General features: G+C 39.7%; 2 protein-coding genes and 1 non-coding gene across 13 annotated transcripts; all 3 read left to right on the forward strand.

Moving 5' to 3' along the window:
- The first annotated feature begins 11572 nt into the window (after positions 1 to 11572).
- Positions 11573 to 28117, forward strand: STX11 (syntaxin 11). 3 transcript variants are annotated; one of them, XM_054196777.1, is made up of 3 exons: positions 11573 to 11687; positions 21777 to 22011; positions 25023 to 28117. In XM_054196777.1, exon 3 carries the CDS (start codon positions 25028 to 25030, stop codon positions 25892 to 25894), a length of 867 nt encoding a protein of 288 aa, XP_054052752.1. In that variant the 5' UTR covers positions 11573 to 11687; positions 21777 to 22011; positions 25023 to 25027; the 3' UTR covers positions 25895 to 28117. The 3 variants fall into 3 exon arrangements, with proteins under 3 accessions (XP_054052752.1, XP_054052753.1, XP_054052751.1); XM_054196778.1 differs by lacking the exon at positions 21777 to 22011 and having other exon boundaries at positions 11603 to 11687; XM_054196776.1 differs by lacking the exon at positions 11573 to 11687 and having other exon boundaries at positions 21777 to 21981.
- A 3541-nt stretch (positions 28118 to 31658) lies between these two features.
- Positions 31659 to 31741, forward strand: TRNAL-UAA (transfer RNA leucine (anticodon UAA)). Its single transcript has one exon. It is a non-coding gene; the product is annotated as a tRNA-Leu (tRNA).
- Positions 31742 to 32067: 326 nt separating this feature from the next.
- UTRN (utrophin) lies at positions 32068 to 448915 on the forward strand. 9 transcript variants are annotated; one of them, XM_054195259.1, is made up of 83 exons: positions 32068 to 32417; positions 33209 to 33270; positions 34647 to 34744; positions 38363 to 38485; positions 40540 to 40630; positions 43988 to 44425; positions 45069 to 45247; positions 46316 to 46390; positions 58888 to 59052; positions 120200 to 120261; positions 134382 to 134474; positions 135932 to 136009; positions 139477 to 139569; positions 140449 to 140621; positions 144684 to 144799; positions 145752 to 145915; positions 146511 to 146714; positions 147912 to 148093; positions 148789 to 148939; positions 150393 to 150512; positions 151485 to 151586; positions 154620 to 154727; positions 155319 to 155498; positions 156799 to 156968; positions 159288 to 159411; positions 161103 to 161190; positions 164288 to 164523; positions 164794 to 164974; positions 167652 to 167797; positions 169808 to 170020; positions 175767 to 175880; positions 176729 to 176884; positions 177834 to 178004; positions 181975 to 182154; positions 182834 to 182968; positions 183474 to 183623; positions 185055 to 185216; positions 185579 to 185707; positions 186187 to 186360; positions 186983 to 187138; positions 188430 to 188600; positions 190516 to 190695; positions 193280 to 193408; positions 193540 to 193710; positions 194283 to 194432; positions 195694 to 195831; positions 196288 to 196440; positions 202887 to 203078; positions 204051 to 204223; positions 208396 to 208546; positions 209826 to 210001; positions 211159 to 211294; positions 213510 to 213659; positions 214855 to 214939; positions 216516 to 216721; positions 217859 to 217976; positions 222351 to 222556; positions 224114 to 224268; positions 230534 to 230723; positions 312708 to 312880; positions 318280 to 318436; positions 347107 to 347236; positions 358491 to 358759; positions 361667 to 361813; positions 363263 to 363341; positions 368542 to 368602; positions 379851 to 379912; positions 380902 to 380976; positions 387443 to 387644; positions 396338 to 396423; positions 404365 to 404522; positions 406742 to 406908; positions 409382 to 409493; positions 420927 to 421063; positions 422705 to 422743; positions 422986 to 423051; positions 425950 to 426015; positions 433958 to 434116; positions 434469 to 434712; positions 440563 to 440671; positions 442190 to 442276; positions 445092 to 445114; positions 446720 to 448915. In XM_054195259.1, exons 9-83 carry the CDS (start codon positions 58974 to 58976, stop codon positions 446726 to 446728), a joined length of 10437 nt encoding a protein of 3478 aa, XP_054051234.1. In that variant the 5' UTR covers positions 32068 to 32417; positions 33209 to 33270; positions 34647 to 34744; positions 38363 to 38485; positions 40540 to 40630; positions 43988 to 44425; positions 45069 to 45247; positions 46316 to 46390; positions 58888 to 58973; the 3' UTR covers positions 446729 to 448915. The 9 variants fall into 9 exon arrangements, with proteins under 9 accessions (XP_054051234.1, XP_054051235.1, XP_054051236.1 ...); XM_054195260.1 differs by lacking the exons at positions 32068 to 32417; positions 33209 to 33270; positions 34647 to 34744; positions 40540 to 40630; positions 43988 to 44425 and having other exon boundaries at positions 38356 to 38485; XM_054195261.1 differs by lacking the exons at positions 32068 to 32417; positions 33209 to 33270; positions 34647 to 34744; ... (3 more) ...; positions 45069 to 45247; positions 46316 to 46390 and adding an exon at positions 57870 to 57990.
- Positions 448916 to 576716: the final 127801 nt, after the last annotated feature.

Below are 576716 nucleotides of genomic sequence, written 5' to 3' on the forward strand. Positions count from 1 at the left end.
AGCTATTGGTTATTAGGGGGCTGTCTCAAGACAAAGGTCACCTTCAGCTTATTTCTCACAGTTTTCTCCCGGATGTTGTTAATGCCTTGTAAAAGAAACACACGTTGGGCTTAGACAGAGCTTTGGTAGTAGGTTTTTTCCTAAGAAAGGTACTCTAATGAAGGTACTGTAGTGCAAAACATGTCTTACAGATGTGTGGTAGTCCTGGGTTTGGATTGCTACACCTGTGTCTGGGTGTGAGACCTTACTTCCCCAAGGTTTGGGGCATCAGAGTTGGGATTTTTGGATCAGGTCATTAGGAAGCTGGGACAATCACAAGTCTGGTTGTGATTTGCAGTTGTGTAAGTATCTGAATTCTGGGGGCTAGTTTGGGCTTGTCTCTAGGATCTGTGAACGATTTAATCAAGAATACATGTTGTAACTGCCAAAGCCAGCTGCCAGAGCATTTGTATAATTAACTTCATTTTGCTTTCTGATTTTTGTCCTAAGGGCACTGGCTAGAGGACACACATTGTCTATTCACTCACCCAGGCACATGATCGTTATGTTTTTATTCTCCTCTATACCACTGCCTATCCTCTATCCCATGCTTCCTGTATTTTTGAATATTGGGCCTGTCTCACTTGATGCCATAGTCAGACTTTCACTGACTTCACTGAAAGCGGAATTTGGCTATTAATTTTAACTGGCTTAGGTGTCTTAACTGCTTACTTACACAATATTTTCTATGTCAACTGTATAGCATTCACACCTCAGAAATTATTTGAGGGAGGGAAGTAGAAAGATGGCTGTATAGAGGCATAAGCCTTAAGAGAAGAAAAATATCTGTCAGAAAAAGGCAGAGACATGAAAAGACATGTAATCTTTTCATGAAAGGAGAGGACTAGCACTCAGGGAATTTGGATGCAACTTCTGGTTAGATCAAGGCTTCCTGTACACCTGTAGGCATTTTGACAATTTCTGTGATTTCTTTCCCATCTATAACACATGGGTAGCAATACACATAGCAGTATTTTTCAAGTAATTGCTTGCAAATTGGTTTAGAGAGCCTGAAGTAGAAGACAGTTTATAAGTGTAATGCAATATTTTTATTGTAGTCACATAAATTGAAAACCTAGCTTAGTCCATCAACTTAATTTAATTGTCACCAAAGCCACATGTATGGCAGGCTTTCTAACATTACTTGGAAAATCATCCTGCAAGTGAAAATGTTGTCCTTCCAGAACTGGTGTGTCTATCTCCTTTCGTCTTCAGGGAATAAGACTCTGAAAATTTCCATGTAGTACAGGTTGGAAGGCGAATGGGCATATTACTGGGTGTGTAAGAGAATTTGGAGAGTGCTTGTTTGCGTCTAATCGGTCTGTCTTATGACTTGTAATACACTGCAAACACTTGTTGAACTGTTAAACTAGATATAGATAGAATTCTTTGACCAAGACACAAAGAGCCTGGATACACCTCAGCACCTAATAATGCAGTATCAGTTTGGCAATGTAGGCTGCCAGGCCACCAGCCGGTGCCAGGCGAGCATGTTTTATGTCTTGGACTGACAGACAGTGTATGCGGATCGCTCTACCCAGACACCTGCGTGGAGACGGGGTTGTTTTCAAAGAAAGCTACAAACGGTCGAACTGCAGATACGTATCGTTAGAAACAACAAATCTCTGGAAAATCAACTCAGTAGATTGGTAACCAAGATTAAAATGAAATGTAGGTGTGTTGCAGCGAGAATGTTGACTAACGAAGAAGAGCTGGCTTTGCTGTAGCAGCTAATGAGCCTATCTTAGGCGCTCTTCATGCAGTAACAGGCACTAGACGGTGAGTCTGGCTGCTCTTGCACTGCAGGATGTGGGATGTGGGATTTAAGGGCTTCATACTTAGAGTCATCTTTCAGCACCGAGATCTGGCCTCTACAGCTGTTGATTTTGGACCACATTCAAATCACAGAGATCTCAGGGAGTTATTTTGTCCAATCTCCTGCTCAAAGCAAAGTCAACCTGATTTCTGACCAGGTATCTCTGGGCTTTGTCCAGCTGGGTCTTGAAAATCTCCAAGAACAGAGATTCCACAGCTTCTCCAGGCGATCTCATGTTCCAATGCTTCATTGCTCTCATAGTGGGGAATTTTCCTTTGTATCCTATTGGAACCCGCCCTATCTCAGGTTATGAGCATTGTCTCTCATTCTCCTGCCATACACTTGGGTTGTATCATTAATCTCCTCTTCAGTACTTTAAGGCTGCTGTTAGGTCCCCTAAATCTTTTCTTCTCTGGACTAAAGAAGCCCAGTTCCTTCAGCCTCTCCTCGCAGGTCACCCGCTCCGAGCCTCTGACCATCTTGGTGACTCTCTGCTGGACTTGCTCAAGTTCATCTACATCCTCCTCACACCGAGAATCCCAAAACCCTTGACTTTCTTACAAAAAGGAAAGGAAAGGGAGCAAGAACTCTGCCTATACCTGTAATGTACTTTCTGGGTCACGTAACTCTATGGCAACAAGGAGAGGTATTTATCTGCTTGTTCTTTCCCAAGAGTCAGAAAAGTGTAAGGCAGCAGAGAGAACATTACTCAGGTTTCTCAAACTCACATCTGTACATTCTCACTGACCTGAGCGGCCTCACAAATAGTCTGTGATTTTGAATTGCAAGAGTAATTATGATATTCTCTGTGACTGAGAAGGAGCTAAATCCTACGTGGAGAATCCAATCAGAGGGAGACTGAGGAATAGAGCCATATAGGTAATGGAATAGCCTTAAAAAACTATACATTCCAGAGTGGCTGGAGGTGGAAATGTAGGGAATCTGTCACCTCAGTGAGTCTTTTGGCCCCCGCCCCCTTTGCTATAGGGTTTAAAGGAGGGGACTGCACAACATCAATTGAGCAGGTGACCCTGCTCCCCCCCTTAAGGAATGAAGGGGGAGAAAAAGTCTCTGTAAAGGATTATCTTACATGTAATTAATTTAACTGTCACTAAAGCTGCAGATATGGCAAGATTTCAAACATCACTTGGAAAATTTTCTTGCCATGTCATATAACAGAAATATTTTTCATCACAAATTGAGGTGTCTATCTCCTGTCATCTTCAGGGAGTGAGCATATGAAATTTGCTATGCAGCTATTCGGTGTGTTGTTTGGAATGGAAAAGATATATTCTGAGTACTGATTATTGGTGAACTTTAAAAAATTTGCTCTTGGATATTTCAGGAGATTAATTTTGTTTATCTGTTGTTGAATTATTTTGTTAATTGTACCTGATTTTAAATCCATGCCAAATTGGTATTTACAGCAATTTTATTTGCTGTAGCGTTAATATTAAATGTGAACAGTATTTTAAATTATTGTGTATGCAGGATCTTCTCTCGCATAATTATATGTTATTTGGGTTTTCTTTTATTTATCATGTTGTAAACATTTATTCTCTGAGACAGAAACTGTATTTAACATCCTTCCTACCAATACGTAGCCATTATCAGCTACCAGGTTTGCAGGAAAGCCAATGTAGCCATGTAACGTGAGGGTGTGTAACATTGCTTTCTGTGCCTGTTCCCCAGCTATGTCGTCTTTCTCTCAGGGAACTCCCTGGTGCCCTCGGCCAGAAGCAAGGCTTAATTTGTTAGGCACGGTACAAATGTATATTAGATGACGTATCTTTCCAGAAACAATTTTCTTTCAGTAAAAAGATGCGTGAATTCACTTCTCACGGTTAAAAATACAGCTACCTGATTTACCCTGCGGTATTTTTAATATGATATTAATAATAGATTTTCTGTAATCTCTCAAAATCTCACCATGTCATTGTAACTGTTTATTAGCTTAATAAGAAATACACACATTCAACATTTGACTTGAATTCTGGAGAACTGACTTACCCCATCTGAAGCTGCAGTCTTATGTTTTAGTGTATTTTAATATTTTGTATTTTAATAAATATTTAAGTACACCTTAGCACATTTTAATAAGATTCAGAAAGTGAGGCTAAAATAAGGTTCAAGAAGTCATCTAATCCATTCCCCACCTCAATTTTAAATCAGCCATACCTGACGTATTCCTAGCGGGTATTTATCCAGCTTAAAAAAGAGGCACAGCCAGGATAAGCTGCATCACCGAAGCTGAAGGTACAAGGAAGAAACAAGAACTCAGTAGGTATGCACAGTGTAGTCCTCCTTATCTGCCATACACAACCTACACAGAGATGCTATTTGTAAAGTACATATATAAAAACCACATTTTTCAGACCAAATAATTCTTTATGTTGATAAACTGGAATAGAGGCCGTGTGCTCTGGTTTTGGTTCATCTGTTGGGACTTCCCCATCAGTTTGCTCACTTGACTATGACCTGAGCAAATGAAAAGCCCAGCACCTGATGCTTTCAAAGATCCTGAAGTTAAGGGATCTGTGTGGCAGTGCCAATGCCCGCCTCCGTCCTGATGGATGCACAGTCGATTCATTGGAAGTTAATAGTTGCTTTGCATGAAAATATGACTGTACACTTTGGGCGCTGCAGAGTCTCTCTCCCCCGTCAGGAGGGAGGCAGGGCCGGCAGCGGCTGGGACTCACCCCGGACTCCAGCAGATTTGGTTGGGTTTGATCTTTCTGTAATCAAACCACCAAGGCAGCTGCTTCCATCAAAAGCCAGTAGCTTCATAAAAACAGCGCAGGTATTAAGTTGCCCTTCTGCCTTCCTCGCTTTCTTGTATGGATGCCTCATATACAGAGATACTCCATGGCTGGGGTAAATGAGAGGAGACCTGTGGGCTCCCGTGGCATTGCAGTGAAGCTGCTCAGTGCCCCCAGTGCTTTCTACCTTTGCATTTCTTAACTGCGAGGCTTGAGGTGCCTGAAGTCTGGCTGATAGCAGGTGCCTCCCAGAATCCTGGGATACTTGCCACAGTCGACAGACAGGTTTGAAAGATAAAATATAAGCCTTCACTGTTCTCAGATAAGTTTTGCAAGTTGTTTGACAAATACTCCTCTACCTTGACGTGTACCATTAATTTTTAGCTTTTTCTAGCTAAAACCCTGCCCTGTAAAATGCAAACTTTAACAATGACTTTGTTTCATTCCATGGAAATCTGTCATGCTGTTACTGTCACGCATCACTGTGTCACATATATGCCATCTGCCTTGCCATTCAGGGAGGACTCTAGGCAGCAACTGCTTATGACTGGGCTGTGAAATGCATCACTCCCTGGCTGTGTATTCCCAGCTAAATGATCCCGAATGAATCTTCCCTCACCTTCAGCAAACCAAAAAGTTCTTCTTTTTCTTCTTAGACCTGTAGCACATCACTACGATGCTACCCTTGGGTAGGTCTACCACAAAGCATTTAGATCTAGCCACAAAGCCACCTGAAAGGGTTCCACTTGTGCAGGATGCCTTCGCAGGCTGGTAGCCCGCATGGCAAAGGAACACTCCATGCAGCTTGTGCAGTCTCCCCACTCCTTTCTGAATTAATATGGTTATATTGCTTGTTGAAAAGCACTGGCAGCATGAATAAGGTGATCCATACACACGGCTGTGTAAATTTTATGCTCACACAATTCTAGGATAGAATTACTCTATTTCATCGAAACTTGGTGGGGTTTAGAAAACAATCCCTTTTCTCTGAATGACTAATGACTTGAAAATGATGCTCCAAAAAACTATGGATCGGTTCTCATTTTCCAATGGCTCTCTTTGTGAAGGTCTATTTATTCTTCACCATACCCTTCTAAGCCTTCTAAGGCTTTTAATCCCTGGATGTTCTTACCCCTTAGGTACTTCTCCCTTCACACCTGATATACAGTCTGGCCATTTTCTGCTCAGAGAGTAGTGATGAGGCAAAAACAGGGCATGGAGCTTTTGGCAATATGAACTTGCCCCTCGAATCTGCCGTTACTGGGACTATACCCAAATCTGAGTGCCTGCTATGTGTCTTCCTGGCCTGGCTTTTTGATCCTTCTGGACTCTCATAAAGATGTCCTTGTCTCTGCTCTGCCAGGTTACAAAGCACTCTCTATAGAGCAGAAGCTAACTGCTCTTAATCTATGGGCATGCAAACGGACAGAAGAGATACCTCACTCCTGTCTGATAACAGGAGTTATTAGGCCAGCTGATGTGACAGGGTCCTTGTCATGTTATAGATATGGTCTGTACTCTTGCATTCAAAAGCTGTGACAGCAGCAGAGAAATCCAGTGGCTTACTTGATAATCAACCAAGCCTTCAGCTCCCAGAAATCAGTATTGTTCCATCGGCTCCACTTAACTATGCTTGTTCACGTCCATTATGTGAAAATATTTGGAATTTGTTCATTTATTGGTTAATAGCTAAATAAAACATGCTGGCACCTGCCGTCGTCTCCTGAATCAACAGAAGTCCCGGGACTATTTCCCGTCCATCCAATCTGGCATTTAATACAAACGTAACTAGATTTGCAGCTCTTTAAGAACTCATGTATGGGTAATGAACCTTCAAAGCCGTGCACAGGTGCCAAGTTGTGGTTCACAAGGAATTCAGGGGTATTACACCCAGGGCTGGCTCTGCATGCCTTTCAGGCATAATTGGAGAAGAATGTTAAATCCTTTCCTAAATAAGCAACAGAGGTGGCCCTAGCATAGGGCATACTCTGACTCCGCAGCAATTACATCTGTACAGCTTTCAGCACTCCCACCTTTTCTAACAGCCTTCTTCCTTCGTAATGAAGGAGAGAAAAGGAAAGCAAAAAGAAAAACATCCGCAGGGCTCAATAGGTAGAGCACTATGTTATCCCTCATAAATCCACATAACTCCACAGGCTTCAGCAAAGAATTAAGGTGGATTTAGCTAGCTGTGGAGACACTTGGCTTCCGAATTCTTTTCAGCAGTCTGTTCCTCATGCAACCAGGGCGGATCTCTTTACATCAGCAACGTTTAGTGAAGGACTTGTTCTACAATGTCAGTAGCTTTTGTTAGAGGCTACAAGGAAATGTGAAAGACTCAGAGCAGGAGTGTTTGATGGACCTTACTCAAGGTGGAAGTACTGCAGCTGAAGACTCAGTTTCCCTGGTAAATGAATATAGTGAAAGAATTCCTAGCATCAGTCTCTTGTTGTCTCCCTCCATTCACCTTGGCAACTGATAAAACATTTAATTTCAGGAGAAGTTAATGATTCATGAGGTTAAAAAGCAAAAAGTGGATATTAATACAAAGTTATGTGTCCAGGACCATGTGTCTTGGTTTAACCCCAGCCGACAACTAAGATGACACAGCTGCTCACATACCCCAGTTGGGAGGGGGGAAAGAATCAGAAGAGTAAAAGTGAGAAAATTTGTGGCTTGAGATAAAGACAATTTAATAGGTAGAGCACTACTTCCCATCGGCAGGCAGGTGTTCAGCTATCTCCAGGAAAGCAGGGCTCCATCACGCCTAATTGTTACTGGGGAAGACAAATGCCATCACTCCAGACGTCCCCTCCTTCCTTCTTCCCTCAGCTTTATATGCTGAGCATGACGTCATATGGTATGGAGTATTCCTTTGGTCAGTTGGGATCAGCTGTTCCAGCTGTGTCCCCTCCCAACTCCTTGTGCACCCCCAGCCTTCTCTCCGGCAGGGCGATATGAGGAGCAGAAAAGGCCTTGACTGCCCAGCAACAACTGAAAACACCAGTGCACTATCAAGACTGCTCTCATCCCAAATCCGAAACATAGCCCCACACCAGCTGCTAGCAAGAAATTTAACTCCATCCCAGCTCAAACTATGACAACACAAAACAGTCATTTCATTGAATCGATGTGTGCTAGATTACATCAGACCTGATTCTAGCTTAAAAGATGCTCGTTTGTACTGCACATCCAGAAAAAGGTACATGGATTTTGTATGTGTCTGAGAGTGGTCTCTGCACTACAGAACTGGACTGGTTGCAATTTGCTCTATTTTTAGGTAAAAGTTTCACACGTGTCAGTTATTATAGATCAATAACACTAGAACTCCATGCTTGAAATTAGTAGAGGTGTTATGGGTGCAAACTGTTATGTACATATGGGTAAACTCGAAAGAAACATAGGGGTATTGCTATATAGCAGATTAGGATAGGGAATTGGAAGTGTAAATATAAGTGTCTTGGTGAAACTGCTTTTCCCAAAAATTGAGATCCCCAGAACTTCCAGGTGCCCTGAGATGTCGATAAGCAGTAACAAAGAGAAATCTGCATCCACGTAATTTCTGATTTCTTGGGCTTCGTATGAAACTCAATCAGGCTATTCCATGATTGGTTAGAAGCATCAGGCACTGGAGCAGAGACAAGGGCTCTCCCTGGCATGGACAGTCCATCTGCTCTGTGGATTGTCCTTGAACTACTAGATATCCTCAAGGATGTGCTCATCCCAGAGCACAAGTCCTATGAGGAGCAGCTGGGGGAGCTGGGGTTGTTCAGCCTGGAGAAAAGGGGGCTGAGGGGAGACCTTATCGCTCTCTACAACTACCTGAAAGGAGGGTGGTGAGAGGTGGGGGTCGGTCTCTCCTCTCAAGTAACAGACGATAGGACAAGAGGAAATGGCCTCAATATGCACCAGGGGAGGTTTAGGATGGGTATTAGGAAAAAATTCTTCACTGAAAGGGTTGTCAAACATTGGAACAGGCTGCCCAGGGAAGTGGTTGAATCACCATCCCTGGAGGTATTTAAAAGACGTGTAGACGTGGTGCTTAGGGACATGGTTTAGTGGTGGTTTTGTCAGTGTTAGTTTAATGGTTGGACTCAATGATCTGCAAGGTCCCTTCCAGCCTAGATGATTCTATGATTCTAAGGTATTTTAACGTACATGAGACTCCAATTTGTTTATATATTACTTTCCACAAACATTTATGAGCACTGAAAGTAATTAAACCTTCCTCTTTCTAGAGATGAGGAAACTGGAAATAAAATGTGGTTCATCCAAAGCCACCACCGAATATCTAGGTCAGGATTAAAAGTCTTTTAAGGGAAAAAAACCCAAATCTTCAGAGAAAAAAAGAACTAAAAGGGAGGCTTTCTGCCTCCAGATGTTGCCCAAACTCCTTTGAAAAAATTATTGGCATCAGTGATCCCTACACTAACAAATTCTGCCTTTATGTAAATGGAGTATTTCCTTTCATTGGTAAATGATAATTTTTCATTAAATGTCTCTCCTATAGTCAGAGATAGTACAAAGTGAAAAAAAATTAATTTGTTACTTTTGTAGCTTTGCATGTAAGGCTGCTCAGGACTCAGGGGAGGATAAAGTGACAAGACTGAAAATTCTAAATCTCTTTTATGGGCAAATCACTTTTCTCTGTCTAATCAGTTTCGTTCTCTATCTACACCGTTATTTCAGAAGTGACTGAAATGAGCATAATAATCCAAAACAAGTGTCTTTCGTATGTATGATGACATGACAATCTTTCCATATGACTTACCTGGTTTTGTTTCTCGTAACACCGTGCAAATGGGCACCCTTTGTAGGATGTAGCAGCATAGTATGCTCAAGCACTTCAGTCCTTATTTTGTCAATGGTGAATTTTTTTTTAGCTATCTTTTCATGTAGCTTAATTAGCTAGCTGTTTCTGAAAGTTTTCGACCTTCTTTAACCTCGTCTAATCTAGGTGACAAAATTTATAGAAATAATAAAGTCCTCTCGCTCTCCATTTCTTTTCTTAGAAGGTTAATAATTTAATAACGTTGCTACCTTGCCTGCTACTCAGCTACTGAAATTGTAAATAAAGTCTCTCTCAAAGCGGAGGAGACTTGCAACTCATCTATTTGGTCTTCCATACCCTCCTCACAAATTACAGGGCTGATACCAGATGTTTCTAGATGAGCATTTTGCTCTTGATTGGGTTGTCAGACACATCAATCTATGCACCCAATAGCCTTGCCAGCGCGACAACAACAGCAGGTCAATTTGTAATTGTTGTTCCAGGCCATACAAAGCAGAACTTATCTTTGATTACCCGTGAAGTTAACATTAACATGCAGCTTTATTTTCAGCTCCGCTTGCATTAGCAACACTAAAGGCCTGTTTGCTGTCTGCGGTCCAGTGGCAAAGAAAAAGCCACCTGCCCACGCGGGCGTTGGGGACACTGCAGCTGGTCTCACGAAGCAACAGCTTGGAAAAGAAGAGAAACCCCACTCATAATTCAATGCCTTCAGGTAGTTTTAGAGGATCGATGGGACCCACCCACCTAAATTCAGCTCCAGTATCAAGGTCTAAGAGAAAAATCCCAGCAAAGACTTCACATGGAGGAACCCTGCAGTACAGTCTTGGATTTTTCAAGGAGAAAGAGACACTCTGTCAGATATATTTTTAACTGACTGTTAACCGTAAAACCTCAAGTATTCAACTATTGCTTAAGTTTTTTTCCTGACACAACAGCAGCGTAGAAAATAAGGAGGAAGCTTCCTACGTCTCCGCAACTGTCTACATTGTGACAGAATTTTCTCTCGGCATGCCCAGGGACACAATGTAAGAGACATTTTGGAGCCTTATTGTAACTGGCAATGGCTCAGGAAAGCACAGTTGCTCTTTCATCTCCTACCTGGCACCAACAAAAAAGTAACTTCTATCTTTTAAAATTTCCTGATTCGAATTCTCTTCAATTTTTGTGGTGAAAGGGAGCAAAAAGTACACCCAAACAAATGTCCAAGATGTTCGAGAAAAGCAAAAAACTTCCTGTCTCAGAAAGACTTGAACAAGACTTGGCTCTATAGCTACTTGTGTGGCTTATTAGTGCGTATTATTAGTGTGTATTAAAAATTGTGATGAAGTTTTGTTGTTGTTTTTTGGGGGGGAAGATTTAGCGTGTTGGTTTGTTGGGTTTTTTGTTTGTTTGTTTGTTTGTTTTAAAGTTAGAATGGTGGGGAAGGTAGTTTTTTTCCAGGAATGGTCAAAGTTCTCAAAGTCACCACCCAAACACGGGCTAAATTTGACTCTCACCCTGAAGCCCCATGCCAGAAGCGCCCCCTCTCTCGCCCACACCGAGCAGCGGCAGCAATTTGGTTGAATTACGTTCCCAGAAGCTCCTTCGACGCCCTATTTCATCACGCACGGCTCAAGCCACCGGGACGGGACGGACGTTGCTCCATCAAGCAGCGGTGGGGGGGACGGGAAGAGGTGGGGGGACGGGACCGGGTCGTGCCCCGCTCAGGGCGACGCCTGGCCCAAGCTCCCTCCCCAGCCGCCCGTACGTCCCCTCGGTTTTAGCTCCCTGTCCGTCCCGGGCCTCACCGCGCCCCCAAACCGCCCCCTCACCCCCCAGCCAGGCGGCGGGGGTCGGAAAGCCCCCGCTTCCCCGGCGGGAAAAGGCAGGGGCGTCCACGGGGATGGCGGCAACGGAAAGGGCAACCTCAGCCCACCCACGCTTCCCAGCACCCACGGGGCGGACTTTCCCCCCGCTAGGGAGTGGTGCGAGCCGAGCGCCGCCCCGAGGGGACGGAGGAGGAGGAGGAGGAGGAGGAGGAAGGGGTCACGGCGCGGCCGCCCCTCCATCCGCACCCCGCAACGACGGCCGTGATTGACAGCCCGCCGGGGGCGGGGCGCTGCTATGCAAATAAACTCCTTCTCTCTCAGCCAATAGGCGGGCGAGGCGGGCGGCGGGGGCGGGGCACTCGTCGGGGACAAGCGCCGGCCTCGACGGCGCGGGTGCTGCGGCGGCAGCGGCACTTCGGGGGCAGCGGGACGGGACGGGACCGGCCGGGCCGGGACGGGCTGCCCTACCCGGGGTGAGTACCTGTCAGGATGGGGGAGGACGAGACGGCGCTTTCCTCGGGGAACCGGCCGGGATGGGCTCCTTCACCCCGTCGGCTGCCGGGACGGGATCTCCGCCGTATGCCCGAGCCGCGCTCAGCATCAGCCGGGGTCCCCCGGCGCCCAGCCGGCCCGGAGCTGCTGCGGGACGGAGGGCGGCCTTGGGGCGGGCCAGGGCTCGGGGTGCGGCGGCGGCGGTCAGCCCGCCCCATCCCCTGCTGTCGGGGGGAGTCCCGGTCCGTGTCCGGTGCTCGCAGCGCCGGCCAGCCCAGCCGGCGGGGCGGGAGGGGCCGCGGGGCTCTGGGAGCGCTTCGCACCTCGGTTTTGTCTGAGAGTAAACGAAACTGCCCGGTTTGAGTCGAGAGGGGAAGCCTGAAGCCCGGAGGCAGAAGGGACGGCCGCGGATGGAGACCGGGCTTTTGGGTGCGGAGCTGCCTTCGGGTAGCTCCGGTCCCGCAAAAGGGGTTTTCACAGGGTGAGGGAAAGCCAGAAGCGCTTTCAAATATGAGTCTCCTCGTCCAGTCCCAGCAGGTGTCTGAATTTCTACCCGCCTTGTCTGGCTGGCTTAACGAGTAGTAACATTTCATTCATGGTGCTCATCTGCAGGTATGAAGACGCTCATATGTAGTTATGAATAGCTCCGGAGCAGATTTCGTAGAAAATTGGGTTTCTATGCAAAATATCATAGCTTTTACTTCTTTCTTGAGCATCAGCATGGCCAGAGCTGTGAGTGGGTGCAAAAGTTAGTGTTCTTTGATTGCTTCCTATTAATTGATATTTGTTTCCTTTCCTGCCAAGAAGAATTAGTACTGGTGTATGTGTGAGATAAATGTGTGTAACTGTGTGATACCAGGAAAGGAAATGACTAGAAGAATAACACTGGCCTAAAACGGACATTCATGCTTCTTGTTCCTGTTCTATAGATGGTATTTTAGGAACTGTTTTGTTTTTTTTTTTTTAAGCTGTCAGGGATCAAAATGGCACTATATGGCTTTTTAAGATGAGAATACAATTTGAAGGATGCCACTTTCCTGCCAGTGGTGTTACTTGCTATTTAAATAGTTTTATATGGAAGTGGTGAGACTGCAAGATGAGCATAACTTTTTTTTTATTCAAAACAGACCAAAGTTCTAACAGACAGACTAAAGGTCATCCTTAAGAAAGGATGGTTTAAGTGCCCAGCACCTCTGATGATCTCTTTCTCACCTCATTTTTTTTCACTGGCTTCCTTGTATGACCACTGCTCTGAAACTGAAATTGCATGTTAAGTCATATGGCAAATATATCTGGTGTTTTGGCTGAGACTAAAACTGCAGGTTAAACTCTGTTGTCATAAGAGATGAAGAAATTAAGCACGGTACATAAGATTTCTTGAGACATTAAAATAGGTATAAAGTGATAACAGTATCTTCGGGGCACTGCAGATAAACATGGTGTTAAGGAACACAAGGGCATATTTTATCAGTCTTGGAGATTTCTTGTGCTGTGGGGTTAGGCTTCATGTCTAACACCTTGCATTATACTGGAACAGTAACCAAGATCTCCTCCAAAAGGAGAAATTCTAGTTGTTGCTGGTGCAGAAATAATAGGTAAGGGAATCTGCTGGGTGAAAAGGGTCACCCGAATTGCTCCCCAGGCTCACCTGTGCTAGCACCCACGCTGCGCTGGACACGCCATGAGGCTGGGAGCGAAGGCATTGCAGGGCCATGGGGGGACTGTAAGACATTACCTAGTCCTTTTAGTGCGTTGTAGCAGTGCACCGAAGCCAGACCTGAGAGAGGTTTCTGTAGCCTCTCGCTGCCCTCTATGAAGAGGGTCCCATAGTGTTCCTGCAGGAAAATGGCCCAGTTTTCAGCTAGTCGCAGCTAGTTCAACATACCTCTCATGTGTGAAATGAATGGATTACTTCATGCGTTTCCAATGTCAACATAGGGAACAAGCTGATCATTTCTCTTTTTATAAACTCCTTTTATACATTAGAGCACTGTGTCTCTCTGCCTGATCTGCTGCATGAATTAAACATAATTCCCTCAACTCCTCTTCCTCCGGGGTTGTATATTGGAAACACTGTCCGTTATCCTGTGACTTTCTAAGTTTGGTAATTGGTGCAGGATGTACTATTCCTACTGAGGCCTTACCTATGCCAAGCAGAGTAAAACCAGTCCTTCCCATGCCATCTCTCATATAAGGCATGAGGTTCTGTACAATGCCATTATATTGTGAACTTGGTTTTTAGCTTGCAGTCTGCTATAACCCCACTGATCCTTCCTGCTACCAAACTAGGTATTCCCTACTTTCCTTCTGTGCAGATGATTTCTTCTAAATGTACCATACCAGGCTCGTCTCTATTGAATGTCCTTTCATTTTCGTTAGCACTTTTCTTGCTTGCCAAGATCGTCTTAAATTCTCATCTTTTCTCCTCCCTTCTGCCACCACACGCTCTCTTCCACCCCCTTCCAGTTCAGCATCACCTGGAGACTGTACAGGCTCCTGTTTGGTTCCACTCTCCAAGTTGCTAATGGAAAATAGGGATAACCTTCTAGTGTCACAGAAATCCATCATAATGTTGGCATATTCCAAACGAGTTCTGATGGTGAAAAGGCAACTGCTGAGTCAAATATGCAGGTGCTGGACCAGATACACTTTCCATTATCTTTTATCTGGCCCATCAATTTTCTTTGACTGTTTGGCCATCCCTGTAGTGCAGGGATGACAAAAGCACAGTGCAAAAATTACTGAGGCGATGTTAATTTGATGCGATAAACTCATCTCAGCACCAAATGTGGGGTTACCACTTTTATGCAGTTTTGCAGAGAAGCCACTTGGCTTCTCCCCGTTACATTTTGGGTTTCCCCCCAAGACGTGTCCCTGACATGAGGCATGTCTGGTGAGGAACATCATTCCCAGGGAGCGGGAACACTGCTCCTGCCCAGGGCTGGCTCCTGGGAGCCCCATCTTGGGGAGCAGGGGGGCTCCGCCTGAGGGGAAGCAATGCTGTTGAGTTTCTACATCTGTTCTGATGGCTTTTGCTGATTGTGTCGAGCGTCTTGATATCTCATCTGGCCTATCACACAAAGTGTATGGCATGTCTCATCTAGACCCTATTTTTGTAGTTTATCACAGACAGAATGATGTCATGTATCTTGGCTTCCGAAGGCTTATCATGTGTGCAGTGTTTGCTTTATCTACTAATGACAGTTAACCCATTAATTGCCAAGATTATTCTTGACAAACCTATGTTGACAAAAGCCAAGGAAGTTCTGAACACATCAGCTTTTCCTGCTGTGTCTTTCCTCTGTGCCGTATTTGTGTAAGTGACAAATCACTTATTTTTGAAAGGGAGAATAAAGCTGGCTTGAGCTTTGGATATGCCCAGTCAGGAACAGATTCTCTAAGTGCCACTGGCCAGTGTATGCCTAATTACATCTATATCTTGTCTCAGCTTCACTGGTTTGAAGAGGCCTGTAAACACCCATGGGCTGCTAAATAGTGTACAGTAATTGCCATAAAGTCTGCCAGTGCCAGGCGTGTCCCGGGGCTGAGGCTGTGGGTATGCACGTGTGGCTGTGGGGCTTGTTTCCTGATTGAAACTATTTTGGTCCAGTTACAGTTGTGTAAATTTTGTAGTAGGATCCAGAACTGAGCCTCATGTGTACTGTCCCACATGAACAAATACCAATAAAACACCCTGTATACAATCTTTAAGTGATTTTTTTTAAAGCTAAGAGTACTTGATCTCAGATTGTAATACTTCATTACAAGCTTTAAATATATGTATAATTTAAAAAGTAATGCTGTTGTGCTAATTTAAAAATGTCTGTAAGAACATGTTGCTTCTGACTGATGATCACATGCAACCTCGTATTTCTGCTCAGATGCCAACATAATGTCTTAATCGCTTATAAATACCACTGTGTGGTAGGAATAGTAGTTATATAAATGTGGTATGTACGTAGCTATTTCGCTGAGCCAATGTGTTTCATGGAAGCTGAGGTGATTAATTAGATAATGTATATACTTATGGCACTGTAGCGACAGTGCTGCATGTGAGTGCGTCCGTCGCCTGATTTCCTTGGGCAGTGACTCATGAGGATGCCAAGCTGTAGTAACTGCGAAGGAATGCATGGGTGGCTGTCTCACTGTTTATGCTGGTGGTAGGGCTCTGTCTTAGCTATTTGCCAAGCCTGTGGAGGTACAGTTCATGCTCCCCTCGTCTCCATCCAGGCCAATTTTGCCTGAAGACTTTGTTTTGCCTGGGGCAGGACGGGCACGCTGCAGTGGTCAGCCGGCAGCGCGCTGCATGTGTGGAAAAGCACTGAATGGAGAGCGGTGGTGGGATTGTTTTTCTCCCCCTGGGGTAAAACACAATCCTGTGCATGGTCGTCTACTCTTTGTAATGGCGCTCTGCTTTTAGCAAACTGTGTATGTTAAAACTGATCGGAGTCAACTCACGGGTCTCAAGGATTACAAGGATTTAGCAAGTTTTCAAACCCTGCAGTTGCTAACTATATATTCCTTTTCTAGCATCCTTAGGAAAAGGAGCTGGCTAAACTTACGGTGAGCATTACACTTTCCTGTCCTTAACTTCTATTTAAATACAGAAACATGGCGACTGCTGGAGAGGTCCCAATTTTGGGAGGGGGTTCAAACAAAGCACGTGAAGACTAACACTTTTCAATGGTCCATGTAGTGAAGATGGAGAAACGTATTTTTTTAAAGCCTGGGTACAGGCCCTCACAGCCGTACAAAAAAAAAATAATCTAGTTACAATGGCTCATTAGTGTGACTTGTGAGACAAATGTCAAGAGGAGATACTGAGAATCTGTTTTGTTGCCTATCCAGGATTGAAAATTTGTCAGCGGTGACCCACAGCTCTCCAGTGAAAATTTAGACAAGTCAGTAAATAGCAGCAGTCAACCTGTACGCTACAGGCTGTCCTCTCCAATGCAGGAATAATGTTTACTTAGCATGTGCTACTGTTTAGTAACAAGTTAAAACTCCAGATGTTTTTTGTCAGTCTCATCATAAACATGTGAAAATGCAATGCATATTATGCGTGCATTTAATGCATGCTAGCGGTTTCCTCTAGTTTTGATACTGAAAGCTAGAAAGCCTGATAACTTGTGGATGGAAAACGCAAGGATGGTTAACCTATTGAATAGCTCTGAGAAGTATGAGATGCACCCTAGATCCTTGAATTTGTAACATGGTGTTGTACAAAAATTGAGAGTTACTTCATGTTGAAGAGATTGAATACTGGTAAAGAAACCGGGATGAGGCAAAGAAGAACCTCCAAAGCGATCAGTGTTCAGGCAATTAGTGCCTCATTACTTCGAGTTAGAGGCAACAAACTATTTGAATGTTAATTTTCTCCCCTGTGCCTTTCTTAGCCTTTATGGTAGGAGAGGAACCACTGGAGACTGGGAGATTCTGACAACTGCAGAAATAGCCTGCAAAGAATAGAGCCATCCCTAGATCTCTGCATCTATCAGCTTGTAGTAAATCACTTGTTCTGGTACAAACAGAGAAGTTGACGTTTCATACAAGCTTTTGGAAAGAAAACCCTGCCCTGAGACATTTGTAACTGTGTACACTTCTCACTAGGGTGACTGAAAGCATAAAGGAGGTGTTTTGCTGTACACAGCCTTTGACTACAATATGAAGCAGGTAGTGTCTAATAGTCTGCAGGTGCATTTGCAGCTTCTTGCTGGATTTCTGTAGCTTCATAACCGCCGCTTTGTGTTAACCAATGTACCGTCAGTCCTGAATACATTTTGCCTATTTTTAAATATTGCCCAATCCAAGAAACTCCGGAGAAGATAAGTTCCTTTCAGTGAGGCTACAAAAAGATTTTGAAATGCTGATCTCTGTCATAGCTGTTAATACTGGAGCAGAATATACGGTCGTGATCTTAAAACAGCTCCAGAAGGCAAACTGTCCTAATCATTAGATTATGATTTTTGGTGTTTCCTCAAGCTCTTATAGATGAGAAGCAAGAAAAAAGAGGAGCCATTTGAGAAATTCAAGCCTGCTGTTCCATCAGTGATGGACGTGATGATTAGGGGACTGGAACACCTCTCTTAGGAAGAAAGGCTGAGGGACTTGGGTATTTTCAGTCTGGAAAAAAGAAGACTGACGGGGGATCTTATCAACGCTTATAAATACTTAAAGGGTGTGTGTCGGGAGGATGGGGCCAGCCTTTTTTCAGTGGTGCCCAGTGAGAGGACAAGAGGTGATGGGCACAAACTTGAACATAGGAAGTTCCATCTAAACATGAGGAGGAACTTTACTTTGAGGGTGGCAAAGCACTGGAACGGGCTGCCCAGAGAGGTGGTGGAGTCTCCTTCTCTGGAGACATTCAAAACCTGCCTGGACTCATTCCTGTGCAACCTACTCTGGGTGACCCTGCTCTGGCAGGGGGATTGGACTAGATGATCTCCAGAAGTCCCTTCCAACCCCTACCATTCTGTGATTCTGTGACGTGTTTGGGGAGACAGAATTTGGTCTGAAAAGATGAGTAGCCACCTGCTGTGAGTCAATTAGAAGTTCTTTTGGAAAGAGGAAAATCTATTGTAAACAATAGTCTGTTTTCCAAGTTAATATTGTCAAATCTATTATTGGAAAAGCTACCAGGCCAAATGATTAAATCTGCTCTATGACAGTTGTTTCCCAAACAGAAACAGTAGAAAATTATGACTAAATCTGAGACTCCAGCTCTTAAATTAAAGGCTTCAGCTGCATTCAACACATCTTTTTCCTATACAAAATGCAGATTGTGCAACGGCAGCACACTATTTGCCTTGTAATTGAGTGTGTTCAGTTCAGCCAGTCTGAGTGGATTTCCATCGATACTGCATCCTCCACAAGCAGCCTGGGAAGTTACTGGAATGTGCTGACACACACTTGGCTATGAAGTAATTCTGCCTAGGAGCAGGTTCTTCCCTAATTGTTCGCTGCTTGTTTCTTGGGTCACATCTGTCATGTGTCATGCAACCAAGAGCAGATGCCATTCAGAGATGGGATGAGCGACCTGGGATTGTAGTGGAGCACAGAAGGACTTTTTGTAGTAGAGCAGAAAAGGACTTTTACCTTCTGAGGGAGAGAAGAACCACTGATAGAAATGGTTTTTAACTGGTTTGTTTTGAAATATCTGTTGTTCCTCCAATAAGCCACTTCAACTGAAATAAAAGCTTCATCTTGTAAGGTCCTACTCAAGGCTGAAGAGATTACTGGGTAGACTTTTGGTAATCCACAAGCTGGTATTAACTAACGTCTGCCTTTTATGAATGCTGTAAAAAGAAAAAATGTACACTGGCTTCCTTCCCAGCTGCTGGTGGTGAAATATAGATGCTGTGCTGTAACTGCTGCTTTATTTCACCATTTGTCCCCAAACTCAGTGATGTGGATGTACAAATGTTAAAGTTGAAACAATTATATGTGTGCAACTCGTTTGTTTCTACAGAAATAACTTTTCGTCCTTTCTTAATTATTTCTACTTAAATAACAGGCTGCAGAGTATTAGTGCAGCAATGGAAATGTATGCACAGCATGCTCTTACAGCGGAATTCTATTACTGCAAATGGCTTCTTACTGCAAATGTTACAGTAGTTCAGGACTCCTATTTGTATGTATAGGGGGCTAATGGAAAGGGGCTTCACGTGTATGCACGGTTTTTGATTTTCAGAGTGGATTTCCTTTCCTGTCTGAAATACCACGTTGTGCAGAGTTGTGTGGGGCCACAGTCTCACTGCAACAGGACAGCTGGCGTCTTCCTCGTGCATCATGAGAAAGCTAGTCATAGTGGTGATTAATACCAAGAAGTAGCATGCTAACATGAAGAGATGAATACTGAACGTGTCCTCAGCTGACTGTACTTGGTAGATACCTGACTTCAAAGTTGTAACCTCTGCAGTCATTACCTGGCCTGTATTTAATCTGCGTGTGAGTGTGTGTTCAGATGTACACACTGTGATGGACTGCAGAAGGAACTTGATTTTTAGAAGGCCAGATTTCTCTAGCCCAAAAATACAAACATGGAAGTACACATTCCAGTTTGAATATACACAGTATTTTAAAAGAAAATAAAACTGACAGCTAATCTAATCTATTAAAACACACACTCTTAGAATTAAGGTGTTTATACTCTTTGGGCCATTACTCCAGAGTACAGAGTAGTTGGTGTCTTGATATTCTAATGTGTTAGATGTATCCTAAATAAACCAGTGCAAGGAGTTGAATATACTTATTTGAACTCACGTTCAAATTAGCAAACTTTTGACCAAAGGCTGGTCCATTAGAACCATTTAGACTGGACCTTTCGAGGTCATCTAATCCAGCCCCCCTGAAACCACACACAGGTGATGCAGGTTGCTGAGGACCATGTCCAGTCAAGTTTTGAATATCTCCAAGGATGCAGATTCCAAACTTCTCTGTGCACCTTTTCCAATGTTTTTGAAGGTTTTGGGGTTTTTTCCCCCTCTACTATCTGGCTGGCATTTCCCTTGTTCCCACTTGGGTCTGTTGCCTCTTGTGCTGTTGCTGTACAGCACAAGAATGGTCCAACATGAATGGTCCACCCTTGCATTAGGCTGTTGGTGACAGCAACAAGATCTCCCTTGAGCTTCCTGTTTCCCGGCTGAACACTCCCAGCTCTCTCAGGCTCTCCTCATAAGTCAGGTGCACCTCTGACCATCTTGGTGGCCTCCCCTGGACTCACCCCAGTGTGTCCATGTCTCTTGCGCTCAGGAACCCCAGCACAACACAGCACTCCAGATGTGGATGCTGAGGGATCACTTCCCCTGACCACTTTTGCTACTCCAGCCTGGGATGCTGTTGGCCTCCTTTGCCACAAGGGCGCATTGCTGACTCATGTTCAACTTGATGCCCACCCACGCCCCAAGGACCTTTTCTGCTGAGTTCCTTTCTGGCCAGAAAGACCAACTTCTACTGCTGCACCAGGCCCTCTATTAAGGGAGAGATTGCCGCTCATTTTAAAGAATGAGTGCTGAGGCTATCCTTAACAACTAGTAATGTACTAGGTATTAATATATTGTTGTTTTAATTACAAACAATGTTGTGAACTTGTATGTAGATGCAAACTTTCCTGAGTGACAACAGCATTTGATAAAGAAGGTCAAGTTTTCTAAATGCTGATCTGTTTCACTGAAATTTTTTAAATGGCTGTTCCCCCTTGCTCTCCCGTGCTTGTTTGTTCATTTGTTTCAGCTCTTCAGTGTCTGTCCCTGACGCTATCAAAGGAATGCTTGGAAGTTATTGTCCTTTCTTGGGAAGATCTGGTTCCCCTTTGTTTGAAATGTGAATTTGAAATGGGGAAAGAACTCTGTGGTGGCATTGCATTTGAGCCTGCTGTTTTCCTAAAACTTTGCCAAATTGCGAGTCTCTCAAAGCAGCAATTTGCAAATGCCCTAAATAAATTTACTGTGTTCCTTGAGCAAAAGGTGCTCACGGAAGCTGAAATCTAAACATTTTCTTGAACCTCACAGATGTCTTTGGCCAAATACTGCAAATGCTAACCTACAGAATAATTGAGCATGCTCTGGCATAAAGCTGAACATCCTCTGCAATTTGTGGTGTTTGTGGCCTAATATGATGCTGAAATACAGGCAGAAAGTTGTTCTCTTCCTGTCCTCCATCCTGTCCAGGCACTGGATGTAGATAAGGAAGAACATCTTGAAAACATGAAGGTGAAGTGGGAAGCAGGCCAGGTGATGCACTCTGGAAACAGAGAGAAAAAGGCAGGACTCAGGGAGAATGAAAGATGTCAAAAAGTCCCTGATTTTGCATGACTGTGAAGTCAGGCTTGAAGAGACGGAAGCCATTTGTTAGGACAGAAGTGTGATCACTTTAGCTGTGGAGCCATTACCCTGACGGGTGCAGGTCCTCAATGCAAAGTTGAGGATCCTAATGTTGACCCCCTTGAATGTAAGTTTTGGTGTGTAGTCTGAAATAATGTAGGACTTTTATAGCTAAGCACTCAGACACTGGGAAATCCCTTGTTGAAGGTTGTCAGTGCAACTGTAATTCGATCCTCTGTTCACATTTAGAATTGGATTCTACTGGATCTACTAGACCACAGAGATCGTGGGCGATGTTTTATGTATCGTTGGAGAAGACCTTCTCACAAGTGGCCTCGATCCATGTGTTCATTCACTGATGTCCAGCTTCGTACTTCGTGGTCTTACTCAGCAAAGTGCCCGAGGCTTGCAGCAGTGACCAAAGTCAGAAGGAGCTGACTTCTGAACGTACCAGGTACGAAGAACTGTGCTTCAGGTGTCTCAGGTGGGCATCATAACTCATCAAGAGTGATAGCATTGTCCTTAATCATTCTGGGCTGAAACCTGTGTCTGTGGATGGGGCTGTTAGATCTGACCTCCCTCAAAAAACTGTTACGAGTTTCTGGAGCTTTCCAGAGATTTCACAGGAGAAATCCCTGAGGAAATTAACAGTAGTAACACAGTAAATGAGATATCTGTCCATGAACTGAATGATGAATATTAAATTTTACATTGTACAAATTTTATTCAGCACATGCAGACTGTAGGCAGAGACTTGGTGTAAGCGATACGAGATAGGCCAGTGTTTAACTGCATGATGTTCCTGTGTGTAGGTGCAATCTGAGGCCACACTTGACAGCTCCTTACTCTTCCTTTATTACTTCGTTTTTTAACCTTTCATGTTGTGTTAAAAAAAATCAATATTTTTACAGAGATGCTGCAGAGTTACTATACACATGAACTTATTACATCATTAGTATTTTCATGTTGTGAATTGCCATGTATTTGCTTCTCCATTTCTTCCTGTTTTTATTTTATCTAACACCTTAAAATAGTTGTGGGTGAGAAGGACAAATTGCAAGTTACACTTTTGAGGCTAGGGGGACAGAAGGGTAGATTTATTCTTACAAAATTATGAGTTTATTATGCAGGAGCTCTTACTCAGTGTGGTTTTCTGTTTGTTTTTTCCTTATCAAGCACAAAAAGTAAAATGTAATTATTGTTGAGCCAATTGTCAGTCTGCTCTCTGTGGAAGGCTGATGAAATCTAGCTTTTCTTAAGTTCAAGGAATGGTGAGCACAAAGGCAACAAAGGCACACATACGATTTAGTTTACATGAATGGCACCTTGCAGTTGCGAATTGTCATTTCAAAGTCATGAAAAAAAACATTGTTTGCTGTTTCCAAATGTAGATGCTAAACACAAAAAGAATAAACTGCTGGACCCAACACATGGCAGTTCGAGGTTCATACTAGAAGCGGGAGGATCATCAGCTCTAGGGACGCCAGTAAGAGTCAGGAATGCAGTCAGATGAGCAATGTGACTGGTTTTCAGAGCCACGACATTTCAGGTGAAAAGCATCTCAGAAACAGTGATTAGCAGAGATCTAAATAATCCTGAGATTGCTCGATGCCTTTGTTTGTTCCCTTTCCACTACGCTGTTTAGAAAATGGTCCACTATTTCCAGACAGGAAGGGTAAATGTTCTCACTGGCTCAGTGCCTCTACATAAACTTGTCCATGCAGTTTTAAAGCCAAGTAAACCTGACTTTTAAACTGCACCACACTTTTCTTCTTTTTTTCCCTTTCAGATGGGGATTTTTCATCTTGGTGTTGTGGTATGAGGTGAAAGTCTTGATTTTATTATTGCTGAGGGAGGAGGTGGAAAACCTTTCATTTCCTAAAGCTTTCTCTGTATGATTGTGTTGAATCTATGTGGCTTATATTTTAAATTCAAAGAATTATCTTACATGTGTGGATTCCTGAATGAAAGCTCTTCTCTCAGGATATTAATGGACTTCCTTGGTTTACACTGCTTGTAAAAGAATTGGTTTAAGATGAAATTCACTTTTTTTGCTTCGGTGTAAATGTAATCTTAATCAGGACACTTCTCAAGACCAGTATGTACCCCCAATGAACTATATGAGCCCAGAGGCTCTGTCTGTGATGGAATTGTTCCATCTCCTCCCTAACATCTTTAACACATCTAGGAATTCCATGAAACAGATTATAAACTTGCAGTTTTAATTCACACTGGGTATGTACACATGCAACTTTTCTTAGCCTGGGAATAACTGATGATCCAATGATGGGATGTGTCATTCACCATGGATAGCATGTTTGTAAATGCTGTCAAGATACTTTAATTCCTGGAAAAACAAAAATGAATTCTCCAGACTCAGAGATCTGGAGATGTCCTGCTTGGTGCTGCTTCTTAACTTGGTTCTCTTTTTTATTAATTTAAATGAGGTCATGTGAAGTACAGCTTTTGTGATGGGAAATGTTCAGCTTCCTGCTTGCTGTAACACTTGGTGCAGGGTTCTTGCTGAAGCTTTCTTTCAGATTTCATTTTCTGCAAAGACTTTAGGTCTAGAGTTTGAAGTAAACAACATATTTAAAGGAGACATATGTTTTGTTATCACATAACTGGTCTGTACAGATTACTCATTTTGTGGCTTTTTAAATGAAATTTTTAGTTAACTACATCTGCGGCAAACACACAGAAAACCGATCCTGATCTGTAAGAACAGCATTACTTTATTTCTTCAGTAGGATGTTTCCATCATACAAAAAAGAAGGGTGGAGGTTTTTACTTACAGAATGCTGCTATTGCTGTGTTGTTTTGCTTGATGCCTGGTACGCTATGGTCAATGACAGCGTCTGGAGACCCTGAACTTGCCCTTTTTTTTTTTTTTTATTCTATCTTGATACTTTCCACACCATTTCTCGAAACTTTTATTTCTCAACTGTATTGGTAAGTGCCATTTCTGTTTCTGAGAGGCTTCCTATTCTTCTCACAGAAAAAGCAAGCTTAGAATGACAGAGGACTTGTGACATCTGGGGCCATCGATGTAATGAAGAGTCAAGATCTAGAGGAGATTTCTCGAGCGAGGAGTGGTGGGAAGCGTTCAGTTATTAACACGTCTACACATACTGATAGCTGAAGGCTTCCTATCATTTGCTCAAAAGTTCGATTTTTTTTCTCAAAGTGAAAGACTGGCAATTTTGGGGGGTTGGGGATTGTCTTATCATTCTTTTGGATTTGTCTTCAGGATTTGTTGTCTTCTCTCTTGCACTTTTTTGGTTTCTAAGCTTTGTACTTTCCAGGAGAGTGTGCTAGCACCAGAGTTTTGGATCTGAGATCCATCACCGTATAAAATACTGTGAACAAATTTAAAATCTGATATTTTGGGTTGTCTTTGATGTAGTTACCTATGATGTAGTTACTAGTTATGAACTTTCAACCCTTGTATACCCATATTTTATTTACTTTAAACTTCTTCCTCCTGTTTTACAGGCAGGATGAAAGACCGGCTAAACGAGCTGCGCGAATTTGCCAGGTTACACAACCAACAGTTTTCTGATAGTGAGGATGATGAAAATTCACCCCGCGATGTTCTCCTTTATGAGACTGATTATGCCTTGGAAATTCTTCATAAAGACATACAGAACATCCGGACAGAAAACGACCACCTAAAAGAGGATGTCAAGCGGCTCAGAAAGCAAAACACCCGCTTCCTTACTTCCATGCGCCGTATTAGTAGCATCAAACGAGATACTAATTGTATTGCCAGAGACATCAAGGCCCGCGGAGAAAGCATCCATAGGAAACTCCAGATAATGAGAGATTTCAGCGAAGATGCAATAACAAAATACGGTGCAATGTCTGTCATTGCCAGGGTAGCGAAGAACCACTACGTTGACCTCATGCACGCCTTTCAGGAAGCTATGTTTGAATACAATGCAACAGAGATGAACCAACGGGAGAACTGCAAGATTCGAATTCAGCGGCAGCTAGAGATCATGGGCAAAGATGTTTCTGGCAACCAGATTGAGGAGATGATTGAGCAAGGCAGGTGGGACGTCTTCTCTGAGAATCTCTTGGCGGATGTTAAGGGGGCTCGCTCAGCCTTGAATGAGATAGAGACACGTCATAAGGAGCTGGTGAAGTTAGAAGGTCGCATTAAGGAAGTCCATGAGCTCTTTCTGCAGGTGGGCCTGCTAGTGGAGGAACAGGCGGACACCTTCAACGTCATTGAGATAAATATGCAAAATGTTGAGGACTATGTAGGAGACGCTAAAGAGCAAGTGAAAAAAGCTTTGGAATACAGAAGAAAACACCCCCTCAGAACAATCCTCTGCTGCTGCTTATCCTGTTGCAGAAGGTGACTATCCCACTGAAGCTACCCCAGACCGACTCAAACGTCTTCAGAACGAGGCACTCTTTCCAGTGACTTTTCTGTAATGGCAACCCCTAGAAAAGGGGGGGGCTATTTTGCAGTCAGTTCTGTTCATTGCCTTTTTCCAATATGTGCTGAAGGCTGTTCTATTTGAGAGCTGCTAGAAATGTTGATAAAACTATTTTTAATCTATTTCTAATTGAAATGTACTCTGTTGCTGTAACTAGAGGTGCAAGAAAAACCCTGCAATACTTGTTTCAGATAAGCAAGAGAGAGGAATGAATGATGGGCTGATAACTCAGCCTAGGGAAGATGAGAAATTTGAAGAAGTAACTTTATTCTTCTTTGTCACAGTGAGTCTGCAGGCGGTGCAGCCTTGCTGCCTGGAGTGACACAATACACCACAGAATCAGGAGGTTTCAATCTTAACTAGTTTGGAGCCTGCTTGATGCAAATACTTGAACAGATTTTTGCTCTGTTCATTTGACAAAATACTGAGCCTGTTAGCAGGAGCAGGACACAGAACTTTCTGTTTCAACTTGATTTCCATCTGTCACGAATCTTAACAGAAGTAACTGCACCTTAAATTATAATATGCACATTTTGCTCCATTTGTGTGCAAGTGACTGCTTTTCTCCATTTTGAGTACCCGCAACTTTGTCAAGGTGGCTAGAAACACTGCGACACTGAGGCATCTCACTGGCTTTTGAGGTCAGCCACTCTGTATACTCTTCATTTCAAAACTGCCATGCTTTTATGCTTCTAATACATTTTTCTGCCAATTAACACTGCAGCCAGAAAAGATGGCCTTCTGCAGAAGCACCCGTAAGAAGAAAACAGTTGGGGGGTAAAGAAAGCATTTTAGGGTCTCCTGTGCTGGCACATGCACACAAGCAGTTTTAGTGGAAGGATTATCCTGTCAATAGATTTTTATTTTTTTACAAGCATTGATTTAATATGGATTTTTTAATATATATTTTAAATAACATGAAGGATTAAATTTATTAACATTCCATTTTACTAGTGTACAAAACCCAAGGCTTTTCTCCCATTGTGAGGAAATCTCCACCTGGGAAAGAAAATAGACCTATTTCTTCAGTACACCTGAAGAAGAAAGAAAACATTTTAATGTCATTTCAGTGCTCTTTTCACGCTTAAAAGTAATATCTCCTTTTGTGTAAGGGGAGTCTGCCCACAATGGGTTTGGAATACGAGGAGGGAATAGAAAATTTGCAGCCCTGGAAACCACTGAGCACTGTCAGTGAAGCGTGTATTTGGAAGGCCTGGGGAGTGATTATAGCTCCTGCTTCTGGAGGTTTTCCAACTATAATATTTCTAGGTGGCTTCCTGATATGCTGTGACCTAATGCTATCCTTTGAATTAATGCAGGACATTTTTTCAGAAGTTAGTGACTTTTTTAAAAAAACTCTGATCCTATTTGTACCTATTTTAATAAATATATTTAAACATTTCAAATATTTTGCATTTGGGAGTTTTCCTCGGGAGATGCGCGTAGCCATCTTCCTGCACCAATCGCAATGAAACGTTTCCCTTCTGATCTTTTGCGCACGAATTTTGTATGTGAAAAAACACCCATACATTTCTTACTATTTATTTTGATATAACAAAACAGCACAATAAATTCAACTTCCAAGTTTCCACGTCCTAGTGGGAAATACTTCTTTGCTAGGCAGGGTGTTTTACACAAATAGAAGCTAAATGGATAACTCTTCTCAGAAACTGAAAGCCTCTTTCGCTGAAGCACCTGTCTGTGGTAACATGGAAGAGTGAGGAACACCGATCTTCTAAAATAGAAGATATTTTGATATTCAATGTTGTCCTGATGATATCAGTATTACGCTTGCCTGAAGACCTCTCCAACAACCCAACGTTCAAACTTGAAGTGGGGGAAAGGCGAGTGTTGAGCTGGCAGCATTACCAGTAGCTTTGGTGCTACTCCAGAAGACAAAGTCGTTTACTCGTTAGGTACTGCCATTCCGGGCAACGGAACTGTGCATTTGTAGAGAAATACCGTAAACCTCCGAGGGTCAGCATACGGGCATAAATCAATGAAGAATAAAATACGTATTTCATTTCATCTGCATATTCTTAGCGCTCACCAATGCTTTTGATAAAAAACGTACTTTTTTTTTTGTTGGTTTCTTTTTTGCACATATTTATGTCTACAAGTGGAATAAAAGATTTAATAAGAAAAAATGAAAGTGCAGAGTGTTGTACATCAAATCAGCAGCGCAGAATAGTTTCTTGCATTGTTAAAGTTTAGTTTAAAAGCTGCTGGACTAAACTCTGAGTTGGTGAAAGGAGATTAAACACTGCCTAAAAAAAGTCCTCCTAATATTTGTTGCCACAGTAAATCAAATGTGTTGCATATTGAGATAGACTTACCATAATTTTTCCTATAAAACCACGAAAAATGAGTTTCATACATTATATGATGATTCTCTACTGCAAGAAAAAATCAAATTTATTCTGGCAGTTCTGAGAGATCTCGATGATTTCATTAGTAGATATGCAAAGCTTATATTCAAATCTTTAGTCTGATTTGAGGCACAGGGAAAGAGAGTGAAAGCATGAAGAAAAGGTAATTGTAGACCTTTTCTCCTGACTTAAGGCAGCTGCTGCAAGGAAGAAACTGAGAGTTATTGAAGTACCAGCTTGAGACCCTTTAAAACTATTTTTAAGTTGCAATGTGAATTAGAAGCACTTAAAAAATTACTTCCAGTAACTGAAGAAATCATTCTCTTCCTTGCAAACGTGTGTTCATTGCTTAATAGTATGGGGGTTTTTCTATCCTTCAGTTGTGTAAGAACTTAAATTTTGCCATCCCATGAACTTGCCTAGTCACAGTTAAACAGACTTTTGAAAATAAACATCATCTTACTATAGTTGCAAAGACTCATGCCACACAGGATGAGTGGAAGAAGATGATAAAAGTAGCTTGGTAATATGTTATCATACTAATAACAGAAGCTGCAGAATGGACGTCTTCATACTTTCTAAGGAGAGCTGCCTTTTCATTCTGAAAGTCAGCATGACTCCTATGGAGATGTGCGTAGCATATTCCATGGGTTGGGTTTTTTTTTTCTCGTCCCTCACATGGCAAACCCTATAGCTGGGTTTGAGGGGGAAGTAGTTAAAATGTGAGAGGGGCTGCTTTAGCTTTTAGGGTTGCTGTTATGTTGGTTTTGTTCCCTACCGAAAGCAGCAGAAGCTCCATGACCGTTCCCCCCACCCCTCCCCGAATCTCAGCCCTTTCTGAGGAGGAGAAAGGAGAACTGGCAACCAGGCACACCTTGCTCTTTCTAAAAATGTAACAGGGCATTGCATAAATATAAAAGAGCAAAAAAATCTCCTCTTACAAAATATGATGTTTGGTATGTAACAGTGAACTTCCTTCATATGTGTATGAGTCTCCATTGCATCTTACGGGATTTTTTTTTTTTTTTTTTTTAAACATGGGTTTCATTTTAGAGAAATAGCAGTGGAACAATTGCGACCTCAAAGTGAGGGACCCAGATTACGGACACAATTGAGCAGGCATCTTGGTGGCACATGTCTTGGGAGAAACTTCTCAAAGTAAAGGTATAGCTCTTAGTTTAAGGCCCAGCTATCTTTTTTTTTCTGGAGGCTGAACTGCTGCTCTTCTAACCTACATTAAGGATGTTTTGAATGCACAGCCCAAGTTGTATTTTATAATTTCTCGAAAACAAAACGGGTTCTCTAGATTTTTGAACCATGGGAGATATTTGGAATTGATTTGAAAAAGGAAAGAGCTACACATGATTCTGTTTCCATCTCTAGGGAAGTATCACAGATATGATGAAGGCAGGAAACAGTATCATTTAATAGATACTGTATGTGGTGATTACAGTTAGTCTATTGCTGATACAATGTGATTTTCACATGCAGCCATGTATTTGTTCCTCTAATATGTGAGAAGGCAATAGCAGATCTATCTTCTTCCACATTTCTAGCATATTAGGTAGCGTCTTTGTAATAGTTGAGCCGAAACCAGTAACAGCCAGTGGAAGACTACTCCACCGTTGCACCTTACCGTACAGCACATACGTTTGTTAGGGCACAAACTCTTAACAGGAAAAAGTAACATTTTACGATATTTCTCAGAATAATGCTAGACGTGAATAGAGAATAAGATAACCTGATGATATTTCTCTACTCAGTACTTTGCTGAAAGGCACAGCCCTACTGAACAGGCAGCAATGCTAGCTATGGCACGATGCCCATTTCAAGCAAATGATACAGCGTGGCAAGTTCCAGTCAAAGAGCTGTTCTTGCATTCATGGGCTCCAGCGTGTGAATGAAAATAAGGAAAAAGAAAGTGTGAGTTTCACATCTGTTCTTCATGTATGTAAAATTTTAACAATTCACTTTGATTGTATGTGAGAAGCATTTTCCTTCACAACCACACCTAGTGTACTGGGGGTCTCTGAGCACTAAGAGCTGAAGAGGTTAGGGCACCACCTGCACCTGCAAACTCGAGGCCCAGACCCCTTACAGACGCCATCTACAACCAGGGTGTCTAACAACCAAGCAGGACGTGCTCCTGCTCTGCGTATGGGGAAGCAGACGGCCTCTGTGTGCCGCCCCCAGTTTGCTGGAGACTGACTCCACCCAGCATCCCTGGCCTGTGCCGCACCGAGCACTCGTCTCTCATCCCTCGGCGGCAGGCTCAATGGTGGCAAGGTTTGGTGCAATGGGAGGATGTCCATTTTCTCCTCTGGAAAATGGGCAGCAAAGGGAGCGGGAGCCGGAGGGGTGAAGGCTGGCGACGGGACACTTTTCCTTTCCCCTCCGGACAGGCGACAACAAGGGAGGTTCCGGTGCAGGAACTAACTGGGGATATTGCAACAGGTGCTTCCGTAGACTGGGCAGGCAGCGGTGATTGGCAAGAAATCTTTCCTCTGCAGTATTCTTCTCCTAATTAAAGCCCAGTAAGACTTTGTTTGGTTTCTTTTCCCTTCTATTAGCAAGGGAAGATACATTCCAGGTAACAACTGGGCAGGAAGAAGTGAAATGTCAGTACATAACAACGGTTTTCCCAACAGCACCTGCCAGTTGGTATTTCACCAGGCAGCACCGCCCGGGGGGGTGTGGGTGTGTGTGTGGAAGCGGAGCTCTTTTCCCTTTTTGGTGCCCCGAGCCTCGCCGCCGTCACCTCTCCGCACCTCTCCCATTGCCCCGACGAAACACGTCCCCACCGCCGCCCTCCCCGGCTTCCCCCCCCAGCCCCTGAGCCCGCAACTCGTCTGACCTGCTGAGGCCGCGGGGGGGGCACAGCCGGCAGCCCGCGGCCTGGCCCAGCGCTCCCCCGCCGCCCCCCTTCTCCCCTCAGGGGCGGGTCCGCGCCGTCCCCGCGCACCTCCTCCCCCCCCCCCCCCCCCTTTCCCCCTTCCGCTCCGGCGCCCGCCAGAGGCAGGCCTGCGGGGAAAGGCCGCCGCTCGGCTCAGGGAGGGCGAGGGGCGCGGGGCCCAGGCCGGGGCAGGGCTCCCCGCCAGGCCGGGCCCTGCCCGCCCGCCTCCCGCTGCCGCCGAGAGGGGCCGCCCGCGCGCGCCGCTCTGCGCCCTCCTGCGCTGGAAAAAAAGGCGGGAGAGAGCAGGGCGGGAGGGGGGAATTGGGGAGGTGGGGGCGTGCGGGGGGCGCTGTGCGCCGGCCAGAGGGTCGCGAGCGCGGCCTCATATGTAGGAGCGGCTGGGAGCCGTTCTTGTATCTGCACCAGGATGGCCGAGTGGTTAAGGCGTTGGACTTAAGATCCAATGGACGTATGTCCGCGTGGGTTCGAACCCCACTCCTGGTAAGTAGTGTTTTTCGGGTTATTTCTATTTTTTTTTTTTCCCGGAGCTCCATGGCGGGGAGCGCGCCGTGCCCGGCAGAGACGCGGCCGCAGGCAGCCAGCGGGAGGCGGCGAGGGGCGGGGAGCGGCACCCCGCCGTCGGGGCGGCCGCCCGGGTCTCCCGGCGCTCGGCGGCCTCAGCCGGCTCCAGCTGCGGCGGGACGGGCCGCCCCGCCCCATCGGGCCGCCGGGCGCTACCTTAAACACCAGAACTTTTAGCCTAAAGTTGGTTTCGCAACTTAATTTTGAAGAGTATTTAAATATATATATAGATAAATATACATATATATATATAGAGAGAGAGATAAAATTTAAAAAAATCTGCGTGTCTTCCGCAGGCCGCTCGGGCCTGGGCCTCGGTGGCCGCCGTGGGTGCCACATCCAGGGCCGCCAGCGTTGTCGCCGGCGGCGTGGCGGGGCCGAGGGCAGGGGGTGACCGGCGTCCCCGGGGCAGCGGGCACGGTGCCCTGCCGGCCCTGCTGCCTGGCGAAGGCCCCGGGCGTGTGGCCAGCGCGGCCGGGCTGGGGCCTGCACCCCGTGGCCGCCGGTGTCAGCCCGACGAGGTGCCGCCCCGCGCGTTTCCCTGTCTGTGCTTCGCGCCGGTTCTCCTCGGACAGGTCTGAGGAGGGAACCGCGCCCGGTAAAGCATCTCTAAAAATCATATCGCGAATCCTCCTCTGGAGGCAAAGCTGTCCCCTTTGGTAGGGTGCCGTCGGGGCACGGCTCTGGGGGCCTGTGGCGCTGGGTGGGGGTATGGCCTCCAGCTTCATCCACCCCGGGTGGCGACTTTATTGCTCCAAAGTGTAATTTAGCTGGGTTTTGTGTCACTTTATTTTTTTTTATTATTTTTTTTTCCCTCCCAGTTCCAAGCACTTTGAATACTTTGAACGCTGTATGACAACCTGTCACAGGGCTTTTACAATGTCATCATGGTTTCAGTTGGGTTGGAGTTAACTTTTGTACTAGCAACTGGTGTAGTGCGATGTTTTGGATTTGGGATGAGAAATAGTTTTGATAGCATGCTGGTGTTTTTAGTTGTTGCTAAGCTCTCAAAGCCTTTTCTGCTTCCCACACCACCCCACCAGCGAGTATGCGAGGGGACGCAGCTGGGACAGCTGACCCAACTGACCAAGGGGATATTCCATGCCATGTGACATCATGCTCAGCATATAAAGCTGGGGGAAGGAGAAGGAAGGGAGGGAAATTAGGAATTACGGTGTTTTGTCTTCCCAAGTAACCATTAGGCGTGATGGAGCCCTGCTTTCTTGGAGATGGCTGAACACCTGCCTGCCAATGGGAAGCAGGAATTAATTCTTTGTTTTGCTCGGCTTGTATGCGTGGCTTTTGCTCTACCTATTAAACTGTGTTTATCTCAACTCATGAGTTTCTTCTCACTTTTACTCTTCTGATTCTCTCCCCCATACGAACTAGGTGGGGTGAGCAAGGTTGTAGCTGCCAGCTGGGTTTAAACCATGACAAACGTGAAAGTGAGGGTAAGTACCATGCGCAATACGGTTCGGGATGAGGGTGTTAAAGGGTATCTCCTGGTGTCGAGCCTGCTGAGGCGTCCCTGGCCAACCCCAGACAGTGGAGGGAAGGCAAACCCTGCTTCTGGGGCAATGGTCCCTGGTGCTGGCGGTACCCTAAACTATCCCGAGGATTCAGCTAAAAGTTAAGTGGAATGAGTGAGCAGGATTTTCAGACTAACCTCCCAGCTTTTTGTTTTAATTAGCAGGACAGATGTAGCAGTTGTTTCACATGTTGCAATGTTTAATTTGCTATAGCATGGTTTTGTTGTTTGGGTTGGTTTTGTTTTTTGACAGGGTAGTGTCATTGTGTTCTAGCATGTTGAAAGTGCAGGAAGTACAAATCAAGTGCAGACTGACACATTTTAAAATACTAGTGTTTGCCTGAGCATCTTGGTCTAATTATAATACAAGTAAATATAGTTGGTTTTGGCCACCCTGTTCCCAGTAATTAGAGCTGAAAAATTATTCTGAACTTTCAGTCCAAATATATGCTGTGATGATACAGAGACCAAATAAAGGATAAACTCTCAAGAGAGAGACAAAAACTCACGGACCGTCAATGCAATATAAAATAGAAGGTGAAATATTTCAGACAGGATATTTTATTACATGCTACATAAGATGATCTGGTATCAAAAATGTGGACAAGGTATAAACACAGAAATCTGATAGTCAAGAGGGAGTTATGGAGAAAAGTGTGGTCTGGTGATGAATTTCTAGGAAATGCAAGTATGTATATTGTCTTTTTTGACTGTTCCCACAGTTAAATTGTAAATGCAAAACATGCCGCACTTTCTAGAACTGTTCATTAAAAAGCAGTACTGCCAGGTTCAAATGTTTTATTAACTAAATGTTCATTACTATTATTCATTAAGGTACAAATTAGTAAAAATGGGTGCATGTTTAAATGTATGTTTTACCTGTAATGTTGTAATGGAAAAATGCAGCCCTTGGAAAACCCACATCTTTGCATACAAATTGCGTAATTCTGTGTATGTGCTTCTTAACGAGCATGTTTGTACATAAAATAAATGCTCACATAGATTTTTGTGTATGCAGTGCTGATCTTGATGAAAAGTTGGTCCCAGCTATGTCAGTTACAGGATCAATTAGTGGCAGCTACACAGCATTGTGAGAAAGCAAAAAGAAAAGTAAAAATACAGTTTTATAAGAACGGTAATCCCTGACCAAAAAAAGTTTTTGTGATAAAGCGATATAGAAAATGGGAGTTCTTGATCAGAAAGGCGTCTGTTGCAGGCATAGCCCTTTCCTTAAGAGATTTCTTTTGCAGAGAACTTCCTTTGGTTCTTTGGTGAAACTGTGTTCCCTGATTTTTATAGTGGCTTGTGCCAGAATACGTGCAGATCTGGAATGGAACAGAAGATTCTTGAACTTTTCCTGCTCTCAAGACATATCCATAGAATCTGCTGGCAAACAAGTACGTCCAAACCCCTTCCTACGCTTCTCCATAAAGAAAGGGATAATCTGCTGGAGTTACTGGTTTCTATTTAAGTGAAGTGGCAGGGTGGTGTAATGTGTTTCAGCTCTGAAGGTGACCATGATTTTGATTTAAGATTTTTATTTTATCAAGCAGGTATTTTTCTTTGGTTTTAATAGCTTCCTTGTTAAACCCTCATGAATTATTGGTGGTTGCCTTTGCAATTTGACATTCTTACATGCACTCGTTACACTCTTCATATATATACTCTTGGCCTTCAATTCAAACAATATTGTTTTCCATTGGACTCCATTCAGTGGATGAGTTGTTTTTCTAAAAAGGTCATTATCTGTAGGATCATTGCCTCATTTGTTGAAGAAATTGGAAAAAGTATAGTGACTAATGCTAGAAACCGGAATAAAAAAAGAGCTTCGTATGCAGACAGTTGAATGCTACCCTGATGAACCAGGGGTGTTTCTTTTGCTACTGCATTTCCTGTCTTGATGAGGAGACAGTTAAAATAGATTTTTCATAAGCAATCACTCATTTTCATGTTCCTTTTTTTGTGGTATCCATCTTGAGAACCTCGGTCTGATTTGCAGAAATGCAGAACTTTTGCAAACACAGGTGAAATCAATATGTCACCTGTATTTTAAGCAGTCTCTGAAAAATTTCCTATTATATGTCAAAGTTAGTAGAGATATCTGACATTAATCTTTCCATACCTCAATTTCCCATTGCGTAAAATAGAGGTAATAGAAATACACCATCTGCAAAATGGGCTGCTATGAAGTAAATTCATTCTTATTTGTGAAGAATTCAGATAGACACGTAATCTTGTCGCGTTAGAGAAGCCCATGAGTAGAATATCAATGAATTCGGAAAATAACATGAAATAAATAAGGTACAGAGGCACACTTTGAGCTGTGAAGACCTTGCTAAGTTTTGAACAACTGGTTAGCCAGCAAGCACCTCATGATATGTGCTGAACAAGGTGGGAGTCTTATAGAAAAACAGCAAGCCATAGTTCAACTCAAAATTATGTCTTACTTCATAAACAGAAGGCATATAACAGAAGGCATAAACATAAATCAATTAGAAGGCAACCTATTGGTGAAATATTATTAAGGTGATATTTCAGTATAGTTTAATCCTTTTTAAAAACTTTCAGCAGCTTTTTTCAGTTATATTTTAGCATGTAATGGAAGCATATAATTTGTTACTTCAGTTAAACCATTTTCTTATCATGCCCAGTGACCAGTATCTCACATTGAGGAAAAAGGTGTAAAAAGACTGAAGTTCTTGGTCTATTGCATCATGCTGAGTGTAGGATGATCAGTAATCCCTCTGATTCTTACTACAGACTAATTTAAAGTCTGTAAGGTAAGATCAGTCTCTTACATTAGTGGGAGTAACTGCATGCAAAGTACTTGGTAATTCTTGAATTGTTCTAGTTTTGGGGTCTGTGGTATAAAAAGAGGGGTAGACTCTATTTTGTGGATTCTTGTCATTCTCGGGACACTTGTTCAAAGATTACCACAATATAATCATAGAATCATAGAATCTTCATGGTTGGAAAGGACCTTTGAGATCGTCGAGTCCAACCAAACAACCTACAATCTCTGCCACTAGAGCATGCAATAATAATATAGACAATTGTGTCAATGTTTATTCATGTGTCTTTATACAGGTTCATTTTCAGCAGTTTCTGGGCTGTTAATCTGCTGACTGTGTCTGATGTTACCTGCAGTTTCTTACAGTCGTTTCTATTGCATTCGATAGCCACAGCAACCAAGTGTCATTAGTGATGTTAGCTAATTCTGCCTCCTTCTCCAGGGCATTACAACACACATTCCCAAACAGATCCTTGCAACATTTTATTGCTTAACTATTTTTCTTGGTTTTGATGACAAAAAAGAAGAGATTTTCTGATAGGTTAGTTCAATCCAAGCAGCAAGCTCTGGGGAGTCAGACTGTGGTAGTACAGGGAGCTCGGTTGCCCTGACTGCAGCGTTGATAGAACAGAACAAGAGTCTGCACGACACGTACTGCAGTGCAAAGCCCTGCAATTCACTTAAAGTGCTGATGGAGGTAGGTTTACTCTTATAACTGACAGATGAGCCCTGCAAGTCTTGCTGTGGTCACTTAAAGCATCATCACCCCCAGTATTACCCTGAGTGTTGCTCTCCCAGAGCTAGGATGGCCTAAGATAGCCATCAGAAGAGAGCAGGTGCCCACCCTTCAGCTGCTCCAGTTAGTCTCTGGTATTTTAGCTCAAAGCCACCTTCACTGGCAGAGAAAAGGGCAGTAGTTTTGCACTGGAGTGAAGGGCTATGGGCACACATTCCCTTTTGCCAGTTCTTCTCATCAGGAGGAATACACGCAGGTGGTAACACTTCACATCAGCACAGCATTATTACTGAAGGATGTTTCTGAAAGTGTTAAAAGATTGGTCTGTGCACTAGATCACCTCCAGTTTGGAAACATTTTCCCTGTACTGGCTTTGCTGTGGTGGCAGCAGCCTCTGGAAGAAGGACAGAGCAGACAAGTCATAATTACACTACAGCAGCAAGGTTCACCACAGCACCTCCTAAATGAGGGGCACTGAATGCCCTAAAATGAAGGCAGCATGATGCAGAACATTGCAGCTAAGATCTCTGGCATCTAAGGGCATGGGCTTAAAGCATGCTAACACGCATTTTTCTGGGATTTTTTTTGCTTGCATTAAATTTATATGAATGAATTGGGTTTTTTTCTGCCTGTGAGGGAGGAGCTTTTGTTTGAAGGCCATAGAAAATGCACACACTTTCCTGGAGATGGTGCTCTTAAATGTGCAATTACAAAAATGCCTTCCTTTCTCTAATGATTTTAGGAGAAGAATGTGCTTTCCAGATTCCTTCATGCCTTGATTGCTGCTTCTCCTTCACCATCTGCCCAACTGTGACGTTCTTTCTGGCTTGGAAGTGCTACAGGATCTTTCCTCCAGACCTCATCTGCCTCATTTTTAAGTGTTTGCTGAAGTGGTTCAGCCAATTCTTGGCAAGAGATCGCTCCCTGACCATGTGACTTGGTGGATTTGTGACACCTGTCTCTTGCTATTTCATCATGTGTTGCAAACTTTCTCATAGGAAAGTGGAATCAGTGGTGGGGAGTATGGACTGCATTAATGAGTTCTGTTTGCAGCTAATCCATGTTTAATGATTGACGCGCATATGTATTTTAGTTTCACTTGTCCTGTCTTCTATCTCTCTTGCTATTTTCTGTCACACTCCCACCTTTTGCTTTTTATGTGCATACCAAGAAACAGATCCAGCTGGTCTAGCAGTTAGCTTCTGCTGAAAGAGACAGAGGCACCGTCTTTCCCCTGCCCTGGGTGTACTGCACATTCCCACTGCTTCCCTCTTGCATCCCTCAGTCTTTGATTGTCTAGGAGTATGTAATAAACAAACCAATTAGTTTCCTGTTACTTGGATCTAAAATTAATCTTTGAGATTATCTCACTACAAGAACTTTTCTGTGAAGAAATGAGGAATTAGAGACAATTTCTTACGTGTTTTGGGCTCCTTAACATAGACAATACAGATCCACTAACTGGTTTTATTTATCACGGAATTGCAGAGGCTGGAAGGCCCCTCTGGAGATCATCTGGTCCACCCCCCAGCTCAGAGGAGGGTCATCTTGAGCAGTCAGATTTTGAATAACTCCAAGGATGAAGACTCCACAATTCTCTGGGCGGCCCATGTCAGTGTTTGACCACTTTCACAGTAAAAAAAGTTTTTTCTAATGTCTTAAAAATAAGTGTTTTCTTGTGTTTAAGGCGTTTTATTATGTTTAAGCTTATCTCAGACTTATAGATCTGTCTGCTTGGAAATCTTAAATGATTTCATGTTTTCTCTGTGCTTAGATTTTTCTTCCTAAACATCCCAAGATAAAATGAAGGAACTACAAATGCCACAACACACACAGGGACACCCACTGGATACATGGGTTTGCTGCCATGCGTGTTTTAACAAGAGTTATATTGAGAGAAGGACAAAACCCCTGCAAAGATCTAAGCAGGTGCTTCATTTTAGATACTGAAAGCGATTTTTCAAACTTTTTTTATCCAAATAAAGACCAAGGAGTGCAATATTTGATTTAGAAATATGTACAATTAGTTTCCTGTAAGAAGTGAGCGCCTGTGTCTGGCCTTAGCTTATTGAAAGCCAGAGTCCTGTTAGAGCGTTACTCATTGGAAGACCGTTCTGGTATCACAATTAAAGTTCATGATCTACAGGTTAGACTGCTGTAATTTGATCTGAGTTTTCCTTTAAAATGATCTGGGAGCTATAGTGTTAACAAATGACATCTGTTGAGTTGAGGGAAGATAATGCAACTGATAGTGCTCACCTTCATCCAGTGCTATTGTCTGGCAACCCAATAACTACAGGTAAAAATTTTTATTCCTGTGTTTACATAGGTGTTAGTAACTTCCTGAACAATCTTTGCTTACTGGCCGTGGCTAATTAGTCCTTGTCCTAGATCCAGAGACTGCCTCTGAATGAGGAATTGGAAGGAGTCAACATAGTTCAGAAATCCCATTTATGTAATGCTTTCCAGATCCTTTTGTTAGTATATTCAGAACAGAAATTTATTTAATTACTGTGACTTCTATCTTTTATTGTAATATTTTGAGTTGGTTTTTATTGTTTTGCAGGATGCTTTGCTCTGTTGTGAGAATAGCTGATTTCTTGGCTGAAACTAGTTTTAATATTTATGTAGCTAGCTTAAGAGCTAGCTTGTGGTTTCCACAATCTGTATTTTGATAGCACTATGACAGCACAGGTTATATCTATGCCAGTTTAACAAATCCTATAGTGTTCTGTGACTGAAAACAGACTGAGACATGCCCAACCTGTTGAACTGCATTCATTCAGGTGACCTGCCCCAAAAGTTATTTGACACATCAGTATAGGAAGAAAAACTGAAAGAAACTGGATCCAGTTTTTGTGATGTCTCTGCCTGCCCAGCCCCTCTGAACAAAATATTTTTCTACAAAAAATTATTGTGTAGGGTATGAATGCATGAGTCAAATTTCTTTTAAGAGGAGAAAGCAGTTAATGCCTCCCAATAGACAGTGCAGAGAGACATCATGGGTAAGCTAAGGTTTCTGCTCTGTATGAATTGATTAGGGAGAGAGCTCAGCCATCAACACAAGAAAAAAGGACCTGTATGGCAAAGAAGGTAGGGTGACTGTATCCGGCTGAAATATTAACAAACTTGAGACGGTTATGAAATATGAGATGAGAATGGGGTGGGATTGGGCATCTCAGAACCATCATTAAAATGCTCTGAAAGCAAAAGTTGTTGTGGTTAGAGATTCTTTTCCTATGCATGTTTCTGTTGCTTTTCTTGGTAAGGTGTCTCAAAGAGGGGTTTAAGTAAAATTTCAGAGAGCTCCTGGTTTAGGTTGGTCTCTGCAGAGAATGTATCAGGAGATCTTAAGCTGCATGATGGTACCCACAGCCCCAAAAGGAGCGTCTATGATTCCGTTAGAGACAATGCCTCATATTCACCTGGAATTCCTTAACAGACTTGTCTCCATAGCCAGGAATGGGCCTAGGTTGTAGTGTTAACTATGTCAGAATGCTGTTTTTACACCGAGGTAATCTTAACTGTCAAACGCAGATGTATGTACTTTGCATCCTACATTGTTTCCTTTTATGTACTGTTTGTCATTAACAGTCTTGGCGTGACTGCTTCCCAGGTAATAAATATATTCTGGCGTAATTAAAGCAGTTCCGCTTCCTTCGCAGGCAAAACCTCAGAGATGGTGTCTCTGGAGGGAGACGTTGGAACTGACCGAGAAGTTGCCAGCTGCTATTTATCTGTTAACCAGTACGTCAGGTACCATCTTTCTGAATTGCCATCCCTGACCACCTCTGTATTTTTACAGCGACTACTCATTTATAGTGACCTGCTCTGGTCTCTAGGTCATTACTTTCACAATTGTAAAAATTGAGCTATAAAAAAAATAACTGTGGTTTTTTCATCTTCTTTTTTAACTCATTATATATGTTCAGGTAAAAATAAAGGAGTCGGAGAAAGCAGTTTGAAGACTTGTGTTTCATCTGCATGAAAATCCATGTAAAACAATATAACTTAATTAATTCTTAACAAGGTAGCTGACTTCCCTTAGCAAGTTATCCATATGGGATGCACTTCTGAGGAGATACCCAATTAGCTCTGTTGCTGCAGCCAGTGTTTACGGACATAAATTTGTGGATCCTGTTCCTGTTGCTGCCACTGTGTAAGGAGATTGTTTATCACTGAAGTTTTGGACAGGCACAGAAGCATGTTTGTGTAATTAAAGTTGTAGCATCTGCACAATAGTTATACACTTAAAATTACTGTGCCTCGGTGTCACCTCCCTTTTGGTCTTCAAACCAGCACAAAATGAAAATACAAGCAGTTCAGGCAAAAATTCCGTTAAGGCCCATAAAGAGTACAGGATACTGCAGGGTTTCTGGTACAAGGGCAGGACTGTAGTATTTTTCCTATCTCACAGGAATGTTTTGAGAGGCATCCTAATATTATGTGATGAGAAGGGACATAAATCCATATGGATAAAATGAAATTATGCATAAGCAGTTAGCCTCTGCAGAAGAAGAGATACAGGTTGTAAACTCTTTAGAAAGCCCTTGTGCCATGCCACCAAATCGTCTAAATCACAAAGTATTCTTTGGGGAACAGTAGAGCTGTAAAAACTAGCCTGGCCATAACTTTATGTAAGGGATAAATTAAATACAACTACTAACTCTTGACTGTTTGGAAAATAAAGGCCCAGTTTTCATTAACAAGGTGGAACTGGATGATTTCTTTTGGAAAAACAGTTGGATCCTTTTTATTCTATGTTTTACAAAAACATGTATCAGGTGACTGCTGCATTCTATATTTGAGCCTTTATTTGAAAAAAGATTCAAGGATAACAAATTCTAGTACCAATGTTTGGGGAATACCTTGTTTATTTCCAGGACAAATATTATTAAATGGATTTGAAAGAGAACCATCCAAAGATGAATTTTACCAGTAACAGAAAAACTCTCTAAAAGGAGTGCTTCTCATCAAGCATAATCATACCGCCTAAACAGACGCTGTGTAGGGAAATGACTGACCTCAAATCTAGCCACGACAGAAACGTATTCCTCAGTTATTCAGATGGACTGTGGATTTAATTTGATGACTACTTTTATTTATGATTAACTCCTTTAGGAGTGAAATAGTGTTCCATGTTGGTTCTTTCTTATGTGTTTTGCGAAGTGGCAGTGTCCATTTTGTAAGTGGCTATTGCAAATCAAAATGAGCCCGGAAAAGAGGCTGGCCTGTACCCGGCCTCCCGGTCAGCTATGATGGGATTTTTTTAGGGAGATGGCTGTGTAGGGGCAGCAAACCAGCACTCCTGCCGGAGCCTGGTGCAGTACAGCTAGGACACCTTCCTGGAGTGGTGGGGCCTGTGGTGGCCCCAGCGGGCTATGAGGGCTGTGGGGTACCTGTGCAAGCCACTGGTCCTGGACTGGGTCTTTCACAGTGGCATCACAGCTCTTTCCACCTCCTCTTGTACCATGCTGTATACACACCTAGGAATTGCAGCAGGGAGTTTAGTCCCTTGAGCACAGTGGGGGGAAAAATGGCAAAAAAAATGGTGGTTGGGGAAAACAGGTTGGTTGGAAGCGGGGGCGGTGTCATGCTACCTGCATGCAGGGTTAGGAGCCCTGAAATACCAGCTGCTCTCTGAAAGCCTAATGGAAGTCTCCGGCTGTAGCAGAGCCCAGCACATCAGGGAAGCAGCATGTGGGTGGGCAAGTGATGCTCAGCCCCTGGCAAGGGCAGGGCCCACCGCTGCCCTCCTGGGTAAGTGGAGATGGGCACAGGCTGGCCAAGGGTGGGAAAGGTCAGGCTGTGAGTGGGCAAACAAGTCCATGTCCTGCACCACTTGTGAGAGGGGATCCTTCTCTTCCCTGTTGCTTTCTTTGTGTGTCAAAGGATTGATGTATCCTTTTTGATACCTTGTACTAAACCCCAGATTTAGTCTGTAGGTGCGGAGACAGCTTTTGAAAGGAATGAAGTGGCTTACAGTCAGCAGTGCTGCCTTCTCCACGGGTACAACCAATTCATATCTAAGAAAGGGGGCAGAGCTGCGCAGGGGCGGACAGGCTGGGTGATGTGAGTGCATGCTTTAGGAGTTACACCTCTGTATGATTCGATTGCTTAATCATGCCCCTGTTTCTCTGTTAGGTGGCAGAAGTGTATTTCTGTCAGGGGTTTGCAGCAGGAAACAACCACCATGGTTTAGCTGACAAGTCTGGGGAGAGCTTTCCAGGCAGGCTGGTGGGAGAGATATGACTAAAATCGTAGTGTGCTTTATATCAGTTCCTCATTTTTTTTGTATGATCCTGCTCTCACTAAAGTCAGTGGGAGAATTCACCCATTTAAACGGTGTTTTCATTGGCATGGCTTGCATTCATTATTCTCATGTTGATCTACCCTTTATTTTTTGCCCAGAGGCCACCCGGCTGCTGGCTGGTGGACCTTCTCAGATGCAGGAAGCAGACGGCACGGGAGTTTAAAGGAGCTTCGGACAGTCCAGCAGTTTCATGGTCAGTCTGGACAGCCCCAGAAAGCTGGCGGGGAGGGCAGGCAGGGTCTGGTCATGAGCGGAGAGCACTGTCAAGCTTCCAGCCTTACTGAACAGTTTATGTTTTTTAGTTACTTCATGGGAGAAGGGAGCAGAGCATGGCAAGGTGATACTGGCATCATCGCCTGTGAGTTAGGGTTGCATGGCCACACATCAGCGGGTGTGAAGGTGTCTGTGTATGAAGACTATTGTCACAAAGTCTGGGAATCGAGCAGAGCTTCAGGCATGGCCTTATGCAGAGCCAGAGAGCAGCCCGAGGGCTATAACGAACTGGTCAGACTCCACTAAAAGTGGAGCTATTTATGGGAAGTTGTCTGTTTTCTCTTGTGACTCGTGGATGTTGCCTCTTGTTCACCCAGGCTGTGAGCCCTCTCAGTTTGCACTTACGTATAGCTTTATCAGGTTTTCAAATCTGCTGTTTTCCCAGAGGAATGTCTGTTCCTGGCATGTAGCCCTCCTTCTCTTTTATCGAACTGAAATTCATCTCACTCACTGTGTGTTGGTAGCTTCTGGTAGATGACCAGCAGCTTAAAGATTGCTCTCTTAAGGCCCCTCCTCTCTGTCTTCAGATCGAGGGCGTTGCGGTTCATTTGATCCCACCCTTTCTGATGTCCAGCCCCTCCAGTTTCTTCATCACATCCCTTGCCGTCATCCTGAAATACCTTGCCAAGCAGAGAGCGACAGAGGAGGTTTGCCTTCCTTGCAGTCTGAGGCAGGTGGCACTGGGAATCACAGGAGCAAGCGCATGCAGAAAGGGTGGTGGCGCGGCATGTGACACCCACATGTATCCACTTCTCAGGTGCCTCATTGTCATGGACAATGCCTCAGCGCATGTGCCAAAGCTGTGAACATCAAGTGCTGGTTTTGCATGTACTCCCAACTGAGCCAAATACTGTATGTGCAGGAAATTTTCTCAAGAAAATCTAAAAGATTAGACTAAATCATATCCACAAGTGACATTTTAAATACAGATGCACGGCACTTTAACTTCGTAATTCGTAACTGATGTAAGTACTATAAAACACAACTTTCTCACGTGTTTTTTTTTTTTAATAGGAATTTAATTTGCTATCTTTGAAAAAACTTGATTCTGTATGATTCCACTCTCAAACCAAGCCTCACACTTGCATAATTTTTTCAGTCATTCAGAACTGCAATACATTTATACATTTGTTACTGCCAGTGTGCTAATGACTAATGTCTGATTTAGCTGTTGTCTCTTAAGCTCTGTTACTGTTACTTCAGGTCAGAGAGATCAAAGGTCTGGTATTTTAAGGGATTTGGCACTTCTAGATAAAAACATTTTGCATTCCATGCATGTCCAATCTCTAAAGATAAGTAGGGAGGAATATGGTAAAATCCTGGTATCTCTGTGGAAGGGGTAGTCGGAGTGTAATTTGTATAATTACCTTGCATGGTAGTTGTTTGCGTTTGTCAGCATACCTTTATTTTTGTTTTCTACGTGTTACAAAGTCTTTTGCGCTTATTTTTTGGTACTGATTATATGAACATTTGATGCCTGCTGCTGTGAAGAGTTTGTCATTTAAACAATTCCTTCCTGAGCGCTTCAGTTCTTCAGGCTATCAGTGGTTATATCTTTTGGGGCTTTAAACTGAAGTTTTTTTAACATACGGTAACACTACTTGATAGTTTCTTCCAGGAATCCCACCCACTGTGTTAGCTGCAAACAGCTATATGAAGAATGCTGTTCCCATGGCTTAAATACTTGTAATGCTGTCCCACCCAACTAACCTCAGCGTGTGAGCGACTTCGGATCCACCAACGAGATAAGCAGTGGAACTCTATGCTACTGTCCCTCTGATTTAAAGGTATTTCTTCCAACCAAGTTAGTATTTAACATCCTTTATATTACTCTTAACAAAGATCATACAATTATAACAAAGAGAGGTGTTCTGTCTGTTACACAAAAGAAATGCATCACTGTTTTGCTCTGAACGGGTGGTATAGAGCAATCAGATAAAATACAGAGTATGAAAGGATACATTTTCCTGAGTGAAGGAGAAAATTGGCTTACATTAGGTGAAACATTAATGGCAATTTCACTAAAATGAAATCTTCTTAGTGCTGCAGTTCTTTCCAGCTGCGCTGTAATTCTAAACTAGAAACCGTCCTAGCAATTCATCCTAGCATGGTAGCAGGGCTGTTTTAAAAAAGTATCAATTTCATCATGCATGTGCATGGATTGCAAAATTCTGGAGGTTTCCCAAGTTATCCCATCATGATAATGCAGGATTTTTTTATTTGATGAAAATCTTTGGATAATTTCTTCCGTACCGCTTTTCCCCCTCATTTCCATACTGCTGCTGCTAGCGTTTTTTACCAGATGTAGCTCTGTCATGAAAGCAACTTCTTCCTCAATTTTTGTGCCTGAAACCTTGTCTACCTTTCCGGAGTGTATCAGTTAGTCCAATAAAATCTATTTCACGTTTTTTCAAATCTTGCTCCTTTTCTCTCATTAGGCCATCTCGCTGACATTACTATTATGAATACCTTTATATGTTCCATGCCCCAAATACTCCATTATTGGTTTTGCATAAATACAGTGCTGTCCTTATGTGTGCCAGATGTGGTTCATATTATTATCTTATTATTCTACCTTATTCATTTGATATCTCTGCCTCTTGGGGAAGACTCCCCAAGTGCATTTATATTCCTGTGGAAAATCTGTAAAAGCAGGATCAGATAATACTACTGTGGGTAGCTGGCCTCATCACCTACACATGGGGCAATGAGAGAGAAGGCCTGTTCCAGTTCAAAGAAAGAATAAGTATCCACCTTCTCTGTAGAATTAGAGAGAAATCAGTGCATGATAGGTAAGAAAAATATAAGTTTGTTATCAGCTGATAATATTGCTGTTTCTCTCCCCTCACACATAGCAGCAACCAGATGGATGGAGGTGGTGGCCCTTCCCCTGTTTGCAAGGGAGCTTTGCTCTGTCCTGGGCAATCCAGGTATTTGACAGCTCTGGGTTGGTATCTGAAGCTTTGGGTGGGATTCTGCTGCTTAAATGTAGACCTGTGGTGCCACCTGAGATGCCTTGGGTGCCTATAGGTGTCTCATCAGCCCATACGTCACCTCCTTTTGGGTGGTTAAATGGAATTGGATACCAATGTCTATGTTACTAAATCCTTTTCCTGTGTCTGAAAACAATATGCAAGGACAAGAGCAGTTTGAAGTCACCACCACTGGTTTTGTTGTGTGGATCGATTCAGCCATCTGCTTCGGGCTCTCATTCTCATCATGCTTCTTCTGTGGTGCAGTTTTATGCTTGAGAAGGTATACTGGTGGCCAAAAGGGGCAATGCTTTTACTTTCTTTGCCCTGGGCATCACTCTCCCACTGCTCCCCTTAGTGCTGAGCATTCTGCTTTGGAGTGGGGAACAGCAGTGCTGGAGAAACAGACCCAGTAGAAACATGCAAGTGAGAAAGGAAAGCGTCTGCTCGGCTGGCAGCTGCCCTTTGTCTCAGCCGTATCACAGAGCTGCCTGGTTAGGTACCCGCTTGGCCCTGCAAGTTGTCTTGTCTTTGGCTCTACAAATCCAAAGTAATTGAGCTGTTCAGGAGCAAAGCGGATCACAAAGGCCGTAGAAGGCAAATATTGTCTTTGCACAGTCAAAGGAGCTGGGGCTGTGAAGTTAATTTCCAGGGAAGATTAAATGAATTAGAAAGCATCCTTTTGAGGCTCCATTGCAACATATGTTCTTTGACAGAATTCTTCCCCTGGAAGCCCCCTGGCAATTTGCGGTCCTCCCCAGACTAAACCTAAGAGCCTTCCTGTAAATAAAAAAGGGACAGGCTCTGGAGGCAATCTGGACCTCTGTGAGAAGCCTCTTTGTGCCATTCTGCGAGGGCTGGAAACTTCTTAGGCAGCAGAACGATGGATGCCGACAGGAACAACTTCTCCAGCTGGTTTGTCTCTCTGATGGGAGAGCGAGTGGCTGGCTCTGCCGGTGGCTCTGAGACCCGGTAACCCCCAGCTGAGGGAGAATGACAAAGTTGCTAGGGCGTCTGGCAAATGTAAAGCCTTACGTAGTGTTTGGGGCTCACTCTCCCTAACCGCTTTCTGCCTCTCTTGGTGCAGGAAGGTGGATGGTTTCCAGCTGAAACAGTTGACGGAAAATTCCTGCTAACGGAGAAAAAGTAGAGGCCTAACTCCGGTAAAGACTCTAAGTGATGGGCTGGAGTCAAAACTAGCCAGGCCAGGGCATGGGCCGGTGCTATCCTGCTGTCCCTGTTGTCTGTGAGGGATGCAGAGAGGATTCTGCTGCTGTCAGGCCGGGCCGGGGGGGCGTGAATCAGGGATCCTCCCTGCTTTCCCTGGTTGTTCCCTTCTCACTGTACCAAGTGAAGCTCAGGGAAAAATCGGGGCTCAGCATTGAAACCAAGTGAGCATGGTTAGTGTCTGGAGAGGAGGCCCCGTAAGGAGAATGCAGAGAGCATCTGAATCACTTCACCACCCACGAAAATATTCCACAAATAAAGTGGAAAATTTCATGCTGGAGTGGTGTAATCTTGAATGTATACAGGGGAGAGCACCCAAAAATTAATATTACGTTAATTATTAGTGACAACTTTGGCGGAATTTGAAAGTATATCCTCAAGGTGAAAAGTAATTCTCAGATTAACAGGGTTTGTGGATCAGCCCTAGGACTTGTAGGCTTCCTCAGGCATTGTTGAAGAGGTTTTGTTTTCCTTAATTTTTCATATTTGAATTTGGTAACATTGCTTTCCCGTTGCTAGTGTTACCGCGCCTCTGTTTATTGGTTGCTATTCCTAAAAACAAATCCAGGCTTAGGCTTTCGTGGGAAAAAGATGTGGAGCGGGGAAAGAGAGGAAGGCCCTTTGGAAGACTTGTGGCATTTGATAATGTTACAAATGAGGCCAACAGCTATTTTAAAAAGCGCTGTTCAAGTGGTTTATTTCTGGCAGAAATGGAGGAGTCCGAAGAAATCCTTACCCGCTTTGTTCTAAGGCTCGGGATATTCTGCCTGTTGTGTTTCTCCCACTGCCATGTACTTTATCTTCTGCGGGTGTCAGCGGAGGGTTTCATAACACACTGCTTGTTTCACACTCTCGCTCTGAGATACGGGTGCAGCTTTGCACTTTGCCTCTTTATAAATAAATAATCGGTTTTCACAAATGAATCATCTATTATTTGAGGTGGGCAGAATATTCTAATGGCATCTAAGTTAAGAATCATGATCTTTAAATGTTTGGTTTGTATTTTTGACCTACTGTAGTTACAATTTATGTCCAAGGAGGTATAAAGAAGATACAGGACAAAAAGGCTATCTGACCTGCAGTTGTGAGAGAGACACGGACATCCTCAGTAGTATTATTCATGACTCTTGGTGTAAGTGTAGGTGTCACATTCTTTGGCAGCGGAGGTGCTGGGCACTGCTGAAACACAGAACTGAAACAGCCCAAAGCTTTTACCTGACAAGAAATAACAAATGGAGGGAGGTATTGGAGCACAAGGAAACAGCGAAACGTTAGGACGTGATAAGATGCTCATGTGATAAGATGCTCATGTGCCCAGAGCTCGTCCAGGTTTCTAGCTGTATCAGCTGGCCGTGTCAAAGCTGTTCCTGCTCCCTGCAGACCTTGCCACAAACACAGCTGGAGGCAATCTCACTTGCAGGACATCTACCTCGATATTTGTCAGTGTGGTGGGCTGTGGACATCTCATAGCATACATCTCGGGGCCTACTGTTCTAATAGTTCTCTCTGTGTTGTATTACAAATGTGTAATTGAGGCTTCGCTGATCCATTTTGGCAAAGACGACCCCTTTGGGGGGGGATCTGGGAGACATCCAAGGTTTTGCTTTACTCTCTTTTTTGGAGTGGTACCTCCAGGAGCAGCCACGCACCTCATTCCACACTCAAAATAGCAATGTGGAAAAGTAAACTCCCAGTTCCCGAGGAAACAAATACTGCTAAGTACCATGTGGCCATCAGTACCACACATATGACAGGGAGGAGACATTTCACGATACAAAAGAAAGAATTTAAAGATCGGTTAAGCAAAAGTTAACGAATGTGATGGATTAAACAGGAGTTTAAGTGTCTGTCCTGGCCAGTGCCACCAGCTTGGCTGTGGGCAGGTTGAGAGGCGAGGTCGGGTGCATTGCGGGGGCAGAAACACACAGAGGACGTAGGGGTGCCTGGGGTCGTAAGGTCCCTGGCTCAAACAGCATGTCTACGTGCTCATTGAATCCCACCCAGAGAGCCCAAGGAACGTGTCCGAGGGAGTTTAATACATACAAATGCTTTAAACAAACACAGTGAAGAAGGGAGGGGGGTGGAGGGTGAGCCTGCGGGGGTCTTTGCTGGGAAAGAGAAGGTCCTGCTGGGTCTTTGCTCTTGTGTTTAGTAACTTTAGCAAAACTTTCCCGTGAGCATTTGCATCCCTAGCACGTCTTATGCTCGCTGAAAACAGTTTTCTGTTGCACTCCCCTTCTTCATATCCTTTGTCAGGACCATTTCTGGTCTGATGCTGGCAAAATGTTGCCAGCTGGTGATTGCTACTTCAGGGCAAGGACAGATGATTTCATATTTCATAACGAATGTTTTACAGGATTTGCTAAAATTAAGTTTCATTCCCAGCTAGCTTTCCCAATCATACAATTTGGTTTACTGTTGTCTTTTTTTCATGTTCACGGCATCGTATTTCAGACTAGATTAAAACTCTGAATTTGCCAGAGCTTGGATACGTTTTGTATGTTAAATATACATTGGTCCTTTTAACAGTAGTTACAGCATTTGCCAGATCATATTTGCAGAGTTGTAAAACATACCTTTTGTCCCGGGCCAGACACAAGCTCTCTGGGTGAGGGACTTTGTTGCTCTGTGTTTACATGCTGTTGAGCTCAAAGGCACCCGATCCTGACTGAGCGAGCCCTTTGGTGCTGCTGTGCTATAAATAATACTGTCATCCTGTACCTGGTAAATGTTTTTAAGATGAGTCCGTAAGTGCTTGAAGCATAAGTGCTCAGATATTATGTTACAATTATGTTCTAATGGCACAGTATAGTGGATACTCTTAAGAAGATTCTTGCTCTCACACGGTTGGAAATTTCTCTGGAAATGACAGTAAGGCTTTATTTTCTGAAACGCAAAGTCCATGTACGAGTTCTTTCCCAGCAAGGACAAACTCCAGCATTGCTCCCTTTCAAATGCTTGGCCTCTGCAAGTCACGTCCAGTTAGATACATCAGTGATGTATTAAGGGGTTCTGTTGCTCCCTCATTTTCTTCTGACAGTAACTCCAAAAAAGGCTTTTTTCAGAGTAGGAGAATGGTTTCAATCATCTTTTCATTCAGTTTTGTGGTCTCTTTCTTCATTTCAGTGATTAAGGACTTGGCAGGGCTGGACTTCTTTTTTGGTTTGGAAGATAGCTTTGGTTTGGAACATCCCAAAGTAAATGATGTCCAAAAGTTTCCTCTTTGTCTGCTGCGATTTCAAAGCAATTTTCGTGGCTCAGTTCAGGACTGCCTAATAGAAGAAAATGGAGCAATAATTACTGCCTGCAGAGCTTCTAGCACAGCAGTTATTTAACTAGCTGCAAAATAATTTAAGGAACCAGCAAATGTCTCTTAGAAAATTTTGCATTCCCTGAGGAACTGCGTACTTGGAGCCAAACGCTTTTCCTTGAACCGGGCACGTAATTCCCGTGGCAGTCAGGCGGCAGCCCCAGTGTGCCAGGCGTGGGGCCCCGTCGCTTCTGGAAATCTCATCCATGCGCTCCTTTCAAACACTCCCAGCGACATAACTCAAGAGTACTCATCCCTCCGGGAAACCCACCGCACTCACTATGTTCAGACCTCAGTCTTGGCCCTGGCTGCACAAAGCAGACAGAAGGCTGCCCTGACGGGGTGGCCAAGATTTCCTGCTCACGCAGGGGAAATTTCGCAAGGAGCACAGCCAGCACATGGCCGGCTGGCCGGCCGCACTGGGAGCTTGGTGGCCGGGCAAGCGGCTGATCTCTGCCCCACGCCTCGCTGGGGACAGCCACACTGGTGCCCACTCCAGGAGGAGGATGAGAGGCTTCAGTCAAGAGGATTTAAACCATTAGCTGAAATAGCTTTGACTGTACCTTGCGATAACTGACCTCATTCAGGCCAAATTTTCATAAAGTGAGCGTGAAAATGTGAAGCGGCACAGAGTGAGATTACCTAGCCATCATGGTGATTTACAAACAGGCTTTGTCAGATGCTGCAGCTTGCAGAGCATCTCCTGGCATGTTATAGCTGTAGCCACAGAAAACCAAGCCACTGCAAAACAAACTCATAACTAAAGTCTTTGGTGGGTATAAAACTGCAGTTATATAATTTATTCTGTTGACTGAAAAGGGCTATTCATTTGCTCAGAATTAAAAATTTATGTACACATTTGTGATGCTCAGCTCTAATGTTATCATGGCAACTTTATTTGTTTTAGTTAAAAGCCAAAACCCTTGTCATCTCAAGGAAAGAAAACCCCACTTAGCGGTAGTAATTAAAAGTTATTTAGGCTTTCAGCACATGAACAAAACTCCACGTTTTGGAAATAGAAGGCTAATGGTAGTCTTGTAAGCCCATGCGGATTTAATTAATTAAGACTGGGGCTTCCTACAGGGTCCAAAGGCAGGTATGGCAGAATCTGGTCCAGCCTCCTGGCCATAGGCTGCTCATCTGTGGTCGGGAAGGCGAACGTGTGAGGGTTTGCTCAGGGTGGTGAGAGCACTGCCACGCAGCTTCTGGACTGCAGCTGTTTTGCAGCTGGAGGGATCAATGCCGAAGCATTTCAAGCCTGGCTCTTGCCTCAGTCTTGGTAACCGCCCGTGTCCCTGTGTGATTCGGGGGGGCAAAAGCCACGGGCTGGCAAGTCTAGCCTATGGGGGAGTTTAATGGGGTGGAAAGTGTTTAGTAGGTGGGAATGTGGGACATGCTGTCCACAGCACAGGTTTTTCCTGGTGCTTTTGGTGTCCCAGGGGGTGCCATTGTCCCAGTAAAGACGTTACTGAATGGTGTTTTCCAGCAGAGAGATATTTTATTTACACTTGTGCAATCTCATATGTAAAATCTTCAATTCTGCTTCTAGTTAGGGAACTTCTTGAGGGGTCAAGTACAAAGCATCCACGTTGATCATTTAAGAGGAAATGGCAAAGAAGCGGTGACATGTACCTAATCATTCGATCTAAAGTGATGCAAACAAATGTAACAAATAAGGATCATTTATGAAAAATTTATTTGTTTCATTCCTCTTTTGTGTTTAAGTTGGTTTGTATTCATTCCATATTGGGAGGATTCACAGGTAGCAAGGAATTGCTTCTTAACTTTGGTAAGAATGAACTGTTTCTTCTTCCACTGCCTACCCCTAAAATACAGATTTACAAAGAAACACCCTTTCCATACTTTCCACCAATAACTATTTCTGCAGAGTGGTGAGTGCTTTCATTTTTAAAGTGTTTCCAAATTGTCTTTGTCCATCTATCATACTGTTTCATTCAATAAATAATGCTCCTATGATGGCAGGTGTTATTTTTTCCCTACTGCAAAGAGTGAAGCAAGTTAATAAAATTAGGGAAGTTACACAAGTTTCTATGTTGTGTTAACACAGGAACCATGTTTCCTATTCTATCCCCTAACTGATAAACTTAATGAAAAAGTGTACTTATTCTATAATTGTACAAGCATTAGGTATTTATATGTCTAGCCGCTGAACAAACTTATGCCAATATATAGCATAGGCTATTCAAACGCCAATGGAATGTCACTGAAAAAAATAGCCAGGAGTGAAAGAAATAAACAGAAAGGTTAAATAAATAAATGGAAAACAACTTGTGTTAGGAGTGACTTTGACTAATAACTCACACCTGCCCTTGCGGAGGATTGCCTCAGGGTGTTGGCCAAAGGTTCCTGTCTTGCACAGGCGTTTTTGTTGTTGATGGTTCTCTTTTCCAATCCTCTGCTGCAGTTAAGAGAGTTATGTTGCGGGGGTAAATTGATTACTATAATTGTTCATTAATGCAGTCTTATTTAATGTACTTTTAGAGGTTATATTCTTCAGAACGATGATAAATTATGGTAGCTTCAATTAATGTCACTGCAGCTAAAGGGATGTCAGCATTTCTATTAATACAGTGCAATTTTCTGGGGTTTTGTAATGAAGCTATAAAAAATTGCTGAAACCTAAGATACAAGGTTCCAGTGTGTTTTACCCACACAATATTCCCTTGAATCCGATCTGATCGATAGATATATCGAATCTAATGAGATAAAAACAGAGTGGGGAGAATCTACTGAAGATACAGATCCCAACTTGTAGAAATGGAAGTATGCTGAGGGGAACACACTGCTTTCTGTTGAACTTAAACAGAAAGGCGACATAGATTGGTGACACAGAGACAGTCCGGTGGGCCTGTGGCAGTGCAGGTGACAGGCATTTTGCTGGGAGGGCATCTTGCACCCAGGCCTCCTGTAGTGGCCATGATTGCCTCCTGCCCTCTGCCCCCACTCCGTCCCTCTCGCTTCCTGTTCCTGGTGCCCCCTAACATGTGGTTAACTCTGTGTGGCAAAACAGTCTGCAATTTATTAAGATACATTACAGTGCCTGCCACAAATGGGCTCTAATTCTCGGAGGAGTTTGGAAGGAACTCAAACACAAAGGTGGCTGAGCTTGGAATAAAAATACAATCCGATGTTAAAATCGGATCCCAAACTGAGGAGCTGAAGGTAGAAAATGCTCTCCTACCTTTAAAAATTGTGCTAGGGCTGATCTTGTATATTCTAGTATCAGATAATTAGTTGAACAACAAATATAACTGTAAAGCGCTTAGATTACAGCAAACAAAAGGAAAAGTAACAAGCAGTTATGTCTGCCCGGCGTACTAAAGACTTTCAAAGGTACTGTCAAAGGAATTGTAGATAAAACTGACCCAAGCTTTTAGAAAAACTTGTTCATTTTCCTCACAAGAGGAACATACAGGGAGGGAATGTTCACTTAATATGTCTTTTTATATATTTTTCTCCTTGGATAAGAGATAATGAAAATTGTAAGGGACTTGTACTAACTGGTAGGTGCCAGCACGTCAGCACCAAAGCACCAAGGAGCTTTTATTTGAATTCAGATGCAAGTCCTGCAGGAAAAAAAAAAAAGTCTGCTGAGTAACAGCCTGCCCAATCTGTTAACTGAGAGTGACAGTACGATGGGGAATGCAGAAAGGGACAATAAAGGTACTCATAAAGCAATCCGTTTGATATCTCATGTCTTTCTGAATATGGAATGGTTTTCTGAAACCATGACAAAACACTGATGAATGGGCACGCGCATTATTATAGCAGTCAGTCTCAGGGTAAGGAGATACCTGAAATTCCTAGTTAAATCTTAATCCTATCAATTATGAGTGTATTCTAAAAATAGAAATGCTAAGAACAAAGAAAAGTCAAGGAGGCAAGGTAAGATGAGCTCAGAGCCTCACAATGGCATTGTTTTCTTGCACTAAGGAATAAATATTTATTTACTTTGGTCAAAGTTCAAGGGCTCCACATCTCCTCAGCCCATTTCTTCACAATTGCTTTTTCTGTATTCCCCTTGTCTTTCTTTTCTTAACGTTATCTAAGGCATTCATGGACTTTTCCTTCCTCCTAATTTATTTTGCATCATACAGAAAGGTAAACTGTGCCACACAATCCACATGATGTCAATGGTCTGCAGCAACCAGGACATTTGTAGGTGAATGTAGGTTTTAGAAATACAACTGGGTGGAGACTTTGTTGTTTGACTTTAAAATTGTGCTAGTCCTTATTTTCTGATTCTACCAGTTACGGGAATATGGAATTAGAGAGACCTAAAGCATATGCGTGTACAGAGTATTAAAGATTGGGGTGTGGGGTTTTTTTCCCCCTGATGGACTTGTGCCTAAAGACCCACATATAAAAATTACAGCCTTTGCATTGAGAAGCCTACCGTCTAAATAACTAGCTCGGAAAACTCAGGCTTTGATCAGCAGCTGAGTGAGGATGGCTCTGGAGAGAGGCATGTTTGAAACACACCAGGGAAGAAATTTCTCCTGCTTCCCTGAGGTAGTGTGCAGTCTTGTTATTCTATTACCCTTGTGCTGGCACTCCGCAGTTCAAAGAAGATAATGATGCTACTTCTGTCTAAAACAGAAAAATAAAAAGAGGAAAAAAGAGAAAAAAGGGAATGCTATCAGGTTAAACTGAAATGTGTTTCTTTTTGAGAAATAATTTGTAGGTGCTTTCAGAGCAAGATTATAAAAATCGGGACCTTGGGCTTACACGCGGAGATTTGAAATAGGATACACCAGCTCTCTGCTCCCGCTTATCAGCTTGACGGCAGCTTTTAGCGATCAAAGTTATTGTTACCTGATAGCGGTCTTGGGTAACCTCTGTGAAATGACTAATCCCCTCAGTGCAGCCTGCGAAAGAAAGGCCCTTCTGCCACATAGCGTTTCCTTGCATTCGGCAAGGCAATGGGGTGCTTTGGGATCACTGGGCCCCGCACCTCTGCAAGATACCCGGTAGTGAGAAATGACCGTTTTCATCTGGGCTGACTCTTGAGCGGGCACTGGGTTACGTGGGTCGGTGCGTCTCTCGTCCTGTTTGTGGAGGACCGCTATGAAAAGCAGCTGGCTTACGCCTGGATTCTGGGCTTCCAGTATTTGGGTGTTTTTTCGTCACTGGGCATTGGAAAACCCAGCATGCAGAGGGAACGCATGGGATGGGGCGGAGAAGCCGCCTGTTCAGTCGAGAGCAGCAAGGCAGAAGGCAAGGAACAAGTGGTGCTCCTCTAACCACAAAGGTTATGTTTGTAGTACACGTTTATCACTGTAACGTAAACAGACAGGCACAAACACAGACCCCGCCTTCCCAACAAAACCAGTCTACTGCTCCGCACTGCCCTACAGTTGGACACTGACAGGCGCCGATATCGGTGCTTTGTGGTGTTTGTAATCCATGATCCACAGTTCTCAACAGATTCACAACTTCAGTCATCTTTGGACACTTTTATTATTTTCTGTTTACAAGTAAGAACCATTAATGATTTTCATGCTGTGGTTTGGATTAAGCAGATCAAGCATGACTTAACTAATTTGCACTGAATCACCTAGGAAATCTGTTCCACGATCACAACTAGGCATCTTCATCTCCAGGGCTTCTTCAAAGTGCAAAAATATATTGCACAATCTGCGAGGCCCTGCCTCCTGGGATGCAGAACAGTAAGTCCCAGTCCCTGTTACACACGTACTGCACAGATCAAAGGTTGAGGAAAAAATGTTAAATACAGGTAGAATTATGGTAATAATAATTTACAGGTAGCTTGTTTTGTTTCTTTGAGGTATCTCTTTTTTCCTCAGGGGAAATAGTAAAAGTATGGGTAAATATCAAAGTTAGTTTAGGCTAAAATACACGTAATCATTGTTTATTATTGTAGTGACTAGTAAACTCATGAGATGTAAACTGGTAAGAAAAAAGACTTTTGAAGCAAATCTTCCTCATGTCATTGCTACCGATTTCTGTTCACCTGGAGATGCAAAGTGAATGTGTCGCCAAGCCTGGGCTCCCTCTTTTCTTCTGGCTGATAAACTCTGCACCTGCTTTCCTGCAGAGTGCTGGCCAGCGTTGGGTTTTGTTATTAAGGCAGGGAGATACTCGGAGTTGGGAATGTCTCTAACCTTGAAAACGTTTTGGGCCAGAGGGCCGAGGCCTGGCCGGTAACACTGAGGAATTACCCAGCTACGGCGTGTCTCCGGTATCGCGGAAACCTCAGACTAACGCTTACCGAGATAAAGCCGGGAGCACGCGCTCAGCAGCCTGGCAGCGCAGGTGAGTACGGATTACCCGCCCGAGCAAATACGAGCACCTTCATTCCCAAATCGCATGTGCGGCAACAAATTAATCATCGTGAGCCAAATACTTTACTAACGTGTATGCCTGTTGGTACCTAGAAAATGAGGCAGCGTCCCGCGCCGTACATCTTTACTGACACGGTACTGTTGCTTTCCCGCCCAGCCGAAAACCACCCGCCACTTTCGGCCGCCAGGCGACCCGCCCGAGACGACACGCCCGTTCCCCGCTGCTCAAGCCTGTAAAACGCATAAACGCCACCCAAATTCTGTCACGCAGCGGGAAGGCCCCGGGGAAGTTGGGGGGGGGGGGGCGGGGGCGAGTCAGCCCCGCACCCGCCACTGCCTCGGGCGGGGCCCTCCGGGGGGCGGGGCCTGGTCCCGCCCCGCCTCCTCTGCCCCCCTCCGCCCTGTCCCGGCCGGGTCCCGCCCCTCCCGCCCCCTGGCGAAGGGGCCGCGCCGCCGGGGCGGCTCTGCCGGCAACAGCGGGGCTGGCCCGGCTAACAAAGGGGGCGCCGGGGCCGAGGGAGGAGTCGCGGTGCCGGGCCGGGAAGGGCGGAGGGGGCGGAGGGGGAGGAGGAGGAGGAGGAGGAGGAGGGACGGCAGCGGCTCGCACAGAAAGTTGTGGGTCCGCCAGCGCAGCGCCGCGGGGAGGAGTCGGCCGCGGGGGGAGCGGGACCGCCTCCCGCCGCCGTGTCCGAGGGGTGAGTGGCGACGGTGGTGGTGGGTTGCCGTCGGCGGGTGCTCCAGCACCTCTGGGAGCGGGGCCAGCGGGCGCCGCGGCTGCGGGAAGGGGCGTGGAGGGGGGAAAGTTTGTTCCCCAACTCCGAGCCGGTAAAAGGGGGGCGGGGGCGCTATGCCGGCGGCTGGGCGCACCTGCGGGCGGGGGTGCCGGGACGGGGGAGAGGAGCGAGGGGCGGCCCCGCCGCGGGGGGTGCCCGGGGGCCGGCGGCGCCGCAGCCGCGCAGCCCGCGGGGAGGAGGTGCCGGCACGCCCGGCCGCCCGCCGGGTCAAAATCCCCGCCGGGGGAACGGGGGTGGCGGCGGCTCTGCCGGGGCGGCCGGGCGGGGAGCTGCCCGGGGCTGTGTGCGGGGCCCCGACCCGCGGGGCTCGGCTCCCCCCGTCCCGAGAGAGGGGCTTCGTGGGTTCTCCCACAGGCGGCTCCCAGGCTCCCGGGCCGGCAGCAGGAGCGCGACTGCCCGTAGCCCCCTCGCCGCCCGGCGGGAGCGGGGCTCCCGCGCTTTGCTACCCGCCTCAAGCGGGGATGTCCCTTTTGCTGCCAGCTGGGTGACGGGGGTGACACAGGCTGTGTCCTGCCCCTCTGTGGTGCACGGGTGGGCGTGGGGCGCCCGAGAATGGCCGAAGCTTTGCTTTCGTGGCTAGTGATTAAATTGGCCAGCGGCACACCTCTGTGCTGTCTCACTTTTTAAATCTCATAAAGTGTCCCTCGGCAGGGGCGCAGCGGGTGGCTGGCCGACCACACCGTCACGCGTGGCCGTGGCCAGCGAGCCCCGGTCCCGGCCTGCGTCTCCCACGCGGAGTCAGCCCTGGTGCAGCCCATGGAGTTACAGTGCCTCTCTGCTGCTGGTCCTGCCCTGTAGGTGCTGGTGCTGAGCCGGGGCCCTCCATGGGAAACCTCTCCCGACGGATTTAGGCTGCAGCCGTGGCATTCCCCAGCCCCACGAGCATGGCCCGTGTCTCCGACCAGGAGGAAGGACCTGGTGGCGGACACAGCGAGTTCAGCGACATCATTAAGTCCAGATCAGGTAAGCTGTTGAGAGAAATGGCGTTTCCCTGCGTTCTCCTCTATAAGTAGCTTCGGACATCAGCTTGCATTTTGAAACAGCATGTTTTTCCCAACTTTTTTTGGGCCATATATTGGTAGTACAGCGAGCGACGGAGGCTGTTCATGCAGCTGTCCTACAATTAAGTAATAGTAATTGTAGATCTCTGAGGGTTTTTTTGACAGCGTTAGTCAAGTCTGTTTGTTTGGGATCCACCTCCTGCATTATAATTACCTCTGCTTTTGTAAATAACCATGTGCTTAAAGAGCTCTTATGCAACCTAGTGTTGGCAGCTTTTGTGTTTCTTCTCAGATGCTGAAAATGGCAACTGTGGCCACAATACTGCACCTCCTAAAAGTGCATCACTGTAGTACTCGTGCAGTAAATTAATGTGCTTCCTCCTTAATGTAAAACAGTTGTCTAAGGCTACTCGCTCAGGCATTTCCTCTAGCAAAACATTCCTGTAACAGATCTGAAGATTATTGGAAAAACATGGTGGGTTTTTTTGGTTATTGTATGTTTGAGTCTTGTGAGGCTCTGATGGCTGCTGGGGCGGGTAAGGAGGTACCTTCATTTTAGCGGGGGGAGAGCAGAGGCTTTGGAGGGGCAGGAGTGAGTTGTTTGTGGCTAGGCAGAAATTTGTGCTACATCCAGAGACTGGATGCTCATTTCTTTAGCCTTAAAGGCTCTCTTTTCTCTCTTAAATGCAAAACGCTCCTGTTGTCAAAAGATTTTTCTGTCGATATCTGAAACCTAGCGTGAGGTGTTTTTTGTTTGTTTTTTTTTTTTTTCAAACGTTCCATACATTAAAAACCTGCAGCTTTTTGGTTGGTGGTGGTTTGATATGTCGGCTTATGTAGGATGCGGGTTCGAATCTGGATCCTGCTGATGTTTGAATAGTTTGTTTCTTAGACCTCTTATTTCTGAGGAACAACACCTTTGGTGGAGGCAGTCTTCCTCTTCACTTCTGGAAGTGCAGTTGATGAAACAGAAATGCTTGTGGTTTTCCATCTTGAATTCTGTAGTGCTGGTTTACATTTTCTGCTGTTATTTTAAAACCGCTGGCCCTAGCTTCATTTGATTACAAGCATGCAGTCAGCACCTCTAAGGGATTTGGGGAGTTTAGGGATGGCTTACAGACGGTTTGTATGCATGTATGTACGCAAGTACTACAGTTTTATAGGATGTCTGAGGAAACACGGCTGTATTTGAGGTTTTCCTTGGATGAACAAGTTGTACAGTAAGTTCTGTTGTTTTGGTTAGGGCAGATGATTGTAAATCTCCTGTTACAACCTCTTTAGTTTTCTTCTTCTCTGTTAATGAGAAAATCATGTATATTCTAATACAAGGCTAAAAGACTTGTGCATTAAATTAAAACTAGCAAGTGAAGATTGATCTTAAATAATTCATCTTTTCTAAATAATACACCAGTTTGGATCTGGGTGCGTGATTTCTTCAAGTTAATTATTTTACTACATAGTGCAGATCTGAACCATTCCCTGCAAGTAAACCTGTGGGAGGGATTTCCTAATGAAAGGGCTGAAGTTTCCTGAAGTACAGATGGCAGCAAATTAAAGGCTAGTTGTCAGGACTGGGGAAAAAATATTATAAGCGATGCTTCCATTTTTCCTAGATATCTGGAAAAGAGAATGTTACTTTTGATACTTAGAAAGAGTTGCTTTTTGCTGGGAAGCTTTCTCCAGCACGGGATGTTCTTCACAGTGTAAGTGACTAGAGTACAGTAGAAGTATTGCCTTACTATAACTTGCTAATATTTGAGGTAGGTAGGGGTCTGTTTGGGTTTTGAGGCTACAGAGAGCAGAACGAGCCAAGGTTTAGGATCCCCACTTTCCTTTCTTTTGCCATAGAAAATGGGCTTTTATTCTGTTTCTGGATACTCAGCAAGTTCATAACATGTGCTGTGGGAAATCTCCAACACTTTGATTACAGAAAGCATGCAAATATGCATCTAATATTTTCACCCTTAGTAGATAAAATAAAAAGCCTGCTTCTAGTGGGTGAAAATCTTTAAGTGATTTAATACATCATAACGTTGTTAAGTGCATGTCATTCCTATGCATTTTTAAAATAAGAGCACTGAAAACACTTTATTCTTGTAAATAAAAGAAGAGAGAGATATGTATAATGTTCTGCGTAAAGATCACTTTCTCTGTGCTCTCTTGGGCAATTTTTTGGGCAATGTCTTTTTAAACGTGTTGTTCTTCATCTTTTTGGAACAGATCACCAAGCTGTCAGGATATTGTCGTTATTTAAAAACATTAATCTTCTGAAAGTGGTGGTTAAGATATATGGCAAAATCTGTTATTTTGTTAAAACTTGGAAAAAAAATGATCATTTGGAATGCAAGAGCCTTTCTTAGGTCAGCCCTTAACAAAGTGTGGTACTGGTAAAAATGTTTCTAAATATTTGGATACAAATGTAAACTTAGTCTTTAGCAGCCAGTGACACGGAATATATCCTCTGACTGTAGTCACCGCTGCTTTAATTATCTTGCTTTGTAAAAGCGGGAAATAGCTAGAAAGCCATAACGGTGGCACTGTTAATACAGTGCTTGGTTATTGAAAACTTGATCTTTAATCCAAAGTTACTCTTATGAGACTATAATAAGACACATGAAGCTTTACTGCTGCTCAGGGCTGTGTGGCGCCTATCTATGCCTGTTTTTATGAGCGGAACTAGCTTTGTATTATTTTTTTTTCTTAATGACTTGTAATTGGGAAGCCACCAGCATACTGTGTGAAGGATATAGGAGAGCAATCAAAATAAATTAATGTCAGGTTGGAGTTTTATTTGTTGCTTGTGTGGAAAAAGAAGACTGTATGTCACAGGATTTCACAGATGTGAAAAGAATTAGATCCTTGCAAAATTACATCCTTTGAGGGGTTCAAACTGAGAGGACGAAGGATAAAACACTTTGGGTGGTGATCCCTTTATTTAATTGGTTATGTTGAAAGTACTTTTTCCTTCAGTGGTCATCAAGAAAACTTTCTATGAACATGCTATAGGCTGTAGCTGTTGGAAGCAATAAATGCTTGATTATCCGAAGCAAAAGAGTTGTTTTTTCCAGTAATCTCACTTTTGTGGCTTATGATACTAAAAAAAGAAAGTGAGACTTCTTTCTCTTGTTCAATTAACACTTACTATTTTCTGTCTTGTGTGTTTCTCTTCTTTGACTGGATAGTTTGTTCGCGCTGCTCTACATGTAGCTAGAAGTTATTTTTGAAGACACATCTTCTGCACTTAGAATAGAATATGATGGTGACCAAAGCTGCCTTTAAAATAACTGTTGGCTATGATAATTATAACGGAGGCTGCCTTATGTTTGCAGAAGAAGCAAGTGTCTTTTTGCCTCCCTTCCTCCTGCACTAGCGGTGGATGCTGATGGCTCTCGAGCGTCTGATGGCTAAGGGGTTGGGTACTTGTTCCTGGATGGTTACATTTGGTTTATATATTTGTAATAAGCATTTGTGTAGCATTATTAGCCTGTGCGTCTGTATGATTGCTTGCTATGGAAAAGGAGTTTTCCCTTCCTTACTTCCCTATAGCATGAAGTAATGTATATGGAGCTGATTTATATCTTTGAAAGGCATCTTGTGCAGATAGGTGAGCTTTTCTCTTTGCAATAGCTTTCAGGAAGGAATGCTGTGGGATGATTGCCTTACAGTGGTGAAAACAGCTCTGTCATCACCGGGCTTGAAGAACAGATGAGTCTTTGCTATGATTAATTATGGAAAAAAGACAAACTCCCTTAAAATCTGTCATGGTAGCTTGGAATGGTAATATATAATTAAACAGTAAGACGTGACAGGAAAAACATTTCTGGAAGATTACTCTACGCCTCTGGTGCATTTTAAGATATGAGTTCCTGTCTACATTGAGGGGAACTTGATTCTCCTCATCTACCTTTCATTTTTAATTACATTAAATACATTCGTCTGAAAGACTGCTTTGACAAATTGTAACTTATCTTTGGAGTTCTTGGGCAAGGCTTGTCCTGAGAACTGCTGTTGTCTGTCTGTCTGTCCCCATGAAGCAATGCTTACTTGGCCAGCAGCCCCCTTGCTCCAGGATCTCCCTGCCCCGTGGCGCCACGTGTTGCCTTTGGAACCAGTTCCTTGGGTCGTGCCTCTTGCTGCCAGATCGCTGCAGGCCAAACGCACCGCTTCTCGTTTGTCATTTTGGCTCTGTCGGTGTGAAATGGCCAGGAGTGATTATAGTTGCAGGCAGACCCTCGGGGGTCGTCCAGCGGGTGTGGAGTTGGCGTAGCTGGTTTTGCACCGTGTGAACTCTTCAGGGACGTTTGTGCAGGGTATGTGTGGGCACAGTGTTAAAGCCAAGCGACAAATTTGCTGCTCCTTATTTCCAGACACTAAAATGACTGTTTTTCAAAACTAAACCTTTAGGTTGCTGTAGCCTGGCTCCTTTCTCTCACTTGTATCACCTCCTTTTTCTTGGGACTGTCTGCTGGGGACAGATTGGATGCTGCAATGAAGACAGTTTTAGGGTATTGCCTAGCATTTATGAAATGGCAGATATATAAGTACCAGGCTGGCTTCTTCTAGTCTCTTGATTGGTAGGTGAAGAAATAACATATGCTGCTCCGTGTGTTTGAAGCACGACTTTGCCTTGGAATAGAAATTGAGGTTCCTCGGGGAGGAAAAAAAACAAGCCCAAACCGTAAAAGCAGCCCATTGATTTGCGTGTGCTCTGCTAGGAAATGAAGACATAACCCTGGGCAAGAGCTGCTGTATGAGGCACCGTGTGTAGCGTGTAAAGTGTTTGTAAAGAGGTCTACAAGTCGGGATGGGGAGAGGCAGCTGCTGGTGGTGTGGGACTCTCCCACCAATGAAGATCCCGTGGAGAAAGGGTACCTAGGTGAGGGGCAGACCAGGAGCTCTGCCTCCGCTAGCCCTCTCTGAGACTGTCCCCTTCTCCCCTCTGGTCTAGGGGAAAGAAGGAAGACTCTCATACAGTATCATGAAAATATTTTCATGTGCAAAGAAATTCTCAAAGTTTACAGCATTAGGCGGCTTAGCAAAGAGTTAGCTGTACTGCCTTAACATAGCTCGGTAACTGCTCCTAATTTTCCTCCTCACCATGACTATTCCTCCTAGCAGAATCCCTTGTCCATGGTATGTGTGTTGGGGCTGACTCTTGTGAGTAGGGAAGAGTAGAGGGTATTGTTATTAACGCGGTGCGAATAAGTAAGGGGACGGACTGGAACAGGTAATTCAGTGTAGGTGAGGAAGGGCAAGGGGAAGAGCACGTGGGCTTGAGATGAACTCATGTTGTTTCAGGCCAGTATAGCTGCTCTGCTGCCAGGTAGCAGCATGGATTGGTGTGCTCAGAGCCTGCACAATCTGCTTTTCATAAGTTATACAGTATCCCTCATTCAAAGGAAAATGCACAATTAAAAGAGCTCAGCTGTTCTCACCCATCCTGGGAGCTGAGATGCTCCTCGCATGAAGCTGGGGAGAATGACATTTATTTGGATGCCTTAATAGCAGTCTGAAGAACGAATAACAGGGTTTAAACATCGTGAGGTGGGAGGGAGGAGTTGCATTGTCTGACTTCTTATTGTGTTGATGAAAGAATAAGTTTTAGTGCTCCATACTTTGTCAGAAGTCTGTTTTATGTTTCCCTCCCCTCCCCCAGTGTGTTTCTGGAATTAAATGGGGAAGCAAACTAAGCCATAATTTTAGAAAGTGACAGTATATCCTCAGAAGAAAGCTGGGATTTTTAAAGGTAGCAACGAAAATAACAAGCTAAGGAAATTGAAGAGCCCTCTGGCATCTGTGTGTTTGACAGAAGACAATGATATGGCTTTCTTGCAAGCTGTAGTTTTGGGAATGAAGCAAGAAACTACTGACTTGTAAATATACACAGCTGCAAAGTCTGCCATGAAGAAGGAGGAGTCAGAAACTGCCATTTATTTATTCATTAGGATATGACGTCTTTGGGCCTCTTTGAGAGGAGATATGAACCACCTGATACTGTCTTTGGAGAGTAAAAAAAAAAAAAAAAAACAAAACCAAAACTTACTTTGATTATTGGACCCAAGTTGGGTCAGCCCTGAGTGGAGCACAAAAAAAAAAAAACCAAAACACAAATACTTGCAGTTATCTCTTGTAGCCACTTACCAGTGGGACCAGTGGGTTCGGCCTGGTATGGAATTGCTGGCTGTGACTCCAGGTGTGTGTCCGAGCAGCCAGGAGACTGACATGGCTATGGGTGGAGGCTGGGGCCAGGATGGGTGCTGGTTGTTGGTGGGGAGCCTGCCAGAAGAGGGTCAGCTATACCAGGGAGGGTGTGGGCTCACAGTTCCTTCTGCCAAGGGCAGGCTCGAGTTGGTCTGTGTGTGTTATGGGCTGTGTCTTCCCTCTGACTGTCTCTGAACGTGAGCCCCAGCGATGCAGGGCAGGCTGGTTATCAACGGGGACCCATCTACAACTGTGGAAGTGACCTTCTTGTGAAGGTTTCTTATGCTCAGAAATGTGTCCAGTCTTTAATAATTTGCATTTTTAGGTATTCATTAATCTGAGTGCATGGGACAGATACATTAAATGTGTTGAGGTGCTGGACGGGAATAACTTGAGCATTGACTATCTTCTCTTGTAACGAGGCGGCTCCTGTGCTGGGGAAGCATCCTCTAGCAGTGTAGCTCCTTTTCAGGTGTGGGGGTCTCCTGCTGCGTGTGGAAGTGGTGAAGAGCTGCTGAGTCTTTAGCAGGTGGGAGATAGAGTGACTGTCTGTTTTGGCAAAAGACCAGCTTCTATCTCAAAAAGACTGGATACGTGCTGGCTGGAAAGGATATGGCTATGTGACAGAGATACGTTGTCTTAAGGTTATTTTGCTGATCGATATAGGGAATGTGCAGCAGTACTTTTCAGCCATAAATTATTGGTAATGAAGGTCCTTTCTGGACTTCAGCACCTTTTCCCGTCACCTTGTGGAAAACCAGGAGGACCAACCATCCAAAACTTCAGATATTTTGTAGGGGAATTAGCCAAGTGTGTAAAGACGGTCTTTGTCTTCTGCATTTAGCTGTGGAGAAACATGCACTTAAGCCATGAAACAACATGCTTTGATGGGTCTATGTAATTCCTTCCACAAATAACTTTAGTTAGTTCCTTTGTACTCTGCTTTTATTGCCTAGCATCAAATGTGGTTTTTGCTCCTCTCCTGATTTAGATCATGGCAGAGGACCAAAGGTGGAATATACTTCTAAAATGTTGTGCTATAAATTATCGATCAGAGAAAAGTGGCGTGATGGATAAATTCTGAAATGTTTTTGCTGGCTTTTTTTATTGTTATTAATTTACCATGTTATTCTGGATGAGCAAAGAAGAGTAGTCTGTGTATGAATAACAAACGGAGAAGATTTATTTGAACATTTTATGGGAGCATGCTGCGAATTGGGTGAAGCCTTTTGGTTTCTATGCTATTTTAATAGTTACATTGTAAAATATGATTGTATTAAAAGAAGAGAATAAATAAAGCAGTATTTAAATGCCAACCGACCAAGACCTTTTTATTCACTCTTTCTAGGCTTTTACTTCTGTTATAACTTAATAATGAACAACAGCTATGGTCAGCATAAATAATTTCCAGAGAGAATTCGTTGCTCTCTCTTTCTGCATTCTACACGTACATCTTGTTCTTGGATGAGGCTTCTTGTGGAAATTCACGGGAACACGTTGTGTTAACTCTGTGCCTTTTTCTTGAGAAAAAACTTTGTAGAAGTTGGAAGTCTGGTAGTGTCCTTCTGAATATAGTTTTTTCTCTCTTTGGGACGGTGGTGCGTAATCTTTCTGCTGTGAATGCTTTTCCTCTGTGCTGAGGAATTTTTCTCTTGGACTTGGCTGTAGTGCCTAATTTAGAGCTCGGTGGTTTGATTTACTGAGCTTTTTTTCCTCATTAAAAAATTATCAATTTTTAGCTAATTTAACATACTATTCATTCTAAATAGAGTTTATTAAGTTTAACCTGAGAGTTGTTAAATGTCACAGTACAAATGTGAAGTTTTCACTCTGGTCTTTCTACTCCAAAAAAAAAAAAACCCTGAAAAAAATATGCATTTGCACACTCTATGATCTGTGCAGAGGAATAGCAGAGTGTCAGACTTGTGCAGTGCCCAGGTACTTGCTGGTGAGGAGGCCACTTCTCCCTGGTGCACTGAGGGTGGAAGAAACTGCTCCAGGCTGCTGCAGGTTCCTGGCAGGCTGTGGACCACAAACCCTGTTGCATCCTTGGGATTCTGCTCCTGCCTTGGGCTGTTGCCTGAGTGCCTCAGAAGAAGCAACTTGAGCATTAGTGTTTTAATACTGAGATAATTCAGGACAAAAGGACATATTAAAAAAAAAAAAAAACCACCCAAAACCCATCATCTTCCCCCCCTACCCCCTAAACTACTGTTCTGGTTTCACTGGGTGTTTGAGAACTTGTTAAAGCCATGAAACATACTGTTGTCTTAATGTGGAAGTGAGTTTTATACTCCTGTGCGCAACCAGCATGTCCAAAATTGAACAGAAGAAAGAGGAAGGAAGAGTTCAAATGGGGTTTTGTCCATTGTCATAAATGTCGTACCACTCTGTGTGTTTGTTTTTTTTTTTTTTTAAGGCTATTGAAACCCAATTCAAGTTTATTATTTGCCCTCTGAATGTTAACAGAAAGTTCATTCTTGATTACAGGAAAAACAGTATTAAAGGAAAGGAGACTGAAAGCTGTCTCTGCGATCCATAATTTTAGTGAGGTGCTTTACAGAGTCTTTGCAGATGCCAGGCTGCTCACCTGGTGTTCTGCACTGCTGCCTCATCAGATTGCTCTTTCCCCTCTTCTTTTCTCCCCTGGTGAAGAGCAGCATGTAAAAAAAAAAAAAAGTAGAGGTGCAGTTTTAGCAAATATACTCCATCTCTAGCAAGAAGCTTCAAAGGCCCATACCACTACTGGGAAAACTTTTTTTCTTCTATTTATGAGTATTGGGAAACTGATGGCAGCAGTTTGTGGCATGTTTCCATGTAGATGCTTTTCTTGGCCCTTTTCTGATCCAAGGGAAACTAGATAAGTTGAGACTTACAGAGCTGTTGAGATGCAGGGGAGGAGTAACTGCTGCATCAGCTGTGGTGGTATCTGTTACTTCTCAGTCCTCCAGCAGAGCCTCTCTTTGAACGACACCTCTTCAGAGTTTGGAAAAATGCATTTTTATGCCAAAAGGATTAAAGTACTATCTGCATCTTTCTTACATGTCCATGTGTGCATGGCAGGTGGGAGCATGAGAACACACTATGAAGTCTCAAAACTGACTTCTCAGGGTCTTTATGTAGACCCTCCTCTAGAGAAGTGAGACATGGACCTGAGAAGAACCAAATTTTAGATTTCTTTTTTTTTTTGTTATCCAAAGCAGCTGTTTATAAAGGTCTTCATTTAGCTTGTAATGAAGTAAGTAGTTCCTAAAACTTAGGAAACTTGAAGTTAATGGATTCCATGTAAATTGTATTTTGTTCATGTTTGTTTTAAGAGGGGAAATAATTTCCATACTAGGTCATGACGGCTATTTGTCTTTCCAAGCTAAGAATTTCCTGTCGTCTTTGAGACCTTCTCCTCTACCTGTAAACCACTGGAGCAGGTTTTCTGTCACTATATGATAATAACCTCTTCTCAGCAGGCAGTGTTAAATATTTCATCATTGTTTAAGGAGAGCAGTTACTTTACATAGTGACTAACAGTACTGGGTGTGTTCATCTCCATGAAGAAAATGCAGAGACAGAACCCACCTTTTTTATTTTTAAAAACAAAAAAAACCTCAAAACCCAAGTCTTACTAACTGAAAATCCGCAAATTACCCCTGCTTTAAAAGATCAGTTAATTTTGAGCAAGGCAACATGGTTGCAGTGTGACAGAGTTCTTTAGGTGTTGTGGAGTACTATATCTGTAAAGAATGGAAGTTGTGTTTGCATAAACATTTTGCTTCCCTTAAGTGAGGGGGTGCAATGGGAGGAAAGAACAGTAGCTGGTCTCACGAGAAGGGGGTCGCTTTTGGGGGGCGATCACCCCTTGATTTCTAGTTTGGGAGTTGTATTCCCTCTTGGGGAAACAGTGAGGTTAATGCCAGGAGTGCAGTGGGGAAGGTGAAGTCCCATGGTCTGGCCTGTCTGAGGCATCAGGTGGGACAGAATCTCGGTGGTAACAAGTGCCATTTTCATGTGTCACACAGTATGAACAAAGCAGCCCCCAGAATAGAAGGACCGAACTGGAAGAGGATGTACTGGACAGATGCAAACTCTGTTCATCAATCTCATGTTAGCACCACTGCTGGTCTACTATCGGTTGTGAGACTGGGATATTCATACTTCTCAATTTGAAGCTCTATGTTATAAACATAAAATACGACAGCCTGCTCTCTGCCTGAGTGTATAAACTTGCTTTGTTGTTGGCATGGTTTGGGCTCGACTGGCCACTGAAATAAATGACAGATGCTCTCCCCAGCCTTTCCCTTCAGGGAAAGAAGGATGAGAGAGAAAGAGAGGTGTTTAAAAAAACTAAACTACTTTAACAAAATATTAATAATAAGAAAAAAAGAAATATATACAATCTACGCAAAACTGTATCAAGCTCCCAGGATGATGATCACGTCACCAGCAGGCACTGGGAAAGTTCCAGACTGGACTCAGCGATGGATAGGAATTGGATTCCAGATTCAGGAATGCACAGATCGGGATCAGAGGCAGACAGACAGAGTCCTCCTCGGATGCTGGTTATTGAAGAAAGAGGATGATCCCTTTGGTTCCTCAGCTTTTATATGGAGCGTGGGGAAGATGGGATGGAATACCCTGTTGATCAGTTTTGGGTCACCTGTCCTGTCTGCTCCTCCCTGCAGGTGGGACCCCTCCATGCTTTTCTGCTTCTGACCCTCCAATGGGGCAAATAACAAAGTTAGCTGACCTTGGTTGTTATAGCAGTTAATATAAGCAGGAGCCTCTCTGCATACCATTCCTTGGTATAAATTATAAATATCAGGCCTTATCACTCTGGAAGTGGACTACTGTCTGAAAAATACACTGTTAATTTCAGAGAGTTCAGTTAGAAGAGATTTAACTGAAAGGTAAAATCACTGAATGGAAAATTGGTTCTGTTTTACCTCAAACCAGGACAGCTGTATATACCTGTTGGGCCAGCAGAATTTGGGGTTGAAAGAAGATGTGAAAATGCTTTGGAGTAACTGGGATCTTGAGTCTGAGATGTAGTCTTTTTTACACAGGAAAGGTGTTGTGGCACATCCAAACCAGAGATTCATTTAAAATGTGATAACAATATGGAATGGCCACCTAACTAATTTATAGCCAGTATGACTTTGTAATTGTTTGTGGCATTGACTTATTATTGTTTGTCTTGTCCCTGGGGATGATTTGTGACTGAGTTAATAGCATTTAAAAATAGATGTCCTGTTCAATTCCAAATATGAGGATAATAATTTTTGAACATGATATGCAGTTAAAAATAAACTAAAAAAACCACAAAACTTGCTTTTTGAAAAACATACTTCCTTTCTTCCCAGCAGTTGCTTTTTTACTTTGTGTGTGTGTGTGCTCTGTTCCTCCTCTACCTTGTTCAGCTTCCTGGGTTTCCTTCCAGTTGGACGAAGACTGCAGTGACTGCCTCAGTGTTTGCTGCATGGCCTGTGGGGATGTCCTGGTTTGAGCGACACAGGACTAATTTCTCTTCTAATGCCTGGGAAAACTGCACTTCTAGAGGACTCTAGTGTATGAAGTTGTGAAAATATTTACTTTATAGCCAGCTATGGTATGTAGGTTTCAAGGTCTCAGTGTTTTCGAGCCTTGCCAGGTGCAGGGATGAGGAGGAGCGAGACCTGGGCACTTGACCCAAGCTGGCCAGCAGGATTATTTCATACCATGAACATTACATTCAATATAAAGTAGAAAGTTTGCTGAGAAGCTCTCTCTCTTCCTTGATGGCTGTGATCCCAAGAACTTCTTGCCCTGGCGCCAGACCGCTGAGCCCTTCCCTTCCTCCTGAAACTGTAGTGCTCGCCATGTCTGACATTGGCTGCCCACTGCTGGGAGTGCAGAGCTCCTGCTGATAGAATTGGCTGAGAATAATCCTTGTATATTTTATATTGGTATGGGGAGTATGGGGATCAATGCTGGTTCTTTAGTATTATTAACGCTAATTATTTCGTCTTATTCTATTAAATCTGTTTATATTTCAACCCTCGGGTTTCCTTGTTTTTCCGAATTCCCCTTCCCGGGTGGGGAGGGGTTATTGGGTGATAGAATGATTGTCTGAACGACAATAAATTGTTGTGGGTTCCTCAAACTGTAGCAGGGGGGAAAAGCAAAAGAGCCAGAGAGGCTTTTTTCCTTCCTGCTCTCACCCCGGTACGAGGGAAGGGTGGAAGAAGGACTGATGTGGCAGTGCTGGCACCCACTGCCCAGGGATGTGTACTGACCCCTGGGGATGCCCCTGCCCCCGTTTTTCAGGCAGCAACTCCTCTGCGCTGTGCACAGAAAGCAGTTAGATGAGATAATCTGAAAATCTAGGGAAACGGGTGGAAAATGTCATCATACTTTTTTTTCTGCTGAATTTGTTGCCTCTCTGGCTTCACCTCCCCAGCCTGGCAGGCATTTGCAGGGAGGGGAAGAAGCGTTCCGTGAGGATTTAACTGCTGCTCTAGATCATCTTCACAGAAGATAACTCCAGTGAAGACAGAATTGTTTGCAGAGCTGCTTGTGTGAATATTTGTACGGAGAAGACTTAGTGGAAAATGATCTGAGGGCAGTAACTGCTGAGGCCTAGACCAGAAAACATTTTGGGTACCTGATGAGAAGCTCAGGGGTCTGGTGCCACCAGAGCAGTTGGGTAGGGAAAGAGACCTGAGCTATCTACAAAGGGACTAGATGTTCTAAGGTATCTTCCTCAAAACTTAATTGAACAGCTACCGTTTGCCACTAAGGTTGGTAAGTGGTTTGTGAGGGCATGAAAATGGTGCATGGCTGGAGGGAGCCACCAGGCCTTTCTCCTGGCCAGGCCTGTGCAGTGCCCTGGCCGTTGAGCACAGCTAAAGACGTGCAGGGGTCACTTTGTCTGAAACATGGTTATGGGAGTGATTTGGGGTGGTGTCCATCTTTCCTGTCATTGCCTCCTAATTAGAGCCCTCCTGCTGACTTGTCACTCTTGAAAAGCCAGTTCAAATTTTTAAAGGGTTCAAACCACTGACCATTACCCTGAGCACCGGGACGTGGTGTAGGGCGAGAGGTGGCCCGTTCCTGGTGTATTGTACTGTGGCAATATGTGCCAGGAGGAGTGTGAGGGCAGAGAGCATTGAGGGCATTTCTCAATGTCATGCAAACCCCAATGTATTCTCGGGAGGAGGAGAGCATTTCTAAGCATTTCTTCACTAGAGATGTACTGCCTGATAACTGTGTCTAAGGCTTAAGGCCAAAGAAAGGAGTTAAGAAACTTGTCCATCTGCTGAAGCTGACACTGAGACATCAGTACCAAAATTTGGTGCTGAAAGGTGGTGGTCTAAGTTGAAGAGCAGACTTGCACTAAGCCTCGATATTTTTCCCAGGAGAAAGATGTTGTAAGGTCATCAGACAAGAGCTAGAGAAAAGGAGCTTTGCTTTCCATGTCCCTCCCAAAAATAAAACAATCAAAACAAACCCTTTGATTGCTGGTATAAGCAACCATCAGGCCACCACCCCTTTTGATGGTGGCAAGAACATAGTGTTATCATGATAAACAGCTGTTGTGTTGCAAGGGGGGCTGGCCTCTTCACAGGGACAGTTCTGATAAATTTTTGAACAAAAACCCACTGCAGGAAAAAGAGGGATTTCATTGCTGCAATTGTTTACTGCAGATAAGATAATGATCCTGAAGTTTATGTCAGTGTCACAGTCAAAATAATTAAGATGTCTAGAAAGAAGGGGAGCTTAGGGTTGTATATAGAAGGGAATTATGTCACCATATAGATAATGATGGATCCCTTTGACAAGAAGTTGCATCCCTGTTTGCCTGGAGGAAATATGTGGGATATGTTTGGAGAGCTGTTTCCTCTGTTTGGCTGGTGTGATCAGTGGGTGCTGGGCTCTGATGCAGGGTATGCATGGTACAGAGCTTATTAGCTTAGGCATGGTGGTGCTCTAGCATCTGGCATTGAGGTGGCAAGTGTGCTCGTAGGGGCATTATGCAGGGTTATTGTGGTCAAATGCCTCCTAGCTTTATGATTTCCGCTTTGCGTTCATTTATATGGTGTAGTGAATCACATGAAGTGAACGACGTGACATGCTGTGGTTGGCGCAGTTGCGGTCTGATTCTTGGTGACTTGCTGGGTGAGGTTGCTGTCATTTCCCACAGGAATCATGTGCGACGTGTGTTCTTTGGCAAGTGCAGCTGAGGAAGGTACCTGCCCCATGGAAGAATGCAGTGTGGTACTTCTGCTCCAGGGCACTTTCACATTGCAGTAGCTCCTGCTTCTTGGAGCTACTTTAATGTTGCTCTTGAAACTGCCTCTCACTGGTTCACTTGATGCTACACCTAAATTAGGAGTTACTGGGTTAGGTCAGGGATCACTCTAGCATGCAATGCCCACTTCTGAGGTAGATTACATTTTCTTCAATGGGAACTGGGGTAGAAAAGGAAGGCAAGCGTGTAATATCTGGTAGATCCCATAGTTGTTGGCTTAATGAATAGAGAACATAATTCAATGCCAATGTATTTGTGGTGTTCTGGGCAAAATGTCACATGGGATGTAGTGGTTTCTTTGTCTATTTGTCTACTGACTGGGCAGGGATGCCTTTAGCACTGAGGAAGCTATCATGAAAGCAGTGAAGGATCCCAGGAACCTGGATCTGTTGTAGGCATGCCAGGTTTGCTCTTGCTGTTTGTCTCCCTCCAATACGATGTTGAAAAAGTCCTGGTCTGTTCTATTTATCATTGGAGGATTCAATGGCTTTAGTTTAAGTGATTCAGTTTAGCTTCAGGATGAAGTCTGTGGCTGACAGTGAAGTCCTGTCTGTTGTCCAAATGTGTTGAACAGGGCCCTTGGAGAAAATAGGATCCACTATAAATCTCATCACTGCAACTGGTTGGGAAAAAGTAATTCACACTGGATAATGTGTGGAGGTAACTTTTGTGGAGATTTTGGTTTTAGCATGACTTGCACAGAAAAAATGAAAGTTTGGACTTTGCTCCCAATTGTTGCCTGGGAAGTCTTGATACATCATTTCCTCCACAGCACTGCACTGCTGCCACTGGGGAGATGAGAGCTGGGGTGGAACAGAAACCATTAGCCAAGAGGGGAAAATGGACTGTCTGTGTTATGTTCTGATAAATTGTCTAAGTGAAATGAAGACTGCTTAGAAATGTTTTGCTGATTTATTTTTTTTCCATGCTAGTTCTTGCCACCTATTCCTATGGCTTCTTATTTTGGCCCTGCAGTCTCAGGCTTTAACTTATACTTTTGTCCCCATATAATAAAAATGCATGAAAATGTAATGTTCAGTTGACCTCCCTTTTGCTGCCTGGGGAAAGAAGGAAGGGGTTAAAGAACATGAGTTCTCCTGATGTAATGCACTGTTGAAATGTGCTAATGTACCATAGTGGTAATCTGAAACAAAAATTTATCTGGCCTAGGACTAGCGCAACCTGATTATGAAAGTATTCTGTATAATTTGTATAGGCATAGGAAGCAGGAGAGAAATTTTGAAATGAGTTGTAACTCTTTATACTTGTTTCTTACAGTTTGAAAAGTCTGTCGTCTTAGGGGTTTGGATCCTTATGTGCACAAAACTGACACCCTTTTGTTCCTTTATGCCAAAATACGCACAACTGTTTTTTTTTTTTCCTCCTAGTGATTTGAGGACAGAAGGCAGAAAAAGGGTTTTTGTTCCTCCGAAGATATTATGTCTGCCTGGTATTCTCATTTCAATAAGGCTCCTTTCATATTATTCCAGCACTCGAAAAGGACCTTAACTCATGATCCTATTAAGAACCTCTCGTGCTGCCAGAAAAATGTAAAGAGGCTGTAGATATTTGAGGCTCAACTCTCATCTACAGTACGATGAAGAAAAGGAAATCATACGTTCTTGGCTCTCCTGAATTCTGCAGAGCCAAGAGGTTATCAGCTGACAGAGTAGATGAGTTGTAATTATGATAACTAATGTTACTGGAAGTCTTTAAAAAGCACTTGAGTTAATTATGTTTGATCTTAGTGAGAATCTGTGGCTGTTGGGATGGATTTTGATCTGGATCTATTATCTAGGATACAGTGTGGTGTAAGGAAAAATAATGTGTGTGAATTGTGTGGGACTTGTCTTTTTATCTGCTTTGTATCTGTATTGTAGCGTACTTAATAGAGAATATATGTTTCTCCTGTTCTTTTTATTCCTCTCCTTTTTTGGATGAATAAATTGAACTCTGCTACAGTTTGGAATCCGCAAGATATCATAAAAGCCTTTTTCAAAGTCTGGCAAATTGTAAAAGCTAATTTCAGTGAGAATTAATGCATGATACAGAGTTTGCCCCTTCTGTGTAAGATGCATATAATTGAAAGAGTTATGAAACTTATTTTGCAAACTGTTATTTTTAGACATAAGTATTCAATTAATACACAAAACAGGAACAAAAGAGAATTTCTGGTTATTACTGTTTTTTAACTAAGGCGTCCTTTAACTATCTTAATCAAGGGGGAGAAGATAAGTCTTTATTACATATAGAATTCCTTCCTTAAGGAATGTCCTTTAGACAATGTCCTTTAGACATTTTTCTACCCCATTCTGCAGGACTTGGAATGACGAGAGTACAGCTGAAGACTGAGTGGGTCAGACAGATCATGTCTTCCAGAGTCATCCACCTCATTACAAATAATCATCTGCTGTTTGTTTAAATATTGGTAGCACAAATAGATAACCTGCTGCCCTACCGTTTCAGTGCAAAAAAGTGCTCCGTGCTCTTTTGCGAAGTAAGAGCAACCAGGTTTAATTGTATCTCAAGAATGAAGGGCGGTGTATTAATACAAAGTGAGTGGATTTTTCTTTGCTAAAAACTTATCAGGAGCTGATCCAATGATTATAATTTGATTTTTTCTTTTTCATAATAAGTGGAACTAGTTAAACAAGTCCTCTCAGCTTTGAGTAATTTTTTAAAGTCTTATTTCAAATTTCCTTCTGTAGAATAAACAATTCATTATGAATAACCACATACTTAATTTTGAAAAGATGGCTTATTTTCAATTACTGTTCAAGTACGAATATATATGCAAGAGAGACTACTTTTAAAATGACATCCTCAAGGAAAATACATTTATGCAAGAGAGACTACTTTTAAAATGACATCCTCAAGGAAAATACATTTATCTAATGTAAAGCTAGGTGAAATAATGGTGCAAAGTACTAACTTGGCCTTAAGTTCTTTGGTTTTTAATCTCTAAAATGAGAAGGTTTGCCTCTTGATGACGGATGAAGAATGTGAACAAAACGGCATCTGATCTTATATTTTTTTTCTTAAATACCTACTGCTGTCTCCCAGACCGGGTTTAGTGTAAAATAAGCCTGTCCGTTCCCAAACTTATATTAGCTTTGAGATTACATGTGTATAGTGCTTGAGCTGGTCATCAGCTGTTGAAGATGTTGAAGGCTGGCTATCTTTAGCCTTGTTTAGCTTCCCTGCTTAGCTGCATGTCGTGTTGTAAGCTCTTGTGATGGTCTTTCAGTGTTTTTGTCAGTACTTGAGGGATTCTTGAAGGACAGGGTGGTCGCCTGTCCCTCCACCCCCTTGCGACTATTCGTATAGAAACTCATCCTGACATGATTTTTTTTCAGGTCTGTCTTTGTGTTGTTGGGCAAAAAATGTGGAAGCACTAGCCAAAGGGACCTTTATGCTCTATCTACATGGAAAATTTTGTGGTTCCTGCTTTACTCTAGGCAGCTAAATAACAAGGGTTAAAAGTGTCCTGGGATGGCCAACATCACTTGCTTTTTCTTGGGATTTTTCTTTCCCCCCCTGTCTTAGTGGTACTTCACTGAATTCTCAGAAAAATTGGTAGAACTTGACTTTGCGTTTTCATCCCAGGGCAGAGTGTTAGCACAGTGAGCTAAGCACGGACATGGCTGTGTAGCTACAGAAGTGTGTTCCCTTATGGCAGTTATTCAAGAATATCTTTGAATATTTATATGGTGAATTAACACCGTAGTGTAGAGGAGGTCTGGCAGAAAATCTTTCAGGATCTTGCAAGCTGCTCCATGCAATGTTAGTGGTTTCTTTGCGAACGTGCGTATTAAAAAAAAAAGCACATATAAAACATGCTGAATAAGGATGTTGAGAGTTGAATCTGGCAACGTGGGATTTTTGCAAAGGCATCTTGTTTTATGGATTGGCGTTTATTCGATCAGACCTTTATTTTTAAAACTGCTTACATGGGAAAAAATTCGCACCTCCTTCAATGAATATCTATGTTTCACTGAAATTCAAGCAGTTGTATTTTGTAGACTTTATTAAAGGTTTTTCATAAATTGAAAGTTGACCTCAGCTTTGATAAACCTATTGGTCTGTTCTGAGTTGTTAGTGGCATTAATGTGCTGAAGAAGGAAAGGTTCTCTCCAGTTGAAGAGAAATCCTTCATTTCATGGAGAGATTGGAAGAGTGCTTGCTTCCTTTCCCTAATTTTTCCAAGCTGACTTTCCTCTTAGAATGGCCTTGTTCTCCCATGGCAACCTCCCTGGGTGGAGGGGGAGCCTGCATTGGGGATGAGGAATAATTCACTTTGAAGAACAAACTTTGACAAATCTAGAAGAGTGATGGAGATTATAAAAGTCAGAACAACAGGGCTGACTGTTAGAAATGACTTGATTTACAGCAGCCATGGTATTGCCAGGTGAAATTCTTCAGTTGGGTAAGAGCAGAGTAATTCCAGCTTAGCACCCACCTGGGCTCCTCTGTGCATGGGTCACGCCTGACCCACTGCTCCATTTCACTCGCTGCAGGACAGGTGGCAGGTAACTCTTGGGCACAGCAATGTGCTCAATGAAACACCAGCTGTGCTATGTAAGGTTGAAGGAGAATTTATCTGTGCAGATCTTTTCAGGTGGGAAGGTAGGGCTAAGCTTAACCGTCTGTAAGCAATTAAAATTCATGACAGAAGGTCAGGATATTATACCCTCCACCAGTCATTTCTTCATTAACCAGACCTATGCAAATATAACATGGTCTGTTAAAATTTAACCCCAAGAGATGACTTCTCGGCTAGCTTTCTAGTCTACAAGGATCAGTGTTGATGCATAAAAATGGGGAGTAGGTGGAAATGCTTGAAATGCCTTAGAAGCCTCTTCTAACTTAACATAAAAGCACAATGGATGAAAAAAAAGAGCAGTTTCTACACATAACATACAAAGTGTTTAGTAAACAGTAGTGTGTAGCAGGCATTGGGCGGTGGAACTATCTGATAGAAGCTATGTGCTTGTAGTGTGTTTAAAATACCTGCTAATGAATTTGGATCCACTTTATTATTTCATAATCACCTTGTTTTGTTTCGTAGTTAAATCTAATCTAGGTACTGAATTTTAGTATGGCTGTTTTTTTTTTACCTTGAGTGAAGTCGTCTTCCACCCTTCTACTATTATGTCGTTCCCCCCCACCTTGTTATTTCTTATAGTTATTTCTGTTGAGAAATGGTAGCAGTGAAGAAGCAGCTGTAACTGTCCATGTGTGTAGTTCTCCTGAACTTGGTTCCCAGTTGGAATTTCTTGGACCAATGAATTGCTTTAAAAAGCTCCTAATGTCAGTTGGGTGCAATCTGTCAGTAGAGCCTACTGCTTATAATAGTTCATCCTTGTTACCAGTCTGAGTGCTGTGTCTTTGGTTCCTTAGGTGAATGACCCTGTATATTTTAAAGGTTTAACCTTTTTCTTGATTATGTTTTTCAACCTATGCAACTCCTAACATCAGAGCTGCCATATCAAACAGATCTTTTATCCTGTTAAGAGAGGGTGTTCTTTAGGATGTGCATCTGGCTTGAAATGTGAAGTGCTAAAGACTTCTTAATGCTATAATTATAATTCTGGGACACCATATCACAATGGTAGCTATTGATTTTATTTTTTTTTTCTTTAGGGAATTGTTTTCTCTGCAGATCAGGCCTGTTAATACTGCAGAATAATGTTGGAGGTTTTTTTCCTTTTCTCTTAATCAGAAGGGAAAACTGTAAAATTGGTGTCATCTTTGCCTCTCTTCTGCACTATTGGTTGTCACAGACCCTGGGCTTGACAGATGCATGTAAGGTTCAGGTTATCCATAACTCAGATATGTGCTTTTGTCAGGGGAAATAGCAAGAACATCCAGGAAGATGACCCTTGATCTTTAGCACTGTAGCTTAGTCTTCTTCAAGAAAACAAACAAAGAAATCCTAAAAGAAAACAAACATACAAAAAGCTTACCTTGACTTTCTGCTCCTTTCTCTGTTTTCTGACTACAAATGGGGTCTGATGCCTTCAAAATAGAAAGAAGGTAGAACTTTCAAAAATTATGTTCCTATAACATTTTTTTTGGTATAACCAGGTACTGGGTAGCTAAGAGTCCCCTGTGACTAACTGAGAGGCAACAAGATTTCTGCTAAGTGACAGAAATGTCTTAAATAAAATACCAAATACTACGTGTGTTAGTCCAGGATAAACAAGGTGATGGGTTGTACCCGCTGAAGTTATTGTAAGGGTTGGGGAATGGAGATTAGAGAGTTCTAGGGAAGAAAAGATTGTTCCTGAAGAAATAGGTTTAATGAGTTTCAGCCCTCGGGGAACAACATATTTTAAAAAATGCTCCTGTTCCTGCCCATCCCCCTCATAAAAATGAATGGCAAAGTAAATAAAAATGTGATTACACACCTCTAGCTTGGATGTTTCTTCCTGATATACATAAAGCACAGCCACAAAATAAGGTACTGTTTTCAAAAGATGGAACAAGATGCAATGGGGGTTGGGTTTTTGTCATCTTTGTTTATGTTTAAATCTAAGAGTGGTAGAGGTATATGTAGATGTATATGCCTGTGCACACATATATACATAGACACATATATATTTCCCTTCTGGGACTTCCATTTGGAAATGGTGACATTCCTGAGAAATTATGCAGCCCTTTCAAGTTGAGAATAATTATACAGTGGTGTGCGGATCTGAGATTTTTGTTAGAAGTCTGTCTAATGAGATGTTTCCAGTCGGTTGCTTGGGAGGATGGTAAGTCCTCTGTTCATACTAAAACACGTGCTTGTGCTCCCTCCGTCACGTGCTGGGGTGGGAATTCTTGCAACCTGTCCTGAGCACCCCCCACATACCAGCTGGTGGCAGAGGCAGCTTTTCCACTTCCAGCCTGAGTTGTCCCCAGCTAACAAGGGTGACTTGGAGGCAGCCAGCAACAAGGGCATGTGTGCACACTTCAGAGTATGTCATTGACATGGCTGGACCACTCTTAGGGGATGGATTTATCTCCTTGTCACATCCAGACTGTGCGCGGCAAGCTCCTGGGCATTGGGGATATAGGAGATGTGACTGTAGAAAACCTTGGATGATAACAATTAGTAGAAATGTGGTGGTTTGTATTTTTTTTTTTTAAACCACCATGAAATTTGATATAAGAATTGGTGTATTCTGCCCTAAAGTCCTTTGGGTTTTTTGGTTGGTCTGTCCCTGTTGTTCCCCCACCCCCCGAACTCACCGTTAGACTTGAATGGCAGCTTTCTAGGTTGTGACTGGAATATTTTCCTCCAGAATGAAAGAATGCTATATGGAGAATATATATTCTCGCTTGTTCTCTTATTTTTAAAAAGCAATGCCATAACTGAGCTAAAAGTACATCTTCTGAGTCATCCAGAAAAAGGTTCATAAGAGACGAGAGAGATTCAGAACAGAAGTGGCAGAGAGAGGACATTCTGGCTGCTAAGTGCTAGCTTCATGTGGTCAGAGACTTCATGTAGTAGGTACAGACGAGAAAGAGTGCACCTCAGGCAAACAACTGAGGGAATTCAGACATCCAGCCTCCATGGGATAATATTTATTGCCACTTCTTTCCTGCTTCCCCTCCATCCTCCCACCCCAACTTTTCTGTCGAGCTCTGATATCTTAAATGAAAAGCAATCTCAAACACTTCTCATAACTATTCATGGATGTTGAGTTCAGCTAATCTGTGTGCTTGGTAAGGTTAATTTCCAAGGTTTCTCATGGGTGGCTATTTTCTGACATCCATCAGTTTCTCTTCTATATATGCAACGCCTGGACATTGGCATCTGGATTCTGGAGATGCAGGTAGATTCACTGTTTCCTTCCAACTCTGCTGGAGAAAGGCTGGTAATTGTTTTTCTACTTGGTCCAAGATATACTATGTCTCTTCTGGTGATCCAGGTCTAAACTTGGAAGTTCCTAGCTATGTTTTCATGTCCTGTATGTTTCTGTCTCCTTCCTTGCCTGTGTACTTTCTTACTTGTGTATGTGAGTGTGAAAGTTGTGTTTGAATTGCTTAGCAGAATGAGCAGGGATAGTGGAGGTTTCATGAACTTGCTGGAAAATCTTAGTTTTACTCACAGCAAGAGGTCCCCACCCAGCTGGGGAGGCTTGTGCAGTTCCGTGTCGGTGGCTGCGCCGGGCTTGCTCCTGTGAGCTTGGCTTTGTTGAAATCAAAACTTAGCTCAGCCTTTAAGCATCATGTATATGGCTTCCTTGTGGTTTCTGTTTGTACTGTGCTGTAAGTTCCTCACTGTGTGCCCAGTTTTTTAGACAAGAGATAATTGCTTTATGTTTTTTTTTTTTCTTCCACTTCCTGCATGCGTTGTTCATAAATCCTAGTCAAAGGTCTGGCAATAACTTGTTAATGCAAACATGAGACACACAGTTGTTCTAGTCTGCCTAGCTTCCACTTTTGTAATGGATTTTGTATATAGACACAAGGGATGTATATGTGCGGTGATCCATCCCTCCCCCTCCTTCCTTGCCTATCATTTGCTGCTATTTGCACTATTCCAGTGCCAGAGGGAGGAGAGATGGACTCTAGGGGGCTAAACTCTCTGCAGCGCTTAGCTGGAAGGTACTTGGATATTACAGTGATGCAGTCTAGAAGATCTTTTGACGAAGGGGATCTTGGCAATGCAGGTTTTCTAAGATGGGTTATGTTAAGAGACACTTGGCTTATTCCAAAATAATTTTGGAGAACTTCTGTTCACGTTGACAGTGCTGAAACACTTCTGCTGTGCTTCTGTGAGGTTGTTGAGGATGAGATTGCTATTTTGTACTTGCAATGTTTACCAAGCTTTTCTAACATTATCTTGATATGTGTGTTGGTTTTCCTTTTTTTTAGGGAGATACAGCACTCTTCAGAGTGGAATTTAATATCCATCAAGTTTTTTACAGATCGTGAAGGAAGTCTGTTGCTGCTGGCTGTGATTATAGGCTACTGCCAGTATGATGGAATGGGAGCTTCTAGGGTAGAGCAAGTTGAAGCAAATGAAATGCAAACTTCCTTATTTTTGTAGTGGTATTATCCATGAAGCTTAATGGTGAATTGTGACCTTTTTACCTTCAGAAAAAAGGCCTGGCTGGTGCTGTGAAACTCCTGATCCATGCAGGAGCCCATGCGATTTCTGTAAGCAGCAGGCTAGATTGGAAGCGCTCACCTTCTCCATTTCCATCTACCAAGACCTCCATGGTTTTGGCATTGCTGCTGCTGCTTGAACGTTCCTGCTCCCCAGCAGCAGCAGCAGAACCTGACCATGCCTTATATCCTCCCAAATAATAACAAATCTCTTGGCTCTTCTGTTCTCTAACAGAAGATGGTATTTAGGTGAGGGGAAAACATACAAATAAGCTCTGTGATGTGCTCACGGTGCCTGTGATCCATCCTTGGGCTTTGAGGGATGGGTGGGCTGTAGGATCTGTGATGGCCAGATGCTGTGGCTCAGAAGTGTGATGTGAGGAATTCCCTCCTGTCGTCACTGCTGCTCTGGCATGGCTTCCCAGCAAACTTCCTGGTTGGAGCAGTGATTGTAGTTTGGAAGTAGGCTGTTATTGAGACTGGTTTTCTGAAGCAGTGGAACAAATGGCAAACCAACTACATCATTAGCGTGACCTTCGTGTTTTTGGCTGGAACTGGCTATTGAGGGCGTGGGGAATTGTATGAATGGTCATGATAGTAACTGAGAGGAGTTCTGGCTGTTCCCATAGTAGTCACAAAGTTCTTGCTGTCTACAGCTGAACACATATCCTTTTACTGTCATCCTCATCCTCTCTACCAAATACTGAAATGCAGAGTTTGAATTGTGTTGGAGCAATTCCATCCAGTTCCCAGGGGAGGCAGTGAGGGCTGGAACAGGCCCTGGGTACTTCTCAGGGCTTGTTTGTTAGATGGAGCTGGCAAAGCTCTCTGTGGCCAAGCTCAGCTTAGACAGAAACCTTGTGCTGGGGGGTGGCTATGAGTCATGGTCTATCTGGCTGCTGAAACAGCACTTCAGGGACAAGTACAAGTTAGATTTATTGTGACGATGTCCTCTCCCTCATATTTGCCCATACCTGCCTTTGTGTGCTGGTGGGAGGAGTTCAGTGGTCCCACCTGGTGTTGCTCCAGGGCATGTCCTGTTCCCTGCTGCTTCTCTGTCCCAGCTGCCTGATCTTGCATGCAAGAGACAAAGTGGTGGGCATGCAGTATTTATTTTCAGCATAGGTAGGGGTTTATACTCACTTCACTGGGATTGTACTGGGATGCAATGAGCTGGCCTGTCTCATTGATTTTGACCTTCCTGATGGAGGGTCAAAAAACTGATTGACAGCTGTATAGCTCAGTGGTAGAATAAGGCAAGGAAGATAAAGTTAATTATGGTGGAATGGGAGGTACAAGATTGTTAGTGTGACAGCACCTGATGATCATGTGGGAGTGAGAAGACTGCCTTGTGACTTACTTTGAGAGCCGTTTTTTTTTTTTTTTCCTTCGTGAATAGTAGTGAGGTTTTTGTTGTTTGCAGGAAGAGTAATTGAGTATATGGAGGCAACTGGTGAGAAAGATAGGAGGTGGAAAACAGCAGGGCTGGGGGCGGTTATTTGCATGTAAAGGATTTAGGGTTAAAGTAGATTTCTAAAAACTGCTGGGTAATGTCGCTTCTTGACTCTTTGTGGTCATCTGGCTGCGTCTGCCCCAGAGCTACTTTTCAATCATAGAATCATAGAATCATTTAGGTTGGAAAAGACCCTTGGGATCATCGAGTCCAACCATCAACTCCACTCTACAAAGTTCTCCCCTACACCGTATCCCCTGACACCACATCTAAACGAGTCTTAAACACATTCAGGGATGGTGACTCCACCACCTCCCTGGGCAGCCTATTCCAGTGCCTAACCACTCTTTCTGTGAAGAATTTTTTCCTAATGTCCAGTCTAAACCTACCCTGTTGCAGCTTGAACCCATTCCCTCTCGTTCTATCACTAATTACCTGTGAGAAGAGAGCAGCACCAACCTCTCTACAATGTCCTTTCAAGTAGTTGTAGAGAGTGATGAGGTCTCCCCTCAGCCTCCTCTTCCTCAAACTAAACAGTCCCAGCTCCTTCAATCGCTCCTCATAAGATTTATTCTCCAGGCCCTTCACCAGCTTCGTTGCCCTCCTCTGCACTCGCTCCAGCACCTCAATATCTCTCTCGTATTGAGGTGCCCAAAACTGGACACAATACTCAAGGTGTGGCCTCACCAGTGCTGAGTACAGGGGGACAATCACCTCCCTACTTCTGCTGGTCACACTGTTTCTAGTACAAGCCAGGATGCCATTGGCCCTCTTGGGCACCTGGGCACACTGCTGGCTCATGTTCAGCCACTTGTCAATTAGAAACCCCAGGTCCTTTTCTGCCAGGCAGCTCTCCAGCCACACTTCCCCAAGCCTGTAGCGATGCATGGGGTTGTTGTGACCCAAGTGCAGGACCCGGTGCTTGGCCTTGTTGAAGCTCTCATTCCATTAGCGTTGGCCCATCGGTCCAATCTATCCAAGTCTCTCTGTAGAGCCTCCCTATCCTCATGCAGACCAACACTCCTGCTTAGCTTGGTGTCATCTGCAGACTTACTGATGATCATCTGCAAACTTACTGATGACCCAGGGCCTCACATGCATCCAGTAGCACAAGTTTTACCAAACATAGGTTGTTGGGCTTTGTGTTGTTAAGTAACATTGCAAACAGTTTAATTGCACCTGTATGAAGGCTCTGTTTCTGAACCTTGCCATCCTTTTCTTAAACTGCCTTGCTTATCTTGCAATCTAAGCTGTAAAGATCTTTATCGTGGGGATCCCCTTTTTTTTCCCCCACCCCGGCTCCCCATGGCTGATCTGAAGTACTGTTGTGATTAAAAAGTGATTTTGAGACAAACTTCTGTTATAGGGAGCAGAGTGTGTCAGAGCTCAAAGTGATTTTTAAAATCCATCAAACAAAAGCACATAGCAGCAGATTAAACAAAACAAGCAAAAATGGATTAATTCTGTGATCGTGTTACAAAGGTCAGAAAAAAAAAAGGCAAAGTAACAATGCAATTGTATAATGCTTCATTCATACAACCGTCTTAAACAGTTAGAATGGGGGACCTGTGCATAAATAATAAAAAAGTTTATAGGGCAGTATAACTGTGTGTGAATACTACAATTAGATATTAAATTATTGGTAATAAACATGGTCTGATGTCTGTTTGAATATAGGTATTGTAGAGAACTGCTTAAATCTAGGGCAAGCTGAAGGCAGAGTAACAAAGAACCTGGAGGGCTGCACACTTGTGTTTGTGTTAGCGAATTACAACTGCCATACAACTTGTTTCTCTGTTTTGTTTTTCTTCTCCTCCCCCTTTATTTGTATTGGAGTTTTACCAACCTATAAATACTTTTTTTTTTTTTGAAGTATACCTCTAAACAGGCTTAATACAACTTGCCTCAGTATTAGCTTTGTGAGTTTAAAGTGTCTTTTGGTGTTGACAGTCCTGCAGAGAGAAAGGAGGCACGCTTTTCAGCAGCACCCTGTTGTTGCTTGAGAACAAAATTAAGCTAGTAATAAAATAGCCCTACAAGAAAATCTGCTCAGTGCTTGGTAGCAGCAACAAAAGTGAGCAGGGCCATAGGAAAGGTGAGACAAAGTAAGGCAAACAAGGTACGCCATTTGGAGCACTCTGCTTCGCATGCTAGGGAGATCGTGGGGTTATAGAAGCCTATCTGCTGAGTGGAGTAAAGGTCCTGAATGCACAGGATGGTGCCTGGTGTTTCAGAATCTCAATCTATTCATTTTGGTGTAAAACCCTTTCTTCAGGGCTACTTATATTACATCTTCCTGTGCTCACTGTCATGAGTATACTCACTATATACACTTTATTTTAAAACACATGAAAACCATCATTGTTCAGTCAAACGGGAGGGACAAGACACTTAAGAACTTGCCTTTTTCCCTTTGAATTTAAAGCTTCAGCTTTAAAATGTTTTTGTAAAAGTAATGTAAAATTTTATTTAACCTCTGGTAAGGTTGTTCAGTAAGTGTCAAATGTGTTCATTTGGCGGGGGTGGAACGAATGGCAGAAAAGCTGCTGTTCAGATCGTGAATGAGAGTGTGCCTGCTCACACTTCAAGTTTGAGGCATGATGCTTCAGTAAGGTGACCAATATTGTTGTTAGTATAGTGTGTGCATCTGTTTTTAAACTTTGAAGTGCTTTAAAATCGGCTAATAAACATGTATATTGTTGACATTAAATATTTATGAAAGAATGCTGCATTGTATGTGCTGTGTTGCCTCACAATAATTCTGAAGCAGGAATTGTGTCTTGGGGTTTCCTTTTCTAGCTTGGGAAGGTGTGTGATTTGCCAGTCAGTCTTGCACAGGAAGGCTTCTTGGAACTTATTGTACCTGTGGTCTCTATCTCAACCTTCACGTGTGATTTAAGCTTTAAATTCAACTAATACTTGGCTATGTTGGTGCCAAAAGCCATACTGGTGGTGGCAGCAGTAGCAGAATTCAAGCATCATTGTACCATTGTACCATAGTACTTTGAGAGGTGCAGATGGAGTTTTTGAAACTGGTGCTATGCAGTTGCAGGCTTACTTCTGCACGGTGTTTGCTGGCTTTGCATAGAAGTTTTCTGGGAGTTTTATTATGATTTCTTAGTGGGTGGTGGCATTTGAAGAATACAAGAATGCAATCCTTCTGTCCAGTGGAGCTTTGGTAATTACTCCTCCGCACACTTGAGCTTCAATAACTAAGCCCAGTGTTTTCCATTTGACCTGGCAGAAGCCTGCAAAGGATACACACAGAAAGCTTGCTGAAAATGTCTCGAAAACAAGTGAGGGTGTAAACACGCAACCTTTTGCTGGCTTGCAAAATTGAATTGGTTACTACCCCTCAGCTGCTTGGCACTGCTTTGTCCTCTCCCACCGCACCTCTGCTGATGGTACAGTTTGTGTGAGCTTTCCTTAGCTAGTGTGGAGCCGAGTGAGGTGCCTGCTAACCCAGCTGTTGCTTGACTTCTTCAGCTGGTGTGTGGGCTGGGCTGGTCCCCAACCTCTGCCTGGGAACCTGGGCAGGTGGCTTGAGATGGTGCGGTTCATTTGGGAAAGGATGTGCAACTGTCTTTTCACTGCTCTTGGATCTCTGCTTATGAGTTTGTGTGTATGGTTACTTTTGGAGAGGCTGGCTTTTTTTGTATGTGTGTTTATTTGCGTAGGTGTTTTCTCCCTCTAGGTAAAAGTTCAGTTGTGTCATGTGCTTTGTCTCTCTTCCACACTTTTCTCCATCTCTAGTCCCTTGATACACAGAAATGCTGTGTTAAACTGAAGAGCCCTCCTTCTAAGAGCTTTAATTCTGCTTTGGTGGCCCTAAGAAAGCAGGTTAATGCTGTTTGCTCCTTCGCTCTTTATTCTTACCTGATTCCCATTGCCAGTTGGCAGTGCAGCGTTGTGGCTCTGTGTTGCTATAGCTGCTGCGTGATGGTCTTCTGTAAACTGACCTCAGCCTCAGACTAGTTGAATAATCAGTTATTTTCAGGTTACAGTAGATTCAATATTTAACAAAGGATATGGTTTTACCTCGTTCTTTTTCTTGCCATGCTAATCGGTGAGGGAGGGGAGAAAGAAGGCCGTTAATTCTAAAAATGGTTTTAATGATGCACTGACAACTGTGATGCAGTGTTGGTTTTTGGTCTTTTTTTTTTTTTTTAATACAGCCTTTGTAGAGTATTATACCTACCAAAACATCTGATGTTGGATTATCTATTGAAATATACTCTCTGGCCTTGTTGCAATCTTGGCAACATTAAACTTACCCACAATGATTTGCAATTTGCAGCTGTTAAAAGGAAATCAGTAGCCGAAGGTTGTGAATTAGTGTGTAACCTTTTAGTGCAATTTAACTACTGGGACAAATTAACAAGAGGTATAATAAGTCTGCAGTTAGCTGAAGGCTCTAAAGAAGATTGAGCTGGCGCATATGTTTTGTGGGGGGTTTTTTTGGGTGTGTTTTTTCTTTTGGTAAAGAAGTCTTTCATGGAAGTAAAGCCTCATACTGTGGCAGCAGAGTGGGTAATTTTCAGATGAGTTTTCCATAGTTTGAAAAATTTTGAGGCCTGGCTCTGGCCTCATGCAGGAGAAGGAACAGTGTGGTGCCCACCCTCATTGTGCTGGGCAGCATGTCATCCCCAAGGGCTGCGGTGCTGCTCTGGCGCCCTGGGCGCTCTGTGTGTGTGCCTGGGCTCTGTGCTGGCTCCTGCACACCCAGTGCAGCCTTTCTGTGCCGAGATCAGCAGGCATGTTTTGGGGTTGGTTTTTTTTGGACTCTGATAACAGCAATGCTATTTCAAAAAGAGGAATCATAGAATGGTTTAGGTTGGAAGAGACCTTAAAGATCATCTACTTCCAAACCCTTGCCGTGGGCAGAGACACCTTCCAGTAGACCAAGTTGCTCAAAGCCCCATCCAGCCTGGCCTTGAACACTTCCAGGGATGAGGCCTCAACAACTTCCCTGGCAACCTATTCCAGTGAAGTTTTGCGTGCCTTGGGTTCTTGGCAGGAGACAGGTTTATCCTCTGTGGGGTGAAGGGTTTAACTGGAGATGTGTTTGTATGGACGTGTAACTCTGTCCTCGCTCTGTAATCGCTGTATTTATTCTTAGAAGACTAACTCCAGTCAGCACAAACAAGTTGAACTTCTCATATGTATTTGTCAAAATGTGCTAATGGACAAGAAGCCGCTTGCAGGAAGGCTGTCCCTGAGCTGCCTGCGGTCAGCTAAATAACTACAAGGAGCAGACTTGTTTTTTTCTGCTTAGTTTTAGGATGCCTCTGATGCTCAAGAACGCTAAAAGTCGGTAAGAAACTAGGAAAAGACAGCCTGTTTAACTTAGGGAGCCCTCTCCAGTACTCTTGCTGTTCAAGGAAGGAATGGGAAGACCTGGGATTCCTTATGCAGGCTTTCTGCAGATCCCTCTTTTCCTGGTGAGCAAATCTCCCCATCCCCAGCACAGTGACTGTGGGAAGTCCAAAGGGCTTTGTTAACAGTTCTTGCAGACGGCAGAGCAGCTCTGCACAGTGCCGTCCCTCTCTTTGCCCTCTGTGGCTTTTAGTTTTGGAAAAGGATGAATAAAATACATTGTTGCAAACGGGAAGTAGACTGTCTGTGTGGTCAAAATTTAATGCTAATTTTAAAAAGATTGGTAATAAATATGCATACTTATGACAGCTCAGTGGCAGCACACAAATAAATAGTGTGCTCTAAACGGTACAACTGAAGAGTTAATGTCTTAGAGGGTGCTATCTGATCGCCCGTGCGTCGGCACAGGGCATTAAAAAAGAAAAGCAAACTTCTAGATGTTTGACGCTGCAGTTGTTGGTGGCACTCTGCTAACTACTAATGCCTCAGTCATCGCTCCAACCGTGTCACTGTTGAAACGGGTCTGTGATAAATTTGACTGTGATTATCTGCCCTTCTCCCCCAGCGGCACGAGATGAGGGTTTTGGCTTTCAGGATGGAGGCTGCGCTTGCAGCACTAGCTGGTAGCAGCATCCTCAGCGAAGGCCTGAAGGCTTTGGCAAGCAGCAGGCCTTGTGCTTGCTCCAGAGTTGCTCTCCAGGCTTCCTTGTGTGCTGTTCTTCCTCTCTGCCCAGCCTGAGGCAAACCCCAATGCCTCTGCACAGCCCTGCTTGGTCTGCGTGGGGAGAGCTGGGAGGGTTGGCTTAGTAAGGTTTGTTGCTCTTCAAAGCATGTATGTATAGCATGTGTATATATATGTATAAGGAGTGGATAGGAGGGTTACATCTAGAGCTTTTACTCCCTCCTTTGTCCCATTTTGTGGTACCTAAAGTTAGAAGGTGATTAGTACTTTGCTGCTGTAGCTGGTGGACAGGGAGGAAGAGCCGCCTTCCACGCAGGAGCTCTCTCTCCTGTGGGGCTCTGAGTATTTGCTATATTGACATACAAGCTTTGGAGTGCTTTGGGTTGTTGTTCTACTGTTGACAGGACCTTTTTTATCCTTTATTGGTGTGTACCCTGGCCAGAGTTTGTTAGCAGAGGTACGTTTAACTAACATAAGCCAGAATGGATACCTATGGAAGTGTGCTCAAAATTAAATCAACCTACATAACTGCAATTAAGAATGAAATCCTGCAGATTTTCTATTCCTCCCACCTATATCTTCTGGTTTGAGAAGAAAGTATCAAAAGACATTTTCTAAGGAAACATCCTTATCCAACTTAGAAGAAAGTTTTGAGATGTTTCTGTTTTTAGAGGTGCACATTGACATTTACAAAATGAGAGACAGGAAAATGTACAAGTAAGTTGTTTTATTCATATACTTGCCTAAGCTATTGCTTCCCAAGCTTTGGATTGCGTCCTGGCATGTGGAGGGCAAGGGGGCAAGATGTGTTTTTGAGGCAGTGCCTTTTCCTGGTGCTGCGGTGTGCTGAGGGCAGTGCTTCTGTCCTGGGTGGAGTTGCCCACCAGCAGCTCTCACAGCCACTTGGCTGACGGCCCCAACCCAGGCTCATCAGTCTGTCCGGCTGCAGCAGGGCAATGCCTGCTGCTAGGGCAAGTGGTACTGAGAATTGTCAGCCACCAGGATGGCTGCTCGGAAGGGCTGGGGTGGCAGAAGCGATGGTCTCTCTCCTGTGCTTGGGCTTGCATGCTGCCACTCAGGGCTCAGTGCAGGATTCCCGCTGAAACACACATTCCATCCCAGCATGCAAGCACACAAGTATTCAGCTGTGCATCTGTCATACATTGATCAGGATTTTTTTTTTTTTTTAAAGTTGCCAATGAATGGGGAGGAACCTAGTTTCAGAAGGTGTGCTCAACATGTTAAATGAAAAGCAAAATGCAGAAGGCTCCTCCGTCTCCTGTGGACCTTCTGTTGCTCCTCTGGGCTGCTGGAAACAGGTGGCCTGAGATGCTTTGTGAAAGGGGAGTGCTGGTTGTGTGTCATGGTTTGGTTTCACTGATACAACTAAAATGTAAACAACACATTCTGCAAGAATAATGTGCTTCGTGGGTTTTCTCAGTATTTGCATTCAAAATATTCCCTTCAGTATCTATACAAGAGAAAAAAGGGGACATGCCTCCCCACCCCCCCCAAATAAAAGAAGAACTTTGAAAAACAGTAACTAAAATTGTGAGGTTCTTGAAAGGTGTCACAACTTGTTATCTACAGTTGCTGCTGTTACTTCTTTTGCAGGATGTCTCAGTCGGTTTTTTGCAGCAGCCACAGACATGCTATTTTACAAGAACCATGTCTGTCGAGTGCATCATGGCGGGAGCGCTGCATGCTGGAAGGGTTTGGTGTTGGAGCTGCCTGTGTGAGCACTGAGAGAGTATCTGTGTGTTATCTGTACCGCAGTGCTCCAACAGCTGCCATACTCAAAACTGTGTTTGTCTTCCACAGTAGCAGGGGCAGTTAATGTACTGTTAATTCCCTTTTCAGACAAAAGCTTTACGCGGACATCAACCTGCTGTGTGAAAGGAGGTTTCAGTAGAAATGCTAAAAAATCTGTTATCCATCTGAAGTTACCGTTGCTGTGGGTATCCTGGAAGTAGGGTTTAAACTAATGACCAGTTACCATCAATCTGCAATAGGCTCTTGAAACGTTACTTTCTGTTTAAGTTCCTGCCGTTGCCTATTCACCATCCTTTTCCTTAGTATTGCCCTCTAAGCTCTCTTGTTTGCTTGCTCAAGCAAGTGTTGTGTGGTCTGCTAATTCAAAACATGTTTGTCAGGCCAGTGAAAAAAAAAAAGTCCTGTCGTGTTGTTGTGTTGAAATAAAACATCCTGAACAAAATTATGGGGTGTTAATGTCCCACAGCATGAGAAGCACTTAACTAGAAGCTCATTATAACAGTGTTATAAAGGGTAGGGCTAGAGAGGTAGTGCAGGAACCCTGCAGAAGAGTGTGCTTCTCCTCTAGGAAGGAGAGGTTCTTGGCTTGCTCATGATTGAGAAGGAAGGTGAAGGAGGAACTCTGTATCTCCTTGTTTTGCTGCCATAAGAAATCCTCTAGGTTGTTTTTTTCCCTCCTCCATAAAACAAGCCTTTCTCTGCAGACTTGTCTGGAAGAGTGGAAGTTCAGACCAGGGTTAACCAGGGCCTGCTTGGAACAAAACTAGAAAGAGGGAGGCTGTGAAAAAGAAGCCAGTTTCCTCTTCCCAGAGTCAAGGCATTCAAGACTCTTGGAAGGCTCCCAGAAGGCAAAGAAGAAATGGAAACCAATCTCATTCTAGACTGCCTTGCATAGAGGGGATTTTTATAATTAAAGGATGTTGCCCTCCGCTCCCATTGTTGTTTGCCTCTGTGAACTTTAATTTTACTTTGAACCTGGTGCTGACTCCATACATGCTGCGGCTGCGATAGAGAAGTGGTCTTAAGTATTTATGAGCTCACTTTCAAATGAATGGATACAGTTCTCTGGGTTTTTTCCCTCCTTTTCCTTTTTCCCCCCACCTCTATGCTTTTTCACTTTCCCATTCCCTGCTGCGTGGACTGAGTTATCGATCAGTGGTGTTTCATGTGTGAATTGTGGCATTCGGACCTTCTCTTCTAAAAGAACTGAGTTGCCATCTAAGCTCCAGTCCTTCTGAAAACTTTTAAAGTAAGTTTGTCATGTGTTGAGCCTAGCCTTGTTTTTCTCCATGCTTTGTAATACATGGTCAAGCATAAAACCACGTGATTTCTACTTACTAGACTTCTACTCTACTTTACTTCGGTCTCCCCACTGTAGTTTCAGCTGGTCTGTTTGGCTGATCTTTTTTTATCTTACATGATGATAAGAAGGCTAGGCAGCCAGCCAGCTGCTGTTGAACTATAATAGAGCCAGTGGTATGTACAAAATTTGATTACTGCTGTCAACACCAGACTGAATAAAAGAGAGCACATACTCCAGTCAGAGACCTGCTAAATAAATGGCCTATTGAATTCAGTAGTAGTAGGAATAAGACCATCTTCTTCTCCTAATGAATGGTTTATCAGTATGGAGTGTGCTAGTGTGTTGAACTCTTGAGTTTGTTTAAAAAAGCAAAAAATCCTCTCTTGCCACCTTTGAAGATTACTTTCTAAAAAAGCTTCCATTTCTCTCTTGCTTATCAGCTCTTGTGGTTAATGCATGGATTTTACACCCAGTACTTCAGATTTTAGCAGAGGCCATAGCTTCACTTTTTAAAAAGTAGCTTAAAATATTCCTGCCATCCTAAAGCTAACTTTTTTGTAGATAGGTTCTGACATGGAACTAATTAATGTTAACAATTAGGCAAGAGGTGAACTGTGTTTAAATTAAAAACACCCCCCCCCCAATAAATATTCACCGTGTATAGTCTTATTGAAATGTTGGATTTTTAAAGTAAACCCTGCTGTTAGATAAAAGTGGTTTCTCTAATGTACATGATGTAGTTGCTGATGGCAGGCAGAGCTTGAGAGCTGAGATTCTCTGGAAGATCTCTGGTCAATGAGAGGTTTCCATCAGCCCCTCTAATATCTTTGTGTTGAAGTTCATGAGAGTGATGGAGGCTCAGAGAGAGTGGTGTTTCTGTAACTGCTCTCACTGACTGCACACCCTTTCTTGATTGAGGAGCGGGAAACCTAGAAGTGTTGTAAGAAACTAGCTAACTCCTGAAACTTGTACGGATCCTTCAGTATTGGCAAGTGTCTGATGGAGAGAGTCTTAATTCATTTGTGTAATGAGCCTTATCTTGGAGTGGCAGGGACCAAGGTGAGATGAGGTATTGGATCAATAGGAGAGCACTTTTAGGGAATGCAGACCCGTCTCGTCAAGACCTGAAAAAAGGGAGTTCACTTGCTATTGGTAAGGCTTCTGGCATACGTGTGTGGCTACCCACTAGCTGCCATCATTTGCTTGGTAGAGTTGGCAGTGTCTTTTTGTTTCGTCCTTGTGAAGGGCTTGGTGCAATGAGGTTTATATTTGTATTTGCTATGGCAAAATGCATCGTTGTTGCTTGTTTCTAAAATAGGAATCCTAGCTTTAAAACTTTATTACCTTTCCACCTTGCTCTTGTTTGCATGGTCCACAGAAATGTTTGGATACAGATGTCTGATTTAGTCCCCTGAATGTATGTCTGTCTTTATTCATGGAAACAAAACTCCTTTTGTGTGAGTCTTTCAGGCTTCAACTTTGAGAATTCTTAAAACTGGAAAAAACCTCCAACCCACAAAACAAAAGACCAACTCCCGCCCCCAATAAAATTTGAAGAAAAATCTTATCTTGATCTCCCCCAATAGTTCCTGTCTGGTATGTGACACAGTAAACTGTCCCAACTGAATATTAATGAAGAGGTGAGAGCTATATTTAGAACAGTTGTCTGATAGCATAATGCAACAAGACAGACGAATCAAATAGCGTCTGTCTTTCTGCTTTTGAAACCAATTCTCCTGTGTGCAGCTCCTCTCTGCTTGTAGTGCCTGTACTTCTGTGTGAAATTAATCTCCTCTTGCATTACTTTTTTGTCACTGTTGGAATTCTGTACAGTTCAATATCCTAAAGTGTGTAATGTGGGATGGCATGTCTTTCATAACTACAGAATTCAGAGTCCTCTCAACTTTAATATAAAGTTGGCAACAGGATGTTGAAGGTTGCGGGATTGGATTTACCTTCTGTAATGGTGATAAACACACTTTAAAGGCCCACTTGCAAAATAATTCTGATGCTATTATAGCCTTGCGTTACTAACCTTCTGCTTTACTGGACTGTGATCTGTCTTGTTTGGAATTACTGCACAGGGGAAATGGCATGCCTAATCAGCGTTTGTAATTTTTGACACAGAGGTTTATTTGTAGAATTCCCTTTTTATGCTGCAATCTTGTATTAAAATTTTCTTTTTGCTCTTTCGAAAGGTCATTCAAAGGTGCGGATGCTCGCCTTGCAGAGTTGTTCTGGTTTCATGTTCTACTGAACATGTGTAAAAAGTGTTATGATAATGCTGCAAGCTTTTTGCAGAGTAAATGCTAAAAATATTTAGGGTTTTTAAAATTAGCATGGTATATGAGCAGAAAAGGAAAACTGCCACCTTCTTTCCTGTTTTCTGTACGTAGAATTTAACTTGCTGGTGCTTTGGAAGCTGAAGTGTCCTCCTGTTTTCATAAAGAATAGCAAAGCAGTGTACTCATCTGTTTTTAAAGAGAAAAAAATTATCTTAATTAGCTTTAAGTCTGTTACTTGTTTACGTGCAGCCTTTTAAAAGGTTTGTTTCCTGAATGGTTTTGTCAGTCACTGTGTGGCTGAATGTGTCGAGCCCTCTGAGGAAAACCAGTGCTTCCCTCCCCCTCGAATCCCAGCATGCAGTTCTTGCATGGGTACTAGCGTGTACTTCCTCTGCATCTTCACTTTCCTGTTTTTCAAAGAGTGAGCTTGATCATGAGTGTTCAAACAGCCAAAAAAGTTGTGTGGAAAAAGTACAAGGTTGCTGCGTCTTGGGATACCGACAGGCAGACCTGTTACCCTCTGCCAGGTGAGTGCTTGGTTACTTACGTTTTCAAGGCTGTGGTGGATAAAAGGATACAGCCATCTGGGTCTGGTTTTATCTTCTAGACTTGATGCAAGCTGCTTTTCTTAACTTGGTTCAAGTTTGCTGACTCTTAACAGGAGGGGGTCGTGGAAGGCATGGCAGGAAACAGCCCACGGAAAGGCTGTTTTCTGTGGCGTTGCTCCATTGCAAGCGCTGTGCGAGCCCTGGCTGCGTCACACCTGCAGCCGCAAGATCCTCTTGGTAATGCTTGTGTCGTGGGCTTCCCTTTCACCTATAACTTGTTAACTTTTTCATGGCATAAGTTTTATTGCTGTTCTGTCTGGTTGAAAGTCTTAGTGTCCACAGTTTTCTTAAACTATGCATTAAGTTACAGTGATTTCACTATTTAGTCGTGTTTTGATTCTCTACACTTCTGCTTGCTGTATCTTCTTGGACTTTTGAATGTACATACTTACAGCAGTGCCGTCACCCCTCACACTTTTTTTTTTGATGCACTTTGGTGGTATCTCCAAGGGAGTAATATTGCCCGTAATTTGGAAAGAATATGTTTTGGGGAGGTGTGCTTTGGAGGAGGAGAAATTGGGAATGTTTCTCTTTCCTTTTCTTTCTGCCATCCTTTCCTACCCATCCCCATTGAAATTTCATAGATTGACTATTACACTGTTTTGTGACCAGGGCCAAATAATATAGATTGTCCCGGAAAATATATGCATATATACTATACTGTTTAGATATAGTAATTGACAGATGGGGGCTGATTATTTTGTGAATTGGTGTCAGAACTTCATGGATGCAGAACCTGCTGATATTTGACTTTGGTCCATTTGACTTGACTTTTGATGTGGGTTTTTATTACAAAGCTGGAGTCTGAATATGGGTTTTTAGAAAGTGAAACAAAAATCCTCTTTAGATGTAGCAGTGTAATGGCTAACTTTAGAATAAAATGATGGGCCGGGACTCTGATCTCATGTATGTTTGCTTCTAGAACAATGAGGTGGATTTGGATATATGCCAGTTTAGTTGGGAGCAGAAACTTTTCCTTTATGGCCCAATCCAAACTCTGTTAAAACTGACCAAAATATCAAGAAAACTCAGTAATGTGAGTGGAGTTGCTTTTGAGTGACTCTGGAGAGCTCAGTAAATTACAGGTCAGAGACATCTGGTGTTCTTCAAAATCTGCATGTATTCAGTCTGCTAATGAGGTGCAGCTGCAGTCGATCACTCTTGGAAAGTTAAAAGTATGAGAAAAACAGTTTGCTTGGTTTTTATTATGGGCCATTGTTCAGGGAAAATGTTTGTTCTGGCTCTGTGTGTATCGGTGTGGGTTTTTTAGGACTATTTCTTGGATTTTTTTCTTCTTCCTTTATTCTTTTACCGTGGTATTTTTAGAAGACGATAAACTTGGGGCAAATGTTACAACCAGTCATGCAATTAACTGGTGAACACTGCAGCTGTGAAACCTCTAAAATGTCCATCTATGGGATAATAGGGGGGTCAGTCCTTTTGAGGTTTTCTTTTTCAGTCCTTTAGGTGTTTTTAATGTGCAAGTGCCAGTGTGTGTATGCAGATAATATTTGGTGATGTTTATGTGTCTATGGATGATTTCTCCAATGGTACCTGCCCTAACTGGGGCTAGGCTAAGGTGTAAATCTCCTGGTTGAGTAAGCAGCTACTTGGTTGCTCAGGTGCTTTATATGATTGAGCAGAGAGTGCTTAGTGACTATTTCTTAAGGCCTGTTTAACTCCCTATGAGCTGGGAACCCTCTGTCTTTAAAAGCAACTGTATCATGGCTGGTATACTGCAATTATATTTTTTTTCTTCCTCAAGTAGCAGGATTTTTCCCAGAAATTCCTTGTGTTATAATGTTCCTAACTCTTCATAAAGTGTAGGACTATAGATTTGCTTTCCAGGAGAGTGGCAGTTTCAAATGCTTTCTTTTTTTTTCTTTTTTCTTTCTTCTCCTTTCTTCTCCTTTCTTCTCCTTTCTTCTCCTTTCTTCTCCTTTCTTCTCCTTTCTTCTCCTTTCTTCTCCTTTCTTCTCCTTTCTTCTCCTTTCTTCTCCTTTCTTCTCCTTTCTTCTCCTTTCTTCTCCTTTCTTCTCCTTTCTTCTCCTTTCTTCTCCTTTCTTCTCCTTTCTTCTCCTTTCTTCTCCTTTCTTCTCCTTTCTTCTCCTTTCTTCTCCTTTCTTCTCCTTTCTTCTCCTTTCTTCTCCTTTCTTCTCCTTTCTTCTCCTTTCTTCTCCTTTCTTCTCCTTTCTTCTCCTTTCTTCTCCTTTCTTCTCCTTTCTTCTCCTTTCTTGTATTTGGAGACTCTGGGGGACTTGTGGCTTTGGAGAGTTCATACAAGGGCTTGGAAATGCACAGAGAAGAAGAGAGCAAAAAATCTGAAAAAAGGCAGAAGGTGAGAGGCATGGAAGGGAGAACAAGAGAAAGAAAAACTGAAGGTAAAAGAAATTAAATCTGGGGTGGGGGATGAGAAAGCCTTTCTCTGTTTGACAGGACAGAATTTTCAATGATGCAGTACTGGAAATATTCAAGCAGGAAAAAATTGGGTGGGGAAGTTGGGAGGGGTATGTGTGTGTAATCGTTTCTTCTTCACGTCCTTTGCTTCTCACACAAATCCAGAATGTAAATAACAGGGAGACAAGTTTAGGAAGCACCTTGTGAGCAGTGCTCTGGCTAGGTTTAGGGTTGATTTATTCACCCGTAAACTTTGCAGTGCTTGCAGAGGTGCAGCTTTGGTTTTGTTGGTCAGCTGCTTATTGTGAGAATTGCTGAGGGCTGGAGGAAGGGAGGTTGAAGCTCATATCTGATAAAATATGTGAATGTAAATGAATTTGCTTAGGTGAAGCCAAAATGAATAAGACTCCTCTGTCTTTTGAAACCTAAACAACACCATCCTGTTCAGTCAGATTGCTTTATGGCCTAAAACATACTACATAATTTAGGTAATCTAGTTGGATGTCCTTCTTTGTAAATGTCTAATCTCTTTTAAGAACCTTTTAAGCTCTCAAGTCAGTGGTAGGTGCTGGGACTGTGGTGGCACTGGTAGGCTGTGTGGTGTCTAACTGGAACTAAAACTTGGTCTTCATGTGCGAGGGAAAAAAAAGAAGGGATCTCATACTTTCTTCACCTGTTTGAACAAGTGGGCACTCTTCTTCATTGCTGTTCCATGTCATGGGAGATAATTTATATCGTTCCATAAAAACCTCTGAAACTGTTCTAGGAAAACTTGGACTATTTTATATTTATATATATGTACTCTACAGTACAGTACTACAGTAGTATTTGATGTGCTTATTTTTAAATTATTATTTTTTCTACCTCAATTACTTCATTACCCAGATGGATGTCACCCTGCCATTTGAGGAGAGGCTACTTACCCTATATTAAGGAGGTAGAAGATGATGCCAGTTCTGTGACACCTTCTAGAAGTGGTTGCCCTGTGGCACTGTTTCTATAAAATGTCAGCTCTGGACATAAAAGCGCTCTGCAGTAATTGTATGAACTATGTTAGCATCTTAGCAATATGCCACTACATATTATTTATTTTTTTTTCTTCATACAGTTGTTAACAGAAGCAAGAGGGATAGATTTACATTTTATTGTGTGAGCTAATTGCTGTACAGCCCCCACCCCCATGCTTAAAAGGAGTGTGGGTTTTTTTATAGCAGTAGGAAATAATGCCAATGACATGACTGAGGCATTTTGCAAACCGATAGTTTGAGAGTGTATCTTTTGAAACTCTGCCTTTAGCTTCTGTTACCATTTGGGTCTCCCTTCTTGCTCTGATAGCCTCTCTTTGGAAATCCCAGCAGCACTAGCCCACAAATGAAAAGCTTCCTTTCAGGTGGGAAGGAATTTATCTGTGTTCCCACAAGATATATGCACTGATAGCAGCTTGAAATCATTTAATCATGAGACCACAAACTGTTACAATAGTAAAAATAATATTTACTGCGTTGTTCATGTTACTGTAAGCCCTGGGTTGGTTAGTTTGCTTAGTAGAACTGCGCTGGACCTCCAATCTGTTTGATTTGAAACAACTCAGGCTTTTAAACACATGAAAATGGGTATATTTCCTTTTTGGCAGCAGGTGATCAAGGATGCGTTCTGAAATACAACATATAGTTGTAGCTGAAATGTATGAGAACAGATTACGTAGTAATTACATCACATTACATAGTTGCCTTTTGGGTCTTCACATGACCTGATTTTTCAGATTCTGAAGGACTTTTTTTTTAAAAAAAACCAAACAAACCAACAACCGCTTCATACTGAGAAAGTGGAAAATATTTGGCTGTTGGCTCGTAGTACAGTCCCTTTTTTAAATTGTAGCGGAGCATTTTGCTGCTGGATGCAGGCTGTGCCCCTCTGCATTGTTTCGGACGGAGCGGTGCCTGTGACTCACGTCTGCCGTATGGAGAAACCATGTTCCCTCTGGCCGGTGAATAATCTGCCGCTGGTTCACTTTTATGTTTTCACTGAAATGTTCTGACCCTTAACTGGAGGGCTCCATATGCTTCCTGCCCTCGTCCCTGATGAATAGGGCAGGAATTGGCAGCAGCATGGTCTGTTATGTGACCTAATTTGTGTGGCGTCTGGGTGGAGCGCGCTCTAATCTTCACTAAGCGAGCGGCTGAGAAAGCGAATTGCGGTAATTCCCCAGCTGATCCTTCCAGCGGGTAAAAAGTGAGTTTTTGCTGCAGGGGAAGGAGATGCCTTGTACTCTGACACTTGTTACGTGCTGAGATGAGTTTCTATCTAGGCGTTCAGAAAAGCAGTGAACAAACAGTTCAAGGGTTCTAGGCAGAAATTCAGAAATGTGGTGGCCAACTTCTGTGCGGTGCAGGGTGACAGTCGACAGCTTTCCCCTTGTGTCTGCCCAGATCAAACCTGGCACGCAGCAGAGTGCATTGACAGCTTTCTGTAATATTTGACAGTTAAAAGAGCATTTAGTGACGCTTGTGCAGATGGAAGCAGGATGGTTGTATCTGTCTTGCTAAATTACACGACAGTGTGGATTTTTTACTGCAGTTATGAATTATCTCCTCTTTATTGAGATAAAATATTGTTCAGGCTTACTTAACTGTTCTGGGTCTTGAAATTAGAGCCTGAGATATTCAAACTTATAGTACGTAGATGCAGCATTCAGTTATACGCCTGGGATGCAGAGGGCTGGGCAGATACTGGAACTGACCGTGTCAAAGATCATGTATTTCCCATTGTTCTGGTAAACTGGCTAAAAGGAGGAGTGCATCAAGTTTTTTAGCTACGAGGCTAACTTCTTAAAGAAATAGCATGGGATGACTAGGCAGATCCCGTCCCTGCCCTTCCCTTCTTGTCCTGGTGCCTGGTCCCAGCTCAGCGCTTTTGCGGGGCTGCCCCAACACCAAGGCTACAGGACTGCCTGCCTCAGGTTGAAAGACCTCAGCTGGTCAAGTGGAGCCTTTAATATCACTTCTTTTTCTCTCAGTTATATTTTTTTTTTTCCTGCTAGAATTGTACAGTTCAACCATTTTAAGCTTCAGATTATTGTAAAAGGTTCTTAGAGCTGGTTTAATACCTTGTAAAGTGAAATATTTTTAAAGCAATTCATAAAACAGTCTGGGCAGACCATTGAAATTAACTTCTGCTCCCAGCTCAGCTATAGTAAAATCAATATTTACTTGGCCTGTGTGACCTCAGTCTTTTTATATATAAGAAAAACATTTATTTCCACTGCTGCTTTTAAGGTAGCAAAGAGATAGTAAAATGGATACTTTCTGATCCCCTCTAAAGCTTCTCTCTTGCACAAACAGCCCATATATGGATTTTTAGCAAATATCAGGCATACCCCTTTCTAAAAAATTAGTTGCTATTTCTTCACTTCTGATGTAGAAAACAAATAAATAAGACTATGATCTTTTTAGTTGCTGAAATAAATATAAACTTGGAATTGAATATTTGAAAACTAATCTGTATAACTAAAAGCATAGCATCCATTTTATTTTCTCTGATTTTCTGTAATATAACTCTTGCATTATATTTTTTTGAACGAATACTTTGTTACTAATTCTTCTTGTAGTTTTCCTTTCGGTGAGTAAGTTTTAAGCTTCAGCTTGCTGATGACAATTTGAGATTGAAGGTTATATGCTGGGATTCTTAGCACTGTGTAAAAGAAAGGTAGAAAATGCTGTCACCTGATGTTTCACCATCATTCCTGTATCTGTTGCCATGAAATCTCATGCGAGCATTCCTTATCTAATCTACAAGCAGTAACTCCAGTAGCTTAAAAAAAAAATTCCAAGTGTGGGTTACACAGATAACTTTCTTGTGGGGACATGCCTCAACCTTTTGTTTAGTAATCTTGCACGCAGGTAGAGTCTCTCACAATGATCAAGCTTATTTCTCAGTTTAATAAAAATGAGAGAAAATGTTGTTGATGAACTTCAGTATCAAATGATGACTTACTGATAGTGTACTTTGTTGTAGTAAGCAAGCAGTAAACGTGTTGGTCAGTTAAATGGAAGCAGGTATTTTACACCTTTTGGTTTTGACTTCTGGATGGAGCTGATTATACAGCAGTTAATGTTAGCAGCAAGAGTTGCAAGTGCTAATACCTAGACAGGATTAAACAAATTGCAGTGTACTTCTTGTGTTTTTAGTTAATTCTGATGTAGTTGCATTCCTGTCTTTAATGTAGTCAAGTGATTTATTCTTAAAAATAATCCAACAGGCTGTTATTCCCACTTTAATGCACAGTGTCAGCCTTCTGTTGGAGGTGCTTTCAGTTTTGAGTAACTTAGCTATCGGTGACTAAGGGAAAAAAGTTCTTGTTTTAACCAAGTCATTTTATTGGTTTTGCAATTGAAAGAGAAACTAAGATATTGCTGACAATGCAAGATATGTTTTTCTTCTGAGATATTTCATTTTGGCAATGGATTAATATCAGAAAACAGTGCTGTTCAATTCATTGTTAGAATCAAATGATTTATAAGTGGTAGTGTGCAATAGTATAATACACTTTTCTTGTATGTAGAACATCAGTCTTGTTTCTCTAGTTTGGCTTTTTTTTTTAATGTATTTGGTGGTTGGTTTGGTTTTTTTGTGGGTGTTTTATTATATTTTATAGCAATAAAAGTAGCTTCAAGAGTTTGCCCTCAGGAGTTGATCTGGAATTATTTTATTGCCAGGTAAACTAGTTTGCTATCTTAATTTATGGCCAGGTAAACTAGTTTGCCATCTTATCTGACATTCTTCCCTGAGCTAAGGGGAAAGAGTTTGCTGTATAAATGGCAGTAAGTGTCCCTCATTGCAGTTAATATTGTCTTTATTGACTCTGCAAAACAGGTTTGCTGTTCAGCCCTTGTGGTGCATTGACCTTGGTGGCTGCCAGGTGCCCACACAGCTGCTGCCTCACTCCCCCCTCAACTGGCCGGGGGAAGAAAATAAGATGGAAAAGCTTGTGGGTTCGGATAAGGACAGGGACGTGACTGGGGGGAAATTCATTTAATTTATTGCCAATTAAAATAAAATAACAAGAAGAGAAACAAAGCGAGACACAAAGACAAAAACTAAAACACCTTTTCCCTACCTCTCCATTTCTTCCCAGGCTCAACTTCACTCCTTCAATCCCAAATCCTTGCCCTCTTCCGCCCAACAGGAATGAAAAAGCCTGCTTATGTAAATTATATCTTCAAATAGAATTGTTTTTTTTATTATTATTTGTGAGAAATGCTGACTTTTCTTGGCAGATGTGCAGTCAACCCTCAGCAACAGCATGAGCTTAACCTATGGTCCAAAAATTTCCAGATGGTAAAAATGGACCCTTGGTCTGAAAAAAAACTTAAGTATATCTGAAAATAATTCAAAATACAATTTAGCAAATATGCTAATGCTTGTGGGAGGAACATTTGGCTGACAGTGTTTCCTTGTACTTTCCTTTATGGTGTGTGACTGTAAAATCAACACGAAACCCATGTTGAGGCAAGAAGACTTGCATTAAATATTTGCAACATCTTGGAAACAGTCCTGATCAGCTGCTAAGCAAGTGCAGTGTTCTGCTGCTCTGTGTGTAAACACTGCTATTGCTTTTAATGGCATCAACTGAAGTAGCCCGCAGGGAGCGGTGAGGCTGGTTTACAGCCACCATATGCAGAAGTAGTGGCTGTTTTCTGGCCCCTTTTGCTGAAGTCCTGGCATGGTGTTCCTTGTTCTGCGCGCTGCCCTGTCTCCTGTCCCCTCTGCAGCATGCACAAAACTGCATGCCTTGAAACTCTCACTTTCCAGAGTGATAGAGGGTGACTAAGGTCACAGTGCAAAACTTGCATGTTTTAATAGCATTGTCTTAGTGAATATCCTTGAACATTATGCACAGCAGAGTCATCACAGGTAAATAATTAGCTGTTGTTTTGACAGTGTTAAGGTGCTCTTTAGGTAAGACAGGAGACTATTTGGCTAGCCTAAAAATATTCACTGTAGCCATTTGTAAAAAAACAAAAAAAACCCCAAAAAACCACAAACAAACCAAACAACAAAACCAAACATGTCTGAGTGTGTACGCAAATTATCAGTGTCTGGAGGAATTAAGGAAAATAAGTGTTCTTCCTCAGTTCATGAGTTTAGCATGCAGTTCTGCTCCAAGTCCAATTAAAAATTGGATGTGGCACTGTGAATAAATCTGTAGCCATCTTATTTTTAGTGTAGTCCGTGGGAGCATAGCAAAGTTGATGCTATAGTTGGTAGAAGTTCCTGTAAAATGGCTCAGACAGCCTGCAAAGCAACAGGTGTTGTGGGAAACGCTTTACTGACTTAACAGTAGCTATTGAAGACTTCTGAGGCAAGTAGATCATTTCTGATTGACTTGTTTTATTATTGACTGCTTTGCAGTGGAATAGCGCTCTCTCTTGTCTAATAAATCATGGAAGCTTTTTCCTTCTTTCTGTCTTTGTATATTCATTCTCCTGTCATGTTCTCATACCAGCATAAGTGAATTATTGAGCCTTCACCTTTGCAAGAAACAAACCAAATGTGCAGTTGAGGAAGAGTTAAAACAAAGTTCCCAAATAGTACCTTATGTTGTCAAAGAATTTTTTTTTTTGGGGGGAAAGCTCCCTGGTGTAGGTAAGTGATGTGGTGTGTGTGTTTAACTTTACACAAGTATGATATTGCTAATAGTGTGGTGGGTTTTGTGTGTGACCTTCATCTTTCCTCCTTTTCTGTTATGTTTAAATACCTCTTTGAAGTTCTTTGATAAATATCTTCCATTTCTCAGGTTCTTGTTTCATCCACTCTTTCCTGATGTTACTATAATATGATACTTTCTGCTGTCCTGTGGTTTGGAGATTGACATGATCCAGATGATGAACTTGTCGTAGGGTTGAAGACGATATGATAAATACAGACATACGTGTTTCATTCTTGCTCACTCTTAATCTTTTGTAATTATTCTTCTTCTCCCAAGAATGGGTGTCCTCACATATTGCTTTCTTGTATGGCTTTTCCCATTCTGCTAAAGGTAGAGAATAAAAGGTAGAAACTCATTCTTTTCTGGAAGATCTCTGGGTTTTTTCCATAATGTTCATCTCTAGGAGGTGCAGGTAGTACATCTTGGCAGCTGGAGTTCTGGGCCATCTTTTAATGCTCCCTTACTGAGCCCAAATTACACTCTGCATTTGAAGGGTGAGAAGGCTGGTAGTCACCCTTCGTTGCTGTTCCTTTTTGCAGCCATGTAAAGACTTGAGGAATAATAGTGAAGTGTTGTGACACGAATAGAAAGAGTGCAACAATGTGACTCTGATTATAGACAAGACCAAAGTTTCTGAGCTTTAATTTATTTAGTTTTTGTCAACTTGTTGTTTCTTTTCATTGTATACTTACTTCTGCAGGACTGGAGACAAGCCTTTTGCATGTACAAGGTTGCAATTAAATGCATCAAAATTCAAACTAACATAATAGGTTGCTGAGTCAGCTCTTAGTCACACTAATTCTTTTGAGAGAAAAAGTCTTCACATATATTTCTTTTTCTAGCTTCCTTAGAAGCCCTGTCTTTGGCACTCTGGTGATTCTTCATTTATACTGTTTCCTTTCACTCAGTTCTCACTTCTCATCTACAAAATTTGGGGATTTTGTTTCTGAATAAGTAAAGTCTGCAAAAGCCTTCTTGTGAGGCCAGCCATGTTCGTTCATAGTTGGACTAAAGAGATGCTGCAGGATAAAGCCAGGAAGTCGTATTCTGGTCCATACTGCCTTTTTAGCACTAACAGAGCTGCTCTTAGCCAGGCTGCATAACTTTGAGGGGGGATGATAGCAATATTTAGTACAATAACTGTTTTTAAAAGGGAAGACTGTATAGCTTCTGGCTGCTTGAGTTACCCTTCAAACATGAATTTTCATTTCCAAACTTACTGGACCATGGTAATGTTTCACGTGCTGTTTGAGCAAGTAGTAGGTAGGTAGGTGACTGTGAAATTCAAAATGCCTTTGGTCCTGCTACACCAGCACACACAGACTTGTGTGTGGTTGCAGGAATTCTTTCCTTGCCACTTTGATGTGGTAGGCTTCATGAATACTTGGGTTTTGTAAATGATCCTATGCTCCCATAAGTTGGTCATATGTGTCAGCAGTGGACAATCTGAAATATGAGCGGTGTATTGCAGCTTGCTCCGTGATGCTTCAGACAGCAGTCCGTATGAGTTCATGTGCCCTTCCATGCATCGTTACTACTGTTTCCCATTTCCACGCTCCTTTGCAGCTTAAAAAGGTCTTATTTCTGTTTTTGTACTGCTGCTTTGTTTGTGTGTTCTGGTTAACAAAACATTCTAACTTTTAAAGAGTAGCCTAAATGTAGCAGTAATGTGGAAAATCAGAAGTGGTACGTAACTAAATTAGAGATCTTCAGATATGAAGTTATAATCTATATTATGTAAGTAAAACTTATATCATTGCATTGTGGATGAAAACAGTTGTGATGTTTCTTAAAAAAAACCTAAGTGGTTCTGTGATTTAGTTTTTGGGACTGATGTCCAAAGGAACAGCCAGCTGTAGAAAAATCTTGGAATAGCTGTTTAAAACTAAGCTATTTAAGGTTTTCAGCTGTATTCATATTACAATGGTTTAAGGTGATATGTTAAAGCGGAACAACTTAAAAGACCTGTGTAGGTGGGAACTGGAATGTGACTAAATTGCAGGCATGATAACATCGTTAAGTGTCACAAGTATTTGGCAATTACAAAGCAGTCAGAGACTAGCTGACTATTTGAATATCTCATGTGGCATATCCTCCTCTCTGCTTGTCTTTGAAGGCAAAAGTACTAACTATCCCTCGCCAGTTTAATTACCTAATTTTTGCCCAACATATACATCTGTGTATCACTGCAAATTCACATTGCTGTGAACTTGGGTGAGATTAAGAAAAAATGCCTGCCAATGAACTAAAGAAGTTGCAGAGTGTTCCAGATTCATTGTACCTCCCTTCTGAGTTTAGGTGGGGGGGAGACACCTTAGTGAAAGGCTAATTCAGGGCTAATATATACTCAGTCAAGGTTCTCTGACTTGTTACCGCAGTAAGATCACGTGGGGAATGACCAAAGCTGCTATAAGTCTCCTTTTTTTGTGTGGTTTTTTGTTGTTGTTGTTGTTTTTTTGGTTTTGTTTTGTTTTTTTTAAATAATAAAATATGAAGATTGCACTGTGTGGTGCTTGTGGAATCGATCAGGCGTTAACTGCATCTGCAAAATAAAAAGTGAAATGCTACAGCTTCTCGCAAATTTTATCAGTCGTATTGCTCTTAGTTTTGCCTGGTGTGATGCAGATAAGACTGGCAGAAGTATTGAACTTGCTTGTGATAGTTAATAATACAGAAGGTTGAAAGTAAATCTTTCTGCTTTTACATTTGTAGAAAAGGATCTAAAATAGAGTTAAAAGTACTGTCAAGATGCATTCCCCACTCTCTTCCCACACCTGGTTTGTAGTATACAAAACTAAAGATTCAAAAGCAAGTCATGTGAGGACTACGGTGTCTTTAGGAGATTATCTGTGATTTCTATTTTGTATTTCATCCTGTTCATACCACTTGTTCTTTCGGTGAATGGTAATGTTATTTTAATGGTTCAGAAATAATAATCTTACTTCTATTACTTCCGTTAAGGTGTTACTTTTATTTGCATAACCTGAAGGGTGTGAAATGCATTGCTGTTTTTGGTGGGTGTTTGTTTTTGGTTTTTTTTTTTTTTTTTTTTTTTTTACTACTGAGCTTTGTAGTTTGCTATAAGTTAAGTGCATTATTTTATTGAGAATTTGAAATTCTTGTAAACATGTAGGAAGTCAATTTGTTATAGTAACTTTCTCAGAGAAGTGCAAATACATGTTAAATAGAAAGCAAGCTTCCCTTAACCCCACTGGGGAACCACATAAAAGTTTTGCTTTTCTTTGATAAAGAGCCAGTGTTTTTTTGTGCTTCTGGGATTGCATCCCTGCCTTATCCCCATGTCTTTTCTCTCCCTCATTTGACCCTTCACCTCTGAGCAATTACACGTTAATCCAGACCCTTCACAACCTGCTCAAATGTGTGGAGCAATTGGGCTTTGTTTCACCAGAGCTGGCGCGTACATGGGAGTTTTTGCATGGGCAGAAACTAATGTGTGGCTGGCTCTTGGGAGAGCTGGGGACGTGCAGATAAAGTGCTAACGCCCAACCTCAGACTGGGATATCATACTGAACCCTGCCTTTAAGCACAGCCCATGTTCTAGCTGTGCTTATATCATGTATTTCTCTTGGGAAATTTGGGAAATACTTCAGTACTAATTGTTTATAGTAAGAAATATTATTTGATGCTACTTGCAAATAATTTTTCTTTCTAGGGTGGGCTGTGGGTCAGGGTGTGAAAGCCTTGGAAGAAATTCCCCCTTGCATTATGTGGCTCAGCAATGGTGAACTTGTCCTGGCTTTTTCTGGGGTGGGGCTTAAGTGCTGACCTTACTTTTAATCCAGAATGACACTGCAAAGACATAAGTACTTTTATGGATTAAAATATCTCAGATCAAATGCTCTGAGTTTCAAGATAAACCTTTGAATTGAGGAAATGATCATTTTGTATTGCATCAAATGCTTTAGTCGGCTACAGAGGTTGTACTTTGTATTTTGCTTTCGCTCTGCTGTATAGCCTCCCTTTCTTACTGGCAGAAAGAGTTGTTCTGCCATGTAGTTATACTTTTTTCCTCAAAATTAGTGAATTAAGCCAGCAAAAGCTCCTCTTTGACCCAGCTTTGGCTATGCCAGAGGAGGTTTTGTTACTGGTGATGTCCATGCACATTTTTCATATCTAAGCCAATATAGTTGTGCCAGTAAAATTCAATAGTGTATGTCTGTGTTTAGATGCTGACTTATGTGCATTGGTGGTAAAAACTATTTTCAGACTAAACCTCACAGTATTTCTTCTTGTGTTGCAAGCTAGTTTTCATTTTAGAGGTCATTCAAGGATACAAAGGCCTTCTGTGTGGAAGGAAGTTCCTAAGCACTTGGGTTTAAAACACTGCTACCTAGTTATGTCAAAGTTGCATTGCAGGTCTGGTTTCAAAAGGTCTTAACATTGTTCCTGAACTCGTCTCTTAATCTTCTGCATTGGCTGTTTCAACATTGAAATTCGTCTGATTAACTGGTTTATGCTACTTTTACATCTCTTCAACTTCAGTGCCTGCAATCATAGTTCCTGTTGGATTTAGCAGTGGTTGCTCAGGGGAGTGTGTTACCATAAGGAGGGCTGTGCTGGGTTTAGCCTGATGTGGTACCCGTGGTGGTGTCCACAGCTAGGTACAATGTGCTTGCACTTCTTCCATAAGAACATCTTCAGTGGCACTTCCTCTAATATACCTTACTTTCCAGTGGTTTGCAGTTCAGGGATTTTTTTCAGCTGTAAATTATATCAATTGTTTTGTAGACTCTTAATTCCATAAGCTTGTCTCTGCTTTTTTAGCCCATTTGTACTCATGCCCTTGTTTGTCTTGCTTTCACTGGTGGTTACTGTCATTAATTTTAGTACACAGGCTAGCAATATTCAGGCTGCAAGCTCCAGCCTCACTGAGATGTAGACGCCACCTGCTCTGCTGCAGGGACATTGATCTTTGTTGAAACAGAAAATCGGTGACTTGAAGCTCTTGAGCTGCCTCAGTTGGGCAGCTGTCTGCTGTGCAAGGGCTCTGAATCCTGATGCCTGACTCCTTAGCACCAGGAAGGTGTGCAAGAATCCTTTCAGAAAATGCACCCAAGACAGGATTACACCTGTAAGTGTAACTGATCTACTGGAGTTGTTGCCGGAGGCAGCAGTAATCTGACTTGTAATTATCTGCTTTCATTAGGTGATCTTTCTTTTTGTACGGCCAGTTTCTAGGAAGGGAAAAGTGATGTGTTTGTTCTGAATTTCTCATGCCCTCACAAAACCATTTAAGGTGATGGAGTGGCAGTACTCAAACGCCACTTTGCACAGGTTTCATCACAGTCCTCCCAGTTGGTCATTAAATAATAAAAGCACTAGGATTGGGATGTGTACGTTTGTAATCCTTTGCCTAAACAACGGGCTGCTGAAATCCCTTGGCTCACGTTCTTGACAGGCTTTGAACTTTGGTTGCTCTCCTTTTGACTGCTCTGTTCCTGCATCTTCTCCAGTTTTGGTCACGCAGTTTGGAGTGGTATATCCTGAAAGAGCTTTCTGTACTGAAGTGGGAGGTCTTCTGTGGGCTCACACTGATGGTGATCAGTGGCTTGCGTGATTGCATAAATGGTGGTTTTAATGCATTCCAGATATTTATCCTTTAATTGTCAAACAGAATTTATGTACTTTCAGAGCAGTTAATCAGGGAGAGAGTTCAATTTTGGGGCTTAATTACTGACTAAGCCAGGGAAGGAAACGTGAGTTTAATTAGGATATAGGATTAGCAGTGCCTTGACCTACTGCTGTTGTGACCAAATAACAAAAGAAAATTCTTATGTTTGCCAGAAGCCATAAGAAGGGATAATTTGTAAAAGTTTACTCCAGTTTCTCTTTTATTCTTTCCTAATTCAGGTGTCTCACTAAATACATGAATTGGATAAGACACCTTTATGACTGTGTTTCTTCTTGCTGCTAGAGAACGAATATTAATTTCTACATGGACAGAGCGCTCAAAGTTTTGCTTAGCATCACATTTTTCTGCACAAAGGTTCCCCCTTCCCCAGTGGTGCTATATTTCTTTTCCTTGGCCAGCAAAGGTATGTGACTGGGAAATACATTTATCTCAAGAAGTTGACTTGCCTTTTGCTTAATCTTCCTTTTGCTTAATCTTCCTCACTAGGGCTGTACAAAACACTTAATATACTTCAGGTAGGTCATGTGAAGCTAAAAGCAGGTTAAGTTACGGTGATCGTTTCCATAGTGAACTTGCTGGAATATTTTAGGGATAGAACTGAGAGTATTTTGTGTGGTTTGCGCTAACAAGCATATTGGATTTAAATTCTTTGGTCATCCTATTCATTCTTTTGCTTACTTCTTCATGTTTAGAGCACCACTACACCACATTAATTTTGGGGGCTTCCTTTAAACCTTCTACATTTCAGGTTTCATCTTAGTAATTACAAAGGTTAATAGGCTGAGGTAAATAATTTACAGGCATCAGTGTGGCTGATCATTGACAAAATAATGGAATAGCTAATGAAGCTCAGACTTAGCCTGTCTGGAAGGAAAATAAGCAATTTATGCTTTTTTTAAACTTTATTTGCCTATTTGGTTTCTGTAAAGACTGTTGGCTCAACTTTGTTGCTGAGATCAGTATGCAACAGTTTGAGTTGAGGAATATTTTCTATTTCGGCGTGTTTCCCCTCTGCTTCTGTCTTGCAAGTGTTGCCTGCCTAGGAACTCATGAGAGTAACATGACATAGTGTGAGTTTTGGTTGTGAAGAATTGAAATGTGTTAGTCTGTGATTGTAAGTTGGCCACAGAAGAGTGTAGAAGCTTTCTAGTACATAGTCTGTTAAGTGAAATCGTGTTAGTGAGCAGCTTTCCAGCAAGTGTCTTGGTGAGCTTTAGATGCTGTCAAGCTTTGCTTCCTTTCTCTTTCATATCTTTCTCTTTACCATGAACATGCTGCATGTTCTTAGACAAGCTCCCCTCTACTCAGCGCTGGTGAGGCCACACGTGGAGTACTTGGTCTAGTTCTGGGCTCCCCAGTACAGGAGAGACATGAACGTACTGGAGTGAGGTGAGTGAAGGGCCACTAAGACAATGAAGTGACTGGAGCATGTCTCCTATGAAGAAAGGCTGAGAGAGCTGGGACTACTCTTCAGCCTGGAGAAGAGAAGAATTGGGATCAGGGGGATGCTACCAAAGTTTATAAATACCTGAAGGGAGAGTGTAAAGAGGATCGAGCCAGGCTCTTCTGAGCAGTGCCCAGTGAAAGGACAAGAGGCAATGGGAACAAACTGAAACACAGAAAATTCTATTTATACTTAAAACACGGATATGGGTTGCCCAGAGAGGTTGTAGAGTCTCTGTCCTTGCAGATCTTCAAAATCTGACTTGACCTGGCCCTGGGCAACCTCCTATGACCAACGGCATTGGACTAGACAATCTCCATAGGTGCCTTCTGACTAGTGTGAAACTTAATCCAAGTTTCATGTCAAAAAGTTAATTAAATAGCTACAGGTTGTGTGAAAATTAGTGGCTGGAAGAAGAAGAGGCCCTGAACGCAGTGCCTCTACTCAAGAAGCAATTGTTAAAAAGAAGTATAGATGTCTTTCCTGCTGCCTGGTGGATGGTCTGTCAGTGTCTGCATGTGAGGCACAGCCTGGTGCATACCCAACTGCCTGTACCTTGTGTGCTGGGATGGGGTGGGACCTTACCGTGAGAGACCAGAGAAGTCGTGGGGAGGAGCTGGCACTGATGGGGCGTATGCTAATATTTAGGAAGCCAAACATTATTAATCTACTTCTTAGGAAATTGGAGCATTTAATATGTAGGAGCCAGGTATTTTTAGCTTACATCTCAGGAACTGGCTTCTATTTGTGAAAAGCTGTTGACCTAGAGAGGTTTAGAGCAAGAATGAGGATGGAGTGTGGTGGAAGGAGACTTGGGACAACATGGGGAGAGATGGATGGAGGACCCTGGGAAAAAGATGGGCAGCTCTGAGAAGGAATGGATCAGGAAAGATTTTAATATTTGTGAGTGAAAAGACAGAGAATAGGGGATGAGGAATGTTTGGGATTGCAACCTTTGGGTTTTTGGAAAAGGAAGATAGCAAAACCTCTGGCTGAACAGAGTTGGGATAAAAGAGACTCTGGAATATGAGGGGGGCAGAAGTTCAGTGCTGTGAATAAGAACTTCGCAGAGCGCTTCTGTCTTTACCCACCTGTCATAGAGAACAAAGTAACAGTTACATCTTTTGTACTGTGAACTTTGTTTCCTGAAGGTGTTCAGACAAGGTTGTTTGTGATGTCTGTCTGATTTGAAACTCTGCCATAACTAGCAGAGAGAGATACTTGGATAGATACAGTTAATGGCTTGGCTTCCTTCTCTGCCCGAGCAATATTGCTTACTTGGGCCTGCGCAGGGTCTCTGACATCTGTTGTGTCTCTGCTTCCTTCTGGTATGCAGATGGGCTTTTTGTGGGGTCGGCTCTTGTGTTATGCAGGAGATTATGCTAGATGATCACAATGATCCCTCTGACCTTATATCCCGTGAATCACCTCCACAAATGCAAGTGAACCTAATAATAGTTCTAATTTGGGAAGAGAAAAAGGAGCAGATGGCTAACACCAACTTGTGGAAAGCAAATCTGCTTTCTTTGTAACAGCTCAGAAATGCAAAGACCTAATCTGTGTTCATAACAAAACGAGCAGTAGTAAATCTAGTTTGTGATTCCTACCTTTTATTTGTGTCTGTAAATTTGCTCTCTTTAAGTGCCATCCTGTTTTTGTGCTTAGAAACATCTTAATAGCCAGATTTTGGGCAGGAGTTATCCGCCTTTCTCTTCTCTTTCCATGTGCCAGTCATGTTGGCTGGGACCTCAGGGAGATGGTGAGGGCATCTTCTTCTCCCTGCTTGTGAGGTTTGTCCTTTGATATCTACAGGGTGCATATAATCCAATCCACTCTCTATCATTGTAGAGGTATTTGTGATACCTTTATTTCATTTTTTTTTTTTCCCATGGTGCACTTGCTGATAGCTGAAACCCTTTGCTCTAACCAAAGATAACAGCAGAGACTTTTCCATCCTCAAGCCTTAGTGTGTGGTTGCTGGCAGTTTGTGAAATATGTGCCCAAATGTATTTGTATCTCACACAAAGGCTTCCCAGGGCTGTCTTGCGCTGGGAGCTGTTGCTGCTTGGCTTGACTGAATGTTAGGGAGCCATTGCAGGCTGTTGGATAGAAATGCGGGCAACCCTCCAGATCAGCCCCGTGTAGTTGTTGGGAGACACTAGCTCCAATTCTTGGCAACTTGTGAAAACAGTGGGGTCACTGGCTGACCAGTGTGGGCCGTCAGGCCTGGTGCGTGGTACCACAGCATTATTTCTGTCTGCCGAGAGCTTGCTTTTAAACATCTAGCTTCCTTTTAAACATCATTCCAATGTGCTGAGCCCAGCAGTGGGGTGTGTTAGATTGCTTTTGCTGGGAGGTATGGAAACAGCTATTTTAATATTGCTTCAGCTGTGAGGATACCTTCTTCTAAGTTATTGGTTGCTGGGGGATTTTTTTTATTGTGAAGTAAATTCAATTTAGCTTAGATTCACAGCACACTTCAGTGAGAACCGTGAGGTGGTCCTCATTACTGCTCTGTGGTGCCTTGTTGGGAAACACCAGGGCATGAGGTGTGGGTTTGTTTATTTTTTTTTTTTACGGTTTTTGTGTTTGGTTTTTTTTTGGTAATGCTTGTATTTCATAATTTGGTCTATACAGAGAATTTATAATTTGGGCAACTGCATCTTATGTGGCAATTGCTATAGGCAGACATCACTACTTTTTTTTTTTTAGAGACAAGTTATTAATATAACTGTGTTTTGCCCAGCTGCTGAAGTTTGGAGGGGGAAGGAGAAGGAATGAAGGAAAACTTTGTGCTGATTGCAGAAATTAAAATTTCAGTGCAAAGGTAAAAGTTTACAAGGGAATTACTTGTTGTTAGAGCCCTATGTTCTACCATGGTGTTGCAAGAGAAGAGGGAATCTGCAGAACAATCTAACTTTTACTTTCTGTTTCTTTAAAAAACACTAACAGCCTCCCCTCTAAAAAAGCCCAAGCCAACCCAAAACCTCAGGACTATAGATAAAGATTATTTGGTGTTAATGAAGTCAGGGTCCAGTAGTCCTGATGAGCATCAGAGGTTCTTCTGTGAGCTTGGTGGTCGGGAACTCTGTGCTTTGTGGCTTGCTTGGCTTTTTGCCTCTTGCTAGCAGGGATAAAAACCACACTGGTTTCCATCCTCAAATTTTAGATGCTTATTTTGTGTCTTTTTATACATGAATTAGTCTGAGCGAGTTTCACAAAAAGATAGTTACTTTCAAAATGCTTTTTCTATCCAGAAAACCCTGCATCCAAGAATACAAAACTTTCCCCTCTTTTTGTTAATGTTGTCAGGGTTTCAGACCCCTGATAGTCCTGGGTGGGGCAGTATCTATGATAGATACCTTGCTTGCCTAAAGGCTTAGGCAAAGGGGTGTTCCTGACATTCCAAGTGTCTTAATTGAAACCCACAGGCTAATTCCTTCTTTTATTTCTAAATTCCTTTGCCGAGAACTTAAATAATGAGGTGGGGAAAGCAAATTTAAGTTAAAATGTGAGATGACCCTTGGTAACTTATGCTGGAATGGTTGGGCAATTTCTGTACTTTATTTGCCAATCTAGTCTGTATGCTTCTCCAGGGCACTTTCATTATAGTGCTGCTCTGCCAACTGTTTTGGGTGTGATAACTTTTGTCTTTCAAAAACTAAATAACACCGTTCTGTCATGTAAGCATGTAATGCGTTTTGGGGAAATAAGAAAGCTGGCTCTCAGTATGAAGCTGAGGTTGAGTAAGGGACAAACCACAATCCAGTAAGGCTTTTGGTTTTTACCTCATTTTTTAGATCATTTAAATTCCTTTTTGCTCCTGAACATAATATTCACAAGATAATAGATTGGACTTGAACTGCGGTTTCAAGGTGCCCCAATAAAATTAAGGGACAATGCTGAGGGTGGAGGAGGTACGTAAGACTGTAAAAACAGCTGTTGGGGGTGACTGAATGCCAGGACACTGGCTGGGCATCTGATCACAAGAGCCGGTTTTTTTGAGTGTACTCCAGTTGCATGGACATACATCATATTGTATAACAGAAACAGGCTTCAGCAAACAAGCATCCGGGATAGGAAGCTCCTCTTCTCTCTGTCATCACAAGAGTTTAATTTTGTGTGCATGTGTGTGTTTAGGTTTCCTTTTATTTCCTCTTAAAGGAACACACTGTTCTGACACTGGCCATTACGAGTCCATTAAGTGACTGGAGGGCAGGCAGAGCCATATTGGCCAGAGGAAACAGTCGGTAGGTGATGAAGCAAAATTTGGCCCCCAGTCAGTCCTTGGCTTTTATCGTCAGGCTGTGGTGGTGTGGAAGGAAACACAAATGTTTTAGTGACTTGGTGAATTTGTTTCTCACTGGGCTGTGACTTGCTGACATTTTTAATGTCGTGTGTGAGAAGTTGACTGGCTGGAGTACCACGCGCTTTGCTGAATGGTAATATTGTTTTTTTGACCGAATGCGGCTAATTTGTTACCCGAGTCATAATGTCAGCCTCCGGGGGTTAGCTTTACAGACTCATAGGAATCTAAAGAAAATTAATTTGTGGGATAAAATAACTTGTCACTGTTGTTAACAAAGCACCAGCATTTCAGTTACAAATTTCTTTCCAGGGATTTATAGCAGGAAAGCTTGACACAACCCTAGCTATAATGGCCAATTACACAAATCCTAGTTTCAGAGGCTTTTATAAAGCAAACATGAAAGCAAAGTCTGACTGGGCAAGTGTCATCTATGAGTTTTATAACTGAGCAGGATGTTTTGGAAAGATGGGAGTTGTGGGTGTTCTGATTCCTTGCTTGACTGAAATAGAAAGGGTGCCCTGATACTGAAAAGATAGTAGGGGTATGTACATTCATATTCTTTCTTTCACCATTAAAGACTAAGTAGTTAACGTTTATTGAAGTCATGTGTGTTTTGGTTTGTCGGTGGTTTTTTTTTTGTGTGTGTGTTTTTTTTTTTCTCCCCTCCCTAGGAAACCCTTTTCTTGAAAGGAGGGGAAAAGGGGGGTGGATTTTCAGTAAATGTCATATATGCTACTGCAGCACACACAGCTGGAGCACTTTCACAGCCTGGACCAGGGGAGCAGCTGTAGGCCTGCTGAAGCTGGTGTAATGCTGAGAAGAGCTGTCACCTGCTGTGTGTGTGTCTGTGAAGGGGCTGAGCCCCCCAAGATTGGGGTGTGTAAAGTTCCTAGTGCACAGGATTTATAAATCTATAACCCGTTTCATAACTGTTGTTATCCTTTTACACAGTCAATACAATTATTTTTGGCCTTTCCTTGTGCTTTGCTTTTATCATCTTAAGGAGTAACCATGTTAAAAGAACATGACATCTTGAACTTTGGGGTTATTCTTGATTCTCACAGAAGTTTAAGGAAGGAAAAAGGCAATCCTAGCCTTAGGAAAGCGTTCTAGTACATAAGTATGTACTTGGAGTTGCTAGTAGAACAGGGACAGAGGCTACTGAATTTAAAGAGAGAAGGATGTTTAGATCTCAAAACAAATACAATACAAACAGTATTTGCAATTACTGTAAATGAAAAACATTATCAAGAGTTGGACGGAGTCTGAGATTGAGTTTTGTATGATGCTAGGTTTTTGGTCCAACAGTGGCAGTTAATCTAGTCTGCTCCTGTCTCCTAAACAAACAAAAAAAAACCCAACCAAAAAAGCCCCCCAACCTTGGAGGGCAAAAAATAGAGTAAACATATTCAGTATATTTGGAGTTTCAATCTTGACCCTGTCAGTCTCCTGTGAGATGGGTACTTGGCACAGAGTATGCTGCTGGTAGATCCTATCTGTCTCTCATGGCACAGCAAGCTCTTTCATTGAGGGAAGAGAGCAGGGTTAATGAGATCTTTTAAGTAACTCTATTCCCCCAGAACAGCACCTTGAATTTCAACGAGCTGTTTTAAGCACGGCCTACTGTGCATGCACTGTGTAGGTATCTTGAAGTTCTTTCAGAAAAATCTTTTTCTGTAAATCTTTGATTTCTGATTGAGCTCAACTGAGCGTGACCGAGGAGTAGGCTGTGTTGGATCAGCTTTAGAGGGCAAAGAGAAGAGGCAGAGAAGGGTGAAACAATGGCTGCTGGCTGCCACATTGCAGCAGACATGTAGACTCTTTGGCGTGCCCTGAGCAGCTTTTTCAGTCGTAGCCTAAAAGGACCCCAGAAGTGAGATTTTTTTTTTTTAAATTGATATGAACATTTTCATAAAGTTTATTAAGTCTTTTAACTGCCATGACATTTCATTTCTTACTAATGTGACTTCTCTTGTCTGGACTGAGCTGTAGCCGCTATTCCTTGTTCATGTCTGTTGGGTAAAAAACACCTGGTCATTTGTTCCACTGCTCCAGTAGCCTGTGTGTACCAGATTTATGGCTAAATATATTAGACGTGAATGGCATCAATTTCAGATGCGTGTTGGGCCAGAAACAAGAAATTCTGAGGTGATTTACCTAAGGAATCTTCTGGTAGCATTCTGTGATTTATTTATTTTTTTTTAAATTTAATAGACATCTGGGTTTTGTAGGTAAAACTTGACTGTACAACAGTCTCAATTACTGCTGTCTGAGGTATATGATCTTTTTAGTGGTGCCTTTAAATCATAATCTGATATCTCTGAAGACTGTATAATTTTTTTTTTCCTTTTCATGATTTCATGTAGTTGGAACATTTGCGTGTCAATCCAGTTTTTTCTACGGCTTTGTCCTAGTGCAGGGGACAGATGTTCTGAACACCATGGTGGTATGCTTTGCCCAGTGGAAGGCACTACCTGCCTTGGCTGTGGTCTGCTGCATGGATTTGGAGATTAAAGCCTTTCACAGGCTGCATGTGTATCTCTTCTTGGCTGCAGCAAGCAGGCCTGAAAATCCATGGTGGGCCAACTTCCTTTGCCTGGCGTGTTGTCATCAGGTAATTCACTGCAGATGACTAGGCATAGTCTTGCCCTTAGCACAGCTCAGTGCAATTTACCCAAGAGGTGACCTGTGATATGGGCAGGGCTGTGCTGGAGATGACTAAGCCTGATTTAGTGGGACAGACTCTGCAAAATTGCAGGTGACTCCCAAATGGCTTCCTTAAACAACTTGGGAAGCTATCTTCTCTCTGCACAGCTGAAGGCCACTGCTCCTCCCTCTGCTTTGACCTGTAGGTGTTAGCCTGTCCTTCCTCCTTGTCCTGCTGAGTCCTTCTGGCTGTGTCCTGGACCCTGGGTGGTGGTACTTTGGTGCCACACCAGTAGGGGCATCTGAAGGGAAGGGCTGCTGAGCCCATCCCACAAGTTACCTGAACTTGACTGTGACTGATCACTAACATGGTTTCTAACCTGGGTGCAAAACCAGGCTGAGGCTGGGCAAGGATGTGAGTGCTTCAAGGGTTATTCCAGCAGCTTTGCTACTGCAGTTGCTGTGCCATGTACTGAAGGAGGCTATTATCTGTGTCAGAAGCTTGAATAAGGACCTCAGTAGCTTTTGGAATAATGTATCCAGGCAAAAAGGTGTTGACAAAGTCTGTTAATTAAAAGCCCATGGTTTCATAGGTTGCTTTTCACCAGATGGGAAGCTTGTGAATTTAATGCATGGGTACCCTGCCCAGGGGGTGCTGTGAGGCTGACTCTGATGCAATGGAGCTGCTGTGGTTGCTAGCAAAGTTGAAACACTTGTGTGACTCTGCAAGTACCAAAGTCTTGTAGAGGTTTGAACAGCTTCAATGACAGATTAGGCAAAAAATTATCCCACTGAGTCAAGATAGTTTTTATTATGACCTGTTTTGAGCAATCTAGGATTAAGAAGAATGCATTTTCACTCATTGTTTTCTTATTTTCTCTCTCCAGATGAACACAATGATGTACAGAAAAAGACTTTTACAAAATGGATAAATGCTCGGTTTTCCAAGGTAATGTTGTGTTGAAAGTATGACTTCATTTTGTTTGAAGTCTTTGCTCTTACCCTTGTAGAATGCTCCTAGTAAAATGCATCATGAGAACAGATATAATACCATAATGTTTGTTCGCTCTTTGTTTCCCCATGCACATAAACATTTGACACTACATGTCTTGTTTAAGAAAATATGAAAGATTCATCTGTTAATGTATTAAAATACAGTTATTTGCATGACGGTGTCTGATTGGGTTTTGGTTCTCTTTATACAGTTTATTTCTACATGCAGTTTTCTGAGTGCATTACAGCAGATTTTGAACCTTAGTCGCTCCGTTAACTCTCAGTGCTGCCGAGTTAGCTTTCCTCATCCAAAATACTCTGCAAACCTGCAGTTGAAGCCACCTGGTGTTGCTACTTGAGTCTTGACTGTGAATTTTTGTATAATTATTTGTTAATGTTGAATTTTCCTTGGCATTCATGCTGTATGTTTCTTGTTTTAATTCTCTTTACTGACTTGAAGCTTACTAAGGGTCTTGTTTTGTGTTTTGGGATGACAGGAAGTGGTGGTTGCTTTGGGATGCTATTTAAAGCCTGTTTTTTATACTGTTCTGCACATAGTGAAAAACAACACTTTGCCCAGAAGCAAGGGGGCTGTGGGAACTTTCCCTATTTTATAGTCTGAACGTGTGAAGGAACCTGGGCTATTATCAGAGAAAATTCATGTTGTTTTTTTTTCTAGCCAGTATGGTGCTGCAAGTGGGATGAGTAATAGTTTGCACCCTGTTAATGAAAAGGCGCATGTGTGTGAAATCCTGAAAGCAGATAAACATATAGAAGGAAGGGTGTGGAAGGAGGGGTATGTGTGGTTTGTTTTTCTTTTTAAATATATCAACAACAGTGCTATAGCAATGAATGGCGGCCTCTGGAGCACTGCCCTTCTGAAGTTCTTGGTCAGCAACGTAAGAAATTCTTACCTTCCTTCCCTTCCTGTGCAACAGGAATACTGGGCAATGCAAGGCTTGTGGCCTTGGTTCATTCGCTTTTGGCTTAGGTTTGTTTTGGTTGAAAGCTGATAACCCGCACTCTTCATCCAATGCGTTCTTGGCTAGCTTGCTCTTTAGGGGCGTGTACATGCAACTGGCTGCTCTACACTCTGCTTTTGGCTGCTGCAGAGAGGAAAGACAGTCCTGCGGGATGAGGATAAGGCAGGGCAGGATCATGTAAGGAGTGAAAACATAGTGAGAAAGGAAAGCCCGTTTGTAGAGACTTACCCTGGCATAAAGATGGCACGAACATGGAAATGACAATGGTACTGAGAATGTGCTATCTGACTGGTTTGTACGTGTTATGGACACTGTATTGAAATAGGTAGAATTGTTTTCAGTCTTTATACTTCTACACCCATGGATATATCTTATAAAGTGCCTTTTACTTTTATACTATGTATTCAAACAGATCCTGCTTAGCTCCTGGATTTTCCTGACACAGAATATGGTCAGATGCTGGTTGGATTTGAAGTAACTCTGTAACTTCATGGCCCATTAAACCACCCAAAGCTATGAAAGCCTTGTTAATGACTAAAGAGACTCGTATAAAAAGACATACTCCTGACTACTGCATGTCCAATTCAAACCGGAGCATGGCTACTTTGCTACGAGAAGATGCAGGTTTATGAAGATTGGCATGTTCAGATTGCAAGGAAATTGCTGGTGTTAGGTAGAAATCACCCCATGTAGGAAAGTCTAGTTTCAACTGCGTCTTGAAAATGTAAAGAGACTGATTTCAGTCTTATTGAAGTTTTTTAATTTACCAGGTCATTTGGGCTGTTTAAAATTCCTTTTCTGTGAACTAGATTGATTCAGCTGCTTAGTAGGATAGAGAGATTTTAGAGGCTGAGTAAATGTAATCTGACTTACATTGCAGAATACAAAATGGTAACTGAGGAATTTTGTATGGAATTGCAAAGTTCAATCCAAGAATTTTACTTCCCTTCCACATTAATTATATTGTAGTTGCCCTTCATTTAAACACATAAATACAAAGTAAGCAGCTGAGCCTCTATAAACTAGTTTGGCATACAAAAATCCTAAAATTGCAATTGCATAATGTATTCAAAAGCGCTGAACTTGATTTAAATCAATTCAATAGGGTTTTACAAAGGATCTGGAGACCGAGTGATGTCTTTCCCTTCTCTCATCAGAGAATAGGTAGATATAGATAGTTCTTGCTCTAGTTCACAGTACAAGAACTTGTGTTTGTGCTCTTCCTTTGAATTGTGCTAAAACAAAATGCATCATATTTGCACATACTTCTTGAAATGAAGGCATAAGCACATTTAAAGTGGATTGAGTCTTAAGGTCAATAAACGTATTCAGCCAAGACTCAGTGCTTGCTGTAGAAATCTTTACCTTATCAGAGCCATACGCACTACAAGTCACAAGCCTATGATGGTTGTGTAGTAAGGAAATTTTGTTAAAATCAAAGGGAATAAAATTCCTTAGACAAATTGTCTATTTTACCAAGCTTTAACCAATAGGGAAGTTTGCATTCAAATAAATATTGATACAGAGCATTTCAGTGTATCTTTATATTAGGCTATCTGATGTTTTTCCTTATTGGATGTTTTTCCATTCTCTGTTCAGTCTAATTTCAAGAGTCCAGATTTAGCTGTTTCTCTGTAGTATAGCCCACCAATTAAGTTGTATAGATAATGTATGCTCTTCAAACACTGTAAAATTATGTTTTTTATCCTTTTTTTCTATCCCTTTATCCCTTTCTATCCTTTTTTCATTAACATTTACCAGTTCATAAGTATTAATGGATATATTTCCAGAACACCTTTCTGTAATGCAAGAGTACTGTCTTATGCGTTTACAGCTATGGCATATAAAAGTAAATATCAGAAGTAGCTACTAATTTTGAGTGCCCAATCTGAGACTTTGGTTAGATTATCCAGAGGATTTGACATTTCTGTAATATCTTCATATAAACCAGAGCTCTTGTGGAGCCTTATGACAGAGCTCAGAGGGTTCACCTCTTCTGCAAACTCAAGCAAACCATCTAAAGTATCTAGTTGGTTTTCAAATGGAGCTTGATCAGCATAGAGAAGGGACTTCAAGAAGATGATACCTGTGTCAGCAAGGACGGGATTTAATGATCTAGGGAAGTCTCTTAATATGGCACACTGTGATTACCTGTAAAGTTGTGCTTTAAATGATTCGGTTACAGGGGAACCCTTGACTAAAAGTAGAATTTGAATTCAGGTCCACAAGGTACTTTACTGGTCCATTAACCATACGTTATTAGTTGTACATAGGTAAAAGGGGAGTGAACAAAGATTTTGCAATCAACCCGTTTTGACTTTTACAGACTTCTAAATAGTTTCAATCTGTATCTATTTGCATGGCATATCAGCAGGCCTGGCACTTCTAGAGTCATCGTACAGACCTCTGACACTTCAGCTGATAATTACACAGGGTACTGGCTGGATGGATACACTCGCAACTCTAGAAGACTTCAGAGGCATGTTGAGGGATTCAGGAGTCTCGTGTCCCACTTTAGACTGTGCAAGTACAGTTTTCTCAGCCCTGTTTTCTTTATTTTCTTTACTCCTACTTTCTGACCCTGTTTTTATTTCCCCCTCACTTACTATTACACCCTCTCATGTCAGAAAGCTTGCCTGCCCAGCAGATCCCGGCAAATCTGGAGTTTTGATCACCCTGCCTATTTCATTCCCACTTCTGTCTCTCACTCAGTTGCTTACCCAGCAAGACCCAGTTTTTCTTGTTAAAGCTCCAGACCTGGTCTGTCTGTCCTTCCCCTTCTCCCACTCTACATCTCCTCACCTTCCCAGACTTTAGATGATTCGATGCTTGTGTGGTTGGTCCCATTTTTGCATCTATCTTTGTCTAAGCAGTCCTTTCCTTGCCCTCTCTTTATCTCCTTGCAGGACTCAGTCTTTGCTGACTCTCTTGTTCCCATTTTCTAGAGTTTGCTTTTACACAGGGTAAAAGCAAACAGTCTCCTCTTCTGCTGTTCCTGAACTTGGCAGGTAGGGCCCAGGGTCAGAGCAAGAAACATGATGCCCTAACTCTTAATTTAGACCCGTGGAGTCAGATCTGTCACAGCTTTTCGGAGCTTAGTGCTGTCACTCTAGAGGAAGTTCACAGATCCAGCATGGGCAAACTGAGACTCTTCCTTTCCCCCAAAGAATCATGTCTTCATTACATTTGGGAAGTTTTCCCACAGGGATGGCAGAAACACTTTATTTCTAGGAAGGTTGTGCTCTGCAAAATGAGCATAAAACCCTGGAGATGCTTGTGCTATTCACTGAAAAGGCTACTGGATTTCCCTTCCAGCTCCCCCGGGTTGAACAGGAGCCAGCTGGGGGCATTGTTCCAAGATGTCAGGAACTGCATTCAAAGCCTTGCGTGACTGGGAGCTGTGCCTCCCTTCCCTTTCTGTCATGTACTCCCATCTCTTTCCAATTCAAGCTCTCAATTTCATTCTTCTTACATACAGAAGCCTTATACAGTCTTACTTCTGCATTTGCGACATTCTTGTTGCATCTGTGATCCTGGTCCTCCAGGTCCTGTACTGGGGCCCTGATGTCTGCATTGGCCAGCAGCTGCAGCACTGGCAGGGCTTGGAGCTAGGACCTGTCAGTGTGGCTAAAGCCAGACCTCCCATACTTTTACAGCGTCTTAAGCTCTCTCTTGCTCTGCGGTCTTTCAAATGGCATTTCATTTTTAGGGTTAAAGAGCAAAGAAGAGGCTGAAGCGCAGCTTGGGAGCTCCAAGTTAGCTTGCAGGAAAGCAAATGCTTGCTGCTGGGGCTCCTGTGCTTTTCCTCTCCTGGGCTCTGACGGGTCCCCTGCCCTGGAAGGACACCAAATAAAGTAAAGATGAGAGAAGACAGTGCAGTAGGCAAAACTGGTGAGCTGTACTTGGAGTGCTTTGCGATGTGATGACTTTACATGCATTTTAAGATTTAAAACAGTCCCTCCCTCATTATACCATGTATTAATTAATTTGTTAACTGCAAAGTCTTGTCTAACCTTCTGGATGGTGTGCTGTATACATCTTTTCCACCATTTTTGCTCCTTAATTTTCTTCTTTCCTCTAAGGGATACTTTACTGTAAGAGTAAATGTCAGACCCCGTACTTCTGAAGACATTTTGCTGCTCCACTGCTGACACTTAGCAAATGTGATAAATCTTTTTAAAGACAAAAGCATACCTATTCAAGATAATTAATTTCACATGACCTGAGATACCTGAGGCCAAAGACATTTCAGAAGAGAATTTTTTTGGGGAAGGAGAATTATGGATTTTAATATATTAGTCATACAAGAAGAGAGATCAGAAAGACTGATTAGGCCATTTTATCTGTCCAAGGAGACATCACCTAGGATGGTCTGTAGTCCTTTTTGCAGTTCAGTTTTTGTGGCACAAGCAAGGAAATACTTGACTGCTGGTAAAATATTCTCCAGTGTAACTGCTTCTGCTGTATTCCTGCTGAATTAAACTGTAAAGCATATCTTCACTCAAAGATAGCCAAAGCTTATAAAAAAATTGGCCTTAACCTGAGGAACAACTTGGGTGGAAAAGAATTAGTGTTTGTATGAGCTGACCTTGAAAAATTAAATTTTCAGTCTAATTTTTTCTTAAATGGATTACTTAGTTTCTCCTTTTGAGAAGAGGTGAAATAGGATGTGAGTTAACCAAGGCGCAGGAAAATAAATCTTTTTTTCTCTAATAGGTTATGAGATATGGTAAGGATTTTTATGGTAAGGATTTATAGCGTAAAAGCAATAATACGCAGCAGTTTTATCTCTCCCAGATTTAGCTACACTATGAGAATTGCAGTTTTCTGCTTTCCTCTCAGCTGCTGCTGTTTTCTGCTCTAAGAACAGGGTGCGGGCAGCATCTCCCTTGCTTCAAAGTTTGGTATACTCATATGGACTGTAATTGCTGATGGGTTTGGTTAATGCTCTGGGCTTTGGGATAGAGTTTGACTCTGCTTCATGGTCTTAGTTATCATCCCAGCTGTTAGAGTGTTTGTATAATAGTGTTTGTGTGACCTTCTCAGGCACTATAGCTGAACCCGGTCGGGCCACTGAAACAAACCCGTCCCTTTCCCTGTTAATAGCTCATGAGAACAATAGTCTACCTGGTCAGCAGGAATATTTTTTTTAAGGAACCAAGTTACAATCTGAAGTTAGCTGGCTTAAAAAAAGAAAGAAAAAAGAAAAAAAAAAAGAGGGAGAGAAGGGAAAAAAATAAAAAGACTTTTCTCCTTATAGGAGAAATAACTGACAGTGATAAGAAGTATGGTCCTACCTGCTCCTGCTGATAATGATACATAATGAGGCTTAATTGCAAGCTGAGGTTAGTACTGTTACATTAAACATATTATAATAGCGTAAGCATATGTAAATGCATTAATAGATACACTGGGGAGAAAAAAAGACCCACAGAGAGTTGCTGATGCCTTGTGTTTGTTTTGCTGCCTTGCTACGTCTAATATTTGCTTTTATGTTTTCCCTCCTTCTATCATGTTGTCAGTCAAGTATTTCAGGTGTTCTGTGGATTGAGCTATCTTTAGCTTTTCACCTTTGCTGCTCCTTAAACTTGTGTCTCTCATCTAGTAGAATCAAACTTTTCAGCATATCTCAGTGATGAGTCTTACTTTTGTTTTTTCCTCTGTTAATCTGGAGTTTTAAATAGCTATTTTGTTGCTTGTAGTTACTTTATTTTTAAGGACCAGTAGTGATATTTAAGTTGGTCTATAAGGTGTTTTTATCCTGTGATTGTATTTATTTATTTATTTATTACTTGGTACTTGAATTCATAATTTTGGTACTAGGGTTGTGTAGAGATGCTACAATGACTCGGGCATATTCGTCACGGAGTAGAGCATGCTCAACTATAATAAATACAACTGTCACAGTATAGCTAGTATTTGTGTACGCTGTCCTATAACTGCTACATGTCAGCAGAAGGAGGATGGAAAAAAAGTATCACGTTTTAATAAAAATACTTCTGTAAACAATGAATATAGTCTTAAATTAGAAATTGGCAAGATTATTTGTTGACATAGTTGTTTACTTTTTGCAATGACCTTTTTGCTTTCTGAATTTTTTCCCACATTGAGTTCCCATGTACTGGCCTCGTGATGCAGCGCACTTGACGTCTCTTACTTTATCGTGACTAGTGTAGTTCTTACTCCTTGTGTTGTTTGTAATGGAGTTTAAACTAAGTAGGTGGTTACCATGAGTTCCCTAGGAATTCACTTGAATGTTATGAATGGGCTCATGTTGTAGTTTAAGTGCCCAACCTCTTCAATATTTCCCCCTTCTCAAGAAAAAGGGGAAAGGAGACTTTGCAGCTCTACTGTTTTGACCTATTTACTGAGCATCTCACTAGATGTTAAAAATTGTAATCTGTGGTTAAAAATGATTAACAAAAGACAACTCTGACCTTCGTATAAGTGACATTGGAAGATCAGAAGAATTTGTCGGAAAATCAAGACGTACTGCTTCCTATATCTTTTCAGGGTGTTTTGGTGTTTCTGAGGTGGCAGATGATCTAAATGACAACTAGGTCTTTTCCCAGCACTCCTCTGAGCAGCCAGAACTTGTCTGCTGCATTCCCTTGGTGGCTGGTAAAGGTCATACGTATGCTTTTACAATACGCGTTACTTCCCTGGTGACAGCCAGCATGCATTACTGTGAAACTGAGAGGATCTTTCATCCTGGTTTTAATGTCGTCACTAGGAGGTCTGAATCAGTATCACTGAGGAGGATGTGAAATAGAGGTGGCCTATCTCTTACTCTCAAATATCTTTGGCACTCATTTATTGGAAAAGAGTTAGGTCTAATAATGTACCTTCAATAATTATTGATTTAAAGAACATGTAAAGTCTCTGCTGCAGGGAACTATGATGACATAAGAGAAAACCACATGTTTCTAGTTAAACTGGAGAACCATTAAAGGAGTTTTAATGTCTAACTTTGCATATAATTTCATGTTCAAGAACAATATACAAAGAACATAAATAGCTGTGATAAAATTGTAAATAATAGCTGTGTTTAAAAAAAAAAAAAAAGATGAGGCTTTGTCTTCCTGAAAATTTGTGACTGCCTTTAATTCTCTATAACTTGGCTCAATTTGATACAGTTCCCCATAGTAATAAAAGGACAGTTAAGAATGTTCTACTGTAAAATATATTGGAGGAAGATTGCTGCCTTGCAGCTGTGTGTGGCTTCAGTAGAATAAACTGTAAATGTTGATGACTGGTCTTTCTACTGTTGGTAGCATTGGATGACTCTTAAAAAATCTGGTCCGGATTTTGTTTATATCTTCTTCAGTTTCCTGGGAACACTTTCTGGCAAAGAGCAGGAATGACTTCTGCACAGTCATATTGGCTGGCCTGGATGACCCTTCTTTACAAGTAATCCTAGATGCACACAAGGAAGTGTGAGTCATCCTCTTAAACCTGATCCAGGTAGAGGGGCTGAAAGTCAGCCAAGGGGCGTGTGAAGGCTGCTGCTGTGAGGAGGAGGAGGAGGTCACTGCGTGTGGGCTTCTTCCCAAGTGATGCCGATGTCAAGTGGAACATGCAAAGCCGGTGCCCATGGTGACTGGTCTTGGCACCTATGGCTAGCATCTGGTCTCCAGCTCAGAGATCATTCAGAAGCTGCTGCTGCCCCATGAGAGAGATGAATCAACAGAAAAAGTGTTTTCTGCTGTGAATAACCAGTGAAAGTTGTTCTTTGTCCCTTCCCTCTCCTACTCACATTAGCACAAAGGCTGGTACCAAAATATTTGTTGGAGTAAATGTAACGTGGTGGATTGGATCTGACCCTTGTGCATGAGCCCTGTGGTGGATAACAAATGTGTCACCACGCAAAGTTTATAGGATCACAAGCAGGCCTAGACACAGCTGTCACTAGCTTTTATTTCTCTCCTTTCTGTTGCTCTCCCTTCCTTTCCTCTTTCCTTTATGCTAGCTCCTATTGAAGTGAATCATCTCCTTCCCTGCTGTCAGTGCCAGTTTAAAGCATTGGGGAACCAACGCGGCCTCTTTCTAAGTTAAGTCTGTTAATTATGGTCTTTTGTCTGTCTTATCAAGCCCTTGTCTCTACTACAGCAACTCTGTGTGCAACTCTGCTGGCAAAGCCCTCTCGGGCAGGCTGAGGGAAAGAGGTTTCTGCCAGTGTTTTTTTTGCTGTCACAGCAAACATAAGCAAAGCTGAGAAAAACTACCTTCTGTTAACTGATAAAAGTATTTAGCAAGGGGGATGCGAATGCTTTACACCCTGAACTAGCACAGTTCTCCTGGTAGGTGGGGCGTTCCTGCCTGTCCTTTATACTATCTTTGTGGTAAAAACTGGACCCTATTTTGTCTTTGAGAAAGGACCCATTATCTGCCTTGTATTTGTACCGTGCTTAGCACAATGTAGGCTGCCCCTTAAGTACTTACCAACGCAAGCGTGACTAGCCATTTGCCCTTGCTTAAATGGCTCGCTATGGTTTGTCACTGTCACCCTTTCATAAGGCAAATACTTAGATTTCTTGATCCATTATGCCCACTGATGGACTGCTTATCCCTTATGGAATGCTGGTGGAGGATGAACTGCTTTGTACTTGTGTAGTCTTTCAGTATGTAGAAAGCGAGTAAAACATTGTCAGTTCTGAAAAGGAGAAATTTAGATCAGTTTAGCAGGACTCTACAGAGTCCGTGTCTGCAATATATCTGTGGGTACAGATTTTCTTTTTTTTCAGAAGGCCAGATTGCTTTCTGGAGGTTAGGAGAGAGCAGTATGGGTGTGGGCAGGGATGGTGGAGGAAGCAATCTGCAGAGCCCCATGCCTTACCCTGTAAGGGGGGAGAGGACTGCTGCCCTCTCCACAAGCAGCAAACTCTCACTGCAGCACACCAGTCTGCCCGAGCGCAGAGCTGGTCCCAGGGCTGCTTGCTTCACCCTAGTGTGGCTTGGGGCAGTGCTGTCTCCATGGGCCCGTCAGGTGCCCTGTGGTGGGAGCTGAGGTGCTGGGTCAGAGCCAGGGCTCGGAGTGCTCCTGGCCCTGATGGAACTTGGTTTGGATTAGGCTCCCTGACTAGAAGCACAGGTCCAGCCCCAGTGGTCATGCATCGCGGTTCCCAGGTTGCCACTACACTGCCACAGCAGCCTCCCCTAGTAGGTTCAGTGGTGGGTTCTACCTGCGAAGAGATGGTGCTCTACATCTGTTTTCTCACAAGGAGAAGGTGGTGACGGCAGCAGCCTGATCTGGCTCTGGGCTGGCCCGTGCCTGGCACAGGAGGGCATGCATAGCTGTTCTGCCAGCATTGCCCCAGAGCTTATCCTTGTCTTTTCTTGGGAAATGGATGTATGGGACCTTCCCTTGGGCTGCCATTTTATAAAATTATTTTCCAGCTCCTTTCTAAGCTTAATAAACTTTGAGTCAGACACCAGTCAGAAGCTGGGATACGTAGCTGTTCTGTCTGGAAAAGGAAAATAAAAGACTTCCTGAAGCCCAGCAGGTCGCTGTCTAACTGCACCCCAGGAAAGCCAGGCAGCATCCAGCTGCACTGTGCACTGGAGGACAGAGCAGTGATGCTCCTGATTGCAGACCATGTGGCTCAGATAGCAGATCCTGTGTGGAAATGTGTCTCCAGGTGTAAGGAAGACGCATGGGTGGGAGGAGGCGGTGTGAGCAGAGGAGGGAGTGGTGCATTGCACAGTCTCCACTGCCATTGCGACAGCAGCGCTGTGGACTGGCTCTGTGCCCTGATGGGACAGCTGGGGCTGCCTGGGTGGCCGATGCCACCGGGTGCCTGCATGTCCCTCCTGTGGGTGTGGGAAGCTGGAGGAGCAGGTTTCCAGCCTTCCTGACAGGTGTGCTGCAGTGGAGGTGGTGATGGGCTTGGCAGCAGACTGGATGCTGCAGCCCTCTCTTGGCCAACTTCAGTCACCCTGCACTTGTAGAAGAGCTTCCTGTGGGCTGACTTCCTTCCTATAGAGTGTTTTGCTAGACTTCATTAAACACACATGCTTTGCATCTTGCTGGGCCTCTGTTTTGAGGACAGTGGATACTTTAATAAACCAGCAAGGAGTAGCTTAGACTGCAGAAATAATTTAATACTCTTCTGCTGACTCTTTAAACTGACAGCAAGACGTGGTGCTCCGATGGCCAGTTAAATGGAAAAACCATTCTCCTGAGAAAGCAAATCTGAATTATATCCACCATCACAGCAGGGTGCTTCGCATAGGGCTGGAATGTACCATGACCTGTTGAAATGAATGACTGAAAGCAGGAAGGAAGTTATTCAGCTTGTTTTCATGTATATGAAATAAGGGCATGGGAAACAAAGAAAGAGGGCTGTATGCTCTCAACACTTTGTTGCACTGTATTAAATGAGGCATTTTTCTGCTTGCTCAGCAGATCCAAATGCTTTTTTTTTTTTTTTTACTTCTGTACCTAAGGCAACAAATTTATTGAGGGTATATAGCTATAGCATTCTCAGTTTTGGTGTTATCAGTCTGTTATACATGTGTGCATTGTTTTAATTATATAATTATAAAGGCCTTACTTGTGTAAGGTCTTTGAGACTGTCTCCCACAATGTCCTTGTCACTAAATTGTAGAGATACAGGTTTGATGGATGTCCGCATCCAAAGAGTTGCAGTCAGCTGCTAAATGTCCAAATGGAGATCAGTAACAAGTGGTGTCCCTCAGGGGTCCATATTGCAAACCCATAGAGGTCAGTATCTTCATCAGTGACGTGTGTCAGGTTTGAGTGCACCCTCAGCAAGACTGCAGATGACACCACTCTGAGCAGTGCAGTTGATTCGCAAGAGGGAAGGGATACCATCCAGAAGTACCTTGACAGGCTTGAGGAGTGAGCTCATGTGAACTGCACAAAGTTCAGCAAGGCCAAGTACAAGGTCCTGCACTTGCATCAGGGCAATTATCAATATCAGTACAGGCTGGGGGATGAATGGATTGAGAGCAGCCCTGTGGAGATGGACTTGGGGATACTGGTGGATTAAAAATCAGACGTGAGATGGCAATGTGCGCTTGTAGCTCAGAAAGCCACCCATATCCTGGGCCACATCAAAAGAAGCGTGGCCAGCAGGTTGAGGCAGGTGATTCTCCCCCTCTACTCCACTCTGGTGAGACCCCACACTTCAATGGCTAACACGTATTTGCTTTCACAGTCAGTGTTTGAGTTGTACTGCATTCAGTGAGACCTCAGTTAGCTCGTTCTGTCTGCACGTCTGGATAGATGAACAATTTCTCCATGCCCTTACCAACCTACTTTTAGTATCTTCCACGTGGTGATGCAACTTAAACCAAATTTTGTTGGCATCTGTGGTAATTGCACTATGGATAATCTCCTCCCGTTATACACCATAAACTGTACCAAGGGCTTCCCTAAATCTGGTCCTAGGTATTCCATGCTTGAAAGGTTTGGTTAAGTTGCTATGCAGCAGGGAAGCATCTGAATCATCTGTGAAAAGTGCACGTGTTAGGAGGAAAGCCTCGTCCCTTACTGTACTGGGAAGGGATTCAAATTCAAAACAATTCCCTAGTTGAGCTCAGGAAGCGGCAATACATAATGGTAGGATGTTATCAAACTCTGATATTTAATGAATACTCCTGTTTGGTATTGGTCTGACAGCTACGTAGCTTTCTACACCCTTTACCTAAGGATGTGTCAACATGTGTATATATGCATTTTTAAGTATGACTTGTAAAAGTAATTGGAGAATAAATTTGTCAGAAAAATTCATTGCAAAATTGGTTTAATATCAGACACTGGGGCTAGTATCTGTGTGTTTTAAAGTGACCTTAGTTATACAGTCATTCTCACCACTGTTTGGCTGGTCGATACTATGAGTTAGGTATGTTTCTGTACTGGAGATTAAAATATGGCTCTGCAGCTATGCAACTCTGATTTCTTGTCAATAGTTTTAGTAGTATCAAATCTAATTACAGTGGACTTTTAAGACAAAAAAACAGGAAACCCAGGTATTTGCCAGAAAATGGGGTTCAGCGGCCAGTTCAGCGTGCTCTTTCTGATTTGTTAGCCAGTATTTGCTGTCAGGGCAGGTGGAGGTTAGTGAAGGTAGAGGAGATCTATGTCATGTAAGGTGGGCCTTTGACAGCCTTCTTTCTGAAGAGCAATGTTATAAAGCCAAGGTGATAGAAAAAGGCAGTATTGGAGTTTTAGGTACTTTTTAGAAAACTTTTTTTTTTTTTCCTCAAATTGTCACTTCAAAGGGACACTGAGAGCAGTAGCTTAATTGATCTCGTGGCAGCCAGCAGATGAATATTACAAAGCGAATTCACTTAGTTGCTGGCTGCCTGTGTCTTCTCCCGCTACCCTGTAACACTTTCCTAAGTTAACTTTCTTAACGTGGGAATCTAATAAATAAGATTAAAAGGGAGCATGGAAAAGGTTAACGTGATTCTGCTGTCATCTACCACTATTCTTGTACAGGGTCCTTCCACCCTCAAAGAAAATAAATATTAAAAATGTATGATTTAGAGTAGTTTTGAGTTTCACATTTTGCTGCTTTTCCAAGGTAGAGAAAATAATTAATTCATTTCAATATATATTACACCTTTTGATCTACTAGTCTGTATAGAAGAATGGCAGCCTCCTACACAGGGCTCAGTTCCAGGTCCTTTTCTGTTTTGTCTTTTTTTACATCTGAGAGAATTTGTCCCAATGGCTTCTTTCTGAAAAGCCCCAGTTTCTTCCTCCTTTAGATGCAGCCAGACCAAAGCATTCTTTCTCAAATGACTCCTCAAACTCGCCAAGGTTTTGTATTTTTTTTTTTCTTTTTCACCTTTGAGTGCTAACACATCTACACTAAAGTGAGCCAGGATATGTTGATTTGGTTTCTCAGTACTAGGCTACTGATGGACAGAAACATAGAGATGGGGAGAAAAAAACACACTGAAGAAGGGAAGGGTGCCTTCCTGATCACTGTCACAGGCCCCTAGCTTTTATTTACTGCATTCAGAACCAAATAAGAATGAATTGAAAGATAAAATGGAAAAACTACTTTTTTTCAGAGAGTTTCTGCTTAAACACTGATTACTGCTTTTGTTTCTTCTGCAGAGTGGGAAGCCCCCAGTTAAGGACATGTTCACAGATCTGAAAGACGGAAGGAAGCTTTTGGACCTTTTGGAGGGTCTGACGGGGAAACCTCTGGTAAGAGGAATGTGTATGAGTTGTATTCCCATTTATTAAAAAAAAACCACCAAACCAGCAAATAAGCAAAACACACAAAACCCAAACCGTGGAACGTGATGATTTTTTTTTTCAATTTTAATTTATTTAAAAACTTGTTTTGCTTGTAGTGTGTACTTGCTATCTACAGTTCCAGTGAAATTCCCATGAACACCACTTGTGGGATATAGGGTCAGGCTGAAGTTAGGTATGTAACCCTCTCTTGAGAGTTAACATATTGTTTAGCACGTAAAAGCAGTGGTGTTAATCACACAGTGTATATTTTTAACAAGGATTTTTTTAAAGGTCTGCTTCTGAATGATTTGGAAGAGCGCTTTTAGTTGGATACTGTGGGCTTTTTCTAATAAGCTCATGAAAGATCCTTTAAAGAAAAATGAAAGGAAAAAGACAACAGCTAGTAGGCAATGCAAAAATCTGCATCTCCATTGAAAAATCCTTTGTGATCTACAGATAAGAAAGGGCTGAAAATACTCAAGTCTTGTTTGGGAAAGTGTGTGTGTGATTGAAAACTTTTCCCCTGCTAACACTGATGGCCTCTTCAGAAAGATACATGAGGCATGGAGAAACCTGTGCCATCACTTGGGATTAAATTCTTGTTTTCACTATTCATCTCAAATTTGGGTATTGACCTTATGGGGAACCTTCAGCCATTTAAAATTTCACCTTGCAGGCGCGTGTTTTTAAACATGCATTGCACTAGTACTTCTAATGATTTGTGGTCTGATTTGAAGTATGCTGAAGACAATAGGAGTGTTTTGGTTTCTAATTCTGTGGATTACAGAGTTTGAAGTTCAGCTCCCTGCTCTTGCAGTACGATCACGTTCTGCCTCAGGAGTTAAATTGTAGTGATTAAAAGTAAATGGAGTGGCAGGTATTGTCAAAAGTTGCAGTGGTTTAGTTGTTTTTGTTCTTTGTGCCCCCCCCCCCCCATATTAAAAGGAAGGGAAAGTTAAGAAGTGTAACTTCTTCCCAGTATGCAAAGATTTAGCAGGCTTTTGGTGCCAGAGAAACAAATTGCTGCTTGTTCCCTTTTGGGAGCCAAAAAATTTCAACTAGTCTGGCAAATGTTCGAAACCCTCAGATTTTCCCCAGGAACTCCCACTTTGCTGTTGTATTGCCAGTTTATAATTTTGCAGATGCTGGGAATAAAAATTCTGTATTTACTGAAGATGAACTGAAACACATTTTGAATCCAAGGCTTGTCCTCTGCCTCGAATTGAGGAATAATGTTCTGACCAGTTTTCATTTTGTAATTGTTGTGGATGATCTTGTTTGGCTTTTGTTCCTACATAAAAGTAAAATAAAATTAAAATCTGGAGAAAATTAAGACAAAGTTCCTGTTGTTTGCTCTATCATTTATTTTGTTTGGTCTGTGAAGTTAATTCTGATGTGAACAGATTGTAACTTTTTATTTTCAGCCTAAAGAACGAGGTTCTACACGAGTACATGCCTTAAATAACGTCAACCGAGTACTGCAAGTCTTGCATCAGAACAACGTGAGCATGTTTTTCCACAAATTTTTAATAGACTCTTTAATTTATTCCTGTATGTAAATGAGTTCAAAATGCAGAGAATAAAGATTTTTGGTACCTAAAATGAAAATTCAGCAAGATGGGTAACCTGTTCTCTGTTTTCCTTATCTGATACAGAATTTCAGTGTCTGGCAATTTTGTGAAATCTTAAAATGCTAACTTAATAATGGTATTAACTAAACTGTGTTTTGCTGAGATGTGTTCAGCTCCCATAGTAAAGGTGACTTGAGGCTCAGCTGTGCAGAGCTCATGAACCTGGCAGGACAAGATACTAATTTCCAGTGGTGATGCATAACTTGTAAAAAAATCTGTAAGGGTATGACAGGTTTTGTGTCTGGTTTTTGCGTCCTGCTCTCAAAATCTGTGAGGATCTTTCCATTGACATCTGTCAGTGCTGTGTCAAGTCTGTACTGAGTGTTTCTAATTTGGAGCTTTGGTTACTGATCAGAAAAAACAAACAAACAAACCCCAATCCTTCTTTAAGAAAAATGAGAATAATAATTATATGTTTTATTTGTTTTTATGTTTTTACTGCCTGGAAGCTGGTAGTGCTGTAGTGAAGTGATTTCATTTTTCTCCTGAAGAACAATTCCTGATAAGCATTCTCTCTATAGTTAGAATTTCTATTTGCAAATGTCAGGGCACTAAAATAACTTAATAAGAACAAGGCAATAAAATACATCTAATGCAAAAAGGCATTGACATATTTGTGTAAACTACTGATTGAAGAGTGATATGAACATGCTGTATAATGCTGCAATTTCCTCTCCCTGTTGGTGGACTAGTGTCAAATTTCTAGGAAGCAGCCAAAGTTAGTGGTGGGTTGGTTGTTTGTTTTTTCTTCTTTGAGGTACTGTAAATATTGATTCACTTTTTTCTATGGATAAGTAATGACTCTTTCCAGCTTGAAATTGATTTATTTTATGAAGATAATAAATAAAATAATATTGAATTAGAATAATTAATTAGTTCTTCCTTAAGTCGGCAGGATCTGGGTTTCTAGAAGTAAATGGATGGTGTTAGTTAGCTGAAGGTTGTTAGGGTCACGTACATGATTTATACCTACTGTTTAACTTCATTAGAAAGTGTGTGTTTGTTAAGATGAAGGGAAAAGGCGTCCACCAAGAAGCAGTTGCATTCCGTTGCCTGAGAGTTTGTGGGCTATAGAATATTCATAACTTGTGAAATAATTTATAAAAGTGTTTAAATATATATTGCAAGGATCAGATAAGCCTAGGGTGTAGCTGTTCAAGTGATCCCATGAACCTCATCCATCTGATGAGCAGAATGGTTCTAAGTAATGAATTTCAAGTTTTTAAAAATACTACTACTACTAAAAATCCACTGGAAGTCATTCCCTGTAGCCACTATCAGTCTCCTGTCAGTAGTACTGACTGTCCACTGTCAGCTGTCTTTTATTGGTTATCTTTGCTTAAGTCTGAGTAGTCCACTCACCATCCTAGTGGATTGCTGGCTGCATCCTGCAAAGCGTTGGTTTAGTTCAGAATCATTAAAATACACAAATGGACATGTGGAGTATTTTCTTTTGTGTATGGTGTGGCTAGCAAGAGGAATACATTATTATTATTAACCTGCGATTAAAAAATGTGAAAAGTTTTTGTTACCCATTCTCAGGAGTGTTTTTCTTCTATTAGAGGTGAAAAAAGCTCTTGCAATGTAATTGTTTCATTTTTTGTGTCCTTCACCTTTAGTCTTGCATTCTGCTCCTTGTGTTCTGGCGTGCTTTCCAGTGCATTGTTTAATGATCCACACTGGTGATTCTTTTGGCCTGTTTTTGCCTGTTTAATTTACAGTTACCTTTAAAATACATGCCTGGTATTTGCAAAGAGTATTGCTGTAAGATTGTTTCAGCTGCTCTAAAAATTGGGAGAGGACAATCCACAAGCTTCCTTAGTACTTTGAAGTGTAATTTGTGGTTCTATGTTAATCTTGCAACACAGTTTTAATTTGGTTTTCCTAACCAAGAGACCTATGGGGAACTGAAAATTGTCAAGATGATATCTGAAAGTAGAATTGAAGCCACTTGTGATTGTGTGATAAGAGGAAAAATATTCATGGAATACCATTATATTCTTACATGTCAGCAGTATCATCTAAAAGAAAATGAAACTTTGTTCTTGTCTTTTCTGTCACTGTAGGCTACATCCATGGAGAGCCAGAGTACGGGCTCTGTTACTGTCCTCTGATTGTCCGTATTGTTTAATTGCTAGCCAGCTCCTTGGCGCAGGGTTTTCCTCTATGATCAGCTCTGATCCTAATCAATGCCCAGATGCAGTTCTCAGAGTTAGTATAAGCTGGGAGATGTTTCTGGTAGGCACTGTGGATAACACTGTTTTGGAGCAGGGGCGACAAAGGGAGAAAAAAGGGAAAAAAGAGAGAAAAGGGAAAAAAATTCCTCCCTATAGAGGTGGAATTCACTGTGCTGCTTGCCCCTGGGCTGAAGGATGCTTCTGGCTCAGGTTATTTACAAGAATGAAGCCTCACCATCTGCCCTGCGTGGGAGTGCATTGCAGCATCTGCTATATGTGTACATACACCCAGGGAAGTGTTTGTCTTCTCTGCCATAGGCAGCTGTTCCTAGCCCGATTTCCATAGGCATGGTGGTGACTAATGCAGGGTGCTGCTGTTAGTTCCCTCCAAAAGGAGGTTCAGAGTTAGTGCTGCTTTCTTTGCGTTGACTGAAGGGAGACTTGATGCCCCATTTGAGTTCAGACTCTAAAGTAGCACTGAATGAGTGTCTGGGAGCGTGCTCTAAGCTTTGCTTCTTCTGAGGGCTGAATACTTGATGTAGGAGTGGGTAGCCTCTCCTGCTCTCTTGCTTACTAAAGTAATTTCCTTGTCTCTCTTCTCGTCTTTATCTTTTTAATGATCTCAATTAGACCATCACCAAGTCTATATGGAGTCCTATGCATATGGGAAACTTGAAAATTTTATTTTTCCCTTGAGCTTTTGATCTCCTTGTATAAACTTGTCCCATTTGCATGTTGGTTCATGCAAAGGACAATCCTGTTCTTATTTCAGTTTTCATGGTTCTATCTCTGAGGGTGTCTTGGAGCAGGACTGCTTAACTTCTTTTTTTTTTTTTTTTTTTTTTAATATCAGATTCTTCATGTTTTCATTTCTGTTGGTCAGTGTTGATTGCTGGCATGCATCTGTATATTAGAGGAAAGGATAAAAGTCTTCCAGTGGAGTATCCTCTTTGGTGCCATCTTTTGTCATGTTCCTTAAGCAGTCGTCATGACAAATTCAGATAGAGAGTACTCTGTCATCTCTGCTTCTTTCTTTCTAACAACTTTTTATTTCAGAGCACTTGATAGTATGTGGCTGGACAGCCAGGAATATGGGGTGGGGTTGCGACTTGAAGCTGTGATATAACAGTGTTTAATATAGAGTTGATCCAACCTCTCCAGGTGGAGTTGGTGAATATTGGAGGAACTGACATCGTTGATGGAAATCACAAGCTGACGCTGGGGCTGCTGTGGAGCATTATCTTGCACTGGCAGGTGAGAGGCTGCTGTGAGATCTCTTCCTTTCCAGGAATTGTGTGCATTGATCTGCTGGGATTCTCACAAACCTTCCCGGGGTTTTGGTGGCGGAAAATACTGCTTCTATTTTGGGCTGGTAAATAAAGGCAGGCCAGTGTTTGGTTTCTGATCTCTGTCTATTGGCTGCCTCCTGCGACACGTATTCTCGCATGCGCTCGGTTGTACTCAGTCTCTCGGTTTAGTTCCTGCTGGTGTTAATTGCAGAGAGGCTTTTCAGGCTGAAGCACTGTATGTTCCTTCCTCAAGGCTTTTAGGCACTTGTGTTAGCAGGTGTTTTTTTACTATCTAGGTAGCAGTGTCGGGCTTGCATCTTATATGTTGCTCTGCACGTTTGTTTCTCAGTCTCATAGATTGAATTGCTTCTAGTTTATCCAGTACCTGGGAGGATCACTGAATCCACTTGGAGAGACTTTGATGGGTTCTTATGCAAAGTACCCAAACAGCAGACTACTTATGTGGCTGAGCAGATGTGCTCTTCTTGCAGAAAACCTGCGCAAGCTGTATTTCTGGGGTTTGTTTACTGGTGGAACCACAGCACAAGGCAGTGGGAAATATTATAGCCCATGCTTAGTGTAGGCAGCACGGAGAAGGGGAAGGATCCTAATTTAAGAGTAATGTGTCATTATTACATGAAGCATTACTGGTTGTTGTGATCAGTAGAGTACATAGATGGCCTGAAGACTCCTATTCCCAAATTTCATGTGAGGAGTTAGTTTGATTCATAGCTTTTCATGGGAAAGACCCTTTCACAATTTGTGAAACAGCTTGGTTCAAAGGTTTTGTAAGCAGGAAAAGTAGAGAACATGTCTGTAACATGTAGTTGTTGCTGTCTTGCAGGTGAAGGATGTCATGAAGAACATCATGTCAGATTTGCAGCAGACTAACAGTGAGAAGATCCTGCTGAGCTGGGTTCGGCAATCCACAAGACCTTACAGTCAGGTCAATGTTCTGAACTTCACCACAAGCTGGGCAGATGGACTTGCCTTTAATGCTGTCATCCACAGACACAAGTAAGTGGCAAACAGCTTATCTTAGACCTAGTAAGCACTGAGAGCTTAGAAGTAAGCACCTTTTTTCCCCATGTCTTCTTGCTTGAGCATTTGACAGCTTCTAGTCTTTTTCTGTGATTCATTGTTTGTTTTGTTTTGTTGTGGTAACATTAACAGTGGAGGGATATTGCCAGAGCCTTGCAAAGGGTGGAGCCAAAGCAGCAGTGTAACTCTCTCAGTTCCTGCAATGCATGCACGCTTGCTAATTGAAGTGGGTTTACGTACCGCTTAGTATGCATCGTACAGCAAATATGCTGAACAGGTCTCTGCAGGGGAGGCTGACCACCTCCTTCCCCTGTACTTCCTTCCTCCTGCCCACCCTCCTCTGCAAAGGCAAAAGTTTCTTCAGTCGGAGTTTGCTGTATCATTTTAGTAGAAAGATACAGAAGCTTCAAAACAAAGGAATAAGAAAGACAGACACTGTAGTTTTTCTTAGTTTTTGAATGTATGTTGCTTGAAATACAATGGATGCGGTTCTTTGAGGAGAACTGCTGAGCAGAAGAATCAAAGGGTAATAGAATACTTCAGGTGTCCGTAGCGTATTCATTAGTTTGTTCATTATACTTTATAAGGAATACCGTTAAAGCTTTTTTGCACAAATCTTTTGTATTCTTTCTGATTATTGGAGAACTCTTTGGTAGTCTAAAGAAATCATCATTACAGAGTCCAATGAAAATTACCAGTCCTTTTTTTTTTTTTTTTTAAGTTTCTTTGAGATCTGCTTCTAGGCAATCCATTCTAATCCAATGTACTTTAAATGAAGTCAGTTCATTGCGTTGCAAGGGTTGACTGTTCTTAACCATTAATAACCATTTTAACATTGTAATGGTATGATAATATCTAGAATTTAACCAGACCTCCTGGCCACCAGGTATCTGTCATGGCAAATGCTTTACAGACACCCAGAATATTTATATCCAGCAGATACAAAGTGTTCACAAAAGCATACGTTTGCTTTGACTCTGCTGTTCTCTGCTCTTAAGTGCCCATTTGGCCTCTGCTGACTGAAATGACAGGCTCTGACAGAGGATCGCTGACTTCAGGATGGGCCTGTCCTGACACACCTCTGTGCCTTGTAGACCAGACATGGCTTGTGTTTAGCCTGCACGGGTGCGTGGGGAGCACCTGCACCACATTGAGGGCTCCTGAAGGTTTGGAAGGACTGTTCTGCAAGGCAGAGCAATACTAGCAAAGGTCTCTTTGGAGCTCATCAGAAGTATTACTAAGTCCCTTATCTGGATGGTGTGAGCTGTACTGGTGGTTTTCTTACTGCCATAATTGCCTGTAGTGGCATAGTTCTACTGCTGAGCGTGTGAAGCTTTGTGATGGAGAGACTTGCCAACTTTAGACACAAGTGAGTCCTAGGTGACCTGAGGGGAAGAAGGAGAGAAGCAGCAAAATTGGCTTCAGGCTGTTTGTTGTGTCCTTATGCATTGTGACTATGTACTTGAGCTTTGCGCGATCTGAAGTCTGAGAGCTCTGCCATTTTCAGAGCACTGTTAAGTAGCAAAAACCCCTGCTGAAAACTTTAACTGAGTAACTGCGCTTTCCTCTGGCTTCCTATACTTTCTCACTTACCTGGCTCTGCTGATCTCCGAGTCTTTTATTCTCACTTTCTGGGAGCCTGGCAGCTGCCAGAACGTCAGAATTCAGCTTTGCTGTCCCCAGGCACCAGTCCTTTAGCCAGGGAAGCACCATTTTCCTCACACTTCTGAGAAATCTTGAACTGGGTTTAAATTTAGGTCGGCTTTGAAAGAGAACCTTTAAAAGGCACTTGCAAGGGGATTGGGGCAGGACAACAAAGCTATTTAGCCTACCTAGCCAGTAGTGCTTCCCATCTGTCCTGGTTTCAGCTAAGGCAGAGTTAATTTTCTTTCTAGTGGTTGTTGCGTTTTCAGATATGGTATGAAAGGAATGTCAGTACTGCATATTGGTTTAGTTGTTAAGTGATGTTTATACTAGTCAATGACTTTTTTCAGCTTCCCATAGAATCTGAGAAGGAGCATAGACAGAATAATAGAATGGCCAATGGAATATTCGGTGCCATAGACATCATGCTCTGTATATAAATGGGGGTTGGCTGGGGGTGTGAGGTGCATGTGTAATCTGCGATCTCTACTCGGGTCAGGCTTGGCAACCAATTCACTGGGCAGTGAGAGCGACTTGTGTCTTGTATATTCTTTTACTATTATTAGTGTCATTGTTATTTTCCTTTTCTGTTATTGTTCTATTAAACTGTCTTTATCTCAACTCATGAGTTGTCGTTGTCCTCCCCCTCCCCCACTTCTTTTCTCCCTCTTCTCCCTATCATTCTCAGGGGAAAGGAGGAGTGAGTGAGAGGCTGCGTGGTCCTAGTTCCTGGCTGGGGTTAAACCATGACACCTGCCTAAGGGGCATTTTCAATATTGCTTTTTTAATTTAGCTTAATATGACATTTCATATTGGAGAATTTTTGTGTATCCCATTTAGAGGTTTAGTAGCTTGCTTTTCTCTTTATGTGTCTATCAACGATTGTTAGCAGTGCTACCTCTTGGCTATAATATCTAGTAGCTTTGTAACACTTGCAGTACTTAATAAAATTATATGAAGTAATAGGACATTTAACGTTTTACTGTGCCTGGTCTCTTTCATTTCCTAATATTGGCTTAGTTCCTCTTTGAATTTAATTCTGCTCATTGGTACAATTTTCTTGTTCATAGGTAAATGCCTAGATTACATTCTATTAAAATTTGTGTTATCACAGTGTGCAGGTAGTGCATATACAATACGCTTGTTGCAATGCGTTCTTCAGAGTAAGAGTCTCTGCTAAGGCTTTATGTGAGTCTATGTAGTTATCCTTGTTTCTTCTTGCATGGAGGTACGGTATTCTACTAGTTTCTACCAGGATCTTTGTACATCTCTTTCCCGCTCACCCCACCTTCCCTCTGGTTTTTTGCTTCTCAGACCCAGCTGGCTTATGGCCTTCTTGTTTCACAAAGTGTAATGCACAACAGATGTTAAAAGGATACTCTCAGATCAATTTACAACTGGATTAAGTATTAAAACAATTAAAGGCAAGCCCGTCTCTTCCTCCCCAAGTTCTATAAAGCGCAGAATCAATAGCAGTGTTTTAATGAGAAGCCGCTATTACAGGGGAATGGGAAGTATTTTAATGGCTTTGTAGTCTGATGGCTGTGCTGCTGCAGCACTAGGCTGATCATGCCCTGTCGGCGTAGGTACCACTAGGAGGGGACCCTGTTTGCCGACCCCACATCCTGCTCCGTGCTCTGCTCTTTCCTCTTGAGACCTGCTGGTGTGTTTTGGGTGCACAGCGGGACTGGAGATCTGGTTAGGTTAACACTAACATGAGGTGAAGGCTGGCACTGTAAATCAATCAGCTCCTTGGTCTGATTTGCATTGTGACTCGCTCTCATGAGCACTTGTGATGGGATGAGTTTTTTGTAGGCTTTTTTTTTTTTTTTTTTTTTTTTTTTAAATGGGGGGGGAAGGCCATGGGGCAGGGTGAGCAAGCAGGAGTGGAGACCGCTGCCGTTCCTGGCTGTGATGGTCTGGGGTGGTCACCGAGCCACATTACAAGTTTGGAATGAGGCTCTCCAGGAACAGAGTGATTCTTGATTCCCCAGCAGAGCCCAGTGCAGAAAGCACGTAGTGTAACAGTAATGCTGTTAAAGAAATAGCTGAAGAGAACTGGTCCTGGAATAAATTTTAAACACAGAGTTTATTTATTTTCTTGTTAGTAGTATTTAATCTCCTGTTGCAGTCAACTAGTGTGTGTATGGAATGCACAGAATGGAAGGTGGATGTTGCTGTGGACAAACAGTCAGTTAATTGGTTTGTGATTGCCAGATTCTCACTCATAAAAAGAAAGCACGTTTTTTATGCATTTATGTTTATATTTTGTGTGTATGTTTATATTACTTAGGTAGCTACCTTCATATCCATAACTTCATATTCTGTATGGTATGGAATTTTTTCTTCAGGTACAATTTACTGCTTTCTCTCCTGTTTTGTCGTTACTTTTAGACATGAGCTTTTCAGCTGGGATAAAGTTATAAAGATGTCCCCAGTTGAGAGACTGGAACATGCTTTCAGCATAGCCAAGAACCACTTGGGAATTGAGAAACTGTTGGATCCTGAAGGTGGGATATAGTTATTTTACTTGACTTGAAGCTTTCTTGCTTTCTCTTGGAAGAAATTTCTTCTATTGGCATTTACTGTGAATACAAATTCCAGCATTTTTTTGCTGTGACATTTTGTTTCAAGCCCTTAAATTTGGGTTTAAAAGAATGTAAATTGTAGGGTAAGGGTATGTCTGTGCGTGCGTATGGTTTGGCTTCTTGAATGTTAAGGTTCAGATTGACTTAGCCTTCAGAGGCAGTATACAGAAGGTGAAGTTGGTACCCTGGCTTTGTTTAATAGGAGTTCTGCCACAAGGGTCTGTGCTTTCCAGATGAAGTTAGAGCATTATTTAGAATGGGATAGCTTAAGAGCTCAGGATTTTTTGCTCTTTCTATACACGCTGAGTAGCAGTAGCTGCCAGTGCTGTGAGTACTTACAGGAATGCTTACCAGGAAACTTTTATGGCCCTTTTTTAAAATCCTGAGCTGTCATTCTGCTTTGAAGTGAGCCTCCAAAGATTCATTCTGTAAGACAAGCTCTAAAACTTTACAGATTCAGGCATCACTATCTTAAGAAAAAAGTTAACTGAACGAGTAGCACTCAAACTGAGAGATAAGTGAACCTGAGTCAGTGAAACTCTTTTCCGTATCAAAAGTAAGAAAATGAACTGACCAGTGCTGGGAGTGGGGATAGAGCCTAAGTGGAAGCGTTTGTTTATGTGGGATACTGTCCCTGAACTGCATTTGTGCCTGGGAGATGCTCCAGAATAATTTTCCTTAAACAGTTTTTATTCCTTAATAACTTCAGGTTTGGGTTCTTACTTCAAAAAGATCATGCCTTTTTATGTGAATTCACTTCCAAATGTAGGAGAACCTGTGATTTACACTATTTGTAAAGTCTTAACTGTATTCTAAGTAATGATTGAGCAGCTTCTTCATTTATTTTTCTCCATATTTTATTTTTTTGATGCAGATGTTGCTGTACAGCTTCCAGACAAAAAGTCCATTATTATGTATTTAACCTCTTTGTTTGAGGTCCTTCCTAAGCAAGTCACCATGGAAGACATCCGGGAGGTGGAAACCCTTCCAAGAAGATACAAGCAGGAATGTGAGGATGGAGAGTTCAATGTGCAGCAGGTGTGTTTGTCATAAAAGTCTGCCTGGCTTTTCTTGAGTTGTAATTTTAGCCGATCTTCACACTTGTCAGTTATCTCTGGAACGTGTCTTTTATCTTGGGCAACGCAATTGGGGAAAATATGAAGCAGCATATTTGTGATGGACTTCAGTGGTTTTATCTTCCTCTTTTTCGTCTTTTCTGATTCATGTACAAAATCCTGTGTGTTGAGGTATAAAGTTCCATCTGTGTTATGCTTCTTTCTTCTGTTTATCTTTCTCATTTGTCTTGGCAATCTGGAGAGGGTGGCCCAAAATCTTTAACTGAGTTTGCTGCAGAACTTGTGGTGCTAGTGATGGGTTTTTCTTTGGGTATAAGATCCACTGCTCTGTTAAATGAGTAAAATGAAAGTTGTCTTTCTCATCCAGGTTTGTTATTTTAAAATGGAAGTTTATTAGTGGTGACTGTGGGCCTTCTCGTTAAAAATGTACCAAATGATTACTTTTAAAATTTTATGAAGGATTAAAATGGATCTTAGTGTTGTTCTGGTTTTAGTATCATTTGGAAAGGCATCTTCTGTGCACTTCTTAAAAAACCACTTTTCTCTTGGCTGCCTAGGCTGTAGCACTTGAAGAGGAGCAGGGCAGTTCTAGAGCAGAGACTCCCAGCACGGTGACGGAGGTGGATATGGACTTGGATAGCTACCAAGTTGCTCTGGAAGAAGTTCTTACATGGTTGCTGTCAGCTGAGGATGCATTTCGGGAACAGGAGGAAATATCTGGTGATGTTGAGGAAGTCAAAGAGCAATTTTCCACCCATGAAGTAAGCTTCTCTTGAAAATTCATTTGTTGTTTTTTGTGCGTGTGTGAGAGCTGCAGAACTTCCATTTCCTAGACCTTATCCAAAACCTGCCATTGTTTTTTGGTCGTCTTTTTTCAAAATTAAAAGCACCTCTAACTGAATGTAATGGGTTTGGTGTTTGTTTTTTTGTGGTGTGTTGGGGTTTTTTGTGTGGGTGTGTGGTTGTCAGTTTTTTTTGGATTTGGTTTTGTTTTTTTTTTTTTTTAGAAATAATATCTGCTTAAAGGTGAAATAGGTCTTTTTAGGAGAATTTACAGTGGAATATGCTTTGAAACTTTAATGTATTTTTTTAATCAGCTTTTGGTGGCTGGCTCAATGGTGTCTATAATACAAAGACAGTCTGATCCAGGCTGTTTTCTGCTTCACTGCTGCCAACTACTAAAAAGCCTGGTCAGCCTTATGTCACTTGCTGTTAAATGAAGGCAATGCTGAAATTGATAATAATGTCAATTTAATTCAGTGGTCCCCCTGTCACGATTAGCATAGGCTTTTTTTTTTCATAAACATGTGTCGTTGCTTCCAAATTATTGTTGTTTCCAAATTATTTTGTTTTGGTGCTGTTCCAAGTCTGAACAAATGTTCTAATATTGCTAAAAGTTTCAAACATCATGTTAGAGGTTTTAGTTTTCTCCTGTGTCAGCTTACTGTGTACAACTGAATTTAAAATCTGAATGCTGATCAATATGAAGAATTCTTTTTTCCTTGTGCTACATTTTTAAAGCCATGAGCCAAAGGAAGAGGTGTTTTGGATTTATAGGAAAAATGTGAATTTTTAATGTTATTACCTTATAGGGTTCTATTTGCTTTCCTATGGTACATTTAGGATCTTCTTTTAAGTTCTGTTGGCCACAGGTAAGTTTCTGTTTTATTTTCTTGGTACATTTGTTCAAAGGCTATCTTCTTACAAACAGCTTTTTCTCTAAAGTGGTCAGCCTTTTATCTTCAATTAGCTCTGTTTTACTCGCTCCAGAATTTTTGTAGCTCACGGAGAATCTTTTCTCAGAGAGGAACAGGTCTGCCATGCTTGTGTGTTTGATGGTGCCAGCTCATTCTGCTGCACTGTTTCAAACATGACAATTTGTTAGGACATTTACAAATTCATAAACTCCTGTTGGAGCTCACAGATCGTGGTGACATGGCTGGTTGTACCGTTTCCAGGCTTTCATGATGGAACTAACTGCGCACCAGAGCAGCGTGGGCAGTGTTCTGCAAGCTGGAAACCAGCTGGTGGCCCAGGGAAATCTGTCCCCCGAAGAGGAGTTTGAGATCCAGGAGCAAATGCTGCTGCTGAACTCCCGCTGGGAGGAGCTCAGGGTGGAGAGCATGGACAGACAGTCCCGGTAAGTCACGCTGCACAACCTCTTCTAGAGCTGCGGGGCCGACCTCTGCTGCTTACTGCGACTCGGAGGGGTTGGTCCGCATCCATTTGCAAGATGTTTGTGGGTTTGGTTTTTTTTTTTTTAAATAACTCTTCAGTTTGACATGAAATTCACCTTCTTCATACTTTCCAAGGTGAAACAAAGGAAACTAATATAACTGGGGTCTTCTGGATTCTTGTATTTTGTGACTGTTACGTTATGTAAATGTGCCAGACTAAGTATATAGTATCTACCTGCAGTAGTTACATAAATGTGGTTTTAATACTGTTTCAATAGTTCAATAAACCATATAGTAGATGTCAATAGCTATGTATGTTTACACAAATAAACTACACTTAGAAGAATTTTTTCCTGCCTGTGGGTTATCAAGCTAAGAGCTGAACATCAAGGGAGAAACTGCATTTTGTTGCAGCTCTCAGCAGATCCCTGTTGCAAGAAACAATCCCTGGTACAAATTGCATAGTTCACTAACTTTTTTGTTGAGAAAGAAACAAGGATACTTAACTGTGTTCCTTAGCTTAATGGTGAAAGTATTATTTGATAATAGCTAACTGGTTTGTGAATGGCCTCGCTTCTTCCCTGTAGGAACTAGAACTTAGTCTCTTTCCTTAGGAAAACTGTTTCTGAAATAACTCTGCCTGTGCTTCCCCCTGCAGCCTGCATGACGTGCTGATGGAGCTCCAGAAGCAGCAGTTGCAGCAGCTGTCCGACTGGCTGACGGTCACAGAAGAACGCATTCAGAAGATGGAATCTCAGCTCTTAGCAGAGGATTTGGAGTCCCTTCAAAAACAGCTGGAAGAACATAAAGTAAACCTTTTTGTCTGTCACGTAATATGTGTGGGAGAAGTATTTGGAAGATGTGTACGTTGGTGGGTTCCTTAGCTGAGAAACTGGATTGTGTCAGAAGTCATATACGGTTGTATGCTGAGGGGCTGCATTTGATGTTTGGAAAAGGATGATGGGCTAGAAAGGAATTGGAAGTATCTTTCTTAATTGAACACTTGAGCACTGACGACTATAGCAGAAACTGTTGTCCTCATGCAGGAAGTGAAACCTGTAGGGGAAATTGTGTTACCTTATTTCCTGCACGGAGTGTCTCTCCAGGTAAATTTTGAGGTGTGAGGGACAGTATGAAATGACCTGTGGGCAAACTTGCTTTTAATGACTGGCAGGCATTGCTAAAGCATGCTTGAGACTCCCAGATTAAAATAAAGCAGAAGCTAAAACTGTCAGGAAGGGCCTCCCAAATTACTGATTCTAGTCTCTGCAATTACAAGGATCGCATCCTGGGGGGGTGCATAGACACTGCTCTCTGATGTGTACAACGTTTCAGAAATGGTTTGTCTCTCAATTAAATTTCTGGATGGGAGTCCAGCCTTTCTAGCCTGCAGTCTTTTTTTTGAAGGAGAAAGATGGCTTTTTCATACTTGTCATGGAGCTTTGGTTTTCATACTCAGTGCTGAGGTTTGACTTTCTCCCCAGCATGGGACATACTCCGAAGTTCTTGCCCTGTGAGGTATTTTTAGTCTGTGTAATTTCCTGTCCCGCATTTAAATTCTTTTTTCTGTCTTTAAAGTCTGGGGAGTTTGAAGTGTGTTGTTCATGGAGTAGCTTAGGATATTCTGGGATCAAAAGTGATATTTACGGTACTGTAAGGGCATATTGATCTTGCAGAGATATTTCAGAGGTAGGCTTTAACCATGGATTCTGTTCTTCCAGCAGTTCTCTGAATACTTAAATCTACAGATTATTCCCAACTAAGTGAAACTGTATGCTTTCTGCAGTTTTTGACTATTGTCTTGGAACATCATGATCAATTATAGCACTGTTGGTACTTAGGAGAGTTAAATTGTCAACTATTAAAAGATAAATGGTCTTAGTGATTGTTTCCTGTTTGGCATGCCCTATAATACTTGCTTATTAACAGTAATAGCTTTTTGTAGAAACATAAGCTCTCTTACCTGTAACAGTATACACACAGGAAGTCAATGCAGTTGTCACATGATTCTCCTAGTCAAGTATGGTGCATACAGCTTAAAACATTCCATCATGTTTTCCAGCGTTTTAACAGGATGGCTTTGGGTTCATTTCTAGCAGTCTTTTGCTTACATTTATTTGAAACTGTGCAGTGATTCCCAGGTAAAATCTATGCTTGACTGTTGAATCTGAAGTACTTTGCTACAGCAGTTGTGTTAGTCACTGTGGCCAAAATAGCAGATTAGCAAATGTAAAGTTGGTAACCTCAGATTTGTTGTTCTAGAGCCTGCAGAGTGACCTAGAGACAGAGCAGGTGAAGGTAAACTCCCTAACGCACATGGTCGTCATTGTTGATGAAAGCAGTGGGGAAAGTGCAACAGCTGTTCTGGAGGAACAATTACAGGTAAAATCATAGAATAGTTTGTGTTGAAAGGGACATTTAAAGTTCACCTGTCCACCCCCCTGCAATGACCAGGGACATCTTCAGCTAGACCATGTTGCTCAGAGCCCCATCTGACCTGGCCTTGGATGTTTCCAGGGATGGGACATCTACCACCTCCCTAGGCAACCTGTTCCTGTGTTTCACTCTTTGTAAAAAATTTCATCTTTATGTCTAGTCTAAATCTTCCCTCTTTTAGTTTAAAACCATCACCTCTTGTAATGTAGGAGCCCTCTTTTGACAGTAGTAGCGGACACTTAAAACCTTTGCATATAATTGTCAATCAACATTTTTGTGTTTGAAGACTATTTATCTGAGAAAGTAATTTAAAGTAATTTTTTCTTGATAGAAGTAATACTAACGTAAAGAATTGTTAAATTTGCTCACGGTAAAATCTGCAAAAGTGCTTTCGTGACTTTCAAGCTCAATTCCTGATGAGTCAAGCTCTTTGCATTCCCAGTGACTTAGGCACTTTTGTAGTGTATTCTCTCATCGGTTTCATTAAAATGGGAAGATGCACGGTACAACTCTTATTTTATATAAGTAATTTTCACTAGGAAGTTAAAATCTGGTGGGGGAAACGTGAGCAGAATTTACCTAGGGAATATAGTGTAAAATATTTTCCTGTTTTTGTCAGAAGTTGGACTGTGAAACAGAATTTATTTAAACAAAATTCATGCTTCTTTGTTCGCTCCTTTTGAAGTCAATCAAAGAGCTCACTGACTTCAGCAAGAACAGAGATAGGGCCATAGGTGAATGCTCTTGAAAGTTTTAACCTCCAGCTTTGTGCAAAACAACAATGGCGATTACTGGCAAGGAGGTAGCTATAATGTAGAAAGCGGTTACTGTGAAATAGAAATTATGCTTTTGATTATCTGATTTTTGAGTTTCCTTGTGAAGCTCGTGTATGTTCATGAGTGTTTCCTGCTTTTGTAGAGGCTCGGTGAGCGGTGGACAGCAGTTTGTCGTTGGACTGAGGAACGACGGGTCAAGTTGCAAGAAATTCAGCTTCTGTGGCAGGACCTGCTGGAAGAGCAGGTTAGTACCTCTTCAGTTACCCAGAGTGACTGGTTGATTTGTGGAGGGGAAAAAACAACCAAACAAAAAACAAACCAAACCAAAACAAACTCCAAACCCCTTAGGAGGGTTTAACAGCTCTCAGAAAAAAGCCTTGAAAAACGAGATGTTGTGTTACTGTTTGAGTTCCCAGTGTTTCTTGAGGAGTAGAGTACCTGTGCAGTGCAATAGAAGTATTTTCCGAAGTTTAAGTAGGAAAGTTTATAACTCCTTATAAAATAATTTCCAAGGTAGTTTGCGAAATGGCCAAGAAGTGGGAATATCCATGGTAGCAATGTGACAATGAATCACTAAGTATTTGGTGGTTCGGTCATCACAGAAATTTTCCATAATTAAGGTATATGTGCTTCCAACATGGATATACATGTACACAATTCTGCAGTCAACTAATCAATAGATACTGTTTTCAAAATCAGTAACATAAAATATTTGGTTAATATAGCAAAGCGTGCAGCTTGTCTTACTTTGCTGAGTTTAGGTAAACAGTTGGATTGTGAAGAAGATGGCATTGTGGGTTTTGTCTTGCTTTGATATCACACATTTTACATATATGGTAAATATACTGCTGAAACACAAATTAACTGATGGCATAAAAAATATGGTCACACAACTATATGTGTTAGGTTTGCATACCTGGTGCTAGAGCTCATTTTGCATCTCAGCTTAAAATATTTGATGGCTTTTCCTTTGAAGGTTTTACTTAAATTGTTTTGTTTTCTTAAATGATGGTATTTATCACTGTAAGCTATTGCTTGAACTCTGCTGTATGTGCAGATTGTTTAGACGTTTGAAAGAAGTAGAACAGTGCTGATACAGCTGTTGCTATCAGTTACAGCCTGGTTTCTTTGACAGGGATGTTTTGTCTGCATTTTTTGGGGTTACGTATGTGTTTCTCCCTGACCCCTCCCATATCTATTTGCAGTATATTGATAAGCTGAATTTGTAGCTCGTGTGACCTTGTTGGTAATATGGCCCTGAGGTTCAGATTCTGGTTTATGCAATGCCAGCTGTCTATTTATATATATTTCTTTAAAATACCGCATAAGCATATGTGTATGTACATACAGAAAATTGTGTGCTAACACTTCCTGGCAACTCTTCGGCAAGGTAAGTCTCTGAGTTGAGAAATAAGGATTCTGTGTATGTCAAGGTGCAGACTTCGGGTGCTCTCGGTTTTGATGACCTTATGTGAACATATTTCTGTCCTCTTCCACCTTTATATTTGTCTGGGGAAAAGTGAACACTCATTGACTATTACAATACTGTTAAGAGTGTCATCTTATGTTGGAGTTTCTTTGCTTTCAACTTTTTTTAATTTGTATGTAATTATGTTGCACTGTAAAAGTTGAAAAAGTTAATTGTTGTTTTTTTAATGTAGAATGTCAGCTAGCAAGTAATGAGGAAGTAGAAGTTTATTTAGGTGGTTTAGATCAGCCTGTTTGCATTCGTTGTTCAACTCTGAACAGTGCATTTATTACTAACAGGTTTGAATTACAGTTCTATGTCCTCAAGAATTACCAAGCGTCTTACAAAAATTGCAATTTGGAACTAATTAAAAACTTTAATACAAACACTTTGTTAACACAAAAGTAGCTAAAATGTTTGGGTACTATCATTTTTCTATTTCATCCAACCAAATGGAGAGATGAGCAACAGTGATGCATCAGCCTTTTTGTGGCTGCCTAGAAAAGTTTTGGAACCCACACTGCCAAGTCAACACAATTCTTACCGCTCAGGAAACAAATTTCTCAATCAATGCCAGATATGTCTTAGCACCGTGATAATTATGTTTCAGTTTTCTTGGGAGAATTATCTTTAACTGCTGATTTAGCAGAAATTAATTGAATACATTGAAGGGTTTTTAAGCTCCTCTTATGCATAAAATATGTTGGCTGGGATGCCAGCATGACTTTTCCAGAAAATGTGTGGTGTTATAATTCCGTTTCTCACAGCCCCATGGCAATTCCACCGCCATCATATTTGCTGTGTGTACACTTTGCATATTGGTTTACATTGGCAATGTAAACTGCGTTAACCCTTCGGCCCAAATGTTGCTGTAGTCAGTTCTGGGACAATGCCAAAAATATGCAGCTAGACTGAGGAGCCTAGTAGCTGTTGTAAAGTGTGCTGTTCAAAGAACAAAAAGGTCTGCCTTGCTGTATCATTTTATTTTTTTTTAAACACCAAGGAGTAGCAGTACGCCAGAGCTGATAGAGAGCTGGATATTATAATCTATGGAGATGGCTGTGCAGCAGCAGCAATATATTACAACATAATATAAAATTTATAACATGCTTCCTGATACCCGGTGCCAGTTATTGCTGGAGTTCCCATAGGAATGCTGCGTGACTGAAGAGAAGTGAGATCCAGAACAGGTTTCCCAAGGAAAAAGTAGAAAAAGCTCAAGATCCCTGAGTTTGTATTAGCCAGAGCAGATCACTCCAGCTTTCAGCAGTTAATGAGACAGTATTCTTGAAGTTATTTTGCAATTGGAAGTAGGTGCCCTAAACAGGGAGGTAACTAATTAATACCTGAGTTTTTGAATGACTTCCTAAGAGCTCTGAGTTATCGGTGGTGTAGCTTCTGTGAGAAAATGTTTGTAATGGCTGGTTTTGAATCACAGAGGAAGAATGGTGGAGCATGAAAGAAAGCATACATACCATTTTGATATATTTAATTCTAATATCATTTATAAGTCCTTCCTCAGCCTTATGGTAGGTATCTGTTTGCTACTAGTAACTTTGGGGTGTGTGTGTGTTCTGATATATTGAGAAGTGGTTTTGTAGAGATTGTTTTGCTGGAAAGCATTACTTAGTTGTCTAGTCTGATATTTTTTGTCCCCTTTTATGTACTATTTTGTTAGTGCCAACTGAAATTCCTGCGTATAAAGACTGCAGAACTGTGCTTTGAATGCAATGATCTTAAAGAAGGAATTGTCAATAGCTATGTGACAAACTTGATATTTTCTTTTGCTGCTTTTCTTATGATCTGCAGTGCTTATTGAAAGCTTGGTTAACTGAGAAAGAAGAGGCTTTGAGTAAGGTCCAGACAAGCAACTTCAAAGATCAAACAGACCTGAGTGTGAATGTTCGAAAACTAGCAGTGAGTATCGCTGTCCTGCTCTATCCTGTCAAGCCTCATAGACTAAAAGAATGGCAGATTACCAGTTTGACCCCAGCAGGAGCTGTAAATGCATGATTCTTTGGAAGCCAGGACAGTACTGTCTCCTTGCCAGATTCTTTCACTTGAATTTAAAAAAAAGCATACAACTTACTCCAGGGCCATTCCAGGGTGGTGTGCCAGACTTTGAAACAGCTGCCCTGGGTTTTTGACAGGGTTTGGAGTTTATTGCAAGCCACCAGTCAGCTGTATTTTCCAAAGTGTGGGTTTGTGGTTTGGGTTGGTTTTTTGTTCTGTTCTTTTAATACATTGGTGCGGCTTGTACCTGAACTAACCATTTGTAACTGTTACCCAAGAGATACTGCTGGTTGCTCTAGGAGCTGCTTCAGGGATGTGCTCTTTTAAAGAGTGTCTTAGTGCTTTGTTACACAAGAGAACTATTTTGAAACCTATGATGCATCTGGCTCGGGTAGTACAGGTTCCTGCCCGCCCTCCCCCCTCTCCTCCCCAAATAAAAGCTAAGGGGTGGCAGAATACCTGATGTTGCCTTATAATGTTTTCTTTTAACTTCAGATTTTGAAAGAGGACATGGGTATGAAACGGCAAACACTAGACCAGCTGAATGAGCTAGGTCAGGATGTGGCTCAAATCCTGGGGAATGGCAGAGCATCCAGTAAAATCGATCAGGATCAAGAAGAACTAACTCAGAGGTGGGACGGTTTGGTTCAGAAGCTAGAGGATTACTCTAACCAGGTACTTAACAAGGCTTTATTACTTTTTAGCTGTTTAGATGTCTGTATGCAGACCTCTGATACTGTCAGCAAAATTGCCCAGGCAAGCTCTTGGCATCAGGCTAGACAGCCAGGTGAGTGCTCTTTCACGTGGGGCTGACTTTACCTTCTGACAAAGCTGTCTGCATTCCTTGGTCTTCAAAACCCCAAGTTGTTAACCTGACTAGTACTATTACTCCTTTCTCACACAGATTAAGCTTCATTTTTCTGATGAGTAAAGCAGGCTTGCCATGTATTATCAATCAATGCAAATGCCTTTAAACATTATAAGAGTGCTGGGACTGGATAAAATCTGATACTAAAAGAAAACAAAGACAAACCCCCAAACCCAGAATAGATAAATAAATGGGAGTCATACAAACATTTATGCTCTGTGAGTATGATTTCTCATCTGTTGAAAATAGAGTAGTTGTTTGTTTGATAAGTAATGATGGTAGCCAAGCTGGATTGTTAAATATTTATTTTAGTATTTTGAGTGCTTGGTAATGTTTTTATTTAGACAGAACTCCCATGGGCTTCTGTGAGAATTTTGTTTGACAGTTTTATGACTCATATGTCCCTTTTTTGTGATATTGAAATGTTATTATGGTGAAGTCTGTGGCACTGATTCACGATCCATTTAGTGTATAGCGAATGAGTTGTGCAGTCTGTGTAGTGGTCCATTTCAGCCATGTGGCTTTTATTTGTTCTTGTGTTTGAGTCAAAACACTGGAGAGTGACAAATTCTGTCTTCATCCTTTCACTCCCCCTAAATATCAAGCATATACTTAGAACTTCCAGGTTGATTCCCATGGGACTTACTTTATAACCTGTTAAAGAGTGTGGAAAGTTTCTATTGACTTGAGTGAATTTTTAGGTCAAATCCATTCTGTATCAGCTCTTTTTGAGATATAGGCTTGGTTTTATGGAGTATGAGTATACAGTATAGAATTGTGTGTTAATAAACCCAAAGACCCATAACAAGCAATTATGAAAGAAAATAGATACGATGCTTATTTTGTTGATTCTAGTTCACTTGGACTGGCATGAAATTCTAGTTGAACTGAGAATTTTGATGTATGGTTCACATCTCTAAAATGAGAATAATGACATTTTTCTCTGGAGTGCATCTGTGATAAAGGTGCTTCATGACAGCTAGGTGTGGTCATTTGTAGGAGTGAATAATGGGCTTTTATGACTGATGAATAAAATGAACTAAGCAAAAGCATTTCAGTTTGTGTTAGAAATGGCATTTAACCCTTCTTCTAAATTATTTTGTATAGGTAACTCAGGCTGTAGGAAGCATAGGGATGTCACAGGTTTCACAGAAGACTGCTGCAGAAACAACGCCCTTGAAGGAACAGGTAGTGGTTAAACAATCCAGACAGGAGTTGCCCCCACCGCCACTCCCAAAGAAAAGGCAAATCCCAGGGGACAGTGAAGCAAAGAAAAAGTAAGTATCTGTCGCTACCATTTTCCCTTGCTTATTAGATACTACATAGACTCATGTCTCTTGGTCTTGCCTTTTGATTTTTCTTTTATGCAAGTGAGGAATACTTATGTTGCTGTTGTGAGGCTGGGTTTGTGGAACAGGAAGGGAACATACAGCCTTGTTTTCAGAGCCACAGAAATCCTGCAGCTTCCATTAATTTTCATTAATTAACTAAAAGGGAAACAGGGGTGATGTTTCTCAAAAAAGTGGGTTTTCAGTCCTTTGTACCTCAGTTCCTTTGCTGAAAGATAGAATTAATTACACTTATCTTGGAAAAACATCTTCTTATCTTTGGTTAAAACGTGTTGTGAAAGTGCCAAGTATTTTGATTTATTTATTATTTATTCCTAATCCTCGTAAAATATGTAGGAAAAACGGGAGCAAAGGCACAAAAGGCTCAGAGGACCTATTCCATGCACCTGGTATTTAGTAATAAGAACAATATTACAGTGATATTTCCTTTCACAAGTGTATCTAGAGTGGCTGACTGATTTGCATGTATAGAATCCTAGAATGGTTTGGGTTGGAAGGGACCTTAAAGATCATCTAGTTCCAACCCCCTGCCATGGGCAGGGACACTTCCCACTAGACCAGGTTGCTCAAAGCCCCATCCAGCCTGGCCTTGAACACCTCCAGGGATGGGGCATCCACAGCTTCCCTGGGCAACTTGTTCCAGTGCCTCACCACCTTCACAGTAAAGAGTTTCTTCCTCATGTCTAATCTAAATCTACCCTCTTACAGTTTAAACCATTATTTCTCACCCTGTTACTACACTCCCTGATAGAGAGTCCCTCCCCATCTCTCTTGTAGGCCCCCTTTAGGTACTGGAAGGCTGCTGTAAGGCCTCCCTGGAGCCTTCTCTTCTCCAGGATAAACAGTATTTAATAACATGTGTGGCAGTGCTTTTATTAAATAGTATACCTAAAGCTAAAAGAATTGTTTTCAGATAAATTTAGAAAGTAAATTCTGTATACTCATCTTACTTTTTCTATTTGCCTGAGAAAGTGAGCATTTCTTTGAGGTGTCACTAGTTTAAACCTTTGGCAGGTCATTTAGGGAGAGGATAGAGGGCTGCATTAAGAGCAGGGCGTTGCTGTGCTATAGGTGATGTGTGTTCACATAGTGAAGAGGAGTTGTTCTTTTCATTTTTCTGGAGGAGGAATGGAGGTCTGAATGGGTGAGGAACCTGCTCAAACCCTTTTGCGGACCCTGGTCAGATCCTCCAAGCCCTGGTGGGGGTGGTGTGCGCATGTGGGTATCCCAGGGCGCTAACACAGTCAACAGCCCGTCGGTTCCTTCTCTGTGTCTCATGAGTTGTAGAAATATTTTAGACTTTGAAAGCAAAAGTGATTTGATCTTTTCTTAGAGTTCAAACTGTATTGGGGACAGTCAGTTAAAAGAGGTTAAACTTTCTGATGCTTTTGCCTGATCCCAGATACTTATGTCTAAACCAACAAATGGCCAGTAACTAGAATTTTGTGGGTTTTCCCATGAAAACTTTGAGTGACTAACAGTGACTTCTGCATTTGTTGCTAGGCTGTTATTCCGTGTTAGGATTTACACTGTGTTAAGTAGTGGAATTGTAATATGGCCTGACTTGTGGCCTGTATAGTAGTAGTCCATCCTTCTCTCAAGTTCTGTACAGTATTGGTCAATTTGGAAGTTGGTGTTTTCTTGTTTGTTTTTTTTTTTTTATTTTTGGTGGTGGTGGGTTATTGCTTTTAGGTATAAGAAAGTTATGTTAGTATAGACATGTCCAAAAATATTAAGCTATAAGCTAATCTTTAGTCAGCTAAGCGTTCAAAAAGGTTTGTCCACTATCACTGCCGTGAGTGCTTAAGCTGCTAGCTTTTTCTTCAGACTAAATACTGTTGCAGACTTTTACAAAATCTAGAGCTGCAATACTAATTTGTCTTGTTCCTGAGGTTTAGTTTAGAACTTTTAAAATACTCTACATTGAGAGATATCTTTTGTGCCATATTTAAAGAAACATGCATGAAGATATATATAAAAAAATGAAGAAATAAACCGCACCATGCATTTATAATTTGCTCCCAAATGGTAATACCATAGACATAACTTTTTTACTGTGTCAGGTTTTTGAAAGTCTGTCTCTCTCTGACCACCTGTGAGTATTAATATGAGAAACATGAATCTTGTGTGCAGCCTTGCTGTTTTGTGATTGAGTAATGTGCTGAACTTTAAGACTTCTGATTTTTAAGACAGAGTGACTGAATAGAGAAAAATGACCAAAAAAAATTGTCTGACCTTTTAAACCAGGTTTGATGCTGAAAGTACTGAGCTCTTGAACTGGATTTCAAAATCAAAATCTGCCATTCAGGCCACAGACATCAAAGAGTACAAGAAGATGAGAGAGACTTCAAACATGAAAGAAAAGTTGAAGGTAAAATGGGGAGAATAGAGAGTGTTCCAGTGAATAGTATATTTTGACTCTAAGCTGGGTGTCAGCTGGAGGTGTGGGCTGATCTACATGCTTTGTGGGGATTAAGTCCTTTAGTTAAATAGTTTCAGAGCTGGACGTACATGGAAATCTCTGACCAGCTGGACAGAAAATTCTTCTGTGTTGGGTTGCACAATCCACAGGGAATTTTACAAACATATATTGCTGATGTCTCCTTTGGAGTTCTGATAGATGTCTCTCTTCAGGATTAGTCTCTTTTCCACTAAGCAGCATATTTTGGCTTTATGTTTCACAGTTGGAGATGGTCTTGATTGACACCACTTTCATAACTGTGGCAGCGATGGGCCAGGGGGCTGCTCAGAGACCCCTTGAACCATGCTGTAACACTCTGCGCAGACTGTACCACCCAGGGTCTGAAGTAGTCCGTCGTTACAATGTTTGGACATGTTGTTTGCTCTATTAATTTTGGAGAAAACCTGGTAGTACAATATTACTGACCTGTAAGACATAATACATAATTTTACAGGATCCTCTGGGAGCCATGAAATAACCATTTTATCTTCCTTCTGTTTTGGGAACGTATTCTTGCCTTTTTTGGTCCTTGAGCATGCTTTGATTACTGGAGCTTTAGCAGGACCTGCTAAATTTGATTCTTTTGAAATCAAAGACAACACTTAAAAATATCTATAAGTCTATAAGGACACTCCTTCTCAATGCTGTAGTGCAGAATGGTGCCAGTAGGAATGTTTGGAATGGCAGGACTGTTGGAAATAAAACCAAAACAACCCTCCCAATAGCTTGTTTATAGAACTTTTTGAATGTTTGTAGCCCTTTATAAAATAAGCTCCAAGATGGTCACCAGGTTCCCATGAACAGCAGTGTTTTTAAATGATTGGGCTCTAAGTGGATAGGACAGTGTTTGTTCTTCCCAACTGTGCAAATAAGATGCACGCTTCTTCTGAGTTTACTGTAGCAAGTCTAAACCAGAGTAATGACCTTGGACATTAGTTTCAAAAAGATTTTAATTTGGAGATACTTTGTTGTAATCTTAGAGGGTATTGAAGCTGTGGCCAAGGAGCTCATCTTTCCTCTGTGGATGTATTCTACCTCTTGGCTCACACAGGAAGATTCATCAATATGTGTGACTTAAGGGAGGAACTTGGTAGTCACAGAGAGAGAGAAGCACTAGAGTTTCTGAGAGTGGATTACTAGGGGGCTATAGTTTTTGCAAGTGGACTTCTAGGGAAGAGGTGGTTGTTCCCATCTGCTGGATATCTCAGTAGAGATTGTAGAGGCGAAGAGACTATTTAAAAAGAAGTCTTTTTTCCACTGGCTTGTATTGAATAATTACAATTTTTGATCACAATTGACTTGTTTTAGCTGATGTCCCAATATCTGATTTCATATAGCAGGATCGTCAACCCTTTTAACAATATTTTATTCCTGGTGGTGTTTTACTAGACTCTTGCTTGCCTGGCACTTCTGAGAGGTAACTCCTTTTGCATTTGTTTTCCAAACATCTTAGAAGGTGCCTGTATCCCAGAAAACTGGAATGTGTTTTGGGTAGTAGTGGGAAAATCCATGTTACTAGTGGGGAAGGTTGGGGGTGGGGGTGTGGAGTCAAGAAAAATTACCCTCTCTGAAACTGTATTCTTTTGGGGTTCACTTTGTAGGTGATTGAAAAGGAAAGGGTTGAAAAAAGCCGAAAGTTAGATGAACTGAAACGAAGTGCGCATATTCTTTTGGATCAAATGGGAAAGGGTAAGCGACCTGAAGGTTTTTCTGTTTTGTGATTTAATCAGATGAGTTGCTGGGAAATAATACTGAAATAGGCTACCTCTAGTTAAGCATAGCAATATTTTCCTTCCCTCTCCCTCCATTTTCTTTCCTTCAGAGACATTGGTCATTGTTACTGTTACTAGTTATTGATATGTGCTTTGTTTCTATTAATGCTTATAGAAAAGCGATATTAATATTGCTTAATGTGTGTGTGTTCATTTGCAACTTTTTAAGGCTTGTTTTTATTGAAATAGACATAATTTCTTAAAATGTCAGTAACATGCTTTTGGGGGAAGGAGTTGGTTTAATTTTAAATTGTGTGGAGATTTTAAGTATAAAATTTTAAAATATAACTGCCTTGAAGTTAAAATTTTGAAACCAAATTTAGGCTTGATAAATGTGTGTATATATCTCTCTTTATTTCTAGTTTCCTCTGTTTCTCTAAAACTGTCAGTATGTTTTGATGATACAGTCACAATTCATGGTTCAAAGGCAAGAGAGAAGCCTACATGCTTCAGAAAATGATTGATTGTCAATTAAAACACTTATCCCTGGAAACTTATAATTAACATCAGTGAAAGTTGATTCTTTAAACCGTGCCAAAATCTTGTTTCATAATATGACAAAACTCCATCACTGAAATGTGACTTTCTCCATAAAAGAGCTGTTCATATCATCCAGAGACAGTCTTTTAGATCTGCTATGCACTTGCCTTTTGGTGAAGTGTCTATAACTGGTAGCATTCAGACAGGTGAAAGGATCGTGTCACTGTCCTGCATACTAACCAGCATACCTTCTGGAAAATGCTGATTTCCATTGGATTTCCCAACTGTCACATTTTTTTTCCAGCCAGCCCCTTTGCCTGGATGCACCAATCTGCTAAGCATCTATAATCCTCCCCCCCTTGCCTACTACAGCTGAAGCTTTTTACAGTGGGTGCCATTGCCCTGAGGCTGATGGCTGGAAGCCACTGATCTGACCTGGAGTTTGGGTTATAAAAATTGGTAGCTGTTCCTTGTCTTCAAACCTGCACAGAGATCCTCCCTCTCTTTTATAAACCCCTCCAGTTGTGATAAGTCATGGCTATGAAACCAGTACGTGTTGATCATAACGAGAAACGCATAGTTCAGAAACTGGTCGAGGGAAGTGATTCTCCCTCTCTACTCCACTCTTGTGAGACCCCACCTGGAGTACTGTGTCCAAATCTGGAGCCCCTACTACAAGAGAGATATGGACGTGCTGCAAAATGTCCAGAGAAGGGCCACGAGGATGATCAGAGGGCTGGAGCACCTCTCCTATGAGAACAGACTGAAAGAGTTGGGGTTGTTCAGTCTGGAGAAAAGAAGGCTCCAAGGAGACCTTATAGTGGTCTACCAGTATCTTAAGGGGGCCTACAAGAAAGCTGGTGAGGGACTTCCTAGGATGTCGGGTAATGGGAGGACCAGAGGGAATGGATTAAAACTAGAGATGGGTCGATTCAGACTGGATGTTAGGATGACGTTCTTCACCATGAGGGTGGTGGGACACTGGAACGGGTTGCCCAGAGAGGTGGTGGAAGTCCCGTCCCTGGAAGTTTTTAAGGCCAGGCTGGATGAGGCTTTGAGCAACCTGATCTAGTGGGAGGTGTCCCTGCCCATAGCAAGGGGGTTGGAACTAGATGATCTTTAAGGTCCCTTCCAACCCTAACAATTCTATGATTCTATGCTTTGTACTGGCAAAAGATAAGATTCAGCAATTGCTTCCTAATTGTTTGTCATCTTAAAGTTTGGGACCCATAGAAAATAACCGATCTACAGCCCCTGGCTCTGTTAGGGTCTGCTAGTATGTTTTGTCCAGCTCAGAATGACAGCCCTTCTCTCCAAACCCAGGCCCAGCTACACCTGTGGAATAATGCACAGCAGTGGCATGCATGTGTATACATCCACTTCTGTCGTGGGGCGTGTACAGGCCGTGCCGTAATGGCAGTGACCCATGGTTTCGTGCATGCTGCTCTTATGTGGCTCGTTGCAGCTGCTGTGCTTCTGTATTGTAGACGTGCCAAGTGTATGGTCGGTGTGTGCAGGACAGGGAGGACGTATGGAGCAGAGCCTTCAAGTGCCCTTGCAGCACGCTGGCTGGTTGTGCTGACCAGAGCACAGGGCTACACTTATGCTAAAGCGATGCAGCAAACAGGCCCCTCCATGTGACTCTCCTCCTTGTGCTCCAGTCTAAATGACAGAACCATTAAGTTCAAATGACCCAAATATGTCTCATATAAAGAAGACGGTACCCTGAAAGTGAATCTGCATCAGAAACTTCCAACAGCAAGAATGTACTGCTGAATACATATTGCACTCAAATATCTTTGTATATAGCAAAATTATCAGTTACTTCTGGCACCTGAGGAAATAAAAGAACAATGAACGGGTAGGAGGTCTGTTCACTTCTGCTGCTGCATCCTCAAGTAATGCATTGATTTGTCAAAAAGATGGCATAGCAAGTGCTTCGTGTAGTCACTGTGAGTGGGAAATCTCATATTTTGTCATGTTGCTTTTGTAGCTATTCATATGACCTAGTTTATTAATCATGTCTGCATGCAATGTGACATTGTTAGCCATTGCTCCACCTCTCTCTCAAGTCGACAGGATTTCCATCTGTTTTCAATGGCTTTATTGCTGCCTTCCAACTTGCTGCTTCTCTCCTTGTGGAGACTAGAATCCTCTAAAAAAGTAAATTTACTGGAAGCCTACTTAAATAAATCTTATTTTACTTAAATCTGCATATCAACATTTAGACACAAATCACGATGGTGAAGAGGGTTATGATAGTTGAGAGTCATCTTGTTGTTATAAATTCAAATGTTATCAAACAGAAAGAATGGAAGTGGAATATCTCAGTCTTCATTTTACTGTTAAAATGGAAATAAAAAGCTGAAACACTGTTAGCAATAAGTACAGATTTATGGATAATGGACTTGGAATCAAAGCATTTTGCTTGTTAATGCAAATGTACACGTGTACCTGAAGAGAGGAAAGGTTAAATGCCTGTTAATCAAAATGTGTTGCAGTTAATACAACAATAATTTATATGATCTTTTTAGAGGGACTTTCTACAGTGGATATAAAAACTGTGATGGAGAAAATATTGTCAGAGTGGAAAGATGTGGTTCAACATCTGGAGGAAGTGGCCAGAAAGATAAAGTACCAAGAAGATATAAATGCTTATTTTAAAGAAATGAGTGAGCTTGAGAAGATTGTAATTGAGAAGGATGGCTGGCTTAAAAACGACGCTTCTTCAGCATCCCAGCCCTCAGCAGTCCTGAAAGACTTATGTCAGGTAAGTCTGGCAAAACATGTTAATTCTGATTGGAAGCTGTTAGGAGTACAAAATACCCCAGAGTAGCTTAGCCTAATCAGTAAGGTAACTCAAAATTTCGGAGGCATCCAGGGCACACAATTTGACTGGAAGATTTTGGTACCTGTGTCACAGGAGTATTTAATGTTGTTGCCCTAGTAATGTGGAGGAGCTGTGCTGCAGTAGCTTACTAAAATCTTTGTTGTTAACAAGGCAAGTGTGAGATTTGGTTTTGTTTTTGATCATTCACAGCGGGAGTTAACTCATCTTGTAAGCCTGAGTCCACGGTTGGAACACCTGAAAGCCACCTGTAAGGCACTTGCCTCTCAGCCCATGCCGCCAAACTTCATTCAGGAGAGCTTGAACGGTTTTCTTGATCGCTTCAAGTTAACTTGTCAGAAACTAGAAGAACGTCACCAGCAGCTGAAGAAAGGTAAATATATATATATTTTGCTTAACATAAGCCCTCCTGATACTTGTGTTCTGATATTTTTTTGTTGTTGTTGCTGTTCTGAGCCGATTGAAAACTCGCTGAATTCTAGCAGAGTTTTCCTACTGATTCTGGGATGCTTTGGGTCAGGCTGACAAAATCTTTTTATTCACCCTAAAGAATATTCATATGACTTCCTCTGTGCACACTACAAAATACATTGTTCCATGGTGTTAAAAGCGATTATGCAAGGATGCAACATTCCTGAAACTACATTTAAGGAATTAGCAAAACATATTTAATGTGGATAATATAGTTTGAAAAGCTGTGTGTCTCTGGCGCTTACAGATATAAATAGTAATACTAGAAATAAAAAATGGAAGATTAGGAGAACCTTGTAAAATTCAAGCTTGCATGTGAAATTTATTCTTTTTCATAGCTTTGTTGAGCACATTAGTCATACATAATTCCTTTTGGAAATTTCATCTTTGAAGTGATTTGGAATCTGGTTTGCTTTTCAGGCGCTTTCTCCTTGGGTTTTTGTCGCATTAAAAATTTTATTATGAGCATTCAAAGCAGTCATGCTGGCTTCTAAAGGGTTTTAAATGTAGTGCACAAAATACGTAACCCCGTTAATATTTTACAGCTGAATAGCAAGAGCACAGACCTATTAGGAGTTTTTTTTTTTCCTTAGTTTTCATTTTGTTTCTGAGGAATTCAAAGAAGCGTTTTGCTAATGGCCCCAAGTGGATGAGCATTGACACTTTAATTCTGTGTGTATAAAAATAGGCCTAATTACTAAATGGTTAGGCCATCTATATAATGTGTTGCACAAGGCCTGCATGCTTTGATTATATCCATGCAGAAAACTGTATGAGTAAATGTATCTGCCTGCTACACTCAAATTACAGGGTATGCTTTCGTTCTTACTGTGGGGAATGATTATTTTATGACTGTTCTGAGTTCATGTACTTTTGAATAATTTTATTGGCATTGTGTATTTTGGTAATTATTACATGATATGACAAAAATACTCCTTATTTTTTTCATGCCACACATCACTTGAGGCATTATTAACATATTTGAACCAGTTATTACTTGGTAAAAATACTTTACATATTGTAATATGTTAAATTTGTATTTGTGTTGGGTTTTTTTTTTTGAATGATAATTTCTCTGCAGATTGGGTATTGCTAAAGAACAGACGGAAATGTTAGTTCAGGGTTTCAGTTGTTTATTTACAGCATAGTTTGAATTGCTGTAAGGTAAAAGAACTTCCAGAGTCGTATAACTGGGAGAAACAGCTGGTGGTGGCACTTGAGCATTTGTGAATTTGGCAGGCTGTGACTGACAGAAGTCCAGCTCCTTTCGTGTCTTTTTGAGCCTCTGAAAATTCCCTTGTGGAGTGCTACTCACTCCCATCTCTACAGGAATTTTTTTTATGGGAATTGTGACTTAATTTTTTTTGTCAATGGGAGACTATTTTAACTATTTTCTCCTTTGAGATTTGATGTAGTTCAGTGACAGCGTACCTATTTGCTTTTTACTGAATTCTTCTTCCCCCCCCCCCCCTTTAAATTGATCCTGGTTTTTTGAAAAGAGGAAGCTAGGTAACTAATTCTCTCTAGAAATGTTGACTCATTCCTTAGTTATAAATGATGTGACAGTTCTGACAGCAAGCTGTTGAAAAGCTACCTGGTGAGTCAGAACAAGGCTTAGATTAATTTCATTTGTGGCAGTAACAAAATTGCTTAGGAATCCTAGGCCAGAGAATGTGCATACCACAGTATGAGTCTTGCAGCCAAAATCCTGTTCGCTGCAGTTTTCTAACTCTGATGCTTTCTTTCTGAAATGCCAGAGTGAGATGCTGCCTCCTGCCTGGCATTCCACAGAGGGCTGGTTCAAGGAAAATCTGAGATGCAGGCAATGATTGCAAGCAGATATTCCATCTGAACTTTTATTCTCTATTCAGTCTTCCCAGACAGTGTCTCTGTTCTGGCAACAGGCTGAAAGCTGCTATTTTTATATATTTTTATGTGTGTATATATATATAAAAATGAAAAAAAAAAACCCAAACCCTACTACTGCAGTAATACATATTTTATGTATGTGTGTTTATATAGTTGCTATATGTAGTGTGTATATTTAATATATGGCTATAATATATGCTATACTTTATATTTTATATATAGTAGATATCTGTGTCGGTTTGCATATGAATAGTAGATATGTCTAAAACTTTTTAAAATGAAAATACTAAATTGTGGGGATGTAGGCATGCAAAAGCCCAAGTACTATTGATTCCACCACCCCAACCACCCTGAGAGATTTAGGTGCTTAGGTGTATAAGAAAATACTGAAAATTGGGCTGAGTTCTTAAATCCTTATTTCTGGGGGGGTGTTGTCATCATATATTTATTATTATATTCTATATAATACATAATTATATATTATATGTATTTAATATTTTTTAAAAGGAAAAACCATTGCCATCAGCAGAAGACTTTTTTATCTCTTGGAAGGTCTCAGCAGGATTCAATGTACAAGTATATCTCACTTTGATTTCTTGTTTCTAAACGATTCTGATCACTCTGATTATGTTCACGTCTCTCATAATTTGGGTCTCGTGTCTATTTCCTTACCTTGTATTTTGTTCCATTACTCTTTTCAATGCCTCCAGAGGCAGAGAGCCAGCCGAGCCAGGAGTACGTGGACTGCCTGCAGCGGCTGAAGGGCGCGCTGGGCGAGCTGGAGCACAAGCAGCAGTCCATCGCCAGCGGGCTGAGCGACCCCAGTAAGGTGGAGAAGGCCCTGCAGCAGGCAAAGGTAACTCTTACCTTCGCACTGACGCGAGGAAGCTGCTTATTCAGCTGCTGTCAGCCCCTCTTCCCCTGCCTTGTTTTCAGTGGGGGAGCGAAAAGATGACTCGGAGGGAAGTCGGTCCGGGAGCGGTGTGTGTGGCAGGGTTGCTTGCTGAAAGCTGGGTCACCAGAGGCTGCTGAGGGACGTGTCGGGCGAGGGCTGGGTACCTCCGAGCCTGCAGGCTTCACAGCTTCTCTTGCCGCCCGTGCCAGGAGATGAGGCCCAGAGAGCTGGGACTGCTTGGCTCGGGGAAGAGGAGGCTCTGAGGGATCTTCTCTCAAGTGCTGCAGTGCCTCAGACCACCTTGATGGCCTTCCCAGGCTCTCTTCAGTGTGCCCGTGTCTCTCTTGTGCTGAGGAACCTCAAAATGGATGTCAGGGTGCTGAGAGCATCCCCCGCTCCTAGGAGCTTGGTTGGATCAGGTTGGTGACCTGATCCAAGGTCTGCTCCTTTGCTGCTGAGCACGATGGTGAGGAAAGCCAGGAGCCCGGCCTGCCCTTCCCTCCCTTGGGAGCTGCCTTTCAGCTCTCCCTGCCCGAGCTGCACTGCAGCCGCCTGGCAGCCATGCCCAGCCCGCTCGGGCTTGCTGTCCTGGGGAGGCCATGTCCCTCCCCCGCAGCCATGCAGGCTCCCTGACCCTGCCTCGGCCCTCCCGGTGAGGCTGTGGGACGCAGGCTTGTAGTCCTCTCCTCTAAGCACTGGGCATAGCCTTTCCAGAGGCGGGGTGCCTCTCAGGTTCAGCTGGTTAACAAATCCATCCTGTTTCATCCTGCTTGGCTGTTATGAGAGAGTAAGTATATTCTTCTGGCCTCCAGATTGCCTTTCAAAGGGAAACAGTGCTTGCAAGCCATAAAGGTAATTGTTGCACAAATTCTAGAAACAGTGTTTTGTTTCCTATTATGAGCCTATAAAGTAGGGGAAAATCTACGGATAACAGTTGCTTTGTAAATATCGGTTACTGGGTCAGGGCTGGAGTGACAGGAGAAAATCATGCATCTTCAGTACTTTTTTTTTTTTTTTTTTCTTAAAAATACACACAGACAAGTATTTCCCTGTCCCTCGCTGCTTTTGTGGAATCATGCTCAATTCAGAAACATGATTTTTCCCTGTGTGGTGGCATGAGAGGGCTGCAGAATGGCTCTGCAGGAGCTCTTGAACTCCAGTTGCTGGGTTGGGGACAGGCTGTATCTGTCTTCATATACTTCTCTATTCAGCAGAGAGTGATCAAATAGATATTTTTAAAAGCCCGGTAAACAGGGGAGTTAGTGCTTTGGATTATTTTTGAACCAGCAGATTAAAAAAAAGTTCTGAGTTCTTTGGATTTCTCTTTTAATGTTGCTTCTGTATTGTTTAAATATGACAGAGATTTTCTGGTCCATATGCTGACTGAATTGCAGTAGCATTTAGTCTTTGGAGGCTTGTCTTTTCCTGCTGCCTGAATCCTTCCTCCCTCTTTTCTTCAGAGACTAATTAGCCTGAAAGGACATACCACGCCAGTGTGGGAGCTTTAAGGAGTGTGATGGGCGATGGGAACAAATTGCAGATGATGAGCTGCTTGTGGACCTGGGATTGTCCATCTCCTCCTTCTGTACTATAGCTGGCACTGATAAGTGCTTCAGGCATAGACCCAAGCTGGGGATTGACAGTCTATGACACCCTGCACAGAAAGCTCTTGTTTGCAGAAACAAGCATCCCTCTTCCCAGTTTCATTGCTATCTCACTACCTATCTTTTTAGAGGAAATGGTATACTTTATCCTGTTTCTTTCCTGTATGTAGAAGTAAAATTGGGAACATAAATGTATCAAAAATAAGATTCTTCCTCAACAAAATATAGCAAAATATATGGTCACGCTTATCACATGTGCACATTAAATGTATATACTAATAAAGTTAAATTAATGAAATTAGTAATGGTTTCATGTGTTCATTACAAATTTCTTTTTCTTTTTTTCTTTTTTCTTTTTTCCTTGTAGGCAATTTGTGAGACGCTGGAAGCCCAGAAGCCCAGAGTAGATAAACTTGCTGAAGAAACAAAGGCTTTGGAGAAACATGCTTCTCCTGATATAAAAAAGGTCTACACACAAGAGTTCAAGCATGTGCAGGGACACTGGGACAAGTTAAAGCTCAAGATTTCCAAAGATGTTAAACTACTGGAGGAACTTATATCCAAGTTGAGAATATTTGAGGTAAAATGAAAGGAATTTTTTTTTGTTACATAACTCAGTAGTTTTAAAGCTCTTTCTTTCTCTGTGTTCCTGCAAGAGTCCAGGTGATACTGATTGAGAAGGGGAATGTTGATGGGCCACTACTCTGTCAGAGGCTGGAAGCATATATAATGTATTTGTAGCAGGGCAGCAGAGGACTTTAACATGCCAGGATATTATTTTATCTTCTAATAGAATTACTTTTAACTTAAAATTGGCATTCCTCCTCTTTCAGTACCAGAAGTAAAGGTTATGCCAAAGTGAAGGGTATGTCAGCTATGCTGTTGAAGGCTTGATCCCACCAGGAGCTGAGTGCCCTCTCTTGCAGTTGGTGTCATATACCCAGTGCCTTAATAGTTTGGCATCTAAAATTGAAATTCCATACCTGCTACAGAAAACCTGCTCCTTCACTTGAGGCTTCTGTCAACAGTAATAAAGAAATATTACAGCCTGTTAAAAAAGAAAGTAAAGAAAATGCTTAGGTATAGTGAGTTTTCCAGTTCCAACAGATGGCGTCTGAAGTGTCAGGAAGGAGAGTTAAAGAAATAAGATTAATCAGCACTCTTACATATTTTATATATTTTTATACACACACACAGATGAAATCCTGCATAACAGAAGGTCCTTTAAAAACGAAGGGACTAAAAGCAAGGGTATTTAAAGGGTATTTAGATATTTAACACATTGATAAAGAGGGGAGAGATAAGTGTTTAAGTCACTTAGAAGAGGTTGACTCAGTATTTACTGGTTAGATGGGTTTATTTGTGTTTGCTTTAAGTCCCTTCTGTAGACTGGGGAGAAGAAAAAATAATGACAACTAAACATATCATGCTTTAGCCCATGGAAATATTATTGTGACCCAAAAGTTAAATAGGTACTAACCATTCTTCAGTATCAGCTTGAAAGTATAAGCTGATCAGAGCACTATAAAAGCCCAAATATAGTGCCATTTTTTTTGCTAGAGTAATGTTTAACTAGACTAAGTAAGTCTCAGATTATTTTCATTTTTGTATTATATTTTAAACTTCAAAAAGCGAGAAAGTGCTTTTAGAGATTCCCTGTCTCTTGGGATAAAGGCACATGTGCATTAGCTAACAGAAATCTGTATTTTCACATGCATTAAATATATTTTAATGTGTGGAATTATTTAAATTCTTTTCTATTTAACAGAGTATGCATTATGCAATTTATCAACATAAGTAACTTGCTGCATGCACCTTCTTGAGAACATTGGTGTCATGCATGCACACCATCACTTTTTGCCCAAAAGTTTCTTTCAGCCTTGCTCTCCCCTCCCTCTGAAGCAGAAAACTCTTTTATTTGATAGTGGATTCAAACCTCAAACTAAGTGTGGTTTTTTTTTTTTTTATTTTAAGCTAGACAGGGTCTTTAATGACTACTTAAGTATAGACACGTGTTTAAACTGAAATTTTTATTAGTAAGGCCAGGTTATTGACTTGCATGAAGTTGCTGTGAAAGTTGGACAAACTGTGGCTTATGGTTCGGAAGTAGTAAAAGCCTCAAGTCCCTTTTTTTCTTTTCTTTTTTTTTTTTTTTTTAATTAAAACCCACAAGCCTTGAAGAAGTCATAGTAGGAGCAGTCATAGTAGGAGTAACAGATTGTAACTAAATTAAGAGCAGAGTGCACACCTGTGCTTCCATGAAAGTTTTACCTGGGGAAAAAGCCTGGAGGGAAAAACTTGCTTGTAAAGTGTTATTCATTAATACTCTGTTTCAGGACTTCAGCTGCTCCTAGCAGCACGTGTGTGGGATGTGTGTGTATGAATAGCATAGGTATGGTAGTCCAGTCTAGGCTAGTGAACCTGTAAATGGAAATCACAAACCAGCCTGTGAATAGGAGGAGGAATTACAGGTTTTCAGAGGGGAAAATGTGTATTTTTTTTATGTAACACTTTTGTGTAATACTGTTAGGCTGTATTACCTGAAGTATAAAGATAAAAGCTGTGCCTGCCCTGCCCCCCTAGAAAAACATGTTCAGGAATATGTGTATTTGTGCACCTGAATTTGAAAGAGTGTCTGCTTTTAGTCTGGTTCCCTCAAAAACCCATCCTTCCATAGCTTCTTGCAGCAGCCTGTGGGATGATGTGGAGCTGTGGAGGAGCCAGTGCTGCTGGTTAGTGGGAGCTGAGTGCCCAACGTGAGCTGGCTTGTACAGGAGCCTAAAAGCAACTAATTTCTAAGGCTTAGCCAAGCCCTTGGTGATTATTTTCCAGCAACCACCTCTAATTTTTCTCCTGACTTTGACCTACCATATCTCATTCTCTTCCCTTCCCACTCTTTCTGGTTACACTTATTAGTTATTTAGCACAACAGAATAAATATTCTGCATGTAAGCCTGCCTCAACGTTCTTTGTGCAACAACTTTTTATCAGTATTGTTCTTCAAATGATTGCAGCTTTCCAGTTGCCTTGATTATCTGTAGCTACACTGAGCAAGACCTACTTACCTCATCAGTTTTAGCAGAGTTTTTTTTCTCCCTTAATTTGTTGTCAGTGCAGAACTCTTTCTGCACTTGAATCATGTTCAGTTGAAGGGTCTGTACACGCACCTACTTTCCTAAATCATGGCTTTAACTGAGTGGAAAATGGCTCCTGAAAAATGAAATTCTCTCATATTTTTAACTGAGAATAGAGTACATGCGTGCACTATTAGCATGGCAGGTTTTTATTTAGTAATCGATTATTCGTTTTTTTCAGCCAAAGGTGTAGTGCCCTGTTTTTCACAGCTGCCCAAAGTGATGTTGGTACCACTGTATATATGAATCACTCACTGATGAAAGATGTGGATTTTTATGCCTATGGGCGTTTTGAAGAGCTATGGAGAGCAGAGCATTGAAGCCATGTGCTGTTATTTAGATCTGAGAAGAATTTTTCCTGAGCAACATGTTAAAAACTTTCCTGTTGCCTTAAAAAGAAGTACAGAAGCTGAAAAAGAAATTAAAGCAGAAGAAATAGTAGAAGTAATTATTAAATAATTGAAAATGGAAGAAATACGTAGTGGTGCTATCTGTAGAAATACGTGGCTTACAGTGGGGGTGTTTTCTCATGAACTGGATTCTTAAGTGCACAGTTCCTGTGTTTTCTAAATGTTTCATAAAGCTGTCAGTGGACAGACAGGCATGTGCTTATATTCTCTGAATTTTCCTTTTGAAGGAGTGGTACTCATCTGTACAGAGATTTTTGTAGTTCAGCCCTGTATGAATAAAAATGAGAATGTGAAGCAAATTGAATAAAAATGTTGTGGATGGCACTGGACAGATGAGGATGGAACATGCACTGCAAGAAATATTGATATGGGAGACTGGGTATATGGTCCTGGTGCAGGGACTGAATGGGTCAGTAGTGGAGAATGTGATACCAGAGACACAAGATTAGTTTGAATGGCTGGGCAGTATCTTCTTGGTTAAGAGAGGAGATGAAGCATCTGGCTATTAAAGGAAAAAAAAATTGAAAGTGGGGGAGAAAAGAAAAAAAAAAAAGAGTAAGTAAATGGCAACCCTTGGAGAACATATGGTCATGTGCAACTACACGCAAGTGTTGGTTTATTTCAAATGTTTCTGTTTTTCCTAATTCATCTTTAAAAAATGGCATTCCCCAAAACAGCACTCCTTGCACTTAGGTTTTTGAAAAGAAACTGAACGTGTATCAGCGAGCAGACAGGTGAACAGTGCTTAAAATATCCTTGTTAGTTTGAAGAGCAAGTCAGTGGCAGATCTGCCTGTGGGTCCTGCTGCTCAGGTGGCCCTTATGTGATTTGTGATGTGTCAGAGGCTCCCCCAAGCTGACAATATCTGCATTAGTGACATGACGTGTTTTACTGTGAGACTGTCTGTACTAGGCACGTGAAGAGAAAAGTAGACAAGACTCATTTTATCAGTTTTGCATCTTGTATTTTCTAGAAGAAAATTTCTGTATCTTGCGTGGCTTGCTGTGTCTTTGAGTATGTGTCACCTTCAGTTCCTTTAAATGTACTGCATGGCTGTACATAATGTGGTTTTTCTAGGAGTGAACAAGTTAAAATTCAGCACGCTTGATCGTTGTTCCTGCCTGGAATAAATTTTAGAAACTGATCCAATGTTTTAGTTCATGTCTAAAAATTGTGAGCTCTTATACATCAACAAACTACACTGGGTATTTGACTACTGGTAGTTATTTACCCATGCAGTGCAGGAGCATTTACTTCATTGAATTTCTGTAGACTTGGCTCGTGATTCATTAAGTTATTTAAATATGTGCCTAACTTCGTGAGTTATGTCGTTTAATTCACTTCAGCTACTTATGTAAGTAGCTTACTGTAAGCAAGCTAAATGAGGTATATGCTAAAATGCTTTGTCAAATGGCAACCTTTATAAATATGTGGTTTTTTTTTTTTTTTTTACATTAAGCCATGGTTCACTGTTAAGCCTCCTGGGAGGCTCTGTTTTTTGGAAAATGATTTTCAGGCTAATCAGCTGCAGGAAATTCCCCCAAAATGGAAAAGGAATGAAGAAAATGTCATGACTTTGACCTCTAATGGTAGCATTGGCCTAAAAATAAACATGATCTTAGTCTAATGGGTTTTCATTAGTGCAGGCGTTTTTTTGAGAAGCAGTGTATAATGTATTGATCTTGAAAGAACAGTTATTGCAAGGTTTTTAAGGAAACGAAGTGTTTGCTTTCTTCCTCAATGACATGCAGAGTAGAAGGTGAAGCTTTGACTCGGCTTCTCATTAACAGTGCTCTGTGATGATGATTGTGTCAGAATAAAAAGATGACATCTATTAAAAAATCCAACGAAACAGTCCAAAAATATTGACTAAAACCCATCCAACCATATTATTAAAAAATAACAATCACATAACTCAGTTGAACCAGCATAAGGAAAAACTTTCTCCCTGCTCTAAGTTTGTGGTGGTTTTGTTTGTAAGGGTGATTGGGAACATCTACAATTTGCACAGGAAGGAGATGACAACCCTCCTGTCTCCTTTCCTACCTACCTCATTGCAGGGTATAAGGCAACTGCTAAATGTTAGGTCATATAACTCTGATATTGTTTATGGTTCCCCCCGCCCTGTGTGTTGTTCTAGTGAGTACAGTAGCTGCTATTGGCCTCAAATAGCTAGATTTTTTTTTTTTTTAGTAGTTAGTCTAATCCTCTGTCATATTTTCCTTTTATGCCTATGTTTCTCCGTAAGGTGAATGGCTTTTCCAGGATAGCTTCTACCTGTCAATTGTGTTTAGCATTACCTCCGCCTCTTATCCCCCTTCCTATAGGGCCCTCTCTTTTTCTTGGACATATGTTTCTTGAACAAGTGTGGTGGAAGCAGTCATACATGGATTCTGTTGTCAGGAAAAGGCTATCCCCAGCCTTCAGCCAGGTGAATGGTGACCACGTAATTCCTGAAGCCATGCTTGCCTCCTTGATCCTGTGTTTCTGTGTGATAGCCTGGAGAGTGCAGTGTCAATTAAATCATGCTGTGGCATGGATGTAAGAGAATCACTGTTGTGAATTTAATTTTCATATAAATTTGAGAACAGAGAAATTGGGAGGGGAAAAAAACCCAACCCCAAACCAAAAATGAAAACAAAGGTGGTCTGATTCAAAACCAAGACATTGCTAGCAGCTTGTAAAATATTCTTTTGACACTGCTAGAAGTTGTTGAAATGCAACAGTCGTACACTGTTCATCACTGCATTGTATCAGCTCTTCATTATTATGTTTGATTTAGACTGATTCAAAAGTTGTTCAGAAGTGGATGGATGGTGTGAAAGACTTCTTAATGACAGAAAAGGCTGTTCAAGGAGATACTGAAGGACTTCAAAGACAACTTGACCAGTGCACAGTGAGTGTCTTTTAAGGAATCTTTTGAAATAAATAATAACTAGCATCTCTTCTTTATTATTTTGCTTCTATTATTAAATATTGTCCATGGCATACTCCATAAAGCTGGCCAGAAAAATTGTCTTATCTTTCTTCAGGGCACATTTTAATTGCTTCCTCGTGTGTAGCCATAACACTTTGTACTTTTCAAAGGTCTTCACCATATTTACAAGTACTCATCTACAAGTTGACATTAGTCTCAGAAAATGTTTATAGATTTCTCCTAATTTTGCGATTAGGGAATTGAATCTGTGAGTGAAAAGTGCTTTTTGCATGAAACTTCCAAGGGCGATAAAAATAACAAGCAAATAATTCTGAAACTCCTAAGGTTTAGGAGTTGTATATGCCTTACAAGTAAGATTCCTTCCTAGCTAGTGGCAAATAGTGATCACAAATAGGCAGAATTTCATCTTACAGTAAGTAATTAGAATTTCATCTTATAGTAAGTAATTACAGTGTACCTTCTAATGTTTGTTTCTGGGAGAAGACTAAGAGTCTGAGGTATGCCAGCAACATCAGGGTATGTAGTGCACATAATCTTCAAACTTGTGTTGTTCCAGTGTTGACATGTAGCACGTGAGAATGTTCGCACTGTTTATGGCAAGATGTATTTTGCTTTGTAATTGCATAGTTCTGATGTTTTGGGCCAGTGAAGGATTGTTTTAAACAGTCTAGTATGGAATACAGCATCACTCCGCTTTTTATTAGAGTTTCTCTGGAATAATTAAAAATTACAAAGTTGCTGGTATCCTATAAATTATGTAATGTTTTGCTAAAGAAGAACATTAATTTTCTCTGATGTGTGCTCAGGTGTTTGTCAATGAAATGGAGAAGATTGAACCATCACTGAAAGAGATGAAAGAAGTAGAGTCTGCTTTAAGAGCTCAGCCTATCACAGGCATAAATACTTGGGCAAAATCTCGGCTAGTAGACTGCCAGACTCAATGGGAGAAACTGAGCAAACAGGTGAGTTCTCCATATATTGCTGTTGCTAGCTTGTTACTGCAGGTATTTGTTCAGTTGCGTGGCAATGGTAGGATGGCGAAGAGGTGAAGCAGTAAAATAGTGGAACAAGTATGTTTTACTTGTTCCACTGTCAAAGTGGCTGAAATCCAACGTAGCCCAGTGAATCCTTCAGAAGTGCAAATATGTTAGAGGATACCTGTCCAATAGTAGTTTTGTCTGAATACATGCGCTTCTCGGTACCTAAGAGTTCACTGTGCTCCTTCCAGTTTAATTGTTTGTAACTAACTGTTAATTTGTTCACTTTCCCTCATGCTACTGTTTCTGGGATGCGTGGGAGGGAAGACTGACCTTTTTGTTCTGTTGTTGTTCCTGAAATCTGGAATATTCTTCTGGCCTGTGTAATTTCTGCCTGCTTCCAAGTAACTTCGAAAAATAAATGGCTATAAATAGACTACCACTTCAGTCTGGTGTATTTGGTTGTTTCTTTTGGGTGAAAGCTTTCTGCTGTCTGTAGAAGCATACTTCTTTAGTTGCAATGTCTGGAGAGGATCTGTGTTGGAGAACCTCGCTGTTGATACAGAATCCAGATTACCTGGGCTGTGGAAAGAAGCGAGGTCTTAGTGCTCTGTATAAAGATTTATCTAACTATGTGATACTTGTCATCAGGAGAGGTTGTTTTTTTTTCCATCTGACATTTTCCAGGGATTGTTACCAGTTTCCATGCAATGAGGAAAAAAAGTCATTTTCCTCCTTCCCTCACCTCTAGATTTTGTTGATCTGCTAAAAAGAGATCCCGAGTTTTTGTGTGTGTATAAAAGTCTTTCGTTAATTAAAAAGGCCTGAAAATGTTTTGATACTAAAATGTTTTAACAAAGACTTGTGGTTTTTCACATATACAAGGACATTTAAATAACAAAACTGCTGTTTCTTTCTCCACCTTGGATTCTAGATCATTAGTCAGAAAAATCGCCTGTCTGAAAGTCAGGAAAAAGCTGTAAATCTGAAGAAGGATTTGGCAGAGATGCAAGAATGGATGACCCAAGCTGAAGAAGAATATTTGGAGAAAGATTTTGAATACAAGTCCCCTGAAGAGCTAGAGAACGCGGTGGAGGAAATGAAGGTCAGGAATACCAGGTCATTGTAGAGACCTGATTAAAGAGAAACAAAACTTAGTGGCTTTGGGGGTTGACCTTTTGTGCAATTATTATCTATGTGGAAAGGAGCTCAGGTCATGGCAAGATTAGTGGTATTTTTAAGCTTTGCTTTGTGGAATTTTTGCTTTTAAAGCACAAACTACAAAAGCAGATGTTCTGTTTGGCCACGAGGGGTAGGGATTTCATAATGAATAGCAGCTTGCCCAGTTATTGAGCCAGGCTTGCTATGTATAGCTTATTAAACACTAAGAATATGGAAACTTACTGCAGGAGACAAAACTTGAGAAAGAAAGAAAAGGTGATGTTATACCTGTCTAAATTAGTGGTTGTGAAAACATATTCTTCTGCTTGTAGCTGCTGGGCTTCAAGTTCTTGTCCTCTAGATATAGTAACTCCACATTTAGAAAAGCAGTTTAAAACAGTTCTGTTGTAAGGTTATCTTGTGTTCCTCGTCTGTTGCGAACAGCGACACTGGTCTCTGCTTCTCTAATTTTGGGACTGGTGGACAAAAAAATGGAGAAGGAGGAGCTATTTTTGTCTCATTATAAATTACCTATTGAATTGATAATTTTCTTGGATGTATGTACAGAGTAAACAATAATTCTCTCTGTTTTTAAATCTAAGAGTTCAGGCATATCTTCACAAATGTTTTGACTTGTATGCATGTTATTTAAATGAGTATGCGCTACACTGTTACTTGGTGGAGCATAAAAAAAGGGTTTTTTTTTTCTTCCTTACAAGTGCTTTGACAAATCTATTTGAAGTTTTGAATTGTTCCTTTTGAAGGGGCTTTCTGAAGCAGTCTTTAATAAGTGTTTTAATATATTAATGTCTCTTGAAACCATTTGAGATCACATAGTCTGACAGTCTGCTGAACATAAGCCAGGAAAAGAAAGAACCTTCATTTCACTGGCAAAACTGAGAGACTATGAGCACATTTACCTTTTTCAAGTCCAGATTATATTCTGTACTTTTGAATTTGGCAGACCAAGGACAAGGAGAAGGCTGAGATACTTAATGCCTTCTTTGCCTCCATCTTCAATAGTCAGGCCAACTATCCCCAGGGTGTTCAGCTTCCTGAGCTGGAAGATAAGGATGGAGAGCAGAACAACCCACCCATGATCCAGAAGGAAGTAGTCAATGATCTGCTTCTGCACCTAGACACACATAAGCCTATGGGGCTGGATGGGATTCACCCAAGAGTACTCAGGGAGCTGGCGGGAGAGCTCACCAAGTCTCTCTCTATCATTTATCAACAATCTTGGTCAACATGGGAGGTACCAGATGACTGGAGGGTGGCTAATGTGATGCCCATCTACAAGAAGGGTCGGAAGGAGGATCTGAGGAACTACAGGCCTGTCAGCCTGACCTTGGTACCAGGAAAGATCATGGAGAGGATCATCCTGAGTGAGCTCTCAAGGCAAGCGTAGGGCAGCCAAGGGATCAGGGCCAGCCAGCATGGGTTTAGGAAAGGGAGGTCCTGCTTAACCAACCTGATCTCTTTCTATGACCATGTGACATACCTTCTGGACGCGGGGAAGGCTGTGGACGTTGTCTATCTGGACTTTGGTAAGGCCTTTGACACCGTCCCCCACAGCATTTTCCTGGAGAAGCTGGCGACTCATGGCATAGACAAATGTACGCTTCGCTGGGTTAAAAACTGGCTGGATGGCCGTGCCCAGAGAGTTGTGATTAATGGGGTGAAATCCTCTTGGTGGCCAGTCACCAGTGGTGTCCCTCAGGGCTCAGTTTTGGGGCGAGTTTTGTTTAATATCTTTATCAGTGATCTGGATGAGGGGATTGAGTGCACCCTCAGTAAGTTTGCAGATGACGCCAAGCTAGGTGGGAGTGTTGATCTGCTTGAGGGTCGGAAGGCTCTACAGAGGGACCTGGACAGGCTGGATCGATGGGCCAAGGCCAACTGTATGAGGTTTAATAAGGCCAAGTGCCGGGTCCTGCATTTTGGTCACAACAACCCCAAGCAACGTTAGGGGAAGAGTGGCTGGAAAGCTGCCCAGCAGAAAAGGACCTGGGCGTGATGGTGGACAAGCAGCTTAACATGAGCCAGCAGTGTGCCCAGGTGGCCAAGAAGGCCAACAGCATTCTGGCTTGTATCAGGATTAGCGTGGCCAGCAGGAGCAGAGAAGTGATGGTGCCTCTGTACTCGGCACTGGTGAGGCCTCACCTCGAGTACTGTGTTCAGTTCTGGGCCCCTCTGTACAAGAGGGACATTGAAGTGCTGGAGCGTGTCCAGAGGAGAGCTACCAGGCTGGTGAGGGGTCTGGAGACCAGGTCATATGAGGAGAGGCTGAGGGAGCTGGGCATGTTTAGCTTGGAGAAGAGGAGGCTGAGGGGAGACCTCATTGCCCTCTACAACTCCCTGAAAGGAGGTTGTAGGGAAGTGGGTGCTGGCCTCTTCTCCCAGGTGAACAATGACAGGACCAGAGGAAATGGTCTGAAGTTGCAGCAGGGGAGGTTTAGATTAGGTATTAGGAAGAATTACTTTACTGAAAGAGTGGTCAGGCACTGGAGCAGCCTGCCCAGGGAGGCGGTGGAGTCACCATCCCTAGAGGTATTTAAGAAACGTCTAGATGTGGCACTTCAGGGCATGCTCTAGTGGCAGAGATTGTAGAGAGGCTTTTTTTGTGTGTGTATGGTTGGACTTGATGATCTCAAAGGTCCTTCCCAACAATGAAGATTCTGTGATTCTGTATGTCAGTGAGCCATTAAACTTACTGTAACGCATATCCTCTTGCACTTGCAGTAAGAATATTATGTTGGGACTACTTTCCGGACTGGGAAAGAACACTCTCTGTATATTTGACCAGAAGCATTTTTGCTTAAGGTTTTGAAAAACTTTTGAGCTTGCCTGATTCTGCTCTCATTTGAACAGAGAGCAGAAGTCCTGCTACATTTGAAGGAGTAGATTTAAGATGAGTCTAGGTGGTTTTTGATAATCCTCCCAGATTTTCCTTTTTTTGCCCTTCCATTAACTGGCGCTTTTTTTTATTGCCTTACATTTAGAAGACATCTTTAACAATATGTGCAACAATAATGCTGTCATGTACTAAATTCTACCATAAAGCGCAGTGCCTGATATATCAGAGGTACTTCAAACTTAATAAAACTGCCCTTGAAACCTGAAGAGAGAAATATGGACAGTGTCTGTTTCTGGAGCCCTCTAGTTGTCTCAACAGAGACAGGCTCAGAGTGGTCTTCAGCATCTGTCTTCCAGCTATCCTGCTTCCTGAATTCTGTTTAGGGCAAAATTTGAATTCTGTTTAGGGCAAAATTCAACAACCGATAATATGATTTCTCCAGGTCTGTGTGGTGGGAGTTGTACTGTGCTTATCCTGTCTATTTGTTACCAAGCACCTCTCAGTGCAGTTGGGTTGAAGGAATTCTGGTTGTCCTTTTTGCATGTTCCTCTAGCGCATCCAACAGCTGCGGGAGAGGTCCCAGTTTTATAGTTGCAGGTGTCCTGGGGAATTACGTCATCTTTCCTGGATAACTTTGGGAGATAGTTCCTGAGCTCCGAGTCTCATAACTCCCGTAAATTCACCCTACCTTGTTCTCCCCCATATGCTTATTTTTAGCAAACCTCTATTTTTCTCTGGTACATTTCTCTTTTTGATATCTGTATGCTAGTGTATAAATAGCACTGAGTTTAATCTTTTTTGCTTTGAGTCATAGATTTTTAATGAACAAACCATAAATAGTAAATATGCCTGTATGTTTAATAAAATAGGGTTTTTCAATGCTTACTAGCATAATGTGAATTCCGTGGAAGTTAGTGCCATATTTTGTTGTGCTGAGACCCAAGATTACTTTGGCAGCAACACTTCGAAGGTTAAACAGCTGATCTTTGGTTTGAGTGGTGAATAGCTGACTGTATGGCAATTGAGGGCTGATTGTGTAATACCTTTCTTTGGTCAGAGAGCGAAGGAGGATGTGTTGCAGAAGGAGGTGCGGGTGAAGATTCTCAAAGACAACATCAAGATGTTGGCCACCAAAGTGCCGTCTAGCGGTCAGGACCTGGCGACCGAGCTGAATGTTGTGCTGGAGAACTACCAGCTGCTGTGCAATCGGATCCGGGGGAAATGCCACACTTTGGAGGTAAGAATAATAGCTCTCAGCTTAGTAAAATAGAGGCAGGTGGCAGAAGAGGAATGGAGAAGGACACTGAAAATGTCCAATTTTTTCACTGAATCCAGTAGCTTTAGCATAAACACATTTTGCTATGGCTCCTTTACAAGATTTATTTTGCTTGAGAGGACATCCTTGGAATCCATGAGGCACCATCTAACTTTGCTTTTATAATCTGTGTTATAATCAACACTTGTGCAAATGAGTAACCTTGTCTCGCAGCCCTCTTGTCCATCTGTGTGTCTTCCAAAATGACAAAAAGAAACTTCTCGGAGATTAAAGGTTGAAATATGACAATAATTAGAACAGGTCAATTATAGTTTGGGGTAGGTTGTGTATGTCCTGTCTTTCAAGAGGAGTGGATGCATTTTGTTATATTCTTAAATCGTTATAAGAATCTGGATGTCAGTGATAATTTTAGCATGAGTTTAGAGACTTCTATGTGTATTTTGCGTATTCCTTTTTATCTTGCTGCTATAGTTGCGGGTTTTTCTGTCTATAACTTCCTGTGCCATGGCATGCTTTTGAATATTTACAACTTGCCTATTTGACATAAATGTCTCAGAAACAGAACTTCTTTAAGCTGTTCATAGAGTATATGAGCTCTGTCTGGCATTCCAGGCTAATCTGTTCTTTCTGTTGCTCCTAGGAGGTGTGGTCCTGTTGGATTGAACTGCTTCAGTATCTTGATTTAGAAACAGCTTGGCTAAACAATCTGGAAGAAAGAGTGCAAATGACAGAAAATCTGCCTGAAAAGTTGGATGCTGTCAACGATGCTCTTGAGGTATTGTAGTCATTCTATCGGATTGGTAACTTTTCAGATAGCCCCGTTTAAGAAAACATTAAGTTCTACACTTCAGTAGAATACTGGAATACATGTTGAATATTCTGATTCTTCAGGTTAAATGAATTTATTGCTCTGAATTTGGTGTGGATATTTGTAAGGTCCTCCACCAAACGCTGATGCTGTACATAATTGTGCTGTACTTAATACCATGATAAAATTGTATGCTGTCTCCTGTCCTGTGTAAATTGATTAATTCCTTCCAGCACTATAGAATGAAATGATGTGAACAGGCGAGAAGTGCTGTGAAGTTCAATTATCTAAAGCAAAATGACCACTGTATTTGCCTTGTGCCATCATGGATTAAGCCATAACTAATTCATGCTTTTAGAGCACTCTCAAGACATTTGAAGTGTAAAACTTCTGTGCGTGCAGCCATATTTCCATCTCTGAAAATGCCGTATCATTCAGTGTCTTGACCTTTAAAACTCTCTCTTCTAATCAGTCCCTGGAATCAGTCCTGCGTCATCCAGCTGATAATCGAACCCAGATTCGGGAACTTGGGCAGACATTGATTGATGGAGGGATTCTTGATGATATCATCAGTGAAAAATTGGAGGCTTTCAATGCCCGCTATGAGGAATTGAGCCACTTGGTAAGAATTTGGGGGCAGGATTGAAGTAGACGGGGTTTTTCAGCTCAGTAGTCTGGAATGATTCTTGTTAGATAGCTGAATTCGTAGATGCAGGACTGCAACACAGGAAAAGAGGAAAAACCTTCACAATGTTGTCAGCTGTTTTGAATTTGGAATAATACCCTAAGAGCAAGATATAGTTTTTTTTCCTGACTTGAATCATGGTTTTGTTTTGCACCTTTGCACTGTGGGGACCCTGTGGTATTTTTCCAGGTAATTTTGACAAAAAAGCAATTCCAATCTCAGGGGTGGTGGTTCAATAACTGAGGTTAATATTCCCGTCCTAGTGCCATAAATACTAGCGAGCTGGTCACTAACATGAATAAGTGACTTTTTCACTCTTTGGAATGGCTAGGAAGAAATCGCACTGAAATAAGGAACAGAAGGAAAACATTCTTCTCCTTACCCATCTATTATGTTGTCCCCTTCTTCTCATACTTTAGTCTAATCTTTTCTAGATTTAATAAGTAGAGGAAGACTGGCTGTATTTCAAGTTGCATACATGTGTAACTTGTGTTCTGTATCCTGGTAGTACAGGTCCCTGCCAAATTGCAGGATAGTGGTTTGTTGGTGGTGGTTTTTTTTTTTTTTTTTTTTTTTTCCTGTCACCGCCTAATTGTAGTCATAGAGGGAACTTCACTTCATCCTCATTACAGTGAGCAACATGAATGCAGTGCCCTCAGCTGGGGGCTACGTGCTGTCATTTAAGTTAGCATTCACAATTGTTTTTCCTATTACAACAGTGTTTATACGGCAATAAAATACTATCTGCTTTGGCAGCTGCAGCGCTGACACACTGGGCTGTTGACAACTTTCCACATCTCTGTGTCTGTATGTACGCACCCACTGGTTTGTGCATGTGTTGATAGTGGGAAATCTGTGTTCCCATGCAAGTAGTGATGTTTCGGATGAACTTAGAAGTTTTGCTGTTGAAGGGAGGGGGTGGTGGATGGAAGGAACTGTGAACCTCCATTTTCACACTGCAACAGAAAGACAAAGTTTATTGTTTTGAAAGAAAATGCCTGAGTTTACACATCAAACAACATTGAGCTGTAGTGTATTACAAAGTGTCTGATTCTAATTGACGAGCTAGTTTTTGAAACTGGTATGTTTTTAACAGAATACTTTGCTATGAGGTGACAGGAGAGACCTGTTTTCACTGTCCTGTATGTCTAGCAGCAGAACTCTCATTGTGTGCCACTGTTTGTCAGTTACCAGTATAAATCACATCAGGCTTCAAAAATTGCTGCCTTCTGGGGCTTGATTTTGCTCTCTTAGACAGTCCTCCTGGCACAGGATTTTTTGGGTATCCCCCACCTTGTTTTGAGAAAGTTTAATATAACTCATATTGAATTACTTCTCCATCTTGTCTCACCTTTCTGTCCCACTCAGGCGGTGAGCCGGCAGATAGCCTTGGAACAGCAGCTTCAGACCATGCGAGAAACGGACCACATCTTGCAGGTCTTGCAGGAAAACTTAGTGGAGCTGGATAGACAGCTGACATCTTATCTGACTGATAGGATAGATGCCTTTCAGATGCCTCAGGAGGCCCAGGTATTCCAGTATATCTTTTCACTACAAAACATTTTGAAATATCTCATGATAGTTCTCAGCCTAGACTTAGTAATTCGTGAAGGCTTCCTTTCAGTCCTGTGCTGATGTACGAGGTGATATCTTTTATATTATGAATTGTTTTCCTGTTTTAAGAAGGTTGTATTGAATAACAATCTTAACAGCTTTCAAATTAGCGAGCTGTCACCAGCACCAGAATATTTAAAATAAATCTAGTAGTGTTTAACTTTTACAGAGTGAATTTTCTTCTGGTGGGTAGTAGTAGGTAGTAAGCAAATTCCTCTTCCCCTCTCTGCAAGCAACTTTGTAACGTATTTTTTTTTCCTGTGTCTGTGATGTGGCAGAAAATTCAAGCTGAGATTGCAGCTCATGAATCCACCTTAGAGGAGCTCAAGAAAAGTGCTCGCTCTTTCCCTCCTGCTTCTCCTGAATGCAGGTCTCCCCGTGGTGGAACTCAGCTGGATGCTTTGCAGGTAAAAATATGAGAGCTGCACTAAGAATTTAAATGTGAAGAGCTTCTGGTTTTCAATTACACCTTGCTGTTGTCAGCCTGTAAATTGCTTGGTGCGGTCAACCAAACCTCAGAAGTAAATAGTATATGCTTTAACATGCTGTCATTAAGAAACAAGCAGCATTAGATGAATTGAATAAGGAAGCTTAAATTTCATAAGTATCATGAGATAAATGATGAAAGTCAGAAAGTCTCTGTATTTTAGTAGAAATGATATTTTGAAAGTATATGATACAGAATTATAGCTCTTTTGCACCTCAGGTGGAGATTAGGAATAGGTGATGGAATTTGGCTTGGCAATTAGTGTTGCCATATATACTGAATTCTGGTGGCATGAGAGGTGAGTTAGGATCTGTGGTAGGGGATGTTTTAAGTGTTATTTTTTTTAAGTGCAGATATTAATTTAAGACAATCTTTTTAACATAATATTAATTAAAACAGAGAAAACTCCGTGAAGTGTCTACAAAGTATCAGCTTTTCCAGAAACCAGCCAATTTTGAGCAACGCATGTTGGATTGCAAGCGGGTGTTGGATGGTGTAAAAGGAGAACTTCATGTCTTGGATGTGAAGGATCATGACCCAGATGTAATCCAAGCTCATCTGGACAGTTGCATGGTAAGTATGCAAAGTTCTTAACGTGTGCTTGGGGGTGTTTGTTTCTTGTGTGATTTTTCTTGCCTAAACACTATCCTGAGGAAATTTTGCTTGAAGTCCTGATGGAACTGTTACAACTTTTTGCAAAGCACCAACAGAACAATTGATAACTAAAAGCCAGTAATTCTTCTGGGAGAGAATGTGGACACTTCCACAGTGTCCACAGTAGTGGATTGTTGATCACAGATGTGGTAGAACTGCTGAGTTTTTATAAACTTCCTTCCCTGGCTCATCCTCTTCTTATGCAGAAGCATCACTCCAGGGGCAAGTTTGCTTGGTTCTTAGTATTTGAACAGAACAAATACTATACATAAGATCAAGTACAGATCACAATGTTAGCCTGGCCACATGTGGTGATGTTATGGAGTAAACACTACTAAATTGCCAGGTTAACTCTTTTTCTGGGTGAAAATGAAAACTAGAATAAAATATGGAACATCAGGAGTTTAAAATCTTGGCAGACATTGCTCTTAATCCATAGCTCAGAGTTTAAATGCAATCTGATGGTCAGGTTGCCAAATGAAGCAAAGTTTGAAAATGTGCACTACAAATTGATCGCCAATGAATATATTTGTGTTTTTAGAAACTCTATAAGACCCTCAGTGAGGTGAAATTGGAGATCGAAACGGTTATCAAGACAGGAAGGCAAATTGTACAGAAACAACAAACAGATAATCCCAAAGCAATGGATGAACAACTGACAGCATTGAAATTTCTTTACAATGAGTTGGGGGCACAGGTAAGAAAACCAAACGTACATATGAACATTTGTCTGCATATAAATTCCCTTCATTGTTGTTTTGATGTCAGATGATGTTTTAAGTTTGATTCTGAAGCTGATACTGTATAGGCTAGTTCCAACATCCAGGAGTTGAGAAATTAAAGATTACACATAACAATGTTGTAGTTGTGCAAGACTCATGTGCTCACAGAGTGTTCCTGAAGGGGTGGAAGCCTTGAAGAAAGGAAATTTCCCAGAGCTTTCATCATCCTGGCAAAGCTGGCCTGCTGTTCCTTAAAGTCTCTGAGCACTGTTGTACATTCTCTTGTCTGTAAACCAGCCTGCAAGACAATTTACTATTAGATAGTCATATGAAAAGTTTGACTTGATGTAATTTTTTTTTTAAAGAGGTGTCATGATGGTTTCTAATCGTAATCCATCTAAAGGGTTGCTCTCGGTATGAAATAGAAAACGCAGGCAAACCTATGTTTCCCATGAAAGGCATTAAGATGTGAATTCTAGTGGAACCTGTACATCTATAGCTCAGAAAGCATGTGGACAAAGAATTGGGAAAGGACAGAAAAGCAGAGTTATTTGCAGTATAATGTTATGATTTTGTTAGTGTCTGAATTTATTTTTTTAGATCTTCAGAGTGTGCATTATTTTGAATAAACGCATGCAAACACTAAGCTGAGACAGAAGACAATTTTTCTAAATGTCAATCGATTCTGACTACTATTGTTGGATCTATTCTAAAGTCTGTGTTAAAGTTTGACCAGACTAATTGTGTAGCCAGTGTGAAACAGAATTTATTATATTGCAGCAAACATCAAATTCCATATTCACTTTACTGAAATGTTGTCAAGGGCAGACTACATTTTCAGTGAATTTTTTCTTTACAGCTAGCAGATCTACCCAAACACAAAAGGGCAGTGAGTTTTACCTGTGTGAGTGGCTGACTGGATTCTATATCCCCCTGAGTTTCAATTAGAGGGTCATAATAAATGAAGTTTAAACACCAATTTAGTGATCACTAGCTATAAATAAGTTGGTATGCAGGTTTCTTTGTCTCCTTTAAGTGTATCTTAATTTAAAATTATTCTCATTTTATATATTCTGCTTTGTATAGTAACATGCAGATGTTTATAAACTATTTTTTCTTTTCAGTGTCTTTCTCTAATGCAAGACAGTCTTCAGATGCAAGGAGTTTTATACAGTTGGGTGGATATTTTATCTGGCTAGCACTTTCATTTTTGCTATCTTTTAAAATCTAATTTTGTTTTCTTTTTTTCCTTTTTTTTTTTTGTAGGTGACAGAAGGAAAGCAAGACCTCGAAAGAGCATCTCAGCTGGCACGCAAAATGAGGAAAGAGGCTACCTCTTTGTCAGAGTGGCTAGCTACCACTGAGGCTGAGCTCGTGCAGAAGTCCACTTCAGAGAGCTTGCTTTCTGATCTGGATTCAGAAATTGCCTGGGCCAAAGTAAGCACTCTCTAAATATCTGTAGAATAAATTTTTAACATTATGGCAATACTATGTCGAAGTGGCTGTGAATTTAAATCCCTGTAACTTATTTCTAAATCTCTTACATCATGAAATTTTGGTGGATTCAGTAGATCATATTCAGTACCTTACTGTGTCTCAGCTCTTTCATCTCAGTCATCTTGCCTCAAACTTAAATGGCCAGTAAATATTAAATATATTAATTCATATTTGGTATTAATAGGTATTTAAGTGACTTACTGTATCTCTAACACAGTTCATAAGTGTAATATTCTTACTTATCAGCAAATATAATTTTGGGCTGGGTCAAATATTTTACTAGTAGAGGAAACTGAAAGTTCATTGATATTTTTGATGAAAAATTGAGTTTGTAACTTTTCACTGAAACAGCTTTGTCTTCAAAATTGTGACTTTGCAAAAGCTCCCATAATTCCTTATTTTCTTCCATCTATAAATTGAAACTTTTCATGGAAGTAGGCAAATATGTTCTAATCGTTGTGAAGCAAAGTATTATTTTCTCACTCTGTGGAAACTTGTATATGTAATAGTTGGAGTTAGCAACAAGTGTCAGTTGATACAGTTAAGCCATACTGGTCTTTCCACTCATTGTTTTGTGTTACCTTTTACTTTTAGAATAGGTCTGTGTACAATCTTAAAACTCGAAAGCTTACAAAATAGAAAAAAGTCTAATTATAAGCTGTTGTCACCCATTTCACTCAGGATTAGCAGTTATTAGCACTACACTTCTGCTGTGGCAGTATCCCTAAGATTTCTTTCCAAACAAGCTTGTAAATACTAATTGAAGTATACTTACTATACATCTGTAAGCAATGTAAATAGTTCATGAACTCTTATGCTGCACCACCAGGAAGACAAGCCCTTGTGTTGCATGCAAAGTTTTCCTTGCTGTCTTAAGGTTTTCTAGAGGCAATTTTAAAATGTAGTAACTTCAGTATTTGTTTCTTTATCTAAGATAATAAGTTATAAGTAAATAATAAATTATTTACTTCACAGATAGTATGTTCAAGGAGCTTCAGATGCTAGTTGTGATTACCTGTATTCTTCCAAATGCTGTACACTGACATCAAAGAGCTTTCTAAATAGACAGATGTTATCAATAATAATCAGTGATGTTATGTGGCAAGAGGTGCTATTTTCACATGGAAACCATATAGCGATATCCAAGAGATGATGTATTACTTAAGTTTTATGTCAGTATGCTTTCTTTCAAATAAGGTAATTATTGTTTTTTTAGGTTAAAAAAACAAACCCTGTTTAAAATCAGAGATGACTTGGAAAAAATGTTAGAGCTAAAGATACATATATTTTCTTATCTATGTGGAGGTAATCTAACAATGGGGCTTCTGTAATACGTAGCAAGTGAATTGAACATATACAGTAATGAGTGGTGGAGAGGTGGTGGTTCTCAAACCAAACATTCAGCCTTGTCCTACTGCTTTTCTGATTGTTGCCAACTGTAAAAGTACTTTAGTAGGAAAAAATACAGAGAAATCCAAAGTGTCTCTTGAAAATTGTGTTCTCTGTGGTGCTTAACAATGCAGAAAAGAACCTTTTAAAATTGCATCTATAATACGATTTGATGCATCTGCTTTACCTACATAATGAAAAGGAACTGTGAAGACATAAAACAAACCAAAAAGGTCTCAAGCTACGTTATTCAGGAGACTTACGTGCATTGTGCTCTTGCTTGCTCCTCTCTCAAAAAAGAGAGATTGTTAGCTACAGAGAGTGGGTATAAACAGAAGGTGATTCTTGGTTTGATTTTTCTCAAGTGAAGATCATCTATGATACTATTTGTTTCCTGTGGAGGTAAAAATCTGTCTCCCTTGCCCTTGGGAGCAGTGTGTAGTGTTAATGGCTTATCTTGTTTCAGAATGTGCTGAGAGAGCTGGAGAGGAGGAAAGCTGATCTGAAGAGCATCACCGAAAGCTGCACCACGCTCCAGGCTCTGGTGGAAGGGAGTGAGACTTCCCTGGAGGAGAAGCTGTGTGTCCTTAATGCTGGTTGGAGCAGAGTTCGGACCTGGACCGAGGACTGGTGTGACACGTTGTTGGTAAGCTGCAAATATGCAGGGTAGTTCTTCCTCCACACCTTTGGGGCAGTTGCAGTTTTTACTTGTATCACTTCTCTGCGATGCAAAGCTTCCATGGTGCCTCATGGTCTTGAAGGAATGCAGAATGGATAGCTGGTTATTCTGTAGATGGAGATGTGAGTTGTGGGGTTATATGCAATGAGGAAGGTGGGAAACTGTTTTGTAAGTGTTTTAGATGTGCTGATAGGCATTTGTACCAGGTGCTTGGTAGTAGTGGCTGTTGCTCAGTGGGTAGAAGAAGAAAATGCACAATCTGGATGTGAGAGTGATGAAACTACGTAAGTATCCCGGGCAGACAGTTAACTTGACCAAGTGGAAATAACCTGCTTAGTTGTAGAGAATAAAACTGTAGGTTTAACTTTTTTTTCCCCCTTTATCTTTCTCCTGGTTTCAGTGCTAGACTCTTTTCTGGGTTCTTAGTTTCCCTAGACTTTGTGGTGTAGTTCCTCTTTTCTATAGAAAATCCAGCATACGCTTAGTGAATACCTTTCACACATCTGTTGTTTTAATCTTTATCATTCCCCTTTTATGTGCCATCACGCTACATTTTTTAATCTTTTGTCCTTATTTACAATTTTTTTCCTTGTACCTCTTCCCTGTTAATGTTTTATCACTTTCTGTCTTGCTACATCAAAAGTGCTCGTAATACAGTTCTTGCTAGGCTAGTGCATAGAAGTAACTTTCTAAACAATCCCGAAAGGGGGCATCTACCACTGCACATAGACTGAGTTATGGGGCATACAAGCATTCATAAAACTGCTAGTGGGTTTACTCATTAACTGGTAGTAGCTGATTCTGCCAGATTAAAATGAGGGGAAAAAACCCACCAGGTTATGGAAGTGTTGTTTGTTTCGTTACAGGTTAGAGCCCAGAAGTTGTATCTTGCATTTTCTATGTAACTTTCTATAAGATCATGAATTTATTAACATAAGTAGAAAACAAAAGGAACTAGCCCAAAAGGATTGGTTTCGATGAGGCTGCTGTATGTGCTGCTCTTCATTCAGCCTGAAAGAAACCTCTGTGCCAGCTCCAGCATGAGCAGAGTGTTTTCATGTCGATAGATTTCCTCGAGACCCAGATGATGGCTGTTTAATGGACAATTGATAACTTCCCAGTGGTGTTCAGCAAAGCACTTGGGACCCTCTGTCAACCTATTGCTCTTTTGGACAGCCCATCGCTGCAAGTGTTTAAGAATATGCCAACTCTGAGTTGAGGCCAACAGTGTCTGTTTGGCTGAGTAAATGGAAGACTGAGCGTATTATACAGCCTAAAGCTACAAATTTTGCTAAATAGACATGAAACGGTCACCATTTGCTAACACCATTAGCATTGATGCTAATATCAGACTGATGTTTTCAGATAGTTAAGGTATTTCTGTGGTGTTTGTCTAGTTATGACAATCCACCTTCAGAAGCCCCTGATATGGGCTGAAATTGTGGAAACTTTAGTGAATACCTGGATGGTGAGCCCTGTGCATCCTACCCAGTGCCTGCTGCCGGTCATACTGTTCATTTTATAATCCAATGATGTCCGTGGTAGGAGCAGTCACATAGTTTACCCTTATTTGTAAATGCTGTGAGGGTGATCTGCAACTAAAAAGCTTCGAAATTGTGTTCAAGTTCAGTGGTGACATTTGTCCTTATGCTGACTTTGTTAGGTTAAATTCGCTCGGTGAAGATACAAATTTTTTGATGTTGACAGTGCAATCATGGGCCTTCTGTCTCCTTCCTCCCCCCCCTTTATTTTGTTAGTCTAAAAGATCAAAGCTTAGCTACCCTGTTTTTGGGTGAGAAGATCTGTGCTTAAGCAGGATGGTACTTCTCCGAATCTGAGAGCTTTGCTTTGTCACACAGAATAACGTGTTGTTTCTGTTTGTGGCACCTAATGTTACAATTTCTGACTACATACGAAAGCAGACCTAATTAACTTCTTTACAATGTGGTGACTTTTCTTAAGATGAAGAAATATTTTAATGCAATCACTAAAATATCAAAACTCGACTATTACAATTTGTAGGTTTTGGTGTAATCCCCTTTCAATTAAAAAAACCACCCAACAACACCAATGGCACATAATGCGTACTGATGTATCTGCAACAACACCAATGGCACATAATGCGTACTGGTGTATCTGATGGTTTGATAATTGAAAAAATCCTGGCTTTTTCAGTCGACTGAGATGATGTGGTCTGGCTGTAATGTTGTAATACACTGTCTATCTTTATTTAGATGGAAAAAACACCTCAGCTATTTCTGTTTCCCTTTCTATGAATTAGGAACAATAATATTGAAGGGTCTTGAATGAAAATTGAATTCTTGTAAATACTTATTGAAGGTGAAAGGTACAATCTAATTTTCAGTGTTCCTTTCCAAGGTGTATCCATAACACTTTATTCCATTGATCACCTTCTTATTCGTAACGGTTTTTTGGAAGGATTTTTTGTTGGTGTGTGTTTTTTTCTTGTGGGGGTGTTTTTGGTTTTTGTGTTGGGTTTTTGTGTGGATTAAGTTTCTCACATTGATACATTTTTTTCATCTTTTTCCAGAATCATCAGAGCCAGCTGGAAATTTTTGATGAAAATGTTGCCCACATAAGTACTTGGTTGTACCAGGCTGAAGCCTTGCTGGATGAGATTGAGAAAAAATCAGCAAGCAAAAAGGAGGAAACTGTTAAGGTAGGAAGTGTCGCTGTCAAGTAATCACTTCTGGATTCTAAATGAAGTGAAGCCAGGTTTGCTGCCTGGATTTTTTTAAAATATTCTTTCCTTTCCTAGGGTAACCATTTGCATTTTCTTTCACTTCTTAGCGCTTAACATCTGAATTAGATGATGTTAGTCTGCGAGTGGATAATGTGCGTGATCAGGCTATCATCCTAATGAATGGTCGAGGGGTGTCATGCCGTGAACTTGTTGAACCCAAACTGGCAGAATTGAACCGTAACTTTGAGAAGGTCTCTCAGCATATCAAAAGTGCCAAGGTGAGGATGAACGAGCCCCAAAACATGCTTGCGGGCCGTGTGACAAAATGATGTACAATAGCTTGAGGGGATAGATCTTTACGTTTTAGAACAGTATGTCTCTGCTTTTGGTTTTCTTTTAAGTGTAGATATTTATATGTGAAAAATCAACAGGCTGATTTTCAGACCAACCGCTTTTTTTACTGGAGTCGCAGATGATGACTTGAGTTGCAAGGGAAAACTTACAAATAACTGTGTGTTATAAAGATTCAGAAAAATTTATATATTGCAGTACATATTTATATAAACTACAGAACAACACCATAAGCTAATGTGACTGGAGGTTTTTTGTTTGTTTTGAGACGAAAATGCTCAGATTGAAGTTTGAAAGTGGAAGCTCGGTAATACCAATCAACACTCTGTCCAGGCTAACTTGATGTTAGATCAAACAACCCTTGCAGTTCTTTTATGCTGATATCTGACGGTCCTACAAACTGGTATACCTGTTCATGGAGAATTGGTTTAAATCATTAAATTGTGTGTGACGGCTCAGGCTAAATTTTCAGCTTGAACAGTTTTATTTTGCTTTGCAGATGCTTGTTGGACAAGAACGACTTCCTGTCATGTCAGAGCCCCGTGAAGTCAGAGTAGCTTTTCCAGACCTGGAAAAATTTGAAAGTGACATCCAGAATATGTTAAGAGTTGTGGAAAAGCATCTGGAGTTGAGTGGGGAAGATGAAAAGGTTTGTGAGCAATGGAAGAATTAAATAACTGACGAACTCCCTTTCTGTTTTGTCCACGTGTTACTTTCCTCCTGACTTTCAGGGGGAATTCTTCTGAGAGAATCTTTAAGACAGAAGTAGAAAATGAAGGGAATTCCTATGCTGTTGGAAACACTGTACCATTTTCCCACACTTTTCCTGTAGCTGCTGCCTCTTGGCTGCTGCCTTGAGAGTAACTCGTGATACATCAGTCTGTATTTTCATCATAGTTTTATATAATTCAGGTAGTAAACTTTGACTTTCATTTATCTTATCCCTTCTACCGAAGGTAGCTGTTTATTAAGGAATCCTTCCTGTAAAAGTAATATGTTGCAAACCTTTTCTTTTTTCTTTCTTCATATCTAACTGCCTGAACTTACATTGAAATGATTACTTAATGCAGCTGAGACTCTTGCTATGTATTTGGCAATTTTGGGCCTCTAATCTATTGCATTGGGTAGATTTTTTTTCACTTTAAATTTAAGCTGGTATGATATATTGAATCACAGTGCATAGGTCTGGTCAGTGTATGTTTTTGAGATGAGGTGCAAATAAGAATGTTGTAATATGGCTCATAGCAAGTCCAAATAAGAACTTGGAACAAAATTTGTCTTTTTCTAGATTCTTATCTAGGCTCTACTATTCACCTGTATAAAAACTGTCATACTTTTGTTTGCATCTTGTCCACAATAGCCTTGTTGGCTACAAAATGGGGTAAAGTCCTGCCAGGCCACCCGATTTGCCTTCGTTTTAAGCACATAAAGTATTACAAACTGAGCTGGAAAGCTAAATATAAGTCTATGGAAAATGGCATTTATACTACAGAAAACAATTTTTAAAAGGCCTCTGTGGAAGGACCTATTAGAGAGCATATGCTTCTCTTTGTGCTGTTTTTAATATATACTATTTTCGTTTTCTTGCTATTCTGCTCTGAGCTTGCTTATTATTGTCAAGGAATGTTTAGAATAGAGCTGAAGTGATAGCATCCTCTTGCTGTGGCTGCCTACTGCTGGCTCACTGAGTGAGCTTCCTGCAGGGTATCTCTTTATGATGGAATGATCAAGTTGGATTTTAGGATTTGGTAGTTGTGGAGGAGAATCTCTGCTTGAATTTGTTTGGCTCACATTTGAGTAATAAAACAACAGTTGGGTTCCATTACTGTTAATATCTGAGCAGGTAATAAATTCATTTTGGAAATCATAGCTGAGCTTTCTGTAGATAATACAGACTTGTGTAATTTTAGGTGGACCAAGAAAGAGCTCAGATTGAAGAAGTTTTACAGAGAGGAGGGCAGTTGTTACAGCAGCCTATGGAGGACCATAAGAGAGAGAAGATCCGCATTCAGCTGTTACTTCTGCAGAAAAAGTACAACAGTGTGCAGGTATGATTATAATAGTTACTATAGCTAAAGCTCATTTATGCAGTCTTCCCTTTGGTATCCCACTTAGAACCTGGTTAAGACTTTTTAACTATACTTACAGCTATTCATGGAGTTCTCAGCTGCAGAGGTTTATGTGAATATGAGTCTGCTCCTGAATTCCTCTTGCTTCCTGTAAGAGGATATTATCAGCAATTGCAGACTCTAGTATGTTGTGGTGCTTTCATACGCATGTCATATTAAAAATGTTTTTGTGTATAACAAAGGGGATCTATATTCTTATACTCCTTTAACTCACCTTCAGGCCAGCTGTGATTACCTTTCTGTGCAGATAAATAGAATATAGCTATTTAAAAAATAAACGGCTACCTCAAGTATTTTTGTTTTTCAAATAACACCTATCCTGTTTGTTACTTCCCTTTTCTTATACCATATTTTCCTAATACCTTGGATTTGTAGGAGTGCAGGTCATTTCAAAGGAGGCAGGTGATGGAACTCACTCCAGTGTTTTCCCAGTATAAGAAGGAACACGACAGTTTAATGAAGTGGCTGGATGAGGCTGAGCACCGTCTGTCAGGGCCGCAAGGTGTGGAAGAGGAACAAAAACTACAGGTAAAAGAGACTTTTGTTTTGTTTTTCTTAGATCAAACAGAGTGAAGGTCATGTATGAGCTTTAGAGAATCATATATTAGGGTTTTACGGCTGTTCTTTTGACACATTCTTGGAAAGAAGCGTGAAAACAAAATGACAGCATTCATTTTTCATTAGGAAATTATCTGCATACACTAGTTTGAGATTTCTACATAGTCATTATAGGTCCAAAATATCCCAGCCATCAGGCCCAAGTCTTAGAGTCTGATCTGGGCAGTATGGTTGAATCAGGACAGTTTCTCTTGCCAGTCTTGCTCACGGGGATTAGACTTACCTCTTTTTGATACCCTGGCTCAAACAGCCTGATTCAATGTCTGGTTGGTGCAGGTATGATAAAAGCCTTGTCAGGCTTAAACTCAGTGCCTGTGCATCCTGTGGTTGTGATATTGTAACTACGCGGCCTTTCACTGCCTCAAGTGCTTAGGCACTGATAACTACCCTCATGTGATTGATATTACTTTACACAATGAAGATTAATAAAAATGACAAAGGTTGAAGTATTTCTGATGAGAAGAGTTATGCGTGATAATGTGTATGTGCGGGTCTTGACAAATAATTTCACAACTGATTTAATAGGATGGCAGAGTCTGATAAAATTTACTGCCCAGAAAGCTGTATGTCTTAATTGTTGAGGGTACAGATACTTTTTTGTTACGGTGTGGTTTGGTGGTTGGGTTTTTTTTTTTAAATTTTATTTCTCCTCTTCATCCTTCAAAATACTTTGACTGCATGGTAATTACATTAATATTTTAGGCAATAACAGTGAGGAACCTTGTGAAGCAGTAAGTAATTTCTCGACCAAGCTTGGGGGCTAAGCAATCTGTCAAGTACTTCTCAGTTTCTGCGTATGAAGGTTCATAATTAAAACCAATCAATCTCTTTTTGACTGCTCTGTAAGTCTTTAACCCAGCACCAATTAACTTGGAGGCAGGCATAAAATGCTCTGGTTCCCTGTGAGTCTCACACCACAAAATCATAATGTGTGGTGCTCTTCATTCACAGCTGTAGTGCTATGTGGCTTCAGCTGCCTACGATAGCTGTAGACCTATGCCATATGGTCTGCTCTCCTTGGTGATGCTGGCTATTCAGTACCAGCTAAGAAAGTAGACTTTTTAAATCTGCTTGTCTTTAGAGAAACTTCTTCAAATTATAAAGCTCCCATGCAGAGCTGGGCAGCGAAGATGGCCCCAGGATCTGTTTAACTGTCCGACATCTGACCGCTCCATTGACTCCCCAGCGGTCACTCCTCGTGTAGTGTGGTACTTGCACATGAGCTCTTTGGGACCTGACTGATGCCAGGGCATTTATTTAAAGGAAATGGGGATCCATACACATTTAAAGTAAACCAGCATGATTCAGCTGTTCTGTTTGACCATCAGCTGCTTTGAGTGAATCTATTACTGGATTGAAAAGGGAAAGAGCCATCCACCTGGATGGTTCTTTGCTAAAGGGAGCAGTCCAATTGTGCCACAGACTGGTCTTCTGTGTCACTGTGGTCATGCTGCAGGTTGACTGATCTTCTTTAAGGAAGATCCTTTCCTTTGCCTCCTATAAAGCCTTTTACTTTAGGCATATACTACAGCTAATCCCTAGCACTACTGGATCCATTCCTGGATTACTGCATCTTGGTATCTAGACACTGAATGCAGAATATCATGTAAATATGGATTACCATAGCAATTGCAGTAGACTATTGATGGAGAAATGTTATCTTTGCTCAGAATTAGTTAAGCTGCGTAAAAATATCCTTATACTTCCAGATATAGTTTCTAGTCTGGCTGAGTCAGCTAGACTTTTGGAAAAGGACCACAGCAGTTTTCATTACTGCTGCGAAACTCGGAAACTGCTGCTTCTGCTTCATGTGCCTGTGCCTCTAGCTTTCTGATATTTGAGTGATAAGCCAGCCTGTCTCAGGTGACCTTATTTTACTTTCATGGCTTGTTCTTTTACCTGCTTTGCTAATTTTTGAACACCAAAAATGGTATGGGACCATACCATTTCTGAAGGGACAAATAGCGTTCCCAAATATCCATTATTTTAGCTTAACACAGTTGCTCCAGAATTTTCTTCAAGCCACCAGACTTGACTTACCCTCCGCACCAGGGAGGACCCTAATGCTAAAATTCTGCAACAGAAACTGCCTCTCCCCAGTTGTTACCATCTGTTCTGTGCTTGAACGCTCTCCCTCCCCTTTCTTTTAGTCAGTGGCGATGTCTGATGAAGTTGAGGAAAGGGAAACCCTGGATGCATCCATGGGGTCCCTAGACTGCCAAATATCAAATTGCAGTGCTTTTTGCTTGTCTCAACTCAGGACTGAGAAGCATTAACCATGAATTCTTGACCCAGTGGTGTGCGGCTGGCTCAAATCCTCACTTTGATGTAAGGAAGGTGTAGTGAGCAGAGAAGTAGAAACTAGTGATTGAAATGAGCAAACAGGGAGGGAAATAAAGATTTCATCCACCAAGCTGGGGAGGAGACTTCAATTAAGTTTTTATGTAATACATTACTATTGTTTTTGTAAGTGAGAGTGGAGGAGAGGACTGACTTATGGTGCTTGAAGGTCATATATATTTATATATTGATTTCCTGGAAGTAGCTGGAGCATAAATATTCCTCCTTATGTATGCTTCTAAGGATTATGGAGCCAAGTGTCTCTGAAATATTGGTAACCCTTCTGCATAGCAGGTACTTCTGAATAACCCTTGTTTTACCACAAATCTGTTAGCTAGAAAAGCATGCGTTGGAAGTTTGTATCTCCTTGAGTTCCTTCTTTTCTAACTTTGCTTTAGTATTTATTTAAATTGCGCTATTCTGACTTGGCTTGGATTGAGGGAAAGGGAAAAATTAAACCTTAAAGTGCAGAGGTAATTAGTTCACTAAAGTTCCTGAGAGATTTTTACAGGTTTTAGAAAACTGTTTTGAAGTGAAAATGATAATTTTGCAGATGGTAAGTGAATTTGCTGTTGCAGGCACAGAGCAGCTTTTCCTATAAACGGAAACACAGACACCATCTTGAAGGCTCTTGAAGTATTATTCCTGTAATAAAAAAAAAAATGTTTGTTTGCCTATTGTGCTTTTTACAGCGAAAGTTCTGGGTTACTTAAATATGAACCATTAGCTACATCGCCCCCATATATGTTGTTTACTGACTGCATTAATTAACCCAGAAGAACAAATACAATGGGCCTGAGATTTTAGCTTTTCCTAGAAAACCGGCTATGAGATATTTTGAGTATGAGAGAGAAGGGGCAAGGAATGGTTAAAAAGTGAGCGTATTTATTTGTAAAGATGATAATCATGTGTGGTGATCTGAGATTAGACTGGGTAAACGCTTTTCGTTAAAATGATTGTGTAGTTTAACATTCACAGTAAGTTATTTAATTTTATGTCAATTCCTTGAGCAATATTTTCCAAAATCCACTTGGAAGCAAGTCAGAGTATCTCCTTGAGTCGAATCTTTGGTAGATTTTGTTTCAAAATACACATAAGTGTAACAGGGGAAGAAAATCTGAAAACAAAATCTAAATTGCAGGTGAAACTAGATGCTAAGTGTAGGAGGAAACAAATTTTTATTTGACCACTGAATTAAAATTAATTTATCAGCTCTCATTGAGAAGGTTTTTTATAGAATGTACACTAGTAACCAAGTATTCCCTTTTTTCTCCCAGTCCTACATTCTTCCTAGTATTCAAAGAGAGACCAAATTTAATAAACATGCTCTGTCACCACTGAAATTAAAGTAGAAAAGGGCTATGAAGTCATCCAGTCAGATCTCCTCCTAAATAACCTTTGATTAACTTTTTATTTGTAGATGCTTAAGAAAAGAGTTTGCTTGCCTGTTTTTTTCTTTTTTCTTTCATTAAAAAAAAAAAAAAAAAAAACAAACCACAAAAACCCCATAAAACCCAGCTTCTGTGACATTTAGGTGTTTGACTTGCGTGAGACAGTTACGTCAAACTTCTGCCTTTCCCTTTTTTAGTACATTATGCTGCATTTTAGAAGCTGCCAGACTGCAATGCAAGGTAGAGAACAGCTGAACAATTAAAACTCAGCTATAGTAAAGCACTAATGTGTTCGTAATGCTTACATCTGTTCACCTTTAAGAAGGAGGGTTGTGAAAGGAGGAAACATCGTCTCAGTGATGGGAGGCAGCTGAAGCAGATTAGTGATGAGGTGTACTCTGCAGGAACAGTACCAGGAGTAATTCACTACTTTGCAGAAGAGCAGCAACTTGTCCCAGGGTGGTGTTACTGGGGACGCAGAAAGTTTTGGTGTGTGTCAGTGTTGGCAACAAGTGGAAAACAAGTTTGCTGCATGCCAACAGATGCTATTTTAAATCTTGTGCAAGATTTTTCTAATAGGAGATAAAGCAATATGTGTGAAGTAGATAGATAATAAAGTCCAGTGACCTATTCGTTTGGATGAAGTCTAGATTCTGGACTGTTGCCTATGTGAGAATGGGACTTGTGGGATGATGGAGAGTTAGAGAAAACACCTTGTGAAGATGTTGCAGGCGTCTGTGCTGCAGCAGGCATCCTGGTGTTTGTTCAAACCCAGGCTTATTCCACATTACTGGGGGAGAGATACGTTGAGTTGCACAAGCTTTGTCTGATCTATTTGGAGCTGGGGCCTCTCCTTCCACAGGAAATCATACCACTGTTGAAGCCTTGGGCTTTTGCTCCAAATTTCAGTGATGGAAGCTGACAAAATATATACAGCGCCTCAAGAAAACGCGCTTGGGGAACATCAGGGACCAGGATGCTGGATTTGTAACTAAAGCATATGGAGTAGTTTATGGTTTTTACTGCAGTGCTTACTTGCTGCACTGTTACTGAATCAAAAGCAATGCTGAATATTTTATGATGCTTATCTGTAATAATTGTTTTCAGTAGGCTCAATGTATGCTTATGTGCCTGTACATCCTACTACTTTTGTGTGCAATGAATGACTGAAAGCATACCATGTTTGGTATGTGAAGGTGGTGAAGGTCTTGTGGAAGTACAACGGTGTCCCCAGTTTCAATACAGGGATGATTGTCTCCTTAATAAAATAACACAAAAACCCCCAAACCAACACAAAACAAATAAAATCCTTAGGACCATTCAGTGCATGAGAAGAAATCCTGAATGGTGAATACAAGAACATATATTTTCTGCTGAGGTCCTTTTTTCTTTTGAACTACACATGTTGCATATGTTAGATTCCAGTTAATTTGAGTGACATACTTGAAATGCTCCAGAAACATGTGGAGGAGGAAGATACAGCCAGGTGTTTGCAAACAACTCTGTTAGTGGGGATTAATATTTTACTGGTTGTCAGCTGTGCTAGCAATTTGCATGTGTGCATGCAGCCCAGACTAACTGCAAAGTAAATTTCACTAGCTGAAATTCCTGTGAACATACATTTATTCTTCAGTCTCTTAAGTGTATTCTTAGCTGCTAGTAAATCATACAGTCGAGCACCTCTGTCTGTGTCTTACTTGACACAAATTCACTGAGTACAGGATGGTGGCTTAGAATTTGCTTGAATTCTTCAGTATTTGGAGGTGGGTTTACTTTTTCATTCTGATTTTAAAGAACCAGTCTGTTTTCAGAGATGGTAACAGAATCCTGTTGGACAAGAAACCTTTTCAGCAAAAAACTGCTTTCAGTCTTTGGAGTATCTGGTTCCCCTGGCTTTGCTACCTTTGCCAGGCAGGGCAGAGTATAGCATCTTGCAGCTGGCATCCTAATGCTTCAGATCCAGGCCATCATTTATAATCCAAGAAAAAGCTGCATTAAATTACTGTTCTTGCTTTCTTATCTGCTAACATGGTACTTGGCTAGATAGCCTGGTCTTACAGCCAGAGCAGACAGCAATTGCCAAGCTCTTGAGGAGTTCATGTCTCATATTACTGCAAAAAGCATATTGTGGTACCAGTAGAGCACTAACTTATTTAAAAAAAGGTTGGGAAATGTGACTGCTTATTGAAAAGACTGTGGAGAGAAAATACAGTCTGTTTCAGTAAATTGGTAACTTCTGGGAGTCCTTGGTGATGAAGGAAGCAGACAGTGGATTGACATCACAACTAGATACAGGCTTGATCAAGAAGTGCAATTTCTGGGCACAGTAGGGATCAAGGTGAGAGAAACAGCAGTTCCCTTCCCACTCCCCAGAGTTTTAATAAAGAATAATTCAGGATCATTCTGAAGCATGATGTCTAGTGTTTTCTAACATTTTTTATAAATATAGAAACAGTTCTCTGCAGAACTTGCAGCTTTCTGAATTTATGTAACTTTGCGAGAAAGGCCTTTGTTTTGTTTTTTAATGTAGAAATGTACTTATTCTGAATATAGTCTACTGATTTAGGATTTTTTTCAGAAAATTGCTTGTTCTTTGAAATATAAAATGACCTTCCATGTTTTTAGGCAATCCCTGTCCAGCAGAGGTTAAAAGGCCACTTTGCCACAGGGGTTAGGACCTTGCCTTTTTCAGCTGAGTACTTGGTTGAAGTCAACAAAGTCTTGCTGGCTATGGCTGATGTTGAACTGCTGCTGAATGCACCAGAGCTAAATACTGGCATCTATGAGGATTTTTCAACTCAGGAAGATGCACTGAAGGTACTGCATGTCTAAGTATTATATTCAGAGGGAAGAAGGGAATAGCAGAAGAAAAAAGACCACCTTAGCAACTGTATAGCTGTATTGTATTTTTGCTCAGTGTGCACTGGATCAATATGCGCTGAGAAATAATGAGACAGTTCTGTGACTCTTCTGTTTAGTTGATGAGATTCTCTTGTCCCTGTTTACTCTGCTTCTGTGGTCCCTTAAGTACAATTAGAAGCGTTTATGTTAAGATGGGTTTAAAAAACTTAGTTTTGGTGCAGGTCTCTCACCTGATTTTGAAATTTTGGTATATTCTAAGGATGTATTCAGAAGAAGCAAATAACAGACCATAGAATTTTTAGAAGTATTACTGTTTTAAATTAAAAAAAAGACAAGTAAATTCCACTGTTTGCATGGACTGTTTGTTCTCTGAATACCAAGGCAGTCTTACAACAGCATCTGGTTTAAAGGTATTTTCACATCATAGTTCAACCATATTTGAGATAGATTGCTTTAACTTTGTTGTTTAAATCTAAAGCTTTTATGTAGCTTATGGTTTTGCAGTTCTGTGTGTATGGGAGGTTACCTGAAGCATAATAAAGTCACGTTTTGTTGGCTTATTTTTTACATGAGGAAGGAATATGTACAGTGTCTTCATGACACAGGTCAGATTTGTTTAATAATGAAGGTACTGCTGTTTTGAGAAGTATGGTGTGCCCCTTTCCCTCAGGAACAGACTGGATATATAAAATAATTCATCGTCATCATAAAAAAAAAAAGAAGAACATATGCTTAAAAAGGTGTGATGGACTAATCAGTTGGTAAAACTGATTTAATCTGTAAACTGCTGATGCTGATGGTTGTGATCTTATTGTAGATACTGATTTTTGGAATGGTATTTTGAAGAGATTACTTTTTGGTCCTTTTTTTAAAATTTCCTGCTGATGTTGACTTTACTAATGGTTTGTGTCATTACTATCCTTGTAGAACATAAAAGATATTTTGGATAAACTTGGGGATCAAATTGCAGTCATACATGAGAAGCAGCCTGATGTTATATTAGAAGCATCTGGACCTGAGGCAATACAAATAGGAGATGCTTTAACCCAGTTGAACGCGGAATGGGACAGGATTAATAGAATGTACAATGATCGTAAGTGGTAAGTCAAGCATGTTTGGTTTCTGTGAGCATGCGGTAAATATTTTATGTACTTGAATAGAAGCGTTTTACAAATGTATCCTAATGATGAAGATAAAAAATGTGGGAGTAATCAGCTTTAGTATGTTAGAATTACACAATAATTGCCAGAATTATTGAACATTGAAACAGTTTGGGTGCTTTTATGAAGCTGATTGTTTTTACTTTATAAAATAAATATTTGTTTATAAACCATAAAATTTTTGCTTTGTCAAAGTATTGCAAAGCAAAGTTGTAGAAGAAAAATATTGAGTAGGACATCTTTTAACAAAGAATTCAAGGCTGCTTTTGAAGGAGGCAAGAAGTTTGAAAGGATGCTGTCTTTAAAATACAGCACCTACAGTAGTTGCCAATAATCTTTTTAAGTAATTGAAGATGAGAGATGACCATACTAGAAAATTTTGTGGTTGAGAGAGAATAAGACAATATTGAAATCAGTGCTTAAGAAAAATGTATTTCCTATTTCCTTTCCACAAATATCAAATAGCTGTAATTTTACTTATGCCAAAGAAGTAGAATAAAAAAAAAAAGTTAAACTAAGCTTTGATTTCTTCCCACTTATTATCTGAATCAACTTTAAATGTTTAAAAACAAACTCAGTACCACTTAGTCAAACTTGGAAGGGTAAGAAAGGCATTTTTAGTTGGAATTGGTGAAAATATGAAAGTATGTGTTCAGAAAGGTACTTATACTGCAAACAGTAGTAGGCACTGAGATTGCGGCTGTGCAAAAAAACCTTAATGACTGAAAATGATTTTATGCAACTTAAATGCAAAGGCTCACACTAGTTAATTTGCTTTTACAGTATTTACTTTTTAATGGTGATATAAGGTAATGGTTAATGCAGAAGTTCTGTAGAGCCATAAAGTAATGGCTAGCCATGTTCACTTACTTTGTAGCACCAGAAATCTGACATAAAACACACTTGGTAGCGTATTTTGGAGAGATGTCTTTAGGAAGAGTGTGTATTACATAAGCTGATGTTTTCAACTCTTTCTCATAGCAGTGGTGTATGTGTACGAATATAAAAATTGGTCAGTGCTATTGTCTAAGCATAGATTTCCAGAAATTCTGGGCCACCGGATCAGTGAAGCATCAAATGTCTGATAACACAGCAGGCACTGTTGTTTCAGTGGTTTTTAATTTGAAAAAAAAAAAAAAAGAAAAAAAAGTGGTGCCAGCTAGGTACCACTTTCTGTGCTCTTGCTGTCTGCCTGTCATCACTTGCTTTATTTGGAGACAACTGCTCTGGAATCTGATGCCCATCTGTATTTATATGGCTGCAGCTATTGTGTCTTCATAGGTATGACACGCACTAAGCTTTAGTTATGCCTTTTTTCCCCCTGTAACTCAATTGAAAAGCTTTAACTAATATCATCCTTTTGTAACTATGAGTACAATTTCATTTACTACTTAAATTTGATTTCATCAAATAGCCAGGGTGAACCAGAAACCTAGTCTTCCCATTGAAAAAGATAAGTGTATCAAAGAGCAAGCTGACTGTTTATGATTAACTGGCAAAATGCAACAGATTCCCTCCTCAAATGGTTCACCAAATACAAATTAATCTTGAACTTCATAACGTTTGCAAAGCTCTGACTCTTCTATGAGAATAATATTGGGTGCAATTTTCATACAAAAAGGACTACTGGACTAGCAATTTAAGCAAAATAGTATGTAGCTTCCTGAATATATTAAGTGCTGCAATTTTAATATTAATTTGATTTGACTTAATATTAATTTGATTAATGAAGACAATATTAGTATCAATATTAAAATGCTGTATTTTGTCATGAGTATTTTTATACCCTTTCTGTTTCTACGAAGAATTTTTAACCAAGTTTATTCTTGCTTTTTCTAGTATTCCCCTAAGTATAAGCAAGAAGGTTAGAAGACCTTCTCTCTTTAATAATCTTTGACTTTTTTCTATTGTGGATTGGGTGGAGATTTTGACAGAATTAGGAGAAACAGGATATGAAGTCTGTGGCAAAAGATTGATTTAGTTTTCAGAGGTAGTAATGATTTTGTGATTGAGTGCCAGCTAAGTAGTTAAACCTTTGATAAAAACTCTAATGTAGGCAAGCACAGGTTGAATGAGAAGCTTTGCTAAGTACAGTTTAAGTGTTCAACTAAATGCAGTTGACTTCAGTTTGACTTGAACATGTGTGTAAAGTAAAACAGGCATGTGTTTTGTGTGTGCATGGGCTTAATGCTGCTTTGAGCTGTTTGTAACACTGCTGGTTTGCCAATTCTGCTCTTTCTGCCATGGACTCCCCCCAGTGCTAAAAGTGTTGATGTCTTGGGAATGAGCTGTGGTTTGGAAGCAAGTGGATTCCTGCGGAGGAGGGAAGAAGTAGCCAAGTCTCGGTGAGAGGACTTTGGTCCTTTCATCTCTCAGATGAGGCAGTCTGTAGTGAAACAGCAACAAGTGCATTGCGCTCCAAACTGGAGTGAAACTCGGTCTCATCGCCCAAAATACTGACGGAACCGTAGGCTCACAACAGAAAAGTTAAAACAGAAGTTAAACCTTTGTATCTCAGAGCATTCTCCTCCAAAGTTCTAAAATTCTGGATTCTGAAAAAGTCATGTGTTCAAAACTCCCCCAAAAACTTTCACTTTGGAGGAAGCCAATAAAATATTCCTTTAAGCTATTTTAAGTGCTTAGAATATCTCTTCTCATTAAATGTGGAATGAGATGCTATCATGAGACAATTTGTTCAGTTAGACTAAAATGTACCTGAGAAATAAAAGGAGATTGAGATTTGGGGTCAATCTACGGATTCATCTAGTGTATTGAATCGAGATACATGCAGGAAACTGAAATGGTAGAACTAGGAGGTAAGGTCAGAAAAATTTAAGTAGAGATTTTTTTAAGGCTTTCTTCTTTATTGAGATTGGCCCACATAAAGAATAACAAAAAAGCCCTGTATGTGCCAAGAAATATGGCTGTCTTGATAAAAATGAGATAACGTTTTGATGAAAATAATCTCACTAGAAACTCTGAGATTTGTTGAATTTAATTAGTGAAGAAAATAGATGCAATGGTAGCTCTTTAAAGTTTGGTTTCGCATATCTTTGATGTTATGCTGCTAATTTCAGATTGCATCTGTATATATGCAGTAACCCTGGAGCCTTTGCTATTGGAATTGTTTAAGACAAAAATAATGGTCTGCAGATGAGATCTTTCCTCTGTCCTATTAGAGGGTCTTCTGATTAGCAGGAGACTTGGCTTCCTATGTCTTTAAAGAAGGCTATTTTATTAGTTTGGAATGGGATACTATTCAGTCCATTGGCATTGATGTAGATTTCATGTTGTTTGTCTTAAGTCCTGTGTCTTTTGAGACATCTGACCTATTTGCTTTATAATGCTAACTTAGAGTTAGCAATCAACAAATAGAAAGCAAGCCCCTCTCTCTATGACTTTCTGACGTGGTTTTCTTCTTTAACATTCATGGGCTCTTTGTGTCAGTTTGTGAACATAGTAGAACTCTCATTTTAGTTAAAAACAACCTTCTGACTGTGATAATTCAGCCTGTTCCATACTAGAAAATGTTGCCCTTCAAGTTAAGCTACGCTTTAATTTGAGTCTGCAAAGGTGATAATAATAATGAAATGCCTGGTGAATTATTGTGTGATTAAATTGTGTAAGACCTACTTATGCAGGCCCACTGGTAATACAATCAGTCCTATATAATCAAAATCACCTTCACTTATTAAATTCCAGGCACCGGCACCCCATGGTTCATGAATTTAAAAAAAAAAATAAAAAACCGAGCAATTAATCATATTTCATGTTCCACACTGTCTGATATCTGAACCATTTTATAATAAAGAAAAAAAGGGTTCTGCAGATTAATTTGATGCAGCTAATCAATCTTTATTTTTTAAGTGATAGAAATAAAAGTTTGCTTAGGACGGCCCTTTTTTTCCTTCAGCTGGAAGTTAACAAACAGTCTGTGCTGATGGCTTTTACCAGCTGCTACTATGTCAGGAAGCTGTCGGTAACTAGGACTTGGTTAACCAGGCTGTGCGCTAGCCTTTCTGTTTTGCAAGGGAAGTTTCCACTCACTGGAGTAGGAATCACAGCCTTTTCACCAAAACAGTTTGGATAATTTCTCAATGCTTTGTTTTCAGTTGCTTTGATAGAGCGATTGAGGTGTGGAGGCAGTTCCACTGTGATCTCAATGACCTCTCTCACTGGATAACGGAAGCTGAAGTGTTATTAGCCGATGCCCGTGGTCCAGATGGCAGCCTGGAGCTGCAGACAGCTGGGCTGCATCAGCAGGTATGTATGATTTATGTAGAAAATGAGCAAGCTGGAAAAAGTTGAGATTTTTGTCTAAAATTCTAGTTTTCTATATAGATATAGAGAATTGCAGGGAAGATTCCACTTCTGCTTGTAGTATGGGATTTTATGATGACTCTTAGTGTGGATGGGTTTGAGAGAATTTGATAATTGAAATGTTGGCGTAATTTTTGTTGTTTTATAAGTTTTGTTACAGCTTTAAAAATACATTAATTGGTTAAGAAATCCAGTATATTACTTCGCTTACTTTCAACTCATAATTAAAAAAATGGACCCCAACAATGGTCAACTCTAACTTAGAAAATTATTTTTTTAAACTAATGACTGTGCAAGATCCTGCTTTGTGTAAGCAATCTAGGAGAAGAGAAGATTCCAATTACAGATGTCTTAGGTTTGATTGTTTTGGGCTTCAGTTCTGGAATTTAATTCCCTAATGTCTTTCTAGCTCATCATTACGGAAGAACAGACATTTCTGTTTAGCTAAACTGCTTTACTTCCTTTTAAATAAGGAGGAGAAAACATAACTTTAAGGATCAGAATTTTTTTCTTTTCTTTTGGGGATAATGGTTGTCCAGGATTTAGGTTCTACCTAACATACAGTTTGTATTTTATCCCTGTTGCAGCTTGGAGTTTTCTTCTAGGGCATTTCCCTTCTCTTTCTTGAATCATCTTATTCCTGATCTAGTTGCAAAGAAATTTTTACTAACAATGTAAGGTTTTTGTAGTGGTTAGGGACATTTGAAGGTTTGATCCTGACATCTTCTGAATTCCTTTAGTTTCATGGATTTTTCTGTGATGTCTGGGGACCATGGCAGCACAGCCATAATGATCCTAGCTAATACTATTACGTTACAGAAATAGTCGGGTGCGTAGGTTATGAAAAGAGCTGGTTTAAAAAAAAAGTCATACCATCTGTTAGCACTACTAGAAAGTGCTATACATTAAGAAGAATGGAATCAAACGTGAGTGTGGATTCTAGTGCTGACGGTTTAAATGAATTCTTGTGGTCCTAAGTAGTATTCGGCAGCCTATTCTGTATCATTATCTTTTTATGACACTCATTAGAAAATTGAACTAGATTCAACAACAGACTCTTAATAACTTAAATCAACAGCATCCAATTTTAAGTAAGATGGTTTAAGTGCCCCTTTTAGTAAAATAATATATACCCAGGATTCATCCTGCACATTATAAGCCACAGATGAAAGTCACTTTAGGTCAGTAATAAAATTCTGTGTCGCTTTTATGTTTCTGACAGGAACTTGAAGAGGGAGTCAGCAGCCATCAGACCAGTGTTTCAGCATTGAACAGAACTGGGGAAGGGATCATACAGAAACTGTCTGCTACAGATGGGAGCTTCCTGCAGGAGAAGCTGGCAGGATTGAATAGACGCTGGAAAGCAATCACCGCCGAGGTCATGGATAGAAAACAGAGGTAATAAGTTAATCAGAAATTTGGATGTCTGACCAGATGTGATGAAGAGAATCTCATTTAGAAGACTCTGGGAGAGATAGTGCTTTCTATTGCACGCTGTCATTAATCTGAATTTTACTGACATTCAGACCTCTGTTTTGAACTGTCTTCTAGAACCAATTTCTCATAAATGCACTTGCAATTGACTGCTTAGTGAGTCTGTGCTTAACAAAACCCACCAAATGACAACGACAAAACTTCCTTTCTTACAATTTTCTTTTGTCTTTAAAATAATTTCATTGCTAAGCCAGACTTTTTTAGGAAGGAATACCCAGCTACTTTCTCTGGCTGAAGCTGAACTGTAAGTACATTACCTTGATTTCCGTTTTTTCATTGTCAAAGATACACTAATTGAAACACTTGTATTGTTCTTAAATTTCCACAATACTATAACATTAGATCTTTAAGTCTGGGCTTGCAATGATTTAATCTATCTGATTAGGTATTTTCTGAACGAAATGACAATCCATTTTGAAATAGCCTTTAATTTATTTTAAAAGATCAAAGAGCAAGGTTGTCTGAAATTAAATATACAATTTTTCACCATATCTGGGAAAATAAGGTCTTCCCTATGTTCTTTCTTGTTAAAAAAGGTATGAGGATAAATCCCTGAAATGAATAGTTATTTTTGGAGGCTATATTTATATCATTATACCTTTTTAACATCTCCTGATACCTTTAGAAATGTAATAAGATTTTTCTTAGTTACTTAGTTTGAGGATTTCCATTAAAACTTTGTGTGGTTTATGGAATTCTTACCCTGGAGGGTTTAGGGACATTTCTAATCCTTTCACTAACAGTGGCCTTGTAGTGGCTTACAATGATTAGGCCTGAAGGTGGTGTCATTACTGTCACTTACATTAAATGTTTTCTGCAGACTTTTAAAAATGTATTTTGTGACTTTGGAACTGAAATTTATCTATTTTTAAGGTGGTAATATTAATTTGAAGTATCTTGCGTTTTAGTAATGAGGACAGAATCCTTTGAATACCAAAATGAATCCTTTAAAACGCTCAAACCACTGAAAAACATGTGACTGTTGCGTCAGAATTAATGTAGGACCGACATGCTGTGTTCGGTGCAGAAATGCATGTAGATTTTTTGTTTTCCTTTTTAAGGCTAAAAGGAGAGAATCAGCAGCTGATAGAGTACAGAAGGAAGCTTGATGAGCTGCGTTGCTGGTTGGAAAATACAGAAAATGCTCTGGACACAAGATTTGCATTCAGCCATGACGAAAACTTCCGAGAATTACAGGCAAGATGGATTAGCGTGTATATGTGTATGCGCATGTATGTCTTGTGCAAAATCAGGACGTGGATTTTGGGGAAGGGAATTTTCACATTATAAATAGGCAAAGAAATATTATGGTTGTGTTGAGACAGTTTTGTGAGATTGCTTACATAGCAAGATGCATCTTGTAATGAAGTTTGGTTGAGTTGATAACATAGTTATCTAGCCAGAAGATAGTGGCTATATAGCAGAAAGTGAGAAACAGATGTACTACTGATATAATTTAGTAAGTGGGATTTCACTGGAGATTAATGCCCTCGAGTCAACTTTATAATTGTCAAAACTTCAGCAAAAAGCCAATAAGCTTAAAATGGTAAGTAAGCACCATTGTCCCATTTACTGGGCAGCTTTAATACTTTTGTAATGTGTAAGATTTTGTTTAACCTTCTTTTTAAAACTATAATGGTTTTGGTCATTTCAAGTAACTTGGGTGCATATGTATATGTGTATTTTTCCTGTTTGTTTTGTCTGGCTTTGACAACAAAATGTCTTTGGTTTGTAGGATGTGTGTAAGAGAATGTTTCTAGAATCCTAAGAGAATGGAAGAAGTAAATCCAATCATCCTGCTTGCTCATTTTTTAAAAATCAGCAATTAAAAAAAAAAAAAAAGGCAAAAAAACCCACCAAACAAAAAAACACCAACAAATAACCTCTGATAGACCAAATCAGGTGGAAAGGCTTGAACTTCCAACAAATGTGTATAAATGATGTAAAGTAGCTGCAATTGTGTTTTGCCTAAAATTGTTTTGTGTCAGTTGAGCGTTGGCTGTATGACTCATGAAAGCTTAATTTTTCTTGTCTACCTTAATATAGATTCCTGAAATTAAAGGTAGAACTGAAATAAGGGGGGGAAAGAGCAGAATTTGCTAGAGAAACGCAGATAGGAGATTATTAAGTACCAATTTGGTTCTGTGAATGCAGGAACAGATGCACAATTTTGCTTATGTATATTAAGGAAAGGTGAGCTTGCAATAGAACAGGTACTGAGTAAGATTGCTGGCCTGTTCAGGAGGGTGAAGACCTCATCTGCAGACAAACTCAGACCTTGCCTTGTTTTGTCTAGTCAAAGAACAATGAGAAGGAATATGATGATGAGGATAAGAAAGCATAGGGGAAGATGAGCTATTATTAAAGGCTAGTATTAGGGAAGTGGGAATAACAGATGTTAATTGATCAGTCAGGAATAAATACAGTCTGGGAATGAGAAGGAGATTTCTAAATAGAGCTTCTGGAGCAGCCTCCAATTAAAAAGGATATAACGGGGTTAAAAAAAAAAAGAATTCTTTTCAGGTAGACCCTTAAAAATTTAGGAAAGGCACTATTTGATATAGTGCTTACTGTAGCAGGGTACTCTGTTCAGTGATCTCCCTTCCACGACTGTGTTCCTGTCACTTTACTGTGCACACCTCCATAATTCTTGTGTAACAGAGATTAACATAAATATTGGGGTGGATAAATATGATTTGTACTTGCTATTGTAATTTTTTTATTCTAGTGTTTTAAAGACAAAATTTATGATTCCTACTTCACAGCGTTTGTGGTCTGTGGGCAAATGATAACACAGTAAATTTAAAGTCACTAGGGATCCAAGCATAAACTTTTTTTTGCAGGATCTGACCTGCATATTAATGCTTAAAGAGAAAGAAGGCTGTGGGATTTCGATCAAAATGAAGCTGTAAGGTTATGTTTAGTTTTTTAATACCGTTTGAGTACTTCCTTAAGTACCTTAAGAGGAAGTACATGGTAGTGATCTGTCATGTCCTTGTATAATGCATGTCAGGAGTGGGCCCTTAGTTTTCAAGTTTGTTTTTTTTTTTTTAAAAAAAAAGAAAAATTAATGCAGGCAAAATTTTGATTGACAATGTGTTGCCTTATGGATACATCCAGAGGTGATCAAACAGAAACGTCTTGTGAGATGAGAATCACTCTGCATAATATGAAGCTGTATAGTTACCTCAGCTATTTGCAGGTTTGTGAGTTTTTTCCAGTTAGCAATAAATGTTGATATTTGAATAAATGTCTTACTTTCTAGATATAGAATAGAAACCAAAATGGAAGCTTTTCTTTTATATACTTCCAGGGAAATTTCTAAATATTGGCGTTAAAGGAAAGCTTTCCCCTCCCTTTGTTTAAACATGTATGCATTTTTCTTCAGTCTGAAACTCTTCTGTCCCTTTAGGCCTTAAGTGAAGAGATGGACGTACAGGGAGACAAACTGGAATGGCTGAACAGAACTGAACCTGAAGTGCTTCTGGATAAAAATGTTGATCTTCAGGAAAAAGACAAACTTTCCGATTGCCTGCAGTCCCTCAATGTGAGGTGGAATAAGGTGTGCATTTCTTCAGCATTGGGTACCTGAAGTTGAAAATATAGTAGTGTAGTTGGAATGGTTGTTTTCATTTCCATGTATCTGCAAAACGTACATAAAATGTCTTGGAAGCCATGCGGGCATGTTTAGGAAATGTGCTCCAATCCATGTCTAAGTGAAAACTTTTTTCCATCAGACTGAGTTAGTTTAGCTTAGGAGTTTGTTGATTTTTCTTTTGTATTAGCTTTCTTCTAAACAGCTGGATCAAAAATATTTTACTTATTTGAGACAAGCAGTAACCTATAAATTTGAAATTGAGAGAATCACAACAAACCTTTGCTGTATAGAAAAGTTGGATGTTTGCAGCAGTTAAGAGGAAAATGAACAAAGCTGTGGTAAAGCTTAGTGAGAAAGTCTTACCAAGTGTATCTGGGATTCTTCTTGAGTATAACTGCTGTAAATTAGAAATTCTAGTGTTCAATCTCATTGGTAAGTATATGAGAAGGAAAGAACTCGCTGGTTGGAGTAAAACTACGCCATTTTGAAGCAGAGCCTGTAGATCCAAATGAAAAAGGAATAGAATTACTCGGGATTGTATTATGGAGCAGGGAGGCAAGAATTTATTGGGGAAAGGGGCTTTTTGATAGTTCAGGGAGAGGAAAAAATACCTGTTTTTACCTACACAGCCATGAAAATGGGATATTCCCTCCACCCTGCCCTTTGTATATTACATTTCCATCACTGCCTTCTAAAAAGTTTTAAAAAACAAAGTAGGGAAATTTGTCCTCACTACAGTAGACTTTAGCGGTAACATTTTTTTCTTTTTAAATTAATTCTGTATTTCTCTACTTCCCTGTCACTGATGACCACAAATCATGCTTTGCGTTGTCTTTCCTTTGAAGCGTAGTCAAATAATGAGTCATAGCTTTGATGCTTAGGCAGTAAAAAACATGTAAACAACCTGTCTACAACAGTTCATTTATTTCTCTCCAAGATTTAGGGTAAGACACTGGAATGTATTGAAATAACACTCTGAGTACCTGTTGGCATATTTATTGTTTTTAAATGATACCTTGAAGAAATTCATTGAAATGTATCTGAGGCATGCCATTGTAGCAAGCATGGTGTAGAATATTTTGTCTTCTAATAACTGATTACTTTTTTGCTGTTAATGTAGATTGTCTTACTGGTTTTATTCCTCTCTGCTGGGCTGTAGGTGTTCAGAGAAGTGCCTGACAGAATGCGAGAACTGGAGGCATTTGTTGAGCAGTCTCGTCTCGTTACACAGACCAAGCCTTCTGGTGGGTGATCATTCCTTCTTTTGTGCTTAATTGTATTGAGTTTTTGACCTCTCTGCGGTCAAAAATAATCCAAAAAGAAAAACCTTCCCAATGAATTTAGACAAGTGGAAATAAGAAATGTTGTCCATTGCTGTACTTGAGGCTGCCTTCATGTTACTATGGAAGAGGGAAGATTTGGTTAGGAAAAAAAGTCACTCTGCAGTTCAGGACTGGGGGAGTCCTTTGGGGTTCCCCTAAGAGTTTTGAAATGGAGGAAAGTTTTAGTAAACCTTAGGCCTCCTCATCAGGAGTCAGTGTACTAGGTACCGAATAAAAAACAAAAATAGCTGTTTGTGACAGCCTGGTTTCCTGTGGATTTGTACCTTGTAGTCATGCCTTTTAGTAATTAAGATCCACTAAAAGACTTCCCTACAGCTAATTATTTGTAAAGTATCTCTCCTGCATGAGATTCTCTGCAGTCCTTTAAAAAAAGGCCATTCTGTGTCTTTCAGCTCAGCAGGGACACAGATAGATCATTCTCATCTGGTAGATACTGATCTTCCTGAATCTTGTAGGGGAAGCTGTCTAAATATGATACGTTCTTGTATCAGGCACTGACACTGGCTGTCTTTTTAAGTCGTTGGAGGCAGATCAGCAGATACAGAGTGTAAACAAGATGCCCAGGTCTCCTTTTCAGAAAACTAGGTAAAAAAGACAGCCCTTGCCTGAATGAATTTACAGCTTGAACTTAAGTAAATTAGCTCTTCTTTTTTCAAGTCAGCATCAGTAAACAAAATTTAATGGAGGAAAACCAACTTTTGTTTAAGCCTTTCAAAACCTTGATTCGCCTTGTTTTCCTTTCATAGAGGGTGTTTGTTAAGTAAAGCTCCTGTATTTCATTGCTTGAGGCAAGTGTGTAATATTCATGCTCAGCTTGATTTAACAGTGTTTTCTTGGAACTATAACACAACCAAACACAGCTTCTGGAGTGAACCTTATTGTTCAGCTCATTCCTCACTTCTTTGCAGTGTCAGGTTAAAAAGACAGAAAGGATGGGGCTGAACTAGCAGGCATCTGTCCCTTCTTAGAACAGTCGTGTATTGCCAAGTCCATGAAGCATCTATTGCAGTAGCTCAACTTACTTGTGCTTAAGTGAATGCCGAGCCAAGAGTGGAGAAAACCTTTCCGACACATAATACAAAATTGAGGAAGACAATTTTAGATGTTTATCTTAAACGAAAAGATTGTTTTTTAGTGAGGGTCAATTCCCTTTTGTGTCAAACACTGTTTAGCTTTGTTTCATTAGATTTAATGTCACTTTGCCTTTGCAAGTTTGTTTTGTATTTAGGCTGAATAATTTGGGTGAGTCTTTGGCTTGCAATGAAATAATTAATAGCCTTTTTTTAAAATAAAAGGAAAAGGAATTTTTGATTGTTTAGTTTCTGGCATTCCTCAAATGCAAATTTTGCTGTGCTTTCTTTGTAGATGTTGTTGCATATTTATAGTAATTACAGCCATCCCCTGCTCTGTAATTCCCACGATTGCATATGTAGCCATGACTTTTTTCCTTTAACAAAACCCACAAACTCTGTTTCAGATGTCCAAAAGGTGGTGCTAGTATCTTCTTCATTGGAAATTCCTGTTCAGACTCGGCAGGCTTTGGAACTTTCTGCACCGGCTGATCTGGATAAAACTACAACTGAGCTGGCTGACTGGTTGGTATTGATTGACCAGATGCTCAAGTCAAACATAGTCACCGTGGGAAATACTGAAGAGATCAATCGGACTATTGCACGAATGAAAGTATGTGGTTTTTTTGAATGCTAGTGGATTGGAAAATTGCTTGCACTTTAATAGCTTGTACATTCAGTAAAGAAATTACATGTGTTAAAAAAAACACCCAACAAAACTGACTGCAGTAAATGCATAACCTGAAAATTACACTTTAAATGCTGTCATTATTACACTCCTCTCTACTATTTCCTGTTAATTCCTATATGAGTTAGGCACTGCTATTTTTTTGTTTTAAATAGAGAATAACTCCTGAAAATGATATATTTTTTGAGAATGTATGGATAGCTTATGCTGAAGACTTTGGAGCAGCTTCATATTTGCTTGGAGGATGACCTTTATGATCCACTCTCCAGTGGTTTCTAATGAGTTTTGTTGTGTTCTACTTAGACTAAACAGTTTTCCAGAGACATGCTAAAATGATTAAAAGTTGTAAAATAAATGTTTATGATGTAAATGTTTGTTTCTGTTGATAGCTCATGCTATGCTGAGCCATGACTAAGGGCAGTATTTGTGAGATGTATGGTACCATTAAGGTTCATTTTATCTGACTTGATATCAATTAACGTGAGTAACTGTAGAGTAAAAGCTGCAGGCTATAAACAAATGTTAAACTGTTTCTGTGGGTGTCTAACATAATCTGGAATTGATAGAATAATGTGATGTACAGTAACTTTAGAAACACTTTCTTTTAACTTTATAATACTTGTAATATCAGTCCCTGGTACACCACAGTGAAATAACTCTTGTTTTTTATACAATGTGTACTCCGATTGTTCCTCCCTGTTCTTTTTCTTCTCTATCTCTTCTTCCTCCCCATATAAACGATGAGAGCTTGGTAAGAGGAAAATAAGTTATGAGAGAGTGAAAAATAGATACTGTAAAATATTCCACAATGACTATTGGTAACTCTGTGGTTTGTACAGGTTAATCTTCACCTCTGGATCTTCAGTAACTGTAATTCAGAATATTTTTGCTTTTTAAAGCAGTGCTATAATACTGTGACAATTCAAGGGTTACAATAATGACGAGAACAGCCATCTACTCACGGTGACACATACACGTTTTGTTTTATTTACAAATACTACAGATGATGTTAACTAAATTCTACTTTTTTGAACTTAAAAATCATATCCTAATTCTCAACAGATAACAAAGGCAGATTTGGACCAGCGACATCCTCAGCTTGATTCTGTTTTTACATTGGCTCAGAATTTGAAAAATAAAACTTCCAGTTCAGACATTAGGACAGTGATCACAGAAAAATGTAAGTTTCTCCATTCTGTGTTTGCAAACACAACGTTGCCATGGCAGTAAAAAAATCGTCATATCTTTCTCTTATGCTCTTGATTTTAAGCCTAGCTGAAGTTGCGTTCCTTGAACAAATGGAAAACTTAGCAGTTAAATGGCTTTCACTCTTAACAGTCTAGTGAAAATTCCTGAAACAAGAATTTCCACTTGTTTTCTTGACTGGCCATTTTTTCAAGTACAAAGGTAAATATTTTTGCTGGGATTTCAAAATATCTTATGCAGAATTTGAGTAACTTGACAGCTGTGGATCCAGGAACCAAGGATTTTTTATTTATTGAAAAAAGGAACTAATCGTGTATCTTTATTTTTGTTGAGCTATGATGCACTGGATAACTAGTGAAAAGCATGAAGGTATTGACTTAGGACACTAACTTTGTGTACGTACTTTTAAAATTTTTGACTGAGGGTTAGTAGAGCTTTTAAGTCACTGATATATACTTGAAAGTTGAGTTTCCAGTTTAAAAGTCCCTACCCCCTACGAAAATTTCTTTTACTAGTACTTAAGGAAAGAAAACATACAACTGACACAATTACAAACTAAAGGACAATGTATTCTTTGAACTCTTAAGTTTTGTTGGTTTCTGAGATTAGAAGATTCATGTATCAGGAAATAGCACAGTTAGAAGTAAAAATTGGAAGATGTATTTCACAATGTTCTCCTCTGCAATGTAGTTTTCCTTTACTTACATCTACGTGAATTTCTTTGGTGTCTATAAGATTTGCTGGAGATAATAACAGGGTTAGATAGAAAGGCCATAGAAATTTTAAAGGATCTGATGAGGTGGCATCTGCGGCCTAAGATTAAGAGGAACTATGGATTGGTAGGGGAGTAAGATCCAAAGAAACTAAAGCAACTTGTAGAGCCTGAGTTTTGGCAGCCACTCAGGATTAGGGGTCAGGTGGAAACTTGGGGGAGGATAGTAATAATGTAGTCCGTGGGAGTCTGTCAGCAAGGGGAGATCTGGTCATTCACAAAACAGTCTTGATTCTTCAAAAGAGGTGAACAAGGAATAAAGAAACTGTGTGTTGAAAACTTGAGTTCCCCTATAGTCATGCCTATCCAAGGTGGGAACAAAGAAGCTGTGTATGCTGCCATGGATGAAACTTCCAGTATATACCCTAGATGTGTGTGAAGATTTTGCTGCCTGTCATGGAACGTGAAAAAACTGAAGGTTTTGTTGCTGCTGACATTTGTAAAGGAAGGTTTGCTCTTTGAAGAAAAGTGAAGCTCAAGACTGCTTTATGCACCTCGCTATTTAAACACTGAGGGGAATATCCTGGGGTGCATCAAGAAAAGTGTGGTGAGCAGATTGAGGGAGGTCATCCTCCCCCTCTACTCTGCCTTGGTGAGGCCGCACATGGAGTACTGTGTCCAGTTCTGGACTCCCTGGTTCAAGAGGGACAGGGAACTGCTGGAGAGGGCACAGCAAAGGGCTACCAAGATGATTAGGGGACTGGAACATCTCTCTTAAGAAGAAAGGCTAAGAGACTTGGGTCTTTTCAGTCTGGAAAAAAAGAAGACTGAAGAGGGCATCTTATCAATGCCTGTAAATACTTAAAGGGTGGGTGTCAGGAGGATGAGGCCAGGCTCCTTTCAGTGGTACCCAGGGACAGGACAAGGAGTAACAGGCACAAACTTGAGCATAGGAAGTTCAATCTAAACATGAGGAGGAACTTCTTTCCTTTGAGGGTGGCAGAGCACTGGCACAGGCTGCCCAGAGAGGTGGTGGAGTCTCCGTCTCTGGAGACATTCAAAACCTGCCTGGACGCGTTCCTGTGCAACCTGCTCTGGGTGACCCTGCTCTGGCAGGGGGCTTGGACTAGATGATCTCCAGAGGTCCCTTCCAACCCATGCCATTCTGTGATTCTGTGATTATACCAATGTCCTACAAACTCCTGTGAGCCTGCTCTGTGTTGTTTGATGAAGCCTAATTACTCATGTAGCTAGAAGCACAGAAACAGAGAAAAGCTTTCTTCTCTGGAACTTCCCTCCCAATTACTGTATGGACACTGGGAATTAAATACACAGTCTCATGAGGAATTCTTTCCAATCTTTCTGCCTTTGATACCAGACTGGTGCCCCTGACAACTTTTTCTAGGAACCTACCTATTGAACTCACTGAATGCTGAGGCTACCAAGAATTTCACTATTTTTCTGTCCCATTTTCCTGAAGACTGAAGAGAGCAGAAATATATCAACAGTACAGAGAGTAAGGTTAACCTGGCCATTAATAGGGAAAAATATATCAAGAAATATTCTTTCTGTAATAATACTCCTACTATGTAAACATCAAATATCTATCCATTTCAACCAAGTTACTATTTTAGACAGCTGTTTCTCAGGGATTAACCTGGCCATTAATAGGGAAAAATATATCAAGAAATATTCTTTCTGTAATAATACTCCTACTATGTAAACATCAAATATCTATCCATTTCAACCAAGTTACTATTTTAGACAGCTGTTTCTCAGGGATTAACCTGGCCATTAATAGGGAAAAATATATCAAGAAATATTCTTTCTGTAATAATACTCCTACTATGTAAACATCAAATATCTATCCATTTCAACCAAGTTACTATTTTAGACAGCTGTTTCTCAGGGATATATTTTCCTTCCAGCTTTGTGGGGAGAGCCTAAACACTTCTGAGGTTTTTCTCTGCAGTTCATTAGCCAGCACACAGGGTTATAGTCTTTTTTCACTCCTGCTGTTTTTGCTTTTGCTGTTTCGGTGAAACCACTGATCTCTCCCAGCAGCTGCTGGTTTCCTTTGAACATGCTCTTTATCCAATATAGTAACATTTATTTTTTTTTTTAAATAATAAAACCCCATATTATTATTTGCTGTTGGGTCACTGAAGCTTTCTAAGTTCTCATTCAGCATGACCTACATCATGCCTGAAAATTAATCTAAAACTTGCCTGTGGGTGGAAATTGACGAATCTATATCACACAGATTGAGTTTGTCCGCCAGTAATACATGATAAGTGGGCTTTGCTGCCACAGACCTTGAGAGCTTTGTGAAACTAAACAGAATATTGTTGAATGTATTAAGGTTAACAGATCTTCACAAGCAGATCAAGCATAATGGCTTTGCATAATTGTAAAAGACTAAAAAAAAAAGAAAAAGTAAAGGGTAAAGTTCACTTAAGTAGTTTTAGCTTAAGTACAACCTTTGGCATTTTTGCTTCATGAGACTGAAATGAGAGACAGGGAGATTGAAATGACCTGAGTATCAAGTGTGTTAGTTTTCTAATAAAATTGCATACTTGCTGGTAAGATAAACATATTGGATATGTTACGTACTGCCTACCTGTTGCTGCTCAGAGTACACCTATGGTCAAGAAATTCAGTTTAGGTTTTTTTTTGCATTCGCTTTTTTACTTTTTAGTTCTAGTGATATAATGCGTTCCTAATAACTGTCATGAGAAATGATAGGGAAATCTATTTCCACTTCTATAGACTTCCAAGTAATATGCTTTTTTATGGTCTGTAAGTATTAAGAAGAAGGTATGATGCTATTAATTTCCATACAAAGGCAGGCATACTGCTTCCCCTGACATGCTATTTTTTTTGTCCTAGACTCTTGTCACGTTGTCTTTTTCACGCTTTGTTTATTAAAGGTTAAAGCCTGTTTATCGATCATCTAATGTAACTCTATTGAGAGAGGAATGGGATACTTGAAGGAAATGGGGTGTAATCAATAGCTTCTCCGTTCTGCTGTGTAATCTGCATAAGCCTGTAGAAACCTGTGGTAGAATGGAAGTGCCAAAGTAGGTTGTTACTGGAGTGTTTCTACCTTGGCCAAAATTGTAGTACAGGTGCCACTAGACTGCCTTCAACATACAATGGTCTGGAAAGCTTAGTTCACTTTGTATAAGCTATCCAGACCTAAATAGTGTTTATTATTTATTTGTTTATTTGTAGTGGTTTAAGTTGCGGATGCATGAAAGTGACTTGCTCTATAGCCATCACCCTAAAATTGTGCTCCTTGGAGCCCTGCTGTTGGTATATCTCTGCAGTGCAGCTGCGGCACATTTGCCTCCCACATATGTGTAGTTATAAAGTAAAATAATGACTTTGAAATACTCCAGAAATAATAGCTCTTACCTGTATGCTGACCCACTTAAAAAGGCGGCCAAACACTTGCATTTTTTGTTTGCTTGTGTGAATGCGTAAACTACATGCGAACTAAAATACTGAGTATGGAAAGTACTGTATTTGAGAATGAATTATATTACTGCCTCTTGTCCTGACAATTAAGTGGTGTAGTTATGGCTACTTGTTTGTTTGCCTCAGGTTTTTCATATTCTGTATTGTCGTACACAGTGGAGAAGGTGAAGAACCAGTGGGACAACACCCAGCATGGCGTGGAGGTGAGGCAGCAGCAGCTGAAGTACATGCTGACAGACAGCATGCAGTGGGATGAGCAGAGGCAAGAAATGGAGCACCTCATGGAGCAGTGTGAGATCCGTCTGCGTGTGCTCCTGCAGGCCTCAAAAGAGATGCTTGCCAAACAGATTTCAGACAACAAAGTAAGACCCTCCACACTTTTATTTTTTTTTTAAGTCCCTACCAGACTCCTCAGCCTATGTAATACTACTGGATGCAATTGTAAATATATAGCTTAGTTGTAGGACTGTTTTGGCAATTCTGTCTCTTTTGGGGCATGATATATTCTAAATTTTCTCTTATTTTTTTTTTTAATATATCAGACTTCCTGAGAATCACCTTCTGGGAGGGAAACAGGTGGTACGTGTGCATGTGTGTCTTTTTGGAAGTGTAGTTGAATGAGTGTAGTGTAGCATCTAAATAAATGATATTATGCAAAAAGCTTGTACCTCAGACCAATAAAAGTTTAATCATACAGCCACAGAATGTAGCATGTACTACTTATAGAAACCTATTAGCAGTGGTTTAGTAAATCCAGGAATGGACCAAGCTATTTAAAATTATCCTGAATTTCACTTCTGGTGGATGCCAGGCGTGTTCAACACTTTTTTTTTTTTTTTTTTTTTCCAATCCCATGCAATATTCACTGCTTTTCGTACCACAGGAATCCTGCTGTGATAAATCAATAAGTCTGATGTGCTTTGTCCTGGTGGCTGTCAGAAAAAGGGCAGGCTGTAGGTGGCACAGGATGAGAGCTAAAGAGACAAATCAGTGAGGAGGTGCCCTTACTTGGGCAGTATTTAGAACAGGGCTATAATAGAGTTTTAGATAGAGAGTGTATGTGTGTGTATATATATATATATATATAGATGTGTGTGTGTATATATATACACACACACACATCTATATATATATTCGTGAAGGGACAATGTAGGCGTGGAGCTGGGTATGGAAGGAAGCAGGGAGTATAACTATGAGAAATGCTCACTGATCCATAGCTATTCCAGTAAACAGTAAAACTGTGTGCTTTTCATCATCTTTCTCTACACGGGCAGGAGAATTGAAAATGGACTGTTAGGTCTGCTTGCTTTCTTAAGTGAAAGTAGGCCTGTGCCTAAACATATAGTACAGAGATCATAAAATATAACTGGACATATATATATGTATGCAAATATATTTTTTCATTTAGAAATAATCTGAGTTCAGGATTCTGTAAAGTCAGCGCACCTTATGAATATCCTGCCACAATAACCAAACACACCTAATCTATTTTCTTCATTTAAAAACAAAAACCCCATACAAAACAATGAAATCAAATTCTCTTGCTGCGCGCTTCATTTATATCACTTTTAGCTATCCTATCACTATTATCATAATCTAAACTTATTCATGCTACTAAAAATATGGAAGTGATTTTTTACTTCTGTTGCCAGTAAAACATAGAAGAGGATTTTTCTAGCCTTTGGCAGTTCTGGCAAATCTAATTGTTCCCTACCTATTTTTTTGATTGGTTCATTGTCAGGACACTTCGTATCTGTAGGTTTCCTTTTTAAGATTTTTCTTCTAGATGAAAAATATGCACATTTTTGTTTAAAAAAACAAAAGGTAAAAAGAAGGATTTTACAATATAATAAAATGCATAATTTAAAAAATAGTCCGATTTTGATTTTACTCTGTCTCATTCTGGAATTGTTTTTTAGCTGTTAGTACAGGATTTGCATAGAGGTGATATCACAGTAGCTGCATTCAATGATCTTTCTAATAAACTTCTTCGGGAGTATCGTGATGATGACACAAGGAGGGTGAAGGAAATCACCGACCAAATGAACACTTGTTGGATTAATCTAAACCAAAGGTAATTATAAGGTTTCACTCTATATGTAGCTGTTTGCATCTTAAACTTGTATCCTATCTATACGTGTGTATTGCAGTTTCTTCTCCATCTGCTTTACTGCAGTATTTAGGGCTACTGTGAATAATTAGTCAATTACAGTCAAGCTGTTTTGAGTTTTGATGATGGAAATTCCCACGGTTCACCATGGAAGGCTTCTGTACGACTTCTCATTTATGTGGTGTTTTTTAAGTGTGGAAAACAAAAAGTACTTTTCTCATGTTTGGTCTCAAGTTTGCTTGTGGCTATTATTCTCTAAGTGTCTTTGAACAGTTCCTCTCCTGTTCCTTGATGTTGGTGTGCTTTATGTATTTGTAGTTTGTTGCTGTGCTTTCTTTCCATAAGGCTGTAAATATTCAGCTTGATCTTCCAATGCATTAACTCATTATGGCCTTTCATCTAATGTAAACTTGCCCTGAGTGGGCATGCGTTTTGGGTTCCAGAGTGTGCTGATGCTTCTAGCACTCCCATCTAGAAAATACTTGAGCTATAGGAACTGAGACTTACTTGAAAATAACTTTTTTTTCATCTTCTATTAAGACATATTTGCAAATGTGTCTTAATGGAAATATGGTATTTCCCTATGCATAATATTTTTTCCTTCAAGGTAATCTAATCTCCATAGAAATGCTTTTTAGTATTTGATAGACAATTAACATTTAGAATAGTGTCTGCCTCAGTGTCTGCAGCTTAAAGGACAATATACTTTGTGGTTAGAGGGACAGAAGAGAAAATTGATCCTGTGTATATGGGAGTAGGGGACATGACAACCAAAGTCTGTATGTATGTGTGCATATAAAAGGGGCAACTGTTTTTGTAATGAGATGTCAGTTAAGGTAATAAAAATCCTAGGTAATAAAGTCTCTGAAGTTGAGGTTATATTATAGAATCATAGAATTGTTAGGGTTGGAAGGGACCTTAAAGATCATCTAGTTCCAACCCCCTTGCTATGGGCAGGGACACCTCCCACTAGATCAGGTTGCTCAAAGCCTCATCCAGCCTGACCTTAAAAACTTCCAGGGACAGGGCTTCCACCACCTCTCTGGGCAACCCGTTCCAGTGTCCCACCACCCTCATGGTGAAGAACTTCATCCTAACATCCAGTCTGAATCGACCCATCTCTAGTTTTAATCCATTCCCTCTGGTCCTCCCATTACCCGACATCCTAGGAAGTCCCTCACCAGCTTTCTTGTAGGCCCCCCTAAGATATCGGTAGGCCACTATAAGGTCTCCTTGGAGCCTTCTTTTCTCCAGACTGAACAACCCCAACTCTTTCAGTCTGTTCTCATAGAAGAGGTGCTCCAGCCCTCTGATCATCCTCGTGGCCCTTCTCTGGACATTTTGCAGCACGTCCATATCTCTCTTGTAGTAGGGGCTCCAGAATTGGACACAGTACTCCAGGTGGGGTCTCACGAGAGTAGAGTAGAGGGAGAGAATCACCTCCCTCGACCTGCTGGCCACACTTCTCCTGATGCAGCCCAGGATACGATTGGCTTTCTGGGCTGCTAGTGCACACTGATCGCTCATGTTGAGCCTCTCGTCTACCAGCACCCCCAAGTCCTTTTCTTCGGGGCTGCTCTCAAGCCAGTCACTGCCCAGCCTATATCGGTGCTTGGGATTGCCCCGACCCAGATGGAGGACCTTGCACTTGGTCTTGTTGAGCTTCATGAGGTTGGCATGGGCCCACCTCTCCAGCCTGTCAAGGTCCCTCTGGTTGGCATCTCTTCCCTCCAGCATGCAGCTGTCCCACACAGCTTGCTGTCATTGGCAAACTTGCTCAGGGTGCGCTCAATGCCTGGGGAAGCATTCTGGGGAGTGAGAGGAGAACTTCGCAGTGGCAAGAAGTAGGTAATGAAGGAGGCAGAGTAGAATGTCATTTCATCCTTCTTTGGGGTAAAATGGTACTTCTGTCATCTTGTGCTTTTGATGTGGCAGCTGGTTTCCTGGTTATGTCCATTGAGAGATGAGATACAAAATAGGCAAAACTTTGTATGGCTCATTTAATGTAATTGTTTGAGAGAATGAAAATTTGTTAATCTTTAAATGTTTTGAGATATAAGATTTTTCAAGTGAGTAAAGCATTTCATAATTATTCTATGTGATGCAGACAACTTCTTTTAATGGTTCTTCAGAAAACTTACAGTAGACAGTAGGAAAGGTTTTGGCATGTGACAAAACTTCCTTGGCTTTTTACTTTTACTTTTTCTGAACTAGGTCATAGTGATGAGGTCATCTCCTGAAATGGCCCTTCCTGACCATTCATTTGCATTAAGATTAGGGACTGCAGCGTTTTCACCCTCAGATTGTCCTTTCTTACCTCAAAGGAAACTAACTTCATCTGAATGTCATGGTGACATCTGGGGATGAAGATGCAATTAGAGGGTGAGGGGAAACAGCTCCTTGTTAGATTAGCAGTAACGGTAGACTACAGCTCTGTAGTAGTCTCATTCACATTCAAACTTTGCAGTGTTTTGGCTAGAAGTGGCATAAAACTGCCCACCACTCAGCAGGTGACTAGAAAGAACAACTCCTGCCTGGAAGCCTCTAATTATGTTTGAATCTGCTAAAGTCTGGAATAATAAGCAATTACATTCTGTTACGTATAACTGAAGCTCCTCAATTATCACTAGGGCTACTGTTTTGCAGTCTGCAGCCTTAGGAAGATGAGTATCTACTTTGTTTTTTAACCAGGGACAGAACGTAAAGGAGAACTCTGAGAACCTGTGGGTAGCCAGAGCGTGGAGCTGCTTAACGTTAACCCCATGGACCAGCAGAGTAGAACTGAAAGGGGAGAATGTGAAGTGAAAGCACCTTTTCAAGGGAATGAAACTTTCTATACTTGCTTTAAATGCAATAAACAGAAATACTAGTGAACCTTGAGTGACAAGGCTCACTTCATGAGGCAGATCTTGCGACATGCAGGGGTTGTTCACAGAGCACACGTGTGGCCCTATGGCTTCTATAAGCACAAATCTGTATTTACAGCATAATGCTTTAAAATACCTGTTTGTTCCCATGCTTGGAGGTTGTGGAAGAATGAGTCCTGAATAGCACAAGAATATTACCAGGAAGATGTAGCCATGGCACGTGAAGTTGAAGTAGCTTATTTTAAAATTGTTGGCATTAAGAGATTGAAGGTCCCCAGCTTGACGTTGTGTAAATTGGATACTCTGCCCAGTGGCTGTTTATGTTCTGTTTTTATACGTTAGGGTGAAACTGTAGTAATTCTGTGTGGTTTGGCTGCCTCAATGCATTATAGTTGCTGTCTGTACTCTCAGATGTTATTTTCTGACTTTCTTTTCATCATACACCTGTGTGCATTGCAGATTTTTAGTTTAAATCTGAAAAAATAATTGGGTGGAACAGAAACCTGAAACAGTGCCACAAAAACTTAAATAGTAGAGTTACAATTTTCTTTTTCTTTTTGGATATGTCTCTGCTGATAGAATCTGCTTAGACCTTCTTCACGATCACAGTGTTAAGTGAAGTTAGCTGCATTTGTAAAGGCTTCTGCAGGTTCTCCTTATAGTTAATTCTTACATCCTAGAAGGACCATCTGTCTTTTGAGATTGTTCTAATTGTATTAGAATGCTTTGAAAATCTGAGTCGTCTTTTTATAGCATGGGGTAGTTGTTAATCTGCAATATGGAATCCTCCATAATTTTCTATTTTACATTTGTGACCTTTACTGGAAGGAAATGAAAGTATTTGCATCTGCTCTGTAAGTGTTGCTCACTACTGCTATACAGATCCTCTTTAAAAGCACCCATGTAATCTTAGAACATTAGTTCTAAATCTGTTAATTTATTCTGATGGAGTACGTATTTAGTGAAAGGAATTATTTTCAGCTTTAATTCAAATATCATGACAGCAGTGGGACTGTAATAGGATTTCATTCTTTCCTTTAATTTCAAATAAACAGAAAGTTTGAGAAATTAAAACTTTAGGCTGAAGATGACATTTTTCCATAAATGTTATTAGCTACAAAGTTCAGGTTGTCTCGTTTCCCATCTAGTACATCAGTACTTAGACTGAGATCTGGGTCACTTGCAGTGTTTCATCCTTTGGGGCTTTTCTTTTTCTTTGAAGGTCACCTTTATTACCAGTCTGTTCTTCCCATTGTCACTTCTGTTCTTCCACCTTTGGCCTTAACCCGCCGCTGGGGAAGAAAATCCCTGCAGAGGGAGAGGGTTTTGAAGTCAGAGCTCATAACTGCTTTTACCTTACGTTTTTCTTGCAGATCCTTGGTGTGTTCTAATTTTTGAGCTGGTGCTTGTTATCTTTTTCTAGGCAATATCTAACAAACCATTTATAATCCCTAGCATGCTAGTTGTTATGTTTTTTTTTTCTCAAGAGTGCATGAAGCATTACAGAGTTTCAAGTGAGAAGTAAGAATGAAGGCTTCTTGCCCTGCTAGTCATTTACCAGTAGCCAAAACTTGGGCAAGCGTGAAGTCACGAATGATTCAATTTATTATTTATCCAAATTTATTTTGGATAAAGCAATTATTAACAAGTGGCATAAGACCTAAGCTCCTAAAGTGAGGGTTGCAACACTATCTTTTTGCAAGTAGTCTAGTCTCTAGAAAATGCAGTTGGTAATGCTAATACTTAGGAATGTAAGCCTGGCAGAACTGGGGTTGTGTGAGAATTTCTTACTGCCCTTGAAGGAAAACAGCTTTTCATTGGGTCTCTCTTCTGATGTGCTACTAAACCAGAATACCTGTTTTGAAATGTCATCCTGAATGGTACTGAACACCTGCAGCTTCCTTTCTAAAAAGAGTATTTTAACTACTTTTGAAATTTGTGATTTTAAACACAGTGATACCCTAATACTGCTGAGCAGTGCTGTTGCCACAGCATGGCAAGGAGGAAAGAAAGCCCAAGTAGAAGGAGGCAGAAGACACATAAGTTTGGTGGGCCCAACTGTAGAAAACTGTCCAATTAATGTGCAAATATCAAGTGCTGAGTGTTTTGGCCTTTTCTTACCTGAAATTAAATATCAGTTTACCCCTGAAATCTTACAATATGGTTAGTGCTTGATGTGAAAATAAAATTGAACTTCCTACTTATTTAGCAGCAGCATTCTAGATAGTAGCCCTGTTAGGGATTTCTATACAGTGTGCTGATGTGGGAGAGCTTGTTTCTTTCTTTTGTCCTGATTTTGGGAAACGGGATACTGCAGAATAACAGCCTCAAAGGGATGAAATTTAGCTTGTCATGCTTTAATTAACATTGTTAATCAGAGCTTTTAAAATTGCTGACTATAACAGTTTCCCATCTGAGTTTCATTTTAGTGACAATGAAAGTTCTGTTATGCAGAAGTATAACGTGATCTTTTTCCTAGGAAATCTTTTGAAGTTGCTTACCAACAATGTAATCCAAAGGTTTTAAATGAGTTCCTTACATCTTAAAAAAAATCCTCTTACAAACAAAAACTTTTGTGTTTGCACCAACCAGAGATCTTTTAGGTTGATTGAAAATTTGGACTATATGCATGCTCTAGTGGCAGAGATTGTAGGGGCTTGTTTTTGGGTTTTTTTTTTTTTTGGGTGTGTATGGTTGGACTCGATGATCTCAAAGGTCCTTTCCAACTGTGAAGATTCTATGATTCTATATTCTGCCAGTCTTCTTTTTAGATTTAAGCATGTTGAGCATGGCTTGTCTGTTATGATGGCAGTGTATTACTCTGAGTGATAGTGCCAAAAATCTTGCCTTTTAGCAGAGAGCGCCAGGTATTTGGCTTTTCGTCCCTCAGCACTTTAACTCTTAGAAATTTAGGGAAATGTTTCTCCTCACCATAAAAGAGGAGGAAAAAAATTCCCCCGAACTCTCAGTGCTTCTATTCCACATGATTTTTGTTGATGAGGAAAAGCATTCACACTTTTCACATGGGAATAACACTTCTACCATCTGGGGTAGCATAAGTCCATGATGGAAATACTCAAAGGGGAAAAGCTGGGTTTTTAATTAATAACTTCATTTCTTCCACGTGCCTTTTTAAAACGGGCTGTGACATATATAACCAGTTCAGAACATCTGTGGGTAGCTATAGATATAATAACCAGAAAAACAGTGATACAAATAATGATAAAACCAGCTGTGACAGCTGGTCACATGTATGGTTTCTTAATAGAGATAACTTTCAGATTTCCTTTTAGTAGTTTCATTATGAGGTATGTAATGCTGTATGTTATGGGAGAATATTCTGACACTTGTCTTGTTTACAGAGCTGTTGATAGGCAGAATTTCTTGGAGACAGAGCTGAAGACAGTACAGGCCTTACACAAGGATCTGGAGAGCTTCCTCAAGTGGCTTCAAGAGGCAGAAACGACAGTTAATGTTCTAGCAGATGCATCCCAGCGTGAGAACACTGCTCAGGACAGTGCCTGCAGAAGGGAACTCAGGAAGCAGATACAGGTGAGAAACTAAATAATAATGCTGTTATTCATGCTTTTTCTCAATGGCAAAAGTTATAAAGGAAAGCTATCTACTAGAGTGGGGAAACCTGCAGCCTATTGGAAGGTGTTTAAAAAACTGTATTTTAGAAGTCAGGTGTGTGAAGGAAGAAGCAGATTTTTCTTCCTGAGGTTTGAAATGCATATTTTGTGGACGGCTGTGGCACTGAGGGCTCTCAAATGTCCTTGGAGGGTGACTGTATTCAGGAAGTGTATTAAATCTTGGAGGGTGACTATTCAGGAAGTGTCTACTTAATTAAACCAAGTCATGTTGTGGGATTGTCCAACCAAACAATTTAATCTACTTCCCTCCAAATAAAGCTCTTCTGGGCTGCACTGTCTCCTATCCCTGCCTGCTACGTTCCTTCTCCTTTTCCAGCAATCCAAGTTGTCGTCATGCTTGGATCATTTCTTCTCCCTCTCCTGCTTTCCAGCAGCTCCCCAGCTGGCCTGCCTTCCTTACAGGCCACAAACTGGAAACCTGAGAAATAACTGAGGAGCCTAACTGACACCATTTACCGGTCCCTTTTAATATAAGGACACCCTAGCTTGTCTAAAATCCAGAAGAGAGATCCCTTCTCCCTGAGTAAGGACCATGGACTGGCTGAGTACCACGTTGTCTGGCTGTTCCTGGTTATGCATATCCCATACATCTCCTTTGGGGAGGTAGGAGAGAGAGAGAGGAGCTGGTAAGGGTACAGTGTGTTGAGAGAAAACAGGAGGAGAAAGGGTGTGGAGATCAGACAGTTTCTTCAAAATCAAAATCTTTGTGTTAGTGGCAGCATCACCAGCTAAAAGGATTTTGTATTTCTATGATATATGAATTGGCTTTGTCCGGTTTATCTGATGTGAACGATGTTCATGTGTCATCTTTTTATGTTTTAATATATTTTTTCCTTTAATTACATTGCTTCATTTAGCACAGTTATTTTGATATGCACAGAACTGGGAGGCTAGATCAGTTATTAAATCCTGCACTCTAGCTTTGGAATAAAGTCTGTGGTCTAAGTTCATGGGGTTTGAACAGCTTCTAATGAAAAAAAAAGTGCTGCTTTCAGCAGTGCTGTTAATCTGAACATATCTACATTGAATTTAAATGAAACAAGACAGTTTAAAGTATCTGATAGCAAGCTACTTACTAATCATAAGGAACAGAACAATATATTGTGGAAGCTTGTGTGTGTTGAAGATGACATATCACTCACCAATGTTTATATGATTGAGGTCAGTCGGGTAACTCCTCTGTAGAGATGTGGCTCTTTGTGAAATGCTGAGACTAGTCTGTAATGGCAACGTGTAGAATTTAATATTATACTTTCTATTGGCAACCCCCCCCAAACAACTAGCATAGTGGAGGTGGAAGAGCTAAAATGAGGCCACAGGAAGCTAATGACATGAGGCGGTGTTGTGTGTAAATAGACTTTTTTTGCATTACCTTGCATTCTGTGTGGTCAATCACACCAAGATAAAGCTGTTATTTTGCAATTTGCTTGTTGGCTCTATGCAGCTGTGAAGCAACTTGGTCATGGAAGATTGTTTGCCCTGCAGCATTGGGTGGGCTGCAATCGGGTTAAATTTACCGGAGTCGTGCTGTGTGAGGGGAGAACTGCTGGGCAAGATGGGCTGCGGTGGGGAGAAGGTCTATAACCAGCTCCTGACCGGGGCCATTGTCCTGGCTTCTAACCGTTGAGAAGGCAGATGTAGGGGCTTGGGCATGGCCTCCCCTTATTCAGCATAACGTTTACCTGATATTCTCCACCTTTTCCTGTGACTGTATGCTTCTACATACTGTACACATGAAGCATAATAACTTAACTTACCCATGACTTCACATAATATTATGTGCTTTTTTCAACTACCAAAGGAAGTTAAGTAGAGCATGTCAAAGACTGCAATAGTGTAATGGCTTCTGAAATTAACTTTTTCCCCTACCATCTTTCAATCTCATTTTAAATATAACTGAAGACGTTCATATCATGACACTGGAAAACACTCCAAAATCAATGTTTGTTTTCAAATATTTGTTCATGAGAACAAAATGAAGCTCTAACATCTTGCTGTACCTTAAAAAATCAAGCCCCCTCCCTTGCAAATTCTAAGCTTAAACAAAGATAATTTCCTATTCTTCCCCTGTTAAGTGGTATTAAATGACAATGTTCTTCTCTTTGTACTTTGAATATGTGAAGAAGTATTTCTTTTAAATGGTTATAAGAAGAATGCAGGGCTTGTGACTTTCTCCACTCTGTGTGAAGATGCCCCTGCCCCCAAGGCCTGTTTATTGAGTAAAATTTTACTATGAGTTTAAGGTGTGATAATTTCTAGGTGAAATATGTGCTGAACATGGACAAAACATAATGAATTTTTTGTTGTTGTTGAAAATGCATGATGTATAGCAAAATAAGATCACCTGTTAAACTGGCATCTGTGTGTGATGGGAGGACTATCCTCAGTTACACTGTGGGGCTAACTTGTTTGGCCGCAGGTCAAGCCAGTCTACAGTGGAATCAATGATCTGGGCCCTGTTGAAGCTTTGTTTTGACCTACATTGCAACATCTGAGGCTAGCAACAATACTATGCAAATAACGCAAACTTTGAGTGTGGTAATGATTTCTTTTTGAAAAGGAGGAATATCAAAATCGTAGCATCAGTCTTTTTAATTCATTCTGTGAGTATCTAAATGTTGAAGACTCTCCTTCCAGGTTGGCGCTGAAACACTCCAGTCTGTGTTGCAAAATGTTTAGCAGCCACCTGAAAGAGGTTAAAACCTAATTTGAAGCAAGATGCAGAAAGTGAGCTAGGAAATGATAAGAAGTAATGCTGGTCAATATGTGTGAAGTCCTGTGCCTACAGAAGTAAAGCTGTTCAAAGTAATTTGAACATTTCGTTTTATTGTAAATTAAAATCAACATGACTAGCAGTGGGCTGTTTGTTTGTGTCACTGCTTGATTCAAACTTGTATATTAGCTGGGAAGGAAAAAAGCAGAACTGAAAGAAGGCAAATGTGGACCGTGGATTCTGTCTTACACAGAAGAGGTTTGAGCTCTTGCATAGTTATTTCTGAATGCCTCAGTGTTTTTGGACTTGTGCTCCTTCGTAGGTTTCCTCAAAAGATGTTTGGTAATAGCGTCTCAGCTAATGATTGTAGGCTTGAGCTGGTAGGTTAAAGGAACAGACTTGTGGCGGAAGAGAAGATATAAGCCAGGAGCAATGGAGTACAGGGGAATGGTTCAAATGAGTGGTGGAGATAAGGAAAAAGAAGGTGAGTCTGGCAAGGTGGAGAATATACAGATGGCAAGATTTGTATACACAGAGTGGAACGAAGGCTTTGCTTCTTCAAAATGATGTCACTGGTTCTGGACAGATCAGGAACAAAACAGAGTACAGGTAAAAGGGGTTTGCCTGAGGACTGGTAGAAATATTGATTCAGTTCTAAAAATAAGGTTGAAAAAGTTGTGTTAACTGAATTGGATGGGAGGAGTTTTTAAAAGTCCTGTATGAAGAGCCATTCATCCCCCCAGATGGAAAGTGCCTGAGAATAGGCAAACCAGTGTATAATGCACCGGCATCTAAGCTATGCATTATCTAGGTTCATATGAACTTTGGCTGCTACCTGTAGTTGGTGCCTCCATACTGTGCTAATTGATGTGTTTGAAATGTGTATGTACCTATTCATGTGGCAATATGCACATTAAATAATACGATTACTTGTAATGATGTCTACCAGCTACTGTGTTAATAATGGTCTCCCTAAACATTTTCTCCAGCAGCCCCTCTAAAACAGGTGCCTCACTGGTAGCAAAACACTTCCATGCTCTTGAATGTTCTACTGCCATCCTTAGATGGCTTAAATAATTCTGCTTTGTCATGGGAAAAACATTAAAATGATGTTAGCTCTTTGGATTCAAGGATGGCTAGAAAAAGGGGTGAAGGCACAACCATATGCTTTTAATTTGTCAAAACCCTGTTCTTCCTTGTCCTGATAATCATTCAGGAAAAGATTTTAATTGTAAACAGCTCCTGAAAAGCATTCCTACTTTCTCGTGCAAGTGTGAATCCTTTGAGATCCCTTTGACTAAATTAGCTTTAAGAGAGTTTTCTTAGCAGAGAGGTTTACCCCCTGTGGTGTTTCCTTTTGTATCGGGTAATCTAGTTTTGAGAAGCGCCTGTGTGAGTTAGTAGCCTTTAACGTATGGCTGATATAATTAGGGCAGGTATCCCTGTGCTCCTCTCTCAAGATTTATAACACAGTCTGTTATTCACTCACGCTACAGCTCTGCCAGAGCTGCGTTTAGTCTGGGAGCGAGAGCATCCTTTCCTGGAGTGAGGGAGCGAATGCTCAGTCTGCCGATAGAAAGCAGCTACGAGGGGAGAACAACTGTTGTGATACACCAGAGCCGTCTTCCTGAAGGAATTCCTTTTTTGTTCCTACAGCTTTCAGGCTTAAATTAATAATCTTTCCTGGCTATTTAGAGCACTCCTGAACGGTGGCAGACGCTCGGCTGCTCAACAACTTAATTTACCCTCTGCACAAGCAGAGCTGAGCAGTACCAGTTAGAAGAATCTGTGAAGACTGTTATTTTTTTGCATTTGTTTCGTGGGGTTATTTTGGGAGAGAAACTTATGCTATATCAACCTCCTTTGCCTTTGAAACGTATAAAGCCTGTGGCTTGCAAAAGCAGTCCTGGAAGAGAGCATGCTCAGAAAGCTGGCAAATCATTGTCCAGTGACCGGGAGGAAATGATAGTTGCTCTTCATTTATAATGCAAATTCTGAGGTGTCTTCAGAAGTGTGGCAAACTTAAAATGATGGCTGTGGTGAGAACGTCTCTCCAGAAAGTTGTGGTGTTGTTGCATCGTTTACAGAGGATGGCAGTTTCTTCTCCACGTTACCAGAAGCTTTGTAAGGTAAGAAATATAAGCCCTAAATCTTGAGAGTGTCTGATGCCAACTCTGTTGTCTTTCTGAAATAAAAAGAAAAGTAAGTAAGTATGGGATGAGTGTCAAAAGTATCTAGGCTATCTAGTGTGTTTTTAAAGCCTACCATGCTCTCATGTGCTTGTGTTCTTAAAGAATGCAATACAAATAAACCCTTGTGCTTGTCAGTATGATGCATTTTTTTTTTTTAAAACAGTGCTATCTTGCCTACCATTTAAATATCCAGAAGGAAACTGTTAATGTTCAATGATCTTTTGTAAAATACTACACATCTTCTTTTCCAAAGGAGTTGGTTAATTCTCGGTAAATGCAGTACTTTAACTCCTGGATACCCATTATGTAGACTAACTCTGTTCTTCTATGCCCAGTGTTTTTGCTTTTGAGCTTTGTGAAACTTTTAATTAGGAATGAGTTTAGCAGACTAATATGTAGACATGAAATTTTGACTTCCCCTGGCTGTATTTATAGAGTTTTTTCAGAGATAAAAAATAAGGAAAAGTTGGAGGAAAAGCATGTTTACATAGGCTACAACTCATATTGGCATTTTTGCTGTTACCTGTTTTGGTGACTGACTATTTCTGCTTCCACTGAGACCATGTTTACTTTTTTTTATTGCACAGGTTCAGTAGTTCAGAACTTTAATACTGTGGTAATGATCTAAGCTACCTAGTAAAAATACATTTTTAAAGTAGGTTGGTCACTCACCAGATTAAAAAAATAAATTTCAAACTGGTCTGTAAAGTCCACAAGTTAATAGTGTTGCAGCGTTGGTGTCTGTGTAGGATGGTCATACTGTGGTATATTATTGGACTTTAATATAAGGATCCTGCTTCATAACTTCAGAAAAATATGAAATTGGAGAGGTCTTCAGCTCTGTACTGACATAACCTTATAGAAATTCTATTTGTCTTCCTTTGAACTTTTTTCTTATTCTTGATCCTTGTGATACTTTAAAACTGCCTGTGGTTTTTGGTGAAACTATGCCTGAATTTTGCATACAAGGTGTGTGAAAACCAAAGTGTATGACCGTGTCTTATTCCGACAATAAAGCGAAGCTACCATGTAACTCAACATAATTGCTTCAACCTGAAATGTGTTTTTCATTATGAGAGATAAACAAATGACATCAAGTAAAAAAGATCCCACCTCTGTAATAGTAGAGTTTGGAAGTAAGAAAAGGGTATAATGCGGTATCTGGTTCATAACAGTGAAGCTTGTAAAGGAAGTTCGGGCATATGGGGGAAAATTGTTTTTAAAAGCGGGTTTCAGTGTGCTCCTGTTTACAAAGCTGTACTAAGAGGTGTATCTTCATTATGAAAGGATGATAGACAGTAGTTTGTGTACATACAAGCTATTTTAACAAGCATGCCTTGATTACTCTTGTCTTTATCAATTGTATCATTAAACAGCCCTGTTTGCTTTTGTGAATAAGGCAAATCTTTTTTTCATTAACGTAAAGACGTGGTTTTTAATTGTCTTTTCGTAAGCACTAGGAAATCAAAAGTGCTTTAAAACCTATTTAGTCACATTTTTGTGCATAAGCTAGTTTGTAACAACGTTTGTCAAACAGGAGCAATGTAAGGACTCTTGCAGTAGTAGTTACTTGCTAATTATCCTGAGAGCATAGTAAATGGTTGGATACTTAATTGAGTTTAAATCTACCCAAAGGGTAGTAAAAAAATCTTCTCAAAGGCTGTTATTAAAATATATTATCTGATTGAGAATCCATGCAGTGATAGCCTTGGTAATTTTTGGGTAGCTTAAAATCACACATTGTATGTTTTTCTGTTTGTTAAAAGGTTATGTGGCTTAGTTTTTTCAGGTGTTTGTGCTTAGTTTACTGAAAGTAGAATTGTTGGTTTGCCTGTAGAGTTAAATGAGGCACTGATTGAGGAAAAAAGGAATGGTTTACAATCCCAGTCACTTCCAGCAGGTGTCAATGTAAGGCAGTGATATATGGGAGTCTGGTGATGGAAATGTTAATACTCGGATGAGAAAATGGTATGGAAATTACAAATTAAAAGCAACTGTGACAGCATGTCAGGAAGGCTTTCTTGTAGTGCTCTGTATACTTCTGTCTTTGGAATTTCACAAGTTTGTACATGTCTTGTGAACTCTGCAGATACGCTAATATAGTTCAGCTTTGCTGAAGAGAAGTCATTTACTATAGAGTATATGGATTATTGCATTGTGTGCAGGGTAGTTGCTTCATGAACTAACATTTAAATGTTTCATGTGAAGGGTTCTCTGAAGCAGAGCAGAGTGCCAGTGAAATAAACATTTTAAAAAGTGCCAATGAAATATTTAAGACAAATTCTTGAAGTTAGCGTTTGTCTGTTTTAAACTGCACTGTTTATAAAAGAATAAACGAGGCTTTATTATTCAACTGTACTGGGGGACGTCATAATTGTTCCTTTTATTATCAGCTTCATATAATAGTAATGCTCAGCATTCATAATCGTCATTTTTCAATTTGCTTAAAAGCAGAAACAAAAATAATCACTTTGGTGACATATTACAGGGTTGCTGAAAAACAGGAAATCCAAGGTTTAGGATATTTCTTCTTTTGCTGCTTTTTCTTTCACTAATACCTTCCTACCAAAGTGAGTTTTGCCAGACACAACTTTTCAATAGTACTGCTATTTGATATTTTTACACTGCAATTAGTGGCATACAAGGGCAAAATGTGTACGCTTAGCATCGTGTTGTCAGGACAATGTGTAATAAGTTTTGCTTTATTCTTGTTAGCAGCTTTGTTTCGTAACTCTTTTGTAACATTTTGACACTCAAAGTGAACAACCAGAAAAATGTTTTGTGGGGGCTGTCATCTGCTCTGTGTTCTTGCTGATGTGTGATTGTTCCTTATAAAATGTCTTCTTAGGTGTATTAGGTATATTCAACTAGCTCAGACAAGAATGAATTTAGATTTTCATTGGGAACATCAAAATTGTGGTAGATCATTGATAGATCTCTTCCGAGAGACCAGAACTACAATATTTCTTATGAAAATGAAGTAGAAAATTGGCAAGCTTTCTCCAGCTTCCCTGACAGAAGTGAAAGAATAGTGTGTCTCTGTCAGACAGGTAAATGGCTACCTTGATATATGTATCCTACTTGTGGAGCTTGACCACAAGTACTGAGATATTTTTGAAACACATTGCTAGCATTCAGGGACTGGAGCATTCATCCACTGGAGGACAGGCTGAGGAACGTAGCTGGTAGCTGAGAGAGTATTTTCTTATATCTTTTGTGATGACTTCTTGAAGAGAGCCCTCTTTAAAAACAAGTAAATAAATAATCAAGCCCGTCATATAAAATACTTGAAATCTCAAACCTGATCCAACATAAGTCTTATGAATACATAACTTAAAATGCAATTCTCTCATGTTCTGCTGTTTCTATTTTTTTTTTTTAATGGCTAGTTTATATTTATAAAACCCCAGGAAGTTAAAAGCACAGTGAATGATGGGGTCAGCCAAAATCAACTTCTACTGTGACACTGGTGATTGCATTCCAGAGGACATTTACATTATGTTGAATTTTGAGAGTAGCAGCAAAGGCTCTGTTTCTATGAAATTTTGAGCAAATGTGAGGATGGGGCAAAAAAAGCGGGAAAGGGTGTATTGAGAAATGGGTAGGCTAATCCTGGTTCCAATGAATTCAACGAAGATGAGTTTCCTAATGTTTACATGACTTCAAGTTGATTTAGAAAATAAATCATTGGCACTTGATGACATTCAGGTATGAAATACAGGTAATTAAGTGAGGAGGAAGAGGAGGCAGCGATGTAGTACATATTTATTGGACAGTAGAAGTGAGAACAAAAGTTAATTTTGGAAGTGTGTCCTAAGGGAGGCTACTGTATTAAGATAGCTGTTAGTTGGAAAACGAAGCAGTGCTTCTGTCATCAAAAACATTGCTAAATTACTCCAACAGTTTCAATGAGAAAGTGAAGTCTGGACTGCTCGATATTATTCAAGTAGTATAAAGGACGTTCTAATTAGATCTAGATCTACCATAAAGCCTTATAGAAGGGAGGACACAAGAATTAAAAGGAACCTGGGATACAATGGCTGTTATTTACTGAAATACAATGAGGCTAAATGTGCACTGCCAAAAAAAATGGCTATTTTGGAACAGGAGATTTAGTAAATAATATCTAATAATAAACATCTGAGAGGAATGAGCAGAATTTCATGGAGAAAGTTGTAGGTAAAGTATTGGGAAGACTTCTTGATAGTGAGATTTAGGAGCTTATGAAGTCTTTTTTCCCAAGGGCTCATGTCTCCTCAGTCCTTAATGAAAACGTTTAGTAAGTGCCTAAGCAGTATTTTGGTTTAATAAGCCATTTCCATGCATACAAGAACAAGGAGGCGATTGTGAAGAGCCAGCATGGATTTTAAGAAGAGTGCCCAACCCGATGGCTTTCTGTGAGAAAGTTGTTGCTGTCTCTTTGGATGAAGGGAAAACAGTAACGGTCCCCGATCTTGACTTTAGAAAGACATTTGACACAGTCTCTGATAGTGAAATTGAGGATATATGGACAGCTTAGATGAGTGAAAAGGTGGGAATAAAACTGGCTGGACCGTTGGTGTTCCTCAAGGATTGGGACAGAGACAGGTACTGTTTAGCATTGTTATGAATCTGAACAGTGAGAAAGAATGCACCTTCAGCAAGTTTGTGAATGATATTAGATTGTGGAGGAACAGTCAATATGTTCCCATTCATTGAGGCCTCAAGTGGGAAGGATGGACTGCCAGGAACCCCATAAAGTTTTTTAAAAAAAAAAAAAAAGAGCCAAAAGCAAATTCTTGCACCTGAGAAGGAATAACGCAATGCATTGGTACAGGCTGTGTGAAGAAGACTGTAGCCATCAGGGAGAAGTGATTATTTCGGTATGCTTAGCACTCACAAGGTCAGGTCTAGAATACCATGGTTGGTTTGAGGCCCCCAGTTTGAGAGATGCTGAGAGACCGGGGAGAGTGCAGGGCTTGGGGGCTGGAGCACGTGACAACAGGAGAAGAGGTGGAGGGAGCTGCTTTCATTTAATTTGGAGGGGAGAAGGCTCCAGGGGTTTCCAAATGCTGTCACAGCCTGCCCTGGTGGGTTGTTACTAGAGAGAATGGAGGTGCCCTATGAAAGGAAAAGAGGCAGTGGGAATGAGGGATGTTGCGTGTAAGGGCAACAGTTCTGCACAGCAAGCGTAGCTGAGCACTGGTGTGGGCTGCCCAAAGAGGCTGTGTATTTCCATCTCTAGAGGTATTAAACTGTAGTGGCTAAGGTCCTTAGTAGTCAGACCTTGCTTTGAAATTGGCTCCTGAAATTGGCAGGAGGTTTGACTGTGTGACCTCCAGAGGTCTCCCAACTTGAGATTTTCTATGATTCTCTGTGCTAGTGCCCTATTAGCTTATGAGTGAAGACTAAAATAGTCAAAACTATAGTGCGGCAATTTTCAGCTGTGACCGTGTTGTCTACTTCTTATCAAACGGAACTTCACATTTTTACCCCATGTGAAAAATTCTTATTACTTTACGGAATTTTGATCTAAATCTGGGCCTGCTCTGAGTCTGCTGTACAGCCATAGCATGTGCTCATTTGTGAATCCTTTTGCTGTAGTGTAAACTGCATTTTCAGATGATGTTTTCAAAACTCAAAAAGAACATGCCACTAGCCCCTTTCAGAGAAATGCTGCACACATATTGAGCGATCAGGCTGACCTAAATGTAACAGTTTTGTTTTGCCATTTGTCTAATTATGATCAGAGCCAAATGAAACTGTATAATAAATGGGTACTTTATTGTAAATCCATTTTTACAGAAGACTCTGGTCTCTAGTGCTCTGTGTACGTATAGGCTTCCCTAGAAATAAAACTGTTTCTCTAAGGTGAGAGAACAAGGAGAAACAAAATGGGAGAGGACATAAAGCTTCATAAATTTTGTGTTTTTAACTGCTGCACCAGTCATTCCTATTTGCAAGCAGAATGCAGCTTAACAGGAGAGAAGATGGGTTCTAGGATATAACTTTTTTAATAGCATTTCAGTAGTATTTTGGAAGGGAGGAAAGGAGGAGAGAGAGGAGATGAGTGCAATATTTCAGGACATGCTTTTAGAATCCTCTTACATTTAAAGGCAAGTCTGATTTTTGAGCTGAAAATACTTTGCTACTGCAGCAAGAATGAAAATGAATATAAAATATGGGGTAGTTCTATTAAGGCATGAATGTAGGATTAATGGGAAAATTGACTTCCATGAACTTCATGTGTTTACAGGAGCTGGATCAATATTTGATATATGAGACCATCTTACCATAGTATTTTACCACATTGCTTTTTGATTGCTGCCATTTTTCAGGGAGCAATTTTTTTTCCTCTTTCCCTTAGGGCTCAATTACCCTGCCCAAATTCATGAAGTCCTGAAGCAGTAGGTGCCTAAAACAGCAGAGTGTTTCACCAATTCCCATCTTGAGAACGGATTGCCTGTCTTGTCTTCTGCCTCACGCAGATCATTTGAGCTAATTTTTATGAAACCTGCACTCACTGTGTAGCTGGGAAAGTAGTGCTGTTTGAAGCTGTCCTGTCAATGCTAGTCATCAGGGACTCTTCCAGAGTTCTGCCTTCCCTTTTGCATCCCCCTCTGTTTTTAATCAAGAGAAACTGCTATGAGACTTGATGTTCCAAAGTTGCCCTGCAAGCTTCCTATTTCATATCCACTGCTTGCAGATCTGCGAGGCTCTCCGTCTGCCCTGTGACATTTTCATGCCGGGCACTCTTGCTATGCTTTGCTGCAAAGGATTTTACTTCAAAGCAGAAGTAACTTAGGCAGTCCTGTATAGATGGGTAATTGAATGTGGGTGGAAGTTGTCAGTGGCGTTCCTGATAATTGATGTCGTGTGTCGCGCTACAGTAAGCAATTCTTCATAGTCAAAGCGGAACTATATTTACTTGCAGTTTCTGGTGTATGGTAAATATGGTAGGTGCTGCAAGGGAAGTAATACATAGAAATGGTGCCCATGCTGTACATGCTCCTCAGTTGCTGAGGAGCCTTGTATCTATGGGCCCAGTGTTGTGCTAACAGGGGAAGTTCTGGCTTCTCTGCAGTGGTGTTTAAAATTTCTGACATGAAGAGAGCATCCTTCCTGGGTAGAGTGGGAGGCTTTGGTTTCCAGTGCTTTACTCAATTCTTGGCATTTCTGCTGAGACTGCTGACCAATTAGTGCTTAATTGTGCTGGGTTTTGGGATGTGGTCCTAGAACAGTCATCTGAGGTCGCTGCTTTCTGTCACCTGCCATCTTTGGACACAGTTTGAACTATGCTTTTTTTTCTTCTTTTTTTCTTTTAAGGAAGAATGCATTATTAACCCTGAACTAATCAGTCATCTTTCATGTTTAATTTTTAATGTTCCATACCAAGTACTGTAACTCTTGGTTAATATTCTCTCTTATTGTTCGCTACAAAGACAAGTATTAATTTGCCGCAAGTTCCAGCACTGCAAACTAGTTGAGACAAATGTCTTTTCTCCTCTTTCTTTCTGTTACTGAAAGCAAATTTTAAACTTCAGAGTTTAAATGAAGGTTACCCACCTCTTAATGTTTGGGTTCCTCTGAGATTAGGATGGAGGCATAGTATAAGTTAGAGAATACACAAAATATCCACACACTCCCCCACAACGATTTCTTTATTAACAAGCAGAACACTTTCCTCTTTTGGATGAGGGGAAAAATGCAGCCAGAAAGAAAAAAGAAAAGCCTCTCAATGGAATTTCACTTCTTTGCTATGTATTTTCATCAGGAGCTAACAGCACTCCCTCAGCTATTTTCACTGAAATAGCTATATATCTATTTGCAGGCCATTATCTTTCACTTAATATAGCCCAATAGTGCAGTGATAAATTAGCTCTGGAATTTCTTCCTGTAGCCCTCAGTAAGAAAAATAAGGTCTTAAACAATTCAGCTGTTATCTGTAAGCAGATAATTTAGCCAAATAGCTGTATTGTAGAAGATTCATCCCTTATATTGGAGAAAAACATTGTTTTCTCTCTATAAGGGTACTTCTAAATGAAAATAGGGGAGGTAATTGAGAGGTTTTTATTGAAGAATGTGGATCTGGACATGACCTTCAATGAGCCCCATCTCTCTTCAAGCTGATGGTGATAAGGCCCTTATCACAGGCTTGGTTACAATAGTTTAGAAAACAAGAGGGTTCTACGACTTTTGGACTAAGTTAGAATTTTTTTTAAAGCATTCATTTTGTCTAAACCCCCCTTTTGCTAGGTGACCGAGTCCTGTCTTACTGTTGCAATCAAGATTTAGGCCACTCAGGGGCTATGGGATGAGGAAAGCACAGCAGTTTTGTCTGAGAGGAAAGCCATGTGTATTTACTCTCCTTTTTCTCTTTCCAGAGGTGTGGTAATGACCTCTTTTGTAAGGAGAAACTAGCCCTCTGCCAGCAAAACCTGAATAAGCCTTTTGCAACTGTTGCTGATTGTTGTGTTATGAAATGGGGGTGGTAATTAGCAAACAGCATTAAAAATATCGACCACCTTTGAATTATGGTTCAAATAATTGTTATTTTTAATTGGAAAAGAATGCAAAAAAAGCCCCCCCACAGCCCCATGGATTTTGTGATTGTGGAGAAATCTTTGGAAGTTGTGATCAGGTTCTGAGGACCAGCAGGCCTTATCCTGTGGAAAAGCTTCCTATTTAAAGTATCATTTAATAATACCTTTGAGTGGAAAAGTCTAAAATACAGCCTAGTGTTCTGTACTTCAGGAGTACTTTTCTAAAGCAGCCTCATAAATTGAAGGTAACAGCTAAAAGTTATTTTCAGGTAAGGATTAGTGTCGATTCAATAAAGGAAAACTTTCAGAGGGAATAGCGTTGTTAAAACTTAGAGCATGATTTTATTTTGACATTGCTGGTAAGTGACTGCAATAGGAGGGTAGAACTGTAGGCTGTAGGCTGCTGGTGTGTAATACAACAGCTAATTGAGCTTGTCAATGGTTACTGAGCTGTTCCTGTGGCATAAAAGACAATATTCATTTGGGAACATGAGTAATGGTTGGTACACATGCTGATCTGCAGATGGTAGCAGCGATCAGTAGCGCATTTCGGTGGAATGATCTTTTAGTGTGCCTGAAGAGCAACTAATTTTTTCCATGCATCTAATAATGAACCTCTAGTTCTAGTTTAACAGGTAATCTGTTCATACTAGAAGAAACATGGAGATTCCATGCAACAAGTACACATCGGAAAACGTAAAAACCAAATGAAAGACATCTTTGGCTAACGTGTAGTTAGTATTTTAAAAGGTAGTTAAACTTGGGACCAAGCCAAGTTTATGCTTGAGTCTAAGACGACTGTATGATGCACTGGGTGAAGTATGTTAATCTTTAATATTCAAAGTTCCTAATCGAAATTTGAGGAGGCAACAAAGATTTTATTAGTGAGCAAATACAGGCTTTAACATTATTGAGGTCCAGTATATTGTCGAGAATGTGTATGTTCCCTGGAGGTTCAAGTTGGTGGTGCTGAAGCTTAATGAACATTATTCTAGAAAAAGAGAGGAATTGTAGGCTGAACAAAAAATGAATGGCTGCAAACCAGAAGAAACGAAGCCCTCTAACTGTGTTACTTTTGCATATTTAATAAACTTGGCTGATAGCACGCTCAGAGCATGCTCACTGTAAGTCTCTTGTGCCAGGTAAGAGCTGCTAGAAAATATAGCAGTCTATGTGTAAAAACCTACCAATGTTCTTTAAGGTGGCAATTAAGGGCTGTTTTGAAAATAGAAGTGCTTGAATGTTACACGATTTTTCGGTTGCAAAAGAAAGGGAAACACTATCACAAAAAAGATGGAAACAAACAAACAAGCCACAGCCCCAAATAAAGCTACTGGAAAAAGTAGTTTTTCTACATGTGATATGTGCATCATGATATATGTAGCATATATAGGATTATGTTCAAACTTTATTGAAAGAAGGGAAGACCTTATATGCATAGAATGTATCTATTTTTTTCTTGTAGGAAATCAAGGGAAATGAAACTTAATTGGTAGTTGTTATGATAACTCTGAATGGCAGATCTAGAACAGAATACAAGAGATTTTTAAACAGAAACTGGGGAGTGTATAGGAAGGCTCTAAACTGTATCTTTTTCAGGCTTCAGTCCAATTGCATAGGACATGTGAAAGGGAACTGTGATTTAGATCATCTTAGAAAGCCCAGGGCACAAAGCTAAGTATAATCATTTCTCTTGTTTAACATTGTTTAATTTGATTATAAAGTATATTTAGATTTTATGGCTGTTTTGGTACTGTCCCAGCATCTTTGCAAGAGATAAGTCTTTGGCAATGACATTTGTGTAATGACTTAGGGAAAAATAAAATGAAATTAAAGACACTTCATAAAGAAAAACAGCTGGCTTACAGTTTATAATGATAGCATGAATTTCATGGTCTTGTTATCTCACCTAATGGTGATTTCCTGGGATGGTTTTTGAAGTTAGAGTCAACACGCTGTTAAATTGAGAGCTGGCAGTCGGTCATTACTGCACTTAGAGTATTGAGGCTTCAGTCCATAAGGGAGCCTGGAACTTTTACAGATGAGGTGGCCTGCATAAATGAACCTGTTGGAAAGGCAAAAAGACACATAAGCGAGCATGACTAGGCATGGAGCTACAGAAAACACTCATCTGCCCAGTTGCTGTAGCACTGTTTTTTTTTGTTCTTGTGATGCAACATTTTACTAGATGCTTTAAGGTGAAAAACAACAGTTTGCTTTTCTTTTGAACAAAAATGCAGAGAACAGAGTTGCTGTCTTCTGTAGGAACTACATTAGTGTCACTGCAGGAGAAAAGTGAAAGACCTGGCTGCATGAAGTAACGGCTTTGGAGAATTTCGCAGTTCAGAGAGCAAATTAGCTATGATCCCTAATCAAATGTTGACATTTGTGTTGTTTTTTTTTTGTTTTAGCCTTCCTCCCCCTCCCCCAGATCCTTAAAAGTTCCACCAATAGAAAATGAACACTTATCATTTCTGATGCAGCCCCTTTTCAGACTTTTTAAAATTTTATTTCTGTGATTTGACTGTTTCAAGCAGCAAGGCTGTCAGGGTTTACACAAAGTACTGAGAGATAAAAGATGCTACACCTCCTTTTTTTTTTTTCACTCCTGTGCTGTAAATCTCTGCAGATACATAGGCCATCACTGCCTGTGGCTTTTTTTGTAAAAGAAAATACACTTTAATTTCTCTCAGTAGAAGAAAGCAGAGCAAAGGAAAGTAAATAAAGTGCCATTCCATTTGATATTCTCTGACTAATTTTATTCTTTATAATTTGATCACAGCCATAGGAATTCTGAATGCTGATTTCCCCTGTTACTGTAACTGGTTCCTGGCGACTTCCTTTGTGTAATTGTTTGAAATTAATATTCATACATTCTTCAAGGGAAAACGGTGTCTCCCCCTTCTCTTTTCTCATCTCTTCCTTTCCTTGTCACCTTTGGAATTGCTTGCCTGCCAAGCGTACCAGTTCCAGGTCTGCCACCCCTTGCTTTTCATCTTTGTGGTAATGGCTTCATTGATTTTACAGATTTTATTTATTTCTTAGTATAGAAAGGAAGGAGTGGCAAATCAAGTTCAGTGGCAGCAGTGAAAGTCTTCAAAGGACCACCCATGGCATGATATTTGGCATATGAGGAAAAAAAACAAAACTGAAGTGTTGCTTCCAGGAGGCTCCCATTTTCAGGAGGAATGTTGTTACTTGCACACAGCTCTCTTGCTCACAGCTGTTGAAATGATGAAGGGTCTTTACATGGCAGCAGTGAGATGAGGTGCTGGTAGATGTAATGGCAGTGGTCATACCTACCGGAAAAATTCCCAGTTTATCCAAGAGCTTCTGCCCTAGAGACAATTAAAAAGCAAATTAAAAAGTTGTTTTGTTTCTTTTTTTCTTCTGCTGCCATCTTTTACATGAAAATGTTAAATAAGTATTCAAGGGCAAGTCAAACTTACAAGTAAAAATGTTAAATGAGTAATTTAGGACAGTCTTTTAACATCTGTTGCTACAAAGGTCGTATGTAGTTTTCGCAGTGCCCATCTGCCTTCTGCTGTGCTTGTCTGAACCAGCATCTACTGACTGCTCTGGTCTTTTTGGGCCTCTAACTTGGGAAAAGCTCAATGGATTCAATTAAAAATATGCCCCATTTTAAGCATGGAGAAAATAAGGGATGCTACACAAGATGAAGCAGCATCAGTTGAAGTAAAATGTTGGACTGTTAAACTGCTTGCGATAACTGGTTGTAAATTGGTTTTATACCAACTTTCTTCACATAATCCAGAGGTTGGGGTTGTGGAGCTGGAATTTTTTTGTATAAAGACAAAGCTGAAAGCAAAAAATGGTAGTGGTAGTAGTAACCAGGCAGATAGTCTGATTATTTCTGTAAAGTTGTCACTGTACCTGAATTACTTGTTCTGCCCTGGTGGGCAGAAAAAGGAAAAAGGCAGGAACACTAGTTATTTTACTCCTTCACTTATGGAGAAGAAATTTGGTATCTTAAACTGGTATATTTGGTGTTGGTGGTTATTCCTGCCTGCCTTTAGCTGCAGTCTTTCTTTGCAATCCCCAGATCTCCTCCTGGGTAGTCACCAGAGTGATAAATCTTCTTTCACATGAAGGAAGAAGTTTACTTTCAAATTTAAGATCAGCTTTCAAATGCTCCCTGGCTAAGGTTGTATAATAAAACTGGAAGTGCTGTTCCATTATCTCAGTCATTGGCCCTTCTAAATGACAGGAGTAGACTTCGTACTCTGGAGTAGTTTTTTAAACGTACACTTAACTGTTGCACTTTGTGGTTGTTTCGTCTATTTGTTTCCCTCATTTAAAAGTCCAAGTTGTGAGTGAATAAACTTTTTGAAATTCTTCCTCAGACTGGTAAAACGTTCTTTGTCACTTCTTCTAGCTCCACACCATTCCTTGTCCCCCATCTGAAAAAGAAACAAAAAATCCCTTTCCCAACAGGAACTAGTGATGCCTATGTTGCAATACAGATGTCTGTGGAATCTTTCCTTCAGCCTTCCCCCTATGGTACAGAAACGAAATCCTTAAAATCTCTCCTAGGTAGGTTGATAATCTGTTTTAAAGAAAACCTGCTGTGCCTACTAAGAACGATGTCTTATCAGTTAGGTTGTATTGCTATCAACACTTATTTTATTACTTTCAATATAAAATCTTGAGCTGAAATGTTTGCAACCACAAATATCTAGATTGGTCAACTGACAGTTAACGTGTGGAAACGCCACCTACGCATTGCTCTACCGGAGGGCAGCACAAACACTTGGGGTTCACTTTTTGAGGGAGAAGGAGGCCCTCTTCCCTCTTCTCCATCAGCGCTTTCCCAGCTGTGGAGATGTAATCGTAAGCAATAAGGTAAAATGAAACATTTTGTCACTGGATATTTTGGAGAAACCTATTCTGATTTTTTTTCTAATGAAGAAAGTACCATGGCTTCAAAATAGTGGTATCTTATATCTTGTCCACGGTTACCTTTGCTACTGTTGTCTGGTTTCACTAATAATTATTTTGAGACTCTTCAAAGATCTTTCTTGGCAATGCTACCCTCTCGATCACCACTTTTCACATGGCATTTGCTGTGTTGATTGGCATTATGGCACGGGACGTTTGTCTTATATGTGTGGCTTCTCTCCTTTTTTCCTAGAATTTCTGAAAATTGCCAAAATTTATTTCTAGTTCTTTTTTCCAGCATCTTTGGAGCTGCTCCCATCTTAGGCTTCTGTGTAAAAATTGGTAAGTTGACTTTTTCTGTTATTCTGTTGTTAATGAAAATATTCAGAAGTGCTCAAGACAAGTCCCTGTGCAATCTCTCTTTATATGAACCTTGATAGTGAATTTTTTACTACTAAATATAGTTTTTCAGATAGGTATGCTTGCATGTGGGACTGTCTTGTAAGGCTTTTGACAATTAGTGAAGTCAAGATAAATGACACTTACTACTACTCCTGTATTCCCAAGGTTTTTTCTCCTGTCACTGAAGGAAATTAAGTTAGTCTGACATGATTGATTCTTGACAAATCATGTTGGCTGTTGCTAATTTTCTTGTTATGTTTAAGGTGCTTATGATGTGCTTACTATTTTTTCACAAGAATTGAAATAAAGCTTATGGGCAGTGAATTCCTTAGCTCCTCCTTTAATTCCTAATTTAAAGAAAAGAATTATATTTGCATTTTTCTGCCACCTTGTGTTGGTTCTCAGAGATAATTACTAGCAGCTCTTAGACAAAGCCTATTATTTAAGTATTCTTTGGCAAATTTCATAAGATCTACCCAATTTGAAAAAGTCAAACTTACCTAATTACCCTTTGGCCTCCTCTTGACAGTCGAAGCTCAGGTTTTTTGCTACTTTGTCTCGGCAGTTACATAATTATCTGAAGGACAGTATTCCTCATTAGTGAGATTGGAAGCAAAGGAAAGGATTGAACATTGCTTCCTTCTCAGCATAATTTTTTAATAGCTTCCCTTTACAGTCTTGTTACTGGTTGGAATGCAAAATTACTGTTTTCAATAAGTAACTTCATTTATAAATACAGAATTAAGTTATCGTTTATTGACTTTGTATCTATAGAGGAAATTAACCATTTCCTCAGGGGGTTGTTTAGTTTAAAAAACTGTTAAAAACCTTTTTTTGGTCATGAAAACAACAGTTCATCTTTGTATTGTTAAGAAGGTGCATCTGCAGACAGTGAAGCAAGCTTTGGCAGAACAGTATGGAACCGAGTCTAGAAATAACCATGCAAACAGTCCAATCTGAGCCTTAAACACAAATTGTGTATTATTAAATGATACTTTGAATGTTTGAATTTCTTATTGTGAAAGGTATGAGAGGGGTGACCTTTCCCTTCTGAAAGAAAAAAGTAAGCAGGGTAACTATTTCAAAGTTGCTGTTACTTCTTACTTCTTCCTGTTGTTCATGTAAAGTACTGTGGGTTTAGAACCTGGATTTAGATTTTTAAATGCATTGCTGTTGTGTATGTACACTGTGTACCTGGCAGATGTGAGTACTTCAGAACTGTCCTAGTCACAGCCTGCACACACACACCCCTGTTTTTTTGGGTGGTGTTGGTTGGTGGTTTTGATGTGTGTGGGGTTTGTTTATTTATTTATTTATATTTTAACTGAGACTGAAAAAAGTGAATGTTGTGTTTTGCAGCTTGGTGCAATGCTTTTTTTATAATCTAGACATACCCAAATTATGTATTCTTGTCTGGTTTGTCATATTCAAATGGCGACCTCAGTACAATCACTGCAGTTGTTTGGATAGGCTTTTCTGGCCCAGTGAGACAGTGGCTCAGCTGAATGACTGGGCTCACCAAGCCTCTTCTAATTCAGCCTACTGAATAGTGAGGACCTGCAGTAATCACTGTATGACTGTAGCACTTACATGAGAAGTCAGAACATATCCAGGTAGCACTGTACTCCCAGGAAGGAACGGAAATAAATGGTGACGTCTTTTAAAGCACTTTCAGTCTGCTTCTTTATTTATTTGTGAAAGGAAGAAGAATGGAACACGGATGAGCATGGGAAAAAAATTTGGGAGCAGGATAGTCCTCTCTTTGAGTAACTCAAAAATAAATTATAACAGTTAGGAGTGTTGCTTGGTTGAAATTTATACGTGTCCTGTATGTTTATTTTCTTCAGTGTATTTTCAGTTTAACTGTGTAAACCCCCAAATAATTTGATTTAGTTGCTTAGCAGTGCATGTCCCTGCAGTCCTATTCTAATATACTCAGACTTTCCTTGATTTAAGTAATAGAATTAGTGTGTACGTTAGACACCTTTATCAGGTTTTGAAGTGTCGACTTTGAAAAGAACTGATTTTTATGATGTTGGAAAGCAGAGAGCTATTTGGAACAAAGTCCACTATATCTTAGGTCAAAGATTTGGCAGTGCCTTCATACTTAAAGGTAAATGTGGAAATGAATGATGTTTAGTAGCAATGAGACCTACCTATTGCCCTTCCAAGAATGGTCAATGGTATAAGGGTGTCCATAGACCTTGCTGGAATTTTAATACAGTGTCCAATTGGCACTGAAAAGTAGGCAGGGATTGCGCCTGTCTTCCATCCTCAATGGGAAAGATGGCACTCTTCTGATTAGCAAAAAATGTTGAAAGCAGAGCACATCATGGAACATAGGTGTTTGACAGCGAATGGTATATGGAAAATAGGCATAAAGAAAAAAAACAACAACCCACAACAGAACCTCTGCTCTGATCACTTTAGGCATGGAAAACTGAAGTAGAGGGAATTAAAAAGGATTATGAAATTGTATGTTTTTTCCTTTAAAGACTGTGAAAGGCTTAGTAATAAGTAGCAAATTGTTTAAGCAGATAAATGTTTGAAGACACTGTATCTTCTTTTAGGTCTGTTTAAAGAAATTTTAAGTAAAAAGCTACATGGTAGTTTCACAAAGTAGGTTTTTCTGGAATGCATAATACAAATTCAATGTGCCCAACTATTTAAGAAATTATAAAAAGAAAAACTAAGTCAAATGCTACTTCAATAAAGAAACCCGATAATGAGAAAAATAATTGAAGACTGGTTTAATGATCTTTTAAACCAGAAATACACTTGCAGATGTACAGAGAATACCCATTTCTTCTGGGGTAGTCAGTCTATCTTTGATTTGTAACTTGTTAACTGTAATGGAAACTGTTTAAACTCAGTGCAGCAGTTAAACTAAGGGAAAATTACAGGGAAATATATTTATCAGAAATGAATAAGTCATTAACCTCACTATGAAAATACACTATAAAAATGCTTTGTTGTTCTTATACCTTTCTGTTGGGTGTTTTCTGCTTTTATGTGTTTTCTGCTTCACAGACTGGAAGGCAATTTTTGGTGCATCTCAGAGGAGGTTAGTCGTTGGTTTTGTTTTCAACAGGCATGAGTTTTATAAGACTGTAATACCTTGTAAAAGCTTATTCTGATAAAATATGATGGCTGCTAGTTACTGCCACCTCTCATCCTCACTTGTATTGATGGTCTCTCTTACTCCCCCAGTTGTCTGTAGCTGTGTTTTACTTTTTGCTTGGGTTATAGCCTGCCTTTAGCCTCTGTGCTTGCTTCGATCTGTGCTAGTGCAATAGTCAGCTTGTTGATGTTCCTGGCTACAAAGCTCCTGGGTGTGAGGATAACACAAGTGATTAATCATAGAAAGCTGATCATGCTTTGCTGAAGTCTTAGGCTTAAACTATGGAGTGGTACCAACAGCAAAAAACCTCTCAAAGCCCTTCTGTTGGCATTCCTTTCTCATGTCTGTTTGTGGTCTCTCTCTCTCTCTTTTTTTCTCTTTTTTTTTTTTTTTTAAAAAGGTGGGTGGATGCTTAGTGTCTGGCCAGTTTTAAGGCAGTGGTTTTGTGCTTTCGTTTTCTATGCTTTCCCTCCCACATACTCACGTAACCGTTTATAGCATGCTCATTTGCGTTTTTTTTATTCTCAATGGAAGATGACATTTACCAGACTTGAGAGAAATACCATTTTTTTCCAACTTGAGGTGGTCATCATTTTCTATTTATCTTACTAATTTGCCTTGTTGAATTCTTGGCGTCTCCTATTGATTTAAAATTTGGTCTGTGAACTCATGACTAAAAAGTTCAGCATGCAGCGGTAACAATCCAGTATGAAAAGCTTAAGAACTATTTAGCTCTTTTCTCAATTTAAGTTCCTCAGTTTATGCACTTAGAATTAATTTTGTTTTGTTGGTTTCAAACAGCAGTATTTATAGTTAGCAATTATGTCTGAACTTGGTGAAAATAAAAATAAGAAAAAACCCAAGTCTTAAGCATGAGTATTTTAAATCAGTTTTATGATAAATGCATGGAGTGTTTACCATCCAACTAGATGTAGGTTACTTCTGTTTGAGGTGTTACTGGAGGTCACTATTTAACATCTGATTAATAAAATTTACCTTTTTTGTAATCATTCTGTTTCCCTTGGGGTAGGGATTTATATTTTTATAGCTTCAATAAAGAATAATAAATTATTCAAGTCTTTCAGAAGTTAGGGTTGAGTTGTTCTATAAATGAAAAGCTTTTCCAAAACAAATAAACAAGTCACTTACAATCATTAATCTAAACTAACTTTGCCTCCTTTCCCTCCCCTTCTATAAATTTTAGCTGTAATGAAGCAGGACTTTTTACTAAGATGGAGTGGGCTAGCGCTTGCCAAATGTTGTCTGTCATGTCTACGCATATTAGGGTTCTCCCTCCTACTGTACCAAGAAACATGGTGATTTAATACCCGATAGAGCTGTGATACTGTTGTGGATCAAATTGTCAAAAAAACCCTCACTAAAACAAAACCACACCCCCAAGGGTATAGATAATGTGTAAATATTGAAAACTTTTCATATTTTAAATACAAAAATAACTGTTTTCTCATTTAGAACTATATCTCTACAATTCCTATTGTAGAATCCTATTGTCACAATATGTGACATAAATACACACGCATGATCTTAAAGTATATGTGTTTATAATACAGGCACTTTCAGATTCTCAGTTCTCCATGCTTTTTTCTGGCCCGCTGCTCTTGGCTCGTATAAGCAGATTTCTCCTTTCTTAAGACCTTTCTTGTAGGCATTCAGCATCATCAGACCTGACAAAATGGGAAAACTCACTACTTGGGCTATTGTATGAGTTTCATATGTGATAGTTCACCTGCAAAAGTGCAGGAATTAGGTTGCGGTCATTCCATAGTAGGTGACCTACTAGCCTCCATAGAGCTGCCAATCATCCCTGAAAAGACTTCAAGTCCAGGGGTTTCTAGGAATTTCCTCCCAGTCATAAAATAGTAATAGTGACAGTTGTGTTGGATGACAGTAGATGCTAAACTGAAAGATTTTTGATAGAAATTCCTTTTCCCTAAAATTTACATAAAAATTAAAGTTTAGGCAAATTTAATTAAATGAATGTGTAGGCACACAGTATGTGTCTTAATTACAAAGCTTAGTAAGGTGATACAATGCATAACTCTATTATAAAGCCCCTCTATTCTGTATTGTTCAAGGTGCAACTGTAAACAATGATTAAACAATTCTGAAGAGTTACTGAACTCTGGTTTTGGTATTTAAATACTCTTATTTTTTGCTACATTCATGGCATTTTAAAGCAAAAGCCTCTGCAATATTAAATAAGTAAAAAAAGGGAAAAAAGAAAAAAAGAAAAACTATATAAATACCAGTTAGTCTTGATCAATGTTGCCTTTCATCTCATGGTCTGCTTGCTTCTTCAGGGCATTTGAATGCAGGAAAATCTATGGGCGAGGGACTGAAATGATAAAGATCAGATGTGAAAGTGTATTGCACAGGAAGCCTGAGCGTGGATAGAGGGAAGTAAGCAGAAGAAGAGACAGGCGCTTATTAATGATGACCAGGTTAATGCCTCGAAGTCGACTTGATTCGGAATCTTTTTAGATCATTTCAGGATCAGAACAGTCAAAGGGCTCCTGAAGCAAGGATTCCCTTGCTCGTCATGGGCATTAAATATGCAGTGCTTCTATGCTATATTTTAATTTAGTCTCAGATTAATTGTGTTATGCACTGAAAAGAGGGAATTTTTATACTCCTCCTCTCTGCATGTTCTTTATATCCTAATAGTGTAGTATTTTTAATGTATTGCTCTAGACTCAAGGTTGTGTTTGTGCCACTGCATGATGAAGAAGGATGGGAGGAAATGTTTCATGTTGTACTTAGTTTGTAAAAGCATAATGTGAAATTTGCTGCTATCATCTCTATCTGGCTAAACTGGGAAATGATTTTGTTCTTGCTTGTTATTGAATGATTTTAGTTTTCTGAAGAGTTATCCACGATAGTATCTTGTCATGTCTCTAATGAGTAGTGCTTATTTATGTTTGTCATAAGCTATGAACCCTATCAGAATTAAAAATAGGCTCTTACAAGACTCAGGAAAAAAAAATCGACTGTTGTAGGTGTTCTGATTCTGCCTACCAAGCAGGAAAGTTAAGTAGCATCAGCAAGTCCTGATCCCTAGAGCTTCTTGGCATCGCTCCTGCGGTGAGAATGGAGTTGGGCACTGGGATAGGTGATGCTCCTAGGGCTTGGGAAGAGAGAGCCATGGGGAGCCTCCTTCATCCCTCATGTTCCAATGACTTTTATTTCTTATGATAAAAGCTAATTTGTTAGTATAGCAGCCTTTAAATGCACATTATTTCTGGGGGAGGAAAGAGTTTCCTTGTGAAACACAGATTCCTCGAAAGGAAATGGGGTATTCGTAAGACTTTAAATACATGCCTTATAGTTCACGTATGTATTTGCTTAGGTAAAAACAGCCTTTAGCAAATGTGTGCGTGTGGCTTTATGTGAGTAAGAAGACAATTTCTGCCTAGAGGTCTTTATTAAGTGAATGATATCTTTGGAAATAAAAAATAATTGATTTTTTTTTTTCCCCCTGCTCCCCATTAAAATCAAATTTATAAGCCAGCCCAATACTCATTCGAATCACAGCATTTACTTTCAGGAAGTGAATGGAGTAAATATCCTTTGTGTCAGTATGGGTTAATGAAACATTGATTGAGAATCTGCCAGCTTCCAATTGAAACTTTATTGCTCCTTTGTTTTATCATAAGTTTAATCACTAACTAAATAGTAAGATTTGATTTCTTTGCCTGTTTCTTAGGATGAACAGTGTACAAGTTCTAAATATTGTCTGTAAGTTTAAAATAATCTCCTAGAATTGTATCAGGAAACAATATTCGCATATTTAATATGGAGCTGTTGTTCAGTAAATATTTTTGTTGCAGTGACCCAAGTAAAACAGTAGTTCATCTGAATTGTCATCACTATGTCTTTCTTGACAGAAATGTCAGGTCTTGATGATTACCCTCACTTTTGCTTGAAGGTTTGTACCCTGCTGACAGATAAGCAAGTTGACCTTTGACCCTTTTTTGCATAGTGTTTTTAGAACTTGAAAACAACATGCAAAATTAAATGCTGTCTGTTCTAAGGCAGGTAAACACAGAGAGAATAATTAAAGGTGACAGCTATATCTAAGTGACATAATATGTATTTTGACAGTGCCCAAAATGTACAACACTAGATTGAGGGCTTCCATCTGCGAGGCAGTGTAGATCGTGATGTTGCGGAGCAGGTAACATCACTTTACGTGTCCTGATCTGTTCCAAGGAAGTAAGAATTACTTTCGGTCTTTTCATGTTTATACTTTGTCTATTATGTGTCAGTGTTTAAAAAAATAAAATCAAGCTATTTGTTAGAACCTCCATAAAGCCTTTAATGGCTTCTCTGTTTCTAGAAGTTTTCAGTAGCAGGGATGTCTTCAAAATCCTGTTTGCTTTCAGTGCTGGAGTATTAAATTTTTAAAAGGGAGATGTTGCCAAATCTGTTTCTCCTATTCTCTACTGCCCAGTTGTTAAATTGCATTCATTGATTCTGGGTTTGGATAGCAGCTATTTTAACTGACACACTGCTTCTCCTAAGAGTTCTTGAAGTTAAGGAGCTGTTAGCATTCAGGTGGATTTTTCTGCATCTTTTATTAATGTATTAGAAAAGATTATTCCTGAATTGTGTAGTTTTCCTCCTACCTAGTGTTAGCACCTGAATTTGAGTCCTTTTGTCATTGTGTTTCTTTCTTGATTCTTTACGCTGCTGGGCCACCCCACAACTACTGCTGCTACTTCAACTTGCTTTGGAGGATGAAACTGGTACAAGAATCCTGTCTGTCTTGCACACCATCCCAGAGACCTGGATCATTAACTGATTATGTAGATGCCCTCTTTCTTCTGTGTGGATCCAGTGCTGGCTGATTGAGTTTCATGCCACATCATTACAGATCAGCTGATAAATCAAAGATTGTCAGTGACCTTTTTATCTTAAGCACTGTGTTACAAACCCCAATACTTAGAGTTTCTGCTGTAAGCTCAAGTGCCACAGACATGCCATAGGATGCTCTTCAGGGAGTCCTTATCTCTCTGGGCACTAGACATATGGAAGAAGACATGACACTCATCAAGAAAATGTGAATGGGCTTACAAAAATAAAATGTCTGTTTTAAATAATTATGTTTAGCTAAATATAAGTCAGCTTTTAATTCAGATATGTTTGTATGCATTTATTTATTGTAAGTGTGGGAGAATATTGGCTTTGCATGCAAGGCGGTCACTCTCACCTACTTCAGCCCGCTGTCTTGATAGCAACCTCTCTCGCTGATTTAATACCACCTCAAAAGTTTGCTGTGCCATAGCCTCAGGAACTTGTTTGTCCTGATGTGTGCTCTGCAAAGCAGCTGTGCCTGGCTAGTAGGCAGTAATGCTCAAAAAGCCTCCAATTAGCAGTATGCTGCCTGGCAGTGAGCAAATGCTGTGGATTAAGTTTTGATGTTCCTAGGCAGCACATTTCATGCCACCCCAGCCAGGTGTCTGTGGTGTGACCTTACTGAGGAAGTCTTCTGCACTGAGATTCCAGACGTTGGGAGGTCTGATAAGGGTGAGCTCTTTAATGACTGTAAGTGGCATATTTTTTTTTTGTCACTGTTAAATATCATTGCAGAGTGCACTGGGGTTATTCTATGGCAAATCTGTTCTTTTAAGCCTTGGTGATAAGTTGAATTAAATAGACGGTTAGAGCCCACTTCTGTATGTACAGTTGTGTGTGTGTCTGTAAGACAAGGTGGTAAAGCTGGGGTACGTGTTGGAATGGGGCAAGGTGTCTCAAGCACACCTGAGAACCAGAAGATTTAGTATTTGAGCTGTCCAGCTGGTTATTAAAATCCTTTTTTGCCTAATTAGTCTTTGAGAGTTTGTCACTGAATAGCTTGAAAGCGTTCTGTACAAAAAGTGATAGAGTTTAAAGGAAAAGTGACTGGAGAAGATTGGAGACTGCCTTGAAGTTTGCTGTTAGAGGTGTAATAAGCTGGCAGCAGTAACTAAACATGAGTTTGTGGGCTGTCTTCTGCTTGTGGATTTTACTGCTGACTCCTCTTTCTTGAGATTTAGCTGAAGCCCTGTGGTGTGCTTTGGTGCTTTCCACGCTGACACCAGCGTGGGCTGAGACTTGCTCTCCTTTTTGAACCTGAACAAGACCTGATTTAAAATCAGGTCAGAGGGTTGGGGTTTTTTTGTTGGGTGGTTTTTTTTTTTCTTTTTGTTTTCATCAGTTGTAATGAGCCTGTTGAAACATGCACTTGCAAAAATATTTATTTGCTCAAGAATGTTGATGACACTGTTGTATTTGCAGACACTTGTGAATAATATGTGCATGGGGATGTGTTAATGCTGGGCAGCTGTACCAAAAGATCCCTGTATATTTTGTCTTATACCACCATGCATCTGTGGAAAGTGGCACAGATAGTTCACTGTTACTGAAGGTGTAATGCTCAACCTGTTGGAAAAGCTAATCTATCATAAAATTGAGTTCTTGTAAATGTTGATTCTTTACAGAAAAGAGCAAAGTACTAAACTATAGCAGTTAATGTGTGGGATAAGGAGAAAACAAAACAAATCAATCTAGAAATACAGCAGGCATCCTAGATATTATTTTCCACCAAATCAACCGACTGTGATGTTTATAACAAATTAATCTCCTTTAATCCAGTTGCAGTTTTCTGTTGGCAGTAGATTAATGTTTTTAATTATCATTATGTAGCGTTTATAGTGCATGATAAGCGTGGCACTCTACAGAAGTAGAAATTAAAACCTGAAGAACTTGCAGTCTTAATCGAAGCAAGTAATAAATGTAGTAAAACCTGATGTGAGAGAATGGGTTTTAAACAAGTAGTGTAGCATTCTTCACTAGTTTGCAAATACATTGTTGTCAGATTTTTTTTATTCTTTTCTTAGCAAGATAACAAAAATATGTGATGCTAGTAGTAGAAAGCAACAAGTCGTAAGCAGGAGAGCTTAGTGCAGTGGAAGAGGAATCTTATCCAGGTAGGTGGGTGTAATGCATAAATTGCAGATAGAAGAGAGTCTCTAAACAGTACGTGAAAGTGCTTTGAAAAGAAAATCGAGACATTCAATGGTCATGTTAGTTTGAGCACTAAAAGAAAGAAACTTTTTTCTGACAGGCATATTGATTAGATTGAGTTGAAATAGGATGGCCAGAAAGGAAGAGGTATTGCAGCCAAGACAAGAAAGAAGCATGATGTAGGATTGTTTTGTAGCAGTTGGTGAGGAATGTATACACTTTATAACAATATAGTTTTAAGACAAGTTATGGTATAGTCACAGATAACTGAGAGGATAATGAGATTGTTGTTTACAGAGCTGCTGGGTGGAAATAAGGTGGTCACTCTGCATAGTGTTAACTGAAACAGCTTTTGGACACAGCTTTGATGTCTGTGGTAACTAGAAAATACAAAAGAAGTAACCATTTAAACTATACAACTTGTTAAGAGAATCAACACAAGTCTTATCAAATACTGTTTGTTATGGAATATGGTTCTCATGCCTTTTGTGCTTGAGAACAGAAATTCAACTTAGACCTTAGGCTTTCTTGGACCCATTGCAAGTATCCTGCATCTTGCAGCCTCACGTGGCACTGCTACTTTTCACTCATTTTATGTGAAGAATAATTTCTCAGTAAATTACAGGCTATTACCCATTATCCAAATAATTCCAAATGCTGCAAGTACAAAGGAATTAATGCTGTGCTAGAAATTAATGCATTTTATTTAGCTCCCTCAAACCCTCCAGAAATGATTACCTCCATCCCTGGTCAGCTAAATATCGAATTCAGAGCCACTCTGGGAGTAAACAACTTTTTAAAATTTAGGATAGTGTAATTGGTATAGAAGTAAAACCTTTACCTTTAAAATATACCCATGAAGTTAATGCCTCCATTTTTGTTGCACCAAAATGGTTTCTTTTTTTTTTTTTCTTTTAGCTCCTATCTGTTTCTGTAAGTAAACCCACAACTCTTTCAATGTTATCTCTGTTTTTGTTTCCCCCCCCTTTTTTTTTTTGTAATAAAGCACCATCTGTTCAGTTGGCAAAAAAATTGAGGATTGCATATTAACATCCATGAAGAAATTTGGGATGTAGGCAGTTATAAAGATAGCAAGAACTATTGTTACTGCAATTTTATTCATTATTAGCTCAATACTTTTTTTCCCCATATAAAAATGACTCTGGCATTCAAATGGCTAATTTGACAAGTGCTGCAAAACCCACATGAAAATTAATGAGTTGTATATAATTGCTGCATATGCAAAGAATAACTGTTCGGATGCATGTGGGTTTTTTCTGTAGGTGATTGTACAACATTTAAATTCAGTGACAAAAGTTTAATGAGTTTCATCTTTTGTATAAAGGACTTCGTACTTTACCTGCTTTATCAGCAGAGCAGCATAACCCTTGAAAAGTCCCACGAAGGAAGGGAATGATCCTGAAAACTGTGGGAAGTTGGAGTGAGGCAGAGGGCTGGAGCTGCTGGTCAGTGCTGGCAGGACATGGCCATCTGTATCAGTAATTCTGTTCAGATCAGAAATGATTTCTTGAGGAAAATCTGTCAAAGTAGGCTTATTACCTTCTTTTGGTTCACGTCATCTAGTGAACTTGGAGTGCAGAAACAGGATACTCTCATGGATGAAACTGAACTAGAAAGTGCAGTCCCAAGGCGCACCTAGTGTGCTCCAGGCACTGGTAGGCATGTAGTCAGCAGGGCAGTTGAGAGCTAGCCTGAAGCCCTGAGCACCGAAAAAGGACATGCGGCCCTCAGCTTAAATGTTTGCATTCCACAGGTCTGTTGTGTTGTGCTTTTGTGCTTCCTGATGTAGACATGGCCTGTATCACTCTCTGGTCTGTCTGCTACATTAACGCGTAAGAAGAATATTAGAACCTCTGTTCTAGCAGTAGTTTTGAAACCATGGAAGTCAGAGAGGAGAAGCATTGCTGTTACGGCGTTCTTGTCAAGATACCCTTCCAGAATCCTGGGGTCTTACTGAGGCAGGTGCTGTGCAAACAGCATAAAAATGTTCCCTGCTTTGGCAGATCTAAAGTGCAAAGTAGGAGACAGGTGGATACAGCTACACCTAGGTACATATTCGAGTAGTGTGGGACAGAGCAACCTTCCTCCTTTTTGACGTAGATGAATAGGCTAGCTAATCATTTAATGATGTCATACAATAGAAGAATGCTACTTTCCATAATACTACAGTGGCAGACATCTGTTTCCTGAGACTTGAGTATGAGGCATGCTTCTTGATCATTTGGGGGAAACTTCAGAAACACAAAACATCTGAGAGCATGTGGCTGTATATTCAGTGCAGAAATACGGATGCTCCCTGACTTGCCTTCTCTCCCTGCCTTGTGCCCCTTTGCTCGAGCTTTGTGCTGATCGAACAGAATAAGTTTGGTAGGGTAAGTCTGAGCATCAGCATCACTTCTTTTGGCTTTGTGGTTGAAAGGAAGAGACGATAGAGGTCAGAGGACTGACTCATTTTTTCTTACTGATTGCGAACTTTTATTGCACACAAAATATTAGCAAAACATTATTAATATTCTCGTGTTAAATATTAAAGTTAGGAGGCGCTACAGTTGTGGTCACTTATGTAACCTTATTTTGCCTCCCTTGTGTGCATGCGTTATTATTCAGTCCTTAATTAAATGTTTCTGCAATCTTTCCACCCTTTCCTCTTGCTTCATTTAGTGTGCAAAAGCCGGTACTTGCTTAATGAACACCTGCTCAGTGTTTTTTTTTCCTTGGTTGTTCAACGTGCGGCCCCATTCCTTTTTAGATCATGCCATGTGGAAAGCCTGTGCCCAGGCTTGAAACACATACAGAATGGAAATAAATTTTGGGGAATTTAGGTGGCTAAAGCTTTAGTTTCTCTTGGCCAGGGACAAACTGGCTTTTACTTATTCATTTATTTATATATACATTTATTTAAATCCTCAGAAAAAATAGCCAAATTTTGGTGTATTTTAATGGTTGATGGTGATTTGGTGTTGTTGAGATGCATAGAGGGGACAACCCTCGCTTCTGAAGCATGCTGCTATAGTTATTTTAAGTGCTGTTATTAAAATAGGGTGAAAACATTGTTTTTCCTCCTTCTTTATTAGGAGAAGGGAAAAAACAACTATAACAATAGATAATTTTAGCTCGAATGGTGAAAGTTTGGTGAAACGATGAGCAAAAGTAAAGGATTTATCGTTACTGCAGGTAATGTTAAGGACTGTGCTGGTTTTATAGCCACCTCTCTTAAATTAAAATATTGTCAGATAACTCTTCAGATAGCAAATCTGAAATCAGCTGCACTTCCAGAGCTGTGAGCTTTGTTCCAAGATTTATATGAGAAGAAAATATGTAATTTTAAGGGGGGAGAAGGTATAGTTATTTCACTAGTAATTTCTATTGTACATTACTTCTGTACACTACAATTTCAATCTGTGTATACAGTTTCTCTGATCTGATATTTTCTTTGAACATGCTTTACGGTGAAATAACAGAGCTATTACAGCTCTATAAAATGCTGCTGGTGTTCTTTAAAATAAACTTTTCCAATACTGGAATGTCATTTGGCAGGCCATATTACTTCCCTGCTCTTTATTATCACTTTCTACTTTGTCAGTTCTTTTGGTCTAAACGTTAATGGACATCTTTTATTTGCATGTAGGTATGTGAAGGTAAATGACTAAATCAGGCATTGGAAAGATGAACTATATTATGAAGATAGTTATAACATATATCAAATGCTCCTCTGAAAGTGTTTTTCCTTTTTGCAGATTATACTATGCTATTTCTGAGTACTTTTTGAGTGGGCATTTTCTAGAAGGGGGATAAGAGGGCTTGAAGATGATGACATACTATAACACTTCTGTTAAAATAGCAAATACGCTTACCGCTATATAATATGAAATGCTTGATGGAGGCGTCTGATTACCAATGTGGAATCTCAGTTTAAGTAAAGCTTAAAGAAAATGCCTGTTAAATTTTGTCCATCGCAATCAGTCCCTTTTGTGTGGGTAATATACTGACGCTTTTGTTACTATGGTTCTTATATTAATCTTGATTATCGAGTTTTAGTTTTTATTTCCGTTGAAGCGTGAAGCCTTTCCATAGTCGTATGCTCCTGGTGCAAACGTAATTCTTCTTGTCCTGGTCTTGCTAGATAAAACTTGCAGCAATTGTTCTAGGTATCTTTTTAGAAATGTAATTTCTGCTCACCTGATAATGTTTCTGTTGAATAATTACCACTCTCTGTAGAGAAAGTGTGCTCATCTGTCCTTTGAAAGGAATGCTGGTGATGACTTGAGAGGGGAGTCATTTGGTATTTTTTGGTATCTCAAACGCATTGTTTTCACTGCAAAATGCACCTGCACCAAAGGTCCCGTACTCTGGTTCTGCCATAGCTCAATACTGGAGATCAAAAAAAAGTTTGCAGGAAGAAATGTGTTTACACTGTGACATAATAAAGCATCTTAATGAGTTGCTTTATTATTTTGCCGCAAGGTTTTTGTTAAATTTTATAAGACAAAACAAATGATGTTTTTTTGTTTAACTCAAATAGGCATACTGACATTATTGGCCTCCTGTCAGCATAGTTCTCTTTCTTTCATCTGCATGCCATTTGCATAGCAATAATTCATATAGCTCTCGCTTTAATGGCAATTAACTGTTATAACCACTTGAACAAGGAGATGCAAGAGCAGAATATACAGGTTTGTCCCGCTACGCCATAGGGCTCTTCTCCTTCTGTAGTTTATTATTTACCGCTCTTAGTATGTAGGAGACCCAGGCATAGACTAAGACCCCAGGGTACAAAGTTTGAAGAAAAAATGGATCCTGCCATCGTGCATTTTTGATGTAATAGCAGATTTGGGGAAGGAAGAAGTACTTCATAAGTACATTAGGCAAAATAAAATCTCCAAAAACCACAACACAAAACTAAAAAGCAAATCTATTTTAGTGTTTAATTTAATTTTGGAGCAAGTAAATTGTATGTGTAGAGAATGACAGGTGTGCATGACCATATATAGCTTACGTTGCTGATGATGTGACATCACAGAAGTTGGGATGCTTTACAGTTGATCAGTAATTATACCCAAGGACATTGTATTGTTAATGAGAACCAAAGAACCAGGCCATATATATATAAAAAGTATGCTTAAAAACTTCTATCTGTGTTAATGTATGATTTATTTTTTTTTTTTGTTACACACGAATAGACGGGGGAAGTAGGCAAACCTTTCTACACATTTAATACTGTATTTATTTCCTCATATGACTGAAGTGTTAGTGAAAATAGGAGGAAGTCATTAATGGGAATCAGTACCAGAGATCTGAGCCTGGAATAGACATAAATGCAGCAAAATAATCTGGCCTGGACTGTCTGCAAAGTCAGCTGGGAGCATCTTGATTCTGTTCTGAAAAAATACCCTGCGAGAGGAATCTGGAAAAGATATGGGAAAGATTTTTTTTTTTTTTTAGGAGGTATTCATTCCTTGTGCAAGCACAAGAGGTGAAAAAGAAGTGACTACCCCTCCTCTTGACACAGGCATTTTGAGATCAACACTGCATTTGCACCTAATGGTCCATATTTCAGAAATATAAATCTATTTGCATTCAGCCTGACCCTATTATGAGTCACTAATTAAGAGATTAATTCAGGTACTTCTGCTTGAGGGCATGTGGGCAAGACTGCTGGCTGGGAAGGCATCCAAAAATGCGGTCGGGGAGCAGCATCGCTACCTGCGGCACAGTTGTCTTGCAGATGCTGGGAGCGGTATTCCAGAGTAAATAAGTTAACATGGACAAGCAGAAGAGGACGGGCGTATCCGCTATGTTGCAAATGCTTCTTCCTTCACAATGAATTCAGTCTGAGTTTTTATTTTGTAGGTGCGGTGGTGCCCCATGGACTGCTTTTGTTTAATTTCAGGTGGCCCTTCTCTCCCACAGAATTTGATATTGGCAAATAAAAATTATCCACTAAAACTTTTCTTCATTCTGAGCAAGGCCAAGGGGCTAAATTGAAACATGAATAGATGCGGTTTTAATAAGTAGGTACTACCTATTAAAATGTGTAGTGACCAGACGACTATAATTAGATATCTACCCAAGGATTTTCATGCAAATCTTACAGGGCATTGCTGAACTGGTGTTTGTGGTGTACAACATTTGTCCTTCACTGGTCTGCATATCCAGCTATGGAGAGGTGGCAAATATTATGATAGCTTTAAAAAAAAATTACTCCGGTGTCCTGGAAATTGCAGACCAGCAAATCTGATATTTGTACCAATGACACTGCTGATAATCATAGAAAGGAACAGAATCACTCAATATTAAATAACTGTTATATATTGAGAAACAGTCATAAAATTTTAAAGAGATGCCATACCACAAAATCTATCAGAATTCTTTAAAGAATCAGAAAGCCACTCTATAAAATGATTCAGTCAACACGTTTCTATTATCAAAACCTATTGATGTGTCCCTATAAAAAAAAAAAAAAAAAAAGTGGGGGGAGGGGAAACCACTGTGGTTGATTGTTTTGTTTATTTATTTTTTCAGTTAAAAAAAACACAAAACACAACAACAAAATCCCCTCAAGCTTCCATGAAATAAAAAGGAATCTTCTTTTGCATTAGATTTCTAGATGAACTTTTATGGTTGAATCTATAAGTTAATGATTTGTGAACAGAGGATGAATAGTGGGATGTCGATGTGTACTGCTGGCACATATGCATTAAAGACAGCAAAACTAAAATGGTCTGGGAAGAGTTGTAATGCTTTCTAAGGTGATTAAAATGGCATACGAAAAACTGACAGAAGAAACAGTTCTAATTATACATGAACAGTAATTGATTCTTAATTGGCTACACTTGGAAAAAAGATCTTCAGGGTAATTCTGGATTTGAGCTTAGTGTCGCTTCAGATACCAAGTTGCCTAAACAAAAAAAACAGCAAAGAAAACTTTAGGAATTTAAATCAATTAATAGTTCGTAATAAAAGAAGAAAGAACAAAATGGAAAGCATTATTTATGCTACTGCATGCCCTGGGTAATTCTTATTACTGGATACTGTGTTATTTTTTTTTCTTTTCACCTTACCCTCAGAAGGATATAGTTCAACTACAGAAGATACTGAGAAAAGGCAAGCAGAGCAATCAGTGTCTTGAATGGCTTTTGAATGGGATGAAAGTAAATAAATTATGATTCTCAATATGGAAAACCACGTGCCCTTACTCATCTTGCTGAAGTCTATAAGCTCTTTGAATAGCAGGGAGAAGATGAAGAGGGAATGATTTGTTCCTTATGTCTCCTAACATGAGAATGAGGAGGTAACTAATGAGGCAGCAAGTTATTAAATAAAAGGAAGCACCTTGTCATATGACAGATAATTAAATTGTAGAACTCATTTCTGCAAGACAATATAGTGGCCAAATGTAAAAAGGAACTTAAAGTGTTTGGACAAAATCATGGCAAAAAAAAGTAGTCCTTCAAGCTTATTAAAGATAATGTTTGGCTAGTGCCTGACCTATGAAGCCCCCTGGCTCAGTAATAGTTGGAGACAGGGAGACTGTATCAGAGGAAGGATTTCTGCTATCACATACTGTGTTGCACTCTTTAGCTTGACTTCATGCAGCTGCTCTGAAGTTACATTCTTAGCTGCGTATCCTGTTCTTCGTCTTGAACCACAAGACAGAAGCATCCCATCACCTCTTCTGCCTTTATTCAGAAGCAGAAGTAAAAAGCACTTTCCTTCCCAGTAGAGAGGCTGAATAGATACTTACTCTTCTAAGTATTTGGTTGACCTTTTCAGGTTTCCCATTGTTTGTTTTAATTACTTTTGATTGATAGTGTAGCACTATTGTCAGAATGTCCTATTTTGATCCTCTCAAAATGCAAGCTATGTTTTTTGCTCAAAACTGCTTTCTACCTTGAAACAGTAATTGGTCAAATTGAAGTCTTTTAGATTTCAGGGTTTTTGACATGCTTTAGGAAGCTATTTTTGTCCTCTGAAGATAAAAGGTGTTTCGATTAACGTCTGTGAGCTAAACAGTTTATGAGACAGAAGGGAAGGAGAAAAAGGATTTGCAAGGATCTAGAAATGTGTTTACAGCATAGATGTATAAAACGCTTGTACAGGCACACACAGCTAAATAATGAATTGTTCACTTGCTAGAGCTGCCCCATTTGTGGTTCCTTACGTACTGACTTATAGTCTTAAGTGAAGTTAAACAGAAAAGCTAACAAAACTTCTTTGAACTTGCTCAGTTGTTTGCTTTAGCTGGAGTGTTGTTTGTTTGTATCTTTTTCTATTCCCTCCACACCGTATCAAGCTAAGAAATTTCTAAGCCCTCAATTGCTAGGTGGAAGTCAGCCCAGTGTCTGTAGATCTCAGAGGACTATTTGGCACAGAGGGAAGGGAGAACGTGTGGATACGTGCATGCACAGATATTTCCAGTTAATCCCCTCCTAATTGGGTTACTGCTGAGCTCGGTACTGCCAGCACCATCCTGAGTTTCAGAACATTTGCACTTTTCCTCTGGGAGCATGCTATTAGGTGATAATCTCAGGTTTTTTAATTTAAAAAGTGTTAAGGAAAAAATTATAAAGGGAACAAAGTGCATCCTAAAAGCCCTCGAAACAGAAGACTATTAAGCTTTTATGTTTGACTCGTGGGTTTTGAATCTTTAGTAGTACTTGACATTTGCAACCCGATAGAATAACCTCTTTCTTTGAATTGCTGGAAATCAAAACTGAAATTGTAGCTGGTAAAAGGGATATTTAAGACCAAGTTCTGGAAATGCCACTGCTCTCTCAGGTAGAGTTTAGCCTTATATGGACTGCATTCCCTATTTTCTATGTTTTCGGTAAGATATCTACTGGCTCTTCTGAGAAAGGCAAAGCAGTGATTACCAGCGTGTGAATTTTCTAGCTATTGTTTTCTTTGTCTCAGGAGTTCAGACCCAGGAACTCATTTTTAGTGAACAAAAATTCTTCTGATAATCTTGCCATTACACTTCAGTGCACGGAGAATGTAGATTTTCAAACTCATTCTTCTAAATGTCAGCAGTTTAGTGTTTGGCTAAGATACTGCCATAGGAAAGGAATAATGCAAATTAAGTAGATAATCTAAATAGAAATTTTACTCTGGCAAGTGCTACCATGTAAATGAAAACAGTCAATTTTGTTTTGGCTTTATGGTGAAACACGGCAATAGTTTTAATGTCTCCTCAACTGTAGACTGAAGTCAGAGATTCTGCATCACAAAAAGAAAGCTTCCCTAATTCTGATATGTTCTTTAAATATGAATATATTATTGAGATTTGTGCATATAGCTACTAAGAAAGTGAAAAGTAGAGACAGATCCCGTGTAGCAGAGGATTTCGTTTGGCTTGATTCGATAGCTTCTTGGTGAAATAGTATCACTTTTTAAACACAGTTTGCTCAGTAGTTTGTTCCTGCCACTCCCATCAGAAGACTATACTAGAATCTCATTCCTCTGATGTTTACAAACCTGGATGCTTTCTAAACCATAGTCTCTCTTATGTAGTTAATGGAAAGGAGCAAGCGTCAGGAGAAGATAATTCATATTCAGTATTTAGGAGCCCAACTGAATTGTTCTGGGTTGCTATTTGAATGATTATCTGTGTTTTCATTGATTAAATTAATAGGCTATTGTTTTAGGTTTTCAGTGTAAATTCTTTTGTTCTAGCCCAAATGTATTCATGGCCATTTTGTGGAATTACAGAAAGCAGAGCACGGTTTCATCAGACAGGATTTTTTTTTTTCCTTAAAGAAAGAAAATAAAAGGAAAAAGAAGGATGGATTTAAACTTGGGAAATGTCATAGTTTTTCATCCACACAGATTTAATACAGCATATATTATCATACAGCAAATATTATCATAAGACACTGCTAACAACCATTCATTGTGTTAGAATAATAAAAGACCTTAAGGTAGTAAGGTATGAATCAAAAGTGAATTATGAGTAGTTTGTCCAAAAAGGAAATTATTTGTGTTGTTGATGATAATTTGGGAGATTCATCCAGGGGACAGTACTGGGACAGTATGAGAAAATATTTTAATTCAGAACATGGCCTTAAAAGATGTCCACTGATTAAATTTGTTGATGAGACAATGCTAAGAGGTGTTATGAATACAAAGAAGAATTGGAAAATTATCCATGAAAAACTAGATGAGTTGAAGACTGGAGCAGTGCACCGGTGTTTAATTACACATAGTGCAAGTTTTGTGTACTGGAGGACCAATAGTATCTTATGCTACAAACTGGATAGTTGAACTGGAGATGTCAGTTGCACATGATCAGAATGTTTTAACTGATTATGTGGTGGCATGCCACCAATGTGATGCAGCAAAGATGACTGCGCTTCTGAGGTGAATCAATGAGTTAGAAATAGGAATGTTTTAATGTTGCTATGCTAGGCACTAGTGTGATTTAAATCTGTTGTTCTATAGATAATTTTGATGTCGATGTTAAAGAAAAATGGTCATACTAGTAGTAATGCAGAGAAGGGTTACTAAGTGAGTGGAAGAAAAGACAACTTGCCTTAAAAACCCCTGCTTATATGTAATGTTGCAAACAGGACAAAGTTGTCATAAAAACATTAACAATACTAATGTGAACAAGTTTGGTGCATGGTATTTTTTTTTTTAAAACAAACAAAAAACCCTAACAAGAATTTGGCCTTATTGAATAGAGATGATCAATCTGCCTCAAGAGCTTGAAATCTAAGGCTAACCAAAGGAATGCATGTGAAGCTGAAGTTCTAATGGGTGTTTCTGGTGAAGGGTGGAGACTGATACCATGTGTGTGTTTATTTCACCTGTTGAAGATCTGATTCTGACCTTGAATGTGAGCATGGACCCCTTCAAATAAGAGACTTACTTATGTTTACTTAGTTACTTGTAGCAGAGTCTCATCCTTTCACTGCTACCGGCTTTCTCAGGAGCAGTGGTGGGAGAAATTTTGTGAAAAAGGCAGTCAAGTTGTCAAGCAAGGTTGTCTACCAATACAGTTTGTATTAATTTGTAAATATTCTGCAAATTAGTTTTTAGATTAAATAAGTGTTTTAGTAGGGTGAAAAATTTTCACTTTAGACAACTTCTAAGAAAGCAGTACATCATTTGATGTTTTTTCAAGTCTAGGTTCTATGGTGATGTGAAACCAATTAAGAAAACACAACATTATGTTGCGTTAATCTCAGAGAAACCAGGATACAATTAATCTTTTGTTGCAATATGAATGGGTGAAATCTATTAAGTGATAACATGAAATATTCTAATTTAAGCTTAATGTAATAGCCAGATTTTGTCAATACATGTATAAGCAACATCAAAAAAGGTTGTGAAATCAAATTAAATATGGGAGCTTATGAATAGCTTGATTTCATATTTACTTTGAAACATATGTATGCAGCTCTTAATTATACATATTACCATATTTTATCTCTCTTCTTCCTTAAAGAGGCATGGATTTTATAAACTGCAAATACCTCTATTACGAAATTACCAGAAATATGATAAATAGTGCTTTCTGGAGTACATACTGCCCTAGTCTAACTTCACATCAACTTCCACAAATTCCTCTAATGCAGTAGGTACTTAATACTGGTGGGACGCAGTCCGGAAAAGATAACCACTGGAGGAACTAAGTACCTACAACTCCATCACATAGTTCATTTGCTGTATTTAGCAAGAAGAATACTAATGTTACGAGTGCAGGTACAGTGATAAAAGTACTTCTGGTTGGCAGCGAAATGGAGATTTGTCCTTCAAACTGTGCAAGGGAGTCACATAGACACAACAAAAAAGGAGTTGAATGCTTAATTACTGCTGTAAGAAACTGCCTATCTTGCACTAAAGACTCCCAAATCATTAAATGACTTCTGCTGACATTAGTCATCCCTGCTAGACTGTGACAATCATTATAAATAGACTCTTGGTCCCTCTAGAAGTTTTATCTAATTTCATTGCTGACTATATACAGGACCAGTGAGGAAAAGGCTGTCTGCTTCAGGGGGAATAACAAAACCATAGTTTTCACACATTGGCTTGAATACTTTGCAAGTATTGTACATCTGGATGAAATGTATATATGTTTCTTTCTCTCGATTCTTTTTTTTTTTTGAAGTATTTTAGAATGCTTTTTTTGTTTCAAATATTGACATATGGAAACTGGATGTTCACAAATAATTGAGTCACAACAACATGTCTCTTCATGTTGTGATGCTTTTGTGTGATTTTGGTAAAGTCAACCTCTGTTGAGATTGGTTTAGGTATCTTTAAAATGTGGTCTTTTACAGAAAGCTTCCTCTAATGTAATGCTATTGTGAAGGTATGTCAAGGGTTGGTGTGTATCAAAAGGTACTCTTGTTGGCTGACTGATTTTAAAAGTAAAGAAAGCCTTATAGGATCATTAATTTCTCTTCCTATTTTCCTGTCTGCTGCTTTAAACTTAACAGAGACCACTATCTATCAAACCCTATTTATGGAAGACTTATTCCATGGAAATACTGTGGCTACTGTCTTCTGGTCTGTTTCCTTAGTATTGATTGAGTTCTTCCCTGTTTAGATAGATCTTTGAAAAACTTGATAAATAGAATGAATTTTCACTTATTACTGATTATGATTTTGAAAAATCTTGGCCTGGATGGTTGATCATCTTTTTTTCTAGTATGAAACCATAGACTGTAGAAAATCAGTTTTTGACTGCAAAGGCGAAAGAGATGCATGTCTTTGTGATGAGTTACTGAAACAGCAAGTTAACCATGAAAACCAAATATGCAGTTGCTCTTTGAACAGGAGGTATACTTTTATCAGTTAAAGAGTGTTTTGTTATAATTACTATTTTTCTTTAGCAAAACTATGGCTGAGCATCTTAAGATTGTGAAAAGTAGGCTTTGACAAAAATCTTTAATTGAAAGATTACTTAAGAAGTGAATAAATACAGGTGCAGTTAATGTCATTGGAAGTTCTTTGCTGTGGTAGTTGCCTCCTCAGCTGTCTTCCTGAGGAAGGCAGTACTTATATTTCTTTGATGCCATGACAGCTGACAGGAATTTCTTTGAGAACAAGCCTTCTCATCAGGGAGTAGTGGGGCTCACTAGTAACAAGATCACTGCTAGGGAGCGTGCTCCCTATATGCCCCTCACAGGCCAGATTACTGGATCTCTGGTCACATCTGCAAGCTTCACTGGGACAATGGGGACTGTGGGCAAACCCTGTGTTAGTCACCGACATTCACCATCCAACCCTGCGTGTCCTGGAGAGGAAAGCAGCAGGCACGGCGCTTTTGCTCACAGAAAGACGCTCTGCTGTTTTGTTCTGTGATGAGCCTTCTCCTGTGACCTGTGCTGCTTTCTCAGGTTGCCGTCCTTTTCCAGAGTGAGCAGTTTGTGACCATGAGCACATGGCAGCTGGAGCTGATCTGATCAACAAGTCTTGAAGCAGAAGTGCTCAAGTGACCAAATGAGACCTTTTGACTACCTTGTAATATCCCAAGTTTTTACTTTTTTAAAATAAAAACCACATTGATTTCGCAATGAAAACAAAGAAGGCATTAGCCACCTGTCGGTTGGTGTCACTAAAAGAAGAATATGAAAAAAAAAATACCCGCTCTTGTGTTACTCTCAATGCATCTCAATTGAAATAATACTGAGCAGGAAGTGCCAAGGATTTTAAGTCATCAGTGATAGATTGGGATGTTTATTCAAATCTAAATCTTTTGCCAAATTGAATTTACTTTTATGTGATGGTAAAGGCCAAATGAATCACCGAGGGTTGCACTGTGCATAGTGGTTTCATTATAGAAACTCATGTAAATGTCTCAGTCTGTGGACAGTTATTAATGCTGCTATAATCTGGAGGTCTGCATCATGTAATGAAACAGATGCCTAATGGATGGTGTATTAATCGAAACTCTCCAAGGGCTAGTTTGGATCTTAGTCTCGTTTGTTTTGATTTTCATTAGGAAGCTGATTGTATGTGTATGTGTCAGCATTGTGAAACAATGCTGTAAATCTCATGTGGGGAAAGCAGCAAATACATGTTTTTAGAAAAGTAATATGCAAGGACAGGAATTTTCCATGTTGTAGACTATTTTACGTCTTCTGAAAACTGTTTTTTGGGGGCAATATTAATCAGCCTAGTCAAGGGAAAAAAACCAAAAACTGCTGACATGACAGGAGTGAATTCATGTCTGTGTAAACCTTCTTTTTAACTAAGCTAGTTCTGATATTTGATTTAGGATTTTTCTTTAATGTCTGAATGACTTGAGAGGAAAATTAAGATGCCTGCTGGTATAACAGACAATATAACTATTAATTCATTAAAGCAGACTTACCAGACTTATTTTCCTGGAAAATCTTAGTGCCCATATATTATTTTTTTTTAATTAAAATGTCTTCACTTCTTTATCTGAAACACAAAATTAATAACTGGCAAAGAACATGAAGTTAATTCACTTTGCCCTCTTAAGTGGATATTCCTTCTATATGAACAGAAAGAAAATAAGCGTTTGGATGGAATCTCTTCTAGTCAATTGAGTTGATATTTTAATTTAATTCTTGTAATATTCTTGCAATTACTGGAGTTTGTAGTGGATGGAAACTGCTGCTGGACTGCCTGAGAGGTTCAAGTAGACACAGGTGGTGAGTAGGTGAAGCAAGCTGCCTTCCCTCTGTTTGTTTCCTATCAGTGAACCAGCTCTGGCCTTAACTTGGACAATGGTGGACGATGACACTCTCCTTCATTGCCCTTTTGAAAGGAGGGGGTGGATTTGTATTTTTAGGAAGAAGCTTTAAGCAGTTGTCTTGTCTTTCACATGCCAGTGTTTTTTGAGAGACTCAAGCACCTGGACGGCAGCGAAACATGCCAGAAATCCTCTGTGAAAGGAAGGGAACTAATAAGAGACATAGCATGTTGCTTGGCTCATTCATGCTGCCTTCAGTTGATGCCTTCTTCTAGTCTTGTGTGTATTCTTTAGCTTATAATTTATTCAGGAACTCATTTCTGGTACTATATTTGTGATGCTGCATGTAAATTACTTACTATATTTATACCTCAAAAGATTTTGATATGCCGAAGACTCTCATTCTAAGGCTTCTAGTTTGTAGCATGATATAGAACCAGATCACAGTCATATTTTATTGCAAAGTACATTAGATAATTTCACAAGAATAAATTTCTTTTTAAAAACTCATATTTCTTTAGATAAATTTTCAGGGGGGGAAAAAAGTTAAGTATTTTATACCTGAGTATTTGGCTGTTTTCCTTTAATTCTCTCAAAGAACCAATAAAGCTTTATTTTATAATATTTTTCAAACAGTATGAGTTTCTTAGTTATATGCACAATATAGGTACGTTAATTGCTGCTAGTCTTGATTTCTACTAGCATTGTCTTACTAGCTAATTTTGAAAGGAACATCACGTTGTGAGTAAAATAATCCCATTCATGTTCCCTGGAAGTATTTTTAAGTGCCAAAATTCTATGTCGACATACTGTATTGTTCTGTAGAAATGAAAAATTCCACTTAATTTAGAGTGGTGAATTGTTTTCTCCAAAATTAAACTGTAATTATGTTTTTGTATAGTGAACTGGTTCTTAATTCATTGGTAATGCTAGATTGTTGCAAATGCAAGTTGTTTGCAAAATGAAAGGTAGAAGTGGCAAGGCAACTAATTTACAGCGAAATAAGCTGTTACTGTGTATTGTTGCAAAGATGATTTTATATAGCTTGAAATTTCACACATTCATATGCAACACACTGATTTCACAAAATGAATGATTTCTCTTCATGACTTCATCAGAAGAATGATGGTCTTAGTGCAGATTTGCCAAGATTTTGGTAATGTGCTTTTTATTTGCCTTATAGGAGGCTGCTTTGCAAAAGATCGTATCTTTCAAATGGCATTTTCCATGGCATTTCATTTTTTAATTGCTTTCATGTGCATAATCATAACCTTTAAAATGCAGTGTTTTCTGTAATAAACACTTCTACAGCAGTTCATATGAATTTAGTGCAAGGAGGGGAAGATGACAGCAAATGTCATCAAAAACATTGCTCCCTTAAGTTTTTTAATCTGAGGATTTTCAATGTGTGGTACAGTTAATGTGCATTGGTAAAAGCCTTGGCATAGAATGCAGAATGCAAAATGATGTGGGAAAACGCAAATTAGAAGTGGATCATAGGGAGAAAAAACTGGACAGGGCAATGGCCAGAGGAGTGGCGCAGCTTTGAGGCTTTGAAATCAGCCCTGCCTTGAGGTGCTGACCTGCAGAGCTCCCCTCCGCTCTAAATGGTTGTGCCATTCTCGGAAAGCTGAATTTATGTTTGCTTCTCCCGAGCACTGCAAGTGTTGTCCCTATTGTAACTACTGATGAAACTGCTTGATAAAACTGTATCGAACTGATGAGTAAGTGAACAGTAATTGCCATCCAGCTAGCATTTAGCGCTGGTTAACTGAATTCTTCAGGAGAAACTTATGTGGAAGGCAGAAGTTCTATGGTTTTGCAGACCAGGTTTTGCTTTAATAATGTGCTATCTTGGGCCAAGAGGATACCAAGTCCTCTAGGTATAACTTCCACGCAATTCTGCGTCCTATCAGATGGATGCTGTAAACCCAGTATGGCAGGAGGCATGAAGAAACTTAAGGACAGGGTACATGAATACAAAAAGCAGCTTGGGGTTGTTTTTTTGGCATCAAAATAAAGACAGAGCAGAAAGTTGCTTGCACAATTATTTTTAGTCTGTGTTCACTACTGCTGCTTTTACCATTAACATCCTTCTTGTAGAAAGTGAGTTATTTCCAAATGTTTATCCACAGGTTTTCAAGAACACCTTCAGAGACGTTTCTAAAAATTGAAGGGTGGTCAATTAGGAATTATTGTGGTGGTTTGCCTCCAGTGATTTTAAGTATTACAGTTATAAAATTGTATTTTGTTTTGTTTTTGTTTGTTTGTTTTCTTTAACTACTTTCCCCCTCCCTCCCCCAGTGTACAGGATACCATCACTTTGGCTCTCTGGATGTATATAGGCAACCGTACCACTGAAGGTTTTAAAATTCTGTTGTAGAGAGAAAGGTGAGCTTCAAAATGGAGAGAACTGTGGATACTGCAATTATTTTAAAATAATGACTTGGACAAGCTGACATTTTAACCTTGTGTTTCTAGTCAAACCACTGAATGAAATATGAGAATAACTGTCTTTTGCTGCCTGTTAATGGACGAGTTCACAAGGCTGAGTTTTTCTGAAACGTTCTTCTTGCTAAATGGAAGGAAAACATAGCTATTTGATGAGAAAAGGTGATTTTTAACCATAATCCTCTTCTGCCTGGTGTGTGAGTGCCCATCTGAACTCGGGTTTTACGTATAGTCACAATAAAAGTAAAGCTGGTGTTGCTTAATTTCTGGGGTATGTCTCTTATCCCAGTAGTTCACCGCTTGCCACAAAATAGAGTGGCGTAGTGCACTGGTTTGACTCTACTCCTAACACCTGAGAGCTTGTTTTCCTAGTCTCCTGCCTCAAGACTGAATTTTGTTTGTGTTTTGATATTGCTTGTTTGCAAAGAGCGCATGCAGTCTAGTAGACCTATTTTAAATAAATAAATAATTCTCCAGACCATGATTGACGTCTCTTAAAGATAAGTCACTCATGATCAATTGAAAGTCTTCACATCAAATGTCAACCTAAAGGTGTTCAAAACAACAGTCAAAGAAAACATTAGTAAGAATAATAAGAGTGCACAAATAGATTTTGTTCGTAAGTATATTTTAGAGTTATAATGTGATCGGAATTGAGGCTCTGAATTACCATCAGTGGGCATAAATTTAAAAGTGAGTCTATCCCTGAAAGTGGTCTTCCTAGCTTTATGAGAATTTTCCCTAGAAAACAATTAAAAACCGTTTTTGTTGCCCTCTAAGTCTAAAAAGGTAAGAAATAGCTATAGATCTAATCAACCCCTTTTGCAATTAGGGCTTAAAGGTAATGGTCAAAACCTGAAACCTGGATGCGCAGAGGAAGTGTTTAAAAGTACTGAAGTCAAGAACTTTCTGTACCTCCCCAACACATCCTTTGTGTGTATGTATATGCACACAGTATATTATAGATCTCTCTCTCTCTCCATATAAATGCATATGTATGACTACCCCCCATCCCCATTGGCGTAGGTGCTAATCAGTCGAACTTTAAGTGCTTCACGGTACTTCAAAGCCAGAGCTCATGAAGGATGTGCAGGGATACTTGTGGAGCTTTTATTTCTGTTGTTCTTGCACAATGATGTCGGGACAGAGAGTTGTATGGCTAAGAGTAATAAATCACTTATGCTAAATAATGCAAGGATGTTGATCAACAATAACTTTTTGAAGTGGACTTGCATGAAAATACAGTGTGTCTGTGCATTCTTATCTGAGCCTGACTGGAAGGCTTTTTATGGTTGTATTCCGACACTTTGATATCAGAGACATTCTGTGACATCTAAGGGTATTACATTTTGTATTTTCTGATTTAAGTGAAATTTTAAGTGGAATGACTAACTGCTTTTCTGTAAAAGAGCGACATCTTCAGCTAACTTAAACTGCCACAGAAATCGTGAGGTATGCTACCTGAGGATGTGTGTCTCATCTCTTACACTGAACTGGATTTGGTTTTGCACTGGGCCCAGTCCTTCTCCCGCTGCAGCCTGGGTGAAGGTGAGCCTACGAAGTGCTCTGGAAGCTGTAGCTTGTCTTTCTCCAGTGTGGAGTGCTGTTATTAACAGAAGACCTGCTGTAGGGTGCAGAGCTGGCTGGATTGCTTGACACAATCGTGGACCTTGCTGCTGAGACCTGGGGCTGTTTCCAGCCCAGGGTGAGGGACAAATTGTGTTCATTTGTATTATAAAGGTCAGGTTTTGAGCTTTTGCTGTACCACCCACTGTGGCTCACTCCCTGATCTTTGGATACTTATCGCGTGGAGGTGTCTGTCTGACATTTCAGAGTTACTGATAGTTAGATGTTAGAGAGAGAAAGAGGAATGAAAGCCCGAGCTTATGGTACTCTGTTTTATGACTTATTAGCTGTGTAGCACAGATTGCTCTAGATGTCTGCCCTCTGTCTCCTTCCCTCTCCTTTAAAATATGATTATTTTCCTGAAGTGCTGGTTGGAAAGACATTTACAGACAGATGCTAAGAGCAATGAAAGGTTGGATCTGTTAATGAAAGCTATTTTGAAATCGAGTCTCTCTTGTAGAATTTTTTTCTATCCGACAGAGCAGCAGTTTTGTAGTGGGATGATCAATGCTGCCGCACAAGGCCCAGCAGAAGCAGCATGAATTTTACGTTCTTCTGAAGGATACAAGAATCACATGACCGAAACACTGATTTGCTCCTTTCCAAGATGGTTTGCAGCTTGTGACCCAATAACCCATCATACTTCTAAAAGTTGTATGATCTGTAGATCTCTTTTTTGGTGGAGTGTGTAATACAGAAGCAAGCCTCCTTTGAGAAGAACGGAATAAGTCTCTGTAGTACTGGAAGTAGGTGTAGGATTGTCCAGCGGGTGAAAACAACCTTTTCTCTAGGTGGCAACAAACTCTTAGAAGGTATTGAATGCTTACACAGAAAGCTTGAACAAAAATAAGATGAAATATGTAACTTATCTTGAAGTTTCTACAACTTCCTTTTTGATAATTCACTGTAATTGATATTATTTTCTGGAGAAAAGAATTAGGCAGGTCTTATTAGATAGATAGGGCTCATAGTTCAGAAAAAAAGGAGCAGCATATTACCTGTTCAGATGTATGTAAGGTGTTCATTCTTTTGAGAGATACGTAAGTTCTTTTTCAATTTTTAAAAAGAAAATAGAAGGGTAAAATAATTGTAATTATTTAAACTAGCTTCTGTTTGATGCCTTGACATATCTCCGATGTGGTGGACATGCTTTTTCTGCCTCTGCCCTGCTTGTGGGGGGTTGTTAATGTAACCTGTGTGGCACTGATGGCACTAATGAAAGAGAAAAGTAGGCATACTGCCTGAGCCTGGAGGGTTGAACAAATGGACCTAGAAGATGGAAGGACTTTTCCTCTAAGCTGTTGTACAGGGCGTTCAGGACTCTGCTGGATTGCTGGACTCTGCAGTGCCATGTACTAAGGAGTTTGTTGTGGGAAACAAACTGATGGAGGGAATGGGGAGCCAGAACTAAAGGTTGAGAAGAAGGAAGAAACCACCTGAATGGCGAACAATATGGTGCTAAATAGCCTTAATGCTTTCTCACGACGTAGACAACCACTGAATAAATACTGCATTAATTGGGAAACATCAGATACGTAATGCATTTTGAGGACAGTGTTTCAAATTTGGAAGCCTCATATTGGCATTTTGGGAATTCTATGGATTAAGAATATTTCATAATCAAAATATGTGGCTGTAATAATATTCTGATGTCAGCCCCTCATTGGAATATATGTGATGACCTAAAATAGAAATCGTTTATTTTTAAAAAGAAAGTTGGAGGAGAAGCAGTAAAAATATGAATCCTTATGTTTAATACATAAAGCATTTATTTTATAAATGGACAAAACACTGAAGAGTTCAAATACTGTTTTCATTTAGCTGCACACTCACATGTGTGGAAGGTGAATTTTGGGGATAGTACATTGTAAGTAGCTGATAAGCTTCAAAAGATATGATCACATTTCAAACAATGTTTATTCTGTGGAATAATCTTCTAAAGCAGAAAATATTTTTTTTGTATCACTAGTGGTGGAGGCTGTATTTTATGTTCTAAAAGAGGTTTTTTCTTTTTAATATTATTCATAAGCTCACGCATGGAATTTCCACAGTGACAGGGAACAATTGTTTCTATTCACCGTTTCCAGATTTATATTAAATGCATTAGGAGCATTCAAAATGTCCTTTATTTTTCTTCTCATCTGCAGTACCGGTTTTGTTTTGCAAGTGTTGTGTTCCTGCTCTGGCTCTTGACTTTGCTTGATCCCTGGTATGACTGTCTGGGGCTGCCTTTGCAGATGTTTGTTGCCTCCATTTTGCGTTAGCAGTAACATTTTTCTCTCTTTGTTGACAAAGTAAATGTGACTCCAAATGGCATTCCCCTCAATTAGTGATGTATAGGAATGCAAAATATTCAACTCTTAACAGTTTATTAACGTTAGCAACTTTTTTGCTATAGGCGTCCCTCGATAGGATCGTTCAACTCCTCACAACTGTTGTTAACTTTCCCACCCTCTACCAGCCTCCACTGAAGGTAGAGGGAGGGCAGGACCGGGGTGTCTGGAGTGGGGCAGGGGTGTTCCTGGGTTGGCAGTGCTCCATACCCTGGTGTGAAAGTACCCGAGTGCTGGTGGGGCAAAGAAGGGGCCAAAACATACTTCAGCTCTGGTTATATTAAGTTTGGTCATGTCCAAGGTAAATAAAGACGGAGGCTATTTTTCTTTTTTAAGCTGCTGCAATTAACATCCATTCTTCGCCCCTCCCTCCCCCAACCACAGCTGTTTTGCTGCGATCATGCTTTGTGCAGTTTTGACTTTTGTTGAAACTGCTTATTTCAGCAAGCGGCCAATGTGTGTGGAGTATAGAAATGACTCGATACCTGATTTTGTCTTGCTGCAGTGAACCACCTTTGTAGATCTGTTGTAAATTCATACATTTCTTACAAATGCTGATGTATGATCAGTTGATTTGGCAGTAGGCTTATGGCATTGGTAAATTCATTGCTTCTAACCAGGCTATATAGCAAATTTTTCTAGTAATAAGTGTAATAAAAAACGTACTAGAGCAGGAACGTATTTTTTCTTTGTGTTTTCAATCATTTCTGTAATTCATTTTTATAACCTCCCCCAACACAATAACTTGGTTTATAACAGTTTGCAAGTGTAGCATTTTGTAAAGGCTTGTATTTTTTTTAAAAAAGTGAACCAAGTAGAAAATAATAAAAAACTCCTCCTCCGCTACTTCTTGCCTTTCTTTTTCTCTTTTGGGTTTCTTCCTTCTTTGCCCTTTGTCTTTAATCTGTAAATCAGTATGCTAGCAGCTTCTACTGCTTCATTTGTTTTAAGCATCCTTTGTATTATTTCCATTTTGCTCGTCTGTCTTTTAATTGGTACAGTGTACTGCCAGTACTTCAGAAAATAGCTTATCAATATGTGAAGAAGATGCTTTCCTCTTTACTTCTTTGTTACACACAGAAGGTCCTTGAGATGCCCTAGCCCAGTTTTCATGTTGGTAGTTTAGTTGTAACATGTAGGTCATTAAATAATGAACCTAATTTGCTTTAAAACAAAAAAGTATGGATGACTTTTGGATTGGTTTTGAGTAATACACTACAATAGACTTTTTAAAAATGTGTGTGTATATTATTTATTTTTATGTGTGTATATTTATGTGTGTATATATATATACACATAAAAAAAGGATGCTTAGATCAGGTGGTTAAGACTGAAGAATCTGAACTGACACTGTCCTTGTAATCTCCTTGTTTCATTTAAAACTTGCATTTTAGGTTTTTTAGTTGCAAAGAGCTTTACAAAACAAACCTTTTTTTTTTTTTTTTTAATGAAGATACTAAACATCACAGGTACCTCTCCTTTGAATTGCTCGTTTACTGATGCCCCCATAATGAGCACCAGTTAGGCGAGGAGGTTCATCTGTAAAAGCAGACAACTATATTTTGTGTAGTCCTTGTTTAATTGGAGGACTTTGAAGTTGCTGCTGTTGCTTTTCTCTACAATCGGTTTCAAAGGAAAATTTTTTCTGAAGGGGATTTGCATCACCAGATCAGGCAGTACTGCAGGACTGATAAGAAAACTCTCAGGGTTTCTCACAGTATTGTGAATGAATGTAGTACGGTCATAACTTGCAGAGTGTGGAGACAGACTGCAGTTTTTTGTTCTTGTCAGTGGAAAATATAGATCTGGACTTTATATTAAAGAATAAATTGTTGGTGAGCTGCTGTTTGTATTGGTCAGACTGAACAGAGACCATTATTGTACGGCAGAGAACTATTAGGTGGATATGCTTTCCTCTGAATTAACTTACATTATCATCCTCCTCTTTGCCCTGGTGCGTTCCCAAACTGTACTGCTCCTGGCAGTGAGAAACACATTCCTATGCCTGAGTCTGCTGTATCTCTTAAATCTGCAATAATCAAAACAGTGCAAAATATCTTTGTTGTATTGCGATTGGAGGGGTAATCTGCCTTTCTAAAACTCCTTTGAAAAGTTGGCTACTTGATTACATGAGTAATTCCTTCTCCTTTTTTCAGCGCTGCAGGATTTCTTTCCTTAATTTCCAACTGGAGTCATTGGCTGATGGCTGACTGATGCCTTGGACTCCTGCCATTTTTCTTCCCCATTATAACTCTTCTTTAAATACCAGATAACGCTTATTTTTCTGGGTAAGTGGAACAATATTCTCCAGCAATAGTCTTGCTTTTAGTGATACTGGGCCCTTGGCTTGGTTTCAGTTCCATCTTTTCTTCCTATTAATTGATCTCACTCTATCTCAACTGCGTCTTGCTTCCAGCAGCTCCAAGTGGAGCTTTTAGCCACTGTTTTAGCCCACACTTGCCAGATGGCATTGCAAGGAATCACCGTAGGTGTGTTCAGTTCAGTCTTCCCAGCTTCAATCCAGACATGAGTTACATCATTAGATTCTAAAGAGGCATTTGTATTCCAGCCTGAGGTCAATAATGTTCCCCAAATTCTGCAGGGTCTCTCTTTCAGGGCCATCAATCACTGTGGCTAAACAAGGAAAAGGACAGCCAAGAAAACTCTGCTCAGTGGACATTGCACATAACAATTAGGTTGGGGCAATAAAGGCTTAAAAAAAAAAAAAAAGGCTTAAACAGAAGCTGGTAAGAGAGGCAGATGTTACTAATTTCATTAGTAATTCAGAGCTTAAGTGAACTAATTTGTATGTGCCACTTAATCATCTCTGTGTCCTTACGTCAATACCCATTCTGTTGTCAGGAGACCACACTTCCTGAACGTTCTCCCACTTGCTAAATTCTCAAATTTAGCTCAGATTTGATGTGCTGAGTGGTCTACAGTATCCTTACCATGCTAATGAGACCACAAATTTGCCCACTGCTGGAATAAATTTGAAAATATTTTGAAGTTTGTAAATGTTAAATAACATTTTCCTTTGCTTCAAATATTTTCTTATTTTTTCTGTTGTAATTTATTATGTTTTAGAGATTAATATTTTACAATTTTCACTTCCAAAAGGTAAGACTGGTAAGTGAAAGACTGCGGGAAATACCACATTACCTTTAAAAAACACTTTTAATTAGTACATTTGCAATAACACTACTGTTTGCGTACCAGAGTGGATCTCAAATTGGACTTTTTACTTACGATCGTTATAAAACTACTTCTCCCCAAAATACACCTTTTTTGGTTGTTGTTGTCTTAGAGTTTTGAAAGCTCGTGTTCTGTTAATACTTCAAGTTTGGAAGTAAATATTTGAAAAGCAGGTCAAATTTAGCATCTGGCATGGCTTTTTTTTTGTTTTTGTTCCAAATAATTTTGATAGACTAATACAGTTAGTTAAATACAGTAAACACAACTGTAATCTGAAAGGTTTTTTTTTAATTAGGTTTGATGTTTCTCATACTCTTGCAGTCATTCTTCACTCTAGAGAATTTCTACAGAGATTTCCAGTAAGAACTTCCCTCTTCCAGTGTGTCTGGCAGCTTCTGTTTTCTCAGAGGGAGATGCTTGCTGGAGGCTGCTCAAAGCAATCACTGTAAGAAAATCATTTTTTTTCCCCATCTCTCATGGGATAAATGCATCATCTGTGCTTTCTGATAGCATGAGTCAGCCCTTGTCCCTCCCTCTCTGTTGTTAGAAATGATGGAAGTTGGTGGCTGCTTTAGACTGGACATTTCTGATTAAATGAATGGAATTGGATTGGGTATGTTTTGGCAATTTAAGTGTTGAAAGGAAAGTTTTGCATATCTCAGAATACAAAAATTTAAACTGTGTTATAAGGTATGGTTAAAACTTCATCCAAAAGAGGTTGATTTGATCCAAATGCACAGATAAGGGCACTTAAGGAAGTGCCGTAACACTCTTAGGGGAGAAGGAGATTAATAAAACTTATAAGTTCAGTCTACAGCCATTAATAACTAAGTATTCTTGATGTCATATGATATACTTTCGACACGTGCGATGCCTAATTTGGGCTGGTTGTAGCATCCCTAGTGTATACTTCAAACTGTATCGATTTTCAAGTAGATCTTTCTTTACACCTTTACTAAAGGAAAGATCAAATGGGGAACTTCTGTTAATAAGACAACCTAAAGCTACAGTCTGTAGTCTTCCAGTATTCAGCACGTTACTGCCATTAGCCTAATTGATGCAGATACCTCTACGTGATTTACTAAAATTCTGTCTGTTACTGAAAATAGTCTCATAAACTGGTGCTATGGGGAGAGAGCTATGAATATAGTGAAGCCTGCTGCAAGTCATTTAGAAGGCACAATTTGTATTCTTTCATTTCTTTCTTTCATTTATTGTGAAACCTTATTATATGTGGATGCAAGTGCTACACTTGCCAAAAATTGAAAAAGAGTTGTTAAATAAGAGATGCTGTGGAGGACAAGGGAAAACTCCTTTCCCAATTTAAACATATGAAACAAAACCTCCCAGCATGACTTATTTGAACTGTGGTTTCAAGAGTGGTTCTGAAGGTTCCTGATTCTGTATTGGTATAAGACCATAACTCAAGTTAGTAATAATTCTAAACAAGGACCAAATGATGAAAATAGCATCAAGACAATGTACTTTACAAAAAAACCCCAAAAACATGTTGCATGGTTAACTGAAATACAATTTTTTTATGTTCTGGATTGCACAGTTGGGCAACCTTTTTAGATTAGGAGTCTTCTCTATATTTGAGGCTTATAAATTAAAATATCAAGCAACTCGTAGCAATGAAAAATTGTGTATTCAATACGCATCTTTGCTGCAAGTGTAATTAATGTTCAGTATGACCAATACAGATCTATTGTGACTATACTAAAATGTGCACAAATGCAGTAATGATTATTAGTATTTTTAAATAAAAGAAAATAATCTGGGGATGTTCAGTGATGGATACTTGTAAGTTCTTATAATGACAAGTGTACATTTCAGTGACCACTTATATCATCTACTGATGCTGCTCAATGTCAGTATATGTTGCTTCCCATTGATTGCTACTGTGCCTTAAAGGATATTTTATTTCTTTTCAGAGTGGTAGAGTACAGTTATGGTACAGCTGATTGCAGACAGTTTCTGCATCATATATTCAGTTATTCCATTTCAAATGCTAAAAAGGTTTTTGGTTTTTTTTCAAAATGAGCAAAAGTACTTGATAGGGACACAGTAATTTTAAAGGGTAGAAGTTCAGCTCTTAGCTCCTGCAGCAAAATGCTTTTAGTATTTTTTCCGTTATCTGCCTGGAAAATTGCACTGTTTCAACTTTTAATTTTTAAGTAAGTTTAATTGAACGATGCATAGTAGGTAATAAATTTTAAAAATAGTTAAACTAAGCTTAATCTGGTTAGGCTGTTAATTATCAGCAGGATTAACTTCAACTAAAATTAGGTACCTTGGAGCAGAGACATGAATAATGAAACCAGTAATGGCAAAGTCTCGGGAATGATTGAAAGGATTTTGCTTAAACAAGGTGGTTATTTAACCTCAAATAAGCCTTTTGGGGGATGTACCATCTAAAATGGATAAAGGACTTTGTAAGAGCTACCCTTTAATCCTCTTCAGAATCTGCAGGTTGTTACAATAGATAAGCGTGTGTTTCTTACTTAAAAATAGCAATGATTACTTGATATTTTGCATATTGAAGAATATTGCATGGAACTGCATCCTCCCAATTTGCGATAGTCACATGTCAAATAATATAGTGGTTGGTTTGTGCCTTTGATTCACTGCAGATATTTGCTAAGTTGATGTACTTTTCAGCGAGAATGAGCTTTTCGATTTGAAATACTGGAAGTCAGACAGTCAAGTTGGCCCACAGACGATGCCCAGCAAAGGTTGTTTGGTCACTCTTGTTATGAAGAATATCATAGATACTATCAATACAATGATTTTGTTTATAGGTTGAAGGTCTGCCAGTTGAGTTTTATTGCTCTAATATCTAACTGTCAGTGGATCTGATCTGCTTTTCCAGTCCTTATGTTGCATACTCACTTTTGACACCTCAAAGACACTGGGTTGCATTTTTCAGGGGGTTCAATATCTACCTACTTTTTAGTCATTCATTTACAACATCTTAGTTTCTGTAATGCAGTGATAAACAAGAAGTTTCTTGTTGCAGTTGTTTCAGCAGCCTTTTCCACACAGGATCCCCATTTTTATTAAATCTGCCATACCGTGACTGTTAGGTGCATCTGCTAAAGATGAAAGTAGCTTAGGCTGATTTTTGGTGTTTCAAAGCATGTTCCAACATTGGTTCACATGAGCTTTCATTTTGAAAGTAGTATCAATTTTGCAGTTTTTGTGCATCTTTTAAGGATTTTTTTTTTTTTTTGTATGTGTTGCTGCTGTTGTTCCCATGGATTTTTGCAAGTGGCTATTTTGAGAACCATTTAAAAAAAAATTTAAAAAATCTTAGTGGTGTTTTAGACAAGGCCAGATGCTTATCTAAGCATCCAGAATATCAGCAGATGGTGACATGGGAAACATGGTGTTCATTGACAGAGGTTTATGCAGCATGGGTGTAACGTTTGGATGTTTTATTTTAATTGTGGCGGGACAGCTGCATATCAGCATAACCATCTTTTCCGTCCTGGGAAAAAAAAAGAAAGCAACAGTCAGAAGGGTCATTTGTGTTCAGTGGGTATTGACTCTAAGCAAATTAACAGTCAGTACAATGTCATGCAGTACTCAAAATGTAAAGTAAATGCAAGAGGAAATAGCAAAACACTACAAAAATTCCTGTTTTCTAAGGGTCAGGGTACTAAGTGTTTGAGTTTCATGTTTTTTACAGAATATCATTGTTGAAAGGTACAAATCTTAATACATGACATTCTTGTTTGGTAGGTTTTGCTGGTCTCTTCCCTTGGAGTCCTTTGTTCTTGATATTAGAAAATTCTTTTGGACCCATTTTCTTTCTTTTCTAAGTCTTCTACCATAACAGCAGCCTCTAGACATACCGAAAATGTAGCATATAAACCTAAATTTGGTACCCGAGCCTTCACGAGCATCTTATTTCCTCATTTCCTTATTTAATAAAAGTAGAAATAGTAGTAAATCTTCCATCCACAGATGTCAAAGTACTTTGCACGTGGTGATTAAATGCAGTAGCCAAATCGTCCTTGTTTGATATAGCTAAATCTTGAGGATCAGGGACTGAAAAAGAAGCAGGTGTCAGTCATACTTTTATCTCTCTCCTTCATTTCTTTTCTGCACACCTTCACCTAGTGTCTTATTTAACTCTCTGCCAAACTGATGTGGCTGTGTGTTGTTTGGCGTATTTTTTGAAAGAGATGGAGATGGAAATTGTCAGATGAGCTTGTCTGGCAGACTTTTATCCTGATACCCTCATCCTCACTGACCTTTAGATTTCATTTGTAATTATAGACTGAAATGATCCATAATTGTATGGTTTTCAGACATCATTGCTTTCTAGCACAGAAGCTGTTATAAACACTGTTTTTCTTTTCTTGACAACTGGAAGTGCTTTTTTTTTATTATTGCTATTTAAACTCATCTGAGATCAGTAAAGCTTTTCTCCATCTTTTTTGTTCTTTTGAGAGGTATTAAGAGGGAACAGCTAAAACAGGTATAAAATCTTCTGAAATCACAAAACATCCCTAAGTGTGCTTCATAAAATAATGATGGTGCCCCCTCTTTTTTTTTTTTCTCCTTCTAAAAACTATTATGGTTCTCCATTCATTCCCTTTAGCAGTTTCACCAATACTGCTACAGTAAGTAACAACAAATCCAAACTGATTTTAGATGTGTGAGTACTTGACTTGCCGTATTCTTCACTAGCAAAATGATATACTTAATGAGGGGGGAAAAAAAAAGTTACGAACTTTCATTGAGATCACCAAACCAGCTACTTAAAAATCTCTACACCCCCCCTGTTTTTTTTTTTTATTTCTTTAATGAATGTCGCCCCTTTAGGGGAGACTGACTTTTGTAGGTTTGCTAAGAATCCTCTTGCTTAGACTCAGATGTGGGAAATGCAAGTGTTAATTTCCATCTCTTCTGCAGAAACTGTTTTAAACTCTATTTTATGTAAGTTTAAAGACTAGTTCATCAATGTACAAAACTTGAGATATCAGATTTAGTTGAAGAAAAGGTGTCTGGAAGCCTGCCAGTGCTCGAAATAACACAGGTAATTATTGGACTCCCTTTATTTGGGGTATGCTTTCCTGATGCGTGTTTGCATGAATTAGGAAGGTAACACCCACATTTTGTGCAAGGCCACTTCATCAACTTCCCAGAAGCTGGAAAAACTTCATAGCCAGGCAAGAGATAATCTGCATGTTCTGAAGCCCAAATAATTTCTAAGTGGTGGTAGTGTTGTCTTCTGTCCAGAGAAGATGTATTTAGTAGCTACAACCCTCAGGCATGGATTTTAGCTCAAGTTTAGTAGCTGGTACTTTTGATCTTGGGGGAGTGCCTGTGGTATGTCACTTAAGGTAAAGGTGTTTGCTGCCTTAGCATATAGTAACCATGTCTCGATAACGAAGAGTCCTGTTGCGTTGCTTTAATGTAACCAGAGTACTGGCAGTCCAGATGAAATAGACATGACTGGTGGAAAAAGTCCTGTGCATGCAGGACAAGAGGTTAAAGAAAACTCAGTCTTGTGTCACTAATAAAGGCTGCAAGAACACGAGCTGAACTCCCATCAGGGCTCAGGGAAGCCATGTGGAAGTTTAACTTGAGAGAAATTTATCGGGATTCACGCATCACCGGGTCCGCTGCGTGCAGATCACCTTTGCTTCAAATGAGCTTGTCTGAAGATTAAATGAAATTTCATAAATTCCTTTTTTGGCAGAATTAAGAGCCCATTGACCCTGTCAGAGCATGGAATTTCAAACCTACTGCTTAGGCCACCAAACTTTTTTCCCCTTTCACTGAAAGATGATTGTGTGGTTGCAGGTGACATTGTAGAATCGAGCTTGATGAAGGAGAAGAACTGTCCGAGCTCGGCTTTCCTTTCTCCTTTTCCCTCTGCTCAAGGTGATTTTAAATGCCTTTTTGAGTACACTGTGTAATAGACAAGGCAGCAATTATTCCTTGTCAAATTTATGGTTACTTGATTATTTACATCAGCTGAAAGAGGCCAAAATCAATGGGAGCTCTTTTGTGCTAACAGTGGAACTTCATTTTATCCCTGTCAGAGACCTAATTTGCCTCAGCAACTGCTATTGTCAAAGTAGGGCAGAGCCTCTTTCCCTGAAGACCTTAGACTAAAATTGCTAACGCTGCTCTCCTCTGTCTGTCGAGGACACTAAAGAAAACAGTCATACCAAGAAAACTAACTTTAAAAATTTAATATTCGTGAATGATGTCTGTTATTTTATGGTTCTCTGTAAGATAGCTCTGTCTCTGTGCAAGTTTATGGGTTTTAAAGTTGAACATTTTAATGTTGTTGTCCTCCCCTTAATCCCCTTTCTAAAAAATGAGTGTTTTTTGTGTTTTCATCATCGATCTTTTTTCCTACTAGTCTGTAGAAGTCTGCTGTACACGTTAAGCTTTATAGATAAAAGGTCTACCTTAAAGGTATTTTGAAACACGTATATAGCAGTTCGACTACATGATCATTGTAGGTCCCTTTCAACTGAAATATTCCATTCCAGTTCCATTCCTGAGGAAGCTGGTTTATATTTTGTTTGGTGAATGTTATACAGAAATACTGCAATTCACTAATTCTGTCAGCATATACCGTAGCTCTGAACAAAAGAGTGTTTGTGAGCATGTCTGATGGTGTGGCCTACGTACTGTTTCAAGTTAGTTATATTTAAAAACGACTGACCGTGGTGCTGCTAGTTATTTTTTCTATGTAGCAGGGCTTGAACCACCCCATATTGGCATAATTTCAGTAGGACCCCAATATTAGCTCAGAACTTCATTCAGTTTCAAATTCATCTGTTCGTTAAACTGTGATGGCTAGAGCCAGACTGTGGCTTTTATTGAGTACCGGAGGAAAATGCACACCCCATTACAGGGGAAAGATTCCTTTAGCAGGTGTTAGGTAATAACAGTGAAGGCTTCTTTTTTTTTGGAAGTGTCTGACACAATAAAAAGAAACATTTCTCATTTACAGTGACTTTTTTGATCTATAGAATATCACTCTTTGATGGGTTTCATTTCCTTGCAGGCGAGCTTTCATTTGTGTTTGCTTTAGCTTTAGTTTTATAAACACTAGGCTTTGCTGGGATGCTTAACGCCTTTAAGGTCCACAGTCTCAAGGGGAGCTTCAAGTACTCAACACCCTTGACAGATGATCCAAGGTTGTTTTTAATAAATATGCTCTTTTACAAATCTGTTTGCTTTTTGTGTAACCTCTTTTTATGTATGGGTGAGAAGCATGGATGGGAGAAAAACCATGTGTGCACAAACATGTGGATAGTGTTTATTCCTTGGTAGTTATTGAGGAGTGTCAGAGAGCAGTTTGGAGTTGGTCTGTGATGACAGTTAGCACCTATGGGAATCGCTAGCAACCCGAAGAACCTATTCAAGGCTAGTAAGTCTCAATACCCCTTGCTTGCTTTTCAAGGAAACAACGGCTAAGTGTGAAAAGTCATAATTTTCACTTTGCATTAGTAAGCATACTGGCAATTTGGTTTTTTTGCTGCTGTTTTTCTTAAAGTAACCAGAGAACAGTAGTAATAGCTTAATATTTGGAGAAGTTGCTTCCATTAACAGAGTGCATTTTTACAGGTGATTGCAGAACAAGCAAGATGCCTTGAAGAAGGGATTTAGAGAGAAATGCAGCTTGCATGCTTGCCTCATTCTTTGTGCCCTGAAATTATTATAGCTTCATTCTACGAAATATGTCAAAGACACAGGGCTTTTCTTCAGTTGAATAGGCTTCAGGTTTTTGCATTTTCTCCTTCCTGGCATTCTTTCATTTTGCACATTTTACAGTGAGTTACCTTTTGCCATGTTGAACGTTTTTCACCTTATCACTGAATGGCTGATTGGGTCCAAACTTCTCAAGTGGAAACTGTAGCTCCAGAAGAGACCTGTTCTCGGGATACGTATTACTCCGGACAATTCAGTTCCCAGTGTTCATCCAAATGCATACCTCAGGTGAGGGAAATGCAAGGGGCAAGTGCCTCTGCCCTTCACAGCTGTTTGGAGCAGTGTGTTTGTAATGTGTGTACTCCCCATGGATGCCACTTGCCATGCCTTACTGGTGTGCTCACTCTTGCTCTTCTCCGTTGGTCTTCTGTAGAAAGTTTGTTTTAGTACTTATTTATTCCATGCAGAGATGAATATGCAGTGGATTCCCCCACCCCCACAACTTAATGATAATTGACTTTCTGGGGTTTTTTTTGTTTGTTTGTTCTGTGTGGTTCTGTGTGCTTCCTCTCCCCCTTGTCCCCTCGTCGAGACTTTAAACATGCAGAAAGGCCAACAGGATTTGATTCTACATGGATCAAACCTTAGCGCATGTATAATGGACCAGTATATTTCTTCTTCAGCAGCATGACTGTCAAGTATATTTTTTTTCTTACTCATATCTGCAGTTAAACAGCTTTTATCTGAATACTTAATAAGTACTAATCTTTCTCTAAGTTTTCAGAATCCCAGCTTTTTAAAAAACACAATATGAATGAATGTTAAATCAGTGGATTTTTTAAGATTCTCTTTTCCTCAAATGTTCCTGTATGCTGGACAAAATTTTTCAGTGCCAGACAATTTCTTGTGACACTCCAAAAAACAAAACTACCTTCAAGAAGTCACTACCTGAATGAAATCCAATATGGGTTGAGTTGCAAATACTGTAAGGTGACCCAGTGCTCTTGTGTCCTTGTGAAGCTGACTCTAACCTTCATTCTACGCTTTTATGTGCAAATCTTCAGCTTCCTTCCTCCAGCACAGGCGCCTCTGAAAAGTGGGTGGAGTCCTTGACTTTAAATGAGAGTTAAATGAGAATAAAAGCATACAATAATTCAGTGGAAATGGAGCTTCTGACCAACATTAAACAATGAAAGCTCTGCCTGAATAAATTTGGAAAACCTATTTGTTTCTTGTAAAGTAACTAGTAATAAAATGGGGCTAGAGAAGCCTTAGGCATATTGTATTTAAATAAGCTTCTTGTTCAAGCCAGAGCTAAAGCTCCAGTTATGGATAATGCAGCTTACATTTTATTTCAAGAGTAAAGATTATATTATCATAATTTCAATTGTAAATGCTCTTTACTTTTGTCAACAGACCACTGATAAGATCTCTATGTGAGCCTCTTAGTTGACAAAATGGCACAGCATGCAGGAGGATAATAAACCTTCTGTGAGGAAATTTGGTTCAGCGCTTAATAACTTTAGTCAGATGGGATATTTCAAAAGAAAAGCGTGCTTGCACTAAGAAAAAACAGCAGCAAGTTCCAAGTCCCTCTGAGTGAGCGTGCTAACAGCCCTCGGCAGCCTCCCTTCTTGCATGGATGTCCGTTCCCCCGAGCACCTCTTTTCCTGGGCTTGTCTCATCTCAGACTAAGGGGTGACAGTGCCACCTGAGAGCAAGGGAGCAGCATTCCTTGCATGCATTGACCTTTTGCAGAAGGCTGGCCTTGGGGCTGGCAGAGATGGTAGGCACAGCCCGGTTTGGCCTTTGCTCTTTGTTTTGGTTTTGAGCGTATAAAAGAGAATGATTAAGGCTTTCCCGTTCCCTCTGTTCCCTCTCTCTTCTCCTGAATAAACAGATTTGCTCCAGTTTTTAAGCATTTTGTGGATGTATCCTTTGAAACATTAATTAGTTGCAACAGCTTGTTGAGTTTGAGAATGTATTGAGAATATTCGTTTCCGTTCTCCTCCTCCATCCCACAACAGGTTTGGGATTCTTGTAACACAGCTGATCCTAGAAACACACCTAGGGGAGGCTTGATTTTTTTTTTTTTTTTTTTTTCATATTTGAGTGGTGGCAGGGCTGATTTCAGAAGTGCTACACATGCCAAAGATGAAGTCTACAGATGTCACAGACTTCATCTTTGGCATCCATCTGCTTTTCTGGGTTTTGTACTGAGTAACCTTTAGCCAGAAGATGGGTCTGGTAAACTGACTGTGGTTACTGGAATAAATTATCAAATAGAAAGCATGGTTATAAACACATGGCTGCACAGTATACTGAAAGGTAAAAACAAATTAACAAAAGGTAACTAAAAAAGCATTTTTTTTGCTAGTTTGACACTTAGATAAGCAAACACGAATTTGCTACTAGCAATCACGTATAGCAACCTTAAAAGAAACTGGATAGGAGCTGTATGATGGATGGTTTTGGAAGGTGCATCTGAACAGTTGCTTCTTACTGAGACTTTACATTCATTTCTCACTTTGGTAAATGCTGGGAATCATTTTCAGAGACTGAATTATTAAACAATTAAAAAAAAAACCAAAAAAACCCCCCAAAACAAAAGGGGGGAGTGGAAAGCAAAACATCTGGTCTGAAACAAAGATGATAGGCCAGTCAGGCACTGCAATGAACAGTTCCTGCTGTGGGAGATGCCAGAATGATCAGCAGCATGACAGGAAAGACTGCTCTCAACCGTCCTGTTGCTTAAGAGCATACGGTATTCCCTTGGAAGCCCTTAGATAATGGTTGTTGGAAGATTTAATGTGGGGATAAGATTTAAAATCCATCAACAAGAAAACATACAGTGACTGTTCCCTTGGTGCCTCCTGAAAGGTGAAGTCTTTTATTTACTGTTCTTAAATTTTAAGGTCTTTGGATGAGGCTTGTGTCTGCTTTCTGTAGTACTTTATAACTGCCTTGGAAGCTTATTTTCAGTCAGAAACAAGGACATTTTTAACAGAATCTGTGCAATTCGGACTTTTATTCTTCAACCTGAGGTGTTGCATTACAGTTTTTTCATTTTTTGCCTCACTGATTAAAGCAGGATTAATTCATTCCTGATTACATGTGCGTATAAAAAGATATGAATAGCAGAAGTATCGCGCCTGTATGTGGAGATCTCTCTATGTTCCTTACATGTGTTTGATTTCTAGGCAATGAACATGAGAATGATGCTTCCCATTTCTATATCAGCTACAAAATAGAATAATTTCATCTCTTAACAGCATTGAGCATTTGCAGTCCTTGATTGGAACTTAGATTTTTAAGTCTTTTTACATTAGCTGTAACACTGCTTTTTTTTAAGTACTTATGTAACTTAACTTCTTTGGTTTAAAAAAAAATTAAAAAAAAAACCCAAACCTCTTTGTGTTCAGTGGAGACACAGGTAAAGAAATGAGGTATTACCTAAAGCTGAGAAGATAAATAAGAAAAATTTTAAAAGCTCAGAAACAGAAAACCTAATGAACCCTTGAGTCCCTAATTTTCCTTCTTCTTCTTCTACACAGAATAGTTGACATTCTGCTTGATAGCCTTTGAACACACAAGAATTGTCATGTTTATTTGCATGTTAGTTATGTTTAAAAAAAATTAAAATTAAGCATAGCTTGCATTACCTGACACTTTTAAAATCTGTTTGTGCTGCCAAACAGCATATATCAGGATGCATTCAGTGGTTGTCATCAGTTGACCCTACATGACATATTTATGACTATTTACTTTAAAGCTAATAAGCGTATCCTTTTCATGAATCTTCTAATTCTTTACTAACATCAATTATTATTAAGATTGCCTTCTATTCCCTTATCTTTCTACCTTGCTTTTCAGATTCTGTCACTGGGGAAGATGATGAGTAAAAAATCAAGAGATACCAAATGAACCAGAACATGTTTTGCAGTTATAAAGTATAAGTGTATTTGATATGAGGGTATTTAGGCTATAAGATCACCTTCATGTTTTTGAGGAGATGTCTGTTTTTTGTGACCAAAAATCAAATGTGCATTTCCTAGAAATTGTACAATGTGTATTTCTTGAACAGTCTCTTTAATTCTTACAGAGTATTTTAAGTGCTATAGTGATTTTGTCTGTTGTGTCTCTAGAGCCAAATGTTGCTGCTGTGTGCACTGTATTTGTAGTGTCAGATGTAACTTCAGCAGTGGTTTGCAGCGCAGGCATGAGGTAGTTTTGTTGTTACAAAACAGCTTTTTTTTCCCCATTAGTTTTGTGGCAACTAATCGCTTGGCGGCAACTTGATTAATGGAATTTACCTTAGTTATTTTCCTTGTCAGTGAAGCATTTACTGAATTTGGTAATAACCAGATCAGTTGCTTCCGCTTCATAGGGCTTAATACCGAAGAAGGATTCTTCTGAGATAAATATGATTGAGAGCATTCATTTAGCTGTATAATGGACACAATGTAGATCGAAAAGGTAATGGAGACATAGATATGTGCTAGAAAACTAAATGGAATACAGTCAAGTTAGTTGGCTGAAAATGCTTGAGATTTCAATTCTGTCTCCTTAGTTTTGGAACTGTATTTCTCTGTAATCTTTGATAGCTATGCAAACTTATTACTGTGTCCAAATTCTTTCCAGAACAGAGTAGGGATGATGGGTATCACCTGCCAGAGCAGTCACTCGGAGCTTACTCCAAGGAAAAGATGTGCCAAATATGCTTGATAGGATAAAGCTCAAAAAGGAGAAAAATAGCAAGCATGGGCATACTGGGCTCAATTATGCCTTTCCTCTAGCAGAACTGTTGTAGGTGTAGGGAAATAGTATGCTGTGGTGTGGAGCACGGGTGCCTGGAAGCAATTATAAACTTGGGAATGATAACACCTGCCAGATACTGAGGGACAGGCGGCTGAGCAGCGAAAAGAATTTCCTGTAGCTTTCAAAAGATGGTAAATCTTCTCCATTACTTGTGCTGTGCATGGGAGAAAGGTGTTTTCTTACCCTTTCATACACTATTTAGAAGTTTTTGCTATGAACAGAGGAGGGCTTTCACCAGCACCTACAGCACCATGTGACTTGGATGCAGGAGTTGTGGAAATTCAATTCTCTGCACTCTTGTCCTTTTTCTCCAGTCTTTGTGTACGTTCTCCCATTCTTACATGCTTTACGCAGCTGACACGATGCACCTCACTTCAGAAAAGCCACAACCACATTTTAGAGGGTTACTCTCTGAAACTTTGAATTGCTACTGTTCTCCCTTAAGGCGTTGCTAAGCAATAATTAGGTGTACTTGGCATCTTCAGTGCTATCATTACACACTAGATGTGTTAAAAAGGAATATAATTTATTTGTTTAAATTACATAACTACAGAGTTGTCTCAAGGGATCACTACACAGTTAATGAAAAGAATGAATACTCTTTCTGAGCTACAGCATTTAAACCTTAATCTTGTGGTGAGTTTTTAGGATTTAATTCCATGGTTTGAAAGTGAATTTAGATGAAGACGAGGTTGTCCTATGGTATCCGTCATACGGCTTTTAAAGAAGGCCCTCTATCACATCCTACTTTTCTTTATCCACTCAAAGCAAAAAGTATAGTTCAGTTTGGTTGGTGAGGCATTGTGGGCTGATGCTTTGATGCAGTATGCACAGCATGAAAAGATTTAAATCAAATGATAGCACATCCCTGTACTCCAGGGTCATTGAGCTTTTTTTTTTTTGTGAACTTTGAAAACAAACAAAACCTCCACCTTTTTGGCAAATTAAAATGGTATACCTTGGTATTTCTTGCCAGATTAGGAGATTGACCTCCTGTGCTTTGATAGAACTATTTAGTAGATGTCCATTTGTTATATCCACAAGAGTAATTTTCTTATGGCTGTTCCATCATGGCATGTTAAAGTTCATATAAAAGCACATTTCCTTATAAATGTTATGAAAATTCTGACTTCATAGACAAAAAAATACTTCAAATAATACAAATTACATACTTTATACACTTTAAATACAGAAGATCATCTTGCTAACGGTTATGCTAGAAATTCAAAATGCAGTTGTTTTTATATAGCAAATGCCTGCCCAGTATTTAGATATAGAATTAAAAATTCGTGGCTGAAAAGCTTACAGCTGAAGCAAATTTTTATGGCTGAGATTAGAGTTTTTATTGGATGGGGAGTCCAATTCCCACTGGCTTTCAAAAAAAAAAACCAACAAAACCCTCAAAAAACCAAAACCAACTAGATCCAGGTAATACTTCTCCTTCCTGCAAGATAAGGCCACTTAGTTAACTGAGAATAGAAGACAAGGTATAAAATAATAGAGCATAAAATAGTATACAGGCAGACTGAGTCAAAAGGTTGTGCTTGGGTACTTATCCTTGGAGTGTGTCAAATTGATAAATTATGCATCAAAAACATAATGGCACTATATCCTTTTAGGTAGGTGAGTCTAATGCCATTGCTTAGAAGTAAAGTAGGAAGAGACCTCAATATGTTATTTGAATGAGATTTTAATCCACAGATACTGAGTTAGTGCTGTAGAATTTAAGATGGTCTGTCAATTATTTATGATAAATTCTGAAATCAAAATATGATTTTCATGGTCTTTCCACTATTTGGATTGAGTACTCATCAAAAAATCTACTAAATTAATCAGCTTTTCGTTGGTCAGTTTTAGTATCTGGAGAGATGAGTATCCTTTACCAAGTAATAAATACATAAATAAGGCCTCCTTCTTGTAGCAAATGATTTTAAAGATGTGTATTTAATTATCGCATGTATTATTAATGGATTTTATCACGCTTTTCTCAGACTAAGCTGTTAGAGAAGCTAGAAAACTTCTCATCACAATCAAGAAAATCTTAAGGAAAACTCCATTTTCAAGCTGGGCTGAAATATTGGAAGTCCCATAATTTTAACTTGGGAAACTGGATGCTTACTCTGGGTGTGGGTTAATGCAGCCTCTAGAATCTTTTCCTTGGGTGTGCTGCTTTGGCAGTCTGTCATGTTATATCTCCACTAGACTATCACCCTGTTTTCAGTTTCACCCTTTTTAATAAAAGTGTTAATAAGTACATCTAAGACAACTTGTTTGTTTTGTTTCTCTGCAAAGAGAGCAGAATTAAAGATGCAATTAAAGACAGAAAGACCACGAGGTGCCTCGTGGCTTGTGGATTTCCATTGTGATTACTCACAAGCAAGTCCTGGTATCTTGTATCTGAAGAGGGAAAACCAGGAGGAAAGGCAGCTAACAGTCTTAGAAGGAGGTGTCCCCAGTGAACTCTTCATAGAGTGTCAATCAATGGGAACACTGGATTTACTCACCAGTAATAACTAGGAAGGAATAACCTTACCATGAAATTCCTGCCTGGCATGAAAGCCAGATTTCATCCGTACTCCCTGCTGCCTCCCTCATTCTGTCAGTTAGTTAGGATTAAGACCTTCATGTTCTGGCCAGTCCCATAAGTGGAATTTAAGTCTCAGTCTCTTGTACAGTAAATTTCTTAATGGCTTCATGCCTGACATGGATGCCATGCTGCTACTTCCCTGCATACTTCCCTTTGACATCTAATCTCTTTTAGATATACTCCAAGTATGAGATACTTCTTTGGATTTTTGTGTTCTTGAGTACATTTGAAATATTCTGCTCTAAGGATTGGGCGCTTCTGGGAAGTTCAATGAAATTAAAACACACAACTTATATTCAGGTCCAAAACATTATAAAATCACGCTTGATTCATAAAGCTGAAAGCCATGAGTTATCCAAACAAGACCAGGCTTTGGGTAACCTGGTCTAGTGGGAGGTGTCCGTGCCCATGGCAGGGGGGTTGGAACTAGATGATCTTTAAGGTCCCTTCCAACTCTAACCGTTCCATGAAAAATAGGAGCGGTGAAAAAAACACCACCAAAGCACAGTCCTTTCCTAATATGTCATGGTAGTGCAACAGTGCCTGTTGCCAAGACTACATAATCTCGTCTGGAATCCTAACAAATTTTATCCTTGAGATTTAAGTTCTTGTCTCATACACCATTTTCTGAAGAAGGCCACAGTCTATCTGTGCTTATCTAATATAGAACTCTGTCATTGAATATGGCAAATGTTGCCATACATTCCCAAGACAAACTTTAGTCTTAAAGAAAGAAATGAAGAAAAAGTCAAACCAGTGCAGTGCCTTGGCTCTAAGCTCTAGGAGCTCTGCAAAGCCTTTTATGTGATTCATAATCTGCATTGCAATCACCACTGTAACAGATAACTAACTGGTAATTTGGGCAATCATATTTGTAACTTTTGTCTTTTCCTGCCACTTGTTTCTCCTTATTATAAGAGCTTGATTTGTCCATCTGTCTTGATGAATTCTTGGTCCTTTGGGGTACTATATCACTCGAGTGATTTGGCTTCTGGCAGAGGTTATCAGTGAGGCTGTGCTGGAAGATCTCTCCTTAGTGAAACCCTGGTGTTGGGTTCAATTGATAGTGACCCTCAGTGTATGACCGACCTTGCTGGAGCTGTGTCTTTGTATTGTGAATGCTGACCTGCTGTAGAAGGAAGAGGGCAGCTCTCCCTCCCGGTCTGATCAGATTGACGCCAGGTATTTTGCAAGGCAGGAGAAAATACCACAGTGCTTTTGAACAAGTGAATGTTTTTGTGTTCCTGCCTGAAGCGGCCTGTCTTGAGTGAAACCAGGATGTACTGATTTGCTGTAACCACCTATTGACCTCTGCGTCTTTTACATCTGAGTCGCACAAGGGAACACTACTCTTTTTATCTTTTTGTTGTTGCCTGTTGTTGTGAGTCACGTAAGATATATGTATGCTCTGTGTGTAAACAACCTGGTTCATTCACTCTTAAGATTCTTGCTGCTGTTTATTTTTCCATTTTTCTTCTAGAAAAAAAAATCTTTTCTCCTTTCTTTAGTTTGTATTCCAAAGTCAAACTGTGCTTAGGACAGTTTTCTTGCGTTTTTTGCACATCTCATGCATGAAGCAATTTCTTCACAGTGTCTTTGCACGTACTTAAATTTGTTTTGCAGATCAAAGTCTGAAAGACTTTATCTTTTCTGAAATTGAGCTTTAGAGGTGTGTGTAAGATCATCTCCAAGTTGATCAGATATTTTTCCTCCCAGGGGCAATGGAATAATTTTTTTTTTTCCTTTTTCCTTACTTAGTTTTGTTTTCATTGATTCCGCTGGTTCACTTGATTGCAGTAGCCTAACATTCAGTTACTTCTGGATTTATACTTGATTAAAAGTGGTGGTTTTTTAATTGATTCTTTACAGTACTAAGTTTTTTAGATGCACAATTCTGACATAAGTTTTATAATCCCTGCATTAAGTGTCTTGCTAAATGATGAGGCTCTTAAACCTGGATTTGCAGGGCGTGCGGTTCAGAACCCACTCCTAAAAACAGTTGCTGGCAAATGCGATCATAGTTGTGTGTCAGAGGCTGCTGTGCTGACCTTCCTTTTTCTGCCGTTGATGAAAATGCTTTTCTGTTGATGGTCCTTGCATTTTGCACACTGCCATTAGTAACCTTACCAACGGCTATAAAGTGCTGTTACCTCGCTATATTATTTTTAGCGGTTTTATGTTGTTATTTAAGACATGTCACAGTGTTAGGTTGATAGTTGGACTTGATGATCTGAAAGGTCCCTTCCAAACTGGATGATTCTATGATTCTATGTCAGTAAATGCACCAAATTGCTCTAATACCAAAAGGTAACGAGAAGTTCCACTGCACATGATCCTCTGCAGCCAGTGCCTTGAATCCATCAGCAGTACATTGCTTTCCTGTGTCTTAAATTCCCTTGTGTGGATCTTAGTATCTACAAGAGCGTTGTGGAAGTGCACGTACGATCCAACATTGGCATGTCTACAGAACTACTGTCTTTACATGTACAGGCTACAATAAATGTATGTCAACATAGAGCTTATTTCAGTTACTGTATTTTATTTTTCTTCTACAAATGCAGAATTTCTTAAATACTGCAATGTGCTTTCATGAGAAAGGGACACGGAAAAGGCTGTTATTCAGTACAATTTTCAAAGCTTTTTTATTGGAAGCATTGCTCCAACTTTGTGTGTGTATATATATTTGATTACCTTTTGTAGAATTCTGCAAAATGGTACCTATCCACCTCAGAAAGCATTTACATTTGCATCTAATAGTATTGAAAGATCTAGAATGTATGATTTTTTGATGACAACAAAAAATTGGGATGCAGGTTATCTAAGTATGAAACCTGAGAATAATTATAAAATTAATGTGTATATTTAGATACAGTCCTGGAGTTACGAAGTCTCATTATAATCCAGCCTGACACCCATTTTCATTTTATGTGCACTAGCACTTCTAAAGTGGATTTAAATGCTGTTTTCTTCCTGGTTTGCAAGGGTTGTTTGGTTTTGTTTTTTTTTTCCCTGCAAGAGCAGTAGAAAGAAGCCTTAGTGTGTATGGGAATCAGGATCCACACTTCGTCTTTCAGGAGAAGAGAGATTCTTAAATGGAGATTCTAGTTAAATCTCTTGCAGGATGATTTTGCTTTCTTACTCTGTGTGGGTTTTTTTCCTTCTGTAAGTGGTTAATTTAAAAAAGAACAGTATGTGAACATGACTTTAGATACTGTTGCATTAATAATTGGGCTTTTTGCTTCTATAAGAAGCAGAATAAATTCAGACAGTTTGTGCTTACCCAGTTGTGCAGTAAAGCTGGTCTAGTTCTGCTGCCTTTGTTTGGAAAACTTTTCTCAGTTTATTTTGCAAGCACTTCTGCAGTTTGTGTAATATGCCCACAAAAAACATATGTACAGGCAGCAAAGCACATATAAAATAAGCAAAAATCCTGCTACTGCCAGTATTTTTTTTTTTCCCTCCAGAGATTTTTCTTAAAATCCTGACTCATAGTGGGTGTATCAGTATAATACGCTAGGTGAGAATTAATTTAGAGACAGTTTTGTCGTTGGTGACTTTATTGGTACTTCGTAGTTGGGTGAAATAAAAAGAAAGTAAAAGCAGCATGCGATACCCAACATGGTCAGAGGAAAAACATTTGTAATGGGCTTTGCAGTTGATGGATTGATGGTTTGGTTTTAATTACACATTTTCTGACTTGCTGGCAACTATTACTGAAGCTCTTTTTGGCGGTTGAGTAATGTGTGGTTGTACGGAAAGCATTAATAGTAGTTTAAATAGGCCTTCACATGCACACAGGGTTTCCAGTGGGAATGGTTTGAAGTGATTTCCTAGTAGCCACCCTTGGAGTGTCGGGTTTCCCGCGGGCGGGCGAGTGAGCAAAGGCTCATGTGAAAACAATCTGCCTGCGCCAAGTCTGCCCTCATGAGCGGCAGCGGGTGCCTGTAGGCTTTGTGGAGCACTGGTTGCTTTTACAGCTACAAAACCTGTTCAGGGACTAAATAGCTGCCTTTCCTTTCAGGAGGAAGGAAAGAAGGGCGAGTAAGAGGTTTTGGTCCCGGGTTTCTGCAGCCTTAGGGATGGCAGTGGTTTTCCAGCAGGGAGGCCTCCAGGAAGGGGGAGTGTGCTTGGCGTCAGAGCAGCACCAGGGCTGCTGGAAGGGAGGATGCTGATTACAATAATAAACAAATGCCGGCGATAGATTACCGCCCGGCTGTCAGGGCAGACAGGACCAAAGGAGAAGATCCCTAGCAAAGGCTTCAGAGGTTGAAGCAGGATCCTTTGCTGGAGATTATTTTTTTTGTGCCTAAACAAAGGAAATGACTTTTTAGATTTCTTTTCGTGGGCCTTGCCTGTTTGGCGGTGCGGTATCCCCTGGGCAAAGTGAAGTGGGAAGAGGGCTGGAGGTGGCTTGGTTACTGCCATAGCAACACCAGCCCGCTGGTGGCCAGCTGCGAGGAAGGCAGGGAGAGGAGAGGTCGCCTCCTGTCCGGTCACACTGCTGTGTTTCCTAGGCTGAAGTGTGCCTCATCGCATTTCAACTTCTCTGAAAAGCTGGCTTTTGGTGGTTCCTATAAACAGAAATTTCTCTGGAGACTTTTTTTTCTTCTTCTTTTTTTTTCTTTGTATTTTTTTTTCCCCTTGAATGGAGCAACGCGGAAGGACTTGCTCCTCGTCCCCACCCTCTGCAACTACCACACAACAGCAGAGTATACTTGCTCGGGGTAATTGAGACCAAACATTGAGCTTGAGGTCTGCAAGAAGCACTTGGAGCCTGCAGGCCATTGCCAAGGTGAGCTGGAGGCAGTCCGGGCCAGGCGTGGAGACAAGGAGATCCCCACAGCGCCATGGGGCCAGGCTAACCCTGCAAGGAGCATCGCCCGGCATCAGCGGCTCACCACCAGATGCCCAGCCTGTGGGAAGGAGCGGGGACAGGGAGGCTGCAACAATGGTGCTGCGTGAACTGCCCCAGGGGGAACACAGCCCAGGAGAGGGGGATGCGCAGGAGATCTCGGAGAGTTTTGAGAGAGCATAGGTGCAAAAAGAGAGAAACCTTTTGAAGGCTATAGACCTGGCTTGGAGGACGTACCATGTAGGCTTCAGGAGACACTTAACGATGATTGGCCTGAACTTCAGCTTACGTGAGCTGCTGACAAAATTTGAAAAGGTACGATAAGCACAGTTTTTTATACTTACACCTTTGGAAAAGGTTATGCCTTTGAAAAATACACAATAAAAAGGGCAATATGTTATGTTGATTAACATCAGTATAACAAAGGTTGATGTTAATCTTAGGAGGTTTTCTGTGTTACTGTTAAGGTCCTCATGTGACCCCCGTGGCCTCTCAAATATGGAAGTATACTGCTTCTTCCCATCCGCATTTCAGGTCCTACATGATTAATTTTAGAGCATGTACTCTGACTGTGGTCATCTTTTTTTTTTTTTTTTTTTGGACTTTGCTAAGTCAAGAGCATAAGGGGACTTTCCAGGATCCCTATGACCTTATTTTGCTATTGACATAAAGGAAGTGCTCGGCAGTTTGCTCTTAAATTTAGTTGCATGTTATCTTAGTCAAATTGGAAGATCTCATGATGGCTTTTATAAGTAGAATTAATTCCAATGAATGCGCCACTTTCCCATCGTTTCATCTGCTCTTCTTTTATTCTAGCTAGTTACTCTTTCTATTACCAGGATATTTGGTAACAGTAATGCTTAGAGGCTTGGCTCTGCAGTGATTGCATTGATTAGTGGGAGACACGAGGCTGTTCAAAACCAGATTGTTTTCATCTAATTTGTCAGCACTTCCAATGAAACCTGGATCAGATGTTTGTACCCATTGTTAGCTTGTCTTTGCATACTGTATTTTCTTTTTTTTTTTTTTAAATTACATTTCTCCATCCAAACTTCCCGTGCCCTGCAAGACCAGAGTCTGTACATTATAAAAAATATAAATACTGCGGTCACAAAGTAGGAGAGCAGATTGTAAAACCTGGTTTTCTATCCTAAATCTCTAAACTTCCGTATGTTTGTTTTTTTAAATACAAATCAGCACTGGTCACTACAACAGTAATATAATGGGTATTAGTAAATGAGCCAAAAAGTCTCAGTCTTGTGTTTGTATAATGATTTTGGTGAATTTCAAAATCACAATAAGCCTGGGTCCTCAGAAGACTGTTGTAAACTGGTTTGGATTTGTTGGTCTGTTAAAACTCTTGTATTTTTATTTCCCTACAGAAGCAAACTTTGGAGCTAATGAGACATACTGTTTAGTATGCCACCAGCATGATTTCTTCCAAAAGTAGTAATAGTAACAGCAAAAGCATTTGTGACATGATTTCTTCAGTGTGTAGATCACTTGCTCCTCTCCTGCCCCCAGTCTGTCAGCTGGGCTTCACTCTTCTCTTGTGATTGCTGCTGGTGCCTGTAAAGATTAGGACACATGTTGGACTCTTTGTGGTGCTTCATGACATGGTTAAGACAGAAGTTTTGAAACCAATGTTTCTAACGTTTTTTGAACAATACAAGCCCTGGCATTTGCAAATTCCGGGCTCTCCCCTGTGATTTTGAATAGTCCAGTGTCTTATTTCCTCTCAAAGGAATTGTTCGTAGCAATTCTCAACAAAAACAAAACTTCCAGGTCTCACATCTCTGCTGTATTTTATAGCTTGAAGCTTACTGTGTCGTTTTGTTGTCTACTGTGCTGAAATTTGTAACACGATGTAGGAGGATGCTTTGGTGCTGGAGAATAAAGTTGACATTAGTTGGTGAACTTCAACCACAAATTCTAATCTGTGCTTATTTAGCAAGTTTCCTTTTTCTTTTTTTTTTTTGGAGCAAGTTCCTCTCCTCCTTCCCCTGCTTCATCTCTCCCTCTCGTGAATCCCCACACACCCATCCTGTTCTTCCTAACTGAGAAGCTTGCTGCCAGGAGAAACAGCATTATGAGAGTGATCCTGGCTTGCATGCTACTTTGAGCTTTCTAGATTCATTAATATATGTTGCAAGGAGAGAATTATGAGAGCTGTTAATGTGGTCGTAATGCAGAAGCCAGATGGCATTTGCAGAAGCTTGCACGGCACTCCCTTCCTATGCAAAAGCAGAGTCACATTACACTGGAGTGGGCAGGGCTGCCGTGGCTTTGTTCAGTCGCAATTATGTGACTGCTGGAATTAGTATTAATGGATTTGTGATGCCTGCCCCTCAGATGTTGAGTCGATGCCATGTGATGGAGCCACAGAAGCTGTGGAAGGCAGGCTGGCTTTCTCAGCCATCCTAAGTGCATCATCATTCTTGTGATGAAATGAATCCTTACCCATATCATATGTCACCTGTTAAGGTACTATCCATTAAATTTAAGTGCAAGTCAAGACAGCTTTTTGGAATCTCGAAGTGTCAGTGCAAGGCTTTTGGTAGTACAAGCACTTGAAAATTCGATGTGAAAAATATCCCAAAGTGGTTTTTCCTCAAAAAAGTTGTTTTTCTTCCTGAAATATCTGAGAGCTTAAGTAGTAATTAAATTTCTGTCATATCTAAAGCCAATTGCTTTGATCTTATACTATAGTCCCAGTGGCTGTAGTGATACCCAGTGTGGTCTGTGTGTGACACTTTAGAGAGGTTTAATGTCTGTCTTTATACACACTTCTGCCACTGGTGGATTTATTATAATGGCAATTTTGCCCAAGGGTTTTGCACGTGTACTGCTTTTCTGAATGTGCATTCATTATAAACTGATTGCTTAACAGCAACTGCCACTGCAGGCCTCCGAAACAGCAAATGGGACGATCCTTTCTAAAGATATCACTGTCCTCTGACACCAGAGGAGACACTCCCTGGATAAGTACCTAGATTCTTCAGACTTCTCTTTTTTTTTTAACTGTCTCTTTTTACAGCAGCATTCCTCTCTCCCTGCTCCCCCTAGCATTTGTAAGGGAGAGAGCAATAAAAATCCTGTTTCCCTTTCACAATGGCCACTTTCATATGCCTGTATCATGCGCTAATTCTTCCTCCCTCCTTAAGAGTCATCAAAAAGTGAAAAGCTCTGAGTGAAGCAGAGGCTAAAGGGAACATCTGACACAGCAGTGTTCCCAGAGGCAGTTGGCAGCAGCAGGTAAAATGTTTCTGGTTCAATATAGACTAAACAATCTGCTATTTAAAAAAAAAAAAAAAAAAAAAATTAAAAATCCATTCCTTTGCTACCTGCTGTGAGACCTCAAAGAAAGGTGTTCTGGCTGATGCCTGTGGCTTTACAGTTATGTCATTAGGTTGGCACTGACGTTTTTGTTCCAGCTGCTCAAGCTGGAAGAGTTTTCTACAGACATGTTGGTGAGCAGTCATCCATCACCTTTATTCCTGACCTCTGAAAGAGGCAAGTGCAGCATTTCTGTAACTATACCATCGCTGACTTGAACTTTGTCAGTGAAGGCAATGGACAGTCATTTTTGTGGGACTTGCAATTCCCTGTACCTGCACCAAGTCTGCTGTCCTGTTCCAGTCACAGGCATGGTTTGTACTGAGTGGAAGTACAAAACTGTCCTAGCAAAATAGTCTGGGGTAACCTTTGCTGGGGAAAATGAAGTTCTTTAAGCCATTTTGCATCCATGAGGAGTCAACCTCAGTCCTACTAACTCCTCCTAAGATCTGCATGTGGTTCAAAAGCCACAATGGTTTGCCTGTTGTGTGGCTTGTACCTGGGGATTAAAATTATGTAGAAATCTGTGTGCCAACACAAAATGCTGCCAGTCTTGTGGCACAGCATCAGCATTGGACCTGCACGTCCATTTCTTACAAGCCATGAGTAGTTTGTGTGCCATAACTTGCCATCCCTGCTCTGTGGTCTGATCTTTATAGAAATTCAGTGGAATTCTTTTTCCTAATAAACACAAAAATAGTTAAAAGTTGGGGTGTAATACAGAATTTCACTGTATATAGTGGGTTTAAAAACAATGGAGTAAAATGTTGGTAAGTCCTATGTGTAACTGTTTTAAAAAACCCCGTGAAGTTATGATTTGGTGTAGAATGCTATTGACCTTTTTTTCATAAGAGACTAAGATGAGTTTTGTGTCATGTCATATATAGTAAAAACTTGATTAAGGGATCTTGATAATAGAATCTGTAATGTTATAGGAACATCTGTTTATTTACCTTACAGAAAAGAATAACTTCCCTGTTTTAGATCTTTGTGTTATAAAGCTGAAGTACGCTAGAATTCTTAATGGAGAGAATGGAATAGAGTAACATTTTGCATGTTATGAAATGCATTGTTTCTTCCACTTTAATTTTGGTGTGGAAATGTGGAGGTTTTTTTCCATCAGTCATGTTTTTATCTTCAACAGAAGGGTTTGGGCCCTTTAAAGAGGAAAATATTTTGCCTTTGTTAATGGCAACGTACCAATGAAGATGGTATAAACAAAAAAAATCTGAAAAAAACATGAGTGGAAGTGAATATGCTGACAGCTTCGGGGGTTGCAGAGTGAATTAGAGGCCCTGTGGACTCATTCAAAAAGAAGGCACTAGAATACCCATCATCATGGGAGTGCTATTGGTTTGGGGTTTTGGGGTCTTTTTAAAGGACCTTTTTTGTCTTCATAAGGACAATTTTGTCTACTGTTGTAACTGTTTAAAATATCCTTGCAGTCTGTAAGGAGGAAAAAAGGAAAAAGCAGTTTGATAGCTGATTGACCTTGGAGTTGGAGTCACAAAGTTTGGTTCCATTAAAATCTTTTTCATATATTTTCTTTTATCCTGGGCAAGGCACTCTAGTCTGCCTTGGGCTGTTCCAGTAGCAACTCCAACTGGAGTCAGCTACGTCTTTGGGTCCTTTTCAGAACTGCCATCTATAGCGTTATTAGTGTCACATACCATATTTATACACTCTTTAAAGACACGTGCTCTTCAATTGTGATTATATGATGATTTAGTATTTTATTTAATTGAAGCTTAAGCAAGAAGTAGGCTTCTTATTATGGAGATAAGCTTTAAAATCAGATCTAAGCTAAGATGAAGGCTTGAATCCTGCAGGTAAATCATCTGCCATGAGAGGGGTAAAGAGTGAAAAAAGCAAAGAAGTCTAAGGTTCAGAATGGAGATAAGGGGATTTTGAAAGCACCAGACCAAAGTGGAAAAGACAGGCAGCGGTTTGATCTTAATTCTTAAAAGGAATTTAAGGAAAGTGCTAATCTTCTAATAGCCTGGCTAGGGTGAAGCAGATATATAAATGTCAACCTAGTTATTTCTTCTCTTTTCTATCTTTCAAAACTTTGAAACCTGCACCTTGATTTATATATAGGATGAATTCTTTCCTAGAAGACCTTTCTTTTAATTTAGGACCTGCAAGCACTTGGGCATGGAAACAGATCTGTGGACCTCGTACCAATCCAGTTTAACAGATATGTGCACATAAATATTTGCAAAATTAGCAAAATATGGCATCTCTATAGTAATACCTCCAAAAATTAAGTTGATAAAGCTATATAGCTACAGTTTAAGACCTATGAATTTCTGCTGGCAAAAAATCCTTCTCTGTTTGCAGTGTTCTTCCTTTCTTCCTTTCTTCCTTTCTTCCTTTCTTCCTTTCTTCCTTTCTTCCTTTCTTCCTTTCTTCCTTTCTTCCTTTCTTCCTTTCTTCCTTTCTTCCTTTCTTCCTTTCTTCCTTTCTTCCTTTCTTCCTTTCTTCCTTTCTTCCTTTCTTCCTTTCTTCCTTTCTTCCTTTCCTTTCGTTTTGCATGCACTAGGAGAGCACTCTGGTCCACATCCCCTTTGCATTGGGCTAGGAACGACAGTGTTTCATGACTGTAACACCCTCCCCCCACCCCCTTTATATTGCAAAAGGAACAGAAATTTTTTTCCCCCCTCTTCTCCTGCACCCTCCAGTATGTTGGCTCTGTGACTGGATATGGGAGCTTCCTTGTGATAATAGGGAAATGTTTATAATTGCTTTTAAAGTACTGAAAAATGGAAATTGGATTAACTCTTATTAGACTTAATCCTAGTTGGGGCCTGAGCAGGGATAATCAACTTTTTTCATTCCTTTTTGTCACTTAGAGGACAATGGAGAAGAATATGGAGAATCAGTGACTGAGAAAAAGGCAGGAGAAAGAGAAATAATACATCAGGAGGAACATGAATTGGGATGTGTACAGAATGGATAGGGTTCTTTTTCCCCACTTTGCAATAAGAAATTCTAAGGAAGGGTAACCACAACACGTTTACAAATCTCATAAGAATTTGAAAGATTACAATAACACAGTCAGTAAAGGAGATTGCTGCAATTGGTACCAATTGATAATAATCCTGGGACGAGATGGGAGCCCATCATCCTTGTTAGCCTTCCAATAGAGGACAATACTTAAATAAAAATCTTCAAGATCTTTTATATCATTATTGGGGGATAACTAACTTAATGTGTCTACCTGTTGCCATTAGCCATCTTTCAAATCCCACCTTCCTGCTGCATTTCTTTGTGTGCATGTTGATGTGGGACATGTATTTGGATTTCTCTCTCTCTTTTTTGAGGGCTGTGATGCACTGGCATTCCTTAACTCTAATATCAGTCCTGTCAGTTTATCCATCAGCTGGCAGTGCTTTTTTTCCTGGAAAATAAATCAGAAAAGAGAAAGGGAAGTTAATTAGCAAAGTTGATTCTTTGAACTGAGCTGTCACAACATGGCCATGACGGATGGAACTCAAGAATGGGAACAGCAGATTTACTGTGCTTTAATCAATGTAATATGACTGGCAAACACAAGAATCAAGCCCATTTTGAAGGAAACATTTTTAAATATGCATGCTTAAGTATCCTTTCAAATGTTCTCAATAGATTCAGAATGAATATTTGATTACAGAATGGAAGATCAGAGATCATTTTGTTTTCAACAAATTTTTCTTTTGTAACCTTAAGGAGGCATAGAAATGGATTTGACATGGCCAGACTTCTGTAGCACAGATTAGTGTGCAATTAAAATTGTAACTGCTGTATGTGGTTTTATCTCCTGGTGTTTGGACCCGAGCTGGTTTTCACTGGGTCCGCTTGCACATTGGAGGCATAAGGACAGGAGCTGCAAATGTTTTCAGATAAGCATCTGATTTAACTGATGACTATGCTGTCTTATTTGGGTTTGTTGATTATCAGACTCTTCCGTTTCCCTTTTTCATTTTAAAGGCCTTGCTTGTATCTATTTTCAGAATGGTGATTTTTATCAGGATAGTTTAAAGACAGCAACAGTGTCTTTTTATCTGTTTTAAAGTAGTGAGACTCAGGGCAAAGAATAGGTAGTTGTCCAAGGTCACACAGTGGTTCATCTAGAGAGCCAGAGCTTCACATGATGCTCCCCTCCCTCTCTTGCCCCCTGCCCCTTTTCCCTTTCTGCCTCTCCTCCCCCCACTTCTCCAACTGTATCCTTACCTCTTTTTGCTTTCTCCCCTACCTGAAGAAAGCTTTCATGCGGTCTCAGACTCTTAGCTACTTTTCCACTGTTTCCACCTATCAACTGTTGATGTGCAAACAGCCATTCTAAGATGCAGGACGACATCTTGAGGATGGGGAGGTACAAGAGGCCCCTCCTTTCCTGCTCCTGGGAACAAATGGAGATTACTGAGGAGTCTGGAAGCATAAAAACCTTTAAGGGATTTCAGTTATTGAATTTATTCCTTTGCAAAAGAAGTTTGTTTACATCTACATCAAGTTCCTGTCTCAATCTTTTCTGATTAATCTGTTTAAAACAGCCAGTAAACCACCTGGCTCTCCACGTGTTTACATTGATCTAGTAGTGTATAGATAGACGTATGGGTGCTAGAAAGCATTGGTGGTGATGCAGGAAGTTTTGTTTGCTCTTATAATGTGTTTTAAAAATAATAATGTGCTTCGTTAGACGAAGACAACATATGTAATGTGTTTCCTTAGGCAGAAGGTAGATCAGAGAATAAATTAAATTTAATTTCTAAGGGGAGGAGAAATGAGTAAGCTGAATTGAAATCACAAGCACTTCTTTTTCTTTTCAGTATTCACTATGAAATTTGGATTATAATACATCCTGCTGTTTTATGTCTACCTCTCCATATATTGCAGGCAATGTTGTGCAGTTGTTTAATTGTAAAAATGGGCTTGTGGTAACTGTAGTAGTTTAGCTGTAGTTTAAGGATGTAGGTTTTAGTTAAAAGCTTTCATTGCATATGACTGTGTAGAGTTTGAATTTCACTGGGATGTGTGAAGTTTCTGCAATGTTTTATTTCAAAAAGGAAAGAGACAATTTCTGCAATTTCTGAGCAGGAAATGATTTCTAGGGCGTTTGAAAATGCTGCACTGTGTGAAATGCGTGGGAGAACAGTAGACCTACTAGTTACCTTCAATGCTGCAAAAACATGCAGAGAACTTAGTGTTTATAGTTCTACATCCTGTTTCGCAGTCAAGGATGACCTTCAAACTCCTCACACTTAAGAAATCTAGACCTTTTATAATGATGTTAATAGGGTTGCAGGTTTTCCCCTCTGCATCTCTTTTCGGAGTCACCCAAGAAAGTCAGACTATGTACTCTGTCCTAGTGCTTCGGAGAAGTAATGAGAGTAAGCTCTTCCTTCCTTTATTTAGAGAACTAAGATGTTTGGACTTTCTTGCTGATATTTCAGGACATCCAAGCTGAGATTGATGCCCACAATGACATCTTTAAAAGCATTGATGGAAACAGACAGAAGATGGTGAAAGCCTTGGGAAACTCTGAGGAAGCTGCCCTGCTCCAACACCGGCTTGATGACATGAACCAGCGCTGGAATGACCTGAAGGCGAAGTCAGCTAATATCAGGTAAGTAATAAAAACCTCCAGACATGAATGGGTCACAGTTGCTATCTCCTAAAAGGCTTGAGAAATATGACGACGGCATTGCAGTGAAATTGCCATTTTCTTCTGTAAAGGACCCCTGAGTAAAAATATAAAAACTTGGTGCACTTGCTCACCATATACGCTTAACTACTTGTTCTTCTCTCTGCAATCTTTTTGCCAATCTATACAGAAATCTGCAGAAAGTATGTTGAATCTTTCCTTATTGTAAATTGATAGCAATGTCAATGAATTAATTCTGTGAACCTACAGTTACTGTGAGGAGGAATCAGGGGTTTGTTGTTGGGTTTTTTTTTACCACTGAAATGAAAAAATTTATAGGACTTGCATCTTAAGTATCTTGGTCCATACTGGTAGTAAATTTTTTTTAATTGATGCTTATTCAATTAAGAAATGTTTTAAAATACATATTAATCAAGAAATGCATTTTAAAATTTTACATTTTGCTACCCTACCAGTGCCAAGCTCACTGACTGTTGAAGTGGAGTCATTGTTAAAATTTTTGCCATCTCATTTTGGATGTAGGTATTACCATATTCATTAATATGAATACAATTCCACATTTAAATGAATTACATAGAAAAGAATTTCCAGAGCTTTTAGTTGCAAGTTCTTGCTTGTTGAATAAAGGAAACTGTTCTTTAATAGAACAGAACAATGTGAAGCATTCATATGAATTTTCCGAAGGCCAGAAAAATTACTTGAGCTTGGAATTCAGGCATAGGAGTTTGAAAGAGTGAGATAGAGGGGAAAATGCGACATTTACTTTTCATCTTCATTTATCCCATCAATAACCTGCTAAACAGTTAAGTGAAATGGGTAAATCAGCTCCATGAAAGCCCACAGGCAGAGCTTGAACCAGAGGAACCAAGCAGTTTGGTGTGGGGGCTTGCAGAGACCGGCCCCACCATGCAATTACTTTAATGCAAGAGCTATTAAACTTGGGCTATTATGAGCTCTACTCACAAATAAGTCAATGTGAGAGGAAGACAAAAACATGCTCATAAGACAATAACTTAGCAACTGTGGAGTTCTAGCAAGAACAATTCAGTTGCTTGGCCTTTCCTGGTGTTGATCATAGTTTGGGGGAAATTGATGGCCAAAAAAAAGGACCATCAAGCCATTTACCCTGGCCAGTTCTGAGTTCCAATGCAGCAATACAGAGACAGTGATTGTGCAGTGCATGCTCAAAAAAGTGGGAGTACCAGCTCTTCTGAATACGGACCCATCTTTTCACTCTGCATAGATATGTCACATGCATCCCACTGGGCAGCATTAATGTTTGCAATGTTTGTGTTACTCTGCTGGTACCTGCAATGCTGCAGAGCTGCATGTCACTGATCTACAAGTAGAAGATAGGCAGGGAAGAGAATACTGAAGCAAATATGAGAGAAGTAAATTAACCTTTCAAATCTCAGTCGCCACTGAAAGGAGCGTAGCATTTCTGAGTTCAGGTATTTTGCCCTGTTCTTTGATTGCAGTTTACTTTTCTAACTCATGCAGGAGTGATGAAAGCCTTTATAGGGAAATAACAAAGCATAGAACTGATATGAAGTCAGTGTGTTGATGTAGCTGTTTGTCTTCAACTTTTGTTTTCTTGCTGTACCTTATTTCAAGGATGAATTGGAAAGCAAAACTGTATGGATGAGTCTTGTGAGAACAGCATATAACCGTGTTAGATGCCAGGACTGATGATTGGAAAATCTGATTGTTTTGTTATGGGGTTTAGCTTTTGGGATAGTGCTTCTAAATTAAGGTTTCTCTGAGTTTTTAGAATATTTTCAGCTACATGTACATTTTGATTATGTTGATTTTTAGTTGCTGAAGGTACTGCTCTCCCTTAAGGACAGTATGAGTTTTTCTTTCTTCATTCCTCAGAGCTGACGATGCTAGTCACTGCATTGACTTTACTTCCCTGCTGCTGTAACTGAAGGGAGTTCCAAAGTGAAAAAGCAGCACTCTTGTGACCTATTTTTGAATACATGGAAACCACTTAAACCTGTACTTGTACTGACCTATGACATCACCTGAGAAGACTATACCTCTCCTTGAAATTACTTGTAGAATTATACATGCTTCTTTCTTTTTCTCTCTTTATTATCTTATTCCCAGGAAGAAAACAAAGCTGCAGATTTGTGCAGGTCTGCCTTTTAAAGCCAAATGTTTAGGAAAGATTTTTTTTTCTTCTGGGGCAGGAGGTACAAGGGTGTCAGTGTTTGGAGGAGGGTGGAGGTAAAAGTATGGGAGAAACAGAAAAGGTTTCTCTATATTTAGACCACCCACCAATCTTTTTTATTCCATATGTTCCCTTGTTGCTCAGCAGGAAAAGTGTTACCTCCGTAGCAGAAGCAAAAGCTGAGGAGGTCTCCAGCTGTGAAGAGAGCCTCTCAGGGTCAACAGAAGGGGAGTTATGTCAGAGTTGCTATTCCTCTGGATGATTTTATTCAGCCTGGGTGGAGGGGGGTGCTCTCAGTCTGGTCAGCTGAGTTGGGAGCATCTGTGTTTTTCGGGTTCATCCAGGATTCCCTTAGGAGTCCTTCTGAATACGAGGTGCTTGATGCTGGGGAATATTGTTGCTCCAACCACTGCTCAAAGCCAGTCATCTATAACTGAGCTGTATTTTTATCAGAGTAGATTCTTAAGCCACCGCTTGACCTGGTGAATCCCTGGAGATTGCCAGTTCATTTGTCACAGGAGCACAAACACCTGAAGCTTTGTTTGCAGGTTGTGTATTGGTAGAAGTACCGATTGCAAAACAAAGGCCAGAAATCCTGTCTTTGAAAGCAAAGAAGCCCAAGAAACATTTCAGAACTTCATCATAGTTTATCGTCTCTCTTTGATAATGTCTGTATGACAAATGTAAATGTGATACTAAAAGTTTACACTGAAATGCACGTTGGAGCATGCCTTTGTTCCCTTGCTCCTGTGCAGCATTTGCTTTGAATGGGGTTTACTGAATGCATGTGTCTCCGCTCCCAAGGAGAATTGAATGCTTGTGTCTACTCTTCAGCTGTTGCTGCTGCTGCATCTCGCTTTTGTTTTCAGTATTACTTCTGATAAGATTGGAAGGGAAAAATCCAGGCTGATGTGATATGGTTTCCCCTGTGTATTTCTTTTCCCCCTAACGTCTTTCTGACCTTTCTCTCTTGAGGTTAGCTCGCTCTGTGTTCAGAGAAGAATTTTAAAGTCCCTGTCGGTGTAGTCCATTTCCTCCCCACTCCTTACTGCTCTACACCCACAAGTTTAGTTTGCACTGGGCTTTGAAACCATGTGCTAGTGATATTTCGCTACTGTCATTAATCTGTCATGCACATGGGTAATCATTAGTGGTAAATTACAATGCATTTAATCTAGTATCATATGCCACTTCATTTGCGTTAATATCAAATCAGTTTTTTCACTTAATATTATTGCACTGTATGTTAAATTAACAGTGAGTCATCCTTAAATTGTCCTTTAACTCTAGTTGCAGTTTTTTTTCCCACCCTTACAAAACTCCAATTCATTTTGTGTACAAAATAATAATTAGAGCAGAATCTTGAAGCCTCAGAGAATGCCAGTTTTTAGAGGTAAGAGCTGCTTAAATGTGCTAGATACACTAATAAATCACAATGAATAGAGATTTCACTATCAAATCTACAGAAAGCCATAGATCTGAACATTTTAATTGTGTTTGCTTCTAGAAATTCATGAAGATACTTTATTTTTGTAACAATCTGTGAGTCTAACAGCAAAACTGTAAATTCAAATGCGGGCTGCCTTGGCTTAGATGAGAGGGCAATGTCTCTCCTCTGTCTGTTTAATAGGAAGTGTAACTCTGTTTTGACTTACGGAAAGGAGGGCTGGTTCTCAGTACCTAGCACCTGAGGGTTACGTATATGCAATGCTTTGCAGCTTGGTGTTTCTGAGGGCATTTCTGATCAGATGTCAAGCTAGTTGTGAAAAGGAGAAGGTACACATTGTACGTGGACCACCCTGTGCTATTGGGAGCGTGCCCTTGTGTGTGGCTGAGGGCTTCAGGTGCCAACTATAGTGAATGCTCCAGCTGTGAAGCAGGTACCTTGTGCACTAACTTGCTGGAGAGTTAATATTGGAATAACAATACAACAGGAAGAACAAGCTGGTTGCCTTGAAAATAGTTCTGGTTAGCGAGTATTAAAGAACTAAAACGAGACCAGGAGAGAGCTGAGACAGTACGTTTCACTCAGGAGCTGCTGGTCTGCAAACCAAGGGCGGCAGGATGCTCTTCCCTGGTACGCATATAACTGCAAATGCGATAGCTCGCTTGTAATTCACTGCAGAGCGGGATGCTGGCTCAGCTGTTTAGGCCTGGGCTATGAGCAGCTGGCTTGAATTCAGTGTGGAGAGAATGGTATCAGTGAGAGCAATAAGGGACAATAGAAACCGTGATGCACAAAACTATAGGCAGTAAAATGTCGCTTCTAGCAAGTAGTTACACTTTTTCTTTTTCCCCAAGTAGTTACCTAAGTGTTTTCCTGAATGGAGTGAAGGAGAATAGGTTCCTTTTCCTAAAGCTAGTTAGTTTGTCCTTTTCAGAAATGCAATATTTTTTTTTCCTTTATATCTTCCTCGCCTCATACACTTACTGACTGCTTTTTGGGTTTTTGCTTATAAATTGTTGTTTACTGGTATAAAATAAGTACATGCTGATCTCAAATGAATCCATAACACAGGATGACTGCCGTAAAAGAAGGGCAGCTGTCGAAGATTTCCCTGCAGCTGTGTAGGCACTGCAGGGAGAAGCCATCAAGTCAAGGTATTTTTGAAAATGATAGAAAAGGATGTTGTGGAATCTGGGGGGTTTGTCAGTTAAACTGAGGGACAGATTCACTGTGTTAATTATCTAGTAGCTCACCATCGACTAAAGATGATGTATTAAATAACCCGTGTCGCTGATATTTTCAGCAGCACAGGCAATTTACTGTTGATCACTGCTGGGAGAACTTGTTGCTTTCACTGCTGGAGTCAAGGTCCCGGCATGAGAGAGTTCGGTTTTGCAGTGCTTTAGCTCACAGAATGACGCTTGTACTTCATGCGCTGCGGTGGTGGAGTCACAACAAAATACAGCATTTCTTTATGTTGCTTACATGTGCAGTGTTCAAGGTTTTGGATAAGTTAAAGCATCAGCTACGTCTTTGTGTTTCCCCATTTTCCCTCTGCTTATTTTGATTTGTTGTGCAAAATGTTTTGAAGTAGAGGGTTTTTTTAACACAGAGTTGCTTTTCAGTTAAACACTTGAAACATTCCTGTCTCAATGATGGAGCAATTTTTTTTTATTTATTGCACTCCCCTGCTGGTTTTGCTATTCAGGGCTTTAAAGATGCTTTAATGTTGTTTCACAGGGCTCACTTGGAGGCCAGTGCAGAGAAATGGAACAGACTGCTGACGTCCCTGGAAGAGTTAATCAAATGGCTGAATGCGAAAGATGAAGAACTAAAAAAGCAAATGCCCATTGGAGGGGATGTTCCAACCTTACAGCAACAGTATGACCACTGCAAAGTAAGTTGCTTAGGCTTTATAGATAAATATGCTACTGCAAATAACAGAACGAAGAAAATTTGAGTACAGGAGAAATTATGAACTAGTGCCTAATCTCTAGAAAATAGCTATAGGTCTCCACCCTTTTTGCTTTGCTTCCCCACCTTGCCCAGTAAAGCACAACTGTGGTACTCTCTATGAAATTTTATCTAAAGGATTTCTGATACATGTGTTCAGTCCAAACACATTTTTTAATGTTTACTGATGGTTTTTGGATTCCTAACAGGTAGTACTGCTATTCTGCTGTTTTACTCTAAGTCAAATCAAGTAAGACACACAAAAATAAGAACTGAACAAGAATTGTGAAAGCATTGTTGAATGTAAATTCAGTAAAATTATGTGAGTGGCTTTCTACGTGTTACTAAATTGACCAGTAATAGCAGCCCCCCACCCCATGCAGATTTATACTGCAAAGATGACTCAAAACCATTTCTGAGAGCTAAAACTTACCTATGCCTTGTACTGTTGTAACTATAACACGCTATTCCAGCTCTCTGGTTTTGCTAGTTCTGTTCTGGTTTTGTACATAACAGGGTATTGATTCCAAATATTTTTTGACAATAGACAACTCTGTTGCACCTACACCGTATCTTCATTCATGCAGAATGTGAAGTCTGTCTCACTAACTCTGATCAGTAATCAAGTTTGGATGTATTTGCCATTGGACAAATTCATTCTAGTGAAGCTGTTTCCATCTTATCATATTTGTTCTTCTGTATGGTGTAAACAGGGAAAGAGAATAAATGCAGCTCTGTATAGCTAATTGCATAACAACCAAGTTCCCCTCCACGAACACAACACTGTTGTCTTTTCTGCTGTGGTGTCTAGCGAGGGCAAAAGTTGAATTTAGGAAAACCCTTAGTAATACAGAAATACTCACTTAGAATACTGTGAGGAACTACAGAAAAAGTAGCCTGACATGAGCAGCACTTTTGAGACTTAAATCCAAAATAGAAGAGCTTAAGGAAATCTGCATATATTTCTCCTTAATTTAGTCTTTTAAAATACAGTTATTAGCATAAACTCAGGATCTTTGTTTCTTGAGAGTTCATCTCTTCCTGTTCTTATCCACTTAAATCATCATGCTCTGTTTGTAGGCACATCTGCTGTCAATGTTTTATAATGATCAGATGGTGGATTGCTGGTGCCAAAGAGCAATAAAAGACTGGAGCAAATCCAAATATGTGTTGAAGGAGGTCAGTGGGAGGTGATAGATTTCTACAGGTCATTTTCTAAGGGTTTGTGTCTCATGTTAGATTATAGCATATGTATGATGATAACAAATAAGACTGCTAGTGCCTGTCATTTGAAGATCTTAAATTTATTTATAAAAATGGTAGCTTTTACACATCATTCTGAAGTAGAAAAGTATAGGAGAAGTGATGCTGGATTGCTAATTCAGGTCACTGGCGAACTGTAGCACTGTGAAGGAGAGAACACTTCTGGGTTGTTTAGTCCTTGCCGTTATGTTTAAAGAATAACAGATAATTTGTTATGTGTTGAGGTTAAGACTCTAATATGTGCATTGAGGAGAGCTTTTAGAGGTTATTCTTTCATTTTTCAAAAAGGCAATATTCTTGCAATGTCACCGTGAGTATTGGATGTATATGTCCCAGTCCAGTATTTAATACGAGCTGTATTAATGGTCTGCAACAGCACAAAGTTAAAGCGACACTGTGCATCGCATTGGGTTTTTTTGTACACCTACGCAAGCAAGAGCACAGTGTTCAATTGTGGATATTTTTAGATGATGACTGGATGATTATTTTGTAACAGTTATTTTGGTAGGGACCAAGAGATTGCCATATATTATGTGATGCTGCTGTGCCATACCAAACATGAATTATTAGCACGTGGCATTTCACTTTCTCTTGAAGTCTTGCTTATTAGTCATTGCCAGAGGAAGGGAGCTGGGCCGCAGCTGTGTCCATTGGTTTCATTCTCCATGGAAGCACTTCACTGCTGTTTCTTAGCAGGAACTGTTCATTCCTTGCTGAAGCTGCAGTTTACTAATAAACTACATCAAGCTGAAAGGTTGTGCTTTTTCAGGTAGAAAATGAGAAGTGGAGAAAAGAAGCCCAAAATAAAACCCAAACCCCATTTGGAGGTCCTTCTTCTGCTTCCTCAGCATAATTAAGTGATTGGTTGGTGTGGTTGGGATGTTGAATAAAAATGCCCTTGGTTGAGGAACACATAAGTTTTATGCCTGTGACTTTTTTTTTTTTTTTTTCCTTTTAAAAACCTTATGCCAAATCTGCCCTTTCAGCTGATTTGTCGTAAAATAACTTTATGTGATTCTGCCCTGTCAGTCGCCCTGTGCCTTGTTGGGGTATCACTGGCTGGTGTCACTTGCTTTGCATTTAAGGTGCTCCTTTTAGAATACGCATCCTGTGTTAAGCTGAAAGTTTTCAGTGGAGATTTGAGGTGCAACTGTATCAGATAAATATTGCAGAGATATGACTTGATTTCTCTCCCTCTCGAGGATACTCGTTGAGCTTCCGCGGCACCACATCAGCTGGCCTTGAAAAGGTTTTCCCCGGGCTTCCCTGAGCAAGGGTTGGGTGCCTCTGCTCTCCTCTTTCTGTTAGTGTCGCATCTGAGCATTGCTTTGAAGTTGTCCTTGTGCAAATTGAGCAGTTCAATACCTCATTTTATCTCCACTTCTCTGTGATCCCTTAGCTCTTATTTCCAGCTTGCTTACCTGATCTTGTCCCTGCTGGTACTTCAAAACGTAAGTGATGAAATAGTGGCTCAGTTCTGTAAGATGTGTGCCCATTATAGTCTCATCTCCTGCCCTTTGTTTTTCTGGGTGCTCAATCCTTCTTGTATTAGCATTGCTTTTTGCCTCTAGTTATTCAATAATCATTCTCCTTATTAACCTACCTTTTTTTCCCCTCAGATACATGAAATGATGACTTGTTTGCATCAGCTTAATGGCACTAATTTTATTGCTCTTTGCTTCTCTTAGTATCTCCCCTACTCAGTGCTTGGCTTCAGCAGTGCTAAATAAATAAGTACAGTACTGTTTGGGTTAGCTCACATTGTTTGTGTGCTACTGAGGTCTGTTTGGACAGGAGGAAATAAATGGTTTGCAGTTTGATTTTTAAACTTGTTTTTGTTTTAAATATCAATCATTCTCCTACGCTTTAAAAACAAACACCCACAGCAACGTTAGACACCTGATTCAGCGCTACAGGGCTACAGATTTAGAGTATATTTTCCAGATTAACAGACATCTTTCAGGATGTAGCAAATATTTATAAATTTTGGATGGATTTTTGTGTTGTTCAGCCAAACTTCCATCATCTGTAGTAGTTCATAGTCTTATCACACACTAAATGCTAAGCACAGTCAAGCAGGGAGCACATCCTGTCTGGGTGTTGAATTGTGCTCTCTGTCTTGCAGGGGGCAGGGCAAGAGGAAGCTTAAGTAAGGGAGCATGAATTTCCTATTTTAATTATTGTCAAAATGTCTTTGTCTTTGAGAACGGGCTGTGGTGGCAGTCCCAAGAGTACTGGAGAAGTCACAAATGCTTCGGGGCACCGAGAGGAAGTTTAAAAGTACTTGAGTTAAAAAGTCATCTGTATGAAGTGTACCTATAGCTGAGACTACGTTAACACTCCTGAAACGTAGAAAACTCATCTGCGAAAGTACTGACACAGGGAATGGCTTAGAGGGAAAAGAAAGTGAAGGCAGCTGTCTTTTCAGAGTTTATTGACAGTGTTTTTTCCGTAATTCCAGTTTCTTATGGTTGCTTGTCCTTACCAGCTCAGGTTTTCCCTTTCGTTCTGTTCTTTCCCAGTCTTCCTTATGAATATTCATTTAGGATTTTAAAGTGTGTGATGCAAATTTTGATCAGCTGCATAGACCACACACAAAAAACCAAAACACCAAAACCACCAACCACAAAAACACTACCCCACTCCACCCCGCAAAATCCCAAAAGACCACCCATATGTGGATACCTTATTCTGCCGAAAAAGAAAAGCTACAAAAGTACCATGAAAAATCAGTGGGCTGGTTTAGTGCATATGTAAAATACCTAGAGTCACGCCTGTGTACCAGAGGAGGCGATGCAGGTGCTGACACCTTGTTCTCTGGAGATGCGCTGAGCACTTTGTATCTTGCTTTTCCACTGGAAGAGTTCCTGACTGTAGCTTTTTGGAAGTGTGTTTTTGCTAAAATACAAAGACTGCCTATATGATATAAGTCACTGTGGTTTAGCTTTCAGAGAGAGAACAGGACGTTTCAAATTAAGCAGAAATGGGTACCCTCTCGCATAAATCCTGTTGGCATCTGTCTGCATAAATGAACAAATGTCTAGCTAATACTAAATAATGCATGCGTCTTGGATCACAGAGATGCTTAACTTAGCTTCGTTTGAGCTCAGAATGAATTGGCCAAGGACTTGTGAATGTTTGATTGGTAATTTTATGTCTATGGATGAGTCATTAATACTTCAGACACTCTTCAGACTTTTTGGGGTTGCTGTCTGTGTATTTCACGTCTCAGATTTGGTTTGTTAAAGTAACCAAACGCTGAAAGTTGCAAGTGTTCCTTTCTGTTTTATTTAGCTATTGCCACTTGATCAAAAGTGTTAGCATAGCCAACTGGAAACTGCTTTGTACTTGTTGTTATCCTTCAGGGTGCCTGTAATTCCATTGTTCTCTTTACCAGCAGGAAAAGTCTGTGAGGAAAAAACGTGTTTTCTAGCCTTAACTTCTCTGTGCTCTTTCCATGTACCTGCCTGACTTCAGGCAATGGACTTATTCTTAAATCAATTCCTACTTCATTATTCTAGATTTGTTTTTCTTGGATATTTTCTATATTAAAATAATTTTCCATGTTAGGAATTATTAACGATAAGAATGAGAAGATGAATATTATGATATTAGTGCTGCCCTAACCTATGCTTTTAATTATAGTCTAGAAAGGACTTTATTACTTTGTTACACATGACGTAAGACACGAAGCATGCAGAAAATCTGTGCTGTGTAGAGGTGGTCAGCGATGTTGCTCAAATATTAATTTTGACTGAGATGTGAGCTGTGAGGGGATGAGAAAGGAGAATTAAACAGTCTGTGGTTGGAAGAGGAGGGTCAATAGAGCCTTTTCCTTAGAGGAAGAGCTTCAACCTCGTTCGATGGACAAGGGTGCGATTGAAGCAGGAGCTTGAGCGTTCTATACCACACTGCTGTGAAGTGGCTGTTCAAAGTAAAGACATGTTTTCAAAAACTATATGCTCTATCAAGGGAAGAAATAGCCTCCCCACTAGTCAGTCGGCATTACTGAACAGTTTGAGAGCTGCTTAAGTAATCTTGTAATGGTTAGGAGCCTTTTAAGGACTCTTGAAGTTTTAAGTGCTCTGCATATTCGAGAATCCTGAACATTGATTATTGGTGAAAGAGAGAGATTGTACTGTACAAAAAAAATTGTATTGTACAAGGACAGTACAGTTCATTAAGTTTTAACCGTGACTCTTTTCTTTGAGGTGTGTTTAGGAGGAAGAGGTGGAAATTGTGGGTGGGAATATTTTGTTGCAGGAAAGGATGAGTGTATTTAATGCCTAAAGTTAAATGAGAGTTCTCAGGTGGACCCATTTGACTTCAAGCTTGATAAGGATTTACTCAAACTGATTTGTGTGTTACATGAATGATTCAGGTGTGTATCATTCCTGGGCTGTTCCTCCAAAAGAATGATGTGTAAACAAAAACATGGCACAAAGAATGAAGTGTTAAATGAGGATGTCAGTGCATTATATTTTTAACTTTGACAAAAAAAATGTTTCTTCTGGCTGTATTTCAACTTGTTCCCAGAAATGTGGTTGTCTTGTGATAAGTCAGGAAAGTTGCAATAGATCAGTACTTAAAATAATAAATAACCTGGATAACGAAAGAACAAAATATTGTGTCACTAATGCAGAGTAAACCAGGTTGTCTTACTGTGGAAAAAACAATTCATAAGCACTTTTTCAGTACAATAAATAAAATGTTTCTGTGGGGTTGCCTTTTTAATGCTGTCATTTTGGTATGGGTATATATCAGTATATACATCTCACGTTGCTGTTTTCTTAGGATCTAGTGTCTTGTTTGTTTTAAATGAAGACTCCTATGTAAACTTCTACAACATCACTGAGTCTTTTTCAATCCACTGAATAAAGCCTATTCTTCTTGAAGGTTTATAGTTATCCTCAAATATCTAAGAGAATGTTCTGATATTGCTGTGTAGGGAAATACATGTGACAGAAATCAGGCTTACGCTGCAGAAACTGCACAGTGACCAGCATTTCTCTCCATCCCTTAAATGGCTGCAACAAGTCCAGTACCTCTTTGTCTGGTATCTTCTTGTCTCGCATCCCAAAAGACCACTCTGTTTCCATCATTATTAGTAGTAGCCCATCTACTACTAATGAAATCTCAGAACACCTTGATGCACTAGAATGTACCAGGCTGTCTGTTTCCACTCCTGTGTCTTGGGCTGGAAGACCATGACTGCCTGACCTTCAAGGGTGAGCCATATGTGCAGCCAATGAAGGTGATGGAGCACAAGTGTATTGGTGACCCATTTTTAATCTCTACCCATAAGACAGCTGCTGTATTCCCTTAAGTACCTCTGTTGTTCATCTCTCTGCATTGTTCTGATGCCACTGTATCTTTATGGCGGTGTAGTGACTGGTATTGCATGTGATACTGAGTTGCATCAATGTTTTATACTGTAGTAAAACAATGGTTTTTTGTCTTGCCTTTGTGATAATGATCAACATTTTATTGGCTTTTTATTTTTTGGTTGCAGCTGCATATTGAGCAAATTATTTCAGACACCTGTCAGTGAAACTTCCAAGGCATTTTTTTCAAAGCTGTAACTGCATAGAAAAGTGTTCAGGGATGCTGGTACCTGAAACGTAAGGAAGTATATCGACAGATGCTCTGATGCTGGATCACAGAAATGGACTGGTACAAGGAAATGAGACAGGACATTTCTCTGAATGCAAATATTTTTTTGCTGAGGTCTGTTTTTCCAAAGGCAGAATGCCAGGAAAAAACCCACTGGCACAGCAGCAGCGAATCTGTTCTTCCAACTGCAGAGAACCACCAGAGAGCCACAATGATACAGTGCCCATTGCCATAATTTTTTCAGGAGCTTTCCTAGCCTGTATCAGGTAGAGCTGACAATTGTTTGTCCTGCTCAAACCTTTCTCATTTTGAAACCAGCTGGAGATGCTTTCTGTAGAATTACAAAATCTTCTCAGGTCTCCTTGATTTCTCTGTGATCTGTTTTGATAAATTGGACCACTAAGAAGAAACACACTGTATTTAGCAAAGCTGTTCACTTGTCATTCAAGGTGTGGAATTGAGCTTGCAGGGATTACTCCAAATCTTTTAAGACCCTCTTTACATAACTGACCCTTTTCCATATGAATTTTGTGCGAATGCTAGAGAGTTTTATCCTCTTTCATCGAATGTTGTCAAAGGGCAGAGTCCCCTCTGCATCATTCTTTTGGAGAAAACCGAACAGGAGTTAATGATACGCTCCATGTGCTTAAATATACAGTAAGAGAGAGACCGCTGTCACTTCAAAATCCTTCTGGAACTTTGTCTGTATTTGCAGACATGGGCTGGCAAAGAATCCATTTTATTTTCTGTTAAGGATATCTTCATCTAGATCTTGCTTCTTGTTGCTGCAGGCAGACTCTTCAGGGGAGAAGAGTATTTATTCCAGTTAACTCCTGAACTATTGGATCCTCAGTCCCTTCTTATTACAGCCAGTAATCCACCCTAGGAACATCAGCAATAAATTGGAAAAATAGCGTTGTCATGGCAGCCGCCCACTCCTGTTTTCATGCAGATTCTTGCGATTAAAGGCTTCAAAATGTATGTACAAAATAGGTGAGAGAATGGGATTCTGCTTTTTCTTGCATTTTGGTTAGTTTTCCTATTTTTGTTTTGTTGCTTTTTTAGAATGCAAAAGAAATGAAAAGGTAGGTATTGGTATAATGGGCAAAGTAACCTTGCAGGGGGTGTTTTGTTTTGGTTTTTTTATTTACAAGAACTCTTAACCTTAGCTATTAGGTGTTCCTAGGAAGTTCCCATACATCTGTATCTTCTGACCTGGGTTTCAGTGAGTTTCTCTCATCCAGGGTGGTTAGTCTGAGAGGCTGGGAAACTGCTAGGAATCTTACTAAAAGCAGCTTTGTTTTCTGAAGTTACGCTCTTTCAACTTTAGCAGGCAAATGGTGTCTAAACCTGAAATGGTGCTTAAAGATTTGGAGCTTTCTTGTTAGGAAAACTGCTGGAGGTTATGTTTGTGCTAACACAAGTTCCCTGTAAAGTTAGTTCAGCGGTGTGCTTCAGAAAGGTGTCATACTGGGTTTAGGATTCCTGCTCCTACACTTTCAGCTGCTAGAGGTCCTTACGTACTCCTTAACAGATTTATCCAGACAGGTTAGTTGTTACGGGGAAAAAAAGATTGGGTTTTTTCTTTTAATCAGATTTGGAACCTGAATCCTCATCTTATGAGGCCAGTAACATGACTCCTTTTCCAGCATCACTTAAACTATCATCAGTTGTTGTCCACATCAGATCTGGGTACTCTAAGCATCAATAATTAGGTGTAAGTACAATTCCTCTCTCTAGCGCAGTGCTTGATAGGCCTGCAATATCTGCAGTCATTCTTCATAGAGTTACTGAGAACACTTTGTTTTAATCATCAGTTTACTGAATTTTATTGAGCATGGTGTGATTTAGAAAGAAAGTATTTGCTTGTGCAAGGTGCCTGTTTCTTGCTTGTAGGGTTTGGGTTTTTTTGGCTTGTATTTTGGTTTTGGGGTGGTTTTTTTAGGCACCCCTTTCTGGAAGGGAGTGCCATGTTGTCCTTACGATCACCCATTTATTACTAACAAGCTCTTTTACATGCTTGGTTGCTCATTTTATAATTTATTCCTCTGTAATGCGTGAGGACATTTTAAAAGCATCCTGTGCAAAACCAAAGATTTCTCGAAGGTCCTTTCTGTCTTGTTGTTTAATGATGATGTAACATTATGTCAGGGCTATAGCGAAGTGACTGTTTTCTAAAGTGATTGCAAGCACTGTATATTAACGGGCTGTGAAGCTTTGTAGCCCGCTCTGCCAAATAGAGAATACGCGTGCAGCGACTTCTGTGACATGAGCAGCCTCTTCTGGTTCTGCAGTGAATGAAGATCAGCCCTACCTCTAGTTTTTGATTGTCGGAGACACTGCACTGACATGGGATTGTGCTAATGATAGGTGGCTGTTGTTTGGGTATACCTACACACCGCTTCTCTGCAGGACAGATTTCAGGGGCGTATAGGAAGCTGCATAGTTCTGTCGAACTTCTAGCCAGTGTGGGCTGTTACTTAACTGAACAGGCATAGCCTGTAGTGAGAGAAAACACTTTAAAGGTCTTCTCAAAGAACTTAATAGCTGCTGATGCTAGTAATTTATTTGTTTTCCAGTATGGTTTTCATCTTTTAGGCCTTTCTTGTTAAAATAATGTGTAAATGGAGAGGAAAAAAATATTTATGCCAATGTTTGATGGTGTAACACAATAAACCAATTTTATTTCCCAGTTAGTTTCATAACATTGTCATTTGCGATTTGGTTTTTGCGAACAAGTATTTATAAGCTTTAGAGAGTGGTAAACTAAAGCCATAAATCATTAAGTAAATGTTCTGATACATTTATTTTCACTTTTGTTTGAAGTTGGAGTGAGTTTTATACATTCCTTCTATATTACTAAGGCTTTTTTTAGTCAAAAAGTCCTAATATAGGTAGTACAATAGATTAAAAAACCCATAGAAGATTACTTCTCCCTTGAAGCATCTGGTTTGCAACTTACAGGCTTGAAGAAGTTCTAAAATCTAGAGTAAAATTTCTTGATTAATAAAAGGACTATGCTTACGATTTTATAAACAGTCATTAAAAAATGCATACTGTTATAAATGTGTGATTCACTTGGGTGTAAATTAAAATTGTCAGCACCAACAGAGACTTCAGTCATTGAATCAAATCATTACTCCTAATGGTATATTTTTCATTAAGTCAGTGAAACAGGTCAGCAAGAATTTAGGATTAGCAATAATAGAAGAGAGAATAGAAAATGAAATAGTTTTAAAGAAATTACTGTAACAAATACATAACTTTTCTGTTAAATATCACTTCAGGTCATCGTCTGAAAGTTTTATTTATTTTTTTTTCCTCCCTTGCTCTAGGTTTTATACATTCTATATTCATTCACTTTGGAATCAATGTGATATGAAGTCTTTTTTTTTCTTTTTCCTTTTTTTTTTTTTTTAAGGTAATAGCAATTTGTACATTTTCTCTTTTGCGGTTCCATCTCCTTTTTGGGTGGTGAACCTGCCTCGGAGAAGATAGGCTAGAAGTTTGTGTAAGCTTCCACTACCTTAAAGGGATCAGATTCAAGCCAGGGAAGAAGCCCTCCAACTTGAACAAGATGCGGAAAATGTAACGTTTTTGTGCTCTGAAAGACAAGAGGGAAGACTGATGTGAAAATATTTTTATCATCAAATAAATGCAAGGGAGGCGGAGGGTGTCATTTTTAGACAATTATTGATGGTGTCTGACAGTTGTGCCCTGTGCATTCTCTGCACGATTTTCCATCTAGAGTTTTGAAGCAGAGAGACACTATGCAATGCTTCACGCTGCCATCAGCACTGGGATTAGCGTATGCCATCACGCTGGGTATGGGCGCTTTCAGGAGCCTCAGTGCCCGATATAGGAACGAGTCCCTAGGTTCTGACTAAAAAGTAGACTCCAATTAACCTTTTTTTCCCCCCTGCTGCAGTAGTGACTCAGAACCCTCTAAACTGGGAGCAAAAATTATTACTGAACAGTTGTAACCTAAATATTGTATCTAAGAAGTAGTGTTTTCTAAGTTTACTAGACTTTTTCTAGAGCTAGGTGCTTAGTAATCCTGGCAGCTTTTTGGTATAAATAAAAATGACTGAGAACTTGGGATGATAATATTTCTCTTAATTGTGAGGATTTAGAAAGTTTCTAGGCTTGAGTCATTAAAGCAGGCAGTGCTTAGCTTTCATACATAGAGCACTATTGATCTGTTGATTCATTTTCAACAGCACTTTTAACATATGTAGAAATCGACATATTTTTCTAATTAAATAGAGAAGGGAAATGTATATTCATCATAAGGATCCGAGAGTTCTATTTCAATATTTTAAAATTTAAGTCTGTTATGCTTTTGACAGAGGCTTTAGCTCCAAACTGCTAATGATTTCAAGGTTGAGACAAAAAATGTAGCCGACAGAAGCACTGTTTGGTTACTTGTCAAAAATGCCTGGAGATAATCTCCTCCTGTGAAGTTGACAGAAAATACTATTTTAATTTTTTTTTTATTTTTTTTTGACATTGTAAAACCTGGTGATGCTCTTTTGGGCTGTTGGAAGAAAAAGAAAGCTGAAGGAGGTTACTCTGCTCCATAGGTAGCTAGAGAAGAAATTATACAAGCATGTGGGATTTGCTTGTTTTTTTTTTCCAAAGTCCTACTTGAGCGGCACAAGCTGGAATGTGTTGAAACTGTGCACTTGTTGTTTGTAAATACAAGGCTGTATTTACAAACTATAACAAAGTCTGGAGTTAATAAAAAGTGAGGGAAGAGGGAGAAAAGCAAAAAGCTAAGAATAATTGCATATAGTGACAAAATCCCCTGTGTGGACCTATGCTCTTGGAATAATGAATATGCTCATAATGTCCTTGCTAAATTAGCGTAAACTGGTGTTTGGGTCCAGGTTGGTTTAACTGAACAATGTGCTTTTTCTTCTACTGGAATTCTAGATGGGAAAATACATAATCAATTTCTTTGTGTATTTTGGCATGTTTTCCCATAGTGTCTCTCAGAGGTTTGACAGCTGTCTGTCAGTTAGCACCGCTTAACCTGCACTTAAGAAATTTCAAGTGTAGCTTCTCCCTAGGCAAATCTCTGAGAACTCTTCTTCACCTTTGGCCAACAGGCATCATGCCCTCGCCCTCCTCTGTGTGTGAGGGAATTGCCCACATCCACAAAATTTGGCATGTCAGGCCTTGGAGGGCTTCTAGAAGTTGTAAAGAGTTGTACATAGCCTTAAACATAGTTTCACGTAAAGCATGATCAGCGTCTGCATGTTCTGCTTTGCTTCTGTGGCTGTCCCCAGAGCCACAGAGAAGCTGTGCCACCGTCCGGGTGCATGTACAACCAGCCCCACGTGGCAGGCTTCTTCCCCAGGGGAGAAGTAGGAGGCAGAGGAAGCACTGACAATCTCACAGTCTTCCAGTGATAATGCAACTCTGCAAAGCTCTATCCTGCTGAGGTTTTAAAAGGTTGAGAAGTCCTGAATCCAGACTGAAGAGGGAAGCAGCATCTTACTGGCAGAAGCATTTTCCCTTGCTGAGGAGTGTTTAAAAAGTCTGCCTTTATATAGTTCTCCATTCTCTGTGGGTTCCTGATGATCAAACTATTTCCATTTTTCCTTTCATATGTAACGGATAGGTCATGTTTATCCAGCAGTGCAACACAGATACCTATGCTAGTAACAAATGAGTTTTTCAGTAAGAGAAATTAGCCTATGTAGAGATCTAGCTGACAGCAGTTGTAGTGCTCTTGCAGCATACACAAACTCGAGCACTTTCACACTACATTACTTGGTTCTGTTTAGATATTCTCTCTTTAGTTCATTTTTTGTATATGAGGAGGAGGATGACTCCTGTACAGAATTTGAAATTCAGTGCTCCCATATCTGAGTTAGGTACAGTCTCAGCTGTGGAAAGCTGGGAGTGAGGCACTTGAAGGTACTTGAGCCCAGATTCAGACAAATACTGGGATTTTTTTCCTTCCCTAACTGAGAAACTTCCTTTATGGCATTGGTGCTTCAACATTCCTCATTTTAGTGCCACTTTCACAGATGTAGCATAACATTTTTGTTGTATTTCCTGAACTTGAAAAGGAGTGTTTTAGAATAAGCACGTCTTTAACGCTTATGAGGTAGACAGTAAATAGATGAGTATACAAAATTGAAAAGCTACAAGGATTTTCACCCATTCAGTATTATGGATGTGTTGTTTGGCTTGTTCTCTGAGTAAAGAGGAAGTAAAGGAAATACAGAACAAATGTTTCTATTCGTTGCATTTGACAGACATTACTCATTGAAAGTATAATGGACGTTGGGGGCAGAAGAGTACCCAAGCTTATGATCAGGCTGCCATTGTCACTGCAGCAAAGCTTATTGTAACACCTTGACTTTTTGAGTAACTCCGTTTGCATCCTTAATATTATGTGTACTTTAAAGGAAACTATTACTTCGGTAGTGACAAGGTGATCACTGCTGGACATATACAAATATAAGCTAGCTGAAAAGATGCTTGTAGAGTTATGTATACCTAATTTACATCCAATCTTCCATGTCAAAGGGCTGCACTGAGAAACTGAGCTAAAAGATCATAGAATCGTTTAGGTTGGAAAAGAGCTTTAAGATCATCAAGTCCAGCCGTTAAGCTAGCACTGCCAAGTCCACCACTAAACCATGTCCCTAAGCACCATGTCTACGGGTCTTTTAAATACCTCCAGGGATGATGACTCAGCCACTTCCCTGGGCATAGATGAACTACTATTTGCAATAATAAATATCCAAGCCCAACCCACACTGCTTATTAAAGAAAAGGCCTAAACTCTGCTACAGCTTTTCTTCTGTGAGCGTTGATAGAGGTGCCCAGTGATGTACTGTGGTGGTACTAGCCTTTCTTGGAGAAAGGAGCCCAGTGAAACGTTCCTTGAAAACTACGTCTCTGATATTCAACACTTAGTTCTGTGTTGGCGCTCTGCAAAGATGAATTCATTCTGTAGCGATGCTTGATGTCTGCATGGAGGTTCTATGGGAACTGACCACGTAGCGGCTTCTCCAACATCAGTGATGTGCAAGCAATGAGCGTTTTTCTCTGTCACGCTGTATTTGTAACACTCAGAGGTGGCTCAGAGTTCGGCTACAGTGAACAGAGCTGAGCAGAGAGGAGGTGATGTGTGCAGGCAGAGAGAAACGTGTCGAGGAGTCTGAAGCTACAGGGCAGTCATGCTTGGTTGAAATTACTCATTTTCAATAGGTCAGCCTCATTTGGGATGATTTTCTGATAATCTTGTACTCTTCTGTATGAGCATGCACGTAATGCCATCTGACATTTTTGGCTGCTAAGAGATTCTTAGTCCAGTGAGCATAGTTGCTTAGCTGCAGTTACTCAAAACCTTTTTTCACCCGTATCTTCCTACTTATGTTTTTTTATGGTGGTGGTGGAGCCCCACTGGAAGAGGAGGAAGAATTTATTTATCTTAACACTCGACCTAAAGTTGTGGAGTAAACTTACATGAAGGAATGGCTGATAGTAAACACAGCACAGTATTTAAAGGAAACAAGGAAAACCCCATGATATGTTAAAACAAAGGTAGTTTTCTTGCTGGGAGAAAATGGAAGAACAAATGCAGGCCAGATGTGAATCACATTGCTTAATGCTATCCTGGAAAACATTTGGGTAATAAGATGATGTGTGTGGCCTAAGAATCTCTCTATATAGAAAATAAACTTGCTTACCGCATTTTGATTATACTTGTAGATGAATGCAAAGAGATTTCTAAGCAAGCAATGACTTCTTTCCGAAGTTAGAAGCACTGAAGTTAGAGCACCTCATTACTAAATACAATATAAATGAACAAAATAAGTGAAAAATCCTTTTCCGTTTTTAAAATCTGTATTTATGGTGTACATTTTTTATTAAGGGTTTCTGGGGTAAGGGACCAGCGTATAGGTGTCCTGCTGCACTGCTTGTTTGCTTTAAGCTGATATTTACGTTTCTGGTAAATATTGTTATAGATACGTCAGAATATTCTCTGTTACTCCTAATGGCATCCAGTCACTAAAACAAATTCTAGTTTTTGGTTTTAAGACATTCCCCATGTTGGTTCTTAGTGTTATTGTTTATACTTTCAGCGTTTTAGTTATTGCTTCTATTTCTCACCATACCTTTACTAGGTAATTTTGCCGTGGCATACAGCTTGTTTCCAAGCATTGAGGACTAAAAATAACCATTTGATTGCGTGCAATTTTTGCTGCTTCATGCAAAATTGTTTATGGTTTCAAATTCTTTGTTTCTAAAGAAAAAGAAAACATTTTTAATAGATGCTGGGTTTACTACATGTAAAACAATCCAATTCTTTGCCTGAAGAGCTTAAAAAACCAACCAAACAAAAAACAAACAAAACAAACCACGCTTTTCCTACTGGAGAAACAAAAGAAACAAAACGGAGAAAGGAAATGAAGTGAATGAACACAAGTAATAAGTTTTGTGATCTAACATGTCTGCCTTCTGTGGGAAGGTATTTGTGGAGCTGACTTAACTTTAATACGTCTTTCTTCATGGAAGTATGCTTTTGAGGAGTAGTCTCTGTCACTAATTGACCCCAAATTAGTGCCAGTTGTATTAAATAACTTCTTTCTCCTAAACAGAAAACCACTATGTAGTCCTCCAAAAAAATGGTTAATGACAACTTTGCAATAAGGTTCAGTAGGGCTTTTTTTCCCCCCAAATTACTAAATACTCATTCTTATGGAATTATTTTAAATCAAGGAATATGGTTTATGTGAACAGCTATTATAAGAACTTGTGATGGGTAAAAATAAAGGAAAGATTTCTCTTTGGTGTCCATGGATGTTTTGAAGGACTTTCCCTGGATTATTTTAATTTCAGATTTTTCCTACTAAAAAAAAAGTAAGTTAAAATCAAATAACAAACTCAGTTGGATAGTAGGAGGGCACAACCCTGTAATTAGAGGATTCAACACAATTGCAAAACACTGACAATTTTCAAGCAGGTTTACCCAGTATTTTTTATTAAATATCTGTATACTGAATGACCAGCAATGTTTTAATCCTAGTTTCTTATTGGTAGGGTTGACTGAAAGCAGCTATATATTTTTTGCTTATCTGCTTAGTTTAATTTACAGGTCCAGCTGGGTTTTCTGTTGTTTTTATGAGACGTTGTTAGATCACCTATTTGAAAATGCAAAGACCTAGCAAAGCCCTTGTGTTGGACAAATGTAGTTTGCGGAGGCAGAAGTGGAACGAATAAAACGATACAGACTATTGCGTGTTTTGACAAGTTTGGATGTTTCCTGTTTGACAAGGGGCTAAAACTCCCATCTGAAGTTTTGTTTGTTATTTGTTTTCAGTGTGATTCATGATGAGAAAAAGTCTTCTGCTCCTTAAAACAAACACACACGCCTGACCCAACAAAAAAATACCCCAAACACACCACAACTACGTTGTGACACCTACTGCATTGCTGCTGTGACATAGAATATGTGACATGTTACAGTTGGGGCTTGATTTTTTGCTTTGCCTTTTTTTCTTTCTTTTTTTTTAATGCTATTGCCTTGTATGGACATGGCACCAGGTGTTATATTCTGCTCTTTCATGTGCCCATAACTTCTGATGGTGACTCGAACCAGCTGAAGGACGCGACTAACCAGAGGAAAACAGTCTTGTTGCCCTTAAGCTATTCCTTGTTCATGTCTCTCCCAAATATGCCTGGAAAATTGTCTGGAGTTAGAATATTTCCCATCTCAAAAACTGCTTATTTTTTGCAATGGTGGTATTACAGTAATTTTTCCCTACTAGCAGGTGTTGAAATACTAGCACATGATCCAGAGACAGGAAATTTTGGAGAAGTGACCAGAAGAGATCCAGTATAATCTGTCATATCACAGCAACCAACTATGTGGTATAAGCTTTACACAGACTCTGTCAGTTTAGGTAGTTTTGAAAATGGGAAGCTACAGTAGAAAATTGGAGAGCAAAAAGAGACAAGGAGGGGGAGAGGTAAACCTTGGTAAGCGAGAAATGATTAGGCAATTAGGGAGAGGGGAGCATGTAACACAAACCATGAGATAGATCATAATGCAAGCATAATAAGGAATTGTAGTTTGTCAGGGGAAAACTTTCTGTGTTGAACTCTGACAATTTTGAGTCATTTTTTTTCCCTAGTTTGAGCATCATTTGGTTGACGTGACTTTTGCAGCTGGTGACACAGGACCTTTGTTCTGAGCCAGTGTAGCTGCTCTTCTGCTGCCTGTCCCCGACTCTGGTTTTCTGCTGCACAGGGAGAATCCATCAGTAGAGGACAGATTGTTGACTGTTTAGCAATTATTCAGTTGTCTGTCTAGACCATTTGCTTCTGAAATGAAAACAAAGTGACTGTTTCTAAGAAAGAGGAGTAATGAGCTTTGACAGGATTTCTGCTTCTGAAAGGATTTCCAGTAGCAGTCCTCTGTCATGTATGCATACATGCACAACCGAACCCAAAAACCAGAACAGGAACATTAGAGGTAGTCTCAAATTGCAACTGGTCTCTAACATTTTGCTGCTTTAGCGTTCAGCTGGGCTCCGGTGCTTCCTCCCGCAGAGGGGGAAATATTCCTCCCCTTACACAACTGTCAGACAGGAGATGCTCCTCTGAGACTTTTTGCAGTGATCTCACTTTTTGGAGTATTTATAATTCATAGGTGATGTCATGTAGTACAACCCTTCTCTTTGATGACAGCAATTCATCAGTGTGGACTCTGGTGTACACTTGCCCTAAGAAGGCTGATGTTACAGGAAACCTTTCTCTTACGTGAGATGCAGGCACGCTCACAAAGTGGATCCTAGCTTCATATGTGGATCAGGTGTTCATAGTGCTGCATAACATAAAGTTGTTCTTGAGTGTCTGGAGTTTGACCTGCAATTACTAAAAATCTTTCTCAAGACCTCTGCAGTAATGTGGTAGGTACTGTTTAATAATAAAGTAGCTTATGAGACCAAATAGATTAGACTTGCCCTGTTGATGTTTGTTTGAAGAAGCGCAGAGGAAATGTTAATCACCCAAAATAAGTAAAAGGTGACCTGAGTTTAACTACTCTTAACAACAATGCAGCACCCGTGTTAATGTTGTTATACCATGTTAATGGTGGTATCATCTCAGTTTGAAGCAAGAATTTTAGGGCCTGTTAATGCTGACAGTTCATCAGTGCTCAGTAATAATACAGGCTAAACAAACCCAAGCCTGTCTGTTGCAGGCAAGCAAAGAAAGAGGAATTTCTCTCTCTCACGTTGAAGAGGTAGATGGTTACCATTGCGTGGTGCAGGGAAGTAGTGCAAGACACTGCAGATGTATGTGGTTACTAGTGCAAACAAAATATTTGAGTGCTCTAGCTAAATTAAGTAATAAGCCATTTAATATGCAGGAAATGTTTTGTGTGTCTTGTGTCAGGCTGGAGGCCTTGTGTGTTTAGAATGCATTAAAAAAAAAAGTGTGGGTTTTTTTTTATCTCTCCTCCACCTTTCCCTGTGAGTATTTTTCTGACATAAAAAGCAGAAGTTATACCAGTTGCTACCCGTAAAGAAGCAATGCGAATTTGACACTCTGACAGTGTTTCCACCATAACCTCGTTTGTTGAGGTTTATGTAACTGAGTAGTAAGACTTGTCCAAAGCTATACTGTTATGTGCTCTGCACTGCACAGTTTCACAGTTTGTAGCTAATTAGAGTTAGCATCGAGGACACAAATTTCCCTTGCTTCTTCAAAGGAGGTAAAACTTTGAAGGCTGTGGAAGAAATGTAACTTCTGTTCTGTAGAGAGCTCTACAAAACAGTTTCATCTGAAATGGAAGGATCCTTATTTTGATGATTTATTGCCTTGTCTTGAAGGTAGATTTTTAGAGAGTATAATCTCCTTAAATGCCTTTGAAATAGACTCACTGCAATGCTTTATTTGGCATTGTACAGTGATGTTTTCCTATGGGGCTGTTTGGGGTTTTTTTTTTGCACACAATTTAAAATGGCATTGCATCTTTGCTGATTTCTTAGTGTCAGTCCCCTTTGTCTCGACACCAGTTCTTGTACGTGTTAGAATAAAGGTTCTGGTTTGTCCCTAAGTTTCATATAACTGTTGTCCTGTTTTTGACAGGAGCCAGTAGCAGAGGTTTTGGTGACAGGCAAAAGAAAATGGAGCAAGCAGAAGGGGTTACTTATCTTCCCACCTTCTGTCGATCAGAGATGTGCATGAATGTTGGATTACAGAATCCTCAAAGACTGTGTCTTCAAGAATTTGAAGCTGGGTTCTTCATGAAAATCTATGATGTGTTTTTCCCAGAGTTGCATAGATAGTGGAGCTTATTTGAATTCCATATACTTAGAGAATGAAGAATTGTCTTAAAAATTATTGACAGTTCCTTTTCATGCTAATTCCACAGATACCATCAAATCATGGAAGATGCCTTCAGTTTGTAGACGCTGCCAATATTCAACATTAAACAAATCCTTTGTACTGATAGGAATGATAAATGATTTTCACATACTTCACATAAAATGGCAGAAGGTCTCTCATTATTTATTTTGGCATACATATCTAAAGCATCATGGTTGGGGGACTTCTTTTTTTTTCCTCTAAAACAAAATTTAAATTTCCAAAAATATTCAGTGGAGTTCACAGATAGTAAAAGGTTGTTACTGTTGTATTTTTATGATAAAAAAAATTGCGGTAGCAATGGAAGCCAACACGTTTTCCTAAAAAGAAGAAGCTGCTTTGAAGATGGAGGAATGAGACTATTGGGGTTTCCTGCATAATACTGTTTCCATTTGGTTGGCTTGGTTTTATGTTTTTGGGGTTTTTTTAAGTGTGCTCCAGAGTTTCTGGATAACACGTTAATGTTAAAAATCTAGTAGTTATTATGAGGTTGAACTTGTTAAAGCCTTTGTATCTCATGTCAGATTTTTATCAGATTTTTAAATCACTTTTGCCATCTAGTCACTTGTAAAAGAGAAGCCCTTATTAAAGAAGACTCCATGTCCTGCTCAAGTGATGGAGACAGGAGAGGTGGTATAAAGTGATTTTGCTCTAGATGTGGTTCTGTCCTTTCAGCTAATTCTAAAAATATATGAAATACAAAATAATTCTGAAGTCATTGCTACATCACGACCTGTCATCTTTCTAGTCTGCTGGTATTAGTCCATGACAAAGCAATACCTGGATGCCTGAAAGGAATGACTGGAAATGCATTATTTGTTAAACTGTTCATTGTTAAGTTGTTGGGTTCTTATGGGAATATAGCTCTTCAGTAGCATTTCTAAAACCAGTAATGACAGTAATGAGTCAAGAATAAAATGAGAAGTTTCAAATTGCTGTTCAGTTTTCCTTATCTCTGGGTTGCGCTTCGGTGTGCCTTTCCTGAAGTAAGGAGCACATCAATAGTACATAACCTCATCTTTCATCAGTGATGCAGAGAACTTGCTGCCTGTCTGGCCTCAAATGTTTTTGAAGAGCAGTAATTGTAGGACTCAAGTGGTTTCATTGAGCATATTCCTGTTTTATAATTCATTGGGGCACAGTGAGCTGTATGTACATGTGTTTGTGTCCTACAAAAAAAACCTGAAAATATTTCTGTGGACTGCGTAGATGATATGTAGATGGCATTTTTTCTTCTCCAGTTTGTTTTGAACCTTGGCCTAGTGTTCAAGGGTATTTCATTTTTGAAGTGCTGTTATTTGGATTTATTCTAAAATGGAGGATTTGATTGTCTGTAATTGTTAAGCACGTGTGTTAACATCACAACTTGCTGGTTAATCCTTTAAGAATAAACTGTGTCATCATCTTCTCCAGGAAAATCCAAACCAGAAGTTGCATGTTCATTTCTCTTTCTGCTCTGCAAAACTAGCCATGACTTTCCTCAGAGTAGGGTGTTGTTTGGTTGGGTTTTTTTTTTTTTTAAAGTGTAGCCTTTCAAGGTTTTTGATACAGCATAGTTGTCATCTTTCCATAGCAAAGGTTGGTAGGATTAATTTTCTTTCACCAAAAGCCCATTGTAGTCCTCTGATGTAAAACTGAATGTGTATTTACAAGAAGTTTGGCATTTGAAAATTGGTTCCACTGCTAGCAGGATGATTACTGCCGTTGTGTAAAAGTAAATACTTTTTTCCATCACCCGACGAGTAGAAAGCTTCAAGAGCTTCTCTCTCTGTCTCTGTCAGACTCCACACCCTGACTCAGGCATTTTTCTTGTCTCTGGGATGCAACGTGTATGAATTCTTATGTTAAATGCTGATTAGGTATGTTAAACAGATTTATTTTTTTTTTCTAAAAGCACCATTAAAAACATTACTTTTTTCCTGTGCATAGCAATGTAAAACAAGAGTGTTTTAATCTAATTCTTTTGTGCAGTTTTATTCAAACCATCAAATTTAATGATTCTCATGCCCTTTTTTAGTTGTCATATTGCAACAGCTTTAGAGCAAAATATGCTCAGTTAGCTTAGTAACTACCTGGATGAGCAAAATAAGTGTTGTATTCTAGCAGGTTTTGTTCTGTTTTGTTTATATGATGCTTTTATTTATTTTTTCCATTAAAAAAATAGAGCACATAAAAACAAAAGAAAAACTGCTCTCCCTTTAACAGCCCTGGTCAATGTTGTCATTGGTAGGAGAGAAGCTTAGCCATAGTACCTCGCTTGGTACAGTGAAATGGAAAATAAGAGTTGAATATTCAAAAAAATGTCTTTCTTGAAGAAGGGGAAAGGACCCAACAAAGCAAGTTCAGTGGATATGTGCTAAGTGTGTAACAAACGCATCACAACAGGGTTCCACTAACCTTTTTTGAGAAATCCAGAATGGCTATAATTCTGAGGACTTCAGTAATTAATTCAGTGGGGAATTTGTGTTAACACACTGAGATCCCTGCCTTTTCAGATTGCTTTTTTGTAAAGAACAACAATCATATATTTTTAGAAAAATTGTTTTGAAGATGTCTTTGGCAACAGCTCAGGGATGCACAGTAGGGTATTTTTTCCCACGTAGTTAGTTATAAATCATATTAAAAATAAAAATAAAAAAAGCTGCAAGAATTTGATGCTTTCCAGTGCATAAGACTATGGTCTGTCAAGCCCTCCAAACTTCTCAGGGCAACAAAGGCTTGGTTATCGTTGACCTAGAAACACAAATAACAAAGTCTCATTTCAGTGGGCTAGGAAATATGAAATCCAGTTACATAAGATTATTGGTGCTGGAAGACATATTAATGAGCATCATTATGACTCACTTTTTGTAACCTTTGCTCAATTAAGCAGTGTGTCCCTTCATCCTTAGTTGGATTTAGATCCTGTAGCATCTCTAGGGAATGCAGGATTTGCAGCAGTTCTTTCTTCAGAAAAGACTAGAGAGGTTCTTTCTTGGCAAATCATTAAGTGTGTGAAAAAAAATTTTTATTTTAATTTTTAAGAAAAAATGTAGCTTTGTATTCTTTAGTTCAAGAATACCTTTTTAATGTCTTTTTTGATACAATCTGTATGAACATTAAGCTTACCTCTGCTATTACGGTGTAGCATTGGATTCTTTTCTGGTCCACAAAGGAGTCCTTTTAAAGTCTCTGTAAGGGTATTGTAAGTTAAAACTTCCAAAACGGGCTTCAAAGCATCTTTTTCTGATTTTAAAATGCTGTTAGAAGAAAATGAGGAAAATAGACTTCCTGTTTTTGAACTACTTTAACAAGTTCAGAAGGAAGTGAGCCTTTCTTAATTTAGGTGTTCACCACATAAATGCATAGATGCAGTTTGAGATTGTCAGTTCATTAGTTTTTAAAATGTTAGTAACAGCTTCATATTTCATGTCTGTAAGTTCGAACAGTCGATGATAAAGCATACTTTCCATCCTCTATCTCTTTGGCTGTTCTACTGTGAAGCACTTTGGGAATTAGTTATAGAGGCTTGTTTCATGTAATGCGTACCTATTAATGCGTATACAGAAGTGGAGATATTTTCAGTGAATAGCCACAACCACTGCACTCGTCCGTAGACCAGACTGGGAAGGGAAATTATCAAGGGACAGATAGTCTCAGTGAAGAAATGTCACTGTTTCTGGCCTGAAGCACTTTTGTTTTGATAAATCAAAGGGAAAGTCTTAAGTAAGCTAACATTTATTTACCTCTGGTAAAAGATCACCAGTATGTGTAGCCTGATGCTCTGTGTTGCCCGCATCTGTGATCTTACATTCCTGTCAACTTAGTTTCCCTGTGCATGCAGGCAAAAGAGGCATTTTCTATGGACGGAGCTTCCAAGTCTACTCTCCCGTTGAATCCTAGTAGTTGCCACCCTATTTGGACACTGTATTGCCACGACAGCAATAGAGGTAGTAAATGATAAACTGAGAGACAATTTAGAGAAATGCAGCCTCTGCCACTCACTTCTCTTTGGTTCTTTTTGAGAAGTCTTTTGAAAGTGATGTGGGATAAACCTCCAAAACTTAAACTTATGTTTAGATTCTTCTATTTTTTTAAAAAAAAGAATCTGAAGTATTTAATATATATTATATATTTATTATAGAGGCAAACAGCTTTCTCCTCCCCTCCCCGATCTTTGCCTTCCCTTCCTTATTCTGGTGTTTGCCACTGTTTGTTACTGATTATCAGAACATGTACGATTGGGTCTCATCCTTGAAGTCATGCACTGCATGTGTTTCTATCTATTTCCAGGTATTAATGGCCTCTATTTGAATGTATTCTATATCAGCTGTCATAGATACATGATAGAACTGACTTTCACACAGAGATGTGTCCAGAGACCAAAATACTTACTTTTGAAATTTTATATATATGTGTTTTATTAAATAGTGTCTGTCATGAAGGAGCATCTTTTAAACATGTTACGCTTATTTTCTTTCTAGTTGGTTCTTTAGTGATGCAGACAGCTGGCAGAGACTCAGTCACAACCTTGATCTCTGTGTGATCTTTATAAACGATCCCCTTTTCCATTCTTCAAGTTTTCTCAATCATCCTACCTATTCTCCCCATCCTGTTACATGCCGCAGAGGATTTTTTCCATTTCATTTTAGTGTATAAAAGTAACAGGATTTTTTCAAGCACCGGGTGCAGAATAAAGATGACTAAGTAATTAAATGCTACAGGAGATGCTGATTGGCACATAAAGCTACAATATGATAAACTGATATGAGTTACAATAACGTGCATCTTTAGTTCCTTGAAAGAGTGCATAATGAGACCTGATTTAAATATGTTCTGTTTTTAAGAAACATCCCATGTGTTTTCTTTGAAATTAGCTCTGCCTTCATCTGTTGGAACTATTAAGCTGATCTGTTTCTTGAATTATTCTATAGAAGCCTGTGCAATTCAGAAGAGGAAAAAAGAGGCTGTAAATCAACAGTGCATAATTTTGGAAGCCCACTTACTAAGCTCAAAAAATAATTTAAAGATGCAATTGAAGGAAATAAGTGCTTATAGGATACACTAAACAATGTAAAAATTCATGAACAGCAAAAGTTTTTCTAGAGTGGAAAAGGCTTCAGCTACAAAGCATTCCCAACAGAAATTCTGGAAGGCCTTGGTCTAGGCAAATTCCTTGTCTAGAAATTCAGGCAGTAAGTTAAAAAATGTCAGCTTGTAAGAAGAGATAGTTTTTTATATTAGAAATCTCTAATGAAGAAAGGGTAAACGGGTTAGATTGTAACAGAATAAATGGTATATAATTTCCAAAGATATAATGGGAAAAACATATGTTTCACAGTTACTGAAAGAGGAACAAATCAAAATGGAGAGTAAATCAGGTAGCTTAACACTCCTTTGTTCCCTTCCCCGAGAGAAGGATTGTGTTAGTGGAGTCCTCGGTTACCCCGTCATAGTCAAGTAACTTGAAGGATGTCCCTCATACCTGCAGAATGAATCCTGCAATGCTGTTCATAGCTGTTGTTTTGTGTGATGCTGCATAAAACATTTCAGGAGCGTAGTTTTGTGAGCCCCTGTCCATCTACCAGTAGAAGAATTCTTTCAGGTCACAAAGGAAAATTTTTTAATTTTTCTTGCATTATTTAAGGCCAGCTCTGAAAGCTGTTTATGTTGACACTACATCATCACACCAGATTTTAGGTTTCCATTTCCCCCCCGCCCCCTACTTATAAAAATCAAGAATGTCTAAAATTAGTGTTCATTTTACCAGGAATCTTTAAAAATCCATGTCCTTGTTTATGTAGGAAATAAGGATGAATTTGCAAATGCAATAAAGCAGTTGGAAGCATAGACGTTGGATTTGGTAGTCTGTCATCTGTCAGATTACTGAGGGAAGTGAAGCTTGCCTTTTGGACCATTACCTAAAGTATACAGTAATTGTACAAGTTTGAATTGTAGTATGAAACATGGTGGTATGAATTACTGCCAAAGTTCCATACAGCCCCTTTTTGTATGACCAATATATCTTTAAAATATCATTGTACTTCTATAAACATAAAGGAGCATCATGGGGGGGGGGGGGGAAGAGTGCTGTATATGTGCTCAGTGTTCCTATTTTCATCTTGCGTTCATATCTGCATACCCACAGGACTCAAAAAAATACTTGCATCCATGTGTTTACTTTATAAATGGACAGTTTCAGTGACAAGTTTTGAGATGCCTCTCAAGTCTTTTGCCATACCTTCACTTATTTATTTAATCTATACCAAAGTATTAATTTTCTCCCTGAAAAGTATAGCTAGCTCCAGGGAAAGAATTCTCCCTATACCAGAACCTGTGCTACGCTCAAAGCTGTACAAATGCTTTCACTATTTTAGTCCTTAATGACAAACAAGGGGGAATGAAGTGACACAGTAATATACTTCTCTACTGAAAGAGGTGCATCCATTCTGAGTAGCCATTGGGGAGTATCTTTTGCAAAACTAAGTAAAACACCAAAATACATGATTGCACTTCTTATTATATAAAAGTCTTTAATACAATAATCAGTTTCAGTATTGCAGCTTTTATGTGCCCTGCTGGGCTTTTTATGACTTACTTTTAGTCTGTGGCTTCTTGTAGGTGTGCTTTTTCCAATGAAATCTTTCTTCAGTCCACTCAAGACAGATGATGTTTGAGCTCGAGATTAGATTTATAAGTGAGTTTCTTTTCTGTTCTATTGCAGAGAGGTTCGCCTGCAAGGAGAAGAGGGAATTATTGATATATTTGGTTATTCTTGCATCATATACGCTCTTTGCTGTTCTTGTTTACTGGCAGAAAGAGAGAGACAGGGAGAGATATTGAGTGTTGCTGTGAAAGAAAGAATGAAGCTATGCAAGTCTGAGTGGCTGTTACAAAAATTATTTTTGCGTCTGTGGCATAAGAAAAAAATGTATAAAGCATAATGCAAGAAGTCTATGGTGTGCTCAAGATACTCTACTGCTATATTTTTTCAATCTTATTATTTCATGTGCAAGATTTCTTTCATGCAAAAATATTTCTTTGTCAAGATCTATTAATAAGGAATGCTATGGATGGTTTAGAGTTGATGGGCCAAAGTCTTAAAATCTTCGTGTTGTCAACCTCAGTGGCAGGGATGCTGGAGGGGGACAGAGAATTAAATGCAAGGTTTCTTAAGTCAAACTTGATTGAAGTTTTATTGAGGGTAATCAGGAGAAGTTGATGAACGCAATATGTGAAGGTAAACAGGAGAGACACAGCAAGAGAGATCCATCTCTAGATTATTTCTAACTGCTGAAATTTATTGGTAGGCTCAAAATCTGTCATAGCCTCCCTTTTCTTGTATGCTTTGGAAATATTTGGGAAAACACATAGAGGAAAAAAAGTTATTCTAGAAAGAATTCCTACTTCACGCTGAAGTAAAGTAATCACCTGACAAAAATCTTTGAAATTAAAAGATAAGATTGTATTTTAATGATGCATCCACACAGGCTCTACTAACCAAAAGCTTTTTAGATGGGTAAGTTTGGAGCCTTAATTGCACAGTACTGATAATGGCTTCCTGTCTTCCTTCTTTCCTGAAACAAATTCCTGCATAGAGAATGTTTTCATAATTTGTAAAGTATGGATGATTTTGAAGAGTCTTATTCTAATGTGTGTTTTGTGAAATTAAAATATTTACACATACTGTGCTGATTTGAAGGGATTCTTCAGGAATATTGCTTTTAAAATACTTCAGTTTCTCTGAAAAACAAAATCTATTTTTTTTTTTTTAAAGTAGGGCTTGGTTTTTAAATGACAAATTTTGTTTCTTATTAAACATAGTATATACTGAATCCTACAAAGAACAGGGCGTGTTCTTATTATTGCTATACAAAAGCATGTAGAGATAACACTGAATAGTTTTTTGTATAAAGACAACAGTTAATGCTTACTGAAGATAGGCCTGTATAATGCAAGTTGCTACATGTAATGGAGGTTAGCATATTTTCAGTGATTAGTTTTTGTTTGATTTTAGTTGGGTTTTTTTTATTTAATTTGGAGCACAAGTAGAATGAGAAGGAATTGAAGGATTTGGGAAGATAAGGAGGATAAAGGAATAAAGTAGGGGAGAAGGGGGGAAAAATAATACCTTGCCTCCTGCTAAACTAAAGTCAAGAGGTAGGTGTTTTTTCTGTTTGTGGCATCAAGAGACTTACTGATGAGTAGGGTAAGGTAGCATTTGTGAGACTTTCATGGTAACTGTTTTTTACAATTTTCTGTAGTGGAAAGCACTCATTTTGCTTTGTAAGTTTGTGAACACTGAGTGGCTGCTTTTCTTGAGCTGGAATGGGGCCTGAGCAGATCCTGTCAGCAAAATAAGCCTTGATTTTGTAATTAGAGCTAAAAGAATATATTGGAAAAATTAAGCATAGCATTTTATAATGTTCAAAGCATCTTCTTTTCTGTTTCTATTGGTAGAAAGTAATACAAATAAAACATACAAAGCAGTTTCCTTCTAGGTGGGACAGATTTATACTTAAATTGAATGGAAAAAAATATTTATAAGAAGCATAAGAGCTGACTACGTATGAACTCTTTTTTTTTTTAAAAAATAATGGTTAAGCTTAACCCTTTAAAAAAGTCTGCTGGAGAACAAGATATCCTGAAATTAATTTCCACTAGCATAAACGCATCTTAAAGAAAAAAATATTTCTGTATATAAGGCTCAATTGTTTCTGCATAATAAGGCTCAAAATATTTTGGGGCAATTTGAAGGATGTTTTTTCAGAATGTAGTCTCATCACAAAAGTTCTGGTTGCATATCTTCTAAGTTTTAAAAATATTAATAAATAGACACAAAAAAGATGTAGTATTGTCTAAGGAATGTAATATATTTTTGCAATTCTTTTTAGCAGTTGTGAAATTATCTTCTCGAGTTTCAGTAGGTGCAATTTTCTGTTATTCCAGCTACCAAAAAAGAAAAAATAGCCTGTTGTAGTAATCTACTATATATTAGCAATGCTGTTAATAGGAATAAACCCCTATTCTTTTTTGTTTTTAGAAGTGTCGTAGTTTCAGTTTCTGTTAGGTGAGCGTACTTAAAACCTACTAGCATCATCTTTATTGTGTTCAATTGTTCAAGTCAATTCTATAAAAATTGACTTGAAGTCTTAATGAATTGACTTCTAGCCTTAATGAATTTAATACCATTTCTGTTTTGTAAAATTTACATTTTATCTTGCAGTCTGAGTGACATGTTGGCTCTTACCCACTCACTAGACAGGTCTGGTCAGAGAAGTGAAAACAGAAGAAATGGTATAGTATCTGTTGTTCACAAGGTCAAGTTACAAATGGCTTTCTTCTTCCCCTTCCCAAAAGGCACTGAGGCGTGAACTGAAGGATAAAGAGCAAACCATTCTCAATGCTGTGGACCAGGCACGAGTTTTCCTTGCTGACCAACCCATTGAGGGGCCTGAGGAACCAAGAAGGAGCTTGCATTCGAAAACAGGTCAGAAAATACTCTCTTCTGGGAATGGTTAAAAGGAAAGGAAAAGAGCTTGCATGTCTCTAGTACATATTTCATATCCCAATTACTTGGTTAGAGTTCAGAATTTTCCAAACCACATCCTGATTGCTTTCGTTTCAATGATTTAGCCTCTTAAGTATTACCACTCTGCCATGTAAGTTCTTACGTTTTCATGGAAGAAGTAGAAAAATCTCTATTTCCTTTTCCAATTTTTAATTGAAAACACTAAGTCATCAGTTCTGATCTTTCCTTTTTTCTTAACACGATAACATACATACCTTAATGTAGTCGGAGTAGTAGTTCAAGGATACACATTCAAATGTATATATGTCACTATTGCAAAGTTTTACTCCAGAAATAGAAATAAATGTATTCAGTGGTGTATCTCATTAGAAGTCAAAGGAATCAGCTTTAGGAAGGCAGTCATTACAGGATCTTAAAGATTTGAATGTTAGATGAACTAAGGAAAAAACCACAACTATCCTAGAAATGACATTTGCATAGTATTTGTTGAGATATTTGTCTGTATCAGAGACCAAGGAGGAGACAATAATTTTCTTCCACCCCACCCCCCATAACTGCAAAACAGAAAAATATACCAAATATCTGTTTAATTAGTTCCTAGAATTATGTTTCTGATATAGGCTACAACGTGATAAAATCTTACTTTTAATTACATAAAAATTGTTCTTGGAAAAGGTGGTAATCTGCTTTTACAGAAATAACAGTTACTGTAAGATGTGGATAATTTACGGTTCTGTATAACTTACAAAATTACAGTATAGCTGCTTGTATCAGGAGTTAGTTTATTCTTCCTATAGTTGTCTTATACATCTCCATAGCAAACTTTAAAGTTTGTTCGATGGAAACAACTAATCTTTCCCACTCCATACTTGGTGTTCTTTCCCTTCAAATTTTTATGCGGTTTCCTATTCCCTAATTCAACTTTGTGATAAAGTTTGAATAGCTGGTGATTAAAGCCAATGAACCATTTTTCCCTGTGATTAGTTCTGGTACCTTAGCTGCTGTAATGTGTCTTACTACTTCCGTTTTGAACTCTTGACTCCTGAAAACATTCTGTTTGTCTTTACTCTCAAACTTATTTGATATATTGCACCTCTAATGTTTTAGCCGGTGTAAATCACAAGCAAGCTTGCAGTTGAAAAATCAGGAATGCTTGCTTTATGTTAGCTTTTTATTTCACAGAAAAGTTTGAAGTCACAGACTCTCCTCCCTAAAGCCATAGAACCACCCAGCACAAATGATGCCAACGCATAAAACGTTACCAGTGTAAAATGTTCATTTTCTAGCAATGATCTAGTGTTGATTGAAAGTGCAAGAGCAAACTTCAGATGATGAGCTGCATCATAACTTCTCTTAATGCTTATTATTATTATTATTATATTATACAGATGGCAGTGATAACTGAATAGCAGGGAATTCGATGACCATAGTGAACTGCATAACAACAATGGCCAGGCAGATTGGTCTGCAAGTGATGCTTGAGTGTCTCTTGTCTAGTCATCATATTTGAAAATTCATCAAATGTACTCGGACCCGGAAGCTTCATAGATGTTCATTGAACTTCTTTTCCTCTCAGTAATTCCATAGACTTTCTTTTTTTGAGCACGTGGTAAGTTAGTCTTGGCTACCAGCCAAACTCCCACTCATCTGCTCACTCACTTGCTCCACCTCAGTTGGATGGGGGCAGAAGATAGGAAGAACAGGAGTGAGAAAGCTCATGGGTCAACATGGGGACAGATGCAGATCCCTTACAAACTTCTGTTATGGACCAAACAGATTTAGCTTGGGGAAAATAAATATTTTAGTGATTCGGTAGTGGGAAACAAAAAGACAAACATTAAAACCACAGCTTTCCTCCCCCCTTTCTCAGGCTCAACTTGACTCCTTTATTCCTGTCATCTTCCTCTCTTGTTATAACTGCAGGTCACTCTCGTTGTCTTCCACTCTCGTTACAACTGCAGTGGTGTGATAGGGTGGGAAGGTGGTGGGTCCACGGTTAACCTAGCAGTTTCTCTCTGCTGCTCCTTTCTTCTCACATCTTTCCTCTGCCCCAGCGTGGGCTCTCCATGGGGAATATCTGCCCTGCTGTTGAGCTGCTCCTCCTCCTCGGACCTTGGTGTTCTCTCTGCTGTTTTTCCTTTTTGTTCCCTCCTTCTCCCTCTATGGTGTTTTCTGCTCTTTCTTAAATACACTTTTCCTTACGTGCCACCATTGTGGCTGAGAGCCTCAGCTGTGCCTTGTGGTGGGACTTCTGGTGCTGGCTGTCCCTGGCATGGGGCAGCCCGGGCCCCTCCTCACAGAGACCCCTGTGCAGCCCCCGCTGCCAGCAGTGGGCACCCAGACCCTGCACGGAGCGGTGTTACCCTTTCTGTAGATTAATAGACTTTCAGGCCAAAAGGCATCTTTGAATCATCTGCTCTGATCTCTTATATATCATAAGCTGTTAAATTTCACCCAGGACTGAGTCTAGTAAATTTTTTCTGACGAGTAATGCCATCGATCTCCGGAAAGCTGCATTTCTGGATTTGAAGACATCGAGACACATACAATTTTTCTTCTGATTAACCATTTTTATTGAAGGCTGTGGGTGCGGGCTTATGTTTGCTTTTAAAATGTTTATTTTTTTATTTTCTGTCAGCTTCTCGATCACTGGTATTCTCTGCAGTAGATTGTTTACTTGTTAACTTCAGTGAAGTACACTTCATGTTGCTAAAGGGGAAGAATTTTGGCTGCGTCTGTAATACAAATAGCAAAAACTTTTTTTGTTTTTAAATCAAAATCACATTGATTGGAAAATCACTTTTTCTTGAGGTTAGTTCTTACCTTGCGTAGTGGCACGGGTGTTTAGCGGGGGAGGGTTAGCTAACCCAAAGAGGAAAAGCTTGTAAAATCACTTTCTATTTTAACCTCTCCCTTTTCATCCTGTTCTTTTTTTTCTACACCACCACCCCTCAAACCCCCCAGATCTTTTCATGCCTGGGAGGGCATTGTTGCAAGGACGAGGAATGAGAGAGTTTTAGGAGAAAACTGATAAGAATCAGTTTTGAACTTGACTGACGAAGACCAATTCTAAGGAGCTGTGCATACATACATTCGTTGTTCCATCCAAAGAGAGTATTTGTTATAGGATGCCTTATGGTAACCCGTTGTTGTCTATAATGTTCTTGCTAATTTCAGTTATATCACAAGAATGTAAAATCAGGTTATGAGCAAGCCTTGGTGTTTCTTCTTTCCCATGTTGGCCTTATGCTTCCTGTCTTGGCCTTCTACTGTACTAGTAACTGGCACATTCAACCACGTTCTTCAGCTTCCAGGAAACTTCCTTCTTTGTTAATTTTATCTCCCATCTGTCTTGTCTTCTGATTTTGTTTTGCCATGTTTCTGTAGGGAGGCCCCCATCACAAAAAACCAACAACCCCAAGCTTCACATTCTTCTTGCCTTTGAGCTGCTTCAGCATCTGAGTGGAGCTGACTGATAGACCAGCAGGCCAGATGCTGAATTCTATAGATGGACAGGATAAGGAAATTGGAAATGCTCACATTTTTAGCTTTGTTGTCACTTGTCCATGGTATAGGAAAAAACTTAGATCTAAAAATGTTAATTGTAATTCTCTATGGCATAGTTACAGTTGGCTTCTTAGATCCCTGTACAAGGGTTACAAGGTTACATACAGGCCATAGGAAGCACAAAGGAAAGCAGAAATAATATAGGGCTTTGCTGAAATTCTGTCCTTAAAGTGCCACTGTTGCAGTGAGGGAGTGAAGATAATTTTTTTAGAAGATAATCTAACCTCCTAGCAGATTACCACAGGCCACGACGCTGATTCTCACGGCAATAGTGAATGTTTCCAGGAGTCTGCAGTATTGTCGAAGTACTTCAGTAGCTTCTAGTTTTCTTACGGCCATCAGATTCCTAGCTTTGAAAGCTGTTATTTGGTAGCAAAGGTTGTTGTGATAAACACATTTAAAATTAAGTATTTACCATCTCTTATCTTCTCTTAATTGAAAGTGTAGAAAACCCCATAAATCACATCTGTGTTATAAGAGAATTATATTAATAGATATCAGTGAATTACATACCTATACTTTATTTAAACTTGTAGACACACAACATATTCAGCTGTTTCAGACATAAATAAAAGTCAAACTTCTCTGCTTCATACCAGTGAATGCAATCAGATAACTTCTCTGCCATAATTTTTCCTCTTAGCAAGGAAGATCTCACTGGAAATAGGAAGTTTGCTGTTTTCTAACATATATATATAGCAGGCAACAATTCTATTCCAAACATGTGCCTGTCCACTAGCTATCACACACCACTGCAATAGTTTTTTGTTCTCTGCTATGCAACCTATGCTATGAAGCCTTGAGTGTGAAAATTAGAAGTGCTTTGGAGAATGAAGAAGGTATGGCCCACTGGAGATCAGTGGAATCATGCTCAGAAACTGCTTACACAATTTTGACCATTGCTGCCTCTATTTTAGTTGCAGCTCATTCACTTGTGACTTTTGAGAGTTTCTTCATAAGATTAGAGAAGCATGCAGTTACCCATGAGAGAATTCTCAAACTAAGTATCTCTCTCCTTTTCAAATAGATCTCTTAGTCATCCTACAAGTTTGGTCCGTCTGGGTAAAGCCTTGAATTTCTTAGTGCAGACTCTACGTGGTTGCCTCATTGGAGTCACTTTAGGAAAGTTCAAAGAAGTTGTTTCTGTTTGCTGAGTGGTGCAGAGTGCAAACTTGAGAAGTTTTAGGCTTGATTTTTTAACAGCTGAGTATTGGAAACAAGCTGGCCTGAGGCCATAGTGGTTAATTTTGTTATTGGGTTTTTTTAACCATGAAGACCTCAGGATATAAGCAGAGTTATAGTAGTTCTTGACCTATATGCTACGTTATAGCCTGGTTTTAGCTGAAACACAGGATGCTTCCCAGGCTGAAGCCGTGTTGTTAAAGTTTAATGGTAGTCTTGTTTTAAAGACTCCAGAAACCCGTAAAGCTTTCTCTGCGAGAGAATTCTCAGTTACGCTACTAGCAACATGGATGACTGATGGATGCCAAAGGTTAGGACCTTGTCTGAAAGAAAGTTCCTTTCTTACTCTCTAGAGCAAACATTGCTCAAAAACATTGTAAATGAGCCTCAAGAAAGCAGATTGGAAATTGCAGTATATTGAACAAAAAGTGTATAGAGGAGAAAAAAACAGGCTGAGGAAACTTGCTTAGAACGCTCAAAAAAGTTCAAGATGTTGATGTTTTAAAGTTGTTGTTATAGGATGCCATCAAATCAGGGAGCCCTATGTTTTGTGCTGCCTGACTTGTCTTTATTTTATGTTTTTGTATTGTTTTGGAATAAAATAGATGCCTTTGTTCTGTTTTGAAATGCTGTTAGGGGATGTATATCTGTCTCCTGCAGCCTTGCTGAGGAGCTACCTGCCATATGTGCTGTGCCAGAAAAAAAATCTTTATTGATCTTTGGAAGAAATAAAAGGCCTGTTGAAGTGCTTTGGGAAGAAACATAAGATTAATTCCTTGCTTAGCTAGAGTAACTGGGATACAGTTGTGAAAGCCCTCTCTCCATTAGTACTCTCCCTTGGACAGGAATTGGAAGAATACGTAGTGGCTTGGTGATGCTATAACAGTACCATTATATCTGGCTTTTTCTGGTTTTGTGGCAGGAGCAGACTAAAACTGAATTAATACCTGGTTTAAGTTCCTGGAGCAACACAAACTTTGGGTTTCCACAGTGCAAAAGTATTGTGAACGTGCTTTGCATCGCACCATGTATTACAAAATGGTGGCTTGTTTTTAGTGGAAAGTATTATGTGTCTTTTGATTATATTGACAAATTACACTGGTTATGCTGGGTAAACGCATGTTTCTCAGGACTGCTATGATCTGCTTTAGTTTTCTGGAGATAGATGCTATGGGATGACTTAATTATCTCTTTTTAACTAGAAACTAGTCCTTCTGTGTCTTTCCCAGCAGCACCCACTGGGAAATATCAACAACCATTATTAAAGGACTTGTATATTTGCTAGTATTGTTCTCATTTGTCTTTATCTGGAGCCTGTACTCTGGGCCCTTTCCAGAAGTGTTCCTCATACATGAGGCTAACAGCTTTCATTTTCTCTGCTTTTGCAATTCTGTCTTCTGCAGACCATAGGTAATTTGTCTTTTATCCTGCAGAGACTGTCTTCATTCACTCTTTATTTAATTGTATTTCTTTGTTTGAAGAACTTTCAGTTTTGATAGAAGAAAATCTAAATAGGCTAAGATGAAAGTGTGCTTTTTCTTTGTTTTAACTACATACGCAATAGATGTTTGAGTAGGAGAAAAAGGTCACATACTGGGTTATGCTTGCATGGTTGGGTGCTTGGAGTCTGACTAATTGCTGTGTTTCCACATTAACCAGTTGCTGCTTATTCTTTAAACTTCCTATTCCTATCCCATCATAACTAAGTTTTCTGTCAAGACTGTAAGAAACCCAGAGGATGCTTCTGCTGGAGCGATGCCAAAGACTTCATCATACAACAATAGCACTGCTTTTGGTTTTTCTGCTTAGGAGTTTGACAATGTGCCATTGTGTCTGTTCAAATACTCTGAAAGTGTTCATAATGATTACAGTGCTGTGTCACACATTGTTTTTTGCTGCAAAGATTGATTGAACCAAGGAAGATACAACATTTGACGTAATGGGAGAGGGAGGGGGCATGAAGTCAGCTCCAGTTCTAGTATATTTTTTTAAGAATATAGCAAAAGCGAAAGGAAATTAATGTAAAAGTGGCAAGATGGAAAGAGATCACTATTTCAAGTCCACATAATGAGGATCAAGCAAAGTTACTTAGAATCAAAACTGCTAGAGCTAGGAACAGTTTGAGAGATCTGAAATAAATTCTTAAGCAAGAAGAATTTTCCTCACTGATAATTTTCCTGGGTAGGTATTCTCCATATATGTAAGCACATAAGGAAGTTATATGCTGTAAAGTTCAGGCTTGAAAGTTCTGCTTCCATGGCACTCTGTCTCTGGTAGAGACACAGAAAAGCCGTTGGTGCTTTCATTGCTATCTTGGTGACAAAAATTGCTTATTAAAATAAATTTTTTTCCACTAAAGATGCAGACTTTTTTTCCTGCTCTTTCTCCCTGACTGTAAGGTCAGTTAATATCTTTCCTCCCTGGTAAACAGATGCTCTGGTGAGTATAGGCTTTTCTTACTTTCTGAGCAGCTGCTGAGGTGGATATAATGTAATAAGTACCATTAAAAAAAAAAAAAAAAAAAAGAAGGGGGGGGAAGTTCATCATTGAGGAGACTTTATATTAAGTGGGGACAAAAGAGCAGCAACCACTGTGTAGCGTTTTTTTCACAGTAAAAAGGAACTCTGTCTGCCAGCGTGTGTAATGACAGACTGGTGAAACCAATTCCAAACTCATAGAAGAAAGTTCTCACTATTAAGACATTTTTTTTATGAGGTTTACAATTCTATGCTATGCAACCAGTGTCTTGGAGAATGTGTTATCTGCTTGAAAAAAAGTAATGTGTTGCTTATTAATAAATTGGGTTTTCATGATGGAAAACGTGAAGTTGTACAAGATGTATTTCTCTCTTAAATGAATAGATGCTGAATGGTTTTATAGCTCATATAAATGTGTGTTTTGCTTTATTTCCCTAGTAAATGTCTTTTTAGGGCAAAATTACAAGAGCTTCTAAGGCTTTTGTAAAATAAAGCAGTCTTGCAATGAATTAATATTTTTCAAATAAAACGTGTGGCAGATACCCTTGCACAATGACACTGATTTGACAAATGGTCTTAAAAGATGTTTCTGTTTTCAGTTCTGTTGGGATACTTGTATCACCCCAATCAATCTGGAATTTTTTCCCCTCACAAAATATGTGACTAGTCTGTCATGAGTAAAGCTGTCTTGTTTTAGCGGGACAGACAAAGTCAGGCTGTTGTTTTCCTTTTCTATTCCCATTTATTGCTACAGCCACTTTTTTCCTTATTGCTTTTGCTGGAGCAAGAAGCACGCATTGAATCTGTTGTGTCAGTACCTTTATGGACAACCAAAAAGTTTTGCAAGATTTTCAGCAGGTACTAAAGCTTTCAGCATGTTCCTTGACACATGACTGATCATTTTAAATGACCTGCTAATAATCTAGTTTAGAACTGTTAAGCCCTTCCACCTTTCTACTCTTTTACGCAGAATTGGTAGGTTTTGGCTCTGATAGCAGATAAAGGATGATGCAAGCACGTGATGTTGTATAAAACCAGCAGATTACACCTTTGCATATGTGTAGCTTCTACTTAGCCCAGTGTCTGGGTATAATGTACCCTGTGTTGACATGTTTAAGATGCCAACAAAGGAGACTTCCTCCACTGGGTTGGCAATTTTATGTCCCCTTCCAACAAAGCTCAGTATTGTCTTTCCTTGTGTGAAGTGTTCTGACTCTAGGTGCTCCCTTAACCCTCATTTAAAGTTCTGCAGCTTTTACTTCTGAGGCCTGGTTGTCCTTGATCTATAACTGTAACATAGGATATCATAGGATACCTCAGCCTATGAGTTACCCTATGATACTGAACTCTGACACTACGTGCAACTTTCCTGCAGGCTACAATTTAGCTTGGCTTCTAGATTGTTCACAGTCCCTTTGTCACTGGACTGCAGTGGATTCTCATTCATTCATCAATGGTATATTATTATTATCAATGGTGAATAATTAAAAAATTACTTCCAGTAACAACTTCTTTGATATCTTTACATAAGCAATTTGTAGCTGTTGTTTTTTTTGTTTAGAACAACAGTTTTTATCTGAAAGGGGTTTTTGTTTAGAACTCCAGCTTTATTTCTTTTCCTTTTTCTAAAATCTGTTACAAAGCTTGGAGTAAAGATCATCCCAGAGCTGTGTTGTCCTATGATGGAATTCCAGAGACAAGGTACAATTTATCACAGCCTATCTTTGGTCTTCATCTTTATTCTGGTCTGTCAGTATTGCAAATTGTGGGTTACGGCCATGTCTCTATATCACAGAGCTACATACATAATTTATATCCCTTCACGTCTAATTAAGCATTGCAGGTTTTTGTCACAACGGTTCCTCCCCAGATTATCCTTCTCAAATACGCTCTTGCCATTGCAGTATCCCTAAGCCTGGCTCCCCTTTGCAGGTAGCATGCATGTGAGCAATGCTCTTCTGATAGCTTATGTCACCTGGCACGTCACTGAAATGCATTGGTAAGCTCAAAATTTCTTCTTTCCCTCTCATCTCTACTCTTCCTTCAAATGGCTTTCTGATTTTTAAAAGAGCTTTCCTAATTCTAGCAGTCAAAATAGGCTCTGCAACCCACAGCCCAGGTATTTGTCTTCCTTCCTTTGGTGATGTTGGCTCTTGTTGATTGTCTTTGCTTCCCATTCTCCTTTCGTTACCGGTGGTATTTTTTTCTCCTATGTAACCACTTCTTAGCAAGTTGCCTTGTACAGCAACAAACTGAATGTATTCTAACGATTTATTTTGTATTAATTACTTGCAATGTGCTTTCCTGTATTGGGTGCTATGGAACAATAGTTGCATCACCAGAGGCATAGTAAGAGAACTTTTGCAACCATAAGAGTGCATTTACTTTGACATTCATCTAGCCTTTGAAAAGCAAAAAGCTTCCTCCCCCTCCGTTTTTTGTATGTTCCCCTCTCACGCTTTTGCCCCCATGTTAGCAACTCCAAGCTTAGTCTGTTACAATTTTAATGACAGTGTATTACTAACTTGAAGATTGTATGTCTCATTTGACTTCTGACTAAAAATGGTGCTTTCATCTTTGCATGATTTGCATGATCATAGACAACACTTGAATTTTAATCACAAGAATACTGTGATAAACCTTTTTCAAGGGTTTTATACAGGAGTGAACAGGAGGCCAGTTGGCTTAGTTTCAGTGTATGCCATGTTTCTCCCCTTTCTTTTGTTCTCTGATTTCTGCATTATATCAAGTTTCCGCTGCTTGCTTCTCTGCCTGCAGAAACCGCAAGGTTGTTATGTAGAGGGAGAATTTTCTGAGACTGGCTTTGTTTGTTTGTCATTACTGAAGCAACTCTTCCCTAGTGAAGGAAGCTCCCCCCGACTTTTTTTCAGCGAGGCCCCTCTGAGCGGTAGACAGCATGACCTGCTGGGGATGTCTTAGGGTTTTCTTTTTAGCTTTCTGACTGTCTGTGTGTTGCTCAATATCAAAGTGAATGCCCAGCAAAGGCAGCATGTTCTCTTATTGATAGACCACCTGGCTGGTTTGCAGAGATCATCTGTTGTGGAGAAGAGAGAAGCCACCAGCTGACTCAGTTCATGTTGTCAAAGGGGGCTGAGGCCTATCTATGGTATGGAGTTCTGTCGGATGTCTTGCAGACTGAGCAGGGATTGGGGATTTAAATATAAGCAATTTACAGAAATAATCAGTATCATTTCCTGTGACTGTGTCCTGAGGTTGTGTGTTTTCCCACTTTGGCTTTGCTTATTCAGTGGCAGCTGGTCTTTGCTAACATGAATGAGATTTCTGTGGCTGCTGGAATGGGATTTAGACACATAAACCTGAAATTTGTGAGAAATAGTTCACCATAAGTTTGGCTCCTTTTCAGTCAGCAGGTTCATTGAACATTTTTAGATTTGCAAAACCTATTTAAAACAGCTTTTCAGGACTTTGGTGTTAACACAGAAAAATGGATGTAGAGCTCCAGAAAGACTCGCTGTGTGGCACTAGGTACACCTTGGGTGTTGCTAGCGAATAGGAAGAGAAAAAACATCCTGGGGGTAGGGTGAAAGGTGGTGGTAAGTGATCCAGGAACAAAGCACTGTTCTTGTTCTTTCTGCATGAAATGATCCCCAGATTCCCTATTGCGGCTTCCAGTAGGGAAGAATGATCTTTTATTTCTTTCTCCCGTGCCTCCAAAAATAACAAATCAGCAGTAAGCTGCCTTTGCTTTGCAGATATCATAATACATGGAAGTCAGGAACAGTTTCCTGTCTTGTGATCAAGCTTTATTTTGTCATCAGGAGTGATTAAGGTTTATTTCTCTTATAGCAAGGTAGACTTTCTTGTACCTTTACCCGCTGAAATAAATTCTCAGTTGACTCTGGACTTGCTGACTGTCTTGAGCATGTACCTCAGGAGCACTGTCTGGTTAACTAGAGGTGAATAAGAGAAAAAATAAGCAGTGTAACTTTTCTTTCCCTCTGCAGAGCTGACCCCTGAGGAGAAAGCCATGAGGATTGCCAAAGCTATGCGTAAGCAGTCAACAGAGGTAAAAGAGAAATGGGAGAACCTAAATGCCAGTGCCAGTATCTGGCAGAAGCAAGTGGACAAAGCATTAGAAAAACTGAAAGACTTGCAGTGTGCCATGGATGACCTTGATGCTGACTTGAAGGAGGCTGAAAACGTGAGGAATGGCTGGAAACCTGTAGGAGACTTGCTCATAGATTCATTACCAGATCACATTGAGAAAACTACAGTAAGTGTGAAACTCCTGGGCAATATTTAGCCTGTGTGAAAGTCAGACCCCTTCCTTCTTCTACCCCTACTCATGTTAGATATGTATACACTGTATACTTAAATTCTCATGTACAGTTTAAAGTGCTCTTTAAAGACTAGGTCTGAGCTCTCAAAGAAAGTCCAGTATTGTGCCACATTGACTGTGTTAGCTGGGATTGCATAAGCACGTGATCAGCAAGCTACAGTTGTGTATGGAATATAACTTCATTAAATGGAAAAAAATGTGTTCTGGCATTTAAATATTTTCATCCTAGAAATACTCCCTAACCCATAGTTAGGCCATGGGTGTTTTTGGAGCTTTGCCTAGGCACTGCAGTATGAGTGAGCTGAGTCAGTTATTATCCTAGCAGTTGATGGTAGACTCTCCTCCTTTTTGTAGTGGTGAGCTGTCAGATCTGTTTGGCTGTCATGTATAGCTTTCTTCTTAGAAAAACATTTAGAGCTCTTTAACTCATACAGAAGTATATGTACAGTTTTAATTTCTGTTCCTAAAATTTCACAAACTTCACACGTCTATTGTCTATTTTAGCTTGTATGAGTGAAAATTTGTATTTGTTTTTACTTTAGCCTGGCTTCTCTTCAGGATTATTTCACAGTGAAAAACACACATATATATGTGTTCATATATGTACATTTTATATATATGTATAATGCTCTCATGGGCATACCAATTCTTGCAGCCAGGGTTCCAGGCCACTCATGCAGGGCTCAGCACCCCAAAGCATGGCTGCTCATGATCGGTAGTAGTCGTCCCTGCTTAGCTGGGTTGGGTAGGGTCTTAGCAATGCAGAGCTCCCCAAAGAAGGAATACGTTCTGGTAACTAACATTGTCCAGGAAAGTTGACTGGAAGACAGCACAGTGCTTGAGGGAGTGCCTGTATATCAGGGATTCCAGAAGAACGTGTGGGTATGCACATCTAGGTAGAGGAAATTGCTGTTGCAGGCAAATTTAGCAGTTGTCGCAAGCTTCTGTTTCACAAATACAACTTTTCAGTTTTTAAGCTCAAGAATGAATATGGCAAAACATTAGAGGACCCTGGGGTCGTTTACCTGACCAATCCATGTCTTCAGCATGGGATGCTGGTGTTAGAAGAATGAAGGGTCATGGGCTGCAACCAGTTTTCTGTAAATACTCTCTCTGTGTATACAGTAACCTGTAGGCTTATAGGAAATTGACCCAGGACTGCAGTATTTCTCACATATCAATGTAAGCATCCTCGTTCTCCAAATTTTTTTGTTATTTTCAGGTTTAGTGGAACTAAAAATCTTTAAAACAAAGGAAGCCAAAACTGATTTATATCCAGACTGCTGTTGACTTGAGAAGAGTAATGCATCTCCTCCTCGCCCCTTATATTTTAGTATAGATACTAAAGCAAGCACGAAGATGCTGATGCTGAATAGCTCTCTGTTCTCATGTTAAGAAGCAATTTGTCATATCTTGATGGCTTTTTCTGTAAAGAATAGCAAAGCAAAGTCTTTTAGATTTTCATTGCTGTGGAAAACTGAAACATCTGCTGAAGTAATAGGGGCCTGCTGCCTGTCCAGAAGCCAAATGCTTCTTTCTTGCCAGTAGGTGCATTCTGTTCCTAGCCCTGATGAGAGAGATTTTGAAGGGAGGTAAAAAATTGCATTGTCCAAAGAAAATCTTTTTTCCAGTTGTTTTTGCCTTGTTTCATGATGTATAATCAAACCGATTACAGGATTGAACAATTAACTGCTCTCAGCGAGAAAGACATTTGGTACATCTTTTCAACTGTAACTAAAACTTGCATCAATTTTGTCTTAATACTGTATTTAGTTCCGTTTGATTCAATAAACCTTTTTCTTTTTAATCATTGCAATAGTTCTACTCTACAGTTCTAATCAGGTAAAACATTGTACTCCTTTTCCTTAGAAGATACATTCCTTCATGCTTTGCTAATTCAATAATAGTTTTTAAATTGAATTTTTGTCAGCTGCTTAATACTGGAAAACTGTAGTTACTGACCACATTTTTTTTTCTTAAGAGCACTTGACATGCTGTATGCTGCTAAAGCTCCTGATAAAGCATTGCATATTTCTTTTTGGAAAGAAAAGCTTTAAAGCCATTAAAAACCTCATTTAAATTGTTTTAAAGGTGCAATTTGGATATGGGCTTTTGGGTAAATTTCATATTGTTTTTCTCTAAAGATGGATATGAAGGAATTAATAAGAATATTGAAGTGAGTGAACTTTCTTTGCTGGAGAACTCAAGTGCGTAGAATTGTTTAGGATAAGCCGCCATGTTGGGCAAGTCAGCACCATGATGAGTTTACAGTGCTGCTCAGATGTCATAGAATCATAGAATTGTTGAGGTTGGAAGGGACCTTTAAGATCATCGAGTCCAACCTTTAGCCTACCCTGACAAGAGCCACTTCTAAACCATGTCCCTAAGTGCCCCATCTACCCTTTTTTTAAACACCTCCAGGGATGGTGAATCCACCACCTCCCTGGGCAGCCTATTCCAATGTTTAATAACCCTTTCAGTGAAAAAATGTTTCCTAATATCTAATCTAAACCTCCCCTGACGTAACTTGAACCCGTTTCCCCTCGTCCTATCACTTGTCACCAGGGAGAAGAGGTCAGCCCCCATCTCTCTACAACCTCCTTTCAGGTAGTTGTAGAGGGTGATAAGGTCTCCCCTCAGCCTCCTCTTCTCCAGGCTAAACAACTCCAGCTCCCTCAGTCGTTCTTCATAAGGTTTGTCCTCCAGACCCCTCACCAGCTTTGTAGCCCTTCTCTGGACACGCTCCAACACCTCAATGTCCCTCTTGTAGCGAGGGGCCCAAAACTGAACGCAGTACTCGCATGTCCAATAAGCATAAATGTCTGCTTCTTACTCTTCTAGGCTTTTAGAGAAGAAATCGCTCCCATCAACTTGAAAGTTAAAACAGTGAATGATTTGTCCAGTCAGCTGTCTCCACTTGACCTTTATCCATCATTAAAGATGTCTCGTCAACTGGATGATCTTAATATGCGGTGGAAACTTTTACAGGTATTCTTCTGACTGTGTACAGTAGGTGGTGGTGGGCGGAGGGGTGCTTCTCACTCTCTTCTGTTCTCTTAAAAGATGCCTTATTACCATTTGTTCATTATTTCTATCTTTAATGTGTTAACTTTAGTGGTACCAAAGTAACAAAGGGAGATGTCTTTCCTTCTGTGGCTTGACCAAAAGCTTTTGCTCTCAAGCTGTCTCAGCAGTTTACTCCCTCAGGAGACTGCATTAATCTCTGGAAACTAGTGGGAACTATTGCTGCATGCTTTTTTGTTTGTCTTATAGCAGTAATTTTACTGCATAAGTCATTGTTACTGAAAACTGGTGTACGTATTTCTGTTGTGTTTCCAGCTCCTGTGAAACCTGTTTTATTTTGGTTTTGAATGTTCAGATTCTACAGGGAATTTCACTTAAAGTAACTTAAGTATTAGTAGAGCTATAACAAGATGTAAGCGATAGCACATTTAACATTATACAACAGAAGAGAGTATGCTGTGAGAGAGATTCATATTGCTTAGTTATGATTATTGTACATAAATGCTCTGAGAAAGGTAAATCAATGGGTCTGATTACAGTTCAAACTCATGCAGTTTCACAGTGAATGCTTTAATGAAGTTTCTTACATCAGTTAAAGATCATTTATCAATTTTTGCACTTTCTCACTGTTTTTTGGTAGGAAATACTTACTGTGAATCAGCTGCTATTTATTTCTTTACCTGGTTTCTAAGGGTGATATTAAGTGTCTGAAAGAATTGGGGGAAGGATGGAGGATCTGTCGCCTCTCTGGCTGAGGGTAGTGGGACTGAATTTTCAGAATCTGGCCATCGGCTTCTGGGCTAGTAGTTTTGAATCAGTCACTTCTGAGAGGTGAAACTATTAATGTGTCATATGAGTCCTTCCCTTTGGTCATGTAATTTGGTAGTGGGTTTCTTTTTCTTTTTTTTTTTTTTTTTTTTTTTTTTGTGTCCTCTCAAATTGAGTTAACTAAGCAGCCAGGGGTGTGCTAGTGCAGTTTCAATTAATAAACCACGGGGGAGTCATGTCAGCCAGTGAAGTGGTATCTTCCAAAATGTTTCTGTGCTGGAAAGGCATCTGTGAGATCAATACAATCAAACTGAGACCTGCTGACTATGGAAATTTGGACAAAGGAAGGTTTGGGAGGAGGTCAGAAACTTCAGCAGTCGGCTGTAGTCACCACGAAACTGCTATTATTCGTTATTGAACTGCAGTACATAAAAGAACGCTGCAAGATATGAACGTGACTTTCATCAAGCAAATGAAAGAAAAAAAGTAGCCTTGAATAGCTCGACATTAAATAAGTGCTATGACACACAGACAACTTAAATTTATTTAACTAAAAATGAATGTAAACAAGAGTTTTTATTATCATGGTCCTGCTGTTACAAAGTAAATGCAATGTGAATTTTGTGTATGCGTGTTTATGTGTAGGTGTCTGTAGAGGATCGCCTTAAACAGTTACAGGAGGCACACCGAGATTTTGGGCCTGCATCGCAGCACTTTCTTTCCAGTAAGTTCTTTGAATTAACAGATATGTGTGAGAGATGACAGCTTTCTCAAACCCTGGTTGCTGCTCTTTCCTCCAGGTTTCCCTATGGCTTGAGGAACAGGAAGTTCCTCTTCTATGTTGTTATCTACCTCCCATTTTTTGTAGGAGTGTTTCCTCTTCATAACTCCACTGACATTCTCACTGGCGTGCTTCCCTTGGGGATCACTGTGATATCTTGCTGAGTTATGGTTTTGCCCCTGGTTGCTTGATTCTTTGTCCTCTATTTGCTGCAAGATCTGTCCTGTGGCTATTCCAGAATCCTTGTGTTCGTAACCACATCTTCTCATCCCCTGCCTACCTCTTTCCCCAGTTTCCTTTCACTTCCACACTTGCTGGGATGACACAAAGGAAGAGCAGCCTGGGTGTTTTTTTGTTTTGTTTTGTTTAATTTTTATTAAAGACTTCACATCATACATTCCTGGAACTTCAGATAAAGGGGTAGTGAAAGCAAACCTGCATCACTTCCTCTTGAGACCCATCCTTGCATCTTCTTATATGTAGTGAAAATTTTAGATATGTAAGCCTACAATCTCCCATACACTAAGAGGGCAAAAGCAGATACTTTTGCTCCCTCGTTTTCATTTGACTTATTCATTACAGATAGATTGGTTGTGATATCTAGATCCATGTTGATTTTCTGACATTCTAGCCTATCTGCCATCATCAGACCTCATGATACAAAGTGTTAACCCAGTAAGCTCTCTGTTTTTTAACTGAGGGCTTCAATAATAAAGATAAAATTATTCCAGGAGTTGAGAAGTGAACATAAAAATGAGCAGCTCTGTCCCAGAGATTCAAGTGCTATATGTCACTGTACAGCTAAACAGCTAATATAATTTGAAATAATAAATAAATCTCAATTTATTTTTTTTTCTTGAGTTATGTGACAACCATGTTCTTATTTTAAATTGACAATTATTTTTTCAGTAAACAGCATGGTAAACAAGATGCAGTGTATTTAAAAGATTACAGCTGTTATGCAAAATAATGATTCCTGGAGCCACTTTGTCCTTTTTTTTAATTGGCAGAACAAACAAACAACTTTAAAATTATGGGATTTTTTGTTTCATTTTTTTAAATCCCATTAGACGTATTGCATAGTGTTGCCACAATGGTTTTGTAGCCCTTCCAATCTCAAACTTGTACGCCTATGTAATAATTTGCTAAAAAGAATATAGATAGAGTGGTATCTTTGGCACAGTTGAAAAATGCCAGATTAACTGTTTGGGAGAGTAGTCAGTCTAGTCTGTGTAATTAAAACAGACTAGGAAGCAGCACTGAGAAGATGCAGTTTCCTCTGCTCTAGCTGGTTTGAGAAGTTCCTGACTTCATTCCTGTGTCACTCTTAAGGCTGTTCACCTCTCCTCACCTGGACCAATGCAAATGTTCAGGTGACTGATCTGGAGACAAAAGAGACCCAAAAAAAAAAACCCAAAAAAGAAATCGATGAAAGAGTTCACAAGTAAAACAAGGAAGCCTGCCAGGCAAGGTTGGCTGGTTTTGTTTGCCTTGACCTGAATCATTTCCTTGATTTGGTTTACAGCATGCTACAACAAATAATTGTATTCACAAGACTGAGTGGTGAACTGGCTTTGTTGCTGGATAAAACATTCATAGTTTTATGTCCAAAGAGACTATGCAGTGCCTTATCAGCATGCCTCAGCCTTGCTTAGGGCATCTTCTCCAGGATTAAAGGGACATTCAGTTTGTTACATACAAAAATCACGAAGGGAAAGTTTAGAGAATGCATGTTGGTATATACTGTACAGAGCTATAGCCAAGTACCAGAGTCCTGCAAAACCAAATAACATGCAGTTATCTATTTAAATTATTTGTTAAAAACAATCTCCTTCCCCATACAAACTACAGCAAAAGCTTCTTTAAAAAAATTAAATCTGTTTTAAAAGCTTGAACTAGGCAGAATTACAGAACTTAATACCTACAACTTTACATAAAGTCTGTTAAATGAAAGTCAGGGAGAGTAACTTCAAAAGGAGAGTAATAAAAAAATCATTAAATCTGGAAAAATGAAGGGTTTATGCTGACAGGTTGAAATAGTGCGTATTCTAAATCAAATTTTTCAAACCATTTTAGCAGCGATAAATGACTTCTAACTGTGAGGAACAAGTAGAGCAGTAGTCTGAATAAAATAACCTCAAATGTCTAAAACTGAGATTATGATACGTGTGTTTTGTGCAAATCTTTATCTCAAAGTTGCACTTCTGAATTAGGGAAACTTTTTATCTGTGTTCATTTGACTGCAGCTATTTTAAATTTACCTCACCTACCTGTTACTCTTTCTCCAAATCCTAACAAGAGACCATAGCTTGCCATCACAACATTTTCAGTTGACTAGCTCCCAGTTGTCATTTAATCAGTAATTTGTGCTAGCAAAACACCTATTTCTACCTGTTCATCAGATTCATGCAATCATAGAATAGCGCCGGTTGGGAGGGACCTCAAAATATCATCTGGTCCAACTTTTCATGGGAACAGGAGCCTAGATGAGGTTAACTAGCATCCTGATTCCAGCTCCCTTAATCCAGTGATTTCACCTCTGCAGTGGCTGGTAACATCTCTACTAAAAAGGCGCAGTGCAGTGCTTAATACTGCTGTTGGACTTCTTGGAACACAAATTACACGTATTCACCCAGGCCATCGCTAGGGAAGTGCTTCAGGATATTTTTGCAGACTAGCAAACAATGTGACATTGGCCCTTCCTAAAATGTCCTGCAGTAGGAGGCTGAGGTAAAGTATTAGTAGGCCACTACAATCTATGATCCATCTCTTTGCTGAGCTATTTTCCCTTCCCATTGGTGTTAGGCAGAATTTGATTGCTCTTTTTTTCAGTGCGTTTGAGATGGAAAGTAAGCTCCTTGCAAGTTAGTTACTGATCAGTAAATTTTACACATCTGTAATACTGATAAAAGTGAAGAATCCTTATAATCTGTTATTCTTTGCAAAAAAATTTTTTTGCTGTCTCACACTTTTGGAAAAAATATCTTGTTTTTTCTTTAATTTGTTTATTTTCTAAGTCCTGAGATCCACTCCTCTCTGTTGTTTCTTGTATGCTTTCCTCTCTGTTGTGTTTTTTGTATGCTTTCTTAGAAGAATCCATGAACATCCATGGAGCGCTGACCCCACATGTTCCCTAACAAATAGCCTGGTCTTCAAGTGGCCTGCTCTCAAAGCATCTCTGAGTGGTGTCCGGCCTGACTAATATCTGCAGGCCTGCTACTCAGTGACAGAATCGATAACTATTCTGTTCAGTTTTCAACAAGAAACAGATTTTTAAAAAAGAATGGGAATTTCATTTTGCAGTTTTGAGGAGCAGAGAGCTGTCATTGTTTTTAGAAAGGTTGTTCCCAAATAAATAGAGTATGACTTGGTGTGTAATAATTAACAATTTAATTTATTATGTTGTTTAGTCCGTATCTGTTTCAGTGCAGAATATCTATGTCATAGCATAGAAATTGTGCCTAAGCAAATTGTGGCCAGATTTTTCTTCTTAGTTAGCTGACAGAATTAGTGTAGTAGTACCAGAGCCACCATAGGTGCCAGATTGCAACACTAAAGAATGAAACTCTAAATCAGATGGACACCTTCACCTGTCTGGTTGATGTATTTATTGTTTTTTTCCCCAGAGTTATGAATGCTTAAGGATTATTTTTTAGTTAACTACCTCTATTTGATCATTTAGCCTTTACTATCTTTTTTTCTTTACTGGGTGACTACCTACCTTTTTATTGCAAATGTTATTTTCTTCCTTAAAAAGTGACATGGAATTTTCTCTATTTTTTCCCAGTGAATAATGTGGTTTACTTGGTTCCTGTAGTTTCCCAAATATTCTTCCAGTTAATCTGCCTTTTAGTACATGAATGTTTCTTAAATTATAAGCCATGAAGTTTTGTTTGGCCCAGGAAGAAGCCACAGGCATTGAAGTGCTCAGGGAACAGCCAGTTGGGAGCAGGGCAAGACCTGCCTCCCTCTGCAGCAGCACCAGCCTTTGGAGCTTACACAGCTTCTAAGTCTTCACTGCAGCCTGAGAGGTCTTAGAAGAGGAGACAGTTACTTTCAAATGGATTTTTTTTCCAAAGAGGGATGAACTCTAAAGCAGGCCATACTTGCAAAGAATTACATTAATTGAGAGCTTAATTACTTGAAAACTAATGTGGATCAAAGTTGTGTCTCGTTTTACCAGTTTTTTTAACAGGTGTGTTAGCACCTAAGAGTAGGCACTCTGTCTTGGAAGTGTTGGCATATCTATACGTAATAATTCATCTCAGCGATCAGTTATTCCTACCTGTTCTTCCAATCTCTGCTTCTACCGTGAATCTAGCGAAGTGAGTTTCTTCTATGATAAAACCTAATTAACCAGGCACTAGTCTGGTAATTTCTGGTAGGACATATACATACCTATGGTTCTTCAGTAAATAGCTGCTTCTAAATTGTGCACCAGCAGTCCTGTTGGCCTGAACACTTTTTCTGCTTTTATCTCCTGGGATCTTTAGATAAGCAGAGTTGTAGTGTCATGTATGACTTCATGCCTTTTGTAACTCAGTGTGCAGGCGGCTTCCTGCTGTTATGGATGATATCTGTTGATGTATCAGACTTGCATAAAATCTGCAAAGATTATCGCTGTTCAGCAAGGAGTGCAAAGACAGGTTTTAATGCCTTTTTTTGTTGGTCATACAGTGTTAATTTGAGTTGCAAATTAGGAGGTAAGGGTTGTAACTAATAAAAATAAGGTTGATACATCTCCTTTTTGTTCTGTTGCAGAGCATTAATTATAGTAGTGGAAGCATTTATTTTCAAAGCTTAAACTGATCATAATTCTATGGAGATAGGAAAAACAGCGTCTCCATTTTCCCTGGATGGATAGCTTACTTGCTCAGAATTTATTATCCTTCTTTGAAGTAGAATCGCCACATTTGTTTTATTTCCAGCTTGGCATCAAATAGATGCCTAGAATCATATTGATAGATTGCCCTCGTTTTCTCCAGCTGATTTTATAATTACTGCAAGTTGCCTGGGAAATTTTAATTGTTCCCATTTAATTTATTCTAACTGTTTTAATTATAAAATAAATAAAATAAAGATAGTTTTATGGTTTTCATTTGACAGGTGCTTTCTAATACTTACGTTCTCTTTATTTCCTCAGCCTCAGTACAGTTTCCATGGCAGAGATCTGTTTCACATAACAAGGTGCCCTACTATATCAAGTAAGTTTGTCTTGATTCTTTTTTCCTTAAGCATAACATAGGGTCTTAGCACCATGACCTGGCAGGAAAACATAGGTACTAAGTAGTAACTAGAAATGTTATCAAGAGTTTCTCTACATAGTGTTATGCTCCATATACTATATATGTTCATGTTATTGCTTTGCATACTGTATAGTTCAGAAATATGTAAAAAGAAATCAATGACAAACCTTAACTAAAAACCCCACTTAAACAGATAGGAAACAGACGAGATGCTCCAGTGTAATACGTTATCAGTATTCCAACTAAGCTTGTTCTTGTCTGTAGAGCTCATCCAGGAAATAAACTGTAGAGTAAAGGGAAAAAAGCTGAATACATCATTGATTTAAAAATGCAGTTTATAACCTGTAGCAGAACAGTGGTGACTAATATCACCCAATAGAGCCCATTCATCATTTTGGGCAAAATTCCTTCCAAAATAGAGACGCGTTGATTGTCCTTTTGTCATTTTCTTTATGGAAGTTTTTATAGTGCTTGATATTAATGTAAATATTGACAAAAATTGTACAAGTACCTTGGTTACCAAGAGGAGTGGACAAGATACCTAATTTGAAAATAATAAGAAATACGTAGTTCTGGAGGTATGGAGATTTTGATGTATTCTACTCAGAGCAATCCTTAACTTGGGTTTTCTGATTCCATCAGCATTTATTTATGCGCTGTTTTCCAGTACTATAAAGGTCAAAGATTGGAGTTTTGAGAGAAGGATAGCTTCTCACCAGAGGTTAATGAAATTTAAGAAGGTACACTGTATAGTAAGCAAGACTCAGAGTAGTTCGTTTTAAGCTGAAGGAAATCTGTGTTAAAATGTTATCAGTTTGAGTTTGTGAAAAAAAAAGTAGGATTTTTAAATCTGTTGGAATTGTACCTACAGATAATTCATTCTAAAAAAAATCAGTGAGGACTTAGTACTATTACATATTGCTCTGTCATAAATCTGAGAGACCCATTTTGTGTTTCAAACAATTTATGCATGCTTGAGAGCTTTGAAAAGCAGATAACTAAATCTGTGTTGATCAAACCTGTTGTCATCATTCTTGAGGTGATGGTTGCTTTTAAACTGTGATATGTAGGTTAATTTTTTTAAAGGGTCTGGGTAGGTAACTAGGAAAAGGAAAAACCTACTGTGAAGGTATGCTCTATGAAAGCATTTGTGCCCCCGTTAAAAAGGTTTGCAGGAGGCAATAGAAGGCTGTGACAGGCTGGAGGAGAGGTTCTTCCCTCCCCCCAAGTGGAAGAGGAGAGGGCAGAGGTTGGATGTGGAGGCACACTGACTGCCCAGACTCAGGCAGCAGTGCAATTAAAATGATCACACCTACAGCAGTAATTCAAAGAAAACCCTGAAGTATCGAAGTACAGAGAGCAAGAGGAAAACTAGCCTGAAATGGTCTTTTCGTGTGGGTATGTCGTTGGTGGGTGTTGAAAGATGGCAATTCACGTTCCTGCTCTACCTGATCAGAGCTGGCAGCTGAAGCTGGGAGTGTTTACCAGGTGTGAGTTGGCCTGTGGAGGGGTCTGTGGAGCTCCTGGGTAAACTCAGAGTTGGAACATGGAGATAGGATGGATACCACCGCCATGGACGGAACAGACTAAGATTAAAGCTTCTGATCTGTGCTGAGCAAAGCAAAGATTTTGAACTTGAATATTTCATATACACATCCTTTTTCCATACTTCATAATACATTTTTTTTTTTACTTTCTGGGCATCTCCCTTGCCCCACCTCAGACAGAGTTCAGTTTTTAAGAAATCTTTTCTTTTTTATCGTGGCTAGTACAGAAGAAAGTAAGTCTTTCCTGTGTGCGCTCTAGGTGCAGTGCTGCAAGCACACAACTTGGTGGCAAAGTATCCACTGCTCCTGTGGGCTTGCTCTGATGGTAGTGTGTTGGCTGCCCTGGAGCTAGATTGGGAAATGAAGCCAGTCAGGGCTGAGAAACCCCAGCATGTCCTAGAAATTATTTTCATGATCTTGCACAGGAAATTTGATAAAGGGGCAGAAGTGTAGGGCAAGTTCTCTGAGGGTCAATGTCTTTATAGAAGCAGAGACCACTGTTTTATTTTGAGGATGACTTTAATGAAGTCAACAGAATTAACTACTGCATCTCAAAGAAGACTTTTCTTTTCCAGTCGTCTTTCCCTACTTTCAACATGATACACCACGCTGCGGAAGCAATGTCTTGATTCTTGTGTCTTGAAAATGATGTTACATGTAACCAGTAGGATTTATTTATTTTAAAAAGCTTGAAGAAGAGAAAAAAAAAAAAGGAGGAAAAGCTTGAGTTTCAGTAGCTCCACAGACTGACAAGCAGACTGACCTTGGCAGTTTCCTTCATTTCTTATTGTTTACTGATCTAAACTTCAGAGTTGGCAGCGGCATCTAGATAAAACAGAGTTAAAGAAAATAAAGCAGAAAAGAGCTGATTCTGAACTTAATTTGCTTTGGTATGATCAGGCAGGAGAGTAATCTTAGCTTTAAATATTCTTTTAAATCTTCGTCTGTTCCCTAATTTCAGATATAGTTTAAAGAAGAGAGGAAAATTATGCTGGCAGAAAAAGTTATTTGATTGGAGCGATTAAATGAGGTTTTGTAATAGAATTCAAGAGAACAGTCATCAGGATTTAATGGTGGTTGTTTATATATAAAGAAATTTTGGGAAAGAAGCAAAGATTAAGTCAATTTTCTTACTTTTTTGTTTAATTGTACTAAGCTTTTTGAATGAGGTGCCTTTGTAAAATGCAACATGAGTAGAAGGAACAGTTACAATGAGTCTCAGTAACTATCATTTGAGAGCAATTATACTTACTGTTTTGTACAGCAAGACTTCCATATTCGGAGAGAAAGTTTAAGGTACCATTTATTCATTTCATGGGATAAGGAATCAAAGCAGCAGGAGGAGGAGAATAAAAGTATGATTCAATGATTCTTGGCTGAAAAATGAGGCTTTTTAAAAATTAATTTCGAAAGGGAGATAAATGCTAATTGAAATCAGACTACTTTAATTCTGAATAAGAACATATACTCTTCTTAGAGAACTGTAAATTCATACCTTTACTTCACTTTGGTTGCTTTTTGTGAGTGTCCTTGAATGAGAAATGTAAAATATTCAGAAGTGACATAGCTGTAGATTGTGATGTAGTTGTACCTCTGTTAAGATGAGTATTTAAAAAAAAATAAAATACTGCCCTCTTCACAGTTTTATTGCACACGGAGAATGGAGTTTAAAAAAAATATAAGGGAACTGCAGCTGAGAAGGCAGGAGGGAGCACTTTAGGTGTTAATGAATCTGTAAGGAGAATGTTAAAATGATGCAAGACGTCTGTATTTTCAGATGAGCAGCATTTATTTTATTTGTTTCCTGATGCCAGAGGTAACTTGCACTTACATGCACAGAGAGAAGTGACTTAGCGAAAGAGGTCCTTAGTGTGCCGGCACACCATGGTGGCTTTGGAGTGCTATTTGTTCTCCCCATCCTCTTTACTAACAGTTGGCATGTCTGCCCTTGTGAAGGACGCATGTGAAAGATTAAAAAGCCAGACTACAAACTCCTCTGCCCCATAAATTCAGACAGAAGTAGTCTGGATTTGGGACATTTTGGAAAGGAGTAACTATTCTGCTTGGCTGGAAGAAGGATTTATAATTCATTGAGCCCAGGTTTATCAAGGTGTGTGTGCCCTGGGCTGTGGCAGATACTTGGTTGAACTGAACCTGCACACGTGATTTAGCCTGTCTCTTTTCTCCTCTTGAATTGTCTTACTTACATAGTAGTTTACATACCAAATTTGCCAAATCACTTTGCCCCTAATGTGATTTTATTTAGTCCTTTTTGCCTCCTGTTTGATTTTTTTTCTTAATGGCAATTGATAGAAGTTTCTGTATGTCTGTAGTATGAGTCTTCTCTGTTGCGGTAGAATTCAATCAATGAAAACCTGAATCAGTAAAATCTCTATCCAGTTAAAAAAAAAAAAAGCAGCAGCTTTATCTTTCGTACTTCATAAAAGAGAATGGGAGTAATGAGCAGTATAGAGAGGGATACAGCACAGCAGACACGTTATTTATTAATGCAGTTTTGGAAATCAAAGTGTGAAGTTTGGCCAAAAGGTTTGGCAAACTTGCTGTTGAATACATATTTCATAGGTTGGTTTGCAAAGGTTTGAGATTTAATAAGGAGAGTTGTCTGCTGTTGTTCATTTATAACTTTGAATCACACGAATAAGACATGCTTGGCCTCTATAACAGAAAATGAAAAAAAATAAAGTCTATATGACACAGCACTTTGATAAAAATATTCTAAAGAGAACCAGAAGAATAAAGGAAATGCTATGTATGATTGTTAAACATCTTTGAGGAAAATACTATGAACTGAAAGGAATTTGCAGGAAACATAATTACCCTGGCATTTCTCACTGTTGTTCTTTTAACTGTAATTTAAGTGTTCTTCAGCTGTGTACCTTTCAATGTGATAAATTATTAGGTATTTGTGCTGTGCAGAAAAAACAAAAGGCTGATACAGAAGGGGTCACAGTGAGTTTAGTCTCGTGCAGGGCATTACATAGGGAGAGCAATTTCTTGGTGTAATCATTAAATTGATCAATATCAAATTCCATAGACATCCTGGTTACTTTTCTGTAACCCTGCAAAGAGGCTGGCATCACTGACATCTTAAAAATCCCATTTTATCACCTCCTGTATGATATTCAGTTTTATGGGGGATGGGAATATAAAATGTTTTCTGCTTCTCCATTATTTTTTTTTTTTCAAGACTCGTCAGGAATTCTTTCCTGACGTTTGGTTTATGCCTGTGTAGGGGAGAGAAGGAGAACTAATAGAACTAGGAAACTTAACTTTTTTTTCTTATTCTAGTTATATCCATAATCTCATTCTTAGAAGTATTAAGAAATATTTCTCACAGAAAGCAAAATAAAATATTATTTGCAGAAAGAGATAATACAGATTTCAGTTTTTGAGAGTTTCTTCAATTACCAGTTCCTATGCTGGTCTTTGTTTACTGTTAAAGAAATGCAGTAGTACATTTTCTCTGGAGGGATTTAAAGATATCTGCATAAAATTACCCTTGTAATGCATTATGCCAACTCCTTTTCACCAGAGTATTCTCTAAGGGACTTAAAAAAAAAAAAAAAAAAAGATATCTAGATAAAACACCATGACATATTTATAAGGTTTTATTATGTTGTTATGCCATTTGAAATTTGGCAAGGGCAGCAAAGTTAGAGTTCTGAGTACTGTTGATTATTTAGTGATCAGTAAAGATCCTGATTTCTGTTAACATTTTGTGCAAATGACTGCAGGAACAGAAAGCTACTTAACATAATGCCAAAGTACTGTTTCATTGTCTGCTCTTGTGCTGTTTGCCATTGATTATCAACACAGACATAGGCCTTGTCCATGCCTAAGAAATGATAAAAAACCCACAAACTTGTCTCTAGTTTTCTTGTAGACAAAAAGCTAAAAAAGAAAGAATTGATTTATTATTTTTTTTTCCACAACTCAGTAGGCAGCTTGTAACACCTGGAGATGTACAACTTACTCCATTCATCTCAACAGGACTGTTCTCTTCTTTCTAGAAATCCTAAGTTAAATGACAGGCTACCTGTTTCTCAGCCTTAAAAAAAAAAAAAAAACAGCAAGTGTTTTTAACAAGGATTATCTTTGACAATTACAGTTAGAAAGCTGCCAGCAAACATAATGGGTATGAAACAGATCGTAAGGGTAAATGTTTGTCATTTGAGAGCACTTCACTAATATGTAGGGTTTTTTAAATTTGGAATATTTTATGGTTATAGTGTTTACTTTTAGTTAGTGAAATTTACACAAACACGTTTAGACTTTCTAAATTACAGTTTTGTCATGTAATCTATTCATGGATGCCAGTTTTGTTTCCATTGCTTATACTGTGTCAGCAAGTTTTGGCAGAAGAGACCTAGGACACTCATACTCTGAATAACTCAGTCTTTTGATACTAACCAAAAAATAATAATGCTGAATGCATTCTCTTGTGGATCAGTCAGTGAAACGCTATTAATTCTTCCCTGACTGATCCATGTGGAAAGATGTAACATGTTCACGCCACAGTGAACAGTGTTACTGTCCTGTAGACCAGATCGCTTCTGTCATAGCAGAAATCCATTCTTACGCCACCCACCGTGCAGAATGAAATCTGGTATCTTCAGCTCCTGTAGGCCTCGAAAAGTTCTTTTTAATGAGTGCCATCCACATGCAGGATGAATAATGAGCCCAACTGTTGTTCACTCTCACTCACAGTGAATGTCACCTCACTCTACAAGAGGTTCTTCGTGAAGCTGGTAGAGTACTTGAGAGAGAAGGTGCTGCTCGGTGCGAGTGTCGCTGTGACCTGAGACAGAACTGCCACAATACTTGTAATAGAGAGGGAGGACTCTGTAGATTCATCTGCTCTTGGTGCAATGCTTGTTTTGAGTCTTTTCAGAACTTCAGTGAGACGACTAAAAATAATAAACTTCTCATGTATTTTCACAACTTATTAGGTACAATTGGTTTTTTTTCTATGTAACTTCAGCATCCTTCCAAAATTAGATTTCCATTAGCTTCTCTGCAGGCTTAGTTTTCCATCATTGTGTGTTACAGATTGTTTTCTATAAAAAATACAGAAAAAGGCATTTCTTCACATTCTTAGCCGATAGTTGCCTAGCAGGACTGAATTTTCTGAAGAGTTCCTGTTGTGTCTCTGTCGTGAAAACAATCCATTCAGTTCTACCTAATTGCCTCCTGGGACTTAACAGAAGTTAGGGTCTCTAGAGGAATCCAGTTAGAGCTCTCTTCGTGATGTAGTAAAATCATTTTGCCTGGAAATCTTCAGAAAATGGCTGGAGCACTTCTGTGAGTGAATTGCATACTGTTGTAGTTGCTTACCTTGTTTAGCAACTCTGGTAACTAGCAATTTCGTAATTTCTGGTCCTTTGCCCTAAGGATGGCATCTTTCACATGTACATGTAAAATACATGCAAAGAAAATGTGTAATCTTTTGTTTATCAATTTCCTTGTTCTTGTAGGTCTGATGTCTTGTATGTTATTTGTGTTTACTGAGCAAGGTGTCAGAGAGGAAGGGGAACATGCAAGCCTGCTTTTCTCGCTGGGCAATAACTGACAGCAGTTGTAACTACTGCAGTGCATATTTTAGAATAAATTGCTATGTCATGATCTTGCATAAAAAGGTGCTGTGAGATCCCGGTCAGAAAGGTCTCCCCCGATTTCATCAAGTCTGTCTCATCTGTTACGGACATCCAGTACCGAGCGTTTCTCAGTGCTTGATCTGCTTGTGTTAGTCTTGCATCAAAACCACAAAAGTTACTGTAGCTACAGCAGAGAAAGATGGTTCTTATTTCAAAGAGCTGCTTTACAAACCAAATCACCAGAAAGCACTTTGTCTTGCATGCCTCCTGTTTGGAGCGCCTAATAAAATGACTCCTCTCTCTGGCAGTTTTATTTGTAGCACAGGAAGGTTATCTGCACACCCATTTTTTTTCTTCCTGTGAAAATCAGTTTGTGTGCACATAAAAGTCCCTGCATGTCATGAAATTGTTATCAAATAAAACTTTGCATTAAGAAATGTCGCTGCTGAGAGTGATTCCTCTCCCACAGTTTTTTTTATAGCTCTTTTTAAATTTACAGCTACTTTATTTTATTTTATTTTATTTTATTTTATTTTATTTTATTTTATTTTATTTTATTTTATTTTATTTTATTTTATTTTATTTTATTTTATTTTATTTTATTTTATTTTATTTTTTCCTCGGCTCTGTCCAGTGTAGTCTGGCTTTGGTGTCTTCTTTCTCAAAAATTAAGCCCTATCCATGGAATATATTTGTGGTCAGTGGTGGCACTGCCCGCAGCAGTGGAGTTGCTGCCTCCTTTGACCTGCGCAGACTGTTGAGTCGGTGATTCACTCGCTCTAAGCCCATTCCTCTTCCCTGCTGGATCCATCTACACAAGCGCTCAGCCAGTACAGGCGGTTTCTCGCTAGGTGTTTTGGGAGGAGGCTGGCACAATCGCGTTCACCTTGTGTAGTCATTTGGCAGCTGTCAGCTAGTACTGACTTTTGGGTAATTATGGACAAACCTGGATGAAGGGATTCTCTCTCACTTTTTTTTCCCCTGTCCCGCCAGATGATGTTCATGGAGCCTCCTTTCTCACATAATCCCAGTAGCAGGTATCTGCCACGTGTGGCAGACAAAAGAACTGAATGATAGTTTTAAAACCCCGTTAGTCTATATGCAGTCTTGCACAAATGTGTTTCTCTTTCAAATGAAAATAGAAACATAAAAATATTTTCTGACCATTATGTTATTAGGTATACATTTCATCTTCTGTGCTTTTCTCTAAAAAGAAAATGTAGCTGTTCTGGTATTTGCTACATTAAATGGAGAAACAAGACGTTAGTCCAGGATACAGAGATTTTGGATATCTGCTTCACTTTTTTTCTGCTTCGTCTTAAGCACACACGAAATAGACAAAAACAACATAATTTTTGCATGGCGTGTTGTCATGATTAAAGTGGATCTTAGTCTTTCAGATAAAACTGCTACTGAAATTATATACTTAAAGCATACAATTCCAATAATGAAACTGTTGTTTGTTTTTAAATCTCGAAAGCCCGATTTAAGGAAAAAGTTTGATTGGTAATATCAGCTCTTACTCATTGCATATGGGTTTACAAATTATTTAGAAGCTGGACTTTAAATTGCAATTAGATCTGCCCACATCCTAATTAAGCATTACAGAAGTGTACTGGAGTATAGCAGTATATTTCGGGGCAGGGTGTGTGTGTATGAGGAGCGGAGTGGGAAGCAAGGATTTATTGAAGTATTTAACAATTTTTTTCATCTTTTATTTTTAAATAAAAAAAGAGAAGGTTTCTGGACCTAGCAAATTTAACAATTTATTACCAGAAAAGAAGAATTTCAAATCAGCTTCTGCTATTGATCCATTGTTGTTTGTGTAGAGAGGCATTTGCTGCTAATAAACCTTTGCACTTCTGCAGCGCTTCCCAGGTGAGATCCTTGCAGCACCCCACAAGTAAGAAATGGATTTCTTCATGGAAACATCTTTTTTAATGCCAGAAAACAGGGAACTGAGAAACAAAGGCTGCAATTCAGCAAAGTTCTTGCCATCACGGCTAATTTTAACATGGTAGTTTCTAAGGCAGTAAATAGGATTTTAGTGAGGTAAATTGCCTGTTGTTTACATGCAGTGTTTGCAGTAATATTCCAGCATTTAAAATACAGTGAAAATTATTTTTATATATACATTTAAAGTTTCTGTCACGGTACTGCCACCTACCTCCTTTACTTTTAACATAGAAGTTTGAAGGTGTTTTAGTTAAGAGTCTTTTCTCAGAAAATCCTAAGAGATCATTTTCACTTATGATGTTGTCAGTAAAATCACCAGTCTTGGTTTTTTGATTGTTTTTTTTTTTTTTGTCATTGTTTTTTGTTTACTTTTTTTCTCATTTGCTTGGGGCGGGGGGGCAGGGCAGGGCAGCATTTCTTGATCAGGGGAGTTGAGGTAAACAATTTCCTTAAAACAAGCTTTATTAAACTGATCACATTGGATCCATTTGGGTGGACAGTTGCAATAGGTTTTGTCAACAGAAATCAATTCTAAATGGCCAACATGATAATGATGGCATCCTGCTTAACACGATAGTGCAGATAGTTGGCAGCTTCAGGACTAGTTTTGAGGTTATAAGTTGGTCAGTCTGAATCATTATATTACATTTTATTTTCCTGTTTACTGAAGCTGTATATGTTCTTCTTCTTTGTAATACATCAGGGTTTTTGAGAATGCTGGACAGTCAGTTGCCTTTACGTTAGCCCAGCACCAAACCCAGATACATCCTTTTTTGTTGTTGTTGGCTTCATGATGATTTATTGGTGTGCCCTTCCAGGGAAATAATTGTCAAGCTACTTGTTTTTGAAGTTACTTTTCTGGACAAGGATAAACATAGTGCTGTTTTAAAAGTGCCTTTCTAGAAACCGCAAACCCACTGATTTAGACAGTGGTATGCCTTAGCTTTGGAGTTCAGCATATCAGAACCTTGACCACCTCATTCAGAATTTGAAACATGAATGTAATTCATGTGATATTATTATCAAACTGAAACCAAATAAAAGTTTTAGTTCAGGAAAAATGTGTTCAGATGTAAAGATGTGCTTCAGTGTTCTGAATTGGGAAGGATTTACTATAGTATTTCAGAGTCAGTCAAGGTCTAACGGAAGATGTTGTTTTGATCGCATGTTGTATAAATCTGTCTTGTTTAAACATAATCACATTCAGGACTTTTCCCTGCTTTCAGTTGTCTACTAGGGAATAATCACAAAGAGGAGAAAGAGGATTTATACCTACTGTATTAATAGGATATACATATTTGGTCTATGAACTTCCACGAAAAACACCTCACAAAGTTGTGATGGTGCCAGATATATAAATGAGAGAGTTAAGCTGACAGAGAGTGACAGAGAGAAGGTGACTCTGGAGACGTAGACCAGATTCAAAGCTGGAAAAGTCACACTGGTGTAAAGAATGTAACGTGGGGATTGTATCCCCTATGCAGAGCCCCAATGCATGCACTTTCCAATAGTGTATCTCAAAAGGTAATGTAAAGAAACGCCCTCAGCACTTCGTTTGGAGCGTGCATTGCCTTTGTGGTACCTGTCCTGTCTCTGTAGCTCTTTGGAGCAGGGATCTTCTGTCCCATTTTTTTGGATCACTTAGGATAAAAGACTTCATTGTCGGTTGGTTTGTCAATTTGTGGGGGATAGTGAGGGAGAATCTATTATGATAAATTATTGTACAGCCATTTATACCAGCTGAAGATACAGCCAGCTACATTTTTATTGCGCTACAGGAGCAGGAAGTTTTACATTTTTACCTTATTAGTGTACCTCTTAGTTTCAGAATCAGAGTTCAGCTGATACAGTCACACTAAGAATCAAAAGTAAATACTGTTAAATATATTGCTATTGCCTAGCTTGGTTTGGGTTAACAAAAAAAAAAAATCAAGGAGCTGAGTGGCACAGATCATGTACTTTACTTAAAGAGCTGAGGGGTTTCTCGTCACTTAAACACAGAAAATCAGAGTATCTTTGGGCTTTTGTCCTTTGCTTTGAGTGTCTACGTGTGTTGCCTGAAACTTTTATTACCTCATTCCTTTGTAGTCATGAGACACAGACAACCTGTTGGGATCATCCTAAAATGACTGATCTCTTCCAGTCCTTAGGTGAGTGTATTTCTTAAAATAACCCGTTATGTGATGTTCATTCCATGAGTAAAAGCCTGTGTTTTTCTGCTAACCACAGCTGAGTTGCCATGAACTGTGTGTAACAGACCATGTCCCACTTTGCGATGAGACAGACTTTGCAAGAAGCCTACTGCCTTGATCCATGTCATGGTTTTTTGCCTTTCAGTAATTTTAATTCTGAACAATGTACTCTGACTCTGTGCTTTAATGAAGTATCTTGTTTATTTCTTTTAAATCCACAAGGGGTTGTCCAATGATGCAGGCTGCCTGCACCTTTAAAGCAGGATGCCAGTCTGCAGGGAACTAATTTTTGTAATAAATCAGAGCAGCTATGCTGTCAGTAAAGGCTAGTCCATATTATGTACAACTAGTTCAACAAGCCCTGCTAACATCTATATTTACTGTGAAATCTCCCTTTCTAAGGAGTGAAAAGGTAGGATACTGTTAAGTGAGGAAAAATGTTACTATACCCATCAGTTTCTAAAATAGAGCTTATGACTATCTGACTGTCCCTTTCAAAGCACTATTTACAAAGTCATGGCATATAAATTATGACTTAAAATGCCATTTTTTTCTCTGTTACTGTGACCTTTGCTACCCTCTGTTTCTTGTATGTTGCCTGATTGAGTTGTAAATTATTTGAGAAACACACTGTATTTGAGCACTTTTCTGGAAACTACTCAACACTGCATAATATGTATCTAAAACTCTATTATATGTATATTTATTACATGTGCCAAGATAGTGTCAGGATTTCTGGTATGCCAATCTCAGAGTCAGGAGGCTTTCCCTACAGGTGGATTGGATTGAGGTCCCAAATTCCCGGTTTTATTTGTTCTGATATATCCTATTAACTCATTGAAGAGAAGGGATATCAGACTTTGTCCAAAATGTGAAAATTTATATGTAAAGGAAAGTTATGGACTCTCTTCTTAGGGCTGCTCACGTTTCTGTTTTTCCTCTTTCAGCTGACTTGAACAACGTACGCTTCTCAGCCTACCGTACGGCCATCAAAATCCGAAGACTGCAGAAAGCATTGTGCTGTGAGTTTGGCCTTTGAGACAAATTGTTTCTCAGCAGTACTTGGGGAAGGGAGGGTCAGCTTAAGACCAATGACATTAGCCTTTAACACGGGACCAGAAACATCCTTGACAGATTGTCAATCAACAAAACGGCAGGAAGAATTCCCAATAGTAGGTGTCGTCATTGCAGATAAATAAAATCAATTAATGAAAAAAGTGGTGCAGCAGGTAAGTTGAAATGGTATGCCCACTTAGAATACCTTGAGAAGTCATAGGAAAATAAACATTGAACCTCTTGACTGTTGCATGCTGTTCCTGATACAAACTAGTGTGAAATGATGTGAGCTACAGTCTTGACCTTTGATATAAACTCAGATATCATATGATATTTTTAGACTTCTATTCCGTTTTTTTCCTAAGTGTTTACTGCTGCTGGATAACTTTGAAAATGTTCCTCCCTCACATATCTTGCTGGAGGGAGAGACTACCTTGCTGTGTGAATTTCACTTAAGGAGGAGATCAGGCTGCCCGAAGTGTGAGGGGAAAAGATACAGATCTGTATGATTGGCTATAGGTAGCTGGTATTGCTGTACATTTTAGACACAAAAAGCTACTCTGACAAAACAGACTATTATTAGTAGTAATATTAGTATGTGTATATATATTGGAAGTGTGGGGAAGGGTCTCAGGAAGTAAACATACATTTCATATGGATATTAGTTCTTCTGCCCAGACCTGTGTTGGCATTTGTCCTTGTTCTTAAGCAATTTAATAATTCAGTCAGTCCACTCTGAAGAGCAGACAGAATTCATCAGCAAGAGGGGATAGGTGTCTACTCAGAAGGCTCAAATGTCTAAACTACTTCATTTCCAAGGTTCGCGTCTGTATCTCCAGTTTTCTATATTTGCTAGATTTTTAAGAAAGCCTTTGACATTATATCACAATTATGGTTTAATTCAATGGCGAGTCGCATGACTACCACTTTCAAAGTTTAACAGCCTGAGAACTGATATACCAGGAGGTCTTATCCTGGCCTCCAGACTCAGGACTTCTCTGATTCCCACAGCAAGTATCACATTGGGGTTCTGGGCTCTCACCTGAGTCTCCTGTGCAAAGCAAACTCAAGAGTACCCTTTGGAATCATCCTGTCACTGGTATTTCTGCATTGTTCTTGAGAATCAGGATGATAGAAAGAATATATGGTACTTTCTTGGGGGAGCTGAACTAGCTTGTAACTGCTCAATGTTTATTTTAGAGAAATGGGATTGGACCAATAGTTTGATGTAATACAGGAATGGTTTACATTATAGAGAGGGGCAAGACACATGAAGACAAGGAAGATAACTGAAAGGACAAAAAGCTTAGAAGGAAGTGAGATTTGTCAGATATGTATGATCACAGATGAAGCTGTGCCTGAGATGGTAGCTAGCTACTCCAGAAAGCTCGAGTGCATCTATGCAACAACAGCACAGGCTCTTGGGAGTACATCTCACCACTTCTTCATATGCTATGCTGGCTTCTCAGAGAATTTCAAATCAAGTTCAAGATCTTGGGTTCAAGGTCTTACGTTTGGGGGGAAAAAGCAGAACCTGTTCTTTGAAAGATTGTTTGATGGTATTGAAAGAAAAACTGTATTTCTTTGGCACAGCCTAGAGCTTCTCTATGGAAGAGAGATGGTTTCACCCAAGGCTGTAATTTCATCTCCCAGCAAGACTAAAGAGCATTATGAGCTTTCTGCTTATCGGCGTGCAAGTTATAAAGTGTGCGTCAACATGTACCTGAAAACCAATAGCAAAGCAAGAAACCAGAAAGCAAAGTAAAATTCACCTTGTGCATGCTGCTCCCCAGGGAGGAGTGAAAAAAACTGCACATGATGGATGCTAATCATGCTGCCTGTGTGATAGGCATACAGATTGTCTAGCGACCTGTATAGAACAAACTTCACTTTCATTACTTCTAATAAGCTTTGAGGAGGATCATACTTCCCGCGCTTGCGTTTACAGCAAAATATATCAATTTCTGTAGTAACTGCATTGGTTAGCTCTCCTCATTCACAGATTTCAAAAGTGTCTTCCTGTTGAAGTGAATATTGTCTCCAGTTTCAGGGGAGAGAGGTGGAAAGAGGGCAGAGGGATGTAGTAAGAAGTAAGGAGAATATTCCAGTTTTAAAGAGCCAGGAGTAAAACTGTCATCTCTACAGATCAAATCTACCTCGTTATTTTTGAAACTGCTTACTTGCTCCATCTCTGTCTCGCGGGAGTTGACAACAGCCAAACAAATCTTTATGACATGCACATATTTGACCAAGGATTGATGAAATTTGCAAGAACACAACATTTGTGGGTTTGTAAGAAAGTTATTACAGATTATGCACAAAGCTAAATGCTACAAGAATTTTCTGTCTGTGAACTCATGATGTGGCATAATTTTAAGACCACCTTCAAAAATAGAATCAATGCTGTTCCTTTTGTCTTTGTTTGCTTAGCAGATTATTTCTTGCCAGGGAACAGGTCAAATTCCATTTGACTGTGATGATACTTGGCCTGTTGCTGTCCTGTGAATGGCAGCTGTGATAGCCAAAAACACACAGCATGCACTAACACCTACTGTCTGAGGAAGGGAGAGTGGTTAATCCCTATCTAGAGTTCTTTTCTTGACCTTTTTTTTTGTTGGTGGTTTTGTTTTAAGGTAGGGAGTCATCTTCTGTGCTCCTGCCATGAGTTGCTTTAGTCTTTCATTGCCTTTCCTGTAATTTTAACTGTGGATGGTTTTTAAATGTGGTTGGGTGCAGAATGCTTCAGGAAGGCTTATGTGCTAAGGCAAAGAAAATGTCAAAACAAATCACTAGAAAATGAGATCACTGTAAAATGTGACAAATTGCTGTCACAGTTGCAGTGTGTGCCTAACTGCAAAGGCCGTTTTGGCGAGAACTCCAAGGGCAGAGCCGAAGCAGGATGCACAGTCCCTCTTGCACCTGATAGATTTTGACTTTGCAGTGAGGACTGGTAATGGGGCATTAGTGCTATACAAGCACGTTCAGGAGTATGTAATTGGAGAACTGTACTTTGGAAAACTTGCTGATGTCAAATCTCTCTTCTAAGTCTTTCCTCAGTAAGTGTCAAAAAAACATGGCGCTGGGGGAGTTTTTTCCCCCCACGTCCCTTTAGAAGCAGGCAAGTAGAGTTGTGTTTCATCTTGTTCTGTGTTTTGGAAGGTAGATTCCTGCAAAGACTAATATAGGTGTGTATGTACCTACATGTATTTATTTTGCAGGAAGCTGAGGAAGGTTGCAGGTTGGAAAGAACAAATTCTTGATTAGCTTCTGTGTCTCAGATTATGTGAGGCAGACGTACTAAGCGCACTTTTCCGCTGTAGCAGAAGAAGAATGGGGCCAGAGAGAGAATCCTGTGTTCTAGTTGTGCTGGGCAGCTCTGCAGCACCAGGCCCTGACTATAATATTTTATTCTTGTGCAGCATACTTCATCTCATTTTCAAGAAATTATATATGCCCCAGATACTGAAGTGGAGTACTGGAATGGAAAAAGAACAAAACAACCATGTGTATTCAGAATTTCTGTCACTGAGCTCCTCTAGGTGATTTAAAATTTAGGAATGCTAATAGGTATATCAACCACACAAGGCTAAGGAATGAACATGAAGGCACACCAGACTACAAGTGAGAGCCGTGTAGACTTCCCTCAGCCATCCAGTCTTTTGCAGGAACTGGTATCGTTCACAAGGTCGTTCTAATACAAAAGCTCCATAGCAATACCTGCCTATTTGCTGTGGGGTTACAGCAGTCTCAAATTTGCCATTAGCAGCTGCATGTCATTACTTGCTCCTGAGTCTGCCTCTCACATCTACTTGAACCATGCTGAATGACGTGATTTCTGTTTATAGTTTTCCTTTGGGAAAGTCTCCTCGCTGCAGAAAGGAAAGAAATGACCCTTGTGTCCATTTGCTGGTTAACAGCAGGATTGGTCGCTCAGCACATTTGAGCAGATGCAGAATGGTACTGCAAAAATGCACTAAAAGCTGTGCACAGTAGTCTTCATGTCAGCTATGGCATATGAGTTTCAGGTTAGCTTTTCCCCATCTGCATAAACGGAGTTTATTTCAAAACTTTCAGAAATGGAAATGTAATGAGAAAATAAGCCCCTTTGCATCAGCTGACTCCAGGAGTGCTGCTAGTGGGTAGACCTTACCGGGGCAGGATAACTGCATGTACCCAAAGTTCATTCAGCCAGGTGAGTACTGAAGTAAGCAGGAATGGAAGTAATTTCCTCTGGTTGTTCTCCCTGAATGGTGTAATCCGAAAGTGTAAGTTTTGCTTACAGCAGCAGAGTTTCCTGAAATGTGAAATATGAAAATACTGAAAGTACATCTCCCAGTTCCCTCTAGAAATGTGAATGTGAGATCTTAATGCCAGCAGATCAAGACATGAAGTTAGCAGCCTTACTCCACTGTCTGTTGAATTGCTGTTTTCAGTGCAAAGATGATTATGCTAAGCCAAGCCCAAAGGCTCCAACTTTCTGGCATTACAAAGCATTCCAAATTTTCACTGGCTATAAAAAGGGCTGTCAGTCTGTTTTAGGAAGCCGCTTACCTGCTTTTAGCCAACCCTTACATACATTATAAAAACATGTTGATAAAAAACCACTGCCAAACTGATTGCAATAATTTTGAGGGGTTTTTTTCCCCCCTGTAGGTCATGAAGGAAAAGCATGAAAAGTGGCCATCTCTCCTGAGTGCAATATTTATGTGATTGGGTAGCACGTTATAGTTTTGCACCTGGCTTCACCCCCTCCCTTCACCCCTCAAAAAATAGTCTGTGTTGCATTGTGGTGTGGGTTTTTTTTGTTGTTGTTTTGTTTTGTTTTTAAATATGCCTGTGAGCCCTTTCCAGTGTATTACACGTTTTCCAGCTACTGTAGAAGATTATGCTGCAGTGTACTGCCAAATACTTTGGCTACCTCAAGTCAAACTAGTGGCGAGGTGTTTTGCTGCAATTAGCAGTCTGTCTGTTTGGTAAATACATGGCTGGCATTTATTTGCAAGCTTAAGAGATGGGCTTTTAGAGAAAGAAAAAAAATATAAAAAGCAAAGAAACATAAAACCCGTTCAAGTATGATGCTGTAAAGTTAGAACAGAATGTACAGATGTCTGTGAGGGAGAGAAAAGTAAGGTCTCCAAGGTACTGTTTTTCATTTTACAGTGGTGTTAGGAAAGGTAGACTGAGGAAATGGGATTGGGAATATAACCTTCTTTTGGCCTATAACCTTATCTTTTGGTAGATGCTCATTGAGTTCTTGACAGAATTGTTTGTAGTGGTAAATATTGTCTTGCTCCTGCTTTGTTCTGCTGGACTTATTTTCCAGCCCAAGGTAGATTTACACAGACCTGCACAGACTGCTCTTCTAGGGTCCTTATTTAACATTATTGGTGCAGAGCAATTTACAGCACATGTGGGACTGTCATGTTTCATTTCCTTTGAGAGATGACATATATAGTGTAAATGTGTTACTGGCTCTCCAGAAACAGCTCTGTATGAGTTCAGAATATACTTCAACTTCATGCTACATACACTGTAGCAAGCATACTGATATATTGCAAATATTTTTCTTGCTAAAGTCCTTGCTTCTGTCAAGAAATGTCACTAAGGATTATACCACCTTCTGACTTACATTATTCTTCCTTCTTTCACACCAAAATAAATTTCCTCCTTTTCACATTGTTTTGCAAAAGGAATTAAAGAGCTTATTGACAGGTTTTTGTTTTCACCATGCAAACTCCAGATTTTCACAGTCGCAATCACTGTGGTTTTGGGGGAAAACCTTGTCACATCTAGGTTCACCAGCTGCTTATAGAAAGCATGCTGTAATAAAGGAGATCAAAATATTTTTCATGAAAGCGTAGCATTTTTGTGTTCTTGAAAACTACAATAAAAATTTTTCCAGTGTCCCCCTGCTTTCTCTTAAGTCTTAATTTAGCAACTGTTCTTCAGTTAATCAGACCTCAGTACATTCCTACTGCATTTAAGAGAACATTGTTACCTAAAAATTTGCTTCGCTTTGCATTTAATCAAAAGTGATAGTCCTTTAATGGGTTTCTGCTTTATGGTGAATGCAAAGAATCCTCTAAGCCTAGTGGACACCCAGTGTGCATACATCTGAAGTTAGGATCCTCTAATTACGCAGACTACTTCAGTGGCTTTTTAAATGTTCTTCTGAGCTGTGCAGTGTCATTATGGTGTTCTTGTTGATTCTTTTTTTTTTTAAATATATAGTACCAAAAATACTGTTGACTCCTCATAGAGAACGGTTTTTCACTATAATGTTACTAAAGGAAAGCTGCTTCTTGGCAAGTCGTCCGCAGTGTTTGCTACAATATGCACATGAACAAGTATTATGAATGCTGTGCTTGGGCATCTGTATTCATGCCTTTTTTCTTTTTCCTTTTTTTTTTTTTCCTAATCACCTGTTGTTAGTGGACCTGTTGGACCTGAACACGACAAGTGAAGTTTTCAAACAGCACAAGTTGAGTCAAAATGACCAGCTGATTGGTGTCCAGGATGTGATCAGCTGTCTCACCACCATCTATAGTGGACTTGAAGAGAAACACAAAGACATGGTGAATGTTCCTCTCTGTGTAGACATGTGTCTTAACTGGCTACTCAACGTGTATGATAGGTAAGTAACAAGTCTTTGTTCACAGTGTGTACCCCAGTAATTTAATATAGTATTAACAAAGCATAAAACGTGGAGACACATTGGTTATTTTTGCACATGTGACTTATCAAAAACACTAGATTTATAGGACTGTTGTATGTTTTTTCGGAGTTACTTTCTTGAGGAAATGTTCATGGTAATAGAAGAATGATAAAGCCTTAAGAATTTATTTAATAAAAAGTCATATCTTTTGATAATTTTGACTCAGTATTGGAAGTGCAGTTCCTTGAGATGACATGTTTCTTATGCTGTCCTGCTCAGATACAGTGAACTAACGTTATGCTGCTTACTAAAGAAATATTGAAAGGGTTTCAGGAAATGTATATGTGAGTAGAGAACTGGATATGCTGCTTTAGCTGTGTTCCTGATGTAAATGTTCCAAATTGCCCAGATTGTTTGCTATTTGTACCAGATCCTATTTCTGCTACAGGTCGGGGATGGTTTTGTTCTCTACTTAACATTTAGTTACTTGCATGCCCTAGTGCTGGCTGAGCTCCCTGTCCTGAATCCTCTCTCAGGTGGTGGTTGTTTTGATCTCAGCACTAAAGCCTCTCTGATGCTGGAGGCTGAGTGGTGTCCTGGTCCCGGCTCACTTCCAGCACCTGCAGTTCCTGCCTTGTATCACTTCTGAGTGCTGGTGTGGTGTCATCCACCTGCCCTGGTCCGGGCAGCAAAGCTGTATTTCCCCAGCGGATCGTGAGTTTGCCTCAATAATGTTTCAGGATGCTTACAGGGAGAACTTGTGGGTTTATTTAAATGTGTGTCTCGGATTTTCTGAGAGAGCACTGATTCTTAGAGGACGTGCAAAAGTCCACTCCAGCAGCCCCTTGTGGTTTTGGCCCATCCTTTCTGAGCCCCCAGGCACTTCTTTCTTCTGCTGAGTATCAAACTCTGACCTCTCTGCCCTGCCCCGCACTATATGAGCCTGTGTCACCTACTATCAGTACGTTTTTATTTAGTTGTGCTTTTGAGTTGTGAGTCCGTTGCCTGTTTTTCTTAGTGGTGGTTACTGTTCTCATCTCCCTTCTGTAGTAAAAACTGGGAAGAGACTTGGTTTCCATCAGCTCCTCAATTCCCTATAATGTACCTCCTTATATTGCTTGAGCAGAGGCATTTTGGGACTCTTCTGGAGCTGACTAAAGACACAGAAGTGCAATATGTATGGGGTGTGGTCCCTTCAGTGTGTCTAATGGAATATATGCTTTAGTTCAGAGTTATACACAGAATTACAATCAGAATTTCTAAGCTGCATGAGGTGGGTCAGCAAATTTCTTTCCTTTCTCAGCAGTTGAAGATGGAAAGAGCAAAAGTATTTCTTGAGTAGTGATAGAAATTCTCATACGTGGCTTTGCAAAAGAGAGCTCCTCGATGTATGCATTATCCTCACTATGTTCACTCACTTAATCAATGCCAAATTCTGCAGTTCATAGCTTTTTGCTTCCCCCCCCCACCCCCGGAGGATTACATGCCAGTAGTCCTATACTTTGTGGATATTTTATTTTGTTTTATTTTTATTTTAAATATTGTGGTAGGGGAGAGGGAGGGAGGGAACAGAGTATTACCATTTGTCATTTATGTGCTGGCTTTGGCATTCAAATATTGCTGTTTAATATTGTGACATTTCTGTTAGTTGGACTTCTCATCATTACTGCTGGAAAATTGGAAAGCCCATCAAATAATGACTGGGACTTCTTCCTGCAATTATTTTTATTTTGCAGAGCTCGGTATTGTCAGTGAATAAACACATCGCTTGCAAATAGAGCAGTAGATCAAATATGTTGCCTGACTTAAATGTTATTGGTTATTTAGAATAAGAGACTTAATAATGTCAGATATAAATAACTACTAATTTTTTTGTAGTTACTGGTTGGGCGGTTTTTTTTCAGATTGATCACAAATCCATTATGTTTTCTTCAACTTACTTTTGCTTCCTAACTTCAGTTAGAAGTCAGTTGTTTAATCTGTTCATATTGAAAATGCACATAGTGAGTAACAAACCTTTCTTTCAATAACATTTCCTGTTGCTCCCGTTTCCCCTTGCTTGTTATGTTGAAAGCTTTAGTATAGATAATTCTTCAAGCTGATGAGACTTTAATCTTCAGTCAAACTTTGAAAAATGGAGGATGAAGGTTTTCTGAGATAAAATTACCTTTTACAGTATGTTTCCTTGCTCCCCTTTGAAATCCACTACAGGAAAAAAAAAAAAGCTGAAAGAACAGGCACCAATTTTGAGCTGCCTTTTTTTTTTTTTTTTTCCAATTGGCCTTTAGGAAAGAACTAATTTGTGTCTTGGCATTTCCATTGTTTATTGCACTGGTGTCGTACATATACAATGTTTCAAATCGTTAAACTGTCTACAAAAAACATCTGTTAGTCGCATGCTATTAACCGGAGATTTAATTACTGATACACGGATTTATGGCAAACGGGGTAGTTCTTCAGACTTACCTACAGATGTCTTTGGCCCTTAAAAAGAACCAATTTATTTTTAGAAATAGAAAGCAAGTCTGTTGTGTTCTGGTATTTTCTGACACATCAGGAATGATTCATTCTTCAAGCTGAGTAGAGGAGAGAAACATTGAATTTACTCAGTGACTTTGACTTCTTCAAGGACTCAAAGGTTGTTCCAGGCAGAAACATCTGCCCTGTAAACGTCTTCCAAAGTGAAAGTATCTTGTTTTTGTTAGCCCAGAGAATTTTTTTTTAAATGAAATTATAAATAAACACATTGCATTTTACAGCGAGAGCTGTGAAGGAAATTGTTTGCTCTGTGAAATCATTTGGCCAGGCCTCTGTTTAAATCATCCAAAAGCAATAGCTGGTGGTTATTGTTCTGGACTATATACTGTCAGATCTGCTAAAATCTCCAAAAGTCATTTATATGAAATGGACTGATAGCTTTCAGTACTAATGGAATCACTCAACACCCCTTGAAATGAGTTGGTTTACATATTTTGAAGTCTGTCATACATAATACAGAATACATGCACTATTTGTGGGTAGTGACTCATTATTTCAATCAAAATTACCCGACATCCATAAGGAAACTTTTACATGCATTGTTTTTAAAGTCTTGCAACGTTTATCTGACCTCTTGTATTTCAACTTTAAAATTTTCTTGATTTTTGTGGTGTTAGGATACTTTTGATAATGCATTCTTTTAAATTTAATTTCTTTGGTGCATTAGTCTAGGAAGGCTATCTGTGGTGTTGCACGTATACTAACCTTTTCCATATGATCAAACCTGTCATCGTGATCATTCTCTATGGCCCAGGCCTCCCCTGAAGAATTACATCTTTGTTATTTATTGTTGCACTTGTATACCTGGCAAATTCTAATACCAGGTTGAGTTAATATCCCAGGCCTTACCATCACTTTAAGTTCAGCAAAATTTGAACTTCTGAGGAATGAGAAGGATGAGAGACCTGCTCAGTCAGCCTTAACTTTATGCTCTGGTTTTGACAGTAGCTGATGGAAATTTTCTGCATGCACTCCAGTTGCATTCCCTGTGTTGATAAGAGCTGTCTTGATTCATAGAGGACTCAGCGGGAGCAGCTTGGCAGGCTGTGATAGTAGTAAGAAGTGCTCTAGGAAGGACTTGGCCCTCTGTCGGGCAGGAAAATGGGCTCCTTTGACTCACTCCTCTCTGGTTGATCAAGGGGAGGCATCTGTGGGGGCCTTCAGAGATCTGCCAAGCTGCCTCCTCTTGCTGGGTTATGTAGATAACTGATAGCTACTGTCCTTGGTAGGCCTTAATTGTAGTGTCAACACTGACCAGGCTTGAGAGAGAGCTCTTTGACAGAAGTCAGAACTGAAGGGGGCTCATCTTCTCACTTCTCCAGTTTTCCTTGCTAGTGCCTGATGTTTTCATGCTGTTGCCCCCTTCCCTTGGGGAACATAGATTATCTCTGGACTTGATATTGCTTATCTTATTTTCTGTTGATTTGACAGTCATCCTTATTGTGTATTCCTCAAATACAATCTCTTATACTTAATCTTGCCCTCTGTTTGGCAACTTTTTGTTATCTGGCTGACTCCTGTGTGAGCTGTGCCCATCACTGTTTGCCCCTTTGGCGTTCACATTGTTTACGTACTTAGGTAAAACACTTCCACATTATGTCTGGCTATGCCATTGCAAAGCTACAGAATACTTGCATACTGTTGTTGGTAATAAGAGTTTTGTATGATTACATTCAACAATCTAATATTAATTATACCCTGATTAATACATTTATAATTTACAGGTGTTACAGGCCTCTGTTTTGACTACGGGATAGACTGTGTTTTCCTGTCAAAAGAGTTTTGGGTCCTAACTGTATTGGGATGTTACTTAGACAAAGGAATAAAGTTTGCATGTGACGGTTGCGTGATTATGGAACGTTTTTGGAAAGTTCACTAAACTCATTTGCCTGGAAAGACATACCTTCAGATAATTTTAACCCTGCTTTAATGCCTGGAAAGACATACCTTCAGATATTTTTAACCCTGCTTTAATGTCTTTTATTGAATTTCCTAGGTGTTTGAGCAGAAAGAGGAATGTTAGTTTTAGGATTTAGCATGCTGTTCTGCAGCTGAGATGTTCCTGTGGCTGAGTAGTGGTAAACTATATTATGTGGTTCCCAAGTGCTCCACACAGCTTATGTCTGACATAGTGAGGTTGGAATCATAGTTGTTTCATTTTTTTGGAGTACAGTTGTTACGGGAGTAGCAAGGGAACTCATGAGGCATGGCCCCTGTTATCTCTGTGTTACCTGTTCTTCCCTCCCTCTCCTGCATCCTCTAATTCCAATTATCTCCTGTACTAAGATGCAGGGTAAAAGTATTCTCCCTTTCTCTTCGGGTAATACAGCCATTTCTAGCTCACCCTTCCTTTTCTCAGTTGGTTATGTTATTGTATGGTAGTGACAGTCCTCAGGTTTTTTGTAAAGCAGCTCTTTGATATTCTCTGAAGTTTCATTGGATCTCTGAAACAGCTGAATAGTTGCTTTGTGCTTGGACGGTGAGTCCAAACTATGCAACAAAGTTGTATGTACTCCAATCCCAATCCAGCCTCTCTACTTGTGCAGCGTGGTAGCCTCCCATGTCCTTGACCAAATGTTCCAGCTAGCTGATTCCCCACTAAGCTAGTCCTCTCTGTAGTATCTGCTTTCAGTGCACCAATGCATGCTCCTACCATGCCTGGAAATGATGTGTACCCCTTTTTTTTTTTTTTTTTAAAAACATCGATTGTGGCAGGTTCAAAAGTTGCATTACTTCTAGGTTCTGTGCACCTCCTGACTGGCAGTGGATGAAGGTGCAACAAGGGGATCATACCTGAGGCATATTGGCCAAAGCTTGCCTAGTGCAGGTGTACAGACAACAGAATCAGCTTCTCCGCTTCCTTACTAAAGCAATAAAATTCCAGTTCGCTTGGGGAAGGAGAAGAATGTCAACATCACATTACAAGGGCAATGAATCCTTAGATTTTGTATTGCTGGGGATAAGAGGGCTCAGATATATCCAGAGGGACAAATGGACTTTAGTAAACAAGAACAGTGCTTCTGACAAGCAGCTATAATGTTTTTACCATTTTTTACTTGAAGATAGGTCAGAGGTCAATAATATTCCATTTTTATACTGCCTTTCATTGTTGTATTGACTGACAATGGGTGAGTTTGCTCTAAACCAGTTAATAGAGCTATAATGGTTCAGACTTCCTTTCGTTAGGACCTGAGCAAAAAAATATCTGAGCTGCTTAAAGTGGTCTTATCAATTGATTTTGTAATGACAAGCATACTTGCATTGCTATAAAGTGTATCTGAATAGTGTGCTGGTGCTTAATTCTAAACACTTGATGCATAAATTCTGCATGAATTCAAAGATTAAAAAGTTTCTGAACCTTTCCACAGTAAGACCTTGATTTTCAGATGCTTGTACATACAGCAGAATTAGATGGTTGTGCTGCCATTCAGAGGGACCTTGACAGGCTGGAGAAAGGGGACAACAGGAACACCGTGAAGTTCAATGAAGGAAAATGCCAAATCCTCCCCCTGAGGAGGAATAACCCTGTACACCATTACAGGCGGGGGGACAAATGGCTGGAAATCAGCTTTGCAGGGAATGCCCTGGGGATCCTGATGAACACCAAGTCAAACTTAAGCCATGAACTTGTGCACTTGTGTCAGAGTGGGCCAACAGTCTCCCGGGCTGCATTACGAAAAGCATTCCCAGGAGGTCGAGGGAGGTGATCCTTCTCCTCTCCTTGGTACTGCTGAGATACAACTGGAGTGCTGGGTTCAGTTCTGGGCTCCCCATGACAAGAGAGACATGGACAAATTAGAGCGAGTCCAGTGAAGAGCCATCACAATGATTAAGGTCTTAGAGTATCTGATGTATTAGGAGAGGCTGAGAGAGCTGGGACTCTTCAACCTGGAGAGGAGAAGTCTCAGGGGGATCTTATCAATGTGCGTAAATACCTGATGGGAGCAACAGAGAAGATGGAGCCAGGCTCTTCATGGTGCCCAGTGACAGGACAAGAGGTAGTAGGCACAAATGGAAACACACGAAATTCTGCTTAAACATATAAGAAAAGGATTTTTTTAATGTGAGGGTGATCAACAGTGGCACAGGTTGCCCAGAGAAGCTGTGCAGTTTCCATCCTTGAAGATAGTCAGCACTTGACTGGATATGATCCAGGGCAATCTGCTCTACCTGGCTGAGCAGGGGCATTGGTCTAGATGATCTCTGAGAGGTCCCTCCTAACCCCAGTGATTTTGTGACTCTCTAAGCTGGGAAAAGTTAAACCATTGAATTGGAAGTGTCAGTACTACAAAGTCTGTAGGTTTGGTGAGGGCTTTTTGTTTGTCTTTGGTGTGGGATTTTTTTACTTGGATATACAATTCCAGTGCTAATATTTAGTTGTTTCCAAGGAAGAGGCTAGGGGAAAATATGTTGCTCTTTAGAAAAATGTCATATTGCAGGCTTTATAATTTATTGAGGAAATGTTTTTTTTTGTGTGAAGGAAGTTTTTCACAGTCCTTATAACAATATGCTAAAATCTGGAGAAGTTTTAAGCCTCCACATATATGTCCTAACTTTTTAACTGCAAAGTTTTTTTGAATTTCTGCCTTTTATAAACAAATGCTCTAGTCAGTCCTGAGTTAAATCAAACCCAAATGAATGTTCTGCTTTGTTTTTCTGGGGAACACAAAATTAAAACACAGAGAACCCTCCACAGAAAAGAATGGTGAAAGAACTTTATCAAAGTTGCAAAATGAGCCATTTACGCGTTAAGGTATGCCAGAATGATGTAGTGTCTGTGATTGAAAGAGGTAATTTGAAGGTAAGCTTGAATGTATAAAATAGGTGGCACTTTTATAATATTCTGGGAAATTGGGTCCTGATTTTCAAACTAGGCAGTAAAAGTAATGGGTGTTTTTGATTAATTTAGCAATAATTTCTCTGTACCTCTGTTCCAGCTTGTGGAATAGAGAAGATAATACTGTCTAGTCTCACTAGATTAGGTGATGGTTGTGAAGACAAATGCATTAATATTTGTAAGGCGTTTAGCTAATTATACTGGGAGCCCAGAAGTAAATTAATAATTTTGTATTCAGCACAACGTTTATGAAGTAAATCAGACGGCAGACCATATGTTGAATGGGTTGGATAGAAAGAGATACCTAATAACCACTTGAGAAGTAATTAAAGGATATATCACTTTTGCGTGACAGAAAGGACCAAATTAACTTTTGGGGTAATATTTATTTTAGTATTGTTTTACTTGCTGGTGAAGGACCCAGCTAACCTTAAACGCAGGCATTTGTGTATAATATACAATTTTACTACTATTGTCATGGTTTGTTTGCCATGTCTCATGTAAAGACAAATTACGTGGTGTGTTTTGGTCTTTGAAAGAAGATATCACCAGATCTTTTAAGAATATGTTTCTGCACTGATCTTTTGAACTTTAAAAATGTCCCTTTCCAGGTACCCTGATTTTATCGCTTTTGTTTTTATCATTTTGAACAATGTTTGTCTTGCAGGCTTAAAATCACTTGCTTTGGTACCCACTTATCTGTTCTCAAGTTGCTTAAGATTGGATATGTTGTTTTTTGGGTTTGGGCATTATTTTTTTTTTTCATGTTGGACAAGATGAACCTGAAGTCACATTGCTTAAAAAGAACAACAGCTCCACGTCATTTAATTACTGTATGTGGTTGGCTGCATATGTCCTGGTACACATGTATATCAGAGCATTTTAAACTTTCCTTTAAATAAAAGGAAAAAATGAAGTTAAAAAAATAGAATTAATTACTGTGACATGAAAACTTGGTTTTATTTTGCAGTCCTTGTGTTTCACAGTGGGTAATAGGCTTTCCTGCTGTGTGCTCATGTATTCTTTTTCTGTGTATATCACATTATTAAATCATGTTGAGAGCTTTGCAGAGCTTAAATGTCTGCCCTTTTGGAGTAATATGAACTGTTTTGACATGCAGACCACTTAAAAGGTGAGTTAAGCTTTTGTAAGGGAAGTATTCTTAATGTGATTTGTAGTGTTAATTTTTTTCGAGATTTGAAGTAGAATTCACCAATGCCTTTGCATTTTGAATAGACTTGAGTTGGAATGAAATAAAATTAAACTGTATTAAATTGTCTTATCTTTATCATTTCAGTGGCCGAACTGGAAAAATTCGAGTGCAGTCCCTGAAAATTGGCTTGATGTCTCTTTCTAAGGGCCTTCTGGAAGAGAAGTACAGATGTAAGGAAGAATGTGTTTTATAAAATGCTTACATCATATAATTAAGTCACGTACAATAACAATACACATTGTAGCAAAATTTGTAGTAAAAACATCTCTCACGCCTGTAGCAAGACAGTTTTCTTCGAAGTAAAATAGAATTGCTCTTTTTCGTTATCATCAGTGACAATGGAGAAAGTAGGATTTATATCCTGACCATAAAGTATTGATGTCAATTATGCATCTTTGTAATGCACAGTATTACGCTCCCCAAAAGCAAAGGAGAATGTAGCTGTGTGGAAGCTAGAGAAGTATTCTATTTGACTGATTCACTTCTCTTTTTTTTGGTGTGTGTATGGTTTGTTTGGGGAAAAAATCAAGCAAGTCAGTATTGATTGGAACAGATTGATATGTCTGATAAAGCAAGGAAATACATCAAAATCCAGCAATTGTATTTCGTGGTCTCTGAGAAAGTTGATCTGAACTCTGAAAATAGTTTTACAGTATCTGTCCTTCCTGACAGAATTGTACAAAGAAAGTTTAAATTATGTTGATTGAAGTAATCTCACACAGGCTTGAGAAATACTAAGTAGTATAAAAATACTTCACAAAAATAATTGCAGGAGCAGAAGTGAATAGAGTAACTTTGTGTCAGCCCCCCCGACAAATACAGAACAAAAGATTAAGCACTATGTAAGAGCATCCTAGGTGATGGACAGTTATATTATATACAGCCCATCTTAAAATCATTATTCTTTGCAGTAGTTCCTTGACACATTTTGAAAGCACGTGTAAAATCTATAGAGGCTGTATTTGCCGTGTACTACTGGAGCTCTGCAAAAATTTCTGCTTTCCTTAGAAGCGTTTGTAGGTAATTTTGGTTATTAACATTGAGCAAAAGTACGGGTATATATTGGGGCATATTTTGGCATCTGAACTTGAGCCCATATTAAGACACTGGGTTTTTTTAGTTTCATTATGTCGTTTGACATATTTGTGAATTAGTGACATATTTAGTGAAAAACTACAAGAGCTCGGTGGACATACCTTTATTCAGTAATGACAATTCAGGAGGTGATCTGCCATTTGGTGTGAAATAAAAAGCTTTCATAAAGAATGGGAGTTAGTTAGGCTATGGATAACAGAATGATAACCCTACCAAAAGATAGTTTAAGAAAACCCCAAAACCTGGGAATAAACTCACATTAAATTGCTATTAATTAGCATACTTACAGTTACCGAATACAGACACTGAAGCAGAATGAGGAAATGACTAGACTGGATTCATTTTTATGTTGTTGCTTTGTGTCTAGTAGTAAAATAAAAATGGCAGCAGATTTGCATAACCCAAGTTAACAGGATGGGCTTTTTCCTGAAGATTGCTGTGAAAAGTCCTAAAAAATTAGTGCAGAAAAAATCTCAGGAGACTTTTGTAGCAAGTGATCATAACTTCAACCTGAAATACATCTGATACTGAAATAGTTGTTCATCTTCTCAAAGCAGAGAATTAGTAGTCAGAAAATATTTTTTTTGCTGTTATTATTCCTGGCTAGGCTTTGATATCTTTGTCAGCTGTATTGTCCTTACAAACCATAAAATTGTCACAAAACAAAACTCTTCAGTCTGAAAGAAATTTTGCAGGAATTTCTGGAGGAAGGAAGTAACAGTGTCAGGTACTGGTTATGCCGTCAGTGTGGTAGTTATGCAGTCAGTGTTTTGCGGTCCTCTGGCACCAGCTGTGTTATAGACTGATCTTTGATGTGAACTCTCTTTCTTGCTTTGATGATGATTAGGGTGTGACAAAATCTACTGCTGAGAGAAATTTTGTCATATCTATCTCACTCATATCTCAATATGAGTGAACAGTGTGCTGCAGCAGGAAAGAAAGCTGACAGGATGCTGGGTTGCATCAACAAGAACATCACCAGCAGAGATAAAGAAGGCATTATCCCAGTCTACTCAGCACTTGTCAGGCCACGCCCGGAACGGCGTGTTCAGTTTTGGTCCCTGCTATACAGGAAAGATGTGGGCAGGCTGGAGAGGGTCCAGAGAAGGGACACAAAGATGATCAAAGGACTGGGAAGCCTGCCATATGGGGAAAGGCTGAGAGAACTGCGTTTGTTCAGCCTTGAGAAAAGAAGGCTTAGGGGAGACCTTAACACCACGTTCCAGTATTTAAAGGGTGGCTACAAAGAAGGTGGAAACTCCCTTTTTACAAGGAGTCACATGGAAAAGACGAGGGGTAGTGGGTACAAGTTACCACAGGGGAGATTCCGATTGGACACAAGAGGAAAATTTTTCACAATGTGAAGAATCAGCCACTGGAATGATCTCCCCAGGGAAGCAGTGGATTCCCCAACATTGGTCACTTTTTTAAGGTTCAGCTGGGCAGGGTGCTGGGCCATCTGGTCTAGATCGTGCTTTTGCCAAGAAAAGTTGGACCAGATGATCCTGAGGTCCCTTCCAACCTGGTATTCTATGATGTTGAGCTTTCAGATCCTCAGGTGAAAACCATAATTGAAATGCTAAGTAATTTCAAGAAAATTAGCGTTGTGGTTTAACCCAAGCTGGTAGCTAGAACCATGCAGTCCCTCACTTCTTTCCCCCAGTTCGGATTGGGAAGAGAATTGGAAGAGTAAAAGGAGAAAAAACACGTGGGTTGGGATAAAGACAGTTTAATAGGTAGAACAAAAGCCACGCACACAAGCAAAGCAAAACAAGGAATTCATTCACTGCTTCCCATTGGCAGGCAGGTGTTCAGCCATATCCAGGAAAGTAGGGCTCCATCACGCTCACTTTGGGAACTAACTATCATGGTTACTTGGGAAGACAAACACTATCACTCCGAACATCCCCCCGCTTCCTTCTTCTTCCCCCAGCTCTTTATTTGCTGAGCATGATGTTACATGGCATGGAATATCCCTTTGATCAGTTGGGGTCAACTGTCCTGGCTGTGTCTCCTCGCAACTTTTTGTGCTCCCCCAGCGTACTCCCTGTTGGGGTGATATGAGGAGTGGAAAAGGCCTTGACTGCCTAGCAACAACTAAAAACACCAGCATGCTATCAAAAGTATTTCTCATCCCAAATCCAAAACATAGCACTATACCTGCTGCTAGTAAAAAAGTCAACTTTTGAAAGTCGACTGAAAGTCAGCCCAACTGAAACCATGACAATAAGGCCCTTAGAAGGAAGAGCAGTACCCCCAGACATGGGTGCTTAATACGAATTACCTGCCTTCTGATTTTTCCCTTTCTCACACCAGCTCCTAACGTTTTCTTCTCCTTTTGGCTATGTTTCTTCTAAGCATTTCTGAGGCATTGTTGATCCCGGGCTCCTCTGAGCATGGCAGTTGTTGTATGGTTGCAGTTTGAGCCCTTAGCACAGCACAGACCATGCTTTAAATGTTGTAGTTTGAGAGAGGCATACTCTTCTCGGAGTAGTTGGTTGTAAAATCGGCAAGTTTCTTGTTTTAGAAACTTCTGGATGAACGCTTGAGTCGTTTATAAAATGCTTAACCAGACTGTCTGCTCAAGTGTTTTCTACCTCAGCCTTCCCAGAGACCATAGTTTTGGGGATCGACTTGAGGAAACATAATTTCTGGGCTGCTGAGACATTTGATTTATGAAATGATATGGTAAACTGACAGTTTACCAGTACAATTAACCTTCATCTTTCTCTTACCTTTTTTGGGGAAATCAAGCCTTTGTTCTTTTTCCTTTCTTTAATGTGAGCCTTTTAATATTTATTTTTATTTGGTTTTAACAGCCAAATAAATTCATTTCACATTCATTTACAGTAAAATTTCCGGTATAGGTATGATCTTTTCACTTGACACATTTTTAAATATGTTTTGCCAGAGAAATTTCTGTGATTTTAATTAAGCTTCTTTTTAAGATGCTATACTTCAGGGTTGACGTGGGAATGAATCTTTAATTAAAAATAGTCCCAATTACTTTAGAAGAAACATTGAAGCCTCAATTAAAGAATGCCTATTCTTGAAAACGTTTAAAGACATGCTTAACTTCAAGCACACACCTGGATGCTCCTGTGCATAAAAATGGACCTGCAAATGTAATTGAGTTGCCGTGACCTGGTTACATCAATGCTTGGAGAGCAAATAGCCCAGGGCCTTTTTTTTGTTGGTGAGGCCAATGACGTGGTCTGACTGTGTCCATGCTGTGCTCTCCTTACTCCCCAAAACAAGGTGGGTTGTGTATGAGCTACCTATTGGAAGTGATCCCAGACCCTACCTTACTCTCACATCGTTCCTGTCTGTTCTGGGAGCGAGAGTTAGTCAACCTTGATCCAAAAGCATGATGGGTGCTTTTTTAGCAGCTTAATGATACGGATGACAGCATTCCAGTGCCAGTGCCCTGGTGCGCTGCTAAGTTCACGGGTATGGAAGTAGCTTTAAAAAATGGAAAAGAGAAGAAAAAAAAAAAAAAAAGGGGTGCACGTGACAAAAGATAATAGTAGCTTAGTTCCAAAATACTCAATACAATACACAATCACAACACAATACAATAAACAAAACACTGCTTCTTTTACCACTAGTTGTTCATACATTATTACAGGAATTCTGAATACTGTAGAACAATGTTCTTGGAAGGTAAATTTCAATCATATCAGCAAGTATTTGTAACAGTAAAAATTTTAATTTGCATGTGTGATTATACACAGCAGGTTTTATTCCTGGTCATGCAATCAGGAGACAAATCATGTCTCAAAGAGTATGGATTTCCTGAGGGACAGCAGGAATTTTATCTTCCATTTCTTTTGTTAAATTTTAGCAGTGGAGAAGAGTCATACCACTGTGTAATAACTGGGAGTACATTTGTGTGCATTTCGCTCTTACCTGGGCTCATTTATAATACAGAAAGCCCAGACCGACAGCAGAAACAGAAAGCACACATGGAGTTTTACTTAGTGTGTAGATTTGTAGATTTTGGGTCGTATCATTTAATGCATAAAAACTGTAGGATATGAGGTGAAAAAGAAGGGCTACTTGAAAAATCTCCACTGTGAAGCAGCTCAATTTTCAAGTGATATACAGCATCCTTGGAATGTGATTTTTTTAATTATTTTTTTTTTTAATTCATTGGGGCTGCGTGGATGGTTTGGGTTTGACAGTGCTAGGTTTTTGATTTGATGTCTTGGCAACTTCAGCAGAAGACAGAAAATGTGTGTTGTGGACATCTTACTACTAACTGTCTTATTACTGTTTTGGTAGGAATTTAATAAACTTTTCAACATTTTCAAGTGTTCGCTTCTATACCAGCCAGTAAGTACATTTTTTCAGGTTGTCCAGCTAAGTTGCCATTTGAGTCCAGCTGGCTGTTATCCTTAAAATACTAGTGTGAGACTGAATTGAATTTAAGAGGTTTTTTTTCTTCTTTCTGTTATTTTTTTTTGCCTATGGCTCAAATCTGAATAATCTTTTATTTCACTTCCCCAGTCATTTTTCTTGTCCTTTTGGTAGAGTCCCTTATACAGTTCAGCTTTTATATCAATGCATTTTATGTATAAACTCATATAATAAGTAAGTACATATTAACAAATTCCATTTTTAAGAGTTTGTGGCTTCTGACATTGCTGGTGGGTGGCACACGCAGTCCCTTTTCCCACTGGCAAGTATGGTGTCTGGCTGCACCCTGTCAGACCTCCTCCCACATGCCTGCCACTTGCGAGCTGCTCTCGCCATGCCTCCTTTGCCAGGGAATAGCTCGTGGCTTACTTTGAAGAATTTGGCCAGATAGCAAGAACATTTTGGCTTTCATGCCTTCAGTTGAGGAGCTTGTCCTGTGTGCAACACTGAAGGCATTGAGGGTTTTGGGTAAGGAGGATATCATCCATGGAACTCCCTCGCACATAGATGCCCATCAGTTATGGCACAGCTACCAGTATTAAGTTTTATTTGTTTTTTAAGTGGAGTGCTTTGGAGGAGTTTGAGTTCTTCAAAGGTATTTGCTTATTTCCTACTTGGATCAACCCTAGCTGATCGCTCTCCCTTTCCCTCTTCTGCCACATCGGTTTTCCTTTATTTACTCACTCCCCAATCAACTGAAGGTTTAGGGCTTGGGAAATTACTTCATCTTCCTCCCAGCTAGAGAAGTTCATGATTTGTTCTTTTAGTGCCTGTTTCCACTGTAGACTGATGCAAACAGAAAGAATAAAACAGACGAGTTTTTGTTTGTTTTTTTTTTTGTCTTACTGGGTTTTTTTAAACTGACCCTTAGAAACTGGAAAACTATTCCAACTGCAGCTGAAGAAGCTAGCCAGGATCTGGGATTGCTAGGATGAGCCTGCAGCTGTGCAGTACTAGTTCTGACACTGCTGTTGTCTATGGGTTTTTTTTCTCACCGCTAAGCACTGAAGCTGCTGTAGCATTTAACTAGGCAAGAAAGGGGTTAGAGAAATACCAGAAACTCTAAAAATTACTTGTCATCTAGATTTCTATTTTGTGAAAATCCTTTCTTCTGCCTCAACCCCCTTTGCCAAGAAAAAAAAGTATGATCAGATTTTCAGAAGCATGCTGACAAAGCTTGACAGTTGCTCCAAATGAAGAGCAAAACAATTTACAGAGTGAAATAAAAGAGTTTCTCTTCAGTGTTTCTGAACAAAGCTTGTCTGTTTCTCATTCAAAAGTGCAGTCAGACTGAATTTTCAAATTTCATTTATTTCTAATCTATTAATGGTTGTTCTGTTGGGAAACATGAAAAGTTAGGGACATAAGTGGATTTTTTCATCTTTTTCTTTTTTTTTTTTTTCCTTAAGATTACCTGGAGCTATAATCCAAGTCAGCCACTGAGCACAAAACGAGAATGTAAAAGCCAACTGGAGTGAACACAAGAATTCACTTCCATTTCTTCTGTAATTTATACCAAATCACAGAATTTAAAAATATTTGAGATGAACTCAGTGTTCATCAGATTGAACTCAGAGTGAACTCAGTGTTTAAGATATTTCCAGGAGAGATTCATCTTGTGACTAAATATTAATGTACACAGCTACAAAGTTCATAAATGAAGGATTGTTGGTAGAAACGTTAAAAATTTTAGCCGAATTTTTTAACAAGTAAAAATGTCCAATCAAAGAAATGTGTTAAGAAAGCACTTAAGAAGTATTATCTATCCTGCAGACAAGCCTATTAATTTAGTGCTTTGCTGTGACTCTGAAGTAGGTACAAGCAATGTCTTTCTCCCCAGTAAGTGTCTGTAGCTGGAACAATTTTCTTGACCCCTTTCAGCCTCAATTTTTTCTGTCACTACAGTCATCCCAAAACATCCACTTATACTGCGGGGCTTGACACCTACCTTAGGAAAAGGGAATCAGTAAAGGGACAGTGCGTGGAAGCAGACGTGGTTATCTGGGATGCAAATGTGATTAATGTTAAGCTTGGGTGGTCTTGCTGGCTGCTGCTCTTGCTTTGAGCTATTTCACACGGCCAGCTGTGACTTGTGCTAATTTCTAGTCTCAGTTCAGAGCAAATGTGCTTCTGTCCTCAACCAACCAAAGGATGGCGTAGACTTTAGGATAAGATTGTGAAATATGATTTCCTTCTTCCCTAATGATAACATAGACAACTTAGTAAATATTAGGGGGCAATGTGCGAACGATGAATTAGAACAAAAAGCTGTTCTAATTTTGCGATGTCTCTTTTGTTTTGTCACACAGCTGCTCCTAGGTAAAACACGAGCTGCAATGTACAGTTTTATCATGAGATGCCATAAGAATCTGTGCAGTTTCATTCATTTGGCCTTACTTTTCTCATTTGTATGGTTGTGGATCAAGAAAACGTAGTCAAAGTAATCAAGATTAGGTGAGGGTGAACTATTGTAAATGGGACAGATCTGTAACCAAGTCTGGATTAGGAAAATTACAAAGCTCAAGCTGCAGCGTTACTGCATAAAAGAGAGTGTACATGGAAATGAAATGAGACAGTGCCTCTTGTCGCTGTTGCAGACCTCTTCAAGGAGGTGTCAGGCCCCACAGAAATGTGCGACCAGCGGCAGCTGGGCCTTCTGCTTCACGATGCCATCCAGATCCCGCGGCAGCTCGGGGAAGTGGCAGCCTTCGGTGGCAGCAACATTGAACCCAGCGTGCGCAGCTGCTTCCAACAGGTAAGATAACAAAGATTCACTTCTACATGGTGTGAAATGAAGAGACGAATTAAAAAAACATCCATTGAGTGTTTGAACAGAAATGAATATGCTCCTGCTACTCGATGTGTGAAGTTATTGTGAAAATGCAGCTGTAAAAGATGGTTTATGGTTTAGGAGAGTATCACACAAATGACTTTTTAGCAAAAAGAATATATAAATCTTTGGATTTGACAATATTGGCTGCTCTGAAAGCTGTTAAAAAATTTTGTAGCAGCCAATTATCCTGCTCTGCATCCTTCAAAGCAACCTGATACTGTGAGAACAATGTGCTTTTCTCTGCTGGAACAAGGTGTGATCTCAACGGAACAAGAGAATGATGTTGATAGTAATTATTGACCTTGTGCATCAGGAAATTATTTAGCATTATTTTACTGACAAAAGAGTTTGCAGTTGCACGAAACTTCAAGCATAGTCATTTATATACTGTGAGCCTTTATGCAGCAGATCAGAACATGGAATAAAGCTGTTTTACAGCCTGCTGTTCAGCTCCACGCTACATGCAGGGGGTTAATGAGGCTGCAAGGAGCGTCTGTCTGTTTAAAGAAGATGAGAATTAAAAAGAGGATGTCGTAATTGAACACAACCTAACTCGAGCTTTGTCAAGGATGCCTAAAGGTCCAACTGTTTGCTAGTGATATCTATACTGCTTGAGTGTATTATTTCTGTGAAAGTGGCTGCTTTGAGCATTGTCAGAAATTATATATGGATTGAAAATTCACTGTGGCATATATAAAACTACTGACTTTAATATTTCTGATTTTACTGAATCAAACATTAAATCTTATAGTGAACTTCTAGAGCATTTTTCTTTTGCCATTCTTTCATAGACATTTCTTTGTTGTCATCCAGGGCTTTCACAAATTCAGTTGTGCTAGCTTTTTTCAGAACTATCAGATTCATTTCTGGAGCCTGAGATGATTGGAATTGGAGGAGTTTTTTCCAGATCATGAATAATTTGGTAGATACTTATGGAAGTTGGTTTGACCAGTTAACCATGTAAAATTTCCTCTGAGGTTTAACACTGTTGTTTCAGACAATAAGGGATGGTGCTTGACATACCTATCACTGGCCTCGAGTGGTTCAAGTCATCCTGAAATAAATTATTCATTTGTTAGAGGCAGACTTTTTCTGTCACAGAGGAATGATCTTTATGTCCCTCAAGAATCTCCCCCATCTCCCAGGGATACTGGTAAGGTAGTGTTTAAATATCTGATGTGATATTATGACTATACTGATGATAAGGTTGTATCCCTTCTCTCACATAAATGGTTCAAGTTCAGTCCCTGGTCATTAAGAGAGCATAAAGTGTGCAGCTGCATGACAGTTATCCCAGCCTAGTGAAAACAAGTATTTTGCTGGTAATGAAAGCACATTCTTTTTTTTTCATGATGCTCCCTCTTACTGGCAAAAATTGACTTCGACTATGAATAGGTTAAGAAGCCTAGTGTTGCATCATGTGTTACCATTTAAGAATAACTTTCATTTTAAGTTGTGTTCTGTTACTTCCAGTGAGCTCAGAAAGATGACCTTTGTTCTTATTGCTGAGAAAGTTGATAAACATACCTTTACAACTAGGTTCCTCTGGTGGTTAAAACTTAAGAGAATGTGGAAGCCAGCTCGTTTGCTTCTTAAAACAATCATACTAATACATTAGCTCTGCCATATTCTTGCAGCGATTCCCTCTAAGTGGCAGATTTCTTTCTTTCTCATTATTTATTTATTTACCTGTTCATCTGTGTGTTTGTTTAATGTGCTAGCTTGAAAGAATGCCGTGTGCTTGGAACACAGTAAAAAGAATTGCATGAGTCTCGTGGCAGTTAGTAGACACATGCAAGCGCTACTGACTTTTAGTGGTCTGTCATCGATCTTCATTCAAAAGACTATGGACTGCATTTACTCTTTCATTATGTACTCCATCTTTGTTACCATCTGTCTACTCTATCACAGCTGTTTAGTCCCCTATATTCTTACTCACTTGTCGTCTTTATTTCCATTTTAATCAAGGTTGTTTCTTGTATCCTGTAACTAGCTTTACATTAACCTGGCATGGAAAGGGTTGACCTAGGTTGTGAGTTTTTTTAATTGAATCCTAAGGAAAATCTGCTTTTTTCGTATGTTGTTGTTTGGGGTTTTTTTATTTTCAATATGTTTGTTGTTTTTTTTTTTTCTCTCCACAGAACCACAATAAGCCAGAAATAACTGTAAAGCAATTTATAGATTGGATGCGCTTAGAGCCACAGTCTATGGTATGGCTACCAGTTCTACACCGCGTGGCAGCTGCAGAAACGGCAAAACATCAGGCCAAGTGCAACATCTGTAAAGAGTGTCCAATTGTTGGCTTTAGGTAAAGAGGAGGGGAGTTGGGTGCAAGGTTTCTCTGAAAATATCCACACTTTTTTGTCATCCAAGAAGTACAGTTCTATTCGTTTTTTCACCATTTTCGTGCTTTAAGATGGGATCTGCTGCCTGTGGTGAGGCCACAATGTGGCCTGAGCCAGTGTGCTTCTGGCTCCTGCAGCACTGCTGTTATTAGACACCCAATGGACTGACAGGTGTCAGGGCGGGCTGTCATCAGGTGTTTTGGCAGTGGTGGACCCAATAGATAGCAAATGAAGTATAAATGCACCCCATGTGTTCTGTAAGCACAAGACCAAAAGGAGCTGATTAGTAAAAAAAAAATGTGGGCCGGCTGGCTGCTCTCCTGCATAAGGCTTGGGAAACTAACTCATGCCAGGCAATACTCAACACCCCTCAACAACAATCTTCCCTTGCTTAGCACAAACCAAACAGTGATATGTTAATGTGATGAGACTTACACAGTTCCTGGCTAAAGCATTGAACGTAATCAAACACTCATCTGTTCAAGGAAGCTGTGAATTCTAAAAGGGAAGATGAGGCCAGGGATATTCTCCATATTATCCTCCTGAACTCTATGATTTTACTATGAATTATCATCGTGGGGCATGAGATAGCTGGTACCCTTAGTGAGTACTGTTACAACTAACATGCATTTGCAAATGGATTACTCCAGTGTATAAAATGATGGTGGGGGGAATAGGGACTAGAGCTAAACATAACTGACTCTTTCTTCTGCTTTGGTCATGAAGTGTATTATTTAGGAACAATATAAAGCAGCCTTTCTTGTCAGTGATTCTAAGACTTTTCTTAAGGTATCTACACAAATGAGTAATTTTTGTTCCCCGTGCTTTCCATTTCTCCTTTCTGTTGTTTTAACGGATAGTAATATGAATCCTGAGGTTGGATTCATCTCACCTAGCTTTAGGCGTGATGGCTTTAGTCAGTCATATAAGATTGAGCAACCCTCTTTTACTGTAAATATAGGTATGTGAGTACTTCTAAAAGTAATTAATCTGATCAAACTTTGTTGCCTGTCTTAAGACGAGACAAAATTCCTCTAAATGCTCCTATTTTTCTTAATTAATGCTTGAGGGAGCGTAGTGCAACAGAGCTCCAGCTCAGATATCTTTTAGATGTGTAAGTTGGGGCTGATGAATGTTGTCTGTACCGAAATATTTTCTGTGGAGAAGGAGGGTATAGAGATAGAAAAGAAGAGAAAGGAAGACAAAAGAATGGCTCATTCTAAATGATTTCTACCGTGAAGTTAGAGATCTGCAACAACAAAAGCATCTAGCACCTTAGCAGAAGGTGGGTGTGGCCATTTAATGCACAGACTCTCAGTAAAGATTATAAAAAGTTGCATCGGCATCCTTAAAAGCAAACCTTTACATTTATGGACACATATTGTCTTGCAAAAGAAAACATAAAACTCAGCAGGGGAAAAATGTGGATTGGTGCAGAAAACTGCTCTCAGGAAGCAATTTAATTTAAACTTTAACTATTCAGTAGCTATTCAATTTGGTTCAGTTAGCTCGTTTTAGTTTCACACCAATGATATAACCTCATACGGTCAAAACAACCATAGTATAAAAAACAGTGGGTGGAATCTGGAGTTGAATTGTTGCTTTAGTCAGCTTTAGTTAAAGAAAATAATTAAAAATCGTGCTTCTGGTGGCTACATTTAATACAAGGGATACTGAATAAGTTTGTTACCTTGTTTATACATACAAATTCTCTTTTTAAAAAAAACAAAATTCAATGTATTTTTTTGGACTTAATTTTTTATACTTTTTATAATTCTCAGTTTTCAAGAATTTTATTTTGTGAAATGTGTTTAGAATTTCTGAGCATTAAAAAAGGTGTAAAAACTAACTGGTAAATATAAAACCATAAAAATAAACCAGTCTGGTTTATAAATGTTTTTTCTGAGATACCATCTGAATACTGAAGAGAGGAAAAGAAAGCAATATAGTTTTAAGCCAGTCTGAGCTTTAAAATTATAAACTCTTCACACTCCGTCTATGAAGATGATGGCAATAAGATTTTTCTGCTTCAAAGCAACTTGGGCAAGAGGTGACTGATAGCGGCTCCCTGTATGGCTGTAGGAGGGAGGAATTTGTATTAAACACTCCATGAGGTAACCCATGTGGTGTAGGAAGGTTGTGTGAAGTGGACCGCGAGGGCTGTGGGTCTTCTGCGTCCTCTGCGGCTGCTGCAGTGGAACCGGTGCCCCTGGGTCTGCAGCTGCGAGGAGCGTTGGCCGTGCCATGTCCCATTTGCTCACGCCCCCGCACGTCAAGGTGCTTTCTGAGCTAATCCCAACAAACTCACTATGTCCTTGTGTTGCTGCTGCTGAAAAGCACATGACACCATTTCAGAGAATAAATGAGGCTTAATAACAAGTAAATATTAGAACAAAACTTAGGAAGCTCTAATCGCTTTGTTTAATGTCCCCACAGGTACCGGAGCTTAAAACATTTCAACTATGACGTCTGTCAGAGCTGTTTCTTTTCTGGCCGTACAGCAAAGGGGCATAAATTGCATTACCCAATGGTGGAGTATTGTATACCTGTGAGTACCAATTTACTGACCGTTCCTAAGGGATTGTTTTTTTACATTATTTGAGGTATAAATTTCTTTTGTAGTCTTTTGTCACCTAGATATTCTGCCAGGATTTCTTTTTCATGTGTTTAGTAGGGCCTTTCTTGTTGCCCTCCTCTTTGGAAGTCATTGGGGACTTTGCTAGTGCTGCTGATTTTATGTGAGCAGTGTTGGGATTCTATAGACATGGGTAGAAGTATTCACCTCGGAGAGAACTTGAACTGCACTTTTGTAAAAATAAAGCTGGAATATTAAATGTAATTGTAGTACTTCTATACTTGCACATGCAGACACACGAGAAGAGTGAGAACATGTCAGAGGAAAAGGACTCACTTTACTATTGCTATACCACAGTAAAGAGTATATAATATTCTAGTAATGCACTTTAATATTTTCAAAGGTGCACAATCTTCGCTTTCAGGTCCAACTTTGCTTGCTTCCTGAAAACGCGGCTGGAAATATGTCGTGTTTTATTCCCCTGAGTAATTACTGTTTACTGGGATATTTAAAAATTGGTGTGTAGCTGGAAAAAAATAAACAGAATTGACAGTTTCTACCCAAAAATGGTGTGAGCGGTTTTCCTGCAATATCTAACAAAAATTAATTTTACAACACTATATTTCCCTAGTGAAATTTCAAACATGATTTTTCTAAGTTTCTAGGAAACTTTAAGTGAAGGAGTGTGTAACTTCATTTATACAAATATCACTTTCACTTTTTTTTATTTGATAGTTGTTTGCATTCTTAGGAATTTTAACTCAGTCACAAATAAATTAATAGGATAATTGATATGTAATCTAAACAACAGTGGTGAAAGGTCTGTATGCACAGAAAAACAAATTCAGACCAAATTGTAACAAGAGCTGATGAAATAGAGCTGATTTCCACTAGTGTTCTGAGGTTCTTTGGGTTCCTGTATTAGAAAAAATAAAAAAGATCGTGGAGTTATTTGAGTGTCTTTTGCTGTAGCAGTTGGGCTTATTACTGTGTTTTCCCACTCTTTTTCATCCAATGTGTCTCCCGTAACAGAATTCAGATTTTATTAAGTAGTGCTTTCACTTCATTATGATCAGAAGAAACCAAGAGTTGTGTTATTTTCATTAGTTCTATAACCTAACGTTAGTATTTGATTGATAAATTGGCATGACAGGCTACATTCTGAAGAATTTTTTTGAAGTATATTTGTTGTTTTTCAGCCTGTTCTAATATTTGCTATATTCTCTCACAAGTTTTCTCTTTCTGCCTCCTCTTTTCCTTCTCAAAACACTTACTGACTGTTTAAGGGCTATGTTTTGAAATTACAGCAGATTTTTACAAGGGGGGAAAAATGTTGCTTGTGCTAAATACATAATTTTAGGTAACGGTGGTGAATGTGTTGAGTATAAAAAAGGTCTATAATATTTGTCTGCAATACAGATTCTTTATGTACTTTAGCTACAGATTTGATGTGTTTCTTGACATACAGTCTAATATTTTCTTATTGCAACTGAAGATGTAAAAAAAGATGTTCCATCTGTATGGCTGCCTGGGCATAGAAACGTCCTTGGCATAATTCAGAGTATTGCCTGGCCTGTAGCTTTATTTATACAACAGGATTTTTTTTTTTATCATCAGAAAGTCTCTATTCTTATTTGTGTGGCTTTCTATGGTTTTGATTTCTTCTTTTTAAAAGGATTTGATTGGTTGTGGCATTTTTTTCTACATTAAGTGACTGGAAGCCCAAGTTAGACCGTTAACCTGTTGGTTTCTATCTACAACAGACTATATAGATGATGCTCATTTTGCCTAAAACCCATGCCTGATTTGTAGGTCAGTCACAAGTGTTTAGAAAAAGAAAACTAAAATGAACCAGTCTTTAATAATTACAATTTTTTTAATAGTTGCAGCTGGGGAGTCTATGTAAAACAGACATTGGGTCAGGATTTAGGCCAGACTCTGCAGGTCAGGGATCTGGACATGAGTAGATGTCAGATTTCAAGCTATAGCGAAGACTATGCTAATATTTGATATTTTTATTTGCATAAAAATTTAAAAGTAATAAGAAGTCTTAGTACAGTAGCAGCTGTGAGATTAATTTATAAAAGTACCTGATAAGAAAACGTTCTGTGTTTTCCTGAATCCTAATATTTATTCTTAGAATCTGTAATGTTTAAAATTGATTTGGGTTGAAGTTTATTCCCTTTTAAAATATTTTTTCACACATCTTAGGTAATTTTTTGGTTTTGTTTTATACTGCTTTCATGCTATGAAATAGGCCCAGTTTTGCCCATACCCACACGACTGTTCTAATCCTCAGGATCTGGAAGTCTGTGGTGTTTTCTTTCCTTTATTAGACATCATTAAAAATACCATGATACTGATTGTTTACTTGCCTTCTTAGCCAACATAACCCAAACAATCTGAACATGTTTGAGATGTGTTTTTCTTAGATTCGGGTTTTTTTTTCCTTATAAACTCTCAAACCTCAGTTTAATTTGTGTCATGGTCATGGAACAGAAATGTTATTTATCAATGCCTATAATATACAAAAAATCACAAATGAAGGTGTAAGGTGTGTCAAAATAGATAATGCTGCCAGTTCAGAGTAAGATACCTTTCCTGTTGTGTTTGTCAAATGCAGATTACATCTGATATGGGGTATGGTGCTGTCCCTGGAACAGGATGGTACATTTCTGATGACTTCTGGGTTTTGTCTAAAGCAGCAGATCTGATACCTGAAAAGAGTTTTCAGTTCTTGTTAAACATGTTCACGTAATGTAACTGTGAGCCATTTCATTTACAAGTAAAGACTGTCATACAGAAAAATATATTCTGGAAATGGCTGGAGTCCGCGCTGTCCCTGGGACTAGGGACAGCTTGTATTATAATGAAGATTTCTATTCCCACTGAGAAAAGAATATAGTTTTAAAGTAATATTAAGTGCAAAATGAGGTAACCTAAGGCAAAAGTCCCTTCTTTCCATGAAATATGGGAGGAATGCGGTGAATACACTTTGTGATAATAAGAGGAATAAGACGACATTCTTGATTAAAGTGGGTGAAGGAAGGCAAGCGTATAGGAGGTAAAGGAAGGAATTTGGGGCAGTTTAAAGTATAGAAGAATAAAAGAGATTACGTGTAGAATCATAGGTTGTCTAGGTTGGAAAGGACCTTGCATATCGACTCCAACCATCAACCTAACTCTGACAAAGCCCATCACTAAACCATATCTCTAAGCACTACGTCTCCCTGTCTTTTAAATACCTCCAGGGACGGTGCCGCAGCCACTTCCCTGGGCAGCCTGTTCCAATGCTTGATAACTCTTTCAGTGTAAAAACTTTTCCTACTATCCAGTCTAAACCTCCCTTGGTGCAACTTGAGGCCGTTTCCTCTTGTCCTATCGCCTGTTACTTGGGAGAAGAGACCGACCCCCACCTCACTAAAACCTCCTTTCAGGTAGTTGTAGAGAGTGATAAGGTCTCCCCTCAGCCCCCTTTTCTCCAGACTGAACAACCCCAGCTCCCTCAGCTCTTCCTCATACGACTTGTTCTCCAGACCCCTCACCAGATTTGTTGCCCTTCTCTGGACCCGCTCCAGCACGTCAGTGTCTGTCCTGTAGTGAGGGGCCCAAAACTGGACACAACACTTGAGGGGTGGCCTCACCAGTGTCGAGTAGAGGGGGACAATCACTTCCCTACTCCTGCTGGCCACGGTATTCCTGATCAGGCCAGGATGCTGTTGGCCTTCTTGGCCACCCAGGCACACTGCTGGCTCATATATATATATTATATAATTTAGGTGACGCATAAAATTAGAGGTCCAGCACAGACCTCCATTAATTTGGAAGCTGAATATGGGAGTTGGATTTTTTTCTTGGGTCCCGTTTTAAGTGCACTCTGCTAGCTCCAGTTCTGTAAAAACAAATGAGCCATTATATGAACCGACTTCTTATATGCCTGTTTGACTTCCATAATGAGTACCCACATGCAATCCATTTTACCTAATCTCATGTGAAGTAGGTCAGGAATAAAGAATTGATTTCACGAAAAGAATCCACTGTTATTTTGTATTACTATTTGTAATAATGGACTATGGTTGGTGTACTAATTTGTTGCTAAACCTCTCTACATATTGAACTCATTTAATGCAATATAATAGTTACGAATTACAAAATTCTTTGCAGTAAGTTAGAATAGCTTCTATGTTTAAATAGAATAATGCTCAAAAAATACCATAGAACTGGGTCTATGAAATAAAAAAATTAAATAAAAAGAAGGTACCAAAGGACAGTGAATTGTTCCCTAGAATCCATTGTATTACGGTACAGATGCCCTGAATAGGAAGAGCACATCTACTCTACCTTTGCAACCAAATGCAATGTTGATGTTAAAACGTTACTTTTGTGACCTGTGTTGCAAAGCAGAGTACAAATACGTTGACTCATCAAACTGCCTTAATAAAATCCAGCTTCTCACTCTAAATGGATATTAATGCATTAATATCAATAGTACTAGCAATAATAAGAAAAAAACCCAAAACAACACTCCCCTGGTTAATAAATCTGACATTTAGAACTGGAGCTTAGTCACAAATGGAGGGAAGACCTTTTAATTGTCTTCTGGCAAGCAGTTCAGTCTAGGGTTTGCAGGGATTTCTCAGAAGCTCAGTTATTTCTACTTAAATTTAAAATAATTTGGAGAATGGCTTAAGGACTCTGTTTTTAAAATTAAATTTGCAAGGGGAGGATTCTCTGTTTTAATGGGTTTTATGATATTTGCATCAGGTGAGAATTGCTTCATAATTTCAGAATAGGTTTTTTTTTATACCCGGTAGTTCTGTGTAGTCACTGAATTGTAATCTGTAATGCCATTTAGCATTCTCTCTAGCTTGCGGTTTAGTTTTCTTGATGCTAGAAATGCAAAAATTCATGATAATGTCTTTGGTTATGTCTTTTTTTCTTTCATTCAAGATTTAGAGATGGGTGAGGTAAGGAACTGAAAACATGACTGTCTCTAAGTGGTAGAAATGCAAAGTTATTGTAGTTATTTTTTTCATCTTTAAACGGTCTTTCTCTGAAAACGAGAAATAGGGTTTTTTACGTAGAATTTTACACAGAGATAATGTAAAAATTTTGTAAGATTTTCCTAGTATCTAATTCAGGAATACTCTTAAATAAGTATCTACATTATTTATTTTTAGCTTTTTTTGGAATGGAAATTCTCTCAGTAGTGGTACTTGTGTTATATTAATGTGGCTTTCTGTAGCGATGGGTCCTTTGAGTTTCAGATGGAAATAGTTACTGCATCAGGTTTTTGTTCTCTGAGCTGTTTCCACTTTGCAACTCCTATATTCCACAGTAAAACCTTAAAAACAGCTTTTCTGAGGTAATGTACAAATGTCAAATCAGCAGTTCTGAAAATTTTCTCATTGCGAGTAGTGTTACTTCCTGACCTCAGTGGAAGTATAATCAATTTCTGTAGTTCTGTGCCACTACACTCATCTTGCACAGCCCCTTATTTTGGGAACAGTTTTTTTTTTTTTTTTGTAGCCTTTCTATACAAAATGATGGCAGCAAATGTTAGCCCCTTCATCTTCGAGATCACCAGAATTTTATTTCCCTGAAAGAGCTCAGAACATGATAGGCGAGACATCAGAAATTACTGGTTGAATGATAGTTCACCCTAGACTGAAAATTTTTTTCCAGGCACGATAAAGCTTATCTGCAATAGTGCCTGTTAAGACTTCTGCTCTAGGTAAGTCATCTGAAAATCTAATTGCTACTGACATCCAGAGAAGACAGATACATTCCTGAACACTAAGCAGCCTCAGTGTTTTATAAGCAACAAACTGACATAAGTAAGTCAGTGGTTTCGTCTTGACATGCTTACCAGTGCAGCAGGCATGACACTTCATTGTTATCAACATGGGATTGTTCTGTGGGCAAGATGAAAGAAAGCAGCAAGAATGGTTGAATGTGGCTATTTCGCATGAGAACATCGCTTCCAGCTGTGGAGTTCAGAGATTACTCTTTGCCTTGAGAAGAATAGCTGTCTGGTCAGGGTAGTCTTTGACATCTAGCAGCCGGGCAATGTGCTTTTCTCTACGTCTCACTCTTAGGGTTGTTCAGATAGTTGGTTTATGTGATCTGCTACTTTTGATCTTTTGCAACTTAATTTGTTAAATTCTGAGGTAAGTTAGTTACTCTTGAAATTACAGCTTGATTTCATTGGAGTGAACTAAAACACATACATAATTTATACTCAATCTCTCCTCTTGGTGTGAAATTGCTATGAAATATCCCTATGTGAAAGTGGTCACAGAAGGGTAATCTTCACAACATTACACAGTGCAAACATCACTGATGTGGCAGTGACAGCCATAAATTACAGTTATTTTACCTTTAATAACCTAATTTTTGTGGTATCCTATCTCATACCTCTATCAAGGGATGAGAGATGCTTTTTAAAAGTGTGTGTGCTTTGTTGAATGGGAATGAATGTATGCACTTAAACATGTGTTTAAGTTACCGATGAATTGCATTCTTAAGTGTCAATTTTTTTAAAAAAATAATTCGATGAATGAAGTATCTGTCTCTCTACCCCACATCCTACACTGAGGAGTTTCCCAGCCTTCTAGTGGTACCTAGCTGACAGCTGCTTTACGATGCAGCTACCGTCATACTTGCACATACAGTAGCTGTTGCCATACGTAGGTCTAAGAATTTTGTTTTCCATCAAGAACAGTCAGACTCGTGGTACAGATTCTATCCAAATGTTACAGATAAATAAAATGTCAGGAAATAAAAAGATGAAGATGTAAAAATGTTTGGTATTTTCTTTTCTTTTTTTAAAAAAAAAAAGAAACAACAAAAACTGCAGACCTTAAAATTTACAAAAGCATTTGAAGAGTATCTAATGGTATCAAATTGAGGTATCTCTACTAGGGCTTCAATTAATCATAGAATCATAGGGTTGGAAGGGACCTCTGGAGATCATCTAGTCCAACCCCCCTGCCAGAGCAGGGTCACCCAGAGCAGGTTGCACAGGAACGCGTCCAGGTGGGTTTTGAATGTCTGCAGAGACTGAGACTCCACCACCTCTCTGGGCAGCCTGTGCCAGTGCTCTGCCACCCTCAAAGTAAAGAAGTTCCTCCTCATGTTTAGATGGAACTTCCTATGCTCAAGTTTGTGCCCAGTACCTCTTGTCCTGTCCCCGGGCACCACTGAAAAGAGCCTGGCCCCATCCTCCTGAGACCCACCCTTTAAGTATTTATAAATGTTGATAAGATCCCCCCTCAGCCGTCTTTTTTCCAGACTGGAGAGACCCAAATCCCTCAGCCTTTCTTCATAAGAGAGGTGTTCAAGTCCCCTAATCACCTTGGTAGCTCTCTGCTGCACCCTCTCCAGCAGTTCCCTGTCCCTCTTGAACCGGGGAGCCCAGAACTGGACACAGTACTCCAGGTGCGGCCTCACCAAGGCGGAGTAGAGGGGGAGGATGACCTCCCTCGACCTGCTGGCCACACTCTTCTTGATGCACCCCAGGATGCCACTGGCCTTTCTGGCCACAAGGGCACATTGCTGGCTCATGGTCATCCTGTTGTCCACCAGGACTCCCAGGTCTCTTTCAGCTGAGCTGCTCTCCAGCAGCTCAGCCCCCAACCTGTCCTGGTGCAGGGGGTTGTTCCTCCCCAGGTGCAGCACCCGACACTTGCCCTTATTGAATTTCATAAGGTTCCTCTTTGCCCAGATCTCCAACCTGTCCAGGTCTCTCTGTATGGTGGCACAGCCTTCTGGTGTGTCAGCCACCCCCCCAGCTTTGTGTCATCAGCGAACTTGCTGACGGCGCACTCTATCCCCTCGTCCAGGTCATTGATGAATATATTGAAGAGGACTGGACCCAGTACTGACCCCTGGGGAACACCACTCATCACTGACCTCCAACTAGACTCTGTGCCCCTAAAGCTCAATAAAGCTAAATTAGGGTTCAGTAAACTTAAGTCCTTTTAAACAACATAGATGTTCCTTTATACTGTGAATTTTGCATCACTGAGCATGTCTTATTATACAGAATATAGCTCCTTGGAACTTGCTTGATTAGTTTTTATATTGATCGTCTGTGTACATTTCTCTCCAGCTTCCTCATTACCCATGAATGTCTGGTTGGGGTTAATGACAGCATGCAGGAGGGAGGTTCATATGTCTTCTGGGAATCGGTTGCTATGTGAATATTAGAACAGCTCTTTGGTTTTGTGTTAGGCATAGTATAAGAAATGTAATTAAGAGAATGATGACTTAGGTGCAGACTAGTCCTTTTACATAGGTAGGTGCAGTGAAAAGAATGGGAAGTTGTTTGGGCTTTCATTATCACTGTATTGTTTTTCTTTGAAAAAAGAGAATAGTGAGATATAAATATAAATAAATATATCTATATATTATAAGTATTATATATTGTTTATTCACATATATGTTTTATATATTTGTGTTTATTAATTATATTTTTTATATTATTTAATTTAGAGCTCTCCAACTGGTTCATTACATTCTTGGTAGTACTTTTTCCCAACGAGGACTTGTTCTATTTCTAACATATTAAAAATATATACCAACTGGTTTTTTTAACCTACATATGAAAACCGTGTCTCAGCATATTCTGTTCTTTTCCACTGCTTTCCGTATAAATCCCAGTTTCTTAAATTTGTGTTGGTTTACAAGGAATTTTATCTGGTTTTAGTTTGTGACTTATGACTCCATTTGTGCCTGGCCGCTATGTTCAAGATTACTAATGCCAGTTTGTCAGTTGTAACAGATTTTCTCCTTGAGACCTTCCACTACAGATGTTTTTTTAGTTATTTATGTGTGCCAGCCGTGGATCTTAGTCATTCCTTCCTGAACTTTGTCTTGTTCTAAGAACTGACATTTTATATTGAGTTTAAAAGCGTGGTCTTTTGGCTGAAATTTTCAGTGAGGGAAAGGATTCTTTTTCTTTGCTTTTGAAGTAGTTCTGTAACTACAGTGGTATTTTTGCTATTGACTTCTGTGGAAATAGGCAAGATGTCATGATGTAAGGACGTGTACAAGCTACCTGTTGGTTTGAATTTAGTAAATACATTCTACGCAACAGTGCCTGTCTGTTTGTTTTCGGAAGTAAAGTGTTATAGTACATCTCTTTTGACATGATTTTGGATTGGATTGTGTAGTGTGGTTATATGCAAAAAACACAGGAGAAATACTTCTAAGAGTTGCATCTTAGTTGCATGTAAATTAAAATAGTTCTTCCAAATCTGATCAAATTTCACTGGTTAGTACTTCTTGTCCTCAGCCAGTACACAGTCATATTAGTCTTTCCAAGGAACTGGGTCAGGCTGTCATACCAAGTAAAGAATACACCAGAGGAAAAGTTTGGCATCTCAGTAGACGTTTATTTCTGCAATGCGTAGGTACTAAAAACTTTCATTCCTTGGCCTTGGGACAGAGTTCCATCTGCTGGAGTCACTGTTGCGTGAGAACAAGCAGCCCTTTGGGCTGCCTCATGTTCCTTGTTTGGATGATGCAGTGATTGGAGCAGATGCTTTCTGAAAATGATTTTGTGAGCCCTCCCTGAATTCACCTGTGTTAAAATTCGGGGGTTCAAAGCCTCTTAATCCCAAACTTGCTCAGTTTGTTGTTACTTGTTAAAGTCACGTGTGAGAATCTCTTACCAACAACAGTTTGATTATCTACAATTTTTATTGCTTGTCTGATCTGCATTACAGAGTTTGTAACTGCGTGTATTATATATACATTAAAGTATATATAGGTGAATAGGGAATTATTTTAGTGTTTTGACAATAGATAATAAAATCAGATAATAGTTTGTCTGACCTGTTTCTAGACCTCTTTGTAGTACGTAATGGAAAAATTTACAGAACTGAAGTGTCTTTCACTCTGTTTTCCCTATGGATATCCATCCGCTTTGGCATCCTTTTATGTTAACAGGCTTCTCCCAGAGCAGAGGGTACAGAAATACAATCTGTAGTTTTTTTTACAAGGTTTGGGCTGGAAATCTGTAGAAGCTGTTGCAAATCATCAGCTAATGTAGGAGGTGAATGGCCTCTCTTTCTTTACTGCAGTTGCAAGAGGAAATGCTTAATAGTAACTGCTACATGTGATGGGGACTGCTCTGTTTAAGTACTTGGTAGAGTCTGTAAGCACATATACTTTAAAGGCATACCATAGACTCTTGTTTCTTCCTGCAGGTCTCTTTATTGCCGTTTTCACCTTGTATTTTATGCCTGCATGTTTTGTTTGTATCCCTGCTTTTGTAGCAGAAGTTAACTGAGTAGTATTACCAAAGCAGTGCTGCCATTATTGCTGTGATTGTTTCCAGTTAAATTGATTTTTTAAAAGCGATTGCAGCAATTGTAATTCTCTTATAAAGAACACAATTAATTTCATGTGGGGGGGAGGGATGGGGCTAAGCACTTGTCAGTTTTGGAAGAGGCTGCATCAGTGGGGACCAGTAAAAATGCTGCTGGGGTGGGAGTTGCTGTTTGTGGCTTGTCAATTTAGACTTGCAGAATCTTGTGGCTAATTTTTAGTACTAGTCTTATTCTGCCGTAGTAGGGAGCTGACTGAATCAGTCTGTGAGTTCGTTACTTCAGGCTCTGATTGTTCTTACCAGCCCTGCTTCTGACTGCGCTTTTGAACACTGCTTGTACAATGGCTGGCACTTCATCTGTGCGGTTTTTTGACTCTGGAATGATAGTGGCAGAAACCTGTACGAAGTGATCTGGTAACTTGAGAAAATGCTCATGGAAAACTTCGTGCGTGCAGCAGAGAATGATTTAGCACGTACTGCTCTCCTCTCGTGGTAAAGTTTTCCAGTTATAGTTTTCAAGTATAGAATGAGAGGCAGTGAGTATTTTGTGGCACTTTGTGAATATTAGCTTTTTTTTATTTTTAAAAACAAGGTCATTACTCTTAGCTGTATTTTTCCAGCAGAGCCATTACAAGGTTTTTCTGTCTGTGGGGTGAGTCACAAGCTTCATGAGTATGAGTATACTGTCAAGATTGCTTTCAATGGCTAAGAGTATCCCCTTATACGTGGCAAACTGATTTGCTTTTTTTCTGAAAAATTTAATTTTTGTGGTTTGTCAGTCTGGTTATACATGTTTACCTGTTTCAGTTTTTCTCTAGTTTATAAATTAATGGGTAAATCCAATGCATTTATTGCTGGGCATTTGAAGCCTCGTTGTTTTTTCCAGTAGAAGAGAATTTGTAGGTGCAGTACCGTTATTATTGTACCATATTTCAGGACACTAAAAAGGCAATTTTAACATCATTAACATTTTGAAGTTCTTCCTTGTATCCTTTTCAGGACAGTTGCAGCATTATTATGTCAGTGTTATTTAGCAATGTGTTCAATTTAATTTCTTTTAACTTTTTAAGACAACATCTGGGGAAGATGTACGGGACTTCACAAAGGTGCTGAAGAATAAGTTCCGGTCAAAGAAGTATTTTGCAAAGCATCCCCGACTTGGCTACCTACCTGTGCAAACAGTATTGGAGGGTGACAACCTGGAGACGTAAGCTTGATTATAGAGTAATTGCTCCTGGGGTCCCTGGCCTATTCCATTAAAAGTAAAAAATTGAAATCTGAGAAATAATCAACAACATCTGTAGAGCCTCGTGCTGTATTATTTTCAATGAATTGTTTTGCATTATTTGCAGATCTTGCCTGTTTTTGAAAAAGTAACGTATTTTAAACTTTGATAAGCATTTTATCATAAAGCCACGGACTTCAGCAGGTAATGTTGGAAGGAGACAAAGGGCTGTTTTACAGAGAACACTTTTATAGCGTTGGGGAGACCGGGTTTTTGGAACTGCGCTGCTTATTTGGTTATCTCAAAGCTCCTGGAGTTAGAAATCTGAAAGCTAATTAGGTTTCTACAGGCCTCAGAAATACAGGTGGCCTAATAAAAGAGAGCACTCTCAGTGTCTCCGCAATGTTACTTACGGTGCTGGCAGAAATCCTCCACTTCATTTAGTTACTTGGTAGCTGTCAGCAAAGGACACTCATAAAAGAGAAAAATTAAGATGTGTTGACAGGGTGCTAGAAGTAGTTTCATGGATTGACTCTCCTTGACATCCCGGAGTCTGTGGTACTACTGTATCCTCTGAACACAGCACGCTTAGCTAGCAACAGCAAATGAGACTCTTCAACATACACGCTCTGCTTGCATGCAAGAGCCTGGCGCCATTGTCCATGCTTTGTTTTCATGACCAGAGGACTGTACATTTTATTTACAATAAACAAACAAAACCTGCTCATTAGGGGTTTAAGAAACAGGAGGAAGTAATCTGAAAACTGGCATTATTGATGGCCTGGCTTCTAAGGAAGCAACGCACATTCAGATGTTAAAATATTACTCACCGGGGCAGTCTTCAAAAAAAAATGTCACCAATACAGGAAAGGAAAGCTGCTTTGATGTGATGAAAGTTTGACAACGGTGCCAGAAATCGGAATGTTGAAACTGTAATCACAGGTCAGGATAAAACTCTCTTGATCCAGTTATGTGAGAAATATACAGGTAAATTGCTAACATCATGCTGAGGAAACTGTTGGTATTGGTTTTCTGCCCTGCAGGTGGCAAAACTCAGTAACATTCCTTTAAAGGAAAAGAAATAAAAAATTAAAAATCCTAAGTAGTCATTCAAGTGTCAGAGTGTAATACAATATGTATTTACCTCTGATTATTTTTATGCCGTAGGAAAATAAGCATTGATAACTTTGACTTATGGTGGGTTTTTTCATTAGTGGTGTTTTCTACCCCCAGTGGTTTTTTTTGTAAATATATTTCTAATTAGTTTAAAAGGAAAGCTCCAGTACTTGAGCAGAATTTAAATGAACTGATTATGGTTTGCGAACTGCAGTTCAATCAATAACACTGATTTGGTATTTTTTTTTAAAATCGATTTTTATTTAACAAAATGAAGTATGTAAGTCAGTCTCATGTCTCTCCATGATACACAGCAGTATCTGTTGCTGTCTCTTTACTACATCAATTGTTGCCGATTCAAATAATCTGGGTGGGTTGCTGGTTAAAATATTTTGTGTTTCTCCAGCTTTCTCTTGCTTAAATGGCACTGAAGTTTTTGTTTCATAGTTTTTCTTTCTTTCTTTCTTTCTCTCTTTTTTTCTTGTTTGTTTTTTGTCTTCCTTACAGTCCTATCACTCTCATCAGTATGTGGCCAGAGCAATATGAGTGAGTATGCAGAACCCCTTTGTCTGGAAAGCTTAGTGTACTGGTTCTTTTCCTTTGGCTCAGTTGCTGCTAATCTGATGTGCATGAGCTATAGGGCATGGCTGACCCAAAGCAATAACCCCCTCAGCAATATTGTGAATTTATTTGTCATCGGTCTAACTTACTTTAAAAATAATGTTGTCTGTGTCATGAATTGCTTTAGACACCATTCTTTTTTTTATTTTATTTTTTTTTTAAACTAGTCCTTCCCAGTCTCCACAGCTGTTTCATGATGACACACACTCCAGGATAGAGCAGTATGCTACTAGGTAAGAGATGCACAGTTTCTCACTGGTACACTGCATTTTGTGATTGATTCCTGCAGATTTTAATGTACTCTACTGGCTGGACATTATTTATTAAAAAGATTCTCTGTACTCAGAAGTAAGTCAAATGTTTTTAAATCATCAGCTTCTGAATACAGTCATATTAAATGTAAAGTAGAGGCATTAAATCCGCTGTCTGTCATACAGAATAGAAACTGTTGCAGAATTACTATGAATTATTTCTAAAATGTGCTGCTTTCCTTTTCTTTCTTCATTTTTAGCCTTTGGAAATAAACTGAACTTGTTTGGTATATAATTTTTCCTTGTAGGGTTTTAGACACAGGTTTTCATTTTCTTCTGTAATAGGTTGACACTATCCATTACCATTGACTTTTAGCAGAGCGTAGAATAATTCCAAATGTTTCATGTTCTGTCGTTTATGGGGTCACCCTAGTCCTTTAATGAGAAAATGTTTATTCTGCCAAGTCCATCTAAGTGCATCTGTGTTTTGTTGAACTCTTTTCTGTGCATTCAGAGCTGGTGATGGTTAAGCGCTAACCAGAGGCACCCTCTCAAAAACAAGTAACAACGCCAAACTTCTAGGCAACAAAGAAATCGATTCATACTACTATGGGAACTGGCTTAATTTTGCTTTTGGTGTTTTTATTGTTGTATCTGATCTCCACAATTAATAAACAATGGTAACTTTTTCAGCTTTTTGAATAAAAATTCAGAGCTCATGTTTAAGATAACTGAATTCTTACTTACGGGCACCAGGAGAAAGCTACAGAACAGTTTGTTAAATACCTAGGATACCCAACAGATGATCTTTGCAGCAGCAGGGGAAAAATGGGGCGGAAACTAACCCTGAAGGGCTACCTACTATCAGCCTCCACATTTTCCTTTCTTTTCCTTTTTTTTTTCTTTTTTTCTCTTTCCCAACAATCAGTATTTTCATCCTTCATAAGCAGCATAGTACATTGTCAAACATGTAAATCATTTAAATCACCCAGCATTTCTTTGAATCTATAACTTAGGCCGTGCTGTAATCAGTTAAAACCCATGGATGGGACTACAAACTAGACAAGAGAGCAAAAAACCTAGACTTCTCTAGAAAGATGTGAGAATTTTCTGTCTCCCTATGTCCTTTCTTCAGCCTGTGGTGCCAGAATGCTGTGGCTTTCTGTGCCCAGACGAATCACAAACTCTGGACCCGCATTAAGGATCAAGGGAGATGGCAGGTGCGATACCTGTTTTCCCTCTGCTCCCCCTCGGCTCTCACCAGCTCTGCTCTGGATTAGACTTGCTGAAGGTGGACGAAGGTGGACCATGTGTCTCTTGCAGGATACAAAGCTAAACCAGTACCTGCTCTGCGCAGAAGTTGGTTAACAAAACCTCAAACTTAAAAAATACTAATTACTGTATAAGTCAACTATCTAAAGCTATTCAAGATGATTTTTCCCTCTAGTAATAAAATCTAAAAATTAAGACATTACTCCATCTGTATCTTTCATACAATTTTTATTATTGTGTGCTTTCTGGTTGGATCTGTTGTTATGCATATTTCCCATATAAACTAGTAAATATTTTTTGTTGTCTTGATCTTTTCAGTTAAGCTTCTTTCAATAAATATTACCAGGGCTTCCTTAATAAGACTGTGCCCAGCAAAACCAGTATATTAGGGCTTAAAACCTTTATTGTCACTGATTGAAAAACGTTCAACTCCCAGTTTTCTCTTAACAAAGTCCCCTACCTGCAATCAAGTACCGTCTCCCCATTCTGATGTGCTGTGTCACTTCTGAGTTGCTTCTGATTCCCTTTCTCAGCTTTCAGTTTGTATCCCGCTACTCACCATGAGCTAGGTATGTTTAGATGCCCCGGAGTGGAGATGATCTGAATGTCTCTAGTCACTCAGGAGCTTGTCCCTCCCTTCAGGGGAGGCGTTGGAGCACAACGTCCCAGCCCAGCCATGGTGGGACGAGGCAATCACAGACAACTTCATCCTGTGTGTGCTTTTGTTTATCCTTCTTCAACCCGGAGGATTATTAACAAACGTACAGATGGGCAAGCTTGCTCCATGCTAAAAGAAGACATCAGAGCTCCAATTTCTTTAGGGCCTTGCCCACTCCTTTTAACAAGAAGTTTAAAGATGTCTGTAATTATGCATAACACACTTGCAAAAATATATATGAAATTAAGATACTTTAAGAGTAAAGGAAATATCTGTATTTGGTGCACTTCGGTGTATGTGCACAGCATTGAGCGTTCCTAGATTTTTGCATATGTGTCTTAAGATATCTTTCCTAGAAAATTGAATAGACAGAAAATTTCTGCTGTGATTTTAGAGCGGTATGGCCTTACATGTAAAGTATAATGATCCAGTCCTTTTAGATTAATTCCTTCCAAATGAGAACCACAGGCCATGACTCCCTGTAATTACACTGGGTTTTGTGTTGTTTTCCAGGACTTGTCTGTCCACAGTGTGATGTTATTTGCCAAGCATAATTTCATGTGTTGCATGTGCTATATTTAAAAAGTATTCATCCTCTTTTGTTAGTCCAGCTTTATAAAATTCAAAAAGAAAACCATCTGTGAAAACATCTCTTTAACTAATTTTACCAAGAGAGTTGTGGTGGTGCGAATGATAATTATACTAGAGATAGAAAATATACTTGTTCTTTGTTGCTTGGCAAGTAGAATTAGTTAATCACAGCACACGTTTCTCATAAAAGTCCTCTGGACTATAGGTTTCTGTCACAAAATCTAGGAGTTTATTCCTATTTATGTGTACCAAGATTGCCATATCTGAGCTGTTTCTAAGTAGAATTGATCTTCACAGTTGCCTCTGTTTAAGTTGTGCAGCACGTTCTCTGACAGTCATGGTCTTTCCCTGCCTTTCAGGCTCGCACAGATGGAAAGGACCAATGGCTCCTTCCTCACGGACAGTAGCTCCACCACAGGAAGCGTGTAAGTAACTCATACTCATTAAGGCTGCCAGGAACTTCAGTTTTAGCTGCGTGGTATAATCCTCATAAGTTGTAACGCAGAATTTAGTCCCAGGTAAAGTGGCTAAAGTACGACATTAAGGATGCCTGCATAAATTCCTTTATTCCAAGCACCAGTTGTAGAAACTGGTGATGTTCATTTGATGATGTAAGGGAACTCTACATTTGTCAGCTATTCTGCTTTAAAAGTGAGGATATTTCATACGACTGGAAGAAAGTCACAGCTCTGTAGGTTCTAGTCTGTTAGTTAGTTAGTTCTTTTCTGCTTTTATCAGATTAGAAAAGAAATCCTTCTATGTCGAAGTTGACAATGGAGTGGGTTGATAGCTTTTGCTAACTCCCAGGACAATTTTCTCATTGAAAAAAAAAAAAAAATCTAAATCATCGATATTGAAAGTTCTGCAGAGCAAGAACAGTGTTGCTACTTCTTGCTTAGATTTCAGTTTGGTGGCAGCCGATCCATCTGTTTGTACTTGGGGGTATAAACACAGCCCCACGTTAATTTTATCAATGCCATTTTCCTTTTCAAATTATGTGTCACTTCTATTGTGAAAGCTTTCATTAAAATGCATTGCTGAACCCGGAAAGCATAGAACCCCTTAAATTACTGATGAATTAAATATGATTTTTCTCAATGTAAAAATACATGAATATTTTAACCTCACTGTATCATCAGTTCTATTCATTAAATTAGTGTAGTGTAGTAACTTAAACTTCTTTTAAGTTATTAATGGATGTCATCAGCTTTTTTACAGAGGAAACAGAAGTTGTTCTTACTCAGCTTTAGTCGGGAAATGCTGTTGTTCTCAATAACTTTAATTTACTGTTTTAAAATCTAATCATGAAATTATTCTACCTATGAACATACTAAAAATTTGAAATTTAAAATATTTTGCTTCAGAGAAGCATTTGTGATCACCTTAAAATGCTTCCTGTTTCCTGCTAAATTAACTCTACTTTACATAACTAATAAAGCTGTTTTCGTATGTAACTGTTTTCACGTGTTCCTGTCATTGTTCAGCTCACCAGTGACAGAAGCACAGCCGAACTATTTCCTTTTGAGTTCCCTTAAAAGAAAAAGGCAACAAACCAAACATACTGCCACTTGGCAGGGAAAGCTGAAAACTTGAAAACAGCTAAATGCTCACACACTTGGTAGAGTTGTTCATTTTTCAATTAATGAGTCTACTTATATACAAAGACCAAACAACCCTCCATCCCAATGGTAAAAGGGCATGTAAACACTTCGTTTCTACTGGCAAATTGGCTTCTGATTTTAATGTAATTTCCCTGTTCGCCTATAAAAATCACCTTTATTTTAAGAAAAAGAACGAACACTGTGAACTTCTGTACCAACATGTGAGAGGGACTTTTGAATTTAGCTCTTAGTCCTGTTGTCAAAAGGGGACTGCTACGCAAGCAAAATATGCACAGATTTAGAGGCCAGGGAGGACAAGAAAGTAACTTTTGTACCTAATGGCATCTTCTCTTTCATTTGCAGAAAATAATGCTTGCTTTCATTAAGGTACATGCCAAAGTACTCACAAAATTGTGGCTTAAAGTTTGGAGTTAAACTATGGCAGGTTTCTAACAGCTAAGAAGTTAGGATCCCAGTTTGGTTCATAAGTCGCCTACAGGTGGAACACTGGGAGTTTAGGATTATAGTTCAGCTCTGTTCTTAATGGTAAATGCAGTTTGACTTAGAAATGAGCACGGTGTAATCATTCTTTATAGACTGAATTTGAAGGAGCAATTTGAAATTTAGATGCGCATTTTTTCAGCTCAGATGCCCCTGCTGTAAACCTGTCTGAGCAAAATCTCATTTTCTTATGGTATACTTTTGAACCTTTAGGAGATGATCTCTGGTTTGGAATTCAAATTATCTGCTTCTCATAATTGGAGTTCTGTTCTGTGATCTTATTTTCATCGGTCCTCAAGAGTCCTTCAGTTTACTGTGAACCTATAAGAGAGGCATAGTTGCATTTAATATTGGAAAGTTACTGCTTTGGTCTTCTGGGCTTAACAAGTTCATCAACAATCGGTTTAACACTCTTTATGCTCAAAAGAGTATGTGTAAGAAGTGTTCTACATTTGAATGACAATGAGAGAACTTCTACCGTCAGTTAAACGCCATAAGTTTTTTTGCAGGAACGTTCTGTAATATGCCACTGGGTTAAGAAAACATTCTTCAAAGAAATTTCTTGGGTTTTAATAAGCCTGTTGTCTTGAACGTAATTATGAATTCTTCTATCTCCATAACTAAGCTTTTCTAACCCTCCCCTCCGCTAAGGGTATGTGAATTCCATTAAAAAACACATTTTCATCAATTGGAAAAATATTCGTAGATAGCTAAAAAAAAAGTCATAGTGTTTACTGTAGGATGTCCAGCTTCTTAGCAAACATTCTAATGCTCTCATGCATGAGTTTTCTGATATAAATACGTTGAATAAAAGTGTTTTTCCTTCATATCATCTTCTCCATACATTAGGGAGTTCTAAATGTTTAGGCTAAACTGTTGTGATTGATTTTCTTTGGCTTTAATTCATGCAAAAACATCTATATCTTAAAAGCAGACTGGCCTCTTCACAAGTGAAGATGAGCATAAGTAAAAAATGAAGACTCTGCCACAAAGAATGATAAATAGTGTCCCTAACAGAAAGCTGTGCCTCACAATGTGACAGATCATGGTGTGACAGAACGAAAAGACAAAAAACTTTGTTGGGAAAATAGGACAAGAATGTAACCCTCTGATTCCTGTAATGTACAAACTATCCTATCTAGCCCATACTGAATTTAAGTGTACTGGACATAGTATAAATAATTTCTGTATAAATGTTAAACAGCTGTTTTCTGGGTAATGCCTGTACTACCAGTCATCTTCACGTCTGCAGCACCATTGATGCCATTTCACACTCAACTGTAGGCAGAGTTGGAACAGATATGAAATGTTATTTGTTAGGGGCCGTCCACTCAGGTGCAGGAGTAGGAAGAAGCAGTGAAGGCCAGTGGAACTTATAGCTGGCACTGCCACTCAAAGACAAACTGGAGCCCCAGCCTGTAGTACCTGAATACTTTGACATGATGTAAGTGGTTAAAAGGCATGTTGTCATATGAGAAATTACTTCCACATGATGATAAAATTAGGAAAAGAACAAGTAAGTTAAAGACAAAGCATTTTGCAGGACCTTCTTAACCTTATTCCAATATTTCTCATAGCATCAGTAGGTCAAGGTAAAATCTATTTGAACTAGAATGCACGGTGCTTAGTATAAGAGCCACAGGAAAAATGAAAGAAGGATCACAAATACCCACATCATACTATCTGAAATGTAATTTAACAATCAGTTTTCTTAATCAGATAAAATAATATACTGATGAAAAGTGACTGTCAGGAAATCTGAATTTTTCTTTCCACAGCATAGTCTTGATGCAAGGGCAGTTATATGAGACATTATTTGCCTCTTGCTTTATCCATGCATAATGCATGTTTTGGAATAGACCTCTTGAAAATATATATCCACAAGGAGAATAGGATATTTCAAAGGCCATTTTCCCGGGGCTTCCTCGTCTGGATGTTCGTTTCCTTTGAGACATACTTCTTTCAAGCTTGACCTCCTGGGATGTCATTTTTACTGCGTTCTACTATGGTGAAACGCTGAAAAGGAACTGCAGTCTCTGCTGTGAAGGACTTTGTGTACTTCTAGCTTTTTCTCAAAGCACGCAGGGTCTTCAGGAGAATAACCACCAAGAAAGGATGACAAATTTATTTTGATGTTGTGCTTTTATTTTGGTTGCTGATTGCCGTCCCCAAACAATTCTGCAGAAGAGAGTCCCAGATTCTCAAAATTAAAGTGTTTGAGTGCCGCAGAGCGCATGTCACTCCCTTACGTTGTAGGGGATTGTGAAGCCCTGCCCTGGGACCCCCTAATGAATCTGTCTTTCTTACAGTCATGAGGTTTGCTGGTGCAGATTCAAGGTTCAGGTTTTTTGAACCACAAATTTTGCAAGACAGACCAGAGGTAGAACACATGGTAAAACTAGACTTTTCCTTCAGAAGACATCTTTTATCAGGCACTTCCTCCAGCATGTGAAAAAGCCTGCTGTCAGCTACAAGGTGTGATCCCTGAAAACAGATTGGTCAATATTCACAGTCTGTCCTGTGCAGACTCTGAACCAGCGAGAGAGGAGGGAAATGAAATTTCCTCTGGACGGAATAACTGGGAGTCCAAACTATAAAATGATCTGGAATCCTTATTGAACCATTTGTATTTAGCTGTGTCGATTCTCACTTACTGGACCACAATACAGACAAAAGTATCTAAGCGTTTACTGGGTAAGCTCTTTCTTTCATTGGTTTCTAAGTTTCATTAAAAAATGAGGTTACACCTCATGTAAAATCTTGACAGAGTTTTCAGATTTAGTAAAGTCAAATAAGTATAATAAATCCAGCTTTACAGAGCCCTATTTAAAAAAAGAATCCATTTCAGGTGACCTGCATGGTTGTTCATAAAATAATTCATCATCTTAAAATGTAGACAGTAGCTTTTTGATGGCTAATTAAAATAACCAGACTAAACTACTTGATCACGTGAATCTTTCCTGACAACATCAACACCCTTGCAGAAAAGAAGGCTGTATGTGTAGTCCCATTGTATCATTTCAATTAATATCTAAACAGGGTTTTGAAACCTGGATGATGAAGCTGTGTTCTCTCTCTAGTCTGCTTTAACACTCTGTTTCTGTGCCCCCTGAAGATGTGACTTTGAATCCCCAGCACTTCCTGGCTTAGTGCAGCCGTTTCGGTCACAGTGGGGGAATTCTGCACGTTTTCCAGGGCTGTAGAAGCAGACTTGGAAGGCCCAAAAGGTGTTACATCACTTTACCAAAAATTTTGTTATAAGGGGTGGGTTTGTTTTTTGGGGTTTTTTTAATCAAGATGGTTAAAGGGTGGAGAAGTACCGCAAGGTTTTTGTTATTGCAATAAGACCTGATCCAAACTTCATTAACTGCACTAGCATTTGCTTTAGTTTTACCTAGACAAATACAAAATAAGAAAAGAAGTTATGGTGGGTTTACCAGAGATCACTCAAGCCGTGGAGAAGATAAACCAGTTAGAGGCTTTTTTTCTATAGGTAAGGGGGGGGGAGGCGGGGGGGAAGAGCACTGTTCTGTTTCTTTTTCAGGCAACACTGTCAGGTAACCCCTTTATTTTTGAGGGACTTAAATTCACACGCAACTCCAATTATATTTTTAATTATATAGCTGTATTGAGTGAAAAATTCATTACATTTATTCGTTTGCATGGGAAGATCAATATTGTCATTTCTTCTCATGAATATAGTACTGAGTACTGCCAAGACAGATTAGAAATGAGTGAATGTATATTAATTCCGTTAAACTTTTGACTCTTTTTTAAAAGCAGAACTCACTAATTAGGTTCCTTTTTCAATTGTAAACATTTTGCAAACCAGTAATTAATCACAATGGATAAGATGAAGGAAAGTGATACGCAACGAGAGCTCTGTGGAAGGATGTCTTCATACCTGACCGTTTTTAACCTTTATATCATAAATGAACTTATGTGGAATAGAATGTCATGAACTTTTAAAGTGGATAGAACTGTCACAGGCTAAAATTTTTTTGTTGTCGTTGTTTCATTTGGGTTTTTTTACGTATAGTGTTACTTGCGCATTTGTTTGATTGTAATGGCCTGGATTTTCAAATCTCATTGACGAGTCAGATAGTGGAAGGGCACAGGATAGCTTTGGATAGATAGGGAATAGTTATCCTTGAGAAGAAATAGTTCCGTGTTCTTCTACCACGGGATTAGTCTTCAGTAAAAAGGGTGTCTTAAGGAGTACTACAAAGAACCAAATCACTTTGCTGCATGATAGAAGTGCTTTTCTGACAGAGAGACACCAGAAATCAGTTTTTATTAAATCTGTGGTTATTTTGCCTTGCTCCTAATACTGGTGATGCTTTTAAATGGGTATTGATGTATGGAGCTACCAAAAAATCTTGGTTCAGCAGGATAAAATAGGGTCTTCCATTACACAAACAGTACGTTTGCAGCTCTCATTTGTTCCTGTCACACACATTTGCTCCCTTTACCCCAAGAGCTTGAATTTATTTCTGAGAAAAACCGCAATCCATGTGCATGGCCTGTAAAACTCCTGGTGTGTTTTACTTGTACATGTGTTTGTTTATAGATTATTTGTCACCACAGAAATAACGGCTGTTTCTTCCAGGGTATACATTTCTAAATAACTGGGTTTACTATTCATTCAAATTAGACTGTACACTTGGATCTTTTGTGATGGAAGATGTTAAATTGACTGGCAGGAAATTTTAAAAAGCCTCTTGAAAAGCTCCATTACACTTTTACTTGGAAAATGAATACTTTGCGTATCATGAACTTCCTATTCTTTGTATGTGCTTTCAAAGGCAGTCCTTGAGGATGCATTTCCTTATGTCAGACCACAGTCGGTTAATAGCAGAATTCATAGATCCCTCTTTCCAACAGTTGTAGGGAAAAGGGCAACACAAGAAATATTTTTAATATGAAGAAGTCTCCTTTCTAAATGTTATCTGAATATGCGTATGTATACTGCTCATGTGTTTTTTCTCTTGTTGACGATGCTTTAACTGTAGAAGATGTTGAGGATAAAGTTTGTAGGGACAGTACTGTAAGGCACACAGTAACTTGGCAGTGCTATGTTAACGGTTGGACTTGATGATCTCAAAGGTCTCTTCCAACCAGAACAATTCTATGATTCTATGCAGTCTCTGGTTGTAGTCAAGCAAAGAAGAGACTTTAAGGAGGGTTTTCTTCAGCATTCATACTGCTGCAGCAATTTCTCTCTTAAAAACACGAATAGTATATGTTTTTCTGCTGCTGATTTATCCTTCTTGAGTAAGCAAGCAAACTGTTTTTAGGACATGGTATCCTTCACTTTCTGTTCATCTGACTCCTTACAGAGAAAAGCCAGAAACTGGGGAGGAAAGGCACACCTAATAAAAAAGGGAACTCATTTGGACATTATAACATAATTGAAAGTGTCAGGACTTCAGCATCTCCTTACCAAAAGGTATTTTCTATGTGAGTCAGGAAGAGGACAGTGTTAGAGTTTATTTCTGTCCCTGAATCTGCTTGAGGAGGAGGAGATCTGCTACCCTTGAGTTTCAAGGTATCGCATGTGTACATTAAAATGGGACTAAAACCCTGGAAATAATAATGCTAATTCAAAACCTATAGCGTTATTTTTGCAGCATTGTCAGTCCGTTTGTGCAGTGCACAGTGTTAGCTAGATACTTGATGAGTCATTACTCTCGGACTTTTTGAAGAATTCTGTGGGGATTTTTTCTCTCTAATTTTATCGGGTAAATCGAGCGCACCAAAATTATCTTCTAAAGAATATTAAAAATGCCACTTATTTATGATTAAAAAAAAGGAACTATCTGATAGCTTTTTTGGTCTTATTTATTTTTAAGGTGTTTCAAATCAGTCATTTTTGGTTTATATTATCTCAGGTTCTTGTTTTCACTATGTCTTTTCAAACCACCAGCAGCACTTGTGTTCTTTATGCATACATTAAAGTAAACCGGTCTTTTACACTACTACAGATCAGTTTTCCTTTTCTTGTGCATTGTATGTTTATATGGGGTTTTTTGCAGTATATTTTTTAGAAACAACTGATAAAATTTTTAATACCATTTGCTGAGACACGTATCTGACAGTTATATAATAGATTCTTGCAGGCTTATTTTCTGCTCTCTTAGCCCTTTTTCATAAATAAACAAACAAAACCCTTTGGCTTGACAAAGATGTTTGCTCACGTAGTTTACGTGAGCTCAGATGTTTTACTGACGGCTCTGTCTTTATCTGTGTTGTTTTATTGCTGTAGAGAGGATGAGCACGCCCTTATCCAGCAGTACTGCCAGACGCTGGGAGGAGAGTCGCCTGTGAGTCAGCCGCAGAGTCCTGCTCAGATACTCAAGTCAGTGGAAAAGGAAGAGCGAGGAGAGTTGGAGCGCATCATTGCTGACCTCGAGGAAGAGCAAAGGTCTCATAATCGTCCTATCTGGTGTCCAAAATGTCACCTCATTGTTGTTTGGGCCATGCACTATGTATAGTTGTTGGAGATGAGAAGAGGTAGATCGAGGCATGTTTCATGCACAGCCTGACCCTGTTAGGTAGAAGAGGGCGGGTCTGTGATAAAATACCTCAGTTTCACCTCTATCTTATTGCTTTATGTTTTATGTTTTCTTTCCCATAAACCACAAGTCAAGGCATTGTCTTTGTATGAGCTACTTGTGTTCTATAGTTGGAGGTGATAATAACATCGTTTGATCTAAGCACTTTTTTTATTTTAATTTGCTTAAGTCATCATTACCCTCCTGTTTTCAATATACCAGGAATCTGCAAATAGAATATGAGCAACTAAAGGAGCAACATCTTCGGAGAGGAATAAACCCTCTTGCATCACCTCCTGACTCCGTCGTGTCACCTCAGCATGCTTCTGAAGATGCTGAGCTCATTGCTGAAGCTAAACTCCTGAGGCAACATAAAGGTCGCCTGGAAGCAAGGATGCAAATATTGGAAGATCACAATAAACAATTGGAGTCTCAGCTTCACCGGCTACGGCAGCTACTTGAGCAGGTAGATGCACACTGATGTCTTTCCCCGGTATTGTTTCTGCATGATGGATTTCTTGGTGGAACAAACGTGTTGGAATTTTACTGCAGATATTTTCACCGCCCTAGTTTGGTCTGTTGCACTCAGTCATTTCCAGGAAGACGTTTTTCCCTACCCTCTAGTATAAGTCACGGTGAAAGTCAAATAAAGTCAAATGAGCACAAGATTATTACAAGTGCTCGAGTGATCATGGTAACTTGTGAAACATTGAGAATACCACAGACAAGTGCAATAGTTTTTCATGAATTAAAAAGCAGAGGGAATAACATATATACGCTATTCCAGGTAGTGGTGCCAGTCATGCCCTGTATTTGACTTCAGTTTTCCAATCTTTCCTTAAATAATTCATTTATTTGTTGTCACGGTTAGTCACTGAAGCCTTTCTTAGCATGCCAAAGACAGATTGCCAAAGATACATGTAAATTGCAAAGGAACAATTTATTCCAGTGAAAGTCCAGTTCCTCTTGAGTAGCATATTTAGGCCAATAAGCTACAGCAAAATGGTCTGCGTACAAGTAACGCTGAAGGCAAGAGCCTTTTAGCAAATGGCGGTAGCTAAGAGCTTGTAGGGTTTCTTTGTTGGGGAAAAACTGCTGATTGCTTCTGAAGTCAGCATATGCAGATCTAGATTATAAAAACAGCAGCAGCAACACCTAGAAGGTGTTGTTAGAGATGTTAGTTTGTACTGTATCATGTGTGGAAGCTTGAATGATTAAGAGAAATTTGTATAAATGTTTCCTCCTAACTGGTACATTTGGGTCAGAGTCCACTGAGGCAAATGATTTCTGCCTTCCCTGAGCCAGGTGACTGGCCATATGTAGTAAAGGATTTAACTAAGCCAGGAAACAGACCACAGAAACCAGGTATCAAAATTACATAAGTTCCTGCTGTAGATGATACTCTCATGACAGTGATAAAGATTATTTTTTGTTTGTTTCACTGGCTTTGTCATTTTTCTAGGCGGTTTTGGCTGAATAGCAATAAGATGCATCTGTTCCAATGGCTTCCCTACCCCTCTAGCAGAGTATTTTTGTTGTTGTTATTCCAGCATCTTTAATCAGTATTTGAGTAGCTTAAATATTTAACAGGGAAGATAACAACTGATGCAACTGTTCACAATCATTCATGACGTTAAGTATCTTGAGAACTGTGGCCAATACTAGGTGTTTCAGAGGAGGGTTTAAAATCTGCAAAGAAACAGCCGTAGAATAGAAACACAGAAGTTCTGCCAAACCCACAGTCACTTTCAGCTTAGTGCTTAAAGCAGGAACATGTTCAGCCTTTAAAACTTTCTTTTTTTCTAATGTAGCTGTGGATAATCTTATAATGTTGTTATCTTTTCAGTATCCTTATAACATTCTTAGTAAGACCTTTAGGGTAATACACGTGTGTTGTGATAAAGTGGGTGGGGGGAGGGGCAGTGGTTTCTTCTTTTCAGCTCCGCCTTTGGATTTTTGTGGGCATTCTGCAACTTGTGCTTTCTGATAGAGTAGGGTAGAAGAGTTGACTTTTTTCAATATTTCGGATCATTTACACCTTATTAACTATATACTGTTGCTCTTTTGCTCCCTGTCCAAAATCCCCTCTGGGGGAGTCGTGCTGTGCTGCTGATAGTTCCAAGTGCTGTTCCCAAAGCGGTTCCTGTTTCTCCTCTGCCTTCTAGTAGAGGGCCTGGTAAAAGGTCAATTCTATGAGAAGGTCTGCATTATTGCTTTTATAATATACCTGTGACTTTTCGATGTGCCTTTCTATATGCATCCTTACGTTATTTAGGAGGCTTTTTTTGACCTGCCACTAAGCAGATTTTTTGTGGGCTGTCCCCAGGGATGCTGAAGCTACTCCCCTGAAGGGGATTTGGAAATTGTAAATAATTCACGTTTTTAGTATACATGCTTTGGAACTTCTTTATTTTGACATTAATACAATCATGAAGCAGCACTGAATCCCAGTAATGCCCCCTTAACTTTCTGAAAAAATGACCACTCTTCAGCATGTTTGTTTCTCTGTCAGTCTATGAAATTCTTTACCTTTTTCACTGCTTGAGAAAGGACTTTATCAGAAGCCAGCTGAAGATCTGAGTATATTTATTTGTTTATTTTGCTTTTATTGGCTGTCACAATTATTTTTAGTGTCTATAAGGTATACCTTTTCTCATTAATGAGATGGATGATTTGGGTGGAAGAGTCTCGTAAGTCCCAATGTCAAAACACATAACAACTCTGTAATACCAGTAATAATAATTACTGGTTTTAAAGGACACAACTGTTTTACAGCAATTTCTTTGCTGTGGCTGGCATTTCATGCCATCTCTGTTTCTCTCTCCTGTCAAGTCTCTCCATTTCTCTTCTCCACTCAGCCTCTTGACTGTTGTTTGGGTTAATAACTTGCCAGTGAATCTAAAATACTGGGATTTTTCTTTAAAAGATATGGAATGAGTCTATCTACGTGCAGATATTTGGGTAGAGAATTAACAAAACTTCAAAACTTTCCTGTACTAACTGTGTAATCCAGATGAGAGCATTCTAAGACATTCTTTCGGGATCGCTTTTACCAGAAATATGCATGTGTCCTCACCACACATTTGCCTACTTCAGGTCACAGTTCTGAGGTTACCATACTATTTTTATTTTAGCAAGCCCAAAGGATTGGTGGCTGTCACACGATGTTGTCATTTTTGTCTGCCTGATTGATTATAGTGCCAAAGAAGAAGGTGAAACAGAACTGGCCTGTGACAAGTTTGATACCAGCATGTTAATCAAGTAAAGAAAAAATAAAGAACCCGTTTTCACTTTTCTTTCTTCAGTCCTTTTAGATACTGCATGTGCAAAGTAGAAGTAAGACCTATTATGAAGGGCATTTAAAGCCTGTTTGGATTTTTCTCTGCTTGTCTGAGCTACTGAATAGAGGTTTCATATTGAATTTGATATTGAAGTTAATGGGAGCTAAAATCACCTGTCAATGGCTATAGGATTCACTCTAAGACAGAGTAAATAGGGACTGCAGCTCCCTCTTCAACTGAAAGCAGAGGAGATTTATCAAAAGAGCAGAAGAGACTTTCTGTCTTTTGTGGCTGGGAGAATAAGTCTGGAACAAGAAGAAACATCTGTAATAGGTGTGGAAAGGGAATTGGCCTTTTTGAGGTTCTCTGTGATTCAGAGGTTGGGGGCGGGGGGCATTTTGTTTTGTTTTTTTTAGCAAAAGCAACAGAAGTCAAGGACAGAACAGGTGTTTTATCTATCCATTAAGCCACAGAACACGTCAGGCCATTCTTTGGGAAAGACACCAGCCAGAGGCAGAGTGAAATAAGGCACTGTAGATCAAAATTGGTTAAAATAAATACCTCTCCTAGAAATGCATTAAAAACTGAGGTAGTAAAGAAAGAAACCTCAAGTTCAGAGTTTTCTGGAGAAGAACCCGTCTGTCCCTTTCTATCATTATTTGATTTTACATAAAAATAAGTTTGAAAGCTTGCAGAAACTGGAATTGGAAACTTCCTCCTCATCCCTATACAGTCATGCTTGGTCTCTCTGCTTTTATTTATTCCGGAAGAAGAAGGCGGCATATAGTAACATCTAGGCTATTTTCTTATGGTTTCTGGCTTAAGAGTCGTCTGCTGGGTTGTTACAAATCAGAAGGCATTAACTTCATGATGCCTGAAGGGGGTTGATGATGGAAATGATCAGATTTTGTAGATGTTACGCAACCGGGGTCAAGTAGAACATGATTTTCTACAGTTTTTTCTCAGGTTCTCTCCCAGTAAAACTGTTAAATCATGTAAATACATGAAGCTATATCCTCAACTATTTTGCATTTAAGATTTTTCAGTATCTGATTATTATATTAAAGCATTTATACCATTACTAGAACTCTTCCCTTTCTGCTCCAAATCACACTTTTCATTTGCTTAACTGATTTGTCCTGATTTTGGAAGAAGAGGGTTTGGGTTGCTTTGGCTTTTCTTGTTATTGCGGTCACTGGAACCATGTAGTGTAACATTTATTTGTGTATTTAAATGAAAATGAAGTCATCTGCAATTGTCCTCTGATTAGAAGGGGATGTGTTTTGGGGGGGTTTGTTTTTATGTTGGTTTGTTGTTTTTCTTTAAATCCAACTGCAGTATTTCATTCTGACCACTGCAGCAATATATGTTACATCAGTGTAAAGTATTCTGTTTTGTTTGCTTTCAGTTTATCCACTGTTAAGAGTCCCCGTGTTCTGCAGGGTTTTTTTGTCACTTGCAGTAGCACTCCTAAGCGATACTAAATAACCTTCACTACTAACTCATCATTTAAGTTTGTAGGCATCTCCTTTCTATCCTAATTAATCTTGACTTTACAATGCCTGACTATCCTTGATCTAGCTTATGTGTTGCTGCACTGCAGTTGTGTATCATGTCTGGCACCGATCTTCTTTCCTCAGTCACCCTCAGCCATCTCTGCACCATTTGTCCACAGTTACTGCTTGAAGAGGGACAGAGATCCAGTCCGGGTGCAAGTTTGCATTTTGGATTATGCAAATTCTCTCTGTCTATCTGTCTGTGGAGTGGGCAAGCAGCCACTCCACCGCTGGAGGTGGCCGTGTTGTTCTGTACTGAAGTAACTCGTAACCCTTGGAGAATTTGCTTCATCTCTTTACCATTACAGCTCTAACCTCTTCTTGAACAGAGGTTCCTGGCTATACAGAATTACCTGGAGTTAGTTATTCCAGGCTTGGCTTATTTAAAATCACCACGCTCATTTTACCTAGATCCCATAGCTGGGTTGAAGCCTGATACTGAATAGCAAATTGCTTAACTGCTTGATAAACATTCACTGTTCGTAGGAGTGTCTTGATGGTAAAATCCTTGGCTGGCTTGAAAACATTTCAGTTTCTGTTTGTCTTCTATATGCAGAGCATTATTTCATGATTTATTCTTTTAGTCAAATCTGGAAGTTGCTATTGGCATGCTGAAAGAGATGAGATTTGGAGGAGGAAGAAAGATTTGCTGGGTGCTCAAGGAGACATTTCCTTCTATTTCTCGCCACTGTGTATGGAAGAAAAAGTATCTTTCATTGTTCAGCAATCTTCAGTTTTGTTGAAGATTGTTTTTTTAAAATAGAAGTTGCAGCAAAAAATTGAATGTTGCACTTAAGACTGTGAGCTGCAAAGGAGAAAACTTGTGCATAAATTAACTGCCATTCTGTATATTACCTCATTGCATCAAGTCTTATAGATGTTCTAGGTACTTGTTCAGTCTCAGTTTCAAAAAGATCTTAAAAGTAATTATATTTTTATAAATCTGCTTTTGACAGATTTACTCAAATAATCTGCTCTTTAAGCTGTTTGGAAGTAATTTGATGATTTGAAATTAAAAAGGTAAATGACAGGGGCAACCATTTCATGTAAGATTCTGTAACTGCTTCAGTCAGTATAGTATATATACTATAGTATACTATATATACTATAGTATAAATTCTGCTTCAGGTGCTTCTGGTTTTTTAAGAACAATCACTTCTGGAGTTCAAAAACTGTATTACTACTCTCTTCCTCCAAGGATTTCTTACAAGACAGACGGAAAAGAGGAAAAAAAATAATTCATCAACTGGAGTCTCATAAGAATTACACTTAAGTCTAAATTTTCTTTTAACAGGTTGTTGGTTTGGTTTTTTTCCCCCCTAACGGTTGTATAGACCTAAGACAACTTTCAATAGTTTGGCGAGCAAACACAAAAGAGCGCATTCAAAAGGAAAGGAGCAGGATGACTGCATAAAAGCCCACAATTAAATTCTGTGGATACAATTTATCTAAATTTGGGTATTATTGTCTTTAATGTAGCCTGAGTCAGACTCCCGGGTTAATGGTGCCTCCCCCTGTGCTTCGCCTCAGCACTCTGCCCTCGGCTACCCGCTCGAGCAAGACACAAGCTCGCAGTTTCATCAGACAGGTGAGCGTTTTGATCATATAATGTGCTACGTGGGTCTATAGGTGACTACTGAATAGGTTTGTTGGCATCTTTCTGAAAAGAATTATAAATATAAAGGAACAAAGCTTTGTGATGCTACTGGGAGCAAGACTTACTGCAGCTGAAGCTGTTGCTTCCCCACACTTGCAAACGGCTGCGGTATCACAAGAATCCATGTGACTCTGAATTATGGATTTCTGTCAATAGACTCCTTGACCCCATCCATTTTTAGAAAGTAAATTTACTGGGCAAATCCATCCTTACTGAAGGGGGAGCAAGATTTCACTGGACTGAAATGGCCAACAGCTGTTTGTCCTATAGTAGTACATCCATGCACCCAAGTAGTCTGTCAGATACAGGAACAGATGTCCAAAACACGTAATCGAAGTTTCCTGATGGCTGCTTTAAAAATTCTTCTGTGTCCTCTGCTTATCCTGGTATTTTGATGACCCCACCCCTGAAAGACTTCACATCTTTAGGAGTTACTGAGTATTTAAGTGTTCAGCCTCTGCACATGAGGGGATTTCTCTCTTGAAAGATTATTTTAAATTCTCCAATAGCAGAACTCATTCATTCCACTGGGAATTAGCAGAAATAACTACAGACCATTGAATGTTCAAAATTAGGGGAAAAAATAAAAGATTTTTCTCAAATTATCGTAAGTGCAATTTCCTCCCTGTTTTGTTTTCAAGCCTCGTGTTATAGAATAAAAAAATATTTTATTTCTGCGGAAAACAGGAAAAATATTCCCTTGCATACTGAAAAGTTATCATTCAGCATTGACATGTGGGTTTGCTTTAATTTATCTGGAAAAACGTGGAATGTCTTCGAGTCTGATTTAAGGCAATGGTAGATTTATGAGAGATGCTAATAACACTGCCAGAACAGAGCCAGTTGTATTCCCTAACCAATTCCCTTGCCTTAATTTTAAGCAGCATTTAAAAAAATAAAAAGATGAGGAGGATTTTAACACTAGTCAAATTGCTGATGCGTATTGAATAAAGACCATCTAAAAGATAAACTTTTTTTTTTTCTGAAAATAATGGTGTATTCACTCTGGAAGTTACGTGACAAATCATCTGAAAATGGAACAGAATATTAATTGATCAGCTACCAAGCATAATTCCTTCATCGTGTAAACCTTTTATTTATTTTAACTGTAAATTCTTATATGCTGCTCCTTGTTGGCAGTTTCATCTAGTTTAAATCTTGGGTGCAATGGTTGAACTTTAATGGAAGAGAAATGAGTTCTGCTGCAAATCAATAATGTAACTTTCACCTCCTCTCCCAAGGCCGGCAATTATCAATGACAGTTCCTGCACATTAAGTTACAAAGGCTTTAGGTAGTGGTTTCCCTTGAAATATAAAGGCGTATTTAACTGGAAGGCTGGATGAGAATGCCTTTCAGAATGTTGTTGTCCTCTTTTTTTTTTTTTTTTTTTTTTTTTTTTAACCTCTTGTTACTAAATTCATTGCTCTCTTTTGTTGTCATATCTGCAGATGACTTGTTAGTTCCACCTCATGATACCAGCACAGATCTAACAGATGTTATGGAGCAAATCAACAGTACATTTCCAGCTTGCTGCTGTAAGTGTAACAAAATAAGTCTCTGAGAATAGTATTGAATTTGAGCTGGTCTTTTGAAGAAAAAAAAGTCATTCTTGTGGTATTGACTAGGAAAAAAATCTCTCTGATGAGATTTCTTGTCAAGATATGCAAGCTACATAATTCTGTTCTTTAAAGTTGCTCAATATACACTATTTGTGAAGGGAAATAAACAAATATTCTCCTGTTTTAAACAGAAGTGATTCCCTGTAAGAAAAGCCTATAGCCCCATATGGAATTCTCATTTTGTGTCCACATAAGGCAAAAGAGACCTAGAATCCCATTTGACGCTGATGTAAACCCTATGTAGAACTTCACTGAATGTAGATTCGGAAATTCGGAATGCTGTTGCTCTAGTAAAACTTGGAAAAAAGGTCTTAGGCAACAGGAGGGACCACAGCCCAATCCTGACTGCCTGAACTAATTATTGAACTAGTTGTTAAACTACTTGACCAGAGGAAATAACTGTTAACACAGCACATAACACCTTTCCCTGCTTAAATGCATTGAAAGTTGATGTTTTATTCAGTGTCTATTAAAGAGAGATCAAAGGGAAAACCAATTAGTTTCATATGCATGGCTTTTATCAGCTGACATACATTTCCACTGATCCTGTTCCTTCCAGAGCGTCACTGCACTTACAGAAGTGAGGAGCTCTCTCTCCGGTTCCAGCAATATTTCATACAGATTGCTGGTTTTGGCAGGGGAGGTGAAGTGGCAACTTCGTTCTTCGTGTATTTTTGTTTTTCAAATAGATGCATACATATATGTGTTCACTTTCAGCTCTTTTGCCTTTGAAAAACAGTAGTGATATTCTTTATATTCTTAAACTTTCATCAGTTTTAAAAGGCACAAGTGAGGGGGAGGGTGTTTATGCCCAGTCCTTTTGGAAGCATCGAGATTGAACTCTATTCGATTCTACTTTGTAAACTCAGTGAATCTTGTTAAAATACCCCTCTTATCTCTTGTACGTACATTGCTTGGCTGTGAAGAACTGCATCACAGTAGATACACTTTGCACATTTTGAGAAAGCAAATTAGGATCTAGCAAAAAAGGTTTTGTTGCAGCTGTCCTTTGAGATTTTCAGTGAGTTCAATAGTTCAGGGCCTATCACTTTGCAAATTAAGGATTTGATTCTAAGGAGCATCTCTTCTTGAAGTCAAAAGCTTGTGGAGCTACTCAGCACGAGTCAAGGGTGTGTATGTATACAAATCGGTGGAAAATGCAAGTCAAGTGTCAATTCTTGTTTTTGCAAATTTCTGTCTTGCATGTACAAGCGGTATAGCAGCTACTGGACATTTGGCCCAAATGAATTTACATCAAATTTGCAGAAATACTCCCTTGCATACCTGTGTAAGGGCAAGCTTGATAATGAGTCTGCTCTCCGCTACCAGGAAACATGGAAAAAAAAAAAAATAATACCCATAAGACAATATCCTGAATGAGGCAGGATGGAGGACTGCACGTGAAAAACGTGGCCCCACATCCTTTCTTACTGTGAAGCGTTTCTGACCATTTAAGATTAAAAGAAGTCACAATTCGAAATTTCATGTGATTTTGCCCTTTGCCATTGACGTGTTGCTGCAGAAATCAAACCAAACCAGCATGCCCCAATTAGTGGGTACTAGTTGTGTTTGCTCTTCTTCAGTCATTCTATAAAATCTTTTACTTGGGAGATTCACTAGGAGTATATATATATTTTTTTTTAACTATGTAAGATTCATAGACTGTTTTAGAAGCCTGGAATGAGGATTATTAGTCTGACCTTCTCAACAGAGTGCATGAAACAGCATGACTTTTGCTAGGGAAGACCACGACAGACAATCTAATCCTTCATCTTTTCCTGTGGCTGTTTGAAAGGGGTCTGTCTTTCTGGACAGACAATTGTCTAACCTGTTCTATGAGACTTCCCGTGATGCAGACTCCATGGACTCTCTAGGCAATCTGTTTTAAGAGCATCACTGTATTCCTAACCTTAAAAAATAATATTCTTACTCTTCTTTAATTATGCCCAAGCAAAATATCATTAGAACAGCCTTCATGTTCAATGCATCATTTAAAACAAACAAACCAACCAACCACTAAAAGCTGTTTTTTTCACCACGTCTTCACTACTGATCTCTCCTAGCTTTGCTGCAGCTTTTGTTAAGGACTGGCATCTGAGCCTTATATAGATTATTTTTATTCCATCTTGACTGTAAAATAAAGCCAGTCTTTTTATTTGTTGTATTTATTTTTGTGGGTTGCAAGTTATGATTAATCTTGAAATCAGTATTTCTACTTACTCCCAATATTCTCTATGAAGCAGTTAGGCATATATTAAGGTCAACACTGCTCTTAATGGGGTTTTTTTTGGTCCTCAGGTTCTTTGATAATAATATAACACCTCCCTTGTTTATGAGGTTGGTCCTCAGAACTAGGCAAGTGTGCAACACTGGGCAGAATTCTTGTCTTTGCATCCAAGTGAGTTCCAGAACAGAGCATGTTGAGCAGATAGTATTATAATACAGCACTCATAGATCTATGTGTCCACACGTGGTGAAAAAGGAATGATTCGTATCATCTGTATATTCCTAAACCTATAGATTTGTTACAAGAAAAGGACATTTGTGAAAAAAGTTAGGTATAGACCATTACAGCACACTTCTAGTTAAACGTTCATTTTTTTTAAGATAGGAGCCTTTCTGGTCTTCTGTAGTACATATTTCCTGGCTTTGACACTGGCTTTGTTTTTAAACTGCTAAGATGCAAAGTCATGTAAATTTCTAACTTTCTTTTGTTTTTTTCTATTTGCAGCAAGTTTCACTGGCAGACCACAGGTATGAGACATGTTTACATACTTGCACAGTCATTGGAAGCAAAGTAAAGCGAGTGGAAATGTTCCATTAAAGCCAAGTGGCAGAGTTTTTTTCTGTATTTTTCCCTAGAGGTCTATTGGGAAGCTAGACCGATGTAACAGGAAGGCTAGATTCTGGAATTTGCCAGTTAATAGAAAACCAAAGATACCATGGTGTGCAGTTCTGGGATGCTGACTGGGTGGAATCAGCTCGAATCTATCAGGGCCAATTAGTTTCAAGCCAACATCAGCTCTGCGAGACCAAAGCTTGTTCTTTAAAGACATCCATATGTCCTTGCGCCCTGGTGCCCATCGCTTCAGTTCCAGGAGCTACGGGCACCTGGGCACAAAGGTCAAGAGCCACACAGCTTCTTAGGCATTAGATTAAGCTGCCTTCTGCCAGCAGGCAACCACTTTACAAACCCAAAGCAGAAATTTGGCTACTTTCAGAGTTCACAAAAATGCAAAAAGCAATCTGGTATTTAGATACTTGTTCTCGAAAACCTAACTGTTATGAATGATCATAAGTAACAGAAATAGGAAAAACAGTTGCTATAGGTTCAGGTTGATATTAAAGCCCACATATGGCAAATAAGGAGTGACATAAATCTTGTGTTATTGCAGAGTTCTTTGAAAGTTTGTTAAATAAATTTTAAAGACTACCACAAATTGCTGCGTGAGACTTCAGAAGAATTAAGTGCTAGGGAAAGAGTCTACTTACTCCCCTAAATTGCATCACTTTGTCCATTAACCCACAGTTTACAAGGTCAGACCTCCCCAAAATGAACATCTAAAAATTCAGAAACATTGCTCCATAAACACTTTCCTGTATTGCAATATCTGGGATAGTAGGATTGCCCTCCCATACAGGAATTTCTAAAGAGAATAAGACGAATCGTGTCCTGCACTCAGATAACTCAGACTTTGTAGTTCAGTCTGTTGATAAGTTAAATTATTAGTGAATTAAACTAGCATTTTTCAGAAATCCTTCCTCTAAGCAGGCACAGAGATAGCTATCAATCAGTGTTATCAGTGAATAATATTAATCTTCCTGAAAAAGCGTGTGATTTTTTTTTTAGATACAGCATGATTCCCAAATGGTCTCACTGCAAATCTACTCTTCCAGAACCATTTAGAGAGGGCACTTTTGTCTGTTTAGGAACAGAATCCTGAAACAGGAGCCTGGAAATAAGCATCACATTTGAAGGGGATGAGTCCAAATCTAGACGCTCTATACTCTCCAATTTTTATCACTTAGGCTTCAGGTAGGACAGTGGTTTGCCTAAACATTTTTTCTTTGGGTGCAGAACATGGAGAGTCCGTAAGTTATATTTACTGCTCTTTAGGCTAACATCCTCTGGGCCTTACTCAACAAGAATTTTAAACACTGCAGTATAGTAAAATTAGGTTTCTCGTAACTACATGCCTCAGTGATTTGCTGAGTCTTGGGCAAATACATCTAAATTTTTAAAATACAGAGGTTTTTGAAAGATGACATCTGTGTCCTTAACTGAACTGAGCCCAGAGTAGTTAGAGCTTTCTGTGCGTGTTAATGTGGTACTGACGCAGTTATTTCTCATCATGACAGGCAATGTGAAGTGTTCATTTGGACATCGACCAGTGCTTCCTGACGTGCAGTACAGCCCTTTTCTATAACCCACCAGTCGCGAGTTCCACTTCATCAGAAGGCTGCATGGGACCCTGGAACATGCTGTTCGCTCTGACTGCGTGTTCTACTTGAAATAGTAAAACACTGAATACCCAAAGACGAGGATGTTGGTTTTATAGTATTGGGGTTTTTTTTTTTTCTTCTTCTTCCCTTTCTATGCAACTGTAAATTAATGAGCAGTGGAGTATTTGTCACTGATTTGTATAAATATACAGCCGCGGGAAAAGGGGCAGGGGCTTTATATACGTTCTTTTTGATAATCGTAAAGAGAACTGCATAAGGAGTTTGGAGCAAAATGTTACATTTATACATTCCTTTCAGCTCTTTGCTTTTACATTGTAAAATACCCTTAGTTATATTCTCACACATTTAATGTTCTGTACTGATTATTTATATGCTAATCATCTGACCACACAGATTTCAGATTACCCTTGAATTGTTTTCAGGATTGACATATGAAGTTCCCACATTTAGCACAATCTGCGTTATTGTTACTGGTTAACAAAAATTGCTGTTGGGTGCAAGCTACAGTATTTTAACTCCATTAAACAAGGTAAACTCTCACTTAGAGTCATAATCTTCCTCCTCATGCACCAAGATTTTTAACTTTCTTTTAGTTATTTCCAGCCAACACACTTCATGTGGAGGATTATTTTTTTAAGCCTTACTTTGTTTTGAATCAGGAGATAGCTAAAAAGAGGACTTAGATGATAGCTTGAGTTGTTTTTAGTAAGGTCTGTGTTAGTGTAATCTTTCACAACTTTGTTCAGAGACAAAGTTTGCTGTTCCCTGCTGTGCCAAACCTGCTTCAAGTTTTGGAATTTACAGTCTGTGAAGTAAAGCTCATTTCCGTGAGATCCCTTTCTGATGATCTAAACACACCGGTCTTTTGTCTGCCTCTTGGAAATGAAGAGACAATTAGAAAGCCCTTTCCAATACTATTAGCAATGGAACATTTTCGTCAAAAACTGCAATGCGCATAGATGGTATCATTTGGCATTGTAATCTTGCAACTCATCTTTATCTTTGAAATCGTTTATTTATGTACTTCGGGTAGGGATAATTACAGGAAAATTATGTCACTGATCAGCTGATCTCTAGTTTCAAAAGTATCATAAGATATTTTAATGCCTTCACAGAGTTTACAATGCTGCATGGACACTTGCTTTAATTTCAGGACATACCTTTAATTGGTAAAACTGCATGCAATATATTTCATGTATAGTGGAGAGAAACTAAACTGTGTTGTTTTTAATTATTACTGAAGAAAAAAAAGTTAATCTCAAAATGGTATTGGAAGAGTTATAAGTTCTCTACTGCTACCAAAAAACACTAGAGGACATTAAGACAGTAGGTCAGGAATTTCTAGTGTTTTTGTGAAGTGCTGCCAACTAGATTGTCCTGCACCCACAGTACTCACTCCTGGACTGCTGCTGCTCAAGGAGTGATTTGGGCACAGCGTTGACCACGTTCTAGTGTTGGCTCCAGTGCCAGTTCTTTCTGAACCCTTTGGCAAATTATTTAACCACTCTGCCTCTGTTTTCCCATCTGTAAAATGGGGATGGTAGTACTTACCTCTCAAAGGTGTTGTAGGGCTTGCTTAGTTAGTGTCTGAAAAGCTCTATATAAATGCTAAGTATTACTCCTGAGCGACTGCTGCAAAATTGTCAAGGTGGGAAGAGAAGATGCTGGCTCCTGGAAATGCTTCATCTATTAAAGAAAGTAGCATAGTTATTTTGAGAAGAAAAAACCCCACATTTTACAGAAGAGGAAAGCCATGACCACCTTTCTACCTCAGACCTATCTTCAAGAGTAGTATTGGAAATAGCTTTATATTCTGTTCTCTGCAAAGTACTTTGCTTTTATCAAGCTACATCATTATCTAGGCAAAGAATCCTTAAAAATACCCCCCTACAGAAGTAAAACAAGGTCTCAGTAGTGAATTTGGTGGCTTTTATTTTTATTCTAAATATGAGGTTATGTATAAAGTTGTTTTTCTGCCTGTGTTTGTATGCATCCTTTGTCCTCTGCTGCCAAGTAAATGCTACTTCAAACACTACATTGTAACATTCTTCCTCTGAGACAATAATAAATAAAAGGAATATATTGCAGTAACATGAGAAAAAGCATGGAGTTCTTTCAAGTTGTGTGGACTTCAAGGATGGCATTACTGCTAAATGCTGAAAATTTCATTCTGAAAAAGATTAATTTTAAGATGGGTGTGCTGTGATAGTCTATTTCTGTGTGCTAGCATTTTTGGAGTGTCGTTTGCATTTTTATAAATGAGATTAAGCAGTGTTTTCTCCACATAAATCTGTGCATATTTTCTCCAGTTTTCCATCTGTAGTGATTTAGTCCGGAATTGTTCTCAGTTTCACGACAGATATTAAATTTGATCACTGAGAAGCAGACCGCTTTTATTTTAAAAACGTTATTATACCTATTACAAAACAGCAATAATGCATGAAGCCCTGTCAAATATTGGAACTATAAATTAGCGTTCAAGTTTCGGTGGCATTCCATCAATGTGCTTAGCTGAAGCACAGCATTAGTTATTCAGTCAGGAAATAAGTACTTTGTAGCCCCACTGTGTGCTGATTTTAGGTATTTGTGTTAAGCTAATGCAAATTGTATTAATGACTGTGTTAGAACTACTGTGCTTAAAAGAGGAAAAAAGCCCATAGCTCTAACAATTCTGTTTTCTTATAATAATAGTTGGCACTGTTTTCATATTTAGTATTTATTAATTTTTTTTTTCCAAACTCTAACAAACATAAAACATAAGTCTCAGAGTTACTGACATTTCCCCCTCAGTTTGTAAAAGAATGCTTAACAAATAAGTTGTAGGGAAGAATCATGTTTTTCATACATTCAACCATTTACAAAGAATTTAACTATAGAAATAGCAAAATATTGAATCAAATTAAGTTCTGTATTTAGAACAATAAATGTGACAAAGAGGAAGAGACAGGTAGATTAAAGAATGTATTAAACCTCACAATCTGTCTTTTGAAAAATTAAACATTTTAATTATATATTTGTAGAGTTGAAGGCAGCAGAAGAGGGGTATGGATCAGTACTGGGGCCTGGTTTTGAGAACAATTTATGAAAATGCTGAAATCTAGAACTTATAACCTTCTGTCCCCTGATCACAAGGGTAGCAGGTGCCAGAGCTCTGTAACACTGTCACCAGTGAGGAAGGTACTCTCAGCTTAAAATCACTCCTCAGTACTGTGCCATGAAGGCCCTGGCTTTTGTCAGGGGAAACAGAGTGGTCCCCACATCCCAACAGCTTGTTGTGGGGCTTTTCTTGAGGGGCTTGGGGAAGGCTAGTGGCAAGGCATGGCCACCTCTGTCCTCAATGAACAATGCAATCGTAACCACTCCCTCGCTTCTCCGCACAACCGCTTCCTTTGAGCACTGGCCAGCCTCTTGTGCTGTTATTTTGTCAGGCAAAATAAAGCCAACATGATACTTCTCAGGAGAAGGATTAGGGTCCTGCGCTGAAGAGCCTATGCATCTGAGCAGGGGAGAGACCCTCCTGCACAGCCCAGAATGGATGGGGTGCTTCATAGCATATTTGTTCAAATTTTTATTACAAAACACCCTTGGGCTGAAACATTACTACGAGATCATTTCATTTTTTCAGAGAAGATGCAGGATGATGCATCTAATTAAAATCAGGGCAGAAGTTACTCTGCTGCCAGGGCTTCATTGTCAGGGGAACTTCCACTATGAAACAGCTCTTCTTGGGGGGGGATGGGTGGGGGTGGTATTATTTCTTTTTGAACCAAGACAAGGCTCTTTACATGTTCAAATCTCAATATGCAAGACAGTTAAATTACAAGACACCAGCCCCACTAGGTCAGAGACACTGAACCCAGCCACAAACTGTCAGAATTCACAGGACAATTCCTATTACCTGAGTGTCCTGGGTCAGGGGCTCTGCCCTCCCTCCTTTATTCCTACACTTGAAAAATGAGGTGGGGGTGGGAAGGGGGAGGGCTGAATTCAGCCAAATTAAAAATGTATTACTGTAATGGACAAACTTTGGATTTATGCAAAAGATCAAAATATTCTTCTAAACATTTACAGTACAAATCTCCCTTTGGAGAGAGTTTGCTCCTTACATGTATTTTTTTTTGTTCTCTACTTTATATGGAGTTGCCCTAAGAAAAAACCTTCCTGAAGGTAAACATTCGCACCACTGCAAAGCTGAGCAATGGATCCTGTCTGCTGTCACACAGAAATGAAGATATCATGCCATATGGCTGAGAATTCTGCTCCCACAACAGCAACAAAATCAGTCTTACAAATCCAGCTGAGGTGTAAATTAGTAACAGTGGGGTATGAAAACCACCACAGACAAAACCCCACAAAACTTCCAGCAGAAAAAAAAACAAAACAAACATTTGAGCAGGAAGAGATCTGTTCCATCATACAATACAAAAAAATTATTGGTAATCATCAGCTATATGATATGTTCCTGTGGCAAACAAAGGTGAGATCTTCCTTAGGCTCCCAAAGACGTGAGCCATCTTCTGTCTTTAGCGCCACATAAATATTCACCATGTACCAGCCAAAATTACACTCCTTGACACTTAAATCTATGCATTAAAAAAAAAGAGCTGGAGGCAGGCACAGCAGCCACCTTGGGAAGGGGAAGGTGGTGTTTTCATCAACAGCTTCTGTACGCTGCTCTCCCTGAGATGCCGGCAGGGAGCTGCCAGGAATGGGCTGAGCCACATCCTTTTCCCCCGGCATCCCAGCGTGGCAGCTAACTGTTGCAGCCAACACAAAAGGATCTTTTACATCGAAAACTGTTCTATGTTAGTATGCATATTAAAAGCAATAAACCAGAAAAGCTAAATAGAATTCCTAGGTGCCAGTCTGAAAGGTAAGTGCATAAACAAACATGAAAAAGCCGCTCAAACCAAGACACAGACACTGTCCTATCTCATTGCCATCTCTGAAACACAGTATTTACAGATGAACTATTCATGCTCTTGTTAGTTATTAAAGGTCAGAAAACTAGACATTTTTGAAGTGCTCATCTAACTGTATAAAAAGAGAGACTAATATTTACCTTGGAGATACCATATTTCAGAAATGCTTGTTTCCTGACTATGGAAGAAGAGCCTAAGAGCTGATGTCTGCAGCTTACAAATCTAATATCTGGGGATAGGCCTCACCTTCGTATTAAACAAAACGATAGAGAATATAAACAATTTTTAGCTTGCTATTTTCACAGCTAGAAAAAGCGACCCGTTTATTTAAAAAATTCAAAAAAAATTTAAAAAAAAAATCTGAAAACCCCACAGCAGCATTGCAGCAATACTTCATCTGTACACGATGCGCTTCCCTTTGCCCCCACAGTAACTGATGCGTCTTTGACTATGATTTAAAGTCTTTAGAAAATTGACAGCCTCGCTTACAAACAATTTGAGTGTCTCCTAAGCTAGATCTAACAGAGTTAGGAAGAAAGCCACATGAATGAAAGACTGATGATTTGCCTGAATTTTATATGGAAATAGGCAACCATTTGGTCAAATACAATAACATTTCTGAGTCCCAGCCCACGTGATGTGGAAGCCCAGTGGACAGCTCGTATGACTACAAGCTGGAATAGTCAGAGTATAACCCTGGCCCTGTAAAAAAAAAGGTAGCAAAACCATTCCTTTTTCTTCACTAGAGAAGGCATTTTGCATGTCAAAGGATTATTTTTATCACAAGCGATTCAGGACCATTATGCTTCTCTGTATGTATTTGCCGTGTGTGACTGGTACCTAACCCATAAATGAAGTTTCATGCATTTATAAATAACAGACAGAAGATACAATAGTAACTGCCACTGATGTTCCTGATTCAAATGCAAACAAGAGGAAGGAAAGTTAAGGGTTACCCAGGTCCTCCTCTTTGAAGACTGGAGCGACATTTACTTTCTTCCAGTTCTCAGGAGCATTCCTCTTCTAGTTCCCATGACCTTCCAAAGATAACCCAGAGCAGCCTTGCAGTGACATCAACCAGCCCTTGCAGCACTTGCCCGTCTCAGGGACCTGGGTTTCCCAAAGGCTGGTCTTACCGGTGGGATGACAAAGGGTTTCAGTACCTCAGACCTTTCCATGTCCTTTGTCACCAGGTGCTCTTCAGCAGCAGGCCTGTGTTTTCCCCAGTCTTCCTTTTGCTGCACTCGTTGAAGCCCTTCTTGTCACTTTCATATCCCTCACCAGGCGTTGGCTTTCCTAACCTTATCCCTGCACAACTGGGCAGTACCTCTGTATTCTTCCTGGTCCCTGAACAGGCCAAAGTCCACTCTTCTGAAGCCCAGGGATGTGATCCTACTTTTTGCCTTGCTCCTTTCCTCTTGGGATCCTGAGCTCCACCATCTTGTGGTGCCACAGCAGCCCCCAACCTTCACATCCCTTATCTGTTCTTCCTTTATGAGTAGGAGGTTCAGCAGGGTCTCACCCCTCCCCAGCTCCTCGAGCACCCACGTTAGGAAATTATCACCAGTGCACCCCAAGAAATTTTCCCTCGACAGTTAGCATAACTCTGAGCCAACGTGCTACCTTGCACGGTGCCATGAAAAAATCTTTTGCCAAGAGAAGTACAACAGATGAGTAGAGAGGGACCTTTTAAACACAGATGCTTTGGCTGATTCTGCGTAATACCACTGAAAATATTTTGGTGAGCAGTTGCGAGGAGTCTGATGAATGGCTGTGACACACAGGCAGGCACACAGGAAGAAAAACTGTCCAGATGTATTTCTGCCTCCCCCGTCCCAGAAGCCCCTCTGGAACGGAAAGTGTAGCTCTGACCTACTTGCTTTCAGCAGGCTGTAATTACAGCACCTATCAATTTTCTATAAAAATACAGATGTGAACAAATGGAAAACCTGAGTGGCTCAAACATGAGCAGAATAAGAATGTTACTTCATCCCCTAAATCCCAGCTCCTGTACATATGATGCTTGCAGGCTGAAAAGTAAAACTAGTTGAAATGGCAGTAAAACATCAAAATAACAGTTGACTTTATTATGAAATATGAGCCAGGCTTTGTACACAAATGAGATATACAATGGTATCCATCTGTCTGCTGCCTACACTTGCATTTTCTCCTCCCCAAAATGTCTGCTCACTTGCTGAGGAAGGAAAATTAATGGTAGCCTTGGCAAAAGAATTATTCTTGTGTCTGAACTCTCATTTGGTTTCTCACAATACAGCTTCTGCTACCGGGCCGGTGGCAAAAGGCTGAGCCAAGCGTCCGAAGCAGGACACAGCACTGCAGCCCCGGTCTCCCCAAGTAAAAGGGAATAGTCACTCCCTTCAAGCCGCTGATTACAGTTTTGCTAGGACACCCCCTCTTCGCCTCCAGAGCACACTGTCTCAGGACAAGGAAGCCTCCGCAGAAAAGGCAGTGGGCGCCAGATGAGACTGCTGACTTGCAGGCTAACCCACTTAACACAGACCATGGTAACATTTGGCAAAGAAATTCTTCTGATACCTGTTTACATCCTTGTTATTGCAGGCACTTCGGTTCTGTTTCCCTATGAATCACAGTACTTGTAACATTATTTAGAAAAAAGGCATTAGTAGATAAATATTTTCTAAAATGCCACTTCCATTTATCTGCTTTTCTTCTAGACTTGCTTTCTTAGGCATAGGCTCACATATGCATACGTACTAGTCTTAGCTTTTGGACACCTTCTTCCTTTCATGTGTTCAGAGGTCACCAGCATTTGAACATAAAATACCAAAACACACCTAGCTTTTTAATTAAAAATTCTGTAAGTTTGTCTATGCTGTTTCTCACTTTACTACCGATGACGTCTCCCATGCCTTAGAAATCACTTCCAAAACCAGTACGTTTTCTATTTCTTTGCCCAAAGCAACGGTCCCAATTGAAAGCTTCTTGGAAAGTTTGACTTAAAATAACAACTTTATCAATAGTACAGTGTTGTTATACACAACTAAGTTACATTTCTTAAAGGCTGATTACAAACAATCTCAAATGAGATGTTTTCTTGACACTGTTGATTTTAAGGCTCCTTACGGTTCAATATAAACCACACCAAGAAGGCATAATCACGCCTTTCAAAGCTATTTGAAAAATACGTTAGCATACATACTGCAGCTTAAGCCTGTCAGCTTTGTCTGCAGTCACTGCATTTACTTGTTAGTTTTTAGCCCAGTTGCAAAGGAAAGACAAGTGATAAATTAAGATTATAGCACATCTGTTTCCACAGAGATTGGATAAAATATGGCAGTTTAGTTAATGCAGTAAACAGCTTAAACAGTGAGAGCGATTTTTTCTTAATATATTTTGCCTGAATAGCTGACATAGACAGATGCCGAAGAAAATGAGTTGCTTTTTTTGCTAGCTTCTAGTAGTAGTAGTTATACCTCCCTCAAGCAGTATGTACATAGTAAAAGAATTAGATTAAGTGATGTGATTAAGATATTCCACACCCATCTCCCCTCCCCTCCTAGACTGGCAGAAGTGACAAGGCCAAATATGAAATATTAATACTATATGGAAGCACATCCAAAAAGTTCAGTTCTGCGGACTACCCTTCCAGTAAAAAGTGCTTCAAGAAGCAATATAGATGATGATATGGCATTAATTCAGTTATTTGAGATATATATATATATATACTGGAGACAACTGTGTATAACAAGACAGGGTTATGCCAGTGATAATTTAACATACAATACAATAAAATAAAAATTAAAAAAACCACCCAAAACCAAAAACAACCAAACCACAGCTGGCTCCTAAGTTAGCTGCCTTGGCACCTCCATGGTGCTCTCTCCCCATCATGGCCAGTCTCTACTGACAGGAGAGGCACCACGAGCCCCTCGAGGCTCCCACCCCGTTAGTCACTCCCTGGCCTTGTCCTCCCCACCAAGGGGCAAAGCAGGGAAGGGACACATCTCAGTTTGGGCTCCCGCAGCCTCAACCCAGAACCACTTAATATTCTTGTTCAGCAAGCTTCCAAAGGAAAGCTGTGTTTATCTGATAGGTATTAGCAGCATAATGTAGGTAATTAAGTAATAATCACCTTAGAAGTGTGCCCGTCTCTTAGAGCAGGAGAAAGAACAGAGACTGAAGGTTGGGGCAATTATCTCATCCTTTAGCTCCAGGGAACCAAGCACCAAATAAGCATTCATATCAAAGTCAGTAAATGATTTGGCCAATTACCTATTCCCATATCCCCATTCAAGTTTGCTGATTGAAGATTGCAAGCATTTATGTTTAGCCTTCAGCTTAGTATTTGGAGTACCATATAGGAACTGACTCTGCATTAAAAATTTATCCGTGAGTTACTGCTTAATGTCAATACAATCTGTATTCACATCTCTGTGAGTGGGGATGTGTAAGAAACACTTATTCTGTCATCACAAACCATCTTTTATACATATAAGCACAGGGTCTGTCATGGACGGAATTGTCCTTTCAGTTCCCAAAATCTCTTTGGATTGGGATTTGACAGGGTTGGGTAGGCAAATTTAATATACGTGTTAGTATAGCATCCTGATAAACTACTCACTTTAGAATTACAGCAAGGAGTTTCAACATGCACTGAAGAAGTGGGTTTTGCTAGAAGTTTCCTTATTCCTATCCCCCTTCTTCCCCAAGAAGCCCTAGAAGTGTTTCAGGAATAGGTGGGCATCTGTCTCCACCTCCTTGCTCCCGCAGTGCACAAGAGGGAGAACGCAGCCGCTCCACCTGCCTGGAACAAATCCCTCCTTTCCCCTGGTATTTAACCAGTACTATATTATACTGCATATACTGTCAGTAAGAGTCAAGGAATAAATTCGCAAACCCACTCTCTCCCTATGAGATCTTCAGCAGGCTTAAGGAGATTTAAAACTAATGTAGTTGGCAAAGGTGTCAGCAAAAGGCAAATTTCAAGAAAATTAGATCACCAGTGAATAATTACGGCCAGATTTTTGCCTTTGTTGTTGGCAGCACACAAGAAAATAATATAATATCTAAATCCAACCTGATTTTTTTTTTTTGTTCTTCTTAAGTAAATCAAGCACTTTTGATATGGCGTTAGAGGGACAGATTTTTCAGAGATGCTCTTTTTACAAGGACTCTGAAAAGCAGAGCTATGCTTTAGCTACAGGTCTTGCCTATTCTCTTGCAAGCATTAAGAGCTTGTCATCTGTGGCTGCCCATTTCCTATAAACCACTGACCTACAGGCACTAGACTTCATAATGATGAATTCATTTCTGATTACTTCTCAACCACAAAACTTTACACAGAAGTACTAAAAAAAGCACCAAGAGCTATACTGACAAGATGATTTCATTAGCACTGTAGGGCCCAGAGTCTAAAACCATGGTTCTCAAAGACTCCACCAACACCAGAAGGCAGTCAGCATCTAGAGATTAAGATTTATTACAAAGTTTCCCCCGCACACTTCGAATTCTGCTTTTGGGCATAAACAAGTTTCTCACAATTGCCATGAATAGACACAAATCTCATATTCAGACTTGAGGTGGCCAACAATCACTCCTTAATTTGTCTCCTTTGTAGGACAGACCCCACAAGCACTTGAAGAGCCTTGCCATCTCATCTGAGCCTGTACAAAAACATCCCCCTTCACAGCACAGGCACATGTAACTCCAGACAGCCAACACCACCTGTTTGGTTGGTTTCTCAAGCAATTCAGGTACAGAAGGTTTCTGAAAGGTGACAGCTCAGATTTCACTCCATTTCCCCTCCAGAGGAGTTAATCTCACATGTATTTCATGTATCTATTTCATAGCCATGGTATATTTTCCTCAACAGGGGGAAGGAAGAAAAGCCTAAACAACATAATACTAATCCTGCTTCTGGTCTGCTTTTGCCCCCCGGCTTTTTACACACCTTACTCTGTACTGTGTCTGTGAATGTTTATACTTGTTAATCATTCCCTCCCATTCATTGTTAGACCACTCTGTGAGTCTGTAGAAGTATCTTAAGAAGCTTCCTATTTAGACTATCAGTCTTTATACACAGTTAAAAAGTAATGAAGTATGAAATCATATTGTTCAATGAACTGCGTCCTAGAAACAAACAGAGGCAGCCCTTTCTCCAGTTATCTGAATCATTGCACCAGGTTACTAATGCATATCCTTCACTTTTCCCACCTGGCTTCATAACGCAGGAAACACAGCAGCTTTTCAGTCCTTGTCTTCCTTGTTCTTTAGGCATGGAAGGTCTTTGCCTTCCTTTTCACCAGAGAGGAACATCCTGAATATCAATATATGGTGGAAAGGCGTCATAACTCAATAGCGCTTGTTGCCAATGTTACAAAATTGCTGTTATGATTTTCACATTCCCATTCGTCTTTGGTACGGAACACTTGACTCAGATTTATTTTTACCTTCGTACATACTTCGTACTGCACAGCTAGAGAACCAGAGGCGCACTGTGCCACGCACTCATAATTTCACCATTACCGACAGCGAGGCCGTCTCTTCCAGCCACCTCTCCCTCAACCATTTTAGGTGCGGTAATGGCACGGCTGTAAGTGAACCCAGTCACTCCTCTGAAAATGATTCAAGAGTTTGTAAGAGGGATGGCAGTATAAAAGTGCTTAAATGATTTCAGATCTTGTGAAAATCTTTAATCAGGATAATAAACTTATAAAAAAAAATAAACACCCCAATTCCCACTACAAACTATACATTATCAATTTTGAGTCTCAGTATTAAACTGATTGACATCACCTGTGCTAATGTGGAATGAAAGAAAGTTTAGCTTCCAAAAAGCCACGCTAAAGAGACCACATTCCTTGTTAGCCTATGGACAAAGCAAGGACCTGTGAACAAGCTCTGAATACTCTCAAGACAGCTGTTAAATCTCAGAAAAAGCAGCAGACCTCCCCCATCCTGTCACACAAGGAATAACATAAAAAGCAAGGCAATTCCTTTTCTGGGAAGGGTAAAGTTAAGTAATACAACATTCACCCCAATACGGGGTGGTGGGGGGATAATTGAAAAAAAAAATAATCAGCCATTAAAACAAAACAAAACAAAGCAGTATTCAGAACCTGTATTATTGTCATGTGGGACACTCGTATGAGGTGGGTGGCAGCGGGGCAAGCAAAAGCTATGTGTCAGCCAACTGATACAGCCTTCTGCTGCTCTCAGGTTGAAAGCAGTAACAGGGCAAAAGCCTGGGGAAGCCAACTGCACTGCGTTGTACAGTGACCAGCTGCACAGAATTTACCAATCTGAGGGTCTGCTTTTCACCTGGGCTCCACAGCACCAAACAACCATTAAGCTGAAAAACGTCCTTTGCAAATGCCCCCCTGGCCCTGCCAGAACTTAACACACTGCCTCCAACTTTTGACCAAGATGCAGCTTGAAACACCTTTCACTGAAAAACAGCAAGGGGAAAACAACAGCAATGGGCACACAGAGCCGATATTTTCCAAAGGTGTTACAAATTAAGTTATTCCATTTTAAGTCACAAGCATCCCTACAGTTCCTCCTACTCTCCTCCCTGGTTGCCCAACAGCAAGACAAGTCTTTGAAGTCTACTCAGTAAAAAAATTGCTGAGAAAAAGTTCATCAGTTTGCACTTGTGTTTTGCTCCTGGGAAACTCAGTATCAGTTTAGCCTTCTGGGTTGCCAGATTTGCCAGTTGTGAGCTGCAGCGCTCATTTAAATAGAGAAAGATACCAGTGTCATAAAAGAGTCAACAAGAAAAGGCAACTCCCCATTCACTTTGGTGCAAACTGGGAGGCTTCACTGAAGTACCTGTACTACAAATATCCACATTTAAAATGGAAGTGAGACAAAACCCAGAACTCTTTGACTGTCAGGGAAGGTTTAAGAGGGATCAGACCTGATTGCTACAGTACCCTAAGTTAGGTTCAGAGACAATCTTCTGGCTTGCATGTCATCAGAAGTTCACAGCTATGAGTACTCCCACATGGCTTCAGTTTCAATAATGTCAGATGCAAAGAAGGGGGGCTATTATTACCAGCTCCTTATTTCAAGCCCAGAGGGGTTTTTTTTTGGAGAAAAATGCAATATTCCTAAAACACATGATTTGTTACCAAATCCCAACCCCTACCTATAAATCCAACATGATTTGATCTTAGTACATACAGTCTATTTATTTTGTCTCTATCTATTACTGGTAAAGCCTGAAAGGAATCAGTGTTTGCCCTGCAGCAATGGATAATCTCCGGAGGTCCTAACAGTATATCACCTGCTTCTGTAATTTCATCCTGTAAGAGGCCACACAGCTACCAAAACCAGAGCATCTTGGCCCTCTTGTATATTAGTGAGCCTTACAAATCATTAGTGCTGGCATCTGAAGCTACAAAATACCCCACAGTACAGCAACAAACAACATGAATTTAGTGCCATTGGAGCAGATAGTTTTCAGCTTTGACCCTAGTGTTTTAGGTAAGGGACACATCAGCAGACACCGCATCCTCACCTTGTCTCTCCTGGAGATAAAGGGGAGGATTGTGGCCACACAGACACAACTGATTTTCCAGACATCGCACTCTGATGCCAACTAACACACTTTTACCCTTCCAGCCGGCCACCCTCCACTGTGGTGGGCCTTGCCTCCCCTTCCCCCCCCAGCTCAGGCTGCTCCCCCGGCCTTCCCCAGCCCCTCCAGCCCCAAGGCTACCACCCTTCCCACCCCACACAAGGCACCAGCCCACCTTACCATCACCATCAGCTCTATCCCCACAGAAAGCTGCTCGCACACAAACCAGAGTGAACCTCAGAACAAGCAAAGAGCAAGAAAAACAAGCCAGCGAGGAGCTAATTACTGCTTCATCAGGCACAGCTGGGAGGTGGCTGAGGCCTCACAGCTGAGGCCCAGGCCAGCTGCCCCCACCCTGGGCAGCCCCACACAGGGCTTACATGAACCACGGCAGCTCCTGTCTGCTTGCAGTACTGGTCTTGTCTTTGCTCTTCCCTACCAAATTTTTGCCTCCTGTGTGTTGCTGGCACAACTTCACTGTTTTTGAGGGAAAGCTGTTGGCTGAGCTGCAGGGTAAAGCTGGATCCCTGCAGTGACTCAAGCAGATGGGAGATGTATGGTGTGGCCATGTTTTGATGTCTGGGAAAGCTTATCTTGGTTCAAAAGTCACGTTAGAGCATGCCTCGGAGAAAGCAAGCCGCCTGCCTTTCTCAGAAATGTCAGATGATTTTTTCACCGTGCTGGCATTGCGACATCCCCGAGCTGCGTGTCGAGGGGTCCCGACCAGCAATGCTCATCCCAACGCTGCTTCAGCTGGTCGGACCAGATCCCGGCTTTTGAGATGTCTGGTGCTGGATTTGATTATCTTGTATTTTATCTGTGATCTTTATTCCCCCAAGGGTTGCTTAAACATACTTCTGATGATGAGGGTGAAAGACAGCACTGAAGATAAAGACATTGTCCCTCATGGATTATAAATTTAATTTAGCAAGTCTGAATTCCACTGATCTAGATTCATTGAGTGTAGTCTAATCAAGTCAAAATCATTGCCTTGGGGGTATGAATGATACATATATAATATAAAGATACCATTTCATTTTCCAGTTGAAGTCTATAAATGTAAATTGTGTATTTATGTTTGTGAAGAGATGAATAAAAATTACAGAGAGAATCTGAAACAACTTCCAAGAAAATGTTTGTCATACCTACCATCATGTGGGCTATATAGGGCATAAACCGCAGAAAAATATTTGCGTTGTAGTATTTTCACATCCACTTGTAGAGACTGTTTAGTGTTTTTTTCACTCTTCTTTGAGTGACAGCATCAGGCCAGTGGGTCCTCAAATGTATAAAAACAGCTACAAAAGTATCCTGAGCAGGGACAAACAGACCTTATGGGCCATTCTAGAGCTAGAATAAAGTGCTGGTTTAATGTTTTTAAAAGCTCTGAGTTGAGTTTGCTTGTTGCAGTCTGTTATATGTTGTACAGAAGCAGAAGAGCCAGAAGTATGTACCATGAACCTAACAAGGCCCACCAGACTCCATCAGTCAGAGTGGTCACTGGACAGCTGAGCCTGAAGTGTGCTATTCAGGTCACTCCAGAGCCAGAATTACGTACTAGAGTTTAGAAAAAAGCCAGTCTTTCTTCTTCCAAAGCAGTGATCAATACTGGCACTGGGGATAAGTCCCCTTGCTAGGTATAAGCAGCTGTTCCGTGCTAACGAGCTGCCCTGTGGTATGAATGGATGGGAACATACTTTGTATAATACCTTTTTCTGCAAAAGCTATAAAGCAAAGTTTAAAAAAGAGTACCTCTCTGTACTCCACTCTGTAAGTAAAAGATTCTAATTTTCTATTAATTCTTTTCTCCTTAACTTAAAAAAAACCCTCACAATTCAAAACGTATTGCTGTGATTATTGTTCTGCATTAATGATGTGGTTTTGGAGGACACATACAGGTAAGATTATGTCAGCCCCTTTATTTATAAATCCTGTTATTCAAGGATTTCTAATATAGGTGTAATAGACATTTGTGCCAGCTATTGTTTGAGATACCGTGCTGAAATTTGGGGAGAGGAACTCATCTGGGAGATATTTTTTGATGCATTAAAAGAAAACAAATAGAAAGAATGACAGCTTTTAAGTTATATTGGTGAACGTCCATTATCTTCTGCTCTCTTGGTTATTCACTGTGTACGAGCAATATGTTCTTACCCATGCTTCATCCTAAACTCTTGAATCCGGGAACTTGTTGATGCCTAAAATGTTCTGGTTTAGAAATACTACTTTTGGCGAGTGGGACAAAGATTTACACTTGAGTTTTATAGTTAAAATGAGAAAGTCCTGAGTGGTGAGTGCGGGTGAGTAATTTGCACAAGAGCAGAGAGCAAGGAGAGCGGCTGTGTGCTTGAAAGGAATGTACTTCTTCCTTGCTCAGAGCAAGGCAGTGCTTGGAGCTTCAGCATCCAGCATGGCTGTGGTGGTATGCAGCCATGGCTCATGCCACAAGGTCTGTGTCCCCAAACCTGCAGCCAGCAGGCCAGAGCAGCGTTGGTCTGAGGAAAGCAAAGAGCCAGATTGGTAACACAGGAGCCTGGCAATGGGAAAGAAGCTTGGACACATGCCAAGCAGGCACTGAGTGGGCACCTCAGGAGTCACAAGCAAACCCCAAAGAACCAAAGTGTGGTAGAGACTGTGCAAGGGAGCACGTTAAATGGAGACTTGCTGCAGCCGGATCCGCAGTGCAAGTGTTATCAAGAACACCAGTACCCCACTGGCAGCAGAGCAACGGTCTATTAGTTAGTTAGTCACGTTCTGGTTAGATGATCTCAGAGGTCCCATCATCACTGCTTCTTGCTTTCACAGTGCCCGCTGTGCCCAGGCGGGCGTACTACTACTCTGAGAGGGTCTGGGAGTGAAGTAGGAGGAAGGTCACCTCTTGTATTCCCTTAACTCAGCAGTGCAAAAATGCCAGAGAGAAGCGATTAGTCACACTGCCAGCAGAAGTCACACTGGGTTTCAATACTTAACGCATTGCATTTTTAATTTTGGGGGGTTTTTTTGGTTTCTTTTTTTTTTTTTTTTACCACTATGAGTACAGGCAAGAGTCCCATGTGACTTTTTAAAACCTATTTTGAATTCTGCAAATGTTGTGCACCCTCTTCAGCATGGCTTTGCCCTGCTAGGAGGTATCAGAAAAGTAGCACAAAACTAAATTAAAGTAACAGGTAAAGTAACAGCTGCATGTTACCCAGAGTCCCCAGGTGCCCCTGTTGTATTGCTAACATTGCCTCCACCAGGAAGCCAGGTGTGATACTTTCTGATGGAATCCAAGCATTAGCTAGACATCCCAGTGTTTTTGTATGATTTCATGATACACATATGAATACAAATACACATATGAATAAATGGTTTGGAGCAAAGTTCTTGTTTTGACTGTCTGGTTAATGCTGGCTCTACTTAGTAAAAGTAATGAGAGTCCTGGGGCCACTGGTAATGGTTAAAATAAGAGTTGTGCTTGCTCAGTGAGCATGAGAGCTAAGCCAGTATCCTGCTTGGAGAGCGATGTCTTCATTTGACTCCCTGCTGATAAGATGTATAACACGTACTCTGCTTATCTGAGAGGCTTGCTGACCCTTTGTCATAAATAGGATAAGAGTATTGCTGTTTCTGCCTTGAAATGACTAACACAGTAGTAGCATTTGGAGCCAATATTTGTCTGTAATGGCTACAGACAGAGGACTCCTCTTGTTACTCCGGGCTTTTTGTTTACAGATATTGTGGTTGGGTAGTGGAGAGTTTTCAGCTCTCCTTTGGAAACCTTTTTGCCATTCCCTAGGAACCCCTTGCCTTGAAGCTGTACAAATATTTATGAAGTATCACTAATAGCTCTGCTGATGCTAACAGGATTGTTAGAGAGCTGCTGTGCATGCCGGTCACTTGCCGCTTCTATATATTTTTATACTGATGGGAGGGCAAAATGTAGTACAAATAAATGATGTCTCCCTTTGGCTGGCCCAACCAGCGACATTGCCAATACAGAATGAGTTGTGAGAAAATATCTTTAAAATCAGACATAGCTGAAGGTTATCTTGACTGTCTATTACTTAATTTATGGTTTTGCAGAATTCACTATTATGTGTCAGGGCAATAGCCATGGGGAGGGGGATGAATGAGCAGAACGTGAGCTATAAACATTAGTAAACTCTTCAAGCCACTGTCGTTGTTGTGTCAGGTGAACTGAAGTAGTAAAGAGTCTGATCATCCACAGGGTTGATGAAATTAACACTTGGGTATGATGAGGCTCTAAATTCTGTGTTTTCTATAACAGAGACTGCAAATTAGATTTACAGGTTAATAAATGTGTCTTCTTTAAATAGTGCTCACTTTGAGATTATTTTGACTGAATGTGATAGCTATAGAAGATGCATAATTATCATAAAAAGTAAAAAAGAAAAGTAATTGTTCTTAAAGCAAGTCTAACTTGTGAAAAATATCCAACGTAAGCTTAATTTCAGACAATTTTGTTCCAATTACTGGTAAGTATTTAGAAAAGATCTCCTTAAATTAGAATTGCTTTAGCCTCTCGGTTCAACTCTAAAACATTTTCCATGATAGCTTCTTTTCATTTTTTAATTGATTGGTAAATTAATGCAAGCTGTAACTGAGATAATGGTGCAAAGCGATGCAATCAGGAGAATTAAAATCTTAGAGCAAATATGGTAGGTTTACTGAATTTTAAAGCTCGCCTTCTTACTTTTAGCATGTCTGGGATCGAAGATTGAGTCTGTCCTTGTCTTATAGAGGGTTTTAGGAGAAGACTTGAGGTAGAGTCCATGGGGCTCCATCACGGAGCACACACCTAAATTTGCAGCACAGAGGTGTGGGCCACATTGAAGTGTGTCCCCAGGAATGTGCCTCAACTGCTACCAGGCGGACACAAGAAGCGTGGCTCCGTGACAGTTCACCATCATGTGTCCTCTGCTCTCGTGTTTCACCTCTGTGCTGCCACACTCAGTGCCCAGCCTGCGGAGAGCCCGGGCGTGAGACACATCCCAGCTTGGGCTGCACCGAGGTGGCAGGAGGGCTGGCCCTCGGCATCAGGAGCACTGTGAGGTGGTGTGACTTCCCGTGCCATGTCCACTTTCTGTCTGACAGGACACTGTCCTGGGGTGAGCGGCTGAAGCAAGCAGGGAGGTTTTCTCTTGTGTATGTGGGGGATTTGGGATCTTCTGGTTGTTTGGGTTTTTATATATTTTGCAAAACAAATCATATTTAGGAAGGTGTTGATATGCCTGTTAATTTTCTTCTCCTGAACGTGGAGAGGGAGCATCTCTCCAAGGTATGAAGAAGATGCTTGCTTGACAAAAGCAGGTTAAGTCAGAGATTTGGAATAGGCAGTTTGCTGGATAGCACAGCACTGTGTACTGCAATACCTTACTGACAAACTCAAGGAAAGGCAGATAGGATTGTTTTTCTTTTCCTCCTGAATTTTATTCTGTCTATCATCAATGTTCATAGGGACTGCTACGGTTTTGTATTAATTCTTGTTACAGTACCTCACATTACTGATTATTTCTGTAACTTGCAGATAATTGCACTTCCTACTACCTACCACCATACCACAGTATGATCTTCCTTCAGCCAATAGATATGTCAGATATGAAACTTATAATGGTTGTTTTTAGCTTTTATTCATTCGACATTCTATGTGTCAGAGGTGTCCAGGAAGCAGTTCCCACCTTTTTTCTCCACATGGGAACATTGTTGCTACCGTGGCACTGGGGAAGAAGTCCAAGTTCAGGGTCTTGCTCTGGCTCCGCAGTTTAATAAAACCAGTCCTAGTTGCAAATCCCCCTCCCACCTTTGTTACCTCTGTAAATGGGATTTAGGCAACAATGAGACTTGAGCTGAGAGCAAACGAGGGAGGTTCCATTCTACAAAGGTGATCGGTCATTAACTTGGGTTTGGATGCTCTAGCTTTTGCAGCTGCACTGAGCAGAAGATGGGGATGATTAAACACATAAATATCAGTGCAGCAAGTTATGCTCTTTAGAATCTAGTTAGTGATGCATCAAAACCATCTCACCTGTAAACCTGTCTGACTGCGGAAGGACCACAGAAGGTGTCCCTATAAGTTGTGGTATCAGCAGTAATGCTCTGATGGGTTTTGTTTGCTACCAACAAGAGAGCCATCAGAGTTAAGTCTTGGAGAGACAGTTAAGCTTGGATTGTGTTCCCGGAGACTAGTTATTCATCGATTTTTTACAATGCTACTGTTTCCTGAACAACAAAAGAAAATCCAAGCCTCAGCCCCAAATCCCGCCTTTATTCTCTTTCTGTTTTCTCTTGAAAGAAGGATAAACAAAGGCATGCCTGCTTGTTGGTTTGGTTCTGACAAGGCTTTGACTGACTAGGTCCCAACCTTGCGCGTAACAGACTATGCCTGTGTCTCAAGGTAGAAGCCACCTACCCAATTTCAGAAAGACAGTTATGGAGCAGGGTAAAAAATGCAACTAGAGAAAACTAGAGGGAAAAACCCAACAACTCATAAACTCAGTGAGGAAGTGCTTAATGCGACGTGCAGAGAAGTGACTCCTTAGCCAGCCAGCCAGCTGTCTGTGTGCAAGGAGAGAGAAGAGGATGGAGTTCTGCCTCGGTGGGAACTGGTTGCCTCTATTAGAAAGGCCCCTGGAGGAGGAGGAGGAGTTCAGGGCCAGGCCTGCTGCTGGTGAATGTGCTTGGTAAACCCCAGTGCTTGCCCCACACGTGGAGCTCCAGCATACAACCGTGGGCTGCTCCTTGGTAGTTCTATGTCAATGATGGTGAGAAAAGCCGGGGGACTTGGGAGTCTCGTGCACTCAGTACACAGTGACTGACTGGCGCTTGTCTACGAGCAGAAAATGCACAGCTACTCTGGCACCTTTTCAAAATTAAGACGTAAAATCCTTCTGCTTTCCAATGTCACATTTAGTGCAACGGGGGAGGGAACTTCCTCATTTGTACTCGGGGTGTTAATCTAGGCAGCCATTTGAATGAGAAACAAACATCTTCTAATGCCAACAGCGAGAACTGCCAATCTCCAGTGAGCCAGGGGAACGTAGGATTCTGTCAATCCTGTTTTGTAATGCAGCCAGCTTCTTCCCACACCACCATCTCACTGCCATGCCAGCGCACAGGACATCTGAAATATCACAGTCAAGTCTCAGAAGTCAAAAATATCACTAATAATACAGAACATTCTTAGAAGAGACGTAATCCACTGCAATGATGGGAAGGAATAAGACGTGGGAATGCAGATCTAAGGCAATCAAATATCCTTGGATCTTCACAACAAGGATACTGTGATGAGGGGGGGAAATTAATATTTGTTGTAATCAAAATAGGCACTGCAAATATTTACAGTGAATTATTCATAATCACATATCACTGCATGGTCTCACAACAGTTTTTCAAGCAGGCATCTTTTCCCCCTGCTCTGTTAATGGACCAAGTTTCCAGAAGGCTTCAGTTTTGAATTGCTTTGAATTACCTGAAGTGACAGCTCTTTCCTTAGCTTATTAATTCATTCTGATCAATTTATAACCTCTAACTTCTGATACACTTCTTGTTCTGCAATTTATTCCCCACAGTGATCATCTGTAAGCATACTTTATAAGTGACTTGGAAACAGTATAATTTAGAGATGAATTTCTGTCTCTTAACAGCTGTGATAAAATAGTAATTTTGTTTTATTAAGTGGAGTGTGATTTTTTATTTGTATAACAGGCCTTTAATGAGTAGAGTAAAAAATTATTCCTGAATCCAGTAGCATTATAACAGCTGATATCTCTATTTACTGTAATTACCCAGAAAAACAATGCTTTTGATCACCACCCATCAACCTGGCTACCGTTAGCAGCTCTGCCCCATGCAGAGTCTCACCAGAGATTTATCTTTGTGTTTTTCAAATTGACCTGACTTTTCATATCCATAAATAACTGCAAGCACAGACTTGTTAATATGAAGGAGCCAGAGTTCTTATTATTCAGTTCAGATCTCTAATTGCTCGGCTTACAACTGAGGCTTTTATTGGGGGAATACGCTTATGTGGGGAATACACTTATGAGTTATATAGAATATGTAGAATATTTCTGTTCAGTTAACAGTTGTTGGTTCCAGAAAGTTGGGGCAAAATTGGCACACTGCTTTAAAAATCCCCCAAACCCTAGACCTGATTTAATTTCTCTACTTACTCTGAAGATCTTCCTAAACACGGGCAATACCTGCCATAGAGGTAAATGTTGCAATAAAATTAATTATTTTGTAGTTATCAAGTTTGCTTTATCTGCTCCCTCTGTTCAGAGAGAGTTTTATTTTCCTCTCAAAATGTTCCATAACTCTTGGAATACTAAGGATTTTTTTTTAATGTATTATTTTGTATAACAATTTCTAAACAATGCTAAACCATATCAAAATGCTTTCACAGCAGCATATCACAAAACATATATGGTGTGGCACAACTTTCTTGAAGCGGTTCTTTGTGACCTGTGTTGAGCCTGGGATGGACTGCAAGAAGTGATAGTCAAACTCATTTTTATCAGAAGACATGATTGATCACTGAAATAAACTACAACAGCAGATTTTCTGTTTTCGTAGGTCCTTAAATGAAACTACATGGAACAGGATTAGATGATCTAATGGCCCTTCCTAATATTAAACTGAGTGGCAGCCTTTCTGTGATGGCTCTGTTCTGTTTATCCTTTGGAGTACCCTAAAAGCAAAGCGCTATTTGATCTCCCAGTTGACTTTTGTTTCACTGAGGAGATTTAGCAGCCAGCAAACCATGACTTACATGCTGAGAAAACTACCAAAAAAATCCAAGTGCAGGCACATGAATTCTGTGTAATACCTGACTTCAAATTAAACACACAGCAGTGCTTGGAAAGCATAAGATTAATTCAGGCTTAGAGTACAATTGGAGAATTTTCAGGTGAGTTTAAAAAGTCATTTGAACTAATGCTGTTAGCAATTGATCTAAATTACTTCTAACGATTTACTGTTAATCTACTCTGACCAGAACCAATTTTTGCTGTAAAGTCTTATGTAATGAATATGCTTTTTTGCTTTGTTTTCCTGCTGAAGGAAGCTTTTCTGCGGGACAGACGGAGACTTTTCTGGACCTCTCCTCCCCTTGTCTTTTCCAGTCTGCTCCTCAACATGTTATTTTGCTAATGGGGCCTCTAGTGAGGCTGGCATGATAGCAATTTGAAGCTGCTGACTGTGAACTAAGAGATCATTAGCACATGGTATCTCGACTGCTTTAACAGACTCCCTGCTTGATCCTGGGCAAATATCTCCTGTCAGCTTCCTTTTTGGAAGACTGTAGGGGAAATTCCTACGCAGCTGTAACTGAACTTTCATTTTGCACTGGTGTCTGGGGTGTTAATATTTGATCATGGATGTGCTACCAATAAAGGCAGAGGGAAGTTGTTGGTGGAAAAGCCGACAGCTGTTTACGGCTAATGGTGTGTCCTAGATTAGCAGAAAGGCTTGACACATTGATGTTTAAGTCTTATGAATGTTTCATCACTAGCAGTAATAAGTCTTTGTACATCAATAATTTTCTACTTGATCCCTCTAATTTTCTTCCAAATTAAGTCATATTCTCACTGGCACTATCACCTAAATGCCAGATGCACAAAGCCATTTAGGCATGTCTGTGCTGACTGTCACACCACTGGCTTTCAAGGCACCTAGGTTTTGCAGCAGAAATGAACACACATTTGGCAAATGGGCTCCAGCAGAGACAAGTTGGCCCACAGGGAAGGATCAGGGGACCAGGATCAGGGTAGAATCTTCAGATTAGGTGAGCATCACAGCTTCCATTTGCTAGGAGGACACCTTTCAAGTCCTCAAAACTGAGGATAAAAAGCTTGAGACCTCAAATGCCAAAGTGCAAGTCTTACTTTCTTTGCCATAAAATGTATTTTTAAAATTATTTTTAGGTACTTCATGTGACCTTGTACAGGATGATAGGTGCAGGAATTGGCTTTTGAATGTTTAAAGTACATTAATTACTTGTATATTACGTACTTGTGAATGTGGAAGTCCAGCTGACAAAACAGGAGACAATAAATGAGGAAGCGTTTAGCCTGGAGACTGAAACTCGTCATGGGACTTAGTATGTGAACCAAAGAAGCAGCAAATAGGTCAGCTTGGGCTTTGTAAGTCAAATTCAGAAGAAAATTTTCAAACAAGTGTTTATTTATAGCACATGGAACTTTAATTGTAAGCTCCTGTTGTCCCTGAGTGTGTTAATCATGCATTTATTTTTTCAGCATCATAGTTTCCTCATTTCACCCCCAGCTTCTCAAAAGCAATCTTATTTTTCAGATAGCATGCACTTTTAGGTAACTAAGCTACAGGTGACCTTGTGTATTTGTTAGGAATGAGTCAATTAATTGTATCTTTGAAGGGAAAACTGGCATAGAAATGAGGCAAGAGAGCAGACAGCTGTAGTGGTGAGTACTGCACTAGAGAAATTTCTTCTTTCTCCTTCTCCGCAGAGTTCCCATGTAAGCTGGAAAAACATGTGTCAAACGGCCCACAGATAAGTATAAGTCTATTCCTTAGGCTGATATAGAAGTGGAAAGTATGATGATAAAATGGTCAGTTTCAGTAACTTCCATCCACTACAAAGCCCATGAATGAAAGTCATCAATTAGCCCCCACCGTGCAGCCCTGCTCGCATTCCCTCAGTTTGTACATTGCCAACCATGACCATTTGTACCAACTCTTCACACGGGTCATGCACCCTTGGTGCTCTGCCCTGACCAGCCATGCCACGGTCCATCTCTGTGGAATAAGAGACCTGCTCTAGCTCAGGCTTTCGAGACCTGAGCAGGAATTTTCCTGCTGTTCTCTGCCTCCTGGCTGTTACAGCTACAGGTAAGAAAAGACCCTTTATGCAGGGCAGCCAGCAGCCAACCCAGCCCATAGGGAGGAAGAAGCTGCCATTCAGAGTAATGAAAAACCAGACTGAGAACCACAAAGGATTTGGGGAACCTGAAAGGAATGGGTGGCATGTTTCTGCCATAAGGATCATAGGTGAGGTGGGAGTAAGGATGAGGGAAAGAGGGAAGAAGTGGGAAGACGCGTGGTGACCCACTCAGGGATCTCCACTGCTACTTGCACTCCACAAGCCCTATATAAAAAGCAGTGTATGATCATGTGTTTTCTTGGTTTATTATACAAAGGCCTCTAGGCAGCCCTAATGAAGATATTTATCAATTCGTGAGGGCCTGATCATCATAACTGAGCTGTAAGGCTCTATGAAAATTGAACCCATTATTCACTGTACAAATAGGTGTAAATATAGGTACGCATATTTTGTCGTGAGTAGCCTTTGGCCCAATAATGACTCTGTCCAGCTGTGTTACACAGCATTTCCTTAATATAACTTAATAATAGTACATTAGGGATGAAAGTGATCTTGTATAATTACAGACACAAGTAAGAAGCATACACTTGTGATTTTACTTTCCCTTCTGGGTCCTATCGGTACATGAACTGTTCCCAGAGTCTCTTTTAATTCAAAAATGACCTACTTATCTGTAGACAGCTCTGGCTGAAATGACTCAGATAAAATAAGAACGGATTGCATTATTGACCTAAACCAATTTTTTATGAAATTTGATGAACTTTAAAAAATAGAAAAATTTTATACAATTCTGTACTTTAGGGCCTCTTATAGAAAATAATTAAATGTTCGAAAAAAATATATTTCTGTATTATTCTAGATCCAGGTGGAATAAAGATACACAAGCAATCTTGATCATAAGTCTGTCCATATAATTTTTCAAGGTCAAATCATCAGGGATAAATTTTGGAGAGACAATCTCCAAAGAAATAAAGAAATTTAAAAGAAAAAAAAGTTTACTTTTGCTTCCCATTTCAGCTTTTTGTGACAGATATATGTGATGCCTCAGGCTACTGCTGTTTGTGTGACAAGATGCCTATGTCGCTTCGTCTGAGATGCTCCTGATTTCACTTTGGTGTTTCACAGAGACCAGAAGCAATATTGTTCATGAAAAAGAATAGCAAATGGAAAGGACTACTGAGGACAGCTTACTTGTTCTAGTCTACAGGTGGGAGAGCATATGTAGCCTGGTCCTAATGCTACTTGGACACGTTTTACACTGGCATACTGTTTTTCCAGTCAGGGGTGTTTTTTCAATTGGTCTCAGGTCACACAAAACCAGAGTGAGCCTTGCTAATGGTGAGTGGTATGAAGTCACCCAGTGACTTAGGTTTCTTATGGTGCCCAGGAATTGCCTCTAAATGTCTTCCCTGGGATGAGAAGCGGGGGAAAAAAAAAAGAAAGTATGACATGAAATGTCAAAAGAGAGAGTATACAATCAGTTGTCTTGGTGAAAAAATGTCACTGCAACCGTGTCGTCCATGTCATGAGCACAAATTTCTCATAATATTAGCAAACGTGTATCTCAAATAGAAACTAGATGTCTCAGGAGTGATCTTCATTTTGGCAAGTCAGACCTTGTAATTTCCTTCAAGGTTAGGACCCTACCAAGCGATGCAGTTTGTGCTGGGGGCCTTTCCATTGACTGCAGTAGGAACAGTTCAAGGCTTTAGTTCTGAAAGCAGTTTTGTCCAAATACATAATAATATTCCCATATATAAAATATTCTCCATATAAAATATTCTCTCACTGTAGAAGCTGTGATTCTGTATGCTGTTTAGTTTTTACAGAACTCATCTTTAATACTACGGAACCAATATTTCCTATGAAGTGGGAAAAGCAGTTAGGTAGGTTTTTGTCTTTTTCAAGTTAAAAACCTGTTAGTATTTGTTACTGAACAGGTATAGCTGAAATTATGAGGAACTTACTTGTGCAGTGTCACAATTGGCAGCTAGTTAATTTTGAAATTGTAATTAGATTTTCTCCAGCATTTTAATTGCTGAAGCCAAGGGAGTGCCCATGTTACAAGAGAAAGATGCAGTAAAAGTCACATTATTTGCACAACTTACCCTCAGATTCTAGAAAGCAATGGCAAAATTTCTCCTCCAGTTTAGATGATTCTGCTCAATATACAGGGTTCAGTCCCTCTACTTGCATGGCTGGTATGATAGTAACTCCCTGCGTCAATTGGAAATTAAAACTGCCTCAAGGAATTCAGAGCAAGCACCGGACTGACCCATCCAAAGGATGAAAGAGTGATACTGTGAACCTATTTCTGAATAAAAATCCCTTTGTTACTGTTAGAAAGTTTTCTTTTGCAATAAATGGAGTTTCTTTTCTGTGAAAATATGGATGGTTCAAAATATGCTTTTTCTACTGCAGTTCCCAGCACTTAATTCTCAGTCTACCACCTGCCCGTGTTTCATGGAAATCAGGAGTCCTTTGACACCAGAACCATATTCAAAATGGGGGTAATGACTCCTCCATCTGATTCAATCAGAGGCATTAAATATAATGGTTTATTTTGTAAAAGCAACAGCAAATGTGAACATCTGCCTTGCGGCTCCCAGGAGACTCTTTTCAAAATAAACCTTCCTAATAGTTGAGATGAGCTCAGAGAAGCCATTAACATCTTTTGAAATTGCTCTTTAAAGATTACAAAGACCTTTGCAAAGCTCTCTGTTCTCTCTCTCCCTTACAGGTCCATTGGGATCTTAGCACAGCGTCCTCTCAGCGGGGCTTTGCCAGAGAGACAGCTGTAAATGCTGTCCCCTTTCACAGCAGCCCAGGGTGCTCATATGGGTCCTCCATGGCTGAGCAGTGCTGTGCTAGTGGACTTGCTGTTTCATGCGAGGTCCTGTGCTATGTACACATTGGTCCATGCCTGGGTTACACCTTTGTGTAAAGGAAGTACTTCTTCATCTAGGGAAACCTGGGTGAGGACCAGAGCGTAAGGCATGCTGAGGTCCAGACCATGACTAAAACATAGATGCAACTTTTGCCAGGTCTGACTGTGCCATGCTGTTCCCAGTCCTCCAAACATGTCCAAGTAGGTCTCCTGTGTCCCACACAATGCCCCAGCTGCCAACATGCCTCATCCTTGGCCTCACACCATGGAAAGCTGGCCCTGGTGGGCTGTCTTTAGAAGGGTGCTGTCAGGAGACGTGATGTGTGTAGAGAGATTTAATGGCACTGATGATGCCAGTGGCTTCTCCACAGAATATAATGTCGCTTTTTCTCTCTGTCATGTTTGAACAAAGTCAAAGAAGTATCAGCTACACAAAGGCAACCCTCTGACATGACTGAGGAATCCAGCTTCAGCCAAACATCTTGAGACAGGTACCTGTGCTGATCACGGTGGAGACAGAGGAGATCAAGGACATGTACGGAGGGCTCCTAATCTAGCTAGCAACAGTAAGCAGCCTTTAGTAGTGAGCGAACGTGGCACCCCAATGTGGAGAGAGATTTCAAAAACACCACATGCCTTCCTGCCCTACTCCACTGTCAGGAATGGAGAATTATGGGCTCTGCACAGATCGTAGTCCCTTTTCTAGCTGGTTTGCAGAGGAGCAGTGTCTCAGCGACATTTTTGCACAGCAGTAAATTGGAGCCCAGCTAGGTTTGCTGAGAATCTACCAAACGAGCTATCACTCCACCAGGTAGCGTGCTCATGCCTCCCAGTGCAGAAACATGCACTCAACCTTATCCTCTCCACACCATGTCTGCTTGAACCGGTTGTCACTGACAGCACTCGGGTGATGCAACAGCCTTTGGCAGGGACACAAGCCTGCCCTCATCCTGCCCTACCCGACTTCTGGGTCTTGTCACGAGGCAGATCTAGCTCTGCAGCATGGCTAGGTCACCAGCACTGGCCTCAGGTGCCCACATTGCGCTGGGGACGCTTAAGTCAGCAGGACATTCTCCACCAGTTTGCTTCTATTTCAGTAGAGAAGCAGGGTCAGTCTGGAGCTGGCAGAGAAGGCTGGGGGCTTTCTCTCACCCTCCCCTGCTTGCCTGTGCTTGTTAGATCCCCAGCGCCTGCCACGCAGCTGCGAGTCTGCAGCACAAAACCAGCAGGTTGTGTGTCAACCAAGAAATTGCCGGGAGATGGCTATGAGGGGTGCCTGTGGGCTGAGCAGAGCTTGCAGGGCCCAGGGGCAGGCAGTCACCACACTGAAGCCTGACAAGTGGGAAACACAGGGATCTGATGAGCACCTTCCTTAACTTGCTGAGGCAGGATGCCTGGAAAAAGGAGCTGGTAATGGCAGCCCACGAGGGAACACTTTTAGGAGCAACAATTTCCAGGTCAGTCCCAGACAGTCCTCCTGCTACCACTTTCTTGGCCGCATTCACCCACTCTCTGCGCTGTGCTGATCGACTTTGAGAGGTAAGGGTGTCACAGATTTTATTAGAGGAGTTTCATGCCCTCTTCTGCCCACCAGACAAGGCAAAAAGCAATCTACAAATGTAGTCCAAGTCTATGTCTAGGATGCTGCAAATCACCACCTCACTCTGAGTATAGGTATCAGCCACTGACACGCGTTCTGTGTCCCTTGTTTCCATAAAACCTGTGGAATGTGTAAGATCTTCAGAGCTGACCATTGTTTCATTATCATAGAATCATAGAATCATACAATCTTCATGGTTGGAAAGGACCTTCGAGATCATCGAGTCCAACCATACATCATTGACCTATGCTAATAATTTTTCAAGTGTCTAGGTATGCCCAGTGTGAACTAGAGACTTCTGAAGATGTGCATATTGAGTAAAATACTCTGATATCAAAGTCAAATACTGTGTGTTGCAGCAGCAATCTTGCAGCTGTTTGCAAAGAGACAAGAATTGTTGTTCTTACTTTAAATGTGTGAAGTGATTTTCTCTTGGTCACCCAGAAGAAAAAGTGGGGAATAGGATGCTTCTCTCTTGCTCTTAAAACTAGTACTTGTAACTAAAAAAACATGCTGCCTCCAAGTACTATGATTTTTTTTTTCCCTCAGAAATACCTGCAAGCTCAAGGGCAGAACCTCACTGTTACATTTTAATGATATTCACTGCTCCGTGTGTGGGCAGGTTGTACAGAGCTGGTCAGGATTTTTTATGAAGAAAATTTCAGGAAGAGACAATTTCTTGCAGCTAAAAATCTTCTGTCAAAATCCATTTTGACAAATCTTTCACTGGGAATGCTTAATGTCCATGTGGAATTTAAGAGATCTAGATACAGCTCTCCTTTATTTTGAAGGGGGTCCTGGAACTCACGGTCAATCATAAAAACTACTTGGTTTTGCTCTTGTGCTTTTCCTTTCTTAATGAAAGCACATAAAAACACATTTTCTTCATTTATATGACATACGTAAAAAAAAATTCTGACAGCACCATAATAGTCAGAACATAATGGCCTTAATATCCTAGTAATTTGAAAAACCTTCGTTTGCATAGTGCTCATTGTTATTACGATGGAATTACTCAGTCTCATTAATGTGTTGGGGCAGTGAGGAGAGCTACTGTGGGTTGTGCTGCTTCTGTGAAGGTGCAGCATCTAGCATGTAGGGTTCCAGGAAAGACCCCACTTGTGAATACATACTATGTTAAGTTATATTTTGTAGAGAATTGAGTCCTAAGTCAATACTGCAACATTTAGATGTTTGATATTTTATGAAAGTTCAAATGTCCTTGCCATGCTATGAAGGTAATTTTGAGATGCCCGGGGCTAGAGGAAAGGTTTAGGTCTACCATTGAGGAGCTCAAATAAATTTCATTAAGATTAAGTCACGGGTTTTGAGGCAAAACAAATTTACTTATGATATCATAACTTGAGAAAAAAAAAATAAATTGCACCAAGTGGGAAGTCTATGTGATTTAATTTTAAGGTGTCAGGATAGCTATTAAAACATGAAATGCTTTGCAGCCCTCTGAGTGGGAAGCCGTTCAGCTAGAGACACATTTTTGATCCTGCATACGTGCACACTGACTCACTCTTCCTCTAGACTGGTTTTCATCTCTCTTAGAAAGATACGATGGGTCTGTAACAGAAATCTGTCACAAGTTTGGAGAGTCCTGCTTGCATGAACTTGTGGGAACTCCCAAAACGCAGTGTGGAAGGGGCATCCCTTTTTGGGACACAGCGATGTGGGGAAGGAGCATTCAGCTCTGTGGACATCATCTTCTTTTGGGTATCTATAGAATATTAAAACCTGGGGTGAAATTCTAGCTCTTTGGACATCAATTGTAAAACTTTGTTGACAGGAGTCAGGCTGGGTTCACACTTTTCTCAGTGTGTGCTGTCTTCGGCCTGGCTTGCCCCACTGCAGGAAGCCTGGCCCTGTTTGGAAACCAGCTTTGAGGAAAGAGTGGTGCCATAAGCACGGTGCCAGGGCACGGTGATGGCCAGCTGCTGCCTGAGGGCAGGTCAGCTGAGGTGACCCCAGCACAGGCCACCATCCCCCTGGCTACTGGGCATGGGGGCCAGAGCTGGGAGAAAGCCCGAGAGAGGTTGGGCAGGGTCCAGGGGGGCTGGTAGTGCCCTCAGGGCCCCGACAAGCAGAATGAAATCAATTTATTGAAAGGAAAAGCCAGGAAAAATAATTTAAATTGTGCATCCTGATGACCTCTCACACAGTACTATGCAGGATTATTCCTCTCTCTAAAAATGTTTTAAATCCCATCTACTTGTCTTTTGCATATGAAATGATGTAGTGTCATGCTGTGGCTCCTTCTCCTGCCTTCTTCTTCACCTGGGAAAAATTCTTTTTCTGTCTTTATATTAACTTGGAGGAGACACTAGGCTGTGATGAAGTTCCCTCCTGAGTGGTTTATATAGTTATGCAGATCTACCTCCTTTCCTCTTTCCTCCCTTGCTTTTGCCAGGTGTAAAATTAATTCTTGTAGAATTACATCAATGCTATGTAATTTTTCATATTTTTCTTAAATCACAAAGCTTAAAATTGCCCACAGAAGTCATCGGTCTAAGTTGTGGTGGCACAATTGTTGCTAAGGATAATGAACCTCCTACTGCTCAGGAAGGTTTTGAAATGTCTGTATTATCTAGGATTTCTGTATTATCTAGGATTTGCAAAAATCGAGCTAGAAATCTCATGAGACTTTTTCTCACTGTGTTTTATAGCTGTTCTCCTATTTCCATGTGGAAGTACTATGAGGACAACCTGATATGTTCTGGCTATATCAATTTCATTGTATTGCCAAACTCTTCCCAGAATTATGTATTTTGCAAATATATTTCCCTGGCTTCATTAGAGCTAGGATATTACTCACCATCTTTGAGGCAAACACTATCTTTCACATAGATTTATTTATTATTATTAACACCGGAGTTTACCCCTATATTTACATTTATGTGCTAGAAGTGTTGGGTTCTGCAACGGACACCAGTGCTAAAGAAATGAGAGTCTAATATTGTACATCTGTCTCTATAAAAATGGTTCTGTTTGCAAGTGAAAATATGCTCTGCTGTGTTAATGGAGGGTGCATGAGCAGAAAGTTAAACATAGAGTTCATCCTAAAAACTTGTAGAGGTAAATATGTAGTGAAAATTTCTTAATGATTCCTTTTATGATGCGTATACAATATAGTCTGCTCCTATTACAGTGTACTGGAAAACCTGAAAAAGAAAACCTGTTGAGGCTTTGACATTTGTTCCTACCTTATCAGATTTCATAAATTTTCAGCAAATCTAAGTCAGGGTACCTGACAGCTTGGAGGAGAGCAGTCTGTTTGGTGTGGATATTACCAGATCAAAAGTTTTTTGCACTGGGCATTTGCTTGTGACTGTTTCTGAAACATTGCTTCCCTTATTTCTAAGGTAAAAAAAAAACAAAACCAAAAAAACAACAAAAAACCCAAACCCCAAAACCACCTCATCTAGGTGATAGGAGTTTAAAAATAATAGCAATAACTTCAGTTTTAAAGCTACAAAGTTCAGATATTTCCTGTGAATATCTGCTTTATCTCCCATGAGCTTTTTAGAGCACATGATGCTTATTTTTAGAAATGGAAAAACTCTCTTTGCTTACCTCTTTCTCTGAAGCAGACTCTTCTTTTCATGGCTTTCTATTACAAAATAAAAGAATAGCTATCCCATCAACTTGTCACTGTGTCATTTGCATCATCTGCTTTCTGTACTGCACATTTGAAAATAAGAAGTAATAGATGCAGATAAATCTTTCTTTTTGAACCTGATATCATTTTGGTCATTTGGCTTTTGAAATAGTTTTGTCTGCGTTATCCACAAGTGATTTTCAGTGCCCTGAGCTCCTACTCACATGGAGAACTTCCTTTTCACTAAGTAGTTACCAGTAGGGTCACATGGTAAATAATTTAGCTCTGAAGCCATCAAAAAAAGTTGACTGTTCTTTTTTGTACTGAATACCATGATCAGTCTGACCATGCAAAGACCTCTGAGGACACTGATATCTGATGGCAGTAGCCAATGCTCAATACTTGCTGACATTCAGCTTTAGCCTTGGGCAAACCTTGGAGTTGGACTTTGGTAGGCTTAAAACTGAATTCCAAGGCTTGAAAAAGAAAAGTGTAGCTCTTAGAACTGGTGTCCTTCATCCTAATGTCTTCAGGCAACTGAATTGCTCTTTATTGAAGTCATTCAGGACAAAGTTTTACCTGTAAGACTGACAGCATTTTCTCATCAATCAACCCATGAGAAACTCAGCTGAGCTTACTCTGGTGACTGATCCGAGGATAGTCCTGTAGCTCATCAGGAATATGACATTGCACAAGTCTCTTCACAGTTGCTTTTGTATTTTACACCTGTACATTTCTCCAAACAAACAGGATGAGGAAATGCAGTTGAAATCACAAAGTATTTCATCGTCAAAACTATCTTTCTTCTACAGTATTGTAATAGGGGAAAATGCATGTAAGTTACTGTTTGGCTGGTTGTTTCGAAGGTCTGCTTTGTTTACCCCCAGATATTAGCTAGGAACAGAGAGAATTCAAGAATGTGGAGTTTTAAAACAAGAAAAGAATTTTAGATAATGCTTTGAAACACTCAGAAACTGAGAAGACAAAACCCAGTGCAATATAAATAAAATAGCATATCTCAGGTAGTTTGGCAGTAATGGTATGTTTCAACTTTGGGAACATGTATAAAATGCTAAAGGAAAAGAATATATGTTTAGATGAAAAGAAAAAATATTAGGTTAAAAAGTGCTAGCAGATGGCCACCCCCTTGGGGAAGAAAACTTATATAATTTATTTAAGTTTACAAGTGAAGTTATATGGGAAGTCTTAGGGCATCTGTAGATGGGAAACCTGGAGGATCACCGTCTTGATGCTGAAGCCCTCCCTTTTTAAAATTTTTTTTCAGTACTTTAATCTGTATAAAGTAGTTGAATATTGCTAACATTATGTAGTCTTACTTTATATCAAAATTGTCTTCTATATAAGGTAAATTAAATTGTGTTTTGTTTCAGAGTAGCAGTATAATGTTGAAGTGAATTCCCTGATTCCAATTCAGTTTGCAGAACAATTTTGATGCATGGCAAATAGAGCCATTATAGAGAAAACTAACTGGAAGCTTCATTCTGGATATACACCAAATGTACTCCAACCTGAAAGGTGACAAAGTGGTCCAAAACAGCGTTTGGTCCTTTGGTCAGCTTCAGCCTGCCTGTGTGCTGGAGACATTCAGAACAGGCTCAATATAGCAAAAATAAAATATCTGAACTGTCTATAAAGTTGATGTAGAAGAATCATCACCTTCCTGTCTACTGAGTATTATTTCTATCTAGTGATCCATTCCTACAACAACAAATTAATTGGTGATCTAACCATTGAATGATTGTGTCTATTCCTAATCCAGTGTGATCTTATACTACATAAGATAAATCCACATGCTGCTCATTCTGCTTGAACTGACTTTCTGACTGTGGAAAGGCCCAACTTGATTCTTGCTTCTTATCTCCGCAGCTTTCTGATCACATACTCATTAGCAAGGCTAAAACCCATCTGGACACATGTATACTGCCTGCATTTCTTACTATTGCTTTCCTAAGCTCTATTTGTATTATTTTATAACATATCTTAATGTTCTTAATGGTATTTTAACCATTTCTTAATACTATTCCAGTCTTAATTTATAATTAATAATAATTCAGTAACTTATTTTATACCAGTTCCTTATGTTAGCTTTCATCACCATCCCTAGAGGTATTTAAGAAACGTCTAGATGTGGCACTTCGGGGCATGCTCTAGTAGCAGAGATTGTAGGTTGTCTGGTTGGACTCGATGATCTTAACAGTCCTTTCCAACCATGAAGACTCTGTGATTCTGTGATATCATAGGCTAAGTTTAATAGGTCTACAACTGAGAGTCCGGATCCCTAAAAATGTCTATAAAATAATCAGTGATTACCAGATAAGAAAGCTTTTTCCTTACATAAATCTATTGTCTCTTATAATTTAATGCTTTAAATGGAGTTCGCCCTCAGACCTGACAATCTTCAAGGACCCTTGTCCTTGGCTGGTGTATCAGCTTGGAACAAGACATCAAGCTGCCATAATTCTCAGGCTTCAAACACAGGTCAATTGCTTCTTCGTTTTATCACAGGCCACATGCGTTGTTTCTTGGATAGCTGGGTCACCAGTGCCTTAAAATGTGATATATTTTTTAGTTTTTTATTAGTTCTAGTTGCTGGTTTTCATCCTGCCTTCTCTGCCTGGAATATCCTTGCTGAATCTTTTACCTGATAATCTTCAAGTTCTTTGTCAGGATTAATTTCTTTCAGAAAGGCTTCCTCTAAAAAACAGTTTAAGAAGTGCATGCGAGAGAGACGTCTTTTATGATATCTAAGTGTAGTGCCCCTTCTCCACCTGATCAGTTTCTGTACCTACAGTGTGGTCCGCTATCTTTTATCTCTGTTTACATTCAATTCAAGGACCTTCCTTTTCTTTTCTTTTCTTTCTTTTTTTTTTTTGAAAAGCATATTACATGTTTCAGAGACTTCTAACCAAACCCCCCAACAAAAACAACAGAAAAATGACTTCATGAGCCACGATTTTGGAGACACTGCTACTCACAGTCTAGGCTAGTTAAGTCTATGACATTTCTGCCGAGAACAGCAATGTAGCTCTCAGCTACAGTGGTAGATTTGTGATAATGCTGGGCAAACAGATAAAAATTTTGATACGTCTGCCTACTTTTCACAGAATACAAAACATATTACTGGTGCATACTCGATGTTAAGATATGTAAATACTGTATTCTTAACCTTTGTCTGGGACAGAAGAAGGTGACCATCTCACCCTACTAGTGTTTGTATTATCTTTGTCATTCAAGCAGAATTAATCTGGCTCATTTGACTTTATTCATCTACAATGTGGCATTCAAAATAAGGGAAATACTGCATTTGTAAATTGATTACTGATTATTACAATGGATGATAGCTGCAAATATGACCCTATTTAAATACTGCTTAGACATGAAAATTAATTCAATTAATAGAATCCATTATGAAAACAATTTAGACATCTCGCTGCTCTTGGTGATTGACTAAGCTCCGTTAATACAGGCTTCTTATCTCACTTGTACTAATGTTGAATAAGTTCCCTCAATGGAGTTCCTCTGATGTAAAATCAAGTGAAAACATGTCAGACCAAGACACGTTGCATGCTCGTTCATCTGGAGTTGCTGGTGGTTGCTGTCAAGTGCACAGTGCAAGCAATTTCCAAAACTTAATTTGCTAAACTGAAGTTAAAAATGTTTCCTTGCATTTTGTTTTCCATGGAAAGCACAATACTCTTTCTCTAGCTTTCACAGGGAGAGGATGCATTATAAAAGCACTTAGAAAACTGGGAGAAGTGCAATATTCATTAGAATTCACAATGTATTTGCCAATAGTGTGATTTGTTGGAAACTGGGAAAGTATCGCTCTGATGTCTTCTTAACTTCATGCCTGTCAGCTATCTGATAGATTGAGATTAGAGAATTATATCTGTTAGTTTTGTTAGTTTCAAACCTGAGTAGGTGTACTAAGGTTATTCCAAGTCATGTGTTTACTTACGCAGAAATCAAGAGCCAGAGTTAATGTTCTTCGTTCATTTAAAGAAGCACTTGTAAAAAGAAACATTTGCCAGCAATTTGTTATCATTTGCATGTTTGTACTTTATTTGTCTTGGCAGAACATGGCCAACAGATGTAAAATGTACTGCTATTTTTGAGAAAGTGCTAGAGAGCTTGATCTAAGATATGCCTTATAGAACTCAAATTATCTAATGAGCAAATTAATCCACAAATATTTCACATGACATCTCAAATACTTATCTATTGGTTAAACACAAAATTCTTTAATACTTAACTGATTTTGACTCTTGTAACAACCTTAGGGCACAATAACCATGCATGCGTTTTGTCTGGGAACAGTTTGTAACTGATAAAAATCACTGTAATGGAGTCAAGAAGTCATGATAGCCTACATATCATGGTTTCTTTTCTCTGAAACACGGATTCCCATTGCAGACATATTTATGAAAGGGCGGTTGCATGCCTTCTCAAGCAGGTACCCCTTTCCCTTGCAAATTCTTGTGATAAGCTGCTAAATGTTCTGGGATGCATTTATTTTTCCCTTTTCTAATTGATATTTGCTTTATTCATTATTTTATGTAATATAAAAAAATAAAGAAAAAAGCAGCACGCAGATGGCTGAGCACACCTTTTCTAGTGTGCATAACATACCTTGAGATACTTCTCAGTTCAAGCTTCAGAACACACTATATGAGATAGAGATCTGAACTTGTGCAGCTGATCAGAAGAAAACTGCCTGCTCTTTTGAGCACTGCTGACATTTCTGTTACCTTACAGTGCTGGAAACATTTGTCTTCTGAATTACAAATTAATATTATAAAATATACTCCCAGCAACTAACCAATGTAGAGTGTTGCCAAGCAGCATTTCCATACATTTAATGTCTACTTGCTGCAGTGACACTTAGGAATGAAGATGAACTTTGTATTTTAAATACAAGTTGCTCCTTGAGAGGGAGTGCATGACAGTAGCCATGAATCCTTCAGGAAATTTATTCACTGATGTACAGAAGCATAAACAGGTTCTTGCTAAGTTCAAAGAAGGCAAAGCCTTTTAAGTTGTCCCTGGGTTGATAAGCTTCAACTCTCCTCTCTGAGTGAAACACTAATTTTAAACAGTAGCAGAGGAGCTCTGATGGTTCCCTGGCCTGTTCCTTTTTGGAGGTGTGAGGATTTTTTTTTCTTCAATTTGAAAATTTCTCAGTTATTTTCCAGTGAAAAGGAGGGATTTTGAGAGCTGTGAGTGGCATGATCCAATCACAAGGCAGGCAAGTAGACCATGGAGGTTGCCACTGCATATGCCACTCACAGTAGTATGCTACGAACTCGCAAGCATCCACTTTTTCAGTGCTTCAGCTCACTGGAGTGTCTCTACCTACAAACACTGTCTATAAAATGGAGAAATCCAACACATTCTCCCCTGTACTTTTGAAAACAAATGACATAAGACTTGGGAGAAGTTACTGTCTGATCTTTTCCTGTGTAAAGTTTCCTTTTCAGCTTTTTCAGCTAGTCTCAATTCTCTTACATTTCAGTCCTTGAAAATACGTGATCTAAAAATAAAACCAAACAAGAGTTTTTAAAGCTTCACCTACTAAGCTTTTATGCCTAACTAGAAACTGCTAATGAGGGACAGATTAATTGGGACTTCTTGGAACGAAGTAGAAAGACACAATCTGCAAAAATGCAAGTATCCTGTTCCAACTTTTCCAAAGATTGTGGTGTTCTAATTTCAGAAACTCCAGTGAGGAGTCAGTGTCAGAGTTACCCAGAAAAAAATCCCATTTTTATGAGATATTCAGCTCTGGTGCTTTTGGGACTCACTCTAACTTTGAATTATGGCTAAAGTATTTCTTTGGTAAATGTTCCCTGAGCATTAGGCATAAAAAAAGGAAATATAGTAAACTCCAGGTCTCCTTAAATACTTCCTCCAGAAGTATGCTCACGTCTGTGCATGAATACATATGAGTGTTTGGTTTTGATAAAATTGATAAAATGGTGAGAGCAACGACAGAGAAAATTGAATACAATGACTGATCGGTTTGAAGACAATATTTTCTGATGTTTTAATTTTTCCATAAGAGGATGAGCTAGAGATAGGCCTACAAATGGGAGCCATGTATTTCAGAGAACATATTGCAGTTGCCTCAGTGCTGTGGAAGCAGATCCCAGTAGCTTGTTCAGAATCAGCTTTTCCTCTCTGGAAGACCACCAGAGAAGGGAAACAGTGTAAAAACAAGCCGTCAGCAAACAGAAGCCAATAACCATCCGTAAGAATGACAGGAAATACTTTATTGAATGATTAGAAGATCAAAGCAAACTCATGGTGGTAGCTTACTACTTAAAATGCTGAAAAGCAACTCAGGACTTTATTCAAGGCTCAGGCTCTTAACAGAGGATTTTTTTTAACCCTTAGACAAACAACTTCTTCTGGAAATTTGGGCCCTGTTATCCAGATCTGCAAGGTGTGAATCCCTTTGAGGGGGAGACTGGGGCTAGGTCAGGACTTTAAAAGAGAGCAAAGTCTGGTTTCTGCCTGGAACTTCTCTTTGGACCAATTGTTAAGAGACAACATGTTTTGCCCAAGTGTGTCACTGCTTCAATATGTATACCTGAAAAACCAGCATCAAAGGCACATCCAATGCAACACTATTGATGCACAACCCCAACTGGCAGAAGCTATTGGAGCAAGAATACCATGAAACACATTCTGGTATTTATAACTTTTGAAGCCCTCTGCTTAATTTTCTGCATCGTTTGTGTTTCTTAATTGTCACTATAGTCTACTGTCCTGGTTTGAGGTAAAACAGAACCAATTTTCTGATTTGTAATTTTACTTTTTAGCTGGGCCTCTTCTAACTGACTAAAGTCTGAAATTAACAGCATATTGTTCAGAAACTGTTCACTCTCAGAGTGATAAGACCTGATTATACCAAGGAATGGTACGCACAGAGGCTCTTGCTTAGACTTATTGCTGTAACACCCAAGGTCAGCTAACTTTGCTGTTTGCCCCGTTAGAGGGTCAGAAGCGGAGAGCGTAGAGGGGTCCCACCTGCAGGGAGGAGCAGGCGGGACAGGTGACCCAAAACTGACCAAGAGGGTATTCCATCCCATATGCATCATGCTCAGTATAAAAGCTGAGGGATCAAAGGGGCAAGGGGGGCTCTGGCTCTTTTTTTCTTCAATGGCCGACGTCTGAAGAGGACCCTGTCTGTTCGTCTGCCTTTGATCCTGATTCGAGCACTCCTGACTCTAGTTCCGAAATTCAGCTCCTGTCTGTCACTGACTCCAGTCTGGGACTTTTCCTGTGTCTGCTGGTGACGCAATCGTCATCCTGGGAGCTGGATATGGTTTTGTATATATTGTATACTTTTTTTTCTTTAATTTTTATTATTCTATTATTATTTACTATTTTCTTATTTATTATTATTTTCATTAAAGTAGTTTAGTTCTTTTTCTAAACTCGTAAATCTCCTTATCTCTTCCTCTCCTCTCTGAGGAGAGTGTGGGGGGGGGGCCATCTGTCGTTCTGCTTGGCCAATCCGGGCAAAACCACGACAGATTTATTGGCACCCAACGTGGGGCACGATTGTGGCCCAACTGTGGTACTACCAGAGTTCTGATAGATGGTCTGAATAGTTTGAATTCCAGTTTACTCAGAGATTGATACAGACAGCTCACATCATGTCGTTGCTAAACAGATTATTGTATTGTCTCTTTGTAGTGATTACTTTAAAGTTTATTGATACAGCAACGCTTAGTTTGCCTTATGTGCTGTATTGCTTGCTTGCTCTTTCTGTCTGTATGCAGTGGTTCAAACGTGCTATTTTACTGCTGTTTCTAATTGTGATCCAGGCTGTGATTGAATGTATAGCTTCTTTACATTCATACCTTGGGCATTACGTAATGGATTCTATTACTACTTACACTAATTAGACTTTGAATTTTACCATGGATATGTTTACTTCGCCCTTTACTTCCTGTGTCATTGTCACCATCACAGCCAGGAAAGGGATCTCCTTTGGGTACCGTGAATGACAGTTACATTCCTAAAATCATGCTCTTGGTGTTGATTTTCCTGCGTGGGGTGCAGGGGTGGTTTCTCTTTAAATCTTGGTGCAAAAGTAGGTGTTGTATGATATGCACTACTCAAACACCATCAGCACCGGTACAAGTTGCCCTGGTCAGTAACTTCCTCTGTCCCTTGTGATAAAGACCAAGTAAGGCCAGATAGCAGTGGGGAGGACTCTTCTGATGAAGATCAAGGAAAGAGTTCTTCTAAAGACGATAGGGGAGAGGCTCCTGCGTCAGCCCAGGAGGAGGAATCAGATACAGAGGTGATCATTAAATCCTTCTCTATGAAGGATCTGTGAAATATGAGAAAGGATTTTACCCAGAATGATGGTGAGACACTTGTCTCCTGGTTGCTCCGATGCTGGGTTAATGGGGCTGATAGCATGGAGTTAGATGGTAGCGAAGCTAGGCAGTTAGGAAATCTGGCCGGAGAGGGCGGTATAGATAAAGCTCTTGGGAAAAAGTCACAGACTCTCAGTCTCTGGAGGCGACTCGTATCAGCCATAAAAGGCAGATATCCTTTTAAGGATGATATTGAATGCTGCCCAATTAAATGGACCAGCGTAGAGAAAGGTATTAAGTACCTGAGAGAAATGCCTGTGAAAGAGGTGATTTATGGTGACTGGGAAGTGAATGTAGATCCTGATGAAGTGCCATGTAGACAACCTATGTTGCAAAAATTTGTACAGAGTGCACCACCAATGTATTTCCATACCTTGTCAATGCTGATTTGGGGAGGAGTTGATGATGATTCACTAATAGTAAATGAAGTGCTAGCAGATTGCGACAGTATGAAGACAGTCTTTCTCATCCCCTCACTGTAGCAGCTGTGGAAAGATTAACTGATAAAACTGAGAAGCTGTTTGATAAACTGTTTGATAAACTATCTAGGATGGAGAAGAGATCTTATTTTTCCCCTGCGTGGACCCATGTTGCAGCCATTAGGAGAAGACCCGCTCCTACGAGACCAACTCAGAGGAAACAGAACACACTACGAAATATCCCGTGGTTTTGCCTCTGTGACTATGGAGAGGACATGAGTAAGTCGGATAAAAAACCTACCTCAGCCCTACAGGCACGAGTAAGTGAGTTGCAAAGTAACACAGGTAGAAGAACAAATTATTCCAGGAGGACTGCTGCTCCAGTCTGCAGGGGGCGGTTTTCTGGTCCAGGTAGAAACTCATCTACTAATTACAGACATTAGAGGTGCCCTGCCTCCAGCCAGGAGGAGGAGAGGGACAACAGAGTTTATTGGACTGTGTGGATTCGATGGCCTGGCACATTAGAGCCACAAGAATATGCAGCCCTTGTGGACACTGGTGCACAGTGCACCCTATTGCCATCGAATCATAAAGGGACAGAATCTGTGACTATTTCTGGAGTGACAGGTGGGTCTCAAGAACTGACTGCACTGGAGGCTGAAGTGAACCTAACTGGGAATAAATGGGAGAAGCATCCCATTATCACTGGTCCAGATGCTCCGTGCATCCTTGGCATAGAATTCCTCAAAAGAGGGTATTTCAAAGACCTGAAAGGGTATCGATGGGCTTTTTGTATAGCAGCTGTAGAGACTGAGGACATTACACAGCTGTCTACCTTACCTGGCCTTTCAGATGACCCTTTGGTTGTGGGACTGCTGAAGGTTAAAGAACAGCAGGTGACAATTGCTACTGCCACAGTGCGTCGGCGACAGTATCGCACTAACCGAGACTCCTTGATTCCCATCCAGAACCTGATTTGTCGGCTGGAGACCCAAGGAGTGATCAGCAAGACTCGCTTACCCTTTAACAGCCCGATATGGCCAGTGCAAAAGTCTGATGGAGAGTGGTGGCTAACAGTAGACTATCGTGGCCTGAACGAAGTCACACCACCACTAAGTGCTGCTGTGCCAGACATGCTAGAACTGCAGTATGAACTGGAGTCAAAGGCAGCCAAGTGGTATGCTACAATTGACATTGCTAATGCATTTTTCTCTATTCCTTTAGCAACAGAGTGCAGGCCACAGTTTGCTTTCATCTGGAGGGGTGTCCAGTACACCTGGAATCGACTGCCCCAGGGGTGGAAATGCAGCCCTACTGTTTGCCATGGACTGATCCAGACTGCACTGGAGAAGGGTGGATCTCTAGAACATCTGCAATACGTTGATGGCATCATTGTGTGGGGTAATACAGCAGAAGAGGTTTTCAAGAAAGATAAGAAAATAATCAAGATTCTTTTGGAAGCAGGTTTTGCCATAAAAAGAGGAAAGGTCAAGGGACCTGCACGAGAGATCCAGTTCTTAGGAATTAAATGGCAAGATGGGCGTCGTCAGATACCAATGGATGTGATTAACAAAATAACATCTATGTCCCCACCTACTCACAAAAAGGAAACACAAGCCTTTTTAGGTGTTGTGGGTTTCTGGAGACTGCATATTCCAGGCTATAGTCAGATTGTGAAACCTCTTTATGAAGTGACTCAAAAGAAAAATGAGTTTACGTGGGGTCCTGAGCAACGACAAGACTTTGAGTAAATTAAACAAGAGATTGTGCATACAGTAGCACTTGGACCCGTCCGAACAGGACAGGACATTAAAAATGTGCTCTATACTGCAGCTGGAGACAGTGGCCCTACCTGGAGCCTCTGGCAGAAAGCACCAGGGGAGACTCAAGGTCGACCCCTGGGATTTTGGAGTTGGGGATACAGAGGATCTGAAGCCAACTATACTCCAACTGAGAAAGAGATATTGGCAGCATATGAAGGAGTTAGAGCTGCTTCAGAGGTAATTGGTACTGAAACACAGCTCCTCTTAGCACCCCAATTACCAGTGCTGGGCTGGATGTTCAAGGATAAAGTTCCTTCTACTCAACATGCCACCGATGCTACCTGGAGTAAGTGGGTTGCCTTAATCACTTGGCGAGCTTGAATAGGAAACCCGGATCGTCCAGGAATCGTAGAAGTGATCACAAACTGGCCTGAAGGCAAAGACTTCACAATGCCACCTGAGGAGGTGGTGACTCATGCTGAGGAGGCCCCACCATATAATGAACTCTCAGATAATGAGAAACAATATGTTCTGTTCACTGATGGATCTTGTCATATGGCAGGGAAACACAGAAAGTGGAAATCTGCTGTATGGAGTCCTACACGATGAGTTGCAGAAGCAACTGAAGGAGAAGGTGAATCGAGTCAATTTGCAGAGGTAAAAGCTATCCAGCTGGCCTTAGACATTGCTGAATAAGAAAAGTGGCCAATACTCTATCTCTATACTGACTCATGGATGGTGGCAAATGCTCTGTGGGGATGGCTAAAGCAGTGGAAGCAGAGCAACTGGCAGCGCAGAGGTAAACCCATCTGGGCTGCTGAATTGTGGCAAGACATTGTTGGGCAGCTAGGGAAACTAGTCGTAAAGGTACGTCATGTAGATGCCCATGTACCCATGCATCGAGCCACTGGGGAACATCAAAACAATCAGCAAGTGGATAAGGCTGCTAAGATTTTCCAGACAGATTTGGACTGGGAATATAAAGGTGAACTATTCTTAGCTCGGTGGGCCTGTGACACTTCAGGACATCAAGGAAGGGATGCAACATACAAATGGGCTCATGACCGAGGGGTGGATTTAATCATGGACGCTATTGCACAGGTTATACATGACTGTGAAACATGTGCCGAAATCAAACAAGCTAAAAGGTTAAAACCTTTGTGGTACGGGGGACGATGGCTAAAATATAAGTATGGGGAAGATTGGCAAATTGACTATATCGCACTCCCTTAAACATGTCAGGGTAAGCGCTACGTGCTTACAATGGTGGAAGCAAGCACCGGATGGTTGGAAACCTATGCCGTAACCCATGCTACTGCCCGGAATACCATCCTGGGCCTTGAAAGGCAAGTCTTGTGGTGACATGGTACTCCAGAAAGAATTGAATCAGATAATGGGACTCATTTCAAAAATAATCTTATAAGTGCTTGGGCAAAAGAACATGGTATTGAGTGGATATATCATATCCCCTATCATGCACCAGCTTCTGGGAAAACTGAGCGATACAATGGACTATTAAAAACCACCCTGAAATCAGTGGGGGGTGGAACCTTTAAAAATTGGGACAAGCATTTAGCACAAGCTACCTGGTTAGTTAACACCAGGGGATCCATCAATCGAGCTGGTCCTGCTCAATCAGACCTTTTACATAATATAGAAGGGGATAAGGTCCCTGTGGTGCATGAAAGGAATATGCTGGGGAAGACTGTTTGGGTTTCTCCTACTTCAGGCAAAGGCAAACCCATTCGTGGGACTGTTTTTGCTCAAGGACCTGGATGTACTTGGTGGATGATGATGGAGAATGGAGAAATTCAGTGTGTACCTCAAGGAAATTTAACCCTTGGTGAAAATACTCAACTCTGAGCTGTATGATGTTAATTGTTATATAATACTAACAGCGTTCTGTAAGTGTCATATAAGTTTGACATCTACAAAACAAACCTGGCTGGTCAAAGCAGTCCCAGTGCCTGTAGAGTGTTAGGAACGTACAACTCGACCTTACAGATGGCTATTTTTAAAACCCAGGAGAAATAAACAAAAAATAACTTTTGAAATGGCTGCAGAATGTGGTCCAAGCTTTATAAATAGAAAAGTATATTCCACTGGCCAGAAACTAAGGTTGACCAGAGTAAATCCTGAAGCAATGGAAAACATTACTGAAAGGGGGAAACCTGTATTAACTTTGACTGCTACTAATATTCGTGTTGCAATGGAAACATGGACACGTACTGGAGCATATGCTGATATGAACTCCAGCTAGCACAGTTAGAACATTGATTGTGTTCTGTAGAAACAATAATAAAAATCAGACTAAGTTACTTATTTAATGTAAGTAATGTCTGTGAGTTCATATACTCTCGTATAGAGTCTGTTGTTAGTTTCTGAGTTGCCTTTCAAGTGGGAAGGAAAGTTTCTAACATTATTCCCACAAAAAGACTTTATGCAATGCATTTATGGAGCAATTTCAGGGGTTAAAGGTATAGGCTAAGTAGATTAAGTATTCAGTAGAAAATACTCTGAATATGTACACCTTTGATCTACAGCAGTGCCAATGCTGGCAGCTCCAACCAGAGCAAGCTCCAGTAGGAAGTTACAGAATCTTGTGAGAGCTTAGAAACTGATATCTGTTATTTTCGATCAAGGAACTTAAGCAGCTGCTTAACTGTACCTTGAATTACTCTAGTGAATTCAAGTCCTAAGTTCTGAAGAGTGAAATAAAGCTGAAGACACACAGAACCACTGGACAAAAAGGCAAGGGACACTCACGTGATTTTCATAGGGAACGATGGGGTGTGCGCAAACAACCTGTTCCCAAAGTCTGCTGCACTGATCACACTTTTGCTTGGAACTGGCATCAGGAAAGGCTGAGTGCTCTGGGAGGTGGCCTAAGAGGAATAAATTTAGGCAACTTTGTCTGAAGCTGCTGAAATAAATCTCATTGATTATAGTGACGTTCTTTTTAGGCTTTTTGGAGCTACAGAGCTTAATACCTCTGCACAGGTCTGTTTCCAGCCCACTCAAAGAACGACTTTTTAGTAGATTGCAATCTCAGTGTTGCCTTTTCTTTATGGCTATTTTGCTCACCCCTCCCACAGCATAAATATTCGTTCTGTGTATGAAAGCAGTTGCAAATAAACTGGTGCAATTCACAAAGCTAAAACTCACTTTTCTGGTGCCTATCTTTCGCTCATTCATTCGCTCACTTTTTCCCTGTCTCATCCTTTCCTTCTTCATGTCTGCTTTGTTGGTGTGGCCTTTTGTTGCTCGGTAAACATGAAGACAAAATGAGAAATGGCATCAAAAGCACCTATAAGGTTCTGCATGTTAATAATGGTGAGCTTTTTCAGGCACTTCAGAAATGACAGTTTGTTAGTCTTGGTTGTTAATAGCTTAAAGGCAAATATAGATCAGCTTACTGGGAGAAAAAAACAAAAGCTACAGAAACATTAATTTTGCAGCTAAGTATACGTGCATTTTTTATGCTAATCCTCTTGCCAAAGGCAGTAAGTCTGAATATCAACAGACAGGTATGTCAAACACAGAAATTGTGTTGCAGTCTGAGTAACATGACATCTCAATATTTTCCCAATAGAATATTCAACTCCTTTTTACTTATGATTGTTGACTTATGTTCTGATGTTCAGTCTTGTTTGCATAGTCATCTTCACTTCTGTAAAGTGCAGGAGTGGATAATAGCAGAGGGAAAAGACCCCTTTTCCTCCCACTCTAAGTAGCAGTATCCAAAATGGCAGATGTTCCCAGATGTTTGTCAGGGCAGTGTCCCAGCCCCTTTCTTCCCTCTCCTCCACAAGCTACATCAGGCATAAATGTGGGCAAAATACTGCCAAACCATAGTCCTGCATTCACTCACGGTGTTTTTAGTATTTTCCAGCCAGACTGCAGAGACATAAATGGCCATTAAAGTGCAGGGCAGCAGTGAATTGTGCAGTGGCTGTTTGGTGGAAGAGAGGATCGCAGCAGAAGCCACCCAAGAATGACTGCCCAGGGATGCAGGTGTTGCCTATCATGACAGCATTTTGCTTTAGTGTGAAAAATGACTACGGAAAATAGACAATGGAGAGCAACTGGAAAAACGTTTCCTAGAATGTTGGGCTTGCTTTCTTCTCAGATCTTTTTGTTTTGTTTGGTTTTTTTTGTTGTTTTTGTTTTGACAGTGCTCTGAATTCACCTAAATTAAAGGAAATGCACATCTGATCTTACTTGCAGATTAGAAGTTTCAGATGTACGCCAAAGTTAAAGTAGTTAGTACATTCTCTGCTGTAACAGATGACCTATGCCTCAAGCCGTTATACTTTTCCTGTCTTTGATTTCTTATCCTCTAACCATTTTATGCTGAGAGACACTGTGTTATCACCTTGAAATTTCCAATAATTGTATTATGCTGCAGAGGAAAAAAATCAATTAGACACTCAGCAATGAACATTCTTTTCATATTTTGCCCATATTTTTAGCATGCAGTTATTTGTATGCAGAGACAGATAAATCGGAGTTCATGAATGCAAATGCCGTTTCGTCCTTTCAATCAGGTCGACTTATAATTATCTGATTATGTTTATACCAGACCCTTGAGTGAAACAGGTATATTTTCTACGTCATGCAATACAAGAAATAACAAAGTGCTGTAAGTCATATTTGCACTCCTGCCTCATTGGTTTAGCCCTTGGTCAGCTGGAAACACTCTGGGGTTGCTTTGCATTACAGTTGGTTTCAGCATCTTGTGTTGTGGCACCTATGAAGTGTGAATGGCCCATAAAAAGTGAATTTCACTTTCCTCAGTGGCACTGCTGCCTCTGCATCCAGTGATGGGACTGTGTAGGAGATAGTGAAGAGCTATTTCTGACTTTGTTCACCAGTTACAGAATATTCTTCATTATTACTGTAAATTACAGCTAGCAGTTTCTATTAGTGACTGATACATAAAAGATCATTTGGCAACTGCTTCACACATCTTCTAATAGCAACTTTCTTTAGATCATACATTCTTTTAAACATTCTTTGGTGGACTTGGCAGTGTTAGATTTATGGTTGGACTTGATGATCTGAAAGGTCTTTTCCAACCTAAATGATTCTGTGATTCTATGAACTTCATTTACTTCTGCGGGTATCAGAAAGACAGAATAACAGGAAACAGCACTAGACATAATATTTTACAAACTACTTGAGGGAAATCATATTAAATTCTAGCAGTTATTTACAGATATCCATGTAACTCCAAATTTGGAGAGACAACTACTTCCCTATAGATTTATTTTTAGAGTTGCCCTTTTAAGCAACATCACCCATTTTCTGCGAATAAACTCTTAATGTTACCTCACAAGGCAACTGTCATTCTTTTCAGATTTTCATAACAGTTTTTTATCTTCTTCTTCTAAGTCAATTATTTAATGGGGAAGAGTGTCAGACCAACAGGAAAATGTTTAGATGAAGTTGCTAAATGAAAATACATGATTGATGCTCCTTTTTTCTTGTTATTGACTGAAGCACTTGGCCATCTTGAAGCTTTTGCTCTTCTCTCTCTCCACTTTCAAGCTTCCTAGTGTGCAAGTATGAAGTCCCCCAGGGGGGCTATTAAGCAAAACTGGCTTTGTAAGATTTCTGTCCTTTGTTTTGAGAAGCAATATATTACAATTTACTTTAGATGAAGAAGATTTGCATGGTATCACATTTGACTGCTTGCCACCTGCTCCAGAAGTGAAGGGAGCCCCCCTGCAGTGGGATGGTTCCCAGGATCTGGGCATCGTTAAGGGGTTGGTGGCTGTCAAAGAGGGCATTGCCTGTAAGCAGTTTGCAGAGTGCATGTTTGGCTCCACTCAAGCAGGAACTGCAGGGTTGTGACTGATGTCTTTGGGCTACAAAACCCTAAATTCACTAGTAAAAGGAGCAACAGCCTGTTTAGGAAGCCCTTACTTGCAGAGTTGGACGTGGAGAGCTATTTATGCAAGTATTAGTGATCACAAGTGATCTCAGAGCTGAGCTTGAAAATCTGACAAGTAAGTCTTCACAAATGATAATATCAACCTTTCTTTTATTCTTTGTGTTACTTCCTGACAATGAGCCATGACAGCACCATATAAATATTTTCCCTAAAAATTTTCCCTAATGTGATTATAATTATGCTTGTTTTCCCCACTTGGAGTGTTTCTGAGGCTCTCGGGATCAGAGACAACCCGAAGTTAGCTTCTGGCTTCTTTCACAAACAAAGGAGGGAGCGTGGTTTGAAGACCTAGCTCATAAAACCCCCGGCAAGTTAAAAGTGTTCAAGCAGAGTGATAGCAACTCGAGTGTGTTAGTCATCAAATAAAAAAAGGGTCACGAAGAGCCTTATGTAAGCACTAGAGGTAGAAAGCCTAACAGAAAAAAAGATCTTTCTCTTCACTCTGTGAGAAAGAAGTGAGCTCTGGAAGGCTTGTTTTAAGGAGATTTTAAGTCTAACCCAGGGCACTCATCCTAGTGTCAGGCTGTATTGTCAGAATTTAGGTTTTTTTCTGTTTCTGGAAGCAGGACACTTGTAGCTGTGTTCATGAATCAGCCAGCAGGGGCTGTAGGCTGGCATAGACCCTACTTGGGTCTATGGAGCAATACAAGTCCACATGAAAGAATCGGTGATGTTTTCCCATGGGAAACATGAAGGGTGAAGTCTTATGGTCCCAATCAGCAGAGCGTCCCTTCAACAAGAAGCTACCCTTGCCATGCCCCAAGACTGCAGGGAATTGCTGGGCAGTTGGTAGGGACTGTGAAGACAGTGTCCTGGGTTTCAGATTAATTCATGTTGATTTCCACCAAATCCAAGGCTGCTACTTGAAGAATGATGGTTGACCAATATAGCATTTACCTGATTTTTTGTTCCTTACTCAGGGCCCGAAAACGCCACCACAAATACTGACAATCAGTGGGAGAGATTTCACATACCGGCTTTCATTGCTATTGTTTTTAGGGCCATTAGTGCTTATTTCCAGCTACTTTTAAAAAGCATTATTTTCATAATAATATTAAGTGGCAGGTTTATCCTTTATCAGTTCTTTTTCTGCTCCCTTCTCAGTTTTTTGTGGTTGCTGCATTTGCTTTGAAAAGCAGACATTCGTCTAAGAACATTAACTTGAAAACAGGAAGTTTTAGAGCTCTTCATGGAAATTTCACTTCGTAATTTTCATATTCTTTTTTAAGTCAGCCTTTTTAAACAAAATCCTTGGAGCTTGAATGATCTTACAGAAACTGAACGGAATGATTTGACGGTAAAACTTTTAACAGCATTGTATTCACAGTAATTTGTTCTTGAAGTGAAGGTGAAAATTTCTTTCTTAACAGCACCATATTAATCATGCGTAGCCAACTGAGAATGCAAGTAAGATCACCTGATGAAGACACAGTCCAAGACAACTTGTACCTGAATTAGCCAAAACTCAAGAGGGTATGTCCTCCATTTGAGATACATTTCTGAAATAGAAGCTTTTAATGATATTTCCTTTTTCTGTACTTTCTGTGATGTGATAAAAAGTTGCTTTTTTATGATCGCCTTTCAGCAGGAAAATTGTGACGCTGCTGTATCTCATGGCCTTGGAGATATACTAAATCCTCATTCTCCATTGTCTTTCATTTTTTTAGATATCCACACCTATAAATTCTACCAATTCAGGAGGATTGCACCTTATATTGCTTGTGCATGGGGATAAGCAGCTTCCCAAAGTTCAGAGGTGGAGATTCAAACCACGCTAAAAAAGAAATGCAGAAACATTGCTTTGGCAAACAAAAGTCTACCTGATGCTATTGTACAAGACATCAGCCATCAGGACGAAATCAGAAGCCACGGCAGAGCTAAGATCACTCCTAGTGATATGTGTTTTAAAGGGAAATATGTAGATGTAATTTTCCCTTGTTTACCAGGTTTCATGTTAATACTTGAATCCCTGCACATGTCTGAAGACCAAGACGAGGGGCCGTTCTCAATCCTTTCACTTGGGTGTTCATGCTTTTGTAGGTCTTGTAAGTTTTTTACTCAATTAATGTTATTGGTCTCAGATTATGGAAAATGGAAGCAGCTAAAAATTCCTGATTTGTCTGTATGTCCTGGTCTATACTGAGTCATCAAGCTGAGAAGCTTCTGTTTCAAATAGAACAGAGATATTTTACTGGTTTTAAATTGGATTTGACTCCCCATTTCTGATGATCGATGTCTTGCATGCTAAACTTTAAGCAATTGTATGGGTTCAAGATATTGATTGCATAATACATCCTTATTATGTGAATATGTGAATATTAAGCTTTCCCTTCAATAAGACTGAAGTCCTTTTTCAATGATACATTCATACTAATATGAAGGGTATGATAGCTGGAAATCACATAGGTTGATATGTTATCTGAATTGTGCAAGGTGAGACTATGACTTGGTTGATTATTGATACTACAGAACCAAGCATGAAGCTAAAGGATGATCCTCATACAAGGGTAATGTGTTGTCTGTGAGACCTTCTGATTCTGGTTGCAGCCAACAAAAGTTAGAACTGGTGAAGCACCAGTAGTCCAAGCCAATGTAGTTTGGGTTTTGCATATCTGAACAAGCACTTCTTAAACTGTGACCTTTTTCTCATACATACAGGTGTCATAGCTCTTCAGGAGACGGGTCTAAACTGATTGCAAGCAAAATAAAGAGCTATATTATACAGAATACCCTACTTGCAAATATCCTAACAAAATGGGGGAGATAAAAATAGTAAACAGACATGAAAATTTCACCAAGGTGTTACTAGATTCTAACTGAAAACTGTTGTGACAATTCCCCACAGGATGGCCTTTGTTTTTTTCTGAAAAACTTTGGAGGTTCTCGGATCTTTTAGAGAAACATGATGGGACCCAGACATTTAACAGGCTGAGAGGCCAGACTTAGAAAGCGACTTATGTTTTCGTAGAAAAAGTAACTCCTCTTGCAGTTCACTGATAGAGAGACAGAGTGATTGTAATTACAGTGAATTATTGTCCTAGTTTTTGAGTTTTATTCTAATTAATTCTTTTTTTTGTTGTTGCCCATTGACCTTTCTTGATCTAGTTGTGGGGTAGAACCACTTCTGCATGCAGACAAGGATGCTGGAATTGTCGACAGTTTGCTTTCTGAGTCATAGGATTTCTTGAGGTAGGCAAGAAATCACAGGGAATGATTCCTAGTAATAAGGCTTACAGAGACCTTTATTCCTTCATGCATCTTGTTTAGTCACTTAAAGGTAATATTATGCAGCATTTCAAAACCTTTGTGTATTTTTAGCTTTCCTCTTTCCCTTTGTGTCCCTGTGTATTAATTAAATGTACATTCATTAACTCAAAGAGATTTTTTCTTCATGTTGCTATTGCAACATAAACCTGCTAAAACATAAGAACCTGAAAGCCTCTTTCTGAGGCATAACTTGATTCCTGGTTTTAGTTGTCTATGGTGCTAAAGCTGAGCAGAAAAATTACAAAAGGGAAGGTCAGGAAAATGACACACTATAGAAGGAGAAGCAAGTCTCTGCTAGGGTTGGTGATAATCTGTTATCCTCCTCATCTGCTTTCTGAGTGCTGAAAACCTTGTCCACCTTCCCAAATTCCACCTGCTTCCATAAATGATACTTCTCACTACTTCTCCCTACAAGCCTGACTTGATTTATATATCAGAAGAGCACTGTTACAGTTACAAAATTCAAAGGACTTTTTGGCATCATTAGCTAAAACGATCATTTACTTTTACTTGAGATATTCTGAAGGAGAATGTAAAGATATTTTGCAGCAAGTTTGCAGGTTACTACAAACATGTTATGACTCCTTTCTAGTTAAGATTGACAGATTACCTTTGTGAGAAATAGCTTCTTCCTTTCCTTTGCCTCTGTTTCTTTTGAAAGATTTTTTGTGCAATTCTCATCTAATAAGTAGGATATACTGTATAACAGAAAGCAAGCTTGAGGATTTACTGCAATAAAACCAAAGACTTCTAAGTGCTTTGTCATTGAGGAAAAGAAATTGTGGGAAAAGAGATATCACAGAATCACAGAATGGTAGGGTTGGAAGGGACCTCTGGAGATCATCTAGTCCAACCCCCCTGCCAGAGTAGGGTCACCTAGAGCAGGTTGCACAGGAATGTGTCCAGGTGGGTTTTGAATGTCTCCAGAGACAGAGACTCCACCACCTCTCTGGGCAGGTGTAAGGGATGGACTGTAAATTCCCTGACGAGGGGCAGAAGGCCCTCCAAGCCTTCAATGGAATGCCTCAAACACTTGCAAGGAAATAAATAATGCAGGCCTCGCCTTCAAAGAACTGATAAGGCTAACACTTCTGGGGCCTGAAAGTGTGGGAGAACTGTCTTGTGAAGACAGGATAGTTCTGCCACTCGTGTGGAGAGCTTGCTAGTTCTGACTTCTCAAGGCCATTGTGTCCAATGAGTGACCTTTGCTTCATTATCCACGAAATGCATATGAAAGCGCACACCCTGCATATGCTAATGAAGATTATAGAGATCACACTAAACATGTATGACTATGGCATTCGTCTCTCCACCCAAATCATGCTACACGTCACCTGGGAGAAGGGAGAAACCTGAGACGAGGCTGTCCTCAGCAAGGCGGGTGGACCATGCTAATTCAGCAAACATAAAAGGGGAACAAAGAAGAAACAATAGAAGAAGATAATGCCTGGGAAGATTCTTCCCAAGAAAGAAGACCGTGCCTGGGAAGATTTTTCCAAGAAAGAAGAAGATTATGTCTGGGAAGATTCCCTGAAAAAGACGCTGGAACCAGGACCGTGATCTCTTTATCTCTGTCTTTTTCTCCATCTTTTCCTATCTCTATCCCTCAGTTTCTCTTTTCCCTTAGAATTAAGTAATGGTTAGAGTTGTTAAGTAATGACCTTAAGTACGACCTTAAGTACCGCTTGCCATAAGTTGTCCTATACCTATTGTTAAGTAACACAATGCATACCTCACCACTTGCCATAATTTGTTATATACTTAACCAATTATCGTGGACTTGTTAAGACCCATACTAACCATTTTGGTAAGCTAATAAATGTTTCTATATGGACCTTGAGATTTATCTCACCTTAGTCCGCACTGTTGAGAATTTATGAATCTGAAGTCACTTACCCTCCCTCTTTACTGGGAGTGGGATGTGACAGCAGCCTGTTCCAGTGCTCTACCACCCTCAAAGTAAAGAAGTTCCTCCTTATGTTTAGGTGGAATTTCCTATGTTCAAGTTTGTGCCCGTTACCTCTTGTCCTGTCCCCGGGCACCACTGAAAAGATCCTGGCCCCATCCTCCTGACACCCACCCTTTAAGTATTTATAAGTGTTGATAAGGTCCCCCCTCAGTTAACCATATCCTCTGGTTAAATACCTTAAGACAATAAACAAAACATTTTTAAGGTCCTCTTTTGGCTCCATAAACACAGAAGAGGTAATCATGGGCAGATTATTTATTTATTTTTAATTAGGAAAAAATTTCTCATGAAAAAAGTACCTACATGTATTTGATTTTCTGTAGAAGCCCATAAAGAGAATGACACGCTGGCAAATTGCAAGACTCGTCTTGGTGGTCAGATTGAACCAAGATCAGATTATTTAAATTCTAAAAAACAGCACAATGGTAGAGACAAGCATTTTCATGTACTCTGTATATGAAAATATATACTCTATGGTGCTATGATAAATCATCCCAAGTGTCTATAAATAGGAATATCTTAAATGACGTGTGCCTTGTCTATGCCAAATTAAATGCTATTATCTTCTAATAACTGTGGCTGGCGGAATTCCCTTTTTTCTGTTTGCAAATGGTTTATGTAGCTTTTTGCAAATGTTTTTATTTCTAGACATCCATTGGACAATGTGGGTAGGTTATTCATACTCTTTATTTTAAATGTTTAGTAAGCATTACATGTGATATGCATCTGATCATGAAAATCATCTGATGTATTTTCTCTCCCATCATTTGATGAGTGAAACCTTAAAATAAAATAAACCAAAATAAACAAAAAAAAAGCATTAAAAATATGACAAGAATTTTATGTTTTCCTTTGTTGAAACTGGTTTGGATTTTTGGAAAATGTTAATTCATTTTTGAATAAAATTCAGTGTCAGCATTAAACAAGTGTATTAGTGAGAACATAAGTCAGATTGTGGTGCAGAAATTTAACAAAGGTTTTACTAAATGTAAATGTGTAAAGTTAAGGAATAAAGACAAAAAGAGATCTCTCTGATTACCTTTGCTCTGCTGGACTTTTATATTACGTTATCAAGTTGCAATGTGACAAGTAGCTGGGAAGAATAGGAAAAAAAAGGGCAATTAGGTAAACACAGAGTAAACTGATTTAAAATGAGGCTCTAGGTGTTCATCCAGATTGCTAGAGTATAGGCCCGAATGTTCCTGTGTCTATTGACTCAAGGACACCGAGTGCAATGTTCCGTGTTACTGAATGACCTGCATATTTTTTCTTTCACCAATCAAGTCAATTCTGGGGGAAGAAGTAGTCACAAGCATCACCAGAAAACCAGCCAGCTCTTCCTTTCTTCTGGTTCTTTAAACTTTAGGAAGTGTCCTGTTTACCTAAAACTTGACCAAAGTGTGTGTTTTTAAATTTAGAGCTCATTTAATAAGTGACTTACTGTGCCACTCATGGTATGAGAAGTATTAGTATTAAACTACTGACATCTATTATTGTAAAAATAATGGTGGAAACCATTATGTCTTCAACTTGTCGCAAATGGTTGAACATTACTAAGACAACATGTTAATCAACCACAACCCTATCTGACACGTAAAAAATGTAGCAACTGTAATCTTTTGTTAGTAAAGCCACTTAGCATGACCTGAAGGAAAAAGTAACTAATGGAAGGCATTTAAAGTACACACCATTAAGTTCCTTCGGACTTGCCACTATTCATGTGTGGAAATAAAGAGAAATGTTTAGATGTATTGTGTGAATTATAATAATTCCAAGCCTGTTTCTTAATGGATGGATTCAGTTCTATTGGTGGATTTCCAAAGATACTCCCTGTGTATTTTCTTTTATTTGTTGGTTTGTACAAGATAAACTTAGCTCAAATGATAACTTTGTTACTAGATTACTAGATATTTTTCCTGTCCCTGAATATGTGACATGGAGGGAGACGAACTCAAGGTTTTGAAATTAAGCTGATATGAAAGTAATTTCATCCTGAGAGACATAAGAGAAATATGAACATAGTGAAAATGGTGGAGAAGGAAAGGAGGAAAGGAGTTTATAGGAGGAAACTAAACACTTGCTAGCAATATTGTGTTTTCCTGTGGTCAGGGAGAGACTAAGTAACTGGTTTGGATCGCTGGTATCCTGTGACTACCCTAGGTCCTAGACATGCTTGTTGTACCATGATCTCAATCTTACGGTTCTCCATTTGGTAAATCCTTCATTGTGTGCTCCTGGAATGAGTAGTCCAACATCAAACAGAAGTGAGCAGCAGCTTAGCAGTTTCAAACCATCCCAAACTGCAATTGGAAGTGGATTGAGTAGGACAGCATTGGGGACTGTAAGAGTGGAAGTGTCATATGGAGGGGTATGGTACTATGCTTGGACAAAAGTCAGTGGTGCTAAAGAACAGCACTGTGATAAGAAGGCATTAGCCAAGCAGAAAGTACATGCATAAGTAAAAGCATGCGACTGGTTTCTATTGTGTTTTTCAGTATGTAGACCTGTGGTATGCTAAGGGAAAATAAGAACAGTTTCTGAAATATTTATGTAAAAAAAATGCAAACAGGAAGGCTTACTTTCTTGCTGCTCTATGAATTCTGTATTAGGTATTATTTTACTATACATATAATATCCACACCAGTTTCAATTAACTTTCTTTTGTGTTTTTTCCTTCCTTTTTTAACTATTTATTATCCATGACCAATAAACTGTCCCTCTTCTTGACCTCTCTTTATATGGCTTTATGGAGTTTTTATGCTATACTTTCAATTTCTAAGCATGTTACTGAGGCCCTGGTAGCTCTGCAACTTAAACAGCAATGTACACTCCCACGGTGTTTCAGGTATTGTTTTACTTCACTTCTGTTAATAAGATCAAGTCAAAGAAAGTCTCCCTGGCTTTCAAGCGAACAAAATTGCAACTTATGGGAAGTCTTGAAAAAGACTAGACTTGTAGCAGGCCATTGTATCACTGAAGCCTTTAGGACTGCTTGTATCCTATCATCCTGCTTAGTAAAACTAGACTCATAATTCAAAATTCCAAAACCCCAGTTAAACAGGCCTTTGTTCTGAATGAAGCTCAAAAATTCACCCCTTCATCTACCACTGGTAATTAATGACAGTCCTTCAGGAATAGAACCAGATACCTCCCACCTCTCCTAGATATATCCCAACTAGCTTGAAGAAGTAGTATAAACATCAGAGACAGAATTAGAGACAGATAAGATATAGGCACATTGAGCATTGATGCAGCATCATTCATATTGCTAAAAACTTGCTTGCCTCCCTGTTATTAAAGCAACAATTTTTAGACGGGAAGTGTGAGAATCCCACAGAGCAAAATCCCTGTAATGTGCTTGAAGCCTTGACATTTCAGCTGAATAGTAGTCAGCACTGAGACAGCAGGTCAGGTAGATCTTCACTGTAAAAAGCTGCAGTGGCAGGCACTGGATAAGAATTAATAGCTCCCAGGGTTACTTGGCCGAAGCCTCTGCTAACAACCATCTTAGAAAAGAGGCTGACAGATGTCCTTAGCTCTGCCTTTGTGCACAGGTAGTGGTTCTGAGTATCAGCACATGCTTCACAATCTACGCTAGAATGGATTACCAAGAAGCTCCCAGAACATGTCCTCAGGCATTTGTGTTATCATTTATTGCTGGATATATGATTTTTTTGTGCAGTTGTCTTGTTAATGCTGTGGTTGTTGTTAGCGCTGTGAGAGCCAGCGTTATTGCCTGAGGTATGCTTAGTCTCATATGCTCCATGACCTTCGCACTGTGAGCTCCATCCCCACCAATGTCAACATTTTTCAGGGGATTTACAATGTTTCTATTTCTCATTGTTTGAACATTTCCAGTCACTTAAGAGGAAGAGGTCAAAGAACAGAGTGAGTGAGGCTGTTGCTTGGACACAAATGGCTGTTGCTTGGACACTGATAGCATTTCTAAGGATAGCTTTTCTTACTGCAGAAGAGTACCAACCCTATCACTCTCACCTTTTCTGATTTATTAAAAAAAATCCCAATGCATACTTCAGTTAAAGCTAGTCCAGAAATCATCCAAAGGCTACATTTGAGAGAAACCAGGCAAATAGTATTGCCATTTCTTTATATCTTCAATTTGGACAAGTTGTCAACAAAAAAGGACCACTTTTGAGGTTAACTGAAAAATAGCCTGTGCTGAGAATGCCACTTACCAAATCTCTTGTCTTCAAGACAACAAAGCAAGAGGAAATCAAAAAGGAGCAAAGTATGATCACACCAACAGCACCGTGCTTCAGGAGCCTGCATTTTGGATTTATTTGAATTAAGGGGTTTTCCACCCACAACAACAAAAGGCAGGGAATCTGTTTGTGACTATGACCCTAAAAAAAGTCTTCAGGTGTTGAGGGGGGGGTGTCTACGTGCAAGCTCTTACTATAGTCAATGGAGATCTTGGACTCAAGATAGTTGCTCTGGCAGAGGTGCTTAAGTAACTTTTTAGTTGTCCTAGAGTTTCTAAGACATTCACATAGTCAGATATGAGGTGGGACCTATGAAAAAACAGAGCATGGGTGACTGCAAGGATGACTGGAGATCAGGAGGGATAACCTAGGGATTCTCAAATGGCAATTTGTGTCTTCATTTAAACAACTAACCTCAGTCCTAGGTGTATGCTTTAGAGAAAACCAAATTGCTTGCTAGACTCCATTGACTATATTGATATCTGCTAACCTTGAGTGGGTATTTAGGATAGTTTAAGATAACTCAAAAAGCACTAGAAGTCCACATTTAGGCATCTGAAATGAGCCCTAGATGTCTATTAATTATAATAGGAGCTTAAATGTAAGCATGAATTTGAGTGTCTTATTCTTGAAACAAATGCCATCAAAGGTGCCCAACCACTTCCAGCTGCTGAGCTTTTACAGTTAAGAACCAGATGGTTTTTTTGTAAAAGAAGAAAAGAAAAAAAAACCGCCTTCAGCAACCTCAATTTTCCATGAAACATATCAAGCAAATAAAATGCTAAACCAAAGGGCATAGTTTGGCAACAATTACAGACCCATTTCTCTGAGTTTTAAAAGTGATAGTCATGCAGTGGTCAAGACTTTCCAGGTCTTTTTGTTAGAAAGTTCCGGTCCTAAGAAAATACCCTCAAAGTATGCACACCATAACCGTACATATTAGCCTTTACTGAGATGGGGATAAATATTCCATCCCACAATTATATTAGGAAAGGGAAGTTCTCCAGAGTGGTTTGGCAGTAGCTGCTTTGCTTGTATCTCAAAGTCATTTGGCAGTACCTCACAAACCAAATAGTGAACTTCGGATTTATGTTTCATCCTTTTCTTTCAGCACAGACATTACCAATGGTTTTCAAGATACTTAATAAATCTATCATGTTTTACTACCCCTTTTCCCTCAGGGGGCTGTACTGGGACAAGTACCGTTTAATATCTTCATCAATGATATAGACAGTGGGATCAAGTGCACCCTCAGCAAGTTTGTGGATGACACCAAGCTGAGTGGTGTGGCTGACACGCCTGAGGGATGGGTATCATTCCAGGCTGAGGATGAAGGGGTTGAGAGTAGGCCTGCTGAGAAGGACTTGGGGGTGTTGGTGGATGAAAAGCTGGACATGAGCCACCAATGGGCATCGCAGACCAGAAAGCCAACCACATCCTGGGCTGCATCAAAAGCAGCGTGGCCAGCAGGTTGAGGGAGGTGATTCTGCCTCTCTATTCCACTCTTGTGAGACCCCACCTGGAGTACTGCATCCATCTCTAGGGACCCCAACATACGAAGGACGTGGACCAGTTGGAGCGAGTCCAGAGCGGGGCCACAAAGTTGTTGAGAGGGTTGGAGCACCTCTCCTGTGAGGACAGGCTGAGAGAGTTGGGGTTGCTCAGCCTGGAGAAGAGAAGGCTCCAGGGAGACCTTATTGCCACCTTTCAGTACTTAAAGGGGGCTTATAAGAAAGATGGGGACAAATATTTCAGCAGGGCCTGTTTTGATAGGACAAGGAGTAATGGTTTTAAACTGAAAGAGGGTAGATTTAGACTAGATATGAGGAAGAAATTCTTTACTGTGAGGGTGGTGAAACCCTGGCACAGACTGCCCAGAGAGATGGTAGATGCCCCATCCCTGGAAATATTCAAGGTCAGGTTGGATGGGGCTCTGAGCAACCTGCTCTAGTTGAAGAAGTTCCTGCTCATTGCAGGGAAGGTTGTACTAGATGACCCTTAAAGGTCCCTTCCAACCCAAACTATTCTATGATTCTATGAGACTTTGTCCTTCTCCATCGTCTTTCCCCAGTGCTAACTGCCTGAACTGAATGGTGGGCAACTTGAAATGGAAAAATCAGCAAGACTGATTATTTTCTCATTGCCAGGTTGGCCTTCTGCTATTTTATGTTCTGGTGGTTATGGGGATCCATCACTTAAGCATCTCATTTTATCTTCATCTTGAAATAGCAAAATAATTAGGCGGTTCCTTTGTTCACATCCAGAGGATTTCTGCTTAATTTTAACTTCGTCAGTGAGAAAATCAGGTATTTGTGGTACTTATGTTTTTAAAGTCCCTCAAGTGATGTCCTTGTGCTTCTTGCTGTCTTTACATGAATGTCAGCAGTTTTGCCTGCTGAAGAGCTTTTTGGGGAAACATAATGATATTTCGTATGTAGAGGTAGCAGGCAGCCAAATACACAGCTGCATGTCAAACAACTCTCTGAGTCTAAAACGGGACAGCAAAACATAAAATTCTTTAGCCGTGTTGATTATTATACTCTTCAGTGTTTTACTTCATTATCTCTTATTGTTTGAAATGTTTTAGCAGCTTTGTGTGTGACCTGCACTGAAATTTGATCTTTTATCTTACACATTCTTAGCACATAGCTCATCACTATTACCAGCCTGAAGTGTTAGGTTTTGTCAAAGGGATGGTCTTTCAAGATATTTTTTGAAAAGCACAAAGTTCCAAACTGTTTCCTTCACCTTGGACTAGTGCCGAAGCAATTTGCTAAAAGTTATGTGTACATAATGGCCTGAGATATTGGGGGCCATGCTGGACTGAGAGTAACGTTTTTATGGCAGACTGCTCAGTACCATCGACAAAGGAAGTGCATCATTACTGATGTAACTGTTCCACTGCTTGAAATGAAAGGGTCAATATGTTGTTCCCCAAGGCTGCAGAATAATTATAATAGTCTGAATTGTTTTCTACTGCTTCAATATACAGCTGGAAAAGTGACAGGAATACAAGCTCACTCACTCTTTCTCATTCTCTGCTCGAGTAAATATCATGAGAAAAAATTCTGCATACATGACTGGCATAAATCTGAAAGAATTTTGCTAAAGAGACTGGATTGTATAAGCAAAATAGCTATTTTAGAACCCTCTCAGCTTTTGTAATTCTTGTGTTAGGATAATGAATATATAGTGTAGCCATCTGTAATACAGACTAGGAGGGTATAATGCAACATAGTTCTTGTTACCCTACAATGTTATATACTTTATAATAGGAAATGGAAAACAGCCCACATGTAAAAGTAACTCAGGTGCCTCACAAAACATTGTAATAGTACACAGTAGGCACGCAGTATTGCCTGTTTTATTTTATGTAGATAAACATATATTACTCTAGTTATTTCCACACTGTAGGCAACTTTAGCAACAGGTATTTTTTGAGGATTTGAGGATCTTTGTGAAGACACAAAGATCCACACTGCCTTCATTTTGTCTCTATCTTCACTGCGCAGTGACCATCTGAGAGTGATGTGTCCCAAGCAAGTGATTGCGTTTAAACAGAAGCTTTCCTTCATGTTAAGATTTTGTTTCTTTCCCCTCCACCAAGCCTCAGGCAAGGCAGTAGCTGCTCTCTCTTGCCATGGTACTGTACACCGTGATGAAGTACAGTCATTCATGTGAGACAATATAGTAATCAGAAGTAAATTAAACCCTTTAAAATTACCATCCCCAATCACAATACCTAAAACAATGTGATAATTGCTGTCATAGGAACATGGGAAAAAATAGAAGACTAGTCATTAAACAAATACTATAATCATTAATAACAAGTGCCATGTGAAATAACCATTTTCTACTAATCACTATCCTAGAGCTGTAGCGTAAACTGCAGTTTCTCTTTCATAAAGTGAACTGGCTCCATAGAGCTGAAAAAAAGCATAAACGTGCCAAAATATTTTATCCATTAACAGGTTTTGTGTTGTGTTTTGTACACTGTCTCTTTCCCCACATAAATATGGGTTTCTATATGCAGCTGTTATACAACCAAGCTTGAATTTGTCCTTTGGCTTCTGGCCTCAAGCAAACCGTGAACCTCAAGCTGCTGGGCTTTATAATACCATTCCTCCTACGCTTCTGTGGCTAGTTTTATACTTCACCTCTTACCACCTCTCATGACCTCCTTACCACTTGTTTCACTCCTTGCTTTGTTTTACCCTTGTGGAGCAAGTGTCTTCAAAGCCTTCATATTCTTTCCCCTGCTGGCATTGTCTCCTTTTCCTCATCATGTAAGTCCACATGTTCTTCTCCAAAGGCAGTAATCACCATATTATGTCTCTGTAGAAACCTTCTTTTCTGCCCTGAGTTTTTCAGCTGAGAATACATCTCAGTTTACTTATCTTTCTCTTCTGTGGGTATCCAAGAGAAGGCAAAAGAACACCAATAAGCAAGGAAAACTACATGAATATGTGGGTCTGTTGGACCTTGGAAGATTTTTCTTTCCTTTCTGAATGCTCAGCACTGCAATTAGTCATTTTGATTAGCATTTCATACTCACCGTCTTTTTCAAAGGCATTTTTTTCAATTTTGTAGTACATATTGCCTATCTGTTAGAACAGAGATCTATTTAAACTAACTTTTAAAAAATTCATCTACTTTTTCTGAGAATCAAATATAAGTCTTATACGTAAGTTGATTCTCCTACAATAAATTGTCACTTCTGTGTGTTCTTTTTACAGAAGTAGAATAAACAGAGGCCAGGAATTAATTCGATCCTGTCACAGTGAATCCCCTTGCCTTCTACATGCATATCACAGTTTGAGAAAAAAAAACCAAACACGTTCAGAGGTTGGTCACTTGCATTGTCAAGCCTTTCCCTTTGAAAAAAATAATCACACAGGGGAACAATATCATATTAGAAACAAAAGATGCTAGCACCACCTTTTTTCATGCAGCTCACACATTGTTTAGACAGAGAGGAAGACGCGAAAGAGGGCAGTGGACACAGAAGGAAAAAAAAAATAAAAGAACAGATACCGGTTAATGGCTTGAGCTTAGAAGAGATTTCTCTGATGGATAAAGTGAGGCTATAAAGAAATCTGGGAGCTTTTTCTGTGTTAGAGATGCTCAACCAGAACTTCAGGAAGCTGAATATCTGAAGTCTTGTGATCAGTGCAGATAGGGAAAGAGCAAGGCAGAGTTGGGCAGCCATGTGCTGCCCATCTAGACGTCAACAGATGTTGCTGTTTAGAGCCTTAAACTCCACAGTTACCACGAAATGATACTTCTTTTCATAGGTAGTGAGGAAGCTTTTCCTGTCTGTCTAGCTGTCTAAGTTTTCTGAAGTAAGAGACCTATTAGACCACAAGCTTAAAAATAAAGACACCTTTCTCCCCCTTAACAAGTAACCAAGTCAACTAGTTAAGGGAAGAGATATAAAAGCCCAAATCTAAATCTCTTTCTCCTGCTCAGGAGAAGGTGAACTAAAGACTTTGTAGCATTCGTGAGAGGCAGTGCTATGACTTTTATTTCTACATGGACTACCAGTCTGTGCCTTTACAAAACTAGAAAATAGTCTTCAGATCTTTCCTTTTTGTTTGTTTCCTCGTTGAGAAAGAAGGTTTACACCAGAAAAGTAGTGAGCAAAAGTCTGTTTTAGACACTGCCAGAGTATTATAGAATCATAGAATGGTTTGAGTTGGAAGGGAAATTAAAGACCATCTAGTTCCAACCCCCTGCCATGGGCAGGGACACCTGGCACCAGACCAGATGGGCTCAGAGCCCATCCAGCCTGGCCTTGAACACTTCCAAGGAAGGGGCATCCACAACTTCTCTGGGCAACTTGTTCCAGTGTCTCACCACCCTCACAGTAAAGAATTTCTTCCTAATACCTAATCTAAATCTGCCCTCTTTCAGTTCAAAACTGTTACCTCTTTTCCTATCGCTACACTCCCTGATAAAGAGGACGGGCCCACCTCTCAAGCCTGTCCAGGTCCCTCTGGATGGCATCCCTTCCCTCCAGTGTGTTGAGCATGCCACACAGCTTAGTGTCATTGGCAAACTTGCTGAAGGTGCACTCAATCGCACTGTCCGCATCGTCGACAAAGATGTTAAAACAGCACCATTCCCAGTACTGACCCCTGAAGAAAGCCACTCATCACTGTTTTCCACTTGGACATTGAGCTGTTGACCACAACCCTTTGAGTTCAGCCATCTAGCCAGTTTCTTATCCACCCAGTGGTCCATCCATGAAATTCATGACTTTTCAATTTAGCGACCAGGATGTCTTGTGGGACAGTGTCAAATGCTTTGCCTAAGTCCAGGTAAATGACGTCTGTTGCTCTCCCCTTATCTACCAATGCTGTAACACTGTTGCAGGCCACCAAATTTGTCACGCATGACTTGCCCTTGGTGAAGCCATGTTGGCTGTCACCAATCACGTCCTTATTTTCCATGTGCCTTAGCAGAGATTCCAGGAGGATCTGCTCCATGATCTTGCCAGGCACAGAGGTGAGACTGACCGGCCTGTAGTTCCCCACATCTTCCTTTTTATCCTTTTTGAAAATGGGGGTTATGTTTCCCCTTTTCCAGACTGCCATGAATTTTCAACTATAATAGCAACTTCATCCGCAGCTCCCTCAGGACCCATGGATGAATTTCATCAGGTCCCATGGACTTGTGTACCTTCAGGTTCCTTAGATGGTTTTGAACCTGATCTTCTCCTCTAGTGGGCAGTTCTTCAGTCTCATAGCCCCTGCCTTTGGCTTCTGCAACTTGGGTGGTATGGTTAGAGATCTTGCTGGTGAAGACAGAGGTGAAAAACTCATTCAGTACCTCATTCTTTTCCATCTCCTGGGTGACCAGGTCTCCTCTTTCCTTCTGGAGAGGGCCCACATCTTCCCTAGTCTTCCCTTTATCTCTGACATACAGAATTTTTTCTTGTTGTCTTTGATGTCCCTGGCCAGATTTAATTCTATCTGGGCTTTAGCTTGCTGGTTCCTGGCCTCTCGGACAGTTTCTCTGTATTCCTTCCAGTCTACCTGTCCTTGCTTCCACCCTCTGTAGGCCTCCTTTTTGCTTTTGAGCTTGTATTCTTTGAGCTTGTATTCTTTGAAGGAGGGTAGTAGAGCCCCTACAGTGCAATTAAATTAGGAAATGAGTATTTCTATTTTGGGGAGCTGATGCTAATGGTGTTTTTTTAAAGACAAGAGGCTAGAACGTTCTCACCACAACTTCTTCACAGGCAATGAGCTCATGTGAAACTGTGGCAAAAAGGGCTTGAGTCAGAAGTCTTTGTCATTCATCCCACTATCTGCAGCTTCGTTCTTATCTTCAAATGTATAAAGAAACGAAATGAGCTATCTGCACTTTAATTTCCACCCAAGGGAAAGCTGGAAAATGGGGATGAATTTTACCCCTTTATTTGTCTCCCTACATCTCTGTATTTTTCTGACAAGGTCTCCTTCCTTGGAAAACAATACAATTGTGGTCCAAGCAAAATTTTTCCACTTTGCCTCTGCTCCAACATGTATGGATCTTGCTGTCTGTGTCAGTGCTGCCTAGGCAGCAAGCCCACTCAAAAGCAGTAGGTCTGCTGGGCAGGTAAGGTGTATGTCCCATAGCTACCTGCCCTAGTAGGTCTGGGCTGCAGCATCAGGCTGTGAGAGTCCTGGAGGAGGCCTCTGCCAGGAGGACCAGTGCCTCCTGCGGATTCCTGAGCTGCTCTTACCTGTGCCTTGATTCAGAGGAAGATGAAGGAGGCAGTGATGACTTTTTGGGGGGGCATTTTCCAAGATTTTCCAAGCAGCTGATGCTCACTGGTCAAAGCTGTCCTAAAGAGGGCTGAGGAAATTGAGTTCTCCAAAATCCTTTGGAGATGGATACCGTTAGCTTGTTGGGATCTCATCCAGCTGGGCAGGTGAATGACCATGGGAAAGCTTATGCCTTGCATGAAATTTCTGTTATTTTCACAAGTTAATTATGACACTGTGCTGAATAAAGCTGTGACTGAGGTACCTACTTTTGAAGTGAGAATGCTTTCCTCCCAGTCGTCCTCATCAATTGACTTTGCCAGAACAAATTGATTTTTGTTCAAGTACGCCAAAAAATGACTTCTGTTGTTTTCCATTTATCTCTATCAAAACAAACAAATAAAAAGGCAAGTAAAAAAAAAGCGCACAAAATGTTTATTAACCTGTTATACAAATGACCCGTGTAAATCCTATGCCTCCAACTAATTTTTCATGCATTATAAACAAGTCCTCATTTGCTTCCAGTTATTTCTATTTCTTTTTTAATGGTGATTTCCCAAGTTAAAGGAAAGCCTGATAGCTACCTCTAATCTTCATAGAAATGGCTTTTAAAATATTCAGACTGAGTAATTTATTTTTAATGATCTGTAGCTCTGAAGCAGTTCAGGCAGTGTGCTTTATACTCTGCAGAAAAATTCTCCTTGGTCCTCAGGGCAAACTTGCATTTTTTCAGGTGAGACAGTTTTGACAACCAAAATGTTTATTAAAGAGAGAGAGACAGAATGACGGAGAGGGCAGGGGAACTAGTGTTAAAAGCAGCGGCTGAAAAGGTCCCTGGTGACATTTTAAAACAGACTACTGAGATCGATTTTTAATTGCTTTGAAATCTCTCTGATCATTTGTACCTGGGAAAGGTTGGTATGAAATGTTCTTAAACAAGAATTTCCTTCATCATTTACACAAATGGAAACTTAGCACACTGTGTTAACATATAAATGAAGTATTCAAAATGAAAGGTGTTTGAGACTCTAACATAGAGATTATTCTCAAGTGCATCTTCTGCCATACAGAAACTCCTGTTCTAAAAGAAGTTACATCCCACGACATCTTTGACAAAGATTTTCAGTGAAAAGTAAGTTAAATGAAAGGCTCAAGTGTTAAAACAATTTTTGAAGGCTCAATAAGATGTTAGTAACATCCCCCAAGACAGTCATTTATTGATTATTGAGCTCCTGAGTGGAGGCCTATTTAGCTTGTCCCCAAAAGATACCCCAAATTCCCCTTCAGTTTTCCAGTTTATGTTGCTTATATATCATTTACCTTACCACTGAGAAAAATCATTGGACTTTAGCCTTGATACCTCTACCTAGTTTCAATTATGTGCAAGCACTGCCTTATACGCTTATGGTTTGTGTAACAGACCAACATGTTTTTCACTCTGTTTCTGTGCTTGAACATCAACATCTCCCTTCGCTGCCTGATTACAGATCTTTGGCCTCATCATGGTTTCGGGAGCACAGGCACTCTCCAGCCAGGGGCTGGTACACAGCACTGCTCTCTTCCTGTATTTGCATAAGGATTATGCTTACTGATGCTAAAAGCGTCATTCCTTACCTGCAGCCTAGGCTTATTAAGAGTTTTTCAATATTCTTAACATGAATTAGGTAATCTGAGTTGATTGTTAGATGAGAGGTCACATTTAATTTGATATACTATGGATTCTATATTCTTCTTTTTCTTGCTGTCAGAGTTTGATATCAAAGCATCGAGTTTGATACCGCTCGCCACTGATTCAAACCTCAGAAGGAATTGCTAAACTCTCTGTCCTTCTGTAGCAGATAAGTTTTGTTCCCTGCAGTTGTTTGTGGTAAACTTCCCTTCTCTCTTTAGCCTGGAAGAGATTTTCAAAACAAAGAACCTGTATTTCTGATCTTTTTGGAAAAGAAGGGCTATTTTTTCAGTCAGACTGAGAAACCCCTTACCGCCTGTGGCTCAGCAACTTGAAACTGGACCCAGGGAGGCTGTGTCCCCCTTCTTCCTTTACAGTAGGCTTCTGTGCCAGAGGAAATGGCCAAGATTACCAAACCTTACCACAGGGGTGACAGGGTAGGATTACACAGGCTAATGCATTTTCTGACCATTCCAAACAATCCAGACTTGCAGTGCAAGATTTCTGAAGGATATAAGGATATACACAGAATTATTCAAAATATAAAATAATGGAAGCCTTCTCAGAAGCAAGACAAATAATAAAGTTGTTTTTTTTTTTCATGCTATTCCTCTCCTGCTAGGTTCCTATGCTACCCTCATCAATTTTACTGTCTCTAACAGTTTTGGTACGTACATCCTGTACATTATGAATAGAAATGCTGTGTTGTGAGATTATATTTTCTTGAAGTTATAAGAAGTGAATCATGCCTATTTCTTATACAGAAAATAAAACAGAGCTTGGGATACTTAGATAAATTCAAATAGAGCTAAAGGAATTACAGTATCTCACCACCTGTTTGGCTTTTCAAAATCTTTTCATTTCAAGATTCACAGAGATAGTAATGGATACCATTCATCAACTGAATAAAGAATTAAGCACCGGCAGTGCAAAGCATATTTACATAAATATTATAAAAAATAAGCTGATTATTTTCATGTTGAGATCACAGTAATAATAGCAGTGAAAAACAAGTGGGAAGTGACTCAGAGAATCTCCGTGTAAATTTTTATTTGGGGTGATGTTAATATTTTCACTAAATGGATAGAAGAAAACCACAGTAAGAATTCCAAACATGAAGGAAAAATTCCAAAATTCCCATTAATTTATTTAGCCGATGTTATAATTAATACTGCTCAATGGTTTAAAGACAAAACTTTTTTCTTTAGGAGAAAAAAATTCCTGTGAATATGTTTTTCATGAGAAGACTGGAATTTTAAAACTTTAAACTTCTAAAAACAAGTCTTCTCAAATGTCTCTTTTCTTTCTGTTTAAAGCAGGATTTACTTTCAGAATAATTTTATGCATATAAAAAATCACTTAAAATTACTTTCAGTTTGTAATAATTTATGGGCTCTTTAGAGTTTATTTTTGACTAAAACAAATGTATGACTGCCCTCCCCTCCCTTACTACTTCTCTCTTAAGTGTCGAAACTGTAATTTTGAATATCATTGCTTATAGAGGCATAAATCTGCAGTTGTCAACGGCTGCCCTCTGATGACAACTGAAAAATGCCATAGAACACCTGAAGTTCTTAAATTAGCTAGTCCGTGCATTTTAAGTCCAGAAAGAATTGTTTATTCCTTGGTGAAGAACATAGAGAATTTTTGAATTATTAGAATGAAACACATGCAACTGTCAAACTCTTGTGTGTGAGAGAATGTATTTATTTTCTTGGAGCAGAGGGAAAACAACGAATTGATCATCTGGATTTGTGTCATGCAAACCTAGGGGGAATAGGGAAAACATGAATACCCCATCATAACTGTCAAAACATGAATGACATTTGTTACAAACAAGAACCAGCAACAGATAAATTCTACCAACAGTAAGACATAGAATGGGATATGTAAAAATAGCATAATTATACACCGAGAGAGCGAGCTAGCATAAACGGACAGACATCCCTCTCCACTGTAAGATCCCCTTTACAATGTGTCTTGTTCTCTGCTTTGGCTTCTGTCATTTCGCCCAGCAGCAGCAACATCAAACTTACTGGTCTGTAATTTTGGGATTCCTCCTGGGCCCCTTTGGAAAGATTGGTGTCAAATTTGTCACACTCCATTCTTCCAGCACCAAGGTTAGCTGAAGTGATACATCACACACAGCAACTATTTTAGCAATTATGTAGTCTAATTTCTTCAGACTTTCAGTTAAAAAAAAGCCTACTCAGATGTTAGCACAGATGCAAACCCTTTTCCCTGTATTGCTGTCACTTTGCCTTTACCTTACTTTTTCTACAAACTGGTCATCTATCACCCCATCATCTTTTTGCTAGACCTCTGGCCACTGCCTTTAGTTTTCTCTTTTTCAGCTTCAATAAACTGGTCTTCAAAATATTTCAGTCAGCCACATTGTGGTACGTATGACTGACTTCCAGCTTTCCCTGTTCGGATATTGCTTTTTTTTTTCTCTAGTAAGTCTCAATGATTCTTCTTTTTAACCACAATGATGTAGAAGAACAGGGGACGGGAATTCCTTGTGTAGTAGTCTTTGTTAATAGTTGGAATGCATTTGTTGCAAAACTCGACGTGAAAGAAAATGCCCTGTGGTTATTTTACCCATTTAACTACTCCTTTTAATATCCTTCTAACCAGCTTCCTCAACTTTATCTAGCTCCAGTTTCTGAAGTTAGGCGCTTCCATGGGGGATATTTTTGATGTAGCTGTTCTTATCAGAACACTGACCGTGGATGCCTTATGGTCACTTTGGTGTCACTGCATGAAGGTTTTGGAAAGGGTTGATCTCCAACATCACGTCAGTACCTTTTGCACAAAAATATGATGTTGCTGAGGGCAGAGGACCAACAGTATTATGATCTCTGTGATGAAGGGGAAAATCCGAGCCTAGAGCTAAGTAAAGATAATTCCAGATTGCTTTAGCAGTGGAAGGAAAACATACTGCATGACAGCAGCATAATCGGACACTTGCTGACCATGTGGCAGTGTCCCGTAGTTGTATATGAAAAACGTGCTTTTTTGCGGATAGTTGTCTGTTGCAGCACACAGCTGCTGTATGTAGACATCAACTGCAGTTCCATTTTACATCAGTACATTAACGTTTTGCCAAACATAATAATACATACTTTTCTCATGATAATTAATCATTGAATAATTACACAAATTTAAAAGCTTATCGTACTGAAACAGACATTGTTTTTAAATGGGATAGTTGCTCTGAGAAATTACAAAATTTAGCACATAATATTTACAAAGGCAAAGAGGATCAGTGAATAAAAATCATGGCAGTGAATGTAACAGAAGCTTCAGGTAACACTTCAGATGTTAGTATCTACATGGCAGACACCTAAGATTGTATGACATGACTATAGAAAAGCTGATCCAGCTGGCATCAAGCTATGGCCCTGAGCAGTTATGAGCACTTGTGTCCATGCCAGTGACAAGAAGTTAATGATAAAGAAATTTTATGGGTTTAATCTTCAATAGTGCTTACAGGTGCAATTACTTATTATTTTCTAATTTCCTCTCTGAGGTTAATTCCGACAACATTCTAATGCTACATGTGATAGCAGTCCGTATATGAGTTTTTAAGTTATGTTATAACTAATATAAAAATTCCATTAATTTCAAACTTTGACATAAAGTGGTTTCTTTTGACTGAGAAAAATCATAGAAAAAAAAGTATCTCTTCATGGCAGGTTTTATTTTAAAAAAATGGCTTCAGATTGCATTTTTGCAAGAGGCAGTATAATCTTCACCTTATGAACATAAGCAACCCTCCCTGGGAAAAAAATAAAAGTGAGGAGGCAACTCGTGCTGTGAAGGAGAACGAAGGCTTTGAGGACCCAGGCTAGACCTCTTCAGGGGTCCACAATCACATTTCAGGCTTTTGCTCATATATTTTTTCTTTCCTGTTTTCCCATTGAGATTTCCCCCGTGTCCCAGTTTTGTGTGGGACACTGGAAAGCAAAAATGTAACTGCAGTTCATGTATCTCATGATGTCTCTGTGGAAAGCTGTACCATATTCCTGCTTCAGTTCTCTGGCACATTTTCTCCTGAGTTGAAGAACTGGGACCCTCTGTTCACCAGCTAGGACTTACTATACTAAGATGAGCGAACCGCCTCTTATTGACTTGTGTAAACAAGAACATGCTTATGTTGCCATCCACTCGGTCTTGTTGAGCACCGAGCAAGTGCTTCAATGCATTTGAAAAAAAAATGATCAATTTTTGTTCCTTTTAGTTATTTTCTTTCTGCAAAGTTCTCTGGTTCTACTGAGGACATGGGACAAAAATGAGTGAACATCAGGAGGATAGCTATTTCTGCGTGAGAAGGTTATGATAGAAATTATTAGAAAAAATATTTTCATCTGAGTCTTCCAGGCTAGTTTTGCAGACTTAGAAGATTTAGAAAAGAGCTGCGTTCAAACCTTGTGTTTTAAACGAAATTTTTCATTGAGATTTCTTAAGGTGTTAGTGTGAGAATATTTCAGATATTCTGTGTTTAATTGAGGGTGATATTAGCACTCATGGTGATAAAATGTGATTAAATAATTTTGAAGTCAGGTACTCATCTTAGTTAAAATATGCAGAATACAAAGAATGGTAAATGCTATTTGCTAGACAGGATTAAAGAAATAGCTAAGTTTGTAATAATGATCCCTGAGGGATTGAGATGTGTCTAACCTATTTATAAACCTTTCTTGTTATCTTAAAAAGCAAATCTTTACTGGAAAAATAACATAATGAAATTCAGCCTGCTGTGGAGAGGTCAGTTTCAGGGACTCTTGTCCCTGCTGGCAAGTCCCTTTTACTCTTGTCCCTGCTGGCAAGTGACTCAAAAGATAAATTGCCAGTGCAAATCATCGGATTGATGCCTGGCAAGAACTGGAGCTGGCCTTCTTCAGTACTTTTTAATTAAAAGAAAAGAGAAATATTTTTCTGTTTATAAGGGAAGAGTGCTGCAGAAGGAAGTAGGCAGAGGGCACGAGGAAAAGGGGAGCCTCTAAAAGGCTTATTTGCATCTCAGCCAAAACCAAGAGTCCTAATGATAATGGGGTTGGGGATGGGAGGGGAGAGAAGAGAATGACCCTGCTCATTCATCAGCCTGATCATTTTAACTCAAGCTTCCAGGTAGCTTTCCTATGGCTTTTCCCAGATCTTTGTGCAGTTGTTGGAACAATGGTAAGGATAGACTCCCCTGCCTCCTATTACAGAAAGGTGAGAAGCACAGTCTGAAGTAACTTGAAAAGGGCATATTTTTAGTTCAAAGACCTGAATATAATTCAGGCTAGTTAAGTGCAAAAACTTCTTGGGAAAGAGCCAAGTGTTCCGATACAGCAAAATGGCATCCATATCAAAGGAAACTGGAAACCCTCCAGAGCTACAAGGAAATCCTACAGACTGTTTTGTAAACATTTCAGCTTTGATAAACTCTGGTGGTGACACAGCCAAAGATCTCTGCCAGATTTTCTAGAGGGCTGCTCTGCTGAGCGAGCCTCCAAAGTACTCCAAAGTACTCCGGCACAGAAGCACAAGCCCAAAGGTCCTCAGGACTCCAATAAAAGTTAAAAAAAAAGACCATATAGGACACAACGCAATCAATGGTACTCCCTGTACCTATGGAAAATTTCACATTTGGGTTGCACTTTTGAGAATATCTCTTGATTGTAAGGGGAGCAAAATGTCTGATTCCCCAAATCAGTGTTCATTTAGGCAGAAATAGTCCTGTCCTAGTCAATTGCAAACAAGAAAAAGAGCTTTAGTTGGAAAAAATAATTGCAAGAGGGGTCCTGACTCTTGCTACTAGTAAATAAAGAATATCCTAAACAGTTCCCTGATAAAGGACAACGGTCTTACCTAGGTTCTGTGAAACTGAAGAAAATAATTAAACTATCTAGGTGAAATAAATAATTCAGGCAGGTCTCTTCAGACAAGCAAATCAATAAATATTCATAGAATCACAGAATGGTGGGGGTTGGAAGGGACCTCTGGAGATCATCTAGTCCAACCCCCCGGACACAGCAGGATCACCTACAGCAGGTTGCACAGGAACGCATCCAGGCAGGTTTTGAATGTCTCCAGAGATGAGAAGGTTAAAGATCCGGGGAAGTTCATATTTAATTCCACTGCTTCCCTGTTTATGCAGGCCGTCTTACCTTTTGGAGTATATAACTCATTACACACCAGGCCAAACCATTAATGTTTGAAACTACAGCAGCCTGCCAGTCTCTTTTCACATAAAAATAAAAATAAAAATAAAAATAAAAATAAAAATAAAAATAAAAATAAAAATGCAATTCCTTTGTAGTGCTTCGGACAATTTTTTCAGGCACTAGGTGATTAAAAAGCAGTGCTGTGTGGGATCGCTGCTTATTTTTGCTGCTCTTTTTTTCTCTGTTTGATTGCTTCTCTTTGTAGAGATGAACAGGAGGACCTATGATGAATGGTGGCTGGTTGTGGGCTGGTTGAGTTGAGTATGCTCTTGCTTTTTCTAATTAGGATGATAGGCAACTCATTTTTCCATGATGTCATGGTTAGATGGTGTGGTTAGATTCAAATCCTTTTAGCATCATTAATTTTATTTTTATTAACTGATTTCAATGAATTTTATTCTAAAGTTCAAGCTTATAGAGAGGAAGATAGTATTTCTTTCTCTCTTTGGTAACTATATTACTTGATTATTATTTTTTTTTTTTCCTGGAAGATCTCAGAAGATCTTCAGTGTTAAATTTCTAACTTTTTCTTTTGTTCTGTCCTTTTTCCAATATGTCCTTTGAGTTCCATCAGTGTTTAAAAGGAGTGAGAATTCTGTCTCAAATGTGTCCATTAAGAAAGTCTTTCAGTTTTAATATGATTTATTTAAAATATATAATTAATCCTTACAGAGAACTTTCAGCCTTGATTTGTCACTGTTCTTTTTAAAATATTGTGATGATCAATCTTACATCCTTTCAGAGTCAGAACTTAAAAAACTTTGGTTTTTTAACTTTTGGTTACACCAAAGATATTATTATATTTTTAAAGTAAAAGATACTATTCACACCAAATTGGTGTTTAATTCTAAACTTTTGTTAAAAGCAGAATATGAGTTATTTGTAAATGGGGAGGATACACCAGGTCTACATGCTGGGAGGGCTGGGAATTGCGATGGAGATACTCAAAGAAGAAATATCTGTCTTCAGGACAGTCTGCTACTGCTAGCGAGGAGAATATGTCCGGTAACAGAAACCATCTGAGAGTCCTTTGGGAGATGTCAGGAGCCAGAGGGCTCTTACCAGGCCTCAGAAGACTCTGGCTTGACCACAAAGACTGCAACATGACCAAGTGCTAGTTGATGCTGGGTAGAGCTTCACAGCTACCGTTTTCTTTGAGGATGTTCAAAACTACCAAGTGTTCCCTCTTACAGGCTCTCTGTGGTAATTAGTGTTGTAGCACTGGCTGGCAACTTGTATCAGCTTTTAGTATTTAATAATATCCAAGTGAGGATCAGCAAATGAGACCACACACTAATGAACATAAAGAAATACGTTTGAAATGAGTAGATAAAAATTCCAGCAGGGCCAGAGGGATATAAACCCCCTACGAGTGAACTGAGGAATTAAATTGTGTCTCCATATATATGCCTATGCAAATGTGCCTTTTACACCTTCCCCTCTGAAAGGTTTCAAAGGTCTCACCCAATCTACACCGGCTGTTGGAGGAAAGACAACACTATTCCCATAGCGTTTACTTATTATGTAATTGTATTGTAATGCGTGGTATTACTTTATATGGTATTAAACACCAACGAAATTATAGTGAGTCTTGGGGAATGAGCCAATACCATCTCTTCACAATTCCTCCTACTTTTGTTTCCAGCAGCCCTGGAATGTTCATTTTGGGCCATTTCTGCTCGTTTATACCCAACCCCACCCAGAAGCTACTATGACAAAAAGCAGCATCTTGCTAAAGCAGAGCGGTTTCTGATGATGTACCCCTCAATATTTCAAGTCCCCTAAGAGAGGTCTCTGAAATCAGATTAAATTGAAGCGCTGACTGCTCACAAGCCCAACTGACTTCAGCGGGAGTGTCTTTCATACCTAGAAAAAATGCAAAACAAAAAAGAAAAAAAGTTAAGTGGTCTGGAAAAATTAAGACCGGGCTTGCAAACTTAAAAGGCGCTTTCAATAGACTGGGGAGTTTAAGGGCTATCTCTCTGCATTTCAGTTCCTTGGCTATGGAATGGGGCAATTCATACTGCCTAATTTCACAAGAAAAACTCGTTCATATTTATGAAGCATTTCAGATATTTTCATGAGAGCACCATCCTGCTACCATTAGCAAATACATGTGGAAAGCCGCAGTGGTGAAGTTTCCAGCTCCCTCTAATGTAGGCGTGTATAAGGTCCTCTGTTAGCTCAAGAGGTGCAGGTCTGTGAGGCAGACCCAACGTGTCCAGCCTTGCTGATGACATACTCAGGTGTCGGCACGATGCCGTGTGATAACAGTTCTGATTTTTTTCTCACTGTTCTTTTGTCTGGAAAATTATGCACAAAAAATATATTGCTAGTGGAATTTTAACACTCCAAAAAGAAATGTTTACAAGCTATGAATAACTAGAATTAAAATTTCTGATACAAGTAGAGAAAATAACTTGAATCTGTGATTTGAATAGATTAATATTAAATATGCTGGTGAAGCAAGGTGTAGTTGGGCACTAAAAATCAGTGGGCACATTGAGTCATTTGAGTGTTAATTTCTTTACGGCTCCATTACCTATCTGTAAAATGGATATGTTGCCTACTCTCACAAACACAATATTTATTGGTAATTGTGATACATTTTAAACAGAGACATCCATACAGAAATTAATTATTTTTCTAGTCAGTCTAGACTTAACTGATGTGTGGAGAATAAGACCAGAGGCTATACCATGAATAGCAAGGTTACGTACAAATTGAGTAACTCCCTATTCATTGAATGAGACAGAAAACAATAAAATATGAAAATTTAATTAAAGCTACATCACAGTGCAAATGCACAAGGGATGAAAAGTTCTGCATAGTCTAGCTTAACTTCTAAAGCTTCCTGCTTTTGATTTTGCAAGCTGAATATTCTTCTAACATTATGAGGACCTTTATTGTGTCTTTTTTTGCTCATGTAATTGCTACGTATTGAACACCAGTTCATCTCTTGTGCTTATCAGATTGTCCTCAACAGCAACCCCTGTGACTTGCAGCTCCAGGAATTTCACAGCTAAAACAGTGACCCCCAGGAAAGAACAGGTGTGACACTGCCCACAGCATCCCAGCTCTTCATGGGACGGAGCAAGGTAGTAAATACCCCTGTAGATAATTCAAGACAGTGAAACATATGATAGCCAACGTAACTGTACTCTAAAAAGGCATGAAAGTAACAGAATCAGGGCACTCACAATTGTGTGAGTCTGTCTTACTTGACAGTAGGTTTCTTTTTTAAAGAAGCTATCAACACTAGCCAGTGATTATGCTCTCCAGTGCTACTAAGTCTTGACTACATTGGTGAATTGATGGGCATGATCATTCACAGTAAAAAAGCAAACAGACAAAAAAAACCCCAAACTCCAAGAATAAGAGTTAGGTCACAGCCACAGTTGATGGTAAAAAGAAAAATAGAAATAGTCTCTGTGTCTTTTCATCAGGGCACAAATTTATCCAAACCATGGCAATTACATAATCAGGCCTTATGGGAATTTTTGTTTTCACTAAAGCTTAAATTTATAAAACCCAAATATTTGAGGATAGTATGTTAATGTTTCTTGCCCTGATCAAAATCAGGTTGAGCCAAATGGTCTATCTGCTTTGAATATATCCAATGGCTTAATGGGAAGGGGAAATCTAGCCCAGTGTAGCTGGGGAAATGTAAGTGGAGCAGTATGAAAGAACTCAAATCCTAGAAACTGGAAATAATGTGACAAGATAACAGTGGCCAGGTAGGCAGAGAATAAGAAAAACAGCAAGAAAGAGACCAAGCCATCTCCTCTCTATGTTCCTCAGAGATTGCTCTGAGGTGGTGGTTTCAGAAAAAGCAGAGAAGGCAGACGTACAAAGGAGCTAACAAAACAGCTGAGGTTTTCCTCCACTTTGTAAACAAGTTACTGAGAAACGCTGGTCTGAGGCTCCCAGATGTTACAATAACCTGCCGTAGTGGCAGGCTGGCAGAAACAGGCAGAATTCTGCTCTCTGCTCCTGGCATGACCAGAATGTGTGAGTGTAAGAAATTGTGTCAGTCTGCTGGCGTGTCATCATGCTGATGGCATAACAACAGCCACTTGACCTTCCTGCCAAAAAAGTATAGCCCTCCACAGCTGCCTTTCCTTTATATCTTAGTGAAAGTTGAAACGGACACTCCTGGAGCATCTGTCGGGCATTAGCTTTTGTTCACACTAATAATACTGTTGTGGATCAAGGATCGAAGGTTGAAGACATTTGCTGGGAAACTTCATCTCTGAGCTTTTAGGTAATGTATTTATTTGTGTTAAAAGGCTATTTCTGCAAGAGGCAGCTTTTGCCATCATGGAGGTATTTGGCATATTATAGGACTCACTGAACTCCATATGTCTCCTTGCCAGCTGGTTTAAATTGAAAGCCAGATGGTTTTAGAACTTAAGATAAAGAATTTATGTTTATTTGCAGAGAACCCATGGTATATTATTTTTGTCACTTGGTTAATCATTTGTCACTTTAAATCCTAGTGAAAATAAAAAACTTCACTGCTTGTGATTGAATGGTATTTATCCACACTAATTAATTATTTTTAACACCTAAACATGTGAAAGATTAAGTTGCCTTTGAAACAGAAATTGAAACTTTTAAAATCCCGATAGGTCTTGTAAAAACATGGTAGGAATTGAAGTAAGGTTACCAGCACTAATACTGTAGGAAGATCATGTCCAGCACTAATACTGTAGGAAGATCATGTTCTCAAATACCTTAAGGGAAAAGAGAGACAAAAATACAAGAATATTTAAATATGTATACCTCACAGAAAGAATACCCCCCTATGAGTAGCACACTGGTCTCTACCGTGGCAACCCACCGAATACAGAATTTAATTGCAAGTTTTGGTACTCCTACTCCTCAGTGGGACATGCTCCAGCAACCCAGGGAATCAGGCTAGAATAGAGGAAAAGAAATGTGGTTTAGCATGGCTGCCACAGCCTCCCCTAAGCTCCTAGCTACTTCAGGGGCTCCAGCTCTGCTCAGAATAAACGGTTCTTGCTGAGAAACTTGCTCATTCTAGCAGTTGTGTCTAACTCATTACATAGTGATTCCACCTCTAGTTTTCTGGTGAGGCTACCCAGAGGTGTCTGTTTGTTTCTTATCAGATACTTGTAGGGGGCCGAGGGACTGTTGTAGTAGCAAAGGACGTCTCATTTGGCAAGTTCTTGGTTATTGGAAACTGCCTTATCCCAAGGTGACAGCTTTTTGTCTTCATTCTGTTTTTACTTGAAATATATTCCCTCTTCATATTCTGCCCATGGTTTATCACATCAGAGCTGAGTGAGAGTGAACAGCAGTCTGAATTATTTTTTTGTACAGTAATCATTCATAGGCACAAAACTGCCATTAAATTCCCCAAGGATGACAATTTTGATAGCAGTCCTATAAGACTTACACCGGTTCCTAGGTCTGATAGTCAACTGGTTACGATCTTTATCAGGGAGTGTAGTGATAGGACAAGGGATAATGGTTTTAAACTGAAAGAGTGGAGATTTAGATTAGACATGAGGAAGAAATTCTTTGCTGTGAGTGTAGTGAGGCACTGGAACAGGTTGCCCAGAGAAGTTGTGGATGCCCTATCCCTGAAGGTGTTCAAGGCCAGGCTGGATGGGTTGGAACTAGATGATCTTTAAGGTCCCTTCCAACATAAACCACTCTATGATTCTATGATTCTATGTTATTTGTAACTTTCTGTTTAGCCATCCTACTGTAGGCGGTCTTTGCAATCCTGCTGGCAGGAATCATGTTTGTCTTGAACTCATTTCGCACTTTGTGGTGCTGTTTATCCATATCAACATCTTGCAAAATTGAAGACAGCTGAGATGTTATTTCAATGTTTAATCTCTAGATTTTGAAAAATTCTAGCCTGGCTCTAGCCAAAATGCATCCTCATAGGCCATTCAAACTTCCCAGTGTGCTTTTGATTGATATGAAAGGGGAAAAAAGTATACTTATGAAGAATATTTGTAGGTGTGAATTTTCCAGATGTCTTCTTTGTTATGTGTATTCTTCAGGCAGATCAAGGCTTCATCTGATGTTGGCAAAGAATGTCTACTGCTGGATTGCCCTACAATGAAAAACATAACTTTTTTTTCTTCTTGGAAATATGAATGTTCCTCAGATCTATTTTATTATTTCCATGAGTCATGAAGAGGAAGAAATAGCCACAGGAAGTTTCCTTTAAGGTCACATTCAAACCAACTTAAGAGAGGCTCATTTTCAGAAATCCGTGTCACTTTCAGTTTCATCTCACACAAAAATCTGAAATGAAATCGAAAGTCCGTTTGCATCACTACCTCAACCTGGCAATTCACTGCTCACTGCTGAGTGTCTTAGAATTCAGCCCTTTTATCTGTTCCCATTTGCAGTCCTTTGTACCGGAGCGCCGAGACCATGTGTCGGGATGTTACTGCCCAAAGGGAGCTGAGGTAGCAGAAGTAGATACAGTCAGTCTTTAATGAGGCTCAAAGCTGCTTTATGCTGGATTAGGTTCTAGAGAAAAGCCGTGCAATGGAGCAGAGAGAGGCAAGGTGTGTAGCACTGTTCTCTGTCTTAGGCTCTTAAGAAAACTTTTTTCATGATGCTTTTCCTCCTTTTAAAGATCTGAATTTGTGTATATGGGGCCCAACAGCCTTCGGCACTTACAAGGAGGGCAAAAGCTTCTATCTCCAAGTGGCTAAAGAATATACCTTAGGGAAGGGAGAATTCACAATAGCAAAATTTTCAATAGCAACTGCAAAAATATGTGTGGCACTACAGTAACAATGAAACTACTGTAAGCATGAAGAGATGGCAGTCACACTCTCTAAAGAAATCATATGCCGTCACCAAGTAAATACGTAATTGTTACACTGTTGAACAGAGTATTAAGGAAGTAATACATAAGCAGATATTTAAAATTACAGCAGTGTGTACATCTGGGACACAGGGATCTGCTTCTGAATTCGGTCCGTGAATTTTTGGCTTTAACTGTGTAATGGAGAAACTCAATCTCTCCAATTACAAAGTAGTGCCGCTGACTGACTGAAAGGCTTACGTACACATTATTAGCCCTACTCGTGCTTGTGGAAGGATTTGGGTGCATTAATAGCAATATGATTTGTGTGTTATTTGCATTATACCATATATATCTTTTCTTTTTCTCTGAAATTAATCTCCCTATCACAAAACCTCCCAGGTGTCCCAGTTTCTTCAGGATGACTTTTGCCAGAATTTTATCCACATCTGTCTCTGTCAGCGACATTATTCAGCTCTGTGCACAGAGAAGGCCATGATTCTAACCTTGTTTAAGTGCACGAATTATTAGAGCATTCCTTATATAAAATAAGTCACCTGAAAAGAGCACTTTATTTCACAAGTGCTGCTGGAAAAGTCAAGTGCTCTCTTAGTATATATTGTGATGTTTGATGCAACACGGTCTCCCATGGAGCTTCCCTTTTGCTGGCTTTTAGCTATCACTTTCCATTCTCATTCGCCTTATGGCAAAATTAAGCAGGTTGTTTCATAACATATAAGCTGTGCTAACAGGACACCTACCATGGATTTTGATCCTGTACTAAATAGAGTACAAGGCAGAGGCTGAGGGCATAAACAGTTATTGAGATAAAATTTAGGAATTCTGTATTTGTAGCAGACAGGTAGTTATTATTTCTGCAGGAGTCATATTTATGAAGGCTGAATAATTACTTCCTCTAGCTTCTGCTTTGTTATTTTGCAGTTAATACCTTTTCATCCTCATTCCCTGTTTTGTAATATGCAAAGTATCTTTTCTTATCATAGATTTTGTGATTACAGGCTAGATGTCAACTTTTGGATGGATTTTAGGTGACTGATATCTTTCATGTTCCATTTCAGAGCTTTCTAATTGACACTCAGATTTTCATTTCCATCTATGCAACCATAACTTCTTCTTTTTTTTCCAGATGCGATGTTTATAACCCAGTAGTTCACTGTGGCTTTGAAAAAGGCCATAACATTTATTTTTATATGATCAGAGTTGTGTTGTGTCAAAAATGCTTTAATAATCCTAAATATCTATATGTACATACGAATATGAGAAATGTGTTATTCAGGAAGTGCTGTAATGACATTTGATCTGGTATTTCAATACAACGATTGTCTTTAAAAGAAATCCTGAAGGGCACGCTATATGTACATTGGGATTATGTACAGTGTTTAAAATCTAACGTGTATGTAAAATGTTTGCAGAATTGTCCACCTAATTGAAGTCAAAGGTATTCAAATATTAAACTTCCATTGAAAAGACATTGATCTAACATCCTGGTTTTCAAAGCATTCCTCATAGTGACAATTAGATCAGTGGATTTCAATACTCCCAGTAATTCATCTTTAGTCTAAACTCCTTCTCGTGGAAGTTAATTAATCGTATGTCTTGTCTCATCTCCCAGATGAGCAGAATTGTGTGAGAATATGGTAACATCTATCCCAGGCTGCGAAATGCTGAGCATGCCAGGAGGTGATGCCTATGATATTGCAGTATATGCAGTCTGGGAGACTGACACAGTTGGTTTGCCTAGAAGCAGGCTTATTTTTCATGATGTTTTGAAACTGCATGGCTATACTTAAAGTATTATGGGCATTTGCTTTCGTATAATGATGGTCAACAGAGAGGGCGTGCCCCACTGGGCATAGATAAATTTCAATTCTTCGGGCTAGTCATTATTTGTTCCATTTAGTACCGGTTCTGTGGCAACATTTTTCTCCTGCTTGGACAACCCTGGTCCTTTGATTGTATCTTTCCTGCCTGGGCTTATCTTACGGTTTCTGTCAAAATATCGTTGCAGGTAGCCCCAGCAGACATCAACTTTTCACGTAAACTATACATAACATTTGACTGCCTCCCTGGGATTTATTGTAAGACTTACAAAATCACTGCAAACCCCCATACAACTGTTACTTTCACTGATTTGTACCAAATTATTTTACATAATCTTTAGGTACGGGTTTGCCTTTTAAAAATCTTCCATGTATAGAAATTAAGATCACGCAAGGAGCTTTCAATGAGAGAATGTCTAGTTAGAAGTAGTCCTTTAGATCTGACTAATAATTAGTAAACCAGACAATTAAGGGATTGCAGTTGTAATAGAGTGGGGTGGAGGAAAAAAACCAACAAAACAAAACAAAAACAAAATCAAAAAGCCAAGCCACAAACTCTAGAGAAGATAATCCCCTTGATTTAAAGGTGTTCTAACATTAATCAGAAGAGGCAAAGTTGTCATTGGTTATACAATATAAAACTGCTCTTTTTGTTTCCCTTCACTCACTGTGGAAGTGGAGCATGAAGCAGTCACTTTGGTTTCTTCATCAGCATTTTGAAACGCCTGATCAAAGTGAAGAGATATGGGACACTGTCTTTTATCTACATCCTGGCAATTGTGGTGGTGCTGTGCTGATCTGTAAGCTGCTTTAGCAATTTCTTTCCAAGTCTGTCCACAAAAATTGTACTCTGCATTTCCAACAATGCAGTATGTACAATTTCAAGGATGGTATGAATATTTGCAGTGAATATATTATCTACAGTCTGCTTTCTGCATGCAGTAAGGAAAATTCATCATTCAAGTACATAAGCAACAACAGGAGAAGGGGAGAAGGCAAGAAAATGTGAGAGGAAACAAATATTTTTCCTGTTTGTGTATTTGCAATGATTTCTACAAAAAAGAAAAACAGCTTTCTAATTTTCCATTTCTGCCTTCATTATAACATGAAAATGATTAAAAGCAAGATGAAATATTTCAAAAAATGTCTATCCAGGCAACAAATAATTCCCTGTTTCAAATGTATTAAATGACATCAGGGACTAAATTTTATATATGTACACAGGCACAACCTTGCTATATGGGAAATGTAAGCCATGTATTTCTCTTCATAGGAGAAATGCTCGTGTTTTCTAAGAAATTTAAGACACCATTGGTAGAGGGGACCATATCTTGGAAGACAGTTAACCTTGAAAAGGATTTAAGCATTATAATGGGGAAGCAATTCAACCCGAGTCCTTGTCCAGTGCTGTGGAAAAGGTGAATGAGAACTGTGGCCGTGTAAAGAGGAGAACAATGAATAGCAGGAGGCAGGTGATTTTACTTTGGCAAGTGTCATTAGCAGGAGTGATACTCTTACACTATCTTCACCTCCTGAGCCCATACTTGAAGAGGGATTTTGAAAAATCTGAGATGGGAAATATGAAGAAAAAAAGAATGATGGGCTGAACAGAGTGCCTTATCTCACAGTTGCACAAGCACATGAAGTTGGCATAAACCAGAGCACTGGCTGACAAGGGCAAGCCTACCCTTTCCAGACCTGTAGTCTCTGTATTATTTCCTCCCTTGATTCTTCTCTTCTTTTGAACCAGGCTATTTTCAGACTGATTCACCACCCAGCCACACAAATACCATGTAGACAGAAAAAAGAAGGCAGCCGAGGGAGAGAAGGTGGCCAGAACAGTCGGTCTGGTTGCTTGTGCTGGCTTTGCACTCTCGGGGGACTAAGGCAGGAGTGGGAAAGGGCTGGACGCTTGAATTTGCTTAGCTTATCAATAAAGCTGAAGTAATTTGATTAAGTATCACCAAGCAGACACTGAGTATTAGAAGGTTCTTCAGTGTCTACAAAGAAATAGCATAGCTGAGAGATGGTTCTTGGCTTCTGTTCACAAATGAAGTCAGGAGAAAAGGATTTAATGGTGAGGATGCTTAGGAATTAGAAAAAAAATAAATCAAGAAACTGCCGGGTGATCTCTCTAATGTTTTCAAATCAGCAGTAATTGTTTTTCTGGAATACATAAAATATACACTCAAAGACACAAAGTGCCAGGTTCAATGGAGGGAGAAATGGGTGAAATGTAGTGGTCTGAGACAGATGAGAGGCAATACTAGGTGATCTAAGACCTCCTTCTGGCCTTAACCTCAGTGAAATGATACTGTGGCAAGCTATGCAATTGTGCTTCAAAATATATGCAGAGTTGCAAAAATCTTTTACTTACCTTACCGACGGCTGAGCGTTGGTGCAAAAATAATTTAGTTCTTATTTAAAATTGTTTTCAAGTTTTTTCTAAGCAAAACCTAAATGAGAAGAATAATATGAGTAGAGCTGCTGTGAGGATACTGGAGAGCAATGGGAAGGCTTTTGTGTGGATACCACAGTAACCACGCATGGCATGTTTCAGACTATTTGATGACATTTGATTTGCTGGTGCTCAGTGCTCTGCTGGTAACTTTCTGCTCTCTTCTTCATTGAATTCACACATATTTTTAACATTTATTTTGTTATATCTTGGGCACATGGGTAGGAGAAGACTACACAAGCCCAGCCTTGAAGTACAAGGCATCTATTTGTGGAAAGGATCAAATGCCTTTCCACAAATTTCTCCACCCACTTAATTTTTTTAAATCAATGTCAATATTGTTGATTTTGTGGCAAAAATATGACGTAACTTGTGTACTACTATTTCCCACAGCACAGCAAATTGTGGGTTGTACTCAGTGTCTGATGTTACAGTCATTAAGCCAACGGCCAGAAGGTCAGTACAATTATTTAAGTTTTAAGCTACTGCTTTTGCAGCACCATCTAATGCAGTGGGGTTTGATTTACACCGGTCAATATATTTCCATTAGACTTATGGAATGCTTTACAGAGAGCATATGGGTCTTGTAAAAGAAGCTCATGGAGATCCCTGGGGTCCGAAGAGTGTAGATTGAAAACCACCAGTCTATGTGATGATGCAGCCAAGTTTGAGTCAATAAAACTAACTTTGTTACAGTTTTCCTTTCTGCAATATGGAGTACCTAAGCATTGTATTATTTGACATGTAGGAAGTCTTACTAATAAAAGGATTCTTTCAAAATCATTCGCAGTTTTATCTTCTCTTTAATAAAAATAAAGCACTAACAAGTTGCCAATGGCAATGATAAAAGTTTTATTAACTACTGCAGTAGTAGGAAAAATAATGTCACCAGATTTAAAGTGTGAGTCAATTACATGAGCTTTATAGCCATTTTACAAAATAAGCTGAGCAATTTTGGAAGGGCAGACTGTATAATCCACTTTAAAAATCCTTCTCTACTTCTAGGGAGGGTCTGTTCTCTGAGCCTGCAGTAAACTGGGGGTAGTTGTGAGGAGTGCATCAGTCAGCCCCTACCACTGGCATCCATCTGAAAAAGTGTCTGTGTCTGTATCTGCATCTGCTATTTGTCCATAAATTGATTTTGAAGGTCTTTCTCTTAAACATTATATCCTTCTGTTTTCTGGAGTGGCTAGAGAGTTTTGCAACAGGGAGATGGGAACGCACCTTTTTCAAATGGGCAAACCTGTCTTCTCTGTTATTAAACATTTGTTTCTCAAATCCAAAAGGTTATCTTTTATCACTCAGGTTCAACATATTTTTGCCACTGGCTAAGGTAGAGTCAACATGTAACATAAATGAAAACAATTTACCCGCCTGTATGATGTAGAGATTAATTCAGTGTAATTTACGGGCCTAGGCACTCTCTAGTAGACGAAGAGAGAGAAACAACTCCAGGAGTCCATTTATCCTTTCCACACATAAAAGATACACAAGTCAATGCCTGGAGATGCTTTTTTTCCTCTCTGTTGCCTATGAAGATGGCTTGGCAACATCACCTGAATTTTATGTTTGAAGTGACCCAAGGTGAACCCCACTTAGAGCCCTTGTTTGGCACAGGAGACACAGAGTAGCACAGAGGATCCCATCAGGTCTCTGGATCGCCCCTTGGTACAAACGACGCATCATAATAACTGCTTGGGTTCCACACCATCATCTGAAGTCCTGGCACACAGAAAAGAAGGTGAATGCAAATGTCCACTAAGACTACAATGAAGTGACAATGTTCATTCATATACCCTCTCTACCAGTTACAGGCTGTCTGTGGTTGCACTTGCTTTTCCAACAAGAAGAAATATCTTTGCTATCGAGACTCCATCCCCAATACTAGGCTGTTGTTAATGAAAACACTTTTATTAATGGGAAATAAGATTAGATGAAATAAAAATTGATTTTTAACTGAAACTGTATATTAGAATTTCATAACTGGTTTTCATTTTTCAGTAATCAATTTTTCCAATTATTTTTCTATTTCTCTGTGTTCTGCTCTTTGTACTTGCCTCAAACTTTGCTTCAGTGAGTTTATCTTGAATTCGTATTATCAAAACTGGATGAGAATAAGGCTCATATTCTAAGTGAGAACGCAGCTTTGTAAAATATCAGCATATAGACTAGAAATTAACAGGTCAAATTAGCCAATGCAGAAGGAATTCCTACATTTGGAGAGATCTGGTAAAATCCTAGATCCGTGCCCAAACTTTTGGGCTTATTCAAAAGAAATTGCAGACATTTTTTTAAACTGACTATCCACATAATTTACAAATCTTGACATTACATGCTCCTCTGAACTGCAGCGTGGATTTGAATCACAAGCCTCAGAAATAGCATAGGGCGCATGTAGGACGTGTGCTTGACACTGCCAATCCCAGCATGCTGTTATATTTCCAGGCATCATCACTCCTATTGGACCTTAACCATTCCTGTGTATCAAAATAGATGAAGATGGTGGTTGTGCCACCAACTCTGGGTCACATGCCCCAGCTGTGAGTAGACGTGCAAAAAATCTACCTGTGGGTGGGAGCTGCTGTTGGAACATTGGAAAGGAAGGTCACACGATGGATGGACCCACCTCTGATGGAACAGTCTGGACAACAGCTCAAATCTCAGCATGGTTTTTTTGTGTGTGTATGGTTGGACTCGATGGTCTCAAAGATCCTTTCCAACCATGAAGATTCTATGATTCTATGATTCTATGCTAATGAAGCATCTATATATACCACCGACCTAATCCAAGGGGATCATGTAACTGCATGTTGTCAGTTACACAAGATCAGGTCCTGATAGGTCCTTCATCTCAGCTGAGCTAAATGCAGTGATAGATCAGACAGATGTTTGTCTGTGATGTCCAGGATGCACATTTTAAGTTGGTGGAATCTAAAGCTAATATAAACGGTTTGGTTGCCATCTGATTTCCTGCTTCAGTAACTTGATTTATTATAGTAAGGAGTACAAGTATTCAAGCAGTCGGAAGCTGGTAGAGCAGGGATATGAGCCAAGCAGGGGACTTGTATCCGAGGACCATAGTACTACGCATTAGAGAGTTTGCCCGTGCATAGAGAACTACCTTTGGATGAATAAATCTTTATTGTATCAGTGGCATGAAGTAAGCAAAGTCTTGGTCCAAAATAACTAATGATCTTTAACTGCTTTCTGTGGGTTCAGCTGCTTCTTGTGCTCACTGCTGTGGGCATTCAGGGCAAAGGGTGGTCTTTCTGTCTTTTCTTTTTCTCAATTTTCAACTAGGAAAAAATCTCCTTTTTTCTCTTTTGCTGTGCTAGGTGAACATTTGGCAAGAAAAATCCTGGAGTTTAGCATACGTAGTTAATGAGAGAGGAATATCTCAGCCGAAGAGGACAGGGACACAGACAGTAGAGAGTCTCTGGTACCTGTTCATTCAGAGAAGCCTGACTGTGGCCATAATCAACTGCTACAGTGAGCAAAGGGAACCAAGGGCTGCTTAACAGCCGGTGACAGATGTGCCCTTCAAGATTAACATTAGAAACACTTTAAATTAAAATGTTTTATTCCTCCCTTCATTGATTTTGTAATCTCTGTGTGAAATCGCTGGTTCCCCTAATTGGCTGATGAAATAATTAGTTGACTCTGACATTCATTTGGACTTCTTCTAATTAGAAATTCTATTCCATCAGATGGCATGTCTAAACAGGTTTCCGCCTGAAAATTTTCAGGAGTCTTTTTTCCTGTGTGAATTTTTGACGGATTGTGTTTCTTTGTTCATAAAGAATTATCTATCTTTTTCTTTGTTAACTTTCTTATGAAAAATTAACTGAATACAATTCAATATTATTTTATTAAGATTTGTGCCTAAAGTGTTGTAAATCAACACTTAAACCATGCTAATCTTTTTGTGCCTAAAGTATTGTAAATCAACACTTAAAACATGCTAATCTTGTCCCAAAATAAGCAAACCAGCATTTTAAAGTAACATCTTAACAGAATTCAAAGAGCTAAGATTGATCTGCTGTAAAATTACAATTTCCTTATTAAAAATATCTCAAAAAAAGTCTTAAAATTTCCTCCTATTAACAATAATTTAGAAATCACATTGGCAATGCAAAAGCCCATAACATCTTTCAGAAATATTCCTCAGAAAAATCCCCACCTTTTGGTGCTAAACTCTTTAAAGATCATCACCATTAGTACCTGGAAAACTTGTAATATGTCTAGTAACACGTTTGCATATGAGCACTGAAATGTACTTCACAAAGCCCAATTTATTGATGTAAATTAGCTGCATTCATTTTACTTCTGCATAAATGTATATCCTTCTCTGCCTGTGGGACAGTAGAAAAATGTCACCAAAAAAGTTATTTTGGGGTAGTTTATGTGAATGAAGTTGCACGCATGTGAGTGGAAAGTGAAGGGTCTCTGAAATAATTCTTATGCAAGCAATCTACTTCCCAACTGGAGCCCAGGGAGAGCAATGCATTTTACTGTTTTACTGCTCATGGGAAGTTGTTCCTCAGAAGGACTCTGAAGGCAGTACCGGTTGCTCATGAACCATAGAGCGTGATAAGTTAATTGTATCACTAAAAATATAGGAGTCTAGGTTCTTCAAAGCTTTGTGAACTTCATATCTGGCTGAAGTTGTGCTCCTAAACTAGTTTTATCATGCAATATAACACTGTTGTTTTTTTTTAATAATGCAGCAGTGAAAGAAAATTACTTCAGGTAGCCTGCCTAACACATTTGTTTAACGGTCATGGCAGCAGGAAAAGACGCCTACTCTCTATATTTCAGCACATTTTGCCAAGACGTGTGGAGTAAGTAAATATTCCTTGAACAGTATGAACAATATTAGAAAAAATACAGGAAGTATCTATATGTAATTTTCTATATTTTACTGTTTGGGGCTGCTAAGAAATAAAAATGTGATAGGATGATCCTCCCAAGGGGACACAGTCTTTCAAACAGCTACTCTTGCCATACCATTTCATTGCAAACCCATTTCCCGCATGGGAAAATCCCTCATGGAGATTGTTTTTGTCCCCTAGGAAACAGAACTGTATGATAGTGAGATAGAAATAAAAATCCTGTATTTTTCACAGGCTTCTGTTCCTACCTGATGTGTGTGTATGCAAGAAGGATAGGGAGAAAGAAATACTACTTGAAATTAAGCTACCGGGGAAAGACAGAAAGATACTTTATGATACTACTTTACTTATTTTTCTACCCTCTGTTTCTTGTTCTTTCTCATTCAGCTCTTGTCCTCCACTTCTGCCCAGATCTGTCTTTGCATTGGTTATACCTTTACTGTGGGCTTATGACCCACAAGCAGTATGAGCCATTGCCTGCTTTGTTTGCTAATATTTTGGCTTTGACCATGACAGAGAGCCAGATGTCACCACTGTGGTGGAGGTTTGCTCAGCAGAGTGCTGCAGAACGGCTTTTCGGCACTCTCTGAAGCTCTGGGATGAAGCACTATGAGCCAGGGCGTTCCGTTCTGGGCAGAACCCAAATCTGTAGCTCATCTATTGTTAGGTTTTAGCCCTGGTTATTTTGATACCTGGTACCAACAGCTGCTGAGTTGGGGCTTTGGGAGGGGGAAATGGTCTGTTTGTTTGTTTGCTTGTTGTAGTATTACTCTAGCCTGTCAGTGCGCCCAAGGAATTTTTCCAACTATTACTTTTTTTTTTCCTCACCCCTCCAGTAAGAACTTGTATAAGTTTTCACTGTAGACCATGCATGTGCTGGAAATAAGCTCAAGTTGGTTTTGCACGATTGAAAACTTGTGTAGATGGAGAACTGCTGCTGCTTTCTCTCTCTCTCAGGATCACTTAACATGTGATATCATCTTTCGTGTTTGTGCACTTATCTTTCTTCATTAACTTTTTCCCCCTTGGCCGAATCATTCAGTTGTCTGATGTGTAAGACTGATACTTAGATTCCTTCTACAATTCGTGCTCTTACTTCAGGTACTTGCAATCATTACATGATTTTTCTTCATTAGAGGGGACTGTGTGTGTGTACCTCTCTCACTTGAGCAGGTATGGTAAGGACACGTGATCTGTTTTCATTAATGTCTCTGTCTCAAGTATGACTGTGAAGCAGTAGATCTTACTTTATTACTGTCTTTCTTCTCAGTGCCCAGCGTCTGAAAACTCCAACTTCACTGGACTGCTGGACTGCTTTTTTCAGCCTGGGTACGTGTCATCTCCCGGGCACACCTGCATTCACAGCTGGAGATGTGAAAATTTCAAGTTCCCCAACCTGGCCTCATGGAGGCTGCATTATACAAGGTGCAGGTTCTGTACCTTTGCTGTCTGCAGCCTGACACATGAAGATGGCTCCAATCAGGGCTGGATTGGCTTGGACACACTGACAATCATGCTGTAATGATTCCAGAGTCATCCTCTGTGTCGTTTGGCTCTCCTTGCCATAAGGACAGAAATTGTCAGCAGACATAGAGGGTTGTAAGTCATTGCAGCTGGCTCTCTTCAATGCTGCACTATTCACGTGCACTGATGTGCTCTTGGTTTGCTTATGAACGTTGCTTATTTGAAATTCTTTATTTAAACTGATGTCTAAACTTTGTCTAAACTAGTATTTCCTTGACCATGATACAGCTGATCCAACAGCAGTACTACTACTAAATTTTAAGAATAAATGTACCATGGACAAAAACTTGCAGGGCCAGATGTTGTGTTTTGCTTTTAGGGGCTTACTGAGAAGTGTATTTATACAATTCTTTATTTTTCTAAGTTGGAAAGAATGGAGCATGCTAGTAGCACGTGCAGTGTACTAATAGCACACACATTGACTGTACTGTTTTAGAAGTGGATGAGACAAGCCTAGGTTAATTAAATCTGACCAGAAAATCAACCATATAATGGCTGTGTATAAATCCTCCTAATGCAACAGTCACCTCTTTGCACAAAAGTGCTAACTCTATAAAATCTGTCATAGGAGGCTTGAATTGGTAGTTTAAGATGTCTATATTAGTCTCTGATTAAAAACTCACTAGTTACACAGGATGGCCTGCTAGGAGAGCAGCAATAAACACCAACGCTTTTCAGGGACCTGAAGGATTTGTTTGGTCAGGATTACAGCCTGACTAATTATGGCACCTATTTCTGAGACATTGAGAGAGTTAGTGTAGAGAGTACGCTGGCAGGTACTAACCTAATTAGAAAGTATGGTTATTGGGAGTCATTAATGAACTATATCTTCAAATTCTTCTGGTTTTAGGGTTCACTTTAACAGTCCCAGACCATCATAGTGATTTTAAAACATTCCCCCTTTCAAAATAAAGGTTTCTGTTGTCTGTGGGTTTACATAGTTACAAAATGCAAATTGCAACCTACTGCTTGTGGATTTGATCTTTCATTCCCTGGGTCTCCAGATGTGTTCTTCCACAGCAATGTTAATTATTTACCTTGTAAGTGACAGTCACATGCAACACTCTGTAATTTAATTACACAGTACCTGACAGGAGATTTTAAAAATTACTAGGGGTATATTAAAAAAAAAAAAAACAAACAAAAAACCGAGGGAATTCAGACTACCTGAATTCCCAGTCTGGGATGCAGGGATGATATGTAGCTCAACTTGCTGAAATACAACTGCTCTTTGTGATCTGCTGCAGGACAGTTTGTAGCTCTTCAGCCTGCAAGGCAGCACTCCAACCTGATTTTGCCAAGCTGCCATCCTGGAACATTGTATCTGAGCTGATTGGGAGGGAAAGAGGGACAGCCACAAGCATCACAGACAGAAGCAAACAGCATCCCTGCCTACCCGCCTACCATCCCAAGGCAAGCACAGACCTTCGTGGATTAGACCCCATAAAAGACAAGCACAGTGGGAAGCGAAAAGCATAGCAAGATTTGAAATTTTAATTTAAAAAAGATTCTCCTGCTGTTACTCATCTTCTTTGGGAATGAATGAGAATGAAGAATGAGAGTGAGATGTAACCATTCATGTAATATTCTGTAGGAATATCAGTTTAATTCACTATCATTTAATCATTTTTAATTTTTGTTTTTAGCACATCCTCTCTGAAATCTAGTCACCGAGCATCTTCAGAGTTATTTTTCTCCCTTCTTGAGTTGGAGTCATGTTATTGCAGCATGGTATCTATGGCAGTATGAACAGGGTATTTTTTTTAAATGAATAAGTGCAAAAGGGGACAGAGGAGAGAAAGTGAAAGCAAGAATAAAGCATGTGGTTGATAAACCAGGTAGAATTCCCTTGCTTTTCAGATTGGTCCTTAGGAGACTGGTCATAATTATTTGTTTATCTCAGTATGTATTGCTGAAATATTTTCAATCTTGCCACTATTCACCTGAAAACCAAGAGAGATTCAGTCTTGCTGGAGAGGACTGCATAATAACTCCTCGTAGCTGCTTCATAGGTAATTGCATGAGAAATCACTCAAGAAAAACGCTGTGGCCATGTTTCCCAGGTTGCACTCAAGCTGCTTCACTAGCAAACAAAATGAAAGCTGATGCTTTGTGAAATATGGGTGGGTGACTGCATCCCCAAAGCAGCTTTGGAGCTCCTGGGAGGACTTCAGGTAAATCTTCCACCTTCTTCCAAAAGTGTCTATGAAAGGACGGAACAGATGCAATGAAACCAGAGGTTTTCCAAAAGCACCAGCCCTGGATGGGGAGGCAGGAACAGCCCCACTTCCCCTTCCAGAGAGCTGGGGCCAGGCGTTTGAATTAGAAACACATGTAGGGATGAGCAGAGAAAGAAGCATCTTTTCGCAGCTGTTTAGTCTGCACGGCTGTCCAGGCAAACAAGACCTACAGAGGATCCAGGAAGATTTCCCCAGAAATGGTATATTTTAAGAAGTGCAGATAACAGGAGCAGCCAGACCTGAACGTTGTTTTTTCCTTTACTGTAGAAAGACTTCAGCTTCCTCTGCACACTACCTGTGATTCATGGTCTTACCGAAGAATGGCAGGATGGTGTGGAGAGATACTGTTTTCATTCCTTCCCTGCGGTCTTTAGGTTCAGCAGCCGATTAATTCCCACTGATATGAAAATACCTGACAAAAGCAAAAGGATTCAAATGAAACTGTGACACAGGGCAATGTGTTAGCCCCACGTGCAAGCTTTGATACAAGAAAACGTGTGCCTTCTCTCACAGAAGGGATTGCCGGAATTTCTCTCACCCTGGAAAAGAAGTTATAATTCAGGTTTTCACAAGGGTAAATATTTTTAAGCAATTTCAAATTTCAGGTGGAAAAAGTAGGATTCTTATAGAAAGCGAAACCCAGAATATTTTCTTTCCTGTTAAGTTATAAATAAAATAAAATCATAAGAGTTTGCATTCTGAAATAGTTTGACTGCTTTACTATATGTTGCTGGGTTGCTTCCTTGTCCCCCAGTAGAAACAACATTTCATAATTAAACAGAAAAAAGTCTGACAGAAAGGCTCTATGTTTAAGTGCTGAACTACTTTTGGATGAACGAGCATAGCTTTTCAATTTTCTCACTTTGAATGAGCAAACTCAAAGACTCCCCTTGTTTCCACATCTAAAAACACACTGAAATTACTAGGTAAGCATTTGTTTGATTTACGAAAATTCTTGTAATCTGTGAAGGTAGTGTACTCTTTATTTCTTTGATGGCATTATAGGTGCTAGAAAAATAAATGCAACTTTGGGGAAAAAAAGGAAAACATTCCTGTTAGAATTCCAAGTTTTCCCACATCTAACTTTACAGTGTTGTTCTAAAATATGTTATTTTATGGTATGGTAATACAAATGCAGCCTGAAAGCAGCTGATGGAAATTAGTGAAAAATTGCTATAGAATTATTAATGAAAACTTTTTTGCCCTATTAGTCATATTCTGATTATATACCAACGAAAAATACTGGAGTCCTGGAGCTGGGAGTGCAGCACCATCATTTTTTTATTAATGGTCCTTTCTGAATTAGAAAAAGCTGTCACTATTTCACTATTCTTTTCATTAGTAACTGTTACTTAGATAATATGTTTTTCCCACTTGCCCTTCTGATCATCTTTTTGGGAAGGAAGCAAGCTAATTGTGGTGTCAAAGTTGCAATGGAAATGAATTCTCATTTTCATTATCCTTTTTTGTCTCAAAAGTTTGTTTTTTCACCATCTTTAAAACAGTTAATAGATACACAATAGATACCTAAATGAGACAAAAGGTGCTTTTTTGGTCATTAATTATAATTTGTCACATATTCTAATAATTAGTTATTTGTTTATGCAATTTTTTGTTTATCTAAATGAGGATTAAAAGCATTAAATTCTACAAAACAAACAACATAATTGAAATGGACTAATAAAATCACTGCTATAAAGATCACTGGTTTTATACATTTGTGTAAGAAATTATAATAGACAGAGAGGGAAACGATGCATTGGAAAATCAGATTAGGGTGACTGCCAGAAAGTAATGGTTTAAAATCACTAAGCATTATAGGAGAAGTTGCTATTGCAACTTGCGGTTATCATTCTTTGCATGGAGTAGTTTTTATAAATTTGCATTGAAGATTTTCCTTCTTAGTCCAGTGAGACTTTTCATTCATGTTAAGTAAAAATACATTTTTTAAAATTTGTTTGTAATTTTGCTCTTTTGCTCTGTATTTCTTGCAAACAGACGTCTTTCCACTCCTCCATTCCATAGCATGTTTTATTCCAGGTGAAAACTTGAACATCTTACGGATTTATGGTTATGCAGCTATACAGATTTTGTCCAATACATCTTTCTTTCTAGATTTGAGTTTCCACGTAACATAGTATATTAAAACCCTCCCAAAACAACACATCTGGCATAAGTAGCACAAAACTGATGGTTAAGTTTTTGATTAGAAATTTCTTTCTCAACCTGAATAATCCAGTTTCCTTGGTCACTATCTTCTGATCCAGAAGTGCATACACGCACATAGTAATGAGTCCCAGAAGGGATGTTTTCTGAAGCTGATTTTTTTACTCATATTAATTGGGTTGAGATGAGGGTTCCTGGGTTTTTGTGTGTTTGGTGGGTTTTGTTTTAATTTTATCTGTATCTCAAACTTACACAGGTGCTTCATTTATTTTCTTATTTCAATAGCATACTATAATTCAAATATCTGGGTAATTGCCCCCTCCTCCCGCCAGATAGCTGGACTGGAGGTGACATGGAACATATTTGTTTCACAATATGCCTCTTTTTTTCTTACCAACTCTGTTCCCTTTTTATTTCTGGGATTATCACAAAGTGTATCTACTTCTGCACAACTACTTCTAATTGTTTTGCCACTGGAGAAGAGGTAGTTCCTATCTGAGTGTTTGCCTCTGAGGTGTTCATCAGTGGATGCTGCAAGGTGACTAAAGTCATTCTAGAATTTGGACCCCAGCAACAGAGAAACAGATGAGCATAAATCATACAGTCAAATATTATATCAACTTCTCATAATTTACCGGGAAAAACACTGTCATCCCCAATAAAGAAATGCGTGAATAAAAGCAAAACAAGCCCTCCATTATTTTTCACATTTTTAGCATTAATTCGCTTCAGCCATGTTTTGGTGTTTCACTTGCTGTCAATATTCTATCAAATGAATTCCCTGAGCAGCAGGTCTATGGATTTTAGAAGACTGCAGGCTATCTACAGGGAATAACAGCGCGCACCAATTTGATTAAGGATCTGAAATAACCCGCTGTGTTCAATATACGTGGCTCATATTTCAGGCATTAAGTATTCAAAGTGCTGCCAGCCTCCAGTGTTCAAAACTTAGGACCTCAAAATACATGAAATCTTAAAAAAAAAAAAAAAGAAACATCGAGTTACTTTAAATTGTCCAAATGTTCACCTGTGTGATGATCTAGAGCATCCAGATCGGGCATTTGGATTTCTACAGAGAAGTGTTGAATGCAGCACCACGGTGTTGGGTGCTTCTTGACAGAAACCTAGCTAGTGACATGCTGAGCGGCTTACCAGTGAAAAAGGCTACGTGCCAAGGTATGTTTGAACTCCTTCCCTTTCTGGCACTTAAGGACCTGAAAGAAGATGAAATTCTGGTGTCACGGGTCTAATCATCATTGAAAAGACCTTAATATTTTTATAGGGGTTAAGTAGGTGATAAGCTTTTTCTCAGCCCAGAAGGGGTTGTCCCTGCTGGGTGTGCTGACAGAGGGTGCGTACCAGCTACTCTTCCTGCTGAAGTTTGAGCTGTTCTTCAGCATGGGCTTCAGGCATCCTAAACCAGAAGGAGAACTTCCTTTGGTTATCGCAATGAAGTGAGACGTTAAGACATGCAGGACATTTATACAATATTGTACAAAACATAAAAAAAATAAAGGAAGACCAGAATAATGGTTGGGATGGTTATTCGGGTTTTGGAAATTGCTATGGCTCTGTCTGAGCCCAAAGACAAATGTATTATTATACTTGCTGAAGTTCTGTCCCATAAAGAAGGAACAGATTCTTCCAGTCCATATATATCAGAATGTCACTCTATCTCACAGCGTGCTAGCATAGTATGGGTACTAGAGCAACACGTACGTTAAATGACACTGACATAACACTCCAGACAGTACAGACCTACTCGTCTTTTATCCCTGTGTCTTTCGCAGCCTTCCAGGAATGCCAATGTGTATGTTTGTCTATAAGAATAAGTCACTGATTCAATTAGAGTGATAAGCAGTGTGTCTGCACTAGGGCAGAGGAAGTACATAGCACCATTTCAAAGAGTGTCCTTGAAGACTTTCATCACTCATAAACTACTGTTCCCACTGCCCTGCAAAAGGAGCTGCTTTTGTGTATGTCATTATTTGGGCAGAAAGGTCATATATTGTTGGTATGCTACTCAGGGCTTTCTGCAAGCAGTAAAACATTTTGGTAATACAAAAACTATTGGAATTCTTTTTTTATTTTCTTTCAACTATCTCACAAGGAACATGATCAGCTTTTTCTGCCCCTGGGTTAGTAAGAGAGATAGAGAGATTAGTAATGGCGGCTGGCTGCAAAGTTAGTTTTAGGGATGAGCAATCAGGGCAATTGCTTGAGATAACAGGGCCTGGCAGGGATCCCTGAGACTGTTATGTAGTTGTGCAAGCCACAGTAAAGTTGGACAGAAAAAGGGAACGCTTTTTGCTTTAGCCCACATATGAGGTGCAAAAAGGCAAATGCCAGCTCTGACTGACAGTAAAAGTTGGAAAAGTGCTTAGCATCTCTCGGCTGTGATTTCCAAATTTATCAGCATATAGTCACAGGTATTCCTAAAATAGTAACGTAGACTCTGTCCTCAAGACACACAGGTGCAACTGGCTTGGCTGAATTTGACCTTGTTCTACAAGAGGTCTAATGTTCCTCAGAAAGTTGTGCATATAATACCCATCATCCCCATGCTTCCATGAATATCTCAGTGGGATGGCACTTCAGGATTAGCAACCTGCTGTTGGCTGTTGCTGTCGGTGGGGTCATCTCCACTTCTACAGAAAAGGAGCTTTAAATATTGTCTTGCTCAGAACGGTTCCACGAGATCTGTTTTGTACAGCTGTAAGGAACAACAAAAGATGAATGTCAAAGGGGGAACAGTGTGATACTTCTGCTGGGCTGTGTAAGCTCTTGACTAGGGATTAGCAGCAAAATAAAGAAAAAGCTAATATAAATGCAGGGAATGTGTTATTCAGTACTTGATCATCAGCTATAACAGAAGAGAAATTATGCAGTTTTCCAGGGCTCAGGCCCACCTTCTATGGTGATTAAACTAAAAATCTGAGATCAAACATAAGCAGACAGACTCAGTAATTGGAAAGGACAGACCTACAATAGGTTCTCATATCCCATTACACTTGTGTATAAAAACAAAGTATGTATTCAGATCCACCTTGTAAACCTGCTGCGTTTGTGAAGGCAATGCAGCTGCAATTTTACCATTAAAACAGACCCCCTATGCTATTCTTGCTCCAGAATTCACAGACCATGCCATTCTTGTACTGTCCTCTAGTCTGTGATGTAAAGGCTTTAGGTAAAAGCAGATTTTTTTTGCAGTCCCTCCAGATTGTCAACATTAACAAAATCAAGAATGGTGAGATAATCCCATTATGATCAGATAAAGAGAAAACTTTATTTATTTTTATGATCTTCTAACTAGCCTCTGAGTACAGACCATCAGTGTGAAGAGTTGCTCTCTGTAATTTATTGTTGGCTTTTATTGCAGCTAAGTACGAGATCACAGCCCAAGTATTTGGCAACAGTAATGTGTGTAGAGCTGCACTCACAAAGATGCTTTTGTTGCTTGCTTCAGCAAGTAAGAAGACTTTTTTTTTTTTAATTATTAATTTTATATAATTACCCCCTTTTCTGTCTACTCCTATAGCATTTATATTCAGCCCTTTACCGACATCAGTGCAGGATATTATATGTTCTAAAGGCCTGGAGACTCTGACAGTACGTGTTACCTAACGTTGACATTTACGTAGTTCACAAAAACCATCAGATAAATGTGCAATTGCCTATTGTAGTTGCTCAATTGTGCAGCAAATTGAATGACGTAATCATAATTCTTCCTTGACCGAGTTTAAAGGAATAACCTATAAAGCTGGTTTCATACTTATTTAAAATTCTTACACTGTACACAGAAAGTCTAAATCCACAATCCTGCCAATTCTTTGTTTTGGAAAATTCTAGGATGGGGCAGTCTTTCACCAGAGGATTCTCTTTCTGCTAACACTAATCAATCAAACTCTGGGAATCGACAGACAGAATCACCCAGAGGTAACAAATCAGGGTCCCAGGCAATAACAGGCGATGGAAGATCATTTGTAATAGTAATGTCAAGGCAAGCAAATGTGGATATTTTAAACTATAACTCTAACATTTTTCTTTTTGGTTCATAATCTATTATGTTCTCATTAGTATTTGCTTTTCCTCCCTCTCTCTATTCCCTGTTATCTCTTCCCTATGACAGGTGAGTTTTGACTAATGATGTATACTTTGCATCATTCTCCAGGGGAAGTTTTCTCAGCAACAGTGCATTAAGCAGGCTCTTAGGGTGCTCAAATTTTGTCTCCGGCGCTGAGGAGCTAATTCTTTGTGTTTCCTTAAACAGCCTCAGTCATTTGGCTCAGCAAAGACCCCTTTGAGGCTCTCTTTCCATTCCTGTCTCTTTCAGACTGCCAGTAATCACCGCGGGAACTTGATGGCACTGGGTTTCTCCAGTGTAATTGTATTTAGCTGAGTGTGAGGAAATATCATGTGGTGCTTTTGTCAGTGCCAGACCCGTTACCTTTAAATCTTGTGAATCACCAGTGAATGTGAATCAGCAGACTAATGTAGTGAAGTAAAGCAATTTGAGAGCAATGGGAGCCATCTATGGTACAAAATGGCATCTTCTGGCATGTGGGAATTTGACTTAATGGGGATGAATGGGTGTTGCTGGAGATCTTAATTCTTATCAGACAAATTTCACTGTATTTCCTTTGTTGGTGTTTTAAACCAAGGGGAAAAAAAACACTTAATGGAAGTTCTAATTCTCATTAGTTAGTGCAATGCTGAGAAATAAGTCTCAGACTTTCTTGCAGTGTGGGTCACTTTGTTTGGGAAATTGCTTTGTTGACCTTCATCTTTTCTCATTTGCAATACATGGGCTGATTTATAAGCTGTTCACATTTGTGGGGTCAGCTCATTCTACCTTTTGGGACATCTCATGGCAACTGTAGCAGCTGCTTATCTGGAAAAGTTACAAATACTGATATATGTTTTGCATGTCTTTTATTAATATATAACATCCAAATGCAGGAGAAGCTGATACCATATGAGGAATAATTTCTTCCTTGTCCTCTAGGAAACCATTTTGTGAAATTACTGTTGTAAACTGTAGGGATGTCACTGCAGTAAAGGCCATCTCTCTAGAACATCCCCACCGAACTGCCTCAGTCTTTCTTTATATAGGTAAATGCCCACCAGGGCTGGAAGAGTGACTTTGCCTCAGTTCCCCAGTGACTTTAAATGCATCTGACCTGAAGGGTATGTTCATACTGTAGTTCCCTAAACAGCCTCTCTCCTTCTCCTATCTCCTTCCAGCTATGTTGGACTTGGTGGTTGGACTAGATGATCTGAAAGGTCCCTTCCAACCTAGGCGATGCTATGATTCTATGTTTTTGTTGTTGTGTTTGTTGTTCAACTTAATTTGATCAATATTCCATCCTGGCTTCTTTATATTCTTCAGATTATGACCTATTTATTCACCTTATTTTCTCTCCTCTGTGTCCTCTCATATTTCTAACTGAATGCATCTCTGCTTTATAGGCCTTTGTAAAGTGGTATATTGTGACTCTATTATACAATTCCTTCTGAGCTAGATGTTTAATTTTTCCTGTATCAAGTTATATTTAGCCTTTATGCAAGGCTCTGTAATACTTTTGTTTTGATATTTCTCTTGTTTCAATCACGGTACAAAATGCGCAAATCTTTGGCAAACCTTTTAAATTAACTGTAGTATTGATATTTCATTCCACTGCTAACGCTTTGTTAGAAACAGGAGTTTTGTTGCCACTTCTGAAGGGCATACTTTAAAGAGCATGTACCAATTTTTCTCACAAATCAATCCAATTATATTAAGTATTTCAGCAATTTTTCACTTTGATTTCCAGTATTATTTAATCAGCTCTATTTATAACAATACGTTTTCCTTCTAACCAGGCTGTTCATCAACACTATTCCAAACTAGAAAAAACAGCCAAACCATTAATACAATGGGGGTTTTTTTTGCAGTGCATTTAGTGTCATCTTTCCACAGGCTTCCTTCCTACCGTGAGAGAACAGATGGCAGAGTAAACCTCTAGAAAGGAAATCTTTGTCCTTTTTCATAAACAGGAGTTTTACTGTGACCTTTGTAAAGCCAGCTTTCAATGCTGGTGAATATATGTTAACAAGGTTATGGTTCAGAGGACACTGAGCCTAAATTCTCTATTACTTAGTGTAGTTGGCTATGCCTATGTATACAGTGAAACAGAGGCAAAGTAATGAAGCTTCAGGGTTGGCTTCTCTGGATAAGAGTACGCAGAAAACCAGACCCACATTCCATTGTTATTCCCAAATTGTCTTTATCTTCACTTTTATAACTCCCAGTTCTGTATCATTATATAAAAATTTCTGATTGACCTAAACCTTATGCCAGACAATTATAACTAAAACAAAAGTTAAATGACGGTGGTTGCGACCAGTCCATTTATGATCTCAATGTTCTTACCTCTGGTGAAGCTTACAACAGTCGCAGAACTGAAATATTCATATAGCAAAGCTCCATGGGGCACAAAATGCTTTGGTTGCTTTGGCCTTTAGCAAATCTTTGGTGAGTACTGCATTGCCTTATCCCTAATGAACTGGTTTTGTGACATTGCAGAATTACGTCGCTCACATACTAACATGCCTATAATGAATAATAGAGAATAATGCTGTTCACATATCCCAGTAAATAATTTGTAATCTATAGGCATTGCTGTATCATTACTAGATTAGGTGTACCTAGACAGCCAGACACATATTGTAATCCATTACCTTCAAACCTTCAAACCAAAGTTGTCTTACAGCATACTAAACTGCCCCAAACAAATGGGGCGGTTTAGTATCCTGTAAAACATATCTTCATACTTTCTTTGTACTATGTCTTTTCTTTCAAATGTCACGCAGGCATTTCTGAATGTGAGCTATGTTTATTGAATAGTTATCTTCTTGTATAACCTTTCAGAGCATCCAAGGAGTCACTCTGACAGTAATGATAGAAACTTAGCAGGACTTCATTCTTCCTAGTGCATCTTGAGCTGCTGAGTGGATTGATTTTTTAAAACATTTAGCAGTTTTCATAGACTTGTAACAGCAACATGTAAATAAATTACTTAGTCAACGTATTTTCTTGTATCAGCTCAATCAGTGAACAGTGACTCAGCACAGGTTTTGACATTGACAGAAAAAGCACTAAGTGGCCAAATTCTATGGTAGCTAATTTGATACTGCTTACAGCTTCCTTCCATAAGGACTATTTATGTGAAGATGTGGTGTTTTTCCAGCAGAACATTTATGAGAACATTTAGAGGACACAGGAAAATCTATTCTAAAAAAAGAAAAGTTACAGATTATGCATTTTCATAGCAATCTTCAGCAGAGGTTTAGATACACTTTGTTCTCTGCATTTACTATTTTAAAACAAGATACATTATGGATTATGCAAAGACACACTTTTGCTCAAACCGGCTATAGAGTTATAATTTCAATTAAATGTCGGAACAGAGAGTAATTTACTTAACTAGAGGCACAATCATGTAAACACATAATTAAAAGGTCTTTTGCCTAAAGTAGCCTATTAGAGATACATTTCAAAATATACTTAGGTACCTAAAAAATGACATAGACAGTCATGAAAGAATTTCAAAGTACTTATGTACCTAAATCACATTGTAATCAACCGGGATTAGACACAGGCATCTTTGAATATACCTCAAGGTTTCTACCTAAATGCCTAGCCACCTTTATATTTCCTCCCTAATATCTTGACTATATTTTGAAGAACTTGTACTGCACACCCATCAAACACAAAGTGTGAGACTCTCTCTACTGCTAGCATGGATTTGATCAGAGAGTGGATTATCTGACCTTGCAGCGCCTTCCTACTCTGAAACCCCACCCATGGTTTGAAAGCAGCAGAGCGCCAGTGCTTAGCGTAAAGAACAAGGGTTCAGATTCACCAGGAACATTTCCCAAAGAAAGAAAATGTCTTTTTGTTTTCTTCCTATCCTGACAAGTCAAGCAGCTACACTGGAGTTTGTCTGCAAGTTTGTCTGCTAAGCTTTCCCTAACCTTGTTTTGCCATAGCATCATACAGTTGAGCAGGATGTGTATTCTCTAGTTTTAGAGTAAAAAAACATTGGTTTTTATTTCAAGTAAGCAGCCTTGGATGCATCCCTTGGATGGGATTAAAATGATCTTAGCGCAGAACAAATTTCCTGCACAGATTTCAGTAAGTAATAGTCTTAGTCCTCTTTGTACACCTTTAACACTGAATGTTTTATCTTCAGTTTCTACATGCTCCAGCCTGCTTTTTGTGAGCTTGTTTCAGAGGAGAGCATCTACCATGGTGAACTGTAGACAGGGAAAAGATTGTGGATGTAGCTATTCCCGACCTGTTGATGCCTTCTCATTAATGACCAACTGGAAATACAAAGGGTCCTCAAGTGGTGACTCTGTTGAGGAGAGTGGTGAATGCAAGTTCCTTGCAAGTTGAAAAGCCAGCAATTCTTCAACAGTCATCTGCAGTCAGAATGGGTTACAGCAAGGGCAAAGGAGGTATTAATAGCCATCTAACACCTTTCAACTACAGTCCTTGGAGCTCAGTTATCAGAAACCTCTGCAACTTACCATTAATCACTGTGTGATGCTTCCTGACCTTCCTGACAAAGATTAATAATTCTGTATGAGCATACAGGATGTCAAAGACTATAGGAACAGGCACATTTCAGACTCATATCTCCACGGCCTTGCATCTGCAGTAATCATTTATAGCTGGAAAGCATTATCAAATTAGCAGTCGATAAATGTTTAATCAAGGAGCAATGTAAGGACCCAGACTTTCTTCCATTTATTTACTTCTCTGAAAACAATTGATGGTCAATGTTTATAAAAGACAGATGTACAAGACTGAAAGAAGCTTTTAAAATTCTCCCTCAGTCTGCTTATGCAAGCGAAGGAGAGGCAAGACCCTGAAAAGTCACGCTTTCCAGGTAACAAAATGCCTCTTCCTTTAGTCAGCAGCTTGAAAGAGTTTCTTGTGAAGCTGAAAGCTTCTTTTCTTTTCACTTACTCATCCCGACAGCTGAAATGAACAACGTCCATCTTCTTGGGTTAGTCTCTTCCCCCTCTCCACTTTGCAGTGACATGTTTTAGATTATCCACTCTGATTACAGAGGTCCTGCTTTGCTCCACTAAATATCCGATTTCCTGGCTTCATCTATTGACAAGAAGAGGTGCAACTTATAATTCATCCTCAGTGTTTCCATTAACATACTTTCTTAGCAAATGTTGCCTGATCCTGTCTGGTTTTGTTTTAATCCTTCGATATTTACGTTTACTGTATTTTATACCTGGTACTGAATGGCATCCTGGGTAACAGCTTAGCTTCTTTACCCATTAGTTCCCCTAATGGGGCGGGGGGGAGTTCCTGAAGTTCCCCTACTTCAGACATCTGAAGTACCAAAGGACTATTTTAGTCTCTCTTTTAAGGAGATAAAACCTGTGCCATCATGCTGTCCATCTACATAATATGCCTCTACCCAAAACTTACAAATCCATTGGCCAGTTGTACTCATATTTGTGTGGCATCTGTCTCGTAAATAACTCTTACAAATTTCATGCAACCAGAGACAGAAAGAGAAGGATCCCAGTGTGCCTTCACTGTTAGAAGGTACCAGAGAAGCTGTAGGAAATCAAGCTTCATTGCTTCAGCTGCTCAAGGGACCATGTTTGAAATGCATCAGTGGGCTTTAAAACACTAAACAATATTTGCTGAGCTACTGTAAGTTACATGGGGGTTTGGCTATAAATACGCTGTGGTTCCCTGAGTCTTTCCTGTACCATACAGGGTGCACGCCAGTGTTTTGCAAATGGAAAGAAATGACTCAGAGAGGGGTGTGACACCAGTAACCAGCACCAACCCAAGTACTGCAGAGCTGGAGTAACACAGAGCCGCAGGTGGGAAGGTGGGGAGAGAACGTGGACACCTGCAGCCAGCTCCTGAGACTCCAGCTCAGGGAGTCCCATAAAGAATGGTGAATCAGATGAGGGTGAGACTTGCAGAGTTTCCTTAGAGATTGGCCTTGGTATTTCTTTTACATAGTGACAGTAAAAAAGCAAGAGTAGGAAGGTTTAATTTAATTTGAAAATGAGCCTGCAGGAAAGTCATATAGAAAAGGAAGACTGGCTGCTGAGAATGGATCATTAATGAGGCTGTCATGGAGATGGAAAGCCCTTTGAGAGCTTTGTTATGAATAATCATTATTTTATGTTTGGTTGTGGTTGGTTTTTTTTCTGGAATCAGATGGGGATTTAAAGATTAGTGTTAAACTACTGTTGTTTGGTCTTCTGAAACAAGTTTTGGTATGAAGACTTTGCTTTCCTTCCTTCTGGAACAAAGAGTGGATTGTTTTTTTCTTTGCACTGGCCTGGCTGGTTGCTCTCCCTCTCCTTGGATGGGAGGGTCTAAAGCTGTGGCTGGTCTGAAATTGCACTGAACACAAAAGTTGTGAGAGAAGAAGAAATAACCTCTTAATAACTAGGCCAGTGAAACAAAGCTGACATTTGATGCAAGATCTCCTCTGCTAGCGGTTGTACAAGCTCAAAGGAAGACACAAATCTTGCTGTCTTCTACTTAAGGCAAGGCACAACAAGGGAATGTGATGAGCAATAAAGTGTATGGATAAGGTGAAGAGAAGGCAAGAACAACTTTATTGAGATTATTCTGACACATCAACTGGCCATGTGCAGAACTAAGAAATTTCAAATGATGAATGATTATTCCTGTGCACTCCCACCTTAAAAGACAGCTTAATGCCCTGTTTTGGGGTTTGTTTAGTTTGGTTTGTTTTTCATGTGTAAGGACAAAGACTAACTGGGGTATAGGTATTGACTTATGCTTCGGTTGCAAGTCAAGGTCTGGCACACACATACCACTCACGCAAGGAGTGAAGGAGTGAGTGAGACAATTCCTGCCTGTACACGGACAAACTGACACCCTTAACAAGAAATATAATTACCAAGGCCCATATCTCATTCTGCATGTAAGCTCTTTTGTGGGTAAACTCCACTCTGGTCTGGAGTTTGTGGAAGGTGCGTTGACATTAGTGCAGTGTCCTCCCTGTAATTCTTGGTAATATCAGCTATGACTACTGCCCAGTCTCAGTGGCCACCTCCTTCCTGTTGTCTGTTATCTCAAGTGCAAAGGATGTCAGAAGCCATGGTTCACGATCCTTTCCGTTGGCTTGCACACACATCACAAAGGATCAGTTTTCTACTGAAACCACAGCATCAGAATGTCTTGAAAGATGCTGGATACTGTTGTGCCCTCTGTGGCCTGAAGGATGTTGGTTTCCAATCTCTCCCATCTTCTTTTAGGACGATTCAGTTATCAGTCTCCCAAATAAAATGTCTGTTGAGGGTGGAGAATACAAATGAGCTTCACACTGATTCAGAAAATAGTGTTTTCTCTCATATTTGTTCAGCTATACTTCTAAATCATTCATATTTGGGTTTTGGTCAAATTGTATCTGAGGGGGACAATGAAGGAATTCATGGTACAAATTTTTTATTGCAAGGTCTTGCAAGATAGACCAGTGTAGCTGAAGGGTAGGCATAACAAGTAAAGGGTAGGTATTACTCAGTGAAAATGGGGTAGTTTGCAAGTTAAAGTCGCAGTTCATTTTTCAGGCAACACAGGTTGTGGTACACAACATGAAAATGCGAATGCCAAGGACTCGTGTTACTGAAGGAGGAAAGTTTAAAGCTGCCTGTGCTTTGGTACTCCTCTCTGAAATGAAGAAAATAATATCTTATCTGGATGGCTAATTCATTACTGTTGGTAAATGCCTGGAGGTTGCTTCATGGAAAAGAATATCAGAAGTTGTACTGTGTTTACCGTGACAGTCTTATTTCCTTGCTAGTCATTCAAATGGCTCCCGCTCTATAGCAATTTCTCATGGACAGGCATTGATGAATTTCATATATTTACATTCTGTATGCTGCTCAGTATAAACTATAAGAGCAGTCATACTGTGGCAGCACAGCAGCAGTGTTCTGGTAAGGTACGTTGCATGAGTTTGTCCTGTAAATTCTTGTTGTGGTTTATATGTCTCAGATTCTGTATGCCCAGGCTACCAAAGGCAACATATATACAGTACGCAAATTTCAACAGCTCTGCTCAGCAAACAGAAAGGCTTATTAATAATGATTTAGCTCTCTCTATTCAAAGAGAATGGAGGCATGAGTTTGCATGCTTTGATGTCTGAGCCTTGTTCATCTTCTGTGTGTGATTTGTCTGTGAATTTAGTGTTCTGTGAGAGTCAAGGGTAAAATGCCTCTTGTCCCTTTGTGCATTTTTACTCGCATAAATCACTGATTCCACATATTATGCTGGGTATATTTCTCAGAGGAAAAGAGTGTAACTAGCTTTTTTTGCTGTTATCTCCTGCCTCTACTGACAAGGTTTCCCATATCATGCTGGGTTGTCAGAAAATGAACAAAAATAATCAGAGATGAATATTTAAAATTCTACTTTGTCCTGAGATTTGTAAAATGCCTTGTTTATAAGGAGCAAAAATATAGCAAAAATAAGTAGGAGGGTCATCACATATGGAGATTTGCAATTAGGGGTTTAGTTTTGTATTTGAATGAAGAACCACAGCAATGAGACACCTCTCCTTTTACAAAGCTTATGAGAAGTAGCACTCAATACAGCCTTCCTGTCACCTCCTTTCTCTGACAAAAATGGCCTGTGTGATCTTTTGGTCTGTGACACTTGGACTAATCTATGCGATTATATATGCCAAAGTCTCCACATATATCATTAGTGCACATGACAGGCTGGCTTGCACATAACCTTTCAGATCTCCAGGCAAGCTTGTCCTAAGGACTTACTTGTGCGAGTTTTGCTACAGATCATTTAGCTTTCTGGATTGCATTTGGTTTATTTCTTGTCATAAAAATTTGAGGAACTATTTTTGACCTGGAAAAGAAAAGCAGCAACCCCAGCAGGTAATATGGTAAAAGATGTGCATTTAAAGATATTTTGATGGCACAGTTACTGTTCAGACAAAAAAAAAAGAGATTGAAATGAGATACTTGTTGAGTTGGGGTGAATGAGAAGATTTTGTAGTCATAAAGAGATGGGCTTATTCAGTCACTGAAGACGAACAGGCTATCATTTGTAACCAAATACATGTTCTTGGGTATTTTTTGCTAAAAGATGAGCTGATAATCACCTTCTTTGGGCTTCCTAGGGAAAAAGGTCATACTTAAAGCAATGAATTTATCTCACATCTCTTGATAGTTATGTTACTGATCACTTCATGCTGAAAGAACAGGCCCAAACAGTTAAAAAAGGGGGAGAAGATTTTTTAGGAAAATATTAATACACCTTTTAGTCTTCCAGGAAAACAAGGCATGAACAGGTCTCTGATTATATATTTGCATATTTTTCTGTGAAAACATAACAGCACAGAACAAAACAACACACTTGTCTAGTTTTGCTGAATATCACACATACATCAGTCATGCCTCAAATCAGTCTTTTCAATCAGTTTGAGAACCAGCCTAAACAAAACATCTCTGAGGGAGCTGTAGAGATGCAAGCTGAATTATATAATTCCCTCAGAAATAACAATTCATTTACTATATTAATGAAGAATACTGTTCAAAAGAAAAAGCTAAATTCAGTGTTTTAATCGAGTTCTATTTGTGTTATTTAGAGGATGGAGTTGGCTAAAACTGTTAAAAGTTCCAAAATGGGTACTAGATAGCTATTAGGAACTGAAAAAAAAAAATAAACAGGAAACATCACCTACAATGAACAGAAGGTTTAATACATTGTAATACATTGTAATATTGCATAACACAGCTCACTATAGATTGTGTTTACAGCATTCACACCTATTTTATGCTTTTGGTTTCCCTCAAGAACAGGTGTCTTTTCTTAGACACAACTGGGAAACGGGATACTCCGGGCAGATGGAATGAGACTCCCTCTCTCCTTTTGTATCATCTGAGCCAGTTTGTCAGTTCAAGCCACACCTTTATTTTAAACAAGAAGAGCAAGTCATTATGGCATTTTATACAAAGAGATTTATATGAGGAATTCTTCAAAATATCTGACAAAATAATGAATCATACAGGTTTTCTATCAATGTCTTGCTTTTGGGAAGAAGGTACAATATTTGATGACTGTTTATCAGAGGGATGTCTTTATTGCTGAGACCCACAAACTTACCCCAATTTTAGGATTTGAACTTTAGATTTGAATTTTCATAGACATAGGGATCACACTGGAGATTCCCATAGGAGAAAGGCATTCAAAGAACTGGAAGTTAATGAAACTCTTTGCTGCTTTGACCTGAATATATCTGCAAGATTAGTTTTTTTTCTTCTTTTTTCCTTCTTTTTACATTCTGATACTCAGCAATGGCCTGACTATGATTAGTTTTACATTCTTGTATTATTGAAAACATTAGTAAAATATTCATTAAAGGAATTCAAAAAACATCAAAAAGAAGTATGACGTTTTTCCATCTTAGTATTCTGTTATATTTATTTCTCTCTTTAAAATCGTCTTTCTGAATATATCTAGGATGCTAACTCTTGTTATCAACATGAGTTTCATTATTAGATATCAATATACATTACTAAATACTGTGGGGAATCAATATGCAGTTACTCCAAAGTACTTTATTTTTTACAGTCCTGTAGTTGATTTCCCACTGACTCCAGCAGAAACTTTTTATCTTCAGCAAGTGCTAGAGATCACCAATATTATTTGCAGTTCCTTTTTTAAATCCTTACAAGTTCATAGCGAAGCCTTAAAAGAAGTTTAAATATTGTAGTTTACAGTATAAAATTTACAAAGACCAGAATAAATTCACAGATAAATAAAAAAAATGCAGGGAAGAATATTGCATTTCTAGTTTATGTTTTGAATGAAGCACTAGGAAAACAAGAGTATATTCTTATTAGCATAATTCATTACTCCAGAGAGTAGTGACAATTGCACTTGACTCAAGTAATTTGCAAGACATTAAACGAAACTAGATCTATACAAAAGTGCATAAGATAAGAGGGCCATTGCTGGATCAGACCAGCCCAAACTTACTTTGTGAGGTGCTTACAGGGGAGAGAAAGCTAACTACTGCACAAATGGTACCCCGGTTCCTGGGCCTGACATAATTTCCCCCAAGTCCTCTGCAATTACAGTTGGTAAATGCTGTCTCCCTCTGTCACTTTGTCTACTCCGGATTTTCTGTCATTTCCCCCTAATCCCTGTGCATAAAACACCTTTACTTTACACACCAGGCAAGGGAGGCAACAAGCTACAGCAAATACAGCATAGGTGACTAAACCAGGAAGAGGAGCTGGAACCTAGATTCTCCCAACTTCTCAAATTAGCTGTGAGACAGAGGAAAACCTGTAGAAAAAACACTTTCTGCTGTCCAAAATTATGGTCCACACCAGTGTAAACTATAAAAGCAAAAATATGACCATCATTTTCCTATTCTTAATTATTAATGTTATACACCCACGGCTTTATAACACTGTCTCTAGTATTTTGGTGAATCATGGGGTCAGATGGCTCTTTAATTGGTACTTTCATCTGCTTCTAAGCCCTGGATTTCCAAGAAGTATCTATAAGCCCATACATGACAGCTGGGAATAGTTCCAGTTTGTTTCTGCCCTTCTTACAAAGGAGGAGGAGGGAAAACAGGATGAGTGGTCTGCCAGAAGCCATCCGAAAGGGAATGTTGAGGGGGAAAGGATAAGGAATAAAGTCTCTTTAACATCATGGCTTGAGGCACAAGAAGAAAAGGAGCAACATGCTGGAGGAACTGCTCAGGGAGACAGAGCAAGGAGGGCATGAGTTAGAAGACAGGAGTAAAGGGAACAGGAAAGACAGACTTCCTGGTAGAGAAAACTGAAGAGAAAAGAAGACAGCTATTTTTGCAAAAATAAACAGTCTTAAAGACAGCTGCAGATGAAACCCTTCTTATTCAAGCAATTGCTGGAGTTATTATTGCTATTGAACGAAAAAGCCCAATGACAATCCTAGGTAAACATGCGCAATGTGCTATGTAAAGTGCTTTGGACCTTTTATGCCTAGAATTCAGATGTCCAGATGGGAGATGTTGGATATAATGCCTTTATTTAACAGCTAAAACATCTTGTGAATATGGTGTGATTTCAGTTTCCTGCTGTTAGCTCACAGTACTCCCTCTACAGACTTGGCTTGAACGCATTCTGCTATCACATCGTTTTGTGTTGCAACATCAGCACGGGCTTTGAATAGTTCTGTACTTGGCATTCTCAGAAGATACCTCTTAATACATTTTATCAAGTACCTCTCCATCAAAATCAGACATAATTAGTTACTGGCATCCTTAGTTTGGGTACAAAAATAAATCTGCCATTTTAAGCAATTGTTTGAGTATATAATCTCCATATAGAGTGCTCACTACAAGAAAAACATTCAGTGGAAGGTCCCTGCACATATGGCTCAAGCCACAATTTAGGACAAGTGTCTTGTCCTTTGTGGAACCTACCAAGGGCAGCTTTTAAACAAAGTCAAAAAAAACCCCCATTAATTCATCAAGACTGTTTCTAACATTTAAGACTGACCCCTGAAGCAAGGGCAGGAATACAGTGCTAGAAAGTGTGAAGTCTTCTATCTCCATCATAACTCTTTCTACAGGTCTTTCCACTGGTAAAGTCTTGTTTGAGACAAATTGAGAAGTTTGTAAATGTTTAACTGCAAAGGTATGAGAAACTTAGAGGTGATAAAGCAAACAGGATACTTTATTGTATTACTTACTCATATAAGGACAAAAATGTTTCACTCATAAAAAGAATTTGAACAGTTTCTGCTGGAGGAAGGAACTTTAAAGTTAAAGCAAAACTCTGTTTCTCTCTGCAACAATGTCTCTGACGAAAGTTTTCTTCAGTGTTTTAAATCTCTAGTTTTCAAAGCCTTGCAATATGTACCTATTCCAAACTAAAATAAGAATGGAGTTTCAGAATTTGTTCAGAATTTGTGGGTTGTTTGAGACATGGCTAAATGTTCAAAAGTTATTTTACCTTATTTATTTGGTGGGAAATGGGAGTACAGAATCGAGCAATAGCTCCTAAATACAAATTTCACCTCTATTAAAAACTCCTGCTCATACCCTGTGTGCTTCCCTTGCCTTTCTCCAGTCTCAGTTCTCCTGTAAACAGGAAGAAATTAGATGCTGCCTCTCAAATAATAATCACTTGCATGCATTCTATAGAAATGTCATGACGTGGAGTTAGTTTTTCAATAAAAGCCTAATTTTTTTTTTAAACTGAATGCTTACTACCTGCATACTGCATACCAGTAACTGCCAAATAATATGTCACCAAATAAAACAGTAACTGGTATTTCTGCAAGAAAACCTTCACAGTTTGTCTGTGCAATAAATACAAACAAAGTAGTTACCTTACATTCAACAAATCGTGTATGTTTCTTTCCCCTGGAAAGTTTTCCTATTTTTTCATTTCCTAACTTTTATGACCTTATTTCATGTAGTACATTTGTATGATTAAATTATAATTTATTTTAATAATAAGGGACAAATCTCTGCATAGTTTAGGGCTAATATTCAATTAGCATACTGTAATTTATAACGACCTCTCTTACCTTACTATGTGGTCAATGTTTTTATTTAGCTCCTTTTATGTGAGCGTTTCTTGCTAAGGAAATGCATGTGCATTATTAACACGTGCAGATAGTATCTCTTGTAGTATAGCAATACATGCCAGGAAGTGCCTGTCAAAGAGAGTCAAAGCTGGTCTTGGATACAAACCAGTATTTAAATATACAGTGTATTAATAGCTCCATCTGACAACAGTTCTCTTGGGATTACTGTCACTGTCAGCAGGGTGAGAACAAAATATGAGTGAAAAGAGTGGTTCTGCTTCTGCAGAACTGCAATCTGATAATGTTCCAGCAGGACAAGAGGTGTCATCAAAGTCAGACTTCACCCTTTTTTGGGAAGGGTTCTTCCTTTGGACCTCAGGATTTTACTTCTTGCACTGCCAGGGTTGCAACTGAAGCTGTGCTTGTGGAAATGCAACAGCAGCTCCAGAAGCCTGCTGATAGTCTCTGACGAAAGTCTAAGGTCAGCTGAGAGATGTCCACACTTTACAAATGTATTAAACTTCACAGATGGTCCAACTACCTGGAATGGCTCCAATCCTAACGTGAGAGAGGAATGAATTGGAGCAGACACAATACATCAGGTTCCCCGTCTAGCTTAAGCACATGGTGTTGGGCTGCATCACCATTGGCCTTTTTGGCCACAAGGGCACATTGCTGGCTCATGGTCATCCTGTTGTCCACCAGGACTCCCAGCTCTCTTTCAGCTGAGCTGCTCTCCAGCAGCTCAGCCCCCAACCTGTACTGGTGCAGGGGGCTGTTCCTCCCCAGGTGCAGCACCCTACACTTGCCCTTATTGAATTTCATAAGGTTCCTCTTTGCCCAGATCTCCAACCTGTCCAGGTCTCTCTGTATGGTGGCACAGCCTTCCCGTGTGTCAGCCACCCCCCCAGCTTTGTGTCATCAGCGAACTTGCTGAGGGTGCACTCTATCCCTTCGTCCAGGTCATTGATGAATATATTGAAGAGGACTGGACCCAGTACTGACCCCTGGGGAACACCACTCATCACTGACCTCCAACTAGACTCTGTGGTCCTAATCACTACCCTGTGAGCTCTGTCTTTCAACCAGTTACCTATCCACCTTACTGTCCATTCATCAAGCCCACCCTTCCTAAGCTTCCCTATGAGGATGCTGTGGGAGACCGTGTCAAATGCCTTGCTTAAGTCAAGGAAGACCACATCTACCGCCCTCCCTTCATCTATCCATCCAGTCATGCCATCATAGAAGGCTATCATATTAGTCAGACATGATTTCCCCTTGGTGAATCCATGTTGAGTACTTCTGATAGCTTTCTTTTCATCCATGTGCCTTGAGATGATGCCCAGAGCGAGCTGTTCTATCATCTTTCCAGGGATGGAAGTGAGGCTGACCAACCTGTAGTTCCCCAGCTCCTCCTTCTTGCCTTTTTTGAAGACTGGAGTGACGTTGGCTTTCCTCCAGTCCTCAGGCACGTCGCCTGTTCTCCGGGACCTTTCAAAGATGGAGAGCGGACCAGCAATGACTTCTGCCAGCTCCCTCAGCACTCTCGGGTGCATACCATCAGGGCCCATGGACTTGTGAATATCTAATTGATCTAATTGATCCCTCACTTGATCCTCCTCAACCCAAGGGAATTCTTCTTCTTTCCCCGTTACTTCCCCCGATGCCTGGGACTCCTGAGGGCTGGGCTGAGCAGTAAAGACCAAAGCAAAGAAGGCATTCAGTAACTCCGCCTTCTCCGCATCCTCCGTCACCATGGCTCCTGTTTCATTCAACAGTGGGCCCACAACTTCTCTGGTCTTCCTTTTGTTCCCAATATACTTGTGGAAGCAATTCCTGTTGAGCTTGACATCCCTAGCCAGGTTTAATTCCAAGGCGGCCTTGGGTTTCCCTGTTTCATCCCTGCACATTCTGGCAGCATTCTTGTAATCCTCCCAAGGGGTCAGTCCCTTCTTCCACTTATTGTAAATGTCTTTCTTCCACTTGAGCTTTTTCAGAAGCTCCCTGCTCAACCTTGCAGGTCTCCTGCGTCCCTTAGCCGATTTTTTTCTATTAGGGATGCACCGATCCTGAGCTTGGAGGAAGTGGTCTTTGAATATCAACCAGCTTTCTTGAGCCCCTTTGCCTTCCAGAGCCCTAGCCCACGGGATCTCTCCAAGCAGTTTCTTGAAGAGGTCAAAGTTAGCCCTCCTGAAATCCAAGGTTGTAATTTTACTTCTTGACGTTTTGTGCGTAGTACCTGTTGAACCCTTCCTTTCACCACAAAGGCTAGGGGTTTTTTTTTGTGGGTGGATCTCCTGGCTGGATTTTGTTCTTTTGTAAGAACTTTTGAGCTCCAGATCATATTTCACTTTTGCGTTTCTTTTCTAGATTGTTAAGGGAGGGATACTACTGTTTATTTGTAAGAGCAGGATTTGCATATATGGTCTACCATGTCAAATCTTTCAGAAAATGGCCTTATAAACAAACCTCTTATTTCTTCTCAGTTCTGTGTACATTGACACTGCCTGTAGCCTCACACTGCCAGAATGGCTGCTGTCCTTAAACCACCTTGTACTGACTTTCATTTCAATACCAAAGCATTATCTGTGAGACCATACTTTGAGCATTACGTGTTTAGGAAAAATTGTCAGCAGCTTGTCCTGCTAGAAGACTGAGTTCTTCCGCAGACTTTTTCAAGGTGACTTTTCTCCTATTAATATACTTACTTCATCAGACCTATGGACTCTTGCCTATCCTATTTCTGAAAGTAGTACGTAGCTTGCTGAGTCAGGGAATAGAAAGAGGAGCTGCGCCTCCCTAGGATATTGGCAGCAAATTATGGAACACCACCTCTGGTGTAGTAAATCAGCCATGGTAAACACTTCTTGGCATCTGCCAATCCTTTTATTTTAAAGCTGTGAGTAGTTTTAAAGCAGACTTTTTACATGTGTGTTTCCATGGCCCCATGTTCCCTGTGCATGTGCAGAATACTTGTCTGTGCATATAACCGTTGCATCAGTGATCAAATGACAGATGTATACCAGATATTAATGTGTATATTTGTAATTGTACAAAGGAAACGTTGAAAATTTAGTTTCTATTCACTAGATGTCTAGACAGTGATGTAGTGACTAGATGTCTAGACAGTAAAGCAGGTTCAGAAATATAGGAACTAACCTGAATCACTCACACACCTTATTTTGCAGACCAGTAATACTAACTTCTTTTCCTTTCATTTCCTTTTTCAGATTCCAGTTACCAGACAGACTGAAAAAACAGTAATGTCAAAACACAGTGTGAAAAGGGCTATTCTTGTGGTATTTCTAATCAGGATGGCACCAGACAACGTCAGAAATCTAAAAATAAAGCTTATGTTAATGACATTGACAGCCCTTATGTCAAAGTTAAAGAGGTTTGGATACATTTCAAATAAGCATTTGTGGGTTTCAATTTTGTTTGAGCTATTAAGTCTATCAAGGTTCATGGGCTGCTTTATAATAATTATTGTATTGTTGTGGCTCTATATAGTCTTATCTGATATGAGTTATAATTGTCCAGTGCAGTTTATAGCAAGAAAGCTATTAGCTTCTAAGATAGAATTAATATTATGATACTTCTCATATGTTTTAGATTTTATCTTCAACTTTTATTTTCCTCTCCTTTGTTTTACTTGCAAATTAATATAGGCAAAAAAAGAGAAGAACACAGACACTTAACTGCTTAAGCCACGTAGAAGTTTCAGGCTTGTGATAAAATAAGGTCATCTGACATGTGCCTTTATACATTTAATTTTTTTTGACAGGTGTTTATTCTTGTACATCTACAATAGTTTTCAAATTAATGTGTGAATCTTGAAAACTGGTGGCTTGACTCCAGTTTTGTTTTGTCTCCAGTCCACTTAGATCCCTCTTATCATAGAATCGTAGAATGGTTTGGTTTGGATTGGAAGGGACCTTAAAGTTCATCTAATCCCAATGCCCCTGCTGTAGGCATGGACACCTTCCACTAGACCAGGTTACTCAAAGCCTCATCCAACCTGGCCTTGAAAGCCTCCAGGAATGGGGCATCCACAGCCTGTCTGGGCAACCTGTTCCAGTGCCTCACCGCCCTGACAGCAAAGGATTTCTTCCTAATATTTAACCTAAATCTATCCTTTTTCAGTTTAAAACCATTACCCCTCATCCTATCACTACATTCCCTGATAAAGAGTCCCTCCCTGTCTTTCTTGTAGACCCTTTTAGGTACTGGAAGGCCGCTATAATGTCTCCCTGGAGCTGCCTTCTCTTCTCCAGGCTGAATAGACCCCAACTCTCTCAGCCTGTCTTCATAGGAGAGGTGTTCCAGCCCTCTCATCATCTTCATGGACCTCCTCTGAACTTGTTCCCACTGGTCCATGTTCTTATGCTGGGGGTTCCAGACCTGGACGCAGTACTCCAGGTAGGGTCTCATGAGAGCGGAGTAGGGGGGCAGAATCACCTCCCTCAACCTGCTGGCCATGCTTCTTTTGATGCAGCTCAGGATACAGTTGTCTTTCTGGGCTGCGAGCATGCATTGCTGTCTCATGTTGAGCTTCTCATCAACCAAAACCCGCAAGTCCTTCTCCTCGGGGCTGTTCTCCATCCATTCTCCGATCTCTCAGCCTGTGTCTGTGCTTGGGATTGCCCCCACCCACGTGCAGGACCTTGCACTTGGCCTGGTTGAACTTCATGAGGTTTGCACAGGCCCACCTTTCAAACCTGTCAAGGTCCCTCTGCATGACATCCCTTCCCTTCAGCGTGTCAACTGCTCCACACAGCTTGGTGTCGTGGGCACACTTGCTGAGGGTGCACTCAATCCCACTGTCCATGTTGTCAACAAAGATGTTAAACAGCACCAGTCCCAGTACTGACCCTCAAGAAATGCCACTCACCACTGGTCTCCACTTGGACATCGAGGCATTGACCACAACTCTTTGAGTGCAACCATCCAGCCAATTCCTTATCCACCAAGAGGTCCATCTGTCAAATCCATGCTTCTCCAATTTAGAGACAAGGATGGTGTGTGGTACAGTGTCAAACGCTTTGCAGAATTCCAGCTAGATAATGTCAATTGCTCTTCCTTGCTCTTCCCTTAGCTACCAACACTGTAACCCCGTCGTAGAAGACCACCAAATTTGTCAGACATAATTTGCCTTTAGTGAAGCCATGTTGGCAGTCATCGATCACCTCCTTTCTTTCCATGTGCCTTAGTGTAGTTTACAGCAGGATCTGCTCTGTGACCTTCCCAGGTAGAGGTGAGACTGACTGACCTGTAATTCCCTGGGTCTTCCTTTCTTCCCTTTTTTAAAATGGGGGTTGTGTTTCCCCTTTTCCGGTTGGTGGGAACATCACAAGACTGCCACGACTTCTCAAAAAAGATGGATTGGACACAGTTTAGAAATTACTTCAAAGAGTTTCAGCTCTCACAATTCACATTTTCAATTGTTACCAAACATTTATGCAGCTACAGCTTGGCTCTGAGACTCTTTTGTTTCTTTTGACCTAGCTCATTTTCCTCCTCCACTGTTTCATGCAGTTAAATGCTGTGATAGTTCCATGGTGAAGCAAGGGGCTCTGAGTCTGTCGCAGAGCCTAGAAGTGGCTCTTATGTAGAGTATCACACCAGAGTTCTATGCACTCGTCCATCTTTACTTTCACAGCTTTCTGGAAAGTTAGTTTCCCACGAGCTTTCTCCTAAATTTTAAAGAAACAAGTAAGACCCTGCTGAATAATGTGGTACTATTTGGAATCAAGTGAAAGATCTATTATTTATAGGCTTGGGGTATTTTTATAAAAACTTCAGAGATGTGCCCAAGACAATTATTTGAAAATACAGTCAATAAAAACAGACTAGAACCAACAACCGCCCCATAAAAATATGACTAATTAAATAGATGACACTATGCAGATGAAGAATCTGCCGAACACACTGAACAGCCCCTTTCAAGCTGTGGGTCTAACACAAAAAGCTTCCTAAAATGTGTCTATATATACATATTTATATATGTATATATACATAAAAAGACAGTAATGAAGACATCAGCCATTAGCATTTAACCCCAATTCAGTAAGATCTGCTACTGCTCCGTTTCATAGCCTTGATTGTTTTTTGCTGTCCTGTGATCCCTTGTCAACCTGACACCTTGTGAAACAATCCTTTACACCAATCCTAAATTGATGTAATATGTTACTAGTTCAGAACACTGACGTTTTTCTTTCATGGAAATGAATACATGAGGACAAGAGCAAGGGCAAATCTGTCCTAAGGACAGGAAAGAATAAAAGCCACTCAGAGTGTTCCAGCTTTATTTCTGCCTGATTCCTCTTTAAGCAGCCATCATGGGAACAGATAGATGGCATTTAGAAAGAGAATTTAAAATAAATCTTTTATTTCCCCTGGAATTACTGAAGAAATATTAAATTACTCTTCAAAGGAGTTTAACATGTTTAGATTGTTTTACTTTTTTGAATATGCAGGGCTGTTTCTGCTTGGAACATAGCATCTCTTTCAAGCTAAAGTGTTCTTCAGTTTCCCGGCTGTGATGCTGCAAAAATATGCTGCCTCTCTTTCTAACTCTCCGCAGACATTTTTCTCAGTAATACTAGCTGCGGTTTTTATTTATTTCACCATGTCAAGAAACTTCTCCTTTTCCTCTATTAGAGTATTCATTTTTTAGGTGATTATTTTCCATTTGAACGATCTTGAAGCTCATCCTTTTGGGAAAGGCCAGCATGAAACTGTAGGTCTCGCTTAAACTTATTTTGAGAAAGTATATAGTACATTGACTTTGCACTGGTCATTGGCAGATGGGTAAATTTTACCTTCTGCTCCAACTCTTGATTTATAAAATGCATTTTTCAAATGCTGTGAGGCACTCAGGCCTCATAATGGATGTCTTATATTTTCTTTAAAACCCATCTGGATCACTGAAGAATTACTAAATGATTCACCGGTGGCTTGTATTTTCTTTACAAAGCAGTGAACAGGCACATTTCAGCAACCAGTTGCGGCTGCAGCCATCCCTACCCACAGGCACTCACTGGGTCCCAGGTCATTTGGTGGAAAGAACCTTCTTTGCATCACTTCCTTCCTCCTACAGTCATGCTCCAGAGCAGGGAGAACAGCTTCGTTCCCGCAGGGAGTCTGAGGCAGAGATCCAGGTCAGCTTCTTTTCTCATGCCAGCTTCACCTTGTTTTAGATTATCCGTTTTAAATTGGTAATTGACAGTCATGGATCCTTAGGATTTTCTTTGTCGAATCAATGGAGCTCCAGAATAACTCTCTGACTTCATAAGTTTTTTCCAGATTTAACAAACTGTGTAACGCTGTATTGGATTTGACATTAGAGTGAGAAATTACCTACAACATACTAACTGCAGCTCACAAGGACCTTCTTGCAAGCCAGCTCCCTCTAGCAGTAAAGATGATGTCATCTTGAATACTGAGGAAGAAGAAAGGGAATAAAAATAAGGAGGCTTGGAAAAGAAACGTTCAGTGTGTTTTAATCCTCTCGGAGCTCAGTCTGTAACGCAGCGCATGGGGACTTCTGTTCACAAATCCTGTTAACAAACAACAGGATTTATGTATGTAGTTCCCAAGGCATCACTTTCAAAATTGTCCTCCTTATGATTTCGCTCCAGCAAAATCTGTTCACAGTTTATAATAATTACTAATGGAAAAAAATCTTTTGGGAATACCAGTAGTGCTTTGTGACTTTACGGTCTTTTTCTGATAGCTGTCTCAGAAAAGAGTTCTCTGACTTCTAAGACTCTCTGTCACTTGCATCCTTTTTCTGAGTAAGCACTTTCCATTTCATTTCTCTGTGTTCGCATGTTGGTTTCTGAAACTAGCTTGTCCCATTCCATTCCCTTGAATAAAAGATTTTTTTCTGTTTACACCAATATTTTTTCAAATTCTAAATCCAATTTTCTTTTGTATTTATGAGAACTGGTCAAAACCATGTTTTACTGAAAGAGTAACTCAGTGAGGATAATGGGAATGCTTTAGAAAAATAATGCTTATCCTTACCAATTAAGATGGAAAAAGAAATTAATTTTTGACACCGCAAAGCTAAATTTTGTTTTCAATTGCCAAAAATTTAATCTTGATTTGGCATTCCTGCTTTCTTCTGTAAGAACCACCCCCTTTAAAATTTAAAATAATTTCAACAATGCAAACAATTCTTGTTTCTTTGAAATTTGTTTATAGAATGCTCTGCAGTAATTTTCTAAGTCAGTGCTTTCCTGTCAACTTACAATATGCAGATAATTTTGTTTTTCTGACAAAGACTCTTTTTCGCTTCATTTATTCATCTTTTCTTCACATACCACTGTTTAATCCATTCCGATTCAACTCGTTATGAAGAGAGAGAGTACTGATGCCAAAGAACAGCATTAAAAAGTGCTGCCTCTTATAGGTCATGAGTTTGCACTGAGCCAAGAAGGCAAGATCTCTGAAGCTATAAATAGCACAGGGATAGTGGAATTATTCCATCATATCATACTAATATGGTCCACTGGAGTCAACATTTGCCAACACTTACTAATTAATTGTCTGGGAACACTTACGTGGTAAAAGATGTGAAGGGCTGTTGTGTTAGGAGACAGGAGATCTTAATCTTAGGTGAGCTACTGACCTACTCTGTTTCCTCTACTTCTAAGTAGTCATGTTAACACACCATTACTGCCATCAAAGGTGGCAATAAAACAGGAATAATTAATCAACGTCATCAAGAACTTTCTGCCCCTGAGCTACCATCCAGAGGACCACGTGGCTACTCCAGTATTGAGTGTCAAGGGCTGAAACTGCCCACAGCCAGCTTCATCCTTTTTGCAAGGGCATGTTGTAATTCTGGCTACAAATCCAGACACTGGGTGAGAAAACTGGGTAACTTTAGTTATGGTGTTGACTTGATGCAGCTTTTGATGAATGGGAACGGGTAAGGGGTTGTACATATATGGGTTTTATAGGTGCGTTGGGATGGCTCAAAGCCATGACTGTGAGTCGAGTTTTGCTATGGGGCACCCACTTTTGTACTTGAATAGTCACAGAGAAGGGGCACCTTAAACAAATTAATGTTATAAACATTATAGTGTATTTTAGCTGAAACAAACCTAAGGCATTTTTAGGAAAACAAGCTGGAGCAGTAAATTGTAGAGGATCTCATAAATGTAAATGTAATGCCCAAGGCTTAACATTTACTTATTCTCTCTCCTCTTTCTTTTTTTTACTTTCTTTTTTTTCTTCTTGGAGCCACACTTTATGTGAAGTTTCACAGCATATCATAAATTTTCTTCCAACTAATAATTAACTTACCTCTGGCTAATACATCTTGTAGAATGACAGCTGCTAACAGTACCTTAGGAGGACATAGTAATGGCATGGCGCTTGAGACTGGGGATAAAGTTTATGAGTTTGGCTATCCCTCCAAATTAAACACATTAGAACTTGCTCGTAGGGGAACAGGTATGAATATTTAAACAACTGAATGCATTCCTGAATCTATTTAGAGACCTATTACGAAAACCAGGACATGTATCAGATGTTCTACCATTGATCACAGTCTCTGAGCTCACAGCTACCTGAGCCTGATTGATCATGAGCCCTTAAAAAAACAACTTTAAGGCAGATGCAGAATATTTTTTTATTATCAAAAATCCATAAAATATTTAATAGTTTTGGTTGGCTGGATTTACAGAGGCTTTCATGGGGTAAGGAAAAGCCTCTAATAAAGAGAGGCAGCATTGAAGGTAGCAGAATTTGACAATCAGAGAGATTATTTGATTCATATTGCAGCTGTTGGTCTTGAATGATAAAAAGTTATTTTAAGACATAGAACACTTCCACAGTTTATTGTTTCCATGGAACAGAAAAAACCCAACACATTCATGAGTGGCAGTTTGTCACAGAAGGTGTAAATAAGAAGGCTGAAAAGGAGGAACTTTGGAGTTACCATTTCACTTCCAAACACCGGAGCAGCATTAATCACCTCTTCACCTTGTTCTCACGTTTTCATACATACCTGATTCCTTTTCTAGATTCTTCAGAAGACTCGCCCCCTTGAAAGATCAGAAGTGGGGAGAAAGTCTGATATGCCAAAAAAAAAAATGCCTTAGAAAACTTCCTTCTACAGCCTTTCTCATTACCCTTCCATTCCCAGGCAATAATTTTCAGTGTTGATTTTTTTTCCCTTCAGAAATGTATGGTGAAGACTGATAATTTCCTTAAACTTCCCTCTAAGTTTTCAGAAGAAAATACCAATATTTTCCCATTTGAGGATGTTTTGAGTTGGTTAATGGTCCTCTGAGAGGACTCATGAAAGACACTCCATGCCTTCCATTCTCCTCCCTGGCTGAAATGTAAGGACCTTTATCGATCTTCTGGACACAGAGCAGAGTTATGTAACCCTGAATGCACCGAAACTGGGGCCAGACTCTGAAAGTTCTTATTGACAGCGAGAAGACTGGAAACAAACCCCTGGACTCCTAATGCCAGCTCTTTCCTTGCTAGTTGCTTGGCTTATTACCCTAGCATGAGCCTATGCTGCAGTACATCTGAAAATCTTTGTTTAAGAAAGTACATAGGTTACACTTTAAAAAGAGAACCTGTGGGTCAGTGACTCCAATTTCAGCAGGCTCTTTAATGATTTGGGTACATCTGCAAATTTCAGAACTTCATTATTAAAAGTACCCAATTTTCTGTTACCTCTTATTTGTTGGGCACACCAAAAAGACCTGGCCCTTTGAAAACCAGGGTCCTTGTGAATGGAATGGCTCAATCTAAGCACTCCAAACACCAGATCGTGTTGGAAAACTCAGGCCATGAATTGAAAAAGCTATTGTGAAGAATGAAACCTTACTTGTGGAAAACATTTTACACTTTTACCCTGTACCAACTCTTTTGTATCTGTAATAAGAATTAGGGCTTTTGACTGGTAATAATTTCCTAATTATGAGTTTCACAAAGGGCAATTACTTTAAAAATAATTTAAGCCATTGATAATAAATTTTTTTGGCCAAAGAGAAAGTCAGTTCTTTGAAAGTGGAGACAAGTTGGGACTGAGTATTGAATTGGACTGTCCAAAACATGAGAGTGTGTATTGAGAGGAATGGTGTTGCATGCTAGGGCCAGGACGTTTGAAGGTTAGAACAACATAACTAGATAGAGAGGAGGAAGATTAAACTTCAGACGTTTTTTGATTACTAGTTGTTATTATAAACCAAAATTTAAAACTCCACTAGGGATTGAAAGTTTTTTGTTTTATGCATTGGTTCATGGGATAATTCAGGTCACAGAGGATCTCAGAAGGTCTTTAGTCCAACATCCTGCACAAAGTAATATCAGCACATAGATCAGACAAGGCTTTATCCAGTCAAGCCTTGAAAATACAAGAATGAAGACTAGGATGGAGATGAGCATTTGTGGTTAAAATAACAGTCAGCCTCAGATTTGCACCTTCTTGTTCTGAACAGAGATCTAATTTAGTTTTTCTTTATCCCTTGTGCATATGTGTCTGTTAGGCAGAGATTGCCCTGTTGCTTTATTTCTAGCCTTCGGATCTTGTCAGTCAGAAGTAAAATAGTTATTTGAGTGTGGTTTTTTGTCTTCTGAAGAAAGTTTACATACTGTCTGCTGAAAATGGGAGATAGACTTGATTTGACGGCAAGCCATTCCTGAGCGAAAGGAAATCTTGGAATGTTAACGACAAAAATAACACTCCAAGTAATATGCCTGGAGTGGAAGGTTGATGGGAGCAGATGAAGCATGCATGCAATGGAGTGCTGTCATTTGCATTGACTCAGAAACATCCATAGATCCTAGATGTTGGAAAGAACCTGAGACACTTCAGGAATCTGAAAAAATAACTTCTTATTTCACTGATGATTATGCTGTTTTACTAATAATCTGATTAGACATGAGAAGAAGCAAAGAAAGGAATCCCAATCTATTTTTATGTCCTAATTTGTCCCACAGGTTAGCTACTGAACTGTGGGAATACCTCAGCCCCAAGATTGCAGTTATGAGATTCCACTTGTGTTCTGGATCAGCAATCATTCTATCCCACCATGCCCGGTGGCATCATCAAGTCAAAAAATCTACGAGTGGGGGATAATCCTTCAGAAAAAAAGTTGAGCTCAACAACCTAATTAATTTATACTCATAGGAGTCCTGCATGACAGTGTGCACGCTGAAGAAATTTGAATCTCAGTGGACCCCTTGGAGAAGCTTGCATATGTAAGTTAGATAGATAGGCTCATAGACCACCACGTCTTCCCTAAAGGCAAACTGCGAGATGAAGGGCTTACATAAGAACTAGATTCACACGGAAAAAGTTGAGAAATCTCATTGACAGGTTGATAGCTGAGCGCTGTTGAGTGAGAAACTTATAGCTCGTTCAGAGTAACAGTAGTTAAACATCAGTTATTTATATTTTTCTCCATAAGTCACTGAAAAATTCTTTGTGAATAGTTCGTGTGTGTCTGGATTCTATTAATAAATTATTCATTTTTACCTTTATCTGTGCTTGTGTTAATGGTAATTTTAGGACATCTGGCAACCCTACAACATTGTGCTGCAGGTAAATAGGTACTGGAGCGCAGTATGTACTGCCGCAATACAGTACAACTAAATTGCTTGGACCATTTGGTAGCTGGCAATGCAGAGTGTATGTGCAATGTTTTCCAATGAGTTGTATGGCCCTTGGCGAGCAGCAGGACAGTGGCCATACTGTCTGAGCCCAAGCATCTCCTGGTAAGATAGTAACACCTTGTTTTTTCCTCCCTTCTTTGCAAAGATAATATCTTTTTAGGCTGCAGCAAAGATAAGCCTTAAAGATATATGTTGAAATGTACCAGAATAAACAGTAGGACATCAGCCTTTGCCCTTAACAAAACATCTGAAAAGCCAATATATCTGTTGTTTCACTTTCAACTCCAACACCACAGATAAAGATGCACAATATTTGGGCATACTGCAGTTTGTATAGCTGCTATTAGTATTGTTACAACAATTAACCTTCTTGATTCTGAACTCAAGACATTGTTTTCTGTTTCATGAAATGGTAGTTAAAAAACCATGAAAAGTTCCCTGGGGTAAATCAGATGGTTTTTAAATAGCCTTTCATATATGAAACACATAGTTTTTTAATTGAAGTTAAGAGCTATTTACAATTACATTCAATACAGAAAGAAATATGCAGCTCCTGGAAGAATCTGGCAGAGATATAAGCTGTCCACATGAGATTTTTTTGAGTCTGTTAAATTAAAAGCTGAAGTTTTATGGAAAGAGGAAATCTAGATCAAGCCTTTGCTGTTGGAGCTCAAGTGGGAGAAATAAATTCTTTAATAGTTACAATTATTCTTTAATAGTTACAATTATTCTTTCTCCCTCTTTAAGTCTGGTTCTATTATCCTTGCAAACATTTCTCTTCCTGTCTTTTTATGTCTTTTGGTTTGAAACTACACTTTATTCCTTCCTTTCTGAGAATGCAAGAGGCATCATATGCAGACAACAGAAACTTAACTGAAGTCAAGATGATATACAGAAATATAAAATGTGAGAAATAGACGGAACAATGGTAAAGTGTCCTGTAAATCTGTGTAGAATATCTGTCACAGACCTGGAAAACTGCTGAAGCCATAAGACATATATCTTCGCTTGTAACTTGATTAAAACACTGATGGCAAAATTCTGCTCTCAGGGCTGAACAATAAATTGCTTTGTGATGGTGTTGTGTGTTCACTGCGCATTCAACTCTTCCACTAACATCAGTGCAACACCCTCACTCTGAGGGCTGCACGTTGAACTTGAGGGTTTTGATGGCTTTGTGATGAAGACAGATACATGAAGATGAAGATGAAGAAGGTTCATCTGTACAATAAAGATGATGTCTTCAGAAGTGCACACACACAAGCCCAAACCTCCCCTCTTCCTGAAATGTAGCACTTTGTCAGAGATGCTTATTTTCAATTCTGTTTCCTCTGGTTCTGGGATCTTTCTTTCAATGCACTGAATATGCCGAAAGTATGTCTAGTGAGTTAGGGTTCAATTCCTGATAAAGCATGACTGCCTGGAAGAGCAGAGACGTGCTCTGGCATCCATGACACTATAACAGAATACCTCCCTTGTGGTTTAACCTTGAAAACGTTGCTTATGTCCCTGTGCCTGCCTTTCCCTTTCTGCAGCATGACTATAACGATACGGGCCATTTTTCAAATCAATGGCTTAAAAGTTTCATAAAAGCTCCTCTCTTTCCAAATGAAGAAGCCCTTGCTGTAAAGGATAACTATCCTAAGCGGTCTAACATTCCCTGACTCTGTCTTGAAGTTGGGCGTGCATTTCAGTGCGACGGGTTCAGTTTTTTTAATTATTAGCTGAAAAACACTGGGAAATAATTGCTGACCCTTGGGATTAATTTCCTTTCTTTTACAGCCTAAACCTTCAATCTTAAGCATGAAAAAAGTCTTTCCTCAAACTTATCTATGTGACTGAAGAGCATTTCTGTGAGTGAGAGCCAAAGGATCTAGTCTGAAGCCCTTTGAAACAATTGATCTGACTTGGCACTCAGCTATTGTATCCTTGTTTTAGCAGAGAGTGTAATTGCAAGCAAAGCCTTTCTGGGACCACCTGACTTCCTTGAGTGAGGAAAACAGCCAAATCTATCTTATTGAAAGCAGAATGATATCCTTTAGAGATTACTAAACAATACAATTTTTCTGATGTCTAGCTCTTTTCTTTTTCATGTGGGAAAGCAGCAACAACAGCAAACACATCCAAAAGCCACGAAAGGATTTTTCATGAGGGATTGCAGAGGTTTTTTACTGCTCACATCTCTTGTTTTTGCATGCTAATCTCTATGACAAATGGTGCTTGATTCTGCTCCTGTTGGTATCAGTGATGAACCTCCCATGGATTTTAGCTGGAACAGCATCAAACCCTGTTTTGCTGATGGTTTGAAAGAAAAAATTGTATTTTCTTCTAAGTTTCATGTATAATTTCTTGGCCCTTTTCCTTCACAGCCTCTGTCTAGAGGCATGGAGACCTTGTGGGAGCTTAATTTATAGTATCACTGTTACTGTCATGGCAACAAATTACAATGTCAAAGTCCCAAGGACTGTACTGTTGCAACTCACAAACAGCTCTCCGGAAAGAATACTACTAAATTTCACTGAAAGCATATGACAGGCCATGAGAAATCACATGAAGAAACAACATGTCTGAATGTCTGCCTTTGCATGTGTTTTCTACTCCTCCCTTATCAGTTTTAGCAACCCTTGGTTTTCAGAAACCATTAAATCATTGTCCTGTGCCTAATGTTTCCTTTGGAAAAATGTGCCACAAGACGGCATAGCTCAAATCCCCCTTTTACCTAAATGTCAAATTGTACCTCACATTGTCACATTTTATTTTTTTTTGTCATTCATCATGGTTCCTGCAAGAAACCGAGCTTCAACCTTAAGTACCTAAAGAACAGTTGTAAGTGCTCCATCATAGAAAAAGCCACTAGCCTGTAATTCAAATCTGCAATTTAGGCAGTGTGCAGAAAGATCCCTGTACCCTGTGCTGTGCTGACTGTACTTAAAAAATTCTTATGTAGCTAAAGAGAAGGACATAAATTCATATATCTTTGGGTTATGGTAGTTTCATATTTCTTCTGCAGAAACAGTTCCACGGGAACATCAAAACAATACCTTTTATTTTAAAGCTAGACTCCCAAGTAAAATCCTTATTATGTTATGAGCCCTATTGGCCTAAAAAGTGTGAATTCTACGTTCAAGTTTTTCTATGTAGAAAAATTCTTGTAGGGAGGTTAGTGTAAGGAGAATAGGTTTTTCTCACCAAGATGAAGTGGGAAAACTAACAATACATGCCTTTATTTTACAGAACAGTTACAGCAATAAAGTTGAACAGTGATCACAGACGTTCTCTGAGCAGCACAGGAAGAAAGATAATTGCTAACTCCATGTTGCAATGTGTTTATGTTAGATTAAAAGTACCTTTTAAAAATTAGATTGATCTAGTCTAATTAAAGTAATCTATATTAATTTAACCTTATTTAATTTAAAATTAGCTTAAATATATAGACAATCTCTACAAAGATGCAGAAAGTCCAGGAGAGACATCCACTTCAGAAAAATTTTGCTGTGTAGATAAGCCATTTGATACAGAAAAGTGACCACAGAGTGACTGGGTGGCTGCAGCAAGTGACCTCTGCAGTGGGACACGCACACATGTTTGTACTGAGCCTGCTGCAAGATGAAAAGTGTTATCTTA

This window comes from Rissa tridactyla, chromosome 3 (assembly GCF_028500815.1).
Source record: "Rissa tridactyla isolate bRisTri1 chromosome 3, bRisTri1.patW.cur.20221130, whole genome shotgun sequence".
Lineage (NCBI taxonomy): Eukaryota > Metazoa > Chordata > Aves > Charadriiformes > Laridae > Rissa > Rissa tridactyla.

Excerpts from the sequence above, each read along its gene's own strand:
- STX11 (XM_054196777.1), top strand. The coding sequence starts at position 25,028 with ATGAAAGACCGGCTAAACGAGCTGCGCGAATTTGCCAGGTTACACAAC.
- UTRN (XM_054195258.1), top strand. The coding sequence starts at position 95,980 with ATGAGTGTTCAAACAGCCAAAAAAGTTGTGTGGAAAAAGTACAAGGTT. Across the intron at positions 178,005-181,974 it reads ACGCGGTGGAGGAAATGAAG|AGAGCGAAGGAGGATGTGTT; the intron begins GTCAGGAATACC and ends TTCTTTGGTCAG. Across the intron at positions 312,881-318,279 it reads GCGAAGTCAGCTAATATCAG|GGCTCACTTGGAGGCCAGTG; the intron begins GTAAGTAATAAA and ends GTTGTTTCACAG.